Here is a 576,716-nt window from a genome sequence, read left to right on the forward strand (position 1 = left end):
CCTGTTTCTACTCGCCTTTTGTCGACACCATTTGTGATCCATTGGATGGTATGGAAGTAATTTGTTTCGTTTCTGTTTCCGGATTATAGAGCCAGGAACATCGTGGATTACCATTATATAAAGTGAGTGATTTTCTCAATTTTATTAACTATGTTTCTAATTGATGTGCCGGGAATGGAAGATGTCCTGAAAAGTGAAAAAGCGCATAATATAAAATTATTACACAAAATAATATTTAACGATGTGGGCGACAGAAATAATCGAAAAAGGTTAAGACAATTTAGTGGTTTCTCTTTAGCAGAGAATAGTAAAGAACTTAATGAAAAACTCGAAAAAATCAAACAAAATTTTCAGGCTTATGAATTAATTTCCATTGCCAATGTTTTATGCATTGATAGCTCTGGCACACAAGATGACTTAGCAACCCGAATTGTTTCTTATCTGAATAATTTAGAATTGCTTAAAAATAATGTAATTTTAGAAGAAAGTGAAAACGAAAGTGATTTAGAGGGTGTGGATGGTGGGGATAAAAATGAAGTAGATGATAATGTTCGAGATGAAACGAAACTAAGAAACAATTCTGGTGCCACAGTGAGACAACTTCCTTCCCAATGTGCTAATGATAATATTCTTAGTACAATTGAAAACAAGTCGAATGTATTTCATAACTGTAGTATAAATGTTACTATTGAAGACATCAAATCTTTTGTTGCTCAATTTGATGGCCAAAGCCACGAAAATGTCAGTAGTTGGGTCGAAAGTTTTGAAGATGCAGCTACCATTCTTCAGTTAAATGATTTACAAAAACTGATTTTTGCTAAACGCCTGATGACAGGCAAAGCAAAACTATTTGTTCTTAGTGAACCAAAGTTGAACTCATGGCAAATTTTTAAGAATGCTATTCTTGATGAATTCCGGTCCAGCTGCAATTCGGCCGAACTGCATGAGTTATTATCAAAACAAAAAATAAAGAGCAATGAAACATTTGATGAGTATTTTTTAAATATGAAACGAATTGCTAAAAATGGTCAAATTGAAGATGTTGCTTTAATACGATATGTTATAGATGGTATACCAGGCTCCGCGTTTAAAAAATCTTCCTTGTATGGGTCACAAACATTAACTGATTTTAAGAACAAATTGAAGCTTTATCAACAGATATGTGATGATGAAGAAAAGTCGCGAACGTCAAAAACAAAATCTGAAAGTAAACAAAAAATTGAATCTAGACATAAATATGACTCAAAAAATTCTGTTGACCAAAAAAAGCGTAACGTAACCGATAGTCGAGGAACAATTCCTGAAATTAAACGCAATACAACCTGTTTCAACTGCGGTGAAAGCGGTCATATTTCCAAACAATGTGTTCATAAAGATAAGGGAGTCAAGTGTTTTAAATGTAAAGAATTTGGGCACCGAAGTTTCGAATGCTCAAATACGAATTCGAAACCAGAAGTATCAACCGTGAATATTGATGTAGTCTCGAAGTTGACCAAAGAAGTAAAAATTAATGATGTATATGTAACCGCGTTAATAGACACAGGAAGTCAAACTACTTTGTTACGTAGATCGACTTTTGATAAACTGAATATCGAAGGCCTCGTGCCCGTAAGTTCAACGCTGAGTGGGTTCGGTAAATGTCAAGTAAAACCTTTAGGTTTCTTTAAAGGTAATATTAAAATTAATGATTTCCAGTGTACTGCAGATATTTGTGTTGTAGACAACAATGTAATGACACATGAAGCCATTTTAGGCTTAAACGTAATATTAAAAGGTGAAATATTAATAAATGAAAATGGGGTTACCATAAAATGTAAGTCACAGAGTGTAGAGGAAGTAAATATTGTATCTGTTTTACCTGTTGACCTAGCTAGTAACGAAGAAGAAATAAACATTGCACCTAGTGTTCCAAACTACTTTAAAGAGACTGTTCAACAGTTAGTTTCGAACTATATGCCATGTAAGACCAAATCTACGGACATACAGTTAAAAATTTTCGTTAAAAATAACGAACCAGTATCGCATCAACCGCGTAGATTACCGTTTGCGGAAAAGAAAATTGTTGAAACCCAAATATCCGAATGGCTAAAGTCGGGAATTATAGAACAGAGTTCTTCGGAATATTCCAGCCCATTGGTCATCGTTAAAAAGAAAGACGGGACACCAAGAGTTTGCGTTGATTATCGTCGTTTAAACAAAGTTGTCGTAAAGGATAGATTTCCCCTTCCCCTGATTGAGGATATCCTAGACCGCCTTCAAGAAGCACGTGTTTTCAGCACTATTGATCTCAAAAATGGCTTTTTTCACGTGGACGTCGAAAAAGAAAGTCGGAAGTACACATCATTTGTTACGCATGAAGGACAGTACCAGTTTTTGAAAGTGCCGTTTGGACTCTGTAACTCACCAGCTGTATTCCAGAGATTCATAAATACCATTTTCCGACCGTTAGTTAACGATGGCATCGTTTTGCCGTACATGGACGATATCATCATTTTGTCCGCCTCATACGAAGAGGGAATCGAGAGGCTGAGTCAAGTTTTAAATCTAGCGAGTGAATACGGATTGGAAATAAATTTTAAAAAATCGCAGTTCTTAAAGAAACGAATTGACTTTTTAGGTCATGTCATAGAAGAGGGTAAAATTTTCCCATCCACTTGAAGACGCAAGCTGTTATAAATTTCCCTGAACCATCTAATTTAAAACAGATCCAAAGTTTTCTTGGGCTGACAGGGTATTTCAGAAAATTTATTAATAAATACTCTATAATTGCCAAGCCACTTAGCGACCTGCTAAAAAAGGGTAATAAGTTCGAATTCGGTGAAGAACAAAAGATCGCATTCAATCGTTTGAAATCAGCGCTAGCTGAGAAGCCTGTACTTGCAATTTATAACCCTAATTATGAAACCGAACTACACACAGACGCCAGTATAGAAGGATATGGGGCGATTCTAATGCAGAAACCCCCAGGTGATAGCAGTTTTCACCCCACTTATTTTATGAGTAGGAAAACCTCTGATGCAGAGAAAAAGTACTCAAGTTACGAGTTGGAGGTCCTCGCGATCGTAGAAGCACTGAAAAAGTTCCGTGTTTACCTTTTGGGAATTTCATTTAAGATAGTGACGGACTGTTCAGCATTTCAACGGACGATGGAAAAAAGAGATTTAGCGACGCGTGTTGCTCGTTGGGCTCTGTTGTTACAAGAATTCGATTATGTTATAGAGCATCGTAAAGGTGTTAGAATGCCACATTGTAGATGCTCTAAGTAGAGCTCCTGTAAACGTCTTATGCATTTCTATTGAAAATATCTTACCTAAATTAAAACTTTCTCAAGAAAATGACACTGATATAAAAACCATTAAGGAATTATTGAAAACCTCAACCTGAAAATTATTGTAATAGAAATGGCGTACTATACAAGTTTATTGACGGCAAAGAACTGATAGAAAGTGAGTTTCAATCTCAATTCGAGTCTCAAAGAGAAGAATTACGAAAGCAAGCCAAGAGGCAAATTTTCCAAGTCCAACAGGAAAATAAAAAGACATATAATGCCAAAAGAAGACAAGCACAGCCGTACAAAGTTGGTGACTTAGTGGCAATCAAAAGGACTCAATGCGGACCACACTTAAAATTAAGAGCGAAGTATTTCGGACCTTATAAGATCAAGAAAGTTAAGGGTGGCAACACCTATGACGTAATAAAGGAAGGATGCCATGAGGGTCCCATATGCACCACCACATGTGCCGAATTTCTCAAGAAATGGACGGCACCTTAAAATTTTTCACGAACACTTATTTCTGTTATTGTATATTCTTGCTTGTTGCTTTGTTTTTTTTTTTGTTTGTATTTTGCAGTGTCCTGGAGGGCCAGTCCACCCTCGGATGGCCGAAATGTAGTGCCGATCGCTTGGAGCTGTGATGAAAACCAGATGCCGTGACGTCATTCTCTCTACGAGCTGCGAAGGCGCCAAGCAAAAATTAGGAAAATTACCGTTTTGAGATGATAGACGATTGACGTGGGAGCAGAGACGCTGCTTCTGTTCAAAAAAGAACTTTGACGAATCATTACTTGTTTAATTCTCTTAAATGTTAAATTTATGTAATAATCGTTTGTCTAATTAAAATGTCTTTCGTTAATTAATTTGTTCATCGTTTAAAATCCCCACAAACATGTTCTATAATTTTCAAGCGACTAAATGTACCTTCCCCAACACTGTTCTTTAGAAAGAGGACGTAAGCATTTAATGCAGTTCAGTGCTTGTATGAGCGACGGCAGAGGTGTGTTTTGCAAAGAAAACTTTAATTATCTCTTAAATAAAACACACGCTTGCTTTACTAAGAGAATTCCAGATGTGAGCTGTTCCTTTTTTTTATTAAAAATCTTTACAAATAGAAAAGCGTTCCTGTTGGGTATAACGATTGGCAGTGCTAGAAACATCAGCCATACATCTTATGTTACTGTGACATCTAAACGGGAGCCGGCCTTACAAAATAAAGAGCATATTCATATTCGAAAGATGAGACATAGTAAAGCAAAGCTTATTTCAGCTGTATAATATAAAAAAGATGAATTTTTGTAGAACAGTGCTATTTAAATAACCTATGGATGTTCACCTATTGGTAAAAAATACGGTATATAGAATTTGAACTCTCCCGCACGTTTTTTTTAGATATTTCTGCCCATACTTTCAAATTCTTCAAAAGTAGTAAAGTTCAGGAGAAAGATATTTAGGGATTCACAGTTTAAGGAAAGGAGAGGTCTGATTCATCAAAAATTGTAATAAAGATTCTTGGCTTTCATTTAATAGTGGTAATTTTACCTTTCGTCTTCCCAGAGTTATCATAAAAGTTAAAAAATGCACAAAAATTAGGAAGGTAAAAAAATATACGTTTTTATAATAAAAGCTAAAGAATAAGAAATAAATTATTTTAAATATTCTTAAGTGGTAGACTGTGTATGGAGGGCGAATCCTATTCTATAAAAAAGATTTTGTGTCAAACATTCTATTTGGATCATTAAGGTATTTTAATATCCTTTAAAATTTAAATTCATTAATAGTATTAACGAAATTCGAGAACAGCACTCAAAATGTAAGTGGAAAATAATAAAAAGAAGATAAGTTAAATAAAAATCATAGCTGAGAGTTTTCAGAGCGTAGAGGCGACATGAAACATCTTACCATTTAGACTGTTTTTTTCCCTCCAAATAAAAGTTCTTCCCAAGTGAATTTCTTTTTTTTCCTAGAATTCATTTCCTTAAGCATAAGTGAGTAAAAAAATTAATTTGGAGGGGGGGGGGAGGGAGAAGTGGGGATTCTGACCAGACAAATTCAACAAAAAGTTTAGTATGTTTAATAAGATGCCTGGAAAAAAAAAAAAAAAAAAAAAAGATAAATGGCACGAAAAGTTTTTTTTTTTTTTTACTTTTATTTAGATCGCAGGTTTCTTTGCGATGAAAATAACTCATTTTTCGTTCTATTCAACTACATTCAGAGCAGGGAGAGACTTTTTAAAAAATTCATTCGGTATTCTAGAGAGGTTCTTTCATTGTGCAATTTATTCATTCGTTAACATATTTAAGAAAAAATCATGAAGTATTTTTCTAGAGCTAAAATAGTTTCCAAAAGCTAGCTTCTGCCTAAATATTAACTTTATATACATAACGTAGAGTTTATGCGTGTTTAAACAAATTTCAAATGAGGAAAATTCCTGAGTTTTACAAAAACGTACTGATAGAATATGAACATTTAAATGTAAAATTTTGAATATAGTTATAATGTTGCGAGGCCCCAACTTTTCAGCAACAGTAGTAGTGACTGCTATGAACTGTAAATTACACAAACTCGTAAGAAGGGTTTAAATCCCTTTTTATTCCACTTTAGAAATCACAACTGCGTTCACTTGACGCTCACAAACTACGCCGACCCGGCGGTGTAACAAAATAGAAAAAGTGCAACTAAAAATAAATGACAGGATGAATAAATAACGAAATCACTACCTACGAGGCTCTATAATCGTAACTAACTTAACCGCGTTCTAAGATACAGCTGAGATTCAACAAATTTACTGATTAAGAAGTTGAAAGATTCAACGAACTGCCGAAACAGGCACACAGGCCGAAACGCGCGGTTCTTAAATTTCTACCTAGCAACTTTCACGCTCGCGATTCAAGAAGCACACTTACAATCTCGTTTCCCTTCTATTTAAACTCAATTTACTTCTGCTAAAATTTGAATACTCTGCGCGTTCTACTACGATTTACATACTCTGGCATTGGCAATTCTAGAGGAAAGTAAAGGCTTGACAGGAAAGATAGCTTAAAATAAATGTTAGTTAAAATAAATATAAACCCTACATAGTGTTTTTTGGGATACACTAGTTTCACTAAAAATCACTCCAAAATTTTTCTTGTATAGTTATAATAATTTTTTCATTGATAATTAACAGCATTAGCCACTGGGAGGGATTTTATAAACAACCTTAAGTGGTTGCATATATGACTTTTGTTGGTCTTAGAATACCAGTAGTGACAGCATGACTTTGCCGAATTCAGTTCACATTATGAAAACACCTTTGTATGCTATAATGTTCCTTTGTGCTAATTAACCGGTTATTTTATGTTTTCAATTATTACTGTCGCTTCTCCCTTCTGTCCCTCCCTACAATGCAAAGTTCGCGTATGTTTAAGGCTCGACGGCGCTGTCCTTCAAGTAACCAACTAAAATTAAAAGAATTAGAGGAACTGAAAGATTAGAGCAACTGAAATTAAAAGCGGACCATAGTATTTTAAATCCTCTTGCACTGAATCTGAATTTCGTATAGCAATATCGAGCTTATCAAATACCTTTCTCAAAGTTGAACATTTGAAGAATTTTTAACAATTTACAAGTTTAAATTTCACTTATAAAAGAATCAATGATGTCATCCTTACTATCGAAATGATTTTTAAGTAACTTTATATAGCTGACATAATTTTTATCAGTAAATTGAAAACCATATGCTACTTTTAACGCTCCTCCAGTCAAGGATGTGTTTAAATAGGCAAATTCTTCAGTTTTCGAAAGCGAATCATTTCGATCGATAATGCGTTCAAATAAATTCCAAAATTCACTACAATATTTCGGGTCTCCTGAATGTAGTTTGATTATGAGCTTAGTTTAACTGAACAGGATAATTGTAAGCTGTCATTCGAAGCACTTACCAGTTTTTCAAGATGCCGAAGAGTTAATGAAAGTTTCAATACACGTTTGTTAGTATACCTGATACATTTTTATTGTTAATTAGTACTAATTTTTACTTCTTCCTCAATTAAGTTTACAACGATAAAATGTTCAGTTTGAGTATCTAAGAATTTAGTTTATTCATTTTTTCAATTCAAATTTCTAGATGTTCTTTTAAGATATCGATGTAGAATTATGAGCTGCTGCTCAGTTCTTGAAATAAGTTTGGAATTAGGTCCGTTGATTACTACTTTCAACACTATGTCACTACGGTTATGTTTTAAATTTTCTTCAGAAGCCATGTTTTATACTTTAAAGATATTACACATTAAGAACGAAAGTTATGATAAAATCCTCTTTTGCAATCTTTTATTTATTAATTTATTCATTTTTTTCAATTAAAACTTCTAGATGTTCCTCTAAGATATCGATGTAACATTAAGATCTGCTAATCAATTCTTGACATCAATTCGCTACATCAATTCTTGATATAAGTTTGGAATTAGATCCGTTGATTGCTTCTTTCAACTTTACGTCACTACGGTTTTGTTTTAAATTTTTTTTTCAGAAGCCATATGATAAGATGCGCTTCTGTAATCTTTTTGAAAATGTTGATTGGATGGTAATAAGAATTCGAATCAGATCCGTTGATAATAACGAAATCTATGGAATCGAAAGAAACTATCGGGCAGGAATTTTAACACTTAAGCACAAAATACCAAAATTTATACAGGAAACACTTAACACCAAAATTTATATAGGAAAAGCATCAGTAATAAATATCACTAATAATCATTAGCAAAACTCTTCGAGTTGTTACTACTCTGCGATTTATTGACATAAATTAAAATGAGAAAGGAAAAAAAAATGTTACTACACGTCTCTATTTATCATCGTTAAAATCTTGTTTGCGCGCTCATATGGCGTGTGAAAGTTACGTCATACAGTTACACATGGCCATTTCTCGCAATTATGATGGGGATTCTTTCTTTCTTTTTTTTCACTTTTTTTTCCTCGAATAGAGCCAGTCTTTGTTTACCTACGATGAAATCATAATTTTTTATGTCACTCTGTACTCATGCACTCTGTAAATCTGTATTTACCTAAATTCTAAAAACGTAGGTTTCCGAATCGAGCAGCAGAAATTCCATAATTGGAATAACGTTCTAAAGAGTATAATGTTATAAAGAATGATTTTTTAAAAATAACATAAAACAGAAATAAAGAAAAGAAAGGAACCATGCAGAATTATCTCTTCTGTTATTTACTATTATACAGGAGATGTTTGTTGTCTAGTCACCATTATATACTAATTAACACCAAAAATCTGTAGCTCTTTACCACGTTATACTTGGAATTTAATGGATTCGCCACATCAGTTTATTGAAAACATGTAACTGTAACGCACTTTAATCGTCTCGAACTTCTGTCAAATTCCCAATAACATTTGGTTATCACTTGGGGCTAAGTTTTGACGTTCTAATGCAAACTTATAAACTTCATACCTAGCTTTACGTTTATTACTTCTTTCCTCTTTCTCTAGACGACGTGCAAATTTTAATCTACTAAGAGATGATATTTCTAATATCGTCTTGAAATATTTCATGCAATCCACATTTGAATCTTCTGCTGCCTACGAAATTGATAAGGACCACTGGCAGTTATTTCATATATTCATTACACATGACTTGAAAAGTCAAACAAATGCATCCATTTTACAGATATCTCGATATGACGATTTGGTAAAATATTTGAACGGAAGAGGAGAGCTTTCGCGAGAAACTTAATCATGCATCGAAACTTTGAATTCTGCTATTTTAAATATACTTGTATAATATATACGTGTCAAATATAGATGCATGTTTGATCTGATAACAGTAATAATAGTGAAAAAATATTAAATTTTAGGAGAAAATCATCAGTTCATACTTACATCATTGCTTGTGTAAAACTACAATTATTTTCCCTGAGAAAATCTAATCCTTGCTTAAGAAAGGAAAGTTTTTGTTCAAATTGACGTTACAATAAAAAAAAAATCAATCTAATAAAACGCTTGACATTGAAAATAACCTAATGTCTCTACAGTGGCGCCCGAACTAAGAAAGGTGGTGGATGATGATACTTCACCACCAGGATTTAGCGACTGCGTCCCCTAAACCTCAGCCGCCCTTTAAAAGGGGACTATATAAGGTAGGTAGGTAGGTATGGCCTGGTCCACCTTCCTGGCAAGCACCTATGGCTTTTCTAGACCGGCCACGAGGAGTATGTAAGGCATTTTCTCCTTCCTTCTAGCATGCGTTCGTGGTATAACGGTTAGCACATTCGGCGCGTATTCGAGAGGTCCAGGTTCGAGTCCCGGTGAGGATAGTTCTCATTTTTCATGTCTTCTGCTTAAATTACCTAATGACTATACAAATCTATGCATACCGATATTGGGGAGTTGCAAATAATGAATTATTGTCATTAGAAAAGATCTTGCCGAAGAACTCTTTCCTAATACCCGTTTGATTGCATGCCTGTTCGTTTATTGTTCCATATTTGCACCGCACATTCACTTTGAAGAAACAATTTATGTATTGGGAAACTTTCCGTGTCCACTAGTACACTGAGGCAAATATAAATGAGTATACTCATCGACGACCGACACTGAGTAATCCAACACTTGATTTACCACCAGCGCAGCGCAGCTCGCAGAGCAGTGGAGGTGTGGAGATGACACCCAGATGCAGATGAATACCAGACCTGGTCGGGAACAGACGGGTTCCCTCCGGGCTTTGGTTCTGGGTCCAAGCTGACGACGCTCGGCGATAGCTAGCCAATAGCTAGAACTGATAGCTAGAACTCGCAACAACGATAGCTGAAAGTAAATGATATCTCAGGCCTTGTATAGCTTTCAACCGGTTGCCGAAATATTTCTAGTACTTTCTGTTTCTCAAAATTACTAGAAAGCAATATGAGGGTCGAATTACCGTTGCACCTAATATAGTGATCAAGTATATATTTATTTAATTACACTACCTATTACGATGATACAGGGATTGGACCAAAATGTCGCTAAATGGCTGCCAGGTTTGGCGACTTTCGGCGATTTATCGCCAAATTACCGTCATAATCATACTTAATGTTAAATGGACTTGTTCCTGTATTCTTACTTTCCCAACATAGCTTCTCTTTTTAGATTTTTTGCATTACATTACAAAGAGCAATACAATAATTTCACATATAATTGCACTATGTATCTATGTACTATTATGTATTATGTATTATGTATCTATGTACTATTATGTATTATGTATTATGTATCTATGTACAAAACTCGTAACAATGCGATGATTTTTGCTATCAGTATAACAATGAAAAAATCTGAAGCAATGTATCTACTGACCGTATGAACTGAGCGTCAAAACAATAATGCGAATATTGCTGGTTTTAGTGGTAGAAAAAGTAGTGTCATTTAACTTATTCATTTAAATAATTTAAGTATGTTATCTCCTAGCATGCATTTCACCTCACATGATAGGCCATGTGGAAAGCATGCCATGAAATGACACTGCGCATATATTATGCGTGCAATTTAATTTTATATATTCCACGCCAATTACAAGTCATGCACACGTGGTGAGTGTGCAGGACTTGTGCGTACTTAAATAACATTTAAATAACTTGTGCATGACTTAAATAACATACAAAAGTTATAGTCGTTTTTTTGGTGAACTAGCAAGTTGATTCTCTATTGCAAAACCGGCATTTAAAACACCGTCTATCCACCTTCAAAACTTTGTTGCACAATCATCAGTTTTGAATATGATGAATAATTTCTACGCTATGCCCCTGAACAAAAGTCTTGGTCTAGAACGGCGAATGCAGTTAACCGTCATAAAAACACCCTTGCAGTTAAATTCGAAAAACTTCTTTTACAGTCTTCCAGTTCAAGTAGTTCAAAAAATCCTCCCATTGTAAACATTAAGCCAATAGTTAATATTTCTAATGTTAGTTTATCAGAAGAACAAGAGAGAATTCTAAACTTCTCACAAACCTGTAAACCCTCGATTCCAAAGATTTTGGCTCCTATTGGAAAAGCTTCAGTAAAGTTCCAGATTCACAGAAAGAAATGAATTGGCATCTTATCGGTCATAATGTGAAATTCAATAATAAACCTTTGAAACCATATCTAACTGCGAGAGAAAGAGCTACAATGCGCGAAATTCATTCTAATCCCGATATTATCATTTCAAAGGCAGACAAAGGTGGCCAGATATTCGTCATGGATAAGAACACTTACATCGATGGTGTCACTAAAGTCTTAAACGAAGAACCATATAATCTGATCCCTAAAGATCCTTTACCTTCGGACCTGTCAAAAATAAAAACTGCGATCAAATCTTCACAAATCATTTCAAGCAACTTAAAATATTCGCTTATCCCATCTATTGAGAATTGTGCCAGATTATATGCTCTTTTCAAAAATTCATGAAAGTGGTATTCCTTTCCGCCCTATTGTATCAAATTTAGGTACTGCCTCGTATCCATTAGCTAAACATTTAGTTTCTAGATTTTCAACTCTATTAGACAATAACATTTACACCATAAGAAATTCAACAGAGTTTGTAAGAAAGGTTAAAAACATTTCTCCTACAAATTTACTCATGGTTTCTTTCGATGTAAACTCATTATTCACTAGTGTTCCAGTGGAGGGTGCATTAAGATGTCTAGAAACCAGACTTCGCGAATTTCATTTCTCTTGCATAAATTGATGAGCTAATTTCTCTCACTCAACTCTGTTTCAAACAAACACATTTTGTGTCCCAAAATAAATATTACAAGCAAACTGAAGGATTAGCCATGGGAAGCAACCTCAGTCCCGTCCTGGCTGACATCTATTCGTACTGCATTATTATGAATCAAAATTGTTTGAAACTTTAAACTTCCCGGTATGGTTCCGCTACGTAGACGATACATTTACCGTGTTTGAAGGTAATAAAGATGATTTAAATAAAGTTCTTTCAACAATGAATTCTATTGATCTTGCTATTCAGTTCACCTTTGAACTTGAGACTTGCAATTCTCTTCCGTTTTTCGACTTCCGTTTTTAAAAACGACTAATTCTGTACTAGATAAATAATATAGGACTGTACAGCAATGTTGTAAATGTTTATAAAATTATGTTTTGGATATACAGCATTATTACAAATGATTCTTACATTCTTCATATACACATAACGAAAGGAAATATCTAAGTTTTAAAATTCGCGAGTACAAACTTTCTTGGGATGCATTACGTGCCAAATATGAATTTCAATGCCAAAATGGCGAGTTTATATTTAAAAGTATACTGTGTTTTAGAATAGAATTTATCAATTGTTACTGTGCACCTTGCGTTTCGAAAGAATTGCGATGCATATCCATTGAGCCATTAACGCAATTTGCGTCAGGGAAGAAGCATTTCATTTACGTGGGATGATAATCATCACAATGTCCGGATATCGGACACGAAGATTTCTTTTGCTCTCTTTGAATAGACACAGTGTAAAGGCCCATTTTTCCTTTCGAGCACTGTGACGGGCATGTCACTAGTTGCAATAATTTTCTGAAATGATCGGTGATGCAGAAAATTCTTTATTCTAACAACATGTGCTTCCACCACACATGTACAGGGTGAAGCAAGACCGACACCTGTGCATCCTAGTAGGTATATTAGCTATCGCTGACCTTTTTAACTGCTAAGAATACTGCCCCAGATAGAATTCCGAGGGAGAAGACAGGTTCCGGCCCGAGGGTCTCCCACCTCTCTATCCCTACCGCCAACCACTCGAGAAGATTTTGGCTCGTCTTGTATTTGGAGTGCTCCTTTGCCACACAGGCGCTATAGGCTTACAAATATCTATATCTTCTCCGGGATTCAACCCAGGCCTTTTGTTGGTACAGCAGTCAGCGTCACTAAATACTATCGTGTCTGAGCGGCATCTCATTTAACGTCGGTACCTGAATGATGGGCTCCCACGTCTTTGGATTTGTCATCATGGAGAAAATGACTCTGCACTTTTCATATGGTCACCTCTGTCTTCCGACCTCACGTCCATTGCTTTGTTTTCATTTTGAGAGTCTCCTAAAGGCAGTGTTTATATATTTCACTATCAGCAATATTAAATCAGCTCTAGGAGTGCATTTTAATTGTTTTGCCGAACATCAGTGGCGAACATGAACAATGATATGGGCAGAATTAGAATATCACATAGGCATGTGTTGTAACAAGCATTTATGGTGTTTTTGATTAAGTCTGAAAGATTTTTATTTCATACCATGCAATATATTTTTTTCATTTGCTGTATTTTAAGAATTACTATGTTTTGAAGCTATATTAATCACATTAATACTCCCTATTCTAAATTAAGTATCTTTTTAATTCATATACGTCAGATACATTAGTAAAAAGTAAAATGAAGACCTACATAATGAAGAAGTGAGTTTATTGCTTTTAAATCTTTCACTCTATCAAGAACTAAGAATAAATCGAAGATTTTACGCTTTGTGAAAAGGCAACACTTTGGAAATAGGGTTTGGATGAAGTGAACGTGGGAAAAGGTCATACATATCGCACAGTGGCGACATTGAATCTAGATTCTTTCAGTTCTCGCTCATCGGTTTCGGCTGTGTCTACTGATTTTACTTTGCCGGGTGGTGACTTTATATTATAACAGATGATATGAATTTCCTTCGAGGTGTAATTAATGACAAAGTAAAATAACTATAATTTGGAAAACTTAAGATTGTAGTCTGAAACATGGAAGTTTTGCAAGAAAGTTTGCCATTTATTATTACGAAAACTGAACAACTATTAATACTTGCAATATAAAAATAACAAATTATAAATCGAAAAAAATAAATATTTAAAAAAATCAAGAATATAAAATGTCCCATTAATGTTATGCTTTTCTTCTTAAATAAGAATAACAAGAAAGGCAAAATGATATAAAGAAGGAAATTACTGTATATAATATACTTTACTGTTTAAACAAAATTATTGAAAAAATATCAAAGACACTTGCAACACATCTGTTTTATAAAACTTCATTTGTAACTATTAGATTATGTTTGGATGTATTATGATAGGGCAGAGAGCGGAAGATGAAACTATACACTCGACCTCTTAAATGATATTAAAAATATATTTTAAATACCATTTTTGCTAATTATTTTAACCAAGTTTAGATAAAATGATTTTCAAAATGGTTAGCTTAATGTTGTACGCAGCGATACGCTTTTTATTATCGATAATAAATATCTTATGCATTGCAGACTGGCAACAGTATAATTTTATGATGATCAGGGTCTTACTGCAAACTGAAAACAATAATTCTCCTCGAGAGATTAAAATTTAAAATTAAAAAAGGAATAATTATGAAGCCAAATTGCAATTTAATTAAACTAAAAGTAATATTAATTGCTTAAATAATAATATTAAATTATTAATATTATTACGTTTAGCTGCCCAGCCGGTACAGCGGTTAGTGACCCAGACTGCCGTAGGGATGGGTCTGGATTTGTATTTCTGAGAAGACATGGTTGTAACTGTCCGTCCGGTTCATAGAAGGCAACGGTGGCCACCTATTAGCTGCTTAGGCCATCACTTATGACCCTTATAATGGCTCAAGTATAATACCTTTTAAATAAAGCGCCAGGCTATTAAAGATATTATTTATTTTAATTCATTAATATTTTGTTATTTCAGGGTAACATTTTACAGATTGCTTTCTTTTTTAAGTGATGCTTTTTACAGATTACAGTATGTTGCAATTTCCGCCCGATACTTAGGACGTATTTTTCTTGTATATTAAGCAATACGAGCTATTTAATAGAAATACATATCTAAACTCTCTTTTTCGTTCCTCTTTATCACTAAACTTTTCTACTAAGGAACTGCGCATGCTCCTTCTGAAGTTTCATTCACTTCCGCTTTCTGTTGCGCATTGTCTAGTAACATTGTTTCTTACCGTCAGTTAGATGTAGTAGAAATCACTAATGATAAAATATATAGCACGACTAATGAATGTGGGGGTATAGCTCAGTGGTCTAGAGCATTCGACTGCAGATCGAGAGATCCCCGGTTCGAATCCGGGTGCCCCCTTCATATATTTTAAGTTCAAATTAAAAACTTTTAAAACAAAGTATTAATAAGTATTAACTAGCTTTATCAAAATAATTAATGGAAAACCCGGTTAAAAATTTATTTTTAATTCATGGACGAAGAATCTATAATTTGTAATGATCATGTTTTTTAAAATATAAAAAAAAATATGATTTCATTAGCCGTATACATTAAAGGAAATTTTTTTAAGGCTTGATTTGTTAAATAAATGAAACTACAATATAATCCATTTTATTTACAGATGAATTTTAAAATAAATTTTTTGAACGTACATTTCCGACGGACCGCCTATTCGCTTTTGAAGTGTAACATTTGTTAAATCCTTCTTTGCTTTGTTGAATATATACAAGTTTTCAGTAAAATTTTAGAAAATATTAATATACATTTTTGATGTAAATAATTCATGGAAATTTCTCGAACTCTAGAATATCGCATCATTACAGTTCTTGTAAATTTTAATCTTTTAAAAGAAATCTGTTATAAGATTGAAAACTCTAATATTTTAATTGTTATGTTCTTAAAGAATTAAAATCGTAAAACTTCTTGCAGAAAGATGGAGCTCAACATAAGTCGCCCAGTGAAGTTCGTCGCTGTTGGAGGATGAGCTCTTGCGTCACTAGATTTGTTGATACGGGGGAAATGACTTAGAATCTTTCATATGGCCTTCAATGTCTTCCGACTTTACGCCAGCGGCTTTTTTCCCCCGTGATAATATATTAAAAACAATTGTTATATATTCCTAGTGTCAGTACCATTAAAAGGATCCAGGACCATATTGCTTTACTAATCGTCAATGAGGAAATGTTACAGTGGGAGTGAACAGAATTGTAGTACTGGTTGTATATATGTTAAGCACAAAGAGAACCCTATAACGAATTTATAATCTTAGTAGTAAAATATAAAGGATTTTTCCCTCGTTTTATTTTATATACTCATTTTCACTCTAATTCTTAGAAATACAGTTTTGAAATTCAACGAATCATTTAAAATAACTCTGTACTATAAATTACGTGCATTTAAATTTACATGCATTGCGCAGATATCTGAGAAAAAGCAAATAAAGATCTGAAACAATTAATTCGAATTTTTTGCTTTTAAAACGCTTGGGTTTTCGATAATAGGCTGATAAAATCTGAAAAACAAATGAAAGATTTTATATTTTGCATTAGTCTTGGAACTGGCATGCCCTGTGGAGATGAATTGAAAGTCTTATGATTTACGTAGTGAGATCAATTGCAATGCTTATGGTTCTTCTCATAAGTTTCGGCACATGATTGCGTCTTTGGTTTCATTTTGTCGGGATATGATTTTATATTGTATCGGCGAAAAACACATGTTCTTTCAGGTGTAATTAATACGTAAAGTAGTTATGATCTGCAAGATTGCAGTCAAATACTTCAAAGAAAAGTTTGCCCTTTAACATTATATAACACAAAACAATATAAATATTTATTATATTAATACAACAGATACTGAGTATTGTATTAATACAACAAATACAAAGTATTGTATTAATACAATAATGTATTAATACAACAAACTACAGCATAATATCTTTGAGAAGTTAGTCGTTTAAAAAGTGTAAAACAGTTCAAAATATAAAAATTCTCATAAGCATTTCCCTTCTGTTCTTAAATAAGAATAACATTTAATGTTGTCAAACTATAAATCTAAATCGTATATTTACGTTACACTTTTCAACTTTCAATAACAATAATAAAAATTCAGTATACCTGCAATGTACATAAATGTAAAAAAGAAATATATGTATGCAAATATAAAAATATATGAAATTAATATAAAATAATAACAATAATGAATAGTATGTAATTAATTTTTTTAACGCGGTGAAAACCTCACATGTCTACCAGAGCCTTAGGTTTTTTATGAACAGATGTGCCCAGCAAATCTGATTGTCATTTTTCAGGTTGTTGATGTGCAGTCAGATTTTCATTGGGCAATATTTGTGCACTACCTCACATGTCTACCAGAGCCTTAGGTTTTTTATGAACATGTGTACCCAGCAAATCTGATTTCAATATTTCAGGTTGTTGATGTGCAGTCAGATTTTCATTGGGCAATGTTTGTGCACTGCCTCACATGTCTACCAGAGCCTTAGGTTTTTTATGAACATGCGTGCCCAGCAAATCTGATTGCCATATTTCAGGTTGTTGATGTGCAGTCAGATTTTCATTGGGCAATGTTTGTGCACTGCCTCACATGTCTACCAGAGCCTTAGGTTTTTTATGAACATGTGTGACCAGCAAATCTGATTGCCATTTTTCAGGTTGTTGATGTGCAGTCAGATTTTCATTGGGCAATGTTCGTGCACTATCCGATTGCTTGTAATGCGGAGCGTTCACCTCTTAACAGCAAAGAGGCTGGTTTTAATCTGTCTACAGATTTATTGACATATCTGCCTTTAATGGCCACAGTAAAATACTTGTCGTATCTCTTCACAAGTGGAAAGGGTCCATCATATGGAGGTTCTGATCGTTCTCGAATTCTATCAACACATATGACGACATGAATACAGTGATGCATGTACTTGTGGATAAAAACATTTGAGAAGGATGTCGAGGAGTTTCTGGTGGTTTCAACAGTGTGCTTTTACCTCCAACTTTAACAAACGTCTCGGTATCCAAGAAAATCTTTTGGTTTGTCAAAACATTTTCCAAATAACTTGATAGGTTTTCGGTAAGCCTATCAGGTTACCTAGAATCTTTATTACTGATTTTTGCATCTGAAATTTTATCATAATCTTTGTCAGAGATAGATTCTGTCTTGGATAATAAGTTTTGAACGATATTTTCTTTTCCGCCAATGCGACTTATATCTGTTGAAAACTCTGAGATATATTGTAAATGCCAGAGCTGTCTAAGTGAGGCCTTCTCGCTTTTTTGATGAAATGAAAACATCAAAGTTTTATGATTCGTGTAAATTATAAATCGTTGTCCTTCTAGGATATACTTGAATTATATGATCGAGAGGTTCAATGGTGTAATTTGTATCATCACGCAAAGCCGATCTTAGTCCTGACAAAACTGTTAATAAGGTTTGAGTCCTTTTAATAGAATTGTGTGCTCTGATTGCAGCCTTTAAAGTTCAATGGATCCGTTCAGTTTTTCCATTACAATGTGGAAAATTTGCCGTTGTTGTGCATAATTTTAAATCTACAAATAACACGATGTTTTTAAAAAGTTCGCATCGAAACTAACTACCTTGATCAGTGATTACACGGTATGGCATTACAAAGCGCGAAACTCAGTAATAAAAAATTTCTCAAGCCTCACATTTGCTAAAGAAATAACTTCTATCCAGCATGTGAATCGATCAGTGAAAGTAAGGCGGTACGTGTTCCCTTGAGAAGTAGGAAAGGGGCCTATGATATCAACCTGAATGATACTGATTCTGTCATCTACATCTTAATAAGTGGCAATTTGTGCACGCGTGTCTCTGTAAATTTTGTTTTTTTGACAAGATTTCGCCCACTGGGTGATATCCTTTCGAATGTTTAGCCAAATAAATCTTGAAGCTATTCGTTAAACTGTAGACTTCATGCAAAGTTGAGCTAAGATGTGAAAGTTTTTAAATATGTGCTTTCGAAAATTTTGATGTATAAATGGACGAATTTTTGTTTTCGAAATATAGTAATTTACCAGAGTCCAAAGGATATAGCTTAAAATGTAAAGATGGTTTCGAGCGTAGCTCGTGAAGGTCTTGATTACTGAGTTATGCATCTGAAATTTTATCATAATCTTTGTCAGATATAGATTCTATTCTGAATAAGAATCTTGAAGGATATTTTCTTTTCCGCCAGTGCGACGTATATCTGTTGAAAACTCTGAGATATATTGTAACTGACGGAGTTGTCTAGATAAGGCCTTCTCTTGATGAAAAGCAAATATCAAAGGTATATGGTCCCTGCAAATCATAAATCGTCGCCCTTCTAGGATATGCTTGAATTATTTGATCGAGAGGTGTTTCTAAGAGTCCCCTGTCGTAAGTACTATATACGTTTTGGGCATTAGTTAACGTTTTGGAAAAAAAAGCTAAGGGTTTCCAACTGCCTTCTTCCAACTGTTGTAGTACGGATCCAACTGCGTAGTCCGAAGCCTCACTGAAAAGAGTTAATGGTGAGTCAGGATTAGGAAAACTTAACAATGCAGCAGTTGGCAGCTATTTTTGCATTGCTCAATTTTTTTCTTTTTCTTATTCGGTCCATGGTATTTTCTTTTATCTTTTTTTCTTGTCACCTTTTAAATACTCATGGAGGATTGCCTGATTTTTGGCAGTATCCTTGATCGCCTATAGAAATTAATTAGGCCAAGAAAAGTACGCAATTCGCGAAGGGTTTCTAGTAATCTATAATTCAAGATAATAGTTTCTTTTCCGGGAAGAGATTTTGAGCCTTCCGGAGTAATCATGTATCACAGAAATTCAAGTTGATTCACTCCCAAAACCGACTTTAGAAGACTTATATGAAGACCATATTGTTCTAATCTAGAGAAAACTACTTTTAGATGCTCTGAATGTTCGTCTTCCGTTGAAGAAGCTACTGAAATGTCATCTAAATAGGCGAAAACAAAGTCCAGCCCGAAAAACATTTCATTGATGAATCGTCGAAACGTAGATGGGGCATTCTTTAACCCGATGCTCATTAAATTAAATTCGTATGACCCAAATGTCGTTATTACTGTTTTTTTAAACTTCTTCCGCTATTTGAATCTGAAAGTAAGCTTTAAATAGGTTAATGTTTTTGAAAATATTTTCTTTTGCCTTAATATGTGGTGAAAATTCTCTATTCTTGGATATAACTATCAGGAATCGTTTGAAAATTTAAACGGCTGTAATTCCCATAGAGTCGTAAATTGCCATCTTTTTTGAAAACTTAAAGAAATGGACTGGCCCATTGAGATTTTGAAGGTCTAATTATACGTTTTTTAACATAAATTTGAAATTCTATTTGGAAAATTTTAGTTTATTTGTATCTAATTAGTGCTTTATATTATGTTGTGAGTTACAAATTAAGAGATTCCGCCATTATTAATAAGTTATTCAAGTTTTCATTACTCACAATCAAAATAACTAGCAATTTGCCAAGCTATAAGATTCGCAAAACTTTATCCGTTATATTTGTTCCAGCAAGTGATTGCATTTTGCGAAATAATTTGCTTGGTTTCATATCGCCAAGTGAAATTCCTGTAAGCAATTTTATGATACTTTTTTCTTCGCTTTCTTAAAAAGTATTCAAAAGTCCTTTTTTAGCATTTAGCACATATTTTATCATTCCATTCAGATTGGATTATATCCCATATATTTTTGACTACTTTTGGTTCTAATTGTGCTGCAAGATAGTTAAATTTAGTCTGATCCTTGCTAATATTAACAATTGAGAACTGTGCTTCAACTTGGAAGAACCAAATATCTGGTTTTTCTGCTCAAAAAGGTGGAATTTGAACGCTTACCTTGTTTGCGGTAAATTCTCAACAGGGGTATTCAAAACAGGATTTTCGGTTCGCATAATTCGATGGTTAGACGAAATCACTTACTAGATGTTGTGGACGCTTTGCTCAGTTAATATGTACGATAATTTAATAATTTAAACAATAATTGCAAATTGGTTAAGCATATTTTAATTCACAATAATAAAAGAAGACGCTAGGATTACAACATTAAACCGAAAACTTTTTTTTATTTTCGTTTTTTTCTTGTTTCTAATCCAGAGAAACTAAACTTCGCAACAACCAAGCTAATATTGTACTTAGAGGGAGCTGCTACAAGTTATCAAAATATTAAAAATATATATTACTCTCTAAACAGTTTTTTAAAAAATATGCAAAGAGGCTTGCACTTTCTAACTCTCTCTCTCTCTCTCTCTATATATATATATATGTTATGTACCAGCTTTTGTCCGGAATAAATTAGATTGGTGAAGAATCATAGATGTAGTCGTAGCTTAAATTATCAGACGATAAGTTTAAAAAACAGGATCCATTTATTATTGGTCAGGAGAAATAGTAGTTACAAAATCAGATATCCGGAGTAAATAAAAAAGAATTACTAATAAATTTTTGTATGAAGTTTACCGCATCGTGACATTTAAGAAGAGCCCCCGATGTTCTTTTACGAGTCCTTTTATAGCCTCTGGAAAGGCGGAGCTTCCAAGAAATGACGTCAGCCTCGTCAGCCAATCCAGTTCGCTTTGAATATTTCCAGAACATTCTATAACTGTACGTGTAGAAAAGGTGGGAAAAACAAATTGACTACGGGGCTGTAGATTTAATTCCACGTACTTTCAAATAAGAGACCATCGCCATTAAAAATGAAAAAAAAAAAAAAAAAAAAAAAAAAAAAAAACATACAGATAGAATTTTAAGTGTATTCTTGACTATGGAATTTTATTATTACATACACACACATATATATATATATATCTTAACCTTTATTATTATCATTAGATTTTATATTGAATGTGGGTGATAGAGTGCGAGAGAAGAGTAAGAAATTTTGCTATCGGCGTACTGCAAGGTATTAGAAATCTGTCTTATTTTTGATACTTTTAAAAATACAAAATAACTTATTGGAAATTACTTTAAAACACTCCAGATAAAATGCCTTTTAAAAGAGTTAACGCAACAGCATGCTTTTTATTATTCGATAATAAAAAGCATGCTGGACGCAACAGCATGCTTTTTATTATCGAATTTAGATGGAAGATCATATGCACTGTCGATCATCAACAGGATTATTTTATGATATATAGGATTTTCTGCCTGCTGAAAACAATAACTTCCCCATGAAATGTTAAAAATTCAAATTAAAAATTAGTAAAATTAATGTTTAAATTCGAATTGCAACTTTATCAGACAAGAAATAATATTAATCCTTGTCATTCCTTTATGTTTTGCTATTTCGTAATATTTTACAGATTGCATCCTGTTTTAAGACATTTTGCGATCTCCCTTTATTATTTAAATTAGATAATACGAGTTCCCTAATTGAAATACGTTATCTAAGCCCATTTTTCCGCTTCCTCTTTCACACGGAACTTTTTCTCTTTAAGAGCTGCGCATGCTCTTTCTGAAGTTCCAGTCACCTACGCTTTCGGTTGCACATTGTTATTAGCGTTGATGATGCAATAAAAATCACTAATAAAAGAATTTAACAATCGTTTAGCGATGTGGGGGTATAGCTCAGTGGTAGAGCATTCGACTGCAGATCGAGAGGTCCCCGGTTCAAACCCGGGTGCCCCCTTCCTATTTTTTTAATGAAATTTTAAATCTGATAAAATTATTTCTTTTCATTTTTAAGCAGAGAATTTTAAATCGCAAGTTTTTAAATTTCGTGCTTTTAAGTGAAATTTAAAATTTTAGATCTGTTAAAATTATATCCTGAATGCTTTTTAGTGAGGAATGTAATGGCAAGGATATAATGAATAATTTCTAAGCGATCAAAAATGTCGAGATTTTAATTTTTATGTTTTAAAACGTCAGAATCGTATAAACTTTAAATTTTTTAAAGCATTTAAAAGGTTTAAGATATTTGTTGGAAATGCAGATGAAAGGAAATAATTTAAAAAACCTTTTTATGATATTATAATAAAACCGAATTAAAAAGCAATATAATCCTTTCGTTTCAGGAGCATTCGTTTTCATAACGCTTTTACGAATGCATTTACGATTCTTCCATATTCGACTCTGAACGATAATTATTTGATTTATTTAATTTATAATAAATATTACATTATTGCTTTTTATATTATCCTACTGCTACGTGAAAAAATTATACTGAAATCGAAAAGTATATAAGTTTCTAATGCAATTTTTAGTGCTGTTGAATTGTAACTTAATTTTTAAATAAAAAAGCAGAATAACTTCGGCTTATATCACTGTGGCAAACAGTCATTTCTTAAAATTAAATCGGAAGAATTTTTTAAATACGTTGTTACTACTGGGATATATATATATATATATATATATTTCCTCACTTGTTTGACAATAATATTAGAACAAGTCCACAAATTTTATCATGCGAGGAGCGTCTGTCATTGGCATAGGCCTTGGACGTCCTTACAAGGTGACAATACGACTTTGCCCAACTAGAACCAATTTTGATGGAGAATTTCTTGGGAAGCTTAAAAGTCTTTATGACATATAGACTGCGCGGTTTAACTCGTAAGACTATTAAAAAAAATGAACAGTAAACTTGACCACCAATTAACTGCTGTGTAATGTCTAGGTCAGTAAAGAATTCTAAATTTTCTGAAATCCGAATTCCGAATGGTTTTTAATGTCACCTTTCGCTTAAGAAATTAGTATTCGAATTCAAATTTGCAACAGTCGTGTTAAATTTTTAGTAATGTTTCTGTAGGACTCGACTAGCACAAATTTCCTTAGAAAATTTGAATTAAACCTGTAATGTGTTTTTAGCTGAGGATTCAAAATTATAAATAGAATGATGAGCGATGGAAAGCAAATTAAGATATAAGCATTCGAATCTGAAATCCTTTTACAAGATCGGCATCATTCGAAGACTCGAATGTTTTACGCCTAGTATTACAGAACACTTTTACTACATAACAATATCTGCCATAGTATCTTATAGTTAGAAAAGGTGAATTATTATTTTTATATCACTAAAATCAGACACCCTTACTGTATTAAAGGAAAGAAAATTCAAGACTTTTTTAACACACTCATTAGCCCGAAGGAGGTTATTAAACTCGAAACGGAATTTACGTTAATTCCTATAAACGGCGTATCGCTTTTCAAATTTCTGGCACCAAATATTATGGCACTGCATTATTTTTTAAAGAAACAAAATAACGAAGAATCTGCAGGTATGTAACGTAAGTTCCTAACATAGTGAAAAAAAGACGGTACCTAGAGACATCAAATTTTGAATAACATAGTCCTCCACTCGAATATGGGAATCTGGAAGCCCAAATATGGAATTTGAGATTTGTATTATTTTCTATTTCATATTTTGCAATAACAAATTATTCATTAACAAACTCAGGGATTTCAAAGCGAGCAACGGCAACACTGTACGAAAAAATATATATATATATATTTCCAGCTTGCTAGACTGTGTATCGTAAATTCTAAAGATATGCTCTTTTAAATACTTTGTGGTATTGCTGTTGAATTGAATTTTATGGTTTAAGCGCGAAGAACGTGATATTTAATAAATACAGGTACCACACAAAACGTTGAAAACGCTCCCCTTTCGGCGTGATATAAAATCTGTTAGCTTTCAGATTTTTTTAAAATTTTATAATTTTGATTTACATCTTTTCTTTCAATTTTGCTTAACAAACTCTGATTTGCGAAATCAATGTGTTGCAGCGACGGTAATAGAATACTTTTATTATTATTAATTTTATTATTACATTTTATCATACTTTTGTTCACTAAAGTCTAATATAATTTAAAATTTAATCTGGAAATTTCTTGAGTAACTTAGCGATTTAAAAGCAGTAAACGCTGTTCTTAAGAATATTTTGTTTCATTTTTCAATGTGGTTGATTTAAATAAAAATACATTAAAATCATGAGATGTCTGATTAGAAATATTCAACATTTTTAAGAAATTACACTAGATGGACTTATTAAAATAATTATATACTTTTCTTTTTAGTCCAAAGGGCGTTAACCCAGAAGGGCTATTAATTTCGTTTTGGCATTTTGTGACGTTTCACTAGAAAAGGCGTTTCACTTTTCAAATTGTTGTCACCAAATATTTTAGCCCTAAATTATATTTAAAGAAAATATTAATGATGAAGAATCTGCATAAATATATGTATATTCCTCACATTGAGATAAAACAAGAGTACCTTCAAATTTTGAATAACGTACGTCTCCACACGAATATGGGCATTTGGCAGCCAAAATTTGGAATTTGGAATTTGTTTTATTATCTCTTTTATATATTTTATAAAACTAACGAATTTTTGAGTAACAAACTGAACGATTTCAAAGCGAGCAATAGTAACACCGTACGGAAAAAAAAAAAAAAAACATTTTTATCTCCAGCGCACGAGACTGTGTATCGTAAATTCAAAGATATGCTCTTTTTAAATTATTTTATGATATTGCTGTTGAATTAAATTTTATGGTTTAAGCCCGAAGACCTGGTATTTAATAAATAAAGATAAAATACAAAATGTTAAGAAAAAGCCCCTTTGGGCGTAATATAAAATTTGAAAAATTTCAGCTTTTTTTTTAATGATACCTATTTCTTTTATATGATTAGGTGGTTGGCCACTCGAACGGCTACCTTTTAAAGAAATGATATAACGAATATAAAAATAGATATTTCAACCTCTAATATGCTTCAGGGAACGACAAAAATGTACTTTTTTTTGAATATTTTGTGATTTTACTGATTTGCATTTTATTTGGCGTAATCTAAAATATTTACGCGAAGAACGTGATATTTAATAAGTAAAGTTAACACTTCGAATGTTAATAATATAAAGACAAAAAGAATATTTTATTTGCCGTTTTTCTAACAAAACTGAATATTGATACGATGAACTAAGAAAAGACTGAAGAATGTATGCCAACGCTTTACACTGAATCGGCAATTTTAAACATATGCTACTATGTAACTTTTAAAAGCTTTGAGATTTTGTTTTATAGCTGCGTGTTGAATAAATTCGGAAAAAAAAAAAAAAAAAAAAAAAAAAAAAAAAAAAAAAAGGGGGTCAGCAGGAGTGAGTGCAAGATCAGAGTAGTGCACTGCGAAATCAGTTGAGAGCTTAAAACACTTCTGGGCGATACTTTAATACATTGTATCGAGAATTGCAAACATAGGCTGCTTTTAAAAAAATTGTGACTTTGCTGTTGTGTGGCGTAAGTACAAAGAAAGTGAAGTTAATATAAGAGTTAAAAAAAAACAAAAAAGAGTAATGTTATCAGAAGTAAGCCCTAAAGCAGATTGGTAAGCTATGAACTCAGCGAGAGCTTAAGAACCTTAACAAACTCTCTGGTGTGACGTTAAAATCTGAATCCTTTCACATTATTATTATTATTATTATTATTAGAGATTTGAGCCTGCATACAGTATTGCTTGTCAGTGATTATTTGATTTATTTTTACACCAAATTTAAATTATCGTATATCAGTATTTCATATTTTCTCAGACGTTTGAGCTAATTGTATCGGTATTTCATATTTAACGTGTAAAATTGGTACTGATACATGAGAGAGATATAATGGATTTCAATAACCAGGGAGGTAACTTCAAGGGCATTTTGCATTCAATATTGTTGCGTGCGTACGGCTTCGTAATAGATTGAATGCAGAAGTCTAAAAATGGTTAATAAAATTTATTATTATCAAAAGTAAATATAACAGAACGGTGGATATTTCCTCACAGATATTCGTACAATATCACGAAATATAATCAGTAGCTATACTTTAAACTACTAAAATGTTAAATAGAACGCAATCTACAGTGCAGAGAAAGCTAATCCGATCAGCAATATGTAACAACAGCTAACTAAACAACTACTGAGCTAAGATGTTCTCTGTCTGGCTTTTTATAGCCTTAAATCGGTCGCGACAGAGTTCTGGTAATTTCTTTGCCAACAAGAGGATGGAATTACGGTTACAGCTAACACAGTAGTCAACTACATTTATTGAATTTCACTACAAATTAAAGAGATATCCATTTATTCAATGTTAAATGCACGTACTCTAATTTTTATACTTTTTCAAAACAGCTTTCTCTTAAACTTTCTCACGCTCTGCATTGCACGGGGAGATAAAACAATTTTGTTTGTAACTCTAGTAACATTAGCTATCTAAATAAAAAATTCGTAACAATATGTTACTATTCCTCATGTATGGTACTTCGTGATGCTGTTAAAGATTGATTTAAAATAACTGTTTCTTGAAATACTTAATTTTCCTTAAGCAAATTGCTTTAGGGAAATTATGTTAACAAAGTATATTAGATTGTAGAGACATTAGGTATTTTTTGGAAACCGGAAAGATGAAAAATGTGCGACGCCTTTGCCGGAAATCTAACCACAGGCGTCTGGAATACGCGCCCAGCGTGCAGACCACGAAGGCATGCTAAGAAAGCGCGAGAAATACCTTATATACTCCCCCTTTTAAAGAGCGACTGGGGTTTTTAGGGGACCCAATCGCCAAATCTTCGGTGTGGAGAATCATCACCCACCACCTTTTTAGTTCGGGCGCCAAATAGAGACATTAGGTATTTTGGAAGCAGAAGTGATGAAAAATGCGCAAAGTCTTGGCCAAGAATCGAACCACGGACCTCTGGAATACGCGCCTAGCGTGCAGACCACCACACCACGAAGGCATGCTAGGAAGGCGGGAGAAATACGTTATAAGGCAAATGAAAGAGAGGCAAGGTAATGTGAAATTTAAATTTAGGCAAAATAGCAACCATTTCTTCGCGTAGATTTTGACTAAAACTATCCATTTCGAGGACGACCAGACATAAGCCCCTTTTCGCCTGGAGAAAAACAGTTTTTTACAAAAGAAGAGCGACAACCGTTTTCATACCGACAGCAACGCACGGAGCAGAGCGAGGACTGTAGTTTCGAAGTTCAAATTGAGCCTCCTCAAATTGACAATTTCTTGTAAAACTTTTGCTACTTTTGTTCTAAGTTCGGAGACTACATGCTGTTGAAAAACGGAGTTTGACCTCTAAAGATAATTTGTGTTAATTTTCTTTGATGTTTTGTTTGAGTATGGGAAATAATGGCTATTTATACATGAAGCTGCAAATAAACCAAAGTTTCTAACTCCTCTAGCAGACATTACACTTTCAGACGAGTCCAGAACAACTTTTACTCTTTATTGTTGATAGGCCGTTTATTCAGCCAATCTTAATATTGCGGCGAATGTAGTAGTGGCCATCACTCTCAAAATATTAAATTTAATAATCGGTTATTTATAAAAATCCCAAATTCTTTAGTCTTCTGAATTTATTTACAGAAGGTTTTCTTTGATTTCCACTACCATTACTTTCATGAAGCTTTATAATCTATGTAATATGAAATTATTAAGAAATCTCACGGAAACTGCTTTGTAACTCACTGTCCTTTTCTTCTCTCTCACTCTCTGTTCTTCTCTCTCACTGTCCTTCTATAAGTTATTTTTGGCATATTCGTCGTAACTTCTGCTCCAGTCAACAATTTCTTTCATTGAAAATGTTTCGAATAATAGACCATTAAGTATATCCAATTTTTTGCACGCGTGCGTGTCAAAATGCGTAAATATTTAAGTCAATCTAATATTCAGTTTTGTATAATTTTAAAATTAATATCTGTATGTTGTTCTCACTTTTATTTTACCTCCCCCCCCGGGGTGCAGAACTGGCTTGATTTATATCATGACAATGTACTCTGAGGGAAAAGCATTTAGAGCTTGCAGTTCCAGAACCCTGAGGGAAGACCGTTTATACGATTGGATCGGGGGGGGAGGCTATAGGGCACTGTGCTGATGGTATCGGTAACGGGAGTGGTTTTGCCTCTTGACCCGAATTCAGTGTAAAACCACGGTATTGGTGGCGGTGCGTACCACGGATAGTCCGTGGTCACCACTGGTATTCCATGTTAAATCCTCAGCTCAGTGGACTGCCCGTGTAGTACTGGCGGGAGTATTTTGACGACTAGTCTAATCTCCAAGTTGATAGTTTCCCGCCACCGTGAAACCTGAGAACCGGGAGTGGTGATTCAGCGAGTCCAGGAGGTAGCCCGAGATGATAGCATGATAAGGGTGTATCTCAGCCCTCTGGGGGAACTTATCTGGGATCCAGCCCCTTGCCTAATATGGGAGTTTTCAGTTGGTACCAGATCGGGTGATCAAGTCACGGGGCACGTACATAGGTACTTACTTACTTACTCACCTTTATTTTGGTTAAGATACATTGTTTTTCTGTTTCGGTGAGGATTTATGGAAATGTCCCGTAAAATTTTCCAGTTACAGAATATTTAGTTATTCCTATTCCGTTGATTATATAATGAAGAATAAATTAACTAATCAGGCCCTTTTCTGTTAATAAGACGCTCCACTCGCCAAATCTGGTAGCTTATTTATATCGCGTCATCAATAGCTATGCAATGTTTAATGGGCGCATTGATAAGGCTGTTCGCGATACTGAATTGATGCAAATCTCTGAATTTTTTAGGCTAAAACAGACTGCTGTGCATAAGGGAAGAGCTTTCGTTGTCTAGTTATAAAACATAAATTTCACAAATTTTGCATCGCACACTGCTTCGGTATTGCGCATATTAAATATTATACCATATTTTCTGGGGCATTTTTTTATTAATTCTATTATAAATATATATGCATAGTAATATTAACATCTAATAACGTATCATCACTTCTACTTCCCTCTAACTCGAATCACTCCAGTCAGTGTTACCTCTGCTACTCCTTAGGCCTCAAATCATAAATAATTAGAGAATAATATCATAATCGCAAATAATTAGATTAGATGAACTTGGAACTGACACAGAAAAATCACAGATTAAATATCATTTCGTCTGTGCTTCGTTGTGATAAGTCGGTGCTTGTATTAGGCTAGCATAAAATCCAACAGGGAAAAAGGGAAAGGTTCGTCGTGACGTAAACAGGCAATTTACCAGTGTTCTTCTTTGTTAGCAAGACGAAAACAGGTACTACGGGGATGAATCCATTTTTTTAAATTTGGAGGAGCTCCTTCTCTGAACGCACTGAAGAAGGGGAAAATTACGCGAATATTTAAAAAAATTCAGAACCTGGTTCTATAGAGCTAGGGGGAAAGCTATGCTAAGAAATACGGTGCATATTATATTACTGTTATTACAAGTTCATTTATATTTTTGATGAAGCTTTAAGTATCGTTAGGGTTATGCAGTTAGATTTCACTCCAACGTTTATGTTTGGTTTGAAGTGTCGCTCTAGTAACAGAAAAGTATCAAACATTTTCTTCTAATAACATAAAAATTTCATTGTAAATTATATATTTATAAAATATACTTTATTACATTATTACTTTTTAAGATTTATAATCTTAGTGCAGGGTAGTATTCTAGAAATTGTGTATTATAGGAAATTGAAAGAATTCAAAAATAAGTTAATGAATTAAGAAATAAATAATTGAATAAAATAGAAAGTACGTAGGGTTCTTGATACTGTGCAATAATTATGGTATAATGAAAAAAAAAAAAAATCCAAGTATGCTCTTTCGTAATGTATAATGTTTCGTAATGCTCGTTATTTCGTGATGTTTCGCAATGTTCCTCTGTGCGCCTATGAATAGTGAAGAAAGCTGCAATGTGACCTACGATATTTGTCGGAAAAATGTAATCAACTTTTTAACAACACACGCGGCTTAATAAGCTGTTTGAATCATGATTTTCCTGATAGAAAAACCTGTCCTTTTCGTGTGCGGAGGTGTGCCAGTAACACAACATATTCATCGACAGATTAAGAAGTCACAGTTGATATCTTTCTTGTTTGGCGAGTTGCGAAATTTAAAGAGTTTAAAAACTTTTGAAGCGAGATAAAAAGTTAATAAAATACACGGTGTATAATGGAAAATGCATCTGGGTATTAACTTAAAAGTGGCAGTTACTGCGGATTTTGCCTTTCTTAAAGTGCACTTTATTACTCGTAATGACCAAATATGCAGAATTAGGAATTTCTGTATTGTTTTACAGGATTTAAAAACAAAAAAGAATATTGATGATATATTTAAGTGAAAGTAATTTTATGTATATATAATCCTTAAGTTAAATAAAAAAAGTAGCAATATAATCTGCTTACATCAATGAAATTCTTTTTAATATATTATGCATACGCGTTTTCAATTTTTTTCACTTTAAATTTAAGATTATTTAGCTTTCTAATAAATATAGTAAAGGTTTTGAGTATGCATGAAATTTCCTTTTTTGATGATCTAATATTTTTTAAAAATAATAGAGGAGTTGAACATAACGGAAAACCTTACGCAGATGATAAAAATAATTATAATATTTTTTTTTTTGTAATTAGGGCGATTTGTTGTTAAAGTTGCTTTTGCAAAATATTTTCATTTTTGCTGTACAGTCTACTGTAATATTTGATAACGGATACTATAAAAATATTTTCACCTCATGCTGTTCAAAGAGAGAAAGTTATTTCAATCCCTACGCAACTTTTAAAAATTTAAATATGATATTTTTTTCTTTTTTGCATTGTTAAAGTTGTGGCCCATACAAAAAAGAAAAAAATTGCATACAAAATTAAAGGACCCTTTTTTTTTTGTTTCCTCTTTTTTATGATTTTTTTTATTTACAAGATTAAAATATTTTATTCATTTATCATATTATTAATAAAATGAAATGTTTTTAAATTATGCTTCTAAGGTATTTCTACCAGCATGTGTTTGTCGTTGCTCACTAAAAACTCTCAAAAAGTTTTTTAGAAGCGAAATATGGGATCTATTATTTTTCATTTTAATTTCATTGGAAATATCAGATGTTCATTTTATGTAATGGGCATTTATGTATTTATATTTTTCATAACTATTAGGACTGAGCATAAAACTTATTATTGGTTAATTTTACTTATTGAAAAAATTTAATGCTTGAAATTATATTTATTAGGTAAATATTTTGTCGGAGTTTATAGGAAGAACATATCAAATGAAAAGTAATCATGAATAAACTACAGGTAACTATCCCAATATTATTTATTTAAAAGAAACCTACATTCCAATAAGAATGCATAGTAATAGTATTATTGCAGTATCTAATAAGGTCTCATTTCTATTTCCTGTAACATGAATCCGCCACTTCTTTTTGTTGCCTCTGCTACTCCCTAGGCCTCAATTCATCCATAAATAATTAGAGAAGGTGAACTTAAATCTGACTGAGGAAATTCGTAGATTGAATGTTAGCTCGTGTTTACCTGGCTGTGATAATCGGATCTTGTATTAATAAAGTGTTATATAATAAAATGTTACAAATTATTAAATTTTTCTGATTTTTAAAAGCTATTCATTATTAATGTGAAGTATTTGAACTACTACATGTGGGAAAGTTCAAGAAATAAATATGTGAACTCAATATATAAACCTTATGATAAGTCTGAAATGAGATAAAATTGCTGATAAAAGCGTAAATGCTAAATGTGAAAAGAAATATGTCTATCTATCTACGTATATAATAGAGTAACAAATGCTATCACATTACGTTTTACCAAATCCATTGTAACCGAATGTAGAATTGTGATAACGCTACTGACATGTTTCAGTTATTTGCTATTATTTATGTATTGGTTTATCTGCGAGGATACAGATAATTGAAACTATTGCTTATAAAACTTTCTTTTATCTTGCGAGTGATCCTACTGATCAAAGTTATTTCAATGAGAGAAAATTTCTATACACTTAATTTTGGAAACTCTGTGGCGCCATCTAGTCAACGAAACTGTAAAAACATATTTTGATGGCACAGAATTCTAAAGAGGGCTCATTCCACTCAAACAAAAGGTGCCATAAGAATTAAAGAGTTATGAAAGCCCCAGCGTCACATTGAAAGTGAATTCCCAATGAGAAAAGAACAAAATATTTGATTAATATAAAAAAAAATATGTGTACTTGTATTTAATAATGGACATCAAAAACTATCTTCCCTAAATCGTATCAGAGTGTTAAAAATTTATAGGTTATAATTCCAAAAATTTTCAAGTCGTGTTTATAAAAATTATTTAAAATTAATTTATTTAAAAAAATTAATATTAAAATTTAAAAAAAATATGAATCGTTTTTTGGAATAAGTCTAAAATACAATTTACCAAAAAAGAAGTGTAAATTTGATTCGTAAAAAAGATATATATATATAAGATATTAAAAAATTATTATAAAAAGGTATTATCAAATATATCAAAGCACATTTAATCAATAATACTAAAGTAAAATACAAAATCACCACTTTGTGAAAATCAAGACGCTTTGGAAAATGTCCCATGCGTTCCATTGCTATGTCTTGTTAGAACCGCAAAGGTATATTTTCGGAGTCTTAGAGTCTAGGTTGGTACAAATCGAGTTATAATTTACATATCGTTGACATAGCGCATTGAAGATGCGTCTCTTCTACCTTAATATAATAATGTCTCTATTACCCACTGCATTATTGAAACCAAAGCAGTATGGCTTGAGTTGCTGAAATACATACAGAATTAAAGGGCCATTATCATAAAGGCAACCAATTAAATTTTAGATAAATGACATAAAATTGAGAAAATTGATCCTTTACTCAGTTTTATATAATTTATTCATTGACTCGTAGTTTAACTTCAATCAATAAAATTATTTAACATTAATTTATTCATTAAAAACCTAATTATTTATAGCAACTCAAGCTTAAGACCTTTTACATTTTATAGTCTTTCAGTTCAAAAAGAATTAACAATCGCTTGTGGAATTTTTAATTTGTTTTAAGTCTTTTAAAATTTAAGGTCTTAAATTTCAAAAGGATTAAAGTTAATATATTTAAGTGCAAAAATCATAAACTAGAATGGCATTCGATTGCATACTTTTGCTTTCCAGTGATATATGTTTGGAAAAAATGTATGGAACTCATTAAATATAATGAATCCTCTTAAAACGACTACTTACCATAAAGAAGACATACTAAAATAATTGGTAAAATTATCGGCGAAGCCACTGATGATTTGTTAAAAATCCTGCTCACCTAACTATTCTAGTATTACATCAATTAACTTTATCATTTATTATTTTTTAATTAAAATTTTTCTTTTAATTGCAATTTTGGTTACCATTAGCTGTGATGAGAAGATGTAAAAGCAATTCATAGAATATTTAATTTTATTATATTTACATGGAATTAAATTATTCCTTTCAAGTGCTCTTGTAATGTTGTCAATATATCGATTCTGTAATTCAAAGGTCCGCGACTCTGTTTCCGAGCAAAAGCTTCATTTATTTCCACAGATTCTTACTCTAAAATTAATATCGTCATCCCAAGGCTTATAGATCTTTCTGAATGTGGAAAACGTCATCGATTTTCATACATTAATAAATCTTCCGTAGCACGAGGTCTGTGATTTTCGCATACTGCACTATGTACTATCATTGAAATATCACGAAATATAAGGTAACCAATTTGTATTTTTTATAATTTGCTAGAACACTGTTATACTGAACCTTTATGACAGGATCGACAAATCATTTAAATTTATCTTTTACATTAACTGAGAACATCATAATAATGTACTCAGATTTTTCAGAAAAGTTATAGTAAGTAGATTGCCTCATATTTCTAGAATTTATCAGTTTGTTGAATAGTTCAGTGGATTTCAATTGCTGTATTACTCTTGTGCTGGAACATAAAATAAAACATAAGACAATACGTTTTCTATTTTAATTATACCAAATAAGATTAAATTCGAGGAAAATGATGTCTCCCCAAATCTCGAAAACATCAGCAGATTTGTGATATGATTTTCTAAAATGTAAAACGATAGCTATTTGCGTCCTGGCACAAGGTCTTAGATTTTATTAACTAATTTTTGTGCAGTTTTTACAATGCAGAATTTGAAATGCTTTGACACAGCGATTCACAAATGGTGGTACTCAAGAAAAAAATAGGTGGTACGCAGAGGAACGAAGTATTTTTAACTATTCAATTCAATACCTATTGTTATTTTAGGCACCGTATACGGAATGCATGCACAGAATGTTTTTCAAGCAGAATTTCTGTGTATTTTTCTTGCCGTCAGATGGATCAAGGAAAATGGGACAACATCCTCAAGGTACCTTATTTGTTCTGATTCTCTTTCTTCTCTTCAACTTTTGAACAGCTGTGATAAATTAATTATTGAAACCTTATTCACCGCTAGTTCGCTTAGAAACAGAGGAATTGATATCCACTTTGATCATGTGCGTGCTCATTACGGTTTCTATGGAAATGAAAGAGCTGATTTCTTAGCTAAAGATGCCTTAAATTTACCCATTGATATCAACATTAGCATTCCAAAGAGCTATTGGAAGTCCCTTTCATTATAAGAAGCTTTTAGGTAAGTGGAATGAGGTATATATTTTATCTTGTAATACTGAAGTCACCAAAAAGTTCTTTCCTTACCATAGAGTCTTTCCTCTCTATAAATTTTAAAGTTTGTCAATTTTTATCTGGTCACGGTAAATTTGCAAGTTACCTGTTTCGTTTTAATTTAAAATGAAACAATTTATGTGAATGTACAAAAAGAGTACTTCAGGATGTAGAACATTTGATTTTCTCGTGCCCTACATTTAATGGCCCTAGATTATGCTTGCAGAACGATTTGAAAATCTTCGGAGTGACTTGGCCAGTGCACCGATCTGTTTTCGTGAAGTTCAGACTGTTGGTCTCTTCTTTTGCTCGTTTTATTTATGCATGTAACTTTTAATGTTTCAGTTAACTGTAAGACCCATGTTGTACACATGTGGTGCACGGGGAGTCTGTATGTTTTCAAATAAAAAAAAAATACTTCCTTTATTTCTTACAAGGAAGTAAAAAGGATCAATTGTTCCTTTATCAATGTTTTTGGTAGAAGTCCCACTAACGTAGGAAGGGGAAAAGCATATATAGACTAGAGGGTACATTCTATCAAAGAAAGATTCTTCCCAATGAAAGCTTGGACCTATGCATTGTCATAGGAGTCATCGCCATAGCCACAATATGTGCTTCAAAAGCAAGTTTTATGAAATGTGTCAGTTTCACCCGCTTGAATGTAAATGTACCAAGATTATGCTTAAAAAGACAAATAGCGCATCAATAACACTATTTTTCTGTGTTGAAATCATTTCATATCATCCTACAAAGGATGTCCAGCAATTTCCGAAAACGAGGTCATATCTATGACTCAAGATAAATCTAAGCAAATTTTTCAACAAAAGGACAAGGATTTTCCCAAACGTTCCATTACTGAGACTTTCAAACTTGATCTGGGATGAAAAAATTTTAAAGCTGCACAAAAGCAAAGACAGTAAACCTTGGAAAACAGACTGGATGACCGAAGCTAAAAAGCTAATAATTGCTTATAAAAGTGCTAATACTCTCATTGCAAGACGTGAAATCTGCACTGAGATAGCAAAAACTTTGTCTGCTTTTGAACATGAGCAGTAGACTTAATCTTCATTCTATATACAGCAAAAGGGCAAATTCCTGTATTCAATGTACCTTTCTTTAATTAAATAGTGCTAAAAAGGAGCATGCTGAAACAAATAAGTCTGTAAAAAAGCGTAATAATATATGCTTACACTGAACCCCCGGAGACGCAGTTCACAGAGGATAGAAATTAGCATTTTTAATTTGAAGAACTACTATTAAAAAATAGCTATTATTTAGAAAAGACGAAAAACGTTTTTTGGAAAAGTTAAAAATTATTTGGGACGAAAAAATTTTGGAAAGTTACGTTTAAGAAGCTAATAATAATTATTCATGAATTTTAAAATAAATCATCAAATACGCTATTTTTTAACATAAAATTTTGTTTTCTTAAAAGTTGCAGTTTTTGTTCCTTTGATCATTTATTTATACTCTTTATTTTTATCTGCATACTAACGGAAAATTCTGCTATCGTTTCTCTGATAACTATAATAACACTTTTTAAATTTAGGCCAAAATCAAAAAATTCGATTGTCCTAGTTTTGAGCATTTTTTGCTGCTAAAGAAGTTGAATTTATATTTGATTGCCCTCGAAATCGGTAGTTTTATTCAAAATGTTTCTCTAATCTAAGGTTGCGTTTTTGAGTACTCTTAAAGTTTATACTGGCATATTTCTCTTCAGATTCGATATAACAACAGATATTTAAAAAATAATTGTCTGACTTATACTCACATATATATTACATACATTACATTTAAGAAAGTAGAATATACAAAACGGTTGTCTTAATTTTGACAAAATACTTTTACACACAGTAACTAAAAAGAATTATTTAACTTAAAAAAAAGTGGGCTAAGGAGAAAGATCCTTTTATGCAAATTACTTTAATGCTTTATATGATTATGAATTATCTCAAATAATCAGCCAGCGCATAGTCGCATTATAAATTACTTATGTAGAATACAATCAGCTTTAACAATTGCTTAAAGAAGTTAGTTCTCGTTTGAAATACGCTTAATACTTTTAATTTGTAAAATATCATACAGAAATATTTCAAATCAAACATATTACATTTAAATGTAAATGATATAAACACTTACTTGCACAGTTGGACTGCAACTGCAAACTATATACAATTCATTTGTTAGCCGCCACATTTGAAACAATCAACTGTTTTGTCTTTTGAGAAAAAATGGTTGGCATTTCTAGAAACATATTCTTATAAAAGTTCATATTCTGTAATAATAAACAAATTGTATCTTTGTTTACCTGAGGATAACGCATCTCTAGTTTAGCAATTAGAGAAACAAATACGCGTAAAATGAATAAAAACAGAGTTTTCCAAACAGAGTTGCTGGTGTCGTGAATACCATAAAATATTTTTTCGAACTCGAGAGTTATGTCATCGGTGAATGGGAAGATAATAGTCAAGCTTCCTAATGGCAATAATTTAATCCATTCTGAATGAAATATGTTTAGATATTGTTTCCAATGATGGGTCTTTGTCATCCGCAGATGGCTAATATTCACCACGGCATATGTTTCTTTTTCTGCACGACAGTTTTTTGGCGGAATTCGGTTCTCATTCACAAGTGGCTGGAGAAGGCTCCTGTATAAAATCCAAACGCAAATCATCAACAGTTTATTTAATGGAAAAGCAAATCCTTCTCATCAGTTTTCAAAGCCCTTTCAAATGATTCTGATGTTAAATATAAATCAACATTTTTCTCTCTTTAACTATGAATGCTTTCGAAGATAATTTTGACATCTTAGTAGCGAGGAATAATTGTTTCAAGCGGCGAATAAATTTAGTAGGTGATGAATGGTTATTAAACCTACCAAGCCATCGAATCTGATTGAAAAGACTTTCGAGTGCAACCCAAGTTAATCTAGAAGTTAAAATATATTTAGCACCGTATTATGATTTCAAATCCTGACATAAGTCAAAAATATAATTAATTGAAATTATTATTCCGTTATGCAATATGTTAGCAATATGTTAGATTTTCCTTGGACTGTGAATCCACCGATGATCTTCAATGCTCATTTAATCCAAATGCTGATCATTGTGTTCATCTTTTCATTGTTCCATTTGCTATTTTCATCATTTGTGTTCATTGATAAATGAATCAATATTTCATTTTCAGAAAAGTTATCAAACATAACTCCCACATTTGACAGATGTTTAAATCATAACTCCCACATCATTCGAAAATGAAAATTACCTTCCAAAAGCCATCGTTGGACCAGGAATGTACGCATATGAGTTATTGCTTCGATTTTTGTTTCATGGAGAATGTACAGGGAACTACGTGACGTATTCACATGATTCAAATAATTGTTCCACAAATTCTACTAGTTTTCATAGCTTAGCAGGATGATATTTTACCACATTATTATTAGAGATTAAACCTCGTTCTGAACAATATATATAGTTTTTAATTTGGAAGTCAAACAACAAAAATCAGCGTTATATTTTCAAATTTTCACAGACTAGTTTCGATGGTTTTACCGAACCATTTTTGCAGCTCACCTTTTGCAGCTGAAGAAGATGGAAAACATAAACATAAATGCTGCAAGTTATAGCTTATGCTAGAGAAAGTAGAATCAGAGTTGCTGGTCGACATTTCAATGTAACAGAAATAGACGTTCTTCATTTGATAAATGATCTTACCTTCGTACTTTCATTAGAAACAACAGTTAATATATTCTTTCGAATTAAAAGACAATGTAATGTAATTTCGAATTAAAAGACAATTTTTTCCCATGTAAGATCTCCAAACAGTAGATGCATTTTATAACTGAAAGAAATACAATGTACATCACATCGTAATGCAATCAATTATTATTCAATCTGCTTGCTAGGCAACAATAAAGTAACAAAGCCAATAACTGAAGAAAGGCAACATTGACAATTATATTTTGAAAAGCATTGAAGGTTACTACGCATTTACAAGACATTTACACTCTTCCCTGCAATGTTCAGGAAAGAGAAAGGACTCTTTCAAGAACATTTCATTTGACAAGATTACCATTATCAAGTGTTTGTAATAACGTTAAAGCCATAACTTAGAGACCTATTCAGCTGGTTTACGATTTGTTATAAGAGGATTGTGTTTATTATAATGCCCGGAAAAAAAGTGGAATGATTCACTAAAATATATTTGCATTTAACCTAATAGTACTTTGTCCATGTACCCTCCCAATAATTTTACATGGGCCTCTTGAGGAGAGATGCTTTTTCTTGAAGGTCACTGCCCTAAACGGTGCCTATTTAACTATAACTGCAGTCAAACAAAACATTTATAAATAAATCTTGAAAAATGTTTCTCTTATTTAACGTATTATTTCACATTGCATGTTTTTAAATTTTAAAAAATGAAATTATTTTTCAATCAAACCATACGAAATCAGACAAGCCATTTTAAATAATTCTATGCTTAATGTCAAGAAAGAATTTATTTTGACTGTTTTGAAGAAGATTAATTTTTAATGAGAGAAAGTAGACTAATTTGCCTAGAAGGTAAATTTTGTGACGCAGTAAACAGAGGACTGTGTCGAATAAGACAGAATAAGGAATTTTATCTTTTTGTAATAGCACAATAAGAATCACAACTTCGAAAAATACAATTAAGCATGTTACTATTATAGTTTCCAAAAGTATGTTAGTATTACTGGTCACTAAAATATAAGCATTTTTTATCAATATTTTTCTTCTCATAGATATCTGGTTCGTTATAGCTCTTATAAATTAAAGACAATTTCCAGACCCAAAAGTCTTTTTTCTAATTCGTATTCTTTCGCAGATTTTAATGTTTATTTTTACATTCCAAATTGTATTAAATCCAGTTCTCAGGATTGTTTGCGAACGCAAATGTAATGTGACTGATTTAAGTATTGATGACGCTAGAAAAAAGAAAGAAGTTGTCAGAAATAGTTTATATCATATGTTTTTTAAATGACATTGCAGTACTATAAAGCATGTGCTAGACCCAGACATCATACAAGTCTAATATTTACAAAAATAAGAAAAAACTAAAACTAAAAAAAAAAAAAAAAAAAAAAAAAAAAAAAAAAAAAAAGAAAAAAAGAATTCAACGCTTTGCAGTAGATGGAGTTTTTACGATCCAGACAACAAACTATGGAGAAACCTAATGCATGAAAAGTACTTTTTCTAAGGAAGAAAGCGGAAAATTTGGACTGCATTTCCCACGTGAAACGCTACTCAAACGTGGTGAAAAGTTTCTTTTTTACGATTAGGCAATGGGTGTGTGGAGAAAGTTAAGCGAACGCAATTTTCTAACTTGGGTTGGAAAATAAGATTTTTTTTTCTTATTTCTTAGCTTTGTGAATCTCTCTCTTTGTATTTCTTCCCAACATATTTATTTTTATCTTTAAAAGTTACGCCATGAATTTTCGGTAATGAGATCTCCCCCTGAAGCTTCCTGAAAGGTTAAAAGAAGCAAACAGACGGGAAAAAACATTCATTATACTTTACGAGAGTAAAGAATAAGTTTGTTCCAGATAAGCTAGATATAGGATCAATATTGATACGCTAGGGGAACTACGATGAAATCATGTTTGAGTCATGCAGACAAGCAAAGTCAAAATCATAGGTCGCCTACGGCGGTTCGTCTTTCAATTTTACACCTTTACTGGGACCGGAAAAGGGATATGTATTCAATATAAGCCTCACTTCGAATTTTTAACTTTGGTCTTTTCTAAGCGAGCTTTGTATTCTAAGTGTGGCTGATGCATTAGTATCTCGATATACGCAGTGCATGCTAACTGATTTGGAATATCTCTAAATCAATACACCATCATGCTGTGAATAAAAACACCATCATGTTTTGTTGTTGTGACTTATCTCATTTGTCTGATAGTAACATCAGAAGAAGCCCAGGAAAGCCATCGTGGCAAGGAGTGCAAGATTGCGCTTGTCGTTGGGAAGAGCCTTGAGCACCATACCGATGACAGTACGACTTTGATGATTTCCGCCTGCAGTTTTGTTGAAGAGCACCCATAGAGCGGGTTCAAAGGTCTCTCATTCCTCTTTTTCTACCACCAACTCTCGAGATAACTCTCGGCTTGCCGCATAATTGGTGTGCCTCCATGCCTTACAGACACTAAGCATTTACAAACATCCATGCCTTCGCCGCGATTCAAACCCGGGCGCTTCGGTACGGCAGTCAGCGTCGCTACCACTGTTCCGGTTAGACGGCACTATCATTGTACCTGAATTTACCATATTTCCTTGCGCATTTCCCTGTGGCGTTTTAGCTCCAGGTTCTGAAAATTTAAAAAATGTTTGCGCAATGTTCCTCTTCTTCAATGCATTCAGAGAACGAGCTGCCCTATATTTTAAAATGGATTCGCTTACGTAGTGATTGTTTCCGGGTTAACCCTCGGAAACTACTTGTGAACGTCACGCCGAGTCTTTCATTTCTAATTGTTGGACTTTATACCAGCTTAATGCAAGAAACGGTCATTCACTTTAACTCAACCTAATCAGGAAAACACGAACTGACATTCAGTTACAATTTCGCTGAGTCAGATGCAAATTTTCCTTATCTAATTATTTATAGATGAATTAAGGCTGAAGAGTGGTAGAGAGGACGCTAAGAACGGGGAAAGGTGATTCAAGTCCCAGGAAAGTAGATATGAAGATATCTTACAAGGTATTGTAAGATTAAGCAGAGAAACCTCTTGAGCTTTTCCAGTAGTCGTGATAATAATTAGCCGGTGTTATGTAGAGAAATTATCTGATAGCGTTATAAAAATTAGGTGAATGATTTTATGATTTATGGAAATCTTAATTTTTATTTGATTATGAATTCTTTATTTTAAGGCTTTAATATTGGGGAAAAACAGATGCTTCTGGAAATATTATTTAGTTTAAATGGATATTATTTATTTTCTTTTATTTGCAAATCTTGTACAAACTTTTATTCATTGTGAAAGAAGCAGGGAAAGGGAGGCAATTTTTGCCAAGTCATGATTTCGCGCGCTTTGTCCTTTAGAATGTTCGAGAAAGAATTTTCATTGTTAGTTGACCTTAAGAGAGGAAGTACGTGACGAAAAAGGTCAAAGGTTGCTACTTGTCTTTCAATGTAAGTCATTCAGGTTTTTGGCGATTGAGGGTCCGGTTGTTGGCTAAGTGAAGAAAGGCGCGCATGCGCGATCACCCTTATTTCCGCATTCTGGAGTTGAAAGCGCAAATTTTGCCAAAATTAAGGGGGCGATAAGTGAAGCCATAGTGGCAGCCCGTTTTGTGAAGGAGACGAAGGAAATTCGAGTTGGATTCACACTTACTTTTTGGCTCACTCTCTGACTGACTCACTGATTTTTGGGCTGGCTGGACTAGTGGACGTTGCTCTTGAAAACTGGCTTGAAGGAGATAAATGTAATTGACTACGAGAGATGTTTTCCGGCGGGGAGCGGCAAATATGCTCCCCGGCCGCGTTTTGGGTTAAGAGGCGACTCTCTTACGCACTCACTCTTGGACTCGCTGACTTTCGGGCTTGCTGGACTTGTGGACGTTGCTCTTGAAAACTGGCTTGAAGGAAATTCGAGTTGGATTCACTCTCTGACTGACTCGCTGATTTTTGGGCTTGCTGGACTTACGGGCTTGCTGGACCAAATGTAATTACGAAGAGAGATGTTTTCCGGCGGGGAGCGGCAAATATGCTCCCCGGCCGCGTTTTGGGTTAAGAGGCGACTCTCTCTTACTGACTGGCGGGTGGAACTTACTTGGGACGTTACTCGGGAAGCTTGCTCTTGGGATGAGTAAGAACAGGCGAGCCGTAATTGCCCAGAAAAAACGTTTCTGACCTGAAGCTGAAAACCCTCTTCCTTGCGGCGTGCTGGTAAAGAGGCGAAATTTGAACGAGTTACCTGCGTGTTGACATAGGACTTTCAGGACCAAGCGGATAGCCGTCCTGGGCAGCAGTGCTCCTGTTTCTGTTCTACAGTGGGAATTGGCGCCTACATTTTTAGAACCAGTGTCAAGATGAGCCCGGCCGACATCAACGCTTGATAAGATACGAGTCCTCCACTTCAAGATGTCCCCTCAAGATAAGTTTATATTTTTTTTTTGTTTGAACTTTAAATCCTCTCACGGCGTGAACTTAACCAATATAACATTGGTGCCGTGACCTCTGCTTAGTGAAGGATCGAATCAGTAACTGATTTTTTTTTTGAATTTATTTATTTAGTAATTTACTGTTTTAAGAAGGTGTTAAATTTTCTGTGCTAGGATTAATTAGAGTTTTTGATTTGTGTTTGCTTATTTGTTGATACGAGAGTGATAAAGTTTGAAAATGTGTGTGAATTTCAAAAATTTTGGTCTTTAACGTTAAGGCAAACAGAATTGAACTTTAAAATTAGGAAAAATATTTTTTTTTGGGATGCAGCAGAATAGGTACTGTACATTCTTACTGTTGAAAATCCTTGAGTGTTTTCTAGATGTGTATTTTTGATTTTCGACGTACTGATTTATGATACAAGATGGAAAATGAATTATTTCACGATAATCCTATGCTATTTGTATATCCTTGTAACAAGTTTCGAGTGCTTGTCTTTAAAAACTGGACTCATTTTTTGAGCACTTCTAAGAGAAAGAGATTAAAGACTCTAATTATTTTACTGAATGAGACAAGCCATAGCTATGCGTAGCTAGAAAATTTTTTTTTTTTGTTTTTGTTTGTGTGTGTTTTGCTAATTATTTAACCTAGAATCTTGTGAAATGTGTAATTGTGAGGGGTAACGTTAGAGAAATTTTGATTTTTTTTGAATTGATTGAATAATATTTTGTGAAATGTATGTAATGTTTTCATGATTATCTAGCGTAGTATATTATTGCTTTTTGATTTACAATGTTTTGATATGATTCCAGTATATTGTGTAATGTGTTAGAAATCTTTAATTTAGTATTGAGCAATGAATTTTATAAGTTCTTAAGGCATAATGATACAAATGAATGAGTTAGAAAAATTGAAGAGTGCTTTGCAATTGCAAAATTCTGTTTTAAAGTGAACATGGGTTAGATTTGAATTTTTGCCTGAGATCAGCAATAGTGATGTTTGCATATTTAATTTTTTTTTTGGATTGAATTCATCAGCTTGAGTGAAGTTCTAATTAGTTTAATGAGTCAGAGTAATTGAGATTAGTTATCTTCTGAGTTTTAAGTTTGTGAAAAGTTGTCAGGTGAGAATTGTTTAAACAGTAGAAATTGAGTTAGTCTTGGGAATTGTAGAAAGTGAATTTTAATGAGAATTTTGGTGACAACGGGAATTTGTTTTGTGAAAATGTTTGAAATAAGTTTGAGAAGATTAGTTATTTTTGCTCTGTACTCATGTGTGGGAATTTTCTGTTGATTTCAAGTAGTTTGTCTTGAATTTGCTAGTGAATCGTAATAGATTTGATTTGAGTTATTGAATTTTCTTTCTTGGTTGGACTTGTTGCTGAATTTGGGGTTAATTCTTGTTTTGGCTTAAGTTTTGTATTTGAATTGGTAGTATCAAGATAGTCGTATCAGGTTTTTTTTTTTTTTTTTTTTTTTTTTGATGGTTTCTGCCAAGGTCCGTAAAATGTAAGTTCTCTGATGTTTGGTTTCTGTGGAAGAATTGAGATTTCTGTGGTCATAGGAAAATAGTAGAATTTGAGTTATGGATTTCATTTGTATGATTTTTAGGGATTTTTGAGTTACGAGTTATGAGTATTTTTTTTAATTTAGCACTTTTGAGAACTTTGCATTTGTTGCTTGCAGTTAGGTCTTGCGTGAAGTTGTAATGTCCTGAAAGCTCGTTTTCTTGTAATACTTGTACTTCATGGTGGCACTTGCCCTCTTACACCGGGGCAAACAGGAACTTGTTATCTGAGAAAACTATTGTTGTATCTTTTTCATTGTGTTGGTTCAGGATTGTAACGTTTCAGTCAGCGCACTTTTCTTTCCGAGATAAGAGATCTTATGTTCTCTTTCAACGTGTCTGGGGGTTTGCTTGATACGTAAAGTTTGAGTCTGTCATTTATAATACAGCGCTTTTCTCAGCTTACATGGACGCGGTAAAGAGTTACTTTGTTTCTTTTGTTTGGGTGGAGGTGTGCTGAAGGCTGCTACTTAGGTTACTATACAACGTTTTGGAAGAGTCTGATGCAGAATAGATCTCAGGTTTTGCCTAAAATTGGGGGGTTTGTTTGAACACTTTTTGATTTGTGATATTTTATTTAGTGTTCTAGTAACGTGCTTCAGTCCAGCTTTGATTGATTTCTTTGACTAGTTGAAATTTTTTTTTTGGTGGACCTAATGGATTTTTAGAATTACTGAATTTTTTTTTTGGTGTTGTCTTATTAAGGGGACTTAAGTTTGGTGCTGTTACTCACTAGTGTTTACTTTAGGGTTTGAAAATTTTTTAGCGACACTTCACTCTTGCTGGTTGATTTTTTTTGGCTTGATTTGAATTACAGTGAAATATTTTTGACTTGATATGGTTTAACGTAATGACTATTCGTGTATTTGTTTAGGTATAGCAGTTTAAAATTTTTGTTTGTTTAAGTATCACTGATCTCATTGCTCATTGGAATTATGTGCGAAATTTTTACAGTTTAAGTGTATTTTCATTTTATGTGTATATGTGTATCTTGGTAGTATTTGTAAATTATTGGCCAAACGTTATTTTTGTATATGCATTGGGTTGTATTAGTATTATTTTTGTGTGTTTTGGATAAAATTCTAATTGGTATTTGCACGGCGTATTCTGGATGCTATTTTCGGAATTGATTTTGATTGGATTGAATTTTTGGACAATCACGTTTTCTTTCTTTCTGATTTTTTGTGTGGGGTATTTTCGGCTGGTTCCGAGGTTCCTTGTGTTGTAACGTTCCTTTCTTTTCTAATGCTTGGCCCTGATCAGGCCGCTTCTGTTCTTAGACGTGACTGTTTGGGATTCAATCTTGGAAGTTATTCAATTTCGTAGTACTTAAGGGGGTCTTTACTCTTTGTTTGAATACGTTCATGTGACATATTTTATTTAGAATTGTTTGAATTATTAGTGTGTTCTTTTCTCAGGAATGTATTTTATGTATCTGCGGCGCGTTAATTATCTTATTTTTATTTATTTCATTTTTTTTTTTGGTGTGAACAATTGGATTAGATTGTTTCTTGCTTCGGGTGTGTGTATCCGAACACATTCAGTGGCTTATCTATCGTAAGGAAAAAATTGAAGGATAAAGTCTTCTTCAACTTTGAAAGAGTGATTGTTCTTCCTTGGTCGAAGGTGAGACGTAGGAGGGTGAAATCTGGTTTCTTTTAAGGTCGAGTTCCTCTACTAAGGAGTATTGTGATGAGTTCACATTCCGGGGTTAGTTGCTTTCATTTTCTCGCGTTGAAGGCTGCAGGGGGGAGTTGTTAACACAATGATTTCTAACTACAGGGTTTTCCCTCGCTTGCATTGACAACTCCATACTCATTTAATGTACTCCATGATTGTGCTCAGCAGAAATTGTCACAATAGTAGAATGTGTTCGACCTAAGGTGAAATTGTTTACATTAAGGGACTGAAAGAAAGAAAAAAAAAAAAGAGAGGATGAATAGATAAATAAATGTTCAGAAATGTGGCCACACAGAGACTGCAGCACTAATGTGATGCAATGAACTGAAAAAAAAAAAAAAAAAAAAAAAGAGAAATTCTTTTTGTCATTATTGATTGATCTTAGACATATTTTGTTTGTGATTAACGCCTTATTTTTATTTTTATTTTTGTATGTGTTCTGAATATTTCTAGGTTTAATTAATTAAGTGATTTAATTGATGTTTTTGATTACTTGTTTTTGATGATCTTCCTTGAGTATTTTAATTAGTAATTGCTTTGATTAATCTTGTTGTTTTACTTGCACATTTTGGACTTGAAATTTAATGTGTCAGTAACGTCACTGTTACCAAGGAGTCGTGTGAAATATTGTTACAGTATGTTATCCTTTAGCCTTATTGCACAGTATGAGTCATGGTATTTCAAGAAGTGTCTGTCTGCTAAATTTTGGTAAACCAAAATTTAATTCCTTAGGGGAAAGGAATGTTATGTAGAGAAATTATCTGATAGCGTTATAAAAATTAGGTGAATGATTTTATGATTTATGGAAATCTTAATTTTTATTTGATTATGAATTCTTTATTTTAAGGCTTTAATTTTGGGGAAAAACAGATGCTTCTGGAAATATTATTTAGTTTAAATGAATATTATTTATTTTCTTTTATTTGCAAATCTTGTACAAACTTTTATTCATTGTGAAAGAAGCAGGGAAAGGGAGGCAATTTTTGCCAAGTCATGATTTCGCGCGCTTTGTCCTTTAGAATGTTCGAGAAAGAATTTTCATTGTTAGTTGACCTTAAGAGAGGAAGTACGTGACGAAAAAGGTCAAAGGTTGCTACTTGTCTTTCAATGTAAGTCATTCAGGTTTTTGGCGATTGAGGGTCCGGTTGTTGGCTAAGTGAAGAAAGGCGCGCATGCGCGATCACCCTTATTTCCGCATTCTGGAGTTGAAAGCGCAAATTTTGCCAAAATTAAGGGGGCGATAAGTGAAGCCATAGTGGGAGCCCGTTTTGTGAAGGAGACGAAGGAAATTCGAGTTGGATTCACACTTACTTTTTGGCTCACTCTCTGACTGACTCACTGATTTTTGGGCTGGCTGGACTAGTGGACGTTGCTCTTGAAAACTGGCTTGAAGGAGATAAATGTAATTGACTACGAGAGATGTTTTCCGGCGGGGAGCGGCAAATATGCTCCCCGGCCGCGTTTCGGGTTAAGAGGCGACTCTCTTACGCACTCACTCTTGGACTCGCTGACTTTCGGGCTTGCTGGACTTGTGGACGTTGCTCTTGAAAACTGGCTTGAAGGAAATTCGAGTTGGATTCACTCTCTGACTGACTCGCTGATTTTCGGGCTTGCTGGACTTACGGGCTTGCTGGACCAAATGTAATTACGAAGAGAGATGTTTTCCGGCGGGGAGCGGCAAATATGCTCCCCGGCCGCGTTTTGGGTTAAGAGGCGACTCTCTCTTACTGACTGGCGAGTGGAACTTACTTGGGACGTTACACGGGAAGCTTGCTCTTGGGATGAGTAAGAACAGGCGAGCCGTAATTGCCTAGAAAAAACGTTTCTGACCTGAAGCTGAGAACCCTCTTCCTTGCGGCGTGCTGGTAAAGAGGCGAAATTTGAACGAGTTACCTGCGTGTTGACATAGGACTTTCAGGACCAAGCGGATAGCCGTCCTGGGCAGCAGTGCTCCTGTTTCTGTTCTACAGTGGGAATTGGCGCCTACATTTTTAGAACCAGTGTCAAGATGAGCCCGGCCGACATCAACGCTTGATAAGATACGAGTCCTCCACTTCAAGATGTCCCCTCAAGATAAGTTTTTTTTTGGTGTGTTTGAACTTTAGGCAAGTTTTTCAAAAACGTCCTTAGCAGTAAAAACAACGTCGAATCTAAAATTTAACTCTCAGGCCTTAAATTGTTTCCCTTTCCTTTCTTTTAATTTACCAGACAAACCTTAAGTTTTTTTTTTTTTATGAATTTAAATGAAAACGCTCTCAGATGAGGTTAAGATTTTTCTTATTGTGATGTAATTGAATAAACTGATATTTAATCTGGAACCTCTTACAGTATGTTTTCTTTATATATTTAATATGAACTTTTCCTTTATATCTTGTATATGTTTTATGTTTTCGATCCTCTTACGGCGCGGTCCCGGGATGCATTTTTTTTCACAACGTAAAAATGCTGTACACGTTTCACTATACGATCACTAAAATTTTGTTAGTTGGCAAATTCTTAAGAGTTTAGTTTTCCTCCCTAAGAGGCAGTAGAAACCTTTTCACGGCAAGTAGCTTCATATTTAACATTTAACATATAGGAATTTCAGATATAACATGGTACCTTGAAGTAAAGCTATTTAACCTTGGTGTCGAAAGGTCTCTATATAACACCGGTGAATGCGAACCAGTTTCTTACAGAATATCCTCCACGAAGGCATCCTAAGGCAGAGAATTGTATTGTACTTTGTCATATCAAAATAATCTAACCTAATCAAATGATTTATAAAAATAGAATTATTTGCAATTTTGCTTGTTATTATGTTGGTAGGCATGCTGAAAATAATTTGAAATTGATTAAATTATTACATACTTAATATAATTTATGAAATCAAATTAGTAATAATTAAAGAAACGTGCATTGCACTATTCGTATTACAAAATGCAATTATATTTCAATAATAAATTACTATTTTTTGCAAGAAATTTGCCTTTGAATGGCTAAAGATCCATAGGAAGCTCGAGGACCATAGTTAAGATGTCCCAGAACAACAGGTTGGTCATGCCTGGCATAATCTATTAAGCTTTCTCCAAGTACTTTTTACATATTTATTTTGTACTAGCATAAGCATTTTTGAAAATTTATTTGATATATTTATCAAGAAAGGATGTGAGTCTCGGAACTCGAGAAGTTCAGGAGAATATGACTTTTCAAAGAATAATATTTCATCACGAATAATATCGCGAAAATTTTATTATTACAAGAATAATTTGTATATGATAAGAAATAAAACGTAAATTTTATTCTAAAATAAAAAAAAACTAAAAAAGAAATGATGATGACATATATCCGTGTTATCACAGTAAATTGTAATTTGAGGTTTGAGGTCAAGGAATCAATGGTCGTCTGTGCTATCAATTTAAATTTGAAGGCAATTCGGCTAAAATCTTAATGAGACCAAATAAATTTAAGGAAAGTACACCCATACAAATTATCAGTGCATACTACACAGATTTTCTTCCATAACATCATCACAAAGTCTCAGATACGAAACCAACTTGGAGACTTAAAAGGATTCCATGTGGTGGCTATTTCAAGGATTAGCGGAAACTGCTTGGGGTTTTGCAACAAATCCTCTCTAAATGACGAGTTTCAGCGTAAAAACCTAATCCTCAACTGACTTGGGGTGACAGAAAAGGATTAGCGCTCTGAAAAGCTAAATCTCTGCCTAATTACATCTGTTGATGGAGAAGGCTTTAGCTCTTGTTGTTCTGAAAGATTACCACATTCCCAATTTTCAGCCTCTTAAGAGATAATGAAGTTTTCCATAAGTTATTAACACATTTTGCAAGATGGTTTTCCATCAACACAAGCATTATGAAGAGCAATAATGTGTGGCTTTAAATGAAGCACAGAAGCAAAATCTGGAGGTGAGCTTTCTAACTTAAAACGATTGATTATTGTTTAGTACATTTTGATAAAATGTAAGAACGCTTCAACAAAATGCTACGTGTGAGTTGCATCAATTTAAATTTGAAGGCAATTTGTCTAAAAGATCTATTTGCAATAAATACTTATTAAATGTACATTCTTAATTCTATTCTTACAATACCTAACACACTTAAATAAACAAAATGGCAAAAGGACAAAAAGAAAAAAAATTCAACCTGAAATATTTTCATCATTACTTCTCTTCACTATTCTACTTATCAACCAGCTGTCAAACAAACATTCTGTAATCCGAAGTAGAGGATGGCCACAAAATATTTCCCTAATAATGAAACCCTAGGGGATCCATCTGCTCGACCAATCGAAATGGAATTTCGATTGGCTCGATTGGAGTTATTTGAAGGCATGCCCTAGAGATTGTGATGATTTAAAACAGTAGAGCTCTCAAGGTTACGGTTGCAATGAATTGGTCAAGTTTCGATTTGCAACACCCTGTTTTTTTCCATTTAAATTGAGTAGTGCGTTGAAAATCCATAAATGGCGCTGGAACGATACACATATGACGAAAATTGCCGGCGTAAAACATTTGCAAAGAAGAGCATCGTAAAAGACCATTGACAACACAAGAGAGGAGAGAAAAACAAATTATGGGAATTACAAAATTTTCAATGTTCACAATATTTCAAGGTAGAGTGATTTCTCTTACCTTTACAATTTTGGAGCCACACAATCCTGCGACCTCACTACGGCGGATTTCTGGTTTTTGGTTTGTCCGAAATCCACAAGATTCACAAGATGCACAAGACAAGTTAGAATTGAAAGATGCCATAAAACGTAAGTTATACAGATCCCTCCTGCGATGTTACGTTCGTCCTTGTTGTCAACAATTCCTTGCATGCAATGCGTTATCATCAGCGAAGGAAGGCGCTTTGCGAGATCGAACAGTAAAGAGGTAATTTACAACTCTCACAACGTGATTTCGTACTGAACATGAAGTAGTTTTGGAGTTCCAGCTAGACGTCCTATTCCTGCAGTAAAGCAGTTTTCATTTTCCGGAGAGCTCTCAGAAGATGAAAGTGAGTTCCTATGCTCTTTTGAAGAACTTTATAGACATGCAGTATAATGTTTTGATCTGGAAATCTGGCTAGCCAGCCTCTCCAATTAGCAACCTCACTTTACAGAAGATCATTTTTTTTCAGATAATTGACCAAAATTTGAAAATTGTTTAATTTTGAAGTGTATCTTTAAGTTATATTCACCGTCAATAAGTGGAAACGTATGCGAAGATCGTTGGTATTCGAAGTCTAAGAAGAAAGTTTGGTAGTTACAAAGAAATTAGATGAGAAATCAAAGATATATCTAGATTTCTAGATCAGTTGTACTCAACCTTTTTTGGTGCTAGGGGATACAAGAAAGCAAAGCGCAAGAAAAGATGGATCGAGATAGAAACAAAATATGCATTTCATGCACAAAGTTTTTATTACTTACAATATAGCCTTGTCTCGTCTGTTTATGATGCTGCACTTAATGCGAGTTTGACATTGAATTTTGTCCACCAACATATGTACGTTAGGTGCATCCGCTGAGGCTCCCGCACGCAAGCAATTGTCAAGATGCGAATCAGTAAGCCTGCTCCGGTTCTTCGACTTGATAATGTTCATGGCTGAAAATATATATTCGCAGAGGTAGGTAGACCCAAAACAAGATTTGATTTTATATGCAACACTTCTCAATAATAGAAACCTGCTCTTTTTCAGAAGTCTACATCTGTAGCATGTGGTTGCAAAGCTTGTGATTCTTCAGTTCGACTATTTCCAGCTCGAGGTTTTCCACTTCTGCGGCAATAATTCCTCTGGCGGTTTCAGTAGCTTTGTGGTGAATGGTGAATGGGTTGATAAAAAAGCTCACCACTGGCTCCAGGCAACTGAAATCGCTTTTCAAATTGGTCCAGAAGTGCCTGGAGATGGCTGGAAAATTGCAAGGACTTAAAATTGTCGTCATTCGCAATTTTTTCATGTTTGGAAAATGAACCAGGGTCTTTGATCTCATTTCATACATCCATAATGTGAATTTGGTTTTGAAAGCTCTCACAGATCCCACCATTTGAGCCAGCTTCTTGTCTTTACCCTGAAGATCGAGATTTAAAATATTTTCTCAGTTATATCCGCAAGAGAAGCTAGATCAATGTAGCCATAAAGAGTCAACTAGTTTTTCAATGTGTTTACCGAATTTTTCAGGGTTAGATTGAAAGAAGTCTTTTATTTGCTCGATTAGAGACAAAAACCTTGATAGAACTTCTACATGTAAGATGAGGTCGACTGTTTTATCTTCGAAGTCTTCCAGCAATGCTTTAAAAAGCCGGTATTGCAAAGGAGCCAAACGAATAGAATTGATAATCGACGTGACAACATTCATGATGTGTTCAAATGGAAGTATTTTTGCGGACAACGCTTCTTGATAAATGATGCAGTGATGAGACAAACTGAAGTTGGAAAACACTTGTTATTCTTGCACAAAGCCGTTGGTTCTTACTGTCTCATCTGCAGCAGGTGCTCCGTCTGCGGTAATTGCCGATAGCTTTTTAAGCGGCAAGCCAATTTCTGCCGCAAACGTTGTAAATGTCCTCTCCTCGCATGCTCATCTTCAAAGGCAGAATTTTTATTAATTCTTCTTTAACAGAAAATTCGTTAAATACCATTATTATCATAAAAGCTAACTGCGACGTCTCGGAAACATCCGTGGACTCATCAAATTGGAGAAAAAACCATTCACATGTTTCCAGGTCTCTCTTCAGTTGAGATCGCATGTCATCAGCAATTGCTTCTATTCTCCTTGAAATGGTGCAGTCTAATAATTGAAGGTCTTGAATCGCATTGATGATTACACGCTTCTTAGAGAATCCGTCAAAGAGGCTTTCGTCACCCGCAAGAAATGTTTCCTTCAGCAACTCACTGTCTTGAAATGGTTTTCTTCTTCGTCAGAAAGTGAGCAATTTTAAACGAAGCCGTTGTTGCATTTTTGGACTTTGAAACTGGTCCTGGATCAGAACAATTACTAACTGCTGCGCTGAAAGCTTCAATTTCAGCTCACACACTTTCTTTTTCCTAATTTCCAAATCCTCCGGGTAGTTCGTTGCAAATGTTCCATGATTTGTTTGAAAGTGACGTTCCACATTATGTTTCTTGACCAATACTACAGAAGCATCACCCAACAAACACATGCACTTCCCTTTCACATCAGCAAAGCAAAACGTTTCTTCCTAGGTGTAATTGTAATTGTATATATTCTGCCTTTTGCTGGGCCCAGTCATCATGTTGCAGCAGTAAAAAAAAAACAAATCGCTAATACCCGATGCAGAATGAGGATGCCGAACAAGACTGGGTGCACAGCTAAAACTGTCACTGGCTCAGAGAACTCTGGTGAAAAACGCGGGTTAAAAGTTGCCCTTTGCATCTTGTTAAATACTTAATATAATTGTGTCATACAGTCGAGTCAATGGTAGACTCTGACATGAAGTTCATTCTACTTTTGTCCCTCTTTGTCAGCCTTTTTTGGTATGGTAAGCCTTGTAATATCGTACCCCCAATCTTAAAATTTTATTGTCCTATTAACTCGCGAGGAGGCGCGTCGGGTCTGCCAGGCCCGGTCGTTACAAAAACATAATACGTGAAATTTTTCAACCTTGTCAATAGCTGATTTCAAGCGCATGTATGTGTCATTCACAAGCATTTACGGAATTTATCTCTCCCTCTTTTTCCAGAAATTGGTAGCCGGGTCTTCCAGACTCGAGGCGCGTGTTCACATTGTCATTTAGTTAGCATTGTCATTTTAACCTTTTCCGGCACGCTACCTTTTTAAAGTTAGAATTTCGACAAAAACAGGTAGACAGTATAATCAGGCCTGGAGGAGTACATAGGTAAAATTTTGCGAAAATAGCACTTATCGTTATAATTCTGTAGGTGTGCCCGAAGCGGGCACAACGAATGAACACTACTACGAAAAGAGTGCTGAAACGAGCATTCCTGGGAAGCGCGTTAAAGATTTTGTCTACGATTAAAAAACACTAGATTCTGAATACTGTAGCAGATTTAGCATTACCTAGTGTGTGCTACAAGAAGGCCTGCTACTCTACCCCCCCCAATAAAAAAGCTCTTCTTGCTCATATAATGATTACATGCGTGTAAATGAAAAAAAAAAGTAACTTGGGTATATGATATATGATAGTTACATTATTTACATTTCATATTTACACTTTCGTCTATTTTTTCATGGTGGTATACTTTTCAAAGAAAGCGACACCACCTTTGAAAAAGCGCAATCCAACATTGCATTTTTTGCACATATTCCGAGATACGTATCAGATTCACTATCTGGAGGAAATTCGTGTAGCACTTCAGTGCTTCAGAAATTGTCAGAAATCTCCGACCCATTTCGAAAATAAATAAAAATCCGAAAAAATAAACTAATAATTATATCTACAATTATAAACTAAAATAAAATGAAAAACAATCAAACAACTCAAAACTATCAAAGCGTAGTGCTAACGAATTTCTTTGAGTGAAATAGAAAGAGAACTGTTGTAGTGAAAAACGAAGCAGCTAACTGGTAAAATTACCCCTGACCTTCAGAATCTCACCCGAACAATTTTTTAGTTAAGACACAATAACACGACTAACAAATACTAATTCAGAAGTCAAACAACAAAAATTAGCGTTATATTTTTAAAATTTCACAGGACTAGTTTCGATGGTTTTACCGAACCACCATCCTCAGCTGCAAAACCGCAAATGAACAAGGTATGAAATAATGATTAGATTAAGATGATCATTATTTCCTACCTTATTCATTTGCGGTTTTGCAGCTGAGGATGGTGATTCGGTAAAACCATCGAAACTAGTCCTGTAAAATTTTGAAAATATAACGCTGATTTTTGTTGTTTGACTTCTGAATTTCTTAGTTGATAACAAAAAAAAAAAAAAAAAAAAAAAAAGAAACAGGAAATGAAACACAGATACGGAACCACGCTTCTATTGTGAATGAGCTCACTAGTGAGCTGCACAGAAACAAAGGTACAGTTGTTGGTCTTGTCCTATTGTCTTTTAGTGATCCCACTCTGGGCACACCTGATGTTCACCGTTCGATTTTAGCCAAGATTTCAAGGTAAAAATTTAAAACTAATATAGAATAAGGAGATTAGCATACAGCTAAGAAAACAACATAGAAATTTCTTTTCAAACAATTCCTTTTATATCCTTAAAAAAATCTGGAAGATTTCTTTGAAAAATAAGGGTCTTTAAAAAACTAAACTTGGCTAAAATATATGGACTGGTTTGTGTTGGGCTGCCATCAACTACAAATAAAGAAGGTTCAGAGTAACCTATAAATCCTTTTTTATTCAATTTTTCTGTGTGTACAGAAGGAAATGTGCCCAGACCGTGCACACCGTGCCGCAAAGGGTTAAACCGGGCAGAGGCGATAAGAAGTAAGATAAGACACGCCATGACCCTAGATGTTTCCGAAACACAAGACAAGGCCAACCAAGTTTCTGACCCCTCCTTCGCCGAATCCCCTCTATGTAAAATCACAAGAAAGATTGTTGCAAAAAAAAAAAAAAAAAAAAAAAAAAAAAAAAGGAGCTTGGCGGGCGCTATGCAAGGTCGCCTCGGGCACCGGGTTGAGTACCCCGGATCTAGATGACATTAAGGAGCGGGATGAGCGAAAAGTAAATCAATTTATACTGTAAACACTGCTTGATGTGATAGTAGTTAATGTTACCATTCAGATATTGCTGTCTAATTACCGCTGTCCTACCCGTTTGTATATTAAAGCATGGAAAATGTATTGTTTATTGCGTTACGTTTATTGTGATACGAAAGTATTATTAAAAATTGTTTCTATTCCCGTAAACTCACCAAATATGATCAAAATAGATTATAACAATTGCTAAGAGTCAGAAAAATGTCTCGAAGGGAGAGAGCAAGTAGACAAGTCGCTTGATTTCGATTTTAGTTAAATATTTGAAACTAGGCAGAAAAGAAACCTTCGTTTAGCTTAGATTTTGAATGATTTGGAGGATGATCAGACACACGTTCCTCTGCTTTAGCAGCAAAAATAATCCTGCAATTTTTTTCTCGGGCTCTTTAAAAAGTCCTTTGAAAACATCTAGACCAAACTGAGGTTGCTTTTTTAAAGTTTATATTTCCTTATTTCCTTCCAGGGAATGAGTGATGTTCTCTGAGTATTAAGATTAGGGGTATAGCATCGTTCAAATAAATTCAGAAATATTAGGAACAGTTCGTAAATGAACTATTGCATTAAAGACATTATGCGCAGTTCATAAACAAATTTTTGTATTTTCCTCATTAAAATTCTGTGAAAATACCTATTTATATGTTTTTCTGTAGTTAAATTTCATTGCCCTTTTGAAGGATATTTTCCCCCATCGTTTAATATTATCATTCGTGGCACCTACTGTATGCCATTAATGCAAGAGGTAGTGGTTATTAAAATGATAGCAAGATGAAAGATGCAGTTGTAATTTCTGTAATGTAGCAAAGTGAAAAACGATAGTGCATCGAGCGTACATAAATTCCTTATGAAAGTTAGTAACTTGAAACTTCTTATTTAGCTGATACCAATCCTAAAAGTACTCATATAAATTATGCAGCTATTCATATCACATTTCCATTTATATGAATCTATAATCATTAAATACATCTTTCTTTCTCACTCAGTAATTCATGCTGCTAAACAATATGAATTATTTTTGCGGTTTTTGAAGTGAAAAATTAAAATGATTATAATGATGTTAAACAAAATTAGATTTAAATAAAAAAAGATTGCTATTTTCCTGAAAAGTTAGAAATTACTTATTTGTATTCACATAGTTTGTAAATCTATTGAAAGAAATGGGACTGAATAATTATCAGGTCAACAATAATGACTGAAAAAAATTGAGTAGAGTGAAAAAAAAAAAAAAAAAAAAAAAAAAAACATTTTTAGCGTTTTGTGAGGTGCTTTTATTTATTAAATATCGTGCTTTTTAAACCACATAAAATACATAAAATTCAATTCAACAGCAATACCAAAAAGTACTTAAAAATAGAACCCCTTTAGAATTTCATGTAGATGAAGTTAAAAATGTTTTTTTTTCCCGTACAGTGTTGCCATTGTTCGCTTTGAAATAGTTGAGTTTGTTAATCAAAAATTCGTTAAAGTTCTGCAGAATATGAAACAGATAATAAAACATAATCGAAATTCAAAATTCGAGCATTCAGGTGCTCATGTTCGGGTGGAGGACTACGTTATTTAAAATTTGATGGGTCTAGGTACCATCGTTTTTTCACAACGCGATAAACATATAAGCAGAGTCTTCATTATTTATTTTTTAAAATATGCTACAGGGCGATAATATTTGGTGACAACAATTTGAAACGTGATTCGCCATTTTTATTTATAAGTTTCAACAGTGTATGAACTCATTTACCCCTCGTCACACAGAGCTGAGAAAGCGATACATTTAAAAACATGCTTTTAATGACGTTATAATGTTGTTACAGTATATATTGATATTACTGCTCATATTAAAAAATCTTGTATGCAAATTACTGTAGTAGAATGGATTATTCTGTTACAGTATTTTTTCAATAGATGCATTTGTTTTTTATTTAATTTATTACAGAAAAGTAAGTAATGCACAAATTAACTGCACAAATATAGAGGCTCTCTCATGCAGAACTTCAAAAGTAAAATGGCTTTTCTTAACGCTATGCGTAAGGAAACACCACTTCTGCCGCCAGATATTCAGATATTCGCAAGGATTTAAAACCAGGTCGAATATCACTAATAAGTGACGTTACTCTCTCGGCCATTGGTGGAAAAGAAGCACAGAAAAAAGGACCTTTGAATTTGGAAGCGCTGAAAAGTGCACTATTTTTCATAAAAAATTGTCAATACAAAATGAGTAGATATTTACGATTTCTAGAATTTTTGTGCCCTTAATGCAAAACCTATCTGCCAAATAAATCAACAGGCTATTTGCATTTATTTTTAAAACAAAATACTGTAATAAAAGCTGTCAGAAATGTCTAAAGCGGGGTTCTCAACTGGGGGGGGTATAGTTTTAAGTTTCGTTTGGCTTATATGATTACGGTAAAGTCTCGAAAGTTATCTTCCTAAGCGAAGAGATGGTCTTCGTGGAGGACTTTCTAAGAGAAACTGACCCGTACACACGTTACACATGAGGAAAACTACGGAAACGTCCATGCAGCCAGCGCGTTAGCAGTATTCGATTCTCAGACAGAACTACCAGTATTCAGTGACTTGTGAGCTCTTAGTTTTAGGAGAGGAATGCAGTCAAGGCATAGATTTTATTTGACTGTTAAGTATTTAGTTTTAATTTATGGATATAAAATACTACTTTTATTCACGTTTTTGTATTTATATCAATATATTCGAAATGCCTAAAAGGATCTTTATTAAATAAAAATATACATATAGCGTCTTCATATTATAACATAAATTTTGGATATTTTCATTGCGCGATTTTTGATATTTTGGATATTTTATAGCCATTTTAAGGGGTGTTAATTTGGGCAATATTTCCCCTGTATAATGAGGAGGCATTATACATCCAAAGGCTTTTTGAAGAATATATTCTGGTCTTCAAAGATGAAACATGTGGATATTTTGAATTTCAATAAGATGTATTCAAATAAATAACAAACTGAATACATTTCCAGAAAGCAAGAATAAAAACAACAAAAAAAGGATATATTTACACAATTTATGAACAGTCACTTCGAGTACAGAGAAATGTTGTGCTAATGATGGGAAGTCTGCCCAGAGGTGAAGAAGGACGAAAGCTCACAACAATGCGGCGAGTAATTAAGTTACCCGATTCCCTGAGGTCTTGATTATTTTTTTTATACGAAAGCCTTCACTCCATACAGCCTATTAAGCAGCGAGCAGAAGTTCCTCAGACAAAGACGTAATCGAAAAATAATGGCTTTCCTTCCAATACCCACAAAACAAAAGCAAGATGGCTGACACCTCCTTAGGAGAAGTTTCCAGCGTCTCCTGCTGATTTGGACGGCAGGGCATATGTCGTTTATAATTGAATAACGCTTAAGGGAGATATATCTTCAAGTTGAAAGTGGAAGCAAACAAAAACAGCAGCAAAAAATAGCGCACCAGAGAGAGAAAGGGTAAAAAAAGTGTTTGTTTTTATGTCGGCGATGTTGATTCATTTTTCAAGGGGCAGGCAGCTTCGTTCATTTTTTTTTGCCTTTCGGTTTTGATTTTGTTGTTCCGCGATTGAAAAACCATTAGGCAGATATGGAGCTTTTCCGGCAAACGAAATAACTGAAGGCCAATATTGCATTTGCTTTTTAGATGGCGAGAATAGCACAGTTTTATTTCAGCAAGATAGCAATTGAACATCTCATTCTGTGCCTGCTGTAGAAGTTTTGCGATAAATATTTTGCAAATCGTTTGGACGAACCGAGTCACAATTTTTACTTCCTTGTACGAAGTAAAATGGAAGTATTGTAATCGCGAAAAGTTTCAGGCAACATGTTTCAACGAAAATATCCACATTGACCGCTATCGAATGCAATTCAACGATGTTTTTACGTGATATCTGTACGTAAGGACATAATAAAATACTCTTTTCCTTCAAAAAAATTGCTTTAAAATTAATTCTGAAGAGAATTTTTCGTGGCGTCTGTACGAACGTATGTAGTACGTACGTACGTATCTCGCATAACTCAAAAACGAGTAGCCTCAGAACGTTGAAATTTTGTATATAGGACTACTATAACATGTAGATGTGCACCTCGTATTTTGGTTGCAATCGGCCGCACCAAACGTATGTAAATATATATATATCGACTCTGTTACCCGGCTCAGTGATCTCAGTTTCTTTACTCTTATATGTTTGTAAATTGTACATTTTTTGTTTTAAAAATGATTGTATTATGTTGTTTTTATCTTCCGGTTTTAGTAAATCTGTATGCAATATGTTTAGAATTATCAACAATTTTAAAGTTGTCTATGTGCCGCTAAGCCTTTTTTTATGACGGCCATTGATGTTTACATTTGAAACAGGAGACTAGTGGATTTGTTGCCAATCTACAGAAATTTAGCTTCGCAACAACAAAGATAACGCATTCATTTATTATTGCCAATTAAATCATGCTTAATTCTTTCTGGAATTTTTTCGAGGAAATAAGTGTTTAAGATTTACTTCGTAATTTTTAATATAGATATTTTGAGTTTTTATGTATTTTTGCCTTCTCGCGAAGTGAGAACTGAATTAATTAAATGAGAAATACTCAAACGTCTGTGAAGAACTGTTTCTTTTTTGTTTTGTTTGCTTAATTTCTTTTAAACATCATTCTAGCTTTATTATAGTATTTGAATAGAACATGTGGCAACGATTAGATAATTCTATTCTTTAAATGATATAAATTTTGTGCATTATGAGTTATAATATGAATAAAATATATAAGTTAACTTTTATATAATTAGTAATACTGTTAAGTGAATCTAGCGCCAGAGTGTCGCTATGGTAAACAAATACTAGAGTGAATTTTAAAGAATGCATTTATTCTATTGTGGTTTATGCTCTGTCGGCGAAGTAGATATAATTCAATCCAATAAGTTTAAATGAAATGCAAGAAAAAATGCGTATAATTTAATATTCCGTACAGGGAAGTCATGTGGTGTACACATCAGATTTTTTTCTTCGGCAAGAGAATATCGATACGAAAATGCTTTTTACTTACAATTTCGTTTTACACTTCACGGTAGACATGATTCTTCAAATCGTACTTTAACTGAATTGCAATTATTAGACTCAACCACGGTTTTGATTTATTGCAAGAAAATTACTCGATCGTAAGAAAAGAGAAGATTTTACTTTAAAATCCATGGGAAAGTTTTCTACGGCGGCCCCCAAAGCAATTTCTTACGGCCCTCGAATTCATTTCCCGTAAATTAATTAGCATTATTATAAGAAGAATGGGTTTACGATTTTAATGATTAAGAGTCCAATTTTATATTATTTTCACTATCAAAAAGCAACGTGAGTAACGTCCCAGAAAATCTAAAAATGGAGCTAATTAATTTAAATTGTGATGTAAATCTTATTCATAGATTTGAAGATGCAAATATGATGAACGTTTCTACGCATTTCTAAAAAAATAAATATCTCAGCTACAAATACGCATTACAATTCACGATGAAGATACTTTCCAGTAATGTTTTTTAAAGTTAAAAAAAATATTAAAATCGAAACACCATGAACTGTCGTAGCTGAAAATTGTAATAAAAAATAAATAATTTATTATTTACATACAAATATGCATTTTTCTGAATGAGTCAAAGAAAACTTTGTTAAAGGAGAGAAAGGGAATAAGTTGTCATTATTTATTTTCAAGTTCTGTACATCTTGTGAAGTTTTCGTATTTTGTTTATTTTTTGCATAATTTATAAATATATTCTTAGTGTTTAAAATATAATATAAAAATTATTAGAATAAATGTCAGTCTGAAAATTTAATATTTAGCTGTGAATACGGTTAAATTACAAAGGTAGCCAATAAAAATATCTTGTAGACACCAGTCTTTAGATTCCAGATAGAAAATGAATGTAAGTTTGAATTTTGACTTTGCGTTATAAGCATATATACATTTGCGTATATATTTTCTCCCTTCTTTCCGCATGCTTTCGTGGTGTAACAGTTACATACTCGATGCGTATTCGGGAAGTCCCGGATCGAGTCTCGGCAAGCGCACTGCTCATTTTTCATGTACTCCTGCTTCAAAATAACCTAATAACTCTACAAATGGCGGCCGAACTTAAAAGATGGTAGACAATTATTCGTCCACACCGGCAGGATTTTGCGATTAGGTCAGGTAATGCCCAGCCGCCTTTTAAAATGGGAGGTATATAGGATGTTTTCTCTCTCCTTTCGCAATGACTTCGTGATGTAGCGGTAGCACACTCTTGGCGTATTCGAGAGGTCCAGGTTTCAGTCCCGGCTAGGGTACTGTACATTTTTCACATCCCCTGCATCAAAATATCCTAATGTCATTATTATTACTATTTATGGATGTTTGGAAAAATATGTATTGAAAAAATTTCAATTTAGTTAATGAGTCTTATTTTGTTAAAAAAATTCATTAAAAAAGAGCGTGTGTGTAAGAGAGAAAAAGATTTAAAAAAAAAATCTTCCCCCCCATCCCCTCTGAAAAAAAATTTCGTCCCATCGGTTGTTCATCGGTTGCACCCGGCCCGTGCAAAATTTGAGTTACAGACGGTTGGCAAAGGGTATATTCGTACTCGTTTCAATGAAACGTGTTTCTGATATGCTGAGAATATCGGTGTCATTTTGATAACAGTTTTATAATTTCATTTCTTGTCATTCATTCTCAGGACAAATTTAATTTTCCTTTACTATGGAAGATTATTCCAACAGACAATTGGGTAAAATATAATAGCAATATCGATGTTAGAAAGTCTCGAGTCTGGTTTTTCATTTCTTATGTGACTTTATGTTTTGCTGCCAATATTTTAATAATCGACAGAAATTGCCTCTCTGAAAGTTTCTGTAAACCCTTAGCCATATGCTATTTAATTTATCTTTTAAATTATAAGTGCTTTTATTTGCAAACCAGAGTGATTTAAAAATGGTGATGATGCTTATCAACACTGATTTTATTAAATATATGATTTTCATATACATCTGTGTATTTATTAAAAACAATTATTACAGTCATTCCTAAGATATACACTCTTAAAAAAAAACGACGCTCCAAGAAGGAGTTATCCGAATGGGACGAAAATCGGTAGATGTGATGAACATGTACAGAAAAACAAATGATTACAGTTTGAGAAAAATTGGATGATTTATTGAAGTGATAGAGCTTCACAAATTGAAAAAGTCAGTAACGCGTTTGTCCACCTCTGACCCTTATGCAAGCAGTTATTCGGCTTGGTATTGATTGATAGAGGTTGCGGATGTCCTCCAGAGGGATACGTGCCAAATTGTGTCCAACTGCCGCGTTAGATCGTCAACATCCCGAGCTGGTTGGAAAGCCTTGCCCATAGTGCTTTAAACTTGTTCAATAGGAGAGAGATCCGGCGACCTTGCTGGCCAAGGTAATGTTCGGCTAGTGTGCAGTGTGGGGGCGGGCATTGTCTTGCTGAAATGTAAGCACAGGGTGGCGTAACATGAAGGGAAACAAAACAGGCCTTAGAACTCCGTCGAAGTACCGCTGTGCTGTAAGGTTGCGACGGACGACAACCAAAGGGGCCCTACTATGAAATGAAATGGCACCTCAGACCATCACTCCTGGTTGTCGGCCTGTCTCACAGTCAGGTTGATATCACACCGCTGTCCGGGGCGTCTCCAGACTCGCCTTCGCTGGTCATCGGGGCTCAGTTCAAAGCGGGACTCATGACTGAAGACTATTCTACTCCAGTTAGTGACATTCTAGTGCGAATGAGCCCGACACCACTGTAAACGGGCTTGACGTTGACCTCAGCCCCCTTTCTGTGAGCCGTCTATGAAGACCTTGCGTGTTTCCACTGTTTTCTTTGGCTATGTTTTTGTCATGTAATTATTGAATACATATCTATACAGAAAATTTTGAATAAAAACTTTAAAGCGTATAGTAGACAAAACATGGATAAAAGTTTTGTTGTTTTTTATGAAATTGCTCCTTTCTTTGTTTGATTCAATATTTTATATTTCAGTTTCTTTTATAAAAACAAGATTCGAAGAAGCTCATAAACGTATTTTTTACCGGCTGAAGATTAAAAAAAAAAAAAAAAAAAAAAAAAAAAAAAAAAAAAAAACTACTGTTCAGAGTTGAGAAGAATTTTCTGTTCAGTGATGAATAAACGACCAGTTTAAGACGAAACTAATTTTCTTCTAAAGACAGCATTTAGCAAATGCTGTCTTTAGCATTTAGCAAATGCTGTCTTTTCGAGAAGAAAGCTTTTAGAAAGCAATGCGTCAGAGAATTAGATTGGATTTTAGAAAATACAGATATCTGAAGGAAAATAATTCTGAATCTCCTTCAATTCCATCTCAGAAAACAGTCTTAAAGCAATCACGTCAAAGCAGCTTAAATGGATTTTATTAAATGATGTGATAAAAAATTGCTTAAAATTAACTGTAAATGAAAAATAGCCTATCTGAGTAAAATATGAGCGCAAGCTAAAAACTCATTTTCATTTTTTATCGAATATATAATCACTGACTGCACTAAAGCACTGGGTTTAATATTTCTAGAATATTTAACATCTTGTAATGCAACTGCAATGCTTAACAAACATTTTCTCCAAGTATCTTTATATGTGGTCCAGTTAGCGAATTTTAGGAAGAGACGCGTTGGTAATGTACGAATAATGCTGTAAGTAATGTTATTCCTGACATTAAATAAAATTATTTTTATCTATTAGAAGAATAGTGAAAATCCATTAGAAGTTGAAATTCATTAGAAGATTACTGAAATTTAAGGATAAATATTACTTTTTATTATTGTAAAATCACTGCGTAGAGCTTTAATTCTATACTGATCCGAGAATCTTACTAATTTAAGAAATAAAACACTGTTTTCCGATACTATCTGAATGAAGCTTAAATTCTAAAAACGCTTTGATAATAAATACCAACAGCATTTATTAAGCAGACTTTATGAAAGCGTTTGAATTAATTATTAGCATAAATATTATTTAAATATCTTTTTTTTTTTTTTAAACTGCAATAAAAATTTCCGTATGTACTTGATATATCAGATCTTAATAATTGTTTCGGAAGTCAAATATTTTAATCGGTGTAAAAATAGATACATAATTCAAACAAAAAGATTTGAGGATTTATGTTTTAGTACACAATATATCAGTCAGGTTTAACATTGTTAAAATATGTGCATATACTAATAATAGCATTTCTAATTGTTAAATAAGTTTTGTTATGAAATGGAGCGCAAACTATGAACGACAAGAACATGCTGCTTGATTGTATTTTATTCGCGGAATTGAATTCTTTAAGGAGTTTGATTGGATAAAAGAGAGTTTTAAACTGATGGGGAGTTAACACAAACCGCTGAAAAACATGTTTAATAATTCTAAAAGAATGTTTTAATTTCAAGTTCTCCAGGATGCACCAAGTTCCAGGCTTTAGTATGTACTGGTTGTAGTAGTGATTTTTTTGTTAACTTAATAATTTTATATTTTATTATACGAGTAGCTATAGTAAAAAGGAGGTAGAAAAATGTCACTTTTATCTATGAATTCTGGTATGCATTATGATATGATGCAATATGATGTGCATTAAAATGTCTGTAAAAGAGAAAGATTCTAAAATATTAACCATGTTTAGTATTTTTCTTACTTGAATTTCAAAGGTATTATAACACAGCCTAACAAAGTGAACAGACTAATTATTTAAGACTAAATTTAAGACACCTTATTTGTGATTGATTTGCTGCAAGGTGAAAGATAATATATTATTTTTTACCGATCTTTATCAATAATTCGTCAAACATTTCGAAAAAATCTTGCCATTATTTATAAATTTAATTTTGTTAATGTTTAGTAAAAAGTAACATCAGTTTCAATGATTTAAAAAAAATTCTGGTTTCTTAATTAATTCTAGCACAGATTACAAGGATTATCAGTGCAAGAGAAGACCTATATTTCTGAGACACTATAAAACCACCATTCGTCAGTGCAGTAAGTTTACAGGTACAGAAACCGAGATATGATTCCAGTCAGTAAGACTGTTATCGAGTCACTCAAACAATATGAGGCTACTATAACATTATTTATGAGCACTTTTATTAAATAGGTACAGTCAAATCTTTCCAGAACCCAGTTAACCAGCAGTATTAACATAACGGCACTTTTGAAAATCTTAAAATTTAAATTCGAAATATAAGCCGATGAGATAGAAAAATACGTAATGAGCTAACAATCTGACAACATTCTCGAATGTAAATCCATATCGCATGCCCAAGTGGCTTCACAATATGACTCCTTATCGCAAAAACCTCATAATGTATGAATTTTGAAGGTTATGCCCATGATTTAAAAAAAACATTTATATTTAAAAAAGCACTATATTTACTTTGTCCATTCCCTGGAAAGATGTAACGAACATATCTTTACATTTTAGTTTATGTTGGCAACGTAGACATGAAGATATATTCTTTACATTGCTGGGGCCCAAATCATAGCCTGTGATCATGCTCGTGATTTGATTGCACGTTCGGTGAAGATTAGAATTAATAAAAAGGAAGTGCATACTTTGGTGAAAGTAGGCGTCATTTTGTTGAAATAATAACAAAATAATTGAACATACAGTGGAGAAAGTGGAAAGAAACGTTGAAGATGAAGACAGCAAGCAGAGCAAGAAACTTTGGAAAAAGCTGATTGAGGACTGCAGAGATTCATAAGATATGCCGAGCGATGTTAGTCTATATCAGCGCATAATATTATGAAGCTTCATTGTATACATTTCGAATTTTAAAACTCTGATAACAATTTTGTGATGAGGCAGCTATTTGAAGTTATACTATCTTATAGCAGTGAGAAATTCATAGCTTTCATGGTATAATGGAATGCTAGATTTAAAATTTTAATTTCATTTTCCTGAAATGTAAAATAATATGTATGTGTTTTACTTTAAAATGATTTGTACTTTTCATTATTTACTTATTGACCGATAGATTGAAAAACAAGACCAAGTGACTTCGCATACTGCAATTTATACAGATGGCCTAACAAAATATGATCAGGTAAATTCTAGACATATACATTCAATTACCCGGAAAATCGTCTATCTGGAATTGGCGAGATTTAAGTGAGATTAAGTGAGATTCTGCTGTATCATGCACAAAAAATTAAAAACCGTTGTATCATTTTATAATAATATTCGTAAGTACTGTGAGGTTCAGTGAAGGTGCTTTAACGCATCAATGCTACTTGAATTTCTCCAGGAAGCATTTCTTGTTATTAACTATGTAACCATTAATGCACCGGCCCTTTTAACGCGTTGCCTGTACTATGAAAAGTGCCACTTTTGATAAGATAATTTACGAGCCGGCCTCGTAAATTTGCGGAAGCTATGGGTTGATGTTTCCAATATTGAGATTACACACTGTTATGAATATCTTACTTATTATCTTCAGTAAGCATAAGTCGTATAAGTTCAGTCATCCACGTAACACATACATCGAAATAAGATGAAATTTTGTTTGCTGTCAAAGCGAACAAAAGCTCTGAAGAGAAAAGTACTATTTTGAGAGAGAAAGTGAATAAGACAGCTGACAGAGAAAATGTTTCTTTGATCGTTTCCTTAAGCCAGCATTTTTCGTCTTCTGCTTTAATACAATATTTTGAAAAATGTACTTTCCAGCATCAAATTATTTCATAATTCAAATTTTAATGTTTGCCTTTGGTAACTGACAGTGGGAATACTTATGTGTAATTAGTTTTCAAATCTTCATTTAGTTCTTAATGCATACATTTTGTAGTTGTACTCTACTAAATGCTATGCTACGTGTTTATATCCTTTTTTAAACTTTGAATCACATACTTCAGCTTCCGAAAAAATGGAGGTATACCTCGTTTAAAATTTAATCATCCATGCTAATTTGAAAACAAGAACTAAATACCAATACCACATGAAATGTTTAATTCCCAATTTACTTTAATTCATGTATAATAAATCATGAAATAAACAAAAATGCTAACATTTATTTTGCTTTTTGTGTCAGAAAACACGCAGGCTGTTAGCAATATATAAACCTTTTTGAAGTAATTTTATGAAATTAAGTTTCATGATATTAATATGCTTTTACATATAAAATATAGTTATGTATATTATTGTTGTTATACAGGGTATCTCAAAACTTCAAGTAAATTTTCAGAAGACGTAGAGGTATTGATAAGAACCATATTTGTGCAGGTACAAGTGGGCGAGATACCAAAATTTCTTCATTGATCGTACAGTAGCATTGTTTTCACAGCGCCTCTGGTCCCACGTACCAACTTTGCAGCTCCTCCCATTTTTTTTTATGGAGAAGTGTCAGAGGTACGGTCTGAGGATCTTACGCCTTTCTTCCCCTACAACGAAGCTTCTAGACGAACTTTCGGCTCTCTAGTATCTTAACTGCCCTCATTCCGCACGAATTATTATACTCTAATAAACATCCATGACTTGTCCGGGATTCACTTCCGAGTCTATTGGTGTGGTAGCCAACTTAGTTAACCACTGTACCCATCAGGGCTGTGCCATACAGCAAAGCCTAACCAAACAGATCACTAGCAGAAAGTGGAACACATACAAAGATCTAGAAGATCATATTACGAAAAACTTTGTGAAGAGACTTATTATGAGAAACGCAAGAATTCATCTACACAGAATACGGCTTTTAAGAAGTTTTTAGAACTCTGCCTATTAGCCGGGATGCATTCCGGTAAATGACGCTGCACTGATTGGCGAATATTAACATAGTTGGGAGTTCTCACAGACTCTCGTAAGATGTCAAGTACAGTCAGCTAACACATACACGAAGTGCATGCTGTAAATTTAGCTTTCGTAAAAACGATGTCTGTACCCTACCCATGTTGCTAGCTTTACTGAGGAAGTTCGAAATCCAGAAGAAGGTTTGCATGCGAAAAGAGCTCCTGGAGCGCTAGGTGACAGCGCCATACATCCATTCGTGGGCCAGTTTTCTTATGAGAATATGCTTCATATCGGTAGCATCTACCGCCCTTCAAAGATCTACGTAGAGTTTTGAAAAATCCTCTATGGGAAAAAGCAAATGGTATGGAATTTCACCTACCATATACGCTCGTGTATTGATCTCACGTTGAATTTCATGCACACAAATAAGGAAAAAATACTGATATGAGTAATATATTTGAATGTTTCTGGTTTCTGCGTCAGCCATATGAAAAACTCATTCATCATATGTGCAAGCTTTGTGATGCAAACAAAAACGAAAATTTTCGGTAAGCTAGGTTTCTTAATAAAAGAAAATTATAGATTTAAATCTGCTTCTCTCAATTTGTATTTACATATGACAAAATATTTGTCCTGAAATAAATGTCAGATTTTCTTATCAGCTTCAGAATAATATTGCTATAGAACTATAATCTGGTTTTTGATGATTTCGGTATTTTTATGCATGAATTGAAAACAATTAAAATGTTGCTGAAACGTTTTCTGACAATTTTGGAGAAAATAATTGAAATTAAAAAAGCAAACATGCAGGCGTGTTGAATTGGATATAAAGGCAACCGCTAAAAAGACAAATGAAAAAAGCCGGTAATTTCATGTCTTTTATTATACATTTCGTATTTCAAGAGCTTTGTTCCTTTTTCCATAAACGCGTGCAAGTTTTTGAATTACAAAGCAAAATCACCCGCATAATGTTCGCACCTGGAAATTTGCTTTGCAACACTATTGACAAAAATGTAGAGATTTCACAAGCATATACGAAGTATTATTATTATTATTTGAAAAAAATAATAAAAATTCCAGAGCTTTGTCTTAAAACTTTCAGTTTAATATTAAAATTGTTAAATTTATAAAAGTTTCATATTCAGATGTGTGAAATTAAAATCGAAATCTGTTAAATTTGCTATGGTCATTTCCAGAAACACACAGACAGAATTTCAGAAAGTTGTAATACATCCTTTTATTTTAAATTATCTTATAAATTTATTTATAAAAATTGTTTACTCATCATTCTATATTTTAAAAGAGAAATCACGTAGGTACAATGAATATTATTTTTATCTTATGATTAGAAATAGCATTAATACATTAATTTAAAACAACGCAGAGAGAAATTTGAATGCTACAGAATATCACACTACATAACTCAAATACAAGACCATGAGACTGATATTTACACAATAAAACCTGATGGCTGTATTTTAGTGGATATAGGCATACTTAATCAAAAGAATTAAACTTTCAGTAACATATGCAAAACATTTTATGCTTTATATTTCATATTAAAATACAAATCTCGTAGACCCATAAAATATTAATTAAATGTTAAATACATCGAAACAGGATGAATACATTAACAGACATGAATAATAGTTAAATTTCACAAGTTGTTTTTTCATATTTTTAGTAAGCAATAAAAAATAGCGAGTCGTGTCTTAGGCAGATTTTAACGGTTGGCGCAGTGGTCTCAAAGTCAAACAGCATGGTGGGACGAATGCAGGATCTAAAAAGAGATGACAGGCCAGATTTCGTTTTTTTAAAAAAATAAACAAAATCTAGAAATTTTTTTAACAAAGCATTTATTAACAAAATAATAAGTTTTAAATAAAATTTTAATTTCGCTTACTAAATATTTATCAAAACATAGTACAATATACAGAATAATAATAATACCAAAAAGGAGAAAATATTTCAAATTTATATTTATTTGTCATTCGAAATCTAAAGTTTGGTGCTTATGAGATATTTTTGTTTGCTTCATTTTATAATTTAAATACACTGACAGCTAAATATTAAATTCTTAAACCGATATTTCTTTCAAATTATTGTAACATGTTCAATTAATCATCAAATAAATTACTTTAAATTAACTAGAAATAAACAAATTATGAAAGCTTTTTAAGCCTTCAGATTATTCACCAAGTGGAACAAAACTTGAGAATAAATCATAAGCGAGTGTTTTCCTTTATTTATTTAATTTTTCTTCGGCGTATAAATAAACATATATGTTTGTATGTAAACAATAATAAACTCCTTTATTTCTTACTACAGCTTGGCACTTGAGGGTGTTTCGATTATGATAAAATTTGTAGCCTTGGAGAGAAATTACTAGAAATCATCCTCATCACATATTACCACCGCTTATCAGTCAATAGGGTTCTTTTTCACAAATTTTCAACTGTGAAAGAAAACGCTGTACACATATAAATGCACAAACATTACCAAACAAGCAAAGCGATTACCAATACGATACAAAGCGATTGTTCTTAGTCCAAAAATTTGTAATTGAGCTTATTTACTTTTTAACAAGCGGGAATAAGAATTAATAAAATGTGTATATTCAGATCTTTTAATAAGATTTGTATTGTAAATTATATATCTATACTGTTCAAATATCTAGCCCCATTTATAGATTTTCTGGTGCATTATTCCTTTTGGAAATCAAAATAATGTTAAACAAAATAATACAAACTTGGGCTTCAAATAACTAAAATAGTGAAATATGTACAACAAATACATGACTGAAATGTCTTCGCTTACGTAAAATTGCTTCTTGTCACTAATTTGAGACTACTGGCTACATAGTTTACTTACTAGAACGTATTCACGAGTTATTTTATTATTAAGAACGATATGGATTATTCGACTGCACTTACAAATTCTTAAAAAATATCGAAACTCTTAGATGGAGATTATTTATAGTTGAATCTTCATATAATTTTTAAAGTTATTTTAATTAATTATTTCAAATGAGCTGATATTCTAGCTATAGTAATTAAATGTTTCAAATAAGCCTATATTATAATTTTAATTAATATTTCAATGAGCTGATATTCTAATCTATGAAGATGATGTCGAAGGGATCTAACCTACGAATAAACGAAACTTTAAATTATAAAATAAATACATAGTTTTTAAGATCTCCTCTGAGAAAATGAAACAGATTTACATTCTATAATATTCACTCGCAGAGTCTTTAGTATTAGATTTATCGAAGCCGGAAACATGAAAATATGCAATGACCTCTCTGGGATTCGAACTCCAGACATCCCGATTGTCAGCGGGATGGACTTGCAGTTAATCCAGTCATCTAAATCATCTGAAATACAATCTGAAATTTGTTCAAACGCAAAGCTTTCACCAAGAGAAACAATGGTATAGATACTATATTAGACAAATAATTTTGATAGCTCATCTGTGCTGATTTTTAGAGATATGATAGAATGTTTAAAATAACGCAGCAAATAAGATAATGTAGGAAACATCTAACAGAAAAAACTGCGCATGCAAATGTCTAGGTAAAACTGCTTGGAGAGTAGCTAAGACAACTGATTACTAATAGTTCGACTAAGTCGGAGCTCAGGCGAACAGACAGCTGCATATATGACGAGTCAGTTTCACTTAAAAGTTCTAAATGAAAATATCTCTTAGACAGACAACTCTCATGTTTTTTGCCATATTCAAATAAATCAACACTATGGATAGAGCTATAATCAATAAAAAATATATATTATTTTGAATTAATACATATTTCAGTTTTCTATTCGCACGTAGTTAGTTCTTGTTTAATATAATCTTATTTTTCTCTAGTATTTTGCTCCTAGTAAACTAATGCATATTTGTTTTGAAACAATATGTGTAAAATATTTTTGAGTGGGATACATGATTTTTCTTTATTACACTTTTGATTGAGAGCAATTCAAATTCACAAAACCTGTGCAGTATTTAATTTTTTTATACATCCAAATATAATAAACAATATCTGCTTATAGGAATTAAGAAATTGCATGCATTCAGAAACTTCCTTTTAGTCCTAAATATTGAAAGTAACTATATAAGTTCGGCATTGGGGAACATATTACTCATCATGCGAATCTGTAATAAACTGCCTGCCGCATTACGCTTCGAAAGCTAATATCAAACAGGGAAACATACCCCGTAGGTAAGTTATTGTAGTTGCCTTTACTCATTACAAATTCTTGCTAAACATACTTACATACATCGAAAATCCCTGATGAGAATAGTCGAATGCGCGCATGTTCACAAACCGACAATAACCGTTCTATCCTGAGGACAGATGTTAATGGAACACACATATATGTCTACTTGACTGCGACGTAAGACACTAAGTTTACGTTCTCCAGTCAACTGACATGATGTCATAATTTGATTACACAGATCCATTAACATGCTACTAAGATATTTCCTCCAGCACTTGAATTCTGTTGTCAGTATACCTTTGGAAATGTAATCAGAGGCAGGGAGCAAAGATCCGTGTCTCTGATTGACTTTGCTTTGGGAGCACCATGTAACGAATATCATTATCCAGGAAAAGAAAGCAAAGTAATAATATAACGCATGCTTGCACTCTTTCTCTGTGTAATTTGATCAAGCAGCAGCTCTCATTTCACAGAATTAAATTTTCGTTCATTCTCTGTAAATGAAAAGAATATCAATGATGAAAGCCTTGCTTAGGTAACATAATGGGAATACACTAGTACACTAGCTTTGGTTACGAATGATCAGTCTTATTTCTTTATTGCTCAAAATATAATTCCTGTAAATAATTAATGGCAAAATATAACCATTAGAACAAAATTTATTATACGGTGGCTAAATTTTAAGCAAATTAGTAGAAGTTTGCTCTACGTTATTATACTGCTCAGATATTACCCAGATATATCACTTGAGATGTGCTTAATACGACACATGCATTAAAATTTTGAAACCATATTCAATCATTTTTTTTGTTACATAGCTAATATTTATGCTATTATTAAATCAAATATTAGTTTTTTATTACGAAAAAAATCAAAAGAAGCAAAACGCCGGCACAGATTTATGTTACATAGGTTTCAATCCATTTACAGGTAAAATTTCTTATATGACATTGCAGAGATTGTGATAGCAAGAGCCTTGGGTACTGTAGGTAACACTATGCTCAGTTCTGTCCACGCGTTTGAAGGAGAACACCCCGATGGGTCGGCTCCAAGGATCCTCCACCCTTCTTCCCCTACTACAAGAGGACTTTCGATTCTCAGCATATTTAGAGTGTACCCTATGCCGCATAGACAGTATTGATTTACAGACATCTATGCCTTCTCCGGGATTGGAAACTGGGCTGTCCGGTATGGCAGTCAGAGTGAATAACCACTATCCAGGTTGGGCGGCACAGCTTTATAAAGCTAACTCAATTAATTTAGGCACAACTTTGTCAAATTAAAGAAACAGTACATAATATTGTAATAACAACTGAAATTTTAAATCCTTGACGTGGAAATTGCGTGCTGAACCAAAATATATTTTCCAGTATGAACTGAAAATTTATTTCATATATTGAGAATTTTATGCATTAGATATCTACAAAATATTCAAATGTAAAAGTAAACTCACACGTAGAAAGAGTAAGTAATCATATTTAAGACATATCTTGCTTAAAGCACATATTAGAGAAGTAATTCCTCTTGTTCAGTACTTTTGCCTACATTTTACCACATTATTAGCAATGTTCCGAAGATTTGTCTTGTCTGAAGGCTGGATAACAGCAATGGTCTTGATTTCAAACTTTTTCAGAGGGTGTTAATTGCTTACGTGTTACTAAATAATCCCGTAAAAGTAGTCCATGTCAGTATGATCCGGAGGTCTCTTTGGCCATAGATATTTAGTTATGTTTTGAAGGTTAGGAAGTTAATCCTGTATCTTCGCCGTGTGGCCAGTTCCATTTTTTTTATTATACGGTCATCTTGTGACGGCTAGGAGGATCGGGACTGTGTCCTTATAATAATTCTTCACTGTATAATGTGCTCTCTGATTAATCGCACCGTCTTGCTGTACCTAAGAGTGATTTTCATCGTCTTGCATAAAGACAATCAACTACCATGTAGTGTCCAGGTGGGTTAACTTCTGTCTGGATACTGGATTAGCAGGAAACTACACAGAAGAAGGGTTTAAAATTTACAGTGCGTTAACTCGACACTAACAAACTTCGCCTCTACTTGGGCTTTAACTGAAAGTCCGATAGTTGACAATTAAAAGTCGAAATGTTTAACAAGTGATAAACTAACTACAACACTCAACGAGATCCCGAACTTCAACCCTCTTCTAAGCTAGTGGCAGCAAAACAATGCAAATTAAACCACTTGAACCAGCAATGAGAAAACGTACCTACTTCAGAGACGGCAGCTAAAGTCTAACTCTTCTTTTCTCCTACCGCAACTCGGCTTTTAACTACTTCCTTCAACATATAAAATTTGCATGCATTCACGAGCGCTACTACAATTAACTATTCTGGCATTGGCAATTAGGGGAATGAAGGCTTATAGAAAAGTCTGAACTTAAAATTTAAACTGTTACTTAAAATAAATATAAATCCCTACAACCTGATTTATTTCTGGACGGAATTATGAATAGATCTGTTAAAGACCTCGTGAATATCATTCACTGTATATGTTGTTAAAACAGTATTATCCAGGTTACGTTCCCCTTTCAATATAAATCCCATTTCATGAAATTTCTTCACCAATTTCTTAAATGAGTTTCCGGCAGGTGCGTCCTTCCTAAATTTATTGGAAATTTTTGCCGCATATTGAATATATGAAGTTGTCTTAAAATGATAATTCTGCTAGAAAAGTGTTTTTTTTTATACTGATCCGCATAATAAATTCACCACACCACAGCAATTGACAAAGACGTGTCATAAAACTATTTTTCACAAATACTTCAACACTTCAACTCAATTTTGCTTACGAAGAATTCATTCCTAACTCCAATTAGCTGGTCTATAAATTTCTTATGTATAACAATACCATGAACCATTGCAAATCAATTTCGAACAAAACTACATGCTCTTAAACGTGTGGACCACTTTTAAATTGACACATCTTGTATGCTGCAGCAATTATTTATCTCATCCCAGCGAAATTTAAGATTCATACTTTTAACTTCTAAACGGAATGAATTGTTTTTAACTTTACTAAAATATTTCAGCTTAATCTAGAATTCAGTTTGTAATAATGATAACAAATCCACAACTTATAAGTAAGTTAAATTATAAGAAATATATTAAGTCCAGTAGGGAAAGGATTCTAGGAAATGCTCTACAGAGGCCATCTTTTATGATTTTATTTTGTCCTTCTTTAACTATTGGTAAAAAGAAGTCAATTATAGAAAAAACAAGTCTAATTTGAAAATTTAAATCTATCACAATTTAAATTTGTTTATTACCAAGCAAGGCTAATATGCAATTAATGAATGTTTCTTAATTTAAGTTTTTATGTAATCTTAAGAACAAAGGTTTTACATTTAAAAAAAAAGCTGTACATATCTTTTTAATATAAAAGTAACAGCTTACACTTTGCTTACCACGTTGATTATTTAGAGGAAATTTAATCTGGCTTCTTTCTGAATATGTATTTTTAAGAATACGTTAATGGTAGTTTCTAATAAAAAACGCTTCACAATTCTGTTTTGTAATAAGTTAGTAAAATAATAAAGAAACGTATTCTTATCTGTATTTGCCTTAAATGTTTACGGTATTAAATTAAATGAAAGAAATAAGTATAATACATTTCATTTATACGATGCTACAATATATTCACGAAACAGAATAAAGAGCTTTCGCAGCCATTTCTTATGTTTAGTTAAATGTTTCGCCTCGGAACTCTTGTCTTTCTCTTTAGCCTTGAGCTGCTGCTTGTTCATGTGCTTCTCCCTTTAGCAAGATTAACTTATATGCGCTTGGGGTATCTCAAGTTGGTGTTCCCCAAAAATCCATCGAAAAATAGTTATATTTACGCCTTCTCTCATAAATTTTAATTAACTTATAGTATATGATTAGTATACTATAAGTTAATTAAAGTTACTATAAGTTAATGAGAGAATATACTTTAATGATTTATAGTATATTCTCTCATTAACTTATAGTATATGATTAATCAGTAAGCAGATGCGATTGGAATGCTTTTAAAAAGCAGGTCAAACAAAGTTTACTAGAAAAAGCTAACATATGAAAAACTGCTACTATACGTTTTAGATATTTGACATCTCTTCCTACATCTCATACCAAATTAAGTCTTTTAATGACAGCGAAACAAAGGAAGAAACTCTTTTATTAGCAATCAAAGAAGAAGGTAAGGTCAAAACCAACGAAACATATATTACAAATTACGTTAATTTTTGATGTTAAGTGTTGCTGCTTTTTAACTATGAACGAATTTATTTCCATCACTAAAAATGCTTTACATTGAAAGAATTTTGTATAATTCTAAAACAAAAGTAATGCTGTCAAAGGGTGTTGGCTTTAAAATATTTTGTTCACTTTTCTTTGACAGCAAAATTACAGGAGAGAAATATAACCCCTAACTGGCTTACGCAGTTTACTATGTGAAGTATGTAGAGTTAAATTTACTAATCTTTTATGAAAAAGCGCATTATCTTAAAATCGAAAATATGGTGACTTTATATAAAAGCACAGGAAGAAACTAGAATTGGGAATATATCATCTTGAAGTCTAGTTGCATACTCACTTCCTCCTGTAGTAAAAAAGAGCAGAAACAAATACACCACATGACTGAAAAATATTATATCACCTTCCGGAAGCATTTACTGGCTACGCTTCTGACTTTATGTTCCTCCTTTATTCTAGACATCAACATTCCAGCTGAGTTATCCTCACCAGCTTCCGTGTCCTCTAGAACTGTCTAGCCGCTAAATTTCCTGTGTAAAGTTTTTGGGACAAGAGGAATGGGGTTTCTTACTCTCATCATGGTTACATACAAGCCATGTCTCTTTCCACAAAGCATCAAACTCCGCCTGGTGTTTCCACGGTTGAGAAATTTCATATCGGAGATATTTCGGAACTCTACGGAACCAACAGAGCAGAAGAATTCAAGCTATGAAGAATTTTTTTTTTGAGAGTTGTTGATTCTTTAGAGATCTTTTTAAGAATTGAATGAAATATTCTGCGTATCTGAAGTCTTAGTTTTGTAGCGGCGTTTTTAGTTTGGATAGTTTTCTACATATTGAAGTATATGTCTTTATAAAATAGGAAAACATTTCATGCAGCAGTAACAAAGTGTGCGCCATATTGAAATTTTAGACTTGAAAAATTTATTTAAAGTATTGAATATGTGGTACAAATAATAAATTAAAGCACTCAAAGATTACTATCCCAAATTTATTTTTTTCGTAATCTGGCATTTAAGACGTTTCTCAATTAAGCATGATTGTAAAAACTATTTTGCATATTTTAGTATCGGCAAGCAGCTGAGAACTTGCGTTTTCCTGTTCTCCTTAGAAACCTTTTCTTAACCTGTTAAATTTTGTGAAATGTTTCAAACTATTGCTTTGAAAAATACAGTACTTGAAATTTGCAGTGAGCAAAGCTAGAACGATATCTAAAGCTCTGTTTCTGAAAACACTACCAATATATACTACCAATATGAAAGTTAAGATTGAATTGCCAGCTAAGATTAAATTACGTTTTTAATAATGCCAAAATATTCGATGCCTAGGGCAGTGACCTCAGATTCAAATTTGATCTAAAAGCTGCTGATCTTGAGCTGCTGACGGGGCCAGATCATTTTTTTACCAAAATTTAAAAATATGTTTAACAAATAATAATACTAAAATAAATTTTAAATTTCACTTACATAATATTTATCAAACCCTGCATATGCAATAACACAGAGGAAAAAATTATATCTAAAGGTTGGTACGAGCAAGAAATGACCATTTGGCACAATTTTGTATTTCAAACGCATTGACAGCAAACTTTTAAATTTTAGACGTACATTTATTTCAAGCAGTTTCCGTGTATTGAATTAAACACTAAAAAGAAAAAGAAAAATCTAAAAGCTCTCAATTTTATATTACTCCCAAAGGGGCGTTTTTTTAACGTTTTGTGTGTTACCTTCATTTATTAAACATGTTCTTCGCACTTACACCATAAAATTCAATTCAAAAGTAATATCGCAAAATAATTTTAAAATGAGCATATCTTTAGAATTTCCGATACACAGTTTCGCGCGTCGGAGATAAAAATGTTTTTTTTTTTTTTTTTTTTTTTTTTTTTTGTACAGTGTTGCCATTGCTCGCTTTGAAATCGTTGAGTTTCTGAATCAAAAATTCGTTAAAGATGTACAAAATATGAAATACGTAATAAAATAAATTCCCAATTCCAAGTTCAGGTTTCCATGCTCATATTCTGATTGAGGACAACTTATTGAAAATTGGATGTCTCTAGGTACCGTTGTTATTTCGCAGCGCGAGAAACATACATACATTCATGCAGATTCTTCATTATTTATTTTCTTTAAATATAATGCGGGGCTCTAATATTTGGTGGCAACAATTTGAAAAGTGAACCGATATTTATAGTGAACCCACGCAAAATGCCAAAACGAAATTAATAGCTCTTATGAGCTAACTCCGTTTGGGCTAATAATTTATTCTTAACCGTAATTGAAAACCAGAAATTTCAGAATATTGAAGCTCCACCAGCCATCAGCTGGCAGGCTAAATTTACTGACTGCACAATTGTCGGAAATTCTTCCACATTAACATAATCAGGTATAGGTAGAAGTGGAGAGACATCAAACTATTGGTGGTATAGATATACTAACTGAACTAACAAATCACATTAACTGTGAAATTTCACCCAATTTTGAGAGAGAACACCCCGGAACGCGTTTAGAGGATCTCCCATACCCTTTTGCCCTGCCACAATCCTTTCGAATAGATTTTTGGTTCGCTGTAAATTTTTGAATGGCCTCTGGCGGCGCAGACTTTATACGCTTACAAACATTCATTCTTCTCCGGAATTCGAATCGGGGCCCTTCGGTATGGTAGTCAGCATTACTGACTATTGTACTGTTTAATAGGCTCTAATAAAGTCTCCTGAAGTAAAAGCATAGCTACAAAGATAAAAAAGTCTTACTCTTTCTAGCTTTTCCGTTCAATAGCAGTCATGCACATATGCTGAGTTCATATTTTGATGTCTCTAAAACTATGAGCACGGCATTTACAACAAAAATATAATTAAAATATATTTTGCATAAATTTGCTTTGGAAGCCACATGCGACTCTGGCCTCGAAGTTGAGACCACTGGCTTAAGGAATGTCTCCGAAGAAGAAAGATATTCATTACACATGGGATAACTATGAAAATTATGCACTCAGCTTAATTTTCTGCAAGAATACCCAAAAATTAAAGGCAATTTCAGTATTCTGCTTTTAAGATGGTAGCAGCAGTACCTACCCTGTTATTAGGAATGGGCACAGATTCTCTGTTTCTTCTTGAAAGTTTCTAAGTTTCGAAGAAAAAATATTGTATTTTATGCGGAATTTGGGGACATGTAAACTTCCTAATGATTACAGTTGGCAAAAATTAGGAAACACCTTCTTAAGCTTTTCAAGGAACTGAACTAATTCAAAAATTAATTACTGAAGTTATGAAGTTTGAAACTATCTCTTTTCTTCCAATATAAAACAATGGGGGCGAAAATCGATAACTTCTCTGGCATTTAGGCCTTTAAATATACAGTATCGATTGCAGCTTGAACTTTGCGAGTGGAGAGCGCACTTTTGAAGAGCTTTGTGGGAAACTTCTTGACACCAGTTATGAAATGTGATTGTGAAGCAGAAAATTATGAAGCGAGTTTTAATGATCTGCCAAGTGCAAGACTCAGCAAAGTTGCCTTCCGTTTAAAAGTGAAAGGCTGAGAAGATCGGTAGTCTTTTGCTAATGAAATGTGTCTTTTCAAGCTTGGTAATGGATGGGGCTCTAGTCAGCGAGTGAGGCAAACTAGATATCTCCCACTTATTAAGAGCATGCATTAAATCATTGCTGCATTTGTCTTAAAATATAATTAAGAAGGGAACTCAATAGCGGATGAAAGCATGCAATAGAAGATAAAATAAGAATTAATTAATAGAGCTTTTTATTTCATTACAGAGATAGAAGAAATTAGATCAATTTTAGCTCTCATTGGTAATATTTTTGTTGCAACTCATTTTGCTATATCATAGTTTCGGATACTAAGCGAGTGCTGTCTGAAACCTCATTTAAATACCCTTTTTTCAGTAACGCGAATAACGAGCTAAATTCTTTCCTTGCGACTAGCCAATTTCGAAATAAAATGCTTAGCCCGCAGTAATCTTTCAAGTCAAAAAATGAACATTATTCTTTGAAAATTTTAAAGAAATGAAGATTTTATTCATAATTACGAATTTCACATTAAATACCGTAAGCATTTAGACAGATAAAAATGATCCAATGTGTTAATGCGATATTTTTTCATAATATACCTCATTATAATTGATAGTTTTGGCATCCATTCAAACTCTTCCTGAAAGCGGTTTTCCATCTGTCTGATGTCACTTTCTCAATGCTTTGGAAAAAGATTGAAATTGCTACGTCGGAGATAGAAAATGATGTTCTTAGCAACTCTTCCTTGATTTTGAGAAATTATATAATATCACAAGGGAAGAGGTTTGGGCTATAAGCCAGATGAAATATTTCTTTGATGTTCAAAATAGTCCACTGTCCGCGCTGATGTGTGGCTCGGGTCATTGTCGTAACTTATAATGATTCGATCTTTCGAAATATTCACACGACCACAATAAACAAAAGATTTTTTTCGCTATTGTTCGGCAATTATGGTCCGAAGCTCCTCTAGACTTATGAGAAAATGTTGCAAGAAAACAAAGTCAGTTTTCAATCTTTGTTTCAAGATTCTAAGCTGTAGGCTTTTTCTTATCAAGTTCAAATTTTTCACCTGCAAGATAAAAATTCCCGAGATTTGCTGCGGTGAGATAATTTCTCACTTTTAGACCTTTTCCTGCCTCTCCCTCTTTGAAGTGCCACCATCAGGAATTTCGCACGTGATGCGTCTACAAGATATCACTTTATTGAGCCCGAGAGGTCACGCTCTGCGCGAAATTCGCAGCCTAAATTTCATTGTTATTCAATTCGATCCTTCTTTGAAAAAGCTCCTGAAGAAGATATCTGTTTACTCTTGAATTTCATAGAGTTTTATTTAAAGTCTACATCAAAATAAGGTTGCTGCTTTTAACATTACATTTAGTTTTAACATTACATTTAGTTTTAACATTACATTTAGTTTTAACATTACATTTAGTTTTAACATTACATTTAGTTTTAACATTACATTTAGTTTTAACATTACATTTAGTTTTAACATTACATTTAGTTTTAACATTACATTTAGTTTTAACATTACATTTAGTTTTAACATTACATTTAGTTTTAACATTACATTTAGTTTTAACATTACATTTAGTTTTAACATTACATTTAGTTTTAACATTACATTTAGTTTTAACATTACATTTAGTTTTAACATTACATTTAGTTTTAACATTACATTTAGTTTTAACATTACATTTAGTTTTAACATTACATTTAGTTTTAACATTACATTTAGTTTTAACATTACATTTAGTTTTAACATTACATTTAGTTTTAACATTACATTTAGTTTTAACATTACATTTAGTTTTAACATTACATTTAGTTTTAACATTACATTTAGTTTTAACATTACATTTAGTTTTAACATTACATTTAGTTTTAACATAATCCATATTTTTGACTCACCTCGTAGTTTCCGTAGCAACATGCCTACTTGAAAATCGCAAGTGCTCTCGTATTAGTTTCATTTTTTTGCTGACATACCAATGAAATTCATTTTACGTATCACCAGCCGCCGAACCGTTAATTCGCTGATTACTGGTAATTCCGACCCGGGCTTGATACCAAGGGAATGGACAGGCTGCATGGGCAATATCCTGGTGTACGCCATGTGTAACGTGTATACGAGCTGTTTCCCTTAGAAAAACCATCCATGAAGGCATCATCCCTTTCCTTAGGCAGAAGCCCCTCGTGTGCTTTGCAGTAATTAAATAAATCAAACCAACCAATTCATTTTATTCCAGACGAAACGCAAAAACATCGTTTAGTTTTATTTAAATGCAGCCTTCGTAGGATCCTTCTTACAGCATAGTAGCGGGACGTTACTATATTCATTTAATGTTGCCATTTAGTAGCATTCTCCTATTCTTTATTTTAGATCAGAGTTTCTTAATCGTGTTTTATGGCCCACCAGCGGCCGAGCGGTAAAGTCGCTGAACACTGGTAGTTCGGTCCGAGGTTCGAATCCTGCGAACGGGCTGGCTGCATGGTTGTTTTCGTGGTTTTCCCCATGTGTAACGTGTATACGAGCCAGTTTCCCTTAGAAAGTCCTCCACGAAGGCATCCCTCCCCTTAGACAGATAGCCCTTGAGGCTTTGCCATAATCATACACACACACTTAATCGTGTTTTCTTCGAACTGCTATTTTCTTAGAGAATCTGTTAAAAGTTTCGCCAGAAACAGTCAAACTAAAATAATTTTTACACATGTTGTAGAGTTAATAATTTTTTTTAAACAGGCGAGACGATGAATGAGAAGTGTCCTCGCCTGGGCTCGACCCTTTAACCTCTCAAACACGCTAGTTGCACCAAGAAGGCATGCGGTAAGGAGGGAGATAATACTCCCTTTCAAAAAGCGACGAGGTGGACCGAATTGCTAAATCCTGGTAAAATGCGAATCATCGTCCACAACGTTTTCGTTCGGGAGCCACTGTAGAAGTCATTAGGTTTTTTGAAGCAGGAGAGGTGAAAAATACATAGTCTCTCGCCGGGGATCGAACCCAGGATCTCTCGAATGCGCGTCAAATAGGCTGCCAATTACATGACGAAAGAATGAAAATAAAGAAAGAATATATATATATATATTCTTTCTTTTTTTCATTATATCCAGGATTCCAATTCCTTAAAGGAAGAGGAGCTTCTCCGTATTTTAAGAAATTCACATTTTAACACCCTTTTAATTGTTACAAATACAAAAATAAACTTATGGTAGCGCGTTTAAATGTTCTTATAGATTCTACATATTATATTTATACATAAAAGATGCATGGACTGAATTTTATTTGCTTAATAAACCAACATGGAAAAGGGGACATGCTTTGTTATGCTTAGCAAAATAAATTAGTCAGTTACAGAGCAGAGACACATCTATACACGTCTCGACATACATTCAGTAGCAATTTAAACGTATGTGAAGCTCATTAATGAGTTATTCGAGCTGTTGAGCTACATATCAGATCTAAATGGACTGCAGTTACAGATACAGCGTGCTGTCGACGTATTAACATTGTATTGGTTAATTACCTCAACGTTTATAAAAGTTTAGTTAGGATGTTTCAAAATATCAAATATATACTTTTTAAATTGGCTATAATTACACACATCCATGACAATCGCCTAAAGCAGCTGTAGATTTGTAAAACATGTTTTATTTTAAATTAGAAACGGAAATTTTTAATTTTGGCCCAAAGCTTGGTTTGCAACATTTTAAATAAAATATAATTCGACGCTCAAAAGCAAGAGATAGAAGCTATATAATTTCAACTAGTCAGAAAATACGTTTGATTGGAAAACCATGCACATATCCCGTTTACCTGTGATCTTTACTATAAGAAAAAAAATTTACATCTCTCGTCACATCATTATGAGAGGGATAGTGTTTCGGGAAACGCGAATGGAGCACCCTATTTCTGAACTGGTAAATGACACTATTCAAAACTTTCTTAATATAAAATAAAAATAAACTAAATTACAACACGAGTTATGTCTTTATCAATCCAACTCATCTGTACTGTAGTAAGAAGAGATTTTCCTCAGTTTTTCTCTTTCTGTCTGCATTGTATTATTTGCTGCTTACTATTGTTAATTTGCTTAATATTATTTATTTTTCTTCGCAAGATCCTTCTATTCTCAAGCTATACTTCATCTTTGAATATAGAGTTTTGCATCTGCCTAGTTTTTCCATACATTCGTTGTAGAAGAGGGCTCCTCAGAGGTCTAATATTTAACATTATTTCCAAAAGTGATATTTTGTTTTCAATAAAATGTTAATTTTTTAGTGAGCACGATAAATAATCATTACGCAGGGTGTAGGAAATATAAAGCTGTAGGTTTATTTATTTAAATACGAATCCTATACATTTACTTTTGATTGAAAAATTTTTCAAATTTCTTTTTTTCTTCTCTTTCATTCATTCATTCGTTTTTTTTTTTTTTTTTTTTTTTTTTTTTTTTGTATCGATAATGTAAGTTCGGTAAACATAAAATTAATTCTCGCATGACACACGTAAAGTTACAATAAAAATTAATGAAATAGTTATTACGTCTCAAAAGCTAGTAAGAGATTGTATACAATTACATGCAAAATTTATAACGCTAATTAATGTATTTATGGAATCACCTAAATTCCATAAAGTGTCCTGACTTACCCTATATAGATGCATTAATAATTAAAACTAGAAACTTTAGTTTTGCATTTTATCCATATATCTTACCGAAAAATCTTCGGTTTTGGTCAGTGATAAGCACATCAAAGATATATAGTCAATAAAATTTCCTTGAAATATGCGAAAAACTTTCACGCTAAGTTGCTGAACTTTTTCTACACTTATTAAAGCATTGTCAATATCGTATTTATCAAAATGTTTCTTTATAAGAGCTATGTAAAATGTTCAAGCTCTTTTATTACAGAATTACACCGACTGCAGTGTTAAACAAATTGTTGACTGTGTCAGCTTTTCTCAAACTATGGTAAATTTACCATTAAAAGTATATTAAATTATTTTTGGTGGTACAATTTTACACGAAAGATTTAAATGAACGTGATTGTAAAATGGAACCCTTTTTGATAGACATATTGGTATATGATGGTATATATATTTTTGATTCTTATTTATGAGATACAAAAAGTAAAATGTTTGAAAATCGGCATTCTACGTTATGAGAGAAAATTTTATAACTTGTGAAGAACTGAAGTGGTACCAAAGCGCCTGGGTTCGAATATATGGAGAAGGCATGATTTTTGTGAATTTATAATATCTGTACTGCATGGGGGCACTCTAAATATGCGAAGAGCTATAAGTCCACTCGAGAGGCTGGTGGAGGCTAGAGGAAGATGGTGGGAGATACTCGGAGTCCCCCCCCCGGAGTAATGTTCTTCAAAATTGGGGCAGAACTGAGCAAAGTTTTACTGTCCCCTGAAGCGAAGTTGTAAGATCAATATTTAAGGAAATGAAATCTGTAGTAACTTTTTATAAAGACTCTGTTTATGCATAAAAACAGGAATTAAGCCTCTTAAAATAATTGTTTAGCCTAATTAATTCTTTTAATTAATAGAACTGAGAGAGACATCTCATTATGCAAAATTCCCCCGCCCTAAATACCTTCGCTTCTTCTCCGACAGAATAGAGATTGCAAACTGCGTTTTGGCAATTGCGCTAATTCATACATCGTGCCTGAAATTCGTTTACCATTTCAAATGCATCTTTTCATTTCTCCAGTCATTACGAGAATACTGGGATTCACTCATCAATGTTCAACAACTAGAAAGTCTGTAGTATTCAAATTTCAACAAAGCCAAGTTAATTGCCTCACATATAATTAGAAAGCACTTTCATTCATTCAACGCGGATTTCGAACAGATTCAGGGACACTACCAACTGCCAAGCACGCTTGCCGTCTGCAAATATGTGAATAAATGATACCCCAATAATTAATTGTACAAACTACTTTTCAAAGAGAAAGGTGTGTCTGTTTTCTCCCTTAATTTATTTAGTCAACAAACAGTGGTAAAATAAAGAATTTCGTTTAAAATTACACATGAACTCTAGAACTGAGTATAAAATTACAATTATGTAGCTTTAATACATGATAACCTATATGGAAATAGCAAAAACTTAAAATTAAAGTTAGTACACTGAAAGATATTATTTATCCTATGTAAGGAAATTTCTGCCGCCTGATCCCGTGCCTACGGGGTCTAATTGGGAGCACGTTCGTCTACCAGTCAGGAGGTCCACAGTTTGAATCCAGGCGAGGTTATTACTGATTGCGTTTGCTTCAGACTCCAAAATAAATCTAATGACACTACAGCTGGACCATCGAATAACTGGTACTGAAATTCTTTTGTTTCCATATGTGATCCATTACTTCCTTATGCGTGGTTCATCCCTCTTACTCCCTCTGCGTAATGTTAACAGTAACAAATGAATATTTAAACAGGAATTATTTGCGAATGCAGCTGTAATTTATATGCTAGCGCAAAATTGCGAGGTTCTCAATGAAAATTGTAATGTCATCTCTCATTTCTTTTGACACATATTTCAATTTTGGTGTTAATCTAATTTCAAATTTCATCCGCTGATCGAAATCAGTTGTTTTATTTCATTTGAATATACCCCATTGCAGAGAGTTTTCAGGCAAAGATTGTGTTGCGATTTTACAGTTCATGATGCATCAAATGAAAAACGGAAAGTTGCAGAAAGGTGCAATTACGTTAACTGCAAAAAGATTTAAGTGCAACAGAATGATCATATCTAGGATATAGAAACAAGCTTCCGAAAATAATTACCAAGGTGACTGTTATGATAATTTTGATTCCTTGAAAAAACAAAATAGTGGACGTAAATGCTATGATTATTGATAAAAATTGAAAATCTTTAGACATAATTCTCATAGCAGAAGAGGCACCATAGAAGCAGTAAACATAGCCTTTGATAACATTTCTCTCGACATTTGGATGATACGTTTCTGTGACTTCAACAAGTTATATTAGAAACAATGAAAAACGATGGCTACAGTAATTTTGAGCTCATGCAAACAGGGAAAACAAAGCTTCGTAGCCAAGGAATAATATTTATAATGTTTAAAATGCAATAACGAAATTATTGAAAAATCCAAAAAGTGTATGAACACTCAAGGTAAAAACTGGAAGTAGCATTTTTAATTTAGTATTTAATTTAATCTAGTTTTTTATAATAAATATTGAGTTCCATATTTATTTGCATTTGCTACTATTATTATGGGGTAAATTAAATCCATCAGCTGCTGTTATTATTATGGGACAGTGTGAGTATATATTGAGATATTATGGTTAAGCTCATTTTTATAGTTTAGTTCAGTAATCTTCAAGAACTTGGGAAACCACCAAAATATAATTTGTTTTTGTGGAACCTTTCATTCTCAGAATAGTAAATGCTAGAAAAGCATTGAAAATATAGTTTGTCTGGAAAGAAGTCATGAAAAAGAAAGTCACGTATATTAGAATTACTGTGTTTATTGTATTGCTGTTTACATAGCTGGAAAGAAAACTTCAAAAAATTTTGCTCTTCGGAAAGACTCGCGCAGAGTGGACTTGCCTTATTTAGATTTATATCTTTGAATTACGGACGAGATAGGCCTAGGTCAAATCAGTAATGTTTTCGGACGTGGGAAATAAGCTAGCGTCTCCTAGTCACAGTCCGAACTACAAATGGTCCTTACCTAGAGATTTACATTCTGGGTTCTTTCTAACTATATAAAGAGCAACGCAATTAAGAGTAAACACATTAATTCCCATTATATGTGTGCCTTTCGTTTTTACCACTTTTCCCCCGAACGCCTTTAATCAATGTTGTGTACATTTTATGTCGAAAACAAAAGAACTCGTTTATTTCATTACAATACCATACAAAAGGACACATTTTTTTTACAAAATTTTAAGTAACAGTAACAAGTATAGAAAACATAGGATTTAATTAATGATATGTTTATTTTTGCGGCTCAAATAGCATTAAGAAATCCATCAAATTTTCAATTTTACTTCTAGAACCCTTAGCAAAACTGCGCAGACCATCAGAACTCAATAGCAAAAAACAAAAATTATTATTTGATTAATTATTTAAGATGTTTATTTTTGTAGTCCACATACTATTAAAAATTCTTCCGAATTTTAATTTTTACTTGCAGAACCCTTATGAAATTGCATGGGGCCTTAGAAATTGCATGGGGCGCAGAACACAGGTAAAAAACAGTTCATTTAGTTGAATGGACGCGATAAAATCAGAAAATTATGTTGAAACATTTTACATTATTTTCTAACATTTCTTGCAAATTTCATAAAATCTCTTAAAAACATAGTTTCATGCGTATCTATGTTATCTGAGTCATTATACAATGACAATTCTCTCTAAGGTATATTTTAAACGCTTAACATTGTATAGAGTTTTTATTATTAATCTTGGCTGCATGTAATTGCAGTAGGTTTTAGAGGGTAATTACGGATTGGATTATTTGGATTACGAAAAAGCACATTACAGCTATTTTCCTAGGGGATGGAACGCCTTTAGTGAAAATTTTCTGCGGGAAATTCCATTATATTAATGTAACACATGGCGACTACCATGGAAAAGACCATGCAGTCAGCCTGTTCACCCTTTCTCGGAATTTGAATATAAGTCGAACAACCTCAATATTCAGGTATCGTAGCCATTCGATCGTTGGTGCTTTTGTTGTGACTGTGTGGAGGCACTACTGCACAGTAATATTCCAAAGCATAGAAATTCAACCGAACATGTGCCAGATACGCTTTGTTATTTAAAAGATCTCTTACTTTTAGTAAACGCATATATCTTTAATATATTCTAGGATGTAAAAAACAATTTATTTGTGATAAAAGCACGAAAATTTCAGGCTTTGATTTTTAATCAATGAAGAAAGTATTTCATTTATGAAATAAAAGACACTTTACCTTATATCTATGCACGATCTGCAGTACACATAAATTTAAAAATTCCATACAGTTTGGAAAAGATATATCAGATTCAAACACACGTCTTTTGCCCCAAATAATATGTGCTTTAAGACACACCAGATTCTTAATTCATTAGACGCTTTCCTTCTGCGTGTTATCCGACTCTTATGCGTGTCATCTTTTAATGAACTTGCTAAATAACTCGAGGATTTCGATTCTCTATTTCTGTGATGTCGTTATCTTCAATACAGAGTGCTTTGATTTCAAATGATATAACGATAATAAATTTTCTTGTATTCCCATTAGGATTAAGCAATTACTGAGATTTATTCAACAAAATTAGAAAATTATAATGCATTTAATACATGCAATTATTATACCACAGTGCCATAATTCTCGATATTATTATTTTTATTAAATCAGTAACTAAACAAAGTTTTTTGAAATGAGAATAAAAAATTTAAAAAAAATCTGAAAGGTTTTAGATTTTTAATTACGTCCAAAGGGGCCGTTTTCTAACGTTTTGTGTGTTACTTTTATTTATTAAGTATCATGTTCTTCGCACTTACACCATAAAACTCAGCTCAATAGCAATGTCGCAAAATAATTTTAAAATGAGCATATCTTTAGAATTTCCGATACACAGTTCCGCGCGCAAGAGATAAAAAGGTTCCTACCCCCATAGAGTGTTGCCATTGCTCGCTTTAAAATCTTTGAGTTTGTTAATGAAAAATTCGTTAAAGTTTTACAAAATATGAAATCGATAATAAAACAAATTCCAAATTCCAAATTTGGTCTTTCTCATGCCCATTATTCGTAGGAAGATTACGTCATTCAAAATTCCATGGCTCTATGAACCTTGTTTTATCCCTAGTGCAAGAAATACACATACATTTATGCAGATTTTTCATTATTTAATTTCTTCAAGTATAACACAGGACTCAAATATAACATTTGGTGGCACTAGTTTGAAAAGTGAAATGGACATTTATAGTGATTCAACGCAAAATCGCAAAACGAAAACAATAGTCCTTCAGAGACAAAGCCTCTTTTTATTAGGTTAGGTTATTTAATTAGGGAAAAACCTCGAGGGCTATCTGCCTAAGGGGAAGGATGCCTTCGTGAAGGAGATTTTCTAAGGGAAACTGGCTCGTATACACGTTACACATGGGGAAAACTACGAAAACACCCATGCAGCCAGTCCGTTCGCGGGACTCGAACCTCGGACCGAACTATCAGTGTTCAGGGACTTTACCGCTCGGCCGCTGGTGGGCCTCAAAGCTTCTTTGGACTCATAACTTAAAATGATTTTTAGTTTTAGACACTATGTTTAATGATGCAGATTTTAGAAAAAGCTCCACACTAGGAATTTCGAATACAGTTCTGCTATTTACTATGATACGGGTGCATGCGTATATTTAAATTATATACGAAATGCTTAAAAAGCATGCATTCTGAGAGCTATAGAGAATTTCTAAAATTATATAGAATAAAAGCGGATTTAGTATAAAGTTGATATATAAGCATAAAATATATATAAACGTAAAATGTACGTAAAAGATATTCTTTAATTTTAAGTACTAAATTATTATTTCTTCCACCTTCAGAAATATAATCGGATATAATTTTAAAGCTGGTTAAGGTTATTTAAAATATGGCAAAACACATAGGAGCTATCTGCCTAAGGGCAGGGATCCTTCGTGGAGGATCTACTTAGGGAAACTGGCTTTTATTCATATTGCACTTAACCACAAAAAACAAGCCATGCAGCTAGCATGTTAATTTGGCTTGAACCCGGGTCGTATTCCTGCGGTTTTAAACACCCAGCCATTGACGAGGTCTTCTTCTCACTCGCTTTAGTCTTTCCGACAGTTGAAAGTGCTTCAGTTCTTTTAAATCTGTGTTATTCAATTTATTACCTACAAAAGTGGATAACAATTCCATGTCAATAGCATGGTTTTATCGTCAGTATATTTGTGTCATGTACTTATATCATTATACTCATCAACATCTCATACCTTGTTTCCTGCTTTATCACCGGCTAATTCAATTAATTTCGTAGTACCAGCTGAAGTGAAGAACACTGGTTCGAGGACTGTATTAGAAGATACTGGTTTGAGGATCGCACCTAATTGATTTTTTTACGATTAATCTTCAAGACTTACGTATCTTACATAAAATTAATCAAAATGAGTTTGTAAAAGCTGCAAAGAAGTCGGCCGAAGTTCATTCCTTGAGGAGGAACAGGAGGGCAAGACTGGCTCCTTAAGTGGTTCATACGCGGAATTAAAATCACGGGCTGAGAAGTTGGAGTTATTGGCTCAGCCAGCATCAGAATAGTCACTGGTTGCTACTAAAGTATCTTCGAAAACTCTCCTTTCGAGCACTTTAGCCGAGCACGATACTCCGTTCACTGTAGCAAAACAAATCTTTAAAACGAAAACTCTCAGATAACGTTCTTTTGATTTGCAGCAAAGGATTCCAATCAATCCCCAAATAAAATACAGTCACAGTTGGAAAAGGAAAGCAATTGTGAACATTTGATTATTCCCATAGAACAAATCCGTATTACCCGTTCTAATAGTTTATTGATTCGCTGCTGCAATACGGAGAACTGGCTGTATCGAAAATAGAAATTAATAATAAAGCTACACTCAATAAAGATCTGAAACTGACAGAGACTCTTTCATAAAGAATTAAATATTTAGGGCTCCATCCCAAACTGAGTCTTCGGACAATGTGCAGGTTTTGAATTATTTGGAAAAAGCCTGATTCTGGAAAATTTAGGGCAGCCGATTAAAATGTAAAATTTATTTTTCATTGTTTCGCAAAGAATATTTTATCTCTATCGCACGTAGCACAATTTTGCACGATATCAAAATGCAACACTGTATATAACTTAAAACGGATTATATTCAATAAATGTCGACTGATTTGCTGACCACACCTTGTTTGTGGTAGCTGGCAGGTAGTAATCTTTTATTATAGAATGACATATTCCATTTGTTGTCTTTTGACAGCTTAGGTTAAAAGCCATCTCATCGTGCTGCATAAGTAACATCAGACTAAATCTATGAATTTTATCCTGATAAGGAACGCAGGACTACGTCTGTGGTTGCCATGGGTTTAAACACCTTATAAACGACAATACGACTTTACGCAGCTCCATGCCAGTTTTGCAAAAAATCTACCACAGAACAGATCCGAGGGTCTTCCATTCCTTACCGCCGGAAAGGATCTTTTACGGTTCGGCATGGGTCTAGAGTGCCCCCAAGCCACTTATACACTTACAAGCATCTAAGCTTCTGTGGGATTCAAACTCCGACACCTCAATGTGGTGGCTAACAACACTAATCTCTGTAAAGACGAAGTCTGATTAATGCAAGATTTTCCGAAAAAACTGGCTGATATTCAAGTTGCACATGGAAAATCCAATAATTTTAAAGGAATGGATCCTTAATTGCATTCTTTTACATTAAAGTAAGATTTGCTGACTGTGAATATAACACAGTTATAATGTTTTACCAAAATCCAGGTATCTTTAACATTGTATAATATTGCAATATATAAGCAGTCTAACATTTAATACATATATGTGTTAATATACGTACAACATAAAAATTCAGAAACGAATAAGGTCTATAAAGAAAACCGCTTTTACAAAGCAGTATGCAAGTTGAACTCACGAAGGCTGGCTCACGTCAGATGGTTTAGTATCATTCAACTCCGTCAATTTCACCTGCATCTTCCCTTGTTCGGTAATTAAAACAAAATAAAAACAAATTAGATAATTAATTATCTAATAAATAACAGTCCTTAGCAAGATTAAGTTTTCTTTTTCTTCTCGTAATATTACTTTGAAAGCAAAAATCGAAGAGAATAAAAATGTAGCTTCAGCAATTTTGAAAATTTAATCAAAAATGCATTGATCAAGTCCCGTGCTTCGTCTGGTACATCATCGTTTTTGCAATTATCTTTACTCGCTACGTTTCACGCAGAGCACCCAAGAGGAAAAAGAAGGTAAGTAAATTACTCATCTGTAAACTGGCAACAACCGATTACCTAATAATATTAAACGCAAAAGGGAAAGAAACAAAGAAGGGGGAAAAAGAATTTATGAATGATGTGTTAATCTTTGACGCCGTTTCCGAGATCAACTACTGGATCTAAGTGCTTTCATTTTCTCATCCCACTCAAAGTTTTTCCGATTTATCTTTAATATGGCGGCAGAAATACTTTAATATTCCATGCTGATAAATATGTGATGATTCTTTCGGAGGCTTTAATAATGCAATTTATAGTGAGGGCTCGAAGAAAAAAATAGACGAAAGAACTAAATAAAACTGAAGTACGTTATTCTGCAAATAACGACGAGAAAGAAGTAAGAAAAAGCGGCTGTGTTATTTATCAAGGAAAGTTCTTATCATATGAGTTTTATGTCAAAATTTAATGCATTTGCCTTAATGGCAGCTCAAAGAAGGAAAAAAAAATCTAGTTTTTATTAAATAATACGGAAAATGAATAAGTTTGAATTCCGAAATATGGAAGCAGCATGAAACTTTTTAAAAATTCGAATGCGTTTTTAGGCGTTCAAAAGAGCATTATCAATGTTTGAAATGACACTAATGCAACTTTTTTGTTGCAAAAAAATATTTAAGTAGATTACAAATTTCATTTCTAATACATGAAGAAATTTTTCTCTTACAATTTGCATTTTAAATAAGATTATTAGAGAATACAAGAATTTTTTCACAGTTATTATTTAAGCATTAATACTTGCATCTCAGAGTTTTTATCAATTCTGCTTAAAAAAATTTTCAAATATTAAAGAAACATAACTATGTAGAATTAACTATACTTCAACTAACTATGCAGAAACTAATAATGAAACCCAAGTAATGTATTTTGGTAATTTAAATCTTTTAGAAAACACAGAATTTTAGTCGATTGGAAAAAAAAAAAAAAAAAAAAAAAAAAAAAAAAAAAAAATCTGAAATGTTTCAGATTTTAAATTACGTCCAAAGGGGCGTTTTTTTAACGTTTTGAGTGTTACCTTTATTTATTAAATATCATGTTCTTTGCACTTAAACCATAAAATTCAGTTCAAGAGCAATATCGCAAAATAATGTTAAATTAAGCATATCTTTAGAATTTCAGATATACACAGTCTCGCGAGCTGGAGATAAAAGTACTTTTTTTCTATATAACGTTGCCATTTCTCGCTTTTAAAGCATTGAGTTTGTAAATCAAAAATTCTTTAAAGTTTTACAAAATATAAAATCTATAATAAAACAAATTCCAAATTTGGGATTTCAGATGCCCATATTCGCAGTAGGATTTCGTCATTCAAAATTTGATGGCTCTATGTACCATTGTTTTATCACAATGCGAGAAATAGACAATCATTTATGCAGATTTTTCATTATTTAATTTCTTCAAATATAATGCAGGACTCTAACATTTTGTGGCAACAGTTTGAAAAGTGAACCGACGTTTATGAGTCCGACGCAAAATCTCAAAACGAAAACAATAGTCCTTCAGGGACAAAGCCCCTTTGGACTAATAACTTTATTAGGTGCTACTTTGTTAGACGGTTGCACGGATTTTGGCGATTTTTTTGGCGATTTTCTTTTGGCGAGTAATACAATTTATGGAAAACCCACTGCTAGATAAGTTATTTATGGTAACCGATACTTTGTTGTCATTGTATTTAAAAAATAATGTGTTTTATTGTGCATAAATTCCGTGTTTTAAATATTATTTATGGCTTCTAAATATTAAAAATCAATTTAATTTTGCATTTTTATTTGAAATAAAAATTTTATTGTTTATCATATTTTATGAAATTTTATGTTGTGGTTGATGTAATCAATGACGTCACCTTACTTTAAAAGTAATTGGTTTTAATATGTATAAATTTAATCTAATATTTTAAACATTATTTATGGCTGTTAAATAGTAAAATACAATTTAATTTTGCATTTTTTAAAAAATGATTTTATTATGTATGAATTTTTAAATAATTTTAATTCTAGGCGTGATGTAATAAGCTCTCTGACTCTGATTTACACTTGCCTGCCATCTTAAAAAACGACATTTTCAACAAAAAATTAATCCATTACTTTTAACGATATTTATTATTTTTTTTTTTAAAGTTTCGAATACTTTACTATGCGTAAAAACAGCGTTTTCCAAGATGGCTGACGTTTGTAAAAACCGCGCCAACTATTGCGCCAACGTAAATCGCCAAAAATCCGTGCAACCGTCTACCAAAGTAGTAACCTCTATTATTATAAATATACAAATAGTACAATACAAAATGGTACAGAATCGTAAATATTACCTTTTACAAGTGAATTCAGTTTTCAGTCTTTATTAAAAATACATATAAATAATCACATTAATTAACTGGAAAGTTTTAACATTTTTTAAACTTCGCGGAGAATTCCTAATAGCTTCTTGTGATCTGCATTTGCATACCTGACAACCTTCTCACGTGATTTAGAGTTCTATACGTTTGTAAAAACGGGTTCATTAAACTTAGTTCTATACAAACGGAAGTTTATCTAGAGTTTATATTTCATGTTCCACGAAACACTATCAAAAGGTTTATCAAAGCAAATTAAATGAAAAGAGCAAAATGTCTTGAAAGTAATCAATCTCAGTTGTTACAAAATCTACGATTCTCATTTTTCTTCATAATTTAAAAAGTCTGATACGGACACCACGTGAATTCCTTGTACGGAATATCAAATTATAAGCAATTTTAGCTGCAATTCATTTTAACTTATTTCCTCGAATTTCATTAGAGATAGCTTTCTCATTCAATTAATTCATTTTTCACTTCACGGTAAATCAAAAATACATAAAACGTCAAAATATTTTCATTAAAAGCTGAAAAATATAGAAAAATTTAAAACACCAAATACAATTAAAACAACTAAAAAAACAATTTTTACAATTAAAATTAGAGTTTGAAATTCGGACGATAAGGCAGATTTTTCAAAGCACAAAACTGAAAGTTTACTTTTGGTCCCACTCACAAAAGATACTGAAGGTGCAGAAACTGACTTAATTGGCTATTCCGCTAAGTTTCAAATGTAAACAAATGTGGCTGCTATGGTAAAACATTAGGCTTAGCCGAACTTTTAAACAACTCTTAAATTGTTAATAATTCTACAACTATTGCATGCACGTTAATTAAATGCACTGAAACCTTAACCGGAAGATAAGAACAACATAATTTAATCATTTTTAAAGCAAAAATGCGCAATTTACCAACATATAAGAATAGAAAAAAGCTCACGAAGCCGAGCAACAGAGTTAGTATATATATGTATATATTTATATTTATATATTTTTGATGCAGCCTTTTGCAACCAAAAAGAGAGATGCACAACTACATGTTACAGCAGTCTTATATAGAAAATTTCAACATTCTGAGGCTACTCGTTTTTGAGTTATGCGAGATACGTTCATACATACATACGTATGGACGCACAGATGTCAAGAAAAAATCTCTTTTGAATCCATTTTAAATCAATTTTACGATCCGTTTGAGAAAAATGAGTCCTTTATTTTGTCCTTACGTATAGATGCCACCCAAAAGCATCGTTAAATTGCATTCGATAGCGGTCCAAATAGATATTTCCTCTGAAAGTATGATACCCGGAATTTTTTATGATTATAATAATTGCTTTACTTCGTACAAGGAAGCAGAAATACTCAGACTTATTACATTATAGGAGCAAAGAAAAAAAAAAAAAAAAAAAAAAAAAAACGAAAACTGCTTTTTGGAGATTCTAAAAAAACAAGAATCAGCGTTATCTGCATGAATTTGCCGGACTAAATTTAGAAGGAAAAAATATGAAACCTTCGTCAGCTGCGAGAGAGAAAATGATGAAAGAAAAGCCTTTTCTCAGGCGATAACAAAGAGAGGAAGAGAGACTAAAGAGAGGTAAAGTTAGAGAGAGGCAGGAAGCTATTTTTGCCATCTATGGATAAAAATGAAAGCAGGTATGATATAATTTCCTTAAAACTTCCGTTAAAGTCTGATTGGAATTGGGAATGTTAACTAGAACTGAAACTTATTATTGTGAAACGGCTCTAGAAAATCCAATTTTCCAACGGAAGATTTTCTTTTTGATAATATTGACTGCAGAAGAATATAAAATGCGATGTTTTGACCAATAATATTAGACAATAGAAGATTTATGCCTGTCGTTTTACTAACATGTGGTCATGTTTCTTAGCATGAAATTTAAAAACTATCTTAGTTTGACCAATTTAAATAAAACCACATTGATAAGGTATCCTGTATTGACCACAGGAGTACCTACTTCTATAAATCTATGAATATTACTCCCATTCTTGTTGCCTTAACATCTCCAATAAATATTATTCGGCATATTATTTTAACTCAGAATCCTGCTTATTAGTATTTTTACAAATACACTTTCTTTAAAAGCCCGAACCGTGTACTGAGAAGTCCGCAGATCTGAAAACATGCTTGGAGCCTAAAATTACGTATTGTAGAGTCATGAGGTTAATTTGAAGCAGAAAGACGTGGAAAATGAGCAATGTCCTCACCGGGAATCGAACATGGATGTCTCGAATACCTGTCAAGTGTGCTACTATTACACCACAAAGGAATGTAGAACGGAGGGAGAAAATAACGTATATACTCCTTCTTTTAAAGGGACACTGTGGATTAAAGACCCAGTCTCCAAATCCTGGTAGTGAAGAATCCTCATCCACCACCTTTCAGTTCGGGGGACGCTGTAGAGTCATTAGGGTTTTTTTGAAGCAGGAAACACAAAAAATGAGCAATGCCCTCGCCTGGACTCGAAGCTAGACCTCTCCAATTGGCTCCAAGTGTGCTATCGCTACACCATGAAAGCATGCAGAAAGAAGCAAGGAAATACCTTATAATATAAATCAGCGAATTGTATGCAATATTACACAAAACTGCATAATTTACTATATTATAATCAAAATATCGCATTTAAGAAATCTAGAGAAATGTCTCCAAATGAATGACATTTCTTAGATTTTCGAGTCTCTTATCATTGTTTTTAGAAATCCAAATATTTTTATACTTATATATTATTCATATAAATTTTGATTCACTAAAAGATTCGCTTTGATTCGGGAAATGAAGAATAATTGGCTTTTTTCCACGTATTTATTCTCCTTACCTGTATATTCATACATTGCTATTAAATGTAAAATGTTAAATACATATTTTCTTTGGAGTTGCGCCCGGCAGGTTATATATTGATAAATTTTGTACAAATTACTTAAATTTTTTATTTTTATATTGATTTTTAATTTCTAAAATTGAAGTTAATTGTGAATATAACTGTTTTTTCTCAAGCTATAACTCAGAAACGTGACTCTGCCGATAATTCTCTTGGTTGCTTCCTGGCAAAGACCGAAGATTTAACAATTTCAGTTAATTAATTGCTTCGTTTAAATGTACTTTTTTTTTCCGGGATTGATTTCCAAAATATCATGTTATTTGATTTTTACGCTTTTTGTTTTGGGTATTCTGTCCCTTTTAACTCATTTATAGCCCATGTATTCTAATTTACATATATAAAGATAATAGAATAATTGGATTATAAATCAAATTAAGAAATTGCGCTTATTTTCGAAAATGTAATGCTCAAGTTTCACATTCTATATTATTTAGAAATTATTATTTAGTAAAAACTTTTTCCAAGATTCTAATATTTCCAATGTTCTTCATTTTCCAATGTTTTAACGCCTCCTCCCAAAAATGTTGTCCATGAAACCGTTTTTCTCTTTAAAAAGAGTATATGGAAGCTAAAATACGAACTTTAATTTACAATAACCTAAGCCTTCTTTTAAATTTGTTTCTTTCCTCCTTTTTGGCTGAAAAATTAATCCATGTCATGTGATTTTTACATAGCGTTAATGGTACAAATGTAGTTAGTTACATATAAAGCTTCAGCAAGTAATAACGTTAGAATTTGTCAACTAAAAGTTAAAATTAATGGATCAGAATGAAGTTGAACAAAACTAAATCATTCTTAGCTAACTTTTGTAATATCATTTCACATTTTTTTATGTGAAATGATATTACGAAAGTTAATATTACGAAAGTAAATCTCTTTTCCTGCTAATTTACTCTCACTACTTAATTGTAAATACATCATAAAACTGTAAAATTTCGTTGAAGAATGGGTATATGTTTCACACCAACTTCGTGACTGTAGAGAAATAAAATATAAATGTAAGCCCAAATTTTCGTGCATCTAAATACTCATACATGATCGAAAAATTTGTTACGTCGTTATCAAAATCTGTTATTGTATACATGCATGTTTGTTAACCTTTTGACGGTCATCAATGAGCTCAGTTCACAATCCAGTTATGCACAGCAGAGGGCGCAAACGAATGCAACTCCCATTAGAAATTTACAACTGACAGATATCGCCTATAGAAAGAAAGAATTGAGAGGTAAAAATTAATCTCGCAACCACTGAAAGATTATGTTAACACATTAAAATTTATTACGAAAAGCAACTTTAATTTATTATTATAAAACAAAGATACTGAAGTCATTAATTACTTCAAGCGACATGCACCACCGTATCATAACATGTCCTTTACCCTGTTTTATTGTTAAAATGAAATACAATTTTTAAAAGTTGACCTTTTGTTTCACAATAATAAAAATTTGCCATCCTATCAACGATGTTAGATTAATATTAGTCAGCAATTATTCTCTTATTCAACTATTTAGAATCATTACTACTCAGATATTTTGAGAACGAAAGTTGAAATTTCGTATTCTTTCAGATAAATGCTTCTTGCATGATTAACAGAGTTCCGTAACAGTTTTATGATTAGTCAATATTCGATTATTCTGAAACTTTTGATAAAATTACACTGTTCTCCAAGACATCTGTGAGGATTTTCTGAACACATATTTCTGTAGTACATATGTGAATATCTTCCTAATCTGCTTTTATTTTAATTCTATTTGGCTGTGAAAAGCATTTTACTGCGCAATAAAATGTTAACTACTTTCAGTTAACTACTATTTCAGCCCTTTTATAATAGATTTTACATTCCCTAATTTTACGTTACGTTAATTTTAAGTAATTTACGAATTTTTAATCGTATATAATTTCTTGAAGCCGTAACGATAATAGGAAGATGAATAATCCAAAACACTGAAGTAATCTAAAATAACTTTATTGATGATCGCAGGAAAAAAGCCGTTTTAAGTGTCGCCGTTATTTCGATGCAAAATAATGGCATAAAAGTGCTATACCGTTGGAGATTATTTTATGCACACTGTATCTGATGCAGATTATGCGAGATTGCAATATTGTATCTACTGCAGATTACTTTATATACAATCTCATTAATATCCGAACACATTTTAAAGTAAAAAAGTAAAAAAAAGATGTAAAAAGTAAAAGAAAGTGAAAAAAAAAAGATGTTCAAGTTTAATGTTTTATTTTGGGAAAAAAGAATATATAATACATATAGAAAATTTTGCAAATGTGTACTTCAAAAGAGACCATACTTTATGATTTGAGTTTTATGAATTTAAAGTTTTGATCTTATTTTTGGAAAACGTAACTCTCCAAACATTTTTTAAATCTGTAATGTAAAATGGAAATTTGAAAGTTTACTTAAAAATGACATGGAGGTGTCTTTACAAATATTTCCTGTTTTAATTCAATCAAGCGCTCAACAAATACTAAGAACTCTGGGACACTTGAAAGCTAACCATTTGGAAAAGAAATTACTTTCTCAGATTAAATATTAAAAGTTCTTAAACAAGAAGAAGTATTTCGATTTGCACTAATTCTTGTTAGAAGTTCCTAAATTCGATTAAACTATCTTAAGTTTTTAACAATTTCTGCTGCTTTTAAGACAATGTCTTCTAAGAAGAAATGCACCGCTTTTAATTTAGTTCACTACAGAAAGAATTCAAGGATAACTTCGAAACATTCTACCTAGTGAAAAAGGACTAATAATTTTCAAAAATTAATAATTCATGCTCAAAAGGAACAAAACCTCAAAACTAAAAAAAACCAATAGGAAAAAATGTCTAGCTCAATCAGAAAATTAAAGTTAGGGAAAATGCTAGAATGAGAGCGAAAGATTTTTCTTACTCTTCATCACTCTGAAACAAATTATTATTTAAGGTGGCATTGTAAGGAGTCTGAAGTTTGTGTTCTTTTGAATGTCAATTTCTTCTAGAAACTTTACAGAATTTGATGCATTAATAAAACAGTAGCAGGAATGCATTTTTATATATCAGTGAAAGGCTATTCGATTTCATCTTTTGATAGAGAAATAGAAAACATTTTTAAATGACGAAACTTTTTTTTTTTTTTTTTTTCAGGATTTTAGAAAAAAGGTGCTAGAAAGAATGATCCTTCATTAAAATGTTTTTCTGTTTCATTGCGAATGAAAGAAGTAATTTCAGGAACTTTTTCAATGAAATGAAAATCTAAGTAGGGAATACCAGTAGAAACAATTTATATTAGAAATGTAGAGTTGTAATGAGAATATTGTTTATCAATATAACTTTATAAAACCAGATTATATTTTTTTCTCAAAATTTCTCAAATATCAGCTTAATCCTGTTTATATTATCGGGAGCTACGGGTTCATAAGATCCTTTCAATAACTAAGCCAAATGATCAAAAAGAAACTGGTAATTTAATGCAAATATAAATTGTATACTACAAAATAAACAGCTATAAGTAACTCAAGCACAGAGAAAGAATAAATTATGATTAACACACCAAAAATATTGCAGGTTACCAATATTACTCACAGAGTAAACTCTAAAGTACACTGCTCACTCGACTAACACTTTTTGAGCAGCTTAAGTAGATGGCATTCCTTGTAACTTTATTTAAATACCTGTATTTGATACAAAGTTGCAGGGAACTGCCCTTCTTGCGAATGAGCGCAGTATGTGACACCGAAGAATTAGAAGGTTAAATGATGTCATTGTCCTAGTCGTTCAGATGTTTTCTAAATTCTACTTATTTTAAAAGAAGGAGGATGCCCAGAATGTTGTGAAATAGGCGGATGCCTTTATGGACTTTTATTTTCTTTATTAAATGACATAAAACTTGAATTTGATTTTATTTAGTAGTTCTGTTCTTGCATGCAAATCTTTTAATTCAGCTAGAGAACTATGTAGAAACTAAACACTATTTTTGTGATTGGGGAACAATTTAGTGATATTAGCTGCCGTATTGTTGGCCGGATTCGAATCCCAAGGAAGGATAAATATTTGTAAGTACAGAGTGTTTGTATGGCATGGGGCACTTAAAATGTTGGCGAACCGAACGTTTTCTCGAGTTGTTTGGTTTTAAGAGACCCTCGGATGCGTCCTCTATGTTGGTCTCTATTAAAACTGTTACCCAGCTGCACAAGTAGTACGTGGGGTCTATACATGTACAACCAAGGTGAAGTCATGGTGTCCCACCCAGTTGCACCTGTAATACTAATTAGTTCTTTTCGAATGAGGATAGTGATATTATCGTGAGCAACTGTATTATAGCGACATATTTTATTTTCATCTACTCCAAGCATTGTATCTCTTCATTAGAAGTGTACAACTCATTGGGTTTGACGTCTAATCAAAATTCATATTTTCTTAGAAAGCAAGCCCGAGGGTGTGTGAATCTGTGAAGCCGGACACATAGAGTATGCTATGGTTAAAACAGCATACGAACTTGACGTGCACGTTCATTTTTACAGTAATTTTCTTTCTGTTTATAGTCTGTAGAGTCAAGGAAGAAAATGTAAAGGAAAGATTCCTGTTCACTTTAGGAGGTACCTCAGCTCGAAATATGCGGCAAGGAGATCCATTAATTTCATTTCCTTATGCAGTCCCGCGATTTCTACTGTGAAGTTAAAATATCTGTAAAAACCTGGCAGAGTAGCTTTCTGCTTACTTTAATTTCTGATGTTTTTGTAATTTACGTATATTAATAATTTACATGCAAGACACTGCCTCTATAAATGTCATTCCCCGCTGCATTTCAACTCTTTAATATATTACTATCTCTGCGTTTTGAGAGTTTTCAGTCTTTTCATTAGCTTTGTCAGCGTTCTCAGCACTGCATCTTGTGCTCTTATGTGCTGTTGATACCTTTTACATCATTTTCACATTCACCATTACATCATTATTTTTGCACTCTCCAGTTTTGTGGTCTAGACATGAATACTCTTCAAATTTTCTTTGTACGCTACTCGGTATCCTAATAACGTCGACAAAATAGCGAAGAATTAATATGCGTTTAATTTTCCGACTGCAATCCGATAATGCCAGTTGAGTCAATTTTTCCATGTCAGTAGCTATTTCCTGAATGGCCTCTCCCGCACTTTGTTGCCAGGTCCTAAATTGCAGTCGGATTTAATGTTTAGGAAATTTTTCTTTAAACCGTAACGCTGAAATATTTATTTAAGTGTCAGAATCGATTTGTGTGTTTGGCCAGAAAATAAATAATTTCGGCAGGTGTAAAATATCCGTAGATATCTTTTTCCCTAAAGGTTTTGGAAGCGAAATCCTTTTGATTTGCCTGAGAAATTTATTTATTACTTCTTACTGCGTTTTGTGTGCATTCCATGAAAAATTTCCATCAATGACTGAACTGGAATGTTATCTATAGCAAGACACACAGAAAAATCCTTCACAGAAGACTGAGCCGGAATATTGTTTACAGATGGAGCCGATTCCAGAAATATCTTCTCTGATCTCTTCATTTCTTTTTCCAGTTTCTCATTAACAACAGATATATCTTCAGTCACCCTGATTTCTTCATTTACAATCCCTACTTCATTCTCATATTTTACTTTTAAAGCGGTTATTTTCTCTTTCACAGCATTTACAATTTTCCTTTCAATAGTGGCAAATTTTTATTTCATATCTAAAAGATGGCATTGGAGGTAATTTTGGCATTCACTTCAATGCAGTTCTTCATCTGAGGTCAATGAGGTACTTCCTCTCTAATTTCTGCTCAGTCGCGTCTATGAAGATTTCTTTTCGATCTTCATTTCAGCGGTATTCGCTATTGCCTTTGTCTTCACCTCAAGGGCATTTTCATCTACTGTACTGTACATTTCGATTGCCTATTACCTCATTTCAGTGGCATAAGCGGTTGTTGCTTCTCGATTGGAAACACTCATTTCCGCAGTAGCCTTCAGCTGTTTTTCATTCTCTTCGTTACCTATAGCGAATCCGACGAAATTCACAGTTCTGATAGAAGTGTTTAAGAGTTCCCAGCTATAAAATTATCAGTTTCTTCCTTTTCATTTTGAGTGATTATATAAGACGTCTTCACAAATCCGTAGCGTACCATAGATGTTATATTTTTCTAGCATTGTGCGCTCTTAAATCACTTACGAATTTTAGAATTTTAAGCAACTGTATTTGATCTGTTAAGTTATAAATACCGTATTTTAAATTATTTATTAATGAATAATTGATAAATATGAAGAAAGATTATACTTCAAATTTTGCAATAATAAGCTTTATTTAATTTATTTTATTAATTCATTCAAGTTAATATATATTGATTTTTAATAAATATTGCTAATTTAATTTATTTAAATTTTTGAAACATCACAGAGATTCAAAATTTTTTACTCATTTTAACTTTGCGATGGCAGCTCCTACGAAATTGTTTACTTGATAGTTAAAAAGGATATAAGGTATTTTCTCCCTCTTTCCACCATGCCTTCGTGGTGTAATGGTAGCCCACTCTTCTCGTATACGAGCGGTTCGAGTCCAGGCGACAGCAACGCTCATTTTTCATGTTTTCCTGCTTGAAAATAATCTAATGGCTCAACAGTGGTGGACAATAATTCGTTATCACCAAGACATGGCAAATGGGTCTCCTAATCCCCAGTCACCCTTTAAAAGGGGTCGTATATAAGGTATTTTCTCCCTCCTTTCTGTATGCTTTCGTGGTGTAATTGGAAGCATACTCGACGCGTATTAGAAAGATCCAGAGTTCGAGGATTTTGCGATTGGGTCCTCTAATCCACATTCGTTCTTTATGAGTCTATAAAGTATTTTCTCCCTCCTTCCAGAATGACTTCGTGGGGTAAAGGTAGCACACTCGGCGCGTACTCGAGAGGTTCAGGTTCGAATCCCGGCGTGGGCATTGCACAGTTTTCACGTCTTCTGCTTCAAATAAAACCTAATGACTTTACAAGGAAGATCAACTAAACGTAAATCCCAATATTTACAATTTAGTTTTGCTTAATTTAATAGTATTTTCAGAAACATATTAAGAGAGGATTAAAATTTGAGATATTTTAAACAGGGGACCACAGTTGCTACGAAATTATTTAATTGATAATTAAAACGCAAAATAAACTAAACGTCAGAATTTAACTTAAAGTAATTTGCTCTTAAAAATAATATTTTTTTATTATAAGAAAATTAAATTCTTATTTATGTCTTCTTATTGTGAGTTCCAAATAATTTGTAAATATTTGAAAAATTTATGTTAAATAACTATTTACTGAGCATTTTTCTCAAATCCTTCAAACTCGCGCTTACTTCATTATTGCAGAAAAATAATTTCTACGATTAAAAAGAAGTAACAGCCAAAAAGTAAGAAGTGAATCAATAAACCTTTAAGCTGCTTTTGCCTTCAGGCCTCCTTTCGAAAATTTGTTGCTTAGAAAGATGCCAAACTAGCACACAGTAACAATAAGAAACTTTTTACTGTAATTGCATGTTGGAAAGAAAAATAAAAAAGGAAACAACATGGGAAGGTATAATTTTTCAAAATCAAATCGCTGATAGTGAAGCGATAAATTCACAGATGCCTAGCCCGGAGCGTTTTCCAACGCAGTATTATATTTAATACGGAATATAAACTGTAATTAAATTTTAAGTTTTCCTAGCATACGCATTGAAAGAATAAAATACAAAATGCCTGATATGAAGAAAGCGTTGGGTATTACACGAACAAAAAATATCTTTGTATCAAACGAGAACTACGATCGAGATCTTGCTTATGATTACTTGAAATTAAATTTGTATTTTAAACAGCTTTGGAAACGCTGGGTATATTGAAAAGGAATATTATGGATACTACTTTTCACAGGATAATTTTTCATAATGAAATTTTTCATTATTTTTATCTGCTTAAATCTGTTTGTTTTTCAGTTTGTAGCTCTTAAAATTACCCAAATAATATATAATTATTAAAATATTTATAAAAATATTTGTTTAAAAATGAATGAACAACGTACATAAGATATTTTCATAATTTTTGACGTTTTCGGTAAAAAGGGGTTATATAGTGTTAATGTGGTTCCAGCGGAACTAAGATTTTAAGCATTGTCCTGAGTAATTAAAATACATTTCAACACGTATAAGGCGCACTTTATAGTGTTTCCTAGGGTTTTAGGGAAAACACTATTGAAACTACCGTTGAAACTGACCTTAGAGGTACGGGATCCGTTAGAAAAATATATGTACTTGTAAGGATCCTTAGTTTTACTAACGTTTATTTTATTTGAAATCTTTACTATCACTTCTTATTTTCTACTTCCGGCAAGAATTAAAAGTTTTAACTTATTTATGCAAATTTGTCTTGCGAACGCCAAGTACTTAAGTTGTGGCTTTTTGCCAAGCAAGAGAGAGGAAGGAGCTATTAGAAGCAGGCCGCTTGCCATAGTAGTTTTACTCGGTTGCTGGTTGCCTTCAAGGTCAGAGGTTTAATCCTCTTGATAATTTTAAACGTATCGTAGTGTTAGCAGTTCTCTGTACTACATACGGCTTTTTGTTAATATACGGCCAATCTTGGAGTTAGGCACTTGTTTATTAATCCAAAGTTAGTTTAGTTAGATTTTTAGTTAATATTTTTTATATTCTTACGTTCAGACCACAAGTGGTTGGTCTCTGTATTCCGAAGTTCCGGAAATCATTGTAAAGAGAGAAAAATAAAGGGTTTCGTATACCCTTCCTGTGTGTATTGTCTACTTCCCAAATTTATTGAACATAGCTTTAGTAAGCTCCCTGTTCCGAGTCAGGACAGTTAATGTTTCCAAAGCAAGTAAGGAGGAACACAGAACCTGATATACTCTTTAACGACAGAAAATTCATTACTGTGTGCGTCATTTTAGAACTTATATATAGGTTAATACACTGAAGTGATAAAAGTCATGCGATAGCAATATGCAAATATACAGATGGCAGTAGTATCGCGCATAAAATGTATAAATGCGAAGTGCTTTGGCAGGGCTTTCATTTGTGTTTAAGTTATTCATGTGAAGAGTCTTTGACGTGATTATGGCCGCACGACGAGAATTAACAGACTTTGAACGCGGAATGGTGGTTGGAGCTAGACACATGGGTCATTCCATTTCGGATATCGTTAGGGAATTCAACATTCCGAGATCCACAGTGTCAAGAGTGTGCCGAGAGTATCTAATTTCTGTCATAACATCCCACCATGGACAACGCAGTGGCCGACCACCTGCACTTAACAACCGAGACCAGCGACGTCTGCGTAGAGTTGTCAATGTTCACAGACAAGCAACACTGCGTCAAATAACCGCAGAAATCAATCAGTGGGACGTGTCCGATAGGACAGTGTGGCGAAATTTGTCTTCCTTGGGCTATGCCAGCAGAAGATCGACTCGAGTGCCTTTACTGACAGCACGACATCGCCTACAGCGACTCTCGTGGGCTCGTGAGCATATCGGTTGGTCCCTAAATGAATGGAAAACCGTGGCTTCGTCAGATGAGTCACGATTTTAGTTGGTAAGAGCTAATGGTAGGGTTCGAGTGTGGCGCAGACCCCACGAAGCCATCGACCCAAGTAGTCAACAAGGCACTGTTCAAGCTGGTGGTGGTTCCATAATGGTCTAGGCTACTTTTACATGGCATGGACTCGGTCCTCTGGTGCAACTGAACAGATCATTGACTGGAAATGGATACGTTCAGCTACTTGGAGATCACTTACAGCCATTCATGGACTTCACGTACTCAAACAACGATGGATTTATGGATGACAATGCGCCATGTCACCGGGCCACAATTGTTCGCGATTGGTTAGAAGAACATTCTGGACAATTCCAGCGAATGATCTGGCCACATGATCGCCCGACATGAATCCCATCGAACATTTATGGGACATCATCGAGATGCCAGTTCGTGCCCAAAACCCTGCACCGTCAACACTTTCACAATTATGGACTTCTATAGAGGCAGCATGGCTCAATATTCCTGCAGGGGACTTCCAACGACTTGTTGAGACCATGCCACGTCGAGTTGCTGCACTTCGCCGGGCAGAAGGAGGACCGACAAAATATTAGGAGGTATCCCATGACTTTTGTCACTTCAGTGTATATAATCATACATATATTGAGTTTAATGCAATCTTTCTGCACCTGTACTTGTACAATTATATTTAGAATACTTATAAGTAAGTGTTAGACTGGTGGTCATTAGCGACCCGACATTTAGTTTAACGGCAAGCGTTTACTAGAGTGTTTGCTAATGCGCCCGGTAGGATTACTGCCCAAGCCGCTGTAATTTCTTAAAAAACTTTCAATATAACTTGTTCCCTGCGCTACGCGACGTCCTTCAAGTTCTCTTACGGCCATTTTTATTCACTATCATACGTGATACATCACATGTTATCATCATGTGAGTACCGATATTTGGTGAGAACACATTATACTACTGCATAGTGTAAAGCTAATTCAGTTCCGCTTCTAATATAATACGTAGATATCAAGTGATTAAAAAGTGTATATGTTTTTCTGACGGACCCTGTATTTTCAAATTGAACTACATATCTACAGCAGCAAACGGCACACTTGAAAACTCATGTTTGGATGGAAATAATTTTTGGTAAAAGGATAATTTGTGTAAATGAGATAACAGTTCTCTTCAAATGTTCACAAATGACCCAAATAGAGCCCACTCGTTAAGTTCTTGTGATTATTTCGTGTGATATTATAATGAAGATGCAAAAATTGCCCATTAAAAATTGTTCCGAAGTTATTAGGAAATTATTAGCTGTATTTTTCATTCTACCGTCGTAGAGTAAATAATTTGAAAAGTTTATTATTAAACTTCGGGTATTTCCTGTCTAACTACAACTGATTTCATTTCTTTATCTTTTTGAGTTTTAAAATGCGATATTTTATTTTCCATCAAGCAAACTGCTTGTTCACCCTGTGGAAAAAAGGGCAAATTCATAAGAGCAAGTTCTCATTTTATTCTTGAGAACGCCATTATCTTCAAGCAAAAAATAAATGTTCTGCAACAGAATTTAAGGATGTGTTTTACTGAATAAGATGTCAATAATTTACTTTTGAGAAAGTTGTCGAGAATTTGCTTGCCATTGTATTAAGGAATATTTCCGTGGTTTATTTAAATGTAAATGCTGAGCAAATTAATTAAATTAATTACCTAATTAAAGTTGTCAAATTATATTTATATCGGCAATATTTATAAATTTCTTTCTTGTGAAGATACTATTACTTCACTACCGAATGCAGCTTCAAATAAATAATTTTATGTAGAATAACTTTAATGACTTTTATTCAAATACCCTGCCTATGCTTATCATATCCACCAACATTCGACATCAAATTTCAGAAAATGTTATCTGTAATCATAAACTAATTACAATTTCAGAAAAGCTGCATAATCTGACTACTCTCTTTTGGTATTACACTATCATTTCCATACATGCTCTCTCGGCTACTCGGCTGTGCGTTGATCTGCTAGGATCTCTTCTCCCTATTGAAATCAGCGCAATGGGTGCTGGCCCATTTCCAGGGCGTAAACTGCCTCTTGTTTGGCATGTTCAGTTCCAGATGCGACACATCTGGTAGAGTTTATAATCACCGTCAGATTATAGAGGAAGACTAGTTTCCGGTATTTAAATTATCCACTGCTTTGAGTTTAAATGGAACCCAGCCCATACCGACATGAGTACTTCGGCTTTGTGAGTTGGTTAATTGGAACACATCGTCGATGCTTTAATGGAAGTTAAAGCACTGTCTTCTCTTGAAAGGGGTTATATACGTAACATCAATTCTTAATTTAGTGGGTGGGCTTTATTGCCAGTTTTTATTATGTATGTCTAGTTGCAAACGTAGAAATGAAGAAATAGTTTCTATTATTCGCTAATCGTGTTATTTGCGCACCATATTGGCCAACATTAATGCGCGGAAACCATTTAAATGCTATAGAATCCTATTCATTGAAACAAAGAAATATTAGAAAAATTTCGTAAAGCAATGTTTTCAGTTAATGCCTCAGGTCGAATATATATTCTGCAGTTTTCGCTACTGATTAGTCCACAAAGACATATCACAGCGAAATAACATACATAGAATACAAAGAATGCATGAAATGTAGTTACTTCCTTTATCCAGGTTAAGTTTCTTTATGCATATGATTAGGTAAAATCATCACTTACATTTTTAATCGAAAATTCTAAATAATTATACGAAAGTGATATGAAATTTATCAATATGCGTACCTCATATCGAATCTGATCAGAAGTTTGACCGATTTCACAAATAAAACTAGGCGTATTTAGGCTTCTTAATGCAGGCGAATCATAACTGTGACAAATATATATACGTAAGGCTAGATTGACTATTTCTTTGGAAGTTAGTAACGAACACAGGATAGCCTGGCAAAAAACACATCAAAAGAAAAAGGATTCGAAAGAAGAGAAGTTTGGACAGTTAGGAGTATCGATTTTCAAGCCAGAGTGTGTTATTTAATATAATTTTTTTATATATGTTTTGTTTCATATATAGAGATAAAATAATGGTTTTCATTATTCGCGAATCATGTCATTTGAGCTGCATATTCTATTACCATTTGTAATAGTAATATTTTTATATAGAAATATTTAAATACAAGAGAATCCTATTAATTGGAATTAATGTCATCGGAAGTATTTCGTATAACCCTTTTTTTCAGTTAACCTTATAAAACTTAGAAGCAAGCACAATTAAAAAAGCATAATTAGAAAAGTAATTATTACTATGCATTTGTATATCTTTCTTACAGTAAATTCTCACAATTTTTTATTTTTAAATAAAACTGAGTAATCATATTAGCTTTTTTTTATCAAAATGTATGGAGAGTTAGATTGCGTCCCCTTTTGATTATAAACATATCTAGACGTTGCTTCTTGGACAGAAATTCCCTTTTCAGTACTTAAGTAAACAGTATACAGAGATAAATTATTCTAATTACAAAATATCTATTTATGTATAATATTTAAAATAACAAAATAAGTGATTTAAAAAAAAAGTTAGGAATAGCTGAATTTCTAAAAGGCTCACAGATTCAGTCTTCAAAGTCATAGCATAGAAAAATATGGCTAAGAAACATTTGATTCTAGGCATCCACTTCTTAAAACGAAACTTCAGGTTAAATATCTTTTTCTTAATCGAAGAAACAGCAACAGCATTTGCACGACGACTATTTAATACTACAGTATTATACCTATGAGCAGAGTGCAATTTATATTTGAATATTTTCCTCGTTGATTTTTGATATGCTATATTGATAAGAATATTTGTATGTGTTCATAAGTAACAAATACCGTACTTCATAGCTATGAGAACGAGATTTGGAAAGTCGTTTTAAATGTCAATTACACTGGTAAATATCATACTGGACTGCTTGATAACTGTGTTGATGATGCGCATATAAAATTTGTAGGGATTATTCATATTTATTAGCCAATTATTTTATGTTTTGAATCTTTACTGTTATTTTTTTCTTTCCGTTTTCCTGCCAGAATCCGAATTAGAGTTATAAAGTGAGGGTTTGAGCTTGTTTAGGCAGAGTGTGAAGGCCAAGTTACTAGCTTGTTATTCTATGATTTCTTGTCTTCGGCGTCGTTTATTACACGTCAGTGTAAGCTTAAGAGCCAACTTTTGCGGTCAAATTTATTTGCGTAGCCTTTGGTTAATAGACACTTAGATTTAGTTTTAAATTTAAACTTTGAATTCTCGTCAGAATTGCTGACTCAGTTGTAAGCTATAAGATATGCCTTCTGTTCGATTTACTTAGTTTTAAATAAACGGATCGTTTACACCTTTCTTACGTTTCTTTTTCATCTTAGACACAGCGATAAGTCTCTTACAGTTTTATTGAGGAACTGCCACAAATTATATTTAGTAAACGGTTTATTCTTTACACATCTTTGATTCATATTCTATACATTATATTTCATTGCTTGATATTATGAAGATGCCGTCCAATTTTTTGAAAGAGCTAAAATAATAAGCCTATATAAAGTCTAATAAAGTGTTTTGACTTGCGGGACTGAGTACTCAGTTTTAACAAATGACCTAGCGCTATAATAACGTTATTGCATACGCATTCATTGTTTAGTAGGGTATAATAGTTTAGAGCGGGAGATGGTATAGCTAAGAGGAAGCAGACATTTTCTTCAGAAATCTCTATTGTTAAAATATTTTTTCGCTATTTATTCCTAAAAAATTGTTCGTATAATATTTAACTAAATATATAATATATGTTCGTAAATTGCCAGGCACTATCGCGAGATGATGTCAGCATTCACTTCCTCTAATCCAGCGTACCTAAGCGATTTCACTCGCGAAGTCCTTTTAACAAACAATTTCTATGGTTGAGCCTCTTTATGTCTACTTAATATCTTAGAAATAAATAGCGTTTAGGAGTAGTGTTAGGGGTAGGAGGAGAAGATGTCTAATAAAGAAATCAGTATTACAGGGACATAATTAAACCACAACGCAACATCCATGCAATTATTATTTTTTTAATATTTGTAATTTACAATAATATTGTCAAGCACCAACCCGTGCCCACGGTTTTTTTCAAAATGTTGCCATGCAGAAAGAGTTATTTCAAAATTCAATAAAGCAAAGCACTTGCATTTACGACAGATCGTTAATGACACAGGAAATAAAAGTAATCCGTACAATAAACTCAGCTTCTTTAATTTAATAAACATATCCAACTAAATTAAAATGTTTATTCCTTCATTATTTTTAGGAAACATTTTATTACTTCTAATAACAGGCAATTTTATAATGAGACACGCGTGGTTCCAGTTTTATTCAAAATTTTGTTATTTCAAGTTCAATTGACGATAACTGTATTTCTGTGTTTAATCGGTTTTTGTCTTTTGTTTTCGTTCTTATATAGACGGAGAATCCCGCTTCACAAATATATCTAGTTGAGAAAGGCAGCAGTACTATTTTTGCTTTCTCAGACAAGATTTGGAATTCATCGCAGCCAAATAAATGTCTGGCAGATTTTCGTTTTGAAACAGGATTTTTAGTCTACTGTGAAATATGAGCTTAACAAAGACCTTGTATTCTGATGAATTTAAGCTGATTGTAATTAAGCCTCTATGAACATATTCATAAGCCAATCAAAGTCATCAGGCACTTTCTCTTGAACTGTTGGGATATACTATTTAAAGGAGTGTTTTAATGCTTCGAGATGCTCATAAGTAAGTTTCCATTATTTTACTTAAATTTTTATGTTATTTTTAAATCCTGAAGATTTTGTAAGAGAGAATAAATGGTTATCTTCCTTTACCATGCACTACCAGCCAATATATTAAGGTTCCTTTTATGTTAAGAGGAAGACTTATTTGTATCCAAAACTGTGATATTTCTTCTTCGAATAGATATATTCGGTCCTTTGGCTAAAAAATATGTCAATTATACCAGTTTATATACCTAGGCTATATCATATACAATCGTGTCCAGTAAAACGTTATGGTAAATAAAAATGTTGCTCCTATATGCAGTTCAGTCAAACGTGTCAGCGTTGTTCCTCCGGAAAACCATTTTAGTTCTTCGGACAGCAGAACAGCTTCCTAATTATCACATTACTAATTCTATAATCCTATTTCTAAGAGATCGCATTTTGTGTAGTTTATAGCATTATCCAAGATTTTCGTAAGCTCAGTAGGTTGCCTTTTTCTCGAGATTAGTGCGTGTTTATGAACAACGAAAAATGCAATGGTGCTGCTACGTTTCTTTCCATATGTTGCAGTTGTTCCAAAATTGTGACAAATCATTACACAGATTTAGTTTTCACACGGTATTTCATTTGCGAAAAAGATTGAATATTTTCTTGATATGTTTGTTTGTTGGCTGTAGCCTGCAAAGAAGAAGCTCCTTTTGGAAAGTTCTGTAAGTAAGCGTAAGGAATCCTGAAAACTATGGGCTCAACAATGCAAGTTGATTTATTCATTTGTAGCTCGACTCTAGTATAGGTGATGCGACTAAGAAGTGTCTCTTTCACATCGCTAATCCTATCGCTGAGTCATCGAACAAGGGCGTTTTTGGTACAAAATACCTACCCGGACAATGAGGATATTTCCTTCATTTGTCGATGATAATTTTGTAACCGCTTGATACAAATATTAAAATTATATGTATTTTTAAAACTAACTTGACAACTCTCTTTATGATGAGGAGGGGGAAGATCTTGCTCTGCTTTTGTAATTTGAATTGTTAAAACACTGCTTAGCTCTGTCCACCATTAATCCGGATTGTTCTTTAAATAGCTTTCTATTTTTTCCGCTCAACTATCTTTTTACCGTCTTATCCCAGACGTGCTCCTTTTTCAACGGAATATTCTTGGCTAAGTATCATCAGTAGGCATTCGAAAACAAGTGTTTCCCTGATAAATATTTATTATCATTATGTGGTCATGCCCGATTTGACCTGGAAATTAAACTAAAATATTTATTTCTTTTTCCATTTTTTGTGTTTTCTTTGCGATATTTATGAAGAATATTATAAAGCCACAAGTTTTAACCAATATAATTAAAACATGTCATTACTGTGAATAAAATGCTAACTATATAATTAATCATGTATTTCGAACGATCCATGAGAAATAGTAAAATTAGTCAAAATAAAATAATTATAAATCAGATCAAGCATCATTCTACGAAAGATTCTCTCAATACGTAATGTTAGAAGGAAGAAGAACACCAGAATTTCACCATTAGTGAGACATGTATAACCCATTGCTCTAACTGTGTAGTTTTGTTCCAGTATTTTGGGAAAGCACCCCAGGAAACAGATTCAAAAGTCTGCCACCTCTTTACCGCTCACTTATATTTTAAGTATCCCCATGACGCACATATATTATGCAGTTATATACATCCACCTTTCTTCAGAATTCGAACCCGGGTCCCAAAACACGACAACCAGGATCGATAATCCCTACACCAATCAAAGCGGTTGCAGCAGTTACTCTACTGACCATTTCTAGAATTAAAGGTGTGATGAAAGGAAATGTCTCATGAGAAACAAAATATTTGTTTCCACACTATTTCATATTATAAAAAAAACTGCTATTACATTAAGCGTCCTCTAGAAAACGACACTTTTTCTGCTACGGGAGATGGCAAATTCTTGCTAATAATGTCATAACTTCTAGATTTTTTTAATTTGGATTCACCTTTTCGCTTCTTATTCCTTAATTTGTTCAAATTTTATTTATTTTACTTTCCTGGGGCTGTAGCGAAGTCCCTGTGAATTGCAGGCGGAGCCTTAAGTCTCCTAGAAGCAGAGATTGGGAACCTGTGCTGTAAGTATTTTTTACATTCGTTGACATTGAGGTGTTTCTGCGAAGAAACCATTCCTTTCTTCCTTAATCGCAATGAACTTGTTAATTTTACAAATGACTTCACAAATGAAGAAAGGAGGCATTGTTTTTGTTGTTGTCGTGTCCATGTTACATGGAACAATGGTTGTCAGAGCCTACACCGAAGAGAGGTTGGACTTCCATTTTCCACCCCCAATTTTGAGGAAGAGCACCCGGGGGGTGGGATTCGGGGGTCTCCCACACCTTTCCACTCTCACCAATCCACACGAGAGGACTGTTGGCTCGCCCCATATTTGGAGTGCCGCCATGACGCACCGACACTATATATTTACAAACATCCATGTCTTCTCCGGGATTCGAAGCCGTGCACTTCGGCACCGTAGTAGGCTCCCCTAACCACTATACAATCTGGGCGACAAAGGAGGCATTAATAATTATGAGTGGACAATAGACTTTCAACAAACTGGATTACATGACTTGAATTTTACATTAATAAAATGTATCTTTCTTACAGTGTATTAATTAATAGGTACATGTTTAGCATTATTTTTTCAATTAAATGTTTTCCGGGTTGCATGTGTATTGCAGAGTTTACTCCAAATTTAAAATCTCAGCTGACAGCTAAATTAGTTATTTCGTATTTTTGCCTTTCTCTTTTAGATTAAGTTAACATCTTTACCAACGCTGTAACAGCTCAAATGCTGAATAAGCGTTCCATCTGTTAAACTCAAGCGTGTGTGTCTGAAACGAAGCATCTAATTTATCCTTTCAAATTCTAAAACTATTTTCGTCAGATTGTGCTGCAATACCGTTCCAAGCACACCAGGATACACGATATTTATATTAGAATCCATGATATGTTTCCCTGCATTAATTGTGAGTACATTTAGGAGACATTATAGACAGATTAGATTAATTTATTATTATTATCATTATCATTTTCCTCATTTCTTTTTTTAAATTGAACCCGTTTTTGTTCTTTTATCTGACCAATTTTGTTCAAAGGATACGGCATTATCTTTAATGAAAATTATCCTCGTTCTAAAATGCCTTTCTTTTGCCCGATCTTTCATTTTTCACCTTTAGTGAATACAAAACAAAATATCCGTCTTCTTTGTTTGCTTACCGCGCTAACAGTGGTACATTTTCGAGTATTACCTACTAGAAAATGCAGGCATTTTGATCGAGAGGTGGGAACCAATTTTAGTTCCATTAAAGAAAGCTCAGTTTTTCTTTTCTTTCTTTCGTCTTTTCCTTTTTTTTTCCTTTCTATTATCCAGAAAAAAGAGCACCCGTTTAACCTTTCGCTAAATTTTGCCGCAAGAAACAGTATTTTAAAAATAAAAATATTTTGGTTATCTCGTCATGTAGCTTCGATTACCTTCTCGTGAAACTTTCATTCGTTTAAACTCGCAGTTTCAGGGAAGAATTATTTTATGATGAAAATTTCTTTGTAATTGCTAACAATTTTTACTTAGAGCTTTAAATCTTACAACCTTCTTTATTGATAGTCTAACATAATTATTTATAGCGCATAAACAAATAACCAGTCCACAGAAAATTATCTAGTTTCGTTCTCTTCATTTAATGTAAGCTATGGTCCTTCTATTGCATGCAAGAAATGTGCTTTGAGGAAAATGTATATATGAATATTTCAGAACCACGAATTATTAGTAAGAAAACGCGGCAAATTAAATTAAATTAATTTACTTATATCAGATCATTCTTTAATGGTAACTAAGTCCCTCATTTACTAACTATAAGTCAGTGGTTGGCATAAATTATAGTATTTATTTAATCCATATTTTATTAAGTATCGCTAAATGCTTAACCAGCGAACTATCTAGTAACAATTACAAGGTATGTTTTCTTTCTTTTCAGCATACCTTCGTAAACTCGGTGCTTACTGAAGAGGTCCAGGTTCGAGTTCACGCGAGGGCATTGCGCATTTTTCACATCTCCTGCTTCAAGTAACTTAATGACTCTACACAACATATTTATCTTTCGGTGGACCACCCACCCTTCAATTTAGTCAAATATAATTATTGGAAAGGATGGAGGAATTTTCTATGGAATCAAGTTTGTATTATGCTTAATTGAACGATAATGCCATAGAGAATGTAACAGAAATACGTATCAGATTGGAACTTTAATGTCAGATTGAGCTGGTAACAATTGTATTTCAAGTTTATATTAACATAATTAGTATATCTAAAGTAATCAGTCATCATACGTAATGAAATTATTAATTACATTATATACGATATTTGCTATGAAACATATCGACAAAGTCATTATGATTAAAAAATTAAGCTTCCAGTTCTTTGTAGAGCTGACAAATTTAAGCAAATTATGTATACTCGCAAATTTTAACACTTTTCTTTCGCTGTCATTCATAATTAATTTTTTCCATTCTTATATATCAATGATGGATCAATTAATAATTCCTGAATAATCTGCTTTAAAACAATATTTTTACAAAAACTAAATAGCGAGACTTTAAATAAATAGCGTGACAAATTAAAAAAAAAATTAACCTTCAAAAAGAAAAAGTTTAAATTCAGTTTTCTGTTAGACTTACATTTTATATGCTAATTAAAAATAGCGGATTAACATAAAAACTAAATCTAAAAAGTTTTCGACGAGATACAAAAACGTAATTAACGAAAAAGTGATAAAAATACGGACCGTTAAAACTTCAGTGTGAAATTTCGTTTCAATAAAAAAAAGTTGTTTCAGTGTTTAAAAAATAGTTTAAAAACTTCATTTAGAAAAGATACCATGCAATAAAAAAAGTTTAACTTCAGCCATTAAAGCTTAGGCGTGTTTTGGATAGACGTCTGGCTGTGAGTAGGATTTTATTACATAACAATCTTTAGTTTAAATTGACTCGTTAATTTAAACTGAATTATAACTTCTGCAGCTGTAACACTTATCACGCTTTTTTCAGTATAAATACCCGTTAGCATTAACTTTCTATGCATGAAATACTTGATATAAAATTTTCATCATAGTTTCACAACATAATTTGGTACGTCAACTATTTCCAACATAAAGAAAATTTCAAAATATACCGGGTGATTATAAATGATTCATTAAGTTTTAACTTTCCAAAATATTACCCATGGAATAACGATTGATAATTGAAAATAAATTTTAATTTCAGATTTTTGTTCACATCATCACAAAGTTTCAGTGTGCTTTTCTTTGGTGTCATGTTTGTGCGGTATTACGTCTACACCTACTCTAACATCTCCCTGTCAATGGCCATAAATTCAGTAGTAAGACCATTCATTAGCTTAACCAAAGCTTCCGGTGGTGAGGGCTTGCAAGCAGATTCTTTAACACATCCCCTCAATAAAGAAATCCCAAATTTACATCTCCTGTCTAAAGCCATATGAAGAGCGTTAAATCATCTTCAGTGAGTTGCCTAAACGAGTATCGTAAGGGTGACATATCAAAATGCTTTGCTGACACATAGGCTGTACTCCACACTGCCTCGGGAGTGTACGCTGTACGGTAATAACAAATGAACACTTTTCACATCTTCTAAAACATAATTCCCCCCTCCCGTACAGACGCCATTTCAGAAGCCGCTGCAGTCTACGCTGATATCTGGTGACAAACATGAATTTTAAGTCTAATAAATAAATTTGGTTCTTAATGTTTACTTTTTATTAAATCATTCATTATTCTATATATTATGCTTTTTTTTTAACACAACGTTTTAAATTCCGATGAAGGATTTATTAATACCCTGCATTTTAAAATAAAATGATAATTACTTAATAACAAGTATCGCATTGGTAATTTTATTTCTTTACCATTTGCAGTCAACAAGCAACTAATAGTGAGCACCATTTTACTCAGACCTGATAGCGACCGAGCGATCACAAGCCTTGAACACTGGAATTTTGACTTGGGTTCAAATCGCTACGAACGGGCTGGTTGCTTGGCGGCTTTTGTTGCTTTCTGTGCTGCAACATAATCCAGTTTCACTTGAAAAGTTTTCTGCTTTTCTATCGATACCCGTAGAAAGTCATCGTATCGTTTCCAATTCAATCCAATCCATTTTACTTAAGTAAAAAGGGATTATACGCATAGGTAAGTAGAATCGTGTCATCATTGAATTTTGTCAAAATAAGTGTGCTTTCCGTTTTGTTTAACGAAAATGAAAATGCTTTTGTTTGTTTTAACTGTGTAATTCTCACTGAAATAAAACAAGATAAACGAAGAGACAAAATTCACCTACTTATTGTATTTGGTCAAGAGGAACTATAAAATCGAGTCAAATACTCAGATTTTTCGATCATTTAGATGTATTTTGGACCCCTTTCGTCCGTAAAGTTAGAATTCAGTTGCAATTGATTGTTTTCTTTGAAACGGCTGAAGTACTTAAAAGTTTGTTTTTTCGTGCTGATATAAATGCTGCTTAGCATATAGGGCCATATGATACGTAGCATATGATATATCGATCACATGTGAAAAGACATCTGATATACATATCACATCGAGCATCATAAATTAGGCTAGCCTATTTCAGACGTATTCAGAAGGCTTATATTAACCTACGGTTGACAGTATTACTTACCCACACTTTTCTAATAAAGTCATGAATATGCAGAATAATTTATTAAATATTGTACTGAAAGTGAGGAAATAAAATGATATAACAATTTAAAAAATATTCACATTATTTTCCTCTTCGTCTGTTTTGCATAGTTTTACCTCTGACGGTTAATCTATTGATAAATTGTATTCCCTTGATTATTTTTATTTGTATTCAGTGTATTCAAATTATGCTTGCATTTTTATATTTGTATTTCATCCATTTTATTTTACCTTGCATTTATTACCTGTAATGTATCTTATGCAGATTCTTCGTTAAGCTACCCGGACTTGGTAGGTGTTCTCACACTTAAGAAGCTTTCCAAACACATCCTTTCATCTTGCTTATATTATTTATAATCCAGTTCATTGTAGCTTTATCTTCTATTGATATGTTCGATCTTTCGAAATCCGAATCTTTTGTTCGCCTCCCTTCTCCTTCGTTCCTTCGACGTTTGGGATTAACCCGGACAGTCATGGTTTCTTAGTGCTGTGCGGGTTGCAAAAATATTCGGGGTTTGAGAATTTTATGACTGGCGAAGATTTTTTAAAACTTTTATACCTATGTGTTCTATTTCGCGTTTTTAAACATTCTCTTACGGCCATGCATCTCTCAGCCGACTTTTCAACACGTGCAGACGTCGATTTTGATGGAGGCGGGCTACCAGTCTCGCCACAGCATTTTACTTAGAAATTTAGCAACACAGTTGGGGCAATGTGTTTATGTTGTTTTCGTGTGTGAAGTAACTCGTCTATACGTTTCTTATCGTTTTATTTGTATAAGGTTTTGGTTCATCTTTCAGTAATTGTCAAACAAAAATATGTATTTACTGTTAACCTGCAATAAGAATACAAATTTTTGAAAGTGTGCAATGACAGAAACAATGAAAATGTTTATTGCGCACTATGAAATGAAGAATTTCTCGTATTTTGGCATATAAAGGATTATTAAATTCAATTATGGCAAAGCACACGAGGGCTATCTGCCTAAAGGGAGGGATGCTTTCGTGGAGGACTTTCTAAGGGAAACTGGCTCGTATACACGTTACACATGGGGAAAAGCACGAAAACGCCCATGCAGCCAGCCCGTTCGCGGGATTCGAACCTCGGACCGAAGGCATATATAAAGGAAAGAGTGAAGACTACGCGAAAACAACTAAACATAGGTGCTATTAATGCTACTGGTTAAAAACAATTGAATACATAAAGTTCAATGTTTCAGTAAATTGTTAGGATTTCTAAGTAATTTCGAAAATATGTTCTGGATTTCGATCTAAAAAATGTGCTAAGCTTACTATGTATTTTTACTGAAATTTAAGTTTCTTTTAAAGAAATAATATTGCGATAGTTACTAGCAGTTTATCCATGACTATATTTATTTGTTATGTTCTTACCGTCTTTAGATATTAAATCATTCGAGTAATTCTTCCCTTTTGATTTTTGACAATTGAATAAATTAAAAAAAGAAAAAAAAATACGCAAGGAAACACGGAAAGGAAATTAATATACACAAGAGCAAGCGCATTGAATTGAATTTGAAAGAATTGATTTCATGTTAACTGCTGGATGCCGACGATCCTGCAGTAGTAGAGTCTGTCTGTTTCCTTTTCCGAGTTGATTTGATAATAGTTGAAAGAAAGCATCAGAGCATGGAAGTTTACTAAGCGTTTAGAGGCTAATGTCATTCAGGCAGATGGGAAGATATGATTGAACTATTCCCAGTTTTAAACATAAATACTATAATTGTCAGTATCTTAATCCGTGCTGTACGTATCGTAATGCGGCTAACCCATTTGTTCTCTCGCTTGTTAGCGCTATTTTTTATTATCGTTTGTTAATAAGGTTGAGAGATGCTACGCCGCTGCTGCTTGGGTACTCTTAAAAGTGGTAAATGAGCTCGAAGATCCGAACACAGGTCTACAATGAATAAACCAAACATTATGCAGCCAACTCAAGAGTGTACTTATGCATTTGCTGTCGATTTTGAATCTATTTACTGCTGTAGGCTCTGACTGGTCACTGAACCTCTCCAGTACTATACGGTACGTCATTAGTACAGAAAATATTAAAATCCAGAGTAAGAATCACTATTTCTGCGAATGTGTATCGTTCTGGCGCCGCAATAAAACAAAACATCGAAAGCGAAAAGACTGTAACTTGTTAATTACATGAAACTGAAAAGTTGAACCATGCACCATTCAAAACATCGTTCATAGAAACATGCATTCAAACACCGGTCATATAAACATGCGTTTATAGATTTGTTTTATTGTTTTAATTTATCGACACATCTACAGTGATCTTGTCATGCGATGTTTTATAGTTGCTTTACTGTTCGTAGCGTTTTTTTCGCCTTTAGGGAAATTTTATATCCAGTTTTGTTTACTGCCGCCATGTTTTGAATTATTATATGCAATGGTGGCTTTTAGCAATATTTGCATTTTTGATGTTTTTTTATGGATATTATCTGATTTCATTAATGTAGTTATGAGCAAATTGACTCTCAGAAATCGACCAACAATGGAAAGGCACCCAATAAATGCTGAAATCCTTTGTAGCGCGATCAAATACTGCGTGCTTATCCTGTTACCCAATGCTTTGATACCGTTAAGCTTCGATACACGTGACTACAGATAACTGGAATCTTGTCCCTAATTCGATACATTGTAGCCAGCATCTTTGGTCACAGCTTTACTGAAACGGATTCTTGTTGTAATTGGATCTTACATATTGAACATGTAGAATATTAGCTAAAAGGTAAATTGGGCAAAGAAGCTAGTATATTAACACATTAAATTAAAAGCTTTAAAGTATTTAGTGGAACTATCGCTTTTGTTTATTTTCAGGTATTTAAAATTCTTCATGTTTAAAATTTTTTAGGTGTTTCGATTAATTCGTTTTCGTTCTATATTAAGATGTTACTTAAGCAAATTGAACGGTTCGTGGTGAAAAATACGTCAGTGTTTCAAGGTGAGTATTTTATAAATGGGAGAAGTAGATGCGATATATTATAGCGTCTTTTAATACAAGAAATATGATAAAAAATTACGGGTGAACGTTATACGTCGTCTATAAAATCACTGATTTAAAAATTAGGAAAAGATGAGCAAAAAATTTTCTGCATGTTCTTAAATGTTGTTTGTTTAAAAGAAAGGACATTATGAACTTAAAAATGACATATTAACTTAAAATTTTTCATTAATGGATAACATCTAAAGTTAACCATAGTTATCTTCCGCTACATTTTCAGGCACATCATTGAATTCTGTTTTTCTTTACCATCGCTGTTCCTCTGATACATATATAAATAATCATTTTTCGTTCCATCTAGATTGTTAGATTTGTTACACTTTTTAAATGACTGTTGAATTACGTCGACTTAATTTCTTTCCATGCTTTTATTATCCACTCACACCTTATTTCTAGACTAGCAAGCTGCTTTTGGACTCGATTTTGTAAATGTCTTTTATTCACATTCTAACATCCACGTATTCTTGTGCCGTTTTAAATTTCCTTTAAATGATTTATTAATACATACATCTAAATGCTAAACAAATGGCGTTAATTCGCCTGGAATAACTTTTCATGTTACACTCTGTCATCAGTTTTTTCGTATTATTTGTCAGAAGAGATCTGAAAAATATCCAAACTAAAATGCTTTTTGGATTCTTTAAGGCAACAGGACGATTTTGTCAAACATTTCTTATTCACAGTTTTATACAGTTTTCGTCCATTCATTCTTTCTCGTAAAGATGAATAAAAAGACCATCTAGGAAATTACATTTCAGAACTATATTTCTTTTAAAATAATCATGGGTTTTAATTTTGTACTGTCTGCTAAGTAGGAAAGCACTACAGTGAAGTGAGATTTTTTATGACCTAATGTTTTTATGTGATCTGTTGTTCTTTGTCCTTTTCACATCAATTGTTCTATTTCTTATCATATCAGACGGTACTCGAATTTGGTCCATATTTTCAAAATGTGACACTAAATAATTTTTTTTTTGCCATCGTAGGTCGTTATGATATTTCGGGAAAATTATCAGTTTTTTGTACAAATCTTTCGAAAGCCTTTGCGAACTTTTAGTTTTTTCCTGTAGAATTAAATTATTCCCTGAAATTAATTGACTATACCAACTCAAAGTTGCTTTGACGTTTTCATTTTCATTTGCATGCCTTTTTTTGCCCATTTTAAGGCAAACAAATGTACACTGTGATTCCTGTTACAATTAATCCCTTCTGGCGATTTCTTAGGATTCAGTTTTCAACACTTTGTTCTAGGATAAGCCATTTCGTTACTCCTTTATGCAAAGCACATTTATTCTTTGGCATATTAATTATTGTCCTTCTACTTACGTATAGAGTTTTCTCCAACCTTAAACATCCTTGATGCAGCATGATTTTCATTTTCTTTTGCAAGTTGAACGGCTTTGCTTTTAAAACCAGCACTGTGTTTCGTTCGTTTAGCAGGAGAAATATTTACTACTAAAAAGAATACTAGACCAACTGTATTTCAACTGAAGCAAATGTGCTTTACTAATGCCTTCAATGTTCACATCAAAATCACGGCTTCATGTTACTGACAAAGAGAAAACATCTGACCGCGGATTCTTTCGAGTCGGAAATGCGTTCACAGTCCAAACTTTGTCCCCTTCGAAAATCTAGAATAACATTCTTATGTACCCCTGCCTTGACACCCTTTAGTTCTGTTTCCACGTGTTTCAAAATTCTTCCTGTTTCCGCGAAATCGGAGAGTACAGTACTCCTCCCATATCTCCTCAGGAGATGTCATGAGGAGTCATTAAGAAGAGCTGGGCAGTTTCTTTGTGAGTAAGTTAGTCTTCGTTAGATTAAAGACGTGTCTTAGTTTAGGCTCCTTTTGATATCTTAAGTTTCATTTCATTTGTAATTATGCTACAATATTAGCAGTTATTTTTACATCTTATATTAATCAATATGAATGTTTTAGACATTATTGGAACTAAAAGGAAAAAAACCCTTAGCCCTTTGTAAAGGTTATCAGTATCGAATTTAGAATAAAAATAAGGAAAATGCAGTTTGTTGGATTTGCATAAATGAAAGAGTTAAAAGCTGCAAAAGCGCAATTAAGACCAAAGAAGTCGTTGTTTTAGAATAAAGGACGTCGTTTTAGAACGAATATTTATTTTGAAAGATTTTATTATAACTCACCTTTATGCAGAATTTTGGAAGAATATTGTTTTCTACTTTAGGAAACAATCTTTTAGTTTATTGCCAAAATAATCACAGAGTTTGTACATCTCTCTCTCTATCTTCTTTTAAATACGATATTATCTTCATTCATGCAAAGATCTGAGATCGTAAACATTTTTTGATTATTTCTTTTAAAAATTCTTCTTTTCAAATTAAAAAATTTTTTGCTTTCCTACCTTTCGGGAGAGGCTAAAGTCCAATCGGCCCCCCACTGTCTAACCCCTTTGGGAAGGGGGTAATGAAGATTGATGATTTCATGGAAACAGGGATGATTTTGGCAACTGCGGAAACAGGAATCGCGGAAAAAGGAAGACACCCTTGACACAATCCAATCCACCCTGTTTGCAGAATTATTTACTCCCTCAGGCATTTACCCCACACGGATATTGTTCCCCTTATCGTTTGTTAATTTAGTACCCCATTGTTTGAAAACCTGGGAAAAATCTTCGGATTAATAACTTCAAAAAATAAAGAGCATAGCACATATATATTGTAGGTGTACTTTATACCCTGAAATATACGATACTTTACTACAGTTTTTTTTTTCAAGCCGTGGTGAAATTTGCCGTTTATTAATTTTGCTTAAAAAATTTACTTTCAAGTAGAAATAACATTAAATTTAATTCTAAAATTATTAATTTAACCCTGTTTTTACTTTTAGCGTTCTTGATTTTCATATCGTACAATCACATAAAATCTTATATTTTAGACAACATTCGCAGTTAATGAAATGCTATCTCTACCTTAAAAAGATTGCGCGTAACGTGATGTGTATTTGAAATGAATAATTTAACTTTGTAATACTAATAAATTCCGCAAATGCGATTTTTTAAAAAAATTCTCAGTTTTATTTCGATATAAATTTACAGTGCAATAAATTACTTTTTCAAATCTAACAGTAGCTTTTAAGTTCATCGAAAGCGGTTTAAAATTTTACTCTAAAGATATGGGGTAAATGAAAGCCTAATAATGCCACCAAAATGACATAATTTAAATTATTTATTGAAAAGTGACTACACAATTGATAAGCGACAAAGCATATTTTAATTTTTATGTATATTGTTGGTTGGAAATTCTTTAAAAAGGTGTTCAATGTTCCTGTCAAACTTTTCATAAATATTCAGCAAATTATAATATGTGCATGTCAAAGTAGATAGCAGGCTTAGATATCTAATACTTAGCGCTTGGAAGCTAATTAACCTGTAGTATTCGTCTTCATATAATTGCATTGGAAATTAAACTTTTTATTTTTTCTCTGTGTTGTTATTTTGTACTAAAAATGGACGTCTACAACATTAATTAGTTTTGTTAGTTGATTAGTTAATGATAATTAGCGTAACTATCACACGCCAATAATAACTGCATGATAAATTTGATAAGAGAAAAGGAGTAAAAGTTTAATAATTTTAAATGTAATTTTGTGTGAGAAGTTTTAATTTGGAAAAGAGTAGATTGTTCTATTATTCGGGTATTTTGTTAATTAGCTGTGCTATTTTCAAAGTGAATGTGCTAATACTTTGAAATTATATTTTTGGCACCGGTTACATAGAGATCGACTAGCCTTTACTCTTTACTTTTAAGAATTAATAAATTTTTCAGTACGTTTTCCAGAAATATTAAAATTTTTCTAAATTTATATTTTCATGCAATAATTCCCTAAAGAAGGAATGGAAATCTCACTTTGCAACTGTGATGAAAAAAGCCGAAAAAACAATCCGCTTGCATTAATTATCAAGGAATTAAAGATAATTTAAATTTTTGACTCCTGATTGCGAATAAATATACTTTTAAATATGCGAAATTAGATTTCCCCGTGATTAGGTTTTAAAAACATTTATTATGTTAACTTCTTGTATAATTAAATTAGTAACTCATAAGGCGTTTCTAAATGGCAAAAATTATTTATTGAAAGATAAAATGTATTCGTAAATTATTAAACCTACACGTAACGCATATATCGTAAAAGATATTCTTATTGCATCCTGCATGTCTAAATTTTTTAAAGTAAATAGTACAACAACCAGCCTAGTTGTTGTCATTTCTCAGCCCACCAGCGGCCGAGCGGTAAAGACGCTAAACACTGGTAGTTCGGTCCCAGGCTCGAATCCCGCGAACGGGCTGGCTGAATGGGCGATTTCGTGGTTTTCCCCATGTGTAACGTGTATACGAGCCAGTTTCCCTTAGAAAGTCCTCCACGAAGGCATTCCTCCCCGTAGGCAAATAGCCCTCGAGGCTTTGCCATAATCACACACACACACACACATACGTTGCCCTTTCTCAGTAGATAGTCTGTCTGGTAATAACAAGATATTTAACATCATGCTTACATTTAGAAAAAATACTTTTAAAAGTGCTACAGCTAGAAATTGTGAAACTAATATAATTTTTGAAGAGAAATGTATATTGCAATAGTACATCTAATATTCCGATTAGTTTAAAAAAGCGTAAGTTAATAGATGCTAGTAAGCTCCCCCGATATTCTCTAAAGAATAAGCGAACACGTGAAACTCTGCCAAGATGCTCATGTAACTGCTACAGCTGGAAATAACAGCCAAACAATAAATAATAATTAAAATAAACAGCAACTAAAGTAGGCAACTCATGTCTCATCATAATATTTTAAAACCGTTTCATCCCTCTTATAATATTTTGAAGCTATCATAAACAGAACAAATAAACGTAAAATTATATCATAATAATAAGATTTAAGAGCATCCTATTCATTTTATTATTGGAATATCAAAATTCACAATTTTAATCTATAAAAATAACATCTTAACTTTTTTCCAAAATAAAAGTTTTAAAAATTAGGCTCAATTTTAAATTATTTTACAAATCGTTTCTACCCTCAGTTTTAAAACAAAATAATTTAACTAAGCATTTTGCTATTTTTAAAATTTTCAATTATCAAATTTTGAACTTTACTTAGCTTTAGCAATCCGAATGCGTAAGCACTTTTTACAGGTAAAGATATTCGAAGTAAATCCAGTTAACTTCATCAGTTTCATTCTAAATATGATTTTTGCAGCGGATATAAAAAAGAAAGTATGGCAACACTTATTACTGTGTAAAAGTAAACACTGATCAGCTAAGTGGATCCACGCCAGACACATTTTTTCACTTCGCACTTCTAACATAAGATTTTTAATTAATTGTGAATTATATACGTTTTATGTCTTATTCGACTCTATCTGAAATTAAATTTTTTTTCTGGATTACAGTTTTAAAACTGTATACTCTGAATTGAGTATTGAGTCTTTAATGATATTATTCATGAGGAATTAGGAGTAAGCTGCAAAATGGGCAAATTGCCTTTCCACTTTTGTACGCAGTATCTGATTAACTAATCATAGAAAATGGATAAAACAATTATGTTTATACATGCACTACATATATATGCATAGTACTAAAGTTTTTCAGTCAACTTCTGTTGGTATGCCAAATAATAATTAACATTTTCGGTCATTTTTTAATCTCGTCATTTAACGGAAAGTATTAATGGAACAATTTATTCGAATTTATGTGGCCTATATCTACTGTTACAGGCTGATAGTCTGCGAGATGGAAGGGATAAAGATTTGATTGAAATAAGGAGAAGTATTCTCAAACCTTTTTAATGGAACATTGCTAAAGGGCAGTGTTCGTATTTAACCTATACAGGTTACCCTACAGGACTTTACAAGATAAAAAGAAGATCCACTGTGAAAGCTGACGTTAGCATAAAACTCTGGTAGTAGTTTTAAAATGCACAAAAAAAGAGGTATGAGGTATTTTTTACAAGTGGCTCTTATTAAAAGCATCTAGAAATTTTATAAATTTACAACATTAGATGGAATGCGTAAAGAAACATTTCCATTTCCTTCAAACATCATTTACTTATGATTTTTGTTCTCATATTTGCCTAAATGTTATCTTAAATAAGTGAACATTTGCTAACAACAATGAACTATGCAGGTAAATGGGAACAAAATATTATTAATACATATTGGTTATAATAATGATGATGTTGCTAATAATAATAATAATATTGTTGCAGCAGCAGCATTTGTAGTATTAGGAATTATAAAATGTCTGAGACCTTGCGATTATAGTCTAATATTACAATGCAGGGTTTAATTTTATATTTGGGAAATATGAAAAAAGTATTAAAAGTTCAAAAAATAAAATATAAAAATATTTCTCTCTGAAAACTTCAGATTACAGTCTAACACAGCGAAACGTTTGCCATTAAAGTTTTAACACGTTTAAAAATATCAAAAAATAAAAATAAAAATTACAGGGTTAAAAAAAGGATTCCAATCTGTTCAGGCTAAGAAGTGTACTGATTTAAGAATTGTTTTCTAAAGTTCTAAAACCTAAAATTTCATAATTAACATTATACGTAACTATTCCACGCATTATCACTTAAATTATTATTAATTATTAACTGGACCTATGAAATATAACTAATTGAATTAATTTAAAATTATCTGTGCATATACATAAAGATGAAAATTTATATATTTGACCTTGAAAACGAGATGAACGTCGATGTCTGCATGCGTAAGATTTCCAAGACCCAAACCAAAAATATCACTCAGGGTGTTTATATTGAAACGTTACGCTCAAATTACCCATCTTAGTTTCACGTCGCTGTTCTTATGTTTCCGTTATAAGTTCTTACTAAAATCATTAGCTGGTGTTGTATTTAATTATTCTTCAAAAGAGCAACAATTTTCAAACTGAACTTAAGTCTCTGTCAGTTTTTTCTGAATGTTTCGAAAACGTAGAAGAAATCTGCCAGCGGAGCGAATGGTGAGTTACGGAATGAACATTTTCGAAAAAAGACATAACCGATAACAAAATAAATAGAAGTTCCCACTAAAGCCTGTCACATGCCTCCTTTCTTGTTCTACAGCTTTATTTGAACTTGAAAAAAATTTATGTTAGTCATCCAGAGACAAAATAAAAGGAAACTTATTGCCTACCTTAGATTTCAAAATACGGTTTCCATCCATCCATAATTGAAGCTTTTTCACTCTAGTTAAAGCTTGGGCAATGCCAGTTACATTGCGGACAAAAGGGGGGTGGCAGTTCTATATTTCTCCTTCTACTGGGCCGACTGACGAAATTCAACTTGCATTTTTCATGTCTCAAAAGCGCTACTTAGGATATGCATTAAATTTATATATAACATTGTTCTAATATAGGTATTTTGACAAAAATAAAACTCTTCTGAAATGCCATGCAATTTTTTTTTTCCATATTTCGGTTCTAAACTCAACTGCCAAAATTTCCCAAAACTTTAGCTCTTACTTGATTCCGTTTTCCAGAATTCGAAATTTAGGCTCATTCCAAATAAAATTCGCCTATTTTTTATGATTTATTTTTAAAATTTGTATTTTTAAGTAATTTTTATAAATTTTTCGAAAAACATTTTGAATTATAAGGTATAAAATTTTTACCATCATCTTAAAGTAGATGTTTTTTTAAGCACACCTGCAAAAATTTAGATTTTCTTATTCAAAATTTCCTAGGATATACGTGAATTTACATATTACCGCGTTTTGAAATTTGGCATATTTTCTATAAGCGATAATAACGCAAAATGTGGTTTACGCATTTTGTTAAAATTATTAGAAATAATGAGCGATGACTTTTTCCGCTCTTTTACAATGAAAAAAGGAAGGGAAAATAGGTTGCTATAAGTTAAGAAGTTCGCCAAGTGAATTAATCTTGGCGCAAACTGAAAAAATTCTCCAAGATAAATTTTTTGAATTTTTCCCTAAATTGCGCACCAAATATTACAAAACTTAATGTTTAGGCATAATTTGAGTCGTAGAATCGATATATGAAAAGAAACTGGCATATCATTTCAGAAAATAGTCCGATTTTGTGTCGGAATACCTATATTAGAACAATGCTATACATAAATTTAATGCATTTCCTAAGTCGCGCTTTTGAGACATGAAAAACGCAATTTGAATTTCGTCAATAGCCCTGTAGAATGATAGAAATGTACCCCCCTTTTTTTTTCTGCTTAGTGCACTTTAAATAGTGCATGTATATAAAAATAAGAATAGAGTTTTTGAAATTTAGAATTTTAGAAATTTAGAAAATTTAATGCATTTCCTAAGTCGCGCTTTTGAGACATGAAAAACGCAATTTGAATTTCGTCAATAGCCCTGTAGAATGATAGAAATGTACCCCCCTTTTTTTTCTGCTTAGTGCACTTTAGCTAGTGCATGTATATAAGAATAAGAATAGAGTTTTTGAAATTTAGACAGAGAACTTTAGCAGCGGCGCTGACAGTTTTACTGTTCTTCGTTCAACTCAATTAACAATTAACATTAATTTAGCTGTCTTTTCAAAAATATGTTCATAATACTCAGAGTTTTAGAAAATGATATTATAAATAAAAAAAAAATCATCTGGAGAAGCTTGAAAAACTTTTTTATCAAATTATTTACCAAATCTGTTATTTAGGAAACTTAGATCTGTCATTTCTCATATGGTAGTGTCATTTAATAAATATACACTAAAATATAAGTGAAAATTTGATAATATCTCCTTAAAATGTCTGTCAGCAAAACTTTCTACCGCCTTTTCTGTGTCAGCTGTTAAAAAATAACACAACAATATGCAGTTATAAATAATACCTGCCATTAGAACTTTACTAAAGTCTTAACAGTCATAGCTACCAAAGGATCAATAATTTTTCCAGCAAGCACGTATGCCGAGGAAAAACAAGACGCAAAAAGAGGCAACCACATGTCTATAACAGCGTTTCGATAAATAAAAGACGAGGTACTATGTTCCACATAGTTTTGTCATTAATTTCTCTTGTTAATAGAAATGCCAGAATTGAATTTCCGCTTCTTCAGTCACTTCGAGTGTCGGCACCTAAAAGTATATATAGCTTAGTTTTTCCTTTTGTTGTAGTCTTTCTTATTTTCTGAGTTTTGATGTATTGCAACTGATAGCATTATTCGTTTGTGAGAAATAGTTTAAGATAAAAATGGTTTTGTAAAACATGGGAAATGTTATGCGTTTAACGAATTTTTATGTTTTATTTATTTTACGGTATTACAGTCAAACTCTGTTTAATGGAATTTGCAGAATGCCGAGAGAAACTTTGCTAAACTGAGGAATTCCGAAAATGGAGGTTATCAAAAAAACAAGATTTAAGATGAGAAATGTTTTAATTTTAAATGTAAAATAGTGGTAAAATTAAATATAAAGTCACAATTACATACGTTAATATATCCATTCCATCAGAGTTACGTGCAAGAACTACATGAACTCATTTCGAAAAAGAATCAGTTGCTTTAGTTTATTTTGATTTTCGGGAATTTTTATGTTATAATAAATCTGCGTTAACTTTATGTTATAATAAATCTGACATCTTTGTAATGCACGGAAAATATCTTCTGGTACACTTTTTTAAAACTGAAAACCGCGAATCAAACGCATTTAATATATTTTTGAGAAATGCACAGTTGCGGTGATATAGCTTCCCAGCAAAACGGGATTATGGTTGCCAGAAAGTGGCAGGAAAAAGCAGGGTTGACTCATTTGGAGCGAAATCGCCCATTTGGTGAATTTGGAAACAAAATTGGCAATATGCCATAGGAGGAGCGAGAACATTCTAGACCGCGTTCTTTGCGCTTTTCTCTGAAATATTCTCGAAGGTAGGTTAAAGCTGTGTATACTCTGCCTATACGCGGATTATTAATGTTTTGAGTTCAAAGATTAGCTTGACAGCGATAGACCGAGCCGGGAGCTGTACGTTAGTGCTTTGCCGTGACGCTGTCTTCATCGTAATAGCCTAAAAGCTGGGGTGCTATTTGTTTCAGCGTGTTTATCGTAGTTTTTCGACGACTGTTAACTTGTCTTTCGAACTGTGCCGTGTAACAGTGCTTACTGGCGAATAAACTGTGTTTTGATTCTTCATGAAATGTTATAATCAATTATTCCAAATACACGAACTCCCAGAACGCAATAGTATGCTCTGATAAATATTTTGCACATTCATTTTAAGAATTATCTTCCTCAATCGTTTTCAAGTTGCTATTTTTTATGCTCTCTATTATGACCTCTTCAGTAAAACTGCTGAAGTTTAAACATCATTAAAATAATTTTGTAATTCTTCATTATACTTTAAATGTCCTTGATTTTTCAAGGCAGCAACATTTTACTCACTTCCTCAGGTTGCCCATTGTCGTCACTGCTACTGCTATTTTCAGTACTACACAGTTTTAGTGATGAACCCAGTCTTTCTGAAGCAACTGCGAACAGTATTTTTCAGTGACATCCTAATTCTGTAATTTTATAAATTTGATGCGCCGTCACGTAAATTTACTATACCTAAAGGCTGATTGCGTTCAATTCCCATTAGGATATTCTTCAAAGTTCTTTTGCGATAATGCATCTTAGAACGTTTTATCACCCCTCAATCCATAGGCTGCTATTTTGGAACCGTATTTGGAGAAAAGGAAGAAAAGTTAACATTTTCGTATTTGTCTTTGATATCTTAATATTGCTGTTCTCTATCAATAGAGAAAATTGACTTTTCTGTATAGCCATGTATATATCTAAATTTCCAGCCACTTTTCAAAAATATCTGAGATCATAAACTCTTGTTGAAATCACAATCTACTTCCAGTGATTTGATACACTAAAACATCATAGATTTTTACTCTTTCCTGTAAGTAAAGGTTACAGTTTTTCATTTTCTTCCGTATTTTTACACAGTAAATCTTTGCTGTTCTTACCGCCAAAACATTAATGTTAATGTTCTCTAAGGTAAACGTTAATAAAATAAACCGTTTTCCTCCTTGGCGAAGATACCTTTTGGCTTGCAAATTTCCATGATTTCTTCTTGTTTTCGATCTTTCCATATGACAGAGTCATCTTCATTAATATCGTTGCTTTCACTATACATGATTTTTGCAACTACTCTATGTATTTTTTTGAATTTCTCTAGCCATACATTGCTCTCATGAAATTCATTCTATCCTAAGCTTTTGCAATTTCCTTAAAATTTCCCAGTATCAATGGCCCTGACACCGGTACATTTTTTTTGCTGTCACCATGTGCAGCAACTTTAACGCCATTAAGGTCTTCATAAGTCCACGTTTTATTACGTTGGATAGGTGGAATAAAAGCTTGATGTAATTTAATGCCGATTTTTCAGGACTGTCGATAAATTACCTTGCAAAAATACCGGAGCAATATCTTTCTTCTTTACATTTTTTATCTATTATTTATTCTCCTCCTCGAGAATCAACATTTCCTTTTTAAGTGTTAGAAACTTTCGTTTTGACGTTTTTAGCTTACAATACACAACTAACTTTAAAAAGGATTTGAAGCATAAATCTACGAAAAACAGAAATAAAAACAACATGCAGCTATTGGAATTGGTGCAGCTATTTCGGAAGCAAAAGACGTGAAAATTGAGCAGTGCCCTTGCCGGGACTCGAGCCTCGGACCTCTCGAATATGCGCCGAACATGCTGACAATTACACCACGAAGGCGGGAGAAATACCTTATAGCTTGACCTTGAACTGGTTTGCGAAACATGATTGGTTGCAGAATTTTTAACGATAGGGTGAATAAATGCTTGGAGAATCTCCCTCTCTCCACTTCATCCTTCATGTAGAATGGAAACAGAAAGTAGTCATTTCAAGGGTAAAAATACTTTCACAGAAATGAAGGAATCTATAAGTGAAGAAATTCTGAAGTTAAGGATATCTGATTTAAATGAAGCTAGGGCAGCACCTGCACATTTCCGAAGTACATTACATATCGCCGGGCCTTGCTAACTGTTGAACGCCACTAGAATTTTGATGGAGAATGCGTCCTGAGCTATCCCATTCTTCTTTCTCCACCACGGCCTCCTCAAGAGGACTTTCGGCTCGCTGTGTATTTTGAGTACCTCTCTGTCACTCAGACATCTGTTTAAAACGAGTGGTGCAATATCGGAGTAAACGGTTCTAGGGAAACCGATCTCCATTGAAAAACTTTATCTATTTTGAATATATCACTCGGACTTGGCAAGATACTGAAAATAGCATTATACAGATGCGCATGGCGTTAACTGGAAATCAAAGTTAGATGACATAATTAAAAACACGTGGGCCACTGAATTTCTGGCGAAGTAACATTCAAAAATAAGGAAGCTGATGATAGAGGAAACAAAAAGCACATATAATAACGATAAAAGTAGTAAGAAATATATTTAATTAATATTTCCCCAAAATTACTTAACACGAAGTGCAATATTTAAATTACTAATGGAATAACCTTGAGTACAACATTAACCAAAAAGTTACCGAATAAAAACTACAATGCAGAAAATAATCATACAGTTTTCCTAAATACAATATTACCAATAAATTATCGAATACAAACAACAGCACAAAAGTACAACATTACGAAACAGCAAGCAATACCACCAAAAGTATAAAAATATCCCAAAGATACAACTTATAAAATTAAACATGAAAGCGACACTACAAAAAAATTGAGCAGTATAACGGAAGATATAAAAGAAATTTGATCCAATTAGCAATTACACCATAGGTAAGAAAACGTTTAGTGAAAACCATAATGCAATTTAGACGCAAAAAGTGATGTCAATGCCTTCTGTTAGTAGAAGAACTGCCGTTAAAAGTTTCCTCAAAAGGATTAAATATAACGATTAATTTGTCTGTGGGTTTTTGTAATTTCTAATTTGATTAATTCTTTCATCGAAATTTTTAAGGATATCCGTAATAGGAAATTGTGAATAAACTTAAGATACTTCTTTAATTATTTTACAAAAATTATTTACAGCAGGAAAATTGCTTTCAGATTTATTTTTGAGCTCTTTTTTTTTTAGGTAGAGATTTCTGTTCAGAGTACTTCTAATTTCTGTAGCTACAGCCCTCCATTGGAGGAAAACGTTTTAGTATTTATTTCTGAGGTGAATCTTTTATAACAAGTTTAGGAAAATTTTCTGAATTATCTAATATTTTAGAGTTCCCAGTGGGTTGATTTCTTATTTCCCTGACAGAGGGTTCCAAAGTATTTTTTCAAACATCTGACAAAGGAACAGAGCACGTGGTTGAGATAAATCATTTGATAAGATGTTCTTCTTGTGGTAGTGATGGAGAATGCTAGTACTGTGCATAACATAGTGATTAATAGCAGAAGTACTGTGCATAACATAGTGATGAATAGTTTATTTTAAGTTTAGCAGAATTTATCGGACATTAGTTGTAATTCGCAGCATGCGGCAGTCAACAGTCACAGTAAGTCTTTTTTTTTTTTTTTTTTTGCTTATTATGTGCTCTGTCCTTTGTCACTACTAAAGGGAGGGATGCCACGTGGAGGTCTTTTTAAGGGAAACTGGCTCGTATCCACGTTACACATAAGGAAAACCAAGAAAACGCCCATGCAGCCAGCCCGTTCGCCGGGACTCGAACCCCGAACCGAACTAGCACGTCATATTTGAGATCCATTTGGCTTCACATCCAGAGCTTTTGTCAGGTAAGTGACGTTTCACAGATCTGGGGGCTAACTTACACTGTTGAGAAGAATGGTTAAAAATACTAGTAGTTCCGGCACTGGGCCAGACCTCCTTTAAATCTATATGCATCAAGAGAGATATCAAAACACATAAGCTGCTTGACGTCTTGTATTTGAGCTCAAATCCAGGTTCGTTAACAAAATGAGCCTGATGAAGAAGCATAGGGGATCTAGTACGAAATAGCTACATCGGATTAACCTAAAACTTCAGCATAACAGTTCTTGCTGAGTTTCATCAGGGACCAGTCCGAAGAAATACCTCTAAGAACAACCATAATTGTTTTAGCAGAAGTACTGTGCATAACATAGTGATGAATTTTATTTTAGTCATTAATCTCTGATGATTACTATCCAGAAAGTAGATTTTTAAGGAACTCACTAGCAATTCTAGCTGTGAATACAAAGTTAGCTTCGTTACAGAGCTTCTTTACAAAATCATCAAACATACGCGACACGCCGATGGAGAAGCACGTGCGTTCTAAGCATTTCCAGTATCCATAAAAATATTGATACAATCATCAACATTATTTATATTACTTCCTATCAACATTATCATCATCCATATTACTATTTAAAACACTGAATCTATTTGCATTACTAATATGAATATTATTTTTCAACATCTTGCTGGGGCGGGTAAATTTGACTACGGAAAGCGGATCCATCTTTAGCGATATTATTATGATCTCTCGTTTTGGGTTTAACTACTAGAATTTTCAACGGGTTTAACAGTCACGATTTCATAAGAATTTACAATTACGTTTTTTACACGTGTCTTAAATCTAGCTTACTTGCCCTTAATAATTCGATTTTCTAATCCCTCAGTTGGTTCTTCTAAAATCATCCGATGCTATATAACACAATTTTAAAATGGTCGGATGTAACATTTAAATTTTACGAGGGCAAAAATTTTAATTTTAATTTTACTTGATTACAGTTGATACTCTTATAATGGCGTCTGGTTGTTCTTTGTCTTATTCAAAAAGGGTGGTACTTTGAAACAGCTTGCTAAAGACGCTTAAGGGTTGTAGTGTTGGTGCTTGGAGAGAATACTATATTACTAGTCTCGCTATTAGTAGATTCTGAACTAGACAGAAAATTTTAAAGAACAAGCTTTCTGATTTACTGATGACCAAGAAAATCAAAATGATATTTTAGCTACAAATAAAATTATTCCTCTCTGAAAGTCAAAGAAAATAGGGAGAATTACAGTCAAAAGTCTTCACTCAAATCGACTGGTCTTTCAAAATAATTGCTCTTTGGTTATTAACAGGAAGAAGCATGTACACTGCGGGGGAAATAAAAAGAGGACAGTTCTATATCTCCCGTTCTACTGGGCCGATTGACGAAATTCTTGCGTTTTTCATGTCTCGATAGCGCGACTTAAGACAGATTTAGATATAACATTGTTCTAATATAGGCATTTTAAAACAAAATCGGACTTTTTCTGAAATAAGATACTAATTATTTTCTATATTTTAATTCTACGACTCAAATTACACCAAACTACCAAGTTTTGTAAAAATCGCACGAGTAGGTTTTACAAAATTAGCCCTCAAAACTTTAGCTCCTCAATGTTAATTAAGTTTGGTATATATTTATTAATCTCTCTTTTTTATTAAACGTATTTGATTCTTCCTTTCACATTTCGAAATTCAGGTTCATTCCAAAGAAAATTCACCCATTTTTTATTTATTTTAAAAATCTGTATTTTTAAATAATTTTTATAAATTTTTCAAAAAAACATGAATTATAATCTATAAAAGTTTTACCATAATCTTAAATTAGACGTATTTCTAAGCATACCCGCAAAAAATGAGTCTTTTATTCAAAATTTCCGAAGATACATGTGAAAATATATATATTGGCGCGTTTTGAAATTTGGTGTATTTTTTTAAAGCGATAAAACATCAAATGTCGTTTAAACACTTTGGTAAAATTATTTGAAAGTAGGAACAATGTCACTTTTCTTCCGCCCATGCACAATGTAAGAAGGTAGGAACGACATGCCTTTTTTTTCCGCTCCGGCATAATATAATTGAAAGGAAAATGGGTTGCCATATAATATGAAGCTCGCCAAGTGAATTTTTCTTTGCGCAAACTGAAAAAAAAAGGCGCAAAGATAAAATTGTGAATTTCTCCATAAATTTCGCACCAAATTTTACAAAATTTAATATTTAGGTATAATTTGAATTGTAGAAACGAAATATGGAAAAAAATTGGTAAGTTATTTCAGAAAAGGTTCGGTTTTGTGCCAAAATATCTAGTATAACAATGCTATATTATTCTAAGTCGCGCTTTCGAGACATGAAAAACGCAATTTGAATTTTGTCAATCGGTCCAGTAGAACGGGAAATATCGAACAGTCCCCCATTTTTGTTTTTCGCAGTGTACAACAAAATAATTTACAAGCTTAAATACAAAATATACAAATCTTCAAATGTAATACACATCCTGTTTTAGATATATAATTTAAATTTCCATAGATTCCATAAATGTATCCATTGATTTTTACGAAAGATTTACATACTATCGAATAACGTCACTGAAAGAAGAAAAGCCGATAGCAAATATCTGAAACCAGAGCGTAGGTATACATTCATAATATGCCTTAATTATTCTGTGACAAATACTCTGTTAACTAATAGAATTTGCATAACATATTCAGAAACCTTTTATTTACTTTTAATAAGAATGTAAGATAAGCTCTCCATATAAATAAATATATCTGAAAATGTGCGTTTATTGCATTTACATAAATCTTACAATAAAACAGACAGAAGTTGTGATTTAAACCTAAAACCTAAAGGTATTTTACTTTAATCTAACGTGATAATTACGCAATCGATTTAATTTACTACTGGGAGGGAAAAAACACAAATGCAATTGGAGTTCTTTAATCTTGAAGAGTAATTAATTAAATAGCTATAATGTCTTTCAGCCACACACTTCCTTTTTAACAGAAACAAACTGAGCTTTTTTTACTCACTTTTTTTTAATACAGAATAAACAACAGCTCAAAGTTTCAACGTCTTCAATTCTACTGAAAACGAACAAAGATTTTATGCAATTTCAGGTCTATCAAGAAATTTTATTTGTACTTTTTATCATTAATTTTTAGTATGTTTAATTCGTCAACATTCAATTGGAGAATGCTGAAATTTATTCCTATTACATGAAAGAAAACTCAGTTCATCCCCCATCTCCGAATAGAACCGAAGTCATTACACTTTTCACAAGTTAAAAACACGCTAAGATGGTAATAGACGGAATTTCTTCTCCGAACAACAAGTATTCTATCGGATATTCCAGTAAATTGTGAAATGAAGAGACATGATAATCTTGTTCAATGGGTGGTCCTTTTACCAAAGAAATAACATGCGCTCCCAGCATAAGAAATTACCTTTGCATGATTGAATGATTATTGTATGTTTGAAAGGTTTATTAAAAATTCACACTGTAAAAAAGAGTAAAAGACCGCAATAATTACGTACGCAGGCCACAGATCTATACCAAATGGTGGAAAAGGAACTGTCACTCAGTACCACTGATTTAGAATTGATTACATATCCACAAAGATGAAGAGTTACAAGCTGAGCAAAATAATTTGTAGTCTGGTGCACTCCACAGCGGTGATCCCTCACAATCCCAATTTCAATTGATAGCTTTGTTGTCAAGCCGTTGGAATCACCGAGCCTTTGGAATTGAATAGTGCATATCTCAATCTCGAACTGTACTCAATCTGAAAGTAAGGAGCAGAATATATTTTAACAACACTTAAAATATTTTAACAAAACAAAAAAACAAAAAACAAAAAAAAAAAAAAAAAAAAAATATCTGAATAAATAAAATAAATGTTAAATTTCGCATATTGAATATCTTTCAATACTTTTATAAACAAAGATAATAATTAATAGCAATAAAAAGGAAAAATTCAAATTTATTTTCCGTCTGAAGTCTAGAAGTTGGTACTTGCAAGAAATTTTTATTGACTGTACTTTGCAGTTCAAACACAATGACCTTTAACTGCTAAATGTTTTTTAGACTGATATTTATTTCAGGTAATTCCAGTATGTTGAATTAATCATTAAATAACTTACTCTTAACATTAACTGAAAAAAGTAATTTCAGAATACTGAAGAGCTATCAGTTGCTAAATAGGCAAACTAAATTTACTGACTGGAACAAAGTGGAAATTCTCTCACATTTATCTTAAACACATGACAAGACGTATCCAGTATACAGACGTACCCATCATACAGTGACAAAGCCAAAGCCTTAACCTGTTCATTCTGTTATTTTTCTCTTAAACAGCATTCGCGCTGTTATAAGAAAAATCCACTTTTGTCAGTGTTATTAACCGGCAGAAACTCTTAATAAAATCTAAATCATCTATCAAAAAACTCTTAATAAAAATTGCATTAAAATCATCTATCAAAATGTATAAAATTCGTAACAGGCAGCTTTGTGATGATTGTTAATATGCAAGGTTCCAAGCGTAATACGAAAAGTATTTTACTTCCAGTGTTTCAGTTCAACAGATTTAAGTGTTATTTTAGTAAAGTGCTTTTTAAAATAATATTGTTTTATAACGATATAGAGCATTATCTCACTTTATTAAAAGGATTGTTTCTCTGTACTAGGGGTATAATGTATTTAATCCCGTTCGATGCATTTATGCAGACAGCAGATTAAAGCTCATTGAAATAGCCTTCCAGTTTAAAAAGTATTATTAAAAGCAGCAAAATTTTACATTTTCGCAGAAAAAAGTTTGATATTTTGATAAGTAGAATATTAACATGCCAATTTTAAAGTTTAATGTTGAAATTCTGAGGAAATTTTGGGCAGCCAGAGATCAAATCCTTACTGGGAGAAATTTTTGACAATATTAAATATGTTTACTAAAAAGGAACTTTTCAGTTCATATTAATTTTTAATGTAAAATGTTAATTCATTTTTTATGATTTTTAGCCAAAAAGGGAATAAGCCCGAATGGGCTATTATTATCGAAACGGGATTTTGCGTCACTCACTATAAACGGCGAATCACATTTCAAATTGAAGCTCAGAATTTATATATCTTCAGAACAGCGCTCGTCCCAACCCTTAATTCCAATCCATCAGGACGGAGAATAAATATTTTTCTCTAACACACCACAAACGATGTGGTGCTTATTGAACGAAAACGACTGGTCATCAAGGAGAGCTTTAAAACAACTCCCCTATGGGCACCCATTTTGACGCGGTTGAGGTCCTTACCCTACGCCCACATGTTATAGGAACGCAGGTTGGAGTATTTTATATCCCTGAGGCCGAGATTGCCAGGGTACAAATCTAGATCAGAGAATGTCAGGGTATAGATCTAGATCCGAGAATGTCAGGGTAGAAATATCACTCTTTACAGTAAACAACACCGGGGAAATTATCAAATAAGCTTATTAACTCTTGCCATTTGACAGGTCAAATTTAAGCTTCGGTTACAAGAGAAATTTAGTTTGTGGAAAACTAAGAATACGCGCTAGCCATCTGAATTTTAATTATTTTAAGTATTAATACTTCCATTTCTTTAATTTGAACTCCTTTCTAACGTTGGTTAAGTACAATAATCTTTGTGTGCCGCATTTGGTTTGCGTAGATTATCAGGCAGTAGAACCAAAAATCGAAAAAGGTATTATGGTTTGAATTCAGGAGAAGAAAATGCCTCGAGAGAATTTTACAGGACAAGAAATGTCTCGCTGACGATCATAAGAACTTCTATGAGCTGCGTTTTGTTTTGAACAAATAAAACTGCACATATTTTTTTACTACATTTGAAACTATGAGACAGATTTATAAAGATTCTCTATATTATTAGCTGCAAATATTCAAAAATGAAGCTGGATACTTCATTCTTATTTATGTTAAATATTAAAAGGGAAATTTTCTGATAAGGTTTGGAATTTTGCTGAGCTTCTTTCTAAATTTTATTGCAATAAAGTTTTTAATTTTAAATGCAATATTTTTTGAAAGCATGCAAAGGCATTAAATATGAGACTTTCATCACAGATTTTGATATCAAAATGTGTGTCCTGTGTTTGATGATGGATGGATATGATTCTAAAATATATATGATAGGAATTGCTGCATTTGAAGTAACTCTAATTCAATTTAGTTCAGAATTATTGCATATTTAGCAAGAATTTTACTAGCGGACAACAAACAAATACGGCGGTGTTGGTCGATGGTTAATTGTCTAAGTGTTTATTTAAATATTTATAAGAGATAAAAATCTTAGTTGGTCAAGTTCCATTGCAAACTCTTTTGAAGTGTGTACATTTAACTCAGAAATTTCTCTAGACTTTCCAACATTTAATTATGTAGATTAATTTATAATGAACAAAGACGAAAGGTATAATTAACACATTTTTAGAGAAATATAGGAATTTTTCGAGAATTAAAATTGCCAGATATTTTTCTTATTTGTTACTCTGAAAACTAACTTCTAATACTTAATCAAGCAGTGATTATTAAGATACTCTCCTCTAAACAATTCTTTGATTAGAGGCATATATACGATGACTTAATTATACACATAGATGACGAATTACGCAAGCAACCTTTGTCTAAGAGACAGGAAATTTCAAAAGAGATTTAATTATGCAGAGATTGATTTATAGCTTAGAATCTGAAACGACAGCATGTTGCTGAGATATATGTTTATTCAGAGTGTAATCTATCAGAGACTACACAATGTTTCGGTATACATTTTCATCAGCACCTTTCATTCTCTAAGAATATTAAACGGCAAAAAATTATTTTCAAGCATTTCAAATATATTATTAGAATATTTTAGTACTATCTAGACAATAAAAATTTATTTTTGCCAGAAATTAGGCATTAAACGAACGAATACATATAATTTAATGACATTATCCAATAATTTTTAAGAACAGCTTTTCATTTGGAAACTTCAGCCAAATCCGGGAAAGGAATATTAAATTTCTCGATTTTATTTCAAACCGGAGTAATAAATTAGTCATCTTTTAATCACAGGAAGATAGTTAATCTATTTTCTAAGTTACGATATCTGCCATTTTTGCGGTCAGAAGTAGAATGTTTTATAAACATTTGACATGAAACTTGAAAGAAACAAAACATCTAATTTCCTGTCACAAAATTTAGACCATCTATTCTATTTGGTATCAGTATTGTTTTGAAAGGATTGTTTCTAAAGAAGTGACTATGTCTCACAAGGAATACGAAATGTTTAACATAGTATAGAAATGTTCTGCCATTTTAACTACATGAGTGTAAGCGTTGATTCATTAAGTTTCCAGTGCCTCTGCCTGGAAATCCTGCTACTACAGGCTGTTCAACTTAAAAGTGCATTGTTATGAAACTGAGCATATTATGAGACATACATATTTTCTTACAAAATGCTAAGGAGACTCGATAAACATATTGAGTTATTCACAGCTCCATTAATTTTAACCAGCAGTCACACACCCTCTTGACACCCTGATCGGTATAATAAATATTTCGTGCTGCTGGCTCCCTTATCCTCGAGCTCGGGATTGTGTCGCGAGAGAAGGCTTAGAGTTTGCAGCTGTATATTATTATATCTGCATGGAGGCACTTAAAATACTAGCAAGCAGAAAGTCCTCTTGAATCTTTCTGTGGTAGGAAAAGAGGGGTGCCAAACTCTCGGATCCATCCCTTGAAGTTATCTTTATCACAGCTGGAACGAACTTTCCTGTTGTATAGGTCGCGCCCTATGGTGCACCTTGGGCAACATTCTCGGTGATGAGATGCCTAAATGACAGAGAGTTATTGGTTATTTCTGATAAAGGCATTAAATTATAAGCGTCCAACCATTTGAAACAGTAGTATATCCACTTTGATGAAACATGCTTCATCTGTGAAAAATGTTTGATATGAAATTAAAACGCCAACATGAAGGAAATTCTTACGAAAACAACAGCCAAGTATATGACGTACGTTATGAAAATTCAAAACCTACTTTTCACAAAAAGAACTCATCAAACCTCTTTCTGTTTCCGATGAATTTACGCTCTTCTTCCGGTGGAACGGAAGTTCAATTTAAAATCGCACATTTAAGATAATAAATTGGTTTTTGACTTCAAATGTGTGATTTACTTTGAAATTGAATGCAGTGCACATTTTACGCTTAATAATAAAACTGTAGTTACTTCCCAAATAGAAAATAATTCACAAATATAACTATGTAACAAAATCTGAGTATCTCTCCTAATTTGTAAAGTAATATTTCTGATTCCAAATTTTGTCTGTATTTAGAAATACGCTTAAAATTTTCTCTCAAGTAAAGATAAAAAAGAACCCTACACACAATAACATGTGTAAGCGGCACACACAAAAATAAAATATAAAAATAGTTTTTTTTAAAATTATTTGTCTAAATTATATGTAAATCTCTTTTGATTTTATATGTGACTGATTTAAATTCCCCTTTTTAAGGAATAAAAAATTAGAGCAGAACATTTAATGCAAACAAAATATCGCCTCATACTTGAAAACATGCTAAAGCCATTTTTACATCATAATGGCATAATGTTTCCAGACGTATGAATGATAGTTGATATAAAATCGTTAACAAGACAGAACTGTTTATGATAGCTTGATCGGTTGCCTATGCTGACTGATTATGATTGACTTGTAAATATATTATAATAGCAAATAAAACGAATTAACTCTGCAGTGTCATTAAAAACTATAAACTAAAATAAAAGTAGAATGAAAATGTATATAAAGTTTTAGAAAATAACATATCACTAGCAGAACAAATGGCCTTAGAAATATATATCTAAAGAAGTAGTCACCTTGAAATAGAAACATGTGTATATATGATTCCTGAATACTAGTTTACTTTCTCTTATGCTGATCGTAAAATGCAGCTCTCCATCATAAGATGATGGCCTATATTTGCATAGAGTGGTCCATATTCTTGGAAAGAGCATTTACCTTGTGAAATTTGAGATGAGTAAAGCAAAATTTTTCTTTCTTTTTAAGCCTTACTTCCTATTTCCCCCATTTAAACCTCTCAAGTCTACCGATATCAAGAGAAGAAGAAGCTGTGTATTCTGGAGACGAACTGAGTCAACATTCCGTCAGATACGTGTGTATTTTAGAGACATTTCAAAGTTTTCCTAGGAATAATTTTCTGGAAGCAATATGTTTGAGTTAGCTAGTCTTAGAAGTCTCGTATCTTACGGATATTCGCGAAGGATTAAAGTTTACTCAAGGAGAGCGGTTTATTCGTTGGATTTACGGAATTGTTAAGGATAGATAGAGTGATGTCTTTCTGTCAGTTGTTTGTTGGTATTTGAAGTATTTTTCTTCAGAATAATAATTTTCAAGTTAAATCTATCTGTAAACTAACCTTATTCTTTTTTTATGCTACGTTATGATAGGCTGCTACGCGCATAATCTAGTTAAACATGACTAAAACACTTCCAGTACTAAACGATGCATTCATTCCCTGCGACACACGATCTTCAGTTCACCCTTCGCGATTGAAGAAATTATAGGTTTTAGTGGAAAACCCGAAAGGTTTAAAACAATATACGTAACTTGTTATGCCTCTGATGCCAGTCGTTATGTACTTGGATCACAGAATAATCATTTGCAAGTATTTTAAAAATGGCATTTATACATTATTATGTTCATTTTAATTTGTATTGTAAAACGAAATTGAAAAACTGCCTTGTTTTAATGTTAAAATATCTGTTAACTACCCTTTCCGTTTTCTGTGCTATGGTATGCTGTATTAACGCTACCATAACACATCCTATTCACGTGGCTACACTACTGATATTTCTAAAAGATATATTTATCCCTGCGGCAAATGATCTGTAGCTTTCCTTTCAAATTTGAACGGTATACTGCTTTTAGCGTAAAAACCGAAAAATTTTAGAACAATATGTAGAATTCATATACCTCTTACTATGGCACATGACGCTCATATTCTGCACCTAGGCCGTAAAATAATTATTTTGACAGTGGTATTGATGCATACCTATGTTAATTTTAATTTACATTCTAAAATAAATTATTTACTAAGAGTTATTTTAATAAGCCTCTTTTTGTTTCATAGAAGATACTGTTATAAAGAAATCTGTAACATTTCAACACATAATAATGAAATAAGGCACATAATCAGAGGTGTAAATTATTTCTTTCTGGTAGTAAAGCCGTTTAATTATTATTAATTAATTAATAAGATCATTTTAATTCATAAAGTTCGAATTTTGTACAGCTTCACATAGCTACCTTAAACGCCATCTGGCAGAAGGCAATTAGATGACTTACGATCTCGTAACGTCTAAAATACAGTAAAGAAACTCAAATCACAGTTTAAACTTTATTTACTCGTCAGCGTGACGGTTAACACAAGTTATGTAATAATAGGAAACCAAATTTCCGCTGGTTGCAGGAAATTTAAACCAAATGCTCTAGCAAAAATTAAAATAGTAAATGAAAATTAAACCACGCATGCTAAGCTTTGGTTCACACCTAAACCTTTTTACGAACCAATGTCGGTTAGCAAAGCGAAAACCAAATGAAGTAATTCAGTCACAGGGAAAAGTAAAAAAATGATGGGAAGCGATAGGTGCCAAAATCTCTCTCTCAAAATCAAGAACTCTACTCTTAAATACATTAACTAACTTGCAATTCGGTCTCAGTGACGTAAAATAATGAAGAATTAACATAATAACTAGTCAATTAAAAATATCTTATTGACGAAAGTATCACCTTATGAATAATTTAAAAGCAGGATAAATTGCATCAGAAGACTCGAGAAATTATTTCCAATTAGAATTTATGATTTTATTCCATAAAAATTTTATTATTTTATATTTGTTTCAACATTTTGATATTGGAGAAAATAAGTGAAATCAATAAACTTAAGTTTTAAGAAATGCATAATTTAATTTTTCATATTTAAAACAAACAGAGTAATTTTTAAACATCGCAAGATATCAAGAAAATTACTTTTGTATTTCCATGAAAATATGTGATTTATTTTACATATAAATTTGTTTTTGAAACTAAAGTTTCTGTAAAGGAAACGTGAAAACTCAGCCTCACCTCTTCGGAATTCTAATCATCATTAATTATAATTCAAGTTGCTAGCAGAATGTACTTACTACTTGCACTACAACCGTATGCAAGAAAAAATACGATTATTCCTTATATGTCTACATAATATTTTTCGAAAGAAATACTAATAGCCACTTAATGCAAGAAATGCTTTCACACGGTCAAAAGGAAATATAAAGCAAATCCTTAAATATCCTTCTGAATCCTCTGGTTTTCGTTAAATAATCAAAGTTTCAATAAATGTAGTGGCATTTTTAGAAACTGTTTTCGAATATTTGATGCAAAGTTACATAAAATAGTTGATAAAATAAATGTTTTTGAAAAAGCATGAAAGAAAAAATATAAAAATATTTCGCCGTTTATTAAAGAAAGAGAAGGTTAATTGAAACACTAATTTAATTCGGATGTTTATTTTATATAATTCAAACCAAAATAGAATAGAATACAAACATAGAAACAAAACATATGCAATATGTCTTAAAACATTTTGTTCCCTAATTAATTGCACGTTAGTAAGCTGCTTATATCTAAAGTAACACACATAAATGTGTGGTTTGATGGTATGCATTTTAAGACAAAAATATATATGAGAATATATATTTTTGTCTTAAAAATATATATAAGAATATGACAAAAAGCGTATTCTTACAAACTATATTTTATTTACATATGGTATTTTTATACAGAGTAAATGAGAAAAATAACTGTAATGCTTTGTATTAAACTATAATGTGATACTATTAAGATTTTGTAAAATATTTCCATAGAAGAAACTTTATAAAAATGTATGTGAAACGTCTGAAAAGGTCTACCAAATTTATATGATAGATACTTCGCTATTTTCAAAAATATATTGCCTTCTTTAATACAGGCAGAAATTTTACAAATTGTCTGTTCTTTTTCGCTACTTCTCTTCAAATATGATCATTTAATAACATTTACTAATTATGAACTCAGGTAAATGAATAAAATAAATAAAAGTCAAGCACTTAATTTTTACTTACGTCATTTGCCTTATTTGAAGAATCCTTAAACTTTTTTTATCTATCATTCAATTCATCTAAAGGTTCCATCATACAGTAAAAGTATGAGGACGTTTTGATAATAGAAGAATGAGGGTATCAAAATATTTGGACTTTATATAAAAATGGTAGAAAGATTTTTCTATTTAAGCAATGGAAAAAAGGTAATCATTAAATAATAAAATAGTGACAAAACTGCGTAGCTGCACTTTGTGCTATGCTATTATGAGGGTGCTGCTGTTTGCAAGCGTATTAGGAAGAGGAAAACGATCATATCAGGCGAGGATGTTGCAGCAGAAGTGATCATAGGTTCAATAATGAGTAACTGGAAGATATGCATTATGTTTATGGCTGTGTGGATGGACAACATATCGACATAAATATAGTATAGATAAGCGTATATAGTATAGACCATAAATATAGTATAGACATAAACATTAGTATAAACATTAGTATAAACAAGCGAGACAATGCACCGAGATCTATTTCCAAATAGACATCTGCCAAGTCATCCATTTCCTGGAAAATTATATCGCATATTAAGTGAGGCTGAAGCATTCCGGGTAAGCAGTCACATCGGTCGGCAACGTTTTTACACCCAGGCCTGCCGTACTACGGGAAATTGGGAGAAATCCGGGAACAACTATCAGAGCAGTCGAACACGACTTGAGTGTACCTCACTTCAGATAACCACACAAACAAAAGAACAGATATTGCACAAATACATACATTCACAAGGATACGTTACATCCCAATCAGATCCAATGACTATAGCCTACCAGTCGGCAAGCTTTAAAGTCGCTGAATACTTGTTTTTTTACCCGAGTTCGCGTCCCGGCAAACGGGCTGACCGAATGGGCATTTTTGTGGTTTTCCCACCTGTGTAAGTGGTTACGTACCTTGTTCCTTTAGAACATGCTCAACGAAGGCATCCCTCCCCTTAGGCAGATAGCCTTTGAGTTCATTGCCATATTCAAATAAATCAAACCAAGCCAAAGAATACAGGAATTGAGAGCGAAACCAATTATTCCCAGCGTGTTGTATCTGCATGTTGGTATCTGGATGAACGTAACCAGAGCCAGATTTCCCATCGTGGATTCCGTGTATCGCACAAACGACGTTTTCTTGGGACGGTGTCCCCAAATCGCTCAATTGCATGTGTGGGCGTATGACAAACCTAGACGTATACGTACTCATGCAAACCAACAGCGCTTCACCATAAATGAGGGGGCTTGTATTATCGGTGACTTTTAAATTTGTTCTTACATACTGCCACAACATCTCGACAGGCGTATTTATTGCAGTTTTTAGAAGAGGTGTTAACAGATTTGATGGATGTTAATTCAGCAACTTCCCCCTGACATCTAGTTTCAGCTTGATTGGGTGACGGCATATCTCAATATTAGTAGGCTGAAACAATATCGATAGCAACTATACTCATCGCTGTATTGGAAGAAATGGAGCAGTCGCATGGCCACCCCAATATCACCACATATTTCTTCTTGCAGGGATGTAGGAAATCTCTTATATACAAGACACTCATAACATTTGACATCGACCCTGTCGCCAGAATCGTGGCAATGGCGGCATGTATCCGTGACTTAATTGGCAATGACCGAGTCCGTGATTCCATTCGTCGATGTTGTGAAGCATTCATTGCATTGGATGGAAGGAATTTTAAACATTTTCTGTAAACATGATGATTTCGTTCATCTGTATCATCAAGTTTAAATAAAATAAAGCATTGTTAATGCCGCTATCCACTCGGTTTCTTTATATGCCGATCACTTTGCTGTAGCATGGTACAATTTGGTTTTTGGACACAGCTTCCTATCTAAAACTTGTTTATCATGCTCTGACAGACAAGCATATAAAATTTGTAAAAGATCTTTTGGGATAATCTGTATATACATATATTTATATAGAGAGAGATGGAATGAGAGAGAGTCATTGTGCTTTATCCATATGTTATACGGAGTTTATATATTACTACAGAAATTTTTCATAACTATTACATATTATTCTGGATGCAAATAATAATTATTTACAATTTTGCAACTGGTCTAGTATATAGGGTTAGAAATATCAAAGAAAATCGGAAATTTATTTTATTTATGTCCCTAATAGCATAAAATAACATTTTTATATGATGTTCAGATAAAATAACGTTTTTAAACTTTTAAACTGATTTCTCTGCTCATCAGAGGTCAGTGGCAAAAAGCCTTTGATCACTGGTAATTCATCTGACTTGACAAAAGGCTGGCTGCATGGACATTTTCATGCATTTCCCACGCTTCACTTATACACGAGAGTGTTTCAATTAAATAAGTCTTAAAAAAGGCATGCCTTCACCTAACACGTTGAGCGCGGCGCCGAATTTGCTGTCCTTTCCGTTCAGCCGGCAGCGAGCTAAGCCGTATTTTTGTTTAGAATGTTTCAATACATTTCATTAAAACTAAATCTGATCACATTTCATTGAGACTATATTTATTTTTTAACTTTAATACTGTCAGTCCCGTGGACCGACGCCAGCCAAACGAAAATTCCAGTGCCGGTCCCCAGGGACCGACGCTGGCCACACGGAAAGTTCACTGCCTGTCCCTAGGGACCGGCTCAGCGCTGACCGTGTTAAACAGATAGCGTTCTAGTTGCGTTGTCATAATTAATTGAACAAGCAAGGGAAGGATAGACCTAGTTGAGAAACAACGAGCAGCCGGCCTGCAAGATCAATGAACAATCTGGTTGAAATCTTAGCGAAAGGGGTTGGCTGCGTGGAAGATTTCGAGGTTTTATTTATGTGGAACGTGAATAACGGCTAATAGCTCTTGAAAGCAATCCACAAAGGAATCCTCTTTTATCCAAATGTTCCACATGAGATTTGTCGCAAGCCAATCAGATTCGTTTCGACATCGATTGGCAATCAAGCACTGTTCTCTGTTCTTCTTCGAGAAAAGAAAATTCTGCATAATGGAAGAAGCGACAACTGCATTCATATCGGAAGCAATGAGCTGAACAAAGGCAACATGAACGTAGAGCCATCTCTTGAGGAAAATAGTAATTCAAAGCAAAAAAATTAAGATATCAGAAAGCGTTAGGAAGGACAGGTTCTCTATTTTGCCAGGCAAGAATATTTACTTTTGCCTAATTTTAATTTTCAATCGATTCGTTTTCTCTTCCACTTTGACTTGTCTATGCTTTTACGTTATTTTTTAAGGAAATTTCCTTTACCAGAATAAAAAATTTAGTGTAATAATACAATTTTTACTGTGGTAATTTGTTTATATTTAGTTGATATTTTATTTTAATTAAATTATATATGTGAAAGGCATTTTTTAATTGAAAATGATTAAATAACGCAGTTTTTTAAAACAAATGTTATACAATATTCTATTATGCGAGAAAAATAGTTTATTTAATACCTATTCAAATTATTAACTATGAAAATTAATAGAACATTTGATTTTTGTGTTTCATTTAATCAGCTCCTTGTATTAACACAGTAAATATCTAAACAGAAGTTTATTTTGAATTCTATACAGCTAATTATCCAAACAATCTTTCACCACTAAATTGGTTTTAAAACATATATATATATATATATATATATATATATATATATATTGCATACTCTGAAAACTACAATAAATATATATTGTTGTATTCTGAAAACCAAATTTTGAGGCTTAAATCTTCAACTTCGAAATGCATATATTTTCATCACAAAGCGCACAAACTTTTATCGCAAAACACACAGCATTTTTATCACAAAAAAGAGGAAAACAAAATCACTTTTCTAGCAAAACTAACGTAATATTTTCGGAATGTCTAGAGATTGCTAAACTGGAGTTCTAAAAGAGAATCTAAGGTAATTTTATTACCTTTACTTTTTCTATACATATTGAAAACAGACTGTGAAAAAGTGGTTTTCTAAGCCTATTTACTTTAACAAGGAGTAGAAATTGGTTTCCCGCTTTTGATGTCGCTTCACTTCTTATTTAGAACAAGAACTTAAAATGGATTTAGATAAAAACTCTACCACTGTAGTATTTCCCATTCTTATAAGAATAAATTGAAGGAGAATGCAAAAGAAATTCTCATCGGTATAGCAAATCTTTCTTTCGAAGACTCCGCATTTTTATGTTCTATCACGATAAGCTTTCAAAATGTTCGTAAGATTAAAAAAGAAGTTATTAAAATATATAGTTTGTGAAAAATATATTCAGAATTCTTAAGATAAACTAACTTATTTTGCAACTTGTTTTGTGAATGCTTATGAATTTTATGTAATTATTTTTAAAAAATTCATGATTGTATTTAAAAAAAAACTTTGTTATATTCTTAATAATCTGCTAGCAAGAATAGTGGAATCTAAGTGTTTAAAATTAGATCTATTTAAAAGAAAAAATAATTAGCAATTATTTGTGTTTTTGCATACACACTGTATTGACACAGCGAGCATTCTAGTTTATGAGAGTTTGTGTAAATATCTTAATTATTTTTTTTACGTTGCACAGCCTTTATACTGCAATCATATCAGAAACAAAATTTTTTTCCTCCGGGAAAGTTCTGATTAGAATCTGGGCAGAAAGTTTGAATAAAAATAAATTTTTGCGTTGGATGATCCGGTTCTCACAGACCCTCGAATTTTACGTTTTAAGATGGTGAGGCTCATGTTATAGTAAGAAAGCAGATTCAACAATAGTTTGGGTGACAATAAAATCCAACTTTATTATAAAATCCCCCGCAGAGCAAAAATTCTAATCAGGTAATCATTTATACTGTAATGTTTTAAAACCAAAAAATTCCTTCCCTTTAAGAAATTTAGTTGAAATATTCCTTTTTCGAAAATGGAAAAGAATGAATGTACTCAATGTTTTCATTGTCTCCGCCTATTATTGAAGTAATTAAAAGTCTTTGGGCTTTTTCCCTCCTTGTTATTTTGCCAATAGTTTATTTTATTTTATTTTTATTTATTTATTTATTTTTTTTTATAATTGTAGCGATCCTAGTATGTGGTTTTTGTTTGACGGAATGAAAAAGGATTTAGCCTGTCAACGTTTATTACTAGGTATTATAAATACAGGGCGTACTGAAGTAAAAAAGAAAATGTGAAAATATGAAAACATTCCGTAATCGCGAATCATGTAAGAAACTATGATGAAATCGATGACAAAATTATATATTTACATATATTAGCTAATATTCGGTACATTTGCGGAGACATTAGGTATTTTGGAAGCAATAGATGTGAAAAATGAGCAAAGCCTTCGACGGAAATTGAACCACGGGCCTCTGCAATACGCCCAGCATGCAGACCACCATACCACGAAGGCATGCTAGGAAGGCAGGTGAAATACCTTATATACTTCCCCCTTTTAAAAGGCGACTGGGGTTTTTAGTGTACCCAATCGCCAAATCCTGGTTGTGGAGAATCATCATCCACAACCTTTTTAGTTGGGAGCCATTGTAGAGATATTAGGTATTTTGGAAGCAGGAAATGGGAAAAATAAGCCGGAAGTCTTCACCGGAATCCGAACCACGGACCTCTGGAATACGCGCCCTGCGTGCAGACCACCACACCGCGAAGGTATGCTAAGAAAGCGGGAGAAATACCTTATAAATTTATGTGAAATATACATGATTGTTCAAGCTTACATTTATAAAATTGCTCTAACAGTCTGCAAAAAATAATAAGCCGGACCCAATTAGAACATTAAGGTATTTTACGTAATTTACATAAAATAACTATTTCTATTTGCTTATTATTCTAAATGTTTATATTATAAAATGTGTAACTTACTGTTATTTAATTTTTTTAACAATTAAAATTGTAATAATTTTTCACTGTATATTCTGTTTCATTTTTCTTCTTTCCTCCTCTCTTTTTCCTCATTCAAAACGGGCCATTTGTTAATCTTTTACAGCAACTAAATCTGCACATACGTTATACAGTTTTTGATATATATACCGTAGATGTTTTGGTAATTTAAATAATTTTTCTTTGAAACATTCAAATAGCTGTACGATGTTCAAATCGATTAATTATTGATTGATTAATGTAAGGATATTTCTACGTATTTTATTTATTAATGGGCTTATTTTTAAGTGAGCATATATCTACGTGAACTTTATTTCGCGTGAGCATATTTCTAAGAGAGCATTTTTCCATGTAAGCTTTTTTCTATGTGGGCATATTTCTGTGTGTGCTTTTTTCCTGTGAGCATTTATACCTGTGAGCATTTTTCAATGTAAGCTTTTTTCTCTGTGGGCATATTTCTGTGTGGGCTTTTTTCCTGTGAGCATTTATACCTGTGAGCATTTTTCATATGGGCTTTTTTTCTGTGGGCATTTTTCCGGTCATTCATTAAATAACCATGCAAGGTACTTTCGGAATACTTTTAACATTGTACCAGCTTTTATGACTGTCTTTTGCAAGTATCCACAGTTTGTACAATGAAAACTCTTTCATTGTACAAACTGTGGATACTGCATGTTTTTCACATGTGACAGGATTTACAACACCCGAAACAGACATATGTGGTCATAAATCAATCCGCACGCAACGCCCGCTGAGAATCAGAGAACATATCTGTAAAATGTATGGGCTGGTATTAATTGACAGTCGCATAAATGGACGCTACCACTTGCCCCAACCGCTCACCAAAATTCTTACTTCTGTGTTAACTAACATGACTGTGTAACTTATATTAACTAATTTCCTCGATGACCTGCCCTTATCGACATTTGTTTCCAACACAATGAAGCATCGGCACTTTTCCCCTCTTCTGTATATATTTTGTTCCATATGGTATACTCTGTGAGCTGGGCGAGGTGAGAGGAATCTGTTTATATAGCCATCATGAGTGCCAGACCTAATACCTTTGTATTTCGCTCTGTTGGGTCATCTAGAAGAACTGATGAGTAAACATGTATTTACAATTAAAATAAAATGTTGTTCATCATTATGCTAAGTTAAACTTAGTGACCCCTACACTATTGGATCGTAGAAACTACTACACGGCGCGCTAAAGCGTGCCTTGATACATAATGGTCATTTTGAGTATCATCTATCATCATGTAATGTTACATGCATGCAGTTAATATTCATGTTTAAAAAAAGGTTTATTATTATGCATACTGTATGCGACTTCATACTTTGTCTTTCTTAATTTTGTCGAATAAACGAATAGTATATAGTACGATTTATGGGTCATTCATCACATTTATATATTCTTAGCGAGGAGTTTTGGTCTACAGTGTTTATACGAACTTTATGGGACACATATATCTTTTGAATACATATGTTATCTTTCGATAGGATGATATGTGTGGATACATGAACACTTAGTGCTAAGAGCATGAATTCCCATCTGTCACCTACAGGATATGAAGAAGTACATTTCTTTCACATAACATGCTAATGAAATTATTTAGAAAGTTATTAACATAATACAAAAATTTTCCTCAGTTATATTTTATAAACCTGAACTTCTTAATAGGATCTTTAAGGAATTTATATCTATTGAAAATGCATGGTTTTTTAAGTTTTGGATGTATAGTTATTCATTTGGCTGTTAAATTCCTAAGAACTTAACCCATTAGCCGCTAGTGTTGCGTTGACGCAACGCTCAAAATAAATGCGTATATAAATATAACTACCTAAGATATTTTATACCAGCAGATGATTTTGTGTAGGGAATATTATGAAGATTATTTCTGTAAAAAATATTTGCCTTCAACAATAATTTTGTTTACAATAATTAATCTCATACTTTAAGCAAAATTTAAGCAAAATTTTCGACTGGGTATTTTTGCTGAAAATATTTAACGAAAGAATCGCCGTCTTTATGAGTGATCTATTTTTAGTCAAGGTCACCGTTTATCAGAACATTACATCAGCCAGATGTTTATATTTGTGTTGGGAAGCAAGGGAAAACAGGTGTTGCGTTGATGCAACGTCAGCAGGAAACGGGTAGGTTAATCTCCTTTTTCACTCATTCCATTCGATGTTCTGGATCATGCTCTGGTTGTTTAAAAATGCCTAGAACGAGGTATCTTACATTAGAAGAAGTTCTTCAAAGATATTTTGATGAAGAAACAGATGATGATAATGTTAATAATGACCAGAATGAAACTGATATTGTTGTTGTTTCCCCAGAAATTACAGAGACTAATGACGAAGAAGAAAGGAATATCAATGTTTTAAATAATGATAATGATATTTTACCAAATGATACTGCTGAGGAAGTGGAAATTCACGTTAGAAGTAAGTTTCAGCCTTTTAAAAGCACTTACAGTCATACTAAAAAGTTTAAAAAGCAGAAGACCGAAATCTTGAAGTGGATAAAAATGGAACTGTTAGTTATGTCTCAGGAAGAACATGAAGAAAGAGATAGAAGAGAAATTATAAAAGACAAAACACAAGGTAAAACTAGTGCACAGATTTTCGATTTTCTTTTTGGTTTAGACATTTACTCTCTTTTCGTTGAACAGACAAATATATATACGCTCAGAAAAAAAAAAGATTTTATTGCATCTGAATGAAGCCTATATGAGAAGATTTATTGGAATATTATTGCTTACAGGATATCATTCTTTACCCCAAGAAAAAATGTGTCGGTCTTTTGATAAGGACATTCCTGTTCCTGTTGTACGAGAATTTATATCACGTTTGCAGTACAGGAATATGAAGCAGAATTTGCATTTGACAATAGTCAAATTGACAATATTGATAAATTATATGAGGTGAGACCGTATCTAAACTTACCAAATATCACTACTTTTTACTACTTGAAATATAAAGTTTCTTTTAGATTTCAGACACGAGAATGCATTATTCTTTTGCAAACTCCTATTGAGAGTGTAGAATTAGCCAGAAATAGATCAGCAACAGGAAGACCTAGTAAATTCAGCATTCAAAACCATTGAATAGAGATGGTAGACATTTTATCGTAAAGTCCGTTGATAACAAAAGACTTTGTTGTAAAGAATACCATAGCCAGACTCTTTATAGATCCAAAGTATGTAATGTAGCTTTACATCATGATTGTAATCAAGATTTTCATGCTTGAATCTTTCAAATGAAATAATCTGTATTTGTAAAAGAAATACACTGTATATTTTAATATTAAATTAATTACAAGTAAAGTGATTTGTAGATTTATAAAATGTTATACAGCTAAAAAGTAATCCTGCGCTCCACTCGAAAGAAACATCACACGAGTATAATCCTACTCACTAAACTTCCGTAGTCTTATTCCGCTGACGTTGCGCGAACGCAACACTCGCGTTTTCCACAGGTAAGAGCATTTTTTTATTTTCAATGTAAATTTATGTTATAAATGCTTACTTTAACATTTGTTATTACTTTCATGAGAAAGGACACATTCCTTGTAGTTTTGGCGGTTAATGGGTTAAAGCATTTTTAAATTATGAATTCAGAAGTACAATAATTTCGATCGTTTAAGTTTATTTAAAATAATCTCCTAGTTTGTTTTCCTCTTATCATTTAAATCATCATTTGAATTTTTTTCCCTTACTACTTACGATGAGCCATCTAGGAAGAACGCATTTGAAGGAAACATAATATGAATCTTTTTTGATGATAATATAGCCACTGTTTTCAGTTTTTGTCGCAATATTGTTATCTCGTTCAATTTTAATACAATTGATTAAATTGAATTTTGAATTATCTTGTATTTTTTTACCATTAAAATACTAATTATTTCAATGCATTTTCTCACAGTTAGCGTTTACTTTACTTTCATCTAGATCAATAATCAGCCTAACTTCATATATACACTCTTAGACAAAATAAATAAATAAATAAATAAATAAATAAATAAACGACTCACCAAGAAGGAGTTATTCGAATGGGATGAAAATCGGTAGAAGTGATGTACATGTACAGAAAACAAAGATTACAGTTTGAGAAAAATTTAATGATTTACTGAAGTGATAGAGCTTCACAAAGTGAAAAAGTCAATAACGCGTTTGTCCACCTCTAGCCCTTATGCAAGCAGTTATTCGGCTTGCATCGATTGATAGAGGTTTCGAATGTCCTTCTGAGGGATATCATGCCAAATTCTGTCCAACTGGCGAGTTAGTTCATCAACATCCCGAGCATAATGCTCCAAACGTGTTCAATAGGAGAAGATTCGGCGACCTTGCTGGCCAAGGTAATTTTCGGCAAGCACTACGGGAAGCAGTAGAAACATGTGCAGTGTGGGGGCGGGCATTATCTTGCTGAAATGTAAGCCCAGAGTGGCGTGACACGAAGAGCAACACAACGAGCCTGTGATCAAATGTCGAGCTATTCGCGGATAAGACCAACGGGCTTCTTTGAGCACAACTACACGGCCTCTCTTAAATTCTGACATTTGCGCATATCGTTCGCGCACCTGTATGCTAGGCATAGTTACTATCTACCAGAGTGCTCGGAATGAAATTCTTGAAGAATTTATGACCTGGAAGACTTAGACTCTATAACTGGCCGAGCTATTGCGAAGAGCAATGTTGCCGGTTCCAGAATTAAAGCCCAAGGGCACTTGATATAAAGAAATCCGGACGTGGAGAAAATCTCAGATGAGAAAACGGAGAAAAGGGGAAGAAGAGAAGTACCAAAAGGAGCAAGACAATCCAATCGGACAAGTTCGCAAAACGTGACGAACGATCATAGCTTTCAAGGAGGACACAAGACAATGCAAATCAATGACAACAATATGAGAAGATACTCTACAGCAATAGTTACAATGACAAATTCAAATACAACTAAACACCTCAATCAATAGTCCTAAATGGAACACAATACAATATAACTATACAACACAATTGTAATACAACTATTCAACGCAATACACTACTGCAACTCAACAACAACCTAAGCAACCTATTTACAACATTACTATATCATTACAATGCGAAAAATCTCACAGCATTAGTTTTATAATTCACCAAGAATAATATTAAAGCTACAGAAGAACTTAAATCCAAATCAGATGCATTGGAAGTATGAACAGCTACCAATTCAGGAGCTAAGTGAAAAAGTTGTCGTTCTCCTCCCATGAAGGTGTGAGCTGCAAGTGGTCTGAGAGAATTTCATAAGAGGTTCATGATCAGATGTAAGTTCTGCCTTGACTTCCAAAGAAATAGAGATAGAAGTATTTGTAAAGATAATATCCAAGATGTCCGAGTCGTAATTTCTCCTCTTAAATAGTAAAGAATTGGGAGTAATTAACAAAGTCACATTGCACAGCTTTGTTGAAGAATTTTTCATTAGATCTTCTGATGTAATCTGGAATCGTCTCAAGGTTTAAGTCTCTGTGTAAAAGTTTATTGCGGATAAGATAGAGTGAATCAGTAATAATGCGCAGAAACTTGTTTTGCACTAATTGTAATTGATGCAGTTGAGTTTGAGTGACCTTGTTCCAAGCAGAAGCAGCATAACAAAGTATCGGTCGAATGCAAGTGGTATATATATGTTTTTTGGTACGCGAGCTAAGATTTGAATATTTTCCAATGACCGGAAGAGATCTGCATATTATGCCCATGGCTTTGCTCTTGACACTATTAATGTGGTTAGACCATGTGAGCCTTTGGTTCAAAATAATTCCTAAGTATTTGGCCTTTGTGACCAGAGGAACAGCTTCCTGAAAAAGGTAGAGATCTTTAAAAGCAATGTTTTTTCTTAGTTTTGCTAAGAATTAAAAAAGTTGTGACTTGCTAGCATTGATTTTTACGCGCCAATTTGCGCACCAGTCTTCTACGGCATAGAGGTAATTTTGCATTTTGTCTATTGCATGATTAGCTTAGATGGATTTAATTGCAATCGCCGTATCGTCGGCATAACGTGCTAACAGAGAGTAGTTGTCCAAACCAGGGTGAGAAAAATCTGATATGTAGAAAATATATAGCACTGGACCGAGAATACTTCCTTGTGGGACGCTGGTCCTTATAGGTCTTGAATTGGAATTTTCATTTCCTTGAGCGACGAAGAAAGTGCGGTTCTGCAAAAAGGAGAAGATCAGAAGAATGAGTTCTCTAGGAAGTCCCAAGTTGATAAGGTTGAAGACGAGCCCCTCATGCCAGACGCGGTCAAAGGCTTTTGCCACGTCCAGCATAAGGAGCGCAACACTTTGCTTGTTATGGAATGCAGATCCCACAAATTCTAGAATTCTTACTAGTTGTCGAGTAGTGCTGAAGTTTTTTCTGAATCCGTGCTGATCATTAGGTAGCAGGTGAAGAAAAGGTTCCAATCTTGTGAGAATAAGTCTTTCATAAATTTTACCAAGGCTGGATAACAAACTGATTGGACGATAACCATCAGGCTTGGTCACATCTTTACCCGGTTTGGGAAGAAGAAAGATCTTGGCTTGCTTCCAAGGATCAGGGAAATAGTTGAGCGTAAGAAAAGCGTTGAGAATACTAGCGAATTTACTGATAAGATTTCTAGGTAAGTTACGAAGCATTTTAACAGTAATTTGATCACTTCCAGGAGCTTTTTTGATGTTGAGCTATCTAATAATATTAGTAATTTCCATAGGAGAAGTGAGCCTTGGGATGTTATGAGCCGAAAAAGAATGAAGCCAGGAATACACATAGTTTTCCAGAACACCTTTAAAGGTCTGATTCATGGGCTCCATATTAGGAGTAAACTGCTTTTCCAGGTATTCAGCGAAAATATCAACTTTATCTTTAAGTGAGTAGGCAATTTTAGTATCCGTATGAATAGGCCTATTGTTAATACTACGTCTTTTAAAATTTTGAAGATACTTCCACAAAGAACCATCATTAATATTAAGTTTAGAAATAAAATCTTCTCTTGTTTCCATTTTAAAATCAGTGATAAACTTCTTGATTCTTCTATTAAAAATATTGATTTCTCTTTTAAGGGAAGGGCCCCAGTTACGGTGACAAAGCTTCACCAATCGGTTTCTTTCTTTGATAATGTCTCTGATACTGCGAGGGAGTCGAATATTATTGTTAGTTAATTGAATGATAACTGTAGCATCTCTGAAAACTTTCAGTATACTGTCAGCGAAGATTTGAATGGCAAGATCGATATCCTGTTTGGTAGAAAGTGATGTGAACATAGGAGGATGTTTGATTAAGATATTGTGAAAAGTAATCCAGTCAGTATTATTTCTAGTAATAGGAGGGTCGTCTTTAGAAACACCAGGAGAAGCAATTACAGGTTCATGATCAGATGTAAGTTCTGCCTTGACTTCCAAAGAAATAGAGATAGAAGTATTTGTAAAGATAATATCCAAGATGTCCGAGTCGTAATTTCTCCTCTTAAATATCCTGGCAGTTGCGCAGATCAGATGCGCTGTAGCGAAAACCGTTCATTCATTGGCAGCCAAAATGTAAAATGTTGCATTTTACGTCGAAACCTGTATGCATATCAATTTGTGTCCAATTTGCTTTAGAACGTTTCGGTGAGTCGTGGTGAGTCTTTTTTTTTTTTTTTTTTTGTAAGTGTAGTTGATTCATATGAAACTGCTTTTCCTTGACAATTCCATTTATATTTTTCTTTTACATAGCAAAAGTTGAAGTATTTTCTGTTCTGCAAGTCTATGTTTGAGACATTGTCTAAATTGAAATGCAAGAATAAAATTAGTTGTCAGAGACCACAGGAATTAGATAAATGTTCTGATAAGGAAACCTGCTTTTAAATTTTGTTTTTGTGGCTCGTAAACAAAGTTGCATGAAGATGACGCTACAAGGAATAAACAATTAAGATAGATAATATCTTTAAATGAACAAACCAAATAAACTAAATGAAAGACAACCAACGTTTATTTAACAAATTGATCATAGTTTAGATGTTTTTATACAGATGTGAATACAAAAGTAACTACTAAGAGATAAATTACTGTTAATAAGGTTTAAAAAAAGAGATGTCTGATTATCTGAATGAATGGCTATCCAGGTTCTTATCAAAGCAAGGATCTTTGAGACAGATATGAAAATGAAAAATCAAAATTAATACAAATTTAGTATTAGAATTTTTTTCTGCTTGTGCAAATATAAATATAATGAATAATAAAGTCATTAATAACGTGGTGAACAAGTTTCCCCAAAACGCAACGTTACCAGCATAAAACAAATATGAAGTGAGTGATGTCTAGACCAGTAATTAACACGCACTAATTTTCTCAGCATTAGTGTTCACTACTACTACAGTGTTCTAATCTACTTCATTCTTCAAAGCATTAATCATCTAGCAGACAAGTATGGCACACTCGAAGGCAGCTCTGTGCTCGGAACCCAAAATCTTCTTCTTTTCCTTCCTTTCAAAAGAGTTCTTACTGTTATAATTTAAATGTCAAATCATCCCCAACTGACTGATTATAATGTGTTGGAAATCTACAATTCTAAATTCTAGCTAATTATTCAAATCATAGTTACAGTTTACAGGTAATATAGTTGTAATTTTTTATTCATTGGTAAAATAAAGTTCCTTAATACATCTTCTTATTTTACAAATTGATACATGTGAGTTTCTTTATGTAACTGCTGACTTGAAAAAGTGAAGCTTTAGAACTGAAACAGTTGGAAATTGCTACTTGAGGCCACGTTACTACGCATCTGCTAGCTCACATAAGACTTCTTGTGGTCTTCGATTTTGTATTATAATTGCCTACATTTAAATTGTTACGCTGGTGAGACGTTTTGATACAACTTCGCGTTAAATCAATTATGCCACCTTTAGCTACTAGATTTAGTTTTAAATTTGATACTGACTGTTACTTTTAAGTTTCATAGCCTCACGTGGCTGGCTGATCTTCTTATGCACCAGAAGTGTATTTTATGTTCAAAGTTCTTATTTAACAAAAAAAAAAAAAAAAAAAAAAAAATATTTTGCAAGTCTCTATCATTACCTTCAGACCCAGCGATAATTTGCTCAAAATCTTTTAGTAGTTTAGACACTAGTTTATGTTACCAAGGAGCATCAAATTCTATAGAGTAATTATTAGCAGGTCTCAGCTTACATACTTTATAACGTGGGGAACCTCTAAATATATTAAAACGAAATACGTATTATATATAATTGTATATAGTCGATATCAGCTACTATGAATTTACTATTAAAAAGGAGAAACAAGAAAGGTTCAAAAAGGGAAGAGAGTAAACCATACTTTAAAAAAAACATTTTTATAAAATGACAAATATCTACAAACAGATACCAAAGGGCAAATATCTAGAAAGAAAAGGAAAATATTTCTTTAAGTCTTTGAAATTTTATATTCTAATGTAAAGTCAATTTTCGCTACCGTTAATTGAAATCAAAGTAGTTAACAACGAGTTTATGCCATAAAGGCGAATAGCAAATAGTAAATTAACAAATAAAACAGTTTTTGCAATATATTCAATGTTTCAGGCCATAAACAGTTTGATCAGGTAATCGGTTTCTTTTCATCATTACAAAGTATTGCATAAGCATTGACAGTTTATTGCAAATAGGTACTAACTTTCAAGCCAAATTTATGAATGGAAGATTACTTTGCATTCTCTGAAGTAATGTGCCGAATATATTGTGCAATACAGAGTAATCACATAGACTCTGAAATCCTTGAAATTAATTACTTTTTGTTTTCAGATTACTTTTTGTTTATCTATTTTTATCTTAAAAGAAAACATTTTTGCAATATTTAATTTATATCTCCAATTAACTTTACCCAGACGCTCTGTGAAAGTTCTGAGAAAGTTACGACACAGGAAGGAATTTATGGAGGAGGCGAAAGAGTTATGAAGCTTTTCTTCAGACCTCTCTCTTTTTAATTTTGTCTGTAAATTTTATACACTCACTACGTATTCTTGTGACATCAAAAGTGTAATAAATACTGCTTTTTTCCCTTTCTTTTTTTCATTATTAAAACATACTACACTTCAAATGATAACTGAACACTCAACATTATTTCCTTCACATATCTAAAAAGTAATCGACAGTAAAAATTTCATTTGACTTTCAAGACGTTCATTCTTTACCTCTTTAAGTTTTAACAGCGATAAAATTCTTTAAAGAAATTTTTTTTTTTACCAAATGCATCATTAGGAAGTTTTTAAGTGATAAGCTGTTTTGTATTACAGAGTGACACTGCACATCGATCGACAGTTATAAAATAATGTCGTTTAATAATTGAAAGCCTTAACAATGTTATGAAGAATGAGTAAGAGATTGCTATGCTGATAATGCAGCAACTTAGTAAGAAATCTATTACGCATTTGAAACTAGAAGGTCCGCATTACTAAAACATTAATAAATACTGCGTTATCCTACAACTGTCTACTAGTGACCGAACGATTAAGTCCCCTGAATGCTAGTTTCATCTGCGTTTAAATCTTGGCAAATTTAGTGGCACTTCTGTGGTTTTCCTCACATTTTAACGTGAACACGAGCTATTTCCCTTTAAGCTTTCTTTTTGCCTAAAATTTGCATAAGATTTCTACTCCAGGAACTGTTCTTTTCTAGCACTTTTGAAATTCCTAATTGTAATATTTCAAACATATTTTATAGTTCTAACTGACAGTCTTTCTTATCATTTTTATACAACAAAATCGTATGCTTTTTAGAACAGATATAAGGAAAAATATACTAAAATTATGATGCAAGAAGAGTTGACTGCATTGAAGGGAGATATTTGAACACATGTCTTACTCAAAACGCATACGTACTCTAAATTTTATAATTCAGAAGTAAGCTACACGCTTACAAACATCCCTTCCTGTTCTCGGATCCGAAGCCGAGCCCATCGGTAAGACAGTCAGCATCACTAACTGCAAGACTTTTGAAGTAGCATAGAGGACTGAAATATCGCTGAACCTAGGTACAGTATTTATTGTAAACGCAGTATTTATTGTAAAACTTCCGCCTCAATTTTGCGGGAGATCCCTGAGCGCGGTTCAATGGTCTCTTTTCCCGCGTTCTCTACTACTAAGCTCTCGAAAGGACTTTCGGCTCGCAGTGCATTGTGATCGCCCGCTTGCCGCACAGACACTGTGCACTTAAATCATCCATGCTTTCTCCAACATTCGAGCACGCGCCCATTGGTGCTATCGTCATCGTCCCTAACCACAATACCGGATGAGCGGCAAAACGAGAAATAAGTTGAATAATTTTGATCAAACAGTTTAAGAATTAAATTAAGCAATTTTATGCTAAGTATTAAAAATATTGCATCACTACATCAAGCGGAGCCATCGCATTAATTAAAATCGAAGTTTTGTGCAATCAAAATTTTTTATTTTGTTTCTGTAAATTTGTTTATATTTTTAAAATTATAAAGATTTTAATAGATATTTTTTAAACGTTTGTTCATATTCTTAGTCTGATCGATATTTTTAGCGTGAGTTTAATGAAAAATAAAATGCAATGTATTTAAAAAGCAGAAGGAAAAGGAACGATTGTGTTCTTCTTTAGAACAACCTTTTAACCACAGTAAAATATTCTAGTTGCTTCTACAGTGTTTTTAACTCAGTATTTTCTCAAGTGAATTAAGAAAGTATTTAATAAATACAATCTAATGCTTTTATTACAACTTTAATTATACTGTATAATTAAAAATGAATTTACTTGGTATAAAATTTAAGAGCGAAATGTTTTAAAATTACATTAATTGGAAATAAGATTTGCAGCCAAAGAAAAGAAAGTTGAAAGAAATTAAAGTGTAGGTTGCTTTTCAGTGTATCAGTTAACTAAATTTATTGAGATATTACGAATTTATAATTAAACAAATTAATGCAATCAATTTTATTTAAGATTTTATAGAAGTTAAAACTAAGTTGAAAAATATTACTTTACGAGATAGCGATTTGTGTGTACAAGCTGGTGTTTGTTTCTTCTATTAAAAATTTTAAATTAGCCAATTAAAAATACTTTTTTCTGATTTAAAAACTCAGATCAAAATAAATCAGGATTTATTTTATCAGGCTACTTTCATGTCATCACGCTAAGATTGGAATGACAAATTTAATTAATCTGTGTAATTGGACTTTTTCTAACTACTGGAAATTTGTGTAATGGATCTCTTAACTATTTCACTTCTGGAATATGAAAATCGTACTTTTTAATCACAGTTTGAACCTTGTCGTAAACTACGCTGCGAACAACGATTTATTCAGTGCAAACTTATTAGATATCTAATTTAATTTGTTTTTAATTTTAAGATAATAAATAGTTTTCAACCTTGAGCACCTTGCAGGTGACAGTGCGATTTAGCTCAGTTTCTCCCCCAGTTTCCTCCCATACCACCGACCTTTCGAGAGGACTTTTGCTTTGCATATTTAGAGTAATGCCGCACGGACACAATACATTTACAAACATCCATACCTTCTCCGAGATTTGAACCCGGGCTTTTCGGCACAGCAGTCAGCAACGCCAACCACTATACCGGTTGCGGGCTTTTCATAACATAAATACATATATAATTCTTCAACAAATATGTCTGAGTGTGGGTTTTAACAAAGCACAAAATGTTTGCATAGTTAGACAAATTAAGAGATAAAATGTATTTTTTTTTCGTTTTTCATATTATAATGCTAATAATGCTTCATTTTAAATGCTTACCATAAGCAATGTCCCTTTAATATCGTCACTGCATAAAGGCGCTCACTAGGCATTTGCACGACGGCGCCGATTAGGCTTGACGCGGCCCTGAGTATAAACTGAAATTGTTTGGCAAAATTATATCCAAACATAGTTTCTAGAATCTCACTTGCAAATGGCAAAATAAAACTTTTCTTAAATGGTTAAAGCATTTTGTATCTGGCTATCTCACATGAAATTTTGTAAGATGCAATTAGAGCTTTTTTATTCACAAAGTGTTTAAAAAAATTTTTTTTTACATTATTTTTTTTAAATTTTAAGTCGAAGACATTTTGAATTTTGTTAACGTTGTTACTATGAATCACTTCCTAGTACCGTTTAAGTTGATTAGGTTTCATGAAATATACTGCCAAAATCTTTGAGAAAATGATATACAAGGAGCTTTCTGCTTCATTTTCTTCAGTACCGATAAAAACAAAATGTAAGCATTTCTGAGAATATTGTCTTAATTTGATTTTCGGAGCCATGTCTGTCTCCACTCGTTGATGCATCACTATCGTCTAATGCCCGCTTACATAGAAATTTATCCATGATTCTGTATAAATTTACTGCCGTGAATATTTAACACCATTAGGGTTACACTTGATCTGCAATGCTCATTTCAGTCCCTCATTCAGTGGAGTAACACTAACAGACGTGAAGCAAATTGTCGTTATGTCTGAGAACTATGATAAAATGCTGAGAAGGTTAAAATAGCTTTTTTAGTTAAATAGAATTTATAACATAAATTTAACTTCTTTCGTTAAACATAATTTAAGACACCTTCTTGTGCTATAAGATCAACAACTTTTGGTGATGCAAAATAAAAATGGTACTGTCCAAATTGAATCAAACGTTGAACAGTAGTCGAGGACTACACAATTAGGTACCACTAAAGGCTGGCTTTATCACTCTACTGGAGCTTCAGAATTAAACTGTCGGCAGCGAGAAAATGCAAAACCGAATAATTAAAACTATTTAGAGCTGGCAGGAAACTAACCACATAGCGCACAAGCGATGACAGAAGCACTCACTCTGTCAAATCCCAAAACAACAGTTTAAATACTAATTTGCATTCTTGTGAGAAATACCGAAAGGAAAATTTATAATAAAAACTTAAATTATAAGTAATTGATTAATTAAATAAGTTTATCTATGTTTTCCAGCCAGAATTTAAGTAATTGTAACAATCGTGTCTATTGTTTTATTGCAGAGATTCCAGCCAAGACAAAAAAAATCTAGTGTGATGGATACTCAGTTTTCTTCTGGACGGTTGGTATTCTAGCACGTCGACGGAAGTTTGCATTTATGAGTCCTGTTCTTTATTTGACTGGGGCTTTGAGAATTCTCGTGTAGCTGCCAATGTTCTTGCTACTTGATTAGGCCGACGAAAACGTCCTCGTTCGCCTAGAACTAAAACGAAGTAAATATCTCTAATGCTAGGGGACAAACGGAAGGGTAATCTAGCATCAAAACTGCCAGTAGGTGTTAAAGTGACATCTGATTCTTTTTAATCTCTGATATGATGAGGAGGTATAAGAAGGCTCACCCGCAGCCCTGTTGAATACCTGCATATTTTTTTTTTTTTGTTTTTTTTTTTTGATATTCTACAAAACTGTCTTCTAACAGCCTGATGCTGACTGAGAATCTAATCCGTTCCACAGATATCCGGTTAACACCTTAATGCGGCAGTAAAAATTCAGGAAATGGTATTTTATACACCAGTCGTTTTTTATTTTATTTTAACGCAAACTCTCAAAATAACATTTACACCCTTTCATTGGTAGATTTGATTAAAGCAAAGCTCACAAGAACTATCTGCCTAAGGGGAGGAATGCCTTCGGGGAGGAATTTCTAAGAGAACTAGCTCGAATAAACGTTAAGCATAGGGAAAACCCCGAAAACGCCCGTATAGCCATCCCGTTCCCCAGGATTCGAACCTCGGATCGAACTACTGGTGTTTCGGGATTTTATTCCTTGGCCACTGGTGGGCTTTACACCCTTAATATTAATAATAACAGGAATGTTAATAACAACAAGTATGTATAATCTTTCTTCTTCTTTCCATGTCGCATAATTTAGATTTGTAGATGCTGAAAATGGCCACCATTGACAAAAAAATATAGTCTTTTTGACGCTTTGGAACAGTTAGACAAACAGCGATTATGATTTACAAGGGAAGGTAGGGCAGATAAAATGTCTCGTTTCTCATGTAATCTAGTACCAATTACTTCACTCTAGGACTTTGTGAAAACTCTGTAACGCAAGCTTGAATGTTTCCTCGTTAGTTGGTTCTCTACTTGGTGCAACACGGTACATTTCTTCACATTTCGCACAATTATTTCCGTCTCAGTGCTGTCGGATAATCTTATGGTCCTTTCGGTGGCGGGGTATAAAATAATGTCTTCCATCGCCTTTGGATCTCACTTATGCTCTCAGTTTTTACGATAAAACTTTAAAACCCACTTACGTTGAACAAAATATGATGACTTCTACTATTCTGTCTATCTACTATCTGCTGGACTATAAGCAAGAGAATATGCAAGCTTATTTTAAATACCGCAGCTTCAAACATAAATCAAATAAAGTCATCTTTAACGAATACTGTATTCGTAACGTTCAAAGTATCAAAAAATGAGAAATATATAAGCATAAGTGCTTCATTTATTTCTGCTTAGATTTACTTCCACTGCTCATAAGAGAAACCATTTATCTTTCAACGTTTTCTTACGTGAAAATCACAGTACATGTTATTCAAATTACTGAAATTAAACATGAAAGAAAAATTTGCGAAAGGAAGTTTTTAACCTCTAAATAGATTTGAATATGACAAAGCACAGAGGGTTATCTGCCTAAAAGCAAAAATGCTTTCCTAGAAGATTTTTTGTAAAAAACAAACATTACATAATTTTACAATAGGAAATGGTACATTTACAAAAAAAAAAAAAAAAAAAAAAAAAAAAAAATTGCAAAATTTAGAAGCTTAAAAGATATCCATTTTATAAATATTTTATGCACTTGAAACATACGCTATAAGGTACTTCTCCCACTTTCTTAGCATACCTTCGTGCTGTAATGGTCGTGCTCGGCTCGTATTCGAGAGGTTCGTGGTTCGATTCCCGGCGAGGGCAGTGCTCATTTTTCTAGTCTTCTGCTTTAAAAAAATACCTAATGTCACTACAGTGGCGCCCAAACATAAAAAACAAAGAGTGATAGATAATGATTTTCCACCACCAGGATTTGGCGATTGGGTCCTCTAATCCCCAGTCGCCCTTTAAAAGGGGGAGTATATAAGGTATTTCTCCCACCTTCTAAGCATGCCTTCATGGTGTAATAGTCAGCACGCTAGGCGAGTATTCGAGAGGTCCGGGGTTCGAGTCCCGGCGAGAGCAGTGCTCATTTTTCATGTCTCCTGCTTTAAAAAAAAATGCCTAGTATCCGTACAACGTAATGGTCATTCCCTACGCGATATTCCTTGTTACATAGCTTCTCCATGACTTCTACAAAACTGCGACAAATTTACAAATTGTTTTCTAGCACCGTATTTGCACATATTTGTGACTAATAATAATGATATAATAAACTATGTCACCCTGTGTTTCTATATTTAATCTCTAAAAACGCTTCTGTATCTTACAGATACACAGGACAAAAACAAATGGGAAAATAAATAAACAAAACCTTTGAGAAAACAAGAGTAAGCTTTGGAATTACGAAAGTTCTAAATATTACTTTGCTCAAGATTGCTTCGTGGTTTCATTGTTTACGCCGAGAAATAGCAGACTTTAGAGAAAAGTCAAGAAGGCTGTGGTTTAGAAGAACCAATTTTTTAACAAAAGTAATCTTTTCTTAAATTCAATGGAAGTAAAAAGAAAAACCTCATTGGCAAGATGTTTCTTCTTTTAGATTTTTCTGATGCTATTCCTGTGAAGTGGTTATTTATTTTCATAAAACTGCCACTCATTTCAGCATTAAGTATTTATCTGCCGTACGTTTTGGTATCTTTTTGGAAAACAGAGAACAGATTTGCATTAAACTTGTAGAGTTGTAAACATCACAGAAGGAATACATATTAGACTTTTTTATGATTTGGTCATTACAAAGCTGCTTATATATTACATTAAAATATTTGTAATTATGGTTTTATTTGAACTATATATACATATATAATTATATATATATATATATGTGTGTGTGTGTGTGTGTGTGTGAGTGTGTGTGTAAGAAAAATAAAGAATATGTTAAAGATTAAATTAGCACCTTAAAAGTGAACTTCCCTTTTGTGTTCTAAAAATAGTAACCCCTCTCTGCACTGCGTCATTTCAAGACTATTCTATGTCATATGATTCTTACGTAATTCTGGTGATGTAAATTGAACTAAAGCAGCTAATAATAATTTTACAGCAATATTAACTATTCAATCAAAATGCTTTGAGAACTAAAACTAACTCAGTCTGAATAAGATTTCACCCTGAAAATAACGCACTTTCTTTCTACGCTTTGCCTTAGCTGGACTGCTGTCAGTCTGCTGCTGATTTCTTACTGAGTTATCAAAATAAGTAAATTACTTTACTTACTAAGTTATCAAAAATGTAAGCCTTTTCGAACAGTCAAACTTAATCTGCCGACTTGTTTGTAGTTGAAAATAAAACTGAAGATTTAATCTGCCTTCGCCTCCAATATCCTCGTCGTTGCTTCTGAGTCTGAATGTAATACAGACACACATATATATATAATACATTCAGACTTATATATATATATATTTATATATAGTATATAAAATAGAAATATATATTGTAGAAACGATTGATGGCGTAGATTTTCAAGGTGTTGCTGTACGCAGATGTTGACATGTAATGAACAGCAATCTTCATTACGTGTCATGAAACTTGGTAGGCGAAGCTGTATATTAAATATTCATTTTTACTTCGGTAAACATTTAGTGGCCTCAAACAAGTTGGCACACTACTCATGGTTTTTTCAAATATATTAGGCCAAGGTGCAGAAAGAAAATGTCTTGCGTTCGAGATAAAATCTTAATTCAAAATGAATTAAATTAGGTTTTCAATGCATTTTATTGGATAGTTATGCTATAAAATTATTATTGGTTGTTTTATTTCCATTTACATCACGAGGGCTATGCAAGAATCATGGATTTGTCCCGAAATGATGCAGTGCAGAAAAAAGAATTAGTAATTTTACGATAGAGAGGGGAAATACCCAAACTAAAATCAAGCATTAATTGGCTATTACTAACTTGTAATATGTAATTTATATTTACATATTTTTTATCTTTCCTACATATTTCCTATGTAGAAAAAGAATTGGCGATAGAGAAGTATTTTTGAAGAAAAAATTTAAAACAGTTGCAAATGAAGAGAAATGTGGATCATGAAATTTTGACCGACATATTTAATTAAATAATTGTAAAAAACTTTTTTTTAAATAAAATTTGCTTAAAAATAAATTTATCTTTTTGTTTCTTATTAAATTTTTCAGTATTTTAGTTCGGATGTCTTTCTGTTTTAAATCCCATATAATCATAATTCTTCCGGAAAGGTTTTTGTTCTCATGGAGTATCCAAATAAAACTGTAACTAATGCACTGATTCTAATTAACTGTAACAAATGTACAATTTATGACTCTTTTATATTCATAAATTATATTTTAACATTATGAATATATTAGGAATAATAACGCATTTCATTGTAATTCTTCATTTAACTAAACTGGAAGGCCTCCGACTATTTTTAAATAATTATTTCTATTAACAGGGCATATCCATTTGAATCAATTAGTGTGTTTGTTTTGCATCAGTGGCCAAGGTTTGCTGTTGCAGTTATTTGAAAAGGTCTCTGTTCCTTGCATAAGCTAACTAACTGGCCTTTATAAACTGCACGAATACATTCCATAATAAAATCTTATATGTGGACGGCAAAAGGAGCAACTGTACGAAATAATAACAGGACTTCGTTTCTAAACCAAATCTCCATCAATATATTCTATATTTAAAATAAAATTATCCATAAATTTTAGCATATATTTACCATATTTCATATTACTTACCTGTACTAATTTCACATTTTAATTACGTTATTCATAATAAATTTTATTATAATTATACAATTTCTAAAATTATTGTTATTTTTATATTCATTACAACCATATTTACAATCGAAAATTAAATATTGACTATATTATACTCGAACATTATTTTACGTCCATTTACTGCACTTGTATTCAAAATTACTTCACTTGTTGTTTATCTTCATTTCGTTCTCAGAAGAATTATAAAATTCTTAACATTAATTCAAGCATTTTTTAAATAATTCAAGAATATAATGAATAATGACATTACACCCCGAAGAAAACATCAAAACTCTTTATTTAATCAAATCAAAAACATAAATTTAAATTTAAATTTATATTTCTAATACTAAAAAATTTTTAAACTTTAATTTTATAAACAATGTTATACTTTTAATTCATTACAAGAAGAAACAGTGTTACGCGTATAAATTGCAAAATATTAAATAGCATTAATTAATTAATTAAGTTCATAGTTATGAAAAATTCTAAATAGACTCTATTAGAAAAAATGTTATATAAAATGCACCAAAAAATTAATAAACGCGAAATTATTAAATGAAAATACCAGAATACTCATTTTTATTCTCCTACGTATGCTTTATGTTTTCTCAAAATTATCAAATCGAGTTGAAAAATAATTAAATAAAATATTTCATACAAAATTTAAAAAAACCATTGTACCAGCATCAGTTTTGTTTCACTGAAGAAAACAGTATTTCAATGTACACTTTCACCAAAAGAAAAGAATTCTGAATAAACATTTAGAAGACAGGCAGGAATCAGGAATGGATGAAAAGCATTTCTCGCACTTCAGCACATGCGGAGTAAGTAATACTAAGATTAACGAACTCTGTTAATTTTCGATATCAAAACGAAAGTGTACGAAACTATATGGCATATGATTGTTGAAAACATTTCTTATAAATAGAGGCTGACGAATGAAATGCTAAATAATTTTGTAGTTGATTTAAAAAAATCCAGTTGAGTTTGGAGCACTGGTTAACTGCAAACCATTAATTAAATCACAGATGATAATACAGTATTTTTTTCCTTTTCGTAGACATTGGGCAAAATACGAACGCGCGAATATGCACACAGAAATTAAAAAATGGCATGACACAAACTTGCATCAGAATAATAAACAAAGAAATGTAGAAACGCAGAATGTTGATTATAAACGTAGAAATTAAAAAGAGACATGGCACAGAATGGCATAAAAGTGAGTTTTCCCGGTAATGATCCTGTCGACTCATTGTACTGGCGCAAACGTATTTTTAATAGTGTTGTAGAAAATAGTTGATGACGTAGATATTGAAGATGTTTCATTTCGTAGATGCTGATACGTAATGAACAGCAAGTTTGGCAGTCGATTCTGTATATTAAATATTCATTTTTATTTAGGTAAATATTTTGCGGCCACAAACAAATTGGCACACTACTCGTGCCTTTTCAAGAACTTTTACATTTTGGATAGCTTTTCCTGTAAAAAAAGAAGCAGCAGGCAACAGTCATTCTAGACCGAGGAGCAGAAAGCAAGTACCTTTAGTTTCAGGATGAAATTTGAATTCAGAATAAGTTAGTACCCAAACTGAAAAAAATCATTAAGCGGCTATACCAAATTGAAATTATAGATTATGTTTACATATTTATAAATCATTCTTACACACACGTACACACGTATATGTGTATACATATACACATATATTTATTTCGAATTAGTGTTTTATCTTTGTTAATTTTTTAATTATTATTATGTATTTTTCAACTCGCTTTATTGCACAGCGCATCCGCAAAATTGCGTACATGTCTTTTATTTTCGCTTCCGCTGACTACAACCATGTACGTACAATCGCAAAAAATGCTTTAAACGAGGTAAGTATTCAAAATGTGTATGCCCAATCGAGAGTTACTCAAAAATGTTTTGTAAGTCTTTTCACATTTATTCATAAAACAACATTAGTTCTTAGCCAGAATGGATGAGTCGATAGCGACCAGGAAGAACTCAAAGGGAGCTGCTACATAACATACGAACCTGTGTATTGACAAATAGTAATCTGCTTTGTTCACAGATAAGTCACGATTTAGGACGCAGCCAAGGCAAGAAATGGAATCTGGAATAATCCATTTTTTACAAAAAATGACGACCGCCGAAATAAATTGCAAAAGATATTGAGAATTTAATCTAATCAGAGGTACTGAAATGCAGATGAATACAGTCACCCCGGAAGGAAAAAAATTCCCTTGCAGGTTTTTGTTAAATGCAGTGTTGATAAAAATGTTGTCTCTGCCGGTGATCCAAATTCTATTAAACTATGTATAAGAGGATGCATTATTGGTTGTAGGGGCACAAAGTAGTTCCTTGGCAGAAAAGGGTTTTAAGGTAAATTTTAAACAGTATAGAACGTTTGGTGTTGGGAAAACGAGAGGCGGCAAGAGTCCAAGGCAAACACTGAGAATGCGCAGGTAAAGTAACCTTAAATTGCGGAGATAAAAAATGGATACAAAAATCTGTTTCCTTTGCAGTGGAAAATTTATAAGTAAAGGTAATATTGGAGGATGGATTTCTTAAAATCTGCCTCCATTTGTAATCTTTCCAAATAAGTGTCTCCATTTGAGTGAGATTTATTTTTGCCAGAGAATGCCTTAATGATGACGTCCATGGTGTGCATGGTTTAACCAGTATGGAGTCAGAAACCATTCATTGAGCCATGAAATCTTTTGTTGCACGGCATACTACTGCAATCTGAAATTTCATTTCGATAGACAATAATACTTACCCACACTGAGACCTACAGACGTGCAAATAATTACAAACGTGCTAGAATATAATAGAATCATGTATGACTGAATTGTAGAATTGAATATGTATCACTGAATTGAATTCCATTTGAAAATTCTGTAAAGAGAAAATAATAAACTGTTGACTTTTAACTAACTTCACAGAGTTTTATTGAGTTAAAATGTGCTTTTCGATATGAATGAATAAAAGTATCTTAAGAATTCGTGGATTATTATTTTATCCTATATTATGCAAGTGTACTGTTATTGTACGTAACATCTTATTGGAAGGATTGAAGCATTTTACAACAGGTGCTCTTTATTTCTTTGTTTAATTGTGTTTAACATCTAAATTCTTTACGTATTACTGTGAAGTTGATAAACATATTACAGTTTTAATAAATGCCTAAATAAAAAAATTAAATCTCTCCTTATATTCAGATTTTAATTTTATAATTATCATTTTATTAAAAAATATACATTAGTCTTTGTTTCATGTTGCATTATGCTTTTTAATTTTTTTGGTCAATGAATATTAAAAGTAACTTAATAACCTTCTTCATAATTAAGCATGTCAGGGAGACAACAGTTTTGTTAACTAGCTAATAGCAGGAAAAAGCCGTTAATATTAAGTTAATGATTTCCGTTAATATTAAGTTCATCTCCTTTAGCACGTTTAATATACAATATTAGGCCAGAGTCTGAAAAGCGTAAACTATCTTCCACTACATTTAAGGTCATTTAATACCCATAAGCTTTTCGAATTCTTGTGAAAGATTAAGTATTCTAAAAGGAATCAAAAGTTCTTGGTTAGTGGACCATCACAGTAAAAATCACTGTGAGTGTCTACTAAGTCTAGCTTTTTTCACAGTAAGAATCACTGTGAGAGGCTATGAGACAGAAAAGTAATTTCTGAAAAAGCAGCTCCTTTTGGGAACTAAAGAATTTCAGCCAGTTCTGGTTACTTTATTAGGCTACGATCTGCAATCGCTGATGCTGAAATTCTGAATCAGGTTTTAAGAAAAAAATTATTTATCTCGATATCATCATTCGGAACTTTTTGAACTGCAAATGACTAATCGATATTCTAAAAATATTAATGGAGTGATCAATTAAAAAAGATATTTTATCAAAACCTATGTGTGTTTCGAGGTGAAAAAGAAGGAACATATGTGCTTTAATCAATCGGAGACGCAAACTAAAGAGAAAAATCAGAGTTCTTGCAATTTTTTAGTTATCCGTAGTTATAAAACAAGTAATTAGAAACATGGAAATTTACTGACATAATTTTTAAAATGAGAATCTTCGGGGCTACCTCTCTTGTTCGAATTAACTCATATTTCTAATTACGAATTTCGATATAACGATATAGATCAGTTCAAGTATCATAGACTAATATGTTAATCTAACTAGACATGTGAGCTAAGCAATTTTACGGAAAACTCATCCAGCTGTTTAAGTGTAATTTATGGCCACAGATTAACTTTGCTAGCTATTAAGATATTCTATTTAAAGTTAAATTATATCTGCTATGCCATAAGTGATTAAAGTTAGTGCTTGGAATGTAAGTAGATTGTTTGATTGCGAAATAGATTCGCAATTCTGCACTCAAATAATTGACTAGTTACATTTACTGTAACTTACTTTAATTGACAAAGGTTGTTTCTATTATTAATATGCTCCTCCTCACGACATTATTTTATGCAGCTTTAACATCATTATGGTATTATTGCAATTTCTTTAACATTTGGGAAATTTAATTTGGATACATTATTTCTTGCTTTGAGAATTTGAACTAATAGCACACTCTCTCTCTCTCTTACTAAAGTGAATAATTGTAAACAAAATAGTATTCGTTGCATGAATTTCATTAAATTGCTCAGCTGCAGACTTTATTACATCTTAGAGGAAGCGAGAAATATGTTTCTCTGAAATGATTACAAACAATCAAGTTAAAAACAAATCATTTTTGAGAATGAAGATGGATTTTGGCTTTCCGTTACAACAGGCTGCATATGAATAACGCTAATTTTATCTTTATCTAGTGTTTCTTGACTGAAAGCAAATTACATTTAAAACTTGTAATAATCAGTAGTGCTTTTTATTGTTGTATATTCTCTCAAACCAAGCTCAAAACAAACCAAAAACTCTTTCGAAAGAAAAGGATAATTCGATTTCTAATTCTAATTAATATTAAGCTATATATAAAAAATAATATTTTCAATAAGAGTTTTTTCCTCGCCAAATATATCTTAACTATTGAATATATGAACATTTTCGGAATTAAACTGCAATCATTTTGCGAAGGCTGACAAATTGGTATTAAGCATACAAAAGAAAAATTGTTACACAATATATTATATTGAAAGATATTAATTAAATATAAATTATATTGAAATAGATATAAGAGAGACTTCAATTTAGGAGGCTTTACAAGTAAAATAAGAACTTGAATAGAAAAATTTTACATATTTGAGCGAGATATGCTAAAAGTGTTTTACAAGCAACATAATTAAGTAGTCTAAATTAAACATCTTGAAATAAAATTAAATATTCGAAATGATGTCTTACCGGATGAACAAACATTTGGGAGGGATTGTTTTCCTAAAGACGAACTGGTATCAGATAGCAATAAAAGGTCCGAAACATCATGGCCATGTGCATGTGCGTAAGAAACATGAAATATGAAAGAGCGTAAGTAACGAATATATTTTATTCATCAAAATGTAACAATCGCGATATTAAGAGATGCCGAGAAGAGTTTAAACAACCAGCTGCTACACCACAACCGTTCCCGAAGGGAACGATTTGAAAGGATCCGTTAGCTACGCAGAAGCGTGCGACTATTTCTTTCTACTGATATAATACGTTGTCTTCTAAAATATTGTACACCAGATATTTCATGTTACTTACCCCAAACCCGATTATCCAAAGAGGATATTTCTGGCTATCGTACTGGTTAATGAATAGAATCACCAAGCCCGATCCATTATTGTCCGAATGTTGCATTGAAATGCCTTCGAATGGCACGACTGAAACGGGTTCTTGTTGTTCTCGTGTCTATGATGAAGCGTATTATAGTGTCATGTGATGTGGCAAAGATGACAGCCTTGACAATCTGCAAAATGTTATCGTCGTAGAGGTTTGATCTCTTAAACAAGACCCCCAATTTTTAATAATTCAGCAAGGATGGCTTGAAAAATGAAACATATGTGCAGTTATCAATTCTGCGTTCGGGCAGTTATTTCAGCTTCTGTGGTTTTTCCTACCCTCTCTGTCAATTTTCAATCCTCTGCGATGTTCCGTTCTAAGTCTGACTATGGTTTTAGTTATAAGCCGATCTTTATTGACGCTATGGAGTTTATGATTTATTGGAACTCAATGTTCTGTCAATCTGTTTTGACCATGGCATTTGAGTTCGGCAGAATGACATTTACACTATGATTATTGTTGAGACTTTGAGCCTCTTTCGCAAGTTTATCTGCGTTCTCTGTGATGTCGACATGCTCTGGCAGCCACTGAAGAATGCAGACCTTATCTAGCATTTGAATCTCGTTGAGGTGAAAGTGAATCTTGTTGAGAATAAGGGACCCTCCATCTAGGATAGCCTGTAGAGATGTTTTGGTTGCTCAGGAACGATTCCTTTTGCTTTCTCAGAAATGCGAAAGAATCTATACTTGTCAAGTGACGCTATTGACAGAAGCTCGCATGTGAAGTTAGAGACTATGGCTCCAGGGCAAATTTTGTGCTGATGTCGTAGTATCGCGTGGTGTTGTCAGAGACACTTCAGAACCTCTATTAATGATTGTCCCATCATATGAACCATTTGTGTAAAAGTGCACAAATACCTCTTTTGAATACTATTCAGCGATTCTGATCCTTTTCTCTTTCATGATTCAATAAGTTATTTTTTATTGCATGGCACTAGTAAGCTGAGTACTATTTTAGAGTTCACATGGGAAGCCCAGAAGAAAAGGCTGGCTCTTGAAAAATGAAGAATTTATTGTGATCGAGACCGAGAACTGCTCTAATACGTTTGTCAAATTGCACAAAAGTGAACTTTTCAGTCTAGTGCTGTCATTATAGTTTTCAAAGCTTTGATTAGATATGTGTTCTGGTAAACGACTTCTTCGCTTGTTTGTAAATTTTATTACATTATATTGTCCTCTTTTTCCAAGGCTTTCGACCCCCCATTCTTGAATTACTTTTAAATTACTGGTGGGAAAATATTGAACCGGCAATGATTTTTGCGGACTTTCCTTGGACACTTTCTAAATTCCTCAAGCTTGAGCACAAATGAGAGAACCATACTCCATGATCGGTCTAATTAGTAAGATGTACCTTGTTCTAGATATTCTTGGAAAAGCTTCCCAAATTGTTCCGCAAAGATTTTAATGATTTCTAACCTTTTCAATGCTCTGTCAGCATACGTTTTGATATGCTGTGTGAATCTATTCACCATTTAACGTGATTGGGAATGATGTGTTCTTTATAAATTTTCCTCCTTCTACACGTATGTATAAATTTGGATTTATCAGATTTCTATGCTTCTTAGTTGTTGAAAAGACACAGACTGTAGTCTTTTCTGCATTGGTCTGGAGGATTAAGCACTGCGTTCAACTTACGATCCCATTTAAGGATTTCTGGAGTCCTGTTTCAGATTTATGAATATGTGTGCTAGATCCCGGTGTCATCTGCATGGCAGACCACTCTAGTATCTTTTGTGCACTCATTTACTGATTTAGTATTTGAATTGTTTTAAATTATTTATAGCAATTATTGTGTTGTTTGTTAATGTATTGTAATGTTTATTATTGCATTGATGCCTTTAATGTAAGTACGTTCAGGGATTGTACTGCCCGGGGCGTTCAGTCCTTGGGAAGTGAGCAATGTTCCGAATTTTGTACTAAGATAGGTAATTTTAGAAGAATTATAAGTAAAATTGTAGTATTTTCTGTGCTGTGTAGTGCGAAAGAAATTTTAAGAGAAAGCTATGCCGGAAATGTAAGAATACAGAGGCAAGTGCATTTAACGTTGAGTAAATGGTAATTTGGCTATAAATCGCCAAGAGTCGCCAAATTTCGCGACCACTTGGTGACATTTTGGTCCGGTTCCTGTATCACTGCAATATTTATTGACATTGAATAATTGTAACTAACAACTATGTTAGCTGTAGTCATAATTCCACCCTCGTATTGTGTTCTAGTAAATTCAAGAAACAGCAAGTACCAGAGATATATCGGCGGCCGGTTGAAAACTATAAAAGCCCGGAGAGAGAGCATCTGCTCTCAGTTGCTTAGTTACTGTTGTTTAATTTTGCGTGAACTGAGATATCCGAGTTAGCTTTGCAGTGCGTTGTGTTTAATGTTTTCAGTAGTTTGAACCGTAACTACCGATTATACTGTGACACTTGTACGAGTATTTCTGTGGAAATTTCCAGAGCTCTGAAATATTTCTTTTGATAAAATAAATTTTACTAACCTATTATCGGACTTGTGCATTCAATATATTATGAACACGTACACACGCAACATTATTGATAATCACTACTGGTAAAACCTATTAAACTAAACAGCACGTTTGGACTGGTGTAAAATCGAAACTCTTTCAATTTTGTATTAGCATCAAGAAGAGCTATTTACCTCGAAACTCACTTTTTGTCCATATCAGTTTTGTATCCGATTAGCTTTTCAGTTTGACAACCCCGAATATTATCTCGATGTATTATTTAAAAAAATAAATAATGAATCTGTATGTATGCATATGTATGTATGTAGCGCGTATGCTCCTCACATTCTGGAAAAATGGCGGTATCTACAGTATTGAATTTTTAATACACGTAGTTCTCCGCCCGAACACGGGCTACTGTAAGCCTTAATTTTGAATTTCGAATTTGTTTTTGATTATCTCATTCTTTGTAAAAATTTAATGAGTTTTCGTTTAACAAATTCATCAATTTGAAAGCGAGAAGTGTTCGAAATAAAACATTTTTATCTCCAGCCCGCTAGACAGTTGCCATTTAACAAACGTACTATATTTATCTTTTGAAATTTAATCAGCGTATTCGGCTATTTGAAAGCAATGTGTTATGCATTAACATCACGAGATATCTAATCAGAACTATTAAATATTTTTATACAATTACACTGTATGGACTCATTAAAATAATTTAATACTTTTTTCTTCTTTATTTCAATGATGACTATTTTGATGGCTAGCAGGTCAAGCGACTAGTTTTAAAGAAATAATACAGAGATTATAATAATAATAATAATAAAATATCTGAAAGGTTTCAGATTTTAAATTACCTCCAAAAGGACTTTTTTTTATCATTTTGTGTGTTACCTTTATTTATTAAACATCACGTTGCACTTAAGCCGTAAAATTCTCTTTACAAAATATGAAATCGGTAATAAAACATATTTCAAATTTGGGTTTCCCAAAAGCCCGTATTCGCAGTAGGATTACGTCATTCAAAATTTTATGTCTCTAGGTGCCGTTGTTTTATCACAATGCGAGAAACATACATACATTTATGCAGATTCTTCATTATTTAATTTCTTTAAATATAACACGGGGCGATAATATTTGGTGGCAACAATCTGAAAAGTGAATCGACATTTAAAGTTTTAAACGCCATATGCCAAAACGAAATTAATACCCCTTCTAAGATAACTCCCTTTGAGCTATTAAAAATAAAAAACTAAACTATATGGCAACCGCTATTAGTCTATCTGGAATTCTAAAGCAAAGCTGTTTTAAATAGTGATTTATCTGTTGAGTTTAATGTGGCTTAAGTGCAAAGAACATGATATTAAATATATTAACTTAAACACACAAAAAGTTAATTGTAAAAAGACGAAAAAGTTTTGTAAATCACCTTTATAAAAAAAAATGAACTCTGATATGATGCATTGAGAAAAAACTGAAAAGTATAGGAAAATGTATGCCAACACTTAACACCGTTTTGGGAATTCAAAACACATGCTGCTATGTTATATTTTTTAAATTTTGTGATCTTGCTGTTGAACTGTATGTGGCGTAAGTGCAAAGAAAGCGATGCTTAATAATAAAACTACAGAGACCCCACCAAAATAAATCTGTTAGCAAGAATGAGACCAAGAGAAGATTGATAACTACGATAACACAGTGAGAATGTAAAAAAAACCTTAACAATCCCAACAATACTGCACTAAAATCTGAATTCGTTCAGATTTTCTTTCTTTGTTTTTACTTTAACTAAATTTATTTATTACTATTATTTAGAGGTAATTTTTTAAGATATCGTATTGAGATTGATAGAAAGAGCGAGAGATGACATATCAGACATTTTTTAATGTTATGGTGCAATAGTTTGACATACTTTTATAAAACTCTTTTTGTTACATATTGTTTCATCCATAAACAATATATCACCAAGACAACGCCTACTTTATTTTTTAAAAAGTACTTTATTGAAAATTGCTCAAAAACATAATAAACCACAAATAACATATCGAAAAGTTTCTTTTTATCACAGTGTTAGATTCTTTCCACGCTTTAGCGCTAGATGGCGCTAGAAGAAAATCAAGAAAAAGACAACATGGGGGGGATAAAATTTTGACACGCGGAAAAGTCTGCGAGTGACATACCCCTCAGGCAGGTGGTGATATGTGTTCGAGAGTACACGTGCCATACTTTATGTTCCGTTAACCGATTTTGACAGCCATTAGAAAATAAATAAAATAATGAAAAATTCTCTGATGTAAGGAATGGTTGCGTATTTTATTATAATAACTAAAAACTTTGCGAAACTTCAAAACAAAGATTGCGATAATCTCTTGAATATTAAAGTTATGAGCAAACTCACTAATGGCACTCATATATATTATCAATACCGAGATGCATAATGGCAGTCGAAGCATCTTTTATTAATTGCATTAGTAATTACGTGTTTGTAGAAGTTACCATATATCTATCATATATGAAAATTTATATCATTTACTCTAAAAATTATTTTAAATGTCTAATTTTTCATTTTTAAATCGTTTTATTCTTAAATTTTTAACTTTCAATAATTTCTTTTAAAATCTATTTATATTTCTTATGATTAATTTCTTTAACATTAGTTTTTGACCTCTCCTTTTGTAAGACAATAAGTCATATTCTAAAAAAAAAAAGCTGTGCTCATTTAATTCATATTAGTCTCAGAATTTCTAAAATCATTGTAATCTTTTGATCCTTGTAAAGATTCTTTGAATGTAGAATCTTTGGCTTATTACACGTAACACTTAGAAATAGAATACAGAACAGTAAATTAAAATAAATGCCCGCTGCAGTTTTGTTGAATTACCTTCCGCTTTATGTGATTGTTTAAAAAAAAATATATGTTTATCTTTTTTAAGGAAAAGGTTTCATGGAAAAAAGCGTTTTACTAATTTTAGTATAAACTATGTTGTGAAAACCAATAAAGTACGCTTTGATTGAGTAACTGTATCATCTTGCATAAACTTTCACAAAACATTTTATTCCATTCCTCAATCTCCTCGTACCACGTATACTTTAATCACAATTTCCATCACAAAATCATTAATTTTCAACAGAAAACTGAACGTTTTGCTTATACTTCCTTAAAAAGATTCATTACTCGTTTATTGTCCAATATTTTTAATGGAGATAGTTAGCTTTCTGAGACTATTTATAATAATTTTAAATAAATATACACGAGATTAAGATCTGTGTACAAAGTTATATAAAATTATAATTTAAAAAAATGTGCATGAGTGGTGTAATGTATTAGTTTTCATTGCATATACTTCTAAAATCTTGTTCAGCGTCTTTCAGCAAATATCCTCCGAAACACTATTGTTGCGAAAGAATGAAATGGTTTGTATGCATTGTTTGAAGATTGGTACCTAAATAGTGTATATGTTAACTACGTGTAACCTGTTTTCTGAAATTTCTATATTATTTCAAGGTTTCCGTAAAGCATTAAAAAAGTGGAAAATACTGGTGCAGAGTTTTCTTTTTCTACCATTTTTATGTTACGTTACGGTGCCATAACATTAATGACCAATGCGGCGATCAAGGGCTGTTTGGCAAAGAGAAGCAGTTTAGCCCACAAATGAATCCTGAGCCGTATGCTACTTCACATAGGCTATAGGCTGTAAGATAAAGGAAAATAGAAACCGAGAGCAGTCAAAGTATCGATTAATGATAATCTTAAAGAAATAAAATTATCACAAAGATATTTTGTTTCACTTGTCAAATCAGTCAGTATGCATGAATTTGGAGCTTTTAGTGCATATTAAAAAGATTTTATGAGCATTATCTCATTTCCTTTCCTGTGTGTGTTAATTTGATGTAGTTACGCCTTTCTCTACTTGTTGAATAGTTTGGTGTAAGATAAAATTACTTGATTAATTATTATATAATGTAAGATTAATTATTATCGGAATAGCTTAAAAGCTCGCTGAAGTCTCAATCTTCACTTTGGCTCATTGAAGTTCTTCCAGTTGCCTACTGAAGCCACCAAAGTCCCATAAAAGTTCTGAAAGCAGTTGAAGGCTTTAGCAATGCGAGGTGAAGAAACGTCATCAGAAACAAAATGATATCGGCCTGTGCAGAGCTAGGAGCCATGTCTAATCATATAATGCAAGGATGGGCAAACGTTTTCGGTCCGGACCAAAAATCGAAAAAAAAAAAAGTATGGCGGGCCAAGATAAATGTTTCTAAAATTTTAAAAACAATATACGAGTATTACAATTCAAACAATAGGATGAATGAAATTGAGATTTCATTTTTAAAAGTTCCTTATATTGAGGTTCGAAGTGCGATGTACTGATTCTAAGGAACGAGGCTAAATGCTCATCTGCCTTCATCTGCTCATCTACTTCTTAAGGTTCACAGTTGAAAACACTAGTTCTCATATATAAGATGAAGCAAACATAGCACTAATTTTCTGGGCGTGAGATATTAAATTTGGGAAACTTACATTCGATAATGATTTGTAAAACTCTAACTTTGCCATATTTAGATACAACCTTTTGAGATGATTGTTAGATTGCAACTCAATTAATTCAAGCTGCAAATCTGACCTCACTGCTTCACATTTTACGTTGAAAGGAATAGTAGAAATGTACAATTCTGTTTTAATGGCACTGAAATCTGCGTTCGAACACAAAATGCATTTTTCAAGCCATCTTCATAATTCTTAAACTTCTCTTCATTTACTGAGGGTATTGAATTTAAACTCGGGAAATGCGACAAGTCGTTCTTAGCTAGCTGCCCACCAAACAGATTAAGATTTAGTTTAAAAGCTTTGAGATGGGATCAGATATCGTCGATAAATTGATTTTTTCCTTGCATCTTGACATTCAAGTTGCTCATATGACAAAGAAGATCTGTGAAACGTCCGAAAGCCATTCTGTATCTTCTAACATTTCGCACTCAGCAGAATACTGTTTCTCATGGAAAAACGACACATTGTCGTCTTTCAGTTGCCACACTCGCTCGAAAACACATCTTGCACTAAGCCACCTTACTTTCGTGTAATACAGTACATCAGAGTATTCAGATTACACGGAATGAAGAAAATCCCGAAATTACCGGTGAATGCCGCTTTTAACAATATACGGATTGAAAGTTATCTGTGCTTGCTATTTCCGTCGATTTAGGTGTTGTAGAACAAAAGTAGAGAAAGTAAAAAGATCCTCAGTCCTTTGGAAAAAAAAAATAATAATAGTTAAATAAAGTAGAAAAGGAGATGGATATATAATACATAAATCTGTATTTTCTATCCGCGAGCCCGATGGAACTTTCCGATGGCCCGGAGATAGCCCGCAGGCCATAGTTTGCCCATCCCTGGCATAATGAAGAACTGGTAACTATTGTGACGTAATACATCACATCCATCAATCCGATTGTATTTAAGCGTTTGTATTTGGCATTTCCAAAGCATGTTATGTCTGTTTACAAAAATAAAAAAATAAACGAATAATGAGGACACAGTCCTAATTTCTATGCATCTGTACATAAAGATATTCAGTGAGGGACGAAAACATAAGCTGCTTAACAAAATAGTAATAATTCAGCGAAATTATTATTTAAGCTCCAATGCTAAATATTACAAAATTTTTTCCGCTCAAAAGAGCTTAAATATGAACATCGTGAAGCTGCATGAATAAATCATATTAGAAAGATATGAAACGTTAACTGAGCCAAATATGGACTTAATACAGTATCACTAGGTAGTACACAAAAGAAAAAAAATTGTACTATTTTTTTTCACCTTTTGAGATATGAAAAAATGTCTCAAAAAATCAGTAAAGTTGAAAAGAAGAAGATTACAAAATAACTAGCTGTATCACTAGGTAGTACACAAAAGGAAAAAAAATGTACTATTTTTTTTCTTTTACCTTTTGAGATATGAAACAATGTCTCAAAAAAGTCAGTAAAGTCGAAAAGAAGAAGATTACAAAGTAAGTGGCTGTTTTCTAGTCTTACTGCGTAATTTAGCTTTCTATTTTTTATTGTCTTGAGGTGCTATTGAATATGTATCATTTCACAGATTTTACGTAGAAATATTTCTTTTTAAATCGCTATGACATAACCTTTTTTTTTGATTTGTGACGCTGCTTTCTTTATTGAAACCAGTTGACATAAATCAAGCAGTCTTTTCTAATGTCTGTCAAAATGTTAGAGTTACATGAAAAAAAAAATATAGTAGTTTTGAATTTATCCAGGAGCAGAAAAATTATACCTTTTATTAAAGAATAATATCAACATGTTTAGAGTAAGATATGTCACCGTTTTTCAAAACTCATATTTGCAACAGTATGTTTCTGGCTTCGTTATTATTGTTGCGTGCGTACGGGTTCCTAATAGATTGGATGCACAAGTCCGATAAAGGGATAATAAAAATTTATTTTTAAATATCTATAAAATAAATATATTTTTGATAAAATATAAAATAAATATATTTTTAATATCAAAAGAAATATTTCAGGATTCTAGAATTTTCCTCGGAAATATTCGTACAAGTGTTCACAGTATCACGCAGTATAATCAAGAGTTACACTTCAAACTACTAAGAAAGTTAAACAAAATGCAATGGAAAGCGCATCTAAAGAGAAAGCTAATACGATCTTCCGCTGAATTCGCAACAATAACAACAGCAGCTAACTAAACAACTTGGAACAACAATAACTAAGCAAGTGAGAGCAGATGCCTTCTTTTCAGCCTTAAATAGTTTTCAACCGGCAGCGAGATATTTCTAGTACTTTCTGCTTCTCGAAATTACTGGAAAGCAATACGAGGGTGTAGCTACGGTTGCAGCTAACATAGTTGTCAATTATATTTATTCAATTTCAATACAAATTACCCAGATATCCATTTATTCAACGTTAAATGCACGTTCCCCTGCATTCTTACTTTTCCCGGCACAGATTTCTCTTAAAATTTGTCTCGCGCTACATTACACAGAAAAATGCAACAATTTTAATTATAATTTTACTAAAATTAACTATCTAAATACAAAATTCGTAACATTATATTTAGTCTTAAAATTCATAAGAATTAAGAATATTTATTCCAATATTAAGTAACAGAAATCATTACTAATTTCACTTAGATGAAGTATTAGTTATAATACACCATGAATATTCGCAATGATGAATATTATCTACATATAGCCATAAAAGTCTGTATGGCTGTCAGCCAGGAGATTAAAATTTTGTGAATTTAAGGATTAATTTAGCACAAAATTTGGATTGACTTGCCCCCTGGAGGCATTTTGTGCTTCACTTGTAAATCACATAATTATGTCTTATATACTACTTCGAAGATTAAATGTTAATTCACTAATTGCTAGGAGAGATTGTGAAATGAAGAAAACTACTGAACTTGATTAAGGTGTCTGTTTAAGGAAAGATCTGGTAATGAAACAAAACCTGAATGGAACTTATGATTTTTTACATGAAACTATGCTATAGACAAGTACATATTTCTATTCATAAACAAAATCACTAACTTGGAATTAGATGAGTTCTACTAAAAGTAGCTTTAAGCAGAAGCGACCTATGTCAAATGCAAGCTTTTGTATGGGCTCTATTAAATAGTTATGTATAATAAGGAATCAATATATATGTTACCGTGAAAGACCGAAATTGGAGAATGTCGACTTTCACCGGAGAATATCAACATTCACCAAATACGTTGGTGAAAGACCGAATATTGCACTACAGTTTGTATATTCGGACCCTCACCGGTGTATGTCGACAATCACATATATGCTCTGGTGAAAGTCGAAAAGAGAGGTCATAAAGTGCCATAATAGTTTAAGTTGTTGCAATAAATAAGATTTGAATCACATAATTTAGTAAGTTTTTTATTACTATTATTTTATTTTCTCATTTAGAACGTACTGTATAATTAAGTAAGTTTTTAACTTCTATTATTTTCCTTTCTCAGTTTGAATGTATTGTGTGTTTTAGGTTCTCATGTTCTTAAGTTCTTATTTCAAGTCTCAAGTGCGTTTATTCGCGACTGAATTATGGAGAAGAAAATATAATATTGTTATATGTTTAACATTCACCATTAGTACATGGTGAATGTCGACATTGACCGGTGTAAGTCAGAAATAAGAGTATTTGGAAAATATTTCGGACATACACCAAGAGACTATGTGAATGTTGACATTCACCGGTGAAAGTCGACATTCTACAGATTTCGGTGTTTCACTGTAACATATGTTATAAAATAAAAAAAATAATGTAAACCAAAATTATAATTAAAACTAGCGGTAACCCCTTAATTCCCCTTCTCTCTTCTAAAAATCGTAATAATTGTACTGCGTCATTTCGAGATCTATCCATCTTGCGTGGATTGCGTAATGCTGATGACGTAACTAATTCGGAACCTAAACTCACAATTTCGAGAATTGAAACCTTTCTAAGTTAAACCGAAACCTTCCCTTGATTAGCCTTCATATTGGATAATTGCGTGGTTTTTAGCTTCAGCTCTCCTGTAGTCCAAGTTGTTAATTCGCTTCGTTTGCTTTGTCGTGCTACTAATTATGCTATTATCTGAAGTGTGATACTTTTTATGAAATTGTGGAGTGCGTTTGTGCCCATGATTATGTGTGATGAAAAATATATTTTTTATAATTAGTTCGTATCCACCAATAAAAGTGATATTCATTTCGGCCACGTCTGTCTACCAGTCTTTCCTTCGAGTGTCCTCTTTCTAACTACGCAAAACATATCCCCAGAATATAACGCAGAGAACCATCGTCAGTGTGTTGCAGATTACAAGTTATTACAAATATATTTATTTTCACCTTGATTCTTAACACTGCACTTTTAAAACATAAAACGATAACAAGGTTGTTCTTTTAAGTACTATGCATTAGCATGCAACAGCAACACATACTATGTGGCTGCATTATATGCTTTAGACTTATACTATGTTAATTTACACCTGTATCGTTATGCTCTGTGTTAATTAAGCAAGTTTCCACGCTTCCAAGAAACATCTAAGAGAGCAGATATAGAAACAGCAAGAACGTTAGATTATAAAAGTTACGTTGGATTATATATATATATATATATATATATATAAAAAAATTGGAATTTTATTTTAAAGTTTAAAGAGCAATAAATTATTTACCGCATGCATGCAATGAAGAATAGTATTTTCATTTTAACAGAAAGAAGTTCATGAAATAAATATTTAATTGGAACAGTATTTGAAAGACGAAACCTTCGCCGTGAAAAAAATAATAATTAACTCTTTTGCAGCTATCAGCCGAAACGTCAATTTTCATCCCACAGGCAAAGAAAAAGATTTCGATTAAAATATTTTTCTAGTGGCCCAGATGATGGCAACGGGTAACGTCTGAATCTGGCTTTATTCTAAATCGACAGAGTAGAAACAACCTTTAACCGAGAAAAGAAATGCTTTTTACAATGAAAAAAAAAGTGTGGATGAAATGTACAATTTGAAAGACAAATAACTCTTGATAGTAATTTTAATTTTCACCCGGGTTTCACCAAATTTAATTATCTCAGATATAAGTTTATCTTTCACTTTTTTCCCTTCAAGAAACTTTCTGACAATTTCCCGCCTTACTTGCAGGTCGAAGAAATAACACTAATTACGGAAAGTTGGATGGATATTTGGAAATGCAATGTAAATGCACTTTTTTCCCTAAAATGGCAAACTGCCAAAATAAATATTAAAGACCCATAAAGCTGTCATTTTGATTGCAAAATAAAATGCGCAGTTATTTTCTTTTTATGAATATTATTTTCAAAATTCCATTAAAAGTGTTGGTATAGCCCAAACTTTTGCTACACTTTTAAAGACTTTTGATCCCTTTTAAGGAGAAAAAGAGAATAGGAGTGTAGAGTAAAACGAAATCGTTCCTTTTAATTCTGCTTCATTTTATGCAGGAATATCATTTTGAAATCGACACAGAGCAACGGCATGGTATTTATTTGTTCACTCAATTAATTTTATCAATCATGCATTATCGGTGTAATTATAATAGTTACCGCACTAGTTTAAATACATAAAACATCAAAGTGCGAATATTGCTTAACGTCCAACTTTGGCTGGAAGAGTTGTGAAAACGCATGTTTATTCGTAGTGCTTTGCCTCAAAATATGAAAGAAGTACAGTATAAAAGCTGTTAACGTTAAAATAGGAGGCCATGTTGTATTATTGTCAGAGTATTTCTAAGACTACATAATACAAGCTGAAGAACATAGCATTGCTAGGGCTTTACGTAGAGTGAAAGAAGTTTTATTTAGGGTAATGGATGTAGGTTTTTCGCAATTTCAAGTGGGAAATGATTTCACTTTTATTTCGGTACAAGGTGAAGTACGCAATATTCTGCCAACTTCGAAAAAAAAAAACAGAATAGTATAGAACTGACACGGCAACGTGTAACAATTTTAGTAAGATCTGTTGTTTGTTATGGGTTATGTCTTTTTTTCAAAAATTAGTTTTCGGAAAACCACCATCCACTCTGGCCGATTTTCTCACCGTTTTTGAAATATTTGCAATTTGAAGTACATTTTGATTTAAAAACCTCTTTTGATTGCCTGAAATCTTTGCTGAATTATAGAAGTGTGTCTTCTTCGCAGGCAAGGTTACCATACAATAAAAAGTCAAGGACAAATTATAATTGATAAAAAATTGATTTAATAAATAAAAAAATGAAAAAACTTCTCAACATATGTCTTTAGTTTTATATTGGCAATTTTTCTTGGTGTATGCCTACTGTGTGGATACCGCCACGTTGAATAATGGGGACGCATCCCAATGCACAGGACCTCATGGGTGATGTGGAAATTCTGTGTATGATTATTCACTGTGCGTAGTATTCACTGACTGGGGCTCTGTTTCCCGACTTTAAATTAAAAAAAATTACATTAATTATCATTTCGAAATTAGACATGTCGTCCATATAAGAAGTCTCGGTTCACATTCAAATAGATAGTGCGCCCAGCAAAGCTGGCGGGTATCAGCTAGTGCATGTATATATGTGTGCGTATTTTTCTTTGAGTTATTTTAAAACAGCATTGCCGTTTCTGCTGTTTGTGGGCCTGGATGGTTCCGCTTTAGCTTTTAATGTCCCGTTTATAGCTCTACTAAGCTCTGTTAAACACTTAACGGTTGGTACAGGTAAGTTTGATCAGTCATATAAGGACGGATTATCGCGCAAGGGTATCAAGGAGAAAATGTTGAACAAGTTGCAGCTTCTGTGGGATATTTAATTAATAGCAAGCCATAAAACCCCTAGTGGAATACTGGGATGCAATGAGAAACAGGGAGGAGGAAGGTATTTTAACCTGCCTTAGAAACTGTCATTCTCGGACCACACATATTTACCTTCTAAAAACGGAGAGTGAACCCTTGTGTTCAAATTGTAATACTTATTAATCACTGCATCACACTTTTAAGTGAATGACGGCATTATAAGAGACATCAACTGAAGTTTCTTAGTAGATATGATTTTCCTTTCGACCGATCAAAGTTAGATTAGTGTTAGATCAGTGTTAATTTATTTCTGTATTTAAGAGAGACTTAAGTTAGTAATATAATTTGAATTGCTAAGTTTTTTTCAAGGTATACTTAATATTTCAATGTATTTTATGCATTTTGTTTTCATATTAATGTACTCATAGTAAGGTATTTTCATACTTTAATGTATATTACATACATTGTTTTTATACTAAATATTTTAATCTATTTTAGGTACTTTGTTTTACTGGACTTTTGGCTTGCATTTATCTGTCATGCTTCATTCGTTTGTTGCTTATACTTAATTTTATACTTTTATTTTTCATGTTCATTCATTTGTTTAGTACACCATTATTGCGAGAATAATTTAGATTGGTTTTGAAACTAATTTCTGACTGTATACGAATATATGATCATCTAATGGCATATGTTTGACGACTTATATGTAACCTTTAAAAGTTATGGGCAGTAAAAATCTACTAGAATGATGATCTTTTAAAATTTTACAGTCTTGTTTGTTATATTGTGAAAAGTAATAATTTTTAATTGGCTTTTGGATTGGAAAATTTGGAGAAATAATGTTTCATTCATACTATTAAATTCAGTTGAATAATAATCAATGTAAGTTAGTATAGAACTGCAATATTTATTTATGTTTGCAAATTTAATGTAATGTGAGCTAGAGTTCTTTAAAACTAATAAATTCTTTATGCACGGAAGTCAAAAAGCGTATGGATTTTGGAAACATACATGTAAGTCTAATTATTCAAATTACAACGAAAAAAATTATAATTTGTAATTTACAAAAGTCTTTTTCATCGAAAGAAATTTATCAACCCAAATCAAGGACAGAAAATTGATCAAATTCAGTAGTTTGTAGGCAACAAAATGTTTCATGCCAGAATAAAATATGTTGTCGAGAAAATGCATAGGCTAAAATTTATTGATTTTCAATAATATTCCCCACCATCCTATATACATTAAAAGTCTGCACTAAAATTTAAAAACAATATACCCGCTCAAAGGTAAAAAAATGTGGCTTTTTTTAAAACTCAGTGCTACAAACCTGTATCATCTTTGACAATTAAAATAATAGAAAGAAATGGAAAAGACAATCATTTTAAAAGAATTGCAACATTCTTCGCAAATGTTAAGGAGGTAAATAACAGAGTTTGTTCAACAACTTTATATTGACGTCAATTTGCTGCAATAGTAAATTTGTTGATGAAGAAAACCTCATCAATCACCAACGGCCTTAGAATGTGAACAAAGTGATTGAAGTTGCGAAAGAAGAACAAAAAGAAAGTTCTGCTTGAGGATTGGGTTCAAAGAAATTGCCCCGACGTTCCTCCAAATAAATAATGACGTAGGAGAAAGTACGATTTCAAACAAGGCATTCACACATATCATGCTCCTTCGTTTAAACGTAGGGGAGGGGAGAAAATTAAGCTCAAGTTATATACAGAAAGCGATGGGTTTTTCAAAGAAAAAAGTAACTGTAATAAACAGATTTATAATATAATGAAAAATTTCAGTTCATTTAGAGGTCTGAAATTTTATTTATAGATTTGTTGCCCTCCTGATTAATTGATATTTCATATATATTTCCGCTTAATTAACAGTAAACACATTACAGGGAAAATGCATTGAGAAATGGCTCAAATGAATACTTATGAGTAACTTATATTACATCTGTTTCACAAAACTATACATAAAAGCACAATGTTGAAAACATGGGGTTTAAATAACTGTTAACTGCTAGTGGATACGAGCCAGCTCTCCTTACAAAGGGCGCCTAGACAAAGATATCCGTAGCTTCAGGAACATAGCCCTTACGTGTTTTGCAGTAGCCAAATAAAGCAAACCGAAGTACTAACTACTAATAAAAGAACGCTGTGAGTAAAGTTTATTTTGAAACGATAGTACTCATTTAGGAGACTTTAATAACTGAAGAATCATTGTTTAATTGTAAGATAAATTATTCTGCAATCGCATTATCTAAACATGAATTTAGACAATATTTGCAAAATATGCGCAACCATGGTATATAAGGATGCTTTTTAAAGAGGAAAACTATAATATATTTAATACAAAGAGCTACATAAAATAAAGTTATAGTAAAAAATCTTTCCAAAATTTTTCTTGTGCATAAAATAGCTTGTATCATTTCTGTTTTGTTGCTGATAAATTTCAATGAATGACTTTCCGTCAAAGGTTAAATTAATTGTGAAAATATGTGCATTTAAAAGTTAGTTTAAGGCATTGTTTCAGGTACCCAAAACTTACTGTGAAGCAAATAAAATAATTGATGACTTAGAGTTTTATTCAGGTTTTACATTTAGCTCTGGAACCGATTGGATGTGCATGTAATTTTCTGCTATATCTGTGCAGTTAGCAAATACAAATCATAATACCTTCCAATACTCTACGCAATGAAATCATTTTATTTTATATCAATGTTGCAATAAGCTATATCTTCTTACCTATAAAAAACAATATCAAATAATATCACTAAAAATAAAAAAAAACCACAGTATTGAAATTATACATAATTTTATAGGAATCCATCATTTGCTGATAATTTTCCGAGTGTAAGTCGTTATCTCTCGATTGGAGTATTAACCCCTGATAAGAAAGAATTATGTGAGGTGATTTATAATATATATCCTGAATCTATTTCCCAGAAATTTTATTTTTTATTAAAAGCGATATGTGAAGTTAATATATCAGAGAGAAATTTTTCTCAAGAAAAGCTTATGTGCAAAATAAACCTCACATCTGCATACGTATTTCTTGAACAACGACTTTAAATTAAGAAGTACTATTTTATTTAATAAAATATTAATCATGTTACAAATATGCAAATAGTAAAATCGCGTTTACAACAACATATTTTCCGTAAAAAATCACCCTTACTTAAAAATGTTACAGATTATTATAGGATAATATAATGCTTACGTTTAAAATATAAAATTCGAAATGATGATAAAAAAATGTTCTGCAAACAATCCAGCTCTGTTTATTATGTTTCTTTAGGATAAAGTATGGTCAAAAGAATCAAATTAAAACAGCGTTTCTTAGTATAATTGAGTTTCTTTTAAGGAATGATGAAACACAAAAATCTATTAGCTGTAAATAAAGCCTTGAAACTTGTCAGAATTAATGATTTTCTGCCGAATGCTGAAAATACTTCTGCAAAAATTCGGCGGCAGAATAAAAATATCTTTCTTTTACCTTAAGAATTTATTGTGGCGAAGCAATGTACAGTAATATACAATGCGATTAAAAGAAAGAATTACTACGACGTTTTAAGAACCCACACTCCTTCACGACTGAAATCAAATGCATCTGCAGGTTATATTTCAAACTAGTCACGTTTCAAATTAACAAAACGGTATATCAATGATTAAAAAAATAATCGACAAACGTGACAGTTTATTAAATTTATAAATAATTATTTCATCATGTATGTGAAATGTACATTTTGGATAAATTTATCCCAAGTTTCCCGTTTTACCGCTTTAGTTCAGCAATGATTTAGATAAACAATGATCCATCCTAAACAACCATCGCTTATCCTACAGAAGAAGTTTAAAATATGAAAACGAATTGTTCCCTTTGTCGCGAAAATGGATTTAGAAGAAGTACATTAAAGCTATTTAAAAGACATAACCCTTGAATAAAGAAGACTTGAACAGCGCGACTGAGTTGTACATCGACGTTTTTCATTTAGTATGTTAGGAAATTGTTTTGAAATTCTAAAAGAAATTTGAAGACGAACGCTCAGATTATCATAGGATTGTCGCAGTACGCCATGGTTACCAACACTGGATTCTTTTATCGTTTATTGCAATAAACCACATACAAATATACTGCACAATTTTTTCAATTATTGAATCTAGCACTTTACTTTCAGAGTTTAGTATCGTAGAAGGTAATAAAGCCCACTGCAAAGCTCGAATTCTCGAGTCTTGAGAAACCCTGAGAAAATCGAATTTTGAAAGAAAATGCCAGATTCGAAAACTCAATTCGTCGTGACTTTTTAATTATTCGAATCTTTATAAGAAATAATCACGTTCCTTTTGTCCATGTTAATAGTAATACGTTTGGTTGGCAGCCGAAAGATCCGCGGTTCGAATCCCGAGGAGGATATAGTTGATTTATCCCATTCAGTAATTTCAAAAACATCTAATAGTCTCTGCAGTGACGCCCGAACTAAAATGTCGTAAATTATAATTCACCACAATTTGGATTTCGATATCCTTCTCAGTCGCCCTTTAAGATGAGGGATCCATCAATCAAATTTAGCTTTATCTTACCTACAAATACATGTACTAAGGCGACACTCGTTTTGTTTTTCTTTCCTTTTCGATTTATTCTTATGCGAAGAATTCAGAAGATTCGACAGTCTTTTAGAATACAGAAAGATTTAAGATTTATCTCACCTGTAATGAAAGGCCAATTAATGAAGGTACTAATACATTGCAAGCTATCTAGGAAACAGAGAGAGCGTTATATTTCTCGGAGCAGAAAACTTGAAAAATTAGATACACTTTCACCAGGTTTCAATGTATGAATATTTCGCCTGCAGTTACGCCACGAGAGCACACACGGTTGAAGGAGGAAATTCATTGTGCTATCCCAATTTAAAACTCTACTAACGGAAGGTCGAGATCCCCTCCACCGTATTCAGGTGATGACAAATGATCGTTAAGCACATTTTAATACAGATGCCGCCATAGAGAACTTAAAGTTTTCCGTATTAGCAGACGTAGGATATCAACTATGTGTTACACGGGATTTGAGCCACGAAACTGCCGACTGCCATGCAGACGCGCTACCAGTTACATTATAAAAGCACGCACGGGCAAAGGGGCAAAGGTGATTGTTCCTCACATACATGCATATGATGAGTACAATACAAGGTTAACGGTATATTTTACTAACCCTATCATTTAATTTACTATAGTTCCTTTCCTAGGTCTACATTTTGAACAATAGAATAATTTCTATGCAGCATAAGATATAAAACGTACGAAATTATTAATTCTTTCTGTTTATCCGTGATTTCCCAGTCAAGATTAGGTTATAAATGACTAATATTCTGGAAGTCTGTAAGTCAAACGTTATACACTCATTTTCGATCACACGAGGGGTTCTTCTTTAAGTTATTCAAGGGTTATTGTGCTGTTTTAATTATACAATATTATTTTGTAGAGACATTAGGTTATTCTGAAGCAGAAGACATGAAAAATGATCAATGAACCCGTCGACACTTGAACCTAGACCTCTCGAATGCCCGCCGAGTGGGCTACCGTTACACCACTAGGACTTGTAGAAAGCAGGGAGAAAATACCTTATAACTTGATTGATTATGAATAAGGCATACTGGGACGGTGAGGAGAAAGACAGTACAAGAATTAAATTCTGTAAAAATATTTTCTCTCAGTAGTTTTTCATATCATCTTCAACGGTTTGAAATTTATTCAAAATAAAACTTTATTCCTTATAAAAAAAAAGGAAACTTTAAATGTCCCTCCTTCCTTTCTCCGTACTTGTAAAAATTAAATAGTTTAAAAATTATTTAATGTTGAATGTGTAAAACTTTAATCACGCACATTATTTTAAAGATGTGACTAGATTCGGAATTTATAAACTTATAGTTTCAATATTCTGCTGAATAAAAACATTTCCTTTAGACGATATTCTCATGTTCTTTTGGACAAAATAAAATTTGGATGTCTAAAAATTTGATTATGGCGCCTTTAAACAGAAACTGCAAATCATAAATAATGCAATTGTCTTTAGCGAAAATGTTGGAAAGTGCAATCTTGGAGATGAGACATAAATTAAGAATTTAAACTCAAAAAATGCAGCACGCTGAACTTTCAGTATCCTTTTGAAATAATATATTAGAGAGAAAAAAGAGGAGAATGCATTTTGTTCCACTTTTAGAAATACCGAGTTCCGCTATAAATTTTCTATTACCTTCTAAAATTTGCTCTCTGCTTTTTTAGCATTTCCAACTTCCAGGAACTCCTCCACGATCATTTTGGAAAGAAAAGGGATGAGGGGGAAGCGTAAGATCCATAGCACGCGTTTTATCCATCCGGTGAGTCACGTGCTCCAATAGGCCGGTTGTATTGGAACGCCACCTATGCGCCAGCAGACTAGTAAAAAGCTACAACCTCCAGTTCCGTTTAGGAGAACTCAGCGTATCGAGAGCGAAGTAAGCCGTGTGCTTCTCTCTAATTGGCTGTTAGGAGCCAGTGTCCAAAGAGTCTCATATGGCATCAAACCCTTCGCAACTGTCACGTAAAGTAACCGCTAAAAGAAATTATATTTTCTTAAATGTTAACGCTTTACTTTAGCCGAGGTTATTCGATTGCTCGAAAAATTTAGGGCATGTTTATTCTTTGTTTCGAAGCGTTCACCACGAATCTGACATGTGATAAACCCTCCAAACTTCGTAATTTGTTGAAAATACGCTTATCTCAGAAATATTTGTGATAATCAAACTATCCAATAAATTAATATCCTAAAAACTGTGATGAAGGGGGTATACAACCATTAGCGAAGCATATTTTTTCAAAATAAAAGAAAAGCAGTTACTGTTATTATTAAATATATTATAACTCTAAAGTCACACAGTAAAAGTGTATAAAACAATTATAAAGCCTATTAATCACTAACTTTTTACTGAAATAATAAATTTCCAGATAGAATTTTGTGCATATCAATTATAACGAAGCAGAAAAATTAAACTGTTAATTTTTTTCTTGGTCACGGTAAGAGAGGTAGAGAAATTGAAGACTGTGAACTTATTGTCGGTGAAAAATCAGAGAACATGACAACCATCATCAATAACAGTGTCAGTCGATATTTCTGCTTAGCTCGCCGGCCGGCAATGCTATCTTTCTATATTGCTGTCACACTCTTAGCTGTGCCTTTCTGTACTGTACTTCTACTCACTAGCGGCCCAGGTAAGAAAACATTTTTTTAATTTAACATTTGAATTTATTTTGTAAATTGCAACTACATGAATGCTTCAAATTATTACTAATTAAGAATTATTTTATGAATCTGAAACATGATTTTTTTATTTCTATCAGGTTAATATAAAATATCTAAAAATGTTCGTATTTTAAAAAAGAAACTAAAGAAATTTAGAAATTAAATCAAAATATTATATTATTCAAATTAGTGATCTCTCATAAATTTATTATACATTAGAAAAAGAGCGTGAAACTCAAATATTTAGATGCATTAAATTTATCTAAAAGAAGTTCTAGCACTATAATGTTTTTAAGTAATCAACGTGACGTCTCAGTTGTTCTGAAATTCCTACTGTGAATATTTATGGACAACCTGCTTATCTACAATATACACAACAAAAAAAAGTTGAGTTATTATAATAATGATGTAAATCTAGTGCAATAGTAATTTCAACGATAAGTTTTGATGTAAAATTGATTTCTGCTAGGGAAATAAAAAATTATTTTTTTGCAGTCTTAAATGATTTTTTTTACTGTACATTATCTTAATTTCTATTATTAACCCATTCGGTGAAAGAAATTTTAAATTTTAAAGACCATCTTTCTGATATGATAGCGATATTTCACCATTTGCTCATTTAGTTTTTATCATGACCGTCGGTTTTATGCAATTTTAATTTGCAAAAACTATTTCAGAAACAGCTTCTGATATTATTATCTGCGTATTTAAGGTAAAAACATTGATTTTCGAGACCGTAGCTGTATTCTGATGAATTACAAAAATTTTCCTCCGTTTTTAAAAGTTATACTCTAGTTTAAAAGAATTATACCGGTATACCGGGAGAACTTCTAATTGATTCTGATGGACAAAGTACTGGAAAAATCTTCTTAAATCTACACTTTTTCATTTTAAACTTTTATTACTTGTCATTTTGATCCATTATACCAGTATGATAGCAATAGTATCGCAGCTGAGATTTCTGTCATTGATATAGATTATAGAATAATGCCATCTTACTATTCTTATCATCTTACATGTGTATGACGCTCTGTGCTTTCTATTTTAAATTAAATATAATGTTAATATTCTAGCAATAATATGAATTTTAAGGTTCTGCTTCCGATATCAGTAATCTGTTATTTAGCATATGTATTAATTAAGAACTTACTAGTATGTATATGAAATCTTCCTAACAGAAAATATTGGTTTCAAAGAATTAGGGTAATACAATATTCAATTTATACCATTTAGCTAAGGCCTGTATCTTCGATAAGGGTTTCTAACAATAGAATTATTCCACTGACATTCAGACATACGAAAATCATGTGTGCAACCTATTATGTCTGAAATTGTTACTTAAGTTTTTCTGCTTTCAGAATTCACATTTTTCATAATTAACTAATTTTATATTCCTGATGACGTATGAATATTGAGAATAAAAAAAAAACTGTTACAAGTAATAATAATAAAAAAAAAATTAGAACTGTAGCTGATTTAAAGACTGTACTGTTTGAAAATACCTCTTAGAGATGTTATTGCTTCCGGTATTTATAATGTCGCGTCCGTTTAAACATGCATTATTGGCATTCCTTAATGCAGTAGATATTTTTTTTTCACTTTTGCTGTTATATTTTGTATAAGTCGAATAATGATTGTAAAATCCTTTAAAAAATTATCTGGGCTTTCTGACAGCATTTTTCAGGAATTATATTTTTATATCTATTATTTATACCAACTATATAGTAATATTACATCAATATTTTAAATAAATGAAGGTTCGCACCTGTAACTAGACGACTGTAAAAATTTTAAGTTTACAATTTGTGAGTACTAGCGTCATCATTTAAAATAGATCAAACTACGAAGATAGAGAGCAGACTTCACTGTCATAGATATTTGTACGATATTTTACATTTTGTTTTCTAATGTTGCGTAATTTTTTTTTTAAAATGATTGATTGAGAAATCTTTTAAGAGGCATTTTATTACAATGCAATGTTTACGAGTTAATTTTTTAATGTTTGAATTGCAGGTAAATATATCTTTTCGTTACTCTACATAAATACACTGCTCAAAACAATTTAAGGATATTGCGGTTTTAGGTGGATCTTGTGGCTGGGAAACATTTTAGCTGATTGATACATGGTCGACAGACGTAGTAGGTTATATGAGAATAAATTATACATGTTTGGCAGAAAAATTGCATTTTATTCCGCATTTGTGTACAAAAGGAAAAAAGCACAATTTCTGCATATGAGAAAAAAAGAATAAGAAAAGGTGTTTTCTTCAAAGGAAATCATTTTCAGTAGGGGGTATGGCTTCCACGGACGGCCAGCAACGTTGAACACCTTTGAGGCATGGAGTCAATGAGGCTATTAATCACGAATTGGGGTATTCTGTCCCACTCTTCCAGAAGAGCTCTTTCCAGTTCTTGAAGAGTTTGTGGGGGTGGTTGGCGGCCAGCAACTCGTCTTCCTAGAGCGTCCCAAACGTGCTCTATTGGATTCATGTCTGGAGAACACGCTGGCCATTCCATTCGTACGATTCCTTCCTCGAAAAGGAAATCCTCCAGCAGGTTAGCACGATGTAGCCTGCAGTTATCGTCCATTAAAATGAAGTCATCTCCAATTGCTGCAGCGTAAGGGACTACAATAGGTCTGAGAATCTCATCCTTATATCGGCGACCAGTCAGAGGTCCATCTCGAATGATGTAGAGGTCTGTGCGCCCGTCAATGGAGATGCCACCATACACCAACACTCCCCCCACCGCCAAATCTGACACTTTCGTGCACGAACGCAGGATTATTCCTACTGCCACGGTCCCTCCAGATGAAAATACGCCTATTATCAGGATGAACAGAAAAACGGGACTCGTCAGGAAAAAGAACATTGCTCCATTCATTTCTCCTACAGTTCACATGCTCTGTTGCCCACTCCCTGCGGTCGCGAAGATGCCTTGATGTTAGTCTAACACATACCATCGGTCGGCGAGCATACAGACCTACACCATAGAGTCGGTTTCGGACAGTCTGAGTTGAAACCGTGGTGCCAGTAGCCGAGCGAAGGTGCTGTTGGAGAAGAGTAACATTCATATTTTGGTGTCTCCGAGTCGTTAACACTAAATAACGATCTTCATTGGGCGTTGTTGCCAGTCTACGACCTTGCCCTGGTCTTCGGCCTGCACTTCCAGTTTCTAAAAAACGGTTCTAGATCCCGGAAATCACACTTTGTGACACTCCAATGGCTTGAGCTACTTCGGCTTGAGTTTGGCCCCCTTCTAACCTACCAACAACTCTTCAAGCTTCTAAATCGGTTAAATGACTTCGCTGAGACATCGTACTCATCGAAACAAAGCAGTCACTGAATGCCGATCATCCTTGTCTTCATTGTCTTTTGTTCAGTTGAAAGTCAAATTTCATTCGCTGCCGCTGAAGCGACATTTTTGACGTCGAACTCAAAATTAGCATACTCCACAGATTGAAAATCAGAAAAATTTGCATTTGTGATTCTCTTCTTCCCTTTTCGGCAAAAAAAATTTCGCTTATATCTTTATTTTATATAAAACTTACAATATCCTTTAATTGTTTTGAGCAGTGTACATCATCTATATAGTTTGATACATCTATATGTGTTGCTTTCTTCTGTTGTTGTAACCAAACTCTCTCGTCAGATATTAGAGCAGGCATCGGGAAATTCATCGGGGCAAGGAGGTGAGATTGCGCCTGTCACTTGCAAGAGCCCTGGGCTCATATTGGTTAAAGTAGATAGCACCTCGGGGGGGGGGGAACGGGTTTAAATGTCTCCCCTCTCTTTTCCTACTAACAACCACTCGACAGGACGTTCGGCTCGCCACATATTTAGAATGCCCTCATGCCGCATAGGCACTCTAGATTTGAACCCGAACCCTTCGGTATAGCGGTCAAAGTCACTAACCGCTATACCAGTTGGGGTGAGGAATTAAATATACGTTTAATATTAATATTAAATGCGCATCTTGTGAGTTACTCAGTTAGGCGGTAAGGCTAATAGAGTCCGTCTGGCGCATCTAAATAAGAAGAGCAAGGAGAATGATTCTATTGTTAAGTAGCTCAAATCAACGCGCGGAGGAAGGAAGAAGTTCAAATTAAAATTTTAATCTGAGTCTGGAAACAAAGAACATCCGCATAATTTATCTTCAGTTGTTATTCATATAACACTACTATGATAGTCTAGGATGAACTCTTCATTCAAGAATTCACTACTCATTATTGCTTTTTTAAGGGAATGGAAAAAAAGAATATCAGTGAGAAATTCAGTGATAATTTAATTAGCAAGAAAAGGCTACAGCTGTACCACATGTTGCTGGTTATTTGGTTACAGTAAATTGAAAAAAAAATAATGTAATGAATATCGCAGCCACATTAATTTTTTTTCTGTTTTTTGTTTTCCAGTAAAAATTCCAGCATGTAAAATTTCTGATTACTCTACACATAATGCTTTAGAAGAAAATCATTAAAAATGTAACCTACTGGAAAAGACAAGCAACAATTGTCCTATGAATATGCAGATACAGATTAGCCGTCACCTGCGCCTTGCCGAAGGTATAGAGTAGGTATCGCTGGATCTTGCTAACTCTTAATCTTTCATTTAATTCTGAGGAAAAGTATTCCGGAGTGGGTTAGTCCGTAGGTCTGTCACCTGTCTTTTCCTACCCTAACCTCTCGAGAGGATTTCCACTTACCGTATATTCTGAGTGCTCCCTTTACCGTACAGACTCACACACGTACAAACATTCTAATATTCTTCGGATAGGAACTACATGGGTACTACATTCAGAGTAACTTACCACTGCAGTGGCTGGGCGTACCTACAAAAATACAACAGAGCAGAGAAACCAGTAAGTTACAGATCATAAGATGTAGAAAATCATTAATAGACAAGTGTCATTGGAGATTCTGCGACAAATTCTGCTGTCTTTTTAGCCTTCGCTGGTGGCCGAGTGGTTAAGATAACTGAATTCTGCGATTATAACGCGGGTTAGATTCCTAGGCAAAATAGCTAGCTGTATAGTTGGTTTGCGTGATTTTCCTCATGCTAACGTAAAAATGAGCCCACAGCTTAGAGATACCCTCCACAGAAGCATGCTTTCTCATTGCCAGATATCCCTTGTGTGCTTTGTCATATTCAAATAACTTAAGCTTAATCTGTTAATATAGGTCTTTTCTCATGACTTTCCGCAATATATTGAAGATATTTTGCAATGGATCCATAATACTACGTTTAACTCCGTGTAGCTCTATACCTAATACAGGTTACTTAGCTAGTGTTAGCAGCCGTTCTTCATGAATGTCCAACGTCCTGCAGTTTATAAAGAATCTGGTTTTTGATATATGATTACAAGAAAAGTTTTGCTTATCTTCGGCCACAAAATTCCACGTTTGACAGTTTTATTCTGGGAAAATAGAAATAAATCAATAAGCTTTCCTACTTCCTAATCACTTTTTTGTTCCTAGAACACGATTTTCTGTTTTTTCCAAGACCTTCTCCTCAGCATTGATCATTCAGCTATGGGTTTCAAGAAACAGATCTTAGCTTTCGTCCTCTGCTGTTGATCAACATGCAGAGAAAATGCATGTTGATCAACAATTGGCTTTGAATTTAAAGTGAGAAACATACTTTTCACTTAATGTTACTGAAAGGTTTTTACTGTGCATTTAATAAAATCTTTAATTTCTATTCTCTTTAATTTCTATGGTAATAAATTTATAAACATCGTATGATATCAAAGTAGGCATATATCAACCTCAAATTAGACAAATTGTAATGGTTTTAATGCAATCAGACACAAAATCACTATTTCCCCCTCAAACTGAAAAAGATGATCTGCCATGAGTTACCCTTAGAAGAGGGATGCCAAGCATGACTATATTGAAATTGGAAGCATTTTTATGCAAAATTAATGTTGATCTAAAGCAGATTTCTGCTTGATTTTATATTTCATACTAATAAGTATATCTGTCATATGTAATAAGAATTAACAATTTATGCGCATGATTTCCAAAAACTTTCTATTTGTAAAAACTTGCAATATCTGAAAAATATAATAAAAGACAACTCAATAATAGGTTAGGTTTTTTTCAAACATGACAAAGCAAGCGAGGACTCTCAGCTTAAAGTGAAGGATGCCTTTCTTGAAGCGCGTTCTAAAAGATACTTGCTAGTATTTATCTTCCGCGGAGGGAAATCAGGAACAAGTTTAAGCAATGCCGGCATCTGTACTCCCATTTTGGCATATTAGGTATATTCGTGCCTTACTAGCTGCTAAGGTTCCGCTTCAGACGGATTTCTAAGGGTAAGTACCGAGAAGGGCGTAATGAGTTTCTCTCACCATTCTTTTCCTTGCACCAGCTTCTCGAGAAGATTTCAAATCGCCGTGCATTTTAAGTGCCACACAGAATCTATACACTTGCACACATCCATACCTTCTCCGGGATTCAAACCCGGGCCCTTTGGTACCGCAGACAGCAATCAAATCTGCAGTCAGCTCCATCGTAGTGATGAGGCTAAAATTTAAATCAAACATATTGACAATAAAAACATTAGTAATAGATACAATATTCAATTTATGAGGAATTACATTCTTATAAAAATACTTTTTGACTCACAATTTCAGATATACATGCAAAGTGTGTTGACCTTAACCCAGGAATAAAATATTAGTGAGTAATGAGGAAGCAAGTTTACGACTTTTGTTCCTTTAGGGTAAAATCAACTAAAGCCAGTTTTTAATCTAATACCAAAATCAAAAGTTAAAATTAATGAATTAAAAAAAGAAATTATTTATAAAATTTTGCATTACATTAACAGGATGAGTATTATTTTCATTGTATTTGTGTTAAAGCAATAATAATAACAGCAATAATAAATACAAGAAATAAATTAGATATTAATTTGAAAAGACATCTTTTAATTCTGAAAAGACTTGTTTTATTGAACACGAAGATGGGTTTCGATTGGTTACAGTTTGTAAGACTATGAATAAAAAGTTAACTGTTTTTGAATTATGGTACAAAAATGCATAATTACGGAACGCTTTACATTGATGCAAAAATGTAGCTGTTACAAATGATTTAAATTTCTTATGTAACAATTAGCATGTTAAAAAGTGTTAGCATAATTAAAGAATAAATTTTGTACTGTTAGCCCTCAAGAGCTTAGCTTATAAGGTATTTCTCCCACCTTCTTAGCATGTCTTCGTGGTGTGCTGGTCTGCACACTGGGCGTATGTATCAGGGGTCCGTGATTCGATTTCCGGCGAAGCGTTGCTCATTTTTCATCCTTCCTGCTTTAAAAAAATACCTAATATCTTTACAAGCTATAGAACTGAACAAGAAACACTTTCTATAGGTAAAGAAATATGTATGTTACTCTCATTTCTTTGCAAGTGATACACATGGAAGTGATCGTTTTAACATAGCAAAAATGTGAATGCGGATCTTATGTTAAACTGTTTTTTTTTTTACTCTAACTAGGAAATTTGCCGTAGTCTATTCTTTCTCCTGAGCCTAAATAGTATATTTGAAAATCAGTCAGTCTTCATCCAGTATATTTTAGGAATAGTACTAAACATGCATATCAAAATTAATAACATAAAAATTCCTTCTTCAGGAGCTGAAATTGAGTAATACACAATCTACAGTGGTGAGAATGAAGTCTGTTCATTTAATGACCGAAATTGAGACTGGAAGTTTTTTCTGTAATGTTCAATTGATCTGCGGCAATAATTATATGTGTTTGTAACGAAAATTTGCAGTCAAAAAACGTTCTAACTAAAATTAGGAAGAAAAAAGCATGAAAGCAGTAACTTTAGTGCCGGTAGTAATGACCACCAAAATCTGCGATTTTTTGCCAATGTTTTGGTAGTTTTTTTAAAAAACCTTCGGCCCCAAAACTTAAAAACCACGAGTCCAAAAACAGATCAACCTCATTTCGGACGTCCTGTTCAGAATGGAAGATAGCACCAGCAAGATGTAGCTGCTAAAAGGTAGGAATCCAAAGGAAATATGTCTGGGCTATATGGAGGTTGTGGCAAAAGATTACATTCGAGGTCGTTAGAATCCAGCCGATGAATGCACATATGCATGTGGTCTTGCATTATCTTGATGGATCATTTCTTTTTTGCTTCGGAACTGAGTTCGACGTTTTTCTTTGATGGCAGCGTCAATGCGGACTGGCATCTCGCCGTACACCTTACTGTCGAGTGTTTCGCAGACAGACTTTGTCGATAATACCACGGCAATCCCACCAGATACAAAGCATGATCTTTTTGTTACTCAAATTGCTCTTTGCAATGCTGCCGACGTGCTAACCGGGAGCAAACCAATCTTCTTTCATCCCGTGTTGTTGAAATAAATCCCCTTTTCATCACGAATGACAATCAGGTCCAGAATTTTGTTTTGACATTCAAGCAGATTGGTGCTGGCCCGAACACGTCTGTTCTTATCTGCTTGAGTCAGCTCATGCGGCAACCAGCGATTGAACGTGTACGTCAAGTTTATGTGATGGAGAGCGCGACTAATGGACATGGCACTAATGTCTAACTCCTTAGCAAGCTCTTGAGTGGGTTGCATACAGATGTTCTTCCAGAAGTTCTCCCGGGCAGGCCTCATCTTATCAGTTGCCGACCAGAGCACGCTACTTCTTGAATGTCATTATCATTCACAGTGTCATATGATCAAAAGTGAAGGTACCAAACCTTCGCAGTGTCATATGATCCAACATTAGTAGCTAAAGCTGTATACGTGATTTGGTGACATTCTGTAGCTGACGTTTTGCAACAGAACTGGAAGTAAATCATGGTTATAATCTGGTAGCGTGATAGTTCCATTTCAGACACCTTATACTTAACTATACTGTTTTACAAATTTCACAATACAGTGTTCTAAAGCAAGTCTCTCTCTTCCAAATGCTAAAAATCGATTGATAAGATATGGTTAAACATGCCAACGCAAACTGTTTGTGCAGACGATATTTGCGATGGCAGGAAACGTTCATTAAAACCAAAGAGTTTGGTGTTTTCCAAACGTCATGAAAGCATAGTTGATCTTTCATTTCTATCGCTTGCATTTACAAAGAGATATGTTACCGTGGTACATTTAGTCCGATACGCTTCCAAGAAGCTTTTAGCAAAGAAAAGCTCAGAAAACTCTAGCTCCGAAAACAGTTGCGCATAATTAAATTTAATCTTTCCATATTCCTTGTTTTTTCGATTACTGTTCTCAAATATTACATTTTCACCTCACTATGAGACTTTTAATGGAAGTTTTCATACCTGTTAATTAATTGAATGAAATAAAGCCTTCATGTTCAACCAAATTAAACAAATAAAAAATAAAATTAAGACATAACATTGAGGTTTTACTTTAAAGAACTTAGCAATAATTTCTGCCCATTTCTGAAAATGTTCCTTCTTTTATGTCCATTCCCATTAAAATATAGGAAAGCCTACGCTACAAAATTTGATAATATAAGAGATAATTTCTTTTCGAATAAATATATGATTTTTTAATCCGCATCTAAAATGAATGTGAAGTTCTAGAAATTATGGGGCAAATAATTCATTATATCATGTAGGAATCATCATTTAAAGACATCATACATGTTAAACGTGCGATATAGAACTGACCAAAACAGATAGATGTGTTTCAGCATTTGCTGCAGTGCCTGTTACTAATCGAGGTATGAAATCGATTGAGCATCTGCGTTGGCTGCGATATGTTCTGGATCCTCATTCTTCCTTAGGGGAATGTTGCATCGATAAAGGAATAGACTTAGCTATAAGTTTAGCTTCCATTATAGAAAAGTTAACACTATTCATTCGCAACCGGAATCTGCAATGGCAACTCTAAATTATCTTGAATAGTCAGCCTATACTTAAACTGAGCACAATCATTAAACGAAAAGGCCACTGGGGGAGAAATTTATCATTGCATACTTTTCCGTTAGAGTCAATATTATTTCCTTCTAAATCATTATGAATTACGAGTATTCTACTCGAACTTCATTTGATTTGTTTAATTATTTAAACTAATTTTAACTGCTAAAGTGTAGCTAATATTAGAATTCAAAGCAAACAGAGGTACATGTAGGGAAGGTTGTGAATATTATGCTCATTTCCTTTTGCGATAAAGTCAGTAACGGTCATTTAATGTTATTAGATTAGAATTAATCCTTTACTTACATTTTGGTTACGGTTCCAGATGACTGTAAACTTTATGTATTTATTATATGCAACATTACTATATACATGCAATGTAAAATTAACTGGAGAAAAAGGAATTGTTACTGATGAAATTATAAGGGGAAAATGCACTTAAATACAATTAAATACTTATGTGTAATAACGTTATGTAAGTATGTATAACGCTATGTTCTAACTTTTCATCTTCTATCTGTATGAGAAAATTTACCTTAATAAATCCTCCATCAAAACATTCCTCCCTTTAAGCAAACAACCCTCGTGTGTTTTGCAATGTTCAAATAACTTAAAATTATCTTCTTTTTGAAGGAAAAAACATTTATCCTGACTGTACGTATGTCACTATTGTTTTAAATGGATACAGCATTGTGCATGTTTTAATACGTGCAACGCTCGCTAACATTTTATTCATTAAATTGTTAGATCTGTTCTATTTATACTTATTGCTTTAATTAATATGTAGAGTACGATTGAGCTGACTAAGCGTTGTATGTTACTTACAATATCAGTACATTCACACAACAACACAAAAAAATGCGTTGTAAAATACGGTACAGGAAAGAAACTAATATGCTTAAGTATTATTTTATACGACGCAAAACACTGTGGATAGTAAAAACACTCCTAAATACTACATATCAACAGAAATATTTTATGATAAATTTATGAAGATTTTAAAATAGTAAACGATAAGATATATTAGCATTCTCTATAAATATTTTATATATTCGTTTACATTAAATCTTGTTCTTAAACCTTTTGATATTTTTCATATATGTCTTTCGTTTGCCAGGTGCTTAATGTGTCACGCATCTTAAAACATATTTGGATATACTATTTATTAACATATTTACACTTATAGGCGGAAGAATATGACTAGAGTATGCTGTTTATGGAAGATATAATATAATGTTTAATCACTGCAGCATTTAGATATTCAACAAAAATAAAATTCCTAAATGTAACTAAAGAGCAAATTGATTCTCATATAAAACTTAACCAATTTTTTAAAAATAATATTTAAACGCACTCAAAGTTTGTAAATTCTGTGAAATATTTTTTTTTAAAAATTCGTATCCAAATATTTATGAAATATTCTTTTAAAATTTTGTATCCAAATATCTAGCTTAAATCAAACTTCTTGAATTTTTTTCCCTTTTGAGTTCTGATTTCTACAAGTTACATATTCCTGTCATTTTTTCGAAAATCATTATGTCTTAAGTACAGATTCTCATTAGCATTTCATTCTAGTTGTTTTAACTGGAAAAATTGTTTTAAATAATTGAAAACCCTCCAGATTTGGAATATCTGAAGAGAATGAATGTGAAATTTGCATGACTAAAATATGAATTTTATGAATTTTCTTTCATAAATTTTTATTCTTCCTTAGAAAAACATCTGTAAGCTTCTCTTAGATAACATTCATTAGAGGCTATGGTAAATAGCATACTTTGAATGTAAATATTTTAAGCAGAATATATGAGCTTGCCTGCTTTGACAGGAAAACTAATACATTTTTGTGACTGTATGATACATTTCTAAATGTTTTCATTTTACTACGTAGTAATGCAGCTTATAAAAGATATTGTTGTGTACTTTATTACCTACCAGTTGTAATTTTTTATTTTTCTTGCAATGAGGTCTACAATTTCCTCATAAATTAAAGAGTGACGTATTAGAGGCAAAGGCTGCTCTACGTTAATCATGCCTGAATGTAAAGATACTTTTCGTTTTCCTTAATATGTTGTTCCGTAAATCACTTCGTTTTACAAACGCAACCTAAAATTTAAAAAAAAAAAAATTAAAATTTTGCTTTAATGTTTACCTGGAAATAAAACATTTTTATTTAATTTTAGTACAAATTCTTTTGTGTGACAATTGATTACCTAGATTAGAAGATTGAACATATTAAACTCGTATTTATGAGTCCTACTTTCAATGGAGCCATTCCCCTCTTTTTCGAATTCTCCAAATATACGGAGTCTTTCACACATTATTACATTTGACCCATTTGGGTGTTTTATAATTGGCACTATGTGAAGTTTTGAATAATTGGGATTTGCAAGTAAAAATTGTTTGAAAATTATTTAAAATATAGGCTTTTATATGGAGAAGAGAGAAAACACTCATAGCAAACGTGAAACGTATTTAAGTGATACCAATTATTTTGACTAATACCAATTATTTTTTCTTAAGAGACTAAATTTCGTTTCAGATGTTTCAATATCACACTCTTTCTCTTGAAATGCTATACTTTAAATACCATAAGTATTCTACCAGATTTGCTTAGCTGTTAATAAGAACCTAGTCTGAAAAGATTTCCTTTAAGTTATTTGTGCTCTTTTAATTACGATAGATGCATAGGTCATGATTGATATTATATATAAGAAGAGAAATTCTTTTTTAAATCTAAGAAACCAGAAATATTTAAAAACCTTTTTTCTCTAAGTAATATAGGCGCTTTATTCTACTTTAAAAATAGGTCTTCACTAAACCTCTACTCTTCTCTTTTCCTTGGAATTCTGAAAGGAACCAAATACAGCTAAATTTTAATTGGAAATTTCATTTTAAATTGCATCCGTTTCTTCGTGAGAAATTAATGAAAAGAGCGAAGTAATGCAAAGAAAATAAATTATTTCCGTGATTTGTGTATCAAAAAAATGAATTTTTGTATTCTTCCAAAAATTATTTAATATTTCATGAAAGGTTTAAAAATAAATCTTCTGTAACTGATGATTCAGATTTTAGTTATACAAGTTCATCAGGTTTTAATAAAGAACTTAAGTGTTATCAACGAATGATTATTTTTACGTAAGTTGCCTCCAAATGATCTAAAAGTGAAAAAAAAACTATCAAAGGAAAAACATCGGTACAAAACACTGCATAGGCTTAATAGAAAATTAAGAAAAATAATTAGACTAACAACTTCAGAGTTATTAGTATCAGAGAAATTTTGGTTGCTTCCAGAAATCTGAAACTTTCTTTTTACTTCCTTGTACGAAGTAAAAAGGAAGTATTGTAATCGCGAAAAGTTTCAGGCAGTATATTTCAACGAAAGTATCCATTTTGACCGCTATCGAATACAATTTAACGATGTTTTTGCGTGATATCTGTACGTAAGGACAAAATAAAATACTCCTTTCCTTCAAAAAAATTATAAAACTGCTTTAAAATTAATTCTGAAGAGAATTTTTCGTTCTAATTCGAACGTATGTACGTACGTGCGTACGTACATATCTCGCATAACTCAAAAACGAGTAGCCTCAGAACGTTGAAATTTTGTATATAGGACTGCTATAACATGTAGATGTGCACCTCGTATTTTGGTTGTAATCGGCCGCACCAAACGTATATAAATATATTTATATATATATCCACTCTATTACCCGGCTCAGTAATCTCAGCTTCTTTACTCTTATATGTTTGTAAATTGTACATTTTTTTTGTTTTAAATGATTGAATTATGTTGTTTTTGTCTTCCGGTTAAGGATTTTATGCCTTTAGTAAATCTGTGTGCAATATCTTTAGAATTATCAGCAATTTTAATGTTGTTTAATTGCCGCTAAGCCTGTTTTTAATGGCGGCCATTAATGTTTACATTTGAAACAAGAGACTAGTGGATTTGTTGCCAATCTAGAGAAACTTAGGTTCGCAACAACAAAGATAACGCATTCATTTATTATTGCCAATTAAATCCTGCTTAATTCTTTCTGGAATTTTTTCGAGGAAATAAGCGTTTGAGATTTACTTCGTAATTTTTAATATAGATATTTTGAGTTTTTATGTATTTTAGCCTTCTCGCGAAGTGAGAACTGAATTAATTGAACGAGAAATACTCAATCGTCTGTGAAAAACTGTTTCTTTTTTGTTTCGTTTGCTTTATTTCTTTTATATATAGTTCTAGCTTTATCATAGTATTTGAATAGAACATGTGGCAACGATTAGATAATTCTTTAAATGATATACATTTTGTGCATTCTGAGTTATAATATGAATGAAATATAATACTGTTAAGTAAACCTAGCGCCAGATTGTCGCTCTGGTAAACAAAGTGAATTTTAAAGAATGCATTTATTCTATTGTGGTTTATGCGCTGTCGGCGAAGTAGGTTTAATTCAATCTGATAAGTTTAAATAAAATGCAAGAAAAAATGCGTATAATTTAATATTCCGTACAAGGAAGTCATGTGGTGTACACATCAGATTTTTTTGAAAAGGTCACAAAAGTAATGAAAGTAATTACTCTTTAAAGAATTTTACAGAAGTGATGAATTTGGTTGCATTGCTTAAGAAACTGATCATTCAAAATATTGTCCCAACATATTTATAATGCATTAAATAATGCATTAAAATTTATAATGCATTAAAAATGAATAGAACGCCAACATGGCGGATTGTGATGGTGACGAGTTCTATGCAGCTCTGGACAATGAGCTTCAAAAGGTGGAATCGGCCATCGTATCGAAATGCAATATGAATCCACAGATTCGTGATGATGCGAAGAAGGCTTTGGGTGAGATTAAAAGTTTGATTACTAGGTATGTTGAGCATATTAAATCTGTAAATTTTCGTGAAGCTTTTAAAGAAAGCTTATTGAATTCAGTCATGCAAACGAAATCGTATGCTAATGCTGTGGCGCCATCTGTTGGGACAAATCAGACTGATTCAGATTGCTGTGTTTTTGTGAGTGCCCAAAACTGTACATCTGATGAAGTTAAAAAGCTCCTTAAAGCTGAAATCAACCCTCGGAAACATAAAATTGGAATTAGCAATATTCGAACAGTTCATAACAATAAAGTAATGGTGAAATGTGCTTCGGAATATGATAAAGAAAAACTGTTTACTGCTTTGCAGGAAGACTCATCTATTTTGAATCCCTCTATTCCAAGACGAAAATATCCTACAGTTTTACTTAAAAATGTGCCAAACAGCATTAGTAATGATGAACTGTTAAAAATTATTGAAGAACAAAATCCTGAAATTACCGTGAGTGAAGAGACTTGGAAAGACGTTAAAGTTCGCTTTACTTTAAAAAAGTTTCAACGTGAGAGAAGCGTGGTTATTGAGGTGCATCCTTCTGTGCGCAAGCGTATTTTAAATTTTGGGCGTATTAAAGTGATGTGGAATATGTGTAAAGCTGAAGATTTTGTTGTTTTAAATAGATGTTTTAAATGTTTAGGCTACCACAGAAGTCTTGATTGCAGAAATCCCTTGGCTTGTTATTGCTGCTCTGGTGAGCATAAGAGTTCAGAATGTGATAAAAAAGAAGTGCAAGTGTGTATTAATTGCATAAGATTTAATAAAAAGACGAAAAATACAAATAAAAGAAAGTTGATGTAAATCATAAGCCATTTTCTGGAACTTGCCCCAGCATACATTTATGATGAATCTTGCAGCTTCAAAAATTTATTATGGGTAAGTCCGACAATTTGTCTGTTTCTTTTGTACAAATAAATTTGCACAAATCAAAACTTGCTACTCAGCAACTTATTTTATATATGGAGGCAAATGACACTGATGTCGCACTGATTCAGGAGCCGCACTTTTATAAAGGTGTTCTTCCTGGCTTTCCAATAAAATATAAAGTTTACTATGATTCCGAAGCAGAAGTTGTCAAGTCTGCTATTATTGTTCGCAACCAGAATCTTTCTCCTTTTTTGGACTTAAATCATACAGTTTATAATACTGTTGTTTTAGATATAAAAATCAATGGATCTGACTTGACTATTTGTTCCGCTTATTTCGAGCCCCAAACTAATATTGACATAGAACTATTAAAAATTTCACAAATTTTAACGATGAAGAAACCATGCAATTTTTTATGTGGTATGGATTCGAATAGCAAATCAGCGATTTGGCATAGTCCTATTACTGATGCTAGGGGAACGAAACTTAGTGATTTTATTAGTGCGAATCATTTGTTTCTACTTAATGAAAATCGCGGACCTACTTTCTGTTCAACGCAAGGCTCGAGTAACGCAAGGCTACTACCTTACGCTTTGTAGCTTAGGACTGCTGCCATACGTTCAAGGTTGGGATATCTCTGAGGAAGATTCTCTTTCTGACCATAAAATGATTATCTTTGAACTTGTTTTATGCCGTCCGATTATATCTTTTAATTTGTGTACTTTTAATTTAAAAAGAGCGAATTATTTATTTATTTGAATTTTTATTGAATTAAACCTACTTCGCCGACAGCGCATAAACCACAATAGAATAAATGCATTCTTTAAAATTCACTTTGTTTACTGAACGTAAACTGGTTTTTATTTACTGAACGTAAACTGGTTTTTATTTACTGAACTTTGTAAGAGAGAATTGTGTAACTTGAATATCCTTCTTAACAGTTGCTCTGATTGTATTGCATTAGAAAATGTTGTAAACAGACTTTCTACCGTTGTTTTTAATTGTGCTTTACTTTCAATTCCGATGAAGAAAAGTAAGAAGAATAGGGTCCCTTGGTGGTCTAAGGAAATTGATTGTTATAGAAAGCATGTAAATGCTGCTAGGCGTAGATTCCAGAGAGAAAGAAACTGTCTTCTTAAAAATATTTATAAAATTAAATATTTCGAATTGCGGCATAAGTACAAGGCTAAATTAGCTAATGCTAAGCTTGAGTCGTGGAGAAATTTTCTATCAACTATTACTGTTCACAATGTCTGGAAATCTATATATAAGTATGGGGTCAAGACCAATTTTGCGAAAAGGATTGAGATTTCGGGAATTAAACTTCCGGATGGCAGTGTTACTTCGAGTTTGAGTGATACAATTGTTGCTATAATGACAAAGAATTTCCCAAGAGATAATGCGCGTGATGATAGAAATTCTCATAGAACTATGCGCACTGAGTCTGATGGACCTTATATTTCTTTTATGGACTGTCTGTTCTCTACTTCAGAAGTTAACAGTGTTATTAAAAATCTCAAGAAGAACAAATCACCTGGGCTTGACTCTCTTTCTAATGAAATGATACAGCACTTTCATGCGGTGGATAGCACATTTCTACACAAACTTTTCAACCTTTGTTTACAATTAGCAGTTTTTGCAGCACAATGGAAGAGAGCTCGGGTTGTTTTGATTCCTAAAACGTTAGATACAAGAACCCCTTATCTTGATAATATTAGATGCATTAGTCTTTTGCCTACTTTGGGAAAATGTCTTGAAACTCTCTTCATTAACAGAATAAATTGGTATTTGAGACAAAAATGCTTTTATAATGATTCTCAGTTCGGATTTACTCCTCGGAAGTCCGCTGAAGACGCCATTATTCGCCTTTGTAATATCTTGCAGTGTGCAAAGAAAATGAAGTATACTACACTTCTTATTTTCCTGGATTTCAAAGGAGGTTTTGATAATGCTTGGTGGCCATTTATCTTAAAAATTTTAAAAGATGCTGGTATACCACATAATATCTATAACCTTCTCAAAAGCTTCTTGAACGAGAGGACTGCTGAGCTTCAGCTTGGGAACGAAGCTAAGGTTTATTCTCTAGAAAAAGGCTGTCCTCAAGGCTCTGTATCCGGACCTACTCTTTGGAACATAATCATAAATGATCTTTTAAGTCATCTCGACGGTTGTTTAAAAATTGCGTTTGCAGACGACTTACTATTAATTTTCCAAGGAAGGATTTTGAATAACATTCTTTTGAGAGCACAAGAAGTTCTAGATTTTGTCTCCAGTTGGGCGATTTCTCATAAACTCACTTTCAGTCCTTCAAAAAGTAAAGTTATGCTTGTTCCCAGTACGTTTGATGAACAAAATATTGCTTCTTTGATGCTCGATAATTCTCCGTTGGAATTTGTAGAAAATGTTAAATATCTTGGTGTCATTCTTGACTAAAAATTAACATGGAAAAAGCACATTGAATTCCTTTCTGCTAAATGTGAAAAAATTATTAATGGCTTTCACCGAATTGCCAAAAATACTTTTGGAGTAAGCTACGATGTTAAGAAACTCATGTATAAGCAGTGTATTGTACCTCTCATTTCGTACGGCTGTCGTGCTTGGGGACATGTTCTTGCCAAGAAGGTTAACAAAAGAAATTTAAGAAAGATTCAACGGAGAATTCTTCTTCGTATTATTAGTGGTTATAGAACCTTAAGCTATGAGGCTACTTTTGTTCTTGCAGGAGTTCCGCCTATTGATTTTGAAATTGCATATAAGAATAATATTTTTGAGTCATTGGCAACTCATGCTTCGGAAGACTGTATTAATGGAATTGTCCCCTTCACTGATCTTCCTCATCCCGCTTCTTTAGAACCCATAAATTTCTGCGATTATAAAGAGACTGCTGAAATAAATTTTCATATGGTTTTCTTTACAGATGGCAGCAAGATGAACAACAAGGTTGGCCTTGCATTTGTTCTTTTTGAAGGCAATTCCGAGATTTGTTTTCTTAGACACCGTATACGGAATGAATGTACAGTTTTTCAAGCAGAATTTCTGTGCATTTATCTTGCCGTCAAGTGGATCCAGGATCATGGGACAGCATCCTCAAAGTACCTTATTTGTTCTGATTCTCTTTCTTCTCTTCAACTTTTGAACAGTATTACCAGCTGCGATAAATTAGTTATCGAAACCCTAGTAACTGTTAGTTCACTTAGAATTAGAGGTATTGATATCTGCTTTGCTTATGTGCGTGCTCATCATGGTTTCTACGGAAATGAAAGAGCTGGTTTCTTAGCTAAAGATGCCTTAAATTTACCCATTGATATCAACATTAGCATTCCAAAGATTTATTGGAAGTCCTTTCATTATAAAAAGCTTTTAGCTATGTGGAATGAGTACATTTCATCTTGTAATGCGGAAGTCATCAAAAAGTACCTTCCTTCTATTTACCATAGACTGAATTCCGAGTCTTTCCTCTCGTTAAATTTTAAAGTGTCTCAGTTTTTATCTGGTCACGGTAAATTTGCAAGTTATCTGTTTCGTTTTAATCTACGATCAAACAATTTATGTGAATGTTCAAAAAGAGTTCCTCAGGATGTGGAACATTTGATTTTCTCGTGCCCTACATTTGATGGCCCTAGATTATGCTTACAGAACGATTTGAAAATGTTCGGAGGGACTTGGCCAGTGAACTTATCTGTTTTCGTGAAGTCCAGACTGCTGTTCTCTGCTTTTGTTCGCTTTATTTATGCATGTAATTTTTAATGTTTATTTATACATGTAACCTTTAATGTTCTAGTTAACTTACTTCTGTAAGCCCCGTGTTGTACATATGTGGTGCATGGGGAGTCTGTATGTTCTCAAAGGAAAAAAAAAAAAAAAAAAAACATATTTATAATCTAAGTGAGCCAGGAAGCTAAGGGAAAGAATGCCCTCATGGATGTTTTTCATAAGGGAAACTAGTCAGTATTCACGTTACACATGAGGGAAACCACAAAAACGCCCATGAAGTCAATCCGTTCGCCGGGTGTTGAATTCAGATCGAACTACCAGTGCTCAGCGACTTTACAGCTTGACGGCGGGTGACCCCCTCATAATACTGATATTCATGAAAACACAGTTTCAAATTAGCTATGAAGATCGAATTTCTCTTAAATGAAAAAAAAAAAAAAAAGAAAAGAAAAAAAAATTAGTTGCGAATTTATTTCAACTGAAAATGCTTTAGAGTTGTAACATGTGTGAACTTGCATAATTACGATTTCTAGCATTATCTGTGAAGCGAAATATCTTATTTTATCTAAAACACAGAAATAGGAATTCCTTTTGACAAAGAAAGGTTTTATTTCCTTACAATTCCTGAAAGCATTATTATTGCGAAATGCTTATTTCATTGTATCATACACTTTTTTGCTTTGACCTTCTTGCTTGAAATGTAAGCCCTTCTGAAAGCAAACTAAAATAATTCTTAGCCACTTACAGTTTTTATTGTGAAGAGCCTGCCTAGGGAATGCTAACTTGTTTTATATTAAATCGATAAGCAAACAATCTGCTTTAATTTGGCCAATAAAGTACCAGCAGACGCCATTTGATAGAATAATGAATTTTTTTTTTATCCTCAGACATCTTATCAAGGGAAGAGAAAAAAGATAATGAGTAAGATTGTTTCGTTAATGGAAAAAAATATCTTTACGTATCACTGAATTGGGATTTCCTGTCAATGTGGTTCATCGTAGATAATGTTTTTTTTATCTCCCTTGGTGCAATAAAACCCCATGAAATTTCCACGCTCTTAGCGTTAAGTTCAATTAGCTGTATAGAAAGAGTTAAGCAATAAAATTAAGTCTGTTATACATTTGTTGAATTAAATGTATAGTTTCGGAAAAGGGAAATAAGATCGGAAGAGAAGAGAGAATAGCTATAAATTGAATTATCTTCAACAAGGTTAAATTGGTAATTATACCCTCCTAGTACAATGAACTATGAAATATTTTTAACACTTAAGAATTCATTACGGTATAAGATTATTCATAAATCCTCGAAAAAGTTTAGAGATTCATAAAAATCGCTACGAAGCCAAATTGCGTCCCGCTGCAAGAGGTGAATTCATTAAATCGCTGAGTGGCATGCCTTTCTGGATCTGTTCATGAGGAACTGTACAGTGTGGTCAGAAAATCCTTTTACACGTGAATTTAAATGCGTGTAACCTTGTAAGATATTTAAGGTTTGAACCTCCCATCCTGATCATTGATATGGTAATAGTGCTTCTTACGTACACAACAACAGGATTGTCACCTGACTTCCCGGGAAGGAGAATAAGTCTGTGTGTTGACAAGTTCATGGTTTCACCTTTTCGTGCTTGGCGGAAAACAATGGCATGCATTGGTCCATTAACGGAAGCAGGACAACAAAAATACGACACAGGTGATGGATAAATTTCGTGAACGGTTCAGTAAGGAGCCACCAAGTTGTCAGACTCTGATCGCGAAGAAAGAGTTTCGCCTGGAAATGTGTTGGATTAACAAACCCCTTATCCCTGTCCGCCATGAAGCCCGGATCTTACGACATTATACAATGCCCTGTGGAGGATCATCAAACCATGCGTCAGGAAGAAGCGGTACGTAGACAATGATATTATGCGAGCAAGTGTACTTGAAGTCTTCCTGCGTGTAACATAGCAACTGTTAAGAGTAGAAGTACTTGAAGATGAGTAGAAGGACATTTAGAGTATGAAGTTGTGCAGAGGTAATGACGGTGCATATAACGGAAGCTTTAGACAAAACAACCGTAAGTATTATTAAAATTACAATTAAATAATCGCCTGCGCAAGCATGCTTTCTCGCTACTCTGTTTTTAAAAAGCTTGTATTAACTAAATTTTAACAATTAACTAATTTTAGACCCTGTTTTCATTACCTTCCGTTCATTAAGAAGTTACTTACACTATTAAAGGCAGTGAAACAATAAAATAATTTAAATTAAAACTAATACATAACAAGTAACAGAAAATCTCTTGAACAGATAAAAGCAGTTGTGTCACTCAGGGAGGTGAATATTTTTCTTCCTTATTTTATAAGCACCCATCCTTTCTACCTATGCCAGTACTGCAGTACTGTAAAAACACGCTTTTATACTGTGACGTCGATGAAATAAACTAAATCGCTCATCGTGAGAGATAAAGTTTGACCGAACTGGTTTTATGACGCATTATTTCACGGAGCGCTGCAAGGGACGAGGTTCCTCGCTTCATCCCCGCCGCTACTTTTTCTTCTTCGTACGTACATTGTAAATGTATCTACCGTTAAGAATCTTAATAATCACAAATTTCTACAAAAAAAAAAAAAAAAAAAAGAGGTTATGCAATAAACAGTTCTAAAATGGTATAGTCGCAATCTGACAGAGATTGACTGCAATGACAGGAAAACAGCTTCATTTTTTGTGCAAATATAATGTCTTCCTACCGACGTGTTTGACCGGCATTGTTTATCGTTTGCCATGTGCTGTGGGTGAAATGCTCCAGGTATAATGTCGAGCAACTTCTTCATATTTGTAAGAAAATATTAGAAGTGCTTTAAAGAACATATCCTTCGACGTAATTTGCAACATATTTTTGTTGATCATAATTCTTTGGAAGGAAAGTAAGATTCTTTAGTGTGCGCGTGTTCAGCTTTATGAAATAACGCGATAAAGAACGGTCAAGATATGTGTTTTTCCTTCTCTTATGAACGGCAATTTTTGGTGTAACAATGGAAATGATATATATATATATATAATCGAGAAATTAGTAAATTTAATCTGGCAGCTACTAAGAAAGAAAACTAAGAAAATGCATATAAGTATGCTTAGTGTGTGTTCATACGTTTAGTAAAATGGCACTATACAGATAAGTAAAACTGTTTTAACGTTATCGAATGTCAAGTCAAATGAGAAATAATTCTGCTATTTTTTAACAAATGGGTTATTGCATTTTCACAACGCATTAAACGCTTATTTCCAGATGAAATTCATTTTGCTTATTGGGAACATTAAGTAATTTTAAGTAATTAATCGTGGAGATTTTATATTATATATCAAATGTAACTTTTCTGACATAACTTTAGCCACAGCAGATGTCTATAAATTATAGGGTTGTTCTTGATCAGGAGCTATTAACCCCATCAGATGTGAAGCTAATAATTGCTGTGGCTAAAGTAACTACAAATGATGGAAAGGTCTTAATAGTTTTTTAATTAAATAGAAATTAGAACATCAATCCACTTTCTTGTGATAACAAAAGCAACCACAAATTACGTTGATGCAACGATTAAGGAACAATAAATTCAAATTTAAACCGTAGGATAGTATTCAACGCTTACGCAATTAAATTTTAACCTAAACTGGTTCAATAATTTTACCGTTGTAACAAAGTGTTAGCAGCGATAACACAAAGCAAAATAATTACAGCTTTGTCAGAGATGCTAACATGACGTGCTCGCGAAAGTCAGAAATACGTTATGTCCTTCATTTCCAGAACCTCAATTTAAATACTCCCTAACTGATTTGCATTTTGGTGTGGAAACGAAAATGAGAATTTATAGTAAAAGTTGAAATTATAAGTAACTGGTTAATTTCAAATAATAATAACCTTCCAAAGTCATCAGCAATATTTATTTGGCATCTTTGAAATTTGAATCTTACCATATTTGAATGAAAACGCGACATTATAATTTTTTTTTTTGAAAAATCTCAAGTGTTCCTTATCGTTACTATTCGAATTTTTCCAAGCCTCGCAACAGGTTTCTTCTTCACTTTTTCAACAATTTTAATACAAAAAAAAAAAAAAAAAAAAAAAAAAAAAAAAAAAAATTCAGCCATTTGTCACTACAGAAAAATAGTTGGAAAAACTGAAAAACATTTCGAATATCATACCCTTTTGTAGATACTTCGTTCTTGAGGAAAGATTTTAAACTGAATATATGTCTCAAAATATTTTGCCCTAGATGTTCTAAACGCTTACGATCGGGAAATATTGACGCACGGTGTAGTAAAGCTTGTGGCCCAAAGGAGAAACTCGAGTGAAAATCTACATGTTAAAGAACTTTTCGCCGACCCCCGACGGCAAGGTAATATTAGAGGCTGAATATCTACCTGCTGGCCCCCATTTGGAATGTCGTGAAAGGCATGGATCCTTTAGGCTGCAATAACTTTGCGAAATGGGTCACTTAAAATGAGGTACTCTCAAGAGATTGCTGGTGAAGGAAGAATGATTAAAAATCATCAGATTGCTATTCATGGGTTGCTGTGAATCAAACGTTGAGAAGTAGCTTAGGCAGGTAGCAGTCACATGCTTTACGTTAGCAAAATAATCATTCGAATGAATCCTTATATGTACTTTATTTCTTGTTTGTCTGTTGTACGCCATCAACCTTCTCACCTGTATTTTCATGCTGATAATCATAGACAGGACCCTGAAACTGTTCAAGAATTCGAATTGAAAGCACCGAAGCCTTTTACAAGTGAAAATTCAAATTCGGAAGATATTTTCATGCAAGGAAACACAATGCAACATTTGCAAAAACAAAGGTTTTTTTAATTTATTCAGTCCTCCGTTTAATTTCTACCATGCTAATAAAATTGGCTGTTGAATTGCTTAATTCCTAAAAATATGTTACTTGAACATAACTTGTTTAGGAAATGTATTTAAAAGTTTAGGTATAGAATGCATTAAAATAATCTAGGAGGTATCTATCCTTTAGAGACCATAAATTTTATAGTTTTTGAATAAGGAAGAAGGCATTGGTTACTTCTTTGACTAATTCTTCTTTGTATATATTACAATTAAAATTGATTTATATATACACCTATAAATGTCTATGTCAAAAATTGTTAAATACAGTTTATTGCATGCTAAAAAGCAAAATACTTTTTACCGTATAATTTGAAAATATATTCATGGAACTTGAGCAAAGTATATGTACACAAACGTTGGGCAAATTTCGTCAATTAATCATCCTAATATTATAATTGCATTTAGGATTACTATGCATATATACTGCAGTTAGTATGGCTGAGAAAAAATTAATAAGTGGAACAATCTACCTTTTTGCCAAATTTCCTTTTTTGATGAACCTTTGTTTCTCATGAAGAGCTCGTACCAGATCATTAATATGTCCTTGATGAGTTGTGGCAGGTTTAGAATATCATTAGCAGTACATACTGAATCACAGAACAAGTTTTTCCATACACTTCGTGGGTGTAGATTTCTCTTATTGTGCCCATGCGGTTAGAATAGTTAGTTTGGACACTGTGTAGAATATCAATAGTTACTGGTACAAGTCAAATGCCCTTGTTTCCGTTCTCTTAAATGCAGTGTTAATGCCTTTCTTAGGCAGTTTACGAGTAACTGAAAGTAAAGCTTACAAATATTTTTGAAATCTTGTAATATGTTTAAAGCTGAGAATTCGAATTATTTTTAATAATAGAGATCTTGCATTCTGTTAAAGATGTAAGGTGCTTTCTCTCTACTTCCAACATGTCTTCGTGGTGTAAAGGTAGCACACAGGGAGTGTATTCGAGAAGTACAGGTTCGAGTTCCGGCGAAAGCATTGCAAATGTTTCGCATCTCCAGCTTAAAATAACCTAATGTTTCTACAGTGACGTCCGAACTAAAACGTGGTGGACAATAATTCTTAACAACGAGGATTTGGCGATTGGCTCCCTTAATATACAGTCGCCCTCTGAAAGGGGCAGTATATTTTCTCCCTCCTTCCAGCATGCCTTCGTGGTGTAAAGGTAGCACACTCAGCGAGTATTCGAGAGGCCCAGGTTGGTCAACGACGTTGTAGGATTCGCACGTATGGTAGTAGGCGAAGCACAAATTCTGAAAAAGATATAACAGTAACGTTTGGTTAATGATGCCGTTGCGCAGTAGTAGACAAAAAGATAAAGCGCGAAAAGATATACTAATAACGCGTTTCAACATGTCTGTGCTCGGCTTAAGAATAAGCTTTATGATTTTTGTGTTAGTAAAATTCTAGTGTGCAGAGGTGTAGCAGTGGCTGCAAAATAAATCATCAAACAAATTAAAAATTTTGTTTAAAGCTTGAAGCCTAAGTTATGACCTTCTGAAACAAGTCTACAAAGATATGCCGTATTCTTAAAGTGCGTCTATGAATGGTTTTGAAAATTTTCGGGAGATACAGGGTTCCATTAAATATGCTGCTTGAAATTCAAATTTATTGGAACGTATTTGTCGTGTAGATGCAGAATACGACAATGTTCTTGGTACTTTCTTCATAATAATGTACTGCCACATTAGGCTCTCATCGTGAAACAGTTTATGGCCTGTAGAAGAATTTATTCCGAGATCATTCACCGTACTCTCTTGATCTTGTTCCAGCAGATTTTCTTCCTTTCCTGTACTTGAAACAAGCCCAAAAAGAAAAACATTTTAGGGTGTAAAAAAAAGACTTTTTTTACACCCTAAAATGTAAAAAAAAAGACTTTTTTTTTGCTTTCAAATTACATTTAAAGACACATGACAAGGATTCTTTTTGCAATATAGAAAGATGACTTCGCCCACAGTTTTCAAGAAATGTACAGTCGTTATCAAATATGCATTGCAAAGACGGGAAAGAATATAAAACTTTTTTTTCTCTGATAACGTAAAAATTATTTGCTTATAATCACATTCAACAGACTTTATTGTTATATCTTATGCCTTTTATAACTGCTGACCTCTCTTACGCGTGCTTTGGTTTAAAAACTGTTGAGAAGAGGAAGAGTAACAGACAAGCTTGAGTGAGATTTCCTACTAACTGCGCAACTGAAAATTAGAAGACATAATAATCAATTTTTTATATTCCTGTTCTTTCTGAAGTGTAGATACATGCTAAAATTAATGGAGTAAGTTAAAACGATTTACAACCAATGTCATTGCAAAAACTTCATGAATAAATTTTAGTATTCAGAGAAACTATACCTATCTTTTGAACAATAACAGATTATTCAAGACAGCAGGATATAAATTGTTTAATGCAAATCGCTTAGAGTTATTTCATTGAGGCGAAACCAGATGCAATAGAAAATTTTCTGCAAGGCTGCATCAAACATTTCCTCATAAATCGATGAACAAAGCAGTCATAATTTATAATATCATGTTCTATTCGCTAAAGTCAATACATTTTTTAGAATCTTATTTGGTAACTTTTTATTCTTCGATAATGAATAAAATTAAAAACAAAATGAATCTCATTATAGTTCATAAATATTTTGCTGCGATGCAAGGTATCTGTTATAACAAAATGAAATCATTAGCATTCACCTAGGAAATAAGCTTACAGAGTGGGGTAAGAGCGTTTCAAAACTCATGTTATAAGAGAATATCTGCAAATGATGTGTAAAGAGCCTAATTTATCACGCATGTGTTTGAAACCTAATATATCTGCAAATGATTAATCTTTGGATTTACAAATAACTTAATCCATAAATATTAAACAAAATGCATGAAAACATATTTTAATTACAAAAAAAATCTGAATTAACAGCATTAAATTACTGAAAGCTAAAATCATATTACTTTGAAGAAAAAGCAATCGGACTGAAATTATTTTTGGATTGACTGAAGTTTTCTTTCGGAGTTATTTTTTTAGCATTCCTCTTATAAGGTATTTCTCCCACTTCCCTAGCGTGCCTTCGTGGTGTAACGGTAGCACGCTGGGTCGGTATTCCAGAAGTCCGCGTTTCGATTTCCGGCGAAGACGTTGTTAATTTTTCATCTCTTATGCTTCCAAAAAATCCTAATGTCTCTACAATGGCGCCTGAACTAAAAGGGTTATGAATGATGATTCTCCACACCCAGGATTTGGCGACTAGGTTCCCTAAAACCCTAGTCGCCCTTTAAAAGGGTATCATAAACTTTCCAAGCGTCCTTCGTGGTGTAGTGGTTCTGCACGCTGGGCCGGTATTCCAGAGGTCCGTGGTTCGATTCCCGGCGAAGGCGGTTGCTATTTTTCATCTCTCTTGCTTTCAAAACAAAACCCTAATGTCTCTACAATCTTTGTTTATTAAGAAAATTGCTTCGAATTACAAATATCAGACATAAACATAAAAAGCATCCACATCTTCATTTCTCAAGAAATAACTCTATAATTTAATCATTTTTGATCGAGAAGATTGTAACAATTATGCAATACTACATATTCCAATTAAATATCCATTGGTCATTCATTATCATATAAAATGGTGACTTGGCTATTTCTCTAATTTTGATGATAATAATACATTTTCGTTCGAAATTTCTTCTGTCTTATCAAGAAAGATGAATAGGATCTAAGTTCTCTTTTTTAATGAAATTAACTTATTTCCCGAGAATTAGGTGCAAAAATTATTAACAAACAATAAGCAAAATAAATAGGACATCCATTTTAAAGCAAGTACTTTTAAACCTGGTGATTTAATAATGCATGAGGATGTGGTGTTGCGTGGCCCCAACTTGTCCGCAACAGTAGTAGTGACTGCTATGAACTGGAAATTACACAAACTCTTAAGAAGGGTTTAACTCCCTTTTTATTCCACTTTAGAAATTACAGATGCGTTCACTTGACGATCACAAACTACGCCGACCCGGCGGTTAAATAAAAAGAGAAACGTACAACTAAAAATAAATAACAGGATGCATAATTAATGAAGTCACTATCTACGAGGCTGTATAATTGCAACTATCTTAACTGCGTTCTAAGATACAACTGAGATTCAGCAAACTTTCGGACTGAGAAGTTGAAAGTTTCAACTAACTGCCGGAGTAAGCACACAGGCCGAAACGCGCGGTTCTTAAATTTCTACCTAGCAACCTTCACGCTCGTGAATCAAGAAGCACACCTACAAAATCGTTTCCCTTCAATTTAACTAAATTTACTTCTGCTAAAAATTTGAATACTCTGCGCGTTCTACTAAAATTTACATACTCCGGCATTGGCAATTCCAGGGAAAAGTAAAGGCTTGACAGGAAAGATAGCTTAAACTTAAAATAAATGTTAGTTAAAATAAATATAAACCCTACATTTGCCGCTGCCAGAATTTGGTAAACTTAAAAGCAGGTCCTAGAAACGACCTGTTGAATACGTTTCCACATTCTGAACTAAAATTCAAGAGCCCCGCTTACATAAAACAAACTGTTTTCTCAAAAATTAGAATAAATATCTGTAGGTACATAATTTTACCATCTCTTCTTACAGGAACCTTTCCTGGTCTTCAGCAATCAATCTTTTCTCTTCCTTCCAGCATCTGGAAGGAATAACTATCAGTATCTTCTAAATACGTTATGATTTACACTTTCTTAACACGATAAAGTTGTCGTTTTCGATCGTTTATTTTCCTTAATTAACTGCTTAATTCACATTCAAGTATTCAAACATGAATTTAACTTTACCCTGGCTCTCCACCATGTGTGGTGTCAAACGGGACTATTCGTGTTTTAGTATTGCAACACTTCCCCTAACCACAATGATTTGTTAGGTTTCAACGACCAAATAGACACACCTTACTCGACATTCTACAACTCGATGAGCTATTTTAACATTCTTAAAATTCAAGTGTAGGTGGAGAACCCTACAAAACACATTCATTCAAACTTCCCCCTCATTCATCTTTAGAAATGCAGGCTTTCGCTCTAAAGCATGATTTTATCTACAGTTTAATACTTAAATTTGAATTCATTGCTTTTGAGCATTTACTTTTAGCATCTAAAATTTTATGCTTCTAGACTAAATTCTACTTTTACATTCTTCGGCCAAATTTTGGCTTTAACATAACAGAATTAGTCTTTCGACCAACAGGAACTGCTTGCTCTTAGATTTTATACTTAAAAAAATAATACTTTTGCCTTAGCTAAATAAAGTAAAAGAAACTAAGTCTCAACCGAGACAAATTGACTTCCGTCAAAACATAGAACTTCGTATTTACGCATAACATTTCGGAACAAAAGAAAAATTTATAGAAGATTTTAACTTATCTTTGAGTTTTCGATGATTGGAACTTCGACATCCTCTTCTGACAGAACTGATCCCACGTTATGGAATTCATAGAGGTCAGTTGTCGCCTTTGGGTTCTTCGAGTTTCGTCCATGGTGATTTTTCTTTTTCGCCCTCTGTACGCCGGCCTCTTGGAGTGGTAGTCTTCGGGTTCCTGTATTTTCCGTTTTGCCCCTGGACAGCTGGTCTTGGCGGCCTCCGGTCTGGAATTGTGCTTGAATTTCTTCCGTTGGTGGCAATCTTTTCGTTCCTCCTTCTGTCTTTTTGTTCTCGTGAACGGCGGCCTTGTTTGCTCCTGACTATCTGCCCTGGAAGTGGTTTCCTCGATGCAGGATTTGTACTGCGGGGCGTTGTAACTGGTCTTTTCCTATTTACGAAAGATTCTTTACGCGGCGGCGTTGCTTTCTTGTATTTCTTAAAAGCTGGAGTCTGAACGTTTTCCTTTCTTCTTTTCGGGACCGTAGCATGACTTGTAGAAGGGCTAGGTTCCTCTTCTGTTCTCTGCTTCTTTGGTGGAGAGGGTGGCGTTACTTCTGGGCCTTCCACTTCTTTTGCGCTTGAGTCCTGCAAGAAACTTTTAAGGATTAAATATGCTTCACGGCGTTTTCGATCATAGTACAGTTTCTATCTATTTCTTGCCGTATCCGAACGTTTAACCGCCTGTTCAATGAGTTTCTGTACATATATTTGTTTGAATTCTTGTTCTCTGTGTTGCACAAAGAATAATTTATCTAGTGGCGTAATTAACTTCCGTCCTAAAAATAATTATGCTGGAGTTTTTCCGGTAGTATCATGATTTGTTGATGAAAGCATAAGCTAACTCATTTATGTAGCCATCCCAGCGCTTGTGATGTGTGCTAACATAACTTCGAATTATTTTTACAATATTTTTATTAACTCTTTCTGCGATGTATGCCTGTGGTCTATACGGAACCATTTTGATATGGCGTATGCCAAGTCCAGTGCAAAAGTTTTCAAATATTTGGCTAACGAATTGTTTACCGTTATCGCTAATGACTTTTATCGGTGCACAGTATTTTAAAATGTATCTGTGTAAGAATGCATCTACGACTGTTTTGGCTGACGCGCGTTTAAGTGGAACAATTTCTGTCCATTTTGAAAAATGATCTACAATTACTAAAAGAAAATGATTTTTATTTAACTCACTCTGGGGGAAAGGACCAAGAAGATCTATGCCTAAAATTTCATTCGGAAATGTAGCGCGAGTGCTATTTAAGTACCCGGCCGGGCTTTAATTAATATCATTTATTAACTGACATTGATTGCAGGACCTGACATACGCCGTTACTATTTTGTATAATTGCGGGAAATATACCGCCTCGCGTACCCTTTTTAAAGTCTTTCTAACCCCTAAATGACTCGCTGTTTTCGCGTCGTGTAATTCCTTCAAAATGCTTAATCGAAGCGAGGCTGGGATGACTGGTTTATATTCGAAATTTTCGTTTGTTGTTTTCGTATAAAATAATAAATTATCTATTATTTCATAGTTTTCTGCTCTACCTCTTATTGAATCGATATCTGTGTATTCAAAGCTTTCGGAGTCTTTCAAATACGCATAGATACTTCCAAACTCAGGATCAGCTTTCAATTCGGCAATAATTGTTTCTCTAGAATCTAAAATTTTTGAATTCAACACAGCGCATTTGAGTTCATTGCCTTCATCGTCCAGTTTTATACGAGATAGTGCGTCAGCAACATTGTTTTCCTTACCCGGTTTATATTTAATTACTAGGTTATACTCTTGAAGTTTTAAAGCCCATCTTATTAAACTGGGCGTTAGATTTTTCCCCGAGTAAAGTCTACCAACAGCCGCATGATCCGAAAAGACTGTTACTGGCGTTTTGCCGAAATAAACTCGAAATTTGTGTAGAGCCATTAATACATCAAACGTTTCTCTCTCTGTAGCAGTATAATTCCTTTGCGTAGGGTTTAAAGTTTTACTAAAAAATGCCAAAGGATGGCCATTTTGCATGAGAAACGCACCTACGTCATAGTCCGACGCTTCTGCTGCAATTTCCAGGTTTTCGTTCCCTTCCGGGAATTTCAAAACAGGGGCATTGATGAGTGCTTCTTTTAACCTTTCAAATGCAGTATTTGCCTCTGCTGTCCACGTAAATTTACTTTTCTTTCTTTTAAGTACTAACAACGGTTCAACAATGTTCGCAAAATCTTTTATGAACGACCGATAATAAGAACATAACCCAAGAAAAGGAGAAAGTTTCTTGGCGGTGTTGGGAGGTGGGAAATTCTTGATGGCTTTTATTTTTGAATCCTGAGTTTCTCTACCCTTTTGCGAAATTTTATAACCCAAATATTTAAGTTCTTTGTCGCGAACTTGCATTTTGATGCGTTAATTGTAAGTCTGGCCTCTTTTAATAATTTAAAAACTTCTTCTAAATCTTTAACATGTTGTTCCAACGTACTACTCGTTATAATTATATCATCTAGATAGATTAAAGTCGATTTTCTTAGGACAGGCTTTAGAACAATGTCCATAGCTCTCTGGAATGTTGACGGGGCCCCACACAACCCAAAGGGCATGCGTAAAAATGCATAAGTGCCCGATTTTGTGATAAACGCGGTTTTATGTATGTCTTCAGTTCTCATAGTTATTTGATAGTAGCCCAGATGTTACGTTCAACGTAGTCATGTATCTCGTAGACTTAATCTTTCTAATAATTTCCTCTATAACCGGCAAAGGGTAAACTGGGAATTTAGTAACACTATTAAGCTTTCTGTAATCGATAGCAAACCTCCAAGCCCTTTTGTCCGAGGGAGGGAACTCATTCTTTTTCCTACATAGTACGACTGGACTCGCGTACTCACTATTTATGGGCGTTACTATCTGGTTCTTCAACATTTCCTGAATGTGTTCTTCGATAATTTGCTCTTTCTGTTTATCATACCGGTAAGGTTTAGTCCTACAGGGTTTGTCGGCAGTTAACTGTATATCATGCGTAACAATTTGACAATTACCAGGCCGTTCTGAAAACAAGTTCGAAAAAGTACTCACCACTTGCTGGATGGCTTGGCTTTCAAGGTCATTCATATGGCTAAGGTCGACTTGCGGTTGTTCCACTGGCTCCACCACCCTCCGATCCATTTCCAGCATAATTGAATTTTCCTGAAAATTCAGTTTGGCCTTCGTGGCATATAAAAACTCCATGCCTAAAATAGGTGGACTTTGCAAATTTTTTACCACAAAAATTAATACTTTAAGGCTTTCATTTTTTACCTGTATTTGTAATGATAATTTCCCAATACATTGACAAGTTTGTCCTCTGCTATGATTTCTGTGTTTTTATTTTTAAATAATCGTAACCTATTAAAATTCTTCTTAAAAATATATCACTCATAAAATTACATTCTGCCCCTGTATCGATGAGGGCTTCTACTGGTACATCGCCAACCAGGACTTGTATAATCGGTAATTGTGAGTTCTTTACCACGACCGTATTTAGGTATCTTCTTGAGGGTTTTTTCGAAACTTCCGGGGTCTGGACCCTCGCTTTTACAGGCCCCTCTACTCATTTAGAGCTTTCCTTTCAACTTCTGCCTTCTGGGTACGCGGACGGTTGTTTTCAAATTTCCTTTTGGGGCCTTGACCTTCGAGCTTCGATGAGTTAGCTTGATAGCTCTTTCTCCCATAAGAGCGATTTGTGTTTCTGGTCTGTTCATTTGAGGATTGCCTTCGGAGACCTTGAGAATACGATGCCCCTCTAGCTTTTTCCGCTATTCTGCGACTTTGGAACTTGACCGCCAACTCGAAGAGTTCCTGCAACGTGCTTGAGTTTTGAATTTCGACGTAATCTTGGACAGCAGGTACCAATCTTGGTAAGATTATTTCAATAATCTCTGCGTCGGGTTTCTTCCCATACAGCATGTTTATCAGCTTAACTTTTCGCAGAATAAAGTCCGTCAACTCTTCTATATTACGTTGATAAAAACTATACAGTTCGGCTTCTAGCTTTGCTCGGTCTTTCACTATGGGGAAGGCCTTTAATAATGATATTTTGAAATTTTCGAAGGTATATGTTTGGCCTCCGAATTCCCCTAATAAAAATTTGCTTATATTCTTCCACCATATTGCGGCCTGTCCTCTTAGTGCAGACGTGGCAATGGCGACGTTTTGTCTTTCAGACACAGGGTATAGCTGGAAATGATTTTCTAGGCCTTCTAAGAATATCGCCACCGAATTTTTTCCGTCGAAATTGACATTTGGCTTGATTGATGCTCTCATCGTCTGGACCAGGTATCCAAATCCTTCTAATTGGTTCACCATTTCTTGTTGTTGGACCTTGTGCAGGAGCTTCCGTCCAGTTTTCGGCCTTTTCAGTTCGAAAAGTGTTCGGGCGCCAATGTGGTGTTGCGTGGCCCCAACTTGTCCGCAACAGTAGTCGTGACTGCTATGAACTGGAAATTACACAAACTCTTAAGAAGGTTTAACTCTCTTTTTACTCCACTTTAGAAGTTACAGATGCGTTCACTTGATGCTCACAAACTACGCCGAGCCGGCGTAAATAAAAAGAGAAAAGTAGAACTAAAAATAAATAACAAAATGCATAACTAACGAAATCACTATCTACGAGGCTGTATAATTGCAACTATCTTAACCGCGTTCTAAGATACAGCTGAGATTCAGCAAACTTTCGGATTGAGAAGTTGAAAGTTTCAACTAACTGCCGGAGTAGGCACACAAGCCGAAACGCGCGGTTCTTAAATTTCTACCTAGCAACCTTCACTCTCGTTTCACTCTCGTGAAGCAAGAAGCACACCTACGAACTCGTTTCCCTTCTATTTAACTAAAATTACTTCTGCTAAAAATTTGAATACTCTGCGCGTTCTACTAAAATTTACATACTCTGGCATTGGCAATTCCAGGGGAAAGTAAAGGCTTGACAGGAAAGATAGCTTAAAATAAATGTTTGTTAAAATAAATATAAACCCTACAAGGAATTTCAATACCCTAACACCAAGGAACTTTCTCATCATTTTTTAGGCCGTTTTAAAATTTTGAAACAATATTATAAAGTAATATATGACATAAATAAACCAAATTCGCTTACTAAAAGAACTCAAATTGTCCATTTTACGAGACTCAGGTCTTTAAACCCAGCCAGCAAATTTAAATTAACTTTTAGAAACAATAAAATACCTTTTCCTATTTAAAATTAATTAATTTTTATTCTCCAAAAATATTCTTAACCCGATTTTGACTTATTAACCTGATCAAGAATTCAAGAATTTGGCAATTTTTATCCCGAATTTGACTTTTTCTTAATCTGGATCCTTGCCTATCCTTCCCTTTTCTTATTCCGAGAGTTTTTCCGTTCAAAATTAGTTATATACGTGCCTGAAAATCCAAATTCCAAAGTCAGTTTACAGATCATACGATATTTTGTTATCATATTCCTAAAACATATTTTAAGACGTTTATGTATATTGAAATATGAGGAAGTTCATGAATCAAATGACGGGACATATAGAAACCTAAAAGGACTCCATATCATTCTCACTGGAACTGTAAATATTGTACGATATTTCTATTCCTTTGCTTGCCCTCTAATGCTTTTTTTTTTTTTTTTTTCAAAATTTTGCTCAAAAGGCTTTTCTGTCGCCAAGCCATTTCCTTCTTTAAGGGGGGAATAGGTAAGATATAAAAATATGAACGGAAGTTTTTAACAAATTAAATTTAATTGGAACACATTTCTAGCATGATTGGCAATAGCCTTTTGTAACCCCACGGTTCAACGAGCGCCACGTAGCTTTTATGGCACCCCAGCTTTTATGGTGAATACTCAAAGGACGGATCCCAGGATCTCCTAAGCCTCTTGACCTACCACTAAAACATTCGAGAGGATTTTCAGCTCTCTAGTAATTTAAGTGTCCCCATACCGCACAGAAATTATACGCTTAAAAATATCTCTGCCTTCTCTTAGATTAGAACGATGGGTAGCTGTATGTTAGGCAGCAATGCTAACTACTATACCGATAAAGGCGAGCCTAGAATCAACAACGTCATCATCAGTGTGCCGAACCGATATGCTAACCACTGCACCACAAGAACACAGAAGAGCGATGCATTTTTATTTTACACCCCCCCCCCCACTGATGTAAAGCGAGATCCATAATTTGTTACTTCATGATGAATTAGCTCCCAACTATTAAACTGGTAGATAAGAGATTAGAAAGAAAGGGGAAGCAAAATTTCTTGAATACATTAGCTGTGTTTTGTATCGGTGTAGAAGTAAATTCGGTGATTATATTTTTAATTAATTTATATGACAGAAAATAGTAGTTTTTGAGTTGCTGGCTTAGACTTCTTTAGTCTTGTAGTTATGTTAATAATGATTAAGGGTTTACCAGATTAAGGGTTTTATTTTTTATTTAATAATTGACTTAAATACATGTGAGCGAAAATTCGCCAGCAGCTGAAATATTTTAATTGGTAAGTTGTCACTGAAAATAATTGCTTAGGATAAGTTGTGCTTACACTTTACAGATGTCAATGCCAACTAATCTTTTTTCATATTCGCTTTTTCACTCGTAACAGTCATTCTTAGCAAACAAACAGGAAGATTAAAATTCTGACCGTTGTGCACCTCAACAGGTGAAGAAGGCTCAGAGCTAGCTGCTTCTATTCAGTTCTTCGTACAGACTGACATCCAATAAGTTGCCCTTTAAGTGATCTTGTGTTGACTGGTTAATGTTCGTTTTTATTTACAGCACAATAGATTTGAGCTCATGTCCACTTCTTTGGGTCAGTAACCCGTCCGTAAAAGCCATCAGAGAAATAAAGTTATAGGCTTAGAGAATTGATCCTGTCCATTATTGGAAGTTTCGGGTATGATTGATGGTTATCTGACTCAATGAGGCTGATGGCAGTTTTGACGGAACCACCATTAAATTACACTGGGCAACGTTTTATATCGATGGTATAAATTGGTGATAGCGTTTATTCTGAGTTAATATAGAATGGGAACTCTGAAACATTTTATTAGTTCGTTTGAAAGATATCATATCAATCAAGGAAACTGACACAATTTATTAATTCTTTTACAAGGTATTATATCAACAGCCTCTGATCTTTAGCTTATGTATGATACGTTTTGAGTTTCCGCTGATATTAAAACGTAAATGCAATTATTCAGGAGTACATTTACAGGGTTAAGTTTATTTACAGGAGTTTATTTACAGGGTTAAGTACCAAAGTTTGAAAACGAAGATTATCCAAATGCAAAATCTGTTAGATTTAACATGTAAATTAGATTTTTCTGTCAAAAAATGTAAATACTGTTTTACGTATTACTTGCGATTGCTTGCTAAATCTAAAAAATGTACTTTATATTTGCAGAGATATTAGAATTTTTACAGAGAGAAATCTTAAAAAATCAAGTGTGCTATCGCTCAGAACTGGGGCCTAGATGCTTCATTTTACTAGCTCGGTATGATGACCATTACGCCATAAGGATATATGAAAAGAATACCTTGAAGTTTTTTATATCGATCATTCAAAAAACAATTTGGAAGGAAGTAATAACTTTTCAACTAAATGGTTATTTAATGTTATTTGAATATGACAAAGCCAAGAAGGTATTCTAAGATGAGGCATGGCATCATAGGGAACTTTCTGAGGGAAAAGGGCTCGTATTCACGTTGCACATGAGAAAAACTACGAAAACCAACCATGTATCTAGCAAACTTGCCTGAGCATGGACTCAAGCCAGGTCAAACTACCAATATTCAGCTGTCTTAATCTTTCGATTATTGGTGGGCCTTTCAAGCAATTGGAGAGTAAAATGAGTTATCACCTACCTATTTTATATCAAGGCCACTGCAGAGTCAATATTTGTATTTATGTCTTCGAAAACTGACAGTTCCATTACCAGGAATCAAACACACTGCACCATACGATAACATATACAGAATACCTCAAATTCCTTACTTTACGTATTGCCTAAAATGTAACACGAATAGTGGATCAAGATAGTCAGCAATCTGTAGTTTTGTTTCGAATTGTGAAAAGGGCGTGAGCGTTTGTCACGTGTTTCAGCAGAATGGGGACAATTAAATTTCATGTGTGCTGATTGAAAACTTTTAAGACTGCTCTTTTTATTCAGAACAAGACCATTATACGGTATTCTACTTATGTTTTAAAGCAAAATCAATTCTAACTGCGGAGTGAATTTTTACAGTGTTTAGTAACTACTACAACAGGAATTAGGCTCTTTCATAATAATCATTTTAACACCGCAGCTGTGGTATTTTTAATTGCTTCATCTAAACAGAATCTCGCTATTGTCATTTCAATATTGGGAATACAAATAATTGATTTAGGAGTAAATTAGGTGTTTTAGGCTGCACAAAATTAGGCGTTCAAGGGGTTTTCAAAGTAGTCATCGCGAAACTTTCTGCTAATGAATGCGTAGTATTGAATGCCTAATCGCAGTAGATGCCTTTCAAAATAGTCTTTGTAGATCACTCGCTTGTTATCATTTTAAGTGCTTCTAATACTGAACTAATGAAGCAAAGTCTTGTGTTTCGCGGTGATATATATGTCGTAACAATTCCAGGACCTCACATGCTCTTCCAATTATATGTTGCCAGGAATTCAAATCTACTTACTAAAAATAGTAAATATACCTTCAAGGAATAATCAGGAACGATAAAAGATCTTTGTTATGAAGAGATATTTCCTATAGCTTTAAGATAAATCGAATAAATCGAAATAATTTTTACCTTTTTTATTTCCAGTAACTGAACGGAATTTTCAAAATTGTGCTTTATAATACACACAGTTTATCAATAAAAATCTCGTTCAGCAGCATACATATTTGCTCATTGCTTTGACATTAAAAATGAATTTTCACACTTTTGGACATTTAACTTTCCTTGTGTGCTGGCAGCAATAATGTTGGCAAAAATCGCTGTTCAATAAATTCGTTAAAATGTAGAGCTGTTTCTTTTTTTTCTTTCCAAGAGCGATTTGGGTAAACCAAATAGTTGAGCCTTTTCAATGTTATTCCTTCCTCTGGCATAGGAAAAAAAAGCTGTATGCAAAAGAAAAATTTGAAGGATTGCGTGCTTTGTGCATTTGTCTGCAATACCGTTAAAAGTGTGAAATATGGCAGATGTTTGGCACTGGTCGGAGCTCAGAATAGCACGTAGGTCAAAAAATATAAAAGAGCCTGTTATTTCTCCTCAAACTGTCAGCGGCAGACATTTCGTTTTCTGCTAAGCGCCCAGAAAAGAATTACTTGTTTTAAGCTCTTCCAGTGTCTTTTTAACTTTCAATTACTTGATTAAATTTACTTGACTTGATTAAAAACTTTCAAACCCTAGCGTATTAATAGGAAAAAATATAGTTATAATCTAAATATCCAGTTAATTTTACCATTAAGTTTTAATCAGAGAAAATCTGAGCAAATTTTATGTTAGACGCCAGATACACTAAAATATTTTGCAAACTGAATTTTTCACGAAACTCACAATTTTCATAAAAAGAAAAAATTCGGTTCAAATGTAGATTGGGAACTTGTTTCTTTATGTTTAAAGTTGCACCATGCTTTATATTATAATCGAATTATTTCGGTGTGTCTGGAAAAAGACAAAATGCTCCGATAAATGGCCTGGTGTGATATTTAAGTTTTCAGCATCTGTTCGAAAACAGGTGTAGGAAAATATGACGTAATTAGGACAGACACCCAGAAAATTACACATTGGATACAAGAACTGAAAAGGGATAGCAAACAAACAAACAAACAAAAAAAAAAAAAAGGAAACCTATATAACTTCCTCCTTTTATATAACTTCCTTACATAACTTCCTCCCCTGGATTACCGGCCCAGCGTGCAGAACCACTATACCACGAAGGCACGCTAGTAAAGCGGGAGAAATACTCTACAGGTTATTTAATATTAGCCAGTCAGTTATTTATTTGATATTTAGCTGTTTAATTATAAATCGTAGCGAACACAAATTTCTCGCATGTTTTTGCATTTCATTTCGCATTTTGCATTTCAATGTAGAGAATAAGTATAAGTTTGAATTTTTTCTTTGCGTTATTATTATTATTATTATTATTATTATTATTTTATATTTTGATACATATTTAGTTAGTCATTTTTAAAATTTAGTTAAAATAGTTTTTATTTTTTGGTAAAGTATTTTCATTTTATTAAAAAAAAATATAAAAGAATTCTGGCCCATCAGCTATTTTTAGATCGTGCATTCAGCTTGCATGCAATGATTTTGAGATCACTGTTGTGCGTTACGGTATAGCTTAGAGCGTAAGGGCGGAAAAAAATCTTAAAATGTTTCAATTTTATAAAGAAATCCTGTTTTCATTTAGCAATTATTTACACAGGATCATAAAGTTTTCAAAATTATTGAGGACATTCTTTGTATGTACAAAAATATTTTACCCCTAAATTTTGTGTTTAAATGTTGTATTTGATAACCCTTATACTTCACTGTCTTTGTATACCTTAATTTCCAAGAACATAAAAGACTTTTGAAGTATCGGAATAGGTATTATATCCCATTACTCTCGAACAGCTTTCGGAAATCCAAAGGCGGTTGAAGGTCTAGGTTTGTACAATCCGCTTTTTAAAAGTAAAAATGCGTAAACTCCATTGGATGTTATATCAGGAGATTTAGTAGGGATATAAGTGAAGGGTATGGCCTTGATATCCGTTTCTTCTTCCGTTTTTTTTTTCAGGGAATTTAACAGTAAATTTTGACGTGTGGCCGCTTGCTTTATCTTGATGCAGTTCTAGTGATTAATGGCACTATGGATGAAGAGAAGGTGTTCATATTTGAAAATTGGGTATAAAATATGGTCATGATAATATGTGGAGTTTACCTCACCATTTCACCCTGCTTTCTTTGTTTTTAATTTTCCATTATATTAAATACCAGCAGCGGTCATAAATCCCTTAGAAAACTTTCTTTAGATTCTTTGAACCATGTTTTAAGATTTTTCTCGTCTTTGATGATAATCAATGGATTTCTTTTTATTACAGTCATTAAAATAATTCAAGAAATCCATCTATTGTGACAACAATTTTCCGTTTTTGTACAGATAAATGTTTGTCATCAAGAACTCCGTAAGCGTATTCCACGTTAGGTGATATGTCGTGGAGGAAGATGCTGCAAATTTATGTTTATTCGCCTTTTTAAAGATTTAAATCAGGATTAATTGCTTTATTTACAGTACACTGATCATTTTAATACTTTTGAAACTGTCCTTTGATTTAGCAGATTTAGCATTAAACAATTTAATTTCGAGTCTGGTTCGAAACATTGCGTTCGAAACATTCCTTTTTTTCGCTTGGATATATATTTGGAACAACATTCCCACTCAAAGCCAACCTCTGACGTTTTTTACTTTCTTGTTTATAGGATTACCTATAGTAGCTTTAAATATAAAAAATCCATGACTTTCACAGAGTTTTTTGATAATTAGAGGCGAATAATTTTCATCGAAAAGAGCACAAACGCAGCCTTCCATTCCTTGCTTCTTAAAAAGAGCCATTTTCCATGGAAAAAAACTGTCAAGTAGAAGACCATAATTTATACTTTCAAACGTATAGTTGCAGTTAAAAAAATTAAGTAGACGATTGTTTTATATAGCAAAGGAAAATCGTCTATAAAAGTGGGCGAAGAGCCTCTGTTATTTTTTATTGTACCGCATGATTGTACCGCATGATCTGGCATGTGAAATCATTTCTTCTCATTTTTAGTAGATACTGTTGCGTGCTACTGGTTCGTAATAGATTTAATGCTCACAGGTCCGCTGATAAGTTGATAAAATTTATTTTATCAAAAGAAACACTTCGGAGTTCTGGAACGTTCCACAGAAATACTCATACAGATGATCACAGTATCACAGAATAGCACCAGCAGTTACACTTCAAACTACTAAGAATGTTAATCACAGCGCAATGCAAAATCCTCCGAGCGTTACGAGTTTAGCCCTAAAATTTCAAAGTTCCTCAAAATGTCATGAATAAGAGGTATTTTTTTTATTTTAATTAAAAGAATACTTTCTCACTTTGTATCTTGATTCCTTTTCTTCCAATATACATCCAAACCGAAATCAAATACATTAAAAGCTAGCAGAAATTTTCATGTGTCATGAATCAAGAAGACAGCCTTCTATACGGAATTTAGGCCCACCAGCGGCCGAGCGGTAAAGTCGCTGAACACTGGTAGTTCGGTCCGAGGTTCGAATCCCGCGAACGGGCTGGCTGCATGGGCGTTTTCGTGGTTTTCCCCATGTGTAACGTGTATACGAGCCAGTTTCCCTTAGAAAGTCCTCCACGAAAGGCATCCCTACCTTTAGGCAGATAGCCCTCGAGGCTTTGCCATAATCACAAACACACACTCTATACGGAATTTTCCGGCCTTAACGCTGAGAATCTCTCGCGGATATCTCAATACTCCGACGTCGCTCTGAACTAACAACTCACAACCGCAGCAGCTGAGGAACTGATACTCTCTCCGATGTTATACAGTTTTACCTGGCCGTCAAGATATTTCTAGTACGTTCTGCTTCTCGAAGTTACTGAAAGGCATATGAACGCTGGCATTATGAACAGCTAGAGTTAATATAGCGATCAATTAATATTAAGGCGATACAGAAACCGAACCAAAATATCGCCAAATAGCCGCCAATGTTGGCAACAAAACTTAATCACCAAAACCAGCATAGCGATGTCTTGCCAAATTAGAGAGATAGACATTTGCTCAATGTTAAATAGACTTGCTCTTGTAATCCTATTTTCCCAGCAAAGTATCATTTCTATCAGCTTTTCATGTTGCATTATACAGAAAAATACGACAATTTCACATATTATTTATCTACAAAATTCGTAACAATATGTTTAATTGCTTCGGATTTTTTTGTAATGAGGTCAGAGAATGCTGTTTAAATTCTTTATAGGGGAAAAAAGCAGAAAACGAGTTTAACAAAGTTACATATAGCATGCAAACAACTTGTTGCTGATCTTCTTGACTCTGAAATGTTGCTTTGAAATTGACTATAAAGTTTCTATTCACATTTCTCAGCTTTCGGCTTTAGCCAGCGAAACGCCAGGTTCATCAAAAACTTAAATGAGACTGATAATAAAAGTAATTAAGTATCCAATTTTAATGAATCGATAAAAGTTTTCTTTACAACGTAACCAGCTATATAATCGCATGCATACTATGCATGCAATTTAATATTAGTGGTAATAAGTATTACATGTGGTTCATTATTAGCTGGCATTCGAAACACAGGAGATATTCTTGAGGATTTGGAGTATTACAAAATTGTTTGGGCTACCAGCGGCCGAGCGGTAAAGTTCCTGAATACTAGTACTTCGATTCGAGTTCGAATCCTGGCGAACGAGCTGGCTGGCCGCTCGCCAGGATTCGGCCCATGGGCGTTTTCATGATTTTTCATATGTATAATATGCATACGAGCCAGTTTCCCTTAGAAAATCCTTCACGAAGCATCCTTCAAGCAGATAGCTCTTGTGTACTTTGTCGTAATCAAATAAACCAAAACAAACCAACCTATTTGGTTGACATACCTGAATGAAATTGTGGTGGCCATCGCGTCAAGTGTTTTCAGTCCTGTTTGTAGCATTATAATTCAAAATAATATTGTTAATTTAGCCTTTTCTTCGTATTTAAATATTGAAGACATTAAGGTCCTTTAAAATACCTCTTAATTTAATAATATACCTGAAATACTGAAATTTGTCTTTACTGAGAAGCACATTTCTATGTTACACCTCCAATTGGTGAAAGGAAATAAGTCACAGATGATGGATAACAATGAACAGCCTTCTTCTTATTGATTGAAATATATAAAATTCCATTATTTTGTTTGAATTCAATATCCATCGAATTCTATGGTAATCCATCAATCTCTTCTGCCCCAGGGGAAGGAAAAAGAATTTTTTTTTTGAACATAAGAAATGAAATGTAGGAACTACAGAAAATGTTTTACGCTATTGGAATGGAATAACTTGACAGTAATCGCTTTCGTGCTATTAGCCTGCCAAAACTCGCGAGCAAATGATATTTTTTGCCTGAGGAGAAAGCGTTACGTGCTTGCACTTGAAAAATAGAAAAAGTGCATTTTGTAAGTTGACATTTTAGATTCGTATTCTGTTCAAATTCTTCCATTTGCTACTGGTGCTCTTCCAGGAGAAATGAAACTAAGTTACGATTTACTGCCATTGTGAAACAAAGTGACACCGTTTCATATTATAAGCGTATTGTACTAATCATAGGTGTATCTCAATTCATTGAGTTTCCTGATATTACCTTTCTTCATAAAACCAAATAAAATTTAGTGGAAATCTTACACTGTAATATCTCATTAGCAGCATTTTGCAAGCTTTATTTACTCGTTTCGTATCCGTGCGCTTGGTTATTTGGAAAAATTATTTAAATTATCTGGAAAAATAGTTTCAGTTTTCCAGTTTTCCTCTTATTGTTTAAAATTACGTTAAATAACAGTTATATGATTGACTGTTATCTTTGTGTGTTCTGGATAACAGAACAGCATATCATGGCAAGATGAAGACTGCTACTACCATCACTGCAAGATATTTTTTAACTTGTCTAAAACTCTACATCTCCATCTGAATATTCCTTTCTTTTCAGAATATGTTTAAAATTTAATGGGCAATATGTTAGTTTTGTACATTCAGTCGTTTAATATAGAGACTTATAATTCCTAAACTATTTCAAACATTTCACTATTACTGTATTTAGCTATGAATATTAAAATAGTCAAATTTAACATTCTTGTATTCAAGCAATTATGGATGTAAGTAAGAACACTTTCTCAGTAAAAATTAGAGAATACTACGTCCGAATAAGCAATTGATAAGGAAAGGAAATATTTTTATCCATTTACAGGCTATACGTGTCCATAACAGTGTAAATACAATAAGCAGAAAGCAAGAAATTCATTGATGCGTTTTATTGCCATTTTCAATTTATTGAAATAGGCTGGAAACAAAACTGAAATAGTTCGAAGTATGTAAATAGTTAGCAAATAGAGGCCAGAAAGATATTTTCATTTTCGTACAATTACGCACCATTATTCTTCATAATCAATTCTTTTAGTTGAATATGATGTTAGACAATTTAAGGGAAAAATAACTTGAGAAATATCGACTAATTTTCTGGATGTCCAAAAGGCCAGTGGAGAGATATTTCTTTGTACAAGCAAATATATACTTTTGCAGCAGGGCACACGGAAGTAAGAAATTCATATACGCGGTTCATTCACAACTCGCAATCTTTGAGCCGTTATGAGCTGTAAGACAACATGCTGTGACAATGCAGAAGCTGTAACTTGTTCAGTAATGCCTCCACTAGACAATACAAAAGCGATAACTTCACAACCAGTGCAGGATATTTTAGCAATAGCACTATATGTCTCATTAAAGCCTTTCAAATTCAGGGGCATCACCAACCAATAATTCTGCAGCTCCTCTGATCGTTTTCAACTGTAACCAATCAGAGGATGTTAAATACAACCGAAAAATTAAAAGTCATGACTAATTCAATCTGCAAACTATTCTACACTGAGCAAGTATTGAGAATGCTCTGAAAAACTCTCATTTAGAAGAGCGTTTCGGGTCTAGTCCGATGCTCTTTAATGAGAACAATAACTATAGCTACCTCCTAAATAATGGCTTTCCATACAATCAACATTGATTATAAAATTGTTGTTATGACAAGATGATAGTCCGTTTCATAGATGTGCAATAAATGTGCTTTTACTTCCATATGAAGTAAATATAAATAAAATTAAATAAAAATAAAAATAAAATTCTTAGTTTTTTAAATATCAGTTTGCTTGAAAATCTAATTCGAGACATGCAGCAATCAAGCTGATAGCGTTAAAATATTAATTATTTCTTATAATTATTAGACTTTTTACAGTATATCAGATTACAAACGGCCTTCTTAAAATCTATGAAAAATGGTGGTTAGTCAGACTACCCCTTTTGGTCACATTTTCGTTTTTCTGTTTATGGTCATGTAGCTGATCCACTGTGCCCCTTGATGCAACTTAAAAAATATAAATAAGCCGTATAGATATCGAAAGAACATTTTGGGTGCATGAAACCCTAAAACCTAACAATGCTTATTAGCAGAACAAAAGAAGAACAACAAGAACTGATGGAAATGCAATGCATTCGAACTTAACATAATCATAAAATTCTTTCATCAACTACTGAGCCAAAAGCTGCATTTCTGAAAATTTGTTGCATATTTTAAGCATGTGCCACATTGATCGGTATAGGGGTTAGCGCTGCTAGGGCTAGGCTCCCGTAGAAAGCTTGTATGCTTGAAAGCGCTTATTATTTTTGTGACATGGGGACACTTAAATACTGGCGGGCAGATCGTCTTCTCCAGAGGTTTAGTGGTAAGAGAAGAATGATTACAGACTCTTGGATCTCTCCACTAAGATATTCTGCGTCAAACCTGGGACGAAATTCTTCACTTTTGTAGCGTAAAATTGGGCATCCTTTGTTATGCACCTTAAGCAACGTTCATCGTGATCAGATAGCTAAGTAACTGCTGAGTATTGGCTAGTCTTGACGAATGTATTAGTTTGCAAATATCTAGCTGTTTGGATACTCATTTTAACTGAGCAGCTGCAGGAAGAAGCCGTACATTATGCTGCTGCATGGTGCAAATGGCTCTGTCAAAGCAACATAATCTCACATATAGCAGCTTACAGTGAATGTATCAATATTCTTCATATAAATGCATTAAATTATGATACCTAACATTTTACCTAAAATTGCTGAATTATTCTCTTATTAGAACTTCGGAAAAAATGCTTCTCTTTTATCACTGTAATAAATGTTTAGAATTATAAAAGCGAAATAACTGTACTTCTACTACACAAATAATACCGCATTTCCTCCCATATTTTTCCTTTTAGCATTTTAAAGTCAAGCTCTGAAAACTTCAAAAATATTCGCGTCATTTTCTCTTTCATCAATGCTTTCAATAAATGAGCTCCCCTAAATTTTAAAATAAAATCATATCTATAGGAATGGTTTCCGCCTTACTAACTGAGACAAACTCTTGCAAACTACCTACGAACCTTTCGCTTCTATCTTTTCAACTTTCTATGCCAGCCTAATATCAGAACCGACCCCTCATAGCGAAGCAAATGTGAATTTACATTCAGACTGGTTTCCCTAAGTCAGCTATACGTACACCTTTCCCAATAATTTATGTCTAATTTTGGGCTTAAGGAGTACCAGAGACAACAATAAGATCGGGCGCGATTCAAGTTGCATAGAAGCAGAAAGGAAGATATGAGATATTGTAATGTTATTATGTTATTGTAATGATATGGGATGAACCTGTAAGTTTACCCATTATCATTTTTCATTTGCTTTTTATTTCTTTAACCGCGTATTTCGGAAATTAAATTATTCACAGAATTTTCTTCTGTCGATTTGCACAATTGAAAACGTCTCCTATAAATGGTGCAAAGAGTTACATCCACAGACAGGTTTTTCACGCAGAGTTAGCAAACAAGTAGCACTGCTTCGGAATTCGGAAAGCGTTGCATAAAAATGAAGAGATTTAGCTCTATACACTAATAAGGGACATAGACATTTGAAAGGAAAGAGTTAAAACTGAACATTTTATTTTAAACGATAAAGCAATAAATATTTTTTTCCTATATTTTATTTTTTCTGATTTCATATCTGTCAGTATTCATTCCACGATTATGAGCAGTCCAAACGCGATAGTGGTTAGTGACTCTGACTGCCGTACCGAAGGGCCCGATTTCAAAACCCGAGAAAGCATGGCTATTGGTAAACGTAGTTTTTGTAGGGCATTGGGGGCACTCTTAAATATGTGGCGAGACAAATGTTCTTTCAAGATGTTGGTGTTAGGCAAAGAGAGGTAAAAGATCCTCGGACCCGCCCCTAGGATGCTCTTTCTCAAAATATGAGGCGGAACTGAGCTAAAGTCATGCTTTCACCAATATGGTGCTTAAAGCTCTTGCCAGAGACAGGTGCATTTGACTCTTTGGTGCAATGAATGTTGCAGCCTTTTGCTGACCATTGTCAGACAAGTAAGACCGGTAACAACAACTCCATGATTATGCAAAATAGTCAATGGGAAAGACAGTCTGAAGGCAGGTATTTATAAGTTGACTTTAACTATTAGTGAGAAAATTTGTCTGATTATTTCAGAGCCAACTTTACTTTCCATGCTTTTTGTCTGCCTTGTTTTCTGTTAAGTTGCTCTAAAGAAGGTCGTAAAGTAGCAAGTGGTTAATTGCTTATTTGATAGCTTGTTTGGTGAGAAGAATCAATTAGGGTTATAACGGGTACTAATGATCCCTGAAGAATTAGTTTTGTTACGCTCCAGAATAATCTGAACACGATAGATATTATTATTGAGCATCCATGAGGAGATTAGTTTTAGTTGTACTGTAATTGTTATCACCGCAAGCAATTTTTGAATTTCTCTATGTTAGCATTGCTTTTTGTTATTAATATATAACTGTAAAGCGAAAGTTAATCATCATTAATGAGATACATTCTGCAAGAGATGAAGAGAAAGAATGACGTTGCATGTTTACATTAGCTATGCGTAAGCCACGTGATCTCTGAGGTAATCGGAATGTATCTCATTGCTTAGCATTTGATAAATAATTTTACATACAAATAATTTTAACAGCTTGTATTTTACCAGAAGTCAAAGTAAATGATACATATGTCACAGAACTACTGAGAGATTGAGATTGCGGAAAATTAGAACTGATTGAAGACAAAAAGGTAGATTTTCCCGGTATTGTGTTATATAACGTAACTTTTCACCTTAAGTGAATTTCTAGACCAGACAACATATAGGAACACTGTGTGTTACGTATATGTAGCTAAAAGAAAATAGTAGTAGAAATGGCAAAACATCACTTCAAGAGTATATCAGTTCAAGAGGCCATCGAAGAAACATTATTAAACTTTAACTGTCCCTCAAATAGTATTTTAATTAGGTCTACCCGCACACGAATTACATTTAATGTCTTAAAATGTAAGGATTTCTACTAGAACTAAAGACATGATAGAAAAGCTTTCTTAGAGAATCTTGTTGTGCTTATTTAAAAGCGTGTCATATATCCCTTTATGAAAAGAAACAAATTGACACAAACATAGATTGGTGAACTTTGATAAGTTTCACCTCAATATGGTATTCGATACAAATACGATCAATATGAAAAAAGTGTGAGCAATATTAAAGCACAAATTCCCTAAGTCAGTAGAATGTCGACATTTCCATTATGCGAATATTTGGCGGTTTCGGATCGCAAATATATGAGGATTTATAGGCGTTTTATCAAATTTTCTTAAGAGGGATATTTTCATATGTGATTGTGAAGGCAAAAACCACCTTTTGATTCATACATTCATTCTTCCTTTGTATTATACCATGCTAAATGACGGAACTCTCGCCTAGTTAAAATACCATATGATACTTTTTGTTATTTGATACTTAGCATTACCTATATTTTTCTAAAGACAAAAGTGTGCGTATTTAAAATTTTATTAAATTACGAATAATTTTAAATCATACTTCACATGCGTAATCACATAACAGCGGAAATAAGTCAAGTAGTTGGGCTATATTATGATGCAATTAGTCGCCCTTCTTTTCTTAGCATAAGCAATGAAAAAGTTCTCGGAGAAGCCGCTTTTATATCTGTCTTACAAAAGAAGCTGCTTCTCTGCCTTACTGTCGTTTTGATAAATAAAGTTTATGGATGAAGTATGGAAGTATGTACGAACTTGTATTTTGCATGTAAACAATGGCTGAAATTTGAGAGCTAGTTTGTTTGAGGGACTCGCATTCCATTCCGAGATTATATATGCAGAATAAATCACGAGCAGAAAATTGAAAAGTTTACGTTCTTCCAATTCTCATTTAGAATGCCTAAAACTCGGTTGAGTCCATCGTCTTCTCTAATTCAAGTTCTTCCTCGTATGCGAAAAGCTGTTTCCAAAAAAGGACGGTTTTAAAGAAAAGAAAAGATAAAAATTACATTTAAAATTCAAATGTGCTTTTTTGAACATGCAGGACTTTCCTTGCTTTTCGTTTTTCTCTTTTACTGGAAGAAAAATTCCAGTTCCTTACCAGTATACATATTTAAAATACGAGAAGGGGGCTTAGGCAAGGGCAAGATTGACGTCACGCTTTTCCACATAGTCTTTAAGAAAAATTCTTTCAGCAATGGTATCAAAAGAAATGAAAAATATGATTTTATCTACTTTTACATTTTAACGTTTTTCTATAAAACTTACAGTAAAAATAAAACTTTCAAATTCTGCGAACTGGGGAAAGTTAGCAAATGAGCAATTCCACTGGAAAGTAGTATGGTTCGCCTCCTCAGAACCCTTCTAAATATTTTGATTTATGCTTTTTCTTTTCTTCATGCACAGAATTTCCCCTAATGAACCAAAATGATGTAAAATGAGCACCAAAAATGCTATTAATAAGGCGAAGTTCTCTAACCTTTCACAAAAACTTAATGAGGCTTTCTGGCCAAACATCTTGCTGTCCTCTTCTTACGATTTGAGGAGCTGATTTTTTTATTTGCAATAATTTACGATTTGAAGCATTGTTGAATTACATATCTGCTAAATCCAGGTGCGTCTAAATTAAATTTAGTTAAGGCATACGCTTCTGAAGTCAACTACAGCAATTTCATTTAGGACTTACTAGACACCAAATTATCAAATGCAAGATTATGAGAATAAAATTGCAAAACTCTTTTTTGTTTAGTTATTGAATGCAATGAGGAATGAAAAAATAGCATACGGTTATGCAGACATATTTAATGAGTCATAATTATTAATAAATATACTTATCCAGAGTTTAATTTATCTTATCACTTTTTTGCTTTGAAATATGAGTTTGCCAGCTTATTTCGAATATTCACCTGGCTTGGTAAATTTCCTTTTTCTTTTCATTACCTGAAAACAAGCAGCTATCTCAATAAATGCATTTCCTTTTAAAATTAGTTTTGATCCTGATACAGACTTACCTGCAGAATATTTTTTTCTTTGAATCATTTATACACCACATATTTGGCTAAGCTTGCTTTTTTATTGTTTACCGAGTACGATAATTTTAAAAGCGACAGAAGCATGAAATTTTATAATATTATTCCTGCCTTTTGGTATCGAAATGAGTAAAAAATCCATTATCATATTAATGTATTATAATATATCTATTATCACCATTTTAAAGTCGATTAATAACATCCAACTTTGAATTGTTAATCTCATTTTTCTGTTTTATTCTGTTATCAAAAGTTTAATTACCTTTTGGCATATTTTAAATAAATAAAGGTAATGAAAATAAACAAAAGTGAAAAAAGCAAAAAGATGCGAATCATCGAATTCTACTAACACCTCTTATGACCTGTATATCGAACTATCGGATGTGCCGAAGCATAGAACACCGTATTATTATACGTTTATTATATATAAAGTTAAAATAAAATGCTTAATACTTTTCCAGAATCTAAAAATTATTCGTTAATATACCTGATTTCCTCTGCAATGACTGAGGTTTCCTCTGTACCAGTAATGTATATGTTTAATATAGATGAATCATCGAATTTTGAAGCCGTATAATTCCCAACCTAACGTATCGCAATTGTTCCTGTTATTCATGTTGAGTACTATGAAGACAGTGTGAAAGAAAATATTTTAAAATCTTAAATTCGCACTAGGAAAATTTTTTGTGATACATCACAAAGCAGGTATGAATTTCATTTTCAAAATGGCGAATTTCCAACCAAACGCACTTTTGAAAAAATATTAGAATTCGCTAAATGTTTATCTATTTTTACTGTGCAATCTGCGTTGTGAAGATAGTATTATACATATACACTAACTATCAGTTCAAAGCAAAGGGTACTGACAGATCAGGACATTGGTCGTTTGTATAAATGCAATAGTCTCAAACGGTCAAGCTTTTCTGGCAAAACGTTTTAGTTATTGAAGAGATAAAGTTTCAAGAAATCCTAAAAATGTCAACAAATTACGCCAGCTGCAAAACTTCTATTCCATAACCAAACATATGGAAGATATTGCAACGAAGACTTTTACTAAAGCCATACCGTTTGATGATGTTGCTACCATATCATTTGCCAATCTTGTAACACATAGAGCCAAATTATTGCATAAAGCGATATGAATTTTGCAGTTGCAAACACGAAACACTGCAAGGCGACGATTTTCAAGCTTATCAAATTTTCAACGACCAAGTGATGTTTCTTCAGTGAAGAATAATAAAAGTTCACAAAATCCAGATATGGTTAGGGATATTGTATGTTCTTGTTAAACAGATACGAGATTCACTAAAATTAAACGTCTTCAGAATTTCATAAAGATGTACGACCTTTATTTTACCTTCGAGAACATTGGGACGCCTTGGAATGCTACAGTCATATTATTTCTTCAAATGAAAATAGATACAGAAATTTCATATTGAAAAAGAAAGGAGTTTCCTTAATTAGAACAGTGATGTACGTCGCGATCTAAATTATGAATTTCAACATCTTTTGATTGGCCTATACAGAGGAGATGTTCAGATAATGACACTCAAAGTTTCCGTACTATAACCACAGTGACTTTATTCCTTCGGGTGTGTCTCAGAGACAAGGGTTATGCAACTCTTCTGCTAGCAAAATATAAGAAGCTCCAAAACTTCTTTGAATTAGTTTGGTAAACTTTACATGGAAATATTACAATACGTGCCAGCAGAATTCGAGTGCTGCTTCAACAATTTATCTTGTAAGGAAAAGGAGCATAGATCGAATGTTTGTAGCATCATAACTGAAATTTAAAAGATTTTTATTTCATTTAGTATAATAAACGTTTTTTTTTTTTTGCATTTATTTACAAAACAGAACGTTTTGAAACCCGAGGAATCACTTGCACTTGGATCGTACAGAAATGATTGACACAACGTCTCTCACAACGAAACATGATACGACAGAGAAAACAAGTGAAATAGACACAAGGAGGCGTGACCTAATCAGAATGCATAGATGGCGATGGCCACAGGCCGAACGGTATAAGTCAGCGCCCGTCACTTTCGACGTTGTCATTGAGAACGTGGATAGTAATGATGGCAGTCAGTATTGGACTATCACGGTCAGTGTTGGACGGCATGGTTCCTATGAAAGGAAGGCATACAGGGTATTGAGATCCATCGTTGCATGGTATCGGTGTGCAGGAACAAAGCACTCTCAAGATGTACCGTATACCATTGGTTGGCCAAGTTCAGCAGTGGACAGCAGACCGCAGACAAAAGTATCAGCGCAGGAAGACCAGCAACATCGAATACAACAGCAAATGTGGCAGCCGTGTCGGATTTGATCATGGCGAATAGACGCATAACGTTCAACGAGATGCAGGAAGAGAAAGGGCTTGCATGAGGAACATTGCAGGCGATTGTGCGTGGTGATTTGGAGATGACAAAAGTGTATGCAAAGTGGGTACCTCATGCACTCACACCACAACAAGAGGTGAAGCACGCTGACATCTGCAAAAAACTTCTTGCACTACACGATGCCAATCCAGATGACTTCTTCGCCCACCTGGTCACGGGGGACAAGTCGTGGGTTTTGCACAACACTCCCGAAAACAAAATGCAGCTGCAAGGAGTGGAAATATGCATCAAGCCCACGTCCCAAGAACCCTAGGATGGCGTTGAGCACGCGGAAACAAATGACAACAGTCTTTTGGGATATCCAGGGCATTTTTTTCGGGGACTGGCTGGAGCCTGGGTGCACCATCAACAGCGACCGGCAGTAGTTTTCCAGAATGCTGTGACTGCGCATTCAACAACGCCATCCGGACAAATGGGCATGGCACGTGCAGCACGACAGCGCACGTTCCCATACCAGCCAGAACACCCGTGACATTGGGCTTCACTGTGTTGTCCCACCCTAAGTACTCAACCGATCTGGCCCCCTCGGACTACGCTTTGTTTGACAAGATGAAAGATGCACTCAGGGGCCAACATTTTGAATCTTCTTCCGAATTGCATGCAATTGTCCATAGGTGGTACATCAACACCCCCACAGAACGGTTTACCAAAGTTTCCGGGACCTCCCAACCAGATGGCAGAAGTGTCTTGACTTGGGCGAGGATTATTTCTAACTGATTACTATATGTGTTTGTTAATAATATGTATTCCGCTCTGTAGCAGCATTTGTGTCGTTATTTTCTCTATGACCTAAAAATGTATATCTATGAAACACACATTTACTTAGTTTTTATCGGTAGGATAATTCAAGCAGTCTTAACACCAAGAACAAATCTTTGTTTGCTTTATTCCCTTCGGCGAAACAAGATCTTTCCTTCAGTATTGATTGGTGTTTGCACTAATACATTTCAAGACCCACACGGATATGTGAAACCACGATTATCGAATCAATGGTTACGGGAGCACGCAATGTACTACAGCTTTCCAATCTACACTTCGTTAGAAACAGATAAATAGCAATGAATTGGCTAAGTCTGTCATCTGATATCTAACATGAGAAATTTTCTAACATGAGAAATAAAAATACGATGTCTCATGATAAAAGTAACTAATGGGCAGAAATGGCGTCTGAGACATAATCAGAAAGACCAGCTCATGTCTCATTAAAGTGACATTTTTTTTTTACTTTTGCGATTTGTTGCTATGTTGCGAAAGAAGATTGTTTATTTCATAATAAAATTTTCAGAAAGCTAAGTTTTCGAAAAAGACATCCTCCAAATAAATAAATATAACGGGGGAAAAGGATATTTGCTTTTTTATCCTTTCTTCTTTTGTGTGGAACAAAATGACATCCTGCTTCAATCTGCACAAAAAGAAAGAAAATGTATAAAAAGATGGTTCAAACAGTCGCATTTTCTGATTAAAAAAGCAGGCAAAACTACATTATTGATACATTTCCAGTTGCAAGTTACCGTCTGTGGAAAAATTTTTCAAATAATTTTCCTATGTATACTTCCAAGAAGGAAAAAGTTCAAACTGTTAATGGAATTTCTCGCTTTTATTGATTTTCCCAGCCTGAGCTTCTAAAAACAAGATATTTTTGTACTACTTGTTTCTTGGTATCTTCAAATATAACACAATAGGATGTTAGGAAGTAAAAATTTCGTTCATTTTTACAATGTGTAACTACCATTCGTAATGTATCGCGCAAACTAAAGCGAAGAAAAACATAAGTATATGTTTTTACTAGAAGATTAATGCTAGACTCAGAGTTTGGAAACGAAAAATATAATTAATTCTATGGATGTGAACAGAAAAATAGAGTCTTAAAATTTTTGTTTTTTCAATACCTCTCAATGCGAATCAATAACTCCAGGTGGTAATTTGAAAATAGAATTTTATCCTTAACAGGTTAGTGGTTGATTCTTTCTGCAGGCATGCCTCTGTTTCTCCCGCTTCTGCACTTTTTTACAAATGAAAGGATTGTGTTTCTTATGTATAGCCTGTTAATAACTAATTTATGGTATTTCTGTTGTACCACTTAGTGATTTGCACAGATAAAGAGTATTTTTGCACTGTTATAAATGTGATATATCTAACTTTTGCTGAGCATTTAACAATTTATTTAATTGATATTTAGGATTTTAAAGCAAATTATTGCAATTAATATTTCACTAAAATTGTCAGTGAAAACTATAATTTCAAAACGCATTTTTCGTCGATTCACTTTTCAAACTGTTGCCACCAAATATTATCGCCATGTAATGTATTTAAAGAAATTAAATAATGAAGAATCTGCATGAATGCATGAACGCTTCTCGAACTGTGAAAGAAACAACTGTACCTAGAGCCAACAAATGTTGAATAACGTAGTCCTCCAACCGAACATGTGCACGTAGAAGCCCGAATTTTGAATTTCGAATTTTTTTTAATCTACTTAAAATTTTGTAAAACTTGAACGAATTTTTTTATTAAGAAACTCAGCGATTTCATAGCGAGCAATGGCAACACTGTACGGTAAAAAACTATTTTTATCTCCAGCGCGCGAGACTGCCTATCCGAAATCCTAAAGATATGCTGTTTTGCTGTTTTTAAATATTTTGTGATATTGCAGTTGAATTGAATTTCATATGTTTTAAGTGCGAAGAATACGATGTTTAATAAATATAGCTAACACACAAAACGTTTAAAAATTGCCCTTTTGGGCGTAATATAAAACCTGAAATCAAGTTTAGATTTTATTTTTTTTTTAATATTCTTTTAGTTTTCTTGCTATCCTCTGTAGCAGGAAAGCGCATACGAAAATTGTAGCTAAAATGATCCAGACACAAATAAGCTAATGGAAAGGCTCCGTTTTGGCAATCTCATTTGATCGCTGGATGCCTTTGCGCCATCTTTTGGTCATTTGCATAACGTTTCTAACTGCTCTATTTTCATTATTGAAATTAGATCAAGCAGAATCCATTCAGGATTCGAACAGATTGTATCATTTTTATTATTTGCAATGGTAAGCCAAAATATTAAGACCATCCTCTAAATGAATAAGGCAAAACTTTTAGGAGAAAAATAGCTGCCACCCGTCATTAAATGCATTAAATCCCTATTAGATACCCGGAGGAGGATCGTACCAAATTTGTATGCAAAGATGAAGCAGCTCCTGTAAATTAGGAAGAATTAACTATGAAATCTGAAGTAGCTTTTCTTGAGATCCTGAATAGGTGAAATAAGATTAATATATGGCACGATATAGAGCCAGAATGATCTTTGAAATTTATCACAGGTTTCTTTAACCATTGCAGCATAACTCTTGCAATAGTTTGCATTTCACTGACCTTCATAACAAAAGAGAATTCTCTTAAAATGATTCAATTGAATTGAAGACAACAAAGCTAGAGTTCCTAAAAACAGGCTGCATTCTTCTATGTCACTATGTTACATTTAAGAACATTTGTTTCAAAACGATTCAGAGCACAAAATATTTTTGCAGACATAAACGGGTATGTCTAATATGACAGAGTAGATGTTATATTGTGCGAAAGAATAATGCCTAATGGACGACCTCTTTTGCAACTGTTTAAATGTCAGATCTGTATCTGATCAGAGTTATCAAGACAAAGATGTTAGAATTCTCATAGTGTACTATTATACGCCAAAATGCTTCCCTTAGACTTCTCAATACCTTGAAAATCATATTGGTGGAAGAGTTGAATTTATTACTATAAACTCTAATTAATCATCTTATTGAGAACTTTAAAAAGAATCTGTGATATATGAGCACGTGCGAAAAGCAAAAGAATTTCCATATCATCGGTAAAATGTCTATATAGATTTTGGAAAGAGGGTCGGTTTGAACGCCTAGCAAGCACCGGACACATTTTCGTAAGTTAACCAATTTGTTTTAAACTTTTGTCGCTACATATCATTCCTGATTCATTTATTTCATAATGCAATTTGTAACGTAGGCATTTGAAAGCTCTTTTTTTCAAAGTGCACTGAGAATTCAGGTTATCATTTTATATTGGTGGTTTTTAAAATAAGGCATGCTCCAATGAAATATTTCATTTGAAATGGAATAGGAAATTTTATGTTAATGTCATTATTCCTAAACTTATTACCATTGATTACGTTTGTTTACGTCTTGAAAAATTTAATTTCGTCTGTTTAAATTTGTGTAACGCATAGGTAACTGATTAGAGGAAAATAGATTATTCTTCTCACTTCATCCACTGAAACTGGTTTGGGATGTCATGTTTACGTATCCGTGGTTTATAGATGCAAACAGTTCATAAATAGAAATCTCAAATTAAATAACGGAATTTAATATAAAGCACTAAATATCAAAATTTACATTAAGAATCGAACTTACTGTACACTTTAAGACGACTTTCCAATTATATGAGACGATAACACTATAGGCGATTCTGCTAATTATTTCTGATGATGTCAATAATTTTTAGAAGAAGCCGGTTCAATTAAGGCGATAATTTTTCAGATTAGTTCGATTTTAATTATTTGAAAAATTAATCATTCCTCTTATAATATGAGTTTCAGGAATTTCAACATCGTGTCTCATTAATGACCTTATTTTATTTATTTGGAAATATCATTCACATTTTCCAGTCTCCATCATTAGCAACGAAAATGTAGAGATTATTTTCTGTTATAATACAATTATTAATTTATTATGCAATTATTTCTGCCTTTATTATTGCATTTATTTCTGCTAAAATATAACTATTTATTTAAAATGCATTTTTTTCTGTTGTAATGTAATTAATTACTACGAATAATATATTATGTGTTAATAGTGCTTGCAAAAACCGTAATTTTATTAAGAGTTTGTAGATGTAGCCCTATCTACTGGTAATCAGAATCATACTATCTACTGTTATGAGACCATACTATCTACTGTTAACAGAACACTAAAAAATGATGCGGACCTCACCATATCTGTTCATAAAACGCATACCGTATTCACTCATAAGTGTATTCCCCCCTTTTTACTGATTTTACCATATGAAAATAGACAGAAGAAAATTCAGCGAATAATTTACTTTTCGAAGAACTAGATTTCTGTAAGAACATAACAAATTAAAAGTATTCACGGTTTAACTACCGATAACTATCACAATATTATTTACCTAAATGAGGCCTGTTAATACCATCATATTGTAATATATTCATTTCTACTTTCTTGTATACTGAATCTCGCCCCGTCTTTTGTTGTCGACTATTACTCTGCTGTCTGTGTCGAACTGCTATCTGCGAGTTAATAAGCATTAAGTATCTTGAAGCTTCTTGGTGTGTGTGTGTATGTGTATTTAATTATGGCAAAGCACACGAGGGCTATCTGCCGAAGGGGAGGGATGCCTTCGTGGAGGACTTTCTAAGGGAAACTGGCTCGTATACACGTTACACATGGGGAAAACCACGAAAACGCCCATGCAGCCAGCCCGTTCGCGGGATTCGAACCTCGGACCGAACTACCAGTGTTCAGCGACTTTACCGCTCGGCCGCTGGTGGGCCCTTGAAGCTTCTTGAAGCTGCTCATTATTACTGCTTTATCAATGACAGTTCACGCACCCAAAATTCACGACTTGATCAAGTGATAAGAGGAAAAACTACCAGGTGGACGAATCCATTTTACAATTTAGGAGAGCTCGCTTTCTGAACGCCTTGGGAAATTACGTGCATTCTTTAAAAAAATTATAATCTGATGCTAAAAAGCTAATGGGGGTATACGTGAAGAGGGAAGTACACTAGTGAATATGATATATCGTTATATGATTTAAGGTTAAGTGGATGGCAACAGATATATAAAATTTTGAAGAATTAATTCCTTCAATCAATGAAACGAAGCAATCAACTACAATATCGCACTGCAGTAAGGTATAAGGATTTAGATTATAAGAAAACGTTACTAATGTACATTAATTCCAGACAAAGACAATAATACGAATGAATTTATACCCTAAATCTTCTATTATCCTTTAAGGGCAGTTTTTGTCGAAAATCTTTTAATATTGAACAATAGTGAAACAGCAAACAAAAAACAAAAAGCTAAAGACTAGAGGGTGGGGAAAACAGAAAAAAATTCCTCGCTTTCAAAGGAGAGAACAGGAGAAAAAATACAAAAACCATTATCCGTAACACCTTTTCAGCCGTTAAAATAAATGGATTTCTTTTTTGCTTCCAGAAACGAATAGGCAGCCATTGAATGGAAACGTTTTGTTCGAACATTTAGACGCGAGTTAATTATTCACTGAGATTCTGGCAACAAACTAAGTATTCTTTTGTCTACACATACATTACGAAGAAGCAAAATACGTTTTCTTAACGCAGTGAGGCTTATAATAAAACTGTTTCATTGTGTGTTTCTTTATTCAGCTAAATTTATAGACAGTTCTAAATTTAGTCGTAACAAATAAAAGTAATTTGTTTTAAACTTGTTATTAATTTAGGATTTACCGAGTCCCTTAGAAAAAAAATACTGCTATATAATTAGGCGATAGCTTTAAACTACTTTTTATTTCAAAACAAATTCTTTTCTTTCATACCTAAGCTGATAGTTTCTCGTTAATTTTAATTTGAAAGTAAGAATACAAGGTAGGTTAGGTTATTTTATACGGCAAAATGCATGGACTATCTAATAGGGGAACCGGAAAGTAATGCCACTTTCTTACATTAAATTCAAGCGAATAAATTTTTAACAAATTTTTATTTTTAATTAATATTGTAATCACCCTCGTTATCAACAACCTTTTTCCATCTAGTGTGCAGATTTTCAATCTCGGGCCGTTAAGAATCAATTGGTTTTGAGTAAAATATCTTGACATGCCCATTTTGGACATCATCCATATTTTCAAATTTTCTGCCACTAAGAAAATTTTGTAGAGATCAGAATAAATGGAAATCCAAGATTGCAATATCGGGCGAGTACGGTGGGTGAGGCTGTACCTCCCCCCCCAATTCATTAATTTTTTCCAGTGTTCGTTTTGCACTGTGCGGTCTTGCATTGTCATGTTACAAAATGACGCCTTTTCTGTTGACAGTCGCCGGATATTTTTTGATTAAAGATTGGTTCCCTCAATCCAATTGTTCACAATAATGGTTTACATTAACAGTTTGTCCAGGTTTCAGCATCTCAAAATAAACAATTCCGCGAATACTCCACCAAACACACAGAAGCGCCTTTTTAGGATGTAAACCCTTTGTAACCCCTATGAAACTTTCTTTTGTGCTTTGGATTATCATACAGAAACCATTTTTCGTCCCCAGTATTCAAACCATCAACGTTTCTCTATGGTGCCGTTGAAGCATAAGTTGCATGTGACGGATCGGTTGGCTTTGTTCTCTTCGGACAGATTAGGGGGACCCAAGCACCTGCTCTGCTTATTTTTCTAATCTGTTTTTAAATGTTCTTGGATGGTGGACCAAGGTGTCTTAAGGGTGTTCGATAGTTTCTCCATTGTTTGACATGGATTTGATTCCACTCAGGCCCTTATTATGTCGTTGTCTAATGCCATTGGTCTTCCTGATCGATAGGGGTCAGAGAGATCAAAATTACTGGATTTGAACTTGGAAAACCATCTTTGGCATTTACGAACGTCTAATGCACGTAGATAAACATCGCAAATGTTTTTGGTCGCAATTGTTATGAAATTGTTGTACGCTTGTGAAACTCAAAAAGCATACAATGCCAGATAGGCTCTTCTGGTATTTGGCTGGTCATTTCACCCCAAATTAAAAAAAAATAATATTGAATAAGTTAGAAGTGAGCAAGTCACAATAACCTTAAAATGACTTTGGCACGTCTTCGAAATACACAATGAGCTGACAAATGACAATCAAATATCTACATGCGCAGAAACGGCATTACTTTCCGGTCCCCCTGTTATTTAAGGGATACCTTCACGAGAACTTTCTAAAGAAAATTGCTTGTATGTGCATTACACATGGAACATACGCATACAGACACACACACGCAAAAAGAAAAGGGGGGAAAATGCAGCCAGACCGCCTGCATTCGAATTCGCCTGCATTCGAATCCAGGCAGAACTACGTATTCAGAGCTCTTAATGATTTGGCCACTAATAGGTAAAACAAAAATGTCGTTGCGCTACTTATTTATTCAATTACGTATTTACTAACTTATGTATTTTTATATTGCTCTACTTATTTATTTTTATGCTTTATGTTTTCTATTTTATATTATTGCATTGCAATATGTTTCTTGTTCCCTCTGTTCCCAAATCTATAGCCACTGTACTGCCACCTAGTCCCTGTAGGGCCATGTTTCTCACCGAATTCCTTAAATTCTTCAATAAGCACTGGACAGCGGAGGCATGCACTTGCTTACCTCTGGAAGATGCCAAGTGCCTCCGTTCTCCGTCACCTGTCACTTGCATAAAGTACGCAAACTGCGTAATATTGGCTAATCTAATTTACACACCGTTAAAACTGTATGCAGTCATTGATATTATGGAGATTACAATTTCTGAAATTTTTTCCAAACCCTTCATTCAGATTTTTAGCATCCTTCTAACTGGTAGATAACGATTATCTATATGCCTTATAAAATACATTAACGATTTAAAAATAATAGCTACTGTTGATATGTGCTGTCTATCATCAGAGTATATTCAGAGTGCTGATAAACGAAAGTATGTAAATAGCGAGAACTTAGATGATGAAATTAAGCTATATATTTTGCAATGAAATATTTATAAATGATATAAAGATAATAATTTGGAACTGTATATTTACTAGTAATATAATATAGTGTAACTGTATATTTACTAGTAATATAATATAGTGTAATTTGGAACTAGTATTTACTAGCATTTAATAAATGCTAGTAAATACCATATACATACAAAATGAAGCGGATGCGAAAAACATAACGTTTGTTGTCACCCTAAGGTAATGAAAATTCACAAATTCGAAACGTCTTCTAATTGTGAAAGCAAACAGCAAGATTAACCCTTTTGGTTCCGCTGAGCGTTATCTTTCACTTCCATGTGCAGAGGACAATTTCATCGGCATTAGATATTGTTTTACTGTTCACCGCCAGAGGTCTCATCCGGCGGCTTGTTCGCGTGTGTTTCCCGGTTCATTTAGTCTTTTTTCCCCCCGAGCGTTTAAAAAATCCGAGTCTGAAAGGGTTAGAAGTTGATAATAAATTAACAACATTATAAGTAATTTAAGTACTCATACCATATGTTTGCAAAATGAAAACAACCTTTTTTTTTTTAAATTTAAGTTTTCGTGTTTGATTTCTCTAGCAGCTTCATTTATATTCGTATGCTTTTTTGTACGAGTTAATCGGGATCACAAAAGCTATCAAAAAGAACAATAGAAACATTATAAATACTGGAAGGATCAACAACTATGAAATAGCCAAAAAATGTAAATGAATTGGTAATTAATAGTAATAATAATCTTATTACACACACGGTATCTTTCTTTCCTCAATTATTCCTTTCCGGTATTCTCTAATCAAGGTCAATTCATTTTTAATAATATCTATAAAGTAGGCTTCAAAGAAAGATGATTTCATTTATTCCACTCTGTCTCATAATATGCATTGGTCAGATTTTCATTTCGTGTAGATAAAATCTGACTTTAATTGTTTTACCTTTATTGCATTTTATACTTTTATAATTGATTTCGCAAACTAAAGTATAAAGAAAATTTCTGAATCACAGTAATTGAAAAGTGAGCATATATTTCCACTCGAAATGCCATACATTTCAGGCTCATTTTCTGTTGCCTTTTTTGGCTCACTGGCAGTTTTTTTAAGCTAAGGCAGCTTTTATAAGTAAGGCCTAACTTATTTGATAAGTCTTAATTTACATCTTTTACTATAAAGCTTAAGCATAAAGAAAATGTGTATATTTTACTATACAAACATATTTTCATAATACAAATGCATTATAATAGCATTTTCTTAGAAATGTTTGCATTTAAATTTTACGTCTGAAAAAAAAAAAAACCTGATTTAGTCATATAAAAGGTTTTCTGATGATTTGCTTTATTTCCTCAAGGTTTTTAATTTTCTTTAGTTTTAAAATAATAAGTGTTAATATTTTTGTGCTTTGTTTTTTCAAATTACCATTGTATTTTTCATGTTTATGGAAAATGATATACTTTAATTATTAATTATGTATGCTTATATATATATATATATATATATATATATATATATATATATATAATAGTAGGTAGAAACATTGCTGCGATCTTGCTAAAAAGTTACCAGGAGCTGTAGCTCCACGAAATAGTTCAACGCTGTATTACTAAAATATGAACTAAGAAGAATTTTATAAAAAAACTTATCTGGAAAAACTGGAAAAAAATTGTAAACACGCGAAAAAACGTTAAAATTAATGTTGGAAGGCATTTTTTTGAGACCAAATAGGTCTTGCATCTCTGTACTAGTTAGCTTTGCAATTTCTATTTCATTTATATATATATATATATATAAATTAAATTAATTATTAGAGATTGTCCCTTAAAATGAAGAATACGATCTATTGTAATACACAACTTATTAAAAATGAATCCCTTGGAAAATGAAGTTGTAATTATAAAACTTTGTAATTAGTGTCATTTAATCTAGTAAAATAACATGTTGCTGATTCCATGGTTGATTTTCAAAGAGAATTCAGTTCTTCTCGATAAAATCAACATTAATTATTGAAATTTGATTGTACTTCGAACTTCTTGTATATTTGAATAAAATTCACTTTAATATAATCAAAGAAATATTTGAATTCTAACAATTTAATTTGTTTTCAAATATACGAAAGAGATTTTCCCTGACAAGATTCGATTTTAAGAAAAAATAAAATGAATAAACCCGAATGACAGGCAAAAATATTGGAAACAAAATAAATGCTGGTCTAGAGACTCGAACAAAATTATACGCAAAAATGAAACATAAGTATAAAAAGACTAAAAATTAAAATATAAATATTTATAATAGGGAATAATGAAAATGATTCGTCTATGAAACAAACAATTACAAAACCAGGACCAAAAATTAAACGGGGTTTCAATAAGAATGCCCAGATTTCCAAAAACTGCCACGAGACAGAGATATTTTTTAGATTTTAATGCCAAAGTGCTTTTGCTGCTTTATACCTCAATTTATGTACTTTTAATATATTGCCTTAATTTCTCGGACATATTTCAAGATGCACGTTCACAAGGTGTTTCAGCAAATCGGATACAAACTTTCACGAGAGACAGAATACATTAGACGATGGAAAAACACATAGTAATGCATGGTCGGAAACACTTTCCAGGAGCGGTGATGACGACACAAGACACAAGAAAGGAAGGATACGAACAGGGGGAGAATATATATTTATTATGCTTAGTGCAGTGAACCAAGAAATAAGAACAAAAACGGACGATTTTCATCAAAGAAAGTGTTCGAAGCGTATCCTTAGTATGGGATCGGCATGGGTATGTACAGTGCATTGGTTAACGAGATCGCCAGACCTCACTTGCATTGATTACTTCCTTTGGGGGTACGTCAAGACACTGGTGTACGACAGTCCCGTTAAGTGCTGAGGATTTCTTGCACGCATCGGGGTCCTGCTGGGAAAGGCCGGGCCATGCTGGTATTTTCCAGAACATCAGCTATTCCATGCGCCGGAGATGTGAAACCTGCCGCACGTTTCGGGGTCATAACTTCGAACACCTTCTTTGATGATAATCGTTGCCTTTTTTTATTCTTATTTCTTGGTTTATGCTATCCCTAGCATAATAAACATGTATTCTCACCCTGTCCGTGTCCTTCCGTTCTTGTGTTTTGTTTTGTCACTACCACTCCAGGAAAGCGTTTCCCCACTATGAAATGCTACGTGATTTTCCATTGTCTACGTGTATTCTATTTCTCCTTTGTCTATCTATCAATGTCCCTCCCGAATGAAGGACCGCAATTTTATTACCTAGTCCACACATTTGTACATATGTAAATAACTCATTTTCATGTGTTTGCTTAATTCAACATTATTGTTTGTAACATAATTCTTTCCATTTTGTTTTCTGTACTCACCGTGTATATGTTAGGTCATATTGCATCTTCACTTACTCCATACACATAATTTTACTCTTGTCTCTGGGGTGAGAATCAAGTTACTTTGATGATTGAACTTTTGTCACAAGGGCCGAAAGGCCCTCTTTTTCTTACCTGCTCCGATTTCCTGGCTGGTAACTAGCTGATAATTGCCACACAGATTGCTCTTAGGGAATTAGATAAGTATAGTTTCTTAAAGCCCACCTGGGCTAAAGAAGCATACGCATTTAGCATTTAAGTATTTAAGCGGAGTATCTTTTGCCCTTTTTCTCCGCTTCGCTTGGTAATAGCAAACGTGCTGTACAGCGCTTCGCTTTGTTTCATTAAAAAAGTAAATTGTTATTGTACTAAAACTGTGGGCTGTATTAAGCTCTCAAGAATGGTGTAAATTGCAAGAATGTTCAAGAATGAATCAATGCGTTCTTTTCATTAAAGCTATCTTCCTCATTTCTTTTTGTGAATCTAAGCACTAGTTCAAGCAACTATGACGTGAATTCTGCGAATTCAAGCAACAATGACGCAGATAAACATCCGATCATTTAACAGCTATATGTCATAGATCTACGCAGTCATCTTCAGTCTATCAATCTAAACTGCTGCATTTCACCGTGCCATGCAAACTTGCTGAGTAACATTTTAATTGAAATCAAGATCTTTTTATTCTCTTCCAGACTTTTGTTCTGAATGAGACGCACTTTTGCCTCTCGCTTGCTTCGAACTAACACGCGCACCTCGTTGCTTTGCATAATCCATTGTCTGAAGATGCGAAAATTATGATGTATATATTGAGCCTATAAAGATAAGTGAATTAGAATATGCATTACAAGAATTATATTGTGTATGTATGACTACGTTGTCTGCAGTTTTCATCTGTCTACTACACAGTTATGCCAGAACCATCTACAGCCATTGGCTACTGTTAAAAAGTAATTTGTGTACTCTCTTTGGATTCCTAAATTATTACATTTTTATTAAAGATATTGACAAGATATATGGATCTATATGCACCATTCCATCAATGAAAATGTCATGTAGAGAATTATAAAATGTCTCTTTTGTAAAGAAATTTATTTAGGAACCCAGAGAGAGACTACAAATTGCTTTTTAATCAAGGTATAGATGGTTGTAGATGGTGCTGGCGAAATTGCGTATTAGATGCATATAACCTGCTGACAAACGTAGCCGTAGAAATAGCATAATTTTGTTTCTGGACAAGATAACTCTTATTACGCATATTCTGATTCACATATCATTATAGGCGCCCTCTTGTGTCTCTTATTTTATTTGGTTATTTACCTTTTCTATTCTACAAAGAATAATACGCTTATAATTACTCTCTTTGTGAATTACTTCATTTCAAAGTTATTTCTTGTCACATTAATTCTTAAATATCTCATATAGCACATGTACTTACGAAACACAAAACGTGTTTTAGCCAATTAAAATTCCAACATATATGAACCAAAACTTTAGTTAACCGATATTTATTTATATATACATATATTAATATATAAATAAACTTTGAAGCCTACGATCTCGAAGTTTTTATGCTATGTAACAGAACTCACAATTTAAGAAGCCGATAATTATAAATACTCGTTTCATTACTAAAAATACTTATATTTCATGAAAAGATGCTTCAGGAAATAACATTACTCTCTTTGTGACAGTAGAATGACCAACAGAAAATTTACATGAGTCCTGTTCTTACAAACCGATTAGAAAAATTGTGCATAATGCGAATTGATAGAAGAAAATTTATATTTTCATGAAGAAACAGAGGTGCATTATATTCCTTAAAAACATTCATTTCTCCCTCTTCCTGCGCTCTTAAAATGCGATTGTAATACTCTGCTCTCTTAAAAAAATCATTAAATAACCCATTTAGTTTCGATCGATATAGATTTATCTCTTTTTTCTCCACCTAGAAAGGGATTTAGATGTCCATTGAGACGATTTTGAGTTTCCTTCTCTGTGTCATAAACTGTAAACCCTCGTCCCATCACCCGTTCGGATATGTTCTTGGCAGCTCTTCATCTACATTGGTTCTCCGAAACAAATCCCTCAAAATGTCAGAGTCACATCGTTGAGCCTTTCGAAAAATAGTCCCTATGGAACTTATTACAGCATATCTTATTCTTCAAAATAAAATAACGTGAGTAAAAGTGAGTTCCAATTTTTTTTTTCTGAAGGCCACTAAAAAGGAAATCAAGCATTTTAAATGCTGGTTTGGATAATGCTGATTTATACTATCCTTTCATAAAACTAGCAACACGTTTTCCTTTACATTTCAAGAAAGTAAAATTACGCAAATATCAACTTTAAGTTGGCAGTAATTTCACAAAAATCTCTATATATATTTGAGTGCGGTTAACAGTCGCTGCTTTTCATTAAAGAGGAAAAATATTCTGCGATATTAATCCGAGGCACGTGATTTTAATTGACGCTGCTCGCTGAAAACATCGCGGAAACACATCACGGAGAAAACAACGCGAGGCAAAACATCGATAGAGAAAATAAAGCAAACAGAAAGCATCGTGGTACAAAATATTGTCACTGGAAATAAAATGGCTCAAAAATTTTGCCGTTAAACAATATCGCCGCCGAAAATAGCTTGGTAAAAAATAAAGCACCTAATTATCGCATGATGATACATCGCAAACTTGCGTTTTCAAGCTTTAAAAATACAAATTCTCATATTCCCATAGTGATTTGTGAGAGCAAACAGGAATGAGAAATATTTTTAATTTTCTATTTCGAAATAAATAATAAATTTTTGATGAAAAATAAGTAAGAAATTTAAGAACTAAAGAACTGAAAATAAGTATAATGCTAGATTTATTAGTTAGTAGAATTTGAAACTTATACATTGTAGTTAACTAATAAAGATAAATAATCATTCTCTTATAAAGTATTATTGGTACTTTTTAATAAAAATTATAATCTAAAAATTAGAAAAAAGAAATAAATAACTGCATGTGAGTGCCTCTATTAAAATTGTGTAATGAATTATAAATTATTAAAAGTCTGTTAATTGCTAAGTAGAATTAATTTTCTACGTATTTTAGGTTTTTATATGCTTAAGTTTTTTTCCTAACATTTCTGCAAGCTTTAGTAGTTAATTCAAAGATATCAAAGTAAAAATATTTCTCATTACTATTTGCGCTCACAAATCATTATGCGAATACGCATCTGCAACTGTTAAATTTTGAAAAACTCATGTCTGCGATATTATCATTACGCGATGATTTGTAAGTGCTTTATTTTTAGCACTGTAATTTCGACGACGGATCTACCCAGCGGTTATAGTGGTTAGTGACACTGACTGCAGTAGCAATGGGCCTGGGTTGGAATCTCTGAGAAGGCATGGTTGTAACGGTGCATCCTTTCATAGCAGGCAATGGCGGATACCTATTAGGTGCTTATGGGTAATGAAATGGCCACTTCCGGCCTTTGTAGTCGCGCAGGGCTAATGGCTATTAAGTAAAATGCCCGGCCATTCAAATAAAATAGATGACGATATCTTTAACTGCGAAGTTTATCAGGACTTGTATTCCTCTTCACTTGCTTTGGAACATGAACTGTCCTGACTCGGAACAGGGAGCTTACTCAAGCTATGTTCAATAAATTGTGAAGTAGACAATACACACAGGAAGGGTATACGAAACCCTTTATTTTTCTATCTTTACAGAGATTTCCGGAACTTCGGAATACAGAGACCAACCACTTGTGGTTTGAACGTAAGAATATAAAACTACTAACTAAAACTCTAACTAAAACTAACTTTAGATTAATACACAAGTGCCTAGCTTTAAGATTGGCCGTTATTTAACAAAATCCGTATGTAGTACAGAGAGCTGCTAAAACTACTATACGTTTAAATTTATCAAGTGGACTAAACCTCTTGCCTTGAAGGCAACCAGCAAACGAGTAAAACTACTATGGCAAGCGGCTTGCAATAACTCTTTCCTCTCTCTTGCTTGGCAAAAGGCCACAACTTAAGCACTTGGCATTAGCAAGACAAATTTGCATAAATAAGTTAAAGCTTTTAATTCTGGCAGGAAGTAGAAAATAAGAAGTGATAGTAAAGATTTAAAACAAAATAAACGTTAGTAAAACTTAGTATCCTTACATACTTCCCGCTAGAGTTAATTAGTTTGAAACTGAGGTCTAAAACGACGTTGTTGAAAACTTTTAGCTCTAGAGTCTAACGCGAGGCCAATCTTTTTTAAACATTTCTCTCTAGAAATTATCTAATCTAGAAATTAAAAAAAAGTCGTTTTTACATTATCAACTCCATGGACAAATAATTTTCATCTGTACTGCATCTATAAACAGGAGTTTCTTAGTTGAATCTGGTTCCTTCCAGAGATCTGGAAGGAAAACTAGTTTAATGAAATGTTACACAATCAAATGGCAAGTAACATGAATACTTATATTTCTCTTTTAAAATTTTTATTTCATTCATGACGTTATTTAATTATCTCCTCGTGCTCTCTGACATGTGTTGTAAAGAAAAACACCAAACACGTGCGTGTCTATGTACAAGTGTTCAACGCTACCGCCTGCAATCAAAACACTAACGTGTTAAAATTCAACATAACAAGACCTCAGAACACACCTTATATTCATCTCCAAACCCAGAGGAACTATTCTGAAAAGTGGCTAACTCTGAAGTGTAGCGTCAGAGAGCCTAACTACATTCATTCAACCTTTAACACATATTCATAATAATTTGCTCTTTTTACAGTCACACCAATAAGCTAAAATTTTTGGCATTACTCTAATATTTTCACTTTTAACAGATCACAGTATTTCTTAACTTTTAAGATAACAGTTCACATTGTATATAAGGACATATTAACATGCCGTTATTTTTACGCATTTTAAAACATACATTAGCAGTACATTGTTTGTTAACTTCTATTCTTTTCCAAGCAAGTGCCAATTCTTCTACATTGAAATACTACATTTCAAAAGTCTTTCAGACTAAAACTTCTTTCTTGCCAGAATCTTTTAAATAAAATTTTATACAATAATTTTTACAATTTTCTTAAGGTACCTTTCTCAAAGATTATCAATGCTTTTACAATATTCAAGTATTTACACATTCCTATTATATATTAATTTTAGTTTTACTCGCGAGTAATTGAAAAACATAATACCAAAATAGGTAACAACTCATTTCTCGCCTTTTTGGCGATAAAGGTAGGCCTCACATGAGGTAAAACTTCTTCAATTCTGCCACTTGCAGTAAGAATGAAAAATTAACTTAAAAGTTTCAAAGCATCATAAAGTTTTACTTATCTTTGTGATATTCAGACATCCTTTTTTCTGTCCAGTCCTAAAAAGTGGCGAAGACTACAGTCTGGTTGATCTTCCGTCTTGTGCGGGTTCGCCCTTCGGTTCCTTCCTCCATGAGCTTTCTTTTTCTTCCAGTTCTGTCACCCTTGAAGACCTTCTTTTTAGCATCTGCTTGTGGTCTCGGCCGTTTGATGGCAGCTGGTCTTGGCGGAACCGGGACAACTCTCTCTTGTTGTTGCCTGGATCTCGTTGCTGGCTGTTCAAACTTTTCTTGCTTCTTTGCATCTGCAGCCGGTTTTCCTTCATCAATTCGTCGACATTTGCTGCGTAGACTTCTATCCGATGGGTAGATCTTCCGTTTTGGAGCCGTGTTATAGTTGCTGCCGTTTCTCCTGGTTCTCTTTGTATTAGTCGAACTTCTCCCTTCTTCATTCTGGGGGTGGTCGTGCCCTGTCTTTTCTGGTCGGTGGAACGGCTTCTTTTTCTTGTTACCTTCAGTTTTCCAACGGGGGAACTTTCTTTTAAATTGCTCCTGTCTACTCATGGCTTGCCCTTGTGATTTTCGTTGTTCCACCTCTGGAGATTGTGCCTGCCGTGCCGGATCCTGCAAAAGATCTTGAAATATTGGCATTTTATTACGATTATAAAATGGTTTTATCTGGTCAACGTTTGCGGTGCAAGTTTCACCATTCCTGGCTTTTAACACCACTACAGCCTGAGTTACTTTTTCTATGACATATGGTCCTTCAAATCGTGGATAAAATTTGGCAGTTTTATCTTCTGGTGCTGAAGAAAGTGAATGCTTAATTTTTAACACTTCATCCCCTACTTTATAAGTTACTCCCCGTCGTTTCATATCATAATACAGCTTTTGTTTTCTTTGTGCTAATTCAGTGTTCTTAACCCGTTCCGCTATATTTGATTGCGGCCGATACGGGACCATTTTTAAATGACGTATGCCCAGTTTTTGGCACATGTCTTCAAATATATTACTTACAAATTGAGGACCATTGTCCGATATCACTTTTAGGGGCGCCCCGTATTTTAAAATATATTTATTTAAAATAGAATCAGTAACTAATTTCGCGGAGGCTCGTTGTAAGGGAACAATTTCGGTCCACTTACTAAAATGATCAACCATAACAAGGAGATACCGACTTTTATTTAACTGACTTTCTGGGAAAGGGCCCAATAAATCGATGCCAATTATTTCATTTGTAAATTCCGGATTTAATGCTATTTAGAAACCCGGCCGGCGGAAATTAATATAATTAACTGCTTGACATGTTGGGCAGGACTGGACATACGCCCTTGTTAACTTTTGCAGCTCAGGAAAATAAACTGATTTGCGTACGCGTTGGATGGTTTTTCGAATACCAGCATGAGAAGCTAAAGGGGAGTCGTGCAACTCCTGAAGTACATTTAATCTAAGACTGGCTGGGATAACAGGTAGAAATTCGTTGTTGGAATTAGTAGTTTTTGTATAAAATAATAGACCATCTATTAGTTCGTAATGGGCCGCCCTATTTCTTATCGCCACAATATCTTGGTGGCTAAAATTTTCAGGATGTTTTAAATAATCATAAATATTTTTAAATTCCAGATCCTTACCCAGTTCGGTTATTACAGTTTCTCTGGAATTTATCGTATATGCTGTGAGCATTGCCACCTTTACAGTATTACCTTCTTCATCTATTTTTATTCTGGATAGGGCATCTGCTACGATATTTTTGTTTTCGGGGGTGTGCTTAATTACCAAATTATACTCTTGTAACTTGAGTGCCCATCTTATTAACCTTGCGGATAAGTTTTTTCCTGAGTACAATCTAGTTACCGCCGCATGATCAGAGTACACTGTTACTGGCGCCCTTCCAAAATAGACTCGGAACTTTTGCACTGCTAACAGAACTGCAAGTGCCTCTCTCTCAGTCGCGGAATAATTTCTTTGTGTTTGATTTAAAGTTCTACTAAAAAATGCCACGGGCTGCTGATTTTGCGAAAGCACAGCTCCTACCGCATAATCCGAAGCATCCGCTGAAATTTCTATATTCTTATCGTTCTCAGGAAATTTGAAAACAGGGGCTTGCGTTAATGCTTGCTTTAATTTTTCAAAAGCACTATTGGGTTCGGCCGTACACGAGAATCTTGCCTTTTTCCTTTTTAAATTTAACAATGGTTCAGCAATAGCTGCAAAATCTTTTATAAAGGACCTATATTGTGAACAAAGTCCTAGAAAGGAAGACAGCTTCTTCGCCGTATTTGGCGGCGGATACTTTTGCACAGCGATTATTTTTGATTCGTCCGTCTCGATTCCTTTCTGAGAAATTTGTAACATAAGTATTTTAATTCAGGGGCTGCAAATTTTCACTTTTCGACATTAACTTTTAGACCGGCCTCATTAAATAATGAAAACACCTGTCTTAAATCCTGTACATGTTGGTCCAGATTATCTCTAATAATAATGATATCGTCTAAATAGATAAATGTGGTCTTTCCTAGAACAGGCCTTAACACAATGTCCATACATCGCTGAAATGTTGCCGGTGCCCCTGAAAGGCCAAACGGCATACGCAAGAATGCATAAGTGCCAGACTTGGTTATAAAAGCAGTCTTAGGCACATCTTCTGGTTTAACACCTATTTGAAAATAACCAGTCGTTAAGTCTAACGTAGTCATGTATTTCGTAGAAGTTATGTTCCTTAAAATTTCTTCAATAATAGGTAACGGATATACCGGATATTTAGTCATGGAGTTTAATTTACGATAAGCAATTGCAAAACGCCACTTTTTCGGATGTGCTACTGAATAGTCATTATTTTTCTTACATAACACAACCGGGCTAGCATAACTACTTGAGATGGGCGTTATGATCTTTTTACGTAACATATCTCGAATATGCCACTCTATAATTTTTTCTTTATTCTTATCGTACCGATACGGCTTGTGGCGAACTGGCAGTGGATCTCCTGTGTCGATACTATGGTTAGTAACTTGAGTAAATCCGGGAATATCACTAAATAACGAAGAAAATTCACTTACCACTTGTCGAATTTTTTGTTGCTCTCCCTTAGGCAGGTGGTTGAGGTTTAATGTGGGTGGTTCTCTTTTTGCTTCCAGAACTGGTTGCATGGTCAGCTTAAGGGACGCTTGGTTGAAATTCAGCGTTGCTTCTGCCTCTGAAAGAAAATCTGTCCCTAAAATGACATGTGCTTGTAAATCTTTTACGATAAAAAACATGATCTTTTCTTGCTCGTCCTTAATGCGAATATATAATAGTATTTTACCTATGCATCTTTCTCCCTGCGCAGCTAACACTGTCGTATTATCCGAATTATATATTCGGTATCTACGGAAGTACTTCCTAAAAAAATCTTCTGCCACACAGGAACACTGCGCGCCTGTATCCAGGCAATCTTTGGAAGAGTAATATTTTTCACAATAACTGTATTTAACTTGAAGGAAGAGGGGTTTTCTTGGCCTTCGGATTTCCGCACCCTCCCGGCAGCAGAAATCCATTTTAGTTTAAATTTTCTTTCTTCCTTTCCATGCCTTCCTTCTTTTTCCGCTGGCCTTCAGACTTTTTTTCTGGCTTACTACTGAATTGTCGACGTTCGCCGGTTGTGTTTGGATACTCAGGTTTCCTTGCCCACTGATTCGATTAGCTTCCGTAGCCGTGTTCTTGACTTTGCTGTGGTCTTGGCGCACCATATTGGCTTCGTTGCTGATACTGGCGTCTTCTTTCAATGTCCGCCGTTCTTCTACTTTCAAACTGGATTGCTAGCTCAAATAACTTTTCCAGTGTAGTCGGATTCCTTAATTCAATAAAGTCTTGTACTTGGGGAAGTAACCTCGGCAAAATCACTTGGATTATCTCAGGATCCGGACGGCTTCCATACAGTTTAAAGACGTGAATTTTTCTTAAAATAAAGCTTGAGAGATTTTCAATTCGTTGCTGGTATATGCTGAAGAGTTCTGCTTCTAATTTTGAACGATTTCTTACAAAAGGGAAGGCTTTTACTAAGGCAGTCTTAAAATTTTCGTAAGTATAGGTGGGACTTCCCGCTTAACCCAAGAGTTTTCTGCCTATACATTTGAACCAATTAAGCGCTTGGCCCCTCAAAGCGCTGGTAGCTAAGGTGACGTTCTGGAATTCATGGACTGGATACAGCATGAAATGGTCATCCAATGTTTCCAAAAAACTGGTTACCGGTGAGTTTCCATTGAACGTTCCTTCTGGTTTCATTGATGCGTTCATGGTCTGGACGATGTACTCAAATCCTTCCAGGGCGGCAGCTGGCATTTCTGGATTCTGAGCCGCTTCTGCAGGCACCACAGGTTCTTCTTGAAACTCGGGCATGGTTATTCTTCTTCGTCGGGCGCTACTATCAGGACTTGTATTCCTCTTCACTTGCTTTGGAACATGAACGTTCCTGACTCGGAACAGGGAGCTTACTCAAGCTATGTTAAATAAATTGTGAAGTAGACAATACACATAGGAAGGGTATACGAAACACTTTATTTTTCTATCTTTACAGAGATTTCCGGAACTTCGGAATACAGAGACAAACCACTTGTGGTTTGAACGTAAGAATATAAAAGTACTAACTAAAACGCTAACTAAAAACTAACTTTGGATTAATATACAAGTGCCTAGCTTTAAGATTGGCCATTATTTAACAAAATCAGTATGTAGTACAGAGAGCTGCTAAAACTACGATACGTTTAAATTTATCAAGAGGACTAAACCTCTGGCCTTGAAGGCAACCAGCAAACGAGTAACTACTATGGCAAGCGGCTTCCAATAACTCTTTCCTCTCTCTTGCTTGGCAGAAAGCCACAACTTAAGTACTTGGCGTTAGCAAGACAAATTTGCATAAATAAGCAAAAGCTTTTAATTCTGGCCGGAAGTAGAAAATAAGAAGTGATAGTAAAGATTTAAAACAAAATAAATTTTAGTAAAACTTAGGATCCTTACAAGTTTTTGAACCGCTTTATTTTCTACGACTATGTTTGTTCTTTGATGTTGTAGAATTGGTATGTTTTCTCTCTGCTTTCGTTTCTCCCTCGATGTTTCGCATGACGATGCTTTCACCTTTCGTAGTTTTCTCAGCCACGTTTTTTGTCCGCGATGTTTTCGACTGTAACCAAATAGACAGATGGAAACAAATATATAATAGCAATGAAAGCAGCTATTCTAGTGACATCTATATAAAAATATAAATGGATGCATTAAAAATTATGAAATATGCTTTTAAGTTGTTTGGGAAGAACTTCAAACAGAATTAAAATTGGATTCTTGAATCCTATGAATCCTTAAAAAGATTCACTAATAGAAAACATGTTTGACTTCGTTTGCCATTCGAATCCTTCGATATGTAAATAAAATCCTGTTAAACACTTAAAATTAAAGCTCTGTAAAGATGAGTTATATTGATGTCTAATTAAAAGATTTATTAATAAAAGAATGTGATTGTAGCAATTTCAGTTGACCTAGAACTCCAGTATTATTTCATCGCGTTAGTGAGTACCACTCATCTAAATTTTTAAAAGAATTTAGAATTCACTCTGAGTGTTTGTTTGTTTTACTTTTTGAAATAATCTTTCTCCTTCTACGCTTGTTTTGATCCTAAAAGATTTTGCAAAAATGTCGAAAATTTGAATTAATATTCAAACATATTTTTCAATCTATGTTGAGGAAAGAAAGCGGAAAATTTAAGAGTTTGGAGTTATGTACTTCCTTTAATAAATATCATTTCCGTCTCCTTAATAAATAGAGACGTATTTTTAAAAGTTGTATTCTTAAATTAAATTAAATTTTTTATTCTTTATGAATTTCTATATACAAATTTTATTCTGTATAAATTTTATAAATGAAACTAAAAATTTTTATTATTAAATAAATTTTTTTGAAGTCATGTTTCAAATTTTGCTTCGTTTAATAACTTTTTAATACCATAAGTTTTCACATTGTAAGTGTATCATTTATTTTTCCCCTTCTTTTCTTTTCTTTCTTCAGTATCATTATATAATGAATTCGAGATTAAAAAAATTCCATGAACTTCTAGAATTTATATTTAGAAGCTTGCCTTGAGAAAATTTAGAAGCCTCCCTTCATTATCTAAAATAATTGACTAAAGTTGATATACTTTCGTGAATGCGCAATTTTTCACAGAAACTCGATTTCTCAATAGACATACTCTTTCAGATAATTGTAGGAAAACTAAATTAGAGTAATGAGTTGTAATTAAGCAGAAATGAATTTTAGAATTCTTTTTCTGATACAATATTCAGGTCATTGATAAGAATGATTAATTCTCTCTCAGGTTTGGGCGCTGAATTTCAAATCGAACGCAAAATTTTCACAATTAAAATTTGTGGTTGAGTAGTTTTAAGTTGCTAAATGCTCAATTATTTGATTAGTAAGAAAATAATTTATAATTTGGAACTGTGGAGAAAAGAAGTAATTTTATTATTAATGGAATGGGAGACTGAGATGCCAAAAATTATCAATATCATCGGTATTCATGGAAGAATGCAATGTTAATATTTTTAAAGATTCTAGTAATGATGAAAGAAGAATTCCAATAATAATAAGTATCGAAATACAATTTTAGGTTATTTATATTTACGCACATTATTATGTCATGTATCGTCGATCGGATTTAAGTACAAATGCAGGAATACATTTAAGCTGAATAGAAACTGTATATTAAATGCTGTGGATATTCTAAACTTTCAATTTGTCCGAAACAGTTTAATCAGATACTATCTAAAAAGATTGTTAAATTTATTTATTACCAAATGATGGAAATATTTGTATATGAAACCACTAGAATAAAAAAACCCGCCTAATTGAAGGAAAGAAAAATGCACGTCAGCATATTATATCCGAGTGTATAGAAAATGTTTTATTTGTAACAAATACATAATTTTCTTGTACATATCCTGAACGTATACGCATAACACTATTAAAACAAAGAGCTCAACTGAATATCGCTTGAGTTTGAAAACAAAGAAGTTATTTAAGTTCTATTTATAATTTATTTTTTTCATTACTGATAATGCTGTTGTTGTTTCAAATAAAGAGCACATGCAACTTTAATGCCTTCGTCGGAATGGCCATACCTATTGTCCATTTAGTCATCACCGAGTTGTCACCGATCACTGTCGTCACAGAGTTGTCCAAGCTGCGCAACCAGGGAGATCGATTTTGCGCCCAAGGAAACGGGGAAATTTCCCAATTTTGATAGTTAACACACTGGTGTCCGGATCCAAGGATCTCCCATTCCTCTACCCCTATCATCAAACCTCTTGAAAGCGATTTCGGCTCGCCAGTGCTTTGAAACCTCCATGTCACAAAGACACTATACACTTACAAACATCCAAGTCTTCTTCGGAATTCGAACTAGAATTGAGTGATATGATAGCGAGAAAAGATAATCATTACACAGTTCAGCGCGTCTACCTAAGATAATATTTATATTGCGTATAATACATAGCTTTTTAGCACTACATTCTGAAAATTTTAAAACTATTCGCATGATTTTCCCCTTCTCGTTTTGTGCATAGTTTTTGCCTCTGAAGATAGTTCATTTGTGAATTGTATAACCTTGATTATTTTTAGTCTCATTCCTGTGAGTGACATGAGTCTCATTCCTGTGAGTGACTTTAGTCTCATTCATGTGAAGTGACGTTAAGTCTCATTCCTGTGAGGTGTCCCTAGGCTTTGCGTCTGGATTAATTACCGTCAGATATCGGCTGAATATCCATCAGATTGTAATGCTCTTACTGGAAAGTAAGTTTCTTTCAAAGAAATATATTGTGATAATTATTAATAGTTTATCCATGACTCCTTTTCATTTGTTGTGGTCTTACAGTAACTTGCATGTTCTTCGGAAATTAAATTACTCGTATAATTTGGATGCTATTTTCTTGATTTTTGGACGGAAGCTTAGCTCCATTTTTCTGTAGGGTCTTGTGCAGTACAGTTAAAATGGACGTTTTCGTGTATATGTAAATATTTCTCACATTATTATAACCTGTACACTTTCAATCACTTAGCACAAAGGATTAAAGATTATATATATAATTATGATAAAAGTAAGATTCTTAAATCGACTATATTTTAATTATGTTGCTTCTAACCGAATATCTTATATTTTTTTTAAATATCTGCGCCTATTACCTTTTTCATCAGCTATGAAGCAGGAAATATTTGTAGTCAGAAAGAAATTGTTTTTGTAATGAAGCTTACTGGAAGCATTATTCGTAATAACTGAGCTTCTGTTACTTGCAGAAAACTTATAGTCTACCTAATCGTATCGTGTAATGTCTACATAGAATATTGACATCAAATGTGAGACAAGCGTTTTCTTTACTGCTTTCACTTGAACGATATGTTAGATTTAACGAATCGTTAGCCTTGTTTTCGCATTTCAGTTTTATGAACTGTAAGTACATTTTGTTTTTGCATCACAGTTGTGCTTTTTCTGTGCTTGCAATCATACATTCATATACAGAATACATTGATATCGATGCTAATATAATACTGGTTTATCAAGAAAGTACATTTTTTCTTTACAAAAAAATTAACTTTAATCAGTCAAATAGCTTCCATTCTGTTCCTGGTATTTTGCCTCTTTCTGGTAACTTCATGATTCCGCACTCATTGAACTTCTGGCCTTTATCAGAAGAAAAAAAAAAAAAAAAAAAAAAAAACTTAAACAAATGCAATTTGAAGTCATCTGTATTATCGAAATTTTTACATTTAATTCAGTCCTGGAATCGAAATAAGGAAAAAAAATTGGTATGAAATTTCAGAAAAATGTCCGATTTTGTGTCAGAATATTTATATTCGAACAATGCTATATACAGATCTAATATATATCCTAAGTCGCGCTTTCGACACATGGAAAACGCAGGTTAAATTTCGTTGATCGGCCTAGTTAGAACGGGAAATATCAAATTGTAGCCACCTTTTTTTATGAAGCATACAGGTTTTCCATCGCATAGTACCATTTGCTTGAAACATTGTTCCGAAAAGGAGGGTGAAGTTTGGCAATTAATTCTCGTATGTTGGCGATGCTGAGCATAATTGTTTCTATTTCCTAAGTCCGAAATCTTACAGGTTTTAGCAACAAATTATGTGTGTTTATTTATTTCTTTTAATTAAAAACCTGATGCACTTGCTAACTCCCGTTTCGTAGTTCTTTGCCAAGAATATGTATTTTAATTCCTCTTTCATGATGCACGTCTTAATAAAAGAATCCTAAATAACTGAAATTGGAATGCGCAGATTATTGTTGCCAATAAAATAAGTTAAAAGAAAGTAGTTTTAACAGAGTGGAATTTGGTGACTCTTTTAGATAAACATTCATAATTCAAATGCAAATTCAAGATATTTTAGCACGGTTTCGAAATAGAACTGAAATTGTTCCCTCTGATGATAATAAAAGTATTAACTGAATGCCCCTTTATTAACTTTTTCTGAAAGTCAAGAATTTGTTTTTATATCGAGCGAAAAAAATACTTTTTTTTTCCTTTCTGGCGTTGAGTAATTAACGGCTGAGTTATTTCATTAATAAATGTGGTTTCAGCAAAGATTTTTTGTGCGTTTTTTTACTAGCAGAAGTGTATTCGTAAATGAAATATTTCAAACGTATTTTTCTTTTACATATTATCATTAGAATAATATTTTTCTGCACTAAATTTTTTTATAATCATTCTGACATATTCGGAGATAAAAAAAAATTCCATAAAAGAAAACATTCCATCAAATGAATAAAACCGTAATACTTTTGCATAAATTATTATACTTATTTATTCTTCTTAATTGCAATGCACGTATTATTTGCACTGATTTAAATTTTTTATGTAAAATATAGCAATACATTAACCAACATATCTTAATATATTTCGCACTTTCTTTGAAGCAGAATATTTTAGTGTAGGAAAATGCTTTAAAATAAATATTATAAATTCAGAAAGCTAGAGAAATTAGAGAGTAAATTCTAGTATTTAAGAAATAAGTATTTTTTTAATTTCAAAATTACTTTATTGTCTATTTCTTTAAATAATCACTCCAGAAGAGCAAGGAGAAATCCATATTTTATTGAAATTAGTAAAATCTTAATACAAAATAAATAGTTGTAAACAATTGAAGGAGAATACATATATTAGGAAATTCCTCCTAAACACATAAATATTAGTCTTTCAGCCATGATTGATCGTGATTGTCCTAACTGCATTTATACAATGTTGCACAGGCTCCTGGAAGATTCGGTGAAAATAGATCCTTTAGCTTCAAACATGCTTTATCCAGAAACTTCTAGAAAGTCACTAAGTTGGCGAGAAATCTTCAATTTTGCCAACTTAGCGATACATGATTTCGTTAAGGGTTGTCAGGAGGATTGTAGTCCATATTTGGCGATTTTTTTTTTGTCCTATTTTAACAATTTAAGGATTGATGGATATAGAATTCAGAAAAATAAATTCTATAAAAGAATAAAATGCTTATATTATATCATGTGGCAAAAAATTTAAGTACACCCAAAAACGCCCTCTAAAACTATTACCCTAAATGCAAAAATTAAAGAAATAAATAATTGAAACAATACAAAGCATCCTAACAGTAGACAAAAGCAACAATACAATTAAAGAATTTGGGAGGCAAATTTACAACAAACATGTTTATTTACTCTTATTGCGTTCAGTTTAGCATGTTCAGTGTATGACAGATGAAAGATCGCTACCTGAATTGCAATAAAATCTTCAATTCACATTTGGTCTTGCCACTTGACGACGGACAGATCTATTTATATTGCACCTTCCTATCACAAATGCCGAGCAGAAAATTCAGCGCTCCTTTACTAGTTATTGAACTGCATTGTGATATTTTCGATTTTTCATCTAATTATTTTCAAATAATCTCGGTTTCCGTTTTGAAGCTATATTGAGTCAAGGAGGTAAATGACTTAAGTGAGCAGGTCACATGATATAGGCTCCAGGACATAGTCCGATCTTGTATGTTAAAGGAAAAAATGTTGGTAACCTTATGGTTAACATTTTGAGAGCTATAATTCGGAGTGCTACAAGTGTTGCAGATGCAGAAGAAAACCGAAGTCAAGTCAGACACTACAGATGAGTTGGTAAGATGTTGAATACTCGAGGCATACCCGCCATGGAAACTAGGTGTAAGAAGTTAACGTAAGCATAGTAGTGACGTCAGGAGGAGTAAGTTTCTGATAGTCTGAAAGTAAGGAGTTAACAAAAAATATCTCTGGACTGGCTGCAGGGCGAAAAATTATACAGAACTGTGTCTCATTAAATTTAGTAAGCCACGTAATAACGAAAATAAGGGAAAGTTATGAAAATATGAGTATAAAATAGACTGTTTGAAAGGAGGTAAATGAAATTATAAAACAGACCCCACCCAGCCGTTCTGGATAGTTAGTATACGATATGGATTGCGATTGCATGTTTGCTCATTAGTTGCGCAAAGATATTTTTTTCTTTTAATATACTATTATTTTAAATAAGACAGTAGTGTCTTATAAATAAAATAAGAGATCGTGTCTGTTTTAAAACGCCTCTAGTGATTTAACCGTGTACTGATATCTTGAAAAAGTTTTTTTTTTTTTTTTTTTTTTTTTTTTTTTTTTTTTGCTTTCGCTATGCAAATTTTCCATTCTAGCAGAATACAGATTGCTAATATTTCACTTGTCAGAAACATTTGTTTATCCTCATGCAAAGCGATCTATTGAGGAAAAAAAGTGCGAAACTAATGTCTTTGTCAATTAAGTCCCCTTTATTAACTAAAGGAAAAAAGTCTCATGTAATGTAAATTTATGATGGAACAATCTTACAGTAACTTCATGAATCTGCATTGTTAATTTGAAAAGCTTCTTGTAAATATGTTCTATAATACTGTGTTGTATATTTAGAATTTTTATAATACTGTGTTGTATATTTAGAATTTTTAAGATTGATTCTTAAACTAGTTTGTCTCTCTTAGGTGTTTTGCTTAAACCCGTTTCATGCTTTTATGAGGGGGGGGGGGGAAGAATCTGAATGCAAAATTACAATTTATGTAATCGCAACTTTTAAAAATTTTTTATAATGCTTTATTTATAATTTTTAATAATAATCCTAAGGTTTTAAAATTTATTCAAAACTTTTCCCTCGAGGAATACTTTTAGAAATCATTCAGTGTAAATTTCAAGTATTTAATGTGGTAGATGTTTCCATTATTTCATGGCTTTCTAACATTAAAATTCATTTATTCTTGTTTGTTTTATTATTACCAATTTGATTTTGATGTGTGCTTCTGTTCTCTTTACTGCAATCGCATTCTTTACTTGAGATAAAAATTAATTCCTTTAATTAACAAGATCACTTGCCTGCTTACGTCTATATATTATTAATATAATTTCAGTTACTGATTAGTTATGGAAAAATTATTACTAACTTAGCGAGTAAATTTCATGTTTATCTATTATAGACTGGCAGTATACCAAACTAGATATGTTTGCTAGCGTAATTTTGCCTGCAGGTAGTGACATGTAGGCACAGATCGAGGTAGTGACATGCATATTATGAGCAAGTGATTTATGATTTTTACTATAATCACTAGCGAGAGAGTTAAAATGTTAAGCTCCGCTCATAGATCGTAACAAATGTACTGGTCTGCTTTACTAATCTTGCTTGGCGATTTCTTTGGAAGTAAGTACAATGTTTTAATTGAAAAATAATGAATATAGCTTTTTTTATCTATAAAACTATTATAATCTATTTATAAAGTCTATTTATAAGGATAAAGTATTATGTTTATCCTGTATACTTATATTTCACAGTTATTAATATCTTTTTTTTATTTTAAAACCATTGTTCCTTTAAAATACCTCGAAGAATGTTCGTTAAGTTGCTTATTGTTTTAAACTCTGACAAAATTATGCTCTGTGTGTAAGATGTTTTTGCCAATTAGACAAAGCATAAACTATTTTACTTATCTTTGAGATTATAAAAGTGTAAGTTAATCATTATATTTAGTATTTTACATGTAATTTTTAAAAATGATTTTTTACAAGTGTTATTTGAAACCACTGAAGCCAAAACATAAGAAAAGTTTCTAAGAAATGTCATTATTAGTTGATTCTATTATGTATGATTCCGCTTCTTATAACTGCTATAGTTTAGACTTAGAATAAAATTTAATAGTTAAGATGAAACTCCATTAATATTTACAAGTCGCATATTTTTCACCCTAGCGTATCCCTTAGCTTTTCGGTTTCTGATTTTTTTTAAACTTTTAGTGCAGTTTTCCCGTCCTCAAACCGTTCTGAAAGCGAACATTCCAAAATTTTAAAATTAGCAATTTCACATAGTGATTTTTTGACTTACTAATTAATTTCTCGTGGATTTTGGTTCCATGAATTCTAATTTGGGAAGAACAGTGAAGAGCATGAAGAAAATGGCGATATGATTCATAAACGGGGATATCTGATAATGTTCTGAAGATCATTGCGTGCGAGAAGACAGGCTGAATGGTTACGAAGACGATGACAGTGACTTGCAAGCTTTGTAATATACGATACAGACAGCAGTTCCAGTAGCATTAAATGATTTGAAATACAGGGAGGAATAGTGGATAACGATAACGGCTAGCTAGATTTAAGATACAGGAAGTGAGAATGACGATATCTTATTAAATATTGGTAGTGTTAATATTATTATGTGTTGTTATTAGAATGTATTTCCTTTTAAATAAATAAAAATGGTGATAATTTCTGGTATTTTACCCATGAACACTTTTACCAATATGCAAATCAATATGGAATTTAATTTTCTGGGTTGTTGGTATTAGACATATTTTGTCTAATAAAATTCACTTAAGTCAAAAAACGCATGCTTTCGATATTATCATTATGTGGTGATTTATAGGTGCTTTATTTTTTACCACGTTATTTGGTACGACGATATTTTAAAACTGAGAAGCTTTTTGAAGTTTTAAAACATCGACATAAACGTTATTTCCTACTTCTATGTTTCAGAACTATAATGCTTTTTTACTCGCTTTTTATTCTTTCATGATGTTTTGACGACGAAATTTTTTCCTTGCGTTGCTTTCTTCGCTACATTCTCTTTCGTGATATTTTCGACAGACACCCTATTCAGCAAGATAGGATATAATGAAACTGACTGGCATTCCTACCCATGGCTCACATGCGGAAAAAAAGACATGAGGGAACGTTGTTTAAAAATAACAACGCAGTGCTAATGTGCTGCAAGGCAGTCGTATCCTGGAGTTATTTTGAAAGCAACAATGACCTTTGCTATAGGGCTATTGGTAACGTGTATACGAGCCAGTTTTCCCTAGAAAGTCGTTCATGAAAGCACCCCTTCCTTTAGGCAGACAGCCCTCACGTGCTTCGCCATAATTCAATAAACCGAACTAAACCAAACTTTAGGAATATTGGGTAAGGGACTAATACTTTATTCATAAAACTTGTTTTTACTTAGTTAAATCTGTTTGCATAGTTGCTTTTAATTTTTCAGTAAATAACAGAAGCTACTGATTTATATGATGTGTCATTAGAGAAAACTGGGTTTTTCTGTGAAATTTTAAACAAACACATTGTTTAGATTAAAAAAATTATAATTTTAGAAACATTGTTCCACATCTAAAGTATTTTCCTTCCCAATAGTTCACTTAAAAAATTCCCCGTTTTCATTAATTTAAAAAAAAGTGGATGGCATTTCTGAAGTTTTAAAAAAACTTTAAAAAGAGCTTCGAGTGAATATTCGAGCGTTTTTAAATCTTTTCTTTTAAACCAAAGAATGAGCAGAAGAGTTAAATTCTTTGAGTATACACTTAAGATGACGTCTTCCTTCATTCTTTGAACTCAATTCTTTTTCCTGAAGTAGTTCACACATGCATTTAAGGAGGGATATTTTTCTTCATCTTTTCTTTTCTCGTACATGATTCAAGGCGTGTGTGCAAAAACGTTATCGCCAGATGTCGAGGGTACTGCTGCTGTCGACATAATGGCCATTAGCGGTTTCTACACCTCTTGAACGGCGTGATGGTAAAAGCAGAGATTCGGCCTAGAGGATGAAAGGAAAAATAAGGTCGAAAAGCGAAAAAAATGGTAAGAAGAGGTAGAAATAATATAAATTCTCCCTCTTTATGCGTCTTCCAATGAACAGACTGTCATAAAAGTTACAGAAATAAAGGAAGCGAAGTCGTAAAAACACATTCCTATGTCTTGTTACGCTCCAAATCATTTTCCGCAATGAAGTTTTGGTCATAAAACTTATCTCTTCTTTTTTTTCCATTTTATTTTTATTTGCAGACAAAACTATTTGCGCGTGTTTCTGCGTGGAGATGCGATGAAGAAAAACGGGGCCGCTTGATTTCCCATATGTTGGAAGTAACATAATAAAAGAATTCAGCAAATTCAGTTCGAATATTTCACATGTCGTAAAGAGAAGTATATTTTTTACGAAGCTTTAATTTAAAACATTGCAATGTTCTGAGAGTTACTTTTTGTTTTTCAATTTATTTTGATTCCAAGCTAGTGTTTAGGAGAACAGGAAATAGAATGCGCTGGGAGATAAAAATGACGAGAATAGGAAAAGCAGTGAGATTTTTCCACAAAGAAGTCCATTGGATGTCATGAATAGAATTTATAAGTAAGAAACTTTTTCGAACTAATCTCTTAATGTATGTTGCAGTACATCAGAGAAACATAAATAAAATAAGAAATGTTGTTAAAATTAAATATTTATACGCCGCTCCGCAGTTCAATGCTCGTAAAAGTGTTATTCAAAGTAAACTTAACCAGTAAAGGAAAATAATGAATTCCAGCACAGGGAAATCTTCAAAAGATAGGAATGATTCTCAATTTTGATCTTTGAACGATCTTTTTCAAAAACTTCAAAGTAGCAAAATCTCTTCTTTTCTTATAGGTGAACTACACCTTTTTATACATATTTCAGCATTTTGTGTTTTTATCTTTCTTTAAAATGCATTTGGGAATGATTTTGGCTTAAGATATTTAAAAAATGCATTAAGAGTTTCTGTATGGAGAGCTTAAGACTTTCGTAGATTGTGAATGAATTTTTATTTTCAACCATTTTTAAGAGATGTCAAGCGAAAAAGAATTTATAATAACATTTCTATGACTTTCGTATCTTATATTACTCAGGCTTTGGTGTTAGGAATTGAGTCTAAAATACCAAAGTAGTCGGGTTATAAGGAATTATTGCATTTAACAAGCCATGTTTTTGTCGTGTCAATGTTAGCACTCCTAGCTATTATCTGTTACTTTAAAATAGGACTTCAAGGCCGTTGCGAAACTTTCCCCATTAACGACTCTAAGCATGTATCGTTATAATCGCACAGAGGAACTTGAAGGGTTGTAGCAAATTACAGGATTCGAACTTTTTTCCGAGATAGGCTTTTCCAGGTTTATGAGTCATGATTTGAGGGGAAGAAATGACCTTGCAGTGCGTATTTTAAACGTTATTTTAAAGGAACAGAATCCAGCATATGAAAGCTACGTACAGATTTTAGCGAAGGAAAAGTTATATTTCCTCGTTTCCTGCTCTTGAAAACATAAACGTCTTTATAAGTTCGATAAATCTAGTTAAAGAATTGTAAAGTTTGAGTGAAAGAAGTTTTGGATGTTTGAAACCGCAAATACGTAACTTCAGAAACTAATTAGCCTCCACATTTAAATCAAGTTCGTTCCTTTTATTTAAATTTATGTATTCATATTTCAGTAGAGAAATTAGTTTAAATTTTCATTTAAAACTACCAACAAAATTAAACGTTCGTTTTAGAGAAATGTATTATTAGATAAATATATACTTATATCTTCCAACAGAAAATTTCTGTTATCCATCTTCGAAAGTAGTTTGTTTATTAAAAAAAATCAATGAATTTCACAGCGTAAGTTTGCAGGAATAATAAACTCTTTTACGTTTCTGTAAGATTTTATTTTTACTTAATCAGTAAATTTATTATTTTCCTATAATTTCTGCTTTTGTCAACTTCCACCAAAATCCAGATTAGTTTAAAATACAAAAAAGCATCTAATTTTAACGTTTGTCAGATTGCTTTGACATCGTAGGTTGGACTCTAGTTGAATTTAGATTTTCTTCTGTTGCAAATAAGCTTTGGCAAAAAGGCATTTGTTGCCGAGATTTTCCTCACCAACGATTATTTAGGGTGCCAAGTTTTAAGCTAAGCTTGGTTAACACCATATCCTGTATTCGATTCATCATGAACGAGTGTTAAAAGCTCGTTTACTTACCTGCAGGATAAAAGGGTTTTGTTCCAGTTAAATTTTTCTGTTTTTATTAAACGTCAAGTCAATGTGCTATTAAATTGTTTTATTTCTGGAATTTAACTTGGTTATTATTACTCTAGATAAGAGATCATACTGGGCAAAATACCGTTTAGCAATCTCTTATTGTTACTTTTATAATCTAGTAGTTTAAAATAACAGCGTAACCGTCTGCAACGTAGTATTCGTATTTCAACCTCCCTGGCCTAAAAGATATATTCAGGGCTTATCGAAACTCTATTATTATTAATTTAAAATTAACGACTATACTATGACCTACAATTATGGTTATTTAATTTAAAATTAAAGTACAACCACCATACCTATGACTCTCCTTGAGTGACTGGGGAATCCTCTTAGGGCCACCAACAAATGTATTTATTAATAAACAAATAGTAAATAAATGTAAAAACTTAACATACAAACAAATAACGATTAAAATTTTATACAGAGCAACCAAAAATAGCATAACAATAAAGTATCATAATATAACTAATAAATATACATAACATATGCGAAAACGTCTTCAGAACATCTAAGTTCAAATGATCACGCTAAGTTCAACTAGTTCAAAATCCTGGTAAGTCATCTAGTGTATATAATTAGGCCAGTTCACCTAGTTCACGTAATCGTGCACGGTTAAACATAATTACATGCATTTCAATAGAATACAAGTCATTGAAACACTTCTTGTTTATAATTTTATCTTTTCATTTTCATACTAACTGTACGTCAGATTAGCTTATTTAATCTATTTGAAATTACAAACTTTTAATTAAATTTCACATACATAGTTTCCTTGAACTCGTAACAACATTGAAATTCTTCACATAAATATATAATTTAAATATATAATTTATTAACCATAATCAATCTTACCAATTAACATTTCCATTTACCGCTTTAAAGATATACATTTGGAATCCTCACTAGAATGGTTAACTTCAAGTTTAAACTTAAATCTTAAATTTATATTCTTGTAATTAAGGTATTCTGTGTCTTTAGAACTAGCCTTATAGTTGTGTCCTGATCTAAGCAACAAGTACATATTTGCTTATCGTATCTTGATTGTATATGCTAAAGCGACATGACACTTAAAGCATCTGATAACATTTAGATATTATTATACTGTTACTCGAACCACTTTAAATTGATCTTTGTAGCCGCAAAATGCAGACTTAAACACTCTCCTGGTTGCATTTTAGCCATCCGATCCATTCTATAATTTTTTCTTTTATTGGAAACAATAGATCAGTTTCTTCATCTTTGAAGATCTCATTTTATCGTAAAGGCTCTCGTAAGCTGATCTAATTTCATCTCACCGTCTATATCATACAATCTGTGATTTCTTCTTTACAGGTGATTTGATCTGCAGATCATCTTTCAGTAATAGATTAATTTTTATTTCTTCATCCAATATATCAATGTCCTTATTTAAACATCTAAGAAAAGATTTTAATTATTAACTTTTGGTATATTCCAGAGTCCAGTTTTAAGTTCATCGAAATCTACCAATTCCACTGTTTGAGATTTTATCTCTTCAGAAGATCTGCCACTCTTCCTCAAATAAATCAGCAAGAAATTTTTTATTTTCCCCTCTTTTGAACAATATTTTCTTCTACAATTCTTTATTCTAGAATATCAGCAAATGTAGGTACGCAATTTTTCTCAGCACACTATGTCCCGCAAATGTGTAAAAACTGAAGAAATTCCCAAAACATTATAATACATCTGTCTGAACCAGAATAAACGTCTTTTACGAGCATTCATTTCATGTTTTGGTTTTCTTTGCGGGAGATTGATAAAACTCTGAATATTATATATTCTCTGGCTAGTTCTAAATCATTATAGACGCTGTATCCCTTACAAAACTTGAATTAATATAGAAATAAATATAGAAATAAAAATAGCTAACCTTAACGTTAGTAATTATGAGTTTCTCAATCTTTAACAGCAGCTTAAAATCTGTTACTCTTGACACTAATATAAACTTAGGTACAATTTAAGCTTACAAGTATGACAACAAAATGTGAAGATATTCAGCTTAAAAACATGAAAACATAAATTTTAACTCAGACCAGAAATTCTAAGATCTAAGACGACTGATTTAAACTTCACTTACTGACGAGTTGATACTAGGCATTTCCTTTCATCATCCTTTGCTGCTAATTAAATTTCCGCTATTAAATCGCTAGGCACTTAAAGCAGGCGCCCATCAGTAATCTGAATTAAATTTATAATTTTGTTGCATATACTTTTGCAGTGAATAAATTGAATATTTTTTTCAGTAGTTGTTCCGAAAACAAGGAGCGTGAAGAAAAACTTAACAATTGACGTTGCATTTACATAACAGAAAATTTTGAATTTAAACCAATAGAATATGTAACTAAATAAAAACGTTGATTCGTTTCCTTTAAAAAAAAGCAGATTGATGTCAAAACTTAGTTATTTTAGTAGCGGAGTAGAGGTTCATTGAAGAGTTAATTCTATTTTATTGTAATCTAATAAATATCCGAATAGTGAATAATGAAATGTAATTCGTAGTAAATTGATAGAGGATATCATAATTACATAATAATTGCGTATGTAATTATTCAAAGTAATGCATTCGGTTAGTTAGAAGCTTATTTAATTTATATGTATAGGAGTTTGTTTCATCTTTTTGATGCAGTATTATTGCAATTATTTTTCATGAACTTTAATTACCTGGACTTCAATTATTCGGGTGCTTTTCTGATTGAGCAGTATTAAGCCGCTTATTAATTTATCCCTGCACTGTTTTGCTTTAATTAACGTGAAAATTAATAAAACATATTTTTATGATACCTAGGTATTCCATTATTAATGTTATTCTTTTATGTCATTAAAATAATTTAATATTAATTGACTACATATATATTATGTGCTGTATTTACGCTAATGAGAAATAATTTCTTAGATTGCCAGTATTAAGAAGAAACAAGATTACTTATTTCGTTTATAATGTCTGTAAATAAAATGTTAAAGTAAAAATAAATTTTATTATTTTATTTCAGTTGAAAAAAATGAATTTGATATTTAAGCAAATAAAAAAACAGTTTAAGGGGTTTATTTTATCTAACAAAATGTTTTTGATAGTTTATAAAAAAATAAATACTTAACTTTTTTTTAAAGAAACACACCAAAGCAAAATTTATTTAATTTTATTGCAATTATAAATTCCGTACTGCGAATTTTGTAAAAATATAATCATACATTATTTGTAAAGTATTTATAAAAAAATATTTTAAAGCATTAAAATAACATTTTCAGAGCGGCATTTACGCTACCGAACAGAAACTCAACTTGCTAGTCCAAAGAGGCTTCGTCCCTGAAGGAATATTGTTTTCGTTTTTCGATTTTGCGTTGAATTACTATAAACGATGAATCACTTTTCAAACTGTTGCCGCCAAATGTTAGAGTCCTGCATTATATTTGAAGAAATTAAATAAGGAAGAATCTGCATAAATGTATGCATGTTTCTCGCATTGTGATAAAACAACGGAACCTAGAGCCATCGAATTTTGAATGACGTAATTCTACTGCGAATATGGGCATCTGAAAGCCCAAATTGAAATTTGGAATTTGTTTTATTATCGATTTCATATTTTGTAAAACTTTAAAGAATTTTTGATTAACAAACTCAACGATTTAAAAGTGAACAATGGCAACGCTCTACCGGGGGAATAAAAAAGAAAACTTTTTAACTTTAGCGCGCGGAACTGTGTATCGGGACATTCTAAAGATGTGCTCATTTAAAAATTATTTTGAGACATTGCTATTGAACTGAATTTTATGGTTTAAGTGTAAAGAACATGATATTTAATAAATAAAGGTAACACACAAAACGTTAAAAAACGTGTCTTTGGACGTAACACTTAAAATCTGAAATCTTTCAGATTTTTTATTTTTTTTATTTTTGTATTTTTGCTGCTTTTACTTCTTTTTCACGTTCGTTTTCAACCTACTTTCTGCTAAGAGCTGGTGACGTAGTAATGTAACTATTTATAAAGAAAAGCAATTTAATATCCGAGTTCTGCAAATATGTGACTAAACTGAGGTTGTATTTAGTCCAGTGTTTGAAATTCTGAATGCTTTGAAATAAATAAAACGAAAGATTTAGGAATAGTATAATTGAGTTAAAGGATAATTTAAATAGCTGAATTATATTTTTAATGAAATTTTATATTTTAACTCAATCTAATATCACACATACTCTGCTTATGGGTGAACAACAGTTAATAATTTTAAAGATCATCAACTACAATATATTTTTAATATAAGCAAGAAAGTCGGATAAAATTATGTGATACTGAAAAGGTAATCTTTTATAAATAGTTAGGTAGCCGCACATCCTTAGCTACCTAAAACGGCAATTTCATTGCCCAAATACTAATTTTATTCCTTTCTTACATATTTTAGTGAAGATATTTAAAAATTAAATAATTTATCGGGAAAGAAATATCTTTCTGAGAGTAATTAACAATTATATAATGATTACAGGGTCGTATTATCTTGAGTCCTATAGATTCTACCGAATAGAAGTGAAAAATATTAGAGCGCCAGCGTTGAGTTAAAATACTTAATATTTCGTATTATGGAAAGATACTGTGGTCTCTTATGTGTCTCTGCAGCTGCAAAGTCAGAAATCAATAACTTGATAATTTCTTTATTTAAAAAATGCTTTACTTTCATACAAGAATTGTAAAACTTTGTCATGTGTGCATTATATTTCGTAATTATACTCTTCCTAAGATAATCTGAGATTCTTAATATGCTAAGTAAAATTAGTGATCTAATGTTTATTAAGAAAATGATTTCTTTGATATTCAGCGATCAAGTTTTAAATCTGTTCTTTATTAGATCGAACAACACACACGCACCTATATACGTTTTATTTTCTTTATGGTCTGAGTATATATGCTTTCTTATAGCATAATTAAATATTATTTTATTTGTTTTCTTGATTTTTCTCTCTATGAAATCACGTGGTCGTAAGAAACCATCTCCCCTCCTCCACATGACTTCATTTAATCAGAAGATCTGTTAAATGAAACAGAATATGCTAACAACTTAACACCTATTTATTACGCCCCAATTACGTAATAAAAATTAGTAAACTAGCATAACCAAAGTAAACTGAAAATGAACCCTTGTCATGAATTAAAAGAAACGTAACATTAAATAAGTCTATACCCAGCAATACTATAAAGCTTGAAATTCCAAGCATTCTTTTATGGCTCATCTGGCACTATTTTTTCAGGAACTCTTTATAATCAGGCACTGACTGAAGCAAACCACTATGACCCATTTGTTCCTTTCAAGAATTGGCCAGTGGCTGATGGAAGGAGTCTCAGTTTCTTACTTCAGCCAGTGCCTGAGAAGAAAGAGCGCCTGAATGGTGATATTTATAATACAGCTACAGTTATGGATAAATTAAAAATGAGGATAAAAAGCATTTATTATTAAAATTTACTCTCAAATTGTAATGTTGTTGCTTGGAATGACCAATTTAATTTCTTCAATAACACACATTTAGTTTTACTTTGTAGGAAAATAAGAATAATAAACTAAAATCTGTGAAAAAATAAACTGACCCTCCGTACGCACTGGGCCTAAAATTCCTTTCAGTGTATTATCTGATTTAAACAGAAAGTTGATTTAGAGAAAACTAATTTCAAGTGCATTTAAAAAATTAAATATTGGATCCTTTCGAAATAATTGAGGAAAAGAAAACTTTTATTTATATAAAACAGCTAATCAAAATGTTTCTGTGCAGCCTGCAAAAAATAGCCATACAATTCTTTGAGAGATAATGAATCTAATTTTCTTTTTACTTTGAAATGCAAAAAATATTAGATAAAACACTATCTGTTTAAAATGAAACTTAACAGTAGCATTAGTATCTGCTTAGAACCAAATTTATTAGTAACACTCTGATGAAAATCAGACTGCTTGAGCTCTGTAAATTCAGATGAATTATCCAAATTAATAAAAGTGGCTCTCAACGTATTACACTGAAATAAAGGATTTCACCTTTTGTCTTTGTAAAATATGTAATATTTCACGTCTTGATTCAACCTTGTTATATAAATAATTAGTCATACAAATGTGAAGTAAAATTTACTAGAAACTATGAATGTAAATGGTGGCAAGCGCATGGTAAGGACAGGCGTATTCTTTTAGCTATTTTAAAATTCGCTGTATTTGGTTCTCCGAAACTATAACCTACTGTTAGCTGAATTCTTTTATCTATATCACGCACAATTGATAACCATGCAATTTGTTTTTTTATCATATGCATTAAGAAACGAGTTGTTATAATAAAGTAAGCCTGAGTAAAGAAAACATTGTTAAGAAAACAAAAAAAAAAAAAAAAAAAAAAGGGGGGAAAATTCATTCATTGGTATTTACGTTTATGTTCTCTGTTTTCGAGATTCGCTTTTTCTACATAACGTAAGATAATGTAGAGATCATGCACTTCCTATAAATATTGGTCATAAAAGACTAAAATTATTTATGAATGATATTTGAGTATTTTATAGTAGTATGCATTAAGATAGACTAGTAGCAACATCTTATTCACATATTTATGATGTATGTACGTAATATTTTGTGTACTTTCTCATAATTATAAACTGCGAAATTCGACGATGAGTGTTTATTCTAAATGACTCAACTACTAAATATCTTTAATACAAAAAGTCGTACCAAAGATTGCTTCTATGACAAGTTAAATCCGAGAATAATCTAAGTTGAAAGCAAAAACTCTGTTCATTATCACTCAAAGGAAACTGAAAGGGTTTTGCACAAAATCGATTAGCATTTTATGGTGTCTATGCAACAACTGTACTCTAGCTGAACATTGAAATTCTTTCCGAAAACTTCCGAAGATTAATTATTTCTAGCTTTTCAATTTAATAAGACATGCACTATTTCTTTTCTTTTCTTTTCTTTTTTTTTTCTGCGGTATATATGTTATAGAATTATTTCTTTTTCTTTTAAATCAGTGATGTTGACCACCTTTCCACCTATGTAGAGTGCAAATAACGAACTCTTTTTTAATTTTGCACCGAAAAAGTATTGGAAAGCCTGGCAGGAAAAACAGTCTGTAAGGAATTCCTTAAGAGCGCTCTTGTGGTACAATGGTCAAAAATTCCAGGTAGCTGTAGGCCCACCAGCGGCCGAGCGGTAACGTCGCTGAACACTGGTAGTTCGGTCCGAGGTTCGAATCCCGCGAACGGGCTGGCTGCATGGGTGTTTTCGTGGTTTTCCCCATGTGTAACGTGTATACGAGCCAGTTTCCCTTAAAAAGTCCTCCACGAAGGCATCCCTTCCTTAAGGAAGATAGCCCTCGAGTGCTTTTCCGTAATTTAATATACCAATACCAAATCCAGGTAGCTGTTTGAAGGTCCCGCTATTTCCTGCGAGCCTCACCAGTAGTCAAGTGGTTAAAAATCGCTAAATATTAGTAATTCGACCTGGGTTCAAATACAGGTGAAGGGGACAGCATGATTAGTTTTTATGGTTTACCCTTGCGTAACGTGAATAAAACCAGTTTCGCTTGGAAAGTATTCTTCCCATAGTCAGACAACCTCTTTTTCTTTGTCATATTCAAGTAAGCTAACTAATCGATTCGCCCCGAAAATACGGTTCAGGTTTCAGGTTACAAGTTGCTGGGAGAATGAAGAAAATTAAAGACTACTAGCTCGACACAATTAAGAATTAAAATTATGAATTTTTAAGAAATACTTGTCGGAAAAAGAAATTTATGAGAAAGGCAATCAATAGATAGATAAAATTAGAAAAAATAAGAAATATCGCACCACATGCTTAACTAAGAAGTCATCATACAGTTCTTTAACTCATTTTCGTTATGTTACTAACAAAACCTTTTGAAGTACTAAGATAATTATAAGAGTAACATGCAAGGGCACGAAACAAGAACACGCAGTTGACAGAATAGTGGGGACGGATTGTCTACTAAGTAAGGTTATATGCCTTATATTTACTATATTATATAGGAGTTTATTAAGTGTAAAATGCAGTAAAATGAAATATTCCTGCATCTAAATGCAATAAAAATGTGTCTGCAAAATATATGAAATATTAAAAAAAATCCAGCAGTATTTATGGTATCCAGCAGTACACATTCGAAGTTTTTTTTTTTTTTTCAATGATTGAAAAGGAAAGAAAAAATACGTTATTATTGATTGCTAGATACAAAAATATTTCAGTACTTGCTAAAAACGATTTCAAAGAAGTGAATTCTTATCTGTTGCAAATAAATTTTCTTTTATGTAAAAGGAAAAAAAAAGATTGAACAAAAAAATGGAAAGAAGTTAAAAACATTTCTAAAGCAACAGAAGTGAAGTAAAAAAATGCAGAAGTAAACCTAAAGCATTCATCTGGAAACTAGATATTTTTTATGCTTGATTTTTGTTTTACCTGTTTATTTGGAAAATCCAGTGGCAGAATAAAATTTTAATTAATACTTTTTTATATCCTTACGGGATGGTATTTTTTAATGACGAAAAAAAAACAGAGAAAGGAGTTCATGATATCTTTGTGTTATTTAGTCCCATTATCTTTTAAAGATTTCTCCGTCTTTTCTTGAATTTTACACTCATTAATTCCTCAAATAATGCATTTAAGGAGTCTTATATTACAGGTTTAACTTAAGATGATTTATTTTTTAATTAAATTTAGTATCCAAAGAGCGATAAATTTAAAAAAAGAAACAGTACTTAATCTTTTTATAGCACTTACGCAATTTTTTAGGGCTAACGCGGAATTATAATTAATGGAAATGTCTTTGGAACTACAATTACGCTTATTTGTAATTACTATAAATTCACTAGTAATAAATGGTTTAATGAGACAATTTTTTTCGATATAAAATTTTGCATTTTTTAGATAAATTTAATGTTTAAAATATTTCAAAATTTGTAAAGCTTATATAGTGCACATATCTTTTCCTTACTGGTATGATTTTCTGCATCTGAAATGTGGAACATGAATTCATAAGAAATTAAAATGCATTTATATTAGATAATCAAAATAATAAAGAGGGGGAATAAAATTGACCAAAAGATAAATTTATTGATTTTAAATAAGAATCACTGTCTTATTCACAGGCATTACAGCTTTCTCTGCATAGTAATCAAGGCAGCCAGCTTCCAAATAATTGGGCCGCTAGTCAAATCTCAAATAAGCCATGGTTGTTTCTGGTACTGGCTGTACAATTTTGCGGGTACAAAGTAAGGATATCTTTTCGAAACTATTTAGGTAAATTTTCGGTGTAGAGATAGTTGTAGATGTGACCTTTTCTTGGGGAATCCTTGATCGAGAAGTGCTTGGCCATTAGCAGGAGAGATTAAAAAACATATGTTCCTGAACTTGACTGATCTGAAACTTTTCTTGGTTTGGATCTAATAAGTCAATATATAATATTACAATCTGGATAATAAATACTTTTAGGTCAGTAGATATTTGTTACGATATTGTTGCGAAAGCCCAGCTGCGGGAAGGTAGCTTCCCCACAAGGGGGGTTTAGGGTTTCCAGAAAATGACGAGGGAAGGCAGACCAAAAATATATTTGTAGATATTTTTGGAATATCTACAAAATCGCCGATTTGGAGACATTTTCCAAAACAAAATTGGTGATATGCCACGGAAAACATTCTAGAACGAATACTTACCGGTTTAATTCTCGAAGTCTCGAAGGCAGGACAAAAGCTATATAAACCCGCAGTAGCAGTGTCTCGCCGAGTGTATCTTGAGTTGTATCGTAGAGAATACCGCAAATACGTTCAGTGTCTTGAGCTCCAACAGCGACCGGAACGAGTCGAGAGATGTACTTTACTGCTTTGTCGGCAAGCTGTCTTCACCGTTATAGCCTGACAGATTGAAGGCTGTGCTGCTGATTGTTTCAGCGTGTTTATTGTAGTTTTTCGATCGCTGTAAACGTATCTTTTTAAGAACTCTCCTGTGTAATACTAAAGAATAAATTGTGTTTTATTTCTTCATTAAGTGTTGTATCTATCACATATAATCCACGAACCCGCAGAACGCAACACTATGTTTCTTTCAAAATATATAGGAAGTTGACAATTGGATCAACCAACTTTAAACAACTTTTTTTAGAAAGAAATTAAGTGTTTGCAGTCTATGTACTGTCATTGTAAAATAACAGAAACAGAAAAGTACTGTTTTTCCAAAAACGGGTTCCAAACAGGATTTAAAATGGATTCACAAAGCACTTTTTTTCGTGACGTCTGTGCGTATGTATGCATGTATCTAGTATAACTCAGAAACGAATAGTCTCAGAGCGTTGTAATTTTGTATATATGACTGCTATAACATGCAGATGTGTACTTCCAGTTTTGGATGCAATCGATCGCATCAGTAGTATATAAATATATACATATCCACAAAAATATATAACTAATAAAATTCGAGGAAATGAGTTCAAATGAAATGCAGGAAAAATTGCGTATAATTTAATACAACGTACAAGAAAGTCATATGGTGTACACATCAGATTTTTTCTTTTGTTTTAATTTTTAAATTCATTTCTGACGTTTTCAAATTCACAGTGTTAGTCCGTTTTATGATGCTTATTCTAGAACGAGCAAATATGTAATATATCTAAAGGTTAAAAATGAAGCACAATGTTAAAAATATAGTAGAAACAATGTTTTAGTCCAAAGGGACGTTAAACCCAAAGGGCTATTTGTCTGAAAAGGGCATTTGGCATCTTTTCACTTTCAAGCCTTAGTTCACTACTCAAACTGTTTCCACCAAATATTATCGCATCTATTATATTTAAAGAAACTAAATAAAGATGAATCTACATGAATACATGAATGTTTCCCCAATTGTGAAAAATACCAAAGGTACCAAGAGCCATCAAATTTTGAATTACGTAGTTCTCCAATCGAACATGGACAATTGAAAGCCCGAATTTTGAATTTCAAATTTTTTATTATCTATTTCAAAATTTGTAAAAGGTTACAAACGTTACATAAAAGACTTTTTGATTAACAAACCATTCAATGGTTCAACTCAACCATTTCGAAGAGAGCAATGACAGCATTGCATGAAAAAATAATCATTTATATTTCCAGCGCGCAAGCCTGGTATTTAATAAATAAAGGTAACAAACAAAACGTTAAAAAAGTCCTTTTGGGCGTAAAATAAAATTTGAAAGCATCAGATTTTCCTTTCTTTCTTTTACTTTTTTAACCCAGAAAGGCTATTAGTCTCGAAACGCCATTTTGCGTCGAATCACTATAAACGGCTGTATTATTTTACAAATTCTTTCCTCCAAATGTTATCGCCCTGTAATATATTTAAAGAAATTAAATAATGAAGAATCTGCATGGATATGTGTATGTTTCTTTCACTGCAAAAAAATAACAATACCTAGAGCCATAAAATTTTAAATAACGTTGTTCTCCACCCGAATATGGGCACCTGGAAGCCCAAATCTTAAATTACGAATTTGTTTTATTATCTGTTTCATATTTTCTAAACGAGTTTTCAATTAAGAAACTCAATGAGTTCAAAGCGCGAAGCGGCAACATACTGTACCAAATAAAATATTTTTGTCTAGAGCGGGGAGACTGCCTATCGAGAATTCTAAAGATATGCTGTTTTTAAACATTTTTAGGCCAAAAGGTGTTAGCCCAATTGCTCTCGTTAGCCCTGTGCTATATATATATATATATATATATATATATATATAAAGTTAAAACATTTATATATATATATATATATATATATATATAAAGTTAAAACATTTATAGGAAAAGTAAATTGGAGTCACAACTGTGGACAATGTATAAGACATAACCTTGGAAAACGGCGTCCACCATGCTATCCTCCAATACGAATCATATAAGACAGCGCCGTCGTTTCGTTTTGGTTTTGTTTATGTGACCACGGCAAAACCTCGAGGACTATCTGTTTAAGGGGAGGAATGCCTTTGGGGCGGACTATCTAAGGGGCAGTGGCTTATATACTCGTTACACATGGGAAAACAATGAAAACATTCAAGCAGCCAGCCCGTTAGCGAAATCCGAACCTCAGGCCGAACTACCAGTGTCCAGTGACTCGTTGTCATTTTTATACGAAGTAGTTGCTCTTGAGATAAAGTGAAAAATATGCTGTATTTTAAGGGGATATGCTATAATATGTCTTAAAATGTGTACAGAAAATAATGAAAAGAATATTTTAAGGAATTACAAAAGAACAACTGAAACACCGTTTTGAAATCGCAGAAAAAATTAAAAAGTGTATTATTTACATTAATGATTCAAAGCCATTGTACCTTTCTCGAGAAGGATATTCCAAGTATATAAATATGCAAATAGTTATAGAGATTATTTATAAAAACTAGAACACACTGCGCACGTTTTGAAATGAAGAAGCTCCATGAATTATTTTGCACATCCAATAGAAGAATTAAATCATACAATACTAGAAAACATGATTAATTTAATCTACCCCGCGTGTACAAAAATTAATAATCTGAGTGAAAAATGGTCAGAAATTTAAATACATTTGGAATTCTTATATGTGGTATATGACAAATGGTGTAATCTAAAATATCTTTTGGCATTTTATGAAATTAGCATTTTATGAAACTCCACTGCCGCCATGGAGCTACTACATTTCAGATGTAGTACATTTATGATATGAGCAGATATCCAGTATTTTGCCTTTTGATATAAGGATTGCAAATTACTTTATTATGTTTACGATTGTAAAAGCAAACTCTTTAATTTTTTAAGGCTATAAAATTATTTACATCCGTTTTCCTCTATTTATGGGAGGAAATTTGGGTAGCATACACAATAAATTTAATGTGAAATGAAATAAAAGCCACTTAAACAAATGGAAATTACCAATTATGAAATCATAAAATGAATAAATAGGTCAAAATTTACCTTACGAAACTCTTTTTTTTCCCGTGCAAGTATCGGAGAGCCATAGTCATTAACTTTAAGTGCTTTGGTGGCTGCTATATTAAATAAAATTTTTTATTTCCTCAAACTGCTTATAAAAATATACACAAAACCTATTATGCATATTATTCTATACACCGCCACTGTCCTTATAGGAATAATACATTTTTGAAAATTTATTTAGACGAGTAAAGTAACTCAGGTTTACAAAACCTCCTTTGATGTTCTTAGCTTTGCTACTATTTAAATCTAGTTGGATAAGAAAGAATTTTTATATGTAGTATTATGTCTCTTAAAAGGCTTTATTTCACTTTTTATTCAGTTTTAATGAGCAGACAAAGCAAAACATTGTTTCTCTTTCATACGTGGATTAAATCACAGTTATTTTCATTTTAAGTAAAAATATGATTTTGAAACCAGGTTACCTGCAAGGTGTATTTCCAGTTTTAGAAAAATATAGGTTTAGATAAACAGAACGAGACTGCGCGTGAAGATTAGTGAATACATTACGTTAAAGCATGCGATGGCTAACTACCCTAAAAGGAAAACATCTAGAATGACTTTATAAGAGAATTTGGATCACATTCGAGTTTTGGTACATTCACTAAGAACCGAACACAAGATTAAATCCTAGTGCTTAAAAGCTGATAAAACTAGATATCACATTCTAAGACTCCAAATGAATAAAATTTTGAACCGACGTTTTTCTTTTTATGTGAAATAAATAACATTTATCTCGTCTTTTAGAATTTACGTGATTTTCGATTGTTTTGTTGATTCTAATACTAATGCATTGTCATTACATTGTAATATATTGTAATATAATTAGATAAGAGTATCCAGCATATGCATTTAAGAAACTGTTGAATTGAATGAAGAATCTGGTGAACAGTTTTTGTATTTTTTTATCAAAATCACCAACTTATTACAAAACGGAAATGCAAACGTTTTATAATATGTGCAATATTCTTAATGCTATAATTTTATGTCGACAATAAATTATATTTCATATGTCAGCGTTTCGTTTTTGCGAATTTAAAAATAAAAAGAAGGCATTTTCTTTTTCAAAGCTTAGGGTAGTAAAATTTATATGTGATATATTAAGTTGAAGGTAATTTACTCTGGCTGAGATAAAAGACTGTGTTTTAGGCAATACAAAATAATCTCATTATATAATCTCATCTTATAATTTTATTGAAAAGAACGGACTGTGATCCTTTTCTTAAAATTAAAATATTACTTTTAAAATAAAATAAAAAATAACGTTCACTTACATTACAGAAAAAAAGTACTTTGTGTACGAAAACAAGGGTAATATCTGTATTTTTCAAATGTACATTGAAAGGTTGTCGCTTTAATTATTTTGGATATTCGGAGTTTTACAGTTTTGTTATTCACGGCAAAATGCTAAATACGTTTGTAGGTTCAGGAACTAATACACTTCAGAAGCATAATGAAGTATATTATTGATATAAATTATCTGGCTTTAAATACGAAGGTATAAGTGCTAAACCAAAAAGGCTCTTCTTACAGTGATTGAAAATAAATGTACTTTTTATAAATAGTATATCCTGATAGATAGATAACGCTTATACATAACGCTTTGATTTTACAGCCAATGTTGCAGATAACATATCCCTCCAGCAGCAGATAGCTCAGTTGAAAGAACGCCTGCGCCACGCCAAGATGCTCAGCCAGGAACGGCTTCGAGACATCACATCCTTGCGCCAGAGTTTCGATCACGTGCTTCAGTCGTCCAACCTCCGCAACAAGATCAGCACATCAAGGCAAAATCCTAGCGTATATCTAGGCCGAGGAACACTTTGGCAACAACAGCATGTAGTGTTATACAGCAGCGTCGGACCTGGTGCGGTACCTGTGAGAAAAGACAAGGAATTCGACGAAACGCTGGACTTGCAGTTGCCGTCTTTACATCACTATTTGCCTCATCTGTTGAACAACTTCGATGGCCTTCAACCAGCTCTTAAGATCGCCGCTTCTCGTACTGGAGGTAAAATGTTTCTATATTTAGAACATCTAAGAGATACTGAATTAAATGAACGTCGATACCATAGAACAGTGGTCTGAAACGAGCGGTCCACATGAGTCATCCGAAGCAATTTTTTGCCGGTTCACGCAAATATTTGAATTATACAGCATTTACTGCAAATTTCAAAGATTTCAAAATTAGTTAAGTCCGAGTTTACATTGTTTACATTACCATTAAAAACGAACATGAATACCGCATCATAAAATCTATAAATGCAGCTAATCAATTTAGACTGCGATGTAAATCTTATTCAGAGATTTTTAAGACATAAATATTATTAAATTTTGTTCTTGCTCGTCTAAAAGTAAATAAGCTCAATTACGAATTTTTGGGTCAGAATAGTCACTTTTTTGGGAATGCATTTTCATGGGAACAGCTTTTATTCACATCTGAAAATTTATAAGAACTCGACTGACTGGTGGACTTCTACAACACGTGATGAAGATAATTTCTTGCCATTTTTCTCAAGGCTATAAATTTGATCAGAATCGAAACGCCGTCAAATGTAGAGCTGTAGCAAGAAATAAAAAAATTTATACTTATTTACATGCAAACAAGTATTTTTTATACGCTGAAGAAAATTGTGAAAAATAATCGAAAAAGTAACAGACTAAATTGTCATTTATATATTCTCGACATTTGTCTTACTTGGAAAAATTTCTCTGAAAATGTAGAATGTTTTCATATTTTTTAATTTTACATTTAAATTAATCAAGTTATTCAATAATTCATTAAGCATGTTAGAATTACTTGAAATAAATAACAATTTGAAAATGTAATATTTAAATGTCCATACGTTGCAATTATAAACTGTAGCCAACAAAACTGTTTTACTGGTGACAAACTTTAGATTTTAAATAGAAAATAGGTATAAATTTGAATTTTTTTCTTTGCGATATTATTATTATTGTTAGCGTACGTTCTGATAAACATTGTAAGAAACATTTAAAATTTAAAGAGTTTTTTATTTTGTTAGTTAAAACATTTTCAATATGTTAAAAAAAATGACAGAATTGAAAACAAAAGTTCTGTGAGTTATTTTTAGATCGTGCCTTAGGCCCGTATGCAGTTTGAATTTTAGACCGCTGATATCGAAAATGAAATATGTTAATGTTCGCGTTGTATGAAAATATAATATTACAATGCATCATTTAATGTGAAAGTATATAATAGCGATTTTCGTTTTGTCTAGATTTTTGATTACTATAAATGGACTATTTCAAGTATTTATCTTTAGACATTTACTGGTTTACATATATCCTGGCAGTATTTAGCGAGAGATTTTTGAGGCATAAAGTTAGAAAAGAAAATAAACTGAGCAAGCATAACAATATTTTGTTTACTTTATAACTGTAGGTATATCAGTAATTTTAAACAATAACTAAGCTTTATGAAAAGGAAGTTTACCTTTCTTAGTCTTGCTAAATTTACCAGTTTCAGAAGAACTTTCCAGTACTTTTAGATGATAAAATGAAATAGAATTTAATTATCAATATACCCAAATTAATGTTTTCCTGCTTGACATAACACTGTAATTATTCACGATATCTTAAGAAACAAAGCACCAATAGATGCAATTTTAAGTTACACAGTAGGATATATAACTTGAGAGAGTAGTAGTATTCCTATGGCATTGGAAAACTGAGGTATTTCTCTCTCAAAGCTTTCAATTTAAATTCGCTAGCACATGTAATTTGGAGGGATTGTAGACATATAATTGTAGACATATAACCAACTAAATTAATATATGAAAAAGTATTTCTATTTTTAATATTTCCAGTACGAAATAATAATTTAATTGATATAATCCACTGTTGGAGAAAACGCTTGAACTTATTAACATAAACAATTAGTTTACTGTTCAATAGGTTTGCTTATAACACATTTGAATCTGTTGTTTATATTGTAAAATTTGTGTTTAAATTAATGAGACAGGAAAGAGTGAGTTGATTCAAAGTTTAAATTTAAAGAGTAATGAAAGTAAGTAATAATAAGAATAAAGTAATAAAGTAAGAGATCGTTGTTTTTCAGATTTACTGACACTGAATTTTACAAATATGTATATATGTATACATTACGTGTGTGTGTATATTACTATTTCTTCTAATTGGAACTTGTATTAAGCAGTGTTCCGTTGTAATTTAAAATTTCTGCATATTATATTTATTATTTACGAACATTTTTCGTAAGCATAATCATAATGTGTACAATTCACGTATACGAAGGCAGAAAATAATAGCTGCTCCTTTGGTGTTGAGATGCAAATTTTATATCATCTTGTAAATTAAAATTTTCGAAATGTATAAGCAAATGTCTATATTAAAATAAAGGCCAACGTTAGTGGCATAAATTTTTCTCAGAAAATACTTTTACGTAATAGAGCAACTTAACAATATCGAATTAAATATGTTTATACTATTTGTTTGAAAACAAGTTATCACAATTGGATTTCACTCTAAAATTAGTCCTCTGTCTTCCATGTGCATTACCAGCAGTGTCGAGTGATCAGCTGGCTGTACTTTAAAGCTTTATATAATGGTGAATGGTGTGGTTGCAGACAAGATTTTGTAGTTTTTTCCATGTGAATACTTTCCCGATTTCTCTGAAAACATTTTCCAAGACTGGGCCCTCTCTTAGAAAGCAGAAACTCCTCGTGGGTTTATAATTTTTTTCTGGTAAACTATCTGTTACGTAGAAGCAGAGTGCATATATTTTTCTAGCAACAGATTCAGCCAGCACATTTTCGGATTCCACGTGTAAAAAATTGGCTAATTTATTTACTGCATTGCATAAATGTTGCCTATCTAACAAAATGGTATTTCGAGGCAACTTATGAATTTATTCTTATTTTTAGTGACTATGGTAATGGGTATTCCTACTGTGAAGAGACCTATTGAGAGTTACTTGATTCCTACTCTCGAGAATCTTATAGAAAATATGGATGAAAAGGAAAGAGAAGATGCTTTAATTATTGTCTGTATTGCCGAGGTGAGATTTTATTATTACTGCTTCAGTGCTTCAAGCTATGAAAATATTGCTTCATACATATGAATGTACGTAAATATATTAAAATATGCATAAACTATCCTATATAGTATGTATATATTCCATAAGAAGCATAGAATGCCTGATTTTTAAATATTAATTTCAAACTTTGTAAGTAAAATAAAATACTTCGCATTTTTTAAAGATCTTTTTGCTCTGTGATTAAATTCTTTTGGAAAATTTACTTTGTGTCTATTTCGATAAGGTAATTTTGTCAATGAACATCTTGGAAAGTAACTCGTGATCGAATATCTTTATTTACTATAATCAAAGCGGTTTTGATTAAATAGTTTACTTTTGAGGTAAACTAATCGAAATGCTTATATAAAGTACGGAAATTTAATGTAGTGTTAATTCTACTTATACCAAATGATTATTATCTTTATCGTAGTCTTAAAAAGGCCTTTGTTACCCTATTTCAGAGCGTTGTCATACGTTCTTGCTACCAAATCAAATGAAACGTCACCAAATTGATCAAAACTTTTAAGATTTTCGACATAGCCGACTATGATATAATTTTATTATATTAATAATATATACTGTGGGTGAAGCTTAGCAATTAATTTTAATGAAAAGGATTGCACATTAGCATCATTGAAAGATCTAAATATCGCAATAATTTAGCTAATATATTTTGAATAAAGAGTGTTTGTAAATTTGCAACTCTTAAATTAATACTCAACAACATATACTGAAAAAGCAAAAGATATTTTACATTAGTTTAATATTTATTAGAGATCATATAGGAGCATAACTACTGAAACTTTCATTTTGCGAGTATGCCAGAACCTTCTGTTGGCAACACCACACTTTCTTGAACGTTCCCTAATGTTACTGTATTTGGAGTCAAAGTATTTCAGTCTCCGACAAAGCTTTGCGTCGCACCCCAGGCGTGTTCAATAACGCCGCGACCTTGCGGCAAGCGTGGCCTTCACAAAATTCCAAAATGATATGAATATTTAACAAGCTAAAATTTGCACCATTTAGAATGCAATGTTTGAGCAATATCCTGCTAAAACAGGAGAAACTCATTAAACAATTATTACAAATCAGAAAACAATTATTAATAGATATACAATTCATCAGAAAGGAAGCACACATAGTATTTCCTACACTTGAAGACATGTTAGTTCAGTAGACTGCAATTTAGTAGGAATCTCTTCTGAGTGATTTCTAAACAAATTCTGAAACCATCACGAGTCTGGATTACTCTTCAGTTAACGTGTGGAATTAATGGTTTTATACAGTACCTTCCATCTGCGCAAAAGAGAACATTTCAAGAATTTGGAGCACCCACAAGGATTCTCTAAACTCTTTTTCTTCTTTAATCTCTGTTCTCAAATATTTATCACTCTACACGTTACATACTGTTAATTTTAAAATTAACAAATTTCAGGTCTCTTTTCTGTAATTACCTCAACACGCGTTCGTTATATGTTATTTATTATTATTTTTCCAGAGAATGTTAGAAAAAGCATATTTTTTCACTTTATAATTTATTGTTATTATTTTTACTTTGGCAGTTTTAATTGGAATATTTTTAATATTTTACAGATTTAAAATTTCTTTCCATATTGACTTCATGATTCTTATGTTCTTGTTTTTAACATTTTTGCTAGTTAGGTTTTTCGTTTAATTGAGATGTTTTGTAGCATTTACAGTTATTATATCACTGTATATATGTAAGTTATATTACTGTATCACATCGCAGTTTTTGTTTTGCATTATAATCTCAAGTCAGAATTGCACTATATGCTTTTTGTATTTTAAGCATGTGACGGCTGGTTTGCGTTGATAAAAATTTAATGCGTTTTGCTCAAAAATATAGGACATATTTATTTTAAATTCATTTTGAAGCTAATTCATTTTAATTGAAAATCAGGTTTTATTGCTTCTTCTTTGTATAATTTAGAAACATTTCCGTTCTGTTACATTAACTCGTGGCATAAACTCACTAAAGAAAAATTACATGATTACATAACATCTTGTTAAAGACAGATTGTGCTCACGTGATACTAATGGACGACAGTATCAATAAATTCATTGCTATTGCGTGAGAACATGCTTTCTCATCATCATTTTCACTCTTGTAAAATTTTGAATTTGTTAGACCAAAGGGGAAGCCCAGACGAGCTATTAGTCTCGAAATGGCATTTTGCGTCGAATCACTATAAAAGGCTCTATCACATTTCACATTTATGCCACCAAATATTATCGACCTGTATGTTGATTTAAAAAAAATAAATAATGAAGAACCTACACGAATGTGTGTTTCTCGCATTGCGAAAAACAAAGATACCATGAGCTATCAAATTTTAAATAGCTTAATCCTCCACCCGAATACAGGCACCTGGAAGTTCAAATCTTGAATTTCGAATTACTTTTATTATTTACATATTTTTTAAACTTAGCGGATTTTTGATTTAAAAACTCAAGGATTTGGATGCGAGCAGTGACAACACACTGTGCAGAATAAAATAGTTTTATCTCCAGCCTGCGAGTCTAGTCTATTGGAAATTCTTAAGATATGCTGTTATTGAATATTTTTAGCTGAAAGAAGAGCAAGCCGAAATGTGGACGAATGTGTAAATGAAAAAAAAAAAAAAAAAAAAAAAAAAAAAAAACACTTCTTTGGGCGTAAAATAAAATCTGAAAGCTTTCAGATTTTTTTATTTAACTCGTATTTTGTACAAATTAAATAAATTTTTATTTAACAATCTCAGAAGTTTGAAAGCCAGAGTTGGCAACACTATTCGGGAAAAAAATGATCTCCAGCTTCTAGACTGTTGCCTTTCGGCAAAATGTAAGGTATTCATCTTTCAATTTTGAGCTATATAATCGGCTATTCGAAAGCAATGTGTAGCCATTGCCTCGAATAGAGTACTTATCTCCACGAATCAATCTGTTGCCATTCAGTAGAGCGTAAGATATTTAACTTTCAAATTTAATCCTTCTCTTACTGTGAAGAAGACCAAGTGACTGAATAAGTAGCAAACTTAAGTCTTAAAATTTTTCTTACTTTTTAGTTTGATTCATTTAAATATTTAAATCCCAAAATGTCTAATTAGAAACATTAAATATTTTATAAAATTATATAAGATGGACTAATTAAAATCATTTCATACTTTTTTTCTTTTTTGTGATAATTGGGTTTTAGGAGACCGACAGCTCGAACAGATAGTTTTCAAAGAAATAATATGACTGGTCGAACTTCCTGTACCGCCATTAGAGGCTTAACAGGGTTTAGTGGAGATATTTAATTAAGGAAACATTGAGATCTAAAACAAGGCCTAAATCAGGCCCATTAAGCATTAGAACTACCACCATACTACCGGAAATAACTTAGAATACTACTGGAAATAACTTAGAACTTCAAATAGAATAAACAACTAAAATTTGAACTTAAAGTCTAGGAGCTGGTGAGATTTACCAGCTACACCAACAAAAGCACATTATTACATACTTTGTAAAGTATAACATATGTTACTTACATGTATAAAAATGTGTTACTTAGATATACAAAGAAATAAAATAACAGAATATCATAAACATCTTAGTTTTTCTTAAAACAGACAGGGAAATTTTAAATACAATCAAATATAAATTCATTTCATTTGCAGATATATATTTTATGAAATTTGATAACTTCAATTTAGTCACTGTATTTTTACTTAGATCCTTTAGAGTATTAAATTTAGCAAAATCTGGAATAAATTTTAGAACAATATTTTTCATGGAAGAGCATCTAAACAACAGGTGCTCAATATCGACATTACTTATGCCACATGGACAGGCACAATTTTTAATCGAAAACCTATTAGAATAAAAGGGAAAGTGTCCATGATTAGTTAAAGATTGGTTTAGATACTTCCCACTTAGGCATCTTCTCTCACTTGCAGTTAAGATTAAATTATATGTGAATCTTCCTTTAGAATCTGGGTCGTCCCAATTTGCTTGCCATAGAGACAAACTTTTTTTCAACAAGGATTTCAAACTGTCAAAGGAAGGTTTTACTTAAAAATCAATAATTTGATTTTCAGTGGCAGCGTTTGCCAATCTACCAATATGACTCTTCGTTTAATATGTTTAATATCTCTGAAAGCGCTAAGAAAAATGAGCATATCTTTTATCTGTTTAATTAGATCGCTACTTGGACAAACATTCATAATTGAAACAATTGAGCTTTCGCAGTCACTATAGATTTCTATACGATCTAGTACAGAATTAGAAATAAGTCAATATAAGGCCTCTCGCAGGGCCACTAACTCTGCCTGATAGACAGAGGTATTGTCAGAAAGTCTATATTTCCTTTGTAAGCTTAGTTTCTCATCTGAGAACACACAAAAGTCTGCCCCCACATGACCATTTAATTTAGATATATCTGTAAAAACCGTGTAGCCTGTGATATTGGGGAGGCCTTTATGCCAATTCAATCGTTTCAATAAAGCTGGGTGAATGTCTCAACATTTATCAAAGTTAAAATCTCTAGCTGAGAAGATCTCATTGAAATAATCGACAGTTTTATTACCAGCTTTTAATTTAAAGATAGCATATTATTTTTCCGCTAAAATCGATCGGAGGACATCCAGCCAAAATCTGAAGAGCTACTGTGAAAATAGTTCTAAAACACTTAGTAATACCCAATAAAGCGATTTTTTAAATTTGTAAAATTTTGTTACGCTTTCGACCGTTCCATTCCACCATGTGAAACATGCATACAAGATCTTTCTCTCAATAGCTCCTTTTATATAAACGCTTAAGAAAGCTACCTTGGAGATTCATTTTACTAAGTCTATTAAGAATATGGGTGCATTTGATCTTTATTTGATTTAGGTGAGGTACAAGATGCGGCAGCGTTCATAGCGTAATTTGACTTGCGTACCACAATGACGTACTGCATGAATGCGCGCCAGCTCGTGCCGCATTCGTGTACTAATGAGCTGCCATTTCGAGTGTGACAGTGATATGGATCGTTGGAGTGCACGGCATCGTGCCTTTGCTGTTGAAAGGTATTTCAAGAGTAACTACTTTGTTATTGCTACCCAGCGTCAATTTTGGCAAAATTTTAAATTGAGAAATTATGGGAAAGTTCCAGATGGACGGACCATTGCGACAGACATTTCCAGGTAGAGTAATTTCCCGTTTTGGTGACATTTCCTGGCCGCCTCGATCACCTGATCTTTCATGTGCCGACTTTGCGGGCACCTGAAGCAAAAAGTTTTCCGAACACATTTTGCCATCATTCCTGAGTTGAAGGATCGCACCCGAACTGCCGTCGGCAATGTCCCAGGGAATACGTCACGCCGAGTTATGGCAAGCTTTCAACGCCGCCTAGATGAATGTGTTGTGCAGAGGGAGCATCATATTCAAAAAGTAATCCACGCAATGGACAATGACTTGCACATTAGTAAATGGCATACCTTTAACTATTAATTGACATAAGAGGTAATAAATAAATTACAGTTACTGCCTTATGGTGTGCTTATAATATCCTACTATGAACGCTGCCGCACCCTATATAAAAGTGAGATTTCATTTTGATTGTCTTAGAAACTCTAATTGGTTGTCCATACAGCTTGTATCTAGGATGTATTGAACTAGTGTTAGTTTTGGCAATACCCAAGAGAAAGCTCTTCTTTGGATCAAATTTGAGATTAATAAGGAAAGACAACTTCTCCAATTCTTGAGTACCGAAACTTAAAGCTTTATCAATTGTATGGCGACCACTTCCAGTAAACAATAAAACAAAATCGTCAGCATAAGCTTATATACTAACATTTTGTGGTAAGGTTATGTTTAAAGCTATATTAGCAATAATATTCCCCAAACGTGGACCAGATATTGAGGCTTGAGGACAACCCATTTGGTTAATTTCTGTGAAACTTTTCTTTCATTCAGAAAATCACATATTAATAAGAAGATATTTCTTAGACATTTCATATTTTTAATTCCTTTAATAAAATTGTGCACCAAACTTTGTTGAAAGCGCTCTTTACATCTAAGGATAAAACTGCAGTATGTTTACCATTCCTTCTATTTCGAAGGATGTCAGAAATTAAATTATCTATAGCCTATTATAATTATCTATAATTTGAGATTAATAAGGAAAGACAACTTCTCCAATTCTTGAGTACCGAAACTTAAAGCTTTATCAATTGTATGGCGACCACTTCCAGTAAACAATAAAACAAAATCGTCAGCATAAGCTTATATACTAACATTTTGTGGTAAGGTTATGTTTAAAGCTATATTAGCAATAATATTCCCCAAACGTGGACCAGATATTGAGGCTTGAGGACAACCCATTTGGTTAATTTCTGTGAAACTTTTCTTTCATTCAGAAAATCACATATTAATAAGAAGATATTTCTTAGACATTTCATATTTTTAATTCCTTTAATAAAATTGTGCACCAAACTTTGTTGAAAGCGCTCTTTACATCTAAGGATAAAACTGCAGTATGTTTACCATTCCTTCTATTTCGAAGGATGTCAGAAATTAAATTATCTATAGCCTGGGTAGTACTTTTACCCGGCATAAAACCAAACTGATTTTTATTTAAAAGTTTATTTGATAATAATTAATATTGTAACCGTTGTGTCATATGTTTATCCAGCACCTTGCCACAGAAAGCAGTAAGCAAATGGGGCAAAAAGAGGAAGGAGCTTCTTTATCCTTTCTTTGTTGAACAAAACCAAATCAGCCTCTTTCCAACATTCAGGAAAAATTCCCCTCCGAAGACATTCATACAGAATAGCTACAAAGAACTTTTTATTAAAGAAACAATATAGCAGATATAAAAAATACCTGGTAATATCTAAAATTCTATCGGGAACTGTAAAGGTATGCTGTTTTTAAATACTTTCTGATCTTGCTGTTGAATTTTATATGGCGTAAGTGAAAAGAAAGCGATGTCTAATAATAAAGCTAAAAGTTAAAAAAAAAGTGTTAGCAGGCGTGGGTTTAAGAGCAGACTGCTAACCTGAGATGTTCCTGGAGAGAAAGACAAACCTTTACAAATCCTCTGGTGCGCCGTTAAATCTAAATCATTTCAGAATTTATTTTTTTAATCCTTTAGATCTAGAACCAATTCTTTTCTTCCCTGGAAACAAAGCGCTTTTTTACTTGCATTCTTCAGGAACGTATCTGTCGCGTAAAAACAGGATTACATATATATGAGATCACTTAATTTATTGAAAAGATCAGTGCTTTCATATTTTGATTCACAAGCATTGAATTTGTTTTAAAAAATATTTACACACATTGTGTACTACATCACATAACGCAAAAGTAAGTCAAAAAATATAAAACTAAACAAACTACAAAATAAAATGAAATTCAGGCATTTTAAATGGAAGAAATGGATTATAAAAGATAAATTAGGCATACGTGAAGAATGCATTGCAGCAAAATCTAAATTATAAAAAACAGTTAATAGCATGGAAATAATTTTTAGTATATAAGCGCCAGACAGAATCACTAAGAAAGGAATCTAATCTATTAAATTACTTCAAATTTAAGAGGAACGTTTGATTCAAATTTTTAAAACGAAATTATATTGGGCCTTAAAATAAAAACCAACATTTTAACATAATATTTCTAACCATTTCGTATTCCTTAGAGATTAGATTAATCAAATTATTTAAGCAATTTTTTTATTTTAAAATATTGCATTAGCACCAATTAAATTAGCAGTGAAAATGAAAATTCAATTTCTGAAAGGGAGGAATTTCGAAATGACAGTTTATTTGGTGGATATTCTTAATAAATTAGGCAGTTTATTATATTTATATTAGTACCTGTTTATTGAGGGTGTATATTTTAAAATATTTCTTCCAATTTTCCATTTCAACATCGCAGTAGGGCTGACGTTCGGGGCTGGCTTCAATTCGAGTTCGTACAATATTGCTAGATATGTAAAATTAAGATTTTTACGACTTCGAGTAAATTTTACGCGACCGCCAGTTCGGTCGTGGTAACTAGGCTGAGAAAATGTCACGTGGAAGGGACTTTTAATATTTAAATATCGCTTCTTGAGATTTTAGTGAATAAAAAAAAAAAAAAAAAAAAAAAAAAAACAGCAGACTGACAATTTATGTAAAAGCAGGCTATAGATTAGTAAATGTAATAAAAAAGAAAAGCAAACTTTTTCAAGCTTTCAGAGGCATTTTGGAAAATTGTTATGACAAAACGCAAATTTTGCATACTTTCAACACATATTTTAGTAATTATTGCCTAATATTGCTGAGAAAAGTGATTTAATGAAAAATAAATAAAATAATTCTGACAATAGTTTTAATATGGAAAAAGATTAATTTCCTGTGATATTGCAACGAAATTTACTAGATTCGATTTTTGAAAAAATGGAATAAATTTTTTATTTGTTTGTCTGGACACTTTCGTATTTACACTACCACTCTAAAATCGCTCTAAATTTGCGTTGTCCTGAAATATTACAGATTTTATGAAGCTTTAAAATAATCAAGGGAAAATATTTCTTATATTTCTTATTTTGTCTAGACTCTCGAAGGAAACTGAATGTTTTAGTAACGTTTCATAGCAAGATTATGTCTGTTTAAAGCAAGATAAATTTATATTTTTAGTTTTTAACAGCGCATGCAGGGAAAAAGCACAGAACAAAGCTGATATAATTTAGTTTTAAACTTCTAAAATTTATGACTGGAATAAATTCAGGAGCTGCGTCTTACGTCATGGGATGCATGCGACGCATGCCTATAAATTTAAAATGCTTAAAATGAATTAATTATTTTTAACTCATTCGTACAACAAATCTTGATTAAATCTTGATTCGTACAGTAAAATTTTTAAATATACAAAGTTTTGCATTACGTCATCGATTTTACATAGTGTCAGGAATAGAACAAGTTGCGTGTTTTTGTGTTGTCTCTAATTCCGCCTCTACATGTTGCCTATAAACTAGCATCATTAACTAAAATAGTGTATTTCATGAAGGCAAAAATCATCCCTCCGTTTTCTCCCGCAACGTGAGATGTTCGGCCAACTTTTCACTATCTTCATAGCTTTCAAGCAGAAAGAATTGAGTGAAGCTTTTCTGCTTTGAAGTTCACACTTAAGTTTATAAGGTATTTCTGCCTTCTTAGCATGCCTTCGTAGTGTAGTGGTCAGCACACTGGGCGAGTGTTGCAGAGGTCCGTGGTTCGATTCCCGGCAAAGGCGTTGCTCATTTTTCATCTCTCCTGCTTTCAAACAATATTTAATATCTCTACAAGTTATTTAAAGTTGACTTATTTTATAGATGTTTATTCTAATATCTGTTTGTTTTTCAAAATTCCACATGATACAATAATAAATATGTACTATTAAGCGAAACATTTTATTTTTAGAAATTTTAAGCACAGCTGAAATTGAAATAGAGGGCTTTGTAAAGGAATTAATTCAACCGATAATTCAATTTTGATTGAGTTTTGGAATAGAGAAGTTATTTAAAAATGATTAAAGTAAACCGGTATGTGCAACAAATATTAAATTAAACGTTAAAATACGAGACATACTCAAATTATATAATGCAAGAAAACCATCTAGTTAACAGTTTGTGATGTCATAGAAAGATTTTTTATGCGAAAAACGACTTTATTTGTAAGTTATAAATTTAAAAACTCTGTGTGTTATTAGTATAAATTTTAAGATATAAAAAAGTCAATTTTTGCGTCAAATCAAAATTCTAACTAGAGAAAACTAGAGCTTCGAAACAGACAAACGCTTGTACTCCTGAACTGCAATATTAACGGGAAATTCTCTTTATAGAAAATACCATGCGTGTTTTATTTAGTAGTTAGTAACATTGATTATGATATTGAATGAACGACTGAATTTTCATGGGAATAGCAAAATCCGTGTCAAAACTTCAGCAGCTAAGGGTCAAAATCTCCCTTTTCAAAATGCGAAACCAAAAAGAAATTTTTATGGGCTATATTTATTTGGTCAAAATGTGCTTACATGGAAACAAGCCGTAAAACGAAGCACATGCATATCAGTCCAAAGAAAAACATATTTCTTCACACTGAGATATTAGTGCATTTCTTTCCCCCCTGAATGAAAATATTTTTAGTCCTATTGTCCTGTTGGACTGTATAGCGGTTAACAAAGGCTGACTGCTAGTGTGAGTGGTATGTTGAGGGTTTGAATTCGGTGTAAAAATTGGTAATTTATGCGCTCGTATTCTCGAGAGCGTAATATCAGACCATCCCTTGTGGTGTAACCTGTACAAGGTTCTCGGAGATCAGGCGGCTATATTATCTTCTGTGTCATGGTTTATTATGGACTTATTTAACTTTTATTGCTTTAATTGCTTTACTTTATCTTAATTTATTATTAACACTTTTTTAATTAAATCTTTAAATTTATTTATTTAAAAATTAATGTTAATTTTTCATTTATTTTTAAATCTTTACTCTTTTTTATTTAAATTGATGATATATTAATTATTTACTTAATTATTATTAACTCAATTTATTACCATTTTAATCTTTTTATATTTTATTTAATTTGTCATTTAGCCCCAAAGGGCAATTTTGCCCAGAAAGGCTATTAATTTCATTTTGGTATTTTGTGTTGAATCACTTTTCAAATTGTTGTGACCAAATGTTATCGCCCTATATTATATTTAACGAAATTAAATAATGAAGAATCTGCATAAATGTATGTATGTTCCTCGCATTGTAATGAAACAGCGGTACCTAGAGCCATCAAATATTGAATAACGTAATCCTCCATCCGGATATAGGCATCTGAAAGTCCAAATTTGGAATTTGTTTTATTATCTACTACATATTTTGTAAAACTTTAATTTAACTGTAATTATTTGTAATTTAACTGTAATATTTTGAATTTTTCATTAACAAACTCAAAGATTTCAAAGCGTTCAATGGAAACAATGTACGGGGGAAAATATTTTAATTTTCATCTCCAGCGCGCGAAGCTGTGCATCGGAAATTCTAAAGACATGCTCTTTTAAAATTATTTTGTGATACTGCTATTGAATTGAATTTTATAGTTTAAGTGCGAGGAATAGGATATTTATTAAATAGAGGTAACACACAAAATGTTAAAAAAACCCTTTGGGTGTAATATAAAGTTTCAAAACTTTCAGATTGTTTATTGTTTCATCATTGTTTTATTTATTTATTTTTTGTTTCCGTTTCTGTCGGCATTTTATAGAGTTCCAGCACTTTAATTTTAGAAATTAAATCCCAGCAGTAGTATTAGAGCATGTCTCGAGCTTTTCACGTGTGAGCCATAAAACGGTAAAGAACAGATCCCAGTAAAGATAGCATATTAAAATACATCTAAAACTTTATAAAGCAATAAAATATTAAATCGATAGATAAATTATATACATGCCTTCACACAAGAAGAGCTGTCTTAATAAGTTTGTTGATAACACAGAAAAAATTTCATAAAATTGACCAATTTAAGTAAAAAGAGAAAATGAAAGTACAATTTATCATGGATATTTTTTTTTCCTTGAATTCAATGATTTTATAAATTGCAGTTAAAAAACATATGAATACCATATAAAGGAAATAGATATTGTTTAGTTTATTTGAGTCAAAATGCACAGGCAGAGTTCACCAAAAAGCCAATACACACAAAAAAACTTTTTGTTTTTCTCCTCCAGAATATGTATCCAAAACGTTAGGAGACTTGTCTGAAGTTTTGTGACTGCATCTTATCACAAACTAGACTCACACCAGTTCATTGCGGATATCGTTCCTCAGTTCACATTCAGGTGTATAAGTAATAACATACTTTTGTGAACTTTTCATATTCTATGAAGTGAAAATGTAGTTCGAAAAGAAAAGAAAGAAAACTAACCTGACAATGGAAATGAAAAAAGATTCCTTAAAGAGACTGGACAAAGGAGAAAGTGAAAACAAAATGACCATGGATTTAAGTGTTGGACAGACTACTTTGATACTGTAGAAAAAGAAAAGGTCTGAAATCGAGTCTTGGTGTGTGAAAAGAGCATATACGAATAGTTTAAAAGAAAGAAAAAAGTATGAAAGCTGTTGAATAAGAAAGAGTGAGTGAGGAGCTTTATTTGTTTCAGGCAGCAAAGGGAACAGGGAACACCCATTTCAGGGCCAATTTTACAAGAGAAAGTCCCACACGTTTTGATGAATTTCAAGAAGGAGAGCCTGGATTTATTGCTAGTTCTGGCTGGCTCGACAGACGGAAGAAGTGGTACGGCATCAGGTAGTAAACGTTTATGGGGAAAAGCTATTTGCTAATTTTGGAATTGCTAGAATATTCAAAGATAATTTCCACAAACTAATTAAAAAGGAGGCTATATCTAGAGATCAAATTTATGACTGTGATGGGATCGGTCTGAGTTTTCGAATGCTACCTGCGAAAACGCTGCCATATTTGGGAAGAAAAAGCGGCGCCTGGCTACAAAAGAAAAAATGAGAGAGTCCCAATCTTGGCATGCAGCAATGCAACAGGCAGCCATAATATCAAACTAGCGCTCATAGGCAAATAAAAAAAATCTCCGAGCGTTTAAAAACGTAAATAATACACTAATGAAACCGAAAACAACTATTGTTTTTTTATATATCAAGTATATATTTCATTTCTGAGGTTTTCATTTTCCTCTTTACCGCCTTCTCTTTTTAGCATCGTCTCTCCCTCCCTCGAGCGGCTTTTTAAGTGAACGGAATCAGCCAAACACATAAATGAATGGAGCAATATTTAATGATTGGTTCTATCAGCAGTTCGTTCCATCGGTGGAAAAATTTTTAAAATAAAGAAATATACAAGGCGAATCTCATTCTAGACATTGCCTCATCCCATCCTGATGCAGAACACTTACGAGCCAAAGATATACGAGCCCTCTTTCTCTCTCCTAAACGTATCTTCAGTATACCAGGGCGTTTTGGAGACCAGGGCGTTTTGGAGGCACCGAAGAAAAAATACAGACGTAAACTTCTTTCATCTCTTGTCCTTAGCCATGAAGGAAAGGTGTGATATGATTGAGAAACTGAAGAAAATAGATATGTTGCCTATTGTTGGATTGATAGGTCATTCTCAGAGCGAAATCAAACAGATAAGCCTCCTTCGTTTCTAGAGAAAGTTGTTGAACTATTCAGGAAACGGATTTCTCGAAAGCAGAGAAGACAGAAAATTGTGAAAATTTACTTAAGAAAATTCCAGGCTTCGAAGAAGTTACAGATGGTAATTTTGAAAAATACATACAACAAGATGAAAATTGTCAAATTTTAGGAAATGCAGAAATTGTTTCCTTGGTGAAAGACAACGTGGATAAAAATGAAAATGAATCAGAAAACGAAGAGATTGAGGACAAAGGGAAAATTAGGATTAAATAAGGTATTAATTTTTACACGTAGATAAGATATTAATTTTTACACGGTTCTTATACCATGTGAGATTTCCATTATTTATAAGTATATTTTAAATTATGTCAGTAATTATTCATGTACGTTGAAAATAGTTTAGCAGTTTCTGAAAATGCTTTGTATCAAAAAATATTTCTAGGATATTTTATTCTGAAACAAATATGTCCTATATAAGGATGATGTGCCTGTTTTATTTCACTGCTGCATACTTTAAGTTGTTCATCATCTGGAGCGATACAATAAGAATACAACGCTTTCACTTGGAAGCAAGTCCGACTGCTAGTAGCGAGGGTAGAATTGCATTTTCAGTTGGCCCTAACCATGTTTGACTTTTACGCCATTTAATCCCTGAGGTTATTTACCATCCTTAAAGATGTAGAAGCAGCACTGGCGCCACACTTACCAACTATGGTCGCACGAGACAGTGGTAGCAAAGCCAAGTAATGACCATGTGCGTAATAAGGACACGAATACGTAAAAAATGTCGAATGATGCCTCATGAGCTATGGCCCTATAATAAAAAATAGGTGCGCATGCAGCCTAGAAATGCTCGAAACTGCTAAGGGTCTGTGAGTGGCTAGGTGATTCAGTGCGCACACCGGAAAACTCTTACATTCTTGCAGGCTAACAATACAGAGCTGCACCTTTATTTTAATTCGATATTTGCCTATTATGCAGCAGAATTTGAGTTCCAAAGGCATTAACCGCCCTTCATGAAAATAGCGCCGCATTTACTTAGTACCAAAATAACAAATGGCACTACCAAACAGCAGAAACAAATTCAGCAAATACAAGGACAGTCACATGTCGCTGGTTCTTATTTATTGGACTATTTATTAATATATGCAGTATTTACACACAAGCAAAGCTACTACCAGAAAAAAAATAATATGAATTCGGGACCGTTTTTGCACGTTCACTATATGATATAAGGTATATACACTGTATATATTGTAAACTTTACGGAGTGGTTTCCATCTCGGCTTTGTGGTGAGTTACTGCCTTAACAACTAGATAAGAACTATAGCCAAAATAAAATAATAAACTTTTGCCGAAATATAACTCTTTCACGAAGAATCTAAATAAAACTCTCTGAAATGAAAGCTTAAGGTTTATTTTTTCCCTAAAAGTGTGCAGTAACTTGCTATATCTCTGAATTTCTAAAGGTTTCTGATTACTACGGTTTGGAGAGTAATATCAAAATTATTGTAATGCCTAAGCAAACACTTCACTCTCAAATGTATGCCAATAAATAGAAATAGAATCTAATTAAACCTATGCTTATAATAAAATAAGTTTTTCTGCTAATTCAAAAGCTCATAAGCGGAAATGCCACAGTTATCTATAATTAATTAAAGATTCAATGTATCGGGAAATGGCACAAAGATTCAGATTTTAAGGAGTGTAATGTATGTTAAGTTTTGGTTAAAGCGGAAATGACTAAGGGAAAAATAAAGAGCAAGCAGAAAAATTACCGAGAAAATGTAAATCGATAAATGTAATGTAACAAGCTTATTTACTGTAACGAGATTCTTTACATGCCCGTTTGTTATCTAGCAAGTGAAAATTTGAATTTTTTACAAACGCCAATATATAATCAGCAAAATATTCTGATTTACGAATGTAAAAAGTTCTGAAACAAACTTTTCTTTTTTTTCTTTCTTTTTTTTTTTTTTAAATTAATGCTACTGCAATGAAAGTAACTGTTGCCAATCTAGAAGAACGAAATATTACTTAAGCTTTATGGTTCTTTCACCATAAAGCAAAAGCACAAATCCATTAGCACAATTTCTCTTGATTTGATATTATTTACTAAGTAAGATAATTGCATATTTATATTTTTAGTGCAGAAAATTTTTGCAAGTTAGAGTTTTTTGTATATAAGCGGCAATTACATGTAGAATTATTAAACCTCTGTGGGGGGGAAATAATTAAAGTACTCAACTGAACGTCTAATTCACAACATTATCTCAACATTTGTGGTAAGTTAGTGCCTTAACAACTAGCTAAGTGCAACCCACAAAAATGCATTTAAAAATGAGGTTTCTATACAATACTCTATTATTTAAAATAAATATGACAATTAAAGCACTAAAAGGATAAACATAATTTATCATACAATTTAGTGAGAAAAATAAATTAAATAATTAAATTTACAGAATTCTTCTGCAATTTTAAATCATGAATTGCATCGGCCAACAATATGTATACAAAATTTGAACTCGATAGCATATCAGGAAGATGGTAAAACATTGAAGGACAAATTCCCACAACAGTAAAACACCATAAGTGAACTAAATAAAAGTTTATATAACCGAGACAAATTAAAACCCAACTTGACCTGTGGATAAAGTTCAGATATTTACCAAGCACAGTTTTAATTCAAATCCAAATACCTGGGCGGTGTTCAAAACCTACTACCAAAACTCTTACCAATATTAGAGATATTTGTTTAACTTTTTAATCTTTGGCGGATGCAGTAGCCACTAATTCTCAGCGGATTAGAGGCGAAAGTTCCAGTAGGCCACAGTGAAGGATAAACGCCTAAATTATCCCGCATGCCTATAAATTTATATAACTTTCTCGTCTGGACGAATATTGGAACAAAGCTATAATAAGATTTTACTCAAAATCTGATCTTTTAGTAAAACTGAGGGGTAATTAGGAAATAAAACAATTTAAATCTCGGGTTGGTATTATTTCTTTAATATGTTAATTGTAAAAACGATAATATATAGGTTTTTCTTAAAAATTCCCTTCTTGAGCTTTATAAATATATTATGGCTTATGCTAGCTGAAAAGAGTGTAATTTTAATTAACCTTAACGTGTTCTCACATGTGAGTTGTATAAAGCTACTAAATGAGTAGAAAACTGAAATTTGAGTGAATTTTAGCTGAATTATACAGAATTATGAAGTAACTATGCACAATTATAACTTAATTCAAATTTTGTCAAGATAAGTTAACTTCTGCTCGAGTGTGGAAGAATAATGAGCAATGATTCTATCCGATAGTTCATCCCTCCCCATTCCTCTCACAGTCCACCATCTTACTGGCTACTCAGCAAACAGTGATCTAGATAACGCTGAAAGATTAAATATATTTAGGCAACTTTCGCTCTTGTCACCTCTTCTAACACAGAGGCTCTAATTGAAAGCTTTTCCATTGGATCATGATGTCATGAACGGAATCATCAGTTATTACCTTTAAATTATTTCCTCTATAGAAAATTTCTTATAGAACAGACATGCGTAATGTAATCAAAGTATCATACAATTAAATTTATTATTTGTATTTATTTATACCAGTAATTTCTAAGATTTGTTTGGTAATCTATGAGCAATTAGCCAAGTTTCAGTAAAAACTTTCGAAGAATAATTTTTGATTACTCATTACCGCACTTTCCAGTTTAATGTAGGGATTGGGGATGTTAGTGGAAGTGGTTAAAAAGTTCTGATAAAGGAATAAGCATTTTTATTGTTTAGTTAGAGAGTTCTAGGCTTGTACTTGATCTGGTAACGCTAATTAGTCAAATAACTCTAAAAGACTTGAAGCGAACTATTGCAACGTCTGGAACAACGACAAAGTCATGAGACGGTCAAAAACAATTTTACATTTAGAACGCAAAAGCACTAATTCCTTGTACTACAGTATATTTCACAACTCGTTGATATGCAACTAAGCAGTTCAAGTTAAATATTGAACAGTGGTCAAAGACTACACAATTAATTACTATACTAGAAGCTGGCTCACTACTCCAACGGAGAGAAAGAAATCAAATGTCGGAGGCGAAAAAAGCAAACTCGGATAACTGCACCTCTCAGAAGTGATAGGAAACTAACAAGCATAGTGCGCACGAGTTCCAGAAACACGCTGTCTTAAAATCGAAAACCCTTGTTTTGAATACTAGACATTTATTTCCACTCTGGTGAAGAATATGAAAAGAAAAAGTTTTAGTAAAGATTGAAATTATAAATAACTGGTTAATTAACTTAAAATTCATTTTGCTCCATCAGAATTCAAGTAATCCCATCTAAAGTCTTCAATGACCTTGCTAAGATTTAAAATTCTAAACCTACAACATGAGCCAATTTTTAAAAATCATGAAGTTACATGTCTAATATTAAACTTAAATTTTTACAGAAGTTTCATTTTCGTTGTACAAAACTTCATATCATCTCAATTTAGATCACACTTATCTGCTTCCATATACACACACATCTTTAATGCTTATATATTTCAACTTGCACTTTCAAAAAACTTTTTCAACTTTTTGTTTCATTTAAACTTAGTTTCTCACGCTTTTTCTTCAGCACTGCAACGCACGCAAGTGGGTATGAAAATGTGCAGAGGTTTCAACAATATATCTTTTTAACAAAATCCTACATATTAGACACACTAGATCACAACAGCGCTTTATTTCAAGACTTGTTTTAAGTTTGATTTTTATTAAATCTTACATGTTAGAAAGCCTAATTTCAACAACTTAAATTCACTGAGCTAGCTTTTACATTACTTAAAATCATTATCACTTACTAGCTTGCACTTTAAATTTATCATACACGACATCAGAACACTTAATGTTTACAGAACAGTCAGCATTCAAATATACTTCTTGAAAAAACATTTACAACCGTTCACACACCAGGTTGCCCGAGTTCGGCAAAAATCCAGTCAACACTACCTATGATGTGAGGTCAGTGGTAGGCGTCTTAATGGACCTCATCAAAACATACACCTACATCGCACAGTCGTCGAGTTTCGCTTAATAACTACAGATACATGGAAGGTGGTAAATGACGTGAAACCGATTCTAGTGAAGTTGTTGATGGGGATCTGGCCGCTCTTATGATTGCGGATCCTCGAGCTCATTTGTGTTCCTTGAACGCCCTGACCGTTCACGACGGTAGACTATCCCTTCCGTAACATCGAACAACAACCGTGTCGCCAACATCGAACAACAACCATATCTCTCCGACAGAAGTGGCATCTGATACGCCTGTTCGACCAACCTGCTGCCCTGAGGCCAATTATACGCCCCTTCTTAAAGTCCGACAACTGTTCGCGTTGCCGTCGGTTACGTCCCAGTGACGGTTACGTCTAGTCACAATAGCGTCCATCCAATTCGACAGATTCTTTTGAATATCCCTACGTCATGAACAATCATGCTTTTTAACACCCCCAGCTGTGCATCTCATATGCGTATAGCACGCGTACCCTTGTCTCATTGGCATCGAAATTTAAATCTTTTGCATATCTCTTACCAGACTAATTTGCTGGCGAGTTTCGTGACTGTGGCTGGATTTCTTCTGGTTGTATATATTTTTTATGATAGAGTATATAAACGTAAAGAATAATTTATACAATTTGTGATAAGTTAGCATACGCTATATATATTTTTACCACAGAAACATCGTGTGAAAAAAAAGAAAACTTTGCTTCCATGCATTACTTTATATTCTTATTCATCATGCTTAAAAAAATTAAGCACGGAAGTTTCATACTTTAATTCAACTCTATGGCTTTAAAACCACAGTGGAACAAAGTTTTATGTAGCTAGCTTTGACATCACGATCGGAAACGTTGTTAGGACTTATTCACTTGTCTGACAGTAACATCAGATCAGATCCATGAATTTTATAGTAGCGAGGAGCACATGGTGACATCTACTCTTATCATGTGCCATGGATACCTTATAAATGACAGCAAGGCAGTAGACAGGCAAGGTTGTGCTCTTTTACGGTCAACCATTTATCTGTCTCAGACGCCTGAGAAAGCGACCTCACCACATCACAAACATCGAATTCAGTTCTTTTGCTGATTGGAAACCACATACGCAACGCATTCCAACCGCATTAATGGAAACGGAGCGTTATGAGTAAAGGATGACGACATTACCACTCTGTTTGACCGTACTCTTGGATAAATACTCAGCTCTGTCCTAAGTTTCAAGGAAATTTCCCCGGAGGATGGATCCAAGAATCTCATAATCCTGTCCAGTGCCTCGAAAGGACTTCAGCTCGGCATCCGATTCTAAGCTCCTTCATGTAGCATTATATATTAACAGATATCCAAATTTTCTCCGGGATTCGAAGCAAGGCTATGGCAGCTGTGTTCCCTGCGACCATGCCGTCAGGACGGCCAGTAAAAAACATAATGCTCAGGATCAGAATAAATAGATAATCATTCTTTCAGAAGATGCATTTTATTGACAATAAATACGTCATATTTTGAGATGAGTAGCAATTCTCAGACTTGGCTCTGCAGAACTTTGTTTTAAATAATTAAAATTTTTTGTTTAATTTTTGTATTAATAAGGAACTTCACGTAAATATGCAAATAAATTAAAATACTGTAATTCAACAGTGCATTGTCTGAAACCTTTATAGGTCCTGTCGCATATTAAAAGATTTTATTACAATTGTATCCTACTGAATATTTCTCTAGCTCGTACTGTCACTAAGCTCTTAAACTTCAAACATACATTTCACCTGAAAATTGAGGTTTGTAGGTATTATATTGTAAGATCTTTATTTATTAACTCTTAACTATATCGGCATAAAACTCAATAAATATTTCGTATTTCATTTCAGTCATGATTGAATAGATTGCTTTTATCAAAAATCCATTGAGTGCAACTAAAGCAGTAAAATTTATTGAGAGTACATGTCCTCATATTTCACGTAAGTGCAAGTAGCTTTTAAACTAAAATGCAATAAAATTGTATTAATCATGAGCGGAACCCCGTTTCTTTAAAAAGAGAAAGACAAATCTAGATGCAGTTCTGTTATTCTTTAAGAACCTTGCAAAGAAATGCAAAGAATTTTTTTGGAAAGTCAAAGCTTTTCTGTATTCTGTTTTGTAAAAGTAAAAGGTAAACATATTGTTTTGAATTTTTCTGATGCTGAATTTAATCCTTCTTAACAGCTCTGACAGTAAATTAAAACAATTTATTCAAAGCATACATTTTATTCATAGTATTCTTAGTTTTGAGAAATTCTAATCTTGTTCCATTTTTCAGATTGACAAAATATATGTGAAAGAACAAAGCCAAGAGATTCAGAACCGGTGAGTATTTCTATATATTTATGTGAATCGAGAGAGATTTATTTCAGAAATGATTCAAGTATATTTAAAATAGAAAATACTTTAAGCTCCATTTTGATATTATGCGAACATTAGTCAGGTAGGAATTTTTAATACCTAGGATTTCCTAGTTAATACTAGACATGCCTCGAAATTTAATGAGCTTAGGGGAAACAATTGCTTTTCATTTGTTTATAAAATAATCCAGGCTTACAAATATGGAATAAATTAGATGATGCACATTTAGAATTAATAACATTCCTCCTAAAAAGGGCTAATGTATTTAAATGATTTTTTAAGATGTGGTTTATACGCCGTATAATGTGCCATTTTAAAATATTTTCCATTAATGTAACATTTGTATTCCAGTAACTTATTTAATTTGTACAGACAAACGAAATGCTAAGTGCATTTAGGATTAAGTTCAGAGATGACATAATTGTAGTTTTATAAAAATATAGCTAAATTTATATGTGTTTGTGGGATGGAATATATTATCAGTGACCTAACTAATTAATTTCCTTATTTATGAATTTTTATGTTGATTTCATATTTTCATTTGAATAAAAATATTCATCCTTAAAGCAGCAAGTCCATTTATTCGTCAAAATAACTGAACGAAACCAAAATGCATCGTGCTGCTGTGAATATAGGGTGTTTCAAAAAGTGCTCACGTTTTGAATTGCGCAGGATGGCTTGTTTAAAGATTCACAGTATTGTTCCTGTGAATTTTATTACCTGTTATCATTCTGATTAATTCAGCATTTGTTGTTTCTCAGATTAGATACCGTGAAGCGGCTTTCTAATGTGTACGTTTCAGAATCATGAATTTTTGTGAAAACAACGAGTGCTACTCAAATACTGTTCGTAAATTTCACGAGATCATTGTGCCCTCTCCGGGTATTGCAAATAAATCGTTTCAGTAGAGACTCTTTGCCATATATCTTGCGATCCAATAATCTTGTTTCATGGAAATTTTCCTGGTTGTGTGATCTCATTTCATGGCGATAACCACACGCGAAAGCATTGCGAGTCATCTACTGCACAACTGAATGTGAGTGCTTCTGCAAAGAAAATAAAATTTTCTAATAAGCAGTTGGAAAATAAAACTAATGATGATTTTAAAGCTTTTAGGATCTTGGACTTGAGTGTAATTATTTCCTTTTTCGAAAAGCAATTGTGCTGCAAAACATGGGGCAGTGATGTCACTATCAAAGAAGTTGTGTGTGGACTAAGTTCTAAATTTTCTTTAAATTGTACAAATTGTACAGAACTGCGTGCATTTAAAAGTTCAAAAATGAATGGTAAAAAGAACAACTGTGCTGACATTAACATATGTTATGCTTATGCTCTGTGAACAACTGAAATTGGCTACTCAGCAATGCAACTATTTTGTGGTATCATGGATCTTCCACACCCAGTATCGAAAAAGGCATACAATGCAACAGTAAGGAATTTTATGTCGAGCTCAAGTAATGTGGCATAAAAATCCATGAAAAACGCAGCTTGCGAAGAAGTTCAGCTAACACGTTCTTCAAATGTTGTGGTTAGCGGCGATGGTTCATGGAAAACCAGGGGTCACACATCACAAATAGGTGTGTGTACAGTTATTGGAGACAAAAGTGATAAGGTTCTCGACACAGAGGTTCTTTCATCTTTTTGTAAGGCATGTGATACATGGAATTCCATGAAAGTTACACTAGAGTAACTTTCATGGTACCCAGAGTATGATAGCTGGCAAATGAAACATGAGGCGGAGTGTCTTATGAATCAGAGGGTTATGAGGATAGAATGGAGGTTGTCGGTATGGTTCGAATTTTACAGCGGTCAGAAACGAAGCATGATGTGAAGTATATTGGATACATAGGCGATGGAGATTCCAAGACTTTTCAATTTATAACGGAGGCGCAGCCCTATGGTTCAGATATGTCCGTTTCTAAAATCGAATATATCGGTCATATTCAGAAGAGAATGGGAACGCAGCTCAGAAAATTGAAACTGAAAGGTATTAAATGTGCAGATGGAAAATCTATTGGAGGAAAAGGTCGTTTAACTGATACAAAAATTGACAAATTGACTGACTATGGTAATGCAATTCGAGAACACAAAACTTCTTTGGCGGAAATGCGTAAAGCTATATGGGCAATCGATTTTCACACATGGTCAACTGATGTCGAACCGCTGCATACTTTTTGTCCAATAGGTCCCAATACTTGGTGTAAATACCAGAAAGCTGTAGCTAATGGAACTGTTAGTGAATTCAGACATAAACCAACACTTCCTTTTTGTGTTATGGATGCTATTAAGCCAATATTTAATGATTTATCGCAACCGACACTGTTGCGAAGATGTCTTGGCGGAAAAACACAAAACTCCAATGAATCATTAAATAATTTGATTTGGAAATTTTATCTTAAGACCTTTGGTTCAGGAAGAAAAATTGCTGAAATAACAACGAGTGAGACCACAATACTCTACAATGAAGGTAATCAGGGAAGATTAAAAGTTATGGCGGAGCTTGGGCTGTCAGATGGTTCGTGTAGTCGAGCATGTCTATGTAAATTAGACGAGCAACGAGTGAAAACTAGTGAATTATACCTTTTGCAAAGAACAAAAGAAATGCGTAAGAAAAAGAGAAATAAACAAAAGACTATTGCAGAGAAGTAAAAACAAATTCACCTGGTGCATTTTAAATATATACGCTTTACTTTTTTTTTTTTTTTTTGTTTTGTTTTTGTAAAACAGCTTATATTGTCCATTTTCACAACCTGTATTGTATAATTTTAGAGAATTTTAAGTAATTTTATACAAATAACACTCAGTATGAAAAATATTAATCTCCAAATGACTAGCCTGAATAAAAAGTGAATTTGTGTAAAAATTGTAAATTTTCTGGTCAGTGAGTTAAAGTTTTCATTTCGTATTTTCACGAGTTGTGTGAACTTATTTTGTTTTTAAATGCTTTTATGTGATTTTTCTCACTGCGCGCAGCATTTTCCTGAATCTAATCTAAAGTGCACAGAATTTTACATGGGTGTTTAAATACTAGATATGCTTAATATGACGAACCAAAATGTTTCTTATGTAATAACGTTTAAAATTGTATCTAATTTACGCCTAAACAATTTGATAAAAATTTAAATTTTGTTTTTAAAAAAATATTTTTGTAGGAAAGGAACATTTAAATAAAATAAATCTTTGTCATTTTAAAGATACATTATTTTTCTACCATATGAAACAAAATTGGGTTCCCCTTATGCTTTACATAATTGCAATGCTGCGCGCAGTGAATTTCAAAATATTAGCTATAAAAAGGGCTCTACATTAAAATATTTATTTAAAAGCTTTACTAATGCACATTACTTATTTAGTAATCTTAAACAAATAACTAAGGGTACTACTATATGTGTTAGAAATTTCATTTTTATGGGACTATTAGTTTTGGAGATACATCGCTTGTAATTTGAGTAATTTTTTGACATATTTTACCATTCAAAAGTTACCTGACCCCTTAAGTAATTTAACGTTATCTGATGTCGAGATGGCATTATATGACATTTCATGCTGAAACTGATTCCTTAGTAATTTATATCTTAGTTTCGATCCCATTTTAATGTTATCTGCGCTGCCACTAAAACTTGATTAATCTTAACTGGAGTAGGCAAAATAAATGTTTTTAACGACAGCGACGACAGTGGGTCTAGAGTAGAGCGATAAAACATTGCCGTTTTCCAGTCTTTTTTTTTTAACGTTTTGGTGGCGACATAGCTTTATTTACACTTCGAGATTATTTGTTAGTTATTAGTTGAAATACTGTGTACATTTTTTGTAAATATATATCACACAATTGTTGTATTATATCACACAATTCTCGAGGGATAAATGCTTAATGAAATAATAAAGACAATTTGGCGATAAACAATGAACTCATGTCCACACAGAAATAATACTTTATTGATGTCACTAACGATAGACAGGTAAGTGACGTTCAGCCAAACACGAGTTTCAAGATTAGCACTAAGAAACGACCACCTGCGGTTGTAGAGTCATTAGGATTTTTTTAGAGGCAGAAAAGATGAAAAATAGCAAACGCCTTCGCCGGGAATCGAACCACGGACCTCTGGAATACCGGCCCAGCGTGCAGAACCACTACACCACGAAGGACGCTAGGAAAGTGGGAGAAATACCTTATAAGGTGATGTCCATTAGAACATCCTGAATGCGATATTATTTTAACGATAATTGAAATTTGGTTTTTTGAAAGGTTCTGATGAAAACACATTTTATGTGTCTTGTTTTAATTCTAAATGAGCTCATGAGACCTGCAAAGTTGAACTAAAAACTGGAATCAAAACATTTGAACCGCAATAACAGGCCAATAGACAACTTAAATGTAAGATATAACTAATAGGTATCAAACAGACTGGGTTTTTAAACGTTTCTGATGGGGGCTTCATTTGAAAAATCTAGTTACAGCTTCTCATGAAATATCGAAATTAATTTCTGAAACTGGATTTCCTTATAGTTAAAAGCAGAAAAAGTTATTAGTTCTTGCCATATAAATGTTGGCATCTTGTATATGTCATAAAAACAACAAAACCTGACAAATGTGTTGTCTTTCTTCAGTAAGACTGTGAAGCATGTAATCCAAGAAATAGCAGATAATATCGAAAAAACTGTTGTAATTCTGTTTAAACAGTGCAGTTTGATTTTCTCCTAAAGTCGGTGAAATTACATACATATAGGATAATGACTGTCTAAAGTGTTTTGTGAGATATGATTTTAAGAATACATTTAATGAAGAATTTCTATTTTGCAAACCGCTGAATACAAAAACAGCAGGAGAAGAAATTTTAATCTTAATTGATTATTTGAAGTGACATAAACTGGAGAAAATTTGTTGGACAGGGCTGAGAAACAATAGTAATCACGTAGTGGCTGGCATCCGTGCAGGGCGGTTCCCAAAAATAAAGGCCATGGCACTGAAAACTGTATGTTTGCATTGCAGCATACAAAGAAGCCCTTGAGGAAAAAAAAAAAAAAAACTGCTGCTGCATTTGCAAATTACTATGGAAAAGTGTGTAAATTAATACATTTTATAAAACAGTGTCCCTTAAATTGCAGGTCTGTGAGTACATTATTTAAACAGATGGATAGTGAATACTGTCATCCTTTTTCAATTTGCAAAGTACGACGATCATCCAGACGGAATGCTTTGAACAGAGTTATGGAAATAAGTATGTTTTCAAAATAAGTATGTAAGCACCCCCAACGGCTAAAGATGAACCATTTGAATTTAAAGAAGACAATTTTAATGATGTTAACTGGTTATATTAGCTTTGTGATATTTTTTATTTTCTTAAAAAAAATTAAACCTTTTATTACAAGGCAACAATGTACCTGTATTTAAACTGTGGGAAAACTGAAAGCTGAAATGAAACAGCTCAATTTGTGGACCCTTCGTGGTGAAGCAGTAATTATAATGCTTTTATGAAGCTAATTGAAGATCAAAAAGAATACAACGTTAATTCTATGCCTAACGAAATTTCAATTGCTATCACAGGGCATCTGATAGGATTGTAGACGAATCTGAAAGAATATTTTCCTATAATTTATAACTACAAAATCGCGGATACGAAAGGCCTTTCACAATTAATACAGAATCAGAACTGAACGGAATTACCGGATTTTGGAATCGGAATCAGAATGTTTGGATTCAGACACTGAATCAATAATTTAATTGTTTGGCTATGCAGCACTTAAAGACAGCTTTGGGAAAGTAACATAGATTTTTGGCTATCCTGTCATCGAGAGTTTCCATTTTTATACTATAAAGGAGTTAATTTTTAATGCCTTTTGTTACAACTTACAACTGTGAAACAAAATGAAATTTTGTTTAATTTACCATTAAGTCATAAGTATTTTTACACAGTCACGAAGAAAAGATATTAAAACAACCTCTTCGCAGGAAAAAAAGTTGTGAAAACCTTGATCTACAGAATATAATATACAGAAGGAAACCAAACATGAATCTTGATTTTTTGTGCAGCTTTGACTGCTTTATTGTGTTTTTAAAATCCTGTGCAATTTATACAACACCTTGCATACCCTTGTTACAACCACTTTAATGTTGCTGGCTGCCTCGTTTTGGGCAACTGTTCTATAAAAAAATCTTAAGTTATTTAGGCTATAGATTTGAAATGTTTGAAAACTCGAATACGTCGCATTAATTGTGTTAATATAGAAAAACATTTTACGATGTTTAACAGAAAATGCCATGTAAACATATTAAGAACTGCAAAGTTAAAAACCATTTAAATTACCCTCTGAAACTAAGTAATACCACAGGCCATAAAAAATAGTCACAACTTGAAACGTAATAAGTTCTTTGCGCTCATATAATTCAGATACTTAAAACGATGAATGAGTAATTTTCCGTAAATTATGCCAAATTTTGTAGTCGAATGGTAAGCCTTAATATATGTGACTTCCTTTGCAAATTAATACATCTAGTCAAAGGAATTGCTTAAAATTATCAAATTTTCCTTGGTAGTTTCCAAGATTCCTCTTGTATGTCGTAAGTTGCTATATCGGTAATAGTTTTATAAAATTGTGTTACACAATGTTTACAGGTATGTATTAAAAACAGATATTTACAATTATTTAACTTCTTTTGATTCTTAAAGATTAAGGATTATAAAAAGTATCTGCATATAAATTCATTTCCAGAAATTCACCCTCTTGCAGGTTTCAGAAACATATAGATTCAGGCCTGCTGGAAGTCATAGCACCACCTGAAGGATATTATCCTGATTTTAAAAACTTGCGGAATACATTAGGTGATCCAGTTGAAAGAGTCAGGTAAGTGTATAAATTCCATGACCTTTCTACGTCTAATTCCAGAATTTACTCATAGTGTGTTAGCGAAATATCATAAGGATGTTTACGAAATAGATAAACTGCGTAAAAAAAGAAATGGGACAGTTCTATATCTCTTCTACTGGGCAGATAAACAAAATTCAAACTGCGTTTTTCACGTCTTGAGAGCGCAACGTAAGATATGTATTAGATTTACATATAGCTTTGCTCTAATGTAGGTATTTTGACACCAAATCGGACTTTTTCTGAGATGGCATTCCAATTTTTCCATATTTCGATTCTATGGTTCAAATTATGGCAAACTGCCAAATTGTGTTCGAAGCGCACTGATAGTTTTCAAAAAAATTACCTCTTAAAATTTTAGATCCTCCATGGTTATTGAATTTGGTATATATTTATGAAAATCTCATTTTTTATTAAACTTATTATTTGAATCTTCCTTTCACATTTCGAAATTTAGGTTCATTCCAAAACAAATCACAAATTTTTTATGATTTATTTTTAAAATTTGCATTTTCAAGTAGTTATGGATTTTTCGAAAACATTTTGTATTATAACTCATAACATTTTTAGCATCGTCTTAAATTAGATGTATTTCTAAGCATACCTGTAAAAGCTTTGAGTATTTTAATCAAACGTTTCCTAAGATATACGTGAATTTACATATTGGCGCGTTTTGAAATGTGATATATAAGTGATAATAACGCCTAATGTTGTTTACGCACTTTGTTAAAATTATTTAAAAGTGTGAACGATGACTTTTTTCTGCTCGTGTACAATGAAAAAAAGGAAAGGCAAGTAGGTTGCTGTAAATTAAGAAATTTTACAAGTGAATTATTCTTGGCGCAAATTGGAAAAAAAAAAAAAAGGTACCAAGATAAATTTTTAAATTTCTCCATAAATGTCTCACCAAAAATTACAAAATTTAATATATAAGCATTATTTGAGTCATAGAATGGAAATATGAAAAACAAAACTGGCATGTAATTTCAGAAAAAGTCCTATTTTGTGACAAAATACCTATATTAGAACAATGCTATATATAAATCTAATATATCGAGTCGCGCTTTCGAGACGCGCTTATAAGTCGCGCTTTCGAGACATGGAAAAACGCAATTTTAATTTCGTCGAACGGCCCAGTAGATTGGGAGATATAGAACTGTCCCTTTCTTTTGCGCGGTGTACATTCATTTAGTAAACTTCAGTTTTTCTTCAACTTTTATTAAATGATCAAACATTTCTCAAAACGTAAAATAAGTAACTGAATTGTATTAATTTTACTGAAGAGTATTTCTCATATTAGCTTTATTTTCGATTATCTCATGAAAAACTGAGAAATACAAAGTATTTTGCATTTAAAACTTTGCTTGAAAAATTATTTGAATTGTTGATTTGAGAAAAGTTCTGTCTGTTGCGTAAGCTAGGCAATCGCATTCTACTAGCTTTATCAAGTGCATCATTTGGAATTGCTAGAAGAAACCAAGTTACCATTCTAAGATTTTAAATAATATCGTCTCACATTTTGTTATTTGCTAATAGTTTTATTTTAATTCAATGACTTAAATTATATTAGACATCCATTAACAATAATAAATGCTGCTAATCGTGTAAGTACTACCTACAGATATTCACTTAACGTCTCAATCCAAATCAATTCGGGGAATACAAAACACATATTTAAGTACATATTTGTCGCATCAAGTTTTGGTTAGTTGAGTGATGAGTTTGTATTCTATAATCGGTATCACCTTAGTTTTTTTATTACACTACTAACGTTTGAATCAGAATCTGTAAAATATTTTTAAATGCATAAAATATTGAGCAATATATACTCATATTATTTTCTCCTTTTGCGATGTATATAATTATTCGATTTTTTATTTCATCTGAAAAGTTCACTCAAAACAGCAAATAAATGATAAAATTATTGATAACAAATAGCTTGCCTTTCACGACAGTATTTAAAAAACAAAATAACAAAGATAAATTGATATAAATACTTAACCTTAACTTATGCAGATGCACATATTTCATATCCTGACAGAAATAAACCTCGGATTCATTTTAAATAACAAGAAATACCATAAAACATTTAAATCATATACTGTATAAGGTGTTCAGTATCAGTAAAGCACAGTATTATACAGTATACAGTACAGTACAGTATTATACAGTATATAGTACAGTACAGTATTATACAGTATACAGTACAGTACAGTATTATACAGTATACAGTACAGTCAATACAGTATTATACAGTATATGATTTAGATTATATAATTAGATTTTATTTATGTGCCATAAACAGGAGAGGACATAAATGCCAATTGTTCGAATTCAACAAATGAACCTTAAGACGAAGGCATTGCAAAAGAAAGCAATATTAATGAAGCAACCGAATTGAAGAGATTTTGTGAAGGCAGGGATTTGATTACGTAAGTTGTCACATCATGCCTCAAACAAAGCAGATAACTTAACTTGTGACAGAAATTTGGTCACCCTGCACTCTGTTTTAAACCTGCGCCATCAAATTCTATTTCGTTGGATAACTGAAGAATAATTTCTGGAATAAATCTGTGAAATTTCAAATTAATTCAAGATTGCTTCGCAAAACTTTCCGAGGGATAACCAAGAAAGTTTTGACACTGATGTAAACAAGTGAATGGACAGACAGAAATGTGCCTCAAATAATTAAAAAGAATTAAAGAATTGTTATTTATTAACTATAACGTTAGAGGAAAAATATTACTTTCTGTCAAAAAATGGGAGATATTTTCGCAATCAAACTTATCTGTAGAATTAAACATTTCTGGCCAGGTGTAAAATAAAGGAAAAGTATTTTAATATAGTTTGCTGAGAAGTACACATATAAATTACAAGAGTCAAAGAGAGATTTAATTGCCATAGTGAAGCTCGCTTCCAGATATTAATAACAAAATTAAGAATTAAACACAAGTAATTAACCTCACATACTTACTTACCTTATGTAATCATTTACCATATAAGCCAATGCTTGATATTCTTATGTGATTATTTATCATATAAGCCAACATACCAGAAATTAAGATCCGTAGTGAAATCTTCCTTAGTAATTTCTATCCCTCAGTAAATAATTTCTCATTTTCTAATCCATTGCATCACCAAAGGGGATAGAAAGTTTTGACAAGCGTGAAAGCATACGTGTCTGAAAAACTTTTCCACTCTTTGACACCTACAGCGAGTTAATTAAATTGTAACAAATAGATCGATGAAAGAGAAGGCTATATAGAAATATAAACCGGATGCACGGGTTTTGATTAGGATGTAAGAGACGTGAAACTTCCTTCAGGCATTTTGTTGAGTTTCCTACATTTCACCTCTGTTCCGAAGGTAATTAATAATAAAAGCAATGCTTCATTAACATTCTTAATTAATTATCAGTTGACAAAAACGTGTCTGTTAGAGTGTTATACAACCATTGCTTTATACAGAAAATCACTTAACTCTTTATAATTATTATTTTTTATAAATGTTACTTTAAAACTACTACTAACTATTCTGAATATTTCTCTGACACTTGTGGCTGAGCTCTTTATCGAACTAATTATTTAAAGTTCCTAAAATTTATATCATAAATTAAAGAATAATAATACATAATTGTATTAAACATAAGTTGCAAATCATTTGATTTTTAAATTTAGCGAAATCCTTTCATTGATAAAAATGAAAATAGTTACTAATCTCCGGTAATCGTACCATGTATAATATCTTACAATTACATAAAAGTATCTTTGGTGTAAATAACACATTTTTATTCTGATAACTACAATTAAATACATGCCATCTCTACTTCAGGCACTTTTGAATAAATAGACTTAACAGCAGTATAATTTTCGCTAGAAAATTAACTCAAAATGCGATAGCAGATGATATTTGTGTTAGAATATTAATCATTTTCTAGCTAAAGAAAAAATGCAGTCGGTCTGCTTTATAATAATTTCAATCATGTATTTTGATTCTAACTAGAGCAATCATCTTGGTTCTTTACATAGTTTGACTATGCAATGACCGCGGAGGTGATTGTTGATTTATAGTTTACTATCCATGAGCTTCTTCGGTGTTTTGTCGAAGGATTTGCTCGTGGTGAAATTTATGGGCCCAATTCAGAAGTGCGATGGGAGAGACTCGCTTTTGAGGACAGAGCCTGCGTCCAAATCACGAGAGAGAAATACTTTACTCCTCACAAAAGAGCTCTTGCGTGGTGAATTTAAGTAATTCAAATTTTTCCAATTTGAAAGCGTTGGCTGGCTCCGCGGGCGCCATACACTGTTCCTCAGCTGCTGTCATACCAGGTGTGGCCAACCTTTATGGGAATGTCACTATCTGAAAAAGTAAAAAGGTATGCGTGCTATTTTCAACTTTTCTAGCGTACTTAAAAATTTTAAAAGGCAAATCTAATGTTATTTATGGGCTGATTATGGAATTTTAACGCAAATAGAGCATTTTTTATGTAAGTCTTAGTAGTGAACATTTAAAAAGTAATATAATAAGTAAAATAAACACATAAACTAGAGTTTTATTGTTAATAAACGCTTTTAAAGTTTCAGTAGTAATTTTAAAGTAAGGTTCTTTCTCACCTTCATGGGAAAAATTGACGAACTACATCACTCGCGTCACCCATGGTGCCTCGCTTCGCAAGTATTCATCGGGCCCAATAAACATAACTCAACTTAACAACAACATAACTCAACAACACAATAATCAAACATAACAACGCAATGGAAAAAAAAAATCAGGACAACAAAAGGTACACTGCGATAAAAAAAAATGGGGCAGTTCCTATATCTCCCGTTCTACTGGGTCAATTGACGAAATTCAAATTGCATTTTTCATGTCTTGAAAGCGAGACTTAGGCTATGTATAAGATTTATATATCTGAAATGACATGCCAATTTTGTTCTCGATATTTCGATTCTACGACTCAATTATGCCTAAATGTTAAATTCCATGAACTTTGGTGGGAAATGTTCGAAGGAATTCAAAAATTTATCTTGGAGTACATTTTTCAGTTTTAGTCAAGAATAATTTACTTGGCGAACTTCTTAATGTATAACAACCTATTTTCCTTTTCATTATTTTTATTGTAGACGAACAGGAAAAAACTCATCGTTCATACTTTCAAATAATTTTAACAAAGTGCGTATTCTAGTTTGGCTTTATTATCGCTCAAAAAAACGATGTCAGATTTCAAAACTCTCCAATATGTAAATTCATGTATATCTTAGAAAATTATGAATAAGAAAGTTAAAAATAAATCATAAAAAATTATATTTGGATTAGGCCTAAATTTCGAATTCTGGAAGAACGACTCAAGTAAGTTTAATAAAAAAAAGATATATTAATAAATATATATATAAAATTCAACTAACATGGAGGAGCTAAAATTTTGAGAGACAATTTTTTAAAAACTACACGTGCGAGTTTTACAAAACATGGCAGAAAAAGTCCGGTTTTGTGCCAAAAGAACCTATATTAGAACAACGCTAGATTTAAATCTAATAGATATCCTAAGTCACGCTTTCGCGACATGAAAAACGCAATCTGAATTTCGTCAATCGGCCCAGTAGAACGGAAGATATAAGAATTGTCCCTTTTTTACTTCGCTGTGTACCTCCTCGTAAGAGATGGAGGGGAAGGGTGTATTGCGCTGCGCAACCAACCAACGCTCGCAAATTTGAAATAGTTGAATTACTCGAATTCGAATCTCGAAGACCTCTTTTGTGATGAGATAAAGTATCTCGCTTCCATGACTTGGACCCAGATTCTGTCTTTAAAAGGGCCAACGCGAGTTTTTCACTTTGGCCTTCCCATGGATTAATAGCGAATTCTGATTCGACCCATAATTGTCCCCACGAGCAAACCTCTTTTAAAACATCCAAAGAGCCCAGAGGCAGCATACTATAAATCAACAACAATTAAACAGCCGCCTCAACTTTTAAAAGCAGCTTAGAGATATGAACAGTACTTTTCAAAGGAGAGTGGTACCTCGATATAAGTCATTAATACTTTGCAGATCTTTGGATATAGATACTATACGAACTATTCCAATAAGAAGTAGAGAAAAAATAATTAATGTCTTCTTATAAAAAATCTTGTTGTTATGAATACAATTACATTGATTAATACTAAAATACAAATGCAGGGATTCAAATATATACTGTACATAAATAAAATACTGTACAAGATGCTGTATATAAATTTTTTTCTGCTATCCAGATCAAAAGCAATTTTTCAACATGCTCAATGTTTGCAACGTTAGCGATTTAATGGCATCTTTGCTTTGCACAGTCGTAGACGCCATGGTACTCGGCATACAGCATGCTATAAATCAAGTTTTGGATACACATGCTGCCTTCATACGTTTAAAAAATCTCTTTTTGTTCTTCGCCATTCTAACATTTTTCATCGTTTCTTAATTCTTCTCATTAATTTCCCTAAAACTCATTTCTAATGAATTTTTAAAAAATAAATGTGAAAAAAAAAACCCTTTTCAAATTCAAAGCTGGTTACTGGTTACAGGAGGCGTACTGAAACTAATGCGCAGTAGTAGCATTGTCTCGAAAGAGGTAAAAATTGCAGTGCGCGTAGTCGTTACTCACCAAACCCGAGTCGTTTTCCAAACAAATATCGTGACTATCAAAACAAAACTTTTCGGGTCCAAACAGGACATATACCAAATTGGGCATATTTAAAATACTGAGGTATGATTGTAATTCGAACAGTTGATGAATTTATTTTTATTTGTAAAAACATTACTAGAATTTCCAATGCTTTTGATTAGCTTAAAAATTTAATGAGCATAAAGAAAGAAGGATTTCAAGAAAGCTAAATATAAATATAATGTATATGTTCCGCTGTAAAATTCCACAGTGATTTAATTGTATTGAATGAAAGTATTAAAAAATTGTACGCATGCTTTTTTTAAATGCAGGTGGCGCACAAAGCAGAATTTGGACTACGCATATTTGATGATGTATGCCCAGGCAAAAGGGACGTTTTATGTGCAGGTAACGTTTAATAAATTGTAATTTCTGGCTTAGTGAATTTAACTTATATATTTGGTAATGTTTACTAAAGTTAAATGGCGTTAATCTTTGGGAAAGCTGTTAATTTCACATAGTTTCTGAAAGGTAAATATTATAATGACATGATTAAAGTTTTTAATTCCAGTTAAATTTACTTACATAGTTGGTTGCTATTGAAGAAAAAAGAGTAAAAACTTTCTTTAATCTACAAAAGAGTTTAAAATGTTTCCTGTATTTACTGAATTTCCGTGCGTATCCCGTAACATTTTTGCGTTCAGATTCTTTACATTTTAGAAATACTCCCGTAATCAACGTGAGATAACGGACTGTTGAACTTTATTCTATCCAAGTACAAAGACACTCGATCCCAGCGAAGCAAACACGAACTAAGTCGCTGATCTAGCTGCACATTTATCTTCTAATTATTTATAGATGGTGGAGGTCTAAGGAGTAGTAGAGACAAAAACAAGAACCCGTAAGCTACAGGGAAACAGAAATGAAGATATGTTATTAGACACTGCAATGTTAATATTAATATGTATTTATATGATACCGTGGGCTCCGGGGTACTTGTGCATCTTGGCCTGGACAAGTGGTCAGCCTGTCGCAGGACCCCCGGTACCAACTTCTAGCATTAGGAATATTTTACACCAGAAGTAATGCCATCAATGACAATATTATATAATGGTAACATTTCAGTATAGCAATGATATTTCTTTAGGCTGATAGATTACACTTCAGGGAAATATAAAATTAAAAATGAAACTAACGTTATTTCATATTAAAATGTGCTTAAGAAATTGTTTATGTAGCTAATATTTCATCCTTTAGACGGTTAATAAAAAGATTTAATAATACTCAACTAATATCTATATTTTTGCAGATGCAATGTTTAAATTTTTATTTTACGTTTATTGCATTATTAGCATTATGCTATTTTACAACACTTAAATCATATTTGCTGTTAAATATGCAGTGTTTGGGTAAGAAATGAGGAAAACGAACGACTCATGCATTCTAACTTGATACAATTATTACATTGGGTATCAGCGTATAACATGAACTTTCTGGGATAAACCCAAGTATATGCGACCGATTTTTGAAATTAGCGTTGCTAAGGAAATGCCAGCAACCAAGAAATGTTTGGGAATAGAAAAATATGAAAACACTCATCAAGTGATAAGGCAACAAGAAACTAGTCCTGCACATTTCGAAACTAGTCCTGCACATTCATGAATAAACAACAGTTTTATTCATGAATGTGCAGGACTAGTTTCGAAACAAAAAGTACTAGCAATTTACAGAAATTGGGACGTTTTTAATTCTATCAGCCAGTACTTAAAGATCAGTACTTAAAGATCAGTATCAGTACTTAAAGATCTCACTTTGGATGTGATTTACTGGGGTACATATAAGATTCCTTGCCAGTGTGCCTTAATTACATTGATCAAACTAAGAGCGCTTTAAAATTTCGCGCTAAGCAACACGAGACATAAACACGTAACTCCACTCTTGCCGAAACATGTGGGTGAAAAATATTTTTCATTTTCCTGCAGCCAGAATTGTTCAAAAAAGCATTTTCCATTAGAGAATTACATTTTAAGCGGCATTTCATATTTATAAAAAATCTTTCAATTTTTGTTAACGATCACAGTTCCACTCTGTCTTTACCTTTACCTTTTAAGGAAATTATTTCATAAGTTTTCAGTTTTTTTATCAGTATCTTTACTTTTCCCTCTCATTATTATAACCTGAGAAAAGGTTTCACTTTCTTCATGTGCACTCCTACAGCAAATTAAGAAGATTCTATAGTTACATCTTCGAAACTAGTCCTGGAAATCTTCTTGCCTTAACATCTGCAGTAATCGTTATTCCGCAAGTTATAATAACTGTAAGACTCTTTTTTATGGAGCTGATCAATTCGTTCCCAGCTAAATGCCTTTAATAGCTCTCCTTACTTATTGCGTCAGTCAGCTATTCCCCCTTGCATTTCACAAAGTTATTTATGAACGTCTGCATGTTTCCAAAATCCTTACACTCAAACTCCTTAACAAACGAAATAAGTCTAAACAAACAACTCCTTAACAAACGAACTATGACAAACTGAATAGAAACATTGAACATTTGTAGTTCGATCCATGTTCAGATCTCGATGTACTGTGTAGCTGCATTAATGTTTTCATGGTTTCCATGTCTGTAATATGCATACGTGCCATTTTCTCTTAGAAGGTCCTCCATGAAATATTCTTCTCTTAAGCAGATAGCCCTCATATGCTTTGTCTTAATGTATTAACCTAATTTATCTTAACTTAAACTGCATTTAAGAAATGGGTAACAGACTACATTTCATGGATGCGATGCACTATATTGTCTTTAGGATTGTAAACACAAATTTGTATACAGGTTATATTCTCTTAATATGTCCCCCACAGATATATCCTTCCACTTAAGCAGACAGCTGCCATGTGTTTTGTCTCAATAAGTTAAACTAACTAACGTAAATTGAACTGCATTTAAGAAAATGATAGTAGATTGCATTTCGTGACTGTGAGCCGTTCTTTTGTATCCGGGACCGTAACACACAGAAACGTGCATGGACATCATTTGATTTCTCAAAATATATGCCTTTAGAATAGTTTAATAAATTTACTTTGCATGCGCAAAACGGAGATGTAATACAATTCGTTGACAGAATTTTTTTCGGATATAGTATATGGATAGGTGTATAATTATTACGGACCTATTTAGTATAATGACTTTCACTGGATTATAATAGATGTGGTTTTGAATGTAATACAATAAACCACGCCTTTTAAAATGTGTGTAGATTTATTTTAGTTAATATGTTCTGCTTTATTGAAATCTTTCCTGACTTCGTATATTAAGTAATGTACTCGTGAAAATCAGCAAACCAGATGCCAGAGTATAATTTAACCTATGTATTATACATAACATAAAGCAATTATGTTATTATACTGCTTATTCATGTTTCTGACACTGCAGAAAAAGCCTGGACGAAAATTGATATATGAGGCTTGAAGATTAAAACAGATTTAGTTTAAAGAAAATTGAGCTGCACCTCTCATGTATATTTGTCCAAATATCACTTTAAATTGCAGTACTGTCTGAATGAAAATGACAAACATATGTTCAAAAAAAGATATTTTATATTTTTAGGCAAGTAAAGTATGTTGTATAGTATCATTCCTTTATTTCTAAGTCATTAAACATTAAGTATTCTATATCGAGTAAGACATAACGTACAGAGAGCAATTTAACTTAAATCTGGTAAAAGAAGAACGTTTGTTGAACGTTTTGATAAAGATTAAATTGAAGTGACATAAATTACAGCTAATTATCTCTTTGTATATTATAAAAACCAAATTTTTAATTTTAGAAGCAATAAACATATTATGCATCAAACGAATCAGTACAGGACAGAAATTTATTACAGTACAGAACAGTATTATGTTACTTCATTTCCTAAAGTTCATAAAAATTAAAATTTCATATCTCTATGCATTATATCAGAATGGCATGAGAAACTGAAATGCGATAAATCCAATCTAATGCTTTCGTATAAAATCGAGAAAATAATTCAGATCAAGGAATTTAGCGACAAATTTGTTGGGGAATTATTAAAGCCTCCAAATAACCACAAACTTGCTATATTAACTTTCAGAATGACCGCAATATATTAATATCAGTATGTATAGTTTCATTATTTCATGAACATCAAATTGCAGTCAGATTGGGATGCAAACCTGAGACGTTCTTGATTTTAAAGCTAAGGCCCAAGCTAGTGGCTGTGTCTAGAGTAAAACAAATTAATTGGAAGGGAAGATCGAAAAAAGGAAAAAAAGCAGTTTGCTATTAAATAAAATCCTCAAGAGGCCGAAGGAATTTTTAGACACTATATCGAGTAATTTGAAATACTTTAAATATCCTTTTTTAAATGAAGAAGCGTGTAATCTTAACCAGCAGTGTAATTCTGTATAACTAGTTCTGTAATTTTTGTAAAAAGAAAAATATTCTCGAAAAGCAGCAGAGTGGAAAATTGATAATGATCTGGGAAGCCATAAGCTAAACAATAATTGATAGTTAAAGCTTTTGATGGGAAAAATAAACAGTGAAATATAGCTCTTCCTGAAAAAAGACGTTTTTATAGGCGAGATTTGGATGGAAATCAATGGATTTTCCAGCATTTTCATCTTGATATATTGTCATGCGCCCTTAAAAAGTAATATAAGATAGTTAATACTCTTTTAATGACCGAATTTATTACAGGATTATAATCTGACAGAAACTGTATGGAAAAATTTAGATTGAATTATTTATTATAATGAATATAGGTCTAGCAAAACCGAGTATTTAAACCTGCTACCATTACTACCGGGAAGATACTTACAACACATGACAAAATTTGATTATGCTAATTTGAAGTACGCAGATGATTCAAATGAAAATATTGAAACGGGCAATAAAATCAAAAACCTTTGATCGATCGATGTGCAAGTTTGTAGGCATTATCCTTGTGATTGTAAGAATAATCAATAATAGTAGTGCAACATTGCAGAAGTAAGTAGCATCAGTACCAAGATCACTGCCTCATTGCTGATATGCACTACGCCAGTGTAGCGATCTGTGAAGCATTATTTGATTTATGAAGGTATTAAATCGGTTGAAATTCATTGCTGAATGAAAGCGCAATACGTGATTCGTATGGGGTTTTGCAGAAAATTCACAAGCACAGACTTTCTGTTCTTTCACACAAGTGGTGTTGAAGTTAAAATCGCGTTTCTTCTATGAAGGAAGTCTCACGCCCGTCCACGGACATGACGGAGTGACAAATGGAAATATCCCCGTAGTGGAAGAAGAGTTTGTGAAGGAGAAGAGCTGTATTACTGGGAAGGAAAAAATCACTCTGTTAGATATTAGTGTCAGTTCAACATTGATATTTTGATGAACAGCTGCGATTCAATGAAGTGTCAGTGAAACAGGTATCACATCAGTTGACTCCTGAAATGAGGAAATGTCGTGTTGATGCTTATAAGGAAGCTTTGCTCTGCTTCCAGTTGCAAAGGATGAATTTCTGAACAGAATTATTAGAAAGAAATTTGGGTACACTACCACCAATCTTACACAAAGAAACACAGCAAGGGGTGATCAATGCGCTTTAGATTTACAATAATGCATATAAATACTCATGAGCTTTCCTTGCGTAGAACTTCTGTAACTGTATATAGGTAAATAATTGCATTAAAATGAAGCATGGTGATTGGGAAAAAGTTTAATAAGTGTGTGTCATGAATCATTTTCAGTATATCACAAAGGGAAATTTTAAAATCTAGTTTCACATTACCTTACACCCTTTTTACAGTATTAGTCAGTAACATCAAAAGAGATTACAGCTGATTTCTGCAAAGAAATATGCTTTAAGTTTCAAATAAACCAAATTAATATTTTACAACAGATATGTTTATGGAGAGTAACGAAGTCAGATGCTTCTCTTGTAATCATTTGTAATAATTCGTAATGATCGTGATGTTTCAAACTCAAAAGTTCCTAGTTCTCAGAATTCTAATTTTTATAACTCAGGTCCTTGTGAATTAGCTCACAAAAGTATACATGAAAAGCAACTTATTGAACTATTTCACAAGTATCTTTAGTTCAGTGATAGCGAAAGTTTCGATGTGAATTTTCATCATCTTCAAGTCAATAACGCATACATGAATAACTCTCAAGTATTTTCTTAATACTACTATATAAGTTTTTATTCTGATGACGAAAACCAGAGTATTTTTAAACGAAAGGACAAACCAAATAGGCCAGAAGAGATTATTTCATCCAAATTTAATAAAATTTGTGATTCGAATGTTTATAGAATAAGCTGATGTATGTCAAATTTCGTTTCATTAACATGCTTATAGTGTTCGTTTAATTAATATAAATTTCAATTTTTTCCATGTTCTCTTAAAGACAGTATCCAAACAGCAATTAATTTAATGATAATCACCTTCTGCGTAAGGAGTTTTTAAAATATTCGTTCGTTCTACATTTGATGCTGCAAATTTGATTTTGATATATTGGAAAAGAAATATTTCTGGAGATTTAGTGTTCATTTTGAAGTAGGTTTCCTCTTTCGGGAACAAAGTGTGAATTCTAGAGGGAACTTATTTGATTTCATTGTCAACATTCAGATATGGAGGGATGTTATGGCGCCTGTGTATTAAGTATAATTAAGACACAATAACACGCCGAATACATACTAATTCAGAAGTCAAACAACAAAAATCAGTCCTGTGAAAATTTTGTAAATATAACGCTGATTTTTGTTGTTTGACTTCTGAATTAGTAGTAAGTATAAGTCAAACAAAATATCTCAACAACAAAACACATAAATTCTTAAGCAAAATATTTTCTGTATGCTTTCGTTTTCATTTCGTTCATCTTGCAAAGCTAACCTATTGCTCTGATTCAAAAATTTTCACTTCTAATAAAAGTTCCTAAACCATGTAAAATACATATAAAATTATAAGGTGTTTCTCCCGCCTTCTTAGCATGCCTTCGTGATGTAGTGGTCAGCACACGTATTCGAGAGGTCCGTGGTTCGAGTCCCAGCGAGGGCATTGCTCATTTTTTATGTACTCCTGCGTCAAAAATACCTTATATCTCTATAAAAATATTTATTTTAGGATAGCAATATTGATAAGTGTAATTTTTAAACACACTACTCAAGCATTTGAGTAAGTAATCCTTTAGTACAGTTAAAAAAATTATTTTAAGTTAGAATAACCATGAAATCTTTACTTGAGGAGTGATAAATATTACCCATCGTGAACAGGATGCAATAAATCGAAAACTTCGAAAACATTTAAAACTGAATTAATAATTCAAATGCTGAAAAACAATTTACGTAGATCAGTTCAATCTTCTTAGAAAGAATCAAAGGCATTACACATTTTTCTTTTCTCTTGCTCAAAATTAAATGCATAATAGTTTCTATAAATTTATTTCGTGTGAACCAGAAACTCGTTGTACATAAAAAAGAAATGAAAAATCGGATATGAGTACATACAACAACGATGTTATGACAACATACGGTAACGATGCATATACGGCAAAGATGTCACGAAGCAAACAAAATTTAAATGTGAAATGAAACCTTAAAAATGCATCAAAACGAATAGAGAACCTCCAAGAAATTAAAATTTAATAGCTTCTAACCAAACTTACGTGTCACAATACGCTTTCATGTATTCATAAAATGACTATTCAAAGACTGGAAGATTACATTTAATTCTTCTATAGTCCTCAAATGATTGAGCTCTGTAAAAACGGCTGCGATTTGCTCGTACGTTTTCTCTCAGATTCGAATCAGGTCTGCTCGATATGGATGAGCGTTGTCATCATTAAAAAGGACGTAAAATCCACATGCATCTCCAAAATAAAAAACAATAAGATTTCATCTCGATATTTGTCAGAAGAAATATGTCTCTCTAGTGATCGCGAGAAGAGTAGTCCATTACAATGTTTCGATACAATTATATCTGTGCCACTGTAAAAGTAATGTTGTCTAAAGTAGGAATATTTCTTGATTCTGTCTGTCTGTGCTGAATATGCGAGTATGCTGAAAAATTAGATGTTAAACTGGTCACTGATTCGTCGCTCAAAATATCATAATCCTTTTGTTATAGGCTCATTCTGTGGTATTTTGCACCATTTCAGACGGACTGTACTTTCTGTAAAATCAGTAAAACAACTGTTAATTTTCTGATGCAAAATTCGTTTTGTGTATATAACAAACGGTTTTCTTAAGTTCTGTATATCTAGTAAACAGTGAGAAACCGTCTTTTCTCGTTGGCAGAACATTTCAGGAAGACGCTAATGTAAACCGAAAAACATATCTAAACGTGGTTTCTAATTAAAAGGGAAAGTCATCAAATATTGTTCTGAAGATTTTTATTGGTAAACAGTGGTTACCGGACAAACTATTTGCGAAAACAGTTTGGAATGATTCTGAGGAGGTATTGAAAATGGGAAAAAACGAACAAATGTTCCACTGCAATTGCAAGCTTTAAAAGCAGCTGCCAAAATGTCATGTTCTTCCTGCAAAACCACTTGCGGAAAGAAACGATATGAACTAAACCTTGTGTGAAGTGGTTCATCCTTATACCCATAAATTCCAGATAATTGTTGAGGTTTTGTATCAATTGAAAGAGAATTCACTAGCTAAGAGAAGATTTTCCCGTTAAGCAATTTGTTGCAGTACAAAATTTTAGTGGCGTCTTTAGCGGCTTAGCAGTTTTTTCGGCTTTTTAAGAGCAGACTGAGATGACTTTCTAAGAAAGTCTCAGAAAACCAGATACTGCATTTCTTAAAACATTCATTAAATATTCAGCCACATTGCCACATCTATAACTGGCTGCTCTTCGTCTAAATGACCAACAGATCTCCGTCATAACGGGTCTTCTAAAAATAACGGGTCTTCGATATTTTCAAAACTTGCAATCACGTCATAATTGCAGAAGCTTGAGAGAAAGCGTACTATCTGCAAAACACTTGCAACGTATTTGGATGATATCATATCATTATATGACTTCGGAAATGGATTTATAAAATTAAAGTCTATAGTGGAAATTAAATTATTGGTTTTTTCTCATTCATTACCTCAGAAAATGTCGTTATTTTTAAATATTCAAAATAAAATTTATTATACTAGTACTTTGAACGTTAGTATCCACTTAACTGTCGCATCTCAGCTATTATGTATTGTGATATTAAATATTTGTCAAATAATTTCTTCCCTTGATGAGTTTAATAAATAAGATTATAAGGTAAGCGACTTAAAATCGATGCTTGGGTTTTTCATCTCGAGAATTTCTTCACTTGAATTTTCTATGATTTATAAAGACAAAAACATATTTGACGGTGGTATAATTATAAATTTAGAAAACTATAGCTCACCAAAAAAATCAAGTTAATGCTATACTTACAAATGAAAAGTAACTGTAAAAGAAAATTAAAAATTCTGCTACGCGCTGGATTTGTTGTAAATATTTTCGTTTGACAAGCAAATACAGAAAATATTATTAAAAAAAAACATTTCAACATTTTAAAAGAAAAAAAATACCCCGTATTTCTTTGGAGGAAACGTCGAAAGTCTTAGAAATGTAGGAAAGGTCTTATAAAACTTAGGACTATATAAGAAAGTTCATATGTTTTCTTTAAAATATTTTTAAGAACATCTCTTTTTTTTCGGGATGTTTAAAACGTTTTTTCCCCAATGGAAACTCTTTATCTCAATTTTCTCGGTTGACGGAGTTTTGTCCAAAGAAATACGGCTGGTAGAATTTAATTGCTCTTAACTACTTCAACTGAAAATGTAGCACTAAACTTTTTATTTGATATACTTTCCTTTTGATACTGAAAATTATATTTATCTAATTTTTCTTCTTTATCAAGAATATATGGATAAGACGCATTTTTATTGGTTCTCAGTTAATTATAATAAACTTTACAAATTATAATAAACTTTACAATTTCCGCCGCCCAGTCTGTATGGTTGTCAGGGAAACTAACTGCCATGCCGAAGGACCTGGGTTCGAATCCTGGAGAAGGCATGGTGGTAACTGTGCGTTCCTTCATAGGAAAGGCTATGGTGGCCCACCTATTAGGTGCCTCCATAATAAAGAGACCACCACAACGGCCTTGTATACATTAATGGACTGGGTTAGATTTGTAATTGTTCACAATCTGCCACTGGGAAAAAAATTACAAATGACGGTTTGGAACAGAATACACGGATACAGACGGTTTGGAACATTCATTGCATAAATGCATAAATTTTTAATGCATTCATTGTATTTCACATTGTATTTTTTAAAATAATGAATGAAAATCTTTTTTCTATGCAATGGAAAAAAATCTTCTTTTAGGCTCTCTTGCGTGAATTAAATGGCAATAATTTAGCTTATGTATAATCCTTAAATATCTAAATTTTAATCATTATAAAGCTATGTAACAAAATGTCTGCGAAAGAGAGGAATGCCTTGGTGGAAAATGTTCTAAGGAAAACTAGCCTTATTTTTTAGAACGAGAGAAAACGGTTAAAATTCCATAAACGGGTTGACCGCCAAGCTAGGCGAGAGTTTTTTATTTGGCGCGATTTTAATTTGGTTGTGGTTTCCGGCTGTATGTTTTCTTGTGGCAAACCTAGAGCTTTACTTCGGTAACTGTAACAGCGCGAATTTAGTGTAGCCAGATTTTTTTTTTTTAAATTTAATCTTGAAATACTGTGTTTGTTTTTAAAAGTTTTACTGTTTAATATTATCGTTATATATAGTTTTAATACTATATTTATATAAATATTTGCAGAAGGTTAAGCTGTTGTTGGTAGGAGAATGTTGGATTTCATATGACATGAAGTTTATAATTTATGAATGTTTTCATTTAATTTTATTTAGTTATGTGGCATTCGAAAGATGTGGAATATTTAAAACTTTCAACGAAAGTTGTTTAGTGTGTTGAATTACACGACAATAGTAACTTGAATATTTTAGCTAGTTTTATGATGCTGAATACGCATAATTTGCTATTCTGTTTACGTTTAAAACTGACTTCGCAGTGCTCTGATCTGATAAGTGTATACATTTATTTACTCAATAATTATTTACAAGAATTGTTCATTCTACTTTTTATGATGAATTACATATATATAGAACTATGCTTTTCTTTGCAAAGCTGTTGGACTTTGTTTTACCCACCTAGTATTTTATCATCTCATTTAACTATTCTGTTTACATAAAATAACGGCATTTCACTACTGCAAAACTTAAAATTTATTATTCTGTTGACGTTTAAAAACACATTTTAGTGCTTTCATTGCCGCCTAAAAATTCGCCATATTTTGAAGGCTAAAATAGTTTGGCGCCAATTTACCCCGCATATGGAATTTTAGCCAAGAAAACCAATCATGCGATCAAAATCTTTGTCTGGACTTCTAGTCCACGACAGACTACCAGCATTCAACCGCTTGAACCACCCGTTTGAGTGATTTATTAAAGGAATTCATTACTATTGTACAAATGATATACAGAATCAATACATTCTTCTCTTAACAGAATCAATACATTTTTAATAAAGATCAATCAGTTACGAGGGCTATCCAGAAAGTAGATTACGTTTTGGAATAAAAAATAAACAAAGTATAGGAAACAAATTTTATTATATACAGATGAAAGCCACACTCAAATACTACTTTTCTACACAGTCACCATACAAATTAAGGCATTTATCGTAGCGATGTACGAGCTTGGAAATTCCTTCGTCGAAAAATTCGGCCGCCTGCGCCTTCAACCACTTCGTTACCTCTTCTTGCTTTTCGCTGATGATTTCGTGCAACAAACTTCGCGAAATTTGTGGAAAACTCAAAGAAAGTTCCGTTATTGTGAAATTTCGATTTTCACGGACTTTAGCATCGACTTTTTCGAGAAGTTCGGCGGTCACTATGCTGGGTCTCCCACTTCGATCTTCGTCGTGAACATTGGTTCGGCCATTTTGAAATCTTATGACCCACTGACGCACTCCACCTTCAGTGATAATGTTGTCCCCATACGCTTCACGAAGCTGCCGATAGATTTCTATCGGTTTACAGTTTTTTGCAGTCAGAAACCTTATTACTGAGCGCACCTCGCAGCTCGCGGGATTTTCAATTAACGCAGACATTTCAAACCGTCACAGTATCTGAACGGAGCACAGCACGAACCTCTCACTAGCACGGCTAGATGCAGACTGAGCTGCGCAACGCTCTGACCCCAAGATGGCCGTGCTAGCCCCGCCCCTAGCGGACACAGACGGAAACGTAATCTACTTCCTGGATGGCCCTCGTATATGAAAAGAACTTTGTTATTCTAAAAATTATTCATGAGATTACATACTACATGCTATTCTCAAAATATTACACACATATTAAAAATTCAAATGCGAAAAGAATCAAAAACTGATCCGGTTATCATCACACACTGGAAATTATCTGTGCGTGATCTCAAGTCACATTAAATAAACTCATGAGATAATCGACTGCAGTCCCTACCTTTCGTATTGCTATTTCCCATTCGGTGGTCCCACAGGCACTGAAGTATATTTTGAACTCGTAGCATTTTATGTTCAACTCTGTTAGACGGGAGGAGTAGGTTATCGAATGTGTTTCCAGAAAAGAGCACTAAATTCAGGCTCAAAGGGGCAGATTGTTTTCAGCTGACTAAGCGAAGAAAGCGCTATACAAACCGATCTCTGGAAAAAAATGTCTGGTTTGATCCGGGGTCTAGTCCGCCGCGCAGTCTGCTCAGAGGATAGGTAGAAACCATAAAGCAGGTCTATGGTAGAAACCTGCTTTATGTTACACCCAGAGCAGAAATTTTTAACATACAGATGGTGAAGGGGCTGCAGATGAAAACGTCACTCAGCATTAAATCAGGATCCCTGGGACGTACGTAGGAATGAATAGATGTATGTGAACAAACTCACCTCTAAATACTTCCCAAAATGCACAGACAGCTATGTACAGTCTGAAGATACCACCGTAGTACATTCTGATGATTTGGTTGTTCTTTTTAATAATCTTCTCTAAATGCTTATTGTTGTATAATTAAAAAATCTGATGTGTATACCACATGACTTCCTTGTACGGAATATTAAATTATACGCATTTTTTCTTGCATTTCATTTAAACTTATCGGATTGAATTAAATCTACTTCGCCGACAGCGCATAAACCACAATAGAATAAATGCATTCTTTAAAATTCACTCTAGTATTTTTTACTATAGCGACACTCTGGCATTAGATTCACTTAACAGTATAATATTTCGTTCATATTATAACTCATAATGCACAAAATTTATATCATTTAAGAATTATCTAATCGTTGCCATATGTTCTATTCAAATACTATAATAGAGCTAGAATGATGTATAAAAGAAATTAAGCAAAAAAGAAACAGTTTTTCACAGACGATTGAGTATTTCTCATTCAATTAATTCAGTTCTCACTTCGCTAGAAGGCAAAAATACATAAAAACTCAAAATATATATATTAAAAATTACGAAGTAAATCTTAAACACTTATTTCCACGAAAAAATTCCAGAAAGGATTAAGCATGATTTAATTGGCAATAATAAATGAAGGCGTTACCTTTGTTGTTGCGAAGCTAAGTTTATCTAGATTGGCAACCACTAGTCTGCTGTTTCAAATGTAAACAATCAATGGCCGCCATAAAAAAAAAGGCTTAGCGGCACTTAAACAACTTTAAAATTGTTGATAATTCTAGAAATATTGCATACAGATTTACTAAAGGCATGAAAACCTTAACCGGAAGATAAAAACAACATAATTCAATCATTTTTAAAGCAAAAAATGTACAATTTACAAACATATAAGAGTAAAGAAACTGAGATCACTGAGCCGGGTAACAGAGTGGATATACAGGGTGATCTTTTTTAAAGTGACAGTGTTTGGAGCGCCCTGTAGCGCGAACTAATAGCCGAAATGGCACCAATTTTGGTATGTAGACTAATCAAGACATGGGACATCAAGACATACAATCGTAGAGTTAAATTAGTAATGTTTATTTACTACATTAACTTCCCCGGTGAGGAATTAGACCACATTCAATGTGAGCACAGCTCTCAGAAATAACACCGTGCATTCTGTGCACAACGTTCTCCACAGCCGTATGTAACATATCACGAGAAATATTCCGCACTGTCTTTCTTATGTTATCCTTTAGAATAGACAAATTTGATACTCCACCAACATAAACTTGAGATTTCAAATAACCCCAGAGCCAAAAATCGCATGGCGTGAGGTCAGGGGAATTAGGCGACCATGCAACTGGAAAACTGTGACTTATGACTCTATCATCAGTGAAATTTTGGCCCAACAGCTGCTTTACCTTATTACTAATGTGCGACGGAGCACCATCCATAAAGATTATCATAAAGATTATCTGTTGGAGTTGGTTTCTTTGCTGAAGTTGTGGAATAACAAACGTTTGCAGCATTTCGTGATACCTTTCTGCATTTATGGTGCACGTTTGGGGTCCTGTCGGAGTGATGGTCTCAAAAAAGAATGGCCCAATTACGAATTCGGCTGTGAAACAACACCAAACAGTGACGTTTGGGGAATTTAATGGGATTTTGCGCTCAGAAGCCCAAATTCGGCTATTTTGTGTGTTTACGGACCCATTGAGATAAAAATGACACACAACTCCCCACAGAATGTGCCATGAGAAAGCATCATCAATTTCTACCCTGGCAAGAAACGATAGAGCGAATGTCATTCGCTTACCATAATCACTTGCTTTCAGTTCGTGCAAGCGGCTGATTTTGTAGAAGTAATATCCAATAACGCGCCTCAAAACTCTCCATACCGTGGAACAATTCATTCCAATTGTCGAGCTACATCCCGGGCGCTGCTAGTACCAGCAATGGTTCCCTGCGATCCTTCGACAATTGCAGTTGCCACATCAGTTATTACATCTTCTGATGCTGGTTTACGTCCTCTTCCAGCGCGAATGGTTAGTAACCCCGTTTCCTCGAACTTCTTAATCATTTTCTTAAGACCATTCAGCGATAAAGGCCCCCTTCGTAATTCCCGAAGAGCTGCGGGTGCATTACATTTATTCATGTAATATAACTTACGTGCGTTACTGGTGAAGCATGAATAATGCATTACATTATTCATGCTTCACCAGTAACGCACGTTCTGGTAATGTGAGAGGCATGTCCACTGGTGCTAGTTTACTTCAGCTGAGATTATTTGTCGGATCTCTCTACTACTTGCTTTTATAGCCCTATTACTGGCGCTGTCATCGCACAACATTTGCATTTTTCTTTGATACCCGTGTTTTATGCTAATTCTCGTTATTGTAAGCTACAGCAGCGCTACAAAATGACCTAGCGGCGATTTTTGGAACTAAAATGTTTTTTCACGGAATCCCATGTCTTGGTTAGTCTAAATACCAAGTTTGGTGCCATGTCGGCTATTAGATCGCGCTACAGGGCGCTCCAAACACTGTCACTTTAAAAAAGATCACCCAGTATATATATAAATATATTTATATACGTTTGGTGCGGCCGTGCACATCTACATGTTATAGCAGTCCTATATACAAAATTTCAACGTTCTGAGACAACGTTCGTTTTTGAGTTATACGAGATACGTACGTACGTACATACGTTCGTACAAACGCCACGAAAAATTCTCTTCTTAAAGCAGTTTTATAATTTTTTTGGAGGAAACGAGTCTTTTATTCTGTCCTTACGTACAGATATTACGCAGAAACATCGTTAAATTGCATTCAATAGCGGTCAAAATGGATATTTTCGTTGAAATATGCAGCCTGAAACTTTTCGCGGTTACAATACTTCCTTTTCACTTCGTACAAGGAAGTAAAAAGGACAACGTGCATAGTGTAAAAATGCAGCCTTTCTTTCCGTGTTGCCATTTTGTAAAGCCCTGAACTTTTGAAATGGTACTGCCAACTTCCGCGTAACAGTGAATAACCATTGCTATATGAGTAATACTATGGAAATACAGTAATTAGAAAACTAAATAATGATTTACCTATAACTTCGCAATTTAAACAGTAATTTTTTTAGTAACTGACATATAGGTGTTGCTATTGTAAAATATTTAGAACTTTAAAATTACTTAAAACTATTTCTAGGGCTGATATTTTGTAGTAAGTGGAAATGCAAAAGAACATGTTAGTTAAAATCCGGATAAACATTTAAAAAAAGTAAACCTAAAAGAAATACCTGGCAGAAGTTCATCCCAAACCCTTTATTTTAAAAGAAAATATGTACTTCAGGTTTTAACTTATATATATTTAAGGAAATAAATTGAAATACTTACGTTAGTTACTATAGCACTGAATAATGTTTTCTCACAATATTATCGAAACATTTTTAAAACTCTCCTCTCTTCCTTTCATAAAATTCTGAAATATTAAAAAAATATTTATAAAAATCAAAGTAAAGGGAAAAGAAATCGCATTCTTACTTTTTATTTAATAAATTTTCTTATATAATTAAATAAACATTAATAACACATAACCTAACATTAATTCAACTTGCAGTTACTTCTATTACAGCTTCGCGGTTTAAATTTTGTTTAGAATTTTACATGAATTGAATATCCTATTTTACTTCAAGAATGAAAACTCTAAACTATACAGAAATGAGAAAACTTATCAAAGTAAGAATGAAAGAATGTAATCGTGTGGTCTTCGTTTGATTCTATTCGATGTGGAAGAAACGTATGTGTTGAGAATACTTTCTGTTTATTTAGCATATATATGATTTACGTTTTAAGTATTTTTCTGAAGAAGGAGAGTATATTTTTCTTTAAAATGAAATAAAAATGCAGAAATTCTATCTTGTGACGTAATAATATTTAGATTTTGCAATATTCATGATATTTTTCTGTTTTTTTCTTTCTTTGATCATTTTATATATTTCTCCATTTATGATTTCTCAATTTCTTTACTTATGGAATGATATTCAATGTTTTGGTTCATTTGTTTCAAGCCAACACAGTGTATATAGCAATACAAGACTAAACAGAAAATATAATCTGTATATTCACAAATTGTGGTATCAAATTTCTAAAATAATATTTTAGTCCGGAATTTTACCTACGGAAACTCAAGTACTTTATAACTTTGATTTTTCTTTTGAAAATTCCAAATGCGAGGAATATTAACACACGCTAATTTATAAAAATACTCTTTTTTGCTTTTCAATGGCACTGCCATTCAAAATAGGAAAAAAAGATATTTTCTGTCTATATTTCAAGTTCGACTTTAAGGTGTACAATGCAGGAACATCAAAAAGATTTTGAACATAAACACATGACTGCTTTTAGGCAAGGGTGCCTAGTAATTAAACTGACTGATGCAATGAGCAGTCATATGATATATGTGAGTTGATGTTTTGTTGGTTCGTGATTGGTACTTGTGACAATTGTGTCTTTGCTAAAACACCTGTACTGAAACATCTATGTATTTCTTGGTTACAGAAGCACGAAAGAAAGGATGGCTAGGAGAAGTTAAGGTATTTCAACAATGGTAAGGTATTTTAAGACAGTCAGTTTGCACTTTTCTCTGGATAAACATTTACTTATGTGGAAATGGGTGCAGTTTATGAGAATGTTTCCCCCTTTGCATGCAATAAAAGGATATGGTTGATGCAATTTACTTAAAATCAGTTCGTTTTTGTTGAAGAGCCAGCTGGTTTTTTTTTTTTTTTTTTTTTTTTTTTTTTTGCACAGTCTTTAAATGAATGACATGTAACTTTGGGATCCAAATAGCGTATCTGTTATTCAAACAATGAACCTTTGCCGAAAGTTTTGATAACGAAATGACAGACATTAAAATTGGAATGAGCTATTAAAATGTGGATCATGTAAGATGCGCTTTTCAGTCTTTCTCTGTGTAAATAAGGAATGCAAATCAACTATGGGAAGAAAATTTAACATTTGATTCATTTTTTAGCTTAAAAATGAATCCAGTAGAAGTATTTCTTATTTTTTGTTTATTTATAGTACTTTAACTGTAGATTTGTTTTGTTATTTGTCAAATATACTGAATTTTCGCGCGTATTCCCCCCTTTCCAAGCATTTTAGGTCTAGGCCCTTTAAATTAAAAAATATTCGAATAATTTTACCTTCCCCATGTTGTATATAATTTTTCCTTCTGAGGGCTAGTTTATCGGTAAAATACATTCCTTTGATTGTTTTATTTTTATTCAGTGCATTTAATTTGTATTTGCATTAGCATTTAATTTTTTTACTTGCATTCATTATTTGAAACGTATTTTGAGATTTTTTGTTAAGCTACGTGGACGTGGCAGGTTTTCTTACACTTTAGATACTTTCGAAACGTGTGATTTCACCTTACTTCTGTTATTTAAGTTCTAGCTCATTGTAGCCTTACCTACTGTTGATATGTTCGATCTTTCGAACTCTGTCTTTTGTTAGCACCTCTTCTCATTCCTTTCTTCGGTGTTCTTTTTGGGAACTTTGGTCAAGACATAATCGTTCGAGGTGCTCTTGGGGCTTTAAAAGGTAATTGAGCTACTGTTGCTTATAAGCTCAGTATCCATAAGACAGTATAATGTTTAATATTATTATGTATTCTTATTGGAATATTGGTTTCTTTTAAAGAAATAATATTGTAATAATTACTAGTTGTTTATCCATGACTGCTTTTCCTTTGCTGTGCTCTTACAGTAACTGCGTTCTTCGGAAATAAAACCGCTCGCATAATTTCTCTCCTTCTAATTTCGGACTATAAAATTAGTTAAAAAAGAGGAAAAAATACGGTAATATCCCAAAAAGAAGCTACATTTAAAAAATTTTGAGGTTTTTAAAAATGGTTTTGTAAATGGTTTCAATGCTTAATTTTCGCAAAATACTGTGTTAACAACACAGTAGTTATCTAGAGTCTTAGAAATTGGAAATATTGTATTGTAAATCATTGGAAATATTGTAAAACTCGGATAACTGATTTCTCTGAGAAATGCCTTCTTTTCGAAACATTGCCATTATGAATTTCACTTCTATTGTACAAAATTTTGGCACTGATTTCCTTCTTTCGATGCATTTATTCAGCTGGAGGATGACATTCTGACCAAACCGCATTACTTGACGATCATGAAGAACTTCGCCTTCAAGAAATTGAGGGAGAACAAAGACTGGATCATTCTGGATTTCTGCCAACTGGGTTTTATAGGTAAGCCCCCTTTCATATTCTCCTCTCCCTGCGATTCAGTGCAGGGCTTATCGATCGTGGAAGGAGTATAAAATTCTCTTTCCGATTCCTCGGCTCGAATTATAGCCCCCTTTTTGAATGTTGCGGAATGGGGGGCTTTTCGAGGTTCATTCTTTTCTGGAGTTACAGTCGGCAAACTCCATTTCTCGCCGAGGTAAAATTTTCGTATGAGTTGGCTCAGAAAGGAATGTAACCTCTTTCTGTGATTCCCTTTGAGCGTTTATGTTAATAACAATAGCTCCTAGGTTCAGAAAAATAAATTCTACTTTTCGCTGAATAACTGAATATAAATTGCGTATTCGTAACGACACCTATATTTCGTTGAGCTAACTTAGCATCAATCGATGGAGTATTGAAAAATGTGAAGGAAAATTATAACAGTTTACATTTTATGCAATTATTGCCAAAGAACCATGTAAAGTTATTATAATAACTTTCAGCATAAGACTTTGCTTAAATTATACTCCTTTTAACTGAATACGGTTATAATTGAAACTATGAAAAATCAAAAACTATTTTTGCAAGATTTAAAAATAGTTTATTTTTTAATTATATCTATATTTATATTTGTATAATTAAATCTATATTTTAAATTTAGTTTTTATACTAAATACTGACTTACAGTTCTTGAACAACGTTATGAGCAGTCGATCTGGAATTTCTTGTTTACAGGCTGCCATGGTGAATCAATTTACTGGGACTGCTTCAAAAACACATCTCGAATGGCGAAAATATTTTCATCAATGGACGCTTACCCTTACCTCTAAATAGTGTTTCGGAGATTTCATTTCCCATAACAAGACACCGTACATTGCTTTTTCAATGCACGACACCATTTTTTCAGTAGACAAACAAGTTCCCTACTGCAGTTCCCAAAATTTAAAACAATGGAATTGACCTAAAGATTATATCGATATAAATTATTTCCTGATATTTCATAAAATTACGTTTCAATTCAATTTTGTTATCCGGTAATTAAATTACACACACACAGTGCCGCAATTTCTGATATTTCATGGTACAATATGAGAATAAGTAATTCCATGCAGATTTATTACCTAACTCATCTGCTAAAGTATTCAAATAATAAATTGTTGTAATATCCGGCTTTATGATTGAAATTCAAATCGAATTTTTATCTCTGAAAAGCAGCGCAAACATCAAGAGTAATATAACCAGCTTAGCTTTTGTAGACTTAAGCCAATTAAAATTATACTTAAAAATACTATACAATATGTTTTAAACTGTTCATATTCTATAAAACTTATATCTCTTTAGCAGAAAATTATGTAATCAAAAATATGTTTTTCTTTAACATATTACTTTAACTTTTTTTGGAGGGGGAGAGGATACGCCGCTCCTTGCACGTATTTGAAATGTTTTGTTTCCTCTAAATCCTTTTAAAGGGAGTAACTTTAAATTGAAATTCTATATATTAGCTTGATTTATGTCTAACAGTGTATCATAAGTTATTCTGGTGCATAGAGAAAATTTACGAGCAACTTTTTATCAGCAAAACTTATGAACAACTTCTGATCAACAAAATCTTATGAGCAACTAAATAAATCGTAATTAAAATTTTATTCGAGCTACTGTTTGGGTACGACTTAAAATTGTTTAGAATACAAAACACTTGTGAATTCGTAAATTAAAAAACATAATTGTTTCGTCAGCTGGCGTGAAATCACTAGCAAGTGGTAATTTTAACTGATCTAATTACTGTGATAGTAGTTAGTGTTCACCGAAATGCAACGTACGGTGCAACGCAAAATTTAGAGCATTGAAAAATTTGAGTTAGTTTTACTACTTTACTACATACTTTTATTGGAGTAAGAAATAGTTTTACCAAGGCATTTTAATATACAGCGTAGTTAGAAAACTACACACACTATATATATATTTACTTTCTCATAACTGAATTTTCATAAACATCATAAACACTTTTTTTGGACAACTTCTTGTAACAGAACGCAAAAAGAACAGAAAAGTATGAAGCTAAAACAAAAATTTAACAAGCAAACGTATTAAAATAAATTTTCAAATTTGCTTTTTTGAAATTAATTTTTCTATTGTAAATATATTCAGTGTAATGACTAATATAATTTTCATACCTCAATAAATAAGTTCAATGAAAATGCGCTAATACTCCAACATTCTTATTCACACAAAAATGCTAATATTTGGCATAACATTTCCTGGAAGAAAAGCAATTTGCATCAATATCGATATTAGATAAAGAATATATAACTGTCTTTTCTACAGAAATGTATGTTAGGATGACTCATAACTAAATTATAAGCCAGTTTACAGTGCGAAAAACTTCCAAATTGGAAAGAAATATGGAATCTTCGCAATATAAAGGAAATTCACAATATAATAATGCGAAATATATATATATATATATATATATATATTTCGCATTATATATATATATATATATAATTTCACTTATTGGCCTTAGACTGTAAACGTTCCTGTCTTCAGACTCATATTTACTTTGAAGACTATCGTAGTATATCCATTTGTCAATAGTAGATTGCTTACTATAGAGATTATTGCCTTTACAGTTATTACGTAAATTACTAAGCACATCGGAGGGTAGATATATGTGAAACTAATACTGCATATTAAAAGCAACGACTTTCAGCTGTATAATCAATAGAACATAACTTAAATTGATATTCTGTGATTAACTGTGCAGTGACCAACACAAAGACTAGTTGGCAAAGTAGTAAACTACAAATATTATGTACAATATAGCTCACTTTCGCGGAGATTTATAAGCTGGATATAAATATTGACTCCATCAACATGAATAAAAGTTACAAAATTATAATTGGATTGAAAATCACAACATTCCGATTTGTTTAAAATGTACAATATATAATATTCCGGATACTTTTAGAAATAGGGACAGTATTACTCTAAATCTCTCTCCAAACTTATGGCAGATAATAATCAAGCGTTTACCAGTGAGCTGTTTCCTTGTTCAGATTCTAATTCTGGCATCCGACAGGCAGGATGTTCTAGATTACTCGATTCACGCTATCAGCACTGACCTAAGCACATTCACTTAATGTGCTATCTGTACGCTTGATGGGGAATATTCTTCCTGCATCTATTTTAAGAAAATAACTATTGCAAGTTCTTATGTATTTTGAAATCAGAAAAGGGAAAAAGGAATCAATGACACAAAAATGTGCCTAATCAATATAAATTAAGCATTACAATTTATGTACATCATTTATATGTAAAAGGTAAAATAAAATTACAAAGGAATTTTAATTTTATTCCATTATTAAACAATTTTGTACCCAGTAACTTAAGGAAAATGAACTTCAAATAAATTTTGATTGCGAAGTAATATGTGGTCGTAAAATAAATTAACTAACTTACGATAATCAAGGAACGCCGAAAGTGGCGACTGCATATAATGACAAAATGACATGTGCTCGCAATGTATGGAAACAGAGAAGAAGAACACATATCATGCTAACGTAACCTATCTCAGAAATTCTCAAAATAAATGCAGAATTATAGGATAACACAAAATTCTGCATGGACAGTAGAAATGGAATGAAGTATTAGATGGTATATTTAAACAGCAAGAAGGCGGCGCAAAGAAATTGACAAAAGTTAAAAAGGAAGTGGAAAAAATGAAATTTCGCAATCATTGTCATACATGCTGGCAGGGCATCTTGTATTACCGAAATTATCTTAAAGCAGCGCCATTTGTCAATCCTGACCATATACAACTCCATTCATGTGGTATTCCGCAAAGTATAACGTCTTTACATCTTTGAAATAACAAACTTGGAAAATACTGATGTATTAGCTGGTAGTTGGGATATTGTATGATGGCAAATAGTTTTCCAAAAATTTGTATTCAGGGATCAGACAGGAGATCAGCCGAGTTTCCAAACTATGTAATCAACTGAAAATCATGCAGTGGTATTCGCAAGAAACCATAGACATTGATAATGTAACAGTAAAAGTAATTCATGTTTAGCTGCCCCATAAATTATCGGCCCAGAGAATATGGCTATTGCTTTCATAGCTTATAGTTTTTTATAGTTTTTATGTTGTAGCTTCACGAGTTTATAATACTGTTTCTGTGAAAGTCTTAATTTCTCTACCCAATAAATGAAAATTACTATTGCAGAAAATGAGGAAATGTGCTGTTTACTCTGTTCGATAGGTGTCTCTGTGTCGCGGCTGCACCATCATTTGGAAAACTAGGAAAATGTTCTGTAGCAGACATTCTCACAGTCATTCTCTGCAGCTCAAAGGCCGATATCTTTCATGTTTTCGTTTTACATACAACATTTCAGGGCTTCATGATATTTTCATTCACTTCAGATGCTAAGTGAGTGAAAACAACATGAAATCATTGTGAAACACTCGTGTTTGTATTGGGAATTTTTTAAGAACTTGTCTATTAATTCTAGTAGTGACACTGTTCTTTTGTCACATATCGCGAGGGCATCTCAGCTGACTTAGTATGTTGCAAAAACTGAGTTTTCTTTTGTTGGCAAAGTTATTTTATGATACCATGTGCAATACGTAGTTACATTTTAAATATTTCACTTTCCTGTGTTATATTTTAAATATATCTCATAAAATGCATTCTTGTAATAAGTTATTTTTATTTAATGCATAGTAAAAAAGTATATAATAAAAAACTATTTTAATAAAATTTTAACAGGTAAAATGTTCAAAGCTGTAGATCTGTCAAAGCTTGTGACATTTTTTGCTATATTTCACAACGACAAGCCAGTGGATTGGTTGCTAGACCATATGATACAAACTAAAGTGTGCCGGTTTGATAGAGATAGCGTAAGTTATTTCTAAATGTTTTCATTTGATTTTTTTATTTATTACTATTGCATTTGTTTAAAGATTAAAATCAGATTTAGATTGCATAATGTTTATTTCTGTGCCTATATGTAATTCTTAGACACTATATTTAAGAGCGAAGAGTATTTAAGAATGGAGAAGTTAAAATTAACATTTGAACAAAAATTCATAGTATCGCTTAGCATAGGTAACATTGATTAATAAATGTTTCTTCGCTGAGCATGTGAGTTTGCTCCTTATGTATACGGATTAAGAATAAAGGCTTTATACTTTTTTTCAGTTTCTGAGCGATTATGATTTAATGTGGGTATACATAAACTTGAATTTTATTGTGGATGCATTAAAATTTAAATTGAAGAAAAATATTTTTGTTTAGATTAAAAAAATTTTTAGACTGATTTAAACTGTTATAATTCTACGTTTTGTTTACCTTAAAATAAAACGTACTCCTTGAAAAAATATGTAAAAATGCTCGTTGGTCGGTTGTATATGTACATATAAGTCAGAGATCACAATCTTTCCTGGACCATCGTCTCTTTTCAAAGAAAAACGTATTCCAATGGACCCCTCTTCCATTATAGCTAATTTTGTCGAATATTAAAATACTGTTGTTTATTATCTATATCAGCTTTGTCTGTCTCCCTGTCTATTAAAAATCACAAAGTAGAAATTAATTGAAACGAATAGCAAATATAGAAAGAAGTATTCATTACAAATTTTAAAATAAACAAAAAATCAATAAGAAATAAAAAATTAATGAAAGGCTGAAGCCGTTGGAGTTTTAAATGTTTTAAAGCCGGGTTTCAATTTCTTTAACATCACTTACAATTAAGTGATGTGTAGTCTGTTCCTTTTCTTAGACTGTAAATCAGCTACAGCATTGAGCCCACGCTCAGCCAAACATGATGAAGGATAAGCAATTTAAAATTTCATTACTCTTATCCGTAATCCGGGACAGAGAACTGATGCTGATTTTAGAACTCTTAATATCCATTTCTGAATTTTATTTTAGTTCTTCTTTAGTTATGAGTTCTACGAATTCCTCTTCTAAATTTGATAATTCTGCTATACTTGCATTTGCGAAAGATTCCAAAACCCACCTCCGTGTACTAATTTTTAAATCACCCCGGAATATCTCCTTAAAATCGGGGTGAAGGACGTCTAAATATTAGCAATAAATAAGAATACCTTCCTGTTTTTCAGACTAATGATAATGTGGAAAATTGGCTGTATTCACTTCAACATAATTTTCATTTGAATAGAAGACGTTTTCCCACAAAAACAGCTATAACTTTTTTTGTTTTAATTAAATTCATCTCATCACCTTGCGATTATAAATTGATTTCATTAACTATTTTAATCACGTCTGTCAAATAAACGGGATCGTTTTTTGGATTTAATCAAGTTTTGCATAGTTTTTTTTATCTGTTTTCCAGAAGTCCAATACTGAATCAAATAGAATGAAAAAAACGATTCATGTAAACTACCTTTTAAAAGCCAACGAACTTCTATGTACAGCAGCAAGCAATTGTAATCTTCATTTCCACTACAAAGTTGCCGAGTAATCTGCCATGCAATAAACTGCTTCTGATCTTACTGACTGCTCTAATAATGTACTGAAGCTGCTGAAGCGACGTATGCAGGACTTAACTCAGGTTTTTGCAACCGACTAACGTTATGTGCTTAGCCAGCACATTTGCTACTGCTTGTTTTAAATGCGCTATAAAACCTTTGTGATGCCCCGTCATTGCCGTAGCTCCAACAGCAGATGCTGACAAAATATTACAAATGGAAGTTTCTCTCTTTAAAAAAAAACTTGTTCATGGTATTAAATATCGAGTCTTCCTTTGTATCGGTTTCTGCATTTTTAGCAAATAACTTTTGAGAAATATTTTTCTATTTTTATGAATCGCACGTATGACAATAGTAGCTTTATTATTTGATAGAGTTGATTTATCGAGTTCAATGGAAAATTTTTAAGTCTTTAAGTAATTGCATAATGATGCTGCATAATGATAAAATTTTGCCATTTCATCTCTTCCTTTTTGCACCGAGTTATTACTCAGAAGAATCTTTCCGATGAAATCTGAAGGTATCTTAATGATTAAGGTAAGTTTTGTAGCCTCCTTAACTACCATGAAGACAAATTGCTCGCGAGTTGTATAGGGTTTCCATAACGTGCTCGTGTGCCATCTTCTTCTTGAGAAGACGACGCAAAAAGGATTGTGGATGTTTTAAAGATTTCTCCTTTCAGTATTTGAAAATAGGATAAATATTTTCCATTTTTATCAGTATATATTTTATTTTAATGCTTTTGAAGCCTAGAAGGGTTCATTCAGAAAATCATTTTGACAAATTAAAGGCTTAAGTAAAGATTGATTTTTAGGAAAGTGAGTAAATCCATCTTTCGTATACTAAGTACGGTACTGACTTCATTTGTTCTTAATTCAAACATTTGGAAGTGCAAATTTTTCCAAGGTTTAAGTAAATTAATTTTTCAACAGATTTATAGATAGTTATAAAAATAATGGGATAATGACTTCACTCACGCATATGGATTTTTGGCAAGACGTAAGATAATCCAGAGCTATCTCTGTCTTTTATAGACTTGATTTTGTGCACGGATCGACTTGTGGGCGATGCAGGTACCCTTGCTCTGTAAACAAGTCATTACAAACTCCGAAATTTATGTCGAAATACGCATGATTGCGTGAATGACGTCTTTGTTTACCATCTTGCAAAGACTTGTCACAGACGATACTGAACCAAATTAGATATACTATGTATACCTAATGCTAATTTAAATTTTCCCATACGCAATTGCAATAACAGAAAAATTTTAGGTAGTTACATAAAATGTTTATTCAGGAAAACACTTAGTAATTTACATTAATTTCCAACGTTGGTAGGTACGCCACGGACGCCTTCTCTTTACTGTCTTAACCTCTCCCACTCCATTTTTCTCTAGACCCAGTATCGCCCACTTGGAATGCTCTCTCTCCCTGTGTGTGTGTGGGGGGGGGGTTGGTATCACATCCTTTTAGGAACCTATGATATAAGTAAATGAAATAACGTTCTTGTATTATTTCACACGCATTTATATAGGAATGTGACTATTGTATATAAGTGTTTCAATTGCTTAACATTCGAAAGTGGACTTACTGTTTTCGAGAACGTATTACGTGAATTCCATATCGTGACAAAGCAAAATTTGTTACCATTTCACCTGTGAGAAATAGTTTTTGGAAGTCTCGTTAGCAAAACATTCAGTAAAAATGCACTCAGCTGTACCTTGAATAATGAAATCTTCTGCACGAAATCAGGGGCAAAAGACTCCATCTGAAGTTAACTTATGATGAAAAAATTGGTAGTAACTTCTTTACTGTACTTTAGTTTTTTAAGTTTATAGTTTATTAATATTTTGTTAATTTCTTGAAATTTAGAATAATAAATTCTTCTCTGAAAACATACAATGTAATTTCTAGTTTTCAGGCTGCATTTTTATTTATTTACTTTCAGATTTTTAAAATTAATTTAGTTTTTTTCAGGTGTATTTAATATTTTCTGAGAAAATTAAACTTTGATTTTAGTTAATGACACATTTTAAAGATATATCGGTATACATTTTAACGTATTTCATTAATGATGTAATTCCCAGTACACATGAGTCATAAAAGATATGAACGCCTCAAAAATTACTCTTTTGTTGCTGGCTATATTATTCTGAAACCACGGTTATTTAAGTGTGGTTTTAGGCGACCCCTGCATAATGTCCTAAACCGAGGTTTATTGAAAAGTATATATCACATTTATTAGTAAATACATTTCACGGAATGCCTTTGTTTTAATTCATGTACATTGCATTCTAATTTTTTATGCACTTAAAATGCTTCTCTGGGGGTACATTTAAAGATATTCAATAGCTGTTTAGTTGACCTGAAAAGTACTTAAGCTGGTAAACTACCAAAATGCGCATTATTCTCTTTTAGTGGAAAATCCTAAGAGAAAACGTCCGAAATCCTTTTCTTCCAGATTCAATAATTCTTCCACATTACGCTTTATTTTACACTTAACGTGGCAATCATTCAACGAGACGTTTCTTAATGGTGCCATTTCAGAATGGAGTTTAATGACATCAAAGGGGCGGAAGTCCGTAAGGAAAAAGAAAATGGGAAATTTATCGCACTTTATTGTATTTTATATACTGTTACAAGATATTTTATAGTGAGGCAGTTTGTCAATATCTGTTAAATAAGTATTACTGCTATCATTAAATCCCTGTTTTAGAGTAAGTTAACAGTTGTGCAATAATGTGGACATTATTGAGAGCATTAAATAAAAATTTCTACATAGATTGCCGAACTCTTACTTTCAATCTTCGCTGATGTTTTGTAAATTCTGAAGATCGCTTTTGCTGTTATTTGTATATTTAATGTGTAAATAAAAAAGCTCAGTCTTTCTAATACTGTATTTCCCAAAACATGTTCTGAAATTAAGGAAATAAACGATCTATAAATTGCAAAGTTGCACTTAGAAATGCGAAGTTAGTTAAATATTAAACAAATCCAGTTTAACTTTTCCTTGATTCCGAAGAATTTTCATCTTTACATAACTAGGAAAGAATCATGAAATAAGATTTAGTTAAAAAGATTATGAAAATCCTATTATAAAGTTATAACATCAAAGATTCATAAATCGCACTTCTCAATGCGCAAATTTGAAAACAAGTTCATAACACCATGTCGGTATATAGGTGGAGGAATCAGGAAATAAATTACTTTCTATTCAGTTGTCAAAACTCTCTGACTACAGATTCGTTCTCAAATTAAACTCAACTTGATTTCCATTCCGGTTAATGCTAACGGAAGTTACAGGCAACAGAAGTTACATAAAAATATTAACACAAAATAATTAGCAAATATAAATATTATAAAGTTACGAAATGCTCGTCAAGGAAACAGGTCTTTATGGGGAAATGGTTCAACACTCACCGAGTACAGGATGAGTCTTCCCACTGAATTACAAATCATAAGCACAAATACCTATGCATGGGTGAATCAAAAGTCTTTGCGTAGGCAATATTTTGATGAAATGATGCTTTCTTTTGAAACTAAATTATCCTTCTCAATACATGTGTAGTAATTTTTCAGTATCAAAATATTGTGAATGGTTAAGCTGATGCATCAAACGTTCTTACTTTCATTTATATCAGTCTGCTAGAGAGATGCAGATGAAGAATGCATCATCGTAATATACTACTTTACTAATGTTTTCTTTTAATACTATGAGAATCTTATTGTTCGTAGTTTTTCAAAAAAAATCTTTATCGCCCTTATGCTTGCTATATAAATATTGCATTATACTTATGATTTTAAAGCAGACTGCACAATTTATTCGCGCTTGAATGGCCAGTAAAAAGCTATTTTACGTACGCATAGTTATCAGTTAAGCTAATAATGCATGGATGCCTCAAATCCGCGTTCTGATATAAAACAGAAAAGGAGTCTAATATGGGGTATGGTCCCATCTCACAGCCAAACAGAAGGCATTTGAGAAGTCCATGTGGCATTCGATCCCACTTCCGCAGCAAGACAATTTTCAACTCCAGTATGATTCTCGGAGAGGGATGGCGAGATGAACCTGCTCTCCCAAGCGCGTCCCAGACATGGTCTAATCGGTTGACTCAAGGCGGTCTGGCTGGCCAATTCATGCGGAGAATATTTTCACTTTAAAGGCAAACTTCGACCAGCTGAGCCCTATGTGGATGAACGTTGTTGTCCATTAACAGCAACTTGAGGTAAACTGCGCCCCTGAAAAGTCGAGCATACGGCTCTACGATCTCCTCTGTATACTTCATAGTCTTTATCAAACACATGTAGGAATGTGCGAGTGTCCAACAAAATACTTACCCAATACAACTCCATCGCTGTCAGTTTCTTTTTCCCTGATGAGAAAATAATGGTATCGACACAGAAACATATCTCCAGACACAGATACGCCAAGAATTAGATTTCGGGCTGAACTTGGACTCAGTTGTATAAAGCACGATGATCCAATGATATCTGGCCCGAAGCGCTTGCCTGTACATTGCTAAACGCACTCTCTTATGTGCTGCAGCGAGTGGGATGCAAACAACGACTCATCTGGCTTATAACTCTATCTCATGAAGCCTTCGGACAACTGTAGACCGTGAAATTCGTGTCCCGGTGGCAGCATACAGCTCACGTGAGAGCTCTTAAGCTGTAGCAGCCTTGCGTCACCGCACTAAAAGAAAGGATCTTTGTTCGTCTTTTTGAATTTTTATCGACCTTGTCCAGGTCTTTTCGATATAGATTCACTGCCTTAAAACTGTTTTCACAAACTGCAGACAACCCTGGGCGTTTCATTGTGCACTATAGCCACGCTTGTTATTGCGCTTATGATTGGCCTGCCCCCAATCTACCAACAAATTTGCATCTCATTCGGTCGGCAATACATTCGTGACTACTCATTTTACCTGATACTTTATAAAATTTATGCTACTCTTGCGAGAATCACGGCGAATGTCGTGAAGGAGTATGAGCACGCAAATCTCTGAAAACCCCTTGTGCGTTTATGTCAGCCTCGCAGACACACATGTGTACTCTTAAGTATCGTTCAATACGTTTCTTAAAAGTAGATATAATTTGCAAATTCTTAATTTTGCACACGAGTGTGCTATCAGTTTATGGCCTTTTTAATGGATCATGATTTATATCGATAACATAAAAGCGATACTCTTTGCATTCCAGAGTATGTTATGTTATTAAAAGCAATGCAGTGTATGCTGAAGTAAAATATATTCATACCATTACAAGATTTCGCTTTATAAATATCAGCAATTCGTGAGTAATTGCGCACGCAAAATATAAATCATATTCTTGCAGTCGAAATTATTAATTAAAATAAAATAATGTCGCCAAAAAAGGAGAATTTATTTTTTCTTAATTGAATTAAACCTGAAACAGGAATACCTCTTGAATTTTTTAGTCGGAATATCAATTTATCCTCCATCCCCTTTATATTTTATTTATTAAAGAAGACGCAGTGTAGTGAACAATGTTTCTCTCTTGCTAAGAGCAAAAATTCTATCCTTCTCTTCATTTCGAAGTCAGAAAATCACATTAAAGTAATCATGTGTGAGATTCTACTCCTGACTCCCTTTCCAATGCTATTAAAATGATTGTTTTTGCGTTAATAATACTCGGGTACTTTCGATTCCATTGGGCCGAGTACATCACATTTATTCAGCCAAAAATCAATATTCCTTTATCTTCCCTTCTATCTGAATGACTGTCTCATCATTTCCATTGCTGTCGAAGGTATTATTTACTGCATATGATTTACTAACTGCGATCAACTTTTTGACGGTTAAAGCATCCCCATTTTTCAACACCTCTAAATTACGTCTTTATAACGTTGTTAGTCTTCGCAAAGTTATGATGGTCTCCGTAAAGTTGTTGAATGTTCTTAGAGATTTCGCTTCTGATATTGTGAATTTTGACGTGTGTGGTTTTATCTTGAAGAAGATATCGGCAATTTGATTTACAGTGACGACTGAATTTTTGTTTAAGTTATGCAATGGATAAATAATTTTAGAGGTTCTTATGGAAAATTATGGCCTGTGGTAATCCGAATTGTGTTGGATAAATGTTTTTATAAACCGACTCCTTTATTTATTAAGAAACATATGAAGTAAACTATTTATCTCATTATACAGTATTGTTTATTTTAATTACATATAAATTTTTCCGTTAACTCTATCTCGATCTCTTTCTGTTCCACAAAGTATACTGCGAGATTTTATAAATTTATATTAAGGCAATAAATATTTTATTTCAGAACTAAATACGTTATTAGCGAAACGGAAATTAAAATGTTTTACAGTATTACATATTTTTTTTGAATTATGTAATCTTTCATTGACGCTCGTTTCATTTAAGATGCCTTTTCTTCATCTGCAGTAATTGCAGTCTTGGAGTTCCATTAGCTGCATACTTCCGAATCCTTCTTATGCCTTAGTCTCATTTATTGTACTTTTAAAATCATTAGAAGATTTTTCTGGATATTCTTAACATCACTAGCTGTTCGATCGTTTATTTCCTGCACCTTACTTCTATTTTGATTTTGAAAAAGCATAATTGCAATTAGTGATTACGCGATATTATATGTATATACACTGTGTTCTTCGTTATCTCTGCACTGTCGGAAATAACACGTGCGAAAGAAATCTTTGAGGTTCCAAGATGAGATGATTGGAAAATTTACAAATTTTGAAGTGAATATTCTTGCTAAAGCTTTAAATGAAATTAACAGTTGGCACGTTTGAATATGGCAAAGCATCTGAGATCTATCGACCTAGAGGAAATAAATGTTTTTTGGGTAAAATCACGAAAACCAAATACGCAACCATCCATTTGTCTAGGATCGAACTTGGGTCAAACTTACAGTATTCAGCGGTTGTAACAGCTCAGCAATTGGTTGAGCTAAATGAAGTAAATATCCTAAAGATAATTCATATATGAAAAAAGCTGACATATAAATTAAATAGAGTTACTTCTGGTCAAGGCATTTGAAATATAAGCGGAGAAAACGAAGAACAAAAGCTACAGAAGACATGTTCCTACAATATTTATCAGGTTAAGATGTTTTATATCTAGTGACTCAGCTACGAGAAGAGTGAGAAGAAGAGAGAGAAGACAAAGATGGAAGAACAAATATGAACCAGGTAAAGCAACGGAATGTGTCAACGAGCCCTTGGTCTAAATAGGTCCATAAATTGAATTCGACATCTTTGCTTTGCTCAAATTTGCTATAATAGCTTAAAGAATGTCAACACACATCATAGAAAAGAAATATAAGATCTTTCTGAAGGGAAACATCTGCAAGCATATCTAAGACTAACTGCTATTTTGACCAAATCCTGTTTCAGATGTTTTAATGCAGTGGTCTCAGAATAACGGCTCCATAACTAATATTCAGCGACTTGCGAATATATTTCCTGTAAATTAATTGATATCATGATAACATTAATTGTGAAGACAAGAATATAAAAAAGTTTAAGATTGTAACTATTCTGGGTTAAATTTCACATGTTTATCATCATTTATAGACGAACATAAATAACACCCCAAAAAAACTACGTTTTGAGCTAAATAATTTACACAGTAATATAAACCTTATTCGGAGATTTGTATATATAAAGATTTCATTAATTTCTTTTAGAGCTTGCCAGAAAATAATTACCCTCGGTTACGAATTTTTGCGATAGGAATAGTTACGAATTTTTGCGATAAGAATAGTTGCCTTTTTTGAGAGAACATTTACGTGAATAGATTTAGTTTCGCAGTTGGAAAATTCTTAATGAAGGGAACCCGAATGACCGATGAACTTCTGCAAATCGTGATAGGTTCTCTAAATTTTTATACAAAGTTACAAATAATCAAAATCGGAACGCCATGAGGTGTTTAACTGCAAGTTATAATAAGAAATAAGGAAGTTTATAAATATTTTCATACGAATATATGTCTTTTTTCTGTATGCGTCGAAGAAAAACTTAATAACAGAAAGATAATAGACTATCATTATTTACTCCGAGTTCTGTCCCATTTCCAAAGTTTTCGAAATTAGATTATTTTTAGTTTGGATAAGACATTTAGTGGTTATTCAACGCTGAAAACTTAACATTTAGCTATGAGTACGTTTGAACTACAAAATTTAACCACTAGAAGTTTCTTAAAGATACCAAGCTATAGATTTCAAACAGAAAATAAATATAAATTGGAATTTGTTTCTGCACTGCTATTATTACTATTTATATAAGTTTTGTTAAATATTTAGTAAATAAAAGTTGAGATACATTTTAAAGAAATATTTTGTTAAACGACTTTCTCTCTTGGTTAAAAAAAAAATGGCTCCTCAGCTGCTTACAGATCGCGCATTTCTTCCCGCATACAATTACCACTACTGGTTTACTACATACCATTGGTTTAAACTATTTTTACACTAACGTCCCAGCTTTGGTTTATTTCTGTTCTCCGTTTTCTGTGCACAATGAGAGAGTTAATTAGTAAGAATAATTGATACTTCAATCATATAGAATACCGAAACTTGGACTACAGCGAATGGGAGATTCTCAACAACTTATCTGTTCATATCTATATTTGTTTTTCAGGTCATCAGCTAAATTTTCACCTCTATCTGCTGAAACAAATTTTAACGGGTTTGGATAACATTCTATCTATGTTTTTGATATTAGTATAATGAAGGGTGTGCTGTATCTACGCGAGAAAGTGATTACATGTTGTTTCGTATTAAAGCATTAGAATTCAAAAATTGACAGCTTATTGAATGTTATTACAGTTTAAATGCGTTTTGCAAATTGCTTGGTGATAATAAAATCTATATAAAACTGGCGCAGAAATCATGGTAATTTAAATTCTAATTAAGTTTTTGCATCAATGTTGGTATTTAAAGTTTACAAAAGTAAATATAATTAATAGATATACTTCCATTACGCAGAAGGATTGCCGGAAGCAGAAGGACAATGTCTGGATACACTACAGACCTTCTTTATTTCAACATGTAGGAACACATTCATCTCTGAAAGGAAAAGTCCAGAAACTTACGGTAAGGAAGATTAGATTTCACTTGATTTCCCTTGCGCTTTAACTCTTAAATTGAGTTGATCATTAAATATACTTATATATATAGGTATGCGCCTATTCCAATGGTTAGTTTTCCTTAGTATTAGAAACAGTTACATCTTCAAAACGGATTCTTGAAAATGAAGTTACATATGTACATCTGGGTTATATTTAATCCTGGATCTTAAATTATTCTGCAGAATCTAAATTTTTTTATATGCAATTTAGACCTAAAATATAAAGCACTTAAATATTGCATTGCAAACTGAATCAAATAAGAATTATTCCGCTCCGTGTAAACATTTCAGGTTTAGTCTATTATATCCCTAAAATTTCAAAATGAGGTCGGTATTTCACTTAGCGTGAGAGAAACTGTGCTTTAAAATTTAACAAAAGCCTAAAACTTTTATTTAAAAAAATTCTTACATCGGATATAAAATATTGGATATGTATTCATATGATATTGCTTTTAGTAGCGATGATGAATCGAAATGAACATTTATATTTCATTTAACTTCAGGATAAGCAGTTTGGGAAGACTCTTACAAGATATCCACATCGGAATCCAGCAGCAGTGTTGAGGACATCGCTGAAGACATATGGAGACCATACGCTGTCCAGAGCATACCGTGGGGAAACCTACTTCTGGTGTTTTACTCCATCGAAAGGAGATAACATTACATTCTACTTTTCGCCGCCCATTCTCCTTGAGAGGTTAGTCACGTTTCAATATTTTCTTGAAAGGTAACTTTGTTACTATGCTCCATATTAAAAGTCCATTTCATCTGTTTTAGAAACAGTCAAATGTTGTTTTTTTAAGGTTTGAATTTTCAGGATGGCAGTAATGATGCCTTCCTTGAAACAAACTTCAGTAAGGTTAATTTTGAAACTTTTTTTGGCAAATGTTTGAAAACTTAGTACAGTTTTGAATTTTTGAACTTCTTTATGTTTTAGCAATTATTTCTGCAGTAATCATGTGAAAGACATGCAGCTTTCAGAGTATTTCATCTTCTCTTTTTCTAAGCTTGATATTTTCCAATATTTCCAATATTTGGTTTAAGAGGACATTGTTCTCAGAGCATTGCGTTTTGAAGTCTCATTTATCGCTACTCAAGCAGAAACTTAGCATCGAAGATTTTGTAAGATTATTAGAAAGTATTTAATTAAATGAGAGTTGTCATACATGTTTCAACTAACGTTCCAACTATAAGGGCATATAATAACATGCACAGCTCTTTTATTATTTATTATTGTTTTTATTTTAGTATTATTTTACGCTGTTACTGATTTCCTCAATGCGTTGTCTCGTGGTGTTAACGGATATTGCATTCAGTTAACAATCGGAAGATGCATCTTTCAAGTTTTAGTGAGGTCGCTGTTGACAGTACACATTTCCAGAATCGAAAAAATTTATGTGCTAAACAAAAAAATGTGAAGGGAATAACATCACTACGTAGATTTTATTGAGCGGATATCGCGGCTCTTAAATTGGAAAGAATCTGAACAATTACTGGGTATATAAGCGAAACCATCACAGACCAAAGCATTGCGGACGAAAACTTATCGGAGGAAACAACGTGAGACGAAAACGTCATCGTACAAAACATCGTAAGAGAAAAGAAAGCAAGAAGAAACATCGGAATTCTAAAACATCGTAGTACAAAGAAATTAAGCGGTTCAATAACAATGCAATTTTAAAATATCGTTATTGGAAATAACATGGTTAATAAGCACCTACAAATCATCGCATGACGACAACATCGCAGACATGCATTTTCAGGCACGTCTGCGATTTCTCAGGCATGCCTGCGAGACATTTCAGAGATGTTTTTCAGGCAATTTTGTAAATGCGTATTCGCATACTGATTTGTGAGCGCAAGAATGAACGAGGAATATTTTTAATTTTATATTTTTCAATTAACTAGTAAGGAATATTTTTAGTTTTATACTTTTCAATTAACTAGTAAATTCTGTTAAATCCTATAACTAGTGCTACTTATAGGATTTAACAGAATTTTATAATTTTACAATTAATATAAAAAGTTTGAATGGAAATAACAACACGAAACCGCTCATCGTCCTCTTTCTAATCCTTTTTATACTAAACTTTCATAAAAAATTAACAAAAACAATATAAAAGAGATTAATTAATTAATTACCTTTATTAGTCAACTGAATAAGTTTAAAATGTTATTAACTGCTATGCCTAGCGCTAATTTTCTGCTCATATTCTCTTTTCGAATGCTTAAATTTCCTTATTATTTATCAGCAAAAACTTATTAAAACAAAACAGAATACAAATACACCAAAGTGAACCATAAAATTAGAAAAGCAACAACGTTGTGTCTGGCGTAGATTTAGTAAAGAGGTCAATCGATTTAGAGGGAAATGACTATAATTATCTTGCCGAAAATAATTTTCTCTGATAAATACTGTACTAATCGCTCAGCCTTTTTTTATTATATCATCTTTATATATATAAGCGGCTTAAGTGTTTGTCGCCGATAGTTTATTGTTGCCACTCGGAAAAATGTGCTCGGAAATTAACGTTTCCGAAGTTTTTAATTAATATCTCACCCCATATATATGCGGCTTAAGTGTTTGTTTGTCGCCGATAGTTTATTGGTTGCTTGCGTAACTATACTAGCCAATGGGTTGAAGTTGCCCGGGACAGGTTTGCCGTTTCAATTGAGACGCAAACAATTTCCTGTAAACTTGCCTTATCAATAAGTCTCGGCCAAATGCTTAAGCGTGTTGGAATTTTTTTACCTAAAATTAAAATTATATCCCGTAAAATTAAAATAATTGATGGTCCTTTGCAAGGCGAGCTTAAAAATGATGGAAAGATCTACACAAGAATGTTATGTACAAAGAAATCTTTGATATGTGAATTAACATTTTATTATTTAAATCACCTTTATTTATTGAGCTTGCGGTGGCTCTTAAGAAATGTACCGCCAGTGGTTTCCTGTCTGCACTCTACTTTAAGCAATTAATCAGGTAGAAGGGGGAGACCCCGTGAGGCAGTAAGCAAAGGGGCGTCCCCGCCGCCTCCCCTGGGTAATTTGGTTGGAATTAGCAGACACCTTTGCACAAATCATTTTAATTACAATTTATAGTATCTAAACCAGCGGTTATTTCGTATGACCGCCAGGCTTTTTAGTACATATATATTAGGTCTAAAATTATTTAACCGCTTAACGACCGCGCCCGAAATATCATGGAAACTGATGCCGTTTCGATTTTCCTATGAACGAGTTAACTCAGGAGCTGAAAATTTTACAGATATGTAATGCCACTGCCCGTAATATTGCGTGGCAATCGACACTCTGCCATGCACATGATCTCTTAGCTGTGGGTGGGGTCCAAGTGGCTTTTGTGATTACTCGCTCGAAGTGATTAGGCTCAAGCGGTAATGGCGGTATTATTGCCCAGACCGTGATGTGCCGCTATGTATTACGCCATGTTTCAGACTGTACCATACTTCAGTGACATTTATAGAACGTAAAATGTATTTACTTGATTTTTACTTTAGCTTTATTACCTAGACTACAGTTCTGTATTACTTTTGGCTAGATTGTATTTTTTTGGCTGCTTCATTGAAGCCCGAGTTAACTTGTGTAATGTCATGAACGATAATAATTATTTCATTTGTTTCGCGAAATTCCTATTTTCCGCTACATCTAATAAGATATATCTGTAGCTACAAAGCTGCATCTAATGTTTAGAAAGCTTACAAAGCTAGATCTAATGAGCTATATATGTAGATAATAAAAATCGGCGATTTTTGGAAAAATTTTTAACATAAATCCCGTCATTAAGTGGTTAAAAAATAGTTTTTTCTAGTGAAAATTTCAGCTTCTTGTTCATTAATCGAATTTTTACTTTAATCCTCATTTAATAATACCGCTAGTATATGCTGTCGCTATTGTATACTGTCTAAGAGATTTTGGATGGCATTTTGGGTTACTGCAATCAGTACAGCTTCAACTCTGTGCCAGAGTTCATCTGTGTTACTGATGGGTAGGTACTGTTTCCCCAGTATACCTGCAGCCATTGACAAGACGTTTTTACTTTATGAGATTTCTGACAGAAGTCTAGAGAAAACGTAGGACACTGAATGACATTGTGAGCAACACATAATCTTCCACTGTCATGCAGAAAAGTCTATCGTTCAATGAGATAGCACAACCACATGCCTTTAGATCTCAACAATACGTGGATTGCTGGTAAAAGACAGAATATCAATGGCATGTGCGCATAGCTCGACCAGATGCTGGGCTGATACCGCGATGAAACGATATAGCTTCCAATGTTTGTTTTATATTTTGTCATCGTGATTCCGTAAGTAAACCCAGGCTTGCTTACAAAAGAGGACGTCATGCCATTCAAGAAGCCATGTGCCTCATTAAATGGTTCATTTTGAAGACAGTGATTCTGGAGTTGAAGCGTGAATAAAAGCCGAAACAAGGATCGCATTTCTGATAGACTGGGGTGTTGCCGACTTCATTGCTTAGTAAATGCGAGTAATTGCTGCTGTGAAACACGCAGCATCCTGAATCAGTAGCATTAATTAGATAATAAAATGTGATAAAGCTATAGCTGTTGTGGTACGTAGTTATAGCTATGAGATCTCTAACAACGATGCCGGCAAGATTTTGGTCATCTCCAGAGTTTAGTGCGAACAGTTGAGAGAAAGCAAGTCTCTCTACGGGGTTCCATCGATTGCAAATTCTCCTAAGAATCACTGAATCGCAACCAATGAGTGTTATGAAGTACTATAAGCCGCAGTTTCTATATGCTATGATTCTTCCCGAATGAATTATGAGATGTGTTGGCATAAATTCCTGCTAGCTTCAACACTAATACTCTCTCCAATGCATATCCAAAAATTAGCATTGAAATCATGTCTTTTTAATATGTTTCGAAGTGTCATTACTCTTGCTTGTAAAGTGCGCATAAAGTGAATTGCCAGTAATTTGCATATCCTAAAATATTCTAACTTTCATACAAATTTCAGTTTGGGTGTGCGCATTTTTCATGGTGCAGAAATTTTGATGGGAAGCGAGTGAATGCCAGTAAGTGTATAATATAATGTTGTTTATTCTTGGAAATCAGATTTTTTTCATTTCGTTTATTTCACTGATATGTACTTTTGTATTATTAAACACTCTGATGCATATATTATAAGCATATTTTTAAGAACATATGCGTAAAAGTGTATAAATTATTTCTGAAAATTTCATTTCTTAAAGAATATTGTCATTGTCAGAGCAGAAACTTAAAGATAAGAATTTATGTGAGGGACGTTGCTTATGTTTAAACATTTATTCTATTCCGCTACTGCAGTGGAATTCCATTGAGAACAAAGTCAATATATGCAGTTTATAAATTAGAGAAAAGAAAAGAGCTTATGTTGGAACTTTTCATAGGATAGAGGGCGCTGTTGCGCCAAAGGAATTCTGTTGTTTTTTACATTATGTAACTGTAGTTCGCCATTGCGATGTATGGGTATTGCTGTGATATATTTTGGTGCTTTCATTAAATATAAATGAAAGATATCGTCATGAATTTTTTGTATCCAAATCAAGGTCAAATTTACCACTGATGCATATTCGTCGGAATAAAATTAGCGTTCGAACAAGAATCGTCAAGTTATTACTAGCCTTTCGAACTACGCATTAGTATCGTTATTCGCTTCGTAACATGTGGTGCATCGGCCGGGAATTATCGTAATGGTGGGGTGAGTAAATAGTTTTGTTGAAAATTTGGTTGAATAGAATATTTTGTAATTGTTGAAGTAGTAGGGTTGTTTGATGTTGTTGATCTTGTTTGGTAAAAATTTACAACTTTAGGTTTCGCATTTACTGAATATTTGCATTGGTATTTGAAAATAAGAAAATGTTGTACTTTCTTAGAATTAGAATTTGTTGTTAATGCTTGAAGTGTGATTTGTTGTTGAAAATTACAGTTTGTTTTCTTAGAATTCTAGAATTAGAATTTATTGTTAAAGTATTTGAGGGGTAAAATTTGTTGCTAGAAACTGTGAAAATGGCTAAATTGTTAAAGCTTCGAACTAAGCGTGACACACATCGTGAACAAACTTTAAAGTTAGTAGAAAAAATAAACATATATTTGAATGAATCAGATATTGACATAGATGTATGTGATTCATATTTAGAACAGTTGAATAGTAAAATTGAAATTATTAACATACTAAATAGTGACATTGATGAATTGTTGAAAGAAGAACAAGAAATTAAGGATGAAATTAACACAGTAGATGAATATAACGAAAAAATAATACCAGTTAAAGTAAAGTTGCAAAACAAAATTAAATCAATTGGAAAAGTTCCATATCAGTTAGGTAAACAAACAGTAAATCCAGAAAATGTTCACGTAGAAAATAAAAATTTGAATTTAGAAAACAGAACTAAACTTCCTAAACTTTCGCTTCCTCGATTCTATGGTGAGCCTTCAGAATATTTAGATTTTTGGAATCAGTTTGAGAATTCTGTACATAATAATTCTAATTTAACTGAGGTTGACAAATTTTGCTATTTAAAGTCGTTATTAGGTGGTAAAGCCCTAGCTAGCATCAAAGGATTCTCAATTATTCCAGAGAATTATAAACAGGCTGTTAAATTAATTTCGGAAACATTTGGCCAAAGAGACATTTTAATAAATGCTCACTTGTCAAATTTATTAAATCTGGCACCTGTAAAAAATGCTTCTAACATTCAGGCCCTTCGTAACCTTTATTTTGAAGCCCAAACTCATATTAGATGTTTAGAGGAATTAAATGTCAAATCGGAAACATACACAACAATACTGACTAACATAATACTAAAAAATCTGCTAGGAGAATTGACTCTTGAATTTTCGAAGCAAAATATAAATAATTGTCATGATTTACAGGAATTGATGAAGTTTTTACACAATGCTATTAGTGCAAGAGAAAAGGCATTCCGTATTAATTCTAATAATGTATCTTCATATAATAATTTTCATTCTAACCAACACAAACAAAACAATTTTCGAAATCAGAAGCGAAACTTTCATCCGAGTCGCAATAATCAACACGCGTCAGTAACAGAATTTATGGCGAAAACTTCCGAAGTTTGTTTATTCTGCGGTCAAGGTCACTGTAAGACTGAATGTGAGAACATGACTGTGCAACAAAAAAGGGATAAATTAATTAAGGAAAGGATATGTCTGTTATGTTGTAACACAAACTGTTTTGTGAAAAAATGTAATGCTAAACAGTGTTCATTCTGCTTTGGTAGACACGCCAAAGCTATTTGTTTTAAATTTGAAAATTCTAGCAAGTGTAAATCTAATTCAAAACCGGAAGAAGAAAAACCAAAGGAATTGGAAATTCAGCCTACTATTTCGAATTCAGTTGTAAATGATAGGAATGTGATTTTATTGCAGTGTGTTAGGACAGAAATTGTTGGTCGTAAATCGTCAGGTACAGTTATTGCAATGTTTGATAACGGTAGTGAGAAGAGTTTTATTAAAAGAAATGTATCTATGAAGTTGGGATTAAAATGTCTAGGGTTAGAAACATTAAAGATTTATTCATTTGGAGCAAAGGATCCTAGGTTGCAAACATGTCGCAGAGTTGAAGTGAGATTGCGAAATATTTTAGATGGAAATGAAGTCGTAATACAGGCGTTGGAAACAGATGAAATTTCGAGGGCGGCGATTAATTTGCCGAATGAGCGTACAAGAGCTGAAATGGAAGCCAAGGGATTAACTTTAACGTGGGGATATAATCAAGCGTCAGATGATAATGAAATTTCCTTGTTAATAGGTATAGATTTTTATTGGAAGTTGACAAAAGGTTTTGAAAGGTTAAATACGTCTTTGGTAGCTGTAAACACAGAACTTGGATGGTCCTTGCAGGGAAATTGTGGTGATATGAGTAAAACGGCTGCTGTGAATTTAGTTTTAGGTGATCAAAGCACTGTATCAGCTGAACTCAGGCGTTTCTGGGAACTGGAAAGTTTAGGTATTGAAAACAAGGAAGCAGAGTGTTTGACTTTAGTGGAACAGGAGATACTTGATGAATTTAATAATTCTGTTGGGTTCGTAGATGGAAAATATTGTGTAAAGTTGCCGTGGAAACAAGGTATGCAGGAGAAATTAGCAAATAATAGAGAAGTGGCTCGGAAACGTTTCGATAGTCTGGTTAGGAGATTTAGAAATGATACAGCTTTTTATGAGGATTACAAAAGGGTAATTGATGATTATCGTAGGGAAGGTATCATTGAGAATTCGTCGTCAGATATTGAAGTGTCATATTCTGAGCAGTCATTCTACTTACCCCACCACGCTGTCATTCGCGAGGACAAATCTACTAGTCGACTTCGAATCGTGTTTGATGGTTCTTCTCATGAAGGAGGACAACTTTCGATTAATGACTGTTTATTTAAAGGACTGAACTTGTATCCAAATCTATTTGAAATGATTTTAAGGTTTCGACAAAATACAATCGCCTTTACAGCGGATATAAAGCAAGCGTATCTACAAATTTTGATCGATCCTAGTGATAGAAAATTTACTAGATTCTTCTGGACTGATGATATCGATTCTAATTCATATCAAGAAATGAACTTTAGTAGAGTTTTATTTGGACTAAAACCAAGTCCATATTTATTAGCTGCAACTCTGAAATATCATTTTGATAAATGTAAACAAGAATTTCCTGATACTTGCAAATTACTGTCAGAATGGTTTTATGTCGACGATTTGATTGGAGGTGAAGAAGTCTTGCAAGCGGCTTTGGAAATTACGACTGAAAGTGTAGAAATTCTCAAAAGATGTGGCATGATATTACGAAAATAGAAAACCAATTCCATGGAACTGCGTAAGCTGTGGAAAGATGCTGAGTTCGACATCGATGAGGAAAAGAGCTCAAGTACGGGACTTGACTCACCATCCAAGGTGTTGGGTCTAGTTTGGGATCCAGATGCGGACAGTATATCTTTTAACGTGAAAGAATTATCAAAGTTTGTCAAGAACGGAACTGCTTCGAAAAGATTTATTATTCGAGTAGTGGGTCGTATTTATGATCCGATCGGATTTCTTGGGCCTTTCATCATAAAGCTGAAGTGCATTCTACAGGAACTGTGGAGTCATGACATAAACTGGGATGATAAACTTCCATCGTCACTGGATCACAAGTGGCAGTTGTGGTGCAGTGAAATCGAACACTTAGAAGATCTTCAAATTCCTAGATGTTATTTTTCAAATTTGAACTGTAAATTTATTTCATTTGAAATTCATTCTTTTTCAGATTCATCTCTTTTAGCCTATGGAACTGTATTGTATTTAAGAGCTATATCTGAATATGGGAGGATAAGTATCAGTTTTATTTGTTCTAAAAGTCGTATAGCTCCTCTGAAAAGTCTTACATTACCAAGACTGGAATTAATGGGAGCTTTATTGTCCGCAAGATTAGTCCATCAAGTAAGTAAATGTCTTAAATTTAATGCTTCTAGTTATTTTTGGACCGACTCGATGATTACATTATGTTGGATTAAGGGACAAGCTAGTAAATACAAAACTTTCGTAAAAAATAGAATAGAAGAAATTCAATCTTTATCAGATACCAATAATTGGGCTCATTGCCCTGGTAAGGATAACCCTGCAGATATCTTGTCCAGAGGAATTTCTGCAGCAAATTTAGCTACAAACCATCTTTGGTGGCACGGTCCACCGTGGCTAAGCCAATCACCTGAATACTGGCCTACTGAAAGAGAGTACTTAAAATCTACAGACGTAGACTTAGAGCTAAAAAGAGAATTTGAAAGTACAGTGCAAAATAACTGTTTGGTAGAAAATTCGAAATTTATTTTAGATTTAAGGAAATATAGTTGTTTGTTAAAGGTACTAAGAGTAACTGCACTAGTTAAACGGTTTGTTAATAAACTTCAAAAACGACAAACGACTGCAGGTCCCCTCACAGCAGAAGAACTTCAAAATGCTGAAATAGACTGGATAAAACATGAGCAAAACATAGAGTTCAACTTAGAATTACAGAACCTTAAAAATGGTAAATCGATTCCTAAAAACTCTCCACTTTCAAATTTAGCCCCATTTCTCGACAGTTGTGGTGTATTGCGCATAAAAGGAAGGTTAGAACAAGGAGCGTTTACAAAGGCTGAAGCTCATCCTATACTTCTTCCTAAGCAGTCTAAATTTACAGAGTTAATTATTATTCGAGAACATAATAAAATTTTTCATGGTGGAGTTACATTTACGCTAGCCAAAATTAGGTCTAGATTTTGGATTCCACGAGGTAGACAAATTATAAAAAGAGTATTAGGTAACTGCCTAATTTGTCGAAAGTATAAGTTGAAACCAGCTAAACAAATAACTAGTCAACTACCTAAATGTAGAATTACTGAAAACCCTCCTTTTACTGTAACTGGCATAGATTTCACTGGCCCAGTTTTAATAAAATCAGGAAAGGATACGCCTCAAAAGGCTTACATAACATTATTTACATGCAGTGTTACTAGAGCTGTGCACATAGAATTAATCACAAATATGTCAACAAAAATTTTATTTTGTCATTAAGGAGATTTTTAGCTAGGAGAGGAAATTGTAAAGTTATCATTTCCGACAATGCTAAGAGCTTTAGAGCCACTAATGAAATTCTTAAAGAATTTGCAAAAATTATAATAGATTCAAAATTAAAAGATTTCATATCAATAAACGGCATAACTTGGCAATATATTGCGCCTCACGCGCCTTGGTGGGGTGATTTTTATGAAAGGCTTATGAAAAGTATCAAAGATCCTTTGAGAAAGGTTCTCGGAAGGGCTCTTCTTAACTTTGAGGAAATGATGACTATTCTATCAGAAATTGAGTTAGTTTTAAATCATAGACCTCTTACTTATGTCCATAATGAAATAAAAGAGCCAGAAGCTCTTACACCTGCCCATTTCTTGTTTCCAGGGCAAGAAAATATTTCTTATCCTGTACATTTCGCCGACCTTTTCAGGAATGAACCATTGAACAGGCAGACTTTGACTAGGAGAAAACTGTATCAAACTAATCTTTTGAAACAAATTTGGAAAAAGTGGAAGGAGAATTATCTCCTCGAATTACGGTCTGCGCATACTTTTCTAAATCCATCTCCTGAAAGGAATCTTAAAAAGGGTGAGGTTGTATTGCTGGAGGGGTCGACGAAATCAAAATTTTTATGGCCTATTAGAATTATAGAAGAAGTTTATAAAGGTAGGGATGGGTATGTGCGTTCATGTTTGATTCGTACTTCTCAAGGACTTTATCGAAGACCCGTCCAATTAATCTATCCTTTTGAAGTTTAAAGTTATATATATATATGTTTGTTTCATGTATTGTATTTAATTTGCAATGTAGTTTTCAGTATTAATTTGTGCATATTGGTTTTGATTATATCTAAATATATTACTGATATGTAAATTTAATGTGCTCTTAAAAGAGCACAGGTGGGGTGTGTTGGAACTTTTCATAGGATAGAGGGCGCTGTTGCGCCAAAGGAATTCTGTTGTTTTTTACATTATGTAACTGTAGTTCGCCATTGCGATGTATGGGTATTGCTGTGATATATTTTGGTGCTTTCATTAAATATAAATGAAAGATATCGTCATGAATGTTTTGTATCCAAATCAAGATCAAATTTACCACTGATGCATATTCGTCGGAACAAAATTAGCGTTCGAACAAGAATCGTCAAGTTATTACTAGCCTTTCGAACTACGCATTAGTATCGTTATTCGCTTCGTAACAGCTTATGTTCTTTAAAAGATCAAACCTTGACTGTTAGTAGATCTGAAATGGAAGCAGCGAATTTTAACTATATTTAAAAATACGTGTTAAGACTGAAATTTAAGATGGACATTTTAATACTCTCAGTAATTAAGAAATATGAATGTTAACAGCTACTTAACAAGAACAAAATTATTAATATTTCATTGGAAATTTAAATGATAACAGAAGTTTAGAATATATTAATATTTTAGATTACAAATTTCTATTCTAATTTCCGAATAAGATTAATGAAGAGGAAAATACTCTGATCTCTTAATAGTATTTAGATACTTAAAGAAGGTATTTAAAAGATTAAATTATTCGCTATAGTCAGTAAAGTTTTAATGCATCTTTTAATTGCATACATGCCGTTAAACGACTTTAGAAGAAAGTTGCAAACAAATTGCGTACAAGATTTAGATTAGACAATTAGTTATTTTTATGGATTCTGTCCTGGTACAGTAGTTCTTAAATCAGGTAAATAATCTATTCATCAATGGCAGAAAATTGTCAAAGTTTTACGAATCCAGTTAATTACAGAAAGCCAAAATAAATCGATGTAAGTTTTCGTGGCTGGAATAAAGTTGTTGTTCATAAATTCGAGCTTATTTGCTGTATGTTTTCGCTAACGGCTTGCCGAAGCTATAATTTTAATGGAAATCTAAGCCTAAGCGCTTAAAGATCAGCCATTAAACAAAGAACATAGCAACTTGGCTCAGAAGTTATGGTGGATAATGATGAAACCAAACAAAATTTATTACTTAGGCTTAAAGTTACAAGAAAATAATTGAACATTTCTCTTTATATAGTGACCTTTGGGCGTATGAAACAAGACATAATTTTACTTAGTGAAAGAATATTTTGCAGCTATACAAATTTATAACATCAAAATCTAAGAATTTTGAGAATTCAAAACTGAATATTGATATGGATTTCAAGTTTCAACCATATAAAAGTACACAAACACACACTCTCTCTCTCTATATATATATGGTTAATATTAAATTAAGACATAAAATAACAGATTCTAGCGCTAAGCAGTGTAGACTGAAAACGTTTTAATAATTTAAAAAAAAAATACTTAAATAAGATTGTACCATCTGGAAAGAATGAAAAATATTATTCAAAAAGTGAAAAACGTGTTGAATGATGAAACCAAACAAAACTTATTACTCAGGCTTAAAGTCAAACAAAAATGATATATATATCATTATATAATATATATATATATATAGACACACACGTATAGATGCAGCAAATGCAACAGATGTTAAACCATTTCTTTAGTCTTTTGAAAGGAAAAGAAGTGAGTAAAAAAAAAAAAAAATCGCAATTTTAGTATCAATAGGAATTGTGTTGCATTAAATACTATTGGCCGTTCTCTGATTAAAATTACATTTACATTTTAAAATTAGAAACTCCTCTAAAATTATCTGCAAAATGTTCTTCTAATAAGGATAGTAGGATAATAATTATTTTTCTCAATAAATGTTGCTTAAATATCCCTAAAGTAAGATTTTGTAACTGGTATCAGTATTAAGATTTACGAATGCGACAAATAGTTTATTAAATTTTTACAAATACAATATAGTTATGATGCTGCTAAATAATTTAGCAATTAAAACATATTGACCTAGAATACTGATGGAAATATATTTATTAAAATGACAACAAAAAATAATCGATAAAGTTTAGGCATTGAAATGGTCTGAAACACATTGCCTAAATAACAAAAACCTGCAGTCCTTACCTTTGCTCATATGGAAAAGTAGGAAAATCTAGGGCTTTTATTATGGAACTACTCTGATATGCGACCTCAAGTAGCCAAATTTCTCGCCAAACATTTTTGGCGAGAAACTCCACACCGCCATATTACTATCTAAATGTTTGGTCTACATTTCGAACTTTAAGCCTAAAATGTCTCCAAAAACGCGGTTTTAAACACACAATTTAAGCTAAAATTCCGAAACAAAAACAAAAAATTTAGATAGCAAAAACGTAAAGTTTCTAACCAAAAATATTTGACAAGAATCCATGTACACAGCGATATGTTTTAACTTAAAAAAAACATCTGCGAATGGCATAATCTAGGCAACGAACGAACCTACGAACTACGCACACCTCGCTTTAATAAATTAACATAACAATAAATTTCAAAGAATACCTTGTACACAGCGTTCTGTTTCATCTTTAAAAACATTTACGAATTGCACAATCTAGACACTACGCACTAATCAACAAAATAAACTAAAATAAATTTCAAACAATTAAAAAAACAATAACGACAGAAATTCATACTAAAAAAACAATGAATTTTAAACATTCTACAAAATAAGAACAAAAATAAAATAAAATGCACTTACCATGAATTAATGCTTTTTCGAACAGCAGAAATACCAATTTCATACCGCCTTTACCATGTCACCACGTAATCACTATCGTATTTATATGACAGCCAGAAAATTCATACTATGGTTCACAAATAAATAAAATCACAAATCCCTACTTCTATCATGGACAGCCACTGAAAATAATCTCCCAGACCTTCTTTCCACACCTCCAAATACCCACTTCCCCTCAACAGGATGACCACGATGATATTTTCTTTTGTCGAACTTCAATTCAACAACTTCCGTCATTTTATCTTTCCCCCTATCTTCTCAGACACAGAGCATGACGCGAACCAACGAACTCCAGCGAAAGATGTTTCAACGTCAACAGGGTTGCCATACAACACGCAATCGCGCCAAAAAGCAGCGCAGAACACATATCGCCACATTTGGTGAAATTAGGGCGTATATCAGAATTGTACCTTTATTATTCTTATTTTGATTGGTGTAATTGTCTCATTCTGACATGTCTGCAAATTTCAAATAGTTACTCTATGGAGTACATGTACCTGCAGCCGTTAGCTAAAGGATTATTTTCAATGATGCATCAGCTCTTAATTTTCAAACTACTCTTGATTTTTGGAGTTATTTTAATTTGCACTCACTCAGTCTTAAGATTTTTTTATAGAGCTCAATATGTTAGAACAATTCTCTAAAATTTTTTTTATGTGTTATTGTAACTTATAACGACATTCAGCTTCAAAAATATAAGATGAAAAACGATGGCAAAGTTAATCACAATTACCAGAGACTAGCAAAAGATGAAATTTTAGATTATACGAGTATGACAACAAATATTCATCGTGTATTAGATAAAAGCTGCCAGTTTCGTTTTAGCGACACATTCAGTAAAATAGTCAAAATAATTATTTTGAATATTTCATTGTACGTAGTTCTTCCCCTTGAATTTATTGAAAATTGGATAATTTCGAAGTTATACCTCCGTCTGACCGCCACGTATTAACTACATCTGGCCGCTACGTAATTACTAAAAGAAAATAGTGAAAAATAGGCCTGTAAATTTAATCTGATCTCCAAGTTCAAAAGAGATAAAATTATGCAGTATTATACTTTATTTAACAGTAATTACTAATTCTTCGACCTAACTAGTTGTATTTTGGAAATTTGAGTAGATTATTTACAATGCAGGTAGTATCCACATAAATAAAACAAAAGCTAATAAAACTAATTTAACAAATTTATTATAGTGTACAACTTATGATTATATGAAACTAAATTGCAGTTTATGTACTAAAATGCAACTTGGAAAGTCTAAACTTAGCTACCGCGGCAATAGCATAAGTTCAATAGAATTAAATGTAGCATTTTCCAGTGCTGTGTCAAAAAGACTTTCAATAGAATTAGAACACTCTTCAGATTGTTATTTTTAAGCTAGCTATTATTCAGCTTGTACATCTACATAATTGTATAGGCTTATATCAGACAACTGCGCTGACATGCAAGAGAATATCCAGAAATTTGTTGCAAAGACTCCAAATAAAATAAATAAAATTCTCGTTACCTAACTGCTGTATCTCTGCAAATTGCTCTCAACCTCTTCTCTTTAAATATTCAGTACGTAAATATAATCGTGTCAAAGACTCAGTTGTAGAAAACGGAACATAAGCTAGAAGACATTAAGCAAACGTATCAGTTAAAGTCTTAAAAATAGTTGTATTTTTGCTCCAGACGATGTGGAGACATTAGGTATTTTTTGGAAGCAGGCAAGATGAAAAATGAGCAATCGCCTTCGCAGAGAATGGAACCACGGACCTCTGAAATACTGGCCTAGCGTGCAGAACACCACGCCACGAAGGCACTATAGGAAGGCGAGAGAAATACCTTATATACTCCCCATTTTTTAAGGACGACTGGGGTTTTTAGGGGAAAATTGTGGTTACTTTTCAAACGATATCCAATTTTGCATAAAATATGCAGATATATTTTAATAGTATAAGAAGCATCTGAATATTTGTATACGATATACTACATAATCTTATTACATAAATATTTAAATGCCGTAAAATTTAATTAAAATCAGAAACATAGTAATGTCCAAAGGTTAAGTAACAGAGAAATATTTAATACTAATTCAGAAGTCAAACAACAAAAATCAGCGTTATATTTACAAAATTTTCACAGGACTAGTTTCGATGGTTTTACCAAACCACCATCCTCAGCTGCAAAACCGAAAAAAAAAAGAGAGAGAGAGAGAGAAATATTTGCTATTAAATAGTTTAAATATGAAAAAAATCATAATGATAAGTCTTACTCTGTAGAGACATTAGGTATTTTTTGGAAGCAGGCAAGATGAAAAATAGGCAATCCCTTAGCCGAAAATCAAACTGCGGTCCTCTCAATTACGCGCTGAGCGTGCAGACCACTTCACTACGAAGGCTCGCTAAGAAGGCGGGAGAAATATCTTATGTTTCCTTTTAAAGGGCGATTGGGGTTTTTATGGGACCCAATTGCCAAATCCTGGGTGAGGAGAAAAGAATCATCATCCAACATCCCTTTTAGTTCGGGCGCCACTGTAGAGACATTAGGTATTTTTTGGAAGCAGGCAAGATGAAAAATGAGCAATCGCCTTCGCCGGGAATCGAACCACGGCCCTCTGAAATACCGGCACACCACACCACGAAGGCACGCTAGGAAGTCGGGAGAAATATCTTATATATAGCATAAATGAAGTTTTAAACCTCTCATACTATTAACAATATAGATCTGCCGTACTAAATTCAAACTTGGGCAGGTTCAAGAACAATTTGTAAGGCTGGCTCCCTAGTTTTGACTAGATACAGAACTAGATGTTAGATTTTAATTAAATACTAGAATGACGTTGGCGGCGGCCAAGCGACTACTAGATTTATCATCTCATACCACTTATCTGTTAACAGGTGATTTGGTTAGGTTACTTGGATTATGCCAAAGCACACGAGGCCTATCTATCTAAGAAGAGGGACGCCTCCGTGGAGAAATGTTTAAGGGTAGCTGGCTTGTATGACATAGGCAAAACACGAAATCTCTAATATAATCAGTCCATTTGGCTGAATTTAGTTTGTGGAACCTGGATTGAACCACAAGTGTTTAGCCGACCAGAGACCAACTTGCCACTCGGATGCTGGTGGGTTTTATACAGTGGTGCTGCGGCCTTTAATAAAACTCATTTTCTAAAGATGAGCTGCCTCTGTTCTAAAGCTCATCCTTTTCATACGGATGACAAATGTTGGAGCAAAATATAAAGAAATAATTGAGTTTAAATTGATAATAATCATAACAAAGTGCTTTGCAATTTGAAGGAGACTAACAATGATGATAGTGTATCATAGTTAGGAAGTTGCAGTTTTCTTATTTAACCATCTTTATTTTAAAGCGTTTATTTTTAATAAACTATATGAAACAGCACATTAATTGTTATCATTTGAAAAAATATCATTAACAATTTTGTCCTTTTTCTCAAGCTCAGTTGCAGTTCCCTTGTTATGACGTGCAAACTGGAAATTCTTGCGTTATTGAAAGTAATATTTCATAAAAGCGAAAATAAAATTAGTGACGTGTTAAAATAAAAAAACAGCAAAAAATAAATATCGAATGAAAGCGAAGACGGAATACATGAATAAAATGAAGAAAATAATTTACTTACTTGAATAATTTACTAATTTTCTTTACGTCTTACTTAAGAATCTCTCTTCCGTTGAGGCCCCTTATAGTTTCTCTCATGTTTAGAATTAATCTGGTTTTTGTATTTATTTTTTAGAAATTTAAGAGATTTTCATGCAGATTGCTAAGCTTTTTTGTCATTTCAAATCGTTTATTCTTATTTTTAGAAGACATTAGATTAATTAATGTGAAGACTAATAAGAGATGATCTAAAGTGTACTCGAATGGTAATTTAAAAATTTGAAAAGCATTAAAGGCTTACTGATTACGAAAAGGTATTTGAAATGTTTTGACATGCTTGTGATTAAGGATTTGCCTTCTTTTGTCGAACGTTGTATTTTCGATTTTTAATTATTTAATTATTTTCGCCTTTCTTATGTGCGCTTATTTTATTGTTATTCATGTATATATATAATTTATAATTTTATGCATCAGTTCATTTGAATTGATTGTTCGGTAACATGCAAAGGACCATAATCCGATGACCTATGTTTTTAATATGACACTGCTCTCACGCGCATTAAAATCGAAGCTGCGGTCAGAATGTTTTCAGGATAACTTAATAAATCAGAATCTTGTCTCTCAGCGATGCCGCCCAGTCAGGAAAGTGATTAGTGACACTGATTTTCGTATCGAAGAGCTGGGTTTGAATTCCAAAGAAGGCATGAATGTAAATTGTCTGTCCTTTCACAGGAGGCGAAGGTGGCACACCTATAGGTGCTTACATAATAAACTGAGTGTTGCTTCCGGCCTTAGTCGTGGTCAACGTCTATGACGAAGTGTACCCGCTACTGAGGTAAAATGTCTTTCAAAGGCATAAGTAACTTTATTAATTTCGCTTCCATTTCTTCGCCAAATGCAGATATCAACTTGATTTTTCCGTTATCTTGATTTCTTTGCGGTGAAACAACGCTGTTTAATATCGGAATCCGTTTAATATGTTATAGGTTGACTGAACCAGTTTAGGCAAACATATGTAATACTTTTATTCTGTTGTCTAAATGATCAAAAATGAAGTAACACTTATTAATTATGGGAGTGGTATGATTTGAAGTAGATATATGTGAATTCCTCATTTGTAAAATATTTACTGCATTGTACAATCGTGTATAAATACATATGGTATTGCATCATGGCGAAATAAAATAAAATATCTGTTTGAAGAATCTTAGCCTTTCAAATACATTCATAGTCTTTAAGAACTCTTTAAGTCGAACACTTAAGCTTTGTAGTACAAAAAACTGGTTGAGTGTTTATATTAAAACATGTTAGGTGCATTTATTATCTCCAGTTATTGACGACACAATGTTTGTCATTAGAAATAAATCTGACATGTTGTAATTCAGGTTACATCTTCATTTAAAATTCGGTTTTATAACCAGCTTCCATACATGAATGCACCTTTTGCTAAGGATTAAAAAATTCTCCCTGCATTTACATTCTGTTTTTATTTCATTTTTATTTCATTTTCATTTTTTTTTTTTTTTTTTTTTTTTTTTTGCATATTAGTCGTTCTCTCAACAAACGCCGCAACACTTAAAAAGGGATCCGCAATACTTAACAAGATAATGGATATTTCAGTGACTTATATTAAAGTTCATATTAGCATAGAAAGAAACGAAACAGGGTATAAATAACAGAAATAAAAGGGTATAAGAAGTAATTCAAAGAAATAGTATTCCACAGATTTCTGTTCACATAACTTCCTCCAGTTCCTGCTTTTTCCTTTGAAGAGAGATGATAAATAGAGTAATGATAATTTAAATAAGAAAGAAATTCTTAGGCATTCTTGCCAGTTAGTACCTACTTAGTGGGTATAGCTCATCAAGAGAGGTAGAGATAATGAACACTGGTTGTTCGACACAAATACGCCAATCTGCTTGGCTGATGGATTTCCTCTTGTATAACGGGGATAAGAGTCAGTTTCCTTTAACCTCCATTAGAGTCTTCCTGCTCTGGTTGAATATATGTCTAAGCACCGCCACAATCCAAACAAAAACAAAATCTGACCTTGTCAATATATGACATGTCTTCATTTTTGTGTTTTAAATAGCAACAACCTTTAAGGAAATTATCATGTCCAGTTGATCGTCTGCGAACAAAATCTGGTTTGCTGTTCCACTGAACAGAAAGGTCTGTAACAGGCAATTTTGGATCATATTTTATTAGGTATAATTAGCCATGTGTAATAAGTGATTTTCTAAATGCATATCAACGTAATCAAATATTTTCAGTAAGCTTAAACATAGAAAATAAAATAAAATTCTAAGTTTGATATAATAATTTACTATATGGAGTTGGACGAAAAAATCGTCACTCACAGACAGACACGCACGCGCACAAACATCATTGTAAAAATAGTAAAAATGTGTTGTGGACCGTAATTAGTGGTTATTCACTGAAAATTTATACAGAGACTTCAAAAGGTTAAAATAACCTTTTTTTTTTTAAATCAGAACTTTAACATGAATGCACGTTTAAATTGCTTGACAAAATCAACCTCCCATAGTGGCAATGTAACTTAAAATAATAGTCAAATTCGTATTTAGAACTTAAGACTACATAATTTAATATAAATATAAGTTGTGGTTGTTGTTGTGGGCGCAGCCCCGACCCCCCTAGCCGATTCATATCAGCCATAAGGCTACAAAGGGGAAGGCCCGTCTAACACAAAACGAGGCAGCCGCCGAGCCAACCGTGCCCCAAAAAGAAACACAATTCTCAATTTTAAAATTCTTAATCTTAAAAAAAAAACAGACAATTCTTAATTTTTAAAGCCATAAAATATCAAATGCTCCCGCGAAACCAGGCCCGGGCCCCGAGCAACAAAAAAGATAAAAAAATGAAACATAACAAACCAAAAAAAAAAAAAAAAGGTTCAAATGGTTGCAAGCATTTTAAAATCTCTTTTAAAAACTCATAACATCCAATTTTAATTCTCTCCTAACTACCAATGCCCACGATACTTTTATTTTTATTTATCACAGTCATAACATCTTGTGAACATTTCAATAATTTATCATATTTCATTTGCGTTATATCTAATCCTGTTATTCCATATTTTGCCCTCACCCCTCGGGTAAGAGTACATATCTCAACGAAATGTTCCGCATCTCCAATAAGATCACATTTGAGGCATCTATCGTTGCCCTGGAGGTGGAATCTCTTTAAATATTGTGGAAATCTTCCATGACCTGTGATAAGTTGATTCACATCTATATCTGTATAGGTTTTCATTTTTCTATTTATTTTTCTATTTTTTAAATAAGACTTTCGTCTTGTTGAATTTTCCCACATTTGATTCCATTGTTTATAATAGTAGTCTTTCATTTTTATAATCATTTTCCTTCTTGCCGGATTTATAATATTGTAATCTAAACCATCCCCAGGGCAGCCTCTTTAGCCAGTGTATCCGCCCTCTCATTACCTAGGTGACCAATATGAGCTTTTATCCGATGTAAGTTTATATAATGTCTCTCATTGGCCTTGCGATATAATGACTTTATGTCTTATATCAAATTACTTATTGGCTCCGGGCTGGAGAGCGCCGTTAAATATAAATATAAGTTGGATCAGAACTTACTGCTGGCGTAGGAATTTAAATGACGGCAGCTGTAACTCAGAGCCAAATAATTTCAATATTATCAAAGCTGGCGAAACTTATTACCGTGGGCTCGAGAGGCAGAAACACGCGTTTGTCTTACAATGCAAAACCCTGAACTTATCCTGTCTTACTAATTTAGATTTCTGGTGAGGAAACGGAAAAGGAGAACCGAAAGAAAGAGTGAAAATTATAATAACTGGATAATGCAAAATAATAGCAGTCATACATATTTTCTAAATCCAAACGTCAAACATGATTTGTATCTCATTACTAGTTACTTAAATTTATCACCATAAAATGTGCTTATATTTACTTACGCGCTATCATATTGCTCCCATTTTAAGATAACACTGAAGATCTCGCTTTACTGGCTTAGTAGAATTTTAATGTACTAAAGCCAAACCTCATGACCAAGGGTACAACAAAGATGTATCTGTCTCCACTTTCAAAAATCTGCCTGCCCATATTTACATTCAATAGTATTCTGTTTACATTTAGTTTGATAAATATCTTTATCAATGTTTTAATTGTATTTTAAACAGACTATATTTTCAAATGATTTATAGTTTTTTTATTACTTTAACCATATGACTGCATACTCATAATTATTTTAACAAGTGTTTGTATATTTATAAATGATTTAATAATATACTTGTACATTTATAGTTATATATTAATAATATAATTCTATATTTATATGTTATGTTTTATTAAGCAGGTATGCCTATAGTTAATATTTTTAATTGATCAATATCACTTCTATGTACCGCTGAACGTTACAATGAAGCTTAAACGTAACCAGAAGAAGTAGTGAATAAGGAAAAATTGCCAATTCTTTAGGAATAATGATGTATACAATAAATTGCTAATTTAACTAACCTTTAAATTAAGAAATGAGAAATTTACACCCCTAATCATAAATTCCCATTTTACTTACGTTCTTAAATATTTATTAATCAATGGCTGAACTCCAATTAAAAATTCCCAACAAACGTCCATTGAAGACAGCCGCATTTTATTCCCGCAGTGGGGCTTATTGTTAATTGAATATTATTAGGTTACGCGGTAGACCTTTATAACACGAGTTTACAGGAAATTGCACCTCTCTTAGGGGTTGAATACGGAAGAAGAAAGAAAGAATTTAATCCCAGGCGTTCGGAAACGTATTTGGCAGCCAGATAATAAGATACTGTCAACCTGCCTATTTACGCATTACTTTCCAACTAGCTAAGAATTTATAACTTGCCAGCCCATGGAAGTTAACATCCGCCTGAACCATCCTTTCAATTCATCGATGGAATGCAAATCTTACTTTATATCTCCATAGTTGTCTCGGACATCATCTCTGGATGATACACAGCACCTAACACAGTACTAGGATATAAAGAAAAATAAATCTTCTGACATGAAAATGTCATCATTGGAACCAGCGTTAATGCTCTGACGTTCTTCATCTCTAAATACTTATCCCGTAATTAATTTATTTCCTCTCTCGCTAAAAGCCGAGATGCATAATCCCCTTTACAAGATTTATTGTGATAGATCATTCATAGCTTCCAAAAGCAGATGCCGCCTCCTAAGCGATTTAAGAGATTACGTGTAGCAAGACATTGCGGAGCAAGCGCCGAGCCTACATAATTGGATACAAGGATAAATTTCCCACATCCTGAAATATTCCAGGAGAACAAACGTTACCTCAGCTGCATATGTCACTTTAAGGCTCTTCGTGCAGAATAAGATTTGAGTTGGATGTTCAGGCTTTATCACGAGCCGTGGAAGCAAATTTGGGAGCTGGATGAAGTATTAATGACATTATTGAATTTGTTGTGCAAGAAGAAATCCTTTATCTTTTTTTATTTACCTTTTCCTATTCTGATTATTTCTTAATGATGCAATTTCACAAAGTGGTTTCAGTGAGTTATCTACTTAAGTTTCTTCTTTTAAATGTATATTTATTGTTTACTAAAATATTTATATGGCTCAAAGGACTGATTTTTGTCTGTTTGCTGTTTATTACTCTGTGTATTTGACCCCCTTCGTATCTACTATATATCTTACATTTTACAATACATTTTAAGAAATAAAACGTATTTAAGAATATTTGATGGTATGTCAATGCTGGTCAGAGTTCGTTTTATTCTTACTAAAATGAAAGGTGAACCACTTAATTTTCAAAGGGAAGAGTCAGTGGTACATCATTACTTATTTGATTTTTGACATACTAGTGACCAGTATCATGGATGCAGGTCAGAACTAAATCATGTTTTTAGAGATAGCTGCTATACTTAGTGACGGTTATTGAGAGTTAATACATGTGCGATGATCATCTTTGTGGTATACGTAGTATTTATTCAGTGTAATTGTACTATATAGTAAGATAATTAAACTCCATCTTCTCTCTTTGAACTTTCGTTTGTCAAAATACTCGATTATACCTATTATGATTTGTCAAAATATAATTGAAAAACCTACTGAATTTTTGCAGCTAAAAGTATAGCAAAGAAAAGAGTATTAAATCCTAGCAAAATACGATATATACAGGTTTTATTACAATCCTTAATATTTTACAATCTTTAATATTTTACAATCCTTAATAATTTTGCAACCGTTTTTTCACATTGCGTTACAGTTAGCATTTTACAAATTTTTACACTTTTTTACAATACTTCACAGTTAACAAAACATTTTTCAACAGAACACACATTTTACGTTACTTAAAGGTTTACAGAATAGGTTTTTAAAATAGATCTAACAGATAGCAGCTTAATACTCAACTTAACCTTATATTAGCGCCCTCTATTTATAAAGTTTGAACAAACACACCACTGTACATCACTTAGTTTGGCATGCTGTTCCACTCTCCAAATACAAATATAAAGTAAGTTAAATTAAGACGTACTATTTACTTGCCTTTTTAGTATTATTTATGTATCTTTTATAAATAGTATCTAGTTTCTTTTTAATTTATATGCATAATTCGTGACGGGAAAGTTTTTTGCAGGCAAGAGTTTCTAAATTTACGTTGGTTTTCTAAAAACTTTGGTTTTCTACTTTATTGACTTTTATTTTAATTCTAGTCTTTACTTGCTAATTTCTCAAAATTCCACACGTTTAAACTTGTTTAAATTTCTTTTTAGTATTTCACAAAATTTGGTTTTACTTTTGGTTTTGATTTTTCCTTTTACCCTTGCCTACATGGATGACGAAACACGAATTGAATAATTGAAGAGTTAGGTTTAGAGGCACCTTCTTCTTGATAAGTCTGTCTCCTGTCTGCTCAACAATTATTCATTTTTGCATTTTTATAAATTTTTAGAATTAAAAAATTTATTGGAATTATATATTCATAGATGTTCATACTTGTACTTGATTTACATATGCTCTCAGCATTTAAATGATATTGTAGATTAGTTCGCAGCAATAATTAATCATTTATTTGTAATTAAATTTCATTTAAAATTTAATTAACTTTAAATTTGCTTTTTACGAATAGAGAATGTTTGTTAAATTCAAATTTGTATATACATATAGTGTTACGAGATGTACAGACGCGGTAAGATAGCTTTCCCGCAAAGCAGTTTTAGGGTTGCCACATTCGGCGAGAAATCGCCCATTTAGCGACATTTGGCAACAAAATTGGCGATATGCCATGGACGGATGGAAAACCTCCTCGTACGAGTTCTTACCTGTTTAGCTCAGAATGTTCTCGAACACAAGCCGAAAGCTATATAAACCCTGCTGGTCCGCACTCAGTTAGAGAGAGTGTGTCTCATCTAGTCAGTCCGTGCGGAAGACGATCGAGTTGACAGCCGGCCAGCGATGCGTCGTCGAGTGAATCGAAGAATCCCGCGGTTAGTGCATCGACGAGAGAGTGTGTTAAGCTCCTGGAACGACTGAACCGAAGAGTCGGGAGCTGTGCTCTGTTTGTCGTCGAGTGCATCGCGAGTTGTAGCGTGGAGAGTCTCGAGATTACGTGGAGTTCCGAGAACGACCGAGCAGAGCCGGGAGCTGTACTCTGGTGCTTTGCAGTGAAGCTGTCTCCACCGTTATTGCCTGACAGTGTGAAGGCTGTGTCGCTGAACGTGTCAGCGTGTTTATTTGTAGATCTTCGACGACAGTAAAAGTGCTTTGGAGCTGTCCTGATTAATATTGGTAAATAAAGTGTGTTTCGATACTTCATCAAGTATCGTTGTTGTTCACTCCAAATCCACACGAACCCCGTACGAACGTGAAGGAAGAAAATAACGTAACAATATATATATAGTATATATATATATACTATATATATACATTCATATCCGAATTTATCTTTACATGCTCCAAAATAATGATATTCCATGAAATACTTAATTGATGTAAGATGTAATCCATTTCTTCAGGAAACATGTCAAAGACAAGCCTAATTCATATTGTCCAATCAAAAGTGAATAAATGAACAAACGTAATTAAATGGGAACAACAGACTCTTTGGAAACAATTTGAGAACTCTAACACCGTAGTCAGGGGCTTGGACAAGGTCGTAAACGAATAACAACTGCTTCTCAGACCGATATCTGGCAATAACGGGGTGGTGGAACAAAGCGTCTATTACTCAACAGTTCAGAGCTTGCAGCAGCTACAAGAACCATTTTGTCACCGCAAACTATATTCATAAGGTTTAATGAAAAAGACCTTTATGCCCAACAGCCAGAAGTATATGTCATCATAACAAAAAAGAAGGAACACTTTACCTGGTTTTATCAGAACTTGGATGAACATTATTGGGCCACTATGTTTTCTTTACTGATGTGACGAGATTTAGTTTCAGCGTTTGATTTTAAACGTCATTACATCCGCCGGAATTCAGGACGTTAAATCTTTCTTTTCATTATAGAACGTGACCATTTCAGTAATGCAGGTGAAATGATATGAGGATGAAAAATGACCGATGAACGTAACGCCCTGCAATTTTCAACAGCGAATCTCTGACCAACCAGAAGTATCGAGATGAGATCTTAGATTCTTAAAAGTTAGTATTTGGTTGATTGCTTGAACATTTCGTCTCAATCCATGCAAGACAATTCACAACTTATCTCTTAAAAGTACGACAAAGACTCGTGAAGGCTTAAGCAATCTTTTTCTTAAACTGAACTTTAAACAAAGACCGTCACAACTCGTGCTACAGGTAACCACTAATTGTGACGGTGTAAATTAAATAAAAGCAGTCGAAAAAATTTAAACGGCGATCAGTAGTCTAGCACTATACAAGCAACAACTAAGCTACAATCTGGCTCAAAAGATTTACCGAAACCTAAGTTATTAAGCAATCGTTGTGAGGAAATGCAAAAGCTAGGATAATTATATTTAGATATAGTTGCCATATTCTATCAACGCCACGAGAGTGCCAAAGACTATCTCTGATTTTCTAAAATCTAAAAGCATCAGTTTAAATACTGTGCGACCTAATTTGCATTATGGTATGGAGCACGGAAAGAAGAAGTTAAGGTAAATATCAAAATCATAATAACTGGTTACATAACAAACTTATGTAGCATTTTTCAGAAGTGCACATTAATTTTCCTTTCTGCGTATACACGGCAATGCCCGTCCACATGGAGCAAACTTCATTGTCGAATCCCTTGAAAATGAAGACATTCAGCGAATAACGTGACCAGAAAAATCTCTCTACCTTAAGTCGTTGCAGAACGTATCAAGCTAATTTTGCAGCAGTAGCCCGGACACATCCTCAGCGTAGAGATCTATATATCCTTAGACAGCACTGCTGAAGGAGCTGGAACTTAGTTCCCCAAGGGACGGTTAACAACGCTATTGCCAGAATGAAAACATCTTGCGATATGTGCGTACAATTCAGGGAAGATCACACTCTGTATTACATTTATAAGCCTTTTGTCTGAATTATTCGCTTTTCCTCACCTTGTAATATATTATTATAACTTTTTATTGTTGTATGCTATAATGTTATATCATATACAGTCCTCTGAAATATTTTCGTTTATATTCATGTCAAATGTTATGATATTGTGCTTCACTCCACGCAAATTCACTTCAAATTTCCCTAATGGCAAAAAATAAAGAATACTATAAATTTGTAAGTTAAAACAATTTAGTTCTGTCGCATTGCGGGATTTAGTCGGTTTTGTTCTAGCATGTAGGTAGTTATACAATATGCGCTTATACTGCATCTGTGGGTTTGTTTTTATTTTTCTCTGTTCAGTGGTTTTTCTGTTTACTGTTCTTCGATTTGTTTTTATTTTTCTCTTTTCTACTGATATTAAATTCCTAATGTAGATATGTTTGTTAAACGTTTATTTCTAAAATGCATTAACCCTTTGTACTCGAAACCATTTTCGCTTGCGCGAACCAGCAATGAAACGATTTTCCGCATGTTTGGTGAATTTCTTACAGCTAACTTAAAATGTTTTCACGCGCAATTTAAAACAATCTAATTTTTTTTATGTTCTGAAGATACTTGTAATCCTGCGCCTCTTTGGTCGGATACAATCGGTATTCTTTTCGTATTTATACTGACTGTGTGCACGTTATAAATTCTGAAATTTTTGTCTTTTCCTGTGGAATAGTGCCGCTTTAACATTCCTTATTTATTACTGTGATTTTTCGTCTTCTTACACGCCTTACTTAATCGTTATCTTCATCACTACTTTCCTTCTCTCTATCGTCAAGTACTCTACTCAATGACTGGTTAAACTCTTCTCCACTTGAATTTGTAATTTCTTTGTATTTCATGGTTATTGGGTTCTACCACTTTGAAAATATACCTTTTGCCACGACTGTTGAAAACGAACTAACGTCGAACGCACACATGTAACAATAAATCAAATAAACATAGTTAATGTTAAAATTAGCGGTTGTTTTATACGCGTGTGTTTTTGACCAAACTCATGAAGCAATATCACCTAAACCGAACCTAAACAAAGATCGTTACCACTCGATTTATCGCGTCAAACGGAGTTGCGATCAAGGGTCCCCTCTCTGGTTAACACATCAAATCGAGTGGAGACCGAGAGTCACCCCTCAAAAGGAAAGAGTTAGTTAAAATTTATGTTTCTGCTCAAGATTATTCATGTATTTTTATTTATGTTTCTGTTCAAGATTATTCATGACATTTGTATACTGTTTAATTGCATGTAAATGTCAGAGGAAATCAAAAAGAAGGTAGATAAAAATACTATTAATTATAGATGATTTATTTTGAACCCTCTTTTTCAATGCACTGACTTTATAATTTTAGTCAATGCACTGACTTTGCATTATAAAGTATTTCTCCTGCCTTCCTAGCGTGCCTTCGTGGTGTAGTGGTCAGCACACTGATCCGATATTTCAGAGGTCCGTGGTTCGATTCCCGGCGAAGGCGTTTGCTAATTTTTCATCTCTCTGCTTTCCAAAAATCCTAATGTCTCTACAAGTGGCACCCGAACTGAAAGAGTGTTGCATGAGGATTTGGCGATTGGGTTCCCTAAAAACCCCAGTCGCTCATTAAGAAGGGGAGTATATGAGGTACTTCTCCCGCTTTCCTAACGTGCCTTCGTGGTGTAGTGGTCCTGCACGCTGGGCCAGTATTCCAGAGGTCCGTGGCTCGATTCCCGGCGAAGGCGCTTGCTAAGTTTTCATCTTTCCTGCTTCCACAAAATCCTAATGTCTCTACAGCATTCAAATTCATGTTCAAATATTTAACAGTATTTTATTAAAATGGACTTTTGTAAAAGAGTGATATGTCCCCATCGAATGTAAATAATTCTCTAGGAAAAAACACTTGAGCAAAACTCTATAGTTTCCTGTTTTAAACTGTTATGGTTTGATTAACAAACAATGTTTCTTACGAAATTGTTTTCTGCTAATGTCAAAGGGGCATAATATTTCATTTAAATTTTAGGTATCGCAATGTTTTCTTGAATGTGATAGGTAAACAATTTGTTTTTAAAATAATATGGGCATTACTTACACGTCTTTAAAATTTGTTTGCAAATAGTTAGACCATGTTGAAAATAGTTAGAGCGTATTAATATGGACATATGGTTATTATAGTTAGACTATAATTATGATTAATATAGTTATATAAAACTCGAATGATATTTTTGTGAATTTAAGAGGCTTCAAGTAAATCTGGTTTATCAACTAAAGAAGATTTATCAGCAATTTTCGCCAAGCTAAAGTCTAAATTGCAATTAAGAGCCCAACTATGATTAGCTGCAAAAGATTTGTTTATTTCCATTATTCAAACTTCTAGATTTGTATTCGTTGATGCGAAATTTTAACGTTCTTTTTTGTTTGACCAAATTCACACTGGCAAGATATGTTATAAATTCCCAAAGAATGTAAGACACAGATGATGTCTTTACCAATCGACCAACGAATTTTATTGATAGGTAAAATATATGGCCTTTTCGAGAATCCGAGCAAAAAAGGATGACATAGCATCACAGCGAATGTTTGGTGCGTACCTCTAATAGGGGAATCTTTTTTTTTTTTTTTTTTTTTTTTTTTTTTGGTAGCAAGATAGAAATTAGTACTGGCTTAGAGACTAAGTAAGACATCGTAAAAAAATCTTTTGCTACTGGCAACCGATTTCAGATAATTCATGATAAAGTATGATATCACGATAAGGGACATGAATTAGCATGAGGAGGTAAACAAATAGGAAAAGTATGTAGTAAGCAGTAATGCGGAAGTTAATTTCTTTGCCGACAGTTAAGGTAAAGAAGGAAATTATTAGATTAAATTTCGGAAGTGAACTGGATGGCTGGAGCAATAGAATTCAAACAAATAAAATTTTGGTTGAATCTGTTATGAAAAATTCTTATGTATTTTTTGTTGTGTATAATTATTGCACGTTATTTTACTGTGCATAAGGTATTCTTAGTTATTATATTATTTTACTGTGATTAATGAATTTCTATCGTTCCTATTTAAAATTAATGTATAATATTTAATATTGTTAAACTTTACGGCAAAGCTCCTTTAAGAAGGGCGCGGGTGTATTTCCGTTTCTCACGAGTCGGCTTCTTTTCGACGTTAGGGGTCAGACTGTCCAGCTGCATTTTCCTCTTTACGCGGGGGTTGAAAACACGTGTTTTGCTCGTTCAGAGGCGAATAGTTCTAAGGAGCGGCGATATTTTGACAGAATTATAGGTTGGAAACATTCTTCTGTTGCGTGGGAAAGAACGGGTCTGTCATCTTGTAGAAAGTTCTGTATTTTTGAGAATTTTAGAGGCTATTTATTATCTTTTTTCTAGTTGGCTAGAGGGAGTCGAAGTTTCTTTAAGATTGGTTAAATTTTTAATTTTAGTGTTGTTTGAGCCAATAGTGATTTTGAGGCGTTTCTTGGTGAGTGTAAACCGAGTTTTCTTAAGCCGTTGCACGGGAAGCAGGGGGGATTTTAGACTGAAAGATACTTTTTAGCAGATTTTTTTCAGAGCTTCAGGGGTTTGATTCCTTAATGGCGGCCCCCTCGGGGCAGGCCGCGGTCAGTGAGGTTCTGGAATGGAGCAGAGGAAAAACGCGGCGGCTCTTCGGGGGTCGACCGCGGTTTACAGTTAAAGCTGTTTATCTCAGAGATTCTCGTTGCGGAGACCTGTCCGATATAGTGCGGGTGCTCTTCGTGTTGGATGGCGGCGATTCCTGTCCTGCGGCCTATTATTTTCAATTTCGTCGTTGATATTCTTTTTGCAATTGTGGAAGAGTCTGAACTGCTCGTGCTGGAATTTCTATTTTGTTTTGGAAAATATGGAAATATGGAAAGTCGTCATCTCCTGAGATCTGCCTTGGTCTGTTGTCTCCAGTTTCGACCTCCTTCTTTTATTTTAAGTGGAACTTAAATCGGGAAGTTGATTTTGTTGAGTTAAAATCCTGCTTGACGGAGGTTAGTGCTGGAACTATGAAAAAGTCCGGTTCCTGAAAACGATGAAGATTTGGCAGTTATTGTTTCAGCGTTTTGTGACTGGATCCGGGCAGCTCCCTGAGTCTCTCAGATGTATGCATGCTGATTTCGTGAGTGACTTTATATTTTCATTGGTGCTTTTCTTTTGATAATTAATCTTTATAAATTTGGAAATGTTTAATGGTAAAGCATGAGCTGTCATGTTTAGGTAGATGAAAATTGAATATTTATTGTTACTAAATTTCTAGCTGAAAAGGTAATTTTTTTATTAATGTTTAATAGTCAGAAGTTAATTGAACTAATTGGAGGAAGTGAATCTTTGTTTTAATGTTTAAGTGCTATGTTCATGTAATTTCACTTGACCGAGAATGAACATGCTGATGTGTCACAGTTGAAGAAATATGATTTATTCTAAATTAGCTTTTATAAATGAGTTTAAACTTCTTTAGTTCCTGTTTAAAATGGTTAAGAACTGCGACATGTTTCACTATGATTTTTGTATTAATGAATAATGTTTAATGTGAGACTGATATGAAAAAAAAACTATGAGTAACTTTAAAAGATTTTTGTAGGTGTAGTCTGGCCAGCTATCTTGAATTATAAGATGTGAATTCTGGAATTATTAATAAATGTGTTTATTACTTTTTATTATTGTATGTTTCTTTGAAGGTTGATTGTGTAGTCACCCATGTGATCCTTACGGAACATGGTTATTTTAGAACCTGGGTATTTATATTGCGGTAGTAGGAAGAAAAAAATCAGTTTTAAGAGTTGGTGACTATAGATCGGTTTACTGAATTTATTTTGATTTGATGAGTAGACTTCTAAATTGTGAGATTGTATCTTTCCCTGGTGTTTTGAAGAGATCTGTGTGGTATTTGAAATGTTAAGGGTTTAAGGCTATCTCTATATTTTGCATTGGAATTTACGTGTTTTCAGGTTGGAGATCTAAATTAGTTTTAATTTAGTGAGAGATAGCATGTTAAAGATTTTGTTGTTGAAGTGCATTTTCGCATTCAGGTTTTGACAAATAATCTTTGTTTTTACCAAAACACCAGTGAGGATATCTTTCTTTGATGTTTCTTAGATTTAAAAGTTTTGATTATGTAAGTCAGTGCTCCGCAACCTTTTCTCACCTTCGACGCACAAAAAATCTTTCTGGAATTTCGTGGCACACCAAAGAGTTCCGAGTTATCAAGGAAGTGTCGAAAAAATTCAAATGCTGACACACTTACTATCACACACACAACCACACAACAGTGAAATATATAAAAACATTTAAAATAGACATTATTAAGAGAAAAAAATGTCACTGTGTATTAAATACATGATAAAAAATTGCAAAATGTCAAATACATGTATTTGATTGCGGCACACCTAAATCCTACTCATGGCACACCGGTTGCGGAGCACTGATGTAAGTAATGAGTTTAGTTTTATTTTTTTTTATTTTATTTTTTATTTATTTATTTATTTTTATTTTTATTTATTTATTTATTTATTTATTTATTTATTTTTTGTCGCGGCACCAGTTTAGTCAGTTTTAAAGAGTTAAAAGTTAAGTGTAAAAGAATTTCTTTTTTCTACGTCACAAATCAAAAAATCTTTATTACTGTAAAAAAAACATGAAAGTTCGATCAGCGTAGAAACAAGAGCCGTGAGCACAATTTTCCAAATGTTTTATCTCAAAATAGCGAGTTCTGAATACAGGAAATAGTCAACAGCTAATCTTGAAAGAAGTGAGTTTGGCTTTAGTGAAAGAAATTAACTCCTCAGTTTCAAGCATGAAATTCAGTTATTGAAATCTGGTTCAAAGACATTTTATAACATAACGCTCCCTCAAAGGGAACGTTAGTTTAATGAGGATATATAAGATGCCTTAGATTTTTTACTTTTGAGAGGTCAAGCAGCATGCACCTTCGCTTCCGGTTTCGTGACACCATTAGTATGTTGTGTTGTGAGTTATCTCACTTGTCTGAAAATAACACCATAACAAACCAACGAAATTCATCGTGGCAATGAATGGAAGATTGCGCTTGTCGTTGGCAAGAGTCTTGAGCACCATACAGGTGAATGGTAAGACACTGCTCAATTCCGCTGCTCACTCCCCACAGTTTTGAAGGAGAGCACTCTGGGAAGCTGTTTCGAGGGTCTGACACCCCTCTTTCCCTACTGCTAACCTCACTAGACGAATTTCGGCTCATCGCATATTTAGATTGCACCCGTGCCGCAGAGACATTATAGATTTACAAGCATCCATGCGTTCTCCGGGAGTCGAACCCCTTCCCTTAGGTACGGCAGTCAGCATCACTAACCACTATCCCGGTTGGGCGGCAGTTCAGTGCATTTGAACGTAACAATGACCTGCCCAACCTTATCAGCTTTGGATATAATGTTTTGGATTATGTCGAGTTTAATGTTATTTGGAAACATAGTTCCTCTTGAGTCAAACTGGTTGATGCAAAGTCCCCGGTTTCAGTTAAGGACAATTCCTTGCAGTTTCGCATTTTGGCACTTCATGAACTATCGTTAATTTGACTGACGGATTTAATAATAATACATTATCGTTTGCTCACTCTGCATCTGAATATGAGTTATATTTTGTTGAGTTTTATGTTCTTGTTGAGTCAAATGACTTTCGTGACAGCATTCCAATTCGTTGTTCGACGTTGATCGTTTCTTTTTCACAGTAAACGACACACGCTGTATCTGATTGGGTATCTGTAGCGATATGTAGCAATATCCTTAAAGTTTAACTATATTTCATACATTCTAGCAGACTATCATCATCTTCTAAATTTCAATAGTTTGTTTTCATTAGTGTATATCTCGGCTTTTCACCTTGAAATTAGAGTGTCTGAACTGTTTCTTCAATTTTTTAAAATTTTCGCGAAGTTTTCATTTTTAGATTTTTAGATATTTATACGAAGATAATAGGTTAATTTTCCTAAATCTTTGACAACAAAATCTTCTCAGCCAGGAAACGAAGTCGCTTGACAGGAATTTCTTTTGTGATTTCTCTGATTTTCTTTTAATTTTACAAAAATATAACCGACATTCGGCATGAGCCTGTTCTTGTAATTAAAACAATAATAAATGAGTATATGCATAATTATTTGATTGTTTAATAAATTCGCTAAATTTATTCATATATTTTATTATGTAAAGAACATTAACATATAATGTACAAATTAATCGTAAATAAATATTAAATTTTTGTGTACGAAATTATAACAGTCGTGTATTTTTATAATATTTTAATTTTAGCATAAAATGTTTTTAAGCCTCTCTCTATTGAATTACGGCTTTTAAATGGACAACGAACTTGAAATTATGATTATTGTAAGTTTGTATTTATATTTGTATATTGCTTTAAACAGCAATATAATTACAAAATTAATCCACATTTTCAAATATTTAAATTTGATTTTAGATGCTATTATTAAAGGTTTAGTTTATATGAATGCCCTCCTCGGTAGTATGATGGATAACTGAAGGGTGATAATGAGTTCGAAGTCTAAGTGGCGAAGTGGCGAAGTCTAAGGCTATTTTTATTCTACTTTCTCCGCTTTTTGCCGGTTTAATATCTACTACGCAATGTTGCGCGTTCTTATTATTCGTGTTTGTGATGAAATGGTTAAAAATATATATGTAGAGCAGTGATTGCCAAACCGTCGATCACGAGCTACTAGTAGCTCTCGGGTACATTTTGCGTAGATCGCGCTAACGCGATTGGCTAACCTTGATTTCTTCATTGAGCTGACGCTGATGACAACTGCTTGTTTCTTCTGCGCTACTGCCGTTATTAGCATCATCCCATACGTGACTGTATACGTGTGAGGTTGTGCATGTTGCGTTTTTTGTGTGTATATTATGCGTTACTAACTTGGATAGTTTGATTTACGCATCGGTGCCAAGCTAGGTCTGTTCTAACGATGGCGTGTTCAAGCAAAAACTTATCACTTTCATTCGGAACCGGAAATCGATGACTTCATTACTCAGGCAAAGGACAAATGTGTGTTTATACACTTGGATAACTGCATTCGAGTGGCAGCCACCTACTCTCCCAACACTAAAAAACGTGTTGATGACAAAAGAATAGATCCATCCTTCTCAGGAAAGTTAATAAGTCTTATAAAAAAATCTGTCATGACTTGTGTTGTTTATTAGTAACTACACTTCAATTTCTTTCTTATGTACAATTCAGTTTCAGTTTATTTGGTTATATAGAGTTTAATCAACATTTATTTTATATTTACCAGAAATGTAAGTTTATAGGCAATAAACACATGTAAGATTTCTTAAAAAAATTATCTCTTTTGGTTAATAGCTCACAGTAGGATTTTAAAATAATAGAATATCTCAGATAAGTCATAAATTTGGCGACCACTGATGTAGAGTACGTTTCCTTTGAATATCTTTAATCAATGGCTTCGGTAAACGCCTGCTTATTCGAAAGAAGAACAATTTGTAAATGATTTAATAAGTTACTTTTGGTAAAAACGACAATGTTTGGAATGATCCAAAACATGTGCCAGTCTTTTTTTCTTAAATTTAATACTCATATCGCTTTAATGTCTTGATACAATGACTTAGATTAATTAATGGAAGGACATTTTCCTTTTTTATTTCCTTTCCTTTGATGATATTCAGGTTGTTGATGTGACTGCAACAAACAAATCAATTTATTTTTTCATTTTTAATAATGCTTCTTTCTTTATCAAATACAGATTTAAATGAAGCGAAGTATGGTATTATATTATTTAATTTTTAACTAGGTATTTCTTCAAAAGTGGTTCACCTGAACATCCAGATGACATTCTTATTAATGCGTCCGTCCATGTGCTCCCAGCTGTCACTCCAAAGATACCAGAGCTTATTCCATATCCCAACACATCTGATAGGTTCCTAATGGTTGGTGGCTTCACTGACGCATCTGGTGTTGCTGAAGGATCTATTATACCTACTGTAGGCCCTGTGAAGATGTTACGGATATACATTGAGGAGGAGATGGATCACTGGGTGGCTTTAAGTGAGGTATATTATTATATTACTTTCCCATAATTAATATTACAAGACTTAAATTCTTTGTTGTATAAAATAATAACTGATCGATATTGCTCCCTGATTTAATTTTTTAAATTCACTTTATTTAACTTCATATAATTCCCAAAATATCGAAACATTATCAGAAATCCCAAATTAATATTTACTAAATAGGTTGTGTTTCAAATCATTCATTTCTAAGTTTATACTTTTAAGACCTTTATTTCAAATAACATTAAATGTTTCCTGAATATCTTTGAAGAAGTTTTGCCCATTTTAATACAAAACGAGTATATTTACTTAAAACGAAATATATTTATTATAATTATATAAATTAAATGCATTGCAACATAAATGTATCTTTCTGTTGAATTCGATTGGCAAGAATAAGCACGAGATTAACATACGAGGGCCCGTGATGTTTTTAGTTGCTGCAATATGAACACTTCTATAGCATCGTTTCTCCTTTATGAACAAATGATATTCATAACATGTATTTAATCTAGCCGGACAGCAAAGGAAACCTCTAAATCTAACATCCATTACTCTACCATCTACAGAAGTGCCTAGGAAACTTTGTAATCCAATCATCTGCAAAAGTATCTGCAGTGCTTTGTATAACTAAAGTAGCATCTTACTTGTTACTTATTGAAATTGCTTATGCATTGACTTTGCATAAGTATCAGCTCCGAAAATTTAATTTAACATTTGTGAATACGTTGAATCTTCTTACTTTCATTTAGACTGCGAAAAGTCCTAGATGAGTCTTCTCTCTCTTTCTCCAGGTATTGCGCTAAATTATGCATTATTTTGAAAATATAAGATCCAAATAGACGTGAAAAATATACCTAGTCGTCTGCAAGCGAGTGGGATACCATTTTGCCATGTGATTCCGATAGTCATTCTCACAAAATTTGCTTAAATGGCTCATGTGTCGTAATTGCCATGGGAAGCATATATATCTCTCTTTTTCCCTAATGAAAATTGAATTCAAAGCAATACTAATTTCAAGATGAATTTCAAATGTATAATTTACACGTGTACAGTAAAATTGCAAAGTGTATTATATAATTGGATCAAATTTCATAAGGATTTCGCATTCATTTTTCATTAAATGTTTTGTAAAGACTTTATTTGATTGTAACTAATAATTTTTAATTGTGAAACTTCTTTTTCTCTTCTGATTTCAGTTTCTTGCCATGATGTAAAATTTAGTGGCGTAGTATGCAAATCTAAGTGAGTTCGGAAGCAGTATCTATGCAGCGGTTTTAAGAGTACCAGAAGAGTTAGTTCCAAATTGATGCGGTGTGTTTGAATTAGCTTTGTATGTAAATAGTTGTTGCTTAGCCACTCGCTTTAGATCACATTCACATTCTGGGCTCGGCTTTGCTGTTTACCGCCGATTTAGTGGTTTAGATAATTAAGGAGCCACTTGTGTAGCCCATCTTATTTTATTGTGATTTTACATTTTTATGTTCTGTTCGAGTTACTTAACCACATGTGAGCACCGAGTGAGTACAAACTTTGTTAAGTTTAGGTCAAATGAAAAAAATGTTTAAACCTTCTTCTACAGTATCTTCAAAGACACTGCGATAATTAGCCACTCAGTCTTTTCAGTAGAGCCTACCCTTGGAACAGACAAAAGACTTAATCCCGAAACAGACAAAAGACTACATTTTATCTAGTTACTATCTAAATATAATATATTTTGCACCTTTCTGTTATAGGAAAAGAAATGACGAAATGTATATTTAAAAATCAGGATTATTTTTAACTGCATCGCAGTGATATTGCTTTAAAACGTTTTACAACATTATAATTAAAAATTTCCTTTAACATTTTATTATAGACAATTCCGATAAAAAAAAAATTATATTCAACAACTATCAGTTCGTGTTACTTTTGCAATTTTCTTGCATTTTAATTAATGCTCATAGTTTTTCTAAACAACAAGTATACAAATTTCAGATGATACTTTTCAGCTTAATCATAGCGAATGCATTTCATCCAAATACATTCTTCATAACGTTTATTGACAAAACGGGAAAAATTAAAACTCTAGAGGCCTTTAAATTCAAGACTTGTTACCGTTTAGAAATGAGAATTTCCCCTCTTCTTGAAAAACTAACATTTCGACAAAATAAATTTAAAAAGTAAACTTTCGTCGTTGGTTTCTTAACTTAGAAACATTTATAGAATTATAGGAAAGAGATGTAATAATTAAGCAATGTATCCTTTTAAAATTCTCTACCCTTTTTTTTTACTGCATAAGTAACTGCTGCTATTATACATTTCTTATTTTAACATTCTCATAGTTTAGAATTAGACTAGGCGCCAAATCTAGAAATTATTATTATAAGTATCATGTCATAACCTTCTTTATGAACATATTTGTCTGTAATACCTTTGTTCTTAAGCTACGATCATAATGTTGCATTGGTATTTCCATAAGACATGAAAATTTTAGAAATAGCATTTTATTACATTACGTCTTTACATTTGAGTACAGTGTTAAGTTCCACATTGCGCAATTTTGAGGAGAAACCTCATTCATCAAAAATATAATAAAAATAATTAGACTCTGAAGAAAGTTTTATCGACTTAACAGTTTTATTGTTTATAAGTAAGTCTTACTTAAGAGTCAAAATAAACCATTACGCTAGCAGCGTAACACGCATTCTAGAGACTAATAATATTCTAAAGTATCATTCATGTTTGGAAATTTTAAATAAATCATACTTTTGTAAGCTTACTAAACACACATATTTTTAATTTATTCGAAAAGCTGTTTTGTTTCAAGAAACAAAAGTAGCAATAATTATTAGTGGCCGAAAAACATTAAGGAAGTAAATTAAATAAAAGTACCCATAAACAATAAATTACACAGCATTTGAAATCCAAAATTCTCCTACCGTAAGTTATTCGTAATAAACTTAACATACTGGAAATTTTCAAAAGTAAAACCTTTGAAATTTAACACAAAATTTTGAAATTAAAAGGAAAAGAGTAAAGAACTTAAAAGTAAAAGATGAAAGAACTTAAAGGGTAAAATAAATTAAAAGAACTCGCAAACTGTAGTTTTCTCATTTGAAGTCAGAAGACTGCAGATTCGAATCCTGTCGCAAATGCAGTATACGTATTAAAGAATTTTTATTATTTTTATAAATGATGTTTTATTTAAGATCCATACCTATTTTGAAACATAAATGATACTTTAGAATATGTTTCTTAGTCTCTCGTCAAAGTAAACTAATACCCTTGTACCGTAATAAATGTTTTTGACGCGTAATGGAAGATTTTCTGCTACAGGGGCTTGTTTGGAATTCTAAAACTTTATTTATGTTTGAATATAGGCCTGGATAATAAAACATCACTCATGTAAATAAGTAATATTTTTTAATAAGCTTAGTTCGTGATTTTCCCTCGACCGTATCGAATTTTCCTAAGACGTCTAAACACAAAAGATTCTTTCGGTATATAATTTACAATATGTTTATTAGTAAAACCAAAATTCCTACTGTTTTGTTGGCACTTCCAAGAAATAAAACTTACAATAAGACTGAATTTCGAAAGACATTAAGCAAATAAAATTAAAGAAAAGCAAATATAAAATACAAATTTCATATCATCTGAAATACAACACTAAGAAATATCCAGATTTATTCAACCCTAAAAGGAAAATGCTCATTGTGAAGAATTAATGCAGTAATTATATTCTAAAATGTATGTTGAGTAGTTTGGATCTGCAGAGGAATACTGACTAATGTTGCAGCATGGCATTATTCTAGTAGTCATTCATCTTGAAATAACTTATATTGAAATGTAGCCATCATATTCTTCATCAGAAACGTGCAGTAAAAATCTTGCTAAGAGATGATCAGAACAAATAGTTACGCTCCAAAAACATGAAGGCATAAAAAGGCAGTATACATAAGCGTATTTCTTGTCATGTACTTTCCTGTCATGTGTCAAATTACGTCTGGCCGTCTCCTGACTTTGCGTGATTATGTTTTAGAGAGGTCTACTTCACTTGATTTTATGAAAACTCATTATAATAAAATTCTTCAGCTGAACTGAAAATTCCTTTGCTTCACTTTCCCGATGCATTTATCTTACTTAAATGTTTTGGCCCCAAAATGCTTTAGGACTTATTTTCTGAGAATGTCTTTATTTTCCAACCGCAACAACTTATGTTTATCCATTACCAATAATATGGTTTATTCATACATTCATATATACGATTCTACATTTATTTAACATTCATGTACTCAAATTTGCATTTTTTTCATGTATAATCTCGGGGCCTTCTTCTAAAATGTCGCCAAACCCGAATTCCGGCTTGAATTCCTTGCGATGTTTTTCCCTGGAAAATCATTGGACCTAATCTCTTATGAGGAAGAGGTCTCCGTAAATGAGCACTTTTGTCCAGCTCGTAATATATTGCCGACACACATTTCAGTATCAAGAATGTAAAGATAGGTAGTCAAGCTTGTGGAATCATTATCAGATATATTCCTCTTTCTGCAAGAAAGTTCTTCATGTATTTAGTCCACTACAGTCTGTCAAAATCACAGACTAGCATTCCTCTTTGGTCACCTCCCGAAACAACCGGTAGCATTAATCAACCCACTTCCTTATAGCTACTTGTACGTACCAGGCATTTTGGAGTAAAGAGCATAAATGCCTGAAACACATTTAATTATTTTGCCCTTGGCGATAATTAGACAAAAATGTTATTTTCATTTAGATTAGGGGTCTTCAACCTTTCACGCCTGAGGCCCACATCAATAAATTCACTATGATCCGCGGACCACATGTCTGTCAAAACAACAGTGTAATTAGATAATTTATAAAAAAGAAAAGGAGGTTCGTTTTGCAAGACTACAAATGATTCTAGGCGAAGAGATTGTGTTACAGATTTATAGATATATTTATATAACTCTTTTGCAAAAACATCGAAGCACCAAGAAGGACTTTTGCGATCGTGACGAAATTTGGTATGCATAAACATCTTGATCGAACATGCAAATGATTAAAGTTCCAAGCCAAATGAACAGGAATTGCGATCTTCTAGTGCGCAATTCGCAAAGTATAAAACCAGTAACAGAGGCCATAAATTTTTGTTGCTGTCATTAAAATTCCGTAAAGAAGCAACTAAAGATGCCATTACGATGATTTCGAAGACTTTACAGACAACTAAACGACTTCGAACGTGGTCGCATTGTAAGGTTGCGTGAAGCTGGGTGGTCATACCGAGCAATAGGCCACCATCTGCAGCGTACAGACACTGCTGTGCAAAGAAGGCTCTGGAAAGTCAAGGAGCACAAATGCGAGGCAAGATAGGATGATTATTCGCCAGGCTCGAACCTCCCCAACGATATCATTGTCGACTATTCAACGCCACGCATTACAGCCACGCCTATACCTCACGGGTTACCGTCTACCATCTCACGGCGCTTGTCTGAGGCGGGGTTACACTCACAGAGGTCTTTAAGATGTTTGCCTTTGACCCCCGTAACACCTGCGGAGTCGTCTGGAGTGGTGTTGCAACCGATCATCATTGCTGCCATCAGACTGGCATCATATAGTGTTCAGCGATGAATCCCGCTTCACTCTTGAAGCAGATGACCACCGTGTTCGTGTCTGGAGAGGACGGGCCAGCGGTCCCAACCAGCCTTTGTTTTACAAAGGTATACAGCCATAGCCCCTGGTGTGATGGTGTGGGGTGCTATTTCTTATGACAGCAGGTCATCTTTAGTCATCATCCGTACATCTTTAACAGCTCAATGATATGTTGATACCATATTTCGGCTAGTTGCATTACCATTAATGGCACGTCATCCTGGGGCCATTTTCCAACATGATAATGGCAGGCCACATACCGCTCGCATAGCTCTGGACTGTCTCCGTGCGGTTGATACTCTTACTTGGCCAGCAAAGTCACCAGACCTTTCGCTAATCGAGCATGTCTGGGATATGGTAGGCCGCCAGATTCGGGCACCACAAACTATCGCAGATCTGGCGCGACAACTGATGAATGCCTGGCAGAATGTGTCGCAGGATGACATTAGGAACCTCTGCCACTCCTTGCCTAGACGACTTCAAGCATACATTGCTGCGAGGGACGGTTCGACCAACTACTAATTTGAACACTCGATGGGTAATTGTGACCCATAAACGGCTACTTTGATCTTGATGTTTTAATCATTTTATTATCTGTGTATGAGCTATACACATATTCAATTTTATCAAAAAAAGAATCACTTCCTTCTTAGTGCTTCAATTTTTTTTTGCAAAAGAGTGTATATCATTTTACTAAAAAGCTGTTCATGTATGTAGGTACTGCCAACGATAAAAGACATGAAGAGTGCATATTTACAAATTCCTGGATACTTGTCTTCGGTTACGTACTTAGAATAAAAATAAATTAATGTAGGATTTTTCAATAAACTTGAATTCTACTGCAGTCACACTGTAAATCTATACATTCTAATTGAAGTTCAAGTGGAACAGTTCCAACGTCTACTGAAAATGGCAAAGAGAACATTCTGATAAAAATTTTATTTTCACGAAAATCGGAAAACCTGCTTTTGAATTTCTCTTTCAAATTTGAAATGCATTGTACATAATTTTTTTAATTCCATGTTGTAGAGTTCTTCACACCATCAATTTTGGAAAGTGAGTAGAATTCTTATTTAGAAACTGGCTTTCCCACAGGATTATAATAAAGATTATAAACAAGTAGATCTTTCTCCAGTAAACGGTAGTTCCAATCATTGAGATGACCTGTAATATCGGCAAGAAATGCAAAGTCTCTCAACCATTTCTCACCACTGATCTCGTGAATAGATTTCCCTTTAAATTCCATGAATTGTTGAACTTCGCTCTTCAAAGAAAACAGGCGCAGAAGCATCTTTCCTCGGCTCAACCAATGTACTTCCGCGTAATACAAAACATCACCATATTCAGTTTCCAAATCCTTCAACTGATAAAACTGCCTGTGATTAAGTCCTTTAGACCAAATGAAATTAACCACGTTTACAACTACATTCATCACATGTTCAAAGTTTGAGAAGGACTTCTTGCACAAATTTTCTTGGTGGATGTTGCAGTGAAGTCATCACAGTATTATATCCACTTGCCTTCACATCAAATTTGAGTAATGTTGTTACTCCTTACTGGAGAGAAATCTCCAGTCATAGATTTAGCACCATCCGTAGTTACAGCAGATATTACTAAAGTCTAACTCGCCTTTATTCAAATTTTGTGTCAGACTTCGAATACAAATCTGTTCCTCAGGTTGTACCTTCAAGTAAAACGACACTGGCTAATTCCTCTACAATTATGAAGTATCTATCAACACCGCGAATAAAAATGGCTAATTGGGCAGTATCTGTTGCATTGTTGATTCATCCATCGCCACAGAACAAAACTCAAATTTTTTGCATTTGAATTTTACTGTACTGAATATATCTGTTGCGAGATCCTCTATGCGCCTCACTACAGTCACACCAAGCTAATATTCGGTTTGACTTAAGCTTGTGATGGACAAAGCACATCAACTGCACTCTGAGGAGATTCTTTTGCAAATTCTTCATAAGCAAAAGGTTATCCACGCTTAGCAAGTTTTTCCACTATCATGTAACTAACACCAACACTATTTTCAGATTTTTTATTCGTTGTGGTGAAGAAAGACTGCTGAAAATTTAGTTTTGATTTTAATTCACTGACCTTAACACTTCGAAAATGACCTTCCAATGAAGAATATTTCTCACTGTACTTAGTATCATAATGTCTCTTAATGTTGTATACCTTCGTTACAGCTACACTGTCGTTGCAAATAAGGCAAACTGCCTAAAATTCGTCATTTTCAGAAAAATTTTTCTCAAATAATATCAGGCATATCAATAAAATATTTTAAAGATCAAGAATAAGAGAAAAACTTTTTTTTAAGACAAAAAGCTGACAACGAAATTTTTCTTGAAAGACCAGCTCGCGTAATAAAGATCAAAATGTCTTAAAATTCTTCAATTTTTCTTCAAATTCAAATGTGAGGCCACTAAAATGCCTTAGCGTGCCACTCGTGGCCCGCAGGCCACGCATTGAAGACCCCCTATTTTAGATGACCGAGTAAAGGTAGAAGTTGAGTTTTCATAACCAAAGACGGTAATGTAATTTAATAAGTTAACCAGATCAGGTGTTGTTTGAGATTCTTGACATATAACGTTGCAGTTTCATGCATGTCAAACTTTGATGTCATCAACGAAAGACCTGAATGCATAATATTGCACAGTTAATAATATCACTATTATTTAGTTTGAACAGTGTTTTTGATTGTCTTCGGGGCAGTTTCTATCGCTAAAATGCAGCCATTCATCCGGTGTTGCAATTCTTTGAATTATTGTGATTGTAACTCCATCTCCAGTACCATTGCAAATAGAAAGTACTTGAGTATCAGCCTGACGAATAACTGAAATCTTTGTTCTTTTATCAGCAAGCTATTCTCAAAATTTGTCTTGCAGTTAAAGAAATGATAATTTTCACCTTGATGCATATTTACACTTCCTGCATTTTTCTCATCGGCCTGTTAGCTTGAAGCTATCATAGACTTTTATCTTTTTTGGATTATTCGAAGAATGTGTGTGTGTGTGTGTGATTATGGCAAAGCCTCGAGGGCTATCTGCCTAAGGGAGGGATGCCTTCGTGGAGGACTTTCTAAGGGAAACTGGATCGCATATATTCGAAGAATGTAACATCGTTTTACGGAAAGACGTAAGGTTTTAGCCCTGGAGTATTTCTTTCTTGTACTCCTTTAAAAAACTTCTTCAGAGAGGAAAAAACTGGCAACAATTTATGCCTTAAAGGTGGCATTGCTTCTGTAGAAATATATTTATTCCTCCCTTTTTTGCTAGTTGCAGCGAGTGCATGTCATATACATTACGTTTAATTTGTATTTACCAGTACTTTCAAGAATGCCTAATACCATGCCTTTTCCATTCGAAATTCATGTAGTGTTTCGGTAAAATGGATGTCAATTTAAGTGTAAGCTTTGCCAAATTTTGGGCTTTAGTTCTAAAGTATTCAATATAAATAATTTCTTAATAAAACTCCAAATAACTGAGCTGTAAGATAATTTAGTTAGTTGGAATTTTGCTCTCTTAGTTACAAATATTTATGTGCTGATTTCCATACTGAGTCACGTTAAAGCTCGGAATCGATTCTTGATAACATTAAGTTTGGTACTTATATATTTGATGCTAATTAAAAAAGATGCTTAGTATTTTAAATTTTATATTTTGTGTTATATCTGGTCTTCGGTAATTTGGAAGTGTTAAATAAAAGAGTTTATTCAAAAACGAATAAAAAAGTACTTTTATGTAATTTTGTTCTGTTTCAATTTAAAGTTACTTAAAGTGCTTGCGAAACTCAAGAAATGATAAAAGGTCTAGAGCAGAAGCAATAAAAAGCAAGCATTTTTCAAACTGCAGCATTAGCGCAATCGATTTTGGCATATGATAAACGCATAGTTTGCCGTGTCAGTAAAACGTTCAGTTACTTACAAAATGCGGACACTTTTTAAAATGTGTTTAAAACTTCGTGTCTTTAGCTTTTTCACATCCTTCTCATTGCTTTTAATAGATGAAAGCACCTAATTAGGCAAAATAAATTATTTAAGAGGTAGTAATGAAAAATTTATTTGCGAGCATTTAAAATTCTATGGCTTTCCGTTTATTGCTATAAAAGTTAGAGATAAAAGGCTATATCTGCATGAAACCACTTTTTTAAACACAAAACCTTTACTCATTATTTAGATAATTAGTATTCGGAAAGTATGTTAAACAAGGTAATCCTCAAGGGCACATCGATTTTTTTATATGAACTGCATCACCCTCTCGCATGCAGAAATGACTAATTTTAATTCTAGAGCTTTGCAGGAAAATTTGAATAATAAGTCTAAGCGTTTATTTTGAACAATAGTATTTGGAAAAATTTCGTATTTGTCTCATACATTTAAGATATTAACTTAAATTGTCATAGGTATAGTAACATAGTGCACTGAAATAATACACTAATCTAATTTAGGAGAATATATTGTTAGATTTTGCGTTCAGAAAGATGTTCAGAAGGCTACATTAAAAAAAAATATATATATATATAATCATATTTTTTCAAAGGAAATGTTAATAAGCTGCGTAGTAAACGGGTTTTAAGAATACATTTCACGTTGCAACGAGCACACATTGTCATACTACTGTCGGATTAATTAATCGTGTCATAGAGAAGTCAAACAGGCAGTTTGAATTATTATAGTTCTGTTGGAATTATTCGAAAACACGGATAGCAATTGTTCGCAAAGGTCCTCAGCCATGGATGGCTCAATATTTTTAATATAAATGAAACAAAAAACTACACTGTCTGGTGATAAAACATTTTATCATTGTCAATCTCATTTACTTTAGTGATTTGCAATGTAATATTTCTTGGGAATTATGAAGCTACTAATTATAGATGGCTTTTGTATCACAGGATGTCCGTGCAATTGTTTTAGTATCACTAATAGAGGTTCTCATAAATGATTCTCCAAAATTTCGAAAAGGCTATAACATCGAGTAGTTAAGTCGAGTGGGTGCCGCACTAGATAATTCACAGCAGCATTTGATAGTATAATTTAAAACACTCAGACGTGTTCAGCAGAATACTGTACGATGAAAGTGGATAATAGATTCCCTAACATTCAAGTTCCTCATTCGATGGGATTGGATTCTTAAAGAAAGTTTGACTTTGCAAACTGGCTAACACGGAAAGATGTGTGTGGCTGTAGTGTCTGAGACACTCATGAAAATGCATGCATTTCAGGTATTTGCTCTAGCAACTGCTCTGACACTGGAAAACAGTTGAAGTAATGTGATGCGAAGGGATGCAGTCCCGTCCTCCTGACAGACTTTACGTCGCCGCATGGCCTTTCTATGGGCTGAGCTAGAGCTCTTCAGAAAGAGCAGCCGAAAAAAAATAAATAACAAAAGAGAACTCATAAAATACGACCAGGAGGCACTAATACATAGACTTCTGGTTTTTTTATAGTGCATGCACTGAAAAAGGATATTAGGTGGAAAAAAAAAGCTTTAGAAACTAAAAGAAAAACACTCAAAAGACTGACAAAAACACGCACCCACATTGCAAACTAACATATTATGCCTATTTTCTATCTATCTCGACATATCGATCTCTGGTGTTTTATATTTCATGCACTGATAAAGTATAGTAGGAGGAAAATAGAGCGTTAGAAACTAAATGAAAACGTTTAAAACACTGACACAAATACACACGCATTCACATACAAATTAGCATATTGTGCCTATTTGTTCTCTGTCTTGACCTATTCTTGCTATAATTTTCTCTGCAATACTTTTCACTGCTATACTACTATAATTAAATGTTTTAAAGTCCTTGTCTGCCCCTTCTATATCTCTAGTGATAGCACACACTTCAACAAAATGACGAGCATCTCTCACATTGTATAACTTGCCTTTGTCATTATATTGAAGCTCAAACCTATTTAAAATAATAGCGAAAACTTCCATGGCCGATTAAAATTACATTAACATCTGTGCTTGAGATAGGCTTAGTATTTCTTTTAATTTTAAAATTATGCAGAGCATCTTTTTTTGAAGAGCCTTTCTGTAGCATATTCCAATTCTTGTAAAAATTATTTAGCATAATTCGAATGGTCTTTGGGTTCTGGAACCCGTTATTCCGGTATTGAAGTACTAGGCTCTAAAGCCGCTTCTTTAGCAAGGACAATCAGCCTTCTCACTGCCTGAATTCCCAGCATGTGCTGTAATCCAGCTAAGTCTAATTTTGTGTTTCTTAAGAAGGATTGTGTATACTTCTTTGGCTGTTTCAATGAAATTATTGGGCTGGTTCGCGATAGAGAAGGCCTGTAAAACCAAAACGAGTTGAAGTATTATTTGACCCAAAACAGTTGAAATACCATTTGACTTCTTTCGAGTAGCTGCAAGTGCCTGTACAGAACTTTGACAGAATTCTCAGAAACGTGATGCAAAATTGTATGTATGTAGTAATTTGAATCTTATTTGTGATATATGAAACACAAAATAGTTGAAACTTGCAGTCATGTCAGATTTAAATATTCTTTCCCGTTTTAGTAAGCTCCTGGGGCCGCAATTAACTTGGCACACTAATCATGCTTATTACGGAACATTTTCAATTTTGATATCGTTGCGGTAAGAAAAGAGCAGCTCATCAGCAGTCTAGATAGGTCTAGAAGCAGAAAGCAAGTGCTATGTATTCGAGACAAAATCTTAATTCAGAGCAAATTAGTTTCAATTTCGATATAGTTTTGATTGGCTACTAAAGAACTCTGTAATATTATTATTAGCTGCTAGAGTTTCAATTAACGAAATGTCGCCAGATTTATGTAAAAGTCATATGGTATGTATTAATCTGTGACTCAATTCAGAGAGATTCATTATAAGTAGTTTCTAATTTTAACCTCCCCCCCCAAAAAAAAAAAAATACCAAAACTTAAATGAAGAAGCTGTTACAAATTTAAGTCACAATTTTATATATCTCTTTTTTCTGAAATATTTATATTAATAAAGCAAATAGTCTTTAAAACGCACTTGTGTATTTTCAGATATCTGTAATCCATCTATCCCGCATGCAGTTCCTTTGGTTTTGTTTAATCGACTAAGGGAAAAGCATACTAATCTTATCTGCCTGAGAGAAGTTCTTGGAGGACTTTCTGAGAAAACTGGCTTATGTTCACAATACTCTTGGAGAAAACCAAGAAAAGTCTCATAGTGCTAAGTTTTTCGCTAGTATCTGCATTCATTTGCACTACTAGTGTACATGGGATTTATCTATTCCCTCACTGGCGGTCTTATAACACTAGAGATAACAACTAAATACATAAATATTTGATTCAAGCCGGGTTATTCAGAACGAAATAAATAACTGAAAATCTGAAAACACTTTTCCGCACTCATTTAATTTTGCAATTCAGAGGTAGATATTTAATTCAAATCTGATACCTTCTTTCAGCTATCCACAGAAATTTACTCACCACTTGCCTTCTTGTTTTTTGTTAGTTAACGAATAAGTTTAGATTTTACGTAGATTTTTTAAAATGATAAAGCATTTTCTCATAAATATATGATTGGTTAAAAGCATATAATTCTTCAATATAATAATTTTACAGATTATTTTAGAAGCAGCGCCCATGCAAGCTCTCATGGCGTCCGTCTATAATATCAGCTATATATTCGCTTCCTCTTCACATAACAATATATCTGGATCCCCATAACATCCAGGAAAGTATGTCTGTAAATGTGTGAGGCGCTTTAAGAAGAAAGAGATGGAACTGACTTTTTTACAGCGCATGAGGAATGCTTCATCATTTCAAGGTAGGATATTCATGTCTCCCGAATTTTCTCTATTTTAAGATAAAATTAGTATATCCCCAATTTCAGCATGATTCTTTATATTAAAATCACAAATCTACGTACCCTATGCCTTTTCCAACGTTCAGCCCTCGTTTCCAATCCTCAATGATATGCGTCGAATAATTTATCGATACATGTTAATAAGATGTTAACTTGTCAAGTGCAAGCAACGAGCAGTTACAAACATTTTCAACTGCGTATTGCTTATCTTAACTCGAACGCACAGAGAGAACAAAAACTTTACTGCTCAGTGATCTCTCGTAAACTGTTTTTAATTACTCTAATTTTCTAAATCATTATTTATAAACGTAAACATCGATCAGCTGAGGGCGTCCGAGCACCCCTCCCCCATATATTTTTTCTCTTCGCCTTTTTGAAATCTTATTAACCAAAATGCTGATGTCGCGGCTAATGTTGGAAATAAAACACAAAGTAACAATGAATACTAACTAAAGTAATTTAGAATCAAAGTACCCAACTCATTGCCTTAAAGCTAATTCATCTCATAGTATCTTCAAACTAACTTCAAAACAGTTGGCTGGATGCAAATCGTAAAATTAGATCATAATAATTAGGCTTATACTATCCTATTGATAACGTTTGAAAACTTAAGATTCCATTTCAAATTCCTTTACAAATCGTTGTCATCGACAGCTTCGAAATAAAGAATAATTAAACTAAACCTTTTGAGAATTTCCTATATTTTCCATTACTGTGTTTTATATTTTGGTGTGTTCCAAACATTTGGAGCCTTTTAGAAATGTGAGAACTAATAATGTTTACAGGTGAAGATATCCTAAGCAAAATAAGTTATCTTCATCATCCAGACACTTTCAGAAATTTAAATCCCAAATATACATAGTATAGCGAATATAAAAAAAATATGGCGACACTTAACACATTGTAAACGTGAACAATGATAATCTGACTGTGCCCACAGTTCACACTCTATAAGATTGTGTTGTGATATCTTATACAAAATATGAAATGAGTAATAAACGAATTCGAAATTCAAATTCCGGTCTTCCAGATGCACGTATTCGGATGAAGGACTGTGTTATTCAGAATCTGATGACTCTAGTTTCCGCTATTTTTTCACATTGCGGGGAACATTCATACATACACGCATATTCTACATTATTTAGTTTCTTTAAAAAATAATACTTAATAATATTTGATGGCAACAATTTTAAAAGTAACACGCTATTTATAGTAAACGAACGCATAACCCAAATTCAAAACCAATAGCCCCTTTTGGGCTAAAAATGTGGACGCGGAGTTTTAGAAGTCACATGCTAGATGTGAAATTCTTACGGTTTGTAATTTAAATACCTGTTAGAGATAATTGCAAATAAAAAGAAAATTGCAATACTAAGTGATCAAAATACATGATAATATAAACAATAAATAATGAGAATGAGAATGTTGTATATGTACTGACATCGTATGAAAACTGTTATTGGTAATTAAAAAGTCTGAAACCAGAAAATAATTGATTATATTTAATCTATTGACATGAAGTGACATTCAGTGGTATTTCTGTTAAAAGAAATTTGAAATATGTCGACAGGTATCAAGTGACTGTTTTAGTGACATACCGTGTGTAAAGTATAAATTCTATGTATTAATAAGTGTTTCAATTCTGAATCGCATATGTGATAGGTTGAACAAATATGTAGTGCTAAATTATAAATGTATCCAGTTGTGAAAATATACTGAAAACTTGCAAAAGTGCAGTGCTAATCCATAAATGTGATGAAAAAGTGTAAAATTGCAGTGATTAATTGTAAGATTTTAGTGACAAATCATGAATATTTTCGGAGTGAACGTCTAAACTCAGAGAGTGTTCAGAAAGTTATATGGTCTACAAATCGCAGTATTGGACAGAATTTTAGTCAGATCTTTTGGTCAGTGCAGAATCGTAATATGGAGACTGGTCTTGGTCAAATCAAAATTTTGCAAAATTATAGAACTCTTCCAGTGAAAGCAGTTTTGACATCTCAGTGATTTCGAATTTTAAAATTTCGGAGACGTAACAATGTTTCTTTCGTCTTCTTCCGCAGGGAATGAGAACAAAAACATTCACATTTGAACTTCTATTATTTAATCATTATCGATAGTGTTCAGTGAGTACATAAATTTTAAGCTAACCAGTTTTCCTTACAGTATATGTAAAAATTGGCCCGAAAGGTAGAATATATTGGAATATGCAAATGGTTAGTATTTCACGATATGCACACATAGGCAAGTGTAATGAATAATACTTCGAAACACTGTAAAGGACAGACTGAAATGCCAATTTTTCAATTAGGTTTGTCTTTTTTTTAATTTATTGAAGATGCCACGGTGGTGGTTTAGAGCTTGTAATCGCTAGTTGCACTGACCTCTTGGGCTTCATGGAGCCATTCGTTATTGGTACTGGAAACCAATTGCTTCCAGTCATTTCCGTGCGTAATTTTAATGGCAAGGTTTGACAACAGTGGCCATTTGTGAAGTACATGTTCATCTGAACGACGCTGCTAGTGAGTTTACCTGAGAACCTGAGCCATTGTGATCGCCAACTTGACGCCTTTACTAGTCACGTCAGAAAGAGCTGTCTCTGGAGCAAGTCACAAATTTGGATGTATTTCATGGACGGCGCTCAAAGCGCCTTCAGATGAAACTAGACTTAGGACGGACTTATGATAGTCCGGATCAAATTGCCATTAGAACTAATTAACTATTCGTGTAGCAACTTATCGCTAAATCTAGAAGATGAATACAACAGGGAAAGGGTGTATAAAACTCTATTATTGAACTCAGTTATTTTCAGATGGCACGGTCTTACATACTTACGATTTCACCACGCACTTATGGAGAGGAATTTAAAGATAATAGTTATAAACTAAATTTAAAGGTAACCTAGAAGTTAAAGACTACACAAACTAATTTAAACTAGCAAGCTGACTCATAAACCATTACCGGCGCGATATTTAACTTCGGTGATTTCGGTGATATTTAACGGTGTGATACTTAACTTCGTTAAGAATGCAAAGCCAAGATTCAGAATTCAGACAACTGGTAGAAACAACAACGTGCGCACTCTTTAGCGAAAACACGCTCTGATTAGCCTTTTTGCTACTTCAGTTTAATTACGCTGTCGTTCTCCCTAACTGATTTACATCCTGGCGAGGAAATGCGAGAGAAACAAGGAGTGACAGAAAAGACTAACAAATTAAAATAACTATTAGTAAAAATAATATAAACCTTGATTTTAGTGATCTTATTTTGAAAAATAAGGAACGAAATATGCAGTGTTCACAAAAAAATTCATTGATTATTGGGGGGGGGGAAATTAACATTATTTGTTTCGAGGATGGAAATCAATATGATGTTAGCATTTGTTTCTGCGAATATAAACCAAAGCCTCGAAAAACAACTGACGACAGAAGCATCCAATGAAACGGGAACTTTCCCATCTTCGGTAGTAAATTCCTTCTTTTCGGTGAAGAGAGAACTCTCATGTGACCCACTCACCCAATGGTACGTCACTAGCACTCCTTCTGGCCAATATTCGAAGTGTGTTGGCGGGATGCCAGCCATGATTGCCGTTTGCCGCCGCCGAACTGCACCAACAAGCCTCTGTAGTAATAGTAAGGGTGCCACAGCGTACACATCCCGTTAATTTCTAATCCTGTATATTCGGCATTTTGACGAGCCACCATTATATTACTGAGTTTCTAATGTTATGTAATGCTATGCGTACTTTCTTTGATGTATTTTTCAACAGGACAATGCAAGGCCGTATGTTCTTCACACTGTCCTACATTTTCTCCGTATACAGAATGTCCCATTCAGACCATCTAATATCTGTACGGCGAGAGTTATCGCCTAGAATGCATATAAAAAAAGTGCCAAAAGTGCTTTGGAGGTAAATGTGAAAGAAACGAATGATGTCATATTCAGTGAAAGGGGGGAAACTTCATTGGAAGCATGAATGCCCTCGCATGCTTGCCTTGATATGCATAGTGGACATTTTGAACACCTTCCAACGTAGACATATGCAAATATCGATGTTCATGGTTCCAATGACGATTTTGCTTTTTACCCTTGCACCGAATATGACGTCATATTTTTTTTTCACATTTTTCTCAAAACTTATGCGTCATATCGGAAAAGTTTTTTAGGCACTTTTTATATATTTCATGCGAGTAATCTTGCATGAATTCTTGTTTTATTCTTGTTTATAAAGCATTTATTCTTGTTTTGCAGAGTATGGGCCAACTTGATAGGACACTCTGTACAAAGTGTTTAGCTTCTATCTTGCCTTGGGAAATCTTGAGCCTCTTACCAACTGAAATCATTTAGTTAATAATTTTAGAGAGACATATATCAAAACCAACTTATTTCTGAAATATCCTCCAGCTAATACAACCGATAAAATACGGCTCAAACTTCAGACATGAAGTATTAAAATATCGGTATTTACTATTCAGAATCTGTTAGAGTCCCTACCGAACCGCAGATTAGTGTTTCGTGTTTTTAAAAGCATATCTTCTGAAAGTCTCCGGGTGATGAAGATATCGACAATTGCTTGGGATATCTTGACCTGTAAAAATTGTTTCTTGCTAGAGTTCTAAGAAAATGTTCTAAACTGCTGGTTATTTTTTTTTTCTTTTTGACACTCGGACAAGAAAGTGGTTAATGCCTCTAACTGCCGTTCCGAAGAGCCTGGATTCGCATCTCGGAGAAAGCCATGTATGTAAATTGTCTGCACCTTTACAGGCGGTAACCGTGGTCTCCTATAAACCCTTTAACTGTCAAGTTATTTTGATGATTTGGGTACACAAATTGTCAAATTTTTTTATTTTAAAAATCAAATGTTTAGTACAAAATAAAATATACTTAAGTAATTAAAAATTGATATTTTGAAGTACATGGGTCAAATTTTTAAAGTTTTGTAGCCACTGCATATTTGCTTGAAGCGGCTGCCACTCAACATGGCAGTTGTAAAATTCGCTTCTAGTGGAGCATTATTTTCTAAAAATGAAAAAAATTAATTATTTTCTAAAAAATAAATAAATGAAAAAATAAATAAAAGTGAATACCTATTAGTAGTTCAGTGATTCAGTCTTGTGTGGTACAACTTTTTTTTACTTTTACACTGCTAAGGAGGACTACTGACCGGGAACAAGCCTGTGTGGTACAACTGGAAACACTTTTCCAAGCACAAACCAACTCCACAATCACTACACTAGAATCGTGTTTCTTTCCTTACCTTTTTCCCATTTTTATCCTTTTTCGAACAACACACTTTGCACTGTCTTGTAGGCTTACGTTTCACAGGAGTAGGAGAAATATGGGAAATAAAATGTCGTTCAGTAAGACGGGCAGGGTTATCTTTGTAGGTGGTCTGCCAACATTCTTTTGTCCAGAAGCTGCATCATCATATTTATGTAAAAGCTCTTCTATAACTTGGATTCGAAATTTTAAAAATGTAATACGTTTCCCAACTACATTTTTATAGAGCAAATATGAGTTCCAAAGTACCTTGTCTAGTAAATGTAAAAATATCGTTTTATAATATTTTCTCTGACGTTTTCGGATTGTTGGATGAAAGGATATTTCCTGATCGCAGCGATCTACTCCACCCATAGTTAGACTGTAGTCAGAAAGAATCCTCGGCTTGAGTATATCTTCATTTTTTTTTTTGAGGCTGACCATAGAAGTATCATAAAAACTGCTCATCAAACACACATCCTTCATCTTCGGTTGAAGAATCTAAATCATCTATATAATGCTTCAAAGAACTGGACGCTATTTTACAACAAAAAGATCCCGTGCACTTTGAACCAAAGAACTTATAACTTCTAACCTTTCAAATCTTCAGTAAAGTGCTGTCATCTATTGAATTGAGCGCACATTAACTTTTCTCGAGATACAGTCGGGTTTGACAAAGAGATGAAGCCGAAATAAACGTCTCCCGATATATATTCGGGTATAACAATTCGATGCACTCAAAAAAAAAAAAAAAAAAATTACCCCGAGAAATACCCGGGCGTGACATTTTCGAACACCAGTGCGAGATTATCTCGGGCATGACAGTTAAAAGGTTAAATGCCACTATTGTAAAATGACCACCGCTTAAGGTTTCAGCAGTGGCCAAAGCCTGAAATAGCTGGTATCCGTCATAAAATGAAACTTCTTTTTTTTCTTTTCTTTTGTTTATATATTTTTGTTCTTCTCGCGCATAAATCCCAAAGTACATACGAGCTGTTAACACACAAAATACTAATGCAGTATTTCAAAATTGTAGAAGATATTAAAATGTGTAATTCAATTATTCTTTGTTTTAAAGCTGTCGATATCAACGATTCGTAAAGCTATTTAGAATGAAATCCTAAGTTTTAAAACTTTCAATTTGGAAGACAGGTAAGAAGATATTATTTATTCCTTTAAAATAGTGAATTTTAAGATACAAATAATACATTCAGTAGGAAGTTAAAATTATTATGCTAATCTAATTTTATGAATTGCATTCTGCGAACGGTCCTGATGGTCCTGATAAGGTGAATGAGTTTTCGGGCAATGAGTTGCCTATTTCAGTTATTCTTAGCGTAAACAATGACAACGGCAGCTTTTTTAATGTGATTCAGAAAGCAGAGAAGGAACACAAGAAAGAAAAAAACAGCGAAGAGGGAAAAAAGTATATAGCGTGGGCATACTCAGCTGATCAATGTTTATGTTTATGTTTACAGTTAATGTTTTCGAAAATGACAGTAATCAAAAACAGTTTGAGAGATATCATTGACTAGTCAAAAAAGTTTAGTTCTTTCCGTGCGTTGGACGAGTTAACATCAATAACTACACATCAAAACATTTATTCGAGACATACCGTTGGGGAACTGAAAACAAAGGTTGAACATTAGGAGACAGGTACGTTAGTTGGTGATTTTAATTAATGCATTATTCGATTCGCTTAAGAATTGGATGCTTATTGGTTGTTAAAAAATTCTCTGTGACGTTGTTTCATATCAATTCGTTCTCAGTTCATCTTTTGTAGGGAAACGAGAACAACGAATTAAAAGATGCAAGATCCGTAAACAATACGTGAGCACAGCAAATTAATAAATATATAATGGAAATCTTAAATTAGCAAATTTCCCAAGGAGAAAAGTTTCTAACTGCAATTTAATATGAAATGTGCTTTTACTTAACATTATGTTACTTTACAACTTTTATAATAATTCGAAATAAATTGGTTTAGTTTTTCCAATTTTTCTTATGCATATTTTCTGGCATCAACTGCAAAATTTTAATTAAGAAGTGAGTTGTAGTAAGTAAAAATGCAAGATTAAAATCTCATCTTTTCTGCAGACTTTAGAAAACTGAAAAAAAAAATTCCATCTCTATAATTGGATAATCGAAATGTGTAATGTAAGAGAACAGAATGGCCATTTTATATTTTTCTAACCTGTCTTATTTCCATCAAAAACTCACTAAAATTCTTTATACATACAAACAGGGAAAAAAATCTTATCTAACTGCATTTTCTTTCATTTTTGTTTGGTTCAGAATTCTTAAGACATTCTTCAGTACATTCTTTCATGCCTTAGTTTTTATATATATTGCTTGCATCGGAATCTTAGAAATTTGAAGCATATGCTTTGTGTGCTGAATTCGAGCATTGTGATTCCTATGACAAAATTAATTTCATTCCATGCAAGGTCATTGCTTATTTTCTTACTACAAAGCCGGATTCGAATCTCGGAGAAAACACTTTGGCTTCTACAAAGTAAGTCAATATATTTTTTTTCCGCCTAAAAACTGCGGTATTAAACTATCTGAAATTATCCTTAAAACTGATAAGAGAAAAATAAAAATGTAAATGTATTGCTTTATAATATATGTTTTGCAATCATAAACGGAGTTAGACGTTAGAAGACTGTTTAGTGTATAATCACTAAGTCCTAAATGACGAGAAAGTCAGCAGAAGGATAAAAAGAACCTTTATTAATTGAAATAAAGTTCACAGAGGGCACCAACTCGTACTTACAAAAGCAAAAACTTTTGGCTTAACAGAAAATGTAATGAATAACTTAAAATTAAGTTAAGTTTAACTAAAGGCTTCACAAATTAACTATCGCGCAAACTGCCTCTGACTCAAAATGACGGCGTATACAAGCCCAATGGCAATAATAGCTGCAGAAATTCTAATCACTAGAAAATCAAGATCTTCACGCTGGCAGAACACGCTCCGATTTCACCTTCCAAAACCTTTCCTTAAATACTAACTTCTTTCTACCTCATCTGAATACACGCGCGATAGTCGACTTGCTTTCTAGCAAGAAAGTGTGAGTTGAAAGCGAGAGCGATAGGAAAATCGCTTAAACATAAAATAACTGTTAATTAAACTAAATAAATCCCCACATTTTTCAAACTCCTTTTTTTTTTTTTTCAAATTCTATGAATCAGTAGCTCATAATTCTAAATACGATAATTGTTTTGCAGCTCCAAAATGGCACCAATAAGACAAACAAAGAAAAAGGTAAAACTTAACTTCAGTAATATTAAATAAACGCAAAATAATTCTTAAGCAGCAAGATAAAATTCAGTTGAATTCTAAAACTACAGGATTATTTGATGCCAATAACTGGCCTCGAAATTTTAAACAAAACTGATAATTTCTTCGGAGGCCCGGTGGCGCAGCGGCTAGCGCATCGCGCAGCAGCACCTTTGATCCGGGGTTCGATCCCCGGTCTGAACAAGGTCAACTCAGCCTTTCATTCTTTGATTTCCATCCTTTCGGTCGATAAAATGAATACCAAGTTTGCTTGAGGACTAAACACTGGAGGTCCTGCGAAAAGTTGACCACTTGTTCAGGGCATATGCTTACGCACCCTGGGGCCCACGGTCAAGAAAGAAGATTTCGGGACACTGCAGGCATTGGCCCAATAGGGCTGTTAAGCCACAGAGTTTTAGATAAGTTCTTTGTTAGGGTAGCAATGTTTTGGGAATACAAAGGTCTGAACTCACAACGCAGATGAATTGAGAACTCGTTTTATAATGACTTTCGCTGTGATTTCACAATACGTAAGGAGAAGGCAAAATATTGCTGCAATGTCCCACTCAAATTTCTCAATTTACATACACCTCTGTATCATTCATTTCGAATATTCTAAAATTCACCAAACGTGGCGATATTGCACTTTACATAGCTAATGCTGATAGCCTTGCGTTAAAGCATAAACTCATTTTTTTAAACATAATACTGAAACAAAGTTTAATTAGTAGTATATTAATATATATTGTATATACTCAAAAGTCATAAGTCAAAACATTTTAAGAAAATTTCAAAATCAAAGCTGAAAACTAATAGACGATCTGCGCAAATTGCCGCAGTCTCGAAAAAAATGCAATTTTTTAAAAGAAGAGCAAATAGTCTTAGCTAAGACGCAAGTTTGCGGTCCGTAATATATATACAGGCGGTTAATAATTAAACTTGAAATTTCCGAGCAGTCTGTAGCAAAAACTATACAGCGGAATTGCATGAAAATTAGATAATGGCAAAATGAAATGATAGCAGATAGGCAGAATGAAATGATAGGATATCGAGTCAAAAAAAAAAAAAAAAAAAAAAATCGAAAACCACCCCCATTATAGCTTTATTGAGAAAATGTAAGTAATCTACAAAAGTTTACAAAACATATTCGATATGATGTCCCCCCCCACAGCCAAATGTCGCAAAGATTCAAGTTGGGGGCCTAGGAGGCCAAGCTGCTGAAATTTGCCAGCTGGTGAATCTGTCGGTGAAATGGCGGTGGAGCACTTGTTTCACACAATGGGCGATGTGTGGAGGAGCACCCATCCTGCATTAACGCTGTGGTAGTTTTGTTTCACATCGCCTTGTCTGAAGAGCCGGGATAACGGATTGTTCTAATAAGAAAGCGTATCATTGACCGGTTACGGTGTATGTCAAAGGCCGAGCGGCGCTGTGCTCTTCTAAAAAAACGTACCCACACAATGAATGTTGCAGTAAAGCCACACCAAACCGTTACATGTGAAGAGTGTAATGGAATTTATAGGAATTGATATGGATTTCTAGCAGCCCATATGCGGCAACTGTGCGTGTGAACCACACCTTCCATATGAAAGTGGGCTCATCGGTCTACAAAATGTTCCATGGCCATTCATCCGGGAGCTCAATCAGCGCAATAACCCCCAAGGGAAAAGTTTGTCGACTATTCAGATCAGCTGGTTAAGAGCTGTTTCACTAGCGACAGTTTATATGTATAGTATTGTAATACCTGTTGAAGAATCTTATTAACCGTGGAAAGATGTTGGTCAACACATGCTGCAATACCCCGAACACTAGTACTACTTATGGTTTGCGATCTGTCTTTCTCTACTTGTGTCGCTATATCATCCACTGCCTGTGCTGCAACACACTTTCGTCCCCTTCCTGGCTGAAATTCCAATGTTCTCGTTGCTTCAAATTTCCTAATCATGCTTGTTAGTCCTTGACTAGTGAGTGGACCTTTTCGTAATCGCTTCAAGGACAGAAATTTCCGCAAAGTTTCGGTAGCAGAGTCTCCGTTTTGGTAAAACTATTTCATCAGTAAAGCACGTTCCTTGAGAGTCAGCGTTATCTTCCTTGACTTAAAAACGAGTATGATTGCGATTCGCCTCTCGCATCATTATAGGGTTGCTGTGCACGCACAGTATTACTATGGTTATGATATTTGCATATGCCGGTTATGATATTTGCATATGCCAATAGTTTACATTGCACAACGCCATCTAGTGATGGCTTTTGAAAGTCAATTTTTTTTCTCGATAAAATTCCCATCATTTCATTCTACTATTACCCAATTTTCATAGAATTCTGCTGCCCAGTTTTTGCTACAGACTGCTCGCAAATTTCAAGTTTAATTATGGACACCTCGTATATTATAAAATAGAGTGTGAAACAAGTTATGGATAGTAAGCAATCAGTAAATCCTACATACAGAGTAACTAATGTATAACAATACACAATGAATAAAAACAAAGACAGTAAACATGAAATAATATTTGCATAAAATGACAGCAGTGTCTTAAAAGTTTTGGTCTATTATTGTCTAATATTATTTAACAATAATGCATAAAACTGAACTTTTGTCAATTTTTATCTCACAACCTGAAATTTTCTATTTGCAAATCTCTTTTCTTAGCTTTACATACACTTAAATATTTTAGGGAGTGCCGACAGCTGCCTTCTGCAAAGATTTCTATTAAATGAATATGCATTATGTATACTCGCAAGTTTGGTAAGTATAAAAGTACATCGAATTATTGTTTTGATTTATGCTAAAAGCTCCTTATTAATACCACAGATAAAATGCATTTCTTGTCCATTAAATTCTCTTTTGTAACTTATTTGTGTCATTTGTAGCAATATTTTCGATTAAAATATAGAATTTTAATTTTAAAATTTAAAATAACTATTCAATCTGTATCATCAAAATGCTCAGCATAAATAAACATTTTTAAAGGAAATGAATATTTACGTTAATAACATAAACACATTGAGCTCAAAGAAGAAAAAAATTAACAGAACTGAGGTAATAGAAAACCATTGCATTTTCAAGCAAATATAAATATCAATAAAGAAAGCATCTAAATTAAAAACCAGCATCATTTATTTCCCTTCAACCAGTAAGACAGATTTTCGTACCGAAGTGAAATGAAGTCATGTTCATTAAAATTTCGTACAGAAAGAAATGGAATTGCGGTTATAGAATCTAAATGGATCCGAACTTAAAAAGGCCAGATATTGCATTAGCATTTCAAACTTTAGTTCTTAATTCGATTGGTTGACAAGTGAAAACAGGCTTCTTTTAGATTAATACTAGCAACATTTCAATTATTAAAATTCCAGTGGTCGTTTATTTACACTGAATAAATTTAAGTTTGTTATAATTTTATACATTTGTTTTCAGGTCTTAAATGCTTAAAATTATGATTGGTGACTGGTGATTAAATACTGATAATTTTGCTCAATTGAAAAAATAATGCATTATTTTCTGATCTTAGCTGATAATTTTACTCGATTTAAAAGTAATAAATTACAGTTCATATTTTACTGCCGCGCCGATAAAAATTGCACTGTATTATTCTACTAGAAGAGCACTTCCTTAATAAATCAAATAAAACTTTATGAATATCTTCATTAAACTATACTGTAAATGCAAATATTTAACGTGCTTTATATAATTTAATTTTATTGTTTATATAGTGTACATAATTCTGTATCTTATTTTAAGATATAAAACACCTTCTTTTCCCTGCAAAATTAAGCAATGAAATCAGTTTTTATGACTTTATTCGAGAAACGAAAGTTTTTCAGCAAAATGAGAAACCTATTTCTATTCAAATAAAATAATAAGCTTTATACTGCATTCAGATAACCCGATAAATATTCATAGAAAATATAATATTAAAATAATATGAACGGTTGCAGATTTTAACGGTCTACCACAGAGGTTTGTTTAGGTTTTCTTTTACGCTCTCGCTGAGCTAGCAATCTCATTTTTTTCTGTCTTTTTAGGTTTATTTTTAAGCATTCGTTTCTTCGCACTTACGCCACAGATAGTTCAACAGCAAAATCACAATTTTTTTAACAACAGCATATGTTCTACATTTTACAGTCTTTCCTCTACTCATCATATTTCTAGTTAGATTCATGTCGAGGCAAACAGATTGGCAGCATAATTTGGTTTAGCTTCCATGTTTTTTTTTTTTTTTTTTTTTTTTTTTTTTTTTTTTTTTTTAATGTGTCTCTGTGTTAGTTTTCCTTAGAAAGCTCTACACGAAACAACCTCTTTTCTTCGGAAGATAGCTCTCAAGTACTTGAACCATAACCAGATGAGCCAAATTCTCTTCAAATTAACGAAAGGTTCATGCAACACTGTTTTGTAATGGTTAGTACCAAGAAAATAATTATTACAGCAACATTTTGTCATAAAATTTTTTTAGCAAGAAAAAAAATGTGTTCTTATATATTTATTATTATAATAGCCGACAATGGTGCCCGCCGATATCACGCATTTCTGAACTATGCTTTTACAATTAAAAATGTTGCTCTCCCATCGTCTATTTCATTGTTCTTCCACTCCATTCAGTAATATGAATGCAACGGAACTATGATACAGAATTAAATTAATAATTAAATAATATGTCATTAAAATCTTTTAATTCGTTGAATATCAAATTTAAAACACCAAGTGTGAGTGTATTTTTCTTTTCATTTTAGTTCGGAATCTGGAAGAAAAATTGTGCCTCGAAACTTCAAATGTATGTATCAGCCTCTTGCTAGATGCAAGTAAGAGCAGGTAATTTGCATTTTATAAATCAAACAATTAAAAAACTTCTAATGTTACAACACCTACGATCTTATAAATTCCAGAAATATCTCCAAGTGTTCGTGTTGATCACTGATTATATAGAAATGGTTCTGTAAGGAGTAAAATAATGTTCCAATAGTTCCTATTTCATATGTAAACTTATTTGATGGAAAATATAACGTTGACACCCCACAGCTCCCCACTTTAATTATATGTGAAGAACATTTAATATGGTAAATATTCTAAATATTAGTTTTAAATTCTAAAGGTAAATTAAGATATCATCTAAAGAAGACTTTTACTAAAGCTTCTTTTAAGTGGAGATAATTCAAAGAAGGTAAGTTTAAAATGTGTGGAAATATTAACTTATAATTTGACACATAAACCTTACTTAACTTATCACGGACTTTACAAATCATATTCTATGTTATTCCCCCCAATAAAATTTGCCCAGCAAATCTAGGTGACATTTTTGATTCATAATAGACGCTTTCATTACTTTCTCAGAGTTTTCCAGTCATGCATTAATACATGTCTAAAGTGAAATTGCAACCCCTTGGAGGAAATGCACGTAGAGATGTGAAAATAACAGGATCAGTAGATAAATACATATGCAAATGATTAAATTCGAATGCGCATCTGGTCACATGGTACCCATGTTTTGGCTATAAAAGCCAGTAGCTGGCTCGCTCTGCTTAAGTGACAGACTGCTGTAACAGAACTTGTGAGCGTGTGTGTATGTGTGATTATGGCAAAGTCTCGAGGGCTATCTACCTAAGGGGAGGAATGCCTTCGTGGAGGACTTTTTAAGGGAGACTTGCTCATATACACGTTACATATGGGGAAAACCACGAAAACGTCCATGCAGCCAGCCTGTTCGCGGGATTCGAAACTCGAACCGAACTATCAGTGTTCAGCGACTTTACCGCTCGGACGCTGGTGGGCTCCAGAACTATTGAAGAAAGTTAGAAAATACCTCCGAAACATCAGCAAGCTGAATACCAGCAGTTATTGTCTGAGGAACGAAACATATGATAGACCTGCATGAGGTCGGTTTTTCGATACACGTAATTGTCGATCGTGTTGGACGGAACTTAAGTACAATTCAACAATATGAGGCACGATAACGCATAATTCAGAAAACTCAGATCGCAACGAATAAGCAAATTTGGCGAATGTTTCCAAGAGAACTCGTTTGCCACGGTAACTTATATTCAAACCTACCTACCATTATCAGAAGGGGCATCTATTTCCTGCCAAACCATTCGTTACGAGTTTCATGAGGCAGATATGAGCACAAGGCGGCCAGCCACTGCGATTTCTTTAACGCATTCAGCATAGAATTCCAGTCTGGCTTGGTGTCGACGTTATCATCAGTGGAGGAACCAATGGCATCAGGTATTATTTTCAGACGAATACCGATTTTGTCTATGGAAGCGTCGATCGTCACCCCGGCCCCTCACCGGCTTCATGGTTTGGGGTAGCATCATGTTCGGACAGCGGACAACCCTTATGCACATTACTGGCAGTTTAACATCGGGCCGGTACTTAACAGGAGTTGTTATGACTGTGTTTGGGCCATTTGACCAAGGCGCGCGGCACGTTATTCCAACAGGACAATGCCCGACCACATGCAGTACCTCCTACAGTACATGCAGTCCTGCCACATGTCGCACGCCACCCTCTGAACAGTCTCAATAGAATTAGCATCCCTCTTTGCTATCGAGCATGTGTGGGCTGCATTCAGAGTGTGGCCCACAGGTCACCGCAGTCACATACCGTAGAGTACCTGAGAGCTGCAGTGGACTCGGCTGGGCAAGGAATATCTCAGGAGACCATTAGCAGACATCATAGACAGAAAGCCTCGTTGTTTAGAGTCCTATATAACTGCCCGTGGTGGCATTATTAGATACTAAATAAACAGTTTAATCTTTCATATACTTGTTCGTTTATGTAAGTATCTGTATATGTAAATTATTGTATAACCTGCTATTTACACATCTCTGCCCGCATTCCATCATGGTGTTGCAATTTCAGCGTATTTCAGTGTTAGGCAAAATATTGTTTTATTTCGATATCTTCGAGAAGGTCTTTCGTGTCTAAGTTTAATCATAGTCACACTATGGTCAGCTATTATAAATGAAATGCACTGAAGTAATAGACCTATCCTGTAGTCAGTAAATGATTTAATGCAGAAAATATACTAAGACTGCGCGAGCAGTGAAATTCTAACAATAAAAATCGCAAGAAACTTCGGAACAATTAAGAGCAAAAAGATATCTTATTTTCCTACGGATACCTTTGATCCATTATTTCTCGGTCTTCAATGTAACAGAGAATTGTCCAAACAAACTCTGCAAAATATTCATGAAACTTTCAAGCATGTGAAAACTGTGAAAAGTAGGTTGCTGTGATCGATTTGAGGTGTCTCAGATGCCGTCAAACTCTTATATGTCATGAAATTACATATAAAGTTTTGTTTGGCCTTTTAAAGTAAATATGCATATTCAGGCATGGCTAAATAAAACTTCTCTACTCTTAGAACAGAAAAAACGATTTGAGGGAGGAATAAAAAGTTTTGAGCTTTACAGAAAAAGGTGTGTTTGAAGCACAGTTTCTTATTTTGATTTCTCTGTGCTGCAGTTTCTTTAGAGTCACGTCATAGAATGATTTAACCTGTATCTACTACCACTAAAGGACCGCTTCAATGACATGCATTCAGTGATATGTTGTGTGCACACTAGCCCGGTGGCGCGAACAGAGGAAACATTTTCCACATATGTCGATTCACACCAAAATGGAAGCGTTCGCAACCAAATTTGTTATATGCGCACACTAAACAGCTCTTTATACTTGAAATTTGGGGTTATTATATTTTTAGTGGTATTTCGAATTCCTACAGTTGTACCTTTTAACTGAGATTAACTGAAATGGATACAGTTTGTGAAAGATCAAACTTGTTTTATTTCTTGCTTCATGTACGAGGAGGGGAAAATAGAGCAATGGGTTAAAAAGAAATTGACAGGCGACTTCAGAAAGCAGCTGCAAATAGTTCAATTGAGGAGATGGGCTTGAATGGCATCGAAGTTTTTTTTAATCACTTTCGTATGAATCATCATCAGTTTGATGAATTGCTAGCCCTCATTGATTCATTTACCTCAAAGCAGAGCTCTTATTCTCAGCAGAATATCCCAGAAAAGTATCGTTTCGAGAACAAGAAAACTATATCCCAGATGGGGGGGGGGGAAATCATTTCAGGTATCTCATTTATTTTATTTATAAATTTTATTCAATCATAATTAAAAAATTGTAGCAGGCTTCGATTTTGGAGAATTAGACTTTTATGGGGAACTTCACAGCATATAAAGTTTTTTTTTGCATGATGTATCTATTCCCTTTAATAAATTTCATTTAAATAATGCAATCAAAAATATATTATGTTATAATGTGCGTAGGATTTATAGGCTTAATCCTACGCACTCAAATATCACTTCAGAAAAGTAGTAAAGAAGGTAAATTAAAAAAAAAAAATTGTAACATAATTTCTGCCTTATTTATATATATGTTTGCCCTTAAATTTAGCTAATTAAAGAACTGTAATTACTTCAATTTGTTATTCATTGTTAATGAAGAGTCACTATTTAAATCTTCATTTTATAAAGCCACTTTTATCTGCCTCACCTTGGTAAATACATTTTACATTAAATATATACATATACTATGCTTTGAAAATGTGTAAATCCCTAATTAATAATTTTTCTCATACTCAAGTATTATTTGAAAACTTATCTTCAAGATTAAACCTCTAGATTATTTCTTATAAAATTTGTGCGAAAAAATGGTCATGTATTGAAGAAAAGTAGCATTTAGCCATTAAAATGCTTAGAAGTAACCCATAAAATCAACCTCACGCTACGGTTGAGTTTTGGCTTAATTTAAACATATGAATTTTTAATTTGGAACCTTTCCTTCCCTATAAATAATAGATTTGCTAATTTTTAAGCAAATGGTATTGTTGGGGTATTGTGTGATAAATGGTATTGTGTAATTACGTAGTAACCTAACAAAAGAAAATACTGGATGTAATGTAAACCTATGACAAACGAAAAAAGCAAGATGAGATTAACTGGTGAAAACTTGACATGATAGTTTTTGTGTCATATCTTTCGGATTGACAAGGCATTTTATACAGTTGTGTCAGGTACTTGACTACGAGTAGATATCTAGGTCAGGTACTTGACTAGTGTCAGGTACTTGACTACGAGTAGGATTTTAATGATAATAGTTGTGCTGATAATAGTTGGATTTCTTTATGAAAGAAATCAGGTTAATTATTTTTCTTATTTAATATAATCTCATTTTTTATTTAAATAATTAATTTAATGTTTTATTATTTATTATTAAATCAATATTCCGTTAGGAAAATTCTTCAATTTTGTGGGAAAATAGATGCTTCAATTGCTTTTATATTATTTTTCCTTTATTTAAATTTATTCAAGATTTCTGTGTCTTTGTGAAAGGAATCAGAAAAAGAGAGGAATTTTCGCTTAGTCATTCTATCTCAGGGTGGCTTATTTTTTTCTGTAGAATGTTCTAGAAGGAACTACTTTGTCTCGGTGGCCTTTAGGACAGGAAGTACGTGGCGAAAGGTTAAAAGTTTGTCAGTTCCCCTACACAGGCGAATTGGGTGTCCGGTCGTTTGGCTGCTTGAGAGAAGGGGCGCATGTGCAGTAGGCATATTCTGGTTATTCAGGGTGAAAAAAGGAAAATTTAGTCCCGAAGGGGGGGCGAAAAATGAAGGCTAGATGCTAGCCGTGTTTTTGAATGAAATTAAAAAGGATTTTAATGATAGCATTTTTTTTTTTTTTTTCTCGGGACGTTTTGATGGAGGTCGCATTTGCCGTGAGCTGCGAAGGCGGGGAGTTGCAATTATGCTCCCGCCCTGCTTCTCAACTTAAAACTCGAAAATACAACATTGAGGCTAACAACCGGAATAAAGAGGATTTTTTTTCAAGCATCGGGAGAAAATGAAGTTTGATCCAGCGTTTTTTTTAATCAATTGCTTTATTCATCCAGCTTCTTCATGCTAAAGACAGTCAACAATTAAGCCTCGTTTCATGGTTTGTGTGTGTGTTCATCAATGCGATATTCTATCTGGTTGCATCTCACACAAAATGTGTTAATTCTACCAAGGGTTATGGCTACTATATCTTTCGGCCGCCGGTTAACGAATCTAGAAGGTTTTTATTCAGTTCGACTTGGTAGCTTCGATGTTCTGCTATTAGAATGTTCCATGTGTCGAGAATTGAACTTTTGCAGATGAATCCGGAAAACGTTATTTTTGCATGGTTACTCCTATGTGAATGGGCCACTCCTGCTTCTCCTTAGTCACTTCAAATCGCTGGGTTGAAAGAAATCCTGACAGTTGCCTTGATGTATTCTTCGACCAGGGGCCGAGCTATGTTGCAGTATTTTGAGGACTTTTTCTTTTTCCTTGGTTCCCCTCATCTGTCTCGACGGCAGTTCAATCTTCAGGTACCCCAGTGAGAGTACTTGATTCACCTTCTATTCACAAATAAGTTTTTTTAAATTTTTTCATCTCAAGTAACTGAACTTTAAATTAAGATTAGCTGAAAAATTCGTCTTGCTCCTCTATTCTTTACAGGAACTTTAATTTACACTCAATTCCTCATAGTTAATAATGTTAAATTTGCGTGACTTTATCTTTAGCCCGGATGTTAAAATTCAGGTTTAAAACAAAAGGATGGTGATGTACATTGTTCCTTCTTATTTTATCTTAGTAGCTTCTGTTGAATGTGAGCTAATTATGTCATAATTGTAATTTGGTACCTAAATTATAAATTAATTAAAATATTGAAATATAATAGGTAATTGGGAAGCAATAATAATGTGAAATAAATTATAATCTGAGGATGCTGAATAAACCTTTTATTAATTATGAAATCTATATTATGTTTTCATTTGTAGATTGTCTTTATCTTTTATCTGAGTACGTCTCCTTATGTATGAAAAACACAACGCATTATTTCCCTTTTATTGTGATCACGCAAATGGGGGAACTAACTAGCCGTTATGAGTCTAATTCAGGTTTTGCTAGTTTAGTTAGCTTAAGGTTTAATAAGTTATTAGTAACTTATTTACGGCTTCACCGGATAATATTGTGAACCCAAAACTCACAATATTACAATATGTAGCTTCATAGTAGATGCGACCTGGACTAGAATCTTACACTCTAAAGGATTTACGGCGGGCCGCTGAGCCAGCCAACACTTACAAGTTAGGAAAAGTTTACTTGAATTGGACACAGAAGAGCTCTTTTGCGACGAGGTAGAGTAATGCTTACCCCCAAATGCCACTTGTAGGCTTTGACTTCAGCCTTGGTATAAGGTAGTCGTTTAACAAGGAAATTAGACATAATGTTAACGCTTAGGCGAGAGTATTTTGGAAATATTTAAAATTAGGCTAAACAGCAACTTTATTTTGGTATTTATTTTGAATAAAACTTATTTAAGGTAATTAGACACATGTACCTTTTTTCGAAAGGAAAAAAATCTGCAAAGTGGGATGAAGGACGGCCTTAAGTATATCGAAAGCAATAGACGGAGTAAACTGAATATGAACGTAGCACCATTGTTCGATGGAGCTAGTAATGGAACGTGAAGAATTAAAATATTATAGTTCTAAAAGCATTAGGAATCCTGGTGTCCTTCCCCTGTAATCCAAAGAAGTGCGGGATCGATGGGATAAAAATTTTATCCTGTCCTGTGTTGACAGATATTTAATGAAGAAAAATAGTGAATGTCCAGTAACCTCTAATAGCCCCTTTTTAATATATAAAGAAAGCACAAATAAGATTCTAAAAATAAAATAGCACATTTTATGTGAAAGAATTAAAATAGATTTATAGTGCCTCACATGCTTATGTAATTCACAATCTTATGTAATTCTTTTATTCTCAAAGAAATGAAGAAAATTCTAATTTATTTGAAGCAACGTCAAGATTACAGATCCTTGTTCTTTATTTCAGGGCACTGGAATAGAACAGCTGTTCAGGCCCCTTTACAGGTATCTGCCTATAATCATCAGTCACCTCGAAACTTGCAAGACATCACTATACCATCAAACATAAATAAACAACTTTTAAATTTTTCCAATATTGGAAGTAAACTGAAGTTCCTGTGATAAACCACAAGAAATGTACATGCCATGTGACCGAATAAATAAAATATGTATCTTAAAAAGGTTGAGTGTTTTTCCTACGCATGTGAACAATCCTTTTATTCCTTTTCTTTTTATTGTATGCACATAATAAAATACTGGATTTTTATCTCTTTCTGTATTAGTAACCTGTTTGTAATTTCAAAATATTTCATCTTGGCAATTCAAATGTGTCAGCATTTAATCATTATATGAGAAAAATACAGAGAAAATTGCGTGAAGTGACAAGGAATTATATTTTTATTTATATTCAATGATACATCTTCATATATACAATACATAATTTGCCTAAAATTATCTCTGAAAAAAATGTGAGTAGTTAAAACAATTGAAGACTGAAATAATTTTCAGTACCTAAAAAACTGGACATTCTCTTTGAAAGTATTCTTGAATGACATAAATACGCTAGATTTGTAGAAAGTTTTCGATGGTTATATCTCATGTTTTCAAACGCAATAGTTCTCACTTATTTTACCATTAATTACCGGGTCTTCACAAAAATCTACCCTATAAAATGTTGAACTTGAAAATTTTTGTCATCGGGGGGGGGAGTGATATTTAGTCTCAAACTTGAAAATTACCACTTACAAAAATATTTAGAAGTTACATTGGTTCTTCTCATACTTTCTAAAAAGAATGACAGAATGTTTCTGTTAACCCTAATCATAGTTCATTGTGAGAAGTATTGGTTATTTTTTTTTCGATGCAGAAAATTGTCTACAGAAGTTCATTTAATATATCTTGCAAGAGAAGTTTTGAGAGTTAGGAAGCACTGAACATGTAATTGTCAAGGCTATCCTCATTCAGTAGCGATGTATGGTTTGCTTTGATACAGTTACCGCAGGTACTTCGCATGAAACGGTTTCTGGACCTCGTTCGTAATCTTGGTAGACCATGTTTTGGTCATCATCAGACTTTACCAGTGTCATTAAATTAACATAATATTAATTATTAAAATGTTAATTTTTCCATCAAAGGCTTAGTGGTTAAGGTCACTCAGCCTTTGAATACAGGTAGAAACGGGCTAGTGGTGTGAGGACTTGATGCTTTTTATAATCAGTAAAGTAAATGCAAAAGTGTTTCGTTTGGAAAGGCATCCATTTAGCCATCCGTCGCATTAGGCGGATAGCCCTCGCATGTTTACAATTAAGCAGACGCTAATTTTATTTAGATTCAGAATTCTATATCCCCAGAAAAGTACATGAAGGTCCATCTGATTTGAAGAAGGTATTCTGAAGAGAAGTTAGGTAAGCAAGTCGTTTTATTGCACGGTATGTATTCTCCTGGAACTAAGGATTTATAAATGTTAAGCCAGGTTAAAAGGAAGGAAATATTTTTGTGTTCTTTACTTCTGTTACAAATATGCTGAACACCTGTGTGCATTATTTATTATTGGATATATTGTTGCGAAATGCCCAGCTGCGGTGAGATAGCTTGTCCGCAAAGCGGTTTTAGAGTTACCAGAAAGTGGCAGGGAAAGGCAAAGTTGCCGCATTCGGAGATAAATCACCCATTTGGCAACATTTGGCGATATTCCATGGTTGGATGGAGAACCTTCTGGAACGAATTCTTGCTGGTTGCCATATTCGGTGAAATTTCGCCCATTTGGCGATATTTGGCGACAAAATTGGTGATATGCTATAAACGGAGAGAGAACAGAAAGCATTCTTAGAATTTTCCGGAGAATATTCTCGAAGTAGGTTAGAGTTATATATTTCCTGCGTATACGAGTAGTGTAGTGGTATCTTGAATTTAGTAGTGTCTTGAGTTCAGAGCTTAACTTGAGAGCTATCCACCGAGTCGGGAACTGTACTTTAGCGCTTTGCTGTGAAGTTGAGGAGCCTGAAGGCTGTATTTCTGTTTGATTCAGCATGTTTATCACAGTTTTTCGACGACTGTAAACGTGTCTTCGGAACTGTTCTGTATAATACTAACGAATAAATTGTGTTTCAATTCTTCGTCAAGTTTTATCATCAATTACTCTAAATCAACGAACTTGTAGAACGCAACAAATGCTGTCAAAGTGGGATGGAAGAAAGTGAAAATGCGACTGTTAAGTTCGTAGAAACTGATAGTGAAGTTACGAAGTTGTAGTTAGCAAGCATTGAACCATCTAAAAATTCATGTGATACACAGATGGAAGAAACTGATGTACAGCTTAAGAAGGGGGTTCCAGTATTGCAGGAAAATACATCCGATTCACAAACTCTGGGTCTCATAATACAAGTTGTGCAGACAGAAACGTGATTCTAAACCATGATACTTCTGTTTGTAAAAAATCGGATTCTATTCATAACTCTAATGAAAAAAATCGGAACTGCTTTTTGGGAAACAGAGGAAAATAAACATGTACCAACTGCTAAAAATACCGAGGTGAACTGTACACATGCTGAAACTGAAATTAATTCAGAACTTTAATTTTTTAAATTTAAAATCGTTATGAGGTTAATTTGTGTGCATAACATGTAAATATTTATTCCTTTTACTTTTGTTAACTTTATTCGTTTTGTTACCTTTTGTTTGTACTGAATTTGGCTTTTGACCAAGGATTGTACTGCCCGGGACATGCAGTCCTTAGGAAGAGGTACTGTTACGAAAGGCCTAGCTGGGGCGGTGAGATACATTTCCCGCAGGGCGGGATTAAAGTTCCCAGATTTGGCGCGGAATTGTCCCTTTGGGGATGTTTGACAACAAAATTGGCGATATGCCATAGACGAAGCAAGAAGACTCTAAAATGTATTCTTACCGTTTTTCCCGAGAATATTCTTAAAGTTAGGATAAAGTTATATATACCGTACCTATACGAGTAGTGCAGTTTTATCTTGAATTCATTTTACGGTTAGAGCATGAAGTCTGTGTTGCTGATTGATTCAGCGTCTTTATCATAGTTTTTCGACGATTGTAAACATGTCTTCGGAACTGTCCTGGGTAATACTGGCAAATAAATTGCGTTTTGATTATTCATCAAGTGTTATCATCAATTACTCCAAATCCACGAACCCGTAGAACGCAACAATATTTTCTTACGTTACAATATAATTAAAAGTATTTCAGCGATTGAATTCCTATTTAATATACAAACTAATGCACATTTCGAGTCAAAGAGCATAGTAAAGAACATCTTAAAGGAGTAGGTTCAAGAGATTTTCTATGGTCATGCCCTTTCACAAAAGCGTGTATTATAGCATTTTTAGTAGGATAAAGTGGAGGTAGATATTTATGATTTTATTCCTGTATTAATATAAAACATGTCATGTATTTTTTACTACTATATTTTTTTAAATTCAACTAAATGTAATATACTTCCCTAGATATATCTATCGAACTCCCCAAAACAAAAACAACAAGTAGTTTTTAATAGCTAATAACTATAAACAAAACCTATATGCCATTTCTAGTTTTAAGATTTGGTTAAGTTTAACGGATTTAAAACTACTATTTACTGCTGGCTTCTAAAATGTCTGTTTTATATTACATACACTGTACATTTAAAAAACTGGACGATTAATTTATTTTCTGTTAGCTCATGGGTTTAGTTTAAGAACCCCCTAGTTCTATTTAAGAAATGTATTAAATAAGTTTACAGACTACAGCGATTTTGATCATATGAGGCAGTTTATTAAAATATGAAAAATTTTAATTTATGTGAGTTATTTTTAGAGTGATAGAAATACGCAGAATCGCGCTCATGAAGGACATTGGAATAAGTGATTAACATAAGGTTTTAATGAATCTTTCCTTAGGACTTAATAGGATAGATGTATATACGGATGTCAACTTATGACAATGAAAAACTGTATAAAATAGACATACAATAATTGAACTTTAATAACTCTGCTGCGTCATATGCACGTTGCATTATATTATTTCCTTCGAAAGCAATTGACTAGGATTCGATTCGCTACTACTGCATTCTGGCCGGCACCGAAATCTCAAACTCTAGAGTACTCCTATCGCAGCTTGTGCCTTAGACAGTTACATCCATGTTAACATTCTATGCCTCAAAATACCTCATAAGGATTTCGTGACATACAATACAACTACAATCACAGCTACACCAGGCTGGCGACTACTACGGATTAAATATAGTCACTTCTTTCCCTCAGCGCTATGCAGACGTAAAAGGAAATGAAAATTTCCCAGTACTATGGCGCACATTTCCGTTATGTAAGTAAGCAGTTGTTACCAACAGATAATTTTGACAATGGTCTCAAAGAAACTGTTAAAATTAAATAATTTTAAATTTTTCTTCAATGAAAGCAAATAGCAGACACTTCAATTTCAAAGTTCACATATTAATTTAATTCTACCTCATAAAATGGTTGAAATTTGGCCTTTTGGAAATAAGAAATTAAATTCCATACTTAAATCATAACGGTTGTTTTTAGAGATGGTGAGGATATCTTTTAGAAAAGAGCGTTAGTTTTGATATTTTCCTCTAGCTTAATTTGCATATCTGTTGAACACATCCTGTATTGAATCTCTTTCATGAAGCCCTTTAAAATGAATAAACTGTTTTTATTTCTTTTTATGCACCCTGCATATCTGTGTGAAGATCGTTTATCGAAAAGAGCTCCTTTGCGCAAAGATTTGTGAAACTGAAAAATTAAAAATATTCACTACCTTTCTTTAAACAAATATCCGTTAATGTCTATTATAAAACACTGCACATAATATCTACTTCGAGAGACTGATTTTTACTGATTTTTTTCAGTGGTATTTTTAAGGCATTCAATGATTTTTGTCGTCGTTTTTCATTAGCTTCTTATATTCCAAGCAAACTCCCGATATAATTTAAAATCTGGCCCCCAAAAATCATCCGAACAATTTCCTTCACTGTTTTTGAAATATCACGTAAATGATGGCAAAATTGAAAAGCCATGCAAATTTGTTTTTTAGTAGCAATGCTGCGCAAAATTGGTTTGGGACAAATCTGTAAGAGCTAAACTTAAAGTTATGACAACAGTAGAAAATAATTGTATTAAGAATTAATGTTACAGAAAATGAGAAGGATGAATGATTGATTAAAAATAATAAACTGCTTATTTTGAGGCACTTTTATAGGTCTTGTAAAACTTAATAAATTTTTTTTTCCAGTCTTCTAGCATATTACTCAAATTATTCGATAACACAAATGCTGTTTTTAACATCGTGAGTGCTGAATTCGATAATATAAGCAAGAGCTACATACAGATGCACTAAACATTACGATTCAAGATAGATTTCTACGCGCTTAAATTATCTCTGGCAATGCTACAAAACAGAAAAGCGAAGCTGAACAAAGGAAACGGAAGATTATAATTATATGCTGTTATTAAGTACACACGACTTACGACTGTATATATGTATAGGTAAATCGAAATGAATATTAAATGTTGTGCATACATTTATTTACTGAATTTATGCAATGTCTTGCATATAGTGGATGCATGATGTTCTATTTGCGGATACGTATATTTTTGTATAAAATTAAATTTTTTTATCAAGATTATTTTTTACAGTTGCCATAGTATAGAAAACCAAGCGATCGATTCATCTTGCATCAGTCAATGGAAAAAAGTCTTGAAGTTTGAAGAATTACAATTTCAATATTAGCCATTTTCCTAGAGCTGTGTAGTTGTGGTGCGGTTTATTGCCAATACTTGCCAACAGCGATAAAACTGACAGTGTTATAACATCTTGCTTTTTATTGATTGTATGCTTGCTTTTTTGATATATACTGACAAATGGTGCTGCTAAATATATTTTTTTTAAGATTTCGAATTATTTAATAGCATAATATAGTATATACAAAGATAGTGGTATAGTTAAGTAAGAATTAACCCCCACCCCCCCCATGCAGCCAGCCCGTTCGAACCCAAAACCGAAATACCAGTGATCAGTGATTTTACCGCTCGGCCGCTGGTGGGCTGATTGTATATAGAAACACATGTCTACTTTCAGAAACATTTGTCTATTAAATTTTGTTAATGCCATTAAAAATGCCAATTTCATGATACATACTTCCCCTGAAAAGTCTGAAGGAAACTCCTGTTAATACAGTGTTATCTTCATTTTTTTACCGTGAATAGATAAAAGATTTTAATGAAAATTTTCTTTTAGGATGATTGTAATAAAAATTTTTATGCGAGAAAAAAAGAGAACATATCATTATCTGTTGCTAGAAATTTTATCGATAGTTCTTTCAGTTTCCATTTAGTGAATGGAATAGTTAGCATAAATATTTTTGGTTAATACCTTAAAAGCAAGAGCAAATGGATCAGTTTGTAATCGTTGCGATCTAGTTGACTTCAATTCAAAGAGGACATACTTCATTATTTCTAAGAATCTTTTTCTAGAAATTGTTTCACTGAAGAATTTTGGATCCCAACATTAGAACCATAAACTCAAAATATGAAGTCTTTTGACGGCCAAAACGCAACGATCATATAGCACAGCAATAAAAGAGGCTGTCCCTTTCGAGTCGCCATTTTCAGTTCAGATTTCTTAGACTTTTCACGTGCCTCCTCTTCCTTGCATTGCTGTATACGACGTATTATTTTTTCATCGATAAAATGTCTCTCAGAGTACTTTGAAAGAGATGTGTTAAAGTGAATTTCCCGAAATAATTTCTTTTTTCCACACTGTACCTCATCTGCTATTTATTCGCCTTTTGAGTGATTTTCTACATTTTCAAAAAATCTACATTGTCTTAGTTTACATACTGCACTTTGGGTGGCTTCCCGCATTTGTCATCTTTTTGAACCTCGGACTATTTTCTTGTTCTTGACTAAATTCCCAATCAAGGTCTTCCTCGATCTCCCCAGGTTTCTTCTGATACAATTTTAATTTTGGAATTTATTCCATATGAAAATAATAAAAGAATGTGTTGTTCTTTATGAGATCCAGATCATGAGATACTTCAGCATTTTCTATGGAAGGAATAATAAAACTGTCATTTAATGAATCAGATTCACTTTCGTAATTGGAAGAATCTAATCTTAGTCACGTGAAATTGGATAAAGTTCTGTATTCGATTCTTCATGAAAACTAATTTTCGATTAGAAACTGTCATCCAAGAATTGTTGTACAACTTTTACTTTTTCATGTCCTGAGAGATATTTTCTTCCAAAGGCTCTTTGGCTGACGATTATTAGTGAAAAATTTACAGATTAGAAGAAATAGTTAAAAGCCTCCAACAGCGAAATGAAGCGAAAGCGAAATGAAGAGCGCCATAGAAGAGAGAGCAAGACGAAAATCTTAGTAAAACATTGACAGACTAGTGAAGATTTAAACAGTGAGTGAGTGAGTGAGTGCACCGCTATGATGGCTTCCGACCACGGACATGAACCAAACGGAATTATATACTGTTGCGTGCGTACGGATTCGTTATGAAGTGATGAAGTCCGATGAAAAATGAACAAAACTTTTTATTATCACAACAAAAATGCTTAAATTTTCTCAAATTATCATGCAGTATTACAATATCTCACAGTAGTTATCTTTTAACTACTCAAATGTACAATAGAACGTAATTCAAAACAGCTAAAGAACGCTAATCCGCGAATTCGCTATAATCAACAACAGCAGTTTTCTAAACAACAACAAACTAAGCAACTACTACAAACTGAGATGTTTTCCTCCTTTTATAAGATTTTAAAATCACGCGCTAGAATTTTCCAGTACTTTCTGGAAATCAAAAAGAGATATTTATTTATTTAATGCACGCGCTCTTGTATTTTCAATTTTCCGGCTTAGCTTTCTTTTAATATTCGTCACGCGCTGCACTGCGCGAGAAATAAAACCATTTAATTTATAATTGAACTAACATTAGCTTTTTAAATACCAAATTCGTAACACTGCCCCCTTCCCAAGGGCTGCACGTCCCGGGCAGTACAATCCCTGGACAGGAAGCTAAACTTACAACTGTGGCATAAACGTTACATTACAATATCAAACAACATGAACAATAAATGCAATAACTAACTTAAACAAATCAAATGCTATCAAATACTAAATTCAAAACAAATACTAAATACAAATCAAATACTAAATGCAAATCAAATACTAAATGCAAATCAAATACTAAATGCAAATCAAATACTAAATACAAATCAAATCAAATACACATTTAAAAACAAAAAGGACCATGGTCTGATACTATTTACAATTATTTACATTACGTACTATGGCCATAGTAATGAGCTAATCTGTCGTAATGAACGACTTTAGGTTTAGAGTTCGAAGAGTTACGAATCCGAACCACGACGTCATTCAGCCTGTTTAGAATTGTGTACGGGCCATCCCAAGGTGACTGTAATTTCGGACAAAGTCCTTTCCGTCGAGTCGGATTCCACAACCACTCTTTGTCTCCTTCGTGGAATTGATGTTCAGTAGCTCTTGTGTCGTATCGGGTCTTCATCTTCTCCGTCGCTAAGTTGACTCGCTCTCGTGCAAAGTTGTGCATCACTTCAAACCGGACCTGGAGATCTTGAATATATTCCTCAGACGATGAAGGAGCATCTGGAGGGCGGCCAAACAATAGATCACAAGGCAGACGAAGGTCACGACCGAATAGCATCTGTGATGGAGAATAGCCGGTAGTCTCGTGGACAGCACTGCGGTAAGCCAGTAAAAACAGCGATAATTTCTTGTCCCAGTCCTGCTGGTTTCTGGAAACCACTAATGAGAGGTTATTAAGGATGGTTCGATTGAACCTCTCTACCATGCCGTCCGACTGGGGATGTAATGGCGTCGTTTGGGTCTTGTCAATGCCGAGTAGTTTGCATAGTTCTTTGATTACTACCGAGGTAAAATTCCTTCCCTGATCGGAATGTAACTGAAGAGGCACTCCGAACCTGGAAATCCAGTGCTGTATCATTACCTCAGCTACTGTGACAGCCTCTTGATCAGGAATAGGATAAGCTTCAGGCCACTTGGTGAAGTAATCAACGACAACGAGTATGTATTTGTTGCCATCAGCAGTTCGTGGCAGAGGTCCCAGGATGTCAAAGGCGATTCGTTCAAAAGGTGCCCCTACGTTGTAACGTTGCAGCTTGCCTCGGCTGCGTCTCTTAGGTCCTTTCCGACCTGCACAGACATCGCAAGATCGGCACCACTTTTGCACGTCATCCTTTGCATTATTCCAGTAAAAGCGCTCACGAACTCTCTGTAAGGTCTTCATTATTCCAAAGTGACCTCCCGTAGGGCTGTTATGTAGTTCTTTAAGGACATCCGGAATGCGGGATCTTGGAAGTATCAGCTGCCATCGGAACGTCTTCCCATCATCCGATTCGAATTTCCGGTATAAGACGCCGTTTCGAATATGAAGTGAATCCCAGAGTGCCCCGTTTTGTTGAAGAACTTTTGGTTGCTCTCTGTCAGCTTGTGAAGGGGTCTTGTGATGGAAGAAAAGTCCTTCACGAATCTCCTATAGTAGGTGCAAAGCCCTAGGAAGCTTCTCAGCTGATGGACATTTTCGGGACGTTTCCAGGATTTAACCGCTGATACCTTTTCAGGATCCGTGCGCACACCTTCTGCAGAGATGACATGTCCCAGGTAAGTCACTTCCTTTCGGAACAATTTGCATTTAGCGGGACTCAGCTTTAGATTGGCTTCTTTCAGTTTCTGAAGCACCTTTCTAAGATTTTCTAGATGCTCTTCAAAACTCTTTCCGACGATGATGATATCGTCCAGGTATATCAGACAGGCTTCATAGGAAAGTCCTTTCAAAACAGTCTCCATGAGGCGTTCGAATGTTGCCGGCGCATTACACAGTCCAAACGGCATCACCTTGAATTGCCAAAGCCTTTGTCCCGTAGTAAATGCCGTCTTTTCTCGGTCATGAGGGTGTATTTCTACCTGCCAATACCCACTCTTTAAATCAAGCGTTTAGAACGAACCACTTGCTTCCAGAAAGAGTGTCTAGAATGTCGTCAATTCTAGGAAGAGGGTAACTGTCTTTCTTCGTAACCTCATTCAACCGGCGATAGTCAACGCAAAATCTTGTTGAGCCGTCTTTCTTTCTGACGAGAACGATGGGAGATGCCCATGGACTTGTTGAAGGCTCGATGACATCGCCTTCTTCCATATCTTTTAACAGTATTCGCACCTCTTCCTGTTTAGCAAACGGCAGACGCCTTGGATGTTGCTTGATCGGGGGATGATCGCCGGTATCTATTCTATGTTGTGTCAAACTAGTTCGACCCACGTCAGAAGACGAGCGGGAGAAAACAACTTGAAGATCTTTAATAACGCGATCGGCAGCATTTTTCTCTTTATCGTTTAATTGTGCATTCTGCAATAACTCCGATGTAATGCTCTCTGAGGACACGGATTCTGGGATGTTACTCTTTCTTTCAACGCTGGTTACTGGAGTACATGTTGCAACCACTTCACCTTTCTTAATAACTCTCGACTTTTCAGTTACATTGGCGGCTCTCACCGGGATAACCGTTCTGGATAGGTCGACGAGTGTTGAGGCTACTAGTACTCCTTTTGGGATATTACAGTTATTGGGATATTCTATGATGCCGTAGCGGAAATTTCTATTTTCGGCTATGGATCCAGGAAGTAAAATTTCTGTTCTTGCCGGTATTGTGATATAGTCTTGTGCTATGATTTTATGGACAGATTTAACTTCTTCATCATTGACTCCAAATAACGCTATGTCCTCAGATGTAGAATGCAATTCGTTATTTTTAAAATCCAAGGAAAAATTGTATTTCCTTAGAAAGTCCAATCCGAGTATGCAAGAATCAGTGATCTCTGCTACATATGCCGTGTGATGGTAAGCGACACTTCCAAACGTGATGTTAACATTTACTTTTCCGTCGATGTCGATCTTCTCACCGGACACAGTCTGGAGAGTAACGCAGGGCGGCGTCCAGATAAGTTTGTTTCCTAGTTGTTGAGCCAAATCTTTTTGGATGATGGTGACGTTGGCTCCTGTATCTATAGTCATATTGCACGGAACTCCATTAATATGTCCTATTATGAAACGTCCATTACTGCCGCCTCTCATTGCAGAAATCTGAAGCTCTTTAAACGGGGGCTTTTCATTATCTGGCAACCTCCGCCCCGCGAGATGGCCACTAATTAGTTTCCCTGCTGCTTGTTAGAAACGGTCTTAACATCAGTACCCTGGGGTGTTTTGCAGTTTCGTCGTATGTGTCCTTCAGCACCGCAGTTCCAGCACTTAACGGTCGGTTTCTTCTCACCAATATTCCGTCTCAAGGCGTTCAGTTGTCTAGTTAAATCGTCAAGTCGAGCGGTGACTTGATCCCCTGACTCCTGGACTTGAGCAGCTCTGACTGGGTGGCGGTCTCGACGAGTGGCTTGCTGGGCTGCCTCAAATTTCATGGCGTACACTAGAGCACTTTTTAAATCTTTTACATCCGCCATTCGTAGAGCTTTCTGTATTTCAGTATCTCGGATGCCGTCGATAAAGTATTGCAAGGACAGGATTTCCCTTGTTTCTGTCGGGCATTCCGAAAAGGCGAGATGGGACAGCCTTTCAACATCCGCGGCGAGCTCCTGAAGTGTTTCGGTAGGCTTCTGTTGACCAGATTTTAATTGGAGCCTGCTGTAGTCTTTTAAACACTTCTCCCCAAAGCGCAACTCCAAGGCGCCGGACAGAGCTTCGAAATCTAACCTTTTGTTTTCGGGAAGAGTCTGAAGGATATCTGCTGCGTCGGCTCTTAGAGAAGCGGCGAGATGACAGGCCTTAGCTTGGGAATCCCATCCATTCGCATCCGCCACGATAGAAAATTGTGTCTTATACACCTGCCAGGAGGTCTTCCCATCATATGTGGATAGCTTCAGAGGTGGACGAGCAGGCATTGGTAAGAATTTAAAATCATCACTTCTGCTCCCTGCCGACGCTACGAATTTCTTTAAAGTATCCATTTCTTTGGCAACTGCAGAAACTCTCTCATCAATTTGTTGTTCGATTTGGTGTTGGACGGCACAAACTCTTCCTTCAATTCGTTCCTCCACAGCAGAAACTCTCCCTTCTATATGTTCTTTTACAGAAGAAACTCTTTCTTCTATTTCTTCTTTCACCGAAGAAACTCTTTCTTCAATTTGATCTTTTACAAAAGAAACTTTTTCTTCAATTTGTCCAACTTTATTTTCAACTGTGTCAATTCTGCCTTCCATAGCTTCAAATTTATTTTCTATTATGCAGGTAATCTCTCTTTTCATTTCTTCTTGACTTGCTTCAATCTTTTCTTGACCAGCTTGAACGGCTTTCATTTCGTCCTTAACAGATTCCTGGCCCAATTTCATTTCTTCCTTAACGGAGTTGACGGCCCCTTCCATCTTTCCTTGGCTAGATTTCATCTCTTCTTTCATTTCTTCTTTAAACGAGGCAAAGGCTGTTATCAATTGCCTTAATTGCTCTTCCATCGCTCTTGTTATTGGCATTCAAATCCCACTTCTGACTCCAGATCAGAAGGTTGCGTGTTACGAATTTGGTATTTAAAAAGCTAATGTTAGTTCAATTATAAATTAAATGGTTTTATTTCTCGCGCAGTGCAGCGCGTGACGAATATTAAAAGAAAGCTAAGCCGGAAAATTGAAAATACAAGAGCGCGTGCATTAAATAAATAAATATCTCTTTTTGATTTCGAGAAAGTACTGGAAAATTCTAGCGCGTGATTTTAAAATCTTATAACCCCACTTCTGGTCCACGAATGTGGGCGTGGGTTCGAATCCCACTTCTGACACCAAAAATTGTTGCGTGCGTACGGATTCGTTATGAAGTGAATGCACAAGTCCGATGAAAAATGAACAAAACTTTTTATTATCACAACAAAAATGCTTAAATTTTCTCAAATTATCATGCAGTATTACAATATCTCACAGTAGTTATCTTTTAACTACTCAAATGTACAATAGAACGTAATTCAAAACAGCTAAAGAACGCTAATCCGCGAATTCGCTATAATCAACAACAGCAGTTTTCTAAACAACAACAAACTAAGCAACTACTACAAACTGAGATGTTTTCCTCCTTTTATAAGATTTTAAAATTACGCGCTAGAATTTTCCAGTACTTTCTCGAAATCAAAAAGAGATATTTATTTATTTAATGCACGCGCTCTTGTATTTTCAATTTTCCGGCTTAGCTTTCTTTTAATATTCGTCACGCGCTGCACTGCGCGAGAAATAAAACCATTTAATTTATAATTGAACTAACATTAGCTTTTTAAATACCAAATTCGTAACAATACTATCACGGCGGGGAAGACTCCAGAGTAACAAGGTTGAATATTATAAACTAATAACAGTTTTTACATATTGTTAACTGCAAGGCACTAAGCGTTATTCTGTTTATCTGCTTTAAGTTCTGAACTTTTGAAACATTATAATATTATCCACGGTTGTTTCTGCTTAGGCAGTGTCCTGTATTTTCTCTATTTTATCAAGGGCTATTCTGTTTTTGAGTGTGTTAGTCGTCCACATTGCCCAGGCTCTTGTATGTACACAATGGAAGCAATAATGGTCCATGTCGCCTTCCTCTCCGCATTCGCAGAAAGGAGTATCCCTAAGTCTGAATCTGTTCAGGTATACTGGGAATGGTCCATGACCTCTCAAGAACTGTGTTAGGCTAGCAGAGTGAGTCTTTATTTCCATGTTAACTTTTGGCAGTAAGCGAAATGTCCTTCGTCCTACCTCTGCCTCTGTCCATCTACTTTGCCAATTTTGTAGCAGACTTGTCAAAGTTGTTCGCTTAATATGAGACCAAGGAAGTTTAGTTGGTCTTTCCAATATATCCGTGCAGTTGGCTGCCTGCTTGGCCAGTAGGTCAGCGGCTTCATTGCCTTGAATCCCTGTGTGAGCGGGAACCCATTTTAAAGTGGGTCTTTGCGAAATAGGCATTGTCAGAAGCTGTTTCTGAATTCTCTATACCAATGGACTCCGGCTGTTTTGACTTGCGATAGCCGCCAGACTTGATGCCGAATCACTGAGTATGGAGAATTTCTCCTGTTGACATGTGTTCGCATATCTAATTGCAGCACTGATAGCTAGAAGCTCTGCTTGGTATACCGAGTTGTTCGAGCCTAATTTCCTTTTCCACTCGAATGTTACAACTCCATTTTCTAGTCCACAGAAGGCGCTGGCCGTGCCGTTCTCAGTTTTGGAGCCATCTGTGAAAAGGTTATTACTGTACCTCTGAATTGGTTGGTCGTTTATACTGATACCTTCAGAGAGATTAAAAGCTGCTGGATGAATGTTATTGCAGTTGTTTCGCTCCTCGTAGTCCGAGTGGTGATAACTGTGACCCCAGAGTATTGAAGTTTGACCCAGCCTGGTAACCCCTACAATAGCTGCCTCCCTTTCTACTATCAAATCTAGGGGAGGAATTCCTGCTAGTTGTTGTAGGGTTAGTGTTGACGTGGTACGGTAGGCCCTGCATATTTGAAGTAGCTGCTGTCTCTGAATAGAGAGCAGGGATCTTTTCATATGAGAGGTAAGTTCGCCACCCCAGATTGCTGCTCCATAAGTTATTACTATTTCTGTAATGGTTCTATGCCAAATTTTTAGTAGCTTAGATGAGATACCCCATTTATGTGAAGTCGTGCGTCTCATGTTGTTGCTTAGGATGCTAATTCGAGTCTTAAGATTCCTGATATGCGGCATCCAAGAAAGTCTGATTTAAACAGTGAAGAAGAACAATCAAAATGACATTCTTGCCGTAATTCTGCATGTACACTATTGCATTTAAAAAAGAATAATAATCATTTAAAACAAGGCAAATAAACTATTTTGTTATCTTGGCATTTATTTAGGAAAATTTCAAAAATATCAAAATTAATAAAATGAAAATTTTAAAAACGCAAAGAAATTAATTTCGTTTGGAGGCAAAATGACCACTTCCGTAATTATACTGTTAAAAACATTTTCTGTTACTTCTTAAAGTGAATAGATAAGGCAAATTATGTTTACAAATAAATTTCGAAACTTACGGGTATTTAAAATAACAGAAATTGAAATTTCAAATTAAAAGTATCATAGTTGGAGACTATACAAATTGATCTGCTTAAGCTGGTTCCAAACATTAAACAGCCTATTAACCTATTAACGTCGGTTAGCAGAATGGCTAAAGACGAAATATATTCACTGGCAGAGCTGGGCGATAAAACTTAAGTTGCAGGCGTTGCTGCCAACAGCTGTATTTCCAAGCATTCAAAACCCTCGACTTAGATACATTTCAATGTAAACTGCACGCTGCTGAGGGCTACGAAAGGAGAAGGTTATAGTAAAGATTAAAATCATAATAATTGCTTAATTAGCATTAAATACTTAACAGAGTTACTAATTACACTTTAGATTTTGCGCTAAAGAAAACATGCGTATTTTGATTCCAATTCAATTTATGATACCTATACAGATTAATTTTTTGTTGAATATTGCTAATGTATTAAGACTGCATGTGTGAGATCGTATTATTTGTAAGCCATTTTATCCTTTCATAAGCAATTTTAATAAACAGTGTTTCGTTTCTTATTCTTATTGCCTTTTTCTTAATCGTTATTATACATACCACAAAACTTTATCCAAGCAAATTAAAATCAAATAATTAGCATCACAAATAAGGTTATTAACAAGTTTTATAGTCTCTTGGAAAATATCATTTACAAAATCTGAAAGGGAAATGCAGTAATTTATTCCTCCATGTCTGCGAGTAGAGCATTATATTCTAGATTCTTATTATGTAATTTAGAGCAAGAAGGGGAAAATCTATTCTTTTCCAAATTGATTCTTTCGAAGGTGATTTGGAAAGAACATTTACGCAGCTGCCAAGAAAACATATATATATTGCCAAAGGTTTATTTCACAGATTCCAATTATAGCCAGAGGCATAAAATGTAACCATGCTTAAAAAAACGCAATATAAAATTGGAAAGAGAGACATCAGAAAATGCATAAAAACCTAACTTTATTCTCTCGTTTCTATTTCAGAAAAATATAGTCTGAATAGTTTGGAAAGTTGACTCTGGAACTATTCTATAATGCTTTGGAACATATTCCTTCACTGCTGAATAAAGTGTGCAGAACCTGAACGAAAAAAGGCAAAAAAGGTTAAAAAAGCTAATTATTCTTATAATATTACTTCAAATTAATGAGTAGAAGAAATGGAAGTCATGTAAAAGGTTTTGTAATAAAAATAAGAATTGCATAAACATATTTAACAGCAAAAAAAAAAAAAAAATGAAAGAAAAGAAATACTCTTGACAGTCAAATCAGGAATGACGACTTCACCTCCAAGCCCCATTTGAAACGTCACAATTTTTTATCTACAGGAAAGGCATTGAAAATTAATTTTGGTAAGCAAAGAGCTCAAAAATTACATTCGTTTAATTTTAATAAAATTTAAATTAATTTTTTCCTAAGAAAATCAGATTTGTCACCATACTTCAACCGTTTTGAAAACGTAATATCGTAAAAGAAATGTTTTGGATAGAATGTATTATTCAGATCATTTAAACAAATTTTATTAGGGTAGGAGCTTTTTTGCTTAATAAGGAAATATTTAGGATACTGGAGGATAAATTTATAATACAATTTGCATTAAATGTCACATTCAATTTTCCTTTATTTTTAACATTATATAATAATTCATTCTTTATGCTTTACTTAGTTTATTATTTGATTTGTATCTATTGATATTAGTAGAATTTTGAAAACAATTCTAATTGATCCATAGGCATTACCAAGTGAAATCTTCTGAGACTTAGCGATAAAAATTATGAACGACGTTTGGCAAATATCGCCATATCTGAAAATTTTCGGAATGTATAAAAAATGCTTCTTCCTTGGGGGGGGGGGAATTCTAGTATAAAGATGGGAAAAATTGATCTTTTACGGTTTTGGATTCCAAGAACCACTCGCACATTGAATTGAATCAGTTTTTTTCTCACAAACAATAATCTAGATGAAAAACACCGGGAACTAAGACTGAATCAAGAGCGGATAGCGACAATGGAACAAAGAGAGAAAAAAAAATTGAACAAGCATTGAGATCGATAACTGTTAGCGAAGTTGGTGTGAACGAACAGTGGAATCGGAAATATAGATTCAATCAAACGCCGACTTTCTAAACGTATTTCTTTTAACTGTAGTTTAGAGATTCGCTGACATCTTCTTTGATTTTAGAAACAATAATAAAATTACAGAATGAAAAAAAAATTTTACATGTTGGAAAATGATGAAAATTAACATAGTAACAACATTCCCTTTTAACATAGGAAAAAAAAAACATTCAAAGCATTCAAAATCTGAAGAATAATAAAGTTAATGTTATGTATAGCCGTTAGCAGGATTATAAACCTATACATCGTCGTTTTTTTCTAATATTTTTCTGCTGCATTTTTTCATAAATATATATTAATGCGTCATTAGAAGAGGTTATAAACGATGATGTTTGATTGTTAGCTGAATTAGTTTAAAATTCTGTTAACTGCTCTACGTAACATTAATTTTTACTAATTTTCAAATTTTAAATACTTCCCCTTTTTGCTCTTTCTATAAAAATTAATTGCTTAATACAAAAATATGAAATACAGAGGTAAAAAAACTGCTTACTTACTTCTTGTGCTCATATATCATTTCACAAAAATTCATTTTAGATTTTTTAGTCAGAAAATGCATGCATTCGATGTTATAATCATTTGTAAGTTCTTTATTTTTTTCATCGTGGTCTTTTGTACTACAATGTTTTAAAGCTATCAAGCTTTTGCATCGCATTATTTTCTACCGAGATGTTATTATCTTATTCTTTAAAAGTCGACAGTAAATTAGAGTCAAATCCTTCAATCGATATCAAGAAATCCGTTTTTAAATATTTGGCAGATTTAAGAATCAAAATTAATTTTGTAATTTTGCGTATATATATATATATGTGTGTGTGTGGCATGCAAAATCTGTGATCTATAATAAAATTTTAACAAATAAGATTTTCACTAAAGAAAGAGTTTATTTATTTAAATTTGTCGTTATCTTACATATTTCCATTTAATAGGCCAAAGCAGTTGTACATGATTTCGTAAACAAACTCAGCTCATGAGATTACTTAGCTTTCAATTCACGTAGATTTCACTGCCACAGCATATTCTCATTTTATCTTTATTCACATTGCGAATGCCAAGCTTTGAATAAGTTTGCAAAAGGTATATTTCTATTCCTTATGCCTCCAACAATATTCATGAAATATTTCGTGAAACATTTCTCCATCGCTTTATATTCAACTTTCTGTCTCTCGTGGAATTCATTTCAAAAATATTTCGGAAGACTTAGGGGGGGAAAAAAACTGAAATTATGCAACGTATCACAGAGTTACTTATCATCAGCTGTTTACTGCCTTTCGGAATTCTGTGGTGTTAAAAGAATATTTAATTTTCTTATAAAAGGATTTATCTTATCACGTCTTGGCCAACAGTTCCACAAGCCTTTAGAAATTCGCAAAATGTTAAAATCTATGAACACAGAAAAGTTTAAATATTATATGCACTGTATTCTACATCAAGTTTCTGTGTAGTTTGCTTATAATAGTTAAATAGTCCAAACTGAAAAACAGAATTGGCGACACGTCAAAATTAAAAGAAATATGTGCAATTAGAAATTACAGTCTAGCACCTGATATTGTTAAAACACAGTCTAACACCGGAAATTGTTAAAATTACGGACTAACACCTCAAATCGTATCAAAATTACAAAAAGTTAAAATATTAAAATATAAAATTCAGGAAGCGAGAAAGAAATTGTAATTTCTTCTAGGTACGTGGTTTTCGGCATACCAGTCGAAATAGTTTTGATTGAAACACCAACGATAGGCCTGTTAGTTTGAGAATTAGTCCTCCAGATATTAAATATATATACAACATGAAATTTTAAATTTAAAATACGCTGTTTAAAATAGTAAAGCTAAATGGTAGGAAGAGATATATGTCACGATATTACTTCTTTGTCAATCAACTCCACATGGAGACTTGTGCAATTATTTAATAAAGAAAAAACTTAATTATTCAAAATGTTGCTTTGGATTTAGTACACTGGAATGTTTGAAACGGAAGCTCTTACCAATATTTCTTCAAATGGGAATAATTTCTATTTTTCTAAGTTACCAAATCCTCTAACAGAGAAACAACGTACACTCTGAAGAAGTTTCTTTAAATTATCTTAATAAAATCGTTTACTAAAAATATCAAAAGTTATTTGAACAGAAGTTGAATAACGTATGTTTAATAAGAAATTAAGGCCCTTTAAGATTAATTTTAAAACTTCTTGGCCGGATTTTGCTTATATTGTCATATTTAATTGAACATGCAAGGAATGAATAAAACAGTGTTTCATAATTTCTTTTACTGAAAATAAAAGTTAAGGCAGACTTTTTTTTTCTATGAAGTTCATAAATATTTTCACAAACACTTAAAAAAATATCGGAAGTGATCTCACTCATGAAGGTATTGAAAATGACTAGAATTACTTGATCATAGTTGAAAAATCATGATTTACATTACACTCTATACAGAGCGAATTTAAGGATCAATATTTTGACACACATTCTTCTTAAATGACATTACAGCGACTTTAAATATATGTTTCTAAAGCAATTAGCACACATATGAAAAATAATTACTGTCTGCTAATTTACATTGTCGAACTAAGATTTTGTAACAAAACATAATCTAGTTTGCTGAATAAAGCTTATGAACATATAATATATTTTCTCTCTTTATAGAATATGTCTTTGTGGTGTACCGGTGTCTCGGCGCCTACTCGAGAAGTCCAGGCTCGAATCCTGGCAACGGCATTGCATATTCACGTCTCAAAAAAAAAAAAAAAATCTAAGGAATCTGTAGTGGTTTCTGAATTAAAAAATGGTGGACATTAATTCTTCCCCGCTAGGATTTCGCGATCGGGCCCTTTAAAATTGGGAGTATATAAGGTTATAAAGTTCTAGCAAATTTACGTGCCCTTGAGTACTAGAACTTTTGTGAAGTGTCTAGCGACTATTCGCTGGTCTACTAGCAACTATAAAATATAAGTCCAAACAAGGATTTAAATAGCCTTTTATTCACGTAAGTTAGGCTTAAAGCAACGACATGGCCCAAAGGCCAAACACACTTTACTGAGAACTTCTGAGTTCTCAGAAAAGCCTGAATAACAGTGTTTCTCTTTAATTTCTTTGCTTCGAAAATGTTTTCGTGAATCTTCTAGAAAAACTTTAAATATCATCAGTTTGAAGACAAAATTTGTCGCCAAAGCTCGCCGAAGACGAAATCGCCCGTTTCTCGCGTTGAGCCATTTTTTTCATTTCTAATGGTGTTGCGTAAAACGCCTACAATTCTGTGTGACAAATAAATGCTTTAATACAATACATGTCACAACAACAGATTAAACCAAAAATAAAACTAATAATGATCAACCTAAAAGCAATAAATAAAAAAATAAATGAGTACACAAATACAAAGAACCATAATAATACCCCCAGAAAACTATAATCCAAAATATTTCCAATATTTAGAATAATATATTAATAAAAACTATTAACACGGTATGGAAGAATTTAAGAGAACAAAATATCGGGTAACAGTTCACCGTCCTTTCATTTGAGTCTTCTCGAGAGTCCAAAAGTCCTCTCGACAGTTTGATGGTAGGGGAAGAAGGATAGGAGACCCTCGGATACGACCTCCCAATTTCCTCTCCTTCAAAATCAGGACGAAACTGGCCATAAAGTCGTACTGCACCTCTATGGTGCTCAAGACCCTGGCCAGCGACAGATGCAATCTTGTACTCCTTGCCACTATTATAACTTTTGGTTTTGTTTCTAGTTACAACAGACAACTGAGATTAGTAACGTAACACATAAAATTTTCATTCTTAAATAGACTTTTAAATACAGATATCATGCATATTTATTTTCTGAAGATGAATTTATATGTTTATTTTGTTTACAAGAACATTCCAAAGTGTTCTACAAGTTTTAAACAATAAATTACTTTTAACAGAAGCAAATTTATAAATCTCCAAATTTTACATAATTTTCAAAAATTCACTTCGAAATTATACATAGTTTTTAGGGGAATACCTTGCATAAAATTTATAAACATGAATAATATCTTACTACAGATATGAGATTGAATATACAGACTCTAATTAAAATTAAACAGAAAACTCTTATTTTAGCTCACTGGAACAATCTACCTTAACTTGGGAGTTTTATTTCGAAAACGATGTTGAAAACCAGACGTGTACAGCAATAGTTTTATCAAAATGAACACGTTAACTCCCTCTTAATATCTCCTTCTCTCCCGACAGCAAGCCAATTAAATCCCGAGGTGATTAAACCGCATGGGGAGGAATTCCAAATCTCATTTGAACCGTAATGATTCTTTGTCGAGAGAGTGACTCTAGTTCTTCCGAGAACGATTCATTCTTGTCATTTCATATGACATTTCACATTAAACTTATTTCTCCATCCATTCTCTGGATGAGAACTGGAGTACTTTTCGGGAACGTGTTCAATCCGCTGTGTAGATAAGTTATATTGATTAAAAGAAATGACGTTGTTTCTTACGCCTTGAGTATGATTCTCAATGCACTGACGCAGAGAATTGTGGGATATTGATTATCAATGACCCTTGTGGGATTCCCGAGGCAGCCACAAGCTTCTGTAATATCTTGACAAAAGGATGTGTTCATTCAAGAATAATTCATCCTACATGGTGCAGTAACCCTGTCTGTGACATAAGCGAATCATAATTCTGTCTGTGATATAATGGGGGATTACTTGAAGAGTATTAGCAACAAATAATTGCTTTCGAGAAAGTGATTCTAGAGCTGTGTTATATATCAATGTGTGAAATTTTTTATATTAATACCACATAGTACCTGCCGTGTTGGGCATTATAGATTTCATATTAATAAACATATGAAACTGACACCCTCCTGTTTCACATTATTCTTGGATTCAACGAGTTTAAATTGATTATTGGAATTACTGAAAAAAGGCCAAGCGCTATCCATTTAAGATTACAGAAACCTGGAGGACTTACTAAGGAGAGCTTGCTTGTATTTCCATTAAATATGAGAAACTCACGAAAAATCCTATGTAGCCAGCCCACGCGCTGAGATTTGAACTAGTTTCAGCAATTTTATTGCTCAGCTGTTAATGGGTTCTTAAATAGAAACTACTAGATTTAATAAATTAATGTACAAATTTGGAAAAGAAGGTCATAAACCAACTTAAGCTAAATTTAACATTGAATATAGCATGGAAACATATAAGACTTTCAAAGCATTTTCTAAAATTAGCCAAACCAGTAGCTGAGTTATTACAGACTGTTGAACACTGGTAGTTCGTTTGGGTTTCGGTCACGGTGAGCGGACTGTTGCATGGTTTGCTTTCTTGGTTTTGTCCATGTGTAACACGATTGCAATGGGAACAGTAGAAAGTCTTCAACGAAGGCATTCCAATCCTTAAGCAAGTAGCTCGCATGTGTTCTGGCATATTCAGATAACCTGAACAAGACAAATTTTTTAAGTTATTTTATTTTAATCAATCAATTATAATGACGTAAACCTTTAATATAACTTAATCATTTTCATAGTTCTTTCCGGGATAAAAATTAGATTGAAATGTATTCAAGTCAAAAGTTCTGAATGTTTTAGAGACAGAGATGTTGGCAGCGATGCCTGTAGTTTGCGTTCTATCGTTCAGCTCTGCTAGTGCATATTTCGGCTTTAGCCACTTTGCTAGCCAACCTCAGTATGTATGTTTTGAGTCAGCTTAAGTGGAATACATTTCTGTGGCCTTCGATTACGATGCCTTTTATTTGAAATTTCAACTTAGTTACTTTAAATGCCCGCAAGTGGTGGATTTTATTTGTAAGCACAAATGTGCTTTCTGTTCATTTCAAAAGTAAATGAAATATTATGTAAAACCTTCTCATGACTGTTAAAATATTTCAGGTGGAGTGATAATTCGCTTGTATGTCTAATAGGGTCTTATTATCTGAATTACTTTTACAAGTACCTATCCATAAAGTAATCAATGGAAAAATAGTAATCAAGTAAAGTAATTCAATCAAAATCACTGAAAACTTGATTTAGATTTCTAGAAATCACTTCATCCTCTTGAACTAACATGTATAAATAGTCGTTTTCTGAAATATTTATTACATAAAAAAATTACCAAATGTGAAAGAACAGTACTTTCATATATCTACTATAAAACGAACGTACAAAGCTCCCTCTTGTACTAAAGTATTGAGGTTAATAACATGCTACATACAGAAGATGAAGGTTTAGTTTTACAGAAGTAGTTCAAACCTCTAATCATCACTTTTGTTTTCGAATGCTTATTTATTTAGTACTTTTCTATGCAACGTCTTTCCTTCAGAAAAGCATTCTTCAGCTGATATATCTATTATCTGAGACAGTCGAGAAACCCATCTTTTCTCAATTATCTATTTCTTCCCGCACTGCTTTGATATTGCGATGTAAGTCCCTTGATGATGTTATTCTTGACTTATATGGGGAGTAAAAGTCTTTATTTTAAAAAAACGCGGGTGAGCAGCTGCGGTCAGATCAGAAACTTCAGTAATACTGATTTTTAAATATCCGGTTAGGCTGAACCAACTTAGTCGTTAGTATTACGAACAGTAAATTAACCTTGTAAAGCGATGTAGCTGCGTTTAAACAGATATATTTGAAAAGCATTAAATAACAGCAATTTTAAACCTCAAAAAATATACAGAGTATTCAAATAATTCTGTGAAATAAACGCGTGTGCTGATATACGAATGTATTTTGAAATTGACAAGCTCTAAGTAGCAAATGTTTGAGAGCAGTTATGATAGTAGCAATCAAAAGATAATTTTTGTTCTTAGATAATTTTCTTACTTTAACCGTGCATTGATGTTCCGTTTATTAGCTGTAGAGATATTTTAATAATCTTAGGATATTGTAATTAATAATAAAGAACAGTCATTCATAAAAAAAAAAAAAATTCTCATGGCTTTTGGTAACTGAAGGTAAAAAAATTGAAAAGTCTAGAATTATCTATTGGGAAATTGTAAAATTTAATATATACGAGTCATGTTCAATACGTTTTACGCTAAATTGTTATTAAATACTTGTGGGATGACGAAACGGGATCAACTAATTGCATTACCCTTTGTAAATATAAAACGGAAAATACACGTAGCAGTTATTATTTTCTGAGCGGCTGTGAAGTGATGTCAGTTGATATCTATTACTAGAAAATGTCAAACATAATTAAGTATTGGTAAAAGATAATATAATAATGCGAAAAATTTGTGAACGGATGTTGCAGTGCTTAACACATCATCTTTCTAAGTCACCGTCAAAAGAACTACCTATTAAGACAGAGAAAAGTGTAACTCGGTTAATATATTTCAAGACGTGATTCCTGAAGAAATATATTTTGATGGTTAAGGATATTTAAAGAAAAATAGACGAGGGATAGCTCCCAAAATTTCTAGGGAAATAAAAGTCAGTCCTGAATTAGAGGAGAAGAAATCGTACGCACAAAACTGGGTATATCGAAAGAAAGGAGATCCGTACCCAGCATTTGACATCAGAAATAAAGCGGAGTCAACGGTGATCTAAACTTCTCTCTATGATAAACGCGAATAAATATTCTTATTCAAATGATAGGATCCTAGATGTATAAACAAGAGAGCAAAGTGCAGAAGCATAGTGAATCTAAAAAATTCGGAAACCAAAATTCAGTTGGGGAATTTTTTGCACTATTTTCCATGAAGAAAAAACGACCACTGCAGAAATGCGTCGCTTTCCTCATGTTAACATTCCAGCATACAAGTTTAATATTTCCTAGATTTATAATCTCAAGTTTCTTAGACATCCATTTGCATTCACCATACCTAACTTCTTTTAGTAGGCTTCTAGTGTCTCTTTTTTGTTTTAGAAACTGAAGCAGCATTTGTTACTTCACATTTCAGCCACGATGATTATATTAAAGATAGTAAACACATTTCTTTCTCCTAGAATCTGACCTTAACGTGTAACTAATTAAGGATACTGAAATCAAGGTGAGCTTGGTAGAAAACTATGAAAGCAATATTAGATATTCATCCCAAGAACTTTCTTTGGATTTAAAATCTATTGAACGGCAATTACGTGTTCACTCTTACATTACATATATGTGACAATGTAACATTCAAATTCAAAGCCCCGAGGAATTGTATTCATTCAGAATATAAATATATATATTGTGAAATTTTAGGCTAGGGACATAGAAGATAATAATAAAGTCGAATTATTTTGGGTAATTAAAAAACCAGTTATTGCCGGTTGACGTAGTTCTTTAAGTCAACGTATGTAACTAAGTTGGAGCCAAAGACACGACGGTTAGTAGAAAGGTACTTTTCGCATTATAGTTAGCTGCAGTGGTAGCTCAAACTGCAATTTTTAACAAGGCACAATCAGTCTTGAAAGTGCTAAGATTACAATACTAATGTTAAAATGGAGAAGCGACTTAATTTCTTAGTAGAAGAATGTTACATTGACTTATTAGTGTTGACTTTCAAAATTTTCGGTACGTGTATTATTGAGCAAAATACCTTAGTTTCATTTTTGTTTTCACATACGTTTGTGCATGACAGCATTGTGTGCGGATTATATGACAAGGACAAGTTTTGAAAAATACCGCGCATTTTTCAACATGAAAGAATACCTATTTAGATTTAATTGAATATTATACAACAGAGAAACATGAAACATTAAAACTTCAGAAAAATTACAGAAAAATTGCTTAAAAAATAAACGTTTTGTGATACATTAATCAAAACAATAAACAAAGCAATATATATGAACAAAATATATTTTTACTTGTTTAAATATCCAAAATTGTATAATAAATACCTACAATTTAAGAGTGACTAAAATAATTTGTTTACTTAGTAGCAAGTATATTGGAAATATATAGTTACAAATACTAATAATACAATAATGCATAAAACGTTATGCATTAGCTGTCGGGTAGAAATTTACTTCGTATTTAAATGATCTCATACAATATTCAGGTATAGTTGACTGTTCGACGGAGGAAATTACTTTTGCTATCTGTATTTATATTCGCTAGTCATGCTTTATAGATTTATGTATTGCGATAATCATAAATTTGAGAATGCCTTGAAAATTCAGTCTAGTAATGTGTCCTTTCATTAGTATCTGAATTTGATTGGAGGAAAGTGTTTCACCAATTGTTAGTAAAGATCGGGGGAAGCAATTTGTTTGAGCTAGTGATAATAGAGCAATTTGCAGCTGCCAGCGTTCTGTTATTCAAGCAAACAAGGTAAAGGATGTCTGTGTCAAATACAGACAGATGTAAAACAGACCCTAAACGGAGACAGAGTTAACTGAAAAAAAGATTCAACAAACGGGAGAATAAAACAAGTTGTTTCAATGCAAAATGTGAGAAGTGAAATAAAGTGGGAAACAGCATTGATAACAAATGATCATGATTTTTATAATTTATTGATTTGTTTAAGAAGAATACAAAAATCTCTTTTCCACAAAGTATGCTTTGAGGCTTACCGAAGTAAGTAAGCAACTTAATAGCAATAATACAATAATACATAAAAAGTAATAATAATACAAAGGGTACATAATACAACAAGATAATACTTAATATCTGGATCTGGAAAGAAAAAGTAATATGAAAAAAATAATGCAAACATTGCTATAACAGGAATATTATAATGTAATACTGTTACGAATTTTGTACTTAGGTAGTTAATTTTAGTAGAATTATATGTGAAATTGTTGTATTTTTCTGTGTAATGTAACTCGAAACTAATTTTAAGAGAAAGCTATGCCAAAAAAGTAGCTGTAATCGTAATTCCACGCTCGTATTGCTTTGCAGTAATTTCGAGAAGCAGAAATTTCCACCAATACCTAGGCGGCCGGTTGTAAACTGTAAAAACCCGGAGAGAGAGCATCTGCTCTCAATCCTCGGACCGGTTCTTTACCTGTTTTATATTTCGGACTTTCCTCATCATGGACTTGACAACTACTCTCTTCTTGCATGCTACGCCAATGATACGGCGATAGCCGTCAAGTCTATCAACGCTAATCATGCAATTGATAAAATGCAAGATTTTCTTTACACTGTAGAGGACTGGTGCACCAATTGGAGAGTTAAAATTAACGCCAGTAAGTCTCAGCTTTTAATCCTTCGCAAATACAAAAAACGCATCAAGTTTAAAGAACTTTTCCTTTTTCAGGAGCGTGTTCCATTAGTTACAAAAGCCAAATACCTAGGAGTGATTTTTAACCATAATCTCACTTGGACCAACCATATTAAGAATGTTAAAAATAAAGCAATTGGAATTATGTGCAGATTTCTTCCAGTAATTGGAAACATTTTTAACCTTAGCCTTAGAACCAAAAGACATATTTATATTACTTGTATCCGACCCATTCTTTGTTATGCATCTCGAGCTTGGAATACTGCCTCTCAATTATATCAACTTCAAATAGTGCAGAATAAATTTCTTCGTATTATCACTGATGCTGACTTTCTCATCCGAAATGAACTTCTTCATAGAGATCTTAAGCTTGAAACAATCACAGAATTTATTAAAAGAACAAATGAGAAATTCTTCTCTAAAGCTGTCCAATGCGACTATGGGAACTATTCCCAAGTCTTCAACTACGAAATACTCAATGAAGACCGCAACATAAGACCACTTGCTGCTCACACCTTCATGGGATGAGACTTCTGCTTCTTCTATTGCTCCTCAATTGGAGGCGGATCCGTTTGGACTTTCTTCATCTTGTCAAGTTCCGTTCACCTGCTAGATGCCTTTGGACTTTTTCGTTTTGGTACCCATCTCACTTTTCCCTTCTCCGTTTTCTCATCCGAGATATTTTCCATTTCCTGAATTTATTATGTCATGTGCCCTTGGGCTTAATTTAAGTAACCGACAACGTTGCATCTGCAATAGCTCGGTAATATAGAACTGTCTAAGTCTAATCTGCTCTCAGTTGCTTAGTTATTATTGTTGCGAGTTGTTACTTCCGCGTGAACTGATATATCCGAATTAGCTTTCTCTTTAGATGTGTTTTGCATTGCGTTGTGTTTAACGTTCTTAGTAGTTTGAAGTGTAACTACTGATTATACTGTGTGATACTTTGAACACTTGTAGGAATATTTGTGTGGAAAATTCCAGAGTTCTGAAATATTTCTTATTAAAATTAATTTTATTAACCTATTATCGGACTTGTGCATTCAATGAATTACGAACTCGTACGCACGAAACAATACTATCAAGAGCATACAATGAAACATATAATGATAAGTGTTCAAAATCCATGAATTCCAAAATGTCGATGATTTTCTTTTGGGAGACCTTTCGATTTCGAAATCCAGTTCAAACTCGAAACAAATTCAAGTAACTCAAAATAAGTCTCAATGATTATTTATTTACGCACATGTGTTATATTACGCTATTTACATGATTCAAGATTAATTTTAAATCAAAAATGGGAATTATTCCCCATGCGAAACAAAATTTTATTAAGAGAAGACGAGTAAATTTCTGCTCTATTCTAAGTTTGTTTTTTCGACTCCCGGTTGCCTCCGGCAGAAGCGAAACTTTTTGCTCATTTCGCGTTGGAGTTGCAACAATAAGTGAATGCAATAATCTTAATAATAATAATAATGCAGAGTGATAAAGCAGAAGAATAATACATTACCTCAATACATAAGGTAATATTACATAAGGTAACAATAAAATAACGCAAGAAAATGATGCAACAGCACATCGAAATATAATGCTAATTCTTAAAAATCATGACATATTGAGGGTGAATGTCATTCAGAAGAGTACTTAATCTGGAATATATATGTATATTGCATAATAAAAACCAAAATTATCTAAGTGCCTTTTTTATTCGATTTTAAATTCAATGATATTGTACATGTTCTTTCGTAAAGAATGCATCCATTTACGATTTTCTTTCCTCGATTATAATGATATTTTTATCTCCAATAATTTCTATACATACTTCTTAATTCGAATGTGGATTTAATTTATGTCTGCATATGAATTTATGGCGATGTATATTTGTGATTAACCTTTATCAGAAGATTTTATTTATTTATTTATTTATCAACACTGAGCAGGCTTCTGACTAAAAGGTGTATATCAAACAGAATATTGCCTGCTCCAGCGGGAGATCAAGTACAATCCAGCAGAGTAGGGCTGTACTTTTTTTTCAAAACATAATCAAAGGGTACCTATAGTAGCAGTATTTTATAAACAAAGACAACTGGCATTCATATGTTGCATATAATTCAGAGTTATAAGTTGATACTTAGTATAATAAAACAAAGTTCCTGATTAAATTTTGCAAATACTTAATATAATAAACAAAACAAAAAATTAAATAAAAAATAAAAAGCAGAAAAAATAAAAATAAAAACAAAAATAAAGTAAGTGAATAAAGAAAAAATGAATAAAGATATATAAATAAATAAATGTAAATATAAATAAAAAATAAATACTCGTATATCAAAAATATAAAAAAGATTTATATAACGATTACTTAGCTAGTTGACGATTATGAATATCTTCTTTTAAAGAATTGTAATATTTTAGTCAGTTTACTAAGAGCTCCCTTAGTTTTTAATACAGTGGGTAAAAAAGTATGGGCAATTACCTATAACTGATCATATTAGCTAAAAAAGGAAATGCTTGACAATTTTAGCTGGACATATGAACACTGGAGGCAATAAAGACACAAATCCTAATGAAATTTTCGTTTTAATATGGCTTTTACATAAAATATGCAATAAAAACTTAAATTCACATGTCAAAAAATTATTGGCAAGATCATACAGAAAAAATTTGGGAACAAAGTTAAGTATTTTGTATTCATACTTTTGCATCTATAAGAGCTTGTAATCTTTTTCTCATAGAGAAAACCAAAGTCCTGGTTGTTGAAAAGTCCTGTTGGGAAAAACCAGGGGAATTTTGTGCCATTCTTGCAGGAGTATACACCTAAGTTCATCTTTACACGAAATTTTGTTTCCTGACTTCTAGGTTCAATTTAAGCCATAAATTTTCAATTGAATTTATGTGAGGCTATTGAGGCGGTGTCTTTAACTGACAAGGAGCATTACAGAGTAATTATTGCGAGATGCGGTTCATTGTGTGCTTACAGTCATTGTTCTGTGGAAACACAAATGATGTTCCTAAACCAAGTTTTTGGGACACTGAATTTCATGTTATGGCGCAATATATCAATGTATGCACGTGCTGTCATAATACCACCAATGAAGCACAGGTTACCAATTCCGTTTGCTTCCATACTGCCTCAAACTACGACGCTCCCTCTAACATATTTGACATTCGGCGTTAAATGTTGTTTTCCCAGTTCGGTGTTAGGCTCTCCACACATATTGTCGTCCATCACTCTCGAAAATGTTAAATTTCAATTCGTCGGACAAAATAATAGTGTTCCAAAATTCTTCTGATAAATTAAAATGAGATTTTCCAAAATCTAATCCCTTTCTCCTGTTTATTTCTGAAATGAAAGGTTTATTTCTAGCTGTTCTTCCATAATAACTTCCTCCATGTCAGACATTCTGTAGAGTCTGTACGCTAAAAGTTTTATGCGAAATATTAGCAACATCTTTGACTAACTGGGGTGCAATTATTTTAGAGTTTTTCTTAAACTCTTTAATAATGCCCCGTTTTCCCTTGCAGAAAATATTCGATACCGTCCACTTCTAATCTTATTTTCCGTCGATCCCGTCTCTTTGAACTTTTTTACAACAATTCTAACAGTAAATAAACTTATGTTCAACTGTATTTCTAAAGCACGATAAGTTAAACCCTCATTTCTGAGCTGAATAATCATGTTTTTAACATCAACATCACACTCCTCGAGCCATTTTATCACAGTATTAGCAAAATAACATTTTAAAAATTTAAAAGCACTGCAGACTGTATACTAATAGGGTTTCTTATCAGTCTAAACACGTGACCTCTACATAACAAAATTTGCATAGCAGTTAGAACTTTGCCAATACTTTTTTGACATGCAAATTTACGTTTTTGCTGTATATTTTGTGTAAAACGCACATTAAATTGAAAGTTTCATTATATTTGTGTGTTTATTACCTCCTATGTTCGTTATGTCCAGCTAAAACCGTCAGGCATTTCCTTTGTTTGGTAATATGATCAATTATAGGCAATTGCCAATACTTTTTTACCCACTGTAGGTGTGAAGACCATTGTTTCCAGTATTGATCAGATTCAAGTGAAAAGTTTTCCTAAGACAACATGAAAAGGCATAATGATCCGAAGTTCCTTGCTGGATACATTCACAAGTGTCTAGTTCTGTAATACCAAATTCTTGAACGTATTTTATGAAAAGTTCTATAAGAAGATCATCAAAAAAGCCTAAAAAACATAAAACTTCGGCTAACAGTTAAAACCAACTTTACTTAAAAACAACATTTAAAAAAGGAAAACACATCTCGCAAGAGGCTAACTATTTAAACATTAACACAACAAGCCGGCGCCAGAAATTGGCAACGAACAGATTTAAAAAAAAAAAAAAAAAAAACGTTTACTAAGCAGTAAGTCTCCGCAAAGACGTTTAAGTTTTTATCCTTGTGCTATTACGACTACATGCGCATATTGCAGATGAATATTGCCAATGAGGATTTCCGCCATAAAATTATTTTCCAGATTAAAGAGTTTCAAAATCTAGCAAATCTGCCAAAAATATTTTTCTGTTCATTTTGAAAGTCATGTCTGTGAATTCTTTTAAGTTTGTCTTTATACTTCAGAACCAAATCTTTATCCACTAATTACATAATGTGTAATGTTAGTGACATCTTTTGTTGATGCAATGTTAATAATATTCATCAAATGGATACATTTTAAATCAAATTTACTATAAATGCTATTACACTGGTATAAAGAAGAAAGGTAATAATAACCAGAAAAACATTTTATTGCTTTTAACCTGATTAATTAATTTGCCTTTTGCAGTTATAATATAAACAGAATATAGCATGGAAACGTGGATGACAATATTATAAGGCCGTACTATTTGCCATCACGTTTGGATGATAAATACATTGGTAACAAACATAAAATGATGTGACAGCTCAAAAAATTGGAAAGTCTCCGCTATATCCGTTTCTGATACCAAAACAGTGATTGTAAACGAAGGCAAATTAAACGGTGCACCACAGTGCTGAGGGGAGGTTCTAAACGATGAACATAGTGTACTAAAATGATCATATGAGTAGACGAAATAATAACACTGCATTCTAAATATTTCAACTAAAGTCCTCACCATATTAATTTGAGTTTTATAAAATCCAAAATATATGAAGTTTTGCATTGTTACAAATTTTGTACATAGATAGATGATTTTAGTGAAATTGTAATGTACATAGATAGATGGTTTTATTGAAATCTTTATATTTTTCTGTATAATGTGACGCGTGAAAAGCTGATAGAAACGATACTCTTCCAGGAAAATAAGAATACAGTGGCAAGCGTATTTAAACATTGGGTAAATAAGCAGCAATCTCGCTAATTTGGCTAGATACCGCCCAGCTGGTAACGGTTTTGTTACTACTTTTTCTATGCCTTCCACTAATTTCGAGAAGCAGAAAGTAGCTAATAGAAAGCTTCAGTTCATATAGTAGCAGTTAGAAAGCTTCCACTAATTTCGAGAACCAGAAAAATCTCGGCAGCCGGGTGAAAACTACTCAAGACCGGAGATGGTATCGTCCCTCAGTTGTTGCTTCAGCGTGTGTTCGAACTACTGAGATATCCCTGGGTTAACTTCCTCTTTAACGCTTTGCGCTGCTTTGTATTTAATGTTCTTCGTAGTTTAAAATGTAACGATTGACTGTTCTCTGTGATAATGTGTACACTGTGTGTGAACACCTGTGTGAGTATTTCTGTAGAAAGTTCCAGAATTCTGAATTGTTTCTTTAGATAAAATAAATATATCAAATCTTTTGATAAAATAAATTTTATCAACCTATCATCGAGCTCCTTCATTCAATCTATTACGAAATCGTACGCACGCAACAGTATGTATTATATGTTATATTGTTAACATTTCGATACAAGAATAAGCATTGATTTAAAGTGAAAATAATAATAACAAATGATAGTTATTTATAAGTCAATACTTTTATCCATATTATGGAAATTTTTAAATTTCAATATGCATTATATTTCGGAATCAAAAGTTAGATCTACTCTTTCCACTTAAAAATATATTGAACAGCAGTAATCATAAAACCATTAACTGACTATAAGTTCAAAAAAGCTGTACCAAATTTTGCATGCCTGCAACAATATTTAATTAACTCTTTCCATTTGGTCTCGGAATGAGAAAGGAAAAAGCAATCTTTTATTATGGTAAGATTAACATTATTACTTTGTCTTCTTAAACAGCGTGTATCAATAGCGACGTAACTAACAAATTGGATTGATTAATCCCACTGACATGATTTCTTTCTTCTGGTAGATTGTATGATGGTAAGCTGATTTTAGCCCGATTAATTGTGGGCTCTTTCAGCAGATATTTAGCCTACCAAATATTGGTTTCACGTATAGGTTATATGTTAAATCATTATATCAATGCAGATATAAACTTATAAAGAATATAAAAGGAGCGTTAGATATACATTACTTTTTATTTTAAACTTTATTTGTCTTTCAATAATGGTGACAATTCTCTGGAATTCTGCAATTTTTACAATCTATTTTCACCTTATTTGGCCACTTTATCTTTTATTTGTCTATTTTACTTCAGTTAAATATATTTAATAATATTTTGATAACATTAACCGAATACTTGATCCCAATAAAATATTTTACAATACTTTGATAACATTAACCGAATACTTGATTCCGATAAAATATTTTACAATACAACAACTGATAACATTAACAGAACACATGATCCCAATAAGTGGCGTATTTTCCATTCTGTTGTATATAAACGAACGAGATTTGAAAAATTCGAAACTAATACCCGAATGATAACATTAACCGAAATCACAAGAAGCGGTGTGTATTGTAATTTAAGTGTTATTATCGTTATGTACTGACCATAATGAAACCATAAAAACCATAATGACCATAATCACCATAAAACCATAATGAAAACCTCTGAAGCCATAATTAAGTAATAAAGCGTTTAACAAGCAATGAAACACACTATATTTAAACTAATGTATTTTATATCTTACTAATCATCAATACTAAATTAATTTTGATCTCGTAAAACGCTTCGCCTATCTTGAACGTAACACAGAAAATTATGCTGTTTTCTGCAGAATAATTTCTCATATTATGTATGTCAATTATAATGTTTTAGCTATCAAATTATACATCTTGCTTATTTCTGCGAAATTATGAATAAGATGACTTAGAACGTAATATGAAACACGTATTACACTTAGTTGCGTGCTGTACATTTATGTATTTATACGATAACCAACACAGAGTTGCTGAAATGTATTTCTGCACAATATCTTTAGTTTTCTCTTCCATTGAATTTTCTTTCGTACTTCTATCATGTTTCTATGTGCATAATGAACAATTATATGCTAAATTCAAAAATGAAATTAAAAATCTGAAATTAATATCATGTGATTACAAAAGGTACATAACATTACTTTTAAAACAAGCTCGTAAATTTAAATTCAAACAAGTTGAGGCTTTTTAACGTTTTATTAGTCCAAACGGGCTTTGTCCCTGAGGGACTATTGTTTTCGTTTCTCGATTTTACATTGAATCACTCTGAATGTCCTTTTCACTTTTCAAACTGTTGCCACCAACTATGTCTGTATTATATTTGAAGAAATTAAATAATGAAGAATCTGCATAAATATATATATTTTTACGAAATGTATAGGTTACGGTTAGATAGCTTCCTCGCAAGCAGGTTTAGGGTTGCCATAAAATGGCAAGAGAAGGCAAAGTTGCCACATTCGGAGATAAATCACCCATTCGGCAACATTTGGCGAGAAAATTGGCGATATTCCATGGATGGATGGAGAACCTTCTGGAACGAATTCTTGCTGGTTTAGCCCAGAATGTTCTCGAACACAAGCCAAAAACTATATAAACCTTGCTGGTATGCGGAGACTCAGAGTGCGACATAGTTAGTCTCCAGTTAGTTAGTACGTGGGGAGTCGATCGAGTTGACAGCCGGGCAACGAGTGCCGAGTGGATCGTCGAGTGCATCGAAAGAGTCTCTTAGTGTATCTCGGTTAGTGCTTCGTCGAGAGAGTGTGTTAAACTCCGGCAACGACTGAACCGAAGAGTCGGGAGCTGTGCTCTGTATGTCGTCGAGTGAATCGCGAGTTGTAGCGTGGAGAGTCTCGAGAGTACGTGGAGTTCCGAGAACGACCGAGCAGAGTCGGGAGCCGTTCTCTGGTGCTTTGCAGTGAAGCTGTCTTCCCCGTTATTGCCTGCCAGTGTGAACACTGTATCACTGACTTTCCAGTGTGTTTATAGTAGATCTTCGACGACTGTAAAAGTGTTTTGGAGCTGTCCTGATTAATATTGGTAAATAAAGTGTGTTTCGATACTTTATCAAGTATCGTCGTTATTCACCCCAAATTCACACGAACCCCGTACGAACGTGAAGGAAGAAAATAACGTAACAACTGCCAGAAAAAAAAACCGCAACAATATGTTTCTCGCATTGTGATAAAACCTAGAACCATAAAATTTTGAATGACGTAATCCTACTGCAAATCTGTGCATTTATAGAAGCCTGAATTTGAAATTTGAAATTTGTTTTATTATCGACTAGATGTACCCGCCCGGCGTTGCCCGTGCATTTAGAAAATGCAGATAAGTGAATAGCGCAGGAATAGTAGTGTAGGACATGTAGACTGTCTCTCTCTCTTCCCCCCCCCACAAGCTACAAAAAAGAAATGAATTGTAATTAATCGATTTAATGTATCGTCAAAACATCAAACTAACGCTAGAATAAAGAAATCAATTGTTACAATCGAACGTTATTTGAAAACAAATAATAATATCACTGAGTCAAAAAAACCGTGATTAATTAATTATATATAATTTTTTAAAAATTTTTCTAATTCAAAAATCGAAAATCGGGCTTCGAGGTCTGGTGGCCAGCCCCTTTGTGCTTCCGTATAAAAAATTCCAGGTCCCTGCGTGCGATAGATTTGGCTGGAGAGCTCGGTCAGACAGACAGATAATTAATTATAAATAATTTTTTTTTAAATTTTTCTAATTCAAAAATCGAAAATCGGGCTTCGAGTTCTGGTGGCCAGCCCCTTTGTGCTTCCGTATAAAAAATTCCAGGTCCCTGCGTGCGATAGATTTGGCTGGAGAGCTCGGTCAGACAGACAGACAGACACATTACACTTGCTTTTATTATTATAAGATTTCCTACTTTGTAAAACTTTAATGAATTTTTCATTAACAAACTCAAGGATTTCAAAGCAAACGATGGCAACGTTGTACAGAAAAAAAAAACATTTTTATCTCCAGCGCGTGAGACTACTTATTGAAAATTCTAAAGATATGCTCAATTTAAAATTATTTTGCAATTCTGCTGTTGAAGTGAATTTTATGGTTTAAAGTGCGAAGAAAATGATATTTAATAAATAAAAGTAACACAGAAAATGTTAAGAAGACGCTTCTTTGGAAGTAATTTTAAATCTAAAACCTTTCAGAGTTTCTTTTTCTTTTTCATTAAATTTTATTTTCTTTATTCGGAGGAAAGAACTCTTTTGAATATTGTTACCTATAAGCAGAACTTAAAAGAAAAGGCATAAAAAAACTAAAAACTTGCTAGGATAGAAATAAGAAAAAAACTGAAGCTCCTCCCTTCCGTGACGATGCAATATCAGAATCGCATTAATTTTCAAAACACCAGCGCTTTTTAATAACGCTTTACAAGATTACAAAATGGAAATTTTAGAAACATTTAACTAAAAATGTATACTTTTAATTATTATATAACTATGCTTAATAATGTTTGCTGCTTTTATTTTAGTGAACAAAATAGATTTAGTCAAACTTTCTTTTCAAAACTTCTAAGCGCCGCAACTCATGATTGACAAAATCTTATTTAAAATTTGGGAAATAACTGATTAAAAATTTAACTCTGACAGCTCTTCTAAAATAAATCAAATAAATCCATGCTGCTTATCCTCAACATCCAGGCTTCTTGCCCCATATGTTTAGACGCAGAAGCAATTATTCTGTTCATGCTGTCGCATTTAGTCCAGAGACAGGTCTCTAGACTCCATAGAGACGACAAAAAAGTAAGAAAATAGCATCCAGTAGAACAAACACGAACTCAGAGGGAAACCAGATTTGCACTCATTGTGATGCCTTTCTTTTACTTTTTTATTACAGTGTTCAGGGAATCTATTGTCTGTGGAAAGCAATTAAGGTGTTCCTATTGTTGTTCTGACGCTTTTAGAGACACTGGTAGCGATTGGGTTGTTGAGGGGGCGTTCACTAGCAAAACGAATTTTGTACTGTTGTTAAAGGTGTTTAAAAATAAAGTAGTGAAGGAAACCAAACGTCATCAATAGAGTTATTGCAATTTATTTATTCCGGGGAAAGTTTATTTGATTTCCATAATAAAGCAACGCTGGAAACTTTCCGAGCAGTTTTTATGTTTGGTATTTTTCAGTACTTTAAACAGTGGAAATTCTTGAAATTCAGAAGATAATTTAAGAGTTTGTTGTTATAGTTACGAATATATGTTAGAAATATATATATTTGATTTCATTATTAAAGTATTTAAAACTATTTTGATAAAATATTAATACTTCATTATTAAAGTATTTAAACTATTTTGATAAAATGTTAACTCTGGAGAAATTCTAAAACGAGGAAAAAGTTATCATTTAATTATTATCGCTCAAAAAATAATTAAAATAGCCTAAGCATGATTTTTGCAATTAATTAATTCTACAAAATAAAGAATTACATCATAGAAAAATATTAAAAATAATGGTTTTAGACATGTTTTTAATTTAAAATAACAACTTACAGAATCTATTATATTTTCAGAGAACAAACATAGAAAACCAACTGTGATTTTCCAGGATTTGAACCACGGGTTTCCCAGTTGCCAACTCGACTATTAAACGAAACAGCACGATAGGAAATGCGGTAATTACGTGTCTTTTGAAAGATTAATTTTTGTTTGATTTCTTGTTGTATTGAGATCAAGTATCAGTGATCAATCATTTTACGATGGCTGAATACTCGTTGCTCGGTCCGAGTACCGAATAGAGACAAACGGATTGGCGGCATGGGGGTTTTCCGTGGTTTCCAGCACATTCATGAATATGGACTAGTTTGTCACATTTGTGAATATGGACTAGTTTGTCACATTTGTGAATATGGACTAGTTTGTCACATTTGTGAATATGGACTAGTTTTTGTATTCGTGAATTTGAAGTAGTTTGTTTAGTGTGTCAAATAGTAGCCAGAAATTTGCATATCAGTTCAGAAAAGTTTATTCCTTCCTAGGAGCTAAGTCCATTCAAGTTCAGTGATGGAGCAACATTCCAAGTTTGAGGAGAGGTTAATCGATGTAACTGTAAGATTTGAGGATTTGAGTGTCAGAAATTCTCATTTTCTCATTTTGAAAGAGAAATTGAGCAAGATAGCCATTAAATTAACGTTTCATTCAGAAGCACGCTAATTCATAACAAAGTTGTTGGTCGTTTTCTTTCTCTGAGTTATCATTTAATTTGGGTTATTACTTCGATATGCTGAGATTGTTTTCGGTTCCCCAATTAGAAGAAATGTAGCCATTTTTTCCCAAGAGGTTTGGGTCCTTTGTCATTGGGCTACACATGTATACGTGTTCCTTTATGAAACCTTCCCATATCGTTGGATTAGTAGAGGGGGACCAATTCCATAGCCACAACATGCTTCGCACGTCACCTCACTCGACTTCATTTTCTGAGGATACCTGAAGAACCTAGTTTATGCTGCGGAGATTCGCAACATCGATGAACTGAAAAGAAATCAAAAGTCACCACAGAAAGAGCTGCTGTAACTCCGAAACACCAGCAGAAAATTTTGCCCTGATTTTATGTTCACCGAATAACTAATGATGCTCATGTTGAAGTGTATTACTATAAAATTCTTTGAAGTGCTAAATAAAAATCAGCTTTTTTCTTATTTTGTATTGTTTGAAACATATTCGGTAAATAAATTATAGACATTCTGTATATTTATCATTTTTGCGATATCTAACTGTAAATATTCAAGGAGAGCGAAAATATGTAACTTTTATATCTTGTCAGTACTTTCTAAAATATCTGAAAAGAGAATTAGAATGCATCTGATACGAAAAGTCTCTTTTCAGCAATCTGCTATGTGTATTTTCATAAAAAAATATTGGTGCTTTATAATTACGTTATACTCTTGCATCTGAAAACACATCAGTAATTATACACATGAACTAGAAATAACATTTTAAAATACGTAAATAAGTACTAAGGTTACTTAATACAGGCTTTACTTTACTTCTGGGCTAGAGTGTAATAGAATTAATGGAAAAATTTATTTATTGAATATTTCATAAATATACTCGGTGTCGATCAAAATAACAAAATAGATGATGCCATCTAAATCTGCGTCCAGTAATGAAAATAATATCTCAAAATTATTACATGAAAATGAATGCGCTTGTGTCAGTACACATTTATTAAAAGGAAGTGGTGAAAAGTATTATTTCTAAATCAAATAAAAGCATTTTATTTAAAGTCTATAAACTCAGAAACAAAACAGGATATTTTTATTGTTATTATTACCATTATTATTATTGTTATTATTATTATTATTGTTATTATTATTATTATTATTGTTATTATTATTATTATTGTTATTATTATATTATTATTATTGTTATTATTATTATTATTGTTATTATTATATTATTTTTATTGTTATTAGTATACTATTATTATATATTTATTGTTGTTATTTTATTATATTACTAACAATATCGTTAATATTATTATTATTATTATTATTATTATTATTAATTATTGTTGGCAACCGCCGTTGATTCCCCTAGCGCATGCGCATGATAAGCAAGTTCTCTGCTGCGTAATACTTTTCTAGGCAGTTAGCCAAAGTCAATGGTGAGTATCGCATGTAAGCGAGAAGTGCTAAGCGCTCTGTAATATGTTTCTACTCTGCTGTTCAACGTCTTCATAGCTTAAATAAATGTTTGTCATGTATATAGAAGACGTCATTTTATTCTTCATAGGTTATGGGTCCAGACAGCGCTTGACTGTGCAGTCCAACCACCATTGTTAAATTCTTTCGGCAAGCCAAACTGCGTCGACTGAAATGAAAATGACGACGACTAATACAGTGTCAATTGAAAAGCTAAACAAGGACAACTTTGACACGTGGAAGTTGCAAGTGGAAGCAATACTGATTAAAAATGATCATTGGGACTATGTAACTGGCAAAATTCCGAAACCAGAACCTGGTGATGGAGAATTTGCTAAATGGAAAACTACTGACCAAAAGGCACGAGCGGATATAATCCTATCCATCTTACCCAGTGAACTTCCACAAGTAAAGAATGGTGTAACATCTCACGAACTGTGGAGTAAATTGCATTCTATGTACGAATCAAAGGGACCAGCTAGAAAGGCCACAATTCTAAAAAAATTTATTTTTACAAAAATGAGTGAGTGTAAACAAATGACTGATCATCTAAATGATTTTTTTTATTCTTGTGGACAAACTGAAAGAAATTGAAATAAATATTACGGATGATTTGCTAAAAATATTGCTTTTATATAGCATACCGGACTCTTATAAAAGCTTTCGAATAGCCATCAAAACTCGTGATGCTCTGCCTTCTCAAGAAATGCTGAAAATTAAACTGTTGGAAGAAGCTAGCGCTCGCAGAAATAAAGATTCATCGTTTTCTGAACCTCAACATGCATTCTGTTCAAAAGATTGGAAGTATACTCAACGACCGGTTTCTAAACCTAAACCAGATATGTCTGCAAACCAAAGACAGTATCCAGTTAACTACAGATGCAACTTCTGCCATATCTATGGGCATAGAGAATCGGAATGTAGGAAGAAAAGTAAAGAAACTAAAAGCAAACGCCTCAGTGAAACTGCGATGTCTGCAGAAAATCTGAATTCCTTGGAGCAAGAAAAAGCCGTATCTTGCACAAATAGTAATTCTAAAGACATTTTTTGTCTGGATAGTGGTGAAACTTCGCATATGTGTAATAGCAAGGAACTGTTTCAAGAAATTCACGAGGTAGGTGATACTTATGCTAAATTAGTTGCTGATAAAATAGTTAAAGCTGTTGGAAAAGGAACTGTTAAATTTAAAGTTCGCATAGGTTCTAAAACTGAAAATATCAAACTCAAAAATGTATTGTGTGTACCTGATTTGAAAAATAATTTAATCTCAGTGTCTAAAGTAACTTCAAATAATCTTTTAATAATTTTCAAAGAAAAATGTCCTCAAATAATTCTAATAACGAAACAGTAATTTTAGCTAAACGCGAAAGTAATCTTTATTTTGTCATGCCAGTATTTGAATCTGTATGAATTGCTTAAGAAATAGATCAGTGGCATATAAGATTTGGCCATTTAAATGAAAATGATCTTAAAAAACTTCAAATAAATAACAAAATAAATAATATGGTTATAGGTCTTTATTTTTCTCAAAATGACTCTCTGTTTCGGCCAACAGAGCTCTCTCTCTGCCTGTCTGTGAGATATTTCGCAATACGCAGATTGTATGCGTAGCTCGCGTTTTGTTCTTGCATTCTTAAAACCGCTAATTGTAACTCTGTCGTTTTACTTTGTGCTGTGTTGTGTTCGAAAGTTCAAACTGCCGAATAAAGGTTAATTTACAGTCCACTCGCATTGATTTATTCTTAGGTTTATTAATTTAAAGTTAAGATACCGCTACGCTACAATATTCTGTTCCGTCCTACGCCGGAGCTTCGAGAAAAACCCGCGCTTGTGAATAAGAATTCTATGTGTTCGTAATGGTGTTACTTTCGGTTTAGAATTCTCAAGAGTTTCGCAATGGATACAGTGTACGAGGTGAGTGAAATAGTTAACGCATTTTAATTGCATTTGACGTTTCGTTATTGCTACTATTTTTGTGTTTAAAGTATTAGTAAAATCGGCAATTTATAATATTTATAATATTTTCAAAATGTTAGATATAGAAAAAAAGCGAAAGAGAATTTTGAAAACACAGTTAACGAAATTCATCGAGAGAATAGATTATGATAACTTAGATAATGCTGAAGCTGAATTAATCTTAGAAAATTGTAAAATCTTTAAGGAAGATTTTAAATCTCTATTTAGAGAAATTTATACAAATTGTGATGATGATAAAATAGACACTTTCGTTGAGGAAGAACAGTCGATTTTAAAGAAAATTGAGGAGGTTCACTTAAAAATTATTCGTAAGTTAAAGATTTACAAGGTCGTAAATGCAAATGGCGATAAACCTGTCGTACCTGAATCAATCTCTGAAAGTTTAAAGTTACCGAAATTATCTTTACCCACATTTAGCGGAAATTTAACAGAATGGATAACATTTAAAGATTTATTTAACGCTAGTGTTCGCAACAATCCAAATCTATCTGGAGCTCAAAAATTACAATATTTAAAGAGTTCTTTGAAAAATGATGCTTATCGCATTATTCAGTGAATTCCCATAGCTGATCAAAATTTCAATATTGCTTGGAATTTACTAGAAGAGAGATTTTCTAATAAGAGAGAACAGATATTTGCTTTTATTAAAATAATTCTTAACGTTTCACAAATACAAACGGAATCTGCATCCTCGATATTAAGTTTAGAAGATAACGTAAACGAAATAACTCGCTCATTGGAAAAGGATAGATAATTTTAGTGATACTTTGTTGTTGTATATTATTTTGCAAAAACTTGATGTTTCGACAAAGTTGTGGTGGGAGCGTCACTTAAAAAAAGATGAAATACCAAAGTTGAATAACTACATAGAATTTTTGAAGAATTACGCTAGAACATTACAGAACAGTAAACCTTTAATTAGTAAAACGCATTAATCAGATAAACCAGTGTATAATAGGGTTACTTCTCAGATTACTAATTCTACTTGCTTATTTTGTAAAGAAGATAATTTTTTATACAGGTGTTCTAATTTTTTAAATTTACCAGTGCAAAAACGAATAGAGTTTGTTAAGAATAATAAACTTTGTTTTAATTGCTTGTCTAATGTCCATGTCCATTTGCTTGTCTAAAGTTAAAATGTGTAAGAGTGCAAATACCTGCAAGCATTGGTTTAAGCATCATCATAGCATTTTGCATTTAGAAAATAAATTCAAACCAAAAAATGCATCTAGATTCCCTTCACCAGAAGCACAAGTGTTTGTTCCGAAATCGGAAATTAAACTAGAAAACAACTTGAGTGAGGTTTCTCCAACTTTTTGTGCAAACAACTATGAAAATCAACATTTTGGAGCTCATGCTAATGGCAACGTAGTCATGTACTTTTGTGTACTACTTTAATTAAGGTTCAAATCTCAAAAAATGAATTCATAAATTGTAGATGTTAACTAGATTCAGGTAGTGAAAAATCATTCATTCGTCGGAAAACAGCTATCAATTTAGGATTGAGCATAAAGGATTCAAAGATATTAGTGTCATGCTTATGTACTTTCAATACAACTACTGCTGGAGAAGTTGAGTCGTTGTTTACACCTCATTTTAATACTAATTACAGAATTTCAACGTACGCTTACATAATAGACAAAATTACAGGAAACATTCCAAGTGCAACATTACCTTTGAATTTATATGAAAGTTTCGAAGATTTAACTTTAGCAGATCCTACATTTCATGAATCGGGAGAAATTGATATTTTGCTTGGAGTTAATATATTCCTTACTTTAATCAATGGCGAGGTAATTAAAAGGGGCAGAAATCTTCCATTTGCATGTTGTTCTAAGTTAGGATGGGTAATTGCTGTAACTACACATTTTGAATTCCCAAACCATAAGCAGGTTTCAGTCAATACGCTAAACGTAAACACAGAGGAATTGGTTAAATCATCTTGGGATTTGGAACAAATTCCCACATCGAAACCTTTAACTAAAGAGGAAAGATTGTGTGAAAACCATTTCGTGGAAAATCACGTCCGTAGTGAAAATGGTCGTTACTCAGTAAAATTGCCATTCAAGCCTAAAAGAAATGAGTTAGGTAATTCCAGACCATGAGCCTTTCGCAACTTTCTTAGTCTAGAACAAAAACTAATAAAAACTCCTGAAGTATATCAACAGTATAAAGACTTCATGTCCGAATATTTATCACTTAGACACATGGAAGAATTATCCGATGATAATCTAGATAAAGTAAATTTTCATTATTATATACCTCATCATCACGTGCTAAAAGAATCCAGTTTTACCACAAAACTACGAGTCGTTTTCAATGCTAGTGCCAAAACTACATCAGGAATATCGCTTAAAGACACGCTAATGAAATGGTCCCAAGGTGCAAGACGACTTATTTACTATTATTTTGAGGTTTAGATGCTATCCCATAGCCATTACTAGCGACTTATTGAAAATGTATCGACAAGTTCAAATTCATGATGAAGATCGCGATTACCAAAAAATATTGGGGAGAGATGATCCATCGAAGCCGATGAAAACTTACAGGTTGTGCACAGTTACGTACGGCATTACTTCAGCTTCATACCTGGCTACTCGCGTACTCAAAAACTAACAATTGACGAAGGAACTAAATTCCCAAAGGCAGCTGAAATAATATTACACAATTGTTCTATTTATGATGTCCTATTTGGTTCAGACACAGTAGAGTTAATTTCACAACTGAGTGAACTTTTACAAAAAGGTGGCTTTCAATTGCATAAATGGTGTACAAATGATCGTTCGATTTTGGAAACTGCTTTAAGTGCTCGGAACTCAAATTCTTTATGTACAGTAGTTGATACTAAATCAATAAAATTATTGGGTTTGGAGTGGTATCCAACGCAAGACGAGTTTACTTGTCACTTTGGAAATCTCGAAAACAGAGAGTGTTCTACTAAAAGAATAATTTTATCTTCTATTTCGAAAACCTTTGATCCACTTGGTTGGTTAGCACCTGTTACAGTTTATGTAGCTGGCCAGGAGAGGGCGCAGCGTTTTTTACTTTTAGCTTGTTATATTTTTCTTACCGCATTGCGGATTTTTGAGATAGATGTAGTGGCAACCAGAAAAACATGATGAATGTTCTAATGTAAGCATACAATTCTTGTACATAGCTGTAAATAAAGCTTCTGTGTGATAAAAATGAAAAGGAATTCCAAGCGTTCCTGTGGATATTCATTAAGAAAGGTAAGCAAAATTTCACTTATCGATGTTGTTAAATGTAAATAATAATAATAAGAAAAAAGATCATAAGTTGCCACATGGTGCCGAAATTCCGAGATAACAGTGATCTTTAGATATATTGTGATTTAAGTATTTATTATTGTTCGATTAGTGATTGAATATTGATTATTAATATGGATAAGTTAAAAACACTAAAAAAGAAGCGAGGAATGTTAAGAGCATCAGTAACAAGACTGATAGCTAAAATGGAAAAGGAAATATAATCGAATAATATTAAATTTGATTTATTAGAAGATGATTTATCCATCTTAAATGAAAATGAAAACGATATACTAATATTGAACTTTGAAATCGAATCTATCCTAGCAGATGAAAAAGAGTACGAAACTGAAATACAGGATAGCTTGGAATATAAAAATAAAATTACCTTGTGTAAATCGAAGATCAGTAGAATATTTAGAAATAGAAAATGTGTTAAATTAAACGAGTTGCCATCTAATTCTACTACTATAGATATGGTAGAGAACACAAATACAAATGGCGCTAAACTTCCGAAACTAACCATAAATAAATTTAAAGGCGAAATATGTGAATTTCAAAGTTTTTGGGCTCATAATAACTGCTTTAAAGGATGTAGACAAATTTAATTACCTCACATCTTTACTAACGGACGCAGCTTTAATGTCAATAAAGGGATTACCGTTAGTTGCCGAAAATTATGCTAAGGCAATAAATATTCTGAAAGAAAGGTTTGGTAGAAAGGACATTTTAATAAATGCACATATGAATCGTCTGCTGAATTTAAAGCCAGTTAAAAAATAGATGATATTAAAACATTACGTAACTTATATGATAGCTTAGAAATTGAATTTAGAAGCCTTGATTCCCTTAACGTTACTTCGAATTCTTACAGCTATTTGTTATACCCACTGTTAATGAGGATACTTCCTAGCGAATTGGTTTTAGAATTTAATCGATCTTTAACCCCTGACACAGAAACCACAGTGACTAACATTTTGGAATTTCTGAAGAAGGAAGTTGAAAGCAGAGAGCGTACGTTTTTCCAAACATCGCCAAACTATTCCGAGTTTAACATTAGAACCGAACAACATAAACATCAATCGCGAGACCTTATTAAAAGTGAGAAATATCATACTGCCTTCAAAAACAAATATTTTGTTCCAGCAGTTGCGTCGTTGAATACGAATACATCAACAGCCGATTGTATATTTTGTGGGAAGATAGAAAATGAATCTTTGAAACATTCTATTTCAAATTGCGCAATTCCAATTGAGGAAAAAAGAGAAAAAATAAAATTGGCTAACAGATGCTATTTATGCTTTCATAAGTCTCATACATCTGCCCATTGCAGCTCGGATATACGCTGTGATTTATGTTCATTAAGGCATAATACCATTTTACATGATAATAAATTTGAAAATAAACGGGAAAATAAAGGTGAGCTTAAAACAGACACAGTGGTGGCGTCAATTTCGGAAAGAGATAACAAAAATAGGGTTTATTTACAAACTGCAAATGCAATAGCTTTAGGTCAGAATGGAAGAAAAAATGTAAAACTCATTTTCGATTCTGCCTCTCATAAATCTTTCATCCTGACAGAAGTATCAAAACAATTAAAATTAAGTGTTGTGGGGGAAGAAGAGCTTCAGATTTACACCTTCGGCTCTACTGAGCCTACAGTTAAAAGGCTAAAAAAGGTTAAGGTTATTCTTAAAGATATATGTGGACCTGGGAAAATAATAATTTAAGCTCTTGAAACTCCAGAAATTAATCAAGCTGTTATTGGTAGGCCAGGAAAGGAAATACTTAATTATTGTAAGGAAAATTCGATAAGACTTGCTGATGCTACAGATATAGGTGTCCATAACTCTCAAATATCAGTATTAATTGGTAATGATTATTACTGGAAAATAGTCACTGGGAAGGTTAAAGATTATCAAAGGGTCTTGTTGCCTCTGAAACCTTATTTGGTTACACTATAAGCGGAACTGAAGCATTAAGTAATGTTTCTACATTACTTAATGCTTCAGTTCAATATTCATTCCGGAATCATGGTAATGAATGTTGTTGAGAATACTTCACATCCACATGATTTGGAAATTAGTGCAGCTCTAAAACGGGTATGGGATTTAGATGCAATTAGAATACATGACTATTCAGCAAACGAAAATGACACTGAAGTTATGCGTAGATTTGAAGAAACTATTGAATATAAAACCAATCGTTATGAAGTTTCATTACCTTGGAAGGACAATATGGACAAAATAGGTAGTAATTATAACATCGCCTTAAACGGATGGAACAGTTTACTTAGAAGGTTTAAGAAAAATCCTGAAATTTATGACAAGTATTCAAGGGTAATTGAAGATTATCTAAATAAAGGAATAGCTGAAAAGGCTCCGAAGAATTCTGAAGGAAACATCTATTATTTGCCACACCATTGTGTAATCAGAGAAGATCACGATTCTACGAAATTAAGGGTCGTATTTGATGCTTCCTCGCATACTCATGACAGTCTATCTTTAAATGATTGCTTACATTCAGGACCAAATTTAAACCCTGAATTATTAGATTGGCTAATTAAATTTCGTCAACACAAAATAGCATTTGCTGCAATTTGTACGTAATAGGTGTCTAGAAATCCAAGAGAAAACTGATCCAGATTGGTGGAATTATTGTCCCAGCCATGAGAATCCTTCGGACTTATTGACGAGAGGACAGAAGGTAGAAACCCTTTCAAAAAATGAGCTGTGGTGGTATGGCCCACCTGGGCTTGTCAAAGATAACAATGTTTGACCCAGATCTTCGAGAAATTTTAAGGAAGATGATAAAATAACAAATTCTGAGAAACGAAAAGTTAAAGAAGCAAGAAATCTTAACAGCAAACTGTATTGTTGAAAACAGCGAACCTATCATTCCTACCGAGAACTTCAGTGACATAAAAAAGGTATATAGAATAACGTCTTATGTTTTCAGATTTATCAATAATTTGAAAACCCCAAAACTAAGAAGAATTGGTCCTGTTAAGGCTGAAGAGATGAATGAAGCAGAGAATTTCTGGATCAAGAAAACTCAGGAAGAAAATTTTAGAGAAGAAATAAGGAAATTAAAGATGAAACAAAGCATACATAGTTCGAAAATATTTACATTAAATCCATTTGTAGACTCAAATGGAATACTCAGAGTAGGAGGAAGGCTTCAAAATGCTGGGTTAAGATATAATCAAACATACCCAGCAATACTACCTGAGAAGTCTCATTTCACAGATCATATCATTAAAGATTGTCACAAAATGCAAGCACACGCTGGTGTAGCTGAAACTTTAACTCAAATTAGGGAAAAAATTTGGATACTTAAGGGTCGACAGCGTGTAAAGAGTAATATTAACAAGTGTGTGATTTGCTACAGATTTAAAGCTAAGCCACTAAGTCAGGATATCGCTCCTTTACCAATCGAAAGAATAACAGAGGGAAATCCCTTCGAAGTTGTAGGACTTGATTTTGCTGGTCCTATGAGTACAAAGGATGAAACTGGGAAAGTTTATATTGCTCTGTATACATGCGCTGTAACCAGAGCAGTGCATCTGGAACTTGTATCTAGCCAAACAGCAAACAATTTTCTTTTGTCCTTTAGAAGATTTATTTCAAGAAGAGGAGTATGTCGAATAATATATTCAGACAATGCAAAAACCTTCAAAAGAGCAGACAAGGATTTACAAAAACTATGGAATACCATCAAGGACACAGAAGTTCAAAATTATTTTGGTAATAAAGGTATTGAGTGGAAATTCAGTGTTGAGAAGGCGGCTTGGTGGGGCGGTTTCTGGGAAAGGCTTGTTAGATCTATCAAGTCATGTTTGAAGAAAATACTCATGAAGGCTTCACTTAAATTTGAAGAGCTGGAAACAGTTTTAATTGAAATTGAGGCGATATTGAATTCGCGTCCACTGGCTTATGTTTATAGTAAAGTTGGAGAACCAGAACCGCTGACGCCAGCTCATTTTCTAGTTGGACGAAGACTGACATCCTTACCATCTGGCAAAATCCTTGAACCTGATTCAATTAAAGAAAATTCAACAAGGCGATATAAATACCGGCTAAGGTTATTAGAAGAGTTTTGGAAAAGATGGAAAAGAGAATACTTACTTGAAATTAGAAACGTGGAACAAATTCAGAGAGGTAATGCCGTAACAGATCTTTTGAAAGGCTCTGTAGTTCTAGTACATGAAGAAAAATTACCAAGATTATTATGGAAGATGGGAGTTGTACAGGAGTGTCATCCAGGACGAGATGGGAAAATAAGGGCTTGCACTGTCAGTTTAGCTAATGGAACTCATCTTCGTCGTCCTGTGCAGTTATTGTACCCATTAGAAATGACTTGAACTCTTTGAACTGAATACAATGAACTTAAATTGCGAACACTGCATCTGTGAACATTTAAACTTGTAGAACATTAAAAACATTTAGCGTTTAAGATAACTTCAGAATCCAATCCTTTGATGAACCAAGAGTTCATCTAGGGGGAGGATGTTACAGTTTATGTAGCTGGCCACGAGAGGGCGCAGCGTTTTTTACTTTTAGCTTGTTGTATTTTTCTTACCGCATTGCGGATTTTTGAGATAGATGTAGTGGCAACCAGAAAAACATGATGAATGTTCTAATGTAAGCATACAATTCTTGTACATAGCTGTAAATAAAGCTTCTGTGTGATAAAAATGAAAAGGAATTCCAAGCGTTCCTGTGGATATTCATTAAGAAAGGTAAGCAAAATTTCACTTATCGATGTTGTTAAATGTAAATAATAATAATAAGAAAAAAGATCATAAGTTGCCACATGGTGCCGAAATTCCGAGATAACAGTGATCTTTAGATATATTGTGATTTAAGTATTTATTATTGTTCGATTAGTGATTGAATATTGATTATTAATATGGATAAGTTAAAAACACTAAAAAAGAAGCGAGGAATGTTAAGAGCATCAGTAACAAGACTGATAGCTAAAATGGAAAAGGAAATATAATCGAATAATATTAAATTTGATTTATTAGAAGATGATTTATCCATCTTAAATGAAAATGAAAACGATATACTAATATTGAACTTTGAAATCGAATCTATCCTAGCAGATGAAAAAGAGTACGAAACTGAAATACAGGATAGCTTGGAATATAAAAATAAAATTACCTTGTGTAAATCGAAGATCAGTAGAATATTTAGAAATAGAAAATGTGTTAAATTAAACGAGTTGCCATCTAATTCTACTACTATAGATATGGTAGAGAACACAAATACAAATGGCGCTAAACTTCCGAAACTAACCATAAATAAATTTAAAGGCGAAATATGTGAATTTCAAAGTTTTTGGGCTCATAATAACTGCTTTAAAGGATGTAGACAAATTTAATTACCTCACATCTTTACTAACGGACGCAGCTTTAATGTCAATAAAGGGATTACCGTTAGTTGCCGAAAATTATGCTAAGGCAATAAATATTCTGAAAGAAAGGTTTGGTAGAAAGGACATTTTAATAAATGCACATATGAATCGTCTGCTGAATTTAAAGCCAGTTAAAAAATAGATGATATTAAAACATTACGTAACTTATATGATAGCTTAGAAATTGAATTTAGAAGCCTTGATTCCCTTAACGTTACTTCGAATTCTTACAGCTATTTGTTATACCCACTGTTAATGAGGATACTTCCTAGCGAATTGGTTTTAGAATTTAATCGATCTTTAACCCCTGACACAGAAACCACAGTGACTAACATTTTGGAATTTCTGAAGAAGGAAGTTGAAAGCAGAGAGCGTACGTTTTTCCAAACATCGCCAAACTATTCCGAGTTTAACATTAGAACCGAACAACATAAACATCAATCGCGAGACCTTATTAAAAGTGAGAAATATCATACTGCCTTCAAAAACAAATATTTTGTTCCAGCAGTTGCGTCGTTGAATACGAATACATCAACAGCCGATTGTATATTTTGTGGGAAGATAGAAAATGAATCTTTGAAACATTCTATTTCAAATTGCGCAATTCCAATTGAGGAAAAAAGAGAAAAAATAAAATTGGCTAACAGATGCTATTTATGCTTTCATAAGTCTCATACATCTGCCCATTGCAGCTCGGATATACGCTGTGATTTATGTTCATTAAGGCATAATACCATTTTACATGATAATAAATTTGAAAATAAACGGGAAAATAAAGGTGAGCTTAAAACAGACACAGTGGTGGCGTCAATTTCGGAAAGAGATAACAAAAATAGGGTTTATTTACAAACTGCAAATGCAATAGCTTTAGGTCAGAATGGGAGAAAAAATGTAAAACTCATTTTCGATTCTGCCTCTCATAAATCTTTCATCCTGACAGAAGTATCAAAACAATTAAAATTAAGTGTTGTGGGGGAAGAAGAGCTTCAGATTTACACCTTCGGCTCTACTGAGCCTACAGTTAAAAGGCTAAAAAAGGTTAAGGTTATTCTTAAAGATATATGTGGACCTGGGAAAATAATAATTTAAGCTCTTGAAACTCCAGAAATTAATCAAGCTGTTATTGGTAGGCCAGGAAAGGAAATACTTAATTATTGTAAGGAAAATTCGATAAGACTTGCTGATGCTACAGATATAGGTGTCCATAACTCTCAAATATCAGTATTAATTGGTAATGATTATTACTGGAAAATAGTCACTGGGAAGGTTAAAGATTATCAAAGGGTCTTGTTGCCTCTGAAACCTTATTTGGTTACACTATAAGCGGAACTGAAGCATTAAGTAATGTTTCTACATTACTTAATGCTTCAGTTCAATATTCATTCCGGAATCATGGTAATGAATGTTGTTGAGAATACTTCACATCCACATGATTTGGAAATTAGTGCAGCTCTAAAACGGGTATGGGATTTAGATGCAATTAGAATACATGACTATTCAGCAAACGAAAATGACACTGAAGTTATGCGTAGATTTGAAGAAACTATTGAATATAAAACCAATCGTTATGAAGTTTCATTACCTTGGAAGGACAATATGGACAAAATAGGTAGTAATTATAACATCGCCTTAAACGGATGGAACAGTTTACTTAGAAGGTTTAAGAAAAATCCTGAAATTTATGACAAGTATTCAAGGGTAATTGAAGATTATCTAAATAAAGGAATAGCTGAAAAGGCTCCGAAGAATTCTGAAGGAAACATCTATTATTTGCCACACCATTGTGTAATCAGAGAAGATCACGATTCTACGAAATTAAGGGTCGTATTTGATGCTTCCTCGCATACTCATGACAGTCTATCTTTAAATGATTGCTTACATTCAGGACCAAATTTAAACCCTGAATTATTAGATTTGCTAATTAAATTTCGTCAACACAAAATAGCATTTGCTGCAATTTGTACGTAATAGGTGTCTAGAAATCCAAGAGAAAACTGATCCAGATTGGTGGAATTATTGTCCCAGCCATGAGAATCCTTCGGACTTATTGACGAGAGGACAGAAGGTAGAAACCCTTTCAAAAAATGAGCTGTGGTGGTATGGCCCACCTGGGCTTGTCAAAGATAACAATGTTTGACCCAGATCTTCGAGAAATTTTAAGGAAGATGATAAAATAACAAATTCTGAGAAACGAAAAGTTAAAGAAGCAAGAAATCTTAACAGCAAACTGTATTGTTGAAAACAGCGAACCTATCATTCCTACCGAGAACTTCAGTGACATAAAAAAGGTATATAGAATAACATCTTATGTTTTCAGATTTATCAATAATTTGAAAACCCCAAAACTAAGAAGAATTGGACCTGTTAAGGCTGAAGAGATGAATGAAGCAGAGAATTTCTGGATCAAGAAAACTCAGGAAGAAAATTTTAGAGAAGAAATAAGGAAATTAAAGATGAAACAAAGCATACATAGTTCGAAAATATTTACATTAAATCCATTTGTAGACTCAAATGGAATACTCAGAGTAGGAGGAAGGCTTCAAAATGCTGGGTTAAGATATAATCAAACATACCCAGCAATACTACCTGAGAAGTCTCATTTCACAGATCATATCATTAAAGATTGTCACAAAATGCAAGCACACGCTGGTGTAGCTGAAACTTTAACTCAAATTAGGGAAAAAATTTGGATACTTAAGGGTCGACAGCGTGTAAAGAGTAATATTAACAAGTGTGTGATTTGCTACAGATTTAAAGCTAAGCCACTAAGTCAGGATATCGCTCCTTTACCAATCGAAAGAATAACAGAGGGAAATCCCTTCGAAGTTGTAGGACTTGATTTTGCTGGTCCTATGAGTACAAAGGATGAAACTGGGAAAGTTTATATTGCTCTGTATACATGCGCTGTAACCAGAGCAGTGCATCTGGAACTTGTATCTAGCCAAACAGCAAACAATTTTCTTTTGTCCTTTAGAAGATTTATTTCAAGAAGAGGAGTATGTCGAATAATATATTCAGACAATGCAAAAACCTTCAAAAGAGCAGACAAGGATTTACAAAAACTATGGAATACCATCAAGGACACAGAAGTTCAAAATTATTTTGGTAATAAAGGTATTGAGTGGAAATTCAGTGTTGAGAAGGCGGCTTGGTGGGGCGGTTTCTGGAAAAGGCTTGTTAGATCTATCAAGTCATGTTTGAAGAAAATACTCATGAAGGCTTCACTTAAATTTGAAGAGCTGGAAACAGTTTTAATTGAAATTGAGGCGATATTGAATTCGCGTCCACTGGCTTATGTTTATAGTAAAGTTGGAGAACCAGAACCGCTGACGCCAGCTCATTTTCTAGTTGGACGAAGACTGACATCTTTACCATCTGGCAAAATCCTTGAACCTGATTCAATTAAAGAAAATTCAACAAGGCGATATAAATACCGGCTAAGGTTATTAGAAGAGTTTTGGAAAAGATGGAAAAGAGAATACTTACTTGAAATTAGAAACGTGAAACAAATTCAGAGAGGTAATGCCGTAACAGATCTTTTGAAAGGCTCTGTAGTTCTAGTACATGAAGAAAAATTACCAAGATTATTATGGAAGATGGGAGTTGTACAGGAGTGTCATCCAGGACGAGATGGGAAAATAAGGGCTTGCACTGTCAGTTTAGCTAATGGAACTCATCTTCGTCGTCCTGTGCAGTTATTGTACCCATTAGAAATGACTTGAACTCTTTGAACTGAATACAATGAACTTAAATTGCGAACACTGCATCTGTGAACATTTAAACTTGTAGAACATTAAAAACATTTAGCGTTTAAGATAACTTCAGAATCCAATCCTTTGATGAACCAAGAGTTCATCTAGGGGGAGGATGTTACAGTTTATGTAGCTGGCCACGAGAGGGCGCAGCGTTTTTTACTTTTAGCTTGTTGTATTTTTATTACCGCATTGCGGATTTTTGAGATAGATGTAGTGGCAACCAGAAAAACATGATGAATGTTTTAATGTAAGCATACAGTTCTTGTACATAGCTGTAAATAAAGCTTCTGTGTGATAAAAATGAAAAGGAATTCCAAGCGTTCCTGTGGATATTCATTAAGAAAGGTAAGCAAAATTTCACTTATCGATGTTGTTAAATGTAAATAATAAGAATAAGAAAAATAATCTTAATTTGCAACAACAAGAACAACAGCAAGATTTTTGCTGCAACCTTTTATAGTTGCAGCAAAAATCTTGCTTCAAGACATATGGAAATTACAAATCTCGTGGGATGATCCCTTACCAGACGAAATCAATCAAAGATGGAAAATCTATTGTGAAGATATCACAAATCTTGAATGCATTCATATTCCTAGGAGAGTATTATTGCAGAAATTTACAAATGTAGAACTTCATTGTTTCTGTGACGCATCAGAGAAAGCTTACGCTGCAGTGATTTATTTAAAGTCTTCAAATAATTCTTCAATTTCGGTGCAGCTACTAACATCAAAAACTCCCGTAGCTCCCCTGAAAGTAATTTCTATTCCTCGTTTAGAACTCTGCTCTGCAGTTCTATTAGTGCATTTGGTTCAAGCTGTGCAGAATTCATTGCAAATTTATGTTGACAATATTTACGCATGGAGTGATTCAATAATAGTTTTGTCCTGGATACAATCAGAACCTACACGCTGGCAAACCTTCGTAGCCAACCGCGTTTCAGAAATTCAATCAGTCTTACCTTCATCGCATTGGAATCACATAAAAGGAAAGGAGAATCCAGCTGATTTCGCATCAAGAGGTCTTTTGCCTTCAGAGCTTTCTAGTCATGACTTGTGGTGGACAGGTCCTCAGTGGCTTAATTCAAATAATATTCCGTTCTCTATCAACTTACCATTTTCAGAAGAGTCTTTAAAGGAACAGCCCACCAGCGGCCGAGCGGTAAAGACGCTGAACACTGGTAGTTCGGTCCGAGGTTCGAATCCCGTGAACGGGCTGGCTGCATGGGCGTTTTCGTGGTTTTCCCCATGTGTAACGTGTATACGAGCCAGTTTCCCTTAGAAAGTCCTCCACGAAAGGCATCCCTCCTCTTAGGCAGATAGCCCTAGTGTGCTTTGCCATAATTAAATACACCAACACCAACACCATCTTTAAAGGAACAACGGAAAAATATTTCTTGTTCAACTGGATCAGTCGCTTCGCAAATTCCAGTCCTTAATGAAGTTTCAACATTTTTGAAACTTAAAAGAATCATCGCATGGTGTTTTCGGTTTGCGAATAATTCAGCTAAATCTACCGCAACAAGGATTAAAGGTTATCCTAAAACCGAAGAATTGCTATACGCTAGAAATGCAATTGTTAGAATAGTTCAAATGGATGAGTTTTTTAATGAATATAATCTTCTGAAAAAGAATCAACCGTTAAACTCAAATAGTAAGATCCTTTCTTTGAACCCCTTTATCGATAAGAATGGACTTATACGCGTCGGAGTAAGATTAAGGCAATCCAACATCGCGCAGGACAGAAAATATTCTATTTTGTTGCCCAAGAAACATCACATAACACAGATTATAGTGAATCATTTTCATGAATTTCATCTTCATGCTGGACCCCTGCTATTGCTATCAGTACTTAGAAGAGAATATTGGATAACCCAGGCTAGGTCAGTTGTAAGACAACAGATTTGGAAATGTGTGAAATGTCATCGTGTACGAGCTAAAACATCTACACAGATAATGTCTGACTTACCATCGTCTAGAGTCGTTCCGTCAAAGGTTTCTCCAAAGTTGGAATTGACTACGTCAGACCATTTCAAGTGAAGCCCAGGCAAGGTCGAGGAGTAAAACCAATGAAATCCTACATTTGTGTATTCGTGTGTTTTACTACAAGAGCTATACATATTGAATTAGTAAGTAATCTTACATCAGAATCATTTATTGCCGCTTTGAAGCGCTTTGTATCTCGAAGAGAAAAACCAATAGAAGTGCATAACGATTGTGGCACAAATTTTATTACTGCAGATAAGGAATTGAAAAGAGTAATAAACTCCTTGAATGAAAATGAATTGGTTAATAAATAGAGCTCTACTGAAGGTATTAAGTGGCTATTTAATCCTCCCACAGCGCCGCATTTTGGAGGATTATGGGAAGCTGCAGTCAAATCTACAAAGTTACATCACAAGCGAACCACAGATGAACAACTTCTAACGCAAGAAGAATTTACGACATTGCTAGCTTAAATTGAAGCTTGTTTAAATTCGCGACCTTTGTGTCCACTGTCTGAAGATCTGCAGCGGCAGCGCCAAACAGGCGATACGGACTTAAAAACTGTACAGAAAAGCGCCAATTGGCGAAACAGTAAACCCGTTTGGCAAACCTACAGGCTGACGGGGAGAGAAGAATTTTCCCCGGCAGTCAAGTGGAACTACTTCAACAAATGCGTGCGTCTCTGCTTCGCCGAGATATGGGAACTTGTGTACTCGCATCTGTACTGTGCTCTGAATTTCTTAAGCCGTTATAATGTACCCGGCAACTGTTACTTTTCCTTATTAAATTTGATTATTAATTGTAACATGTCTATCTTAACTAAGATTTCGGGTTTCCTAATTAATGTTAGGGATATTTTCTTATGCACGTGTTACTCACACGTACATCAGATCCATCAGAATTTTCTGCACTTACGCCAGGCCATTTTTTAATTGGTACCCCGCTAACTGCCTTACCAGAAGAAAGTTTACACAATCAAAAAATTCCTATATTGCAACGTTGGAAGCTTGTTGAGAAAATGTTTCAAAGCTTTTGGAAAAGATGGTCCAATGAATACATTTATAATTTGCAACGACGTTCAAAATGGTTGAAAGTGCAACCTAATTTAAAGGTTAATGATTTAGTTATCATAAAGGAAGACAATTTACCCCCGCTACGATGGAAATTAGGAAGAGTGCTGGAAGTTTTTCCTAGCTCAGATAATATTGTGCGTATCGTGAATATCAAAACTGCTAATGGAGTTTTCAAAAGGCCAATTCACAAACTTAGTGTTTTGCCTATCAATGATTAAGTTTTTTTTCCCTAAAGCATTATAACATTGTACTTTAACTATAATTAAGTTCCTGAATTGTATCAAGGCTTCTGTGCATCTGTTTTGAGAACAATTTAGTTTCATTGCATAATTTCATATTATGTTTTCTTGTGAATATTTTAATGATACATTTTTGCATAATTTAATATTGTTATGATAATTTCATTTTGTAAAAGCTATTTAGTTTGAAACGATGTTTCAACGCTGGGCGGAATGTTTCGGCCACCAGAGCTCTCTGCCTGTCTGTGAGATATTATTTCGCAATGCGCAGATTGTATTCGCAGCTCGCATTTTGTTCTTGCATTCTTAAAATTCTAATTGTAACTCTGTCGTTTTACTTTGTGCTGTGTTGTGTTCGAAAGTTCAAACTGCCGAATAATAGTTAGTTTACAGTCTACTCGCATTGATGTATTCTTAGGTTTATTAATTTAAAGTTAAGATACCGCTACGCTACACTCTCTTTCTACTTGTAAGGTATGCATTCAGGGCAAACAAAACTCAACCCCCCTTCCCAAAGAATCTGAATATAGAAGCAGTGAATTGTTAAATCTAATTCATTCTGATTTGTGTGGTCCCATGAGAACCGAATCAATAGGTGGATCACTTTATTTCGCAACATTTATCGATGATAAATCTCGATATGTTCGTGTTTATTTTCTGAAATCTACGGATGAGGTTAAAGAAGCTTTCAGAAATTTTAAAGCATCTTTTGAAAATAAACTTAACTCTAAAATCAGAATCCTGCGAACCGATAACGGGCTAGAATATTTAGGGAAAGACTTAAATTTCTTAACGATGCGGGAATAAAACAGGAAATGAGCACTCCTTACACGCCAGCCCAGAATGGCGTCGCGGAAAGATTAAATCGCACTTTAGTTTCAATGGCGCGATGTTTGTTATTACAATCCAATCTGCCTCAGAAATTCTGGGCCGAAGCCGTCAATACGGCTGCTTACATTCGAAATCGCTGCCCAACGCGAGGTTTAAAAAACGAAATAAAAACACCTTACGAAGTGATGTTTGGCAGAGTACCAGCTGTCTCTCACTTCAGAACATTTGGCCAAAAAGCATTTTCGCTAAATAAAAGGCCAGGAATAGGCAAATTTGATATTCGATCTAAAGAATTTAATTTTCTTGGCTATTCTGATGAATCAAAAGCGTAATAAAGCAAAATATTGGAGAATATTCGTTACGTTAAAAGAAAAAATATATAGCATTTTGTTTGCGGCTCCAATTTGAATCTAATCCGGATTCATATTTTGTTTTAATATTTAAACATATTAAATGTATCATTTTCCTTCAGATATAAAAATATATACTTAATGTAATGAGATATATTCAAATATTATCAAAAGCCTTCCATAATGCAATTTAAATTACCTAGCTGAATGAGCACCGGCATAGTTATTTCCGATTTGTATACGTACAAATGTACGCCATCCATGCATTCATTGCGAATAAAACTACCAACAATCTACAGTAATTTTATAATTTAATGACTGTAGTTTCGTCCAATTTAATTTACGTTTGGAAGCCCTTATTTTAAAATATAATCCTGCATGGAAGGTTTAATCGATTGAAGAGCAATCTTAGATCAGCAAATTTACAAAGAAAAATATTGTATCAATTTCATATTTTTCCAGAACAAAAATAATCAAATAATTCTCCAATTATGCTCTTTCTTTTCCGTCTTCAATTTAGTCCATTTTTTATGCAATCTATTGAATTTTTTCCCTTCATTGATTGACTGAAATAAAATGAAAGAAAAGAAAAAAATCTTTATCGTTTGCACCTGCGTCATGTTCGAAGAGTGCATTGTTATTTTGAGTGAAAAAACGGAAATTCAAGTCATTATTACCTGGAAGGCAAACTTTTGTTATCTTCATTACAGAAAGGAAATTGTGAAAGAGAATCTATTTTTTAATCTTCGGAATCCTTTTTTGCTTTTATTATTTTTGAGGATGATAATTATTATCTACGTTTAAACAAAAAAGGCTTAAAACGTAACTTAAATATAAGACTTCTTTTAAGCAATTTTTTTCTTTGTGTCGTTTTAAAAGAACAAAGCTTTATATACTGAATATAAAGAAAGGTAATTTTTTTATACATTTTGTTGCGCATATAATTTGAGAAAAGAATAAAAATCAAATCACTAGATTAAAAAAAATGTTTTTAGTGTAAATGCTTTAAATTTTGCTTTAAGGCATGTAGATTCTAAATCCATAAATGGCGCAAAATGATTTTTCGTTTGAGAGAGACAAAGAATATGCGAAATTTGAAAGCTGGACGTAACGAAAAGAAAATTCGGATAACATTTTTATTACATACATGGAATATGCACAGCTATTCAGATTTTTAAAAGAAGCAAAATACAATGTTCTCCTAAGGATAAAAATATATATCTTATTTGATTATTAAAGTCGAAGCTGAATTTTTACATGTTTTTGCATGAATTCAAACAGTTCAAAACATATTTGTGATTATTGGAAGGTTCTTTAAAATGCTTAATTTTCAATATTATTTTGTTTAATATTTCTCCCAAGTAACAATTTCAATGAACATATAATAACCTCTCTTCCCTATAAAGTATAAGAGAGCTTCAGATATAATATGTTGTTCTTGTATTATCCAACTAATTTTGTACATAATAATGTAATCTAAATAACTTCAATAACTATTGTCTTAGCTAATTGCAATATACAGGGTGATTCAAAAACCAGTGGAAACCATGTGAAAACAGGTAGATGAGACCGAAATAAGCAGATTTTGTGTTGGGTATTGAGTGCATTAATAGCGTGTTAAAATGGTGCATGGCTATGCAGGAAGGTAAATGAAAATGTTCTGGCATAAATCGGCATTCCATGCGACTTTCTAGCAATATACATCGCTGGACGAAGGTGGAGTTAGACAACATGTATTTTATCTATGAGGTTGCGGCTGAAACGGAGCAGCTGCTCTAAGGAGGTACGCAGAACACTTCTCGAGACTTCATTTCCGTCTGAAGATAAAAAAGATTTAAAAAAAAAAAGCATGTCTGCGATTTGCATTCATCTAGCGCTGCATAATGTTCGAAATGTAACGCACAGTATGACAATATATGACATCAGAATTACAAACGTCTGCTGATTTTGGTCCCTGTACCTCCTTTAGATTTTGCTGGATATTTTTTAAGCATCCTTTGTATTCCAGACAGAGAATTCAATGTCTAACTCTACCGATGTCTGCTCTCCACGTCTTTGAACAGTATCAAATAAACTGCAGTATTTTATTATATTCTCCATTGCAATGGAAAGTATTGCTCCTGCTCATGAAATAAAATATTTAATGCCAAAATACTACATTTAACCCGATTTGTAAGTGTTTGTATAACATTTAATTCGTTCAAAATTCTCTTGAATCTTTATTTCAGTACGAAACAAGTACAATAACTTACTTATCTTAAGAATGCAAAGTTAATAAACCTGTGCTATTAATCTAATGGAATATGTTAATGAAAGAAACTTTCGCATCTTTTCCCACAGTATTAAAATATTTACTTCCTAATGAACAATTACAAAAATATAACTCATTTGAATTCAGTTCTTAATTTTAATTCCATCGAATATTGGCTCATTTCTCGAACGAATGGACTTTTAAGAAAGGATGTACCTTGGTTTCGTTTCTTTTCAATGTCTTTCTTAAAATTCTGGCTGAAGATGTACATAGTTGCATGAAAATATAAACATATATATACTATAGCAAAGGACTTCAGTAGGAAAAATCTGTAAATCCAAATGTACAAAAAGTACGTATTTTCTTTTCAAAAATTTCTGCATAATATTTATTAAAAAATATACTTTTTGAAGGGTAAAAAGTACATATTGACGAATGCATAGATATGAAAGAAAGTGACATGTACATGCAAACACAGTGACACGGAATATCGCAAAGGAATCTAAATCTACTTACAAGTTATTCAAAGCATACATTTCTATCAAAATATTGAATTCGACTTAAGCCATGGTTCTTGTACGTTCTGATATAAAAAATTCTTCTAGCTTAGAGCCCGCAAACAGGCTAGTAATCTGCTTTGGAACGTGAAATGAAACCTACTATTCAGAAAAAAATTTACCATTCATAGAAAAAAATTGAGATGCAGATGTGAAAGATACTTTGTTGAATAAAATTTCATACTGTCAGACAGAAATGTAGGATATTTTGATCGACATTGCCCATGTCAACTATTCACGACATTTTAGAAAGGCATTCGGTCCACGAAATCGAACCTAAAAAAGAGCACCTTTTGGGATTAACAGTAGCAGTCGTGTTATTCGTCAAAAGAATTCTGCAGGTTTTGAAACAAGAGAAGGCAATGGCAGGTATACTACAAAGCTTTTTAATTCTAAGAGCACGACGCGGGAAAAATCATGCATGGGCTACGAATTAATGAAATCTGAATCGTATTCATTAATTAAAAATTTCACTAATGTACATAAAATACCTATATTTAAGTATCATTAATTCAGGATTAAAGTAAAAATAATAATTAAATATTTAAGTAATTAATTAAGTTTATTCAGTTATATATATGAAATACCTATATTTAAGTATCTATTTTATTTGTTTATTTATTTGTTATTTTTCGTAAAGTAATTTTGTAGCATTTGGCTTTTTTATTATTGTCCAGAATTTGAAAATTCACATTTTATCTTCACAGAAACTTTGGCATATTTTTCAGACAGCATAAATCCCTTGAATTGCTTTTCTGCATCGTGTTGAATATACACAGAAATTTTCTGTGTTGAACACTTCTTTAAACTTGAAGACTAACTTGAAATTCCTAGTCTCTAGCGATGTAATTTTGGAAGAAGTACATTTTTCTAAAGATACTTCATTTTTTTAAGGTATGAGATATTCCATATAGCACACATTCTCGTTTCTGCGATACATCCGTATCAAAAATTCAAGTGAGATCGGTAATTGATTTATTCGTTCGAGTCACTTGAGTTATTGCTATTATTTGTTTATTGTTTCATTTCGTGTCAAATGAATAAAGAGCCAATTTAATACACAATCCAATTTAATCTCTAATTCCTATTTAAAAAGGAAATAGATTTCTGGAACAAATGCAAAAATAGATGTATAAAAGTCTGGGGTTATTCAAATTTTAGCATCTCACCAGAAGGTTTAACTCTTGTTCAGCTCTCAGGGTATAAGTCTGTTTTTGGATTCATTCTTGATATTATAATAGTTCTGTCATTTTCTTTTATTATAAATTTTCCTTGCACTAATAAAATTCAACAGTAAAATTGAAAAGTTTTGTAAGAATACTTTTGAAATTCCAACTGAGTTTTACGTACTGCCAAACATTTTGTCATGTTTTTTTCAGTCTTTTGTTAGTTTATCATATCAATGTTCAGTTTTATTAACAAGATGACCTACATAAGAGTTTTTTCCTTATTATTAAACATTATTTTCTTCGCAATTACATAAAAAACAGCAAAATAACGGAATATGTAGAAACAGAGCTAGGATTTCAATAGAGTGTTAAGTGTTGCCATGTATTTTTCTCATGTTCGTTGTAATAGTCCTTGAAAAATAATACATGGATATAATTTTTAGTGACAACATCCTTTTATTTGTGTTTTCATACACCTTTTTTAAATTCACCATATTTTTTCTATAAAAATAATACATGGAGATAATTTTTGGTGTCAACATCCTTTTATTTGTGTTTTCATATACTTTTTTAAATTCTCTATATTTTTCTATAAAAATAATACAGAAATAAATATAAAATGGATGGCAACATCCTTTTATTAGCCTAAATGGGCGTTAGGGCTATTAGTCTTGAAACGGCATTTTGCATTAGTTCACTATAAATGTCCGTTTCTCTTTTCAAATTGCTGTCACCAAATATTACCGCCTTGTATTATATTTAAAGGAATTAAATAGTGAAGAATCCACATGAATGCATGTATGTTTCTCGCACTACGAAAAGCAACGGTACCTGGAGTCATCAAATTATGAATAACATAGTCCTCCACCCGAATATGGGCACTTGGAAGTCCGAAATTAGAATTTAGAATCTGTTTTATTATCTATTTAATATTTTGTAAAGGTTTTGATTAAAATATCATATAATACTAACATGTATGCATAATTTAACATATATACATAATACAACTCGCAATAAAACATTTTTATCTCCAGCGCACAAGACTGTGTATTTGAAATTCTAAAGATATGCTATTTTTAAATATTTTTAGCCCAAAGGGATATTATCCCAAATGCTCTCGAAACGTACATGTTCGAGTGTATGTACATAAAATAAAATAAAATAAAACAAAACAAAAACACTCCTTTCGGCGTAATATAACATCTGAAAGCCTTGAGACTTTTTTATTTTTATTTATATTTACTTTTCTGTATGTTTATATATTTTTTAGGTTCGCTATATTATTTCTTTAAAAATGATACATCCCGATAACATTTAGTGACAAAAAAAAAAAAAAAAAAAAAAATGATACCAACGAAACAGTGTAGTTTGAGACTGAAAACACGTCTGGGACTAATAATGAATCGATTTAACATGCATAAAACCATCTCGTATTTATTGCTGTGTTTCGAACTTTTGCAACTACCTTTTGCATCCTGTTCGAGTTAGCAATCTCGTTAATATGCTATGAGTATTTTAAAATAATCGTAGAATTTTATAAATTTTTATAAATTTAAATGCAAATATTGAACGTTTTGTAGGAACATAAAACATTTTTACAAAATTATGAAGCGTACAACAAAACCTTTACTAAATGCTGAAGAACCACTAAAATATTTCCCAAGTTCCGTGCGGATATTGCTTATTTATTATAACTGGCATGTAACTAACCTCCTTACGGTATGCCTTCGTGGCGTAATGGTTAAAATACTCGGCGCGTATCGAGAGGTCCAGGTTCAAGTCCTGGCGAGGGCACTTCTCATTAATTTCTACTGATTCAAAAATAACCTAATAACTCTAAACAATAACTTAATTAGGCTTCTCCTGCCTTAAAGCTCATTCATCTCAGAATATCTTAAAACTAACGTCAAAACAGTTTGCAGAAGGAAAATCATAAAATTAGATCATAATATAAGACTGATTATTGTAATCTTAAGCAACTCTTAGCACTCCATGAACATAAAGATGGATCACATGAGTGCGTCTATGCCACATATATTTTTTTCTTCATCTTTTCTAATATAATATTGTGAAGCTTTTAAAGTTAGGAGATCACTCCGGAAATATTTCTATGTTATATCATAGACGTATGGTAAAATCCTTTAATAAATGCGATGACTACTTTTTGGCCATGCTGAAGCATTTTCGTACTGAATATGGCTGAGAGACTCACAAAAACGCCCTTTTAAGGACCAATTCTGTTTTTGTTTTGTAAAATTAATAGGAATTTAAATTTAATGGAATTAAAAATTAAATAGGCCACGATATTAATTAATAGGATAATTTTCGTTATATATTTTAAATTATTTTCATTTACTTTCATATTTAAAAATTGAGTTTTAGTGTCGTAATCTAAGGAATGAATAATTAGCTAAAAGCAGTAGATCGAATACTACATCATTGCTTAAATTTCTTTATAATCTTACCCAGCATGTTGCTCCATTTAAAAAAAAAAAAAAAAAAAAATGGTTAATCGATATCTATGATAAATACGAAATGTCCACTCATTTTTCATTTTTTTACGCACGAGTATCTTCACCTTTCCCGTTTAGTACTTTAAGTGGTCCGCGACTACTGCTACGCCACCCCTTTTACGATCTCCTCTTCTATTGCGAGGAACCTTGATTAAAACACCTGGAAGAGAGTGAGAGCTGCCCCCCTTTTATAGACGCCTGAAACCGACACCCAGATCTATAAACATCTCCTGAAGGTAGATGTCTGATGTGGAGCATTAAGCTGAGAAGCGCAGCCAACTGCAGAAGCGTGCTCTCACATATTTCATTACGGCATATCACCCATTGTAGCTAAAGTTCCGCTTTATGCGCGGGCGTTAAAACTTTCAACCTTTATTACGGAAGCGAGAAAAGCGGTAGTTGTGTACCGGGGCTTCAAAATCTTCTCGCGGTTTAATGCACTTTGGATGAGCTTTATCTGTTAAACTATCTTTCTCGGAAGCAGACAGTTTCGCTTTGAAATTGCAGAATAGGGGACTTAGAGTTTTCCAGGTGCACCATGCTGAATCGTAAATGAGGTTGCTGTTATTAGGAAAACTGAGAGACGACGACTTTCGTAATACTGCAGTATTAAGTTTATGTAAATTTGGGAACAAGAATAGCTGGTTTTGTGTTAATGTAATGTCTTACCAGCAGTCGGTAAACTGGAGCTTTAAATAGAAGTACGTATGGCAAGGGAGAACTTCTATATGAAATAATGCAGTTTTACCTTTCCACAGAACAAATGAACTACATGCAGTACACATATATACATTTAATAATTTCACTGGATGTTAATAAACAAAATAGACACTGAACGTACATATAAGCGCATATATGCGTGCAACGTTACATGAAATAAATATAAACCACAAAGTCAAGAAAATAAAAAAATAGGAAAAAATATTTACAGAGTGTTACTACTTCAAAGTTGGTAATATAAAGTATTTAAATATACCAAATAAAATGCGGGAGCTATGTATTCAGTTACTGTGCAGATAAAGTACATTGTTTAACTGCATTTAGGTAATGCACGAGCTATTTGGCTATTGCGCAGACAAAATATTAATTACATTTACAAAATATTTAATTAGCTCAGTGTGTGAAAGGTGTACAATATGTATTTCAGTTCCGTTAGATAATTACTCTATTATGCGGTATTTTCTGTGTTTAATTATTGTTTGACATTATTCGATGCGGTTTCAATAAATGTTATTTATTCATTACTATATATAATTCTTATGCTGGATAGACGTTTGCAGTAGTAATAACATGCTAGCGTGATTGTTAATGGCATCGATGTAATTAAGCTAATTATTAACTGTAAAATTTTAAGGGGACTCATACACCTTAAAACCCATAAGATGTTCGAATAGGTGACTGTTGCAAGAATTGGGATAAATTATTTATTTTAAAAGCAATTACTACCAATTTTTTACAGCTGACTACATAATATAGCTGCTTTCTGAAATAGAAATCAGAAAGTTTGTGTTGCCAAAAATATTTTTATAATTTAATCCGCTTTGTGACAATATTTTTCGTCATGTTTTAAACTTGCGCGCACAGTTTAAAACATTCTGTTTCATAATTTAATTCCATATTTAATACATAGCTTTTATAATATTTGGAAACTACTGTGAATCTAAAATTCTAAAAATTTAATGTTAAATTTTTATTTTGTTTTGAGTTCAGTTTATAAAATTTTTAATGTTTTGTCCATAAAATTTTTCAGTATTGAAATATTCATCAGATTGTTGGTTCAGTTAGAAAATAGTGCCCATATAAAGAATTCCGTCAAATTTCAAGTATGTACCATAAGCCATTTTTAAAATATCATGCGCGCAAGGTGGAAACATGGCGAAATATTTTGTCACAAAGAGGATTAAATTACAAAAATATTTGTGGCAACACAAACTTTGTGTTTACTATTTTCCAAAGCAGCTATATTATGTAGTCAGCTGTAAAAGTTGGAAGTAATTGCTTTTAAAATAAATAAAATATCACAATTCTTGCAACAGTCACATACTCGAAGATCATGAGGGGTTTAAGGTGTGTGAGTCCCCTTAAAGCCATTAAGAGAAATGATATCTAAAAATAAAATGCATTCTAATATAAAATAAATACTGATTCTATTTCACAGTGTGACGAAAACATTTAAAAGTTTCTGATCTGCTGCTATGCCTGTTTTAAAAATTTTGTGATTTTGCAGCTGAATTGCATGTGGTGTAATTGTGAAGAAAATGATACTTAATTACCGAAGCTAAGGAGATAAAAAAATTGTGAAGGCAGGAATGATTCCAAGAGCAGACTGGCGGCCTGAGAGGCTCAACGGGAAAATAAAATTCGTTATCATAAACCCTGTAGTGTGACGTGAAATTTTGAATTCTTTCAGACTTTCTTTCCTTCTTTTAAAAATTTATTCTACTTTTTCAGATTTATTTATTTATTTATTCTTTTGGTGTTGAATTCGTAGTGAAACATCTGCTTTTTTATTCATACATTGTGTTGTGTTTGCTAAATGTATGGCTCAGAATTTTTTTTTTTTTTTTTTTTACAAATTAATAAAGTTTTATAATTTGATTACTAAAAGCGTATAAAGTAGCTTTTAAGTTACATTACAGTAATTTGTGTCTTTTAGTATTTGTTCGTTCCTTAATTTAAAATACACCAAAGAATATATTTTTTGTGTTATTCCTTGTTTAAAAATGAGTTGAAATATTAAGTTATAGGTGCAACTTTTAGATGCGTAATAGAACTGAAATCTGAAGACGTGAATAATGTTTATTACTAGCTGCATGAGTTAAAAATTGGAACAAAACAAGTCTAATTTATGTGCAATAAACTTATTATTAATACAAAAAATGTGTGCAAAACCCCAACATTACACGGGTAAGATTCTCTCTATATATACTGTTTATTTTAGTCATACAAATGATTTTTCGCGTATAATTGATCCAAAAGTGCAGTTTTCTTTCATATTATGTGTAAGATAGTGTCTAACTCCTTCCACCATGCCTTCGGGATGTAAGCGCAGCACACTCGTTACGCATTCTAGAGGTCCGTGTTCGAGTCCCCGCAAGGACATTGCACATTTTTCACGTCTCCTGCTTTAGGAAACCTAATGACTCTCCATCTATAATAAAAAACAGACAATATTTGGACGGTTTCCTGAAATTGATTAAACTGAGAAGTAGTTAAATACACGCAATGTTTATCTGATACAATCCCTCAGTGGATGATGGTATTCAAAATGCATCTCCAACATAGGTCATCATTATATCTCAAAAATGTTGCAGCGAATGTAGAAAATTTATAAAGTAGTTCATAAATAAGACAGATCTTTCACCACTTTCATTTTAATTTCGTTATTTGTTCCTTTCTTCTAATTACCGTTACAGATAAGAGAAAAGTTATTTCAAATTAGAAATTTGTTTAATTCTGCTAAATGAATAAGTTTAATACAACTTAAAAACCGAAATTCTTTATTTTCACGTCTTACATTTTGAAAGTAAATGCAGAACTTCAAAAGATGAAAAATTTGTTAAAACCATCATCCCAAGATCCACTTCTGTTAAATGCATGCATGAATGTACACTCGTCATTTGCGTGCTTTTCCAAGTTCTGTTAAGTTGCTATAGAAATAAAGTGCAGTTTTTCTACTTCCTCTCTTGGTTTAGAAGGGGTACGAAAAATAATAATAATAAAGCTTTCTCGGGTCCAGTTTTTTGCGTCGACATGCGGAGAACGTAGCCCATTACTTGCGAATTTTCACGCAGAAGAGGAGGAATGGAAGAATAAAGACGATAAAAAAACTGTTACTTGCTGGAGGAAGACATCTCATCTCAACTCTCGAGTGTACCATTGACACGTAGCGTAAAACTTGGTCGAAATTTCCTTCGGTTAAAGCAGCTCAATTCTCTGAAAGTGAAAAACCGTTAAAACTCGGAGGGTTTTTACTTTTCTTCCCTTCTGCTTATTCCTCATGCCACCATTTCCAAGTGTCGTAGAAAATCGACGATAATTCTTGCATTATAAATATTATGTGGTGTACCAACACTCAACTTTTAATGACACAATATGAAATTTTAATGGTTTTTATTAAGTGCAATGTTGAGAAATGTTGAAACATGAAATAAACTGCTTGATTATTTTATTGGAAGGACCAATCAAAAGGAGTTATTTCTTTTTAATCATTACGTTTTTGCAAAGGAGCTTTTGGGCACAAATGTTTTGTTTTGTTTTACGTATTTCTGATAATGATTGGTTCTGAAGTATCAGAATGTTAATCTAAATAAAATATCTGCTCGAAAGTAATAAGTTCGAAAGTCATTTAATATCTTGGACAAGAAATAAAAAAGCATATAAACAAGGTATGTGAACAAGCTATGCAAAAACATATGCAGCAAGGGTATTATTGCCAGCTAAAGGATTGTTGATGGTTCTTTAAATAATAAGCTCAGATAAGCAAGAAGAAATGAAAAAGTTATCATGAAAATCAGCATAATGACTAAGATACAGAGTAAAATAAGTATATGGAAATAACTCATACAGAATGTGGATATTAAGCAATTTCCTCCTTTGCCCGAGAAATATATCGTAAAATTCCTCTAATCACTCTCAGGATAACATCTAATTCGTAATTCAGCTAATCGTCAGATCTTATAGCTCATTCACGACTGAAAATCCTGGCCATCCGACTCGTATCTATACACTGTAGCATGGGCTCTGGAAACATCTGGAAGAATCGGTCGTAGGGCTTCGAAAATGTGCTTTCGTGAATCTTCCAGAAAACGTTAAATTTCGTCATCTGGGTGACAAAGTTGTCGGCAAAGCCCGTCTGAGACAAAATCTCACGTATCTCGCGTTGAGCTCTATTTTCATTTCTAAGGTTAATGCGTAAAACATCTACAATTCTTTGTGACAAATAAATACTTCAATCTAAAACATGTAACCATAAATTAGATTAAACACAAAATAAACCCAATAATTATTAGCGTAAAAGCAGTAAATAACCAAAATAAATGAGTTTAAAAAATACAAAACGCTGTAACAGTGCAGAAAAATAAAACTATAATCCCTCCCAAAATTCAAATATTTACAGCAATATGTTAATAAAAACTATTAACGAGGTATGAAAGAATTTAAGAGAACAAGATATCAGTTCATCGTCCTTTCATTTGAGCTCATGCAATCTTCAGGAGTTTCGACTTAATGACTGACATAATTTTCCTCGTCATCAATGACTCTCATTCATCAAAGTGTATTCAAATAAAAAAATAATAAATAGCATTTTTCTTCTAAATTTAAAAAAAAAAAAAAAAATCAGTTGGTTTCTGGTACTAACCTGGCATCTTTTATTAAAATTTGATTTTGGTAAAATTTGATAACATCCTGGTTATAAACTCACGTAAAGATAATTAAATTATATATTTTTATTTTAAAAAAAATTTGTAAAAACGAAAAAAAAGTATCACTATTAATTAATGATGATGATATTCGAATCATATTTCTACCGATTACGTTGTGATTTGGTTTTGCCTCCCAATCGTTTCAGTGTTTAGCGTCGCTGACTGCCGTGCCGAAGGGTACGGGTTCAAATCCTGGAGAAGGCATGGATGTTTGTAAATGTATAGTGTCGGTGCGGCGTGGGAGCACTCTAAATACGAGGTGAGCCGAAAGTCCTCTCCTGTGATTTGGTGCATGTGGAGAGGAGTGGGAGACCTTTGGACCTGTCTTTCGCCGGAATACTCTCCATCAAAATTGAAGGCGGAACTGAGCTAAATCGCACTGTCACCTGCAAAGTGCTCGAGGATGATATCAACGACAGCCGTATCTTGCGCTTCTTGCCACGAGGAGGAATTTTCGCAGGCTTGGGCTGACGTTACTGTCAGACAAGTGAGCATAACAACTACATTTTGATTTTAATTTAAATGACAGAAGTTCAGATTCTATGCTTCAGTAATTTTAGTTTAATTTCCTAAAATAAAATATATTTCAAAACTACAATATGTGTAAATCCTAACCATTAATGAATTAGAAATTAATGCCTCTTCGAGCCATACCTGAAAGAGAAAGGCAGTGAGACACTGACGAGACTCTATTCGCAGGACAAAGAACTCCTATGAAGTCCCATTTCAATAAATTTATCAGAAAATTAAGTAAGATTTTAGTACTTTTTTACCGTTAAACCAAGTTGCAAAATAATAATTTATTGCACATATCTCAGTTCACGAAAAATCTCAATCAAATTTTCAACATACATTTCAAGTAAATTATTGAAAAACTTTAAATAAATTAGTTACTCAATACATTTTCACTAACTGGAAATAAAAGACCAAAGCAAAATTCACACTGAAAATGGTTTTATTTGCTTTAATTAACGTAATAGTTTTACTGAAATCAGTTTCTAAATTAAAGTAATGAATGCTCATAAAAACTTTCTCCACCTTAAGTTCTCTTATCCATAAGTAATATATACATGGTGACAACTTTTAGGAAGTTTTATTCTTTGACAAATTAAATAATTAACTTTCTCCAGACATTAATATAAAAACATCTTTAATAAAGAAGGTCCTATTCTAATCTAGCTCACATTGTTCAACATCCGAAACGTCTTCTTCAATCCGCAGCACAATAACATCTTTTGGGCAGAGTTCGTATGCAAAAGAAAAAAATAAAGTATTGACAGAAGTCTTAAAATTGCAGCCCTTTATATAATTTAAAAAACACGCCTGTAATCGAATTTAGTTCAGCTAAAGTAATTGAAAATACTGAATCAGAAATAAAACGAGTTCAATACCTTAATTAATTCGATTTGCCTAAATTAAATTTTTTGTAGCATATCCAAATGATGCTCTTTCCTAATCAGTGAGAGATTAGGAAGCAAAATCAGCTTCAGTTAAATTTTAGAACGAAAACATTCATTGAATTCCCTAACTATAGATGTAAAAGTCTGAATAAGCCGAGAAACAATAATTAGATAACGAACCCGAAATGAAATTAAGTTGTACAATATTTTACATTAACTTCTAAATATTTCCAGAAGAATTAACAAAACATTATATAACTGATTGAGAATTTTTAACTATCAACACAATCAAATACAAATGTAAATTGAAAATTAGCTTTTCCGAAGGATTTCTAATATTGAGAGTTTATGTAAAATTTAATTTAATAGCAATTCGTGCCAAGAAAAGTGTTACTTTATTCTTTAATTTAATAAGCGAATAAATAGCAGATAATAAAAATATAAAAAATCATAAATTTGGTTTATTTAATGGGGGTATCTCAACTACGTGTAATTTGATTTTAAACTCGGTTAATTGCTATGGTTCAGATATACTGCATTGTAAGAGAATCAGTTCCTACAGAAAATTAAAGAAAAGTATCTTCTAAACGGCACTTTAAAGCTTACGATTTACTTTCGAGCAAAGTTTTTTATTGCATAAACTGTTCGTGGTTTTTTTTTTACCCTCCTCTGTTCTACAGACCATTCGATACGGTGAAAGAACAATTTATCACGAACTTCATTCGAAAAGAACTCACGGCTCAAATCTCTATCAGAGTTCTTTTTTCTCAGAACCAAACCTTTGTCCTAGTTTGGATCTTTCGGCACAAAAGGAAAAATTACTTCTACTTCTTCGAACAATCGTCCGGCAACCGATCAATGTCCAATACCGGGTGATAAGCCGCTGGGTGGACAGTTTGGACACACCGCACGCACAGGGGTTGGTACGTGATCCGCTTCTGCTCAGTGGTTCTTCTTAAAGACACTTCCAATACAAAAGAGTTCTAGGATTTGGGCTCTTTTGATTGCCTGCGTTGTGATGGTTGAAATGTATGGCAAGATAGGAGTTTTGTAATTCAGACCGCGCAGCTCAACTTTCAGTATCTTTAAGAAACTTTGGCACATTTCAGGGCTGTTTGTTAGAACAGTATTAAAGATTAACTGAAGATAATTATGCAATTATTTTGCATTCTTTCTAGGAAAATAACATAATAACTAGGAGCTAATAAAGGATTTTAGCAAACATGAAAACTTTAAAATTTTAGATCCTTTATTTTATTTTTTCCATATTAACTAAAAATTTAACTTTACGTAAATGTAAAGATGTAAAGTGGTCAAAACAATCGATATAGTAAAACATACTGGACACTTTTCTTTAGGAAAAAAGATGCAGAAAATTATTTTCTTGTTTCTGAATGAAAGTCAAATTTTACACTCTGGAAATTTCACTTAAATATTTTCGGTAAGCGTATAGATATTAGAAATAACTTTAATATTGCATTACAATAAAAATGCTCAAACGCGGAAATGCACACCAGATAACACCAGTATGAGTTCAAAGTGTACATCGTGTCATATGGAGCAGCTTTTCCGGAAGTTCGTCAAAGAAGCATTGGTTATTTAGAAACAAAGCTGCACATACCCCAAACTGATAGTTCTGGATTATCGTATTCTTCGAATTGGTATATCAGCTTCATGCAACATTTTCGAACTTTGATTTGTTTTATATAACATATATTTACATAACTGCACAATTCCCTTTTCATAGAGACATTGCAATACCGAAAGTGACGTAACAAAGATTTTGAAGCGGGTATCGGTATCTCTGCAATATAATTTCCGAACAAAAAATGGTGTCGGAGTGAAGTTTGATTGGAATTCTTGTTAAGTATAGTCGATTACCATTTATCCAGGAGCGAATTCACTGGGCTAGATATATCACTTGCCAAGGTATCTGTAGCCCTATCTACAAAAATAGTTAAGCTTTTTTTTAATTTGAATGAAAGAAATTGCTATTAAAAACCATGAGCATAAAACCAAACTGTCCGCGGAAAATTCAGAAAGGAAAGGAAAATTGCTTAGATTAACAGCAGATTGTGCCATACAATCTGGGAGTGGTTTCTATTTACAGTGACTCCTCTTGAAATGCAAGAGTAGTGAAAAACAGAGCAAACTGTATGTATTACATTATGAAGTAAGAAAGAAAGAGGAAAAACATGTGCGCGCGGGGGCACGAGTAGGGAGACTACTGATTTAATTTACGTAACCAAATGAATATCTTCTCCAGATTAAGCTTCTAGAGAATGCAGTTTTTAATGTCAATTATAGTGTATTGTTTTCCTTTCTTGTTTTCTTTTAACTGACCTTGAATTGACAGTGATTTTATAACGAACATGGATATCGTCCTGATAATACGCCTATTAACGCTGTGGTTTTGCATATAATCGTCCACTGCGTCTATCGCGTTGGCAATTATAATAATTTTATACATTTATTAAGAATAATACATTATTAATAATGATGCAATCAACGAAACCTTCTGGAATTTATTATACTGAATATCCATCTTAAGTTTAAGGCAATGGGTAATTATTACTTGATTTGGCAAAATATAACTTCATCCGTTTTATTATTTATGTAATTATAACTCTGAGAGGCATCATTACCTGATTGCTAGATTCCTAGTATTGCCATGTAATTGTATGTATCATTTCCGAAATATCTGCCTTTAAACCACCTCCTAGCTAATTAATTTTTGCGATTCTGTACTTAAGTAAGGAATGTACAGTCCAATCTTACTTAAGTACTTAAGTAAGATAGCTCGCTTGATATAATCTGGAATATTTTTGTATATTAATTCAGGTAAACTTTTTAAAAATATGTTTAAGTGTTCATTTACTTCAGTTCAACTTTCATTCATTCAATAAAGAGAAAATACGGAATATAGAAGAAAAATCTCTCCTTCCCCCCCTCTTTATTGCCTTCTGACAACCTACACTTATAGGTTAGGGAGGTAATGCTTTCCATCCAAAAATTTGATCGTAAGTTTTTAGTGATAAACATGAATTAGGATCCCGACAACGCTTTTACTATTATTACGATGATGTCACTCCGTGTGTATATGTCTGCATGTGTATACGTCTGCGTATATATACGTGTGTGACGATTCTTTCGTCAACGACAAGTCCACAACAATATGAAACTTTCAAAAATTCCCATTTTCCGTATTTAAGCTTTCTGCATTCATAAAAAGAGTTGATTAGAATTTAGGTAAAACTGGACAACCGGAAGTGTTACTTTACTTGAAGTATATAAAGTCCTGTTCACGTTAGCTGGACTTAGCAGATTTTAATAGGCAATCTGAAACGGTATTTTATCAATTATTAAACAATAATCAGACACTTTAGAGCATATTTGAAAATTCCTACTGATCTTTATAGTCGAAAAATATTTATGTGCAGTATATACTTCAACCATTGAATTTATATTTTAGTACAAAACTGTGTTATAATAGTAACAACAGAATTTTTTGATAAGAAGGGGTTAATTATTTTCCTTTACGGAAAATTTCCTTATTGGGAAAGTTCTCTGCTATATGTCCAGTATGGTACATGTTCAAAGATCTGGAACGATTAATGACGTATACCAGGATACCAATGTGTTTGTAAAAATGATCAATTAAATATATCATGAAAATTGGAGTTTATAGGTGCACATTTTTAAAAATAACATAAAAATGAAAACAAATAATGAACTGTATTGTATAACAGGCACGAAAAATTGGAAGGACATTGACCTTTCTAATGTTGAAAGTGATAGGAATTTGCAGCGATATAGAACAAAATTTTCGATTTGAAGAGGAAAAGTAATTAATATGTTATGAAATAACCTAATTTATTTGTTACAGGGTTTGCTAAAATATGGTAGGAAATATTCATCATTTTAATAATTCAACGAAAAGCAGAAAATGGTTGTTCATAGAAAAGCAAGTATGTAACAAATAAAAGCGCTTATATTCCACGAAAATTCTCTCTGTTGAAATCTAAGCGTTCAAATAAAGCCACCACTAAATTCAAAGATCAAAATTTTACAACTTCTGCTCCAATAACAGAGCTCGTGGAGGGTCCATATTTCACAACGGATGTTAAAGTATATATTTTCCGCAAACTGACCATAAAATGAATAATCCTGGATATGAAATATCCACGAAACGATCATCTTTATTTTTATGATAACTATACATGGAGCAATGAAATAGAATCCTTTCCTACTGCATTCTCTGCGATCTGCTCCAGACGTGAGATCCAGACACGAAGAGATATAAATTGCCACGAGTTACTACTGTGGAATTTTTCCTTTTTCCTCCACTTTTTGAGACGTGTTCTCCCGCTGTGAGAAATACCTTCGTCTATTTATCACCTTATGTTCCGCGCTCTTCCTAGTAACTACATTAGAGAATCGTAAAATTCCTCCGCAACATCCATTTTGAGAAACCCTAGATCCGACTTTAGCTGTGCTTCTAGAGTAAAAACAAAAAAGCGAAAGTAAGAAATAAAATAGCAATAGCTCTAAAATATTACCCTCTATTGCGTCTAAGCGATTGCAATCGGTTGAAATAGCCCTAGCGAAGAAGGGAAGCCTTGTTCAGAAGGCGGTGTATGTCACTGGTGTTATGGGACTCATTTGTCAAGGGCAGTTTCGGTAAATAAGACCTCAACTGCAGAACCTCCTCCTCAGATATATTTACTTTTTTTTTTTCTGGAAGCAAGCCACTGTTTATGGGCAATCTAGCGCATAAGTTTAACTTAAAATACACCCCTGATCAAATGTGAAATGAAAGTAATATGCACTGAAAAGCAGCATAATATTCAATCTCTTTCGAAGGCTATTTCTTGTCGCCATATACCCAAACAAATCTATATCGATATGTTTCGCAATTACTCCATTATTTTTAGAAATCTAGAAATCATAGTTTCCCTGCTAATTGCAGAATACATTAAGCATAGCTTAGTGAATATCCACAAATTTAAGTTCTCCTATGTTTGAAAACCATATTCCGAAATATTATAAATCCTTTCTAAAAACAAAAAACAAACAAAAAAATTCCTGTTTGAAGAAACATTTGTTATTAAAGAGAAAGTATTACATATCTTCTCAACCTGGAAATCATGAAGTTTTCCGAAAATGCATTGCAAAATATATCCTCGGGATGTCGTGTTTAAGCCCTAACATCTTCAAGCATCTATGTTACGTATTAAAAATGTTTGTTCTAGAACATCCTGTAGCATATTTGAATATATATCTACAAATTGATACCTCTGAATAACTAAGAAAAACGCATGTTTTAAAAACCTTTAACAAAATCTTGACACTGGAACATGTTTCGTATTTATGTCGTCCCAAACTGGGGATCATGGAACATTCCTATAATGTGTAGCAAAATAAGACCTCAGGATATCCTGTTTAAGTATTAGGATCCTGGAACATTTATTGTAGACATTGAAGATATGCATTCTGGAATATTCCGAGGATTTCCTATTCTGAAGACTCGGGCCATTAATCATTTTAAGAATGCTTCTTTTCAAGATATATGCATATCATCATTCATATTTAGTAAACATGCTACATAATATATATATATATATATATATACTTAGCAATTAATTAGAAAAAACACCCAAAAACATACGATTAAATTTACAAAATATATAGGATATATACAAAATATATAGAATCTTATATATATATATATATATATATTATATATATATATAATATATATATATACATATATATATATATAAGATTCTAATTCAGATATTGTCGAAAATTACATTGACTTCAGAATTATGGTTCCTATATATTTTGTAAATTTAATCGTATGTTTTTGGGTGTTTTTTCTAATTAATTGCTAAGTACTCAGTAATTAATGATATTAAAGTAAAAATATGATATTTTGCTGAATGAATTTGTTGTCCACATAAATTTACACTAGTTATAATTTCGTTTAATAAAAAAGTAATTATTATACCATGTATCTTTTTTTAGAATACATTCAAGAAAAATTACCGAAGACCATTAGATTAATTTTCCTATATGTATCCACTTAAAATCAAAACTTTTGACAGTAGTAGTTATTTGACAGACTTTAGTAGAATTTGCTCTAAGTTCAAGTGCAAATAGTTCTATATCTCCACATACATTATCGTGTATCTTGTAACGTATCAACGTATGTTTCAACGGGATCAGAAGAACAAAACAAATTTCTCAAATATTTTAGGTTCATGATTTCTGCGTATATTCATAAAAAATTTTGATAAATTCAATTAAGTATCCACATATCAAGATGGAAAAATTAGTAAAAAAATTAAAATTTTTACTTCAGATCTATTGGAAATATTGCATTGTTCGTTTTAGAAACATTTTATTTGTGCTTCAAACATTCTAGCAAAATAATCCTTGTTGAAGTGGCAAAAATTTAATGTAAAGTACTAGTTAGTTAATTGTTTGTTATTATACAAATGATTCTTTTCTTTACAGAAGTAATTGTTTTAAGAAATTAAGTGACAATAATGAGGAAAAAATTATGATCTAAACACTTTCGTTTTTTCAGTGTATGAGGAACGACTCTATCAAATGTTTGCTTCAGACGAATTTGATGTTTCTTAATAATAATAAATAAATAATAATTTATAGGAATATGGTAATTAAATTGTAGGAAGAAGACGTGAGAAATGAAATTGCATTAAATTAAAAGAGCAAATGGAATTTCAGATCTAAATTGTTCATAAATTTAAAAACCGTTTTCTTCTTACATCCATTAAACCTTATAAATAGTGCACAAGGTTTAGTAAATACGTCTAATGAAAGGTTCTTAATAATAGCATACATGTACTTAAATTATTTACTAAAAAGTACATCTAGAATTAACATAATTATTAATATTCAATGAACTGTACCTTTTTTGCAATTGATGTTCACATATTTTAGGATAAAGGAGTTTTGGGAATAATATAATCTTGAAATTAATCGCGTTAGGGTATGTTGACATTCAGGCAAGCAACTAATTCATGTGTGTCATTCTTAGCAAATTGTTTTTGAACGGTTGAATTAATACGTCGGGATGAATCACAGTTTATTGAATTAATCATATCTGGTTGATTTAAATATGTCTAATTGAATTCATTCAACATAAACCATTTTATATTTTCAGAGTATCAAAGCATACCTTACACTAGTGATATAAATTTCTTCAAAAGGAAAATGTCACGTTTGAATATTAATTTGCTTAGGAAGAATTTCACATACTGATTCCATTTAACAATTTCTTAAAATGTGGTATTAATTATATTAAATCTTTTGCTTCTCATTTGTTTCCTCCGTTTGCAATACCTACGAAATTGATGTGAAGTTTATTAATGGAATATGGATGAATATTTGCGATGATTTGCATAAATCAGTATTTGAATGTTAGTACATATAATGAGCAATGATTTGATTTAAAGCAACAAACGTAGTTTCCAATAAGCTCATATTAAAGAAAAGCAGATCAAAATTTGAATTAAATGTACAATAAAGGTTTAGAGCTAATAATAAAACTAAATCCCTCTTTGACCAGATTTTTGAATTGTTGAATCGATGTATTGGTTGTCACAACAAAATATCACGGTGGAAGATTGTTTTAATTCTTAAATGCAGAGTATTGGAAAATCAAATTTACATCTACATTAATACTAAAAATTATTTAAATGTCAAACAAACTGTTATTAAGTAAATGTATTATCAAAAATTGCATGTAGATATAATAAAACATTCAACTTAAAATGCAGTGTTAATAAAAGAGAAAAAAATTAAATATTTGAAGTGATATATTTGCAATGATGACAAGAATGATTAAATGTTATTAAAAGGGAGAAATGTTATATATGAAAGTGAAGCTAAATGCTCTATCTCTCTCAGTGGTAAAAAAACTCAAATATTAAAGATGTGTTTTTAAACTGATGAATACTTAATTTGGTGACGAGAATCAAAACATGCGACTGTGATTTATTTCTGTTGCTAAGCTCTGCTTGTAAGCATATTCACAAATTTAAATGTGTCAAAAAGGTAAAAGTTCTCTAAATGTTGATCGCATACAAATTCTCTGCAATATTTTAAGCTAAAGATCATGTATTTTAAAGACTTATTAGATAGCAAGCATATTAACATTTCGATATCCTTCCTATCAGCTATTTCCAAAATGTTCGACATGTTCATAATTCACTTCATTATTCTCAAGACAGAAATACAGCTGAAAAAGCAGAAAAAAAAATTTAACCTAGATTGCTGTTCATGATTCCAAACAATCATCAACTATGTGTTAGTAGTTTTCTATGGCCCTCTCACGCAAAGAGGTTTGAAAATATCCTCAAAAACTTGTCATAAAACATTTTCAACTAGATTAAACTATTCATGGAACTTTAGGTCCTAAAATAAGTTCTTAATTTTTCGTGACATTAAATACCCTCTCATATTTTATTATCATTTTTGCATGTAATATGCCGCTTTCATCTCTGAATCCTACCCCTACCCTAAAACAGGTTTCAGATGTCTCTACCTTGATATGCATTCGAGAGAGTTATATTTTCGGAGGATACATAAATTCGTTGTTGTTGACGTTAAATTATTTGCGGTTAATGAGGCTAGTTTAAATCTCTGTTTTCAATTACAGTGTTTTTTCTCAAATTTTGGACTTTTAAAAATCTGCTTTTTATTCTTTATCGTAAACTGATGGAAAAAATATAAAGTGCGATGTCTTTTTTATGCAGCATGCTTATTCGTTGAATAAATTAATTTCATTAAAATACTTTTTTTAATTTTGAAAGCATTCTATATATTGTAAGACTAGAAAATCTGTATTGTTGACTTTATGAAATAATGTTCTAGGTGGAACTAAACTTTCGGTTAATTAATAATGCTTTAAGTTCAGCAATAGACTCCTAAATAGAAAAAGGTCAGTTGTCTAAATACAGTCTCTTTACTTAATTAAGACGAATTTAGTACTGCTGAATAAAACATAATAAATATGACGACAGTTGTTCCTTGCTTGTGTAATTCCATTTGTGATTCCAATGATCTACGAGAACATAACATTTTAAGAAATGTTACGTAGAACATAACATTTTAAGAAATACTGAAGTTAGAGCAAATTTAATTTCGCTGAATAATGTTTACTATACGAAACTGTACTATGAATGAATAAGTAAATGTTGGAAATCAGCACAGATAGAAAGTAATAAGAAAGGTTACAGATTTAAAAAGTTTTAACTACTAGCGTAAATAGTAAAACGGTCTGCTTAATTTCTCGCATTAAGGAAACGGTATTTCTGATTTTGGGTTAGCGCCATTATAATGAATGATAAATTGCCTCTCCCTTCATATTATGAAATTTGTACTAGATACACAAAGTTCATCCGTGCTTAATTTTGCTGTTGATACATCGACAAACCACCAAATGGGCACTCCACCAAATGAGCACTCCAATCTCTATCCCGTGGCCAAAGTCAGCATTGAAATGCAAGCTTAAACAACTTGCAAATGCACAATGGCAACATCAATGGGACCACAGACAACAAGGAAGACGGACATATGAATTCCTCTCTAAAGTAGATGAAAACATCACATTTTCATCCTACTTTCTTTCCCAGTACATCTCGGGCCACGGCCCATTTCCACTATACTTCTACAGTAGAGACAAAACCTCTTGTGACAGATGTATTTGCGGAAGAGACGAAGACCCAGAGCACTACAGTTTCAACTGTCCAATGACGTCTGTTCACCATAACCATCATCCAGGGAACTCAGGTCTAGAATTCAGGATATTTCTAATCAAGCACAGAAAAACATTTAGTCAGGTAAAGAACATCATGGACTACCTCCACAGACAAGGACTCAATATGTGCCACCCTTAATATTGAATCCTCTCATTCTGCAATAATTTCAAAGTGCCATTGTTATTTCCACCAAACACACACTTCTAACGTGCCTTCAGTCTTCATTCATATCTGTGCCTTACCTCCATTCCATGATATTGTACCTATTTATTATTACGAACTTTATTGTATCTCACCTACCTATGAACATTACCATCACCAATTGTAACAATATGCAGCTATGTATATCCAAATGTATAACATCTGTTTGATTGCATGTCACATTGTTTAATTCTCAGTAAATACGGAAAGGTCGGGGCAATACTATTTTTGCTCATAGCGATGATATGATGTCCCCTGTACTTGTTTCTGTCTTGTCCTGATGATAGATCGATATGCTAATAATCTCAAACGTGGATAAACTTGTGTGTCTGTATACAGATGTTACTGTTTCCGTTGTAGAAATTGATCCGCTTCTATATGATACAGGAAAAAAGTTTGAAACATCTATTTAAATTTGGAAAACATTTGGCGCACTGAGTCAGACATCATTGTGCACCAGTGCGTTGAGAAGCGATGATGGACAAGAGTTCGTAATGTGAATAGGTAGATTGGCCCAAACAGAGTTGTGAAATTATCAGTTTACAAATATTTTCTTTTTAAATCTTTACAAATCCTTTAATCCTTAAGTTTGAAAACAACATACATTCTTTCTGATCATTTTAACATTATATTTCTATCAGCTTAATAAAATAATTTGAATTACAATTTTAAGAATTCATTACTTTAAAAAAAGTGTTTTTGCTTCGCTCTCTTCCTCAATTTCAACGAGGTGATGGAAGAAATTTACCTATAATAATATGCACATTTTTTATAAAGTTATAAAATAAGTTCATTTCTTTGCTGCACGAGGTCTGTTAAGATATTAATGAGGCTGATTCCAATACACTGTTTTAGTTCACGATATTCTTAGGTGCACATAATATTCCTCGAAATAACAACGTTGTCAACGGTTCAGAAATCCATTAAAGGTCACCAATAAGTCATAAACAAGGATTCTTTTAATGTACTCAGAATGGCAGGTTCCTTGCTTTAAAAGGTTATAAAACGGTGTTCTTTCAACTGGACCTGAGCTGGAGAAATTAGGTTCACATCCGCATACTGGCCAGAATATCAGGAGAAACTGGCACTCGATTTTTGTACTATTCCTAACTAAAAAACCAAGGAACCAATCTCGCATAAACTGTTTGCATCTGCAATTTTTCGTGATGATTAAACTATCCCGATTTCTGAATATTTCCGAAGTCTTAACTGATCTACTCTTTATGTAACACTCAAACGTCAGTCAGTGTCAAAAACTATCACTTTCACCTGTAGAGCTTCCTTTAGTTTGAATAACAAATTGCTATAATTTTTGCTATCTTTTCCGAAATCCTCAATTTCTCCTCGCATTTCGATGCAAATTCCATTAAATCGAAGAAGAGTATTTAAGCGAACGAAAAGAGAAAGTTGGTTGGAACATGATTTCGCTAGGATAGCGCACGGTGCTAGTCTGTCCTTCCAGCTGTTACTCTGAGTTGCTTATACGCGTTCTGGTTGTTTATTTGAAGTCTGTAACCGTGTAGATTGAGTCAGCGTGTTAATCTTACGTAGTCCAGCACTACTCTTTGCCATTTGTTATGTTATTATTAAGTCGTTGTTATGTTATTATTAAGTTTCCACCTCAAGTAGTAGGTGTTATTGTGAGCACGATGTACGTGCATTTTTACTAAAGAATTTGACCAAATAAAAGGGCAGTTTGAAGCCTTTCCCTGTGGGCTATTTCTTCACTCCTGTGCAAGAAATCTAGTGACGTAGTAAGATCTTTTCCTCGCATGATAGCTAAAAGAATGAGGTCTCACTTACCTTATCTAAACTGGAATGCAATGCATTATTCTCGTGTCTCTCTTTTCTTCTTTGAATGTTTTAGTGACTAAAACACTTATGCGTCTGTTAAAACATACTACCTGTTTTTCTTCCTTTATCATAGCAAGCAACTTTGTCGTAAGTATTTTAACTCAAAATTTATAGCTTACGATTATTCCACACTCCTCTGTGCTTTGACTACTACGCGACGTTCAAACAGATATCCACTTGACAAATGATTAGCTTTCAATCAACCCCATTTAAGACCAATAATTCTTCTACATGTTTTCAAAGACAGACAGACGGGCTAGCTGCGTGGTTAATTTTTGTGATTTCCTTCATGTATAATGTGAATGAACCTCAATTCTCCTTACAAAGTCTTCCATGAAGGCATCCTTCCCTTTAGGCAGATACGTCTCATACGCTTTGCCACATTCAAATAATTAAACTGCAATCTGTAACATTTTCAAACTAACAAGAAATCTAACATTTATCTAACAGTCTCTGCAAACTTTCCGCATTTTGAAACTCGACCTTTCAACTCTTTTACATTTGCCCAGGAAAGTCAGTCTCTTTATTTTCCGTATACAATTTTTAATTTAAAATATGTATGAAATAAAACGATATTCTAATATAAATTATAATGACTAACTTATCACTTTACTAAACATTTGAAAGGTACATGTTAAGAGCATCCACTTATAAACATGCATTTATATTCAGAAAAAGTGTTGGTTGTTATTTATGCTTATAATATGGTGGCGCTATGAGCTTCACTAACAGATATAAATTTATTTAAACCTTTCCTGTTGCTTCATTTCTCTATGAAGCAACAGGACGCAGTTGAAAATAAAATTATGTTTGTTAGTGAAGCTCAGGCATAGTACCAAATTATTCCAGAATTTAGATCCGCTCATTCCAGAATTTAGATTGGCAAGCAACTCTACTATAAAGTTAGAGAAACAATGTATAGCTTTTATTGTGAGATTTTTTGGTATTAAAGCCGATGCTGCCTGCAATGGAAATTCTCTCTCTCTCTGGACTCGAGTTAGATAGACAGGCACAAAGATAGAATTGGCTTGGTAAGTTAGAAGTTTGAATCACTTTTGGTATCCTAGGTAAATCTTATAGCCTCTGTTAGAATTGATCAGATTGGTTTTAATTAGGACACTTTAAAGGAAGCTTCTGTTTCCTGCAAAGTGACTAGTAACTTTCTTTTTATGTAATTTTAACTTATCTCATAAATGGTGAGGTAGAATGAAGCTGAAAAATGCTTGAATCTGTTTGAATTTAACTATTCTAGTGGTGTGAACTCAGTCGCGGAATAAGGTAATAAGGTTTGCAAGATAGGTAGTTAAGATTAGGTAAACACCAGAAAGGTGTTACAATAAATTCGCCAAAATTTGAATTAGCTGTAGAAAGAGTTATTAAGTTTGGTAGTAATTTAAATTGAAATAAATGTTCAGGATCATGATTAAATAAAAGATTATGATTCATCGTCTTAAAAACCTTCAAAATTTTAGGTACATACCAAAGATTTATAGAACAATGAAAGAATCCTAAATTGCCCATTTTGTAGCATGTTTATTTACCGAAAGGTCAGTATTTTAGTTGTCATAGTTTCAGAATATTATTGAATTCTACAGTAAATAATTTAAATTTCATTTAATTATTTCTATTCTCTTGTAGTAATAGCTATACAAATTTGCATTTTTAAAGGTAATTAATTTGCCGCGAAATCTCGAAAAACGCATTATTCAAGCTATCTTTATCTAACGTAATGAGTTGCGCATCGTCATATTTTAGCTAATTTTCAAGTTTTTTCGTTTAAAGGCAAATAAATATTTTTTTAATATTGAATATCACAAAAATAAAAGCTTTTTTAGGAAACAGAAAATATAAATTCCGTCACTCGCAATAAATAAATAAAAAAGGCCTTTGGATAATTATATTTATCACTTCACGATCATGAAGTGTTAGCATGGGAACTCATTACTTCAATACATCAAGCTCTAATTAGAATCTCTTAATATTCAGACGCTAATTATTATTGTTTTCATTCAGAACAAGTGGAAACGCTTTTCGAGCAAAATATTAAATATTTTTCTTACTTAATTACAATGACGATAATTATGAAACAGCGCTTCTTAATTGCGTCAGAAAAAGATGTTAACTAGAAGTAAATTAAAAAATTGTGACTCATAAGATGGGAAACAAATGTGATAAGATTTTGAAATACTGAGCATTGAAATAAAAACGAAGAAACATGATAAATAATATAGGAATTAACTTACGTTTTAATACCTTTCTCCTCTTTTTTTCTCTGGCAGTATGTGCATGTGGGCAATAAGATGGCTTGGAGTAAGCTACAACGGATTGGCAATTGCTTTATAACTTGGAGAGACTTTAGTGCGTAGTTAGAAACACGACTTTCGAAGGAGAGACTTGAAGGCAGATGTGGCGGAATTGAATATAATTTTTATTGCCGGACACGAACCAATCATAGGAAATACATTTTTCGGAATACATAATCACAAGGACTACATACCCCACAATGTTTTACATAGTCTCATATATTAGATTTTGGCGTAGTTAGCAGCACGACAACGCAAAAGGAACCAAGCAGCGTATGAAATGCAAGAGATTTAAAGCGAAAGGTGCGCAATTATCCAGTATGGAAGCTCACCAAAAGAAGGTTTGGGTTTAGGTTAGAAAGGTTTCAGTTCTGGAAATTTTGAGTTCAAGTTCCAAATCAGCTACGTCATGAGCGTTACGCAAGCCATGCAAAATGGATTGATCTAGAAATGATTCAGCCTAGAAAGCTATTTTAATTTTTAGAATAGAGAATGGGAATTTAGATGTTACCACAAGTTTAAATTATAATTTCGATTTGCATATTTTAATCTTTTATATACATATATATATATATATAAGTATTTTCTCTCTATTCTAAAAAGTAATTATAACTTATTTGGACTACGTCATTTTTAGATGAACCTATGTCACATAGCTTGCGTAACGCTGATTAAGTAGCTAATTCGGTAAATAAACTCAAAATTTCGAGAATTGAAACCTTTCTAACCTAAAACCAAACCTTGTCTTGGTGAGCTTCCCGACTGGATTAATAGCGCACTTTCGCTTCAGCTCTCTTGCAGTCAACACGTTACTTCACTCTTTGCTTTGGCGTGCTACTAACTATGCCGTTTTATGTAAAATGTGATACTCTGTATAAAATTGTGGTGTGCGTATTACGCTCAGGAACATTATGTTGAACGGATGTTATAATTCTGTAATAACAGAGTATGTTGTAGGAATTACTTATTGATTATCGAAGGAGTCTATTTTTACTTCTGATTAGTTATTCCTTTTACCATCTCTCTCTTTCCCTTTTTTCATTAAGGAATGATTTTTACCAAACTTATCTTACTAAACTCCGTTCCTTGCATAAAAAACCGTTTTTCGAGAACGGTTTTTTATGCAAGGAACCGAGGCCTTTACAAGTAATTGTTGCAGCATCTCTGTAACCACCGATGCTGTAACACATCAGTTAGTTAACATACACTGGTGTGCAAAAATTAAGGACGAAGTCGAAAAATTAGCATATCAGCTGAACGAAGAGGCAGAACAGACAGAAAGACCAATCAGGAGATTAAGTAAGGTGATGTACGGTAGCACATGCGCAGATTTGCAGGTAGACGTAATGCGGGGGTGTCTGAGTAGTATAAAGCATGTTGTCGATGTAAGATCAGTATTTCTGGCGAAGAGATTGCACGCCATAAAGCAGTTAAAATCACACCGAGTTGCTGCATCAGCGAGAAATGGCGAATAATCAATCTGTTAGACGACATCTGGATGCTTTTACCCGAGTTCGAATCATTGGGAAGTTGGTGGAAGGCCGCAGTGTGACAAGTGTGGCTGCAGAGTTCGGAATTGCTCACAACATCGTTTCACGACTTTGGAGACAATTTCAAACTACAGGAACAGCTATACGGGATTTAGTAGTGGTCGTCCACGAGGAACCATACCCGCAGATGACCGGTATATTGCCTTACAGGCCAGAAGAAACAGGCGGCAGACAGCGGGAGAAATCGCTAGACACACGACACAGGCGACTGGACGACCGATATCGCGTTTTACTTTGGCCAGAAGGCTGCACGGTGGTGGTCTGTTTGCACGATGCCCCGCACGGTGTATACCTCTACCGCCTGCCCATCGGAGAAGGCGTTCTCTGTGGTGCCGGGAACACCGGAATTGGAGAGACAATGAATAGGGACGAGTACTCTGTACAGATGAGAGCAGATTAAGTTTGAGTAGCGATTCTCATCGCATACTCCTCTGGAGAGAGCGGGAAGGCGCAATTATCTCTGGAACATCATTGAAAGGGACAGGTATGGAGGTGGCGGTGTTCTCGTTTGGGGAGGCATCATGCTTGGTAGTCATCGCCTTCACATCTTCGACGCAGGTTCAGTCAACGGGACCCGTTATTGTAACGAGATTCTTCTTCCATATGTGCGTCTTTTTAGAGTCGCTATGGGTCCGCAGTTCCTTTTCATAGACGACAATGCACAATGTCATCGCACAGTAGCTGCCGAACAGCTCTTAGAGAGTAAGGATATTGAACATATGGATTGGCCTGCACTATCCCCAGATTTCAATCCCATCGAGCATGTATGGGATTTTCTAGGCAGATGCTTGGCAGCTCGTACCTTACCACCAGTAACGATTCCGGAGCTTCGATTGGCGCTGCAAGGCGAATGGGCAGCAATGCCCCAACAACTCATTGACACCCTCATTCTCAGCATGGGCAGACGCTGTGAAACCTGCCTAGCAGTCAGGGGAGATCATATCCCCTATTAGAGACCGGATGTTTCTTGCTGGACACCCATCACAGGGATGTTTCGGCCTTCAGTCGCATTGTGCTCCATGCTACATTTTCAATAAAGCTTCTCTTTATCCCTCTGATTTCTCTTTTAGTAAGTGTTGCTTACATTACACATGTCCTTAGGTATCGGGGATCTTACGGTATTAAATGTGGTGATTTGGAAAGCTTTTGTACAAAGTTCTATTGAAAAAATTGTCCCGTCCTTAATTTTTGCACACCAGTGTAGATCTGAATTAATTGCCTATATCAATATGCCCAATCTGATCGAAATGTTCGTTTTGGGAAAAATATGGAGCATTCAGTTTGTGAATAATAAGGAATTCGAAATGAAATGTGATTATATTGCAATGATAATTTTAATAGAAAATTACACAATTTTAATGCTAAAATGCAATTTATAAATATGGAAGCAACAATTATAAATTATTATATGTCCCATAAAGTAAGATAAGTAATGAGTAAGTAATAATAAATACCACAAATAAAAATAAAAATAATTTTTATTTGTGGTATTTTGAAAGAAAAGGGTATAATCTTCCCTGAAGAATTGCTTCCTTTAAAGTTTGCAAAAACAAGAATTTTTTTCGGTTTGGACTAAATACTGAAATTCCGATAGGGCTCTGAACAGTGTGATTATTTTCAAAAATATAATGATAAATATTTAAATTCAAATTACTTATTGTTCAAAATTTCATGATTTATGGTTTCCACAATACCACTTTATCTGCATTTAATAGCGCTTGGTTTTTAAAAAAGGCTTTCTCGTCACTAAGCCTTTGTCTCTTTGAAGGCGTTGTGGATGTAATACGTGAGATAAAATATGTAAACAAAATTATTTCCTTAATTTTCATTTCAGTTTACTTTCCTAAAAGTAATAACTACTTGTAATAAACCTTTATAAACTGCATTCTTTCAAAATTAGGCGCAGCAATATAATTCTTGCATAACGCTAATGATGTGCATAATCAAGATAAAGGAAACCGACACTAACCATTTCATATCGCCATCAGCAGGCGGTCTCTCCACACAGTATGTGATACCACCATTGACAGTGCTTTCATGTGCTTCTAGAAGAAGTAATAAAACACGAGAGGTTCCTCGATCAAACACGCTAGTGTATCATACAACCTCACCCAGTCCATTGTGGGACAAATGTAACGTATAAGTCATTACCAGCGTTACGGCTGAAATGGATGGGGGCTCCTTCATGCAGCCAATATGAGACAAAATTCAGACCTAGTGTATTATTATTATTAATGTTTTTGTCTACATATACATATATGTACACATTAAAAGCAGAATAAATTGTGAATAAATTAAAAATATTTGTAGATGAATGATAAATACTAAAACTGAATATCTGAAATTAACTGTGAAAAAAATAAACCAGATCGATGACTAAGCCGAAAGCTCCGAGAACTAGAAAAGGATTTTCATATTAACGTCAAAGCTAATATTAATAAAAACTATTTTACTGTAAACTGATTTTATTGATTAAATAATTAAGAATTTGAAATTGATATTTTAAATAAGATATAACGCCATGTTATTAAATGTATTCTTGCACACTTAATTTGCTTTGTTTTATGATTTGATCCTTTTTAAAGCTTTCAATTACTGCTTCAATTTTATTAATCGGCGAATATTAGTAGGCATGTACAATACGGCCGAGCGTAGTTAGCTTAAACTAGGACGCAGCCTCGGTGTAGACGCACCACTAAGGACTCTTAAGTTCTTCTCTTGAAGTAAGTGAAAATTCTTTCACCTTCATTTACATATGACGCGATACCAAAACTTACTCTTGCAGGGAGTAAGTAGTAGGTGGGAAACGAGAATAGACAGCAAAGCATGTTTAAAAATTAAAATAACTGTTAGAAACTTAAAATAAACCTTACAATTTGTTTTTGTAATTTTCAGAATTTTTGCAATTTTATGATCTTTTGTATTTTATATCTTAAATTGTAATTGCCGAAACCTTATATTTAGATTTTAGTATTTCCCTGATAAAAAAATTCAGCAATTTGATAATAGAAATACCTCACTTTTATAAAAAAATGAAATTATTTTGTATTAATGAATTTTCAAATGAAGAGAAAGCTCGAATATTTTAAACCATGACGTATAATATAGTGTATCAGCAAGTTTACTCTAACTTATACCTAAACAACTTTTTACTAAATATTTGCTAAAATCATCCTTAGGTCACTTTCATGATTATATTTAGTTAAGCATATTAAGCATTGCATGCATAAAATAAATGGTTAATATGATCTTAATATGCACATAATATTATTCTTAACTATCTGAGAAGTCTTTATAGGAGAGAAACTCAAACACGCGATATTTGTTTTCAATCATGTCTTTCTGAATATACATGCATCAACAAATTCTCCAATTTAGCGTGAAGTTATACACACTCTAGTTTGTCTAACAATCTAATTTGCTAGATGTCTAAGGAATTGCGTCTTAACAACGGTCGATCGCAGAAAGGTCTGGTTTTCTCCTAACTGATATTTGTTCTTTCGCTGCATGCCCGAGAGATATGTAGTCAACCTCTGCATCTTCCATTGGTGTATGTAGTGTTGAAAAGCAATGAAAACCTTAATTTTATTCCTTAAGATTCCTCTAATGAAAACAGAAAGCAAAATGCTGAAGATCTCATATAATCTGAGCTTCATAAGAAGGAACTTGGAATATTTGCTGTAGTTAAATTGAGAAATTGAGAAAATATCATGGGTAAAAACTTACATTTCATGAAAGATGAAGAGATGATCGAAGACATATTAAAACCGTAATATATCGAAATTACTCTGTAAATGTGCCCAACATTTTGTTGAGAAGTAATTACATATATTCATAGGCTTATCAAATTCGTTTCATTAATTTCTCGGTTTCGTAAAATAATTTTTCACTTTATTCATTTAGGAATTGCGTTTGGAAAAGGGTATGGAACAATTTGTGCTTTATCTTAAATTTACTAAATTTTAATTCTGGATAATATATGACATTATTAGAGTGCTGGTCATGAAAAGTTTTATATAAATATTGTCATTTAACTGAGATGTTGTTTTTCTACTCGAAGATTGCATAATATCTTCACCAACATCTTCTGTTTACATGTGCGTTCTTGCACTTACGGTGTTAGATTGCGCATTTTTGTTCAACAACTGGGTAAAAAAATTATTGGTTTTATCTATTTTAATTGTTTACTGGATTTTCGTGTAAGTATGGTTTATAACATGGATGGTTATAGCGCGGATTGCGAACCACGTGCGACTCTTGCAGGTGAATTATGTGAAATATACTTAAATTTTGCAAATAAAATATATAAATATGGTAAACTAAAACTACTCAGTGTGCCAAAAAAATGTAAGACAAACTGTCATCAAATGACTGCTTAGAATCAGACTCTTCTTTCCATTTCTGTTTCGCTACTTTTAAAATCATGTAAATATGCACTTCAGGCTTTTGAAAAATTTAGTTGCGACTCGTGAACTTTCCAGAATTCCAAAAATGAAATTTGGCCAGCTATGATATATACTCTTATTTACTCATTCTATATTTATTTTTGGTTGTTCTCATTTTTATCTTCATTAAATATTTCTCGTTGTTTTTCTGAATTATAGTCATTACCCTATTCTAATTAAAAGTTCAGTATTATTTAAATATGTAGTCAAATTTATTAAATTTTTTTTAGTTTTTGTATAGATCAACCTTCATTTTTAACGCAGTAAAGTAATCTTATAATTACATGTTCATTCAAATAAATAAATAAATAGAATAAAAAAGTCGAACTTTGAAAGCAAATCGATCAAAAGCCCAAATTAAAAAAAAAAAAAAAAAAAAAAAAAAAAAAAAAAAAAAAAACCGAAAACCTCATTTCAAACACTAGCATTTCGAAAATTGCTAGCTTTAATTAATTTCAAAGTATATGATTTTTCGCAGTTCTTGCCTTTTTTTTCTCAGACTTTGTTTCATTATCGAGTCCTGTCTGTTATTGATGCTCTATATATGCAACGACTCAGGCCGGAAGGGGGAGAAACAAATAAACCATTATTGGTGAAGAATATTGCAGTATCATTAGAGGCATTTAAGGTCAAATGGTAAAGATTATGCTAGTGCTAAGAGTGATTTTAATCGACTAATTCTGCATTTTTAATCTGAAGGTGGAGCCTTATCTTTTCAGTTTGGAAAGGAATAGCTTCACTTTTTTCACTTGCCATGTCAACTTGTGAGGCATATGATAAATTTTTAACACCAAAGAAAAACGTGTTCATGTTATTAATGAAAACAAAAAGAGTCAAGACATAGAATAATATCGCCAAAGAATACGACATACTTTTTAACACTTTTATAGGTTTTTGAAAAATAAAATAATAAAATTGAAAACATAGGCTACTGGAAAGAGTAAGTTGGGATAAAATGGAAAAGCTTTAATACTACCTTTTGTAGTTAAGAAACTTATACTTAAGAGATTTAAACGTCTGTGTGACTATAAAATTTCTTCAAACGCCTGAAGCCTGAAAGATACATATCAAAGAAGAGCTTATCAAGAAAAAAAAATAATTTAAAATCAATTTCTGTATTGTTTGACAGTTTCGAAGTTAGAAATAACATAATATTTAACAACGGTGAAAATGCACCAATAAATGCCCAAATTACAACAAACGGTTAATGTGGTTTCCTGACTTAATGCAATTTATAAAACAAAAATTGCTTTCAATATGATCAAAGCGGGTAAAATTTTTTTCAAGTGCACACTATTAAAAACTCTCACACATTCAGAATTTGATAATGCTATGATGGAAAAAACAGGTAATAAATGGTACTATTTTAATGTGAGGAAATATGGTAGCTTATAGGAAGCACCCTAACTTTGTGATCAGAGATCTTAAAAAACTAAAATGTAATTCTGGTGTAGGTTTACTCGTATATCTGGAATTACCATATTAGCCTATGTCCGGTCTCGTGAAACAACTGATAGCACGTTCGGTTAGCAGCAATTAGAAGCACAAATCTCAGCGAAGGCATTGCTGATTTTTTTTTTCCCCGCTTCGAAAAGTCTTTTAGCACTGCACATAAAGCGCAAGTCCATGAAAAGGCTTTTAACGATTCAAAAATGCTTTGAACTAACAAAACGTTTCGTCCCCCTTGTCGGTATAGTGGTTAGCGACGCTGACTGCTGTACTGATGGGCCTGGATTCGAGTCCCGGAAAATATATAGCAATTTGCAAATTTGTAGTTTCTGACCTGCATGGAGGCACTAGGATACTGACGAGTGAGAAAGTCCTCTCTAGGAGTTTGGTGCTAGAAGAAGAGGAGTAGGAAACTCTTGGAATGTACGAGTATCTTGAGTTGTTTCCCAAGAGAACTGTAGTTATATGTGTACCAAAAGGTTTCAAAAAGTATTTGTAATACTCGATAAATATTCTGCACAGTTAAATGGAAATTTTGTTACTCATTAATAGTGAATTGCATATCATAGCATGATTCAAATTAAATGGATCAAAATTTTGTATTCGATTCGATTACTCTGAATTCGATTGTCGTGTTACAATTAAGTTATGAAATTAGCATTCAGAATCTGAAACATGTCTGAAGTAGAAACAGCTGTATTCTCCTGAACTGCATTGAAGCATCTTCACCACAGGCAGATAGCTGTCACTTATTTTATCTTTATAAGTCTGTAACCTCTGAAGCTAGTATAGTCTCTTTTATGTACTTGTATCTTCTGTAAGTATGGAATTATTTAAACAGTAAAATTAAAACGTAAAGTTAAAATGTAAAATTAAAATAAATGTGGACAAATCATTGACACACAAATTGTTGTAAATTAAAAAAAAAATGGTACCTAGTCATTCGACGAGGAAGCGGAAAATGAAACTAGCCTAACAGAAAAGTCTTTACTGACTAATTGCTGAAGGTATGGGTATGTTTGAGAAAATTTAAAAAAATGCTGAACCACAAAAATAAGTAAGAGATAATTTCCATTTGTAATAGAATTTGAATATTATTTTAGTCGTTTAAAGGTGATAAAGGGAAAGAGAGCAAATGAGATCTATTCGTGTATTTTCTTTATATGCAGAAGAAGTGTAATCAGCAATGAAGTTGAGAAACAAAAAAAAAAAAAAGTGATATTGTAGGAGTTTCAAATGAAATAAGAAGTTACGGACATCTCAATCAATCTTTGTTTCAAGAATAGCATCATGCACCAAGCAAGTACATTTATTCGAAAGGCAAATAAAACGTAAGGCAAATCTTAAGGCAAATAAAAAAATCCTGGCGAACACACACTCTCTGTAGTTGTGACCAGCTTGCAAAATTGTGATCTATGAACTAATTTCCTTTTTAAAATTTTAAATAAAATTGGTTTTAACTTAGAAATCAAACAACAAAAAAAATGCGCTTTGGCAGCTGAGGATGATGGTTCGATAAAACCATCGAAACTAATCCTGTGAAAATTTTCAAATATAAAGCTGATTTTTGTTGTTTGACTTCTAAATTAATACTTGCACGGCGTGTTATTTTACCTTGGTTTTAACTGTTAGCTGAAGGTGATTTCTAGGCTCTTCTACTGACTTTTGATGGAGTCTAATGCCAATAAAACTTAGCCATAAGTCTAAAATGTAGGACCGTATGTTGTTGGAATTTCACAATGTCTGATTTTCAGAAGCGAATTATAAAACTGAAAATTCATTCACTGAAAGGAGCTAAGCAACGATGTAGGCGAAACTACAAACTCAGAACACGGTGATTAACGACTTTCTCTGGACATTCACAGTTTCAAAGTGAAAATTGACAAAGGAAAAATATTACAGGTATTTTTTAGGCGAAATGCACCAGAATGTAGAAATGGTTTCCAAATTGGGTTTCTCAAAATATTCCAGAACTCAAAAAATTTGTTGATAAACCTAAAATTGTTTGTCACCTTCATCTATACTGATCTATTTTTCGATAATAGCAACTGTTTAACTGAGTATTGTCAGAGGCCTCACCTTGCGGTGAATGTCTGTAAGTATGTGATCTGGTTGCACAGAAGTTCTAACATGTATAAACAATGTTCCGTAGATTGTTTTATGGCACTTCTAAAAAATTCTAGTAATGGAATTGTTAAGCTGGCGATTAACTAATTACATAAACAAGATAATTGTATTTAAATTATCATCAAAGAAAATTTAAAACAAAATGCAGAAAGTTAAAATATCCCACAGCGCAAAATTAATAATTAACAAGTTGGAAAAAACTGAAGAGTTCCGGATTTTAACGGTCGCCCAAAAGAGTTTGTTAATGGGTTTTTTACCCTCTCACTGGCAGCGCAGTCTACCAGTCTGCTCTTACAATAACTCTTGCCAGCCTCCAGATTTTCTTATTTTATTTGTATTATTCATTATATTATTATTATTATTTATTACATTATTATTACTATTATTTATTATATAATTAATATTATTTATTACATTATTATTATTATTATTATTATTGAACTGTATGTGGTGATAGTGCGTTTATTTCACACTAACGCCCCATACAGTTCAACAGGAAATCTCAAATTTTTAAATGCTGCATAGTGAGATGGCTAGCAAAAATTTTTTCCCCCTCATTGACATTTTATGTCCTAACTTTATTTATTAAGTATCATATTCTTCGCACTTATGCCGCATAAAATACAATTCAACAGCAAAATCACAAAATATTTAAAAACAACAAAATTCCCGACAGTGTTAGAGATTTTCATACATATATTTATGATCTGTGTATTATTTCCTTAGAAACTAGCAGTTAGTGAAGCCAGCCGCCTAAAATAGTTATCATAAAAAGCAGAAAATATATAATGATGCAAGTCCAGCTAGTATAAGTTTATAAAAATACTAAATAATTCTAATACGACATCTCAGGAGTTTAATGGATCTTTATTAAAATAAATCACGTTAAAAAGTAGAAAAAGTATAAGAAATTATTGTTCTTATATTTTTATTATTATTGTTCTTAAATCGCTTAATGTTATCACTCAATAACTATCCAGATTAGATTTGAAAATATGTCAGCTTTACTGAACAAAAACAAGATGGCACGTCAAAAAATAACAGTATTTTATTTCCTTCCTCGGAAACATTTTGCTTTCACATACTAGAGTGTTTTAATTAAAATTGAAAAAAAAATCAAATTAATAAAAATTTTTAAAAAATCTGAAAGTTTTCAGATTTTAAATTGCGTCCTAAGGGCTTTTTAGCATTTTGTGTGTTACCTTTATTTATTTAATATCATATTCTTCGCATTTAAACCATAAAATTCAGTTTAAGAGAAATATCGCAAAATAATTTTAAAATGAGCATTTCCGATACACAGACTCGTGCGCTGGAAATAAAATTTTTTGTTATGCACAACATTGTCATTTCTCGCTTTGAAATGCTTCAGTTTGTTAATCAAAAATTCGTTAAAGCCTTACACAATATGAAATCGATAACAAACCAAATTCCAAATTTCAAATTTGGGCCTTCAGATGCCCATATTCGCAGGAGGATTACGTTATTCAAAATTTGATGGCTCTAGGTACCGTTGTTTTATCACAATGAAAGAACCATGCATACATTTATGCAGTTTCTTCAATATTTAATTTCTTTTAATATGATACAGACCGATAATTTTCGGTGACAACAATTTGAAAAATGAAGCAACACTTGTAGTGAATCAACGCAAAATGCCAAAACGAAATTAATAGTCTTTCTGGGCGAATTGTCCCTTTGGACTAATAAATAACTTACATTTTTCCGCATGGCAACAGTCTCGCGCGCTGGAAATCAAAATGTTTTATTTCGAATAGTGTTGCCACTGCTCGTTTTCAGATATTTGAGCCCGTTAATCAAAAATTCATTGAAGATTTACACAATATGAAATAAATAATAAAAGAAATGCGAAGTTCAGAATTCAAGCTTTCAGATGCATATATTCGCGTGGAAGACTGCATTATTCAGAATTTGATGGGGTCTAGGTACCGTCGTCTTTTCCCTTCCCAACACACTTACATGGAACATACACACTTAAATAGAGATGTTTTATTGTTTAATTTCTTTTAAAATAATACGGGTCGATAATATTTGGCGGCATAAATGTGAAAAGTTTACGCCGTTTATAACGAACCAACGCAAAATCCTCTTTCGAGACTTATAACTCCTTTAGGGCTAATAATGTTAAACAAATAAAAACAAGCACCTACTAATACAAAATACTGAAGGAGGATTCTATAGTATCTAATCAATAATATAGAATACGAAAGCAAAAAACAATACATTTTTTGCAATATTAGCAAATTACTTTCCATTTTGCAGGTTAAAATATATGGATTTAATTTCAAAATATTTAATCGTAATTAAAATACAAAAAAAGATCAAAAGTTTAGCAAGCCTGCGAATTATGTCTGCATTTAAAAATTTCTCTAACAGACACAGGGGATAGCTGAAGAATGAATGTGCATTAATATTACTTTCTTTATCCATAGGCAAAATTTGAAAAACATTCAACTAAAGCGGACATATGAAACTGAAAAGTCTTTTGATTACTGTATAATACCTAACGATTCGACGAGAACACCACTCTAATCAAAATGCAGTCAAGTCGGTAGCTATGGAATATAAGGAATACAGCAAGAAGATATTTTGTGATTGTTTCGCCATAAATGTCAGTTGGGTGAGTTATGAGAAAATAAGTAGTCGTTATAGAAAGGTGCAGGTGCACATTACGAAAGGGACCCAGATGCTACCCGTGAATCTCTACATAACTGACAATACTAAAATGGTTTAGTTGATGTATGTGCTGGAGTTTTAGGAACATGATGCTGTCACGAAAAATTTTGTATATGAATTGAAACTGGAATAAAGTCTTATAGAATTACATAGAATTTACATTTAAGACCTTCATTGATAACAGATGCCCTAGATGAATATCTGGGAAAAGGACTTTCGAGGAAAACAGAAAGTATTTCTGAGAATGGAATTAAGGACTATTCCTGAACAACATTTCTTTGAGGCAGAGATTTCTAACCTTTTTCTTCAATGACCGCTTTTAAAAAATGCTTTTCTTTATCGACCCTTTACATTTATCTTCAAAATGTACAGCATATAATGTAATAAAATGAATAACTGAATAACTCAAACAATTATACTGAGAATATCAACAAAATTTTGAAAAAAATGGTTTATTACATTTATGTTCAATTATATTTTGTATTATTAATCTTACCAACATAAACAAGATTTTAGAAACAAAATGACAGATTCTAATTGCACAAAAAATTAAATTTTAAGTAATTATGCAAGTGGCGCTTGGAGTATTAATGCAATTTTTTTAATATTTTGCATAAAATTGTTTAACTAATTTTTTAAATCTCGTCGTTCAAAAGAGGTTCTATAGTTTCACTTTCTGTATTATTGTTTTTTTTTGGGGGGGGTTGTGTTCTATCATGTTTGCTTTCTGTTCTTTTTATAATGCATTTACTGCATAAAAAATTATACATTTTCAAAATCTTATTTATTTCAAACGCATTAAATAATTTTAGTGTACGTTTCTTCTGCTACTTCTTTTATATGATTTCTTTCCTAATATGTGATACAGCTTTATGTCAGCAAATAGTTAATTACCAATTTTATTAATACTTTTTTTCAACCGATGAGATCTTTATTTTGCTAGAATCAGCTGCTACAATAATTCGGCTGTCAAGCTCCAGTCGACTCCTTTGATCATCACTGACACCGTTTTAAAATTTTATCGACACACTGGGGCATCAATACTGACCTAATTTGGAAAACCTCCTCTACTGCGACCTCAACAGAGAAATCTTAAATCGACTCAAACAGTAAGAGGTTTACTTCCAGAGGATTTTTGGATTCATTTAATATGAAACAAGTTTTGCCTTTCAAATCTTAAAAATAAATTAAATTAATAAATAAAAACTGAAAACTTTCAGATTTTATATTACGCCCAAAGGTACTTTTTTTAACGTTTTGTGAGTTGCATTCACTTATGAATATCATGTTCTTCGCACTTAAACAATCAAATTCAAATCAACAGCACTATCACAAAGTATTTAAAAGAGAATATCTTTAGAATTTCTGATACACACCCTCGCGCACTGGAGATAATTTTTTTTTTTTTTTTTTTTTTTTTTTTTTTTTTTTTATCCCGTACAGTGTTACCATTGCTCGCTTTGAACTCCTTGAGTTTCTTAATCAAAAACTAATAAATGCTTTACAAAATTTGAAATAGATAATAAAACATATTCCAAATCTGGCCTTCCAGATGCACATATTAGGGTGGAGACGTAGGTTATTCAGAATTTGATGGCTCTAGGTACCGTTGTTTTATCACAATGCTAGAAACATCTATACATTTATGCAAGTTCTTCATTGTTTAATTTCTTTAAATATAAGTACAGGGCTCTAATATTTAGTGGCAGCAATTTAAAAAGTTATTCGCCGTTTATGGTGAATCAAAGCAAAATCCGAAAACGAAATTAATAGTCTTTCTAAAAAAATGCCTTTTTGTACTAAAAAAAAATTAACCTTTGAAGTTTAAACTTCTTCATAAAAAATGATAAAATTTCCTTTTGGAAGTGTTTCCATTTCATTTCTAACACAAGTCATACGAATATTTTGATTTTGCATGACATGTAGATGTTATAATGGCTTTATACGTATTTCTTTGTAATATGTATAATGTCATCATAAATTTTTTAGTATGATAATTTTACAAAGGAATAATGCCATTTGCTTTTATTTACAAGAGTTCCCTTTTGAGTTTCTTTTCTCATTTCCTTTCCTGGTCAGTACATGGTTTTATTCCTTGTTGAAAAGACTCACTTTACCACTTGCATAGGCTTTCTAAGCATTATTTTAGGTTTTAATTTATTAAATATAATTTTTTATTTAAAATGTGTTATCCGTCACTTAAAAAGTGATAAATGTTGTGGTAATAATGTATGCGATCTACCAATTTTTATTTTTAGATATATATTTATTAGAGGGTGCCTTTAAATTGGCTTTTGGTTTAATCATTACTTTTTTCTGCCATTTTATCGCACGTTTGAATATGAAAGTTACTGAATTTTTTATTTTAATAAGCTACCAGCATTCGTCTGACTTTTAAATGTACCGGAAAAATTGCTGAAGGGAACACCAAACGTTAAATTTAAAAACTGCTTAGAATTTTACTCTGCAGTACAACTTCATAAAAAAAGGTTATTACGTATAACAAAATTACAAGGAAATAAGCAATATCCCTTAATACAAATATTAATTATCCTAATAAATAAATTAACCAACTTCCCTTTGCAAAATCTTAAGAACTCAAATGGTATAAAGGAGGTTAAGAACATTGTTTCCTAAAAAAAAAACACTCAAAACTTTTCAATACCTTAAAGACAGTGAAATGAGCAATAAATAACATAAAAGAATGCAAAGAACAAAAAATTCTGAAAAGCAAAGTATAATTAATGATATTTTATATTTTCAAGAGAAAAAAATTACAATGAAATAAGCTATATTCCTTAATACAAATATTAATTATCCTAATAAAAAAATTAACCAACTTTCCGTTGAAGAAACAAAATCAAGCACATCTTTTCAATATCTTACAAATAGTGAAATAAGCAAAAAATAACATGAAAGAAACTCAAAAAACAAAACATTCCTCCCCCCCCGAATTTTACTCTTCAGAACAAATTTATAAAAAAAAATCAATAAAAATGTATTATATATGTTACGGTGAAACACCGAATCTAGAGAATATCGACTTTCACCGGTGAATGTCAACATTCACATAGTCGCTTGGTGTATGTCCAAAATATTTTCCAAATACTCTTACTTCTGACTTACACCGGTGAATGTCGACATTCACCATGTACTAATGGTGAATGTTGAACATATAATAAGAATATTATATTTCCTTCTCCGTAATTAATTCGCGAAAAAACGCACTTGAAACTCGGAATAAGAACTTAAGAATATAAGAACTTAAAGTACACAGTACATTCACAATGAGAAAGGAAAATAATAGAAGTTATAAACTTACCAAATTATGTGATTCAAATCTTATTTATTGCAACAACTTAAACTTTATGAGACTTTGAATTGCACAAGAGGCCCATGCTTTTACAACTGCATTTATTTGTGAAACACTTCCTTTTGGAATGGCAGCGTGTACATATACTCCTCTCTTTTCGACCTACACCAGAGCATATCTGTGATTGTCGACATACACCGGTGAGCGTCCGATTCACCGACGTATTTGGTGAATGTTGACATTCTCCGCTGAAAGTCGACATTTTCCAATTTCGGTCTTTCACAGTAACATATATATATATAAAATGACAATGAAATATGCCAATCTCTTAAAAACAGTGACATAAGAAACACGATGAAAAATAGTTGCCATCCCCGTATTTCTAAAAGAATGAAACTATTCAAAATGGTGCGATTTCATCAAAAATCTATCAACAACAATAAGAAAGGAAAATTTTTGCCAAAATCACATTTTTAAAGATGTGAGATGTGAGAAGTGTGCTCAGAAGCTTTATTTATTTATTTTTTTTAAATACAAAATATTATCATTTTTCCAAAATTCGTTTTGTAAAAGCAGTCGCAAGGATGAAAGTTTAACGTGTCCCAAGAATCAAAGAAAAATCAACTTTACATTTTTAAAAATAATCTTTTTTATTAAAAATCCCGTTAAAAAGGTGTTAAGCTCACTTTGTTAAATAAATTCGTATTTAATCGATTTATTGAAACACGAAATTTATTTTAAGTTCGTAAAATATCTAAGTGCCTACGTTTCATGAAAATGTGAAAATGGAGTGTGTAGAGTAAAATCTCGCTTTCCTACAGCCCATTATGTCTCAAAATGACCCGATTTTGTCACAAAACATAAAATAAAAAAAATTCGAATTCGAATTTCGAAAAAATCGCTTCGAGGTGCACTGGCTCTTGTCTAGATGCACCAATGTACGAAATTTCGTAGCCGTGTATCTATTAGCTTCCTCGCAGCGCAAACGAATGTCACACACACTGACACACAGACAGACTCTTTCTTTTATTATATGTAGAGATTATTATTGAATTATGAAACTACTGAAATTTAAATTGTTTTAAGTTAGACGATTGACTATTTTATACTAGTAACCTTAGTTTTTCGTTATTTCTTTACTATTTTATTTTAACAACATTAAACTTTGTGATAACTTGAATAAATGTATTGTAAAAATAATGTATCAACAGTAAGGTAACAGTAATGTATCATACAATCCATATGACATTTAATGTGAGCAATGCCGATCTTGTAAAATTATCTGATTTTTTGAAGTGTAAACAGGTCACAGTGCTCATGAGGAAAAATCAGTAAGACATATAATATAACATATGCCATGTTTAATGTGCACAAATTTGAGCCAATGCGCAATGCTGAGTTTATGCTATTCTCTGGTAATTAGTAAGTGAAAACAAATCGTTATGTACATGATAGAATATCAGCAACATACCATACAACAATATAACCTGTATCATGTTTAATGTACGCAATGCTGAGACTTTGCGGGATGCAGAATTCGAGACATTCCTTAATGTTTTTAAGCGAATACAGACCACTGTATACATGGGAAGGAAGAGAATAAGTCATGCAGTAATAAATTTCAAGAGTTTCAAAATTCAAATAACAGTAGCTTCATAAAATAAAAAAGTCAGTATATTTCATATTCGAAAGAGCAATAAAATGGCTGGAAAAACAAATGGTTAAAAAAACGCCAATTTTAATTACCCATACTAAAAATATATATAACTATAAATAAAAGCTTTAGATCCTATACTACATGAATACCATTGTTATGAGTAGATTTAAAATTATACGATTAAAAGACTTCACATCAAAGAGCTAGATCTCAGATGACAGATTTAATTAGCCTATTTAAATATGTGTTTGTCTCTCGGAAATATTCCAGGATTGAGTTATCGCTTTTCTACATAGTAAGTATATATTTAAGTGAGTGATGAAATATTATTTTTTCTTTGTTTTGCGTTATTTCAGAAAAGATTATGGAAAAATTATAAGCTGTTTTCTTAGCCCAAATAGGCAACTTTTCCAGAAGGGCTATTAATTTCGTTTTAGCATTTTACATCGTCCTCTACAAAACGGCGATTCACTTTTCAAATTATTGCCACCAAATATTGTAGCCCTGCATTTTATCTGGTTGTAACGAAAGTTTTCGGCCAAAACATTTTCTTAATAAAGTTAGGAAAAAACATATAAGCAGTACCTTTAATGTGGGTAGTAATCACCATATTTATGATATTCTGCCAACGTTTTAGTAGTTTTTCAAAGTCAGAAACTTGATTGCCAGAATATCGCCAGCAAGATTAGCTGCAGGTGTGAAAAAATGTTCAAGTCCAAAGGAGCGATGTCGGGGCTATATAGTGGGTTGGCAAAAGATCCCATTCGAGTACGTACAGAGTCCAGCCGGTAAATGCAGATACATGTGCTCTTGCATTATCTTGATTGAACATTACCTTTTTGCGCCGGAACTCAGTTCGACTCTTTTCCTTGATAGCAGCGTCAACACGGAGTATAGTATCTCGCTGTACATCTTACTATCGAGGGTTTTATCTTTTTTTCAGGTACTCTTTGCAGATAATACCACGGCAATCACACCAGATACAAAGCATGATCTTTTTGTTAGTCAAATTGCGCTTTGCGACGTTGTCGACGGGCTCACCTGGCGCAGACGAACCCCCTTTTCGGCCTATGTTCTTAAAGTTAATCCATTTTTTATCATAAGTGATGATTGGGTTCAGAATTTTGTCCTTGTGTTGATATTCGAGCAGATTATTACACGCCCGAACACGTCTGTCCTTGTTTGGTTAAGTCAGCTCATGCGGATCCAGCGATTGAGCTTGCACATCACATTTATGCGGTGTATAGCGTGTCTAATGGACATGGCACTAACGTCTAACTCCTTAGCAGCTCTCGAGTGGCTGAACATTGAATCTTCTTCCTACTTCTTAAATTTTTGCAGGCTGGCTTCATCAACATCAGTAGACCGGCCATAGCGATCTGCTTCTTTGAATGTTACAGTCGTTGTTTTTGAAGTTTCGGTACCCAACCTCCACAATGTCATATGATACAATATTTTGTGTTGTGTGATACTATGTACATTTAAATATTTTGTGATATTGATGTTGAATTCAATTTTATGGTTTAAGTTCATACAAAACTTTAATAAAACACCTCTTTTTGCGTAATATAAAATCTGGGAGCTTCCAGGTGTCTCTCCCCTCTAGTGTGCGTGTTTGTGTATGTATGTGAAGCATGGTATAAGATATTTTTATCGCCAATTCCTTTAAAGAAATGAAATTCTTTTTAATTTGCTCAATATATTTTTTCATTTTATTTTAACTAAAGTAAACCAGTGAAATGTTTGAAGTTAATATTTCTTTATCTAGTCCTTAAACCTAAACTCACATTTTTTTTTTTTAATTTTACCTCTCCTGAAATTAAAATATATATATATCGTACTTCCTCGTATATTTTTTGCCTAGTTTTAGAGCTAGGTTTTTGAAAATTTTAAAAGTATTCTCATTATTTTCCCCTTCCTCTGTTACACATTGCTATCCTTTGAGAGTTAGTTTATTGGTAAATTGTATTCTCCTGATTATACTTATTTTTAGTCCAAAGGGATTTCAGTCCCGAAGGACTATTGCTTTCGTTTTGGCATTTTGCGTCGGACTCATAAACGTCGGTTCACTTTTCAAACTGTTGCCACAAAATGTTAGAGTCCTGCATTATATTTGAAAAAATTAAATAATGAAAAATCTGCATAAATGATTGTCTATTTCTCGCATTGTGATAAAACAATGGTACATAGAGCCATCGAATTTTGAATGACGAAATCCTACTGCGAATATGGGCATCTGAAATCCCAAATTTGGAATTTGTTTTATTATAGATTTATATTTTGTAAAACTTTAACGAATTTTTGATTTACAAACTCAATGCTTTAAAAGCGAGAAATGGCAACGTTATATAGAAAAAAAAATACTTTTATCTCCAGCTCGCGAGATTGTGTATATCGGAAATTCTAAAGATATGCTTAATTTAACATTATTTTGCGATATTGCTCTTGAACTGAATTTTATGGTTTAAGTGCAAAGAACATGATATTTAATAAATAAAGGCAACACTCAAAACGTTAAAAAAACGCCCCTTTGGACGTAATTTAAAATCTGAAAAATTTCAGATTTTTTTTTTATTCAGTATAATCAATTTTTATTTTCATTTATGTATCAGTATTTCATTCATTTTATTTTCTCTTGCATTCATTATTTGAAACGTGTTTTGTACAAATTCTTCCTTAAGCTACCCAGATGTGGTTAGTGTTCTCACACCAGACACTTCGCGGTTCAGTTACAATCAGATATACGTCACCTATCTGCTCTATATCTCTCAGATATTGTAATGTTAGTATTATTATGTATTCTTATTGGAGTGTACGTTTATTAGCCCAAATAGCGTTAGCACAGAAGAGATATTCATTTCATTTTGGCATTTTTTGTTTGTTTACTAAAGATGTCGGTTCACTTTTCCAATTGTTGCCACCACATATTAGAGTCTGTGTTACATTTAAAGAAATTAAATAATGAAGAATCTTAATAAATGTATATACGTTTCTTGCATTGTGATAAAACGGCTGTACCTATAGCAATCAAAGGTTGAATAACGTAATCTTCCACTGAAGATGGGCATCTGGAAGCCCGAATTTGGAAATTTCTTTTATTACCTATTTCATATTTTGTAACACTTTCTCTGTTACTCGGCTCTGTGAGCTCACTTATTTTTTTGTTCTTACATGTGGGTAAAATGCGCATTTTTTGCTTTAAAAATGATTTAATGATGTTTTTCTTATCTTTCGATTAACGTTTTATGCCTTTAGTTAGTCTGCATGCAATAATTTTAAAATTATCAACAATTTAAAAGTTGAAATATTGTGCCTTAAAGACCACAATTGAAAGGCTTCTTACAGGAAATATGCAACGAACTCGAGTGGATAATTTTTTAAATAATATTTGATATGCTTCCGTATTGTATTGATTTGTGTAACATGCTAAAATAATTATAATTTTTCTGAATCAAAAGGGCTTTTATCATCCACGGAAAAGAAATGAATCGCGAAACAGAATAATGAGTGTTATTAGAAAATTTTATTTCCTATTTTGAAAAGTTCTTTTCTTTGCCGTTTAGATTTATCATTCGGTTAATATTATCGGTATAACCTTTGACAGATAGAATCATATAAAGGGTCGCCTACTGTAATCTATAATTGTAATAATTTCTGTAATGCGGAATACGTTCAAATACTCGTATAATTATATAAAACTACTGCAGGTAGAATGGTTTGTTTAATATTAACCACAAAGTCCCTCATTTAAGAAATGTTTCATAATATTATGTAATACTTTAAAACGTTCTCATATATTTGGCTAAATGCATTTATATATCTACAGATAAATGGAAAGCAAGTTCTCTTTCTTTAAATAATTTTAGTCACAAACTTATTCGCTTATGCACATGCTTAAATTTAACGAGTTCTTACTTCACCTACTCACTATTCAAAACAAGTAAAGCAGTGAATTTAAAATTCTTTTCAAACTTTACATTTGCATATTTATGGAATTCCTACACCTTCTCTGTTATTAACTTAATGCTACATGCTAAAAGTTAAGTGTTGCAGCATTCTCTCATTGCACTCAGAGCTTTATTTCTTCCAACTCAAGATTTTTCAAAAGTCACTTAATTGATTTTTCCTAACTCTTGAAATCAGTAAAAGCGATGACTTTGGTAGTTCGCATAGTTTACCAGACGAAGCTTTTCTGAAAAATAGGATAGTGTGCAAAACGCGTTTCAAGTTCTTGAGCTGAGAGAAGGATTTTCATTTGCTTCTCACTGACGCTTTAGATTTATTAAAGAAGTATTCTCGAAAATTTAGTTATTTTTATTTCTTAATAGTTAAAAGCGACTTTAAGTGAAAACTGTACATTTCAGAGGTTTATAAGAATGTTTTAGAAACATTAAATTAGCATTTTAATGAAACAGCCACTAAATAAAAGGTAACATAGCTATGTTGTGTTCTTAAATTATTCATTTTGCTTTCTAAACACTAGGGAATCAATGCGTTAAAATATTTCTTACCATTGAAACTCTCTGACTGAAAATTCATATATATATATATATATATATATATATGGTCTAGAATACTTTTTGTGACATCTTTAAAACACAATATATATATTCATCTTGAAATACTATGTCCAAGAATTTATGGCAATATATTGAAAGTACATAAATCGAGTCAATACAATACCAGGAGAATTCTTGCATATTAAGAGAATTTTTCTCTCATGGCAGTTTTGCGAAATTTGGGTTGGCTTAGTCAAAACATATATCGGTCATTTTTAAGTTTAATAAAATAAGTCAATAATTTATATTGGGATATAATATCTCTTCAAGGCCAATGACAGATATTTGTAAATCTAATATATACTCCCTTTGATTAGTATCAATTTTAATTCCCTACGCAATTTTTTCCTAGGATAGGAAAATCCTTAAAAAATTGTTAAAACTGTTCATAATTACTTAATATATATATATATATATATATATATATATATGTATTATTTATTTTAAGGTTTTTTTTTGTACATCATCTCCAAGCAAAAGAAATTTAATTAAATTTAATTTAATTATTGGAATATATATATATATATATTAGCCATTATGCGGCCAGCTTTCTTCTGGCTTTTAAATGCATCGGAAAAATGCCTAAAGAGAACACCTGGGACCGATGATCCCGCAAGTTCTTGCAACATATTTTTCCTTTGTTGAGATTCCAACCCCCTTGCATATGCCCCTGATGTATAATGTATAAAGCAAACCAAAAAAAAAAAAAAAAATATGTATCTTGAATATTTAGCAAATTGATTGCATGAAATGTGTATTAAACCTTTGTTAAAACATAATTTATATCCCCTTCTTAACCACTACCATAACTACATAAAAATTATATAAAAATTCTACAGTAAAATAACTATAACTCCATGCCATTTCTGATGAGTCAAATATTTTCAAACATTTTCTTACTCGACACTTTGAATAGTTCTTTTTCTGATATTCTGAATTTTATAAATTAGAATTATGAAAAAATATACAGGAAAAGCATTACGTCTTAATAACACCCAATGTATGATCATGTGTTAAAATGTTACGATACTTTAGGTAATCTTCTGAGGAAACGTATCAGCAGTCATACAGCCAACTCGGTTCGGACGTTCTCAGAACTCAACGTACTCTCGATACTCTCCACGCTACAGCTCGCGATGCACTCGATAGCTTCAACGATGCACACTCTCGATGCACCAACTCGCGATACACTGACGAGACACACGACGATGCACTCGATACTAGACTGACGATCAATTCGATAGACTACGAGGCTCTCGATCGACTGCTACTCCGCGTACAACCACGGTTTATATGGCTTTTGGACTGCTTTCGAGAACATTCTGGGCCAAACCGGTAAGAATAAGTACTAGATGGTTCTCCATCCGTCTATGGTATATTGCCAAATGTCACCAAATGGGCGATTTCCCGCCAAATACCGCCTGCCTTCTCTTGCATTTTCCGGCAAAAAAACCCGTCTTGCGGGGAAGCTATCTTACTGCAACTGGACCTTTCGTAACAGTATATATATGTTTATGCATCCAGTAAATTTAATACTATAGTTAAGAATTAGAAAATTAGTATATAATTACTTAAATTGATGTGAAATAATAAAAAATCATTTGAAGTTGGACTTTCTTTGGAAGTACGAAACTCCAAATGAACCTTAAGCAAATTGTCTCTGTGTCTGAAATGGATTTCAGAGCTTGAAAAGGTTTAAAACATTACATTTCATTTAATATTGAACAGAAAAGGACTTCTCGTGCTTCACAAGATGACCACCATTTGAAACAATGGATTCTACAATAGATGATGATGGTAATAAAAACAGTTATGCTGTTAATTTAAGCTCAAAATTAGTCTAATAGACCATTAATAGAAATACTTTCAAACTCGTGACGCAAGAAAATGTGTTAATATTACATAAAGAAAAATGTTAACATAAGTCCCCCAAATTAAATATAACTGATAAAAAGAGGCGCAGGTTTCATTTTTGCACTATAACATATTTATCGAAAAACATTATTTTTAAAATAAGCAATAAAACTTTGCTACTGTACATTAATATCTATACTTACTCGTATTACGCGAAATGAAACCATTTCTTATCATTTAAAGAAATTTTATAGCTGGTACAAATGTGCAAAAATAAAGATTTGAACCAGTGCAAGGTAAGGGAAATGCCTGTGGTCTAGTTCACTTTTAAAGAACAAAATTATTTAAATAATTTACTTTTTTTTCTCTTTCTTTTCACCCTGAATTGCAAATCTGTAACAATTTTTGTTGCTTTCTTGTTGAAGTAAAGATTAGTTTAACCCACAGAAAACGTGTATCTCTTTCATTGCATTTTTACTGAATTGTCGCTGCCTTTTTAGTATCCAATTACATTTCGGTATATAAGGATTTTTCTTTTCACCATCAGCTAGCACTCTACTTTCGTGTATTTAATGCACATGAATATCATTTCGGAAAAAGGAATGTCTATTTAATTAGATTCTGAAAGACATTCACGACTTACTGTCAACTTTTACATGTACAGCTAGCTTGAAAATGGGAATTTCTAAGGTAAACTCCATCAGATCGTTTTAATGTAAATATGATTGGAAAATGAGTTATTTTAAGCGATACATTTTGTATTATAAAGCCGATAGTTTTGAAATAAAATAAAAAAAAGTTAAGAAAACATTGTAACAGTAATGCAGTAAATAACACCCCAAATAGAGGATATTTAGAATTTCTTTTACCCTCATGAAAATTACTTTATGCAAATGGGCTTTTCGAAAGATGAAAATATAAATAAATAAACGAAAATTTTCAACAAGATTTCTCGGCTGTCTTTAAAAAAATCTTTGTTATGAGATATATTCTCATATTTGTGCCTGATCTAGTTCTTAAGGAAATTCTCGTCTGTTTAATGCCGTAACAATGATAATGTAAATTTATGTAAATCTACATTCATGTTTATTTTCGTTTTATTCTGTTGTAGCAGCGTTTTTATTTATTTTTATTGACTTTTATCAGCTTTTATTTAGTTCACTTATAATGTTTCACTGTAAGTGAAATTTTGCCATCGACCTTTAACTAACTTCCTGATAAGTTATCGAGTTCAAATTTTGAACGCTTATTATTTGTTGATGAAGATGCAATACGGTCAAGTGTCATTTTGAAAATTCAATTTAGACTTTTCATATTTGTGGAAAAATCCCCCAAATGATTTATGTATCCCCGTTAGAGGGCGCTTCGCTTCTGAAAAAGAATGTTAGTTTTTTAGTTTGCGAGTTAGTTAGCAGTGAACCTTCGATGCAATCCAGGTTGCTTTGTAAATAAAATGATTATTTTTGTAGATTGTTGAAGTATTTCACTTCATTTAGAATTAGAACAACCTTTCGCAATATGGCGCACCGGTGCCGAGAACCTTTAACCAATTTAGAAGTTTGTGTCTTTTAATTTTGGATATCATTTTATGCGAAGACAGCCAAGGTAAGCCTGTATTTTCTATTTTTATATAATATGGAAGATCTTATTGCTAAACTGAAATCGAAACGAAAGGTATTGAGGACCGGAGTGTCCAAGATATTAAAGAAAATTGAAACCGAACTGAATAAAGATGATAGTAGTATAAATGTAAATGTATTAGAAGAAATTTTAGACCAGTTAAACGAAAAATCAAAATCCTTGAGCAATTTAGACGCTGAAATAGAACGAGAATTAAAAGTCGAAGAAGACGAATTTGAACTTGAAATCTCATCCGCTTTGGAATATGAAGAGCAAATTCAAGTGTGGCAGTTTAGAGGAAAGAAAAAGTTGAAAGAGTTGAATAAGTTGGAAAATTCGGACAATGCAAATAGAGAAATTTCTAATGAAACCGTTACAAAATCCCAAAACGAAAGTAACAAATTCACTCGTCTTCCAAAATTAACGACTTCTAAATTTTATGGTGATTCTTCGGATTGGTTAGAATTCATAGGTCAGTTCGAAAATGCGATTGATAAAAATCCGAATTTATCAAAAATAGAAAAATTAATGTACTTAAAAAGCTTTCTTGGTGGCTCAGCCGCCAAAGCTATTTCTGGTTTCGCTCTCATCGAAAATAATTACGAAGCTGCTCTTGAACTGTTACGTTCCAGATTTGGTCAAAAGAACATCTTAATTAATTCGCATTTAGGACAACTCTTAAGTACTTCACCTGTTAGAAAGCCTAATGATATAAACGGATTAAGAAAACTTCTATATCATGCCGAAGTACAGATAAGAAATCTTGAAGCATTAAAAATAGACTCTGATACCTACGGAAATGTCTTAACGCCTTTAATTTTGAAAATACTTCCTAATGAATTCGTTCTTGATTATAGCCGAAAAATTAAAGACGAAAATTGGGATTTAAAAGGTTTGTTAGCCTTTTTGAGAAACGAAGTATTCAGTTGAGAACGCGCGGCTTCTGTTAATTATAATTCTAGAGAAAAATATTCGCGATTGGAAAAGCATTTGCCCTTCAAACATAAACATTCTCCAGCCATAACGAGCAAGCCGTCTACAGTTGAGTTATTAGCGGCGTCATCCGAATCGCAGTGTCTGTTCTACGGGAACACAAATCATAAATCTGCGGATTGCGAAATTTTAAGTGTAGAAAAGAAGAAAGAGATCTTAAATCGTGAATCGCGGTGTTTTTTATGTTGGGGTCGATTTCACCGGATTCAAAATTGTAAACAAAAAATAAACTATGCCTTCTGTTTTAATAAACACTCGAAAGCCATTTGTTATTCATTCCATCGGAAAAAGATAATAAAAAACCTGAAAAGAAAACATCGGATTCGAGCGTTATTTCCGCTGTTTCGTCATATAATTCCGATGAAAATAGATCTAATAAAATATTATTACAAACGGCTTCTGCATTGATCCGAAATAATGATAAATCTGAAAATGTCAGAATTCTTTTTGATAATGGCTCAATGAGATCTTTCATAACTAAAGATGTATCTACTAAAATGGAACTTCCGATTGTTAGAAAAGAATCACTTTCTGTTTATTCCTTTGGTGATAAAAGTGCGTTAGAAAAAACCTTTAATGTTGTTAGAGCAAAAGTAGAAAATGTAAACGATCCTGATCTTAATATATATATTGAGCTTCTTGAAATCGAAAATATATCCAATACTGTTATCTCTCCTCCAGATTTGAACTTTGCTAAGAAAAATAAAATTTTACAAAATTTACAATTAGCAGATTGTTGTAGAAAAAGTGACAAAATTGATATTCTCATAGGGGTAGATTTCTACTATTCGATAATTACTGGTAAAATTAAAAGAATTTCAAGAAATGTAGTAGCCACAAAATCTTTATTTGGGTGGTGTTTGCAGGGTAAAGTAAATAATGATCATAGTGAATTATTAACTATGAAAGTAATTGTAAATGAAAACTTGATATCAGATCAGTTACAACAGTTTTGGAAGCTAGAAAACTTGGTTTTGGAAAGTGATACTCAAAACGACAAAGCTGTTGATTTAGAAATTATGAAATCTTTCGAATCTGATATCAGGTATAAGAACTGCAGATACCAAGTAAAATTACCTTGGAAACCGAATTCAAAACATTTAATGGAAGATAATAGGGATATAGCACTTGAAAGATTTAAGAAATTGAGTAACAAATTTAAAGTTGATAACTCTTTGTTTGTTCAATACACAGAGGTTTTAAAGGTTTACGAGTTAAAACATATTATTGAACCAGTTCAAGAAGACAATCAAAATGATAAAACCCTGTTTTATTTACCTCATAGAGCAGTCATCAGAAATGATAGAGCAACAAACAAACTAAGAATAGTTTATGATGCTTCAGCCCATAAACCAAAAACACTCTCTCTAAATGACTGTTTATATACTGGTTCGAACCTATATCCTGATATTTTTGATTTATTGATAAAATTTAGACAAAATTCGCTAGCCTTTACAGCGGACATTACACAAGCATTCTTACAGATAGAGTTAAATGAAGAAGACAGGGACGTTACACGATTCTTTTGGAAAGATGATCCTAATGATAACAATGAGAGTTTGAAAACCTTTAGATTTACAAGAGTTTTGTTTGGAGTAAAATCTAGTCCCTTTCTCCTAGCTGCTACTATTAAGCATCACCTTAAAAAATATTCAGAAATATATCCTGAAACAGTAGAACTCTTAAACAACTACCTGTATGTTGATGACACTATTGGTGGTCACCAAAATTTAGAACAAGCCCTGAAAACAAGTTTAGAAATTGTGAACATTTTTAATGAAGCTAGCATGTCACTACATAAGTGGCATACTAATTCCAAAGAACTCAAAGATATTTGGCATCGCAAAGAATTTTCGATGCAAGAATCTAATCGAAGTTGTCCCGATCAAAGTGTTAGGAGTTAACTGGGATACGGATAATGATAATTTTTATTTATTATCATTATAATTTTTATTTATTATCATTATCCGTATCCCAGTTAGTATCCGTATCCCAGAATTAGAACAACCTTTCGCAATAATATTTCATGTTCAATCGAAATTTTTTACATGTCCTAGTTTAACGGAAAACGCTAACCATTTCCTGAAGTTTTGAAAAATTGCTTTATTTTTTAAACTATATAAAGTACTTTATAAGATTAGTATATACTTATAATATATAAGATTCTTTAATGCCATAGAAACATAACAACATTAGTTTCCACATACCAACATAATCAAGCTATTTATACGTCATTCGATGAGTTAAATGTCAAAACATTAAATGAAGCTATAAAGTACTTCCTCCGTCTTTCCAGCTCTCGTGGTATAAATATAGAAGACTCGGCGTGCATTCAAGAAGTCCAGGTTCAATTCCCGATGTGGACATTGCTCCTTTTTCCCTTCAAAATAAACTAATGTCTCTACAACTATCTGAAATTTATGATTTTATAATTTCAACATCTGAAAATGTATCGTACATAAACTTTTTCACAGATTGTGAAATAATTTTTTCGCCCTCTTTTAAAATAATAGTGATAAAAATATTAATTGAGCGATTAATTGAACGGTGAAGCAGATGGGATAGAAAATATTTTCTCTCTGAAAAATTGCTTTTTTGTTGCCGTTGGATGCCATTACGAAGTTCGTCTTGTTGGTGCACTTGACGAAGAATTAGTAATATTCGTTTTTTCCCTTTAGCTCCCGGTCAAGTGCTCGTTGCAGCATTCTTATTAACTCCGATTACAGAAACTAAATGTTCAAAGCGATTTGTTCCTTCTTTGAATGATGTTCAATCTTTTTTACTTCCTTGTACGAAGTAAAAAAGAAGTATTGTAAGCGCGAAAAGTTTCAGGCAGCATATTTCAACGAAAATATCCATGTTGACCGCTATCGAATGCAATTTAACGATGTTTTTGCGTGATATCTGTACGTAAGGACAGAATAAAAGACTCGTTTCCTCCAAAAAAATTATAAAACTGCTTTAAAATTAATTCTGAAGAGAATTTTTCGTGACATCTGTACGAACGTATGTACATACGTGAGTACGTACGTATCTCGCATAACTCAAAAACGAACAGCCTCAGAACGTTGAAATTTTGTATATAGGACTACTAGAAAATGCAGATATGCACCTCGTATTTTGGTTTCAATCGGCCGCTCCAAACGTATATAAATATATTTATATCCACTCTGTTACCCGGCTCAGTAATCTCAGTTTCTTTACTCTTATATGTTTGTAAATTGTACATTTGTTGCTTTAAAAATGATTGAATTATGTTGTTTTTATCTTCCGTTTAAGGGTTTTATGCCTTTAGTAAATCTGTATGCAATATTTTTAGAATTATCAACAATTTTAAAATTGTTTAAGTGAGGCTAAGCCTAATTTGATGGCGGCCATTGCTCTTGTTTACATTTGAAACAGCTGAGTAGCGGATTTGTTGCCAATCTAGAGAAACTTAGTTTCACAACAACAAAGATAGCGCCTTCATTTATTATTTAAATTATGCTTAATCCTTTCTGGGATTTTTTCGAGGATATAAGCGTTTAAGATTTACTTCGTAATTTTTAATACAGATATTTTGAGTTTTTATGTATTTTTGCCTTGTCGCGGAGTGAAAACTGAATTAATTGAAAGAGAAATACTCAATCGTCTGGGAAAAACTGTTTCTTTTTTCTTTTGTTTGCTTAATTTCTTATATACATAGTTCTAGCTTTATTATAGTATTTGAATAGAACATGTGGCAACCATTAGATAATTCTTTAAATGATATAAATTTTTTGCATTCTGAGTTATAATATGAACGAAATATAATACTGTTAAGTAAACCTAGAGCCAGAGCGTCGCTATTGTAAACAAAGGGAATTTTAAAGAATGCATTTATTCTATTGTGGTTTATGCTCTGTCGGCGAAGTAGGTTTCATTCAATCTAATAAGTTTAAATGAAGTGCAAGAAAAAAATGCGTATAATTTAATATTCCGTACAGGGAAGTCATGTGGTGTACACATCAGAACTTTTTTTTTATGGTGGCCATTGATATATTTTTCAATATAGATATTTTGAGTTTTTATGTATTTTTCTTTCTCGCGAAGTGAGAACTGAATTAACTGAATGAGAAATACTCAATCGTCTGTGGAAAACTGTTTGTTTTTTGCTTTGTTTGCTTAATTTCCTTTATACATCAATCAAGATTTATTATAGTATTTGAATAGAACATGTGGCAACGATTAGAAAATTCTATCCTTTAAATGATATAAATTTTGTGCATTATGAGTTATAATATGAACGAAATATAATACCGTTAACTGAATCTAGCGCCAGAGTGTCCTATGGTAAACAAATACTAGAGTGAATTTTAAAGAATGCATTTATTCTATTGTGGTTTATGCGCTGTCGGCGAAGTAGATTTAATTCAATCCAATAAGTTTAAATGAAATGCAAGAAAAAATGCGTATAATTTCATATTACGTACAAGGAGGTTATGTGGTGTACACATCAGATTATTTCTTTATTAGTCCAAAGGGGTTTTGTCCCTGAAGGACTATTGTTTTCGTTTTGCGATTTTGCGTTGAATCACTATAAATGTCCGTTTCACTTTTCAAACTGTTGCCACCCAATATTAGAGTACTGCATTATACTTGAAGAAATTAAATAATGAAGAATCTCCATAAATGTATGTATATTTCTCGCATTGTGATAAAACAACGGTACATAGAGCCATCGAATTTTGAATGATTTAATCCTCTTACGAATATGGACATGTGGAAGAACCAATTTAAAATTTGGAATTAATTTTATTATCAATTTCATACTTTGTAAAACTTCAACGAATTTTTGATTAACAAACTCAACGATTTATAAGCGAGCAATGACAACACTCTACGGCGGGGGGGGGGAACCTTTTTATCTCCAGCGGGCGCGGAACTGTGCATTGGGATTTCTAAAGATAAACTCATTTAAAAATTATTATGCGACATTGCTACTGAACTAAATTTTATGGTTTAAGTGCAAAGAACATGATATTTAATAAATAAAGGTAACACACAAAAAGCTCCTTTGGACGTAATTGAAAATCTGAAACCTTTCAGATTTTTTTTCATAATTTTCTCATAATTTATTGCTTATTTCTTAATAATGAATACACATTTCATCATTCTTAGCTTATAACTGAGACTTAAAAACCGAAAATGAAATACATATAAAGAAAGGTTTTTATACAATAAGCTTTTATTTAAAATTAATATGATAATTTCTGCACATTGTCTAATGTATAAAACATTATCTTTTTTGTTTTATCATGGGAGCTTTTGGAATTTGCGATATAAAATTGTAGATGAATTTTGTAAAAAGAATTATTTTTTCTAATATTCCTATTAAATTATATGAGAAGCTATTTTTTTTTCTTTTAGTGCATTCATTATCATAACCATTTGAAATAAAAGCTTGTCGAATGAAAACCCTTTTTTAATTGTATTTTATTTTTATTGCTTTTGCATATTTTTTTTTTTTTTGTCTCATTTACATTACATATTCCAAATACATTTCTTTTGAAATTTGTTCCATTTTTTCACATTTACGGAAAATAATCGTTTAATTTGTTTTCAATTAGCAAATTATATTTGATTATCTGATAAGTAGACAATCTTAAAAATTTAGCAAACAGCTAAAGTGGTAACTCAAACACCGTCAATTGTATGAATTTAAGGTCAATAAATTATGAAAATGCAGGAAGCGAAACGCTGAGTAGAACTGCTTAGAACTGCTGAGTAAAAGTGATCGAAGTTACCAAATGGTTTGAAAGTTCTGTATATGTTTCCTCTTTCCATATCTCTCTATTTTTTATTTTGTTTTTGTATCCTCATCGGGATTGTATAGTTTCTGTAATGATTATTTGATTTTATTATATTCATTTACTGCTTTTTCCAAGAAACTTCATTTTGGCAAAACGGAAATTACACATAGATTTTAACAACTGCTGTTAAACTTGAGAAACGCCAGTATAGAGTAGTGATGTAACAAGAGGTGATGTATTAAACGGTTACAAAAATTTTAATATATTCTATATAAGGTCCGAAAAAGGGGAAAAAATGCTTGATTTAATATATTTGTAATCCTCCAATTCTCTAATCCAATGCTTTAAATTAAATTGAACAATCAGCGTACTTGTGTCCTGTCCAATCAAGCCTTACTTATTTTCAACCCTTAATGATCTGTCCTGAATCTTTTTTTTTTTTTTTTTTGTGTGTGTGTGTGTGTGTGTATTAATATTGATATTAGCTTGTCTACTGCACGGAGAGAAATAAACTTGTTTTTACTGCTCAATAATCTCTTTCAGATTGTTTTCGAGTACTTTCATTTCAGAAAACACTACTTGTAAACATTTATTAGTTTAGGGCGTCCACGCCACATTAATTTTCTTCTCTTCAACTTTTCTTTTCTCTTCGCCATTTGTTTCTTTGTGTATCTGAATCATATTAGTCAAGATGATGATGTTCCTGCTAGTGACATTCCAACTCAAACCCTCCAACACCCTCTAAAATAATCGTTTGATTTGTTTAAACGGTTAATTTAATTAAACGTTTAATTTTTAAACGTTTAATTTAATTAAACTAGTGGATCAAAGAACTTAAGATCCAAAGGAGTAAGACCAGAGCTCTACGAAGGAAGCTGAAAAGGATCAAGACAGAAGAAAGGCAATCAACATTATTTACAATAAAGAGTAAGCAGCTTACAAACAAGAGATCCTCAAAGCGAAGCTAAAAAGCTGGAGAAGCCTCTGCACATTGCACAACAGCACCATGGCAGACACACTGAAGACAATTCCTCAACGCCTTAATGTATAATGTATTATGTATAATGCATTGATATATCGAATGCACCTTTCATGTTATGTATGTATCAGTCTAATGGACGTATGTATGTGTTATTAATGTATAACATATACTATAGCTATAAGTTGCATAATGCGCACTGGCATTGCTCTCCAAAATGTGTGTAGAGTTTAGGCACTTTTATTATTATATGTTTTAATATATCGAGTGCACTATTAATGTATAGTGTATTAATATATCGAATGCACTATTAATGTATAGTGTATTAATATTTCGAATACACCTTTTATGTTATTTTGTTTTTATGTTTTTTTATGTAATGTATTGTATGTATGCATGTAATATTAATCTATAATATATATAGGTTATACAATACGCATTGATACCGTTCTGAAATGACTGTAGAGTTCAGGAAATTTTCTTATTGTACATATTAATTTATCCCTGTTAATTTATTAATTGTACGTATCGTCCCTGCGTCGACTATTATAATAGTGCACTATTAATGTATAATGTAAAACGATGTACTATTACTGTGGTAATTCAACATAGTAACAGCACTTTTTGATGTAAGTATTATTACAATCCTTATTATGCAATATATTGTCATATATTGTATAATAAGGATTGGTATTGTAGGAATCCGCAATACGCCTGTCTTCCACCATCTGCCCCTGTTAGCAATATTCTCTTTCTGGACAGTTGTGGGATTCGGACGATACCCGAACAGTCAATGAAAGCCGCCCGAGTGTCACCTGTTCCTGCTAATGCTGGATGTAATAAAAAAAGTGAACAAAAACCAAAGCAGGCATCTTATGTCTGAAAGCTCATTACTCTCATAATACCTAAAAACTAACATCAAAACAGTTGGCAGGATACAGGTAATAAAATTAGACCATGTATCAACAATATATCAAGGCTTGTATCAACCTATTGATTATATCACTGGAATATTAAAAGTCGTAATTTCAAATATACTGTAAAAATGCGTTTTACATGTTTCCGGAAATAAATGTTTTAGAACTTAGGATTCCATTTAAAGATGTTTCCAAATCATTGTCATTCTCAGCTTCAAAACAAAAAATAATTAAATTAAACATTTTGATATTCTTCAGTGTTTTTAAGTGCTGAATTAGTATTTTTTTTTATATTAAGACTTCGCGCATACTTTGCGAATAAACGTACCAGAGGAGCAACAAAAAAAAAAAAAAAAATTGGAATCTATTTTCAACTCCAAGCAGTAACGATTTTCTATAGCGGAAGATATCGGGAGCAAATCCGGTTACCTTCATCCCATCTTTTCCCGTTTTTTAATATGTCATGAAAAACGGATGTCTGAAGTTGTTCAATTATAAGATTAAAATATTTTAATTATACAGAAGAATGCATTCAACGTGAATGTAATTATTGTCACATTTTTTATAAATTTTTGTGTGCACAAAAATAATCAAATACAAAATTGCTTCTTTAAAATGTACTATACAAAATAGCGTTTACGATGACAAAATTTGCCATATACATATGATCTGTATATTTGATACAGCGTATACTAAACAGCCTAAGAATCACACAACAGAACAACTGGTTATTAAATTTTAAATCTGGCTCATTAATTTGTAAGAAATGTTAAAACTTATTTCTCTCGTACACAAAAGTTCAACTACGCCTTCGCCGCAAAATTAACTCAGGAATTCTAATTACCAGTTGACTGTGTTTAAAATTTGCAGCATAAAAGAAGAACGTGGAAAGAAGTACATTCAACATCTTACAAATGCATGATGTTAAATGTAATTGTATATGTATAAAATTAAATGTAATGATGTAAATGCATTTTAGCCATTGTATAGGTAAGACGTTAAGCAACAAGGTAATGTATTTCGCAGGCCTGATTTTGCAGTCTCAACAAACAAGTTTGTAATAACAGTATTTATCGGAACAAACCACATGTGTGCTTCTTTCACAAGAAAATATACGAGAGATATGTTAACACTAAAAAGTTAAAAAAGAATTTTTTCTAGCAAAAAGTTTTTCTAAAAAAGTTCGCTAAAGCTCTAACGTCTGGTGACAAACAAGATTAGAACCACTTTCTCACACGTGCAGTCACGTCCGACTGCCTGTTTGCGACAAAACTCCGCGCACCACCTCTGCTATAGAATTTCCTATCTTTCCTTCACTCACTTCGCTACATCGAATAATACATACAAATCACGTGACTGCATTCAACATCATACTTTTTTTTCTTAATGCCTTTCTTTTTCAGCTCACTCTTGGCGCTGCAACCGTCTCTATTGATGTTCTTATCATCGCATTTCTTTTCTCCATTGGATGATTCCGTCTTGCGAAGGCGTTGGAGAAATATTTTTCTGGCAGTGTTGGTGGGACACATTTTACTTTTAGTGCTGCAGGACGATTGAAATAGAAAAGTTTTCCATTAAGAAAAAATGTGGGACTTCTAGCCACCACTGCAGTGGGGCATATGAAAAACGTATAAGGAAGAAATTGCGGTCACCAATGAAAAATATTTAAAAAAAAAAAAAAAAAAAAAAAGCAAAAATAAAAAGCAATAAATAAATAAACGTTATTTATAGCCTGAATTACATGCCACAGTTGATAGACTTCTATAGCTTAATCTAATGGCTGCTATGAAATATTACACATTCATGTTTTATTCAGCGATAGTAGGATATTTTATGCATTACATCCAATTTAGCGTCGTGTTTTTGCTTTCATATTGGGAGAAAATGCAAATCCTCCTATAAAATATCATAAAAAATTTGGTAAGGCAGTAATTTACAGCATTAGAACGTTACGACTGTTAGAGGTTTCTCCCGATCCATTGTTCAGAAACTGAATTTTAACAGCGAGCGTTATAAATGGCCAGTTGCCAATTTTTATATATGTGAAAAATCTTTAACAGGCCTTATTCGTGTTATAGAGTATACCGGTTGAGAAGCTACTTTCTGTTTACAAGACCAGATGAATATTTATCTTAAATTTTATTTAAAAGTAAAAGCGTAGTAGGGAGACAATTATGTTCAAAGTTTCTTCTTTTGACGCAGTTTTATACGAACCTCTTAGACGAAAGAGATTATATTCCAACTCCATTCTAATCTTTTATACGCATGTCTGTAACTTTTAGATTACCATTTTACGTACTATATGTGTCACAAGGATCTTTTAAATTAAATTAAAAATTTTTAAATTTAAAAGTTGGTTATTTCGATTTTGGTACAAGACTTTTTTCAAGTCTGTTACATTACGTTTATGTAATAGGTTATTCTTGACTAATCAGTCTCAGTTGTGTTCTTTCCAAAACCCTCAGAGGAACTAAGCTTTCCTAACCCTGGAAGGAAGAACGTATTTCCGTTGAAAGGATGCTAACAAAAAGCATTGTTAAAACTGTCTTCCAACTAAGCAAGCAACTTTCCTTTATTTTTCTGCTTTCTCAGTCTGTAGATATGCTGTAGCGTCCTTTATGGGACGATTCTTCTCTTATCCTAAAATGACCAGATGTTTCTGTTAAAATGTGAAATATTTAGCACTGAAGAAAAAATTAAAATTCAACAGAAAATATTCTGTAATTTCAGTACTTACGTAACATCTAATTTACACATGAATGAACTTACATTAGTTGCATATTTATTTTCATATACTCATTTCTAATTATTTGTTATTTCACATGCAATCTGTGTTATAAAATGACACGTTGAGGTAGAACAGGACGATACTAAGCGTTACGTTAAAACATTTTGTTATTTTCTATCATCATTTTTTCCCGTGCAGAATTTGAGCAGTATGCATCGCTTCGTGAACGCAAAACTCGTTGACACATTTTACTCACGGGGCTGTGGAAGAAAAGAAGCAACTGTTAAAAGAAGGTACTCGTGAATCGTTCTCTATACTTCCACTGACTGACTGCTGCATTATAACCTCAACAGCACTGACAAAATGCATATCAGATAATAATGCCTTCGAACAGCGATGCATACCGCTCGAAATTCGCAAAGGGAATGACGATTGACGCCAACAGAACTCTTTTACCTGCAATTTAAAAAGTCTCTTCTGCGCATATCATAACAAAATTCGTTTATTTCGATCATCATTTTTTATAATTTTGCCAGATAATTTTGAGTCACAATGCAATACCCAACTGGTTATGCAATATGCAACAATATCCAACAAGAATTAAAAAAAGCATCGAAAGAAAACATTATTTTTAATAACAGAAAGCTGATAACTTTATTTATTAACTTTTCGAAATAGACTTCAATGCCTAATTTTCAGGAATATAAGTCATAAAGAAGTTGAAGATATTTATAAAATGCTCATGCCATTAATTTATCTAAAAAGGACGATAAAGCAATGAGTTGTCAAGCAAATCTTTGTTTAATGTATCTAATTTTTATTTTATATGGGTTAGTTTGAGAAATGGTTTTTTCAATTAAAAATTTGATTAAAAATTCTAATGTACGATATTAAGGAGAATAGTAAATTGAAGTGTGATACAAGCTTCCAAATGAAGACAAATGAAGAGCTACATGTAATTTATTTGTCTGTTCTCCCTTATTGTTGCCTGTTTGGAGAGATGTTTCTACACCTTTCGTTCCCATCCCCCAGGAAATACTTGATCAACCATTAGCTACAAGCGAACTCGTATTTCTTCTGCTACCCGCACAAAATCTGGTCCAGTAATTACCTCAGCACTCAATAACACAAAATATTAATCATATTTAAGTTTCATCTCCCTTCTTGTGGTACGTGGACATCACAGGATGAGACACTATGAGCTGATTAAATGAATAAATATTATTATTACGCCACTGTTATGATCATTCCAGGAGTATTATGAGGTGTAATGGTAATTCAATGTATCTGAGTCCAAATAAAACTATTTTTCGGTAATGCAATAAGTTTTTTTATTCTTTGGGATGAATAGCTCTGTCCTTCTACGATAGAGATTTGCAAAGCCACTTGCTCGATCGCTCCCTGAAGTGAATCAGTTCTTTTTAACGATTCACCGCTCACTAACAATGAACTGAATGAATGCGTTCGGAAAACGTATGGATCAAGAGCGGTGTGAAAAGATGCGGGGGAGGAGAGCAGAAAGAATTGAACAAGGTGTGGAATCGTTGGTATCAATTCAACCAACCAGCTCACACTCTGGACTGATGTCTTTCAACTGTACTTCTAAGATTCTAGTAAAAAACCTTTCTACATAGAACAATAAAATTCCGGAATAAAAAAATGTTAAAAGTTAAAAAAATAAGAAAACTGATCTCAATTTTATTAAAGATTACATTATTTTATTACTATAACTGATATTTTTTTGCTACTGCGAAGCACAGTGTAAAAATAAATTTTCAGTTTGGAGGCAGATCAGGAAGAACAGGAAATTGTTTACTGACAATACCGACAGTTTCCTTTTTTATCTAATTTCACAAAATGATACCAAATATTGCTCGAATTCCTTATATTTGGTAGGATCCACATTTCGTTTTGTGACCTGAAATTCCAAATATAGTAGATGAAAAAATTTATGTTTATAAATATATACTAATTCTAAAGAAGATTAAAGAAAAATTCGCAGCTCTTGATTACAAGACTTTAGAAAAATAAGTAAATGAATAAAAATATAATTTATTATTTTATATAAATATTACACTGATATTGTATAAAAAAGGTAATACCTAATAAAACCAGCTGTTATATGACACAGTGTTCAAAGAATCGAAAAGAAACCCAAAAGAAATGCCCCCAGGAAGCGAAAAGAGAAAATAATCAAGACTGCGCAGGAGTTGCGACTAGAGCAGGAGAGATGAAAAGAACGAATAATCACGACCTTCTAAAGAACACAGATCTGCGACTGGGTCAGAGCTCTGACAGCTGAGAATCCTAATAACTAGTTCCTATAATCTAGGTAATTTAAACAGATTCTCGTACTGTTAGATGGTATAAACACTTCATTCACTTGCTTACAGTGGCGGTCAATTTCACTGAGATCCGTCGCTTTAATTATGTTTCGTTTTTTAAATGCTAGATGGAGCACAAGCAAGCCCAAAGCACATATATGTACATACATTACACACGTACACGCAAACCAAATATGGCAGAGGCGTTTTCAGTAAAAAAGAAAGGAAGAAATGCTAGTGTTTACCGTAAGAGGAATCACATTTTTTGCACGCTTCCCCAACAACACTTCTAGGCGAGCTGTTAGAAAACTTTCGTTTCGTTTTCGCTGGAGCGCTGATCATTTATTCAGTGAATCTACTGTAGCATCGCCAAATTGGTGATGGAATAAAAAGCAATAACAGGATTAAAAGTATTTCAATCATTCGTCTACCAGCCACTACCTTCTCTAGCTCCTTCACCAGATAGCATTTACATTATGTATTTTTAAAGTCTTTAAGGTGCGCAAAGCCCATGCTCTCGGTGTGCTCAGTTGGCAATGATATTTACATAAATATTCAGATATATCCTCTTCCGAGATGATGATGGTCACCAAAAATAAAGGTTAAATCCTACGAAATTAAACTAAGATATACCTTTGCAAATTTCTAAATTTCTAAATAATAATATATTTGATCTGCATTGGTTTCCTTAATTATCTAGTTAAAGTTTTCAAAATACAACTGCGTACCTTACCATCTCCTCCTATGTGAGTTTCTGTAACCTTTCACAAACACCACATATGACGTGCCACTTGCCATCTTGTAGTGTCTTCTTGCATTAACATATTATCACCAGTCTTAACTCATGTTCTATGTCGATTGGAGGTTAGGCAGTGAGCACATTTAAATTACAGTACGTATTCTTTATTTCACTGCCACCAAAATTATTTAGCAAAGCTTGGCGATATAGGTACACTTCGCACACAAAAAAGCTGTAGTTCTTTATCTCCCGTTCTACTGAGTCGAATGACGAAATTTAGCTTGCACTTTTCATGTCTTAAAAGCGCGACTTAGCATATTCTAAATTATTTTTACAGATAGGGGTGATAGTAGCGATTCAGACGAGCAATAATGACCATAGAATATAAGGTCGCATTCCACTCTGACAGGCCGAAAAGAGGAAAGTAGAAACGCATCGAGGAAGAAAAAGGAAAATTACATACTAAGACGTTTCAAGAATTAACGGTATGCAAACTTGCAATCACAAGAAGCAGCGTTTTGCTCTTAGTTGGTACCGGTGAAAGCCAATCAGAGCAAACGGTGTTTTTTAAAACGGCACAAAATTATTGCTTCAAGTATTACCTTCATAATATCATCCGAAACTTTTCGTGAATGCCATGGCGGAGTACACGTGTGAGGAATTGGCAGATATTCACCTCACCATACGGTGAAGCAAAAGGGAGTGGACGAGAAGCTCGAAGATTGTACGAACAACCGTTTCCAATTCGTCGGATTCCAAGTCATCCAACCTTTTCCAGTGTTGATCGAAGACCGCAAGAAACCGGTTCTTTGCCATCTCAAAAAGCAATGCAGGACGTTCGCAAAATGCACAAACGCCAGAAATGGAAGGACGAATTTTGACTAGATTTGAAATAGCTCCTTAGAGAAGTTTGGGAGCGGTGGCATACGGAATGGATATTGCTCAGCCAGTTGGTGGGGCGTATTTTACACTAGGAACGCATGCACTCCTACCACGTGCAAAAAGTATAAACTTTTTACGCAGGTGATTATCCCTGCCGGGCAGACTTTGTGCAGTGTATGCTTAAAATGAAGCATAACGATTCACGATTTCCTGCATTAATATTATTTAGCGATGAGGCAACATTTAGCAGAGAACGCATTTTTACCGTGCACAATCAACACCGATTGGTCTGACAGCAATCCCTATAAACACCAGCAGAAATTTTTCTTGAACTTCTGGGCAGGTATCCTAGGTGATTACCTCGTAGACCCTTATATCATGCCAGATCGTTTGACCAGCGCAACATGCCGTATCTTCTTGGAACAAGTGCTTCCCAGTTTATTGCAGGCTGTTCCGCTTCCTATCGAGAGAGATATGTGGTTTACGCAAGGTAGAGCCGTAGCACAATTTTCCTTCACGGTCCGTAACTTTTTCCGTAACACGGCCATTTCAGAAAGAGTTACTCAAATAACTATGCTAGGAATATGCTATATATAAATCTATTATCTATCCTAAGAGGCACTTTCGAGACATGAAAAACACAAGTTAAATTTCGTCAATGGGCCCAGTAGAATGGTAGATATAAAACAGCCCCCCCTTTTTTTTTTTTTTTTTTTGTGGAAGGTGTACTTCAGTAGGACATTTCTATTATAGCTTCCTTGGTAGATCTAACTAGATCAAATACAAATGTCAGTCTTATACCTTCGAAAATGTGAAGAAGTTAGAGGACATGGCTCTAAAGGAACATTATACACATCAGTTATGGACGAGAATTCACGATAGCTTCAATTTCCGTTATTACAGTTTGTATTTTTATAAGGTATTTCCCCCGCCTTCTTAGCATGCCTTCGTGGTGTAGTGGTCAGCACTCTCGGCGCGTTTTCGAGAGGTCCATGATTCGAGTCCCGTCGAGGGATTGCTCAATTTTTATCTCTCCTGCTTTCGAAAAAAAGAAATCTAATGTCTCTACTGTGGCGCCCGAACTAGAAAGGGTGGTGGATGATGATTTTTTACCACCAGGATTTGGCGATTGGGTCCCCTAATCCCCAGTCGCTCTTTAGAAAGAGGAGTATATGAGGCATTTCTCCCGTCTTCTTAGCATGCCTTCGTGGTGTAGTAGTCAGCAAGTGGTTCGAGTCCCGGCGAGAGCATTGATGATATTTCATCTCTCCTGCTTTAAAAAAATGCCTAATGTCTCTACATTCTTCATACGCTAATAAAGCCTTTTCAAGAATCTATGAGCGGCTATTGACCTTAAACAAAGCTCAAATCGCATGAAATTACGATTGTTAGAGAAAAAAACAACAGGATTTTGTAGCATTTTATGTTTGAATATAAAAGTTTTTTTAACGTATCCCGTATTTTTCTCTTAATTACCACTGGTCGAAAATCGCTTCTCTAAATGATTATTTTTCCTCTTAGTACTTTGCATATACCATTTTACGATATGTTTTAATTATTACTTCTAGATCTATCATCTATTTTGTCAAAGAATTTATGTATAATTTCTAAGAGATTTGATTAATGGATATGCTCAGTTATTACTGTTTTCAGCAACTTTTGTTACTTTTATATTCCTATGTTTGGAGCATGTAGCAAATAAGCCATAAAATTTCCGATTTTAAGGAAAATATCTTCGTTTATTTTGTTCCTCTTCAGTAACTAATTCGGGAGATATACTGAACTGACGCCTTATTTGAGATGATTAAAGTACTAAATTCATTATGCCAGTGACAGATATGCATTTTTTTACCAGCTGGTTTCTTGACAGATCCGTAAAGTTAATATTCTCTGTGAATAAGCAGTAAAACAGTAATTCCATCTTTAGAAGAATTAATTATTTATACGTAATTTACGATTAGTCGATTTACTTGGACAGTTTAGACAGCAAAGCTTCTGAATAATTATTCGTAATCGAGGAATTGATTTAGTTGTTACCTTTCCACTTTATATTCTGGCACTTAAGTTTCAACTTCTCTGCAAAATTCAGATATTTTGCATTATTTCTTGTAAGTTTTTAGATTATAACATTAATAAATTTTCTTTTAGCTGGAGACATGATTTACTAATTATTTAGAAATACTGACTGATCAGTTGTTTTCGAGTTTACATCGTGACCAATGAGTGATGTCTGTGTGAAATCTATTTAGTTCGTCTCAAAGCGTTCAAAAGTAACTTCGTTTCCATTACACTACTTAAGACTTAAAATAAAAAAGTAGATTAGTTTATACAAAAAGGTATATTCACTGTTTCGTAAAAAGAAGGGATTCAGAACTTACTTGCTTTCTTGATTTATTATATATAGAAATACTTAGAAATATTTTACTTTTGCAAAACGCATAATTAGAGGACACAAAATAAA

At 33.0% G+C, this 576,716-nt stretch overlaps 1 protein-coding gene, 1 long non-coding RNA gene and 3 other non-coding genes across 5 annotated transcripts; 4 read left to right on the forward strand and 1 right to left on the reverse strand.

Moving 5' to 3' along the window:
• The first annotated feature begins 15,267 nt into the window (after positions 1-15,267).
• On the forward strand, positions 15,268-15,341 carry TRNAC-GCA (transfer RNA cysteine (anticodon GCA)). The gene has a single exon. It is a non-coding gene; the product is annotated as a tRNA-Cys (tRNA).
• A 7,206-nt stretch (positions 15,342-22,547) lies between these two features.
• Positions 22,548-22,619, forward strand: TRNAC-GCA (transfer RNA cysteine (anticodon GCA)). Its single transcript has one exon. It is a non-coding gene; the product is annotated as a tRNA-Cys (tRNA).
• A 47,894-nt stretch (positions 22,620-70,513) lies between these two features.
• On the reverse strand, positions 70,514-200,894 carry LOC118201608 (uncharacterized). Its single transcript, XR_004760280.2, has 3 exons — positions 200,780-200,894; positions 141,686-141,933; positions 70,514-71,005 (listed from the first exon to the last, which is right to left on the reverse strand). It is a non-coding gene; the product is annotated as an uncharacterized LOC118201608 (long non-coding RNA).
• Positions 200,895-201,009: 115 nt separating this feature from the next.
• LOC118201601 (alpha-1,3-mannosyl-glycoprotein 4-beta-N-acetylglucosaminyltransferase B-like) lies at positions 201,010-447,089 on the forward strand. The gene is made up of 15 exons (XM_085820727.1): positions 201,010-201,774; positions 304,337-304,732; positions 307,626-307,759; positions 328,235-328,281; positions 335,047-335,160; positions 342,149-342,224; positions 360,917-361,037; positions 365,782-365,912; positions 376,473-376,580; positions 377,118-377,311; positions 412,730-412,988; positions 426,220-426,424; positions 437,681-437,751; positions 439,737-439,815; positions 446,876-447,089. The coding sequence occupies exons 1-12, from the start codon at positions 201,639-201,641 to the stop codon at positions 426,322-426,324; spliced, it is 1,821 nt and encodes a 606-aa protein (XP_085676853.1). The 5' UTR covers positions 201,010-201,638; the 3' UTR covers positions 426,325-426,424; positions 437,681-437,751; positions 439,737-439,815; positions 446,876-447,089.
• Positions 405,356-405,428, forward strand: TRNAI-GAU (transfer RNA isoleucine (anticodon GAU)). The gene has a single exon. It is a non-coding gene; the product is annotated as a tRNA-Ile (tRNA).
• Positions 447,090-576,716: the final 129,627 nt, after the last annotated feature.

This window comes from Stegodyphus dumicola, chromosome 7, assembly GCF_044657685.1.
Source record: "Stegodyphus dumicola isolate Sdum_Otavi_A_Nest chromosome 7, ASM4465768v1".
Taxonomy (NCBI): Eukaryota; Metazoa; Arthropoda; class Arachnida; order Araneae; family Eresidae; genus Stegodyphus; species Stegodyphus dumicola.

Bases quoted from the DNA above. Each gene is read 5' to 3' on its own strand.
- LOC118201601 (XM_085820727.1), top strand. From the start codon at position 201,639: ATGACAACCATCATCAATAACAGTGTCAGTCGATATTTCTGCTTAGCT. The intron at 376,581-377,117 runs GTAAGGAAGATT...ATTTAACTTCAG, and splicing joins GAAAAGTCCAGAAACTTACG to GATAAGCAGTTTGGGAAGAC. The intron at 412,989-426,219 runs GTATATTATTAT...ATAATTTTACAG, and splicing joins ACTGGGTGGCTTTAAGTGAG to ATTATTTTAGAAGCAGCGCC.